General features: G+C 62.4%; 16 protein-coding genes and 1 long non-coding RNA gene across 38 annotated transcripts; 11 read left to right on the top strand and 6 right to left on the bottom strand.

Annotated features, from left to right (window-relative positions):
* Positions 1 to 21,134: 21,134 nt before the first annotated feature.
* On the top strand, positions 21,135 to 190,180 carry LRP1 (LDL receptor related protein 1). The gene is made up of 89 exons (XM_074980191.1): positions 21,135 to 21,602; positions 60,181 to 60,303; positions 73,767 to 73,904; positions 80,737 to 80,856; positions 81,281 to 81,409; positions 81,889 to 82,152; positions 108,171 to 108,333; positions 110,085 to 110,307; positions 111,617 to 111,806; positions 112,817 to 112,960; positions 114,543 to 114,779; positions 115,424 to 115,604; positions 116,314 to 116,536; positions 117,241 to 117,433; positions 118,093 to 118,218; positions 118,667 to 118,807; positions 119,176 to 119,301; positions 119,478 to 119,594; positions 119,913 to 119,993; positions 123,932 to 124,099; positions 124,357 to 124,539; positions 125,652 to 125,852; positions 125,940 to 126,185; positions 130,351 to 130,548; positions 131,659 to 131,863; positions 132,126 to 132,290; positions 132,584 to 132,828; positions 133,576 to 133,707; positions 134,208 to 134,435; positions 135,523 to 135,697; positions 137,608 to 137,702; positions 137,990 to 138,139; positions 138,469 to 138,609; positions 139,001 to 139,126; positions 140,276 to 140,407; positions 140,834 to 140,968; positions 141,055 to 141,184; positions 141,656 to 141,782; positions 142,305 to 142,456; positions 143,331 to 143,455; positions 144,071 to 144,442; positions 151,856 to 152,045; positions 152,489 to 152,693; positions 152,805 to 152,997; positions 153,307 to 153,432; positions 153,664 to 153,789; positions 154,385 to 154,504; positions 155,909 to 156,022; positions 156,507 to 156,656; positions 156,973 to 157,095; positions 157,655 to 157,771; positions 158,484 to 158,612; positions 159,001 to 159,123; positions 159,218 to 159,358; positions 159,460 to 159,647; positions 166,108 to 166,291; positions 166,605 to 166,690; positions 167,594 to 167,713; positions 167,936 to 168,123; positions 168,415 to 168,620; positions 169,301 to 169,489; positions 169,690 to 169,838; positions 171,100 to 171,193; positions 172,343 to 172,459; positions 172,596 to 172,715; positions 174,372 to 174,494; positions 174,817 to 174,942; positions 175,187 to 175,303; positions 176,827 to 176,933; positions 177,116 to 177,248; positions 177,457 to 177,576; positions 178,509 to 178,631; positions 179,345 to 179,491; positions 180,576 to 180,710; positions 181,382 to 181,501; positions 181,697 to 181,968; positions 182,067 to 182,245; positions 183,738 to 183,844; positions 184,407 to 184,523; positions 184,884 to 185,060; positions 185,459 to 185,599; positions 185,801 to 185,974; positions 186,991 to 187,152; positions 187,656 to 187,830; positions 188,356 to 188,460; positions 188,709 to 188,773; positions 189,027 to 189,117; positions 189,518 to 189,662; positions 189,946 to 190,180. Exons 1-89 carry the CDS (start codon positions 21,500 to 21,502, stop codon positions 190,084 to 190,086), a joined length of 13,653 nt encoding a protein of 4,550 aa, XP_074836292.1. The 5' UTR covers positions 21,135 to 21,499; the 3' UTR covers positions 190,087 to 190,180.
* Positions 190,181 to 196,534: 6,354 nt separating this feature from the next.
* On the top strand, positions 196,535 to 212,554 carry NXPH4 (neurexophilin 4). Its single transcript, XM_074980410.1, has 2 exons — positions 196,535 to 196,621; positions 211,650 to 212,554. The coding sequence occupies exons 1-2, from the start codon at positions 196,535 to 196,537 to the stop codon at positions 212,379 to 212,381; spliced, it is 819 nt and encodes a 272-aa protein (XP_074836511.1). The 3' UTR covers positions 212,382 to 212,554.
* A 4,573-nt stretch (positions 212,555 to 217,127) lies between these two features.
* Positions 217,128 to 225,951, top strand: SHMT2 (serine hydroxymethyltransferase 2). Its single transcript, XM_074980056.1, has 12 exons — positions 217,128 to 217,234; positions 219,377 to 219,571; positions 219,775 to 219,854; positions 220,234 to 220,434; positions 220,552 to 220,633; positions 220,988 to 221,110; positions 221,620 to 221,759; positions 222,123 to 222,288; positions 222,374 to 222,473; positions 223,650 to 223,805; positions 225,058 to 225,165; positions 225,567 to 225,951. Exons 1-12 carry the CDS (start codon positions 217,205 to 217,207, stop codon positions 225,692 to 225,694), a joined length of 1,509 nt encoding a protein of 502 aa, XP_074836157.1. The 5' UTR covers positions 217,128 to 217,204; the 3' UTR covers positions 225,695 to 225,951.
* An 846-nt stretch (positions 225,952 to 226,797) lies between these two features.
* Positions 226,798 to 231,817, bottom strand: NDUFA4L2 (NDUFA4 mitochondrial complex associated like 2). The gene is made up of 4 exons (XM_074980058.1): positions 231,730 to 231,817; positions 229,880 to 229,968; positions 228,101 to 228,161; positions 226,798 to 227,825 (listed from the first exon to the last, which is right to left on the bottom strand). The coding sequence occupies exons 1-4, from the start codon at positions 231,784 to 231,786 to the stop codon at positions 227,769 to 227,771; spliced, it is 264 nt and encodes an 87-aa protein (XP_074836159.1). The 5' UTR covers positions 231,787 to 231,817; the 3' UTR covers positions 226,798 to 227,768.
* A 28,985-nt stretch (positions 231,818 to 260,802) lies between these two features.
* STAC3 (SH3 and cysteine rich domain 3) lies at positions 260,803 to 267,701 on the bottom strand. Of its 3 annotated transcripts, XM_074979412.1 has the most exons (12): positions 267,351 to 267,442; positions 266,905 to 266,971; positions 265,740 to 265,998; positions 265,379 to 265,476; positions 265,084 to 265,159; positions 264,674 to 264,771; positions 264,318 to 264,384; positions 264,061 to 264,110; positions 262,968 to 263,059; positions 262,341 to 262,392; positions 261,717 to 261,854; positions 260,803 to 261,325 (listed from the first exon to the last, which is right to left on the bottom strand). In XM_074979412.1, exons 2-12 carry the CDS (start codon positions 266,968 to 266,970, stop codon positions 261,227 to 261,229), a joined length of 1,095 nt encoding a protein of 364 aa, XP_074835513.1. In that variant the 5' UTR covers position 266,971; positions 267,351 to 267,442; the 3' UTR covers positions 260,803 to 261,226. The 3 variants fall into 3 exon arrangements, with proteins under 3 accessions (XP_074835513.1, XP_074835510.1, XP_074835511.1); XM_074979409.1 differs by lacking the exon at positions 266,905 to 266,971 and having other exon boundaries at positions 267,351 to 267,701; XM_074979410.1 differs by lacking the exon at positions 266,905 to 266,971 and having other exon boundaries at positions 264,322 to 264,384; positions 267,351 to 267,701.
* Positions 264,674 to 275,201, top strand: LOC142002917 (uncharacterized). Its single transcript, XR_012642742.1, has 3 exons — positions 264,674 to 264,797; positions 268,677 to 268,863; positions 274,030 to 275,201. It is a non-coding gene; the product is annotated as an uncharacterized LOC142002917 (long non-coding RNA).
* R3HDM2 (R3H domain containing 2) lies at positions 269,347 to 372,082 on the bottom strand. 11 transcript variants are annotated; one of them, XM_074979404.1, is made up of 26 exons: positions 371,890 to 372,082; positions 360,834 to 360,977; positions 310,417 to 310,612; positions 305,995 to 306,036; positions 300,406 to 300,492; positions 299,071 to 299,197; positions 297,719 to 297,797; positions 296,267 to 296,326; positions 295,638 to 295,778; positions 295,159 to 295,267; positions 292,841 to 292,936; positions 290,864 to 290,895; positions 290,716 to 290,769; positions 288,380 to 288,600; positions 286,403 to 286,566; positions 281,576 to 281,665; positions 280,557 to 280,796; positions 279,924 to 280,050; positions 278,974 to 279,134; positions 278,391 to 278,545; positions 277,544 to 277,644; positions 272,966 to 273,135; positions 272,677 to 272,821; positions 272,060 to 272,160; positions 271,204 to 271,288; positions 269,347 to 269,904 (listed from the first exon to the last, which is right to left on the bottom strand). In XM_074979404.1, the coding sequence occupies exons 3-26, from the start codon at positions 310,579 to 310,581 to the stop codon at positions 269,558 to 269,560; spliced, it is 3,099 nt and encodes a 1,032-aa protein (XP_074835505.1). In that variant the 5' UTR covers positions 310,582 to 310,612; positions 360,834 to 360,977; positions 371,890 to 372,082; the 3' UTR covers positions 269,347 to 269,557. The 11 variants fall into 11 exon arrangements, with proteins under 11 accessions (XP_074835505.1, XP_074835504.1, XP_074835506.1 ...); XM_074979403.1 differs by lacking the exon at positions 360,834 to 360,977; XM_074979405.1 differs by lacking the exons at positions 360,834 to 360,977; positions 371,890 to 372,082 and adding an exon at positions 347,031 to 347,052.
* A 13,232-nt stretch (positions 372,083 to 385,314) lies between these two features.
* Positions 385,315 to 388,454, top strand: INHBC (inhibin subunit beta C). Its single transcript, XM_074980050.1, has 2 exons — positions 385,315 to 386,367; positions 386,931 to 388,454. Exons 1-2 carry the CDS (start codon positions 386,052 to 386,054, stop codon positions 387,647 to 387,649), a joined length of 1,035 nt encoding a protein of 344 aa, XP_074836151.1. The 5' UTR covers positions 385,315 to 386,051; the 3' UTR covers positions 387,650 to 388,454.
* A 6,310-nt stretch (positions 388,455 to 394,764) lies between these two features.
* Positions 394,765 to 413,908, top strand: GLI1 (GLI family zinc finger 1). The gene is made up of 12 exons (XM_074980008.1): positions 394,765 to 395,193; positions 407,109 to 407,249; positions 407,735 to 407,833; positions 407,954 to 408,149; positions 408,512 to 408,668; positions 409,050 to 409,148; positions 409,240 to 409,380; positions 409,476 to 409,625; positions 409,923 to 410,087; positions 410,835 to 411,083; positions 411,202 to 411,484; positions 411,876 to 413,908. The coding sequence occupies exons 2-12, from the start codon at positions 407,159 to 407,161 to the stop codon at positions 413,801 to 413,803; spliced, it is 3,558 nt and encodes a 1,185-aa protein (XP_074836109.1). The 5' UTR covers positions 394,765 to 395,193; positions 407,109 to 407,158; the 3' UTR covers positions 413,804 to 413,908.
* Positions 413,909 to 414,766: 858 nt separating this feature from the next.
* On the bottom strand, positions 414,767 to 435,775 carry ARHGAP9 (Rho GTPase activating protein 9). Of its 2 annotated transcripts, XM_074980009.1 has the most exons (19): positions 435,754 to 435,775; positions 432,203 to 432,240; positions 430,948 to 431,362; positions 430,000 to 430,265; positions 427,736 to 427,954; positions 426,348 to 426,494; positions 425,791 to 425,901; positions 425,452 to 425,513; positions 424,696 to 424,783; positions 424,352 to 424,447; positions 423,875 to 423,973; positions 423,440 to 423,566; positions 423,224 to 423,337; positions 420,142 to 420,240; positions 419,834 to 419,911; positions 419,667 to 419,720; positions 419,063 to 419,197; positions 417,709 to 417,814; positions 414,767 to 417,160 (listed from the first exon to the last, which is right to left on the bottom strand). In XM_074980009.1, the coding sequence occupies exons 3-19, from the start codon at positions 431,360 to 431,362 to the stop codon at positions 416,974 to 416,976; spliced, it is 2,403 nt and encodes an 800-aa protein (XP_074836110.1). In that variant the 5' UTR covers positions 432,203 to 432,240; positions 435,754 to 435,775; the 3' UTR covers positions 414,767 to 416,973. The 2 variants fall into 2 exon arrangements, with proteins under 2 accessions (XP_074836110.1, XP_074836111.1); XM_074980010.1 differs by lacking the exons at positions 430,000 to 430,265; positions 430,948 to 431,362; positions 432,203 to 432,240; positions 435,754 to 435,775 and adding an exon at positions 429,472 to 429,575.
* Positions 435,776 to 437,316: 1,541 nt separating this feature from the next.
* MARS1 (methionyl-tRNA synthetase 1) lies at positions 437,317 to 452,880 on the top strand. 3 transcript variants are annotated; one of them, XM_074980257.1, is made up of 22 exons: positions 437,317 to 437,474; positions 443,763 to 443,853; positions 444,814 to 444,892; positions 445,018 to 445,152; positions 445,506 to 445,581; positions 445,710 to 445,882; positions 446,917 to 447,029; positions 447,263 to 447,379; positions 447,651 to 447,854; positions 448,059 to 448,260; positions 448,363 to 448,437; positions 448,516 to 448,686; positions 448,948 to 449,043; positions 449,285 to 449,402; positions 449,827 to 450,040; positions 450,145 to 450,276; positions 450,785 to 450,889; positions 451,075 to 451,258; positions 451,349 to 451,420; positions 451,976 to 452,002; positions 452,254 to 452,352; positions 452,542 to 452,880. In XM_074980257.1, exons 1-22 carry the CDS (start codon positions 437,372 to 437,374, stop codon positions 452,683 to 452,685), a joined length of 2,730 nt encoding a protein of 909 aa, XP_074836358.1. In that variant the 5' UTR covers positions 437,317 to 437,371; the 3' UTR covers positions 452,686 to 452,880. The 3 variants fall into 3 exon arrangements, with proteins under 3 accessions (XP_074836358.1, XP_074836360.1, XP_074836359.1); XM_074980258.1 differs by lacking the exon at positions 437,317 to 437,474 and adding an exon at positions 438,105 to 438,237; XM_074980259.1 differs by lacking the exon at positions 451,976 to 452,002.
* Positions 452,881 to 453,034: 154 nt separating this feature from the next.
* Positions 453,035 to 455,968, bottom strand: DDIT3 (DNA damage inducible transcript 3). 2 transcript variants are annotated; one of them, XM_074980262.1, is made up of 4 exons: positions 455,818 to 455,968; positions 454,092 to 454,139; positions 453,635 to 453,789; positions 453,035 to 453,559 (listed from the first exon to the last, which is right to left on the bottom strand). In XM_074980262.1, exons 3-4 carry the CDS (start codon positions 453,761 to 453,763, stop codon positions 453,149 to 453,151), a joined length of 540 nt encoding a protein of 179 aa, XP_074836363.1. In that variant the 5' UTR covers positions 453,764 to 453,789; positions 454,092 to 454,139; positions 455,818 to 455,968; the 3' UTR covers positions 453,035 to 453,148. The 2 variants fall into 2 exon arrangements, with proteins under 2 accessions (XP_074836363.1, XP_074836364.1); XM_074980263.1 differs by lacking the exon at positions 454,092 to 454,139 and having other exon boundaries at positions 455,818 to 455,955.
* Positions 455,969 to 456,080: 112 nt separating this feature from the next.
* Positions 456,081 to 463,093, top strand: MBD6 (methyl-CpG binding domain protein 6). Of its 3 annotated transcripts, none has more exons than XM_074980255.1 (13): positions 456,081 to 456,108; positions 457,654 to 457,762; positions 458,196 to 458,326; positions 458,416 to 458,518; positions 458,797 to 458,971; positions 459,206 to 460,396; positions 460,512 to 461,041; positions 461,136 to 461,304; positions 461,384 to 461,484; positions 461,579 to 462,031; positions 462,154 to 462,206; positions 462,284 to 462,353; positions 462,437 to 463,093. In XM_074980255.1, exons 3-13 carry the CDS (start codon positions 458,220 to 458,222, stop codon positions 462,509 to 462,511), a joined length of 3,027 nt encoding a protein of 1,008 aa, XP_074836356.1. In that variant the 5' UTR covers positions 456,081 to 456,108; positions 457,654 to 457,762; positions 458,196 to 458,219; the 3' UTR covers positions 462,512 to 463,093. The 3 variants fall into 3 exon arrangements, with proteins under 3 accessions (XP_074836356.1, XP_074836355.1, XP_074836357.1); XM_074980254.1 differs by lacking the exon at positions 456,081 to 456,108 and adding an exon at positions 456,439 to 456,572; XM_074980256.1 differs by lacking the exon at positions 456,081 to 456,108 and adding an exon at positions 456,692 to 457,231.
* Positions 463,094 to 463,102: 9 nt separating this feature from the next.
* On the bottom strand, positions 463,103 to 480,155 carry DCTN2 (dynactin subunit 2). Its single transcript, XM_074980260.1, has 14 exons — positions 480,044 to 480,155; positions 479,102 to 479,170; positions 467,676 to 467,772; positions 467,358 to 467,419; positions 466,464 to 466,562; positions 465,769 to 465,929; positions 465,151 to 465,304; positions 464,783 to 464,848; positions 464,640 to 464,678; positions 464,279 to 464,356; positions 463,808 to 463,879; positions 463,541 to 463,643; positions 463,353 to 463,444; positions 463,103 to 463,263 (listed from the first exon to the last, which is right to left on the bottom strand). Exons 1-14 carry the CDS (start codon positions 480,077 to 480,079, stop codon positions 463,177 to 463,179), a joined length of 1,215 nt encoding a protein of 404 aa, XP_074836361.1. The 5' UTR covers positions 480,080 to 480,155; the 3' UTR covers positions 463,103 to 463,176.
* A 5,631-nt stretch (positions 480,156 to 485,786) lies between these two features.
* Positions 485,787 to 506,257, top strand: KIF5A (kinesin family member 5A). Of its 2 annotated transcripts, none has more exons than XM_074979448.1 (29): positions 485,787 to 486,143; positions 489,782 to 489,869; positions 490,346 to 490,419; positions 491,969 to 492,073; positions 492,332 to 492,380; positions 492,543 to 492,598; positions 492,760 to 492,847; positions 493,333 to 493,457; positions 493,567 to 493,671; positions 494,090 to 494,238; positions 494,461 to 494,609; positions 494,747 to 494,916; positions 495,294 to 495,362; positions 495,436 to 495,642; positions 496,101 to 496,247; positions 496,448 to 496,636; positions 497,343 to 497,460; positions 497,604 to 497,671; positions 498,012 to 498,121; positions 498,226 to 498,327; positions 498,539 to 498,599; positions 498,716 to 498,787; positions 499,022 to 499,126; positions 502,387 to 502,603; positions 502,924 to 503,065; positions 503,328 to 503,407; positions 503,699 to 503,726; positions 503,971 to 504,060; positions 504,989 to 506,257. In XM_074979448.1, exons 1-28 carry the CDS (start codon positions 486,015 to 486,017, stop codon positions 504,047 to 504,049), a joined length of 3,081 nt encoding a protein of 1,026 aa, XP_074835549.1. In that variant the 5' UTR covers positions 485,787 to 486,014; the 3' UTR covers positions 504,050 to 504,060; positions 504,989 to 506,257. The 2 variants fall into 2 exon arrangements, with proteins under 2 accessions (XP_074835549.1, XP_074835548.1); XM_074979447.1 differs by having other exon boundaries at positions 485,899 to 486,143; positions 503,346 to 503,407.
* A 586-nt stretch (positions 506,258 to 506,843) lies between these two features.
* Positions 506,844 to 518,806, top strand: PIP4K2C (phosphatidylinositol-5-phosphate 4-kinase type 2 gamma). 2 transcript variants are annotated; one of them, XM_074979898.1, is made up of 11 exons: positions 506,886 to 507,022; positions 507,696 to 507,792; positions 509,341 to 509,438; positions 511,428 to 511,524; positions 511,825 to 511,971; positions 512,724 to 512,870; positions 513,708 to 513,746; positions 515,405 to 515,518; positions 516,693 to 516,933; positions 517,255 to 517,358; positions 517,660 to 518,806. In XM_074979898.1, exons 3-11 carry the CDS (start codon positions 509,374 to 509,376, stop codon positions 517,738 to 517,740), a joined length of 1,035 nt encoding a protein of 344 aa, XP_074835999.1. In that variant the 5' UTR covers positions 506,886 to 507,022; positions 507,696 to 507,792; positions 509,341 to 509,373; the 3' UTR covers positions 517,741 to 518,806. The 2 variants fall into 2 exon arrangements, with proteins under 2 accessions (XP_074835998.1, XP_074835999.1); XM_074979897.1 differs by lacking the exon at positions 507,696 to 507,792 and having other exon boundaries at positions 506,844 to 507,022.
* Positions 518,807 to 522,517: 3,711 nt separating this feature from the next.
* Positions 522,518 to 527,331, top strand: DTX3 (deltex E3 ubiquitin ligase 3). Of its 2 annotated transcripts, XM_074979900.1 has the most exons (5): positions 522,518 to 522,645; positions 523,182 to 523,252; positions 524,751 to 525,478; positions 525,822 to 526,039; positions 527,005 to 527,331. In XM_074979900.1, the coding sequence occupies exons 2-5, from the start codon at positions 523,240 to 523,242 to the stop codon at positions 527,078 to 527,080; spliced, it is 1,035 nt and encodes a 344-aa protein (XP_074836001.1). In that variant the 5' UTR covers positions 522,518 to 522,645; positions 523,182 to 523,239; the 3' UTR covers positions 527,081 to 527,331. The 2 variants fall into 2 exon arrangements, with proteins under 2 accessions (XP_074836001.1, XP_074836002.1); XM_074979901.1 differs by lacking the exon at positions 522,518 to 522,645 and having other exon boundaries at positions 523,140 to 523,252; positions 524,770 to 525,478.
* Positions 527,332 to 528,819: the final 1,488 nt, after the last annotated feature.

Raw genomic sequence — 528,819 nt, 5'->3', positions numbered from 1 at the left:
TGCATGAGTGGAATGCATGGAAGCTGCAGGTGTGTAGATAAGCATAGCGGTCGGTGGGTTTTCATTGTAGGGTGGTATTTACGTGACCATCGCTTATCTGCACAGTAGCGTCCAGGAAGTGAATCTCTAGTGTGGACTGGTCCAGGCTAAGGTTGATGGTGGGGTGGAAACTGTTGAAATCACGGTGGAACTCTTCAAGAGCTGCCTTCCCGTGGGTCCAGATGATGAAGATGTCATCAATGTAGCTCAGATAGAGGAAGGGCGCTCAGGGACGAGAACTGAGGAACCGTTCCAGGTCAGCCATAAAAATGTTGGCGTACTGCAGGGCCACGCAGGGGCCCACAGCAGTGCCACTGATTTGAAGGTATAATTTGTCCTCAAATCTGAAATAGTTGGGGTGAGAACTATGCTGGAAACCCACGGACCGTGATGCTCATCTACACGCCTCCAGCTTCTATCCAGGGCACTCTACAGGATCCATTGTTTACAGCCAGGCACTAAGGTACAACCGTATTTGCTCTGATCCCTCAGACAGAGTCAAACATCTACAAGACCTTTACCAAGCTTTCCTCAAACTGCAATACCCACGTGAGGAAGAGAGGAAACAGACAGACAGAGCCAGATGGGTACCCAGAAGCCACCTGCTACAAGACAGGCCTCGCAAGGAAAACAAGAGGACACCACTGACCATCGCATACAGCCCCCACCTAAGGCCTCTCCAGCGCATCATCAGTGATCTGCAACCCATCCTGAACAATGATCCTTCACTCTCCCAGACCTTGGGAGGCAGACCTGTCCTCGCCTACAGACAGCCTGCCAGCCTCAAACAAATCCTCACCAGCAACTATAGACCACAAAACAGTAATTCTAAGCCTGGTACCAGTCCCTGCAACAAACCCCGCTGCCAGCTCTGCTCACATATCTACACCAGCGATATCATCACAGGACCTAACACCAACCATGCCATCAGGGGCTCCTTTACCTGCACATCTACTAATATAATACATGCCATCATGTGCCAGCAATGCCCCACTGCAATTTACATTGGCCAGACTGGACAGTTTCTACATAAAAGAATAAATGGACATAAATCAGACATCAGGAACGGTAACGTACAGAAGCCTGTGGGAGAGCACTTCAATCTCCCTGGACATTCAGTGGCAGATTGAAGGGTGACTGTTCTGAAACAAAGAAATTTCAAAAATCAAATGGAGAGAGAAATCTCTGAGCTGCAATTTATTTGCAAATTTGACTCCATTAACCAAGGATTAAACAGAGACTGGGGGTGGCTCGCGCCTTACAAAGAAGTTTCTCTGCCCCAGGCGTTAACATCTCCACATTAGACTGTCAATGGGCCATATCCTCCCGTCTGATCTGACCTGTTTTTGCCTCTCTTCATACATACTACTGATAATGGGCCTTTTCCACCCTGACTGAATAGACCTTGTCAGCTCTGGCCCTCCCTTTTACTGGGACCCCACTCTTTAAATACCCCTCTGAAACCCCTCCCCGCACTCATGCATCTGATGAAGCGGGCCTTTGCCCATGAAAGCTTGTGCTCCAAAATATCTGTTGGTTTATAAGATGCCACAGGACTTCTTGTTGCTCTTGAAGATACAGACTAGCACAGCTACCTCTCTGATACTTTGCAAGTTTGGTTGGCATGAATGGAACCCACAGGGCAGAGAGGCTGGAAAGATGCCTGGGCTCAGCTCAGCTCTCGTCCCCTATTACCACTCCTCTACTTAAGATACATTGATGACATCTTTATGATTTGGACCCATGGTACAGAGGCTCTAGAAGAATTCCACAGACACTTTAACAATCTACACCCCACCATCAACTTATGCCTCAATTACAACATGCGAGAGATACATCTCCTGGACACTACAGTACTAATCAAGGATGGCCTGATCGGTACCACACTGTACCGGAAACCTACTGATCGCTATACTTATCTACACCCTTCTAGTTTCCATCCGGCACACGTGACTAGATCCATTGTTTACAGTCAAGCTCTTAGGTACGATCGCATTTGCTCTGATCCAACTGACAGAGACCAAAAACTACAAGAACTTTACCAAACATTCATAAACCTGAATTACCCACCAGGAGAAGTAAAAAAACAAATGGACAGGGCCAGACGAATACCCAGAGACCAGCAACTCCAAGATCGGCCCCAAAAAGCCAAGAACAGAACACCACTGGTCATCACCTACAGCCCCCAACTCAGACCACTGCAACGAATTATTAAAGACCTACAACCTATCCTTAATCAGGATGCCACACTTCAGAAAGGCCTGGGTGACATGCCTGTTCTCTCCTACAGACAACATCCCAACCTCATGAGGATCCTCACTAACAGCCACAGTCTATACCCCGGGAATACCAGTCCTGGAACCTTTCCCTGCAACAAAGCCCGCTGCCAGCTTTGTCCACATATCTTCTCTGGAAATACCATCACTGGACCTAACCAGGTGTGATGGGGTTCTGGGGTCCCCCAAGCTCTGCACCCCGGCCGTAGGCAGGAGAGTTTCTTACTTAGCAGGAGAACAGCGGGTTTATTAGCCGACAGGACACAGCATTGTACAGAGGAGTCAGTGCAGCTGGCAGAGACAGCCAGTCCAATCCATGTTGGGGAGAGGAGGCCCCGAGGGGCCCCCAGAGCTGGGGCCTTGCCCCCTCCTTTGTCTTTCTCTCCCTCAGCCCAGACTAACTGCTTCCAACTCCCAGTTCCAATTCAAACCCCTCAGGCTCCACCTCCTCCTTTGTCTGCAGTACAAAGGTGTTACCTGGTTGTCAGGGTTACCCTCAGCAGGAGCCCCACACCCTCTGTGAGCCACACACACACGCAGGTATCCCCCACTCCATCACATCTCTCCCCCCTTCCAGACCGAACTGAGCGGGGTCACTCAGCCAGTGACCTGGGGAAGTTTGGGGCCCTCCCCTCGTGATTGGGCATCGGCTGCACCCTCAGTGCTCCCCTTGATGTGCACCACCTCCATGTCATAATCCTGCTGGGAGAGGCTCCAACTCAGGAGATTGGTATTGGCCCTTTTCATGTGATGCAGCTGGGCAAGTCCCTTTAGTTCCCTCAGGTTGGTCGGTCTCCCTGCTTCTGTCTCTGGTCCATCAGCCACGTTCTCAAGTCGGGCAGGTAGAGCCCATACAGATGCTGCAGCACCAACAGATCAAATAGTTCTTTTCTGGTCTGGGCCCTGCCCTGTCTGCCCACCAGTCCATACAGCTGCTCCAGCCAATGTTTGGAATTCAGTTACAGTCCAGGAAAGGAAGGTACAAATGCTTCCACCCTTGGCATTTAGCCAGACCACGAAAATGGTTGTGTGCCTCAGTTTCCCCTTCCATGCCACACAATAGGTTTGGAATGTTCCTCCTCATGTGAGAGGTTGCAAGACTAGTTACAGGGAACAATGGTGACATTTCAGAGTTACAGACTCCTTCAACATACAACTCATGCTTCTACATCAATGTCATCATGTTACATGGCTCTTTCCAAACCTTCAGTACATGGTACAATTCTACAGCTTTTGGTAGCAGCACCCCTTGGTTACAGCAGTCAGCGTGAGTAACAGAACAAACCCATTGCAACTGCACATTTACGTTGCTCTTTGGTAGACCACAACCTTTGTGCAACATCCTTGAGAATCTGGTATTTTGGGGATAAATGGCTGAGGCCTTTCTTAGCACCATCAAGTTCTAATCTTCTCTCTTGCCCCCTGGGGTGGAAATTTGATCTCTCTGGCTGTGCCCTCCCTTCTAACAAGAGCTGGGCCATTGATGATCTCAGGGAGAAGGCCCCCTCCCAGCCAGCCTGGAAATTTGCAAACCAAACTGCTTTCTGAGAGTTGTTTTGTGAGTCCCAGACGCAGAATCCACATGGAGGAATCCCTGTTTATCCCTTACTGGCCCACCAGGACCACAGCTCCTTTATCCTTCCCCCTCCAACTACTGCCTCCCCCTGGAATCAGAAGTGGAGTCCAGTATAAGAATATAAGTGTTTCCACCATCTGGAGATGGGGAATTGCTGGTGCTTTCCTGCATTCTACAGAGATTGGCTGTGCAGCTGTTTTACTTGTTTTTTACAGGGCTGCTTACATTTCCTGATAGTTTTTACTTTACTTGCACCAGCTTCCAGTTTCTGAGAAACTTTTACCCTGCCTGCTTTGGACCCTTCCAGAGCACAGCCAGTGGTTTTATACTTAGGCAGGTCCTGGCCATCAGGAGCTGAAACAAACTTCTCCCCAGGCAAAGGGCTGCTCTGGCTTTTACAGACAAGCACCTTTCCTGTTTACTCTCCTTTACCTCATTCCCTTTTTCTGCAGTCCCCACAGATGGGTCAGGAAAAGTTTCAGGGAAATTCTTTTCCTTAAGAGCTTCCCCAAACAATAACTTACCCCTGTCTGGCTCCACAGGGGCACTGCTCCCTTGAGCCACAACCAGCTCCTGGGTTTCACCTAAACCCAGGATCACTTTTGGCCCATTAGGCAGATTCCCACGTAATCCCCCTTCAGGCAGACAGCCAGTACCACCGGACAGACGGTTAGGGTCCCTTTCCTCCCTTTTGCTACCAGCTCCTTTATCTTCATCAGTTAGCGTAACTCCATTGCCTGTCTGTTCTTGTGTCCTGGCGAGAGGATGACTCTGGTAGGACAGAGTCCTCTCACCCACTCCCAGTAACACCTCAGCATCAGGCAAAGAACAAGTACCAGAATCGTCTGGTCTCTGGGATTCCCTGATGATACTAACTGGATTAGACCAAGTTAAAGCATCATCCCCCCTGAGAGACACAGAGGCAGGCCCACTTCCCATCTGGGCTTCAGCTGCCCTCAGATCCAGCTCTGGGATCTTGGCTCCATCTTGAGCCCCCACAGGCTCAGGCAAAGGATTCACTTCCCCAGAAGCAGAAGCACTTTTCTTGCACCAAGGACCAGTGTCCTTATTAGGGACACCACTGCCCATCCCAGAGCCATTCCCTCTGCTCCAGCCCCCATGGCTGGATTCAGAGACACACCTGGAATGCTCTTTTCTGGTGGTTCCTTCTCCAGCCACCCCAGGCTGGTGAATCTTCCTCAGACAATGGGCTAGTTTCCTCATTGGCACCTTTTCCAAACGCAGGCTCTGCTCCCTCCCCAGGCTGCTGCTGCTGTTCAACACAGAAAGACAATGGGAGACACTCTCTCCTTTGTCCCAGCCCCCCCGGCTGGTCTCCACACACACACACACAGAAGGTGAAGCAGCTTCTCTCAGAGACAACTTGCCATTCCCAGTGGACAAGCTGCTTTCCTGCACAGACACACAGGCACCTTCCTTGGCCCAGGCCTGGAAAACCCTTCGCAGGTCTGTCTTGGCCACTAGTAGATGATGGGTTGGAATCGCTCCTTCCCTTCTTGAGCTGCGGCAGGCCACTCGGTTCAGAGCTCCAGGCAGTCCAGGGTTCCCTGCCCCGATCCGGGCTCACCTCTGCAGGATTCTCCTTAACCCTCAGCTCTGCCACTGCACATCCACGCTGCCTTGTCCAGCTTCTTTAATCTCGATTTCAGTTTCCTGGTGCTGCCACTTCACAGCGGAGTTGCTCAGCGTGGTTGCAGGCTCTCAGGCTGATGCCCTCTGCACCCCACGATTCCTGGAAGAATCCCTTCAGTGTGCCAGGCTCCTTGCGGGTCACAAGCTGCCCGGGGTTAGGCCGTAGGCCCCTCCGCCCTCTGGGACCGACTCCAACAGACTCCCAGCGGAACCCCTTCTTCAGTGTGACACCCGCTCTCAGGGACCATGAGCACACTGTCTTGGGAAGGACTCATTCAGCGTCAGCCTCCTCAGGGGTCACTTGTTCCTGCAGGTTGGGCTCTTGGCCCCTCCACCTTCTGGGACCGACTCCAACAGATTCCCAGGAGTAACCCCTCCTCGGGTGTGACACCCCCTCTCGAGGACCACGACCGCAGTTGCTTGGGTTCGGCCGCAGGCCCCTCCGCCTTGGGGAACTGCACCTTACTGCCCTTCAGCACACCTGGGTCTCGCAGGCCCCACTTCTTCCGGGGCCCCGGTCACTTACTGCTGGATGCTCCATCCTCGGGGTGCAGAACATCCCACTTCTGACACCAGTGTGATGGGGTTCTGGGGTCCCCCAAGCTCTGCACCCCGGCCGTAGGCAGGAGAGTTTCTTACTTAGCAGGAGAACAGCGGGTTTATTAGCCGACAGGACACAGCATTGTACAGAGGAGTCAGTGCAGCTGGCAGAGACAGCCAGTCCAATCCATGTTGGGGAGAGGAGGCCCCGAGGGGCCCCCAGAGCTGGGGCCTTGCCCCCTCCTTTGTCTTTCTCTCCCTCAGCCCAGACTAACTGCTTCCAACTCCCAGTTCCAATTCAAACCCCTCAGGCTCCACCTCCTCCTTTGTCTGCAGTACAAAGGTGTTACCTGGTTGTCAGGGTTACCCTCAGCAGGAGCCCCACACCCTCTGTGAGCCACACACACGCAGGTATCCCCCACTCCATCACACCAGGTTACTCACAGAATCATGGGCACTTTCTCATGCTACTCTACTAACATCATATCTGCCATCATGTGCCAACAATGCCCAGATGCTTTGTATATTGGACAGACTTCTAACTTCCTTAGACAAAGGGTCAATGGGCACAAAACAGATGTCAAAACACTCCAGATCCACAAACAAGTTAGTCAACATTTTAATGGAATGGGGCATTCTGTCAGTGACCTCAAGGTATGTGTGTTACTGAAGAGGAATTTTCACATGGTTCTGAAAAGGGAAACAGCAGAGCTGGCTTTTATATTCAAATTCGGCACATTAACACGTGGTTTAAATTGTGATGGGGACTTTCTGAGTCACTATAGGAGCTCGTCTGCACACTTGGCTCAGTCTAATTCTTGACCTTCCCCCCCCCAACCCCTCCACTCTCTGATTTGCTCACCTTGATTATCTTTTTCTGATTTGTCCTCCTTGCTTACTGTTTTTGGTTCTCTGTGCCTTAAATATTGAGTCTGTTCTGGTCTGGCTATGGTCTGAAGAAGTGAGTCTGTCCCACGAAAGCTCACCTAATAAACTATTTTGCTAGTCTTTAAAGTGCTACTTGCCTGTTTTGTTTTGACAACTAACTCAATGGCGTGGTCTGGTTTGTGACTGGCACTGAAGGAACAATGTGGAGGCAGGGCTCATTGGAGAGCAGGTTGCCTTTCAAGGTCTTTTTCCTTTCTGAGTATGTGAGCAAGTGTTCAGTCTTTGGGAGAAATGGGAAACATTGGCTGCCACTTTTATGAGGCCGTTTCTTTGCGAAGAAGTTGTTGCAAGTGGCAGAAAAGTTTGTCCTGGGCTTGATATCTCTAGCTAGAGTTAACTAGTGGTGGGAAGAGGTCCCCCCCAACCCCTGAGAACTAGGCCCTGGTAGTTGAACTGGGAAATATGTGTTTGCCTCTGTACTGGCCATAGCCAGTGGATTGTGGGTGCAATTCCTGAGGCAGGACAATACTGAATTAGCTCTCCCATGCCCACAGGGCCGTGGCTGAGTCCCGGACGGCCGTCAGCCACAGTGTCATCATCCTGTTGTCTCCGGGATAGGAGGAGAATGAAGCAGTAATGCAATATTTCTTATTGCATCAATGTCTTGGCAAAAGATACAAGCCATTCGTGCTCCCCAGGGTTGGCTCGTACAATGCTCAAACTACAGCCTGACTCCCCAGGGCTCACCCATCATCCAGCAGCTCTTTGAAGTTTCCAGCCAATTCATTGCAACTCGTCTCCTGCACCCCAGACTGCAGACTCTGTGTCAGGCAGTTTCTGCTTCCAGAAGGCTACATGCTGGCCTTGGCTCCCAGCTGGCTGGCGGACAGACCTGTTGGCAGACACTCATTGAAGAGCTGCATGTGAGACAAGCTTGGGGCTGGGAGACAAGGAAACCTCCATCGGGGTGCCCACACCTTTGCACTGTTCCAGGGGACCATGCCCTGTTCACACAGGCTCCAGCCTGGAAGAAGTCATACCCAGAGGGTGGAGAGGGTTAGGTCAGAGGGGTGCTTTAGTTTCGCGGTGGCTTTTGTTGGGAGATGCTGTAAAGAGGGCGCCAGCCCCCCACTGTTTCCCCGCTGTGGGCAGAGCTCCGCATGACACTCTATGTGTACAGCTCCTAGCACCAGGGGTATATGGCTGGGAATGGAGCTCTTCCATGCTACCTGTAATACATCTAATAATGTGCCCTACTGTATGGAGCCTGGCAGGGCTTCCTGGTCTTCGCTAAGCCACACCCCCAATTGCCACATAGGGCCCCACCTCCCCCAGAACCCCTCCCTCCAGCCATGCTGCCCTGGCTTACAGGGCATGCTGGGCGTTACAGACAAGAAGCAGGCAGCCAGGATGTCTGGGTGCCATTCATGCCAATAACTCTACAGCTGGATGTTGGGGGCTTCCGGTCACTCCAGCTCTGTGCCTCAGCTTCCCCCCGTGACAAGGGGCTTCCCTCTGTTTGCCGGGCCAGGAACACAGCCCTGAGTCAGCACTGTTGCTCCCAGTTTGTGCCTGTATTTCCAGCCTCTGTTCCTGGGTGCAGGCAGGGGAGGGAGGAAGCTGTGGCTTCCCAGGCTGGTACAGCAGGAAGTTCCTTAGCACCCCCACCCCGCCCCCCCGTCTAGTGAAGACATCTGGCAGAACAGCCCAGCCCCAGGCATGAATCCGGATTCAACCTGAAAGTTCCTCTTCGGTCCTGCAGGTCTGGGCTGGATGTGGTCAGCTGAAGCCAGTCCCCAGGGCAGCCCTCAAGCAGTGGCCAGCCCAGCTCAGAATCCTGGCCCGCCTAGCCCACTGTCGGGGGGACCGCCCCGGGTTCCCCTCTGAAGGCCCCTCCCGCTCGGGGTCAGACCCATGCCGCCCTCTCCCTCTGACTCCCGCTTGCCACGCTGCAGTGCGTGCGGTATCCCCTGCAAGCCAGACTGCCCGAGCCGGCCCTTTACTCCCCTCCCCCGGCAGTGCCACACTCAGCAAGCCCACGCACTCGTAAGGCGAACGCGTGGCAGGGAAAGAGGCTAAGAACCAGCCTATAAGTTGAAAGTGCCACTGAGATACCACGGCCTCGGCCTCTGGCTGGGGGCAGCCCTGTGACCCCCATGGCTGGGGCTGTCCAGCTGGCGACGGATTCACGACTGTGTCTGACTCCGAGCTGCAGCCACCAGCTGGGCAGGTCTGCTGGGGCCTTTGATCTCCTCTGGGTGTAGCCAAAGGCCGGGTGTGCAGGACAGCAGAGGGGGGGCCCTTCCTCAGGAAATTCCCCACACGTGTGTTGCACCAAATACCCATTCTGACCGGCACACGGCCAGTGCAGTCCCGGTGCCCACAGGTTTACCTCACTGCTGGAAAGGGTTCCTGGCTGGGAGGTGGGGGGGAACCCCTGGCCCTGCCCCCACCCGCAGGCGGACGTGACTCACTCGCAGGGGAACAGACGGGGTCTCAGGTGCCAGAGACCCGGCGCAGAACAGACCCGTCAGCACAGGGATCAGCAGCCGTCGGTACCATCTGCCTTGGGGAGAGGGGCCCACAGGGGTCCCTGAGCCGGGCCCTGGCCCCCCTTCCTCCCTCCAGCCAGCCCAGACTGCCCCACCCCCAGCCCAATTCCCATTCAAACCAGCCCAGCCCCTCCTCCGCCTGTGTCCTGGTTCCCAGGGAAAAATGGGTCACCTGGCTGTGTAGGTTACAAGGAGCCTGCGGGGGGGCCGTTGCCAACGGGTGAGAAATCATCACACTGGAACGCCCACCACCACTGTGCACCGAGGTTGTGCTTAGGGAAACTCAGGCACCCGCCTAGTGTTACTGCAGGGCACCAGGAAACACGCGTAACCCAACCAGGGGGATAAAACCCTCACGCCCCCACTCCATCACCCCGAGCTGCTCCCAGCCAGGTCCCCTCCTCCAGGCTGTCTGGGGCTCAGGGCCGGGTGGGCGTGTTTCCCTGGGGGGGTCGCCCACCAGGCTGCTCTGCTCTGGCTGGCTTCCTATCACCACCCGTTTGCTTGTGACTCCCCAGCAAGCCCCCCAGGCACCCCGAGCTAAAGCAACCCCACAGATGTCCCAGCTCCACAGGCCTCGCTACCTGGCCCTGTGCCGCCTCCTTCACCCCTCCGCCTCCATTTTGGGACATGGGGGGTGGCGCAGGCCGCTGGCAGCTGGGAAATCACACCCCCAGAAGCCTTGTTAGAAGACGGGTCCCCCAGGCCTGGGGTCAGCTCCCTGCTGGCACCTAGTGGCTATATCTCAAACCTGGAGCAGTCCGGGGTGCTGCCCTGTGTGGGGTGGGAGTCTGAAAAATGTGATACAATGTCCTCTCTTGGGGTGCCTGAGTGCCCCCCTCCAAGCATCTCTTGGGGTGCCCGAGCGCTCTCCCAGTCCTCTCTTGGGGTGCCCGAGTGCCCCCCTCCCTGGCCTCTCTTGGGGCTCCCAAGTGCCTCCTGTCCTGTCTTGGGGCACCTGAGTGCCCCCTTCCATGGCTTCCCTTGAGGTGCCTGAGTGCCCCCCCTTCCCAAGCCTCTCTTGGGGCACCTGAGTGCCCCCCATACTTTCTTGGGGCGCCCGAGTGCTGCCCTCCCCAGGCCTGCAGCCTCTCTGCCCAGCTCTTAATTCTGGGGGCAGAAATGGAGAATTGTGATTCGCCCCCGCCAGAGATTAAAGAACCAAACTGAATCCCTGTGTTGCAACCCCACGTTGGCCACGCTCTGTGCCCCGGCCCTTCCCGCCCCTCCAGCCAGGCCCGGCGTGGGCAGCAGGGCACCGTTGGGCACCTGTTCTGCTCCCACCAGCTGCAGCGAAAGGGGCTTTTGCCGATCTAGGTGGTTTCGTTCCGTGCGCGCGACACGGGCCAGCAGTGTGGAGGGCAGGCGGGCGGCTTTGAGGGCCAGGGGTGCCAGCAGAGCCAATGAAGGCCTGGGCCAGGCAGAGGCTAATAGCTCACTACTGCTGCCAGCAGGAGCTGCTCCCTTCCTGGCAACCTCCGTGCTATCCATCTCACTGCCACCAGAGGGGGCGTGTGCACCACCAGCTCCAGCAGCCCGGCCTCTGACTGGGAGGGAAATCCGAGGGCGCCCCTTGGACCCGCCCTGCCAGGCCCCTTGCTCTCTGCGTTGGTGCCTTTCGCCCCACAGCTGTCCCTGAGGGGCTCTGGCTCCCTTTATTTGGGGCTGCTGGGGAACAAGCCCAGGCCAGAGCAGAGCTGCCAAGTTGGGGCGCCCCACAGTTCTCCTCCCCCCGGGCCTCTTAACTGGGGGACAGAGCGTCCTGCTGGTCCAACGCAGGACGGCAGATCAGACGTGAGGGGCACTGGCGCAGCCGTGGGGAGCCCAGGGCTGGGCTAGCGGGGGCTGTGGAGCAGGACTAGGGTTCTCCTCCAAGCTCTGCCAGATCAGTCCCATGGCCCCTCTTGCCCAGTCCCCCTACTTCCCCATGCCCTTGGGGAAGAAATAAGCAGGAGGAGCTCTGCTGGATGGAGGCAGTGTGGTCTAATGGGGAGAGCATAAGACTTGGATGTAGGGGATGCGGCGGGGGTCATGTCCGTTCTCAGCTCGGCCGCTGGCGGCGACCTTGGGCAGACCATGCCCCCGACCCGTGCCTCAGTTTCCCCATGTGCAGCACCTGGTACAACAGGGCCTGCTGCTGCTCGGTGCTGGGTGAGCCGGGCCCCTGTGCATCCCAGCCCTGCCCTTTCCTGCAGCAGGAACTCAGAGGGGCTGGCGAGGTTCTGAGAGCTCCAGGAAGGAATTTCAGAGCGGCCAACCCCGCTGCAAACACCCAGGGCCAGCTGCGCTCCAGCCCCGGGATGGGGTCCAGCCGGGGGCGGGGGCTGGGGGGCGCGGGCCAGGAAGCTGCGATTCTCCACATTCTTGAGATTGCTTGCTGCAGCCGGGCCGCAGCCTCGCTCGGGGCCTTATGAGAAGCAGATGTGGCCCACGGCACCGCCCTTCCCGCTGCAGCACCAGCGGAGGTGGCTCCATAGCCACCTCCCCATGAGCTGTGGGGGGCCTTCCTCCAGCTCCCCCCCCCGGCAGGGCCACACAGGCCTCTTCTGCTGGTGGCTTGGCCGTGTTGCCCTCTTGCCAGGTGTCTCGAACCTGGAGGCGATGGCCAGTGTGGACGGCCGGGGCAGCAAGGAGCTGGATGCAGGGCCAGCGACAGGAGAGATTCAGGTGCTGCCCAGCTGATCAACAGGGCACACACAGCTGGCAGCAAGCATTTCTCCCAGTGGTGCACCTCCGCACAGGCCTCCCTGTAGAGCACAAAATATATTCCGCACACGGATGGGAACGTGGGAGGGAACCCTGCTAGTGGTGTTGATGCTGGGACCAGCCCGTGTGGCCTGGCCTGAGACCTAGAGGAGGACTCTGGGAGTAGCTCTGCACCACCAGTGCCTTGCGAAGCAGATGCAGTCGTTGTTCTGGATGGCACAGCTGGCACAATTCAGCATGGCCCTGGCACCTCTGCGCCATAGGGCAGAGTGAGGAGGTGCCGAGGGCCTGGGGTCAGAGCTGGGATGCTGAAGCCCCTCACCCACATCCCTTTCAATTCTGCAGCACCCATGAGAGGGGTGGGGATGGCTCCTTCCCAGGCAAATCTCTCCATTGGTGGCTTAACCCCAGGGAAACGCTCCTGAACTGTGTGCCAGGCTGGGATTTGGCAGGGGAGTGGGGCGTGGGGCTGGCAGGGGAGGGGCTGCCAGGCATGTGACCTCCGGGGAGGGAGTGGAGCTATCAGGGAGACTCCAGCTGTGATGCCAGCCTGGTGCAATTGCCCAGAGATGGACATTTCCCTGGCTTTTCCCATGAGCCCATGGCAGGAGGAGCTATTTGCATGATCTTGGGACATTATCCCACTCATGCCACTCCAGGAGCCTAAGGTAGCCTTAAAGCAGGTGGAAAAAGCTCCCTACAGATTCCCCCCACCCCACATGGAGCTGGTATAGGAGGGGTCTGCTTCAGTCCCACTCCCGTCCTAGAAAGTGGCCAATGGGAGCGGGGATCAGCGTGTAAGTTAGAGCAGCCCCAAGGCTGCTCTAACAAGAGGCGCGTGAAGGTGGAGCCTGTGGGGAAGGTGGGCCTGGGCGATAGGGTCTAGTGGACACCCGCACCAAGCTCCCTCCTTCCCCTGAGGCAGCAGCATGTGGTAAAATCACCGGGAGGTCAAACAGGGTTTGACGGCGCAAACAGCGCAGGCCAGAGGGAGGACAGGGCAGGGGATGAACCTCTTTGATGGCCCCTGGAGCCCAGGACCATTGCGAGAGGCTGGAAGAATCCAACCCCATCCCCCCATTCCCCTTTGATCTTTAAGAAAGCAGGGCCTGGACGGCCCCAGTAAGCAGTGGATGGGTCTGAGCTCAGCAGAGGGGCTGTTCTAAGGGATCAGGACGCGAGATGGGAGAGGACTGGGAAATTGGGACTTTTCCCTTGCCAAGGGTAAATCTCAGCAGCTGGAAGGAAGAGAAAAAATCCAGGGTCATTTGGTCAGATAATGCAGGGGAACGGGTGGAGGCAGATTCTGACTGCAGAGCTGGGAGAGGGGACTGGAGAGCCTTTAGGCCGGCGATAAACCTCTGGAGTTCTTGGCACTGCAGTCAGGGTAATCTCATGCTTCAGGGCACCCTGGCCGCAGTGGTCAGGAAGGAGATTTTTCCCTTCTCTCAGCAGGCGGGTGAAATTCACCCCAGGCCAGGGCCATCCAGCACCGGTGTTAAACACCCCATCCCGAGGCCTACGCAGCACAGGGGATCTCCGCTCGGCTGGATATGCCTATGGACAGCTCTGGGCTGTGGGCGAACCCCTTGGCAGGGGGTGATCTGCCGACGAGTGGATCAGCTCCAAGGCCCGTCTAACCCTGTCTGGATGATGTCATGTGGCAGCGAGTTCCCCTGGCTAACCCCGCACCAGTGAGGAGAAGCCTAGTGCTTCTGATCAGCCCCTTGTCCCTGCACCGTGAGACCGTAAGGACAGAAGTTCCCGAATGCTCCCTCCCCGCGCATTATCCAACAGAAATTTTGGCTGTCCCCACTTCTTCCCGCCAAGCAGAACAAGCCCGGGCTTTTCACATCCCCCGCTGCAGCGAGTTTCTCCAGGCCTCTGCTGGGTCCCGAAGGCGCTGCGGGCTCTGACCTTGGACCCAGAGGGGCACAGCTGCTGGAGGGCCGCATGTGTGCGTCTCCCAGGGAGGAGTGAAGCCCAGGGCCTGCAGAACCTGCCTGCAAACAGATCCCAGCAGGGAGGCCAGTGGCAGCCCCCGGGGGGGGGGCGCTGCTGGGTGGCCTCAGATGCTGGGCAGCACATGGCAGCCCAGAGCAGGTGTGGGGGGGAGGCAGCCAACGCCGGGCTACTGCGCGGGCCTTGACCTTTGAACCTTGTCCACTCTGCTCCCTGCCAGCTGTTTGATTGCCCAGGACCAAGTGTTCCCAGCGCAGGGGTGCCCTGTCCCCACTGTCAGCAGAGTCCTTGATCAACGGCAGCAGGCGGGGGCCTGGAGGGGGCTCCGGGGCTGACAGGATGAGCTGGCTGCTTGCAGACGGCTGCCCAGGGAAGTGCTGGGACAGTGGCTCGCTTCCCAGAGCAACGCAGAGGCCACCTTCAGGGCCTCGTCCAAGGGGGCATCCATTTCCCTGCTGCTAGAATGCAGCCAGCTCTGGGGTGGAAATGCGCCAGGCCGCTCCACCCCAGTAATGCCATGGAGCAGGGTGCTGCAGAGGGGTGCAGCTCCCTGATATCACTGGGGGAGGCCTTTCGGGCCTGCCCTTGATGGGATTTGCAGTCTAGCTGAAGGTGGAGGTGGGGGTGGTGCTAGGAGGGCAGCGTGGGATGGCCCAAGCATGGGCGGCAGCTGGAGCCAGCGGGTTAATGTCCATGCTGCTGGCCAGCCAGGGCAGAGGTGGATGGGAACTGAGGGGCAGTGGCTGCAGTGAGCCCCGTCAGCTCGAATGGCATAACCCCGTGCCCCCCACCCGCTCTTGGGACGTGTTCCCAGACAGTGAACCAGCTGGCGGCACGCCGCCCCCAGGGGCCTCTCCCTCCAGACACACTGCCCCACAGGCCACCCCCAGACAGGTTCATAGGGCGGCACAAAGCCTCTTCCCTTTCACCTGCTGCCCCGGCTCCCCACTTTTGCTCTCGTGATGTCATCGTGCTGGCAGTGTGACATCACTAGAGGTCACCATGGCGACTGCAGGGTAAGGGCAGATGTCTGGAGTGGCTGTCCGAGCGCAGCTGGGGCCTGGGAGCAGGAAGGGTCACGCAGCCTGAACAGAGCACTGGCAGAGGTAACAAGGAGCCCAGCGAGAGCCTGGCAAAGTCAAGGGGCAATTCTCCAGGGCCTGGCAGGGGTCACAGACCCCATTCACCATAAGCTCCACCGAGCCCAGCTCAGCCCAGAAGGATCTCTCGGGGCCCAGGCCAGGGTGTGGGGGCCCCACCCCAGAGTTGTGTTCACAAGCCTGTAAGGGCTGGATTCTTCCCAAGAGCTGGTGCGTGGCTAAGGCCCTGCCTGCACCCGAGTGGATTTCCCCTATCAGTTCCAGCTCCAGCTACTAGGACGGCCACCGCCAGGGTGGTTATCATACCCGCAGGCATCGAATTCCACTCAGAGCTCTCCTGCGCTCCTGGCCTCTGAACCATCAGCTGGGCTTGGAACCAGTTTCTCTGCCTCCAAATATTTGCCTTTTGGTTTTAAAGCAGGCGTCATGTTAGACAGCAGCATGGCTGGCACTGGGTGCAAGATCTGTTTCCATACACTCGACTGCTGTACCGTTACGGTTCATGGCATGCTCACGCCCGTAGGCACGCAGAGGAGACCTTACGTTAAAACCTCAAATTCTTTCACGGGAAAGTTGCATCATGCCCCCTCCTTTGTTTCTTTCAATCCAGAACCTTCATGCACAAAACCCCAAAACAGAGAGGGAGAAAACAGGCTGCTCCCTAAAGCAGCAAGGCCTGTCTTATTGTTGCCGGCTTGGTCTCAGCATACTGACTACTGCTTGGCCTGCTGAGCTCGACCCCAGATCCTGCCTGTGAGATCTGGCATGGTGGTGCTTCCTCAAAGAGGCTGGGATGGGTTGTCTCAGCTGTCAATGTGCCTCATCTCTCCTGCTGTCCAGATAGGAGCCATACTGGGCCCAAGGTGCCATCCTGGGGCCATCTGGGAATCCCACATTCCTGCATCGGTAAACTCCATGTCACCTCAGGACTAGCAGCCACCAATCAGCCCCCTACCCAGCTGGGAATGTTTCTTCCCCAAGATCCTAGCAGAGGACAATGTTTACTTGCTGTAGTCTCTCTCCCGGATCTGTGTCTGAAGCTGGTCCACCAGCCATCTGCTCCGAGTCCTTTCCTATCCTGTTGGCATCGCCTTCAAGGTGTTACCAGATTTGCCATCGTGCACGTAGATCTCTCCAGAAGGCCCACACCCAGCCACAACGGGCAACGGGCTTGTCACTGAAAATTTGTCTTTGTCAGAAATGATTTTTGAGTGGATGAACGTCCAGCGAGTAAAATATCCAGGTGTTTGGTCAAAAATCCCAGGCACTCCAAAGAGGTTCCCGGGCCCTGGTGAAACGCTGGCAATCACCGTCTGGGGGTTTCGAAAAGAAAACGTGTGGGTTTTCCATTCAGAGTGATGCCTTTCAGGGAGGGGAGGCTGCTAAACATTGGGGGACTGTTCCGCTGGGGAGTCTTTGGGTTACGTCTTGCCTCTGCTTTTTGCAAAATGAACTTTTGTTGTTTGTATTTGTGGTGGGTGGTGCGGGGGGGCCGCAGGATTATTTCAAAGTGAGTAGTTATGCCAATTAATAGCCCGAACACCACAATGCTAGCGGGCTTCATGCCCCCCTCAAGCGGTCCCAGGCATGCCTTGCGCTCAATCCTGCTGTGACGCTCGTTTACTATTGCTGTGACAAAGCACCGCGCACAGTGAGCGATCAGAACAGGACCCAGCTCCATGTTGTGTGTCCGTAATGCACTGGGTCCAAGGCTGGGGGGGGTGCTATGGTAATGCACCTAATAAAAACGCCCAGCGCCCAGCAGGCTGATGGCCCCCTGTGCTAGGGGCTGTATAGAATTGCCAGTCTCTGCCCCTGTGAACTGACAAGCTAGCCAGATGGAGGATGGCCAAAAAGCCCTGTTTTATGGCTAGGAAGCTGAGACCTGGAGGGACTGAACATCGGGTGCAGGGTCGGCCTGGGAGCATGAGGAACTGTAGCTGGAGGTCTCCACATCTCACACCCCTGCTTTAAACCAGCGCCGCCTTCCTTTGCTAAAGAGCTCTGCCGGGTGCAGTGAAATCCCTGCATGGCAGCCAGCCCCGGGGTGTGGTAGCCCACCCCTTCCCAGGCAGGCCAAGCCTTGTCTGTAGGACAAAACACTCCTCTGGCCCCAGGCTCCTCAATGCAGCCCCCTTAGTGTGCACAGAGGACCCCACCAGCATGTGGGATACTTCACCTGCAACCACCCCTCCTGGTACCGGTTCCAAGGCGAGATGCTGAGCCTGCAGTTCCCTTCCTGGCCAGCTCTTCTCTGCACAAGTCTCTGTGCCTGGGAGGGGCATCTACCCTGCATTGGCCCTGCAAGGGTGAGGCCACCCTCGGAGGCAGAGTGGCTGGCAGACATGGGGCAGCAGCGGAGGATGGGGTGCAGCTGATGCCAGGGGAACCACAAACCAGACACGCTAGAGCCCCACACTGTGAGGCCTGGGAATGGCCTTTTGCGGCTGGCAGGTTGGGGGCCTCCTCTGGGCCTATCTCAGAGGAGTTTGTGGCCACGCACTGGCCAACTTGAAGCTTGCTAGCGCCCGGAGCAACGGAGCTGGGGCGTGCCAGGGCTGAGTGTTGTGGAGAAAAATTCGGGGCCGCTGGACATAATATTTGTGGGGCCTCTCACAGCAGCGTACACACGCCTCCAGAGCAGGTGCCAGGCTTCAGGATGGGATGTTAAGGAACGTGTTTGAATTGCAAGTTACCACTTCCAAAGAGGGGGGTGGTTTCCTGTTTCTTTTTCAGGGTAGGGGGCTTGAAGTCTGTTGGGAAAGACTCAGAGAGGCAGCCGGGTAAGTCTGTATCTTCACCAAACAAAAGAGCCGAAAAGCAGATCTGTAGCACTTCAAAGTCTAACAAGAGAATGCGTTAGGTGATGAGCTTTCCTGGGACAGACCCACCTCTTCAGAGCTGGAACACCCTGGTAAACGCTAACAGAGGCGAAGAGAAATTAACAGAAAGATGGAAAAAGGTGAAATAAAAATTGACAAATCAGCTAGGGTGCAGAAACGGGCGAGAAAACTAGTTTCTGCGAGTGGCTGTTAAGTTCCGTGGGCTGTCTGGGATCACTGCGAATATCAAAAGTGGGGAAATGCCCTTGTGATGCGGAAGGTAATTGATAACTTTGATGAGTCCGAGGTGAAAAGTGTCAATCTTGCGAATGAACTCCAGGGCAGACTCTCCCTTTGTAACCTGGTGTTAAAGACTCTTTGGTTTAGAATGCACACCAGTAAGCGTTGGATACTATGACCTGCTAGATGGAAATGCTCACTGACGGGTTTATGTGCATTCACGTTCCCAATGTCTAATTGGTGTCCATTCATTCTTTGGCAAAGTGGTTGTCCAGTTTGCCCAATATACCTAACGGAGGGGCCTTGCTGACACACGATGGCATATATCACGGGGGTGGAAGTGCAGGAATATGAGCCCCTGCTCGTGTAACTGACGTGGTTTGATCCAGTGTTGGTGTCTCCAGAATAAATATGTGACAGAGGTGGCAACGGGGTTTGTTTCAGGAAACAGTTCCAGGATTAGTATTTCTGTGGTGCAGTGTGTGGTTGCTAGTGAGAATTTTCCTGAGGTTGGGCGGCTGCCTGCAGGAAAGAACAGGCCTGTCAAGCAGGGCCTCTGAGAGCGTGTCGTGTTCCAGTGTAGGTTGTAGATTGTGTCTGGAGGGGGTTGAGTTGGGAATCACAGCCCGAGCTCCAAGTGTGGACGCAACCCATGTCACTGGCCCCCCCAAACAGCGACCGGTACCCTGCTGCTCTGGGGAGCGTGTTCCTTTCTAAACAACGCTTGAGGTTTCTGCATGCCTGCAGTCTCAGGCCTTTTTCTGGTCTGGCCCTGTCTTTTAACAGCTGCCCAGTGCTCACAGAGAAGTGCCTCAGCTTGAGCTAGGGTTTTTTCTTCTGCTTTTTCCCTCTCCTCCTGACAGGCGGAAGAAACCCAAAACGCGGGCACAATAATAGCTCGATGACCAGGCCGGCGTGTGGTACGGGGCGTGATTACAGAACAGCGCCAGTGCCAGTGCACCTTATGGGTGCATGAAGTTATTTCTCTCGGGCAGTTTGGAAAGGGAAGGGTGTGGTGGCTCCGGGCACTGGCTTGCGTGAACGTGCATTTCTCTGTTGCACAGGGAGGTGGTTTGCATGTCAGTGCATCTCTCCTGCAGCTGTGTGCATGCACATATTTGCACAGGCTTTGCAAACAAGGGTGTGCTCGCCATTGCAATGGTCACTAGTTGGGTGGCATGCATGGCGTCTCTCCCTCTTGCAATGTGTGGGGAAGCTGGCTAGCAGGCACATCTATTTTCTTCCTGAAAGGGAAGGATGCCAGTCCAGTGGTGGGTTAGCAGCTCTTTGTGTATCTGCTTGCAGAGCAGGGGTTCTAGCACAGCCAAGAGCAACTGGTTTGCACGCAAGCACGGACCTCTTTTGTGATAGGAGGCTGATACTGCAATGGGGGGGTGACTTTCAGACTCAGGGCTGTCCTTACCCCCATGCAGAATACGCAGCTGTGTAGGGCACCCAAAAATTTGGGGCTCCCCATGGTCTTAATGTCCACCCATCTGCCTCCACCTCTTCCTGGCCTGGGGCTGCTGCGGTCTTCTGAGTCTCCCCCTGGGAGAGGAGCTAGTTAACTTAAAAAATGAAAGAGCCTTCTCGCAGGCCTGTTAGCAGAACAGTGACCTTGTGAAAGAGTCAGTCAAGTGGTAAGGAAGCCAGTTAACAGGTGTGTACTGTCAGTTTTACTGTGTCAGTCGACAGAACCTTAGCATAATGTGCTTTAAAAGTGTTAGTGTGGTGCTGAAGATTATAAAATCAGACCTTTTAAACACCCGCCCCCCAGCTCGTTAGTAGTACTGTTTTTTTATCACCCATTGGGCGGAATAAATTTTTTGCTGTGTGCCAAGGCATGTCTGGATGTGCACCACCACTAGAAACACACACGGCTGGCTGCGGGCGCCCTGATAATCAGCTGGCTGGCACCGGGCTCTCTGCTGGGTGGCTGCCCAAGTGCTCAGCATACAGGGTATAGCGGTGTAGAGCCCCAGAAATCCGAAGGAAGACCCTGTTCAGACATAGGCACCCCAAGGTTAGTGTCCAATGAGAGAGGTCCTGGGGCTCTGGCAGGTTCTTTGGCTTGAACCACAGGTGGGGAAGCTGAGAGGTGCCGGGGCTATGAAGTGCCAAGCCCAGAAGAGCTGGCGGCTCAGCCCTGGGAGCTCCCGCACTGGTTTAGCCCTGAGCGCCCTCCTCGTTTTGCAAGTGGGGGGGACTCCTCTGGGCGCCTGCTCCCTTCTCTTGCAGGGGCTGGGTGCTAGTGGAGCGGATCCCTGCCTTGCAGGGGAATGCACCTCACCGGATCCCCCAGGCAGCGGAAGGGGCCCACTGCAACGAGGGGCTGCCCCCGCCCCACATTTAGCAGGGCGGAGCGGCGCGGCTGCCCTTGCACGGAGGAGCGGCTGGCTTGCACGCACGTGCCCCCTTCCCTTGCACGGGCTGGGTGCTGTTGCAATGGGTGGGGAACCTGCAAGGGGGGCGGCCCCTCCTCTTGCCTGCAATGGGGAGGGGGGGTCTGGTTTGCATGCATCTGCGCCCCTCCCCCCCCCCGCGGCTCAGGGTTTTGCAAAAGCCGCCCCCCCCCTTCCACTTCCAGCCGGGAGCCAATGGGGGAGCAGCAGGCGCATGCGCCCTAGGTGGGTGCCGCGTAGCCCCCCCCTCAAACCCTGGGAGCCCATGACGTCAGGCAGGCAGAGGCGGCGCGAGCTCCATCAGGCGGCCGCCCCCCATTGCTGCACCAGCCGGGAGGGGCCGGAGCCGCTGCCTCTCGCCGGAGCCGGAGGGACCCCCCCACCTTCCCCCGCGCCCCGGCTCACTCCCCTGCCTGCACCCCGGCGAGCGGCCGGGCTCGCTGCAAGCGCCCTCCCGCGCCGGCAGCTCCTTGCACCGGGGGGCGGCCGCGGCCGCGGCCGGCTGCACATGCGACCCCCACCTCCCTGCACCGCCGCGTTGAGACCCCCCCCATCTCCCACGCACCCCCACCCCGCCTGGCCTCGCCGCTGCCGGCTGCGCTCCCCTCCCGGGCTGGGAGCAGGGGCGCCGTAATCCCGCCGCGGGGGGCGTCGGATTGTGGTGGCTGCAGGCCCCCCCCCGAGCCCCCAGGCAGAGGAGGTGCAGGAGGGAGCCCCCAGGGGAGCTGCGAGCCGCCCGGGCCATGCGGGCCCCCAGGGCGGAGGTGGTGGCGGCGGCGTCTCTGCTCGTCTCGCTGGGATTCCTGCACACGCTGGCCTGGATCGGGCCCATTTCTGCCCTGGAAGGTGAGTTTGCAGCCTGCAGAGCCCCCGCCCCCCCGACCACCGCCATCCTGGCTCCCCGCACCCCCCGGGGGCGGGGGATTGGGGGTTTTGCAGAGCCCGGGCTACCGCTTGCCAGCAGCGCCCGGCTGCCCTGCCCTGCCCTGCCTGCCTCCGGGGGCTGCCCAGGGCTGAGGCCGAGGGATTTGGCTGCAGTGTTTTACAGCTCTCAACGCCCCCCCCCCTTTTTTTTTTTGTAACAAAGCCCCAGAGTTCTCCTCCAGTTCTGGCTCCTCTCTTGGGGGGGTGCAAATCCGGGCTGTTGCATGTGCATCCCCCCCTCCCCGGCTGCGGTTTTCACCTGGCACAAAATACTGATTTCCACACACCCCCCCAGCCCCCTATTTCTCTTTCGCCCCTTGTGCTGGACCTTCACCTAGTACGGGCCGACTTCTGAAATTCTGAACTCGCAGGAAACTCCTGCTGCTTTCCTATGGCTGGGTGAGCGGAGATGCAGGCGTCTGGCTTTTGCACAGCTCCCCCCCCCCCGCCGCTCTGTATCTTGGAGGGGCTCTTCCCTGAAATTAGGCCTGAAGAAAACAGCTTCCACCTTGGAGAAGATGTGGCGAAGCTTCAAAATGTGCATGGAGGCTGTAGTTACCTTTCCTGAAAAAATGGAGGCCCCAGGGGATCTGGTCTGGAACCCAGGGCTGCGCTGGTGTTTGGATCTGGGGTGACCCCCTCGTGTGGGGTGCGCTGTTATTTCAGGGCTGTGGTTGCTCTGTGTTTCCTATACAACTGCGCTTCTTTCTGGTTTCTATAAACCCAGGCAGTGGTTGGCTGGCTTGGTCTCGGGTTGTTGTCTCCAGTGGGACTCGCAGCCTTTGGGGTTTTAGTCCAAGCCTTGTTTCTTTGCAGGTGGTGGAAAATGTGGCTCATCCCTTTTGGCCCTGTGCAGCTGCTCTGGGGAGGCCGGGGCAGTGGGGAGACAGAATCCACGAGATGCAATTAAAAACAAAAAGGGGGTCAGCTACCTTTATTTAATTGGCTCTTCTAAAGAGGCATTTACTGGCTCTGTTGCCCTGGGCTGAATATGATGGATCTTTGTGGCTCAGAAGAGAGTGCGGGGATCTACGTTCCATACAGCATCTGCAAAATCAATGCTATTCCCCCCAGATCCTCCACGCGACAGAGGCTGCAATGCACTGCCGGAGCATGACATGGCATATTACTAAAGGCAGCAAGGTAGAGAGGGACCATCCTGGTTTGTTAGTGGCTTTGATAAAAGCAGGACTTTCTTGCAGGGGGGGAACTAAGAACCGTCCGAAAAAAACCGGCTGCGGCCTTTGCAGGGCGACGGGGCCGCTGGCTTTGCTCTGCTGACATGGAACTTGGGCATGACGAAGCGTAGAATTGGGGAAGCATGCGCCTGTCATATTTAGCGTGAGTGGCAGAAGAGAAAAAAACACTCTGATCTCCAGGGAAATGTTCCTCCCGCCTCCCCTCCAGGCTTGTCTCCTGGAAAATCACTGCCTGGAAAGAATTTTTCACTTTTTGTTTTTTTTTCCTTCCTTAACCTCTTTACATCACTAATGATTTTTTGTCCTGAATCAAAGTTGCAGGTGTGGGGGGGGGGGGGGGCGCAAAGGGGGCTTGTGGCTGTTATCTCACCAGTAAACGCCTTCCTGCATAAAATCAATTGCGTCCTTCCATGTTGCGGAAGCCCTGAGTTCAAGTCTTGGAAGCTCAGATTCAGAAGTGGCTGAAATTCCATTTTGTGGCCTGTGAGCGTCCTGGCGACAGAGAAAGTATTTCCTGAGCGGATCACTGGTCCGTACCTTCTAGTCTATACGACTGACTTTTTTGCTCTTGTTTTAAGGAGGGCACTTCTCATTTTTGCTGCTCTATCCCGTCTGCGCCCTGGGTGCATTTGCAAATGCCCGTTGGCTCTGCTGGGCTTGCACAGGATGGTGGAAAATGGGGAAGGAGCGTGCAGCTGGGAAGCTTCCAGCTGCAGAGAGAAGCTGCTCGGAGCCATTATTTTGTAACGCATTAGATTTAATTTTAACACCCCCCCCCCGCTTTGTTTGCGTTTAAAAACACCCTTCTCTGCTAACTTTCCACTGTTCTTCTAGTGTCCCAGTCTCTAATGCACTAGCCACTAACCCCCTGTGGCTCTTTGGCCGCTTGAGTGTGGCTAGTTGGCTTGATTAATAAACATATTAGCAGAATAATGTGGCTAGTTCGCTGTCAGAGCTGGTTAGACGCCCTGTTCCAGCACAAGCTTCTCCCCAAAATAACATTGCCCATTGCTCTAGTGGGGAGAAAAGCTCGGGGTCTGTCTTGAAGGTTGGCCTCAGAAAATGCACACCGGGCGGTGTTACTCGATTTTCCCCCATCCGCTCCCCCCACCCCCGGCAGTGGGGCAGATGTAGCCTGTTAGGCAAGATGGACAGAGGAAGGGTTATCAGCCTGTGCTTTGCCAAAAGACACTAGGGCATAGGGGAGGAGGCAGTGGCTTGTTCAGGGTGGCCGAGTAGCTCGTAACAGAGCTGGGGACCAAACCTGTAGGTTTTGGATGCTTAATCCCAAGCCTCCCTCCGGAACAATTCAGCCCGATGGGATGGTACGGAAGTAAGTGCCGGAGGGAGTTTGCTCCTTTCCAGTCTCCAGCTCGGGGGCAGTGAGCGGAGTGTGCTGGGTAGGACCAGCTGTGTTTTGGGTGGCAGGAGCCTCTCCCAGCATGACGGAAACTGACCAACGTGAGAGACCATCAGTTTCCGGGGGTGGTCAGGGGGGGAGTTAGGGCTGCGTGAAAGGGGGTTTGTTATGCCTCGGAGCTGGGTGGCTCTGGTAAGGATTCAACCTGAGGTGCTTGCTGCAGAGGAGGCGGTGTGCAGGTGGCTGGGCCGTGAGGAAAGGGAATATAAGGGAGGTAAAAATTCTGGCCCTCTTAATAGTAACAACCAGCTCTTGGCTTGCTGCTCTTCTCTGAATTGCAGAGTGCCTTGCGAAAGAGGTCAGTCACCATACCCCCATTTTACAGATGGTGAAACTGAAGCACGGCAAGTTGAGGCGGCGGGCGTGGGAAGGCGAGCCGGAGACAGGACCCTCGCAATGTATTGAGGCACATCGGGGGCGGGGAGGGCAGCAAGGAACACAAGTTAGCAGCAGAACCGAGCAGCCCTGCTGCTCAGGCCTGTCGCTGCACTAACCACTAGGCCCCATTCCCATTTCTGGGCTGTGGCTGGAAGGTGGTCAGAGAGACTTTGCTCTCTTGCTTTAGCTGCTAACCCCCCCCCGCGCCTTTTCCAGACCTGTGACTGGAACCCAGGAGTCCTCATTCCCACATGCTCTGCCCTAACCACTCATCCTCATTCTGAGCCACAGATCCCAAGGAGCCCTGCCTTGCAGCCCGCCCCTCTCGGAGCTTCTAGGCTCCCCTCCCAGAGCTGCAAATGGAACCCAGGCTCCCTGGCCCCGGTGCTTTAACCCACAGGCCTCTCTTTTGATTTAAAAGAAAAGCTGCTCCCTTATGCCAGGAGTTTGTCTGGCTAAGGGTCCTGTTTGGCAGCTGATCCTCTGTCCTGGGCCGGACTTCTGTTCCAGGGCATGTGAGCAGGATAAAGTCCACGTGCTGGGAGAATGGATTTTTCCAGCCCTTCCAAACCCCTCCCCTCTAGTTTGTCATTGGAGTCCTTCCCCCACTGTCCCAAGAAGTCCGGGGCAGTTGGCATGCGTTGCCAGCCTGAGATCTGGGCTGTTCGTGCGACCCGTTGGTAGCGATCGGAAATAGCTGTGGTCAGAAATGGCCGGAGCCCCTGTGCATCCCTGCTCCTGCCGCCTTGGTGGTCTGCAGCATTTCGCCACTCCCCGGGCATGCTCCTTCAGGGCTGTGTGTTCACTGGGACGTGTGTTTGTGTGCCAGGCTGCAAGTGACACACCAAGAAGCGCCGCAGCCCCAGCATCTGGAATGGCTTTGGCAGGAAGAGTTTGGAGCTGGTCCATGTGTTCGGGCAGTTCTTTGGGCCAAGGCTCTGATGCGCTTGTACGGCTCCGAGCGCGGTGAGCGGGGCTGTGCCCTGACGCGCTGGCAGTCTGAACTGGGCAGAGGGAAGGCGTTATAAACACCCTCCAGAGAAGGAACTGAGTCAGAGGGAGATGAGGGCCTGGACACTTTCAGGTGTGGGTTGTGGGTTTGGTGGGTAGCAGTCTTGGGACTCCTGAAGGGGGTCTGATGTCCCAGCACCCGGCGCCCTTGGAAACCAGAGGGCAGGACAGGACTCAGGTGAGGGACCCAGGACATCTCCTGTGCGGTTAGTGGCGGTCAAATGCATTTCCCCGGCTTGCTGCTAGCCCCTTACAGCCTGGCTGGTGGTTTAATGCCTCATCCTCTCTCCAGTTGTGCTGATAGCCTGGGGATGGGGTCGCAGGCAGGGTTCCCGTTAAGGTTTTCCATCCAGGGGTAGAATAAATTTTATGTGCACCGAGGCATGTGCAGACGAGCACCGCCAGTAGAAACACAGGCTGCCGGCTGCGGGGGCTCTGCCGTTCAGCTGGGCGGCACCCAGATCTCTCCTGGGCGTCTGCCCTCATGCTCAGTTGTCCCTGGTTACAAGTAGATTCTGTTTATTCCAAGCCATCGGTTCCCCATGGGCCTTGGCTTGCAGCCGCCTGGGGCAGGGGTGTGGGAGCCTCTCGGGTCATTGGCTTGAAATCCTCCAGGTGGCTGCAGAGGTCTGCTACCCAGCAGGTGTTGCAGTTGTCTGCAGATCCAGTGTGCTTCACCCGCCGGGGATTTCTGGGTGGGGCGGAGGTGCACCAGCAGGGACAGCAGAATTTCTGGGAGGATTCACCTGGGAGGTCTGTTTTAAACAGCAGCTCTCCCCCATTTGCAGTATGGTGGGTCTTCTGTCAGGTGCCCTAATGAGATGTGTACGTGAACTAAACTCTGAGGTCTCAAGTCCTCTTCGGCGCGGAGGTGCTAGCCATCCGCTCCTCTCCCCATCTCCGGGTGGCTTTCAGGCCAGAAGGGCTCACTGGGCTCATGTGAGCTCACCTCCAGGCCGTAGAGTTTCGTTCTGGCAGCAGGAGGGAGAGGGAGATTTCCAGGTGACCGTATTCTCCACAGATCCTAGTTGGGGCTCGCGGCCAGGCTGCCCTGTAAGCTGCATGCTTGTGGGGTCACTTGAGAGTGTCGTATGCTGCTCAGCTGAGTGGAAAACACCCACCGCTGGGTTTTGTGTTTCTGTGGGTGGTGCACATTCAACAGGCCTCAGTGCGCTTAGAAAAATTATTCTGCACGTGGGTGGGAAAAAAATCCGCAAAAAGCCAGCTCAAGGCCCATGTGCTAGTGTGGTATGGGTGTAAGAGAGACAGCTCCTGCCCCGTGGGGCTTGCAACGGGAGACCCTCTCCTGGCGTGCTTCATGCGTGTAGCTCTGTGCCCATTCCTGCTCCAGTGCATGGGCCAGTGTTGGGGCTTTGTCCTGCCTGTGGGCCTTCGCTGCCTTGCCTGTGAGCTCAGGGGAGCAGTAGTTCAGGCAGTGGAGTCTGGTCTCTGGCACTTTTGGGGGGTGAAAACGCTGCTTCCTGGAAGGGGTTTGCATTTGGATTTTTTCCTAGATCTGGTAAGGGCACAGGGTGAGGGAGAGGAAGTTCCCAGGCTAATAACGTGACTTCTTTCCTCTTTTCTTCTCCCTTTCTTTCTTGCCATCTGCCTCCCCCTGCCCGGTTCCCTCCTTGGTGATTTTTTTTCTTTTGCCTCTTTTTATGCCTTTTCTAGGCTCTGCTGGAGTTTACCAACCAGGAAGTAAAAGGAATCTCTGGCTGGCCAGCCCCAGGTAACAGCCTTAGAGCAGTGGCCCCCAAACTGGAGGGTATCGCAGGGGGTCCTTGGGGAAAAAGGCAAAGATAAATAAAAACAATGAAATAAGTTTTAAATGAAATCTCTTCCAGTACAGGAGGGTCTCAACATTCAGGAGGGTCCCTGCCTGGAGCCCCGGGGAAGCCGTGGCTGCCGCCGGTCCCTGCCCGGAGCCTCTGGAAGTGGCGGCTCGCAAATACTTGAATTTACAAACCTTAGGTTAGTGACGGTTGAGACCCTACTGTACTCGACCTCCTTTGCACAAGGCAATGGTCTCAGTTCTGTAATCTTTCTTGGGTTCCTCTCTGCAGCCAGCTCGAGCCGTTTGCTGCCTGGCCCAGGCGGGTGGCCTCTTCCTTTGGGATATCCACCTGACTGCTTGCAACCGACGGCTGGGTGCTTTGGTGCGTTTTCTACCGTGTGGTGGTCCCAGCAGCACGAGTGTGGGGACGGGGTGACTTTCTCCAGCAGTGAGAGGTTCCCCGCCCATGCTGTGAATGTAGCGTGTCTGGATGGGGTTTGCCGCTGTCAGCTCTGTTCCCAGCACGGCCGCTTCCCTGCGGTGTGACCTTGGGCAACTTCCCTTCCCCTTTTGAGCCTCAGTTTCCCTTTCCAGCACAGGTGTCTGAGCCTGCGCACTCTTGGGCCTGCGCTGTGCCTGGCCCAATGGGGTCCTGTTCTGGGTTGCTGCCCTGTCCCATGACACTGATAACGGAGAGGACCCTCTGCAGAAGAGTCGAGGAACCGAGGAACGTGGGTTGGGCATATGGATCCCGTTGCATGTTTAGAATTAACTGCCCTGGGTGGCCCTGGAGCTGAAAGACTTAGAACTGGACTTAACCGTGTGAGCCGACTGTCCGCAGGCTGATCTGTGGTGGGTTGGGAGGAACGTTCCTGTAGGGGCAGGTTGTTCCATAAGTCCGTGGCAGCACCAGAGGCAGGACACCATAGTGGATGGAGCCCTGGGCTGGTTTCCCGTGGCGCTGCTCCTGGCCGACCTGGCTGGGCCCCGCCAGGGAGCTTCCGGGATTTCTGAAATTGTCATGAGCTGGCATCATGAGGGAAGTGCTTGGGGGCGTGCTGGCATTTGAAGCAGTGGGCGTGTGGTGGAGAACAGTCATACCAGGGGGTCCTTCTCACTCTTTCCGTGGAATACATTTTATGTGCTCCAAAGCATGTGTGGACGTGCACCACCAATAGAAAAGCACCAGGGAACAGCTTCAATGCAGCGCTGGTCCCAAAGCCAGAGCGGTCATGTGAACCCGGCTGGAAACAGAGTTTGAGCCTTTCTGACAAGCTGGCCCTTGTTTATGCCCCTCGGGGAAGGGGAGCTACAAATACCACCTCCCACCTGCCGTGGAGCTGGGATGTTCCAGGTGGCAGCAGCCGATTGTTTGCCGAGCTGCAGAATTAATTGCACAAGGGGAGCTGAAAGTCCAGGGCACCTGGTTGCCAAGCCTCTCCCCGGCCTTTAATGCACTGGCAGCTTTTTGGGGGTAGCAGAGCCCAGGTCCTTGGGTAAAAGCAAAAATCCCTGAGTCACAGTGGTGGAGCGTTTGCAAAATCAGCTGGATGCGAATCCTCTTCTTAAATTCCCTCTGGTGGGGCCCTGACACATTTTGCAAGTTGTGCTGTGGAAGCAAGACAGACTGTACCACTCGGCCCAGTCTTATTGCGAAAAACTCCTGAGAAGAGAATCGCTGAAGCATCTGAATGCTGCATGCCATGAACCTGGCCTCGCCGCCTTCCGGCTGCAATCTAATGAGAGTGCGAGAATTCCGGGTCACAAGTTCCCACGAAGCCTGCGCAGGGAGGGCCCGGAGGTGTGAATCCGTGATCTCTTAGGAAAGGAGGCGGGGGGAGAAGAGACCAGAGCCGGGCTCAGCAACCCAGATAGCAAGAGGAGCCTTTTTTTGTTTCAAATTCAGTAAAAATCTCAGTAATTCAAGTGCTGCAATGCATGTGAATAAGACTTTATTAATCATATGGTATCCAATCCCACAATGCACTGCACACATTAAAGTGGGAGTTACCCAATGTGCCAAGATCACACGTTGCTTGCTGTTCAGATGCGAGTTGTTCATTGTGGGGCTTTTAGACGTTGGTTGTTTATCGAAAATAATCAGGAGGGTTTGTTGGTTTTTAAACGTTGTGATTATAGTGAGCAGAGCCCCAAAGTTGTCCTTAAAGAGCCTCACGTGGCTCTGGCACTGTAGGTTGCCGACCCCTTGACTAGAGCAAACATGAGACGTGGAAATCAGCAGTTGTAATCCGCCGGGTTCCTGCGAGAAGGGCCTCTTTGTGATATAAGTGGGCTGGGACTCGGATCTGCGTTCAGGTGCTGCTGCTGCTGCTGCTACAGGTTCCCTGAGTGACTTTGCTTGCTCGGTGCCTCAGTTTCCCCCTTCATCATTTCTCAGTCATGTCTATTTAGCCCGTGAGCGTTTCAGGACAGGGGACTGTCTTTTGCAGTCTGTGCCGGTAGCTGCACCCCTCAGCCTTGATAGGGGTCTGGGTGCTGTTGTAACAGAAATAACAAATATTAGAAGTCAGAATTTTCAAAGCACCTGATCAGCTTAATAACCTTGAGACAAAACTTGCTGTTATGTTGAGCACCTGAGGTCACGTGGCAGGACAGAGATGGGAGGGGCCAGTCGCCAGTTCATGTACTCCTGGGTGTTACGTGCTGCTTTTTATATTGCAGTCAACTTAAAATCTCTCCCGCATCAGCTAGTGGCCTCTGACTTGTGTGGGGCTTTGATTAGCCCGAAGGGCAGGGAGCTGCCCTGTTTGTGTTGCATTCAGCCCGGAGCCTGTTGGGTTCCCGATGATACTGCATGAAGATCCTAGAAATCTGCACTTGGGGTTCGGGTTCTAGACTCCTGGGTTCTCCTCCTGCCTGTAAGGAGCTGTGGCACCTTTTCTCTGTGCCTCCCTAGAGAACGTGGGTTAATGCCCTCGGCTCCCTGCCCTTTGGGATGGATTTTTATTAAAGGCTTTGAGGATGAGACTCCCGAAGTGTTATTAACCTGGTGCAAAGGGCTATTGGTAACCAGGATGCAATTCACAAAGGGACAAATGTAGGCAGGGGATCAAGGAGGCTGTCCTGATCACGAAGCTGCGGGATTGTCTCTGGAGGGAATCCTCATCCCTTGGGGATGTTCCAGACCAGGCTGGACAAACACTGATGGGAACGACCCTGCGCTGGGGAGGCAGATGGGGCTAATCGACTCCTCTCTCCCATTCCTGCAGTTCTCTGGTGATAAACTGACCCCCAAGTAATCCCCTTGCTTCCATGCCATGCGCCGTCTCCGTCTGCTCTTGTTCTGGTCTCACAGCCTCAGCCCACCGCCGCTGATTCGAATGACATCCTGTTTATGTTAGTGTTTCCGGCTTCGCATTGAGCCGGGAGTATGGGAAGCGCTTTATATTCAGAGGGTCGGAAACAGGAGAAGGGACAGGAGCGGATGGATACAGCACTCTGTGAAATCACGAGTGTTAGCACTGGGATCAGTGTTGGACATGGAAGATGCTAGTGGTGCTAAGTGGCCGTAAAGTAACTTTTTGCACAAGTGATGTGCTCTCTAAGCTGGTGGTTACAGAGTGACTGTTTTCCAGGGGACTTGATCCAGAGAGGGGGATAAGTTGCTCTTGCAGACAGAAGGATGCTCAGGGTTGAGCGCTGCGGTGGAGCTCAGGAAAGCAGAGTTGCTTCTCCTGTGCCTCGTGCCTCAGTTTCCTCATCTGTGAAATTGAGAGTAATGCTCATGATCAGGGTTCCCTGTAAGCTGAGCGCTTGGGTGGCTGCCCAGGAGAGAGTCAGCTGCTGCCCAGCTGGTTAGCAGAGCACCCGCAGCTGGCAGCGTGTGTTTCTATCGGTGATGCGCATCTGTGCATGCCTGGGTGCATGGAACAAAATTTATTCCACCCATGGGTGGAAAAGAAAATTAGCAGGACCCCTGCTGCAGATCTCCTCTGTAAAGCACTTGGAGATCTCTGGGTGGAAAGAGCTGGGCTGTGTGTTGCCAGCTAGGTTTCTCTTTCCCATCTTAAACGGCTGCGGGGGAACATTTGCAAGTCCCCAGGGCAGCTGGGTGGGTTCTCTGGCAGTGGTTTGCAAACTTTGTGGACCCCCTACGATGTTTCAAATGGGGATGTGGAGCCCTTTGGCGATCCTTAGATGTCGTCAGCGGACAGTGTTCCCTCCCATCTTTCCCATCTTGGTGTGGAATAATTTTTTTGGTGCACGGAGAAGGTGGGAATGTGCACCACTGACAGAAACACAAGACCTAGCTCTGGGCGCTCTGCTGATCAGCTGGGCGCATTGGAATTTTCCTGGGTGGCTGACCAAGTGCTCAACTCAAAGGGAACCCTGTGGCCTCCCTGGCTGGGCCCCCTTCTCAGGCACCTCTGGGCAGCCAGCAGCCACTTCCTCCTCGAACCCGTGGGGAGACCTGGCAGCTGAGGCTCAGGGGCACACAAGGAGGCTGGGTTAGACCCAGGAGCAAAAAGGAGGTCTGAGCATCCTTCTTCATCTCTGCCTGGGCCAGAATCTCCCCGACCATCTGAAGAGTCTCTCCTCAATGGACGCTCGAGCCAGCAAAACATTTAAGGTGAGGTCTGCAGTTTTTGCCTGTCATGCACTGGGCTTGCACCATCGTTTGCACGAGGGCTGAATTTTCACTGGTGCAGGAGGAGGGCCAACTGCAGCCAGCCAGAGCCGGGGGCAGTTGGTGTTAGCGGTGGCATGAAAATGCAGCCCCGCCTCAGCAGGAGCGCGAGGCTGGGAGGTGCCTGCTGCACCCAGGTGCACAAGGGCCAACCCTGAGCTGTGTGTTTGCTTGGGCGCTGGCAAGGGGTGGGGCGGGGCAGGTGGAGTCCTGCTGCCCTGCCCTGGGCTGAGCTTTCCCCAGTGCAGTTAGTCGTTGACACGAGATCTCTCTCTCGGCTGCCTCCATACAAGGCCGCTTCCCTTTTCAGCTCAGCCCTTGGTGCAGCCAGGTCCCTTCTGCCCACCTGGCAGGGCAGTGGGAGCTGAGCACGCTCGATTGCTGCTGGGGCTCGGCCTCCGGGGCGGGCAATCCTGCAGCCAGCTGCTCCGCTGCCCTGGAGCCTCTGCAGCTTGGGGCAGGAAGTTCTCCCCTCACCAGACGCCTGCTGGGCTGACGAGGACACAGCTTGGGCGTCTCTGTGCTCGTGAGAGGGTTTGGTGCTTGGCTTGGCCAGCAGTGACCCCCACCAATGGGCTTGAGTCTCAGGGCCCCCCCTACTTCCTTTCCCAGTGCTTGGAGCTCCCAGCTCCACAGGGGGCCCTTCCCATTTCATTCACCGTGCTCTGAAAACTAGCTCGTACTGCAAAGCCCGGCGTGCAGAGTACATCAGAGATGTTAACAAGGCACACATCCAGGCTGGGGCTGCTTTGTCGCGTTGTTACTATGGTCTATTACAGCAGCCCCTGTTGAGAATGGGGACCTGTCCTGCAGGGCGCAGAGGAAGAGACGGTCCTTGCCCCACACGGGCAGAGCGGGAGGGGAAACTGAGGCACGGAGGGGAAACTGAGGCACAGTGGCTTGTGCCGCACCATCGGGATGGGAGACCTAGACCTGGTTTGTGCCCTGTTTAGCAATTGGTGTGGGAGGCAGCTACGTGGGAGAGGGTAGAACGGGGATGTAATTTTGGGAGCCGGCCATCTCTGTGGCGAAGTCCCTCAGGCTCACCAGTCCCTGTTGCTCTTGGTGGGTGAAGAAGATGCGCCATTGGGGGTCTCCTGGCCCGCAGATCCCTCGGTTGTGCTTGTGGACAGTGTCACGGGAGCTGATTGTCTCCCCCCGGCCCCTGAGGAGCACGAAAAGGCAGGTGGGCACCATGGAGGACAGGATGCACAAGGCTGGGTAAAAGGTTCCCCTGTGCGAGCCACTCGTGCCCAGCTCGGTGAGACAGGCGAGCAGGTGGCCCCCACCTCTGGTAAGGGCTTGGTTGTGCCCTGCTCGTCTGAGCCCATCTCTGCCAGCTGCTGCCTGGCTGGCCTCCGACCAGCTCCTGGTTCCGAGTCTGGCTGCACAGCAGAGGGCTGGGTAGGAGTGGAGAGGGCTGGGGCTTAGATCTGTAAAACTGACCTCTGGCATTTGGGCCTCAGGTGGGTAGAGCGGCGCAGCTACGTCTGAGTGGCAAGCCGGCCCGTAGCGGCGTCTGTACTACACTAGTGCTGCAGCGGCTCGGACCCCATCATGCTGAGCCTGGCATTATTTACGAGGCGCGTTCTGGTTTCTCCTTGCAGCTCCTGTCCTGGGTCAGGGCCCTCTCACGGCCAATATTCCCTCCAAGTTCCTCCACCCATCTGCGGAATAAATATAGTTCTGTGCACCAAGGTGTGTGCGGATGTGCACCATCGGGGAGACACTGCCGGCTGTGGGTGCGCTGCTGAGCAGCTGGGTGGCCCCTGATTCTCTCCTGGGTGGCCCAAGTGCTCAGCGTCCAGGGAACCAGACGCAAAACGAAAACACATGCTGGTGTCCCAGGACTTCAGACCTATTTGGTTTGCCACAGACTTAGCCCCTTAGCTGCGCCGTGCCTCAGTTTCCCCAGCTGTAATAGGAGAGGTAATCGCTCTGCTACAGGAGGGGGGCTGTGAGGATAAAGGCACTGCGGGGGAGAGGTTTGTTCACCTGCTGAATTGTGCAGGTCAGAGACCTCCAAAGAAGCACATCTCTTTGCAAATGACGACAGGGCCTCCCCTCCCCAAATCAGAGCGCGATGCAGCCCGAGCTCGTCACAGGTCCGTTTTTGCTGTTGGCTTCGCTTTGTTATTTATATTGCATGCGCCTTGGCAGCTCGCTCCGTGCAGGGCAAATACTTTGGGCGTCACAATTGAGCTAAAGCTCGAGTCTGGGTCGGTCCCCCCCTCCCCCGTGCCGCCTCTTTCAAAACACGCTCCCTGGGTTGGTTTCTACCGCTGCCTTCCTGGCTCCTATTCCACCGCATAAAGCGTCCTTCTCCCAGACGCTCGGCCGTTTCCTGGGCTAAATATAAATCGCAAGGCCCCGCTCTGCCGGAGAACCTGAACAGGCTGACGCCAGTCCCGCGAGCCCGTCGATTTGTGAGGGCTGCTACTCGCTCGTTCAGAATGTCGCGGTTCGCCAGCCTAAGGTCCTTTCTTTCAGTCAATTCCGCTTGGCTAGCGGCGAGCAGCCCTCCCTGTCATGCAAGACCCCATGAAAATCGGAAGAAAAGATGGCAGGGGAGGGGCCCCGGGGCAAGTGTTTTATTTTTGTGCCAGGTGCAGAGGTCAGGGATGTGGCTGGGGCAGGTGGGGAACCTCCTGCCTTTCAGGTGGCGTCTTTAATTGGATGAACTAACGAGCTGGCTAAAAGATGTCCCTTCCCCGCATCGGCAGGCCACCAGGACGATGGAAGGCACTTGACATGGATACGTACTGTTTCCCGTTTGTGCGGCGCTTGCCTGAACAAAGGAAGGGGGGGGTCGGTTGTGACACACCCAATGTGGCGCATCGTTAATTTGCAATAAAACACTCGTGCATTTGCCTGGGAAGCTGGCTGCCTTTTGCATTTGCTGCTCCGTTGGGAGCTGCCGCTGTGGCCTTTGCGAAGGGTCGGCGCCGTTCTGCCGCTTTCTCCAAAGCCTGCGCTGAACTCGGGGCTGGTTTTGGTTTTGGTGGCTTGCCAGGACAATGGGTTTCATGTAGCCTGAGCGCCGAAACCCTTCAGTCCAGTCCTTCCATCTATGCAGCAGAGGGCTTGCTGAACGCAGGCTGTGCGAGACGTCTGGACGCTCCTTGCCTAATGGATTTGAGTGACTGCTCGTTACTGTCTTTTTTTTGCTTTTTTTCCTAGCAAGCGAGGCTGGGCCAAGGCCAGACGTACCATTTTACCAGCTGACGAGCCCTCTTTCGTTAGTCTCTTTGGTTTCCCAGCTGTCGGCCCCTCGTCGTGCACAATTAGCTGCTGCTAACGAGGCTGCGTGAACGGCAGACCCAGTGGAGGCTAGGTTGGGATTTTTCGTAAGTGCCTAGTGGTTCCGAGGGCCTGCGGCTTCTTGGGGCGGGTTCTCCACCTTTGCAAACGGCTGTGCCCCGGAGGGTGTAACTTCGTCTGCCGCTCCCCTGCTCGTTGGCCTTCGAGCCAATGGGCTGTTGAAGTTGAGCTGATGACTCGGCAAGTGCTGCCTCTGGACAGGCGTGGAGGGGAAGGTGGCACCCAAGCCAGTGAGCTCCAGCACAGCTCTGCTGTCCAGAAATACCCTCCTGCGACTCTGGGGCTGGATTCTGAGACTGGGGGGGGCTCCCCGGGCAGGGAGCCAGGCTTCGCCGCGTGTGTGTATGTGTGTGCAGCACCTGGCGCGAGGGGGGGACGGGTCTGGTCTGTGACTCCTCCTGGCTGCTACAACACCCCTGCTCAGGACTCCACCTGCTGGGGTCTTGTGCTCCCTGTCTCTGCTGGTGCGTGTGGGCCTGTGCTTGGTTTGCCGCCTGGTGCGGGCGAGGACGGGCAGTGGGAGTCAATTAAAGCTGCGGGTGGAATTGCAACACAAACACCTAATCGCGGTGCCCGGCGCTGACCCTCTCTCTGCCTCTGGGTCTGTTGTGGCCGTTGATCCTGCGGGGCCTTGTGGTCGTCCCTGTGTGTAGCAAGGCACGTGCTGCCCTGGTCTTGTCTGGGCTCCCTGCCCTTGCTTGAGCGTGCACACTGCCCTGACAGCCTGGCTCTGAGAGAGCCGGTCTCACAGCAGGCCTAGCACTGCCAAAGGCTAGCCTTGGACGCCAGCTAGCGTTTTTGCTGCCAGTGGGTGGAATAAATTTTGTTACATGCACGAGGGTGTGCACGGATGCGCACCACCAGTGGAGACACACACTCCTGGCTGTGGCACTCAGCCAATCAGATGGGAAGCACCTGACTCTTTCCTGGGCAGCTGCCCAAGTGCTCAGATTACAGCGAAGAGACTTGGCTTTTGCGTGTTTGGGTTTTCATCCTTCTGGCTCATTTTCACTTACCTACCTGTCGTGATCCCACTTGGCCACGCCGGTGCACAAGCAGCGGGACTCGGGCTGGGAGGCCCCGTGCGTAAGTCGGTTCAGTGTCGTGTCTGTTGAGCTTATCCGGCGAAGCTCTACCTCCCAGTGCACAAAACCAGAGCTGCTTCTGCCCGAAGGGGCGGTTGGCTTCGTCGCCCAGCCTCAGCCCTCCCGCCTCGCAAAGGGCCATGCTTCTCGGCGCAGCTCCTTGCGGTTGGTTTCCAGGGCTGGCCGTGCTCCGGTTTTGTGCATGACTCTGCAGCTGAACTGAGAGCCCATATAGCCCCGTGTGTGCCGGAACAAGTGACATGAAACACCCAAGGCAGCAAGTCCCGGCGTCCCGGCCTGGTGCCAGAAATAGCCGCGTGGCCGGGCCCGCCGGTGGCGAAGCATGGGCTGCGAAAGCCGGCAGAGGGGCCAAGCGGGAGAGAGCTCTGGGAATTGCTATTTATAGTGCCAGCGCGAGGCCAAGTGTGAGACCCAGGGGCTTGCTCCCAGCGGGTTATTTGCTCGTTTTTATGGGACTGGCGGAGCCATAAGTGACTGGCAGCCACTGCCGGGAGCCGGCCCCGGGTGGTTGATCGCAGCACAGTCCTGCCCTGTGCTGCTCTGGTGCCAGCACCCATAAGGCTGCCCCCAGCCTGCGTTTCCCGCGTCTTGTCCCGGCTGAACGTGACCTCCCTGGTCCTTTCTCGTTTCCCCTGGGACTGCCAGAGCAAGGCAAAGAGGCGGTTCCCCCTGGCCCCACCTGCTCGCCGTTGGTTTCGGAGCCGAGGGATGTTTGGGAAAGGAAGCGGTCTGTTTCGAGTACTTCCTGAAGTGCCGACCTCTCGGCAGGGCCCCGGGTCGCAGATGGCTTCCGTCCCGGCAGGCAGGAAAAGGGGGGGGACCCCGGAGCTTTTCCTCATGAGCTTTTCCCGTCCCGACAGCTCCGTCCCTGCCAAGTTCTCTGAACTCGGACCCTAAAACTGAACCGGTTCCCAGGTGTGTTAGAGGCATCAGGTCGTGCGTCCTTTACTCGGCAGCACGGTCCAATGGGTAGATCACCAGCCCCGGCCATGAGCAGTCTGGGTTCAGTTTCCACTCTGCTGCAGATTTCCTGCATGAGCTTAGACCAGTCCTTTACTCTTCCCGTGTCGCAGTCCTCCATCTGCTGTACGGGGATGAGAGCGCTGCCCAGCCTGCCGTGCTTGCTAAGGGCTTCCGGCAAGTCGGGAGGGGAAAACTGGCTCTGGGGCCCAGGTGATTTAGGTGCTGAAATCTCTTGATAATGAGACTTAGGCACCAGGGTCATATGTGCACTGCTGGAAACTTTCCCTTTGCAAAAACCCGAAACCAACCCCTGGGGGACGCGGGGAGACAGCTGGCTGCTCTTTCGGCTCAGCCTGCCCTGCCCTGCCCAAGGCTCAGAGTTGACTGGGACGGGAGCTGTAGCTGTGCAGTGCCAGGAACGCCAGAGATCTCACTTCGAGCGCTGCCAAATGCGTTCCAGGGCAGCGGCCTGGTGCCTCTCTGGAGTCCGTCCGGGCGGTTTCTGGCCCGTCCTGATCGATTCCCTCTGGTGCCTCCTTTTGGCTCCCTGGTGTTTTCTCGGAACAGATCGGGGAAGCGGGAGACCGGCCCAGGAGTCCAGACAGACTCGGCTTTCTGCTGCGTCGCTGCTGTGATGCTGTCACTAATACAGGCCGTTCCCTCGCCTCCGTCCCACCAGCCCTCGGTTTGCAGGCACGTTTCGTCTGCCGAATCTCCCTCCTCCGAAACGTGCAAAGGCCCCAGTCTGGGAACAGGCTACCTGGCTCTTCCCGACAGGCGGTTTTGTGGCTGGCCGGCGGAAATGCACTGGTACAAGTGCCAAGACTAGTAGGGTAATGTCTGACTTTGTGCTGCAGACCAGACATAACTGCACCAGGTCCCTCTTTAATCATTTCTCCCAGTTACAGACAGCTGGGACGTTCCCTCCTGCCAAAGGGGGTGGGATTTGTTTTAAAAAGTTTTTAAAATGGGTTGGTCAGAGCAGAACATTAAACTTCTTGTTTCTGCTTCGCCCTGCTGGCGGAGGGCCGCTTGTCTGGACTGGTCACCCTCGGCTGCTGCTGCGTGGGAACGGGCTGGGAGCGGAACGCTGTAAATAGCCCAGTGGAGCTGTGTCCAGGGACACGCACGCCGCAGATGGGCTGGCATGGACGAGGCGTTCCCCAAACAGGCTGCGGAGTGTCTGCTTGGACCCAGCCAGGCTGTCTTGGCCGTTGGATGGCTGCTTGGTCTGCGTGGGAGACTCTAGTGTAGAGCTGCTCCACGGCGATGGAAGCGCTACATTTTTTTTCCACCCATAGGTGGAATAAATTTTTACGTGCACCCAGGTGTGCCCTGATGTGCACCACCGGAAGAAGCACAGTGCCGCCGCCTGTGGGTGTTCAGCTGCCGTGCACGCAGCTTACAGCGAACGCTGTTCTGAGGCTCCAGTGAGGTCAGGCCCTGTTGCTCCGGGCCCAGCGGGAGAGGCAGCTCCCGCCCGAAGAGCGTGCAGGAGGCTCAGCAGAGAGCTCCAGGAGGAAAGTGGTCCTGGGGTCCGTACGCTGCAACGCAAGCCCTGGATTCCGAGCCTGCTGGTTGGCAGGCGCCGGGCTCGTTAAGCTAGGGCTGCACCGTCCGCTCTCGTTCCTTAGGTGGTGTTGACCGTGGGTCCCAGGCTGGGGCACTTGTGTCTCCGCCGCATTATGTGGGGCCCAGTCCTAACCACACCCCGGACTCCCTCGCGTCCAGCCATGACGCGGCTGCTCTGGCCCTTTGCTCCTGGTGCCGTGTGGGAACCTGGACTCTCCCGGGAGGTCAGCTGGTGGGACTGTGGGATGCGTTTGGCAGGCTCCGAGATCCTGAGTCTGGGGGCTGCGTGCACACTGGAAGTGAATGGGGGGCGCAGCTGGACCCTGGTTCTGAGCCCTGGGGTTGGCGCCGTTTGCGTGTTTACAGACTAACTCGGCCACCTCCCACATACGTATCTAGCTCTTTTGTGGACTCTGCTGAGGCCTGGTCTTCACCGCGTGCCCCAGCGAGGAGTTCCACCGGTTGACTGTGAGTTGAATGAAGAAGTATTTCCTTTGGTGTGTTTTAAACCGGCTTCCCAACCCTTTCATTGGGCGGCTCCTAGTTCCTGTGTTACTTTCTCCACACCAGTCCTGATTTCATAGACCTCTGTCACACACCCCAGTCTCCTCTCTGCTGAGCAGAGACGTCCTGGTCGCGGTTTTGACTGCGGCCGTGTGTTGTGTGGAAGTTTTCGGAGAGCCCTCCGCAATATCGCCAAGATCTCTCCACAGTGGTAAGAGCGAGGGCCCGGGCTGAACTATTCTGGTTCTCCCGCTGCCCCCAGAAGGACCCCACCATGTGCAGAACTCCAGTTTGGCTCAGCTCAGTGCAGACTTGTACCCAGGGGTTGCCCCCCCGCTTGATGTTTTAGCAGCAGTGAGAAGGCAGTAACCTGCACAGGGCTCTGTAGCATGGAGGCAAACACTTGAGTGCCTGTCTCCTGGGCTAACTTTGCAATGGGCAGATGGGGAAACTGAGGCACGGAGCAGTGACTCTGGGACGTAGTCCAGATTCCAGGCCTGTGTCTTGACCTTCCTTCTGCAGTTGCTGGCCGATGCTGCTCTCTGAGACGGGCGCCGTTCAACAGGGATAAGCCTTGTGCATTTAACAGCGTGCCTGGCTTTGGGCTGGTCTGCATGGGGGCGCTCACCGTGTTAATCCAGGTTAACCGGCGACATGAGTCTGAAGTGAGCTGTCTAAACAGGCTTAAACCAGGGGAGGACGCTCTCCCTCGGCGCACCAGCGGCCTGTGCCCCAGGATCCCAGCACCGAGGGCAAACTTGAGCGTGGTTGCAGGCGCGGACCGGAAGCAGTCGAGGCGCAGGCTGGGAGAGGGCTCCCTGGCTGTCCCGTTAGCCTGGTGGAGGTCGACCGGTGCTGCTGGAGGTCCGCCGTGCTCAGAAGAGTTCAGCATGGAGCTGTGCTTTGCAGCAAACAGTCACTAGCCTCTGGCCGTGGGGTTTTTCCTCCAATGGGAAGTTCAACACGTTCTGAGCCTGCACCTCTTGCTGGGCCTTGCTCTGTCCCTCTGGGCGCTCGCCCTGGGGCTTGTACGGTGCCCCTGTGTGCCAGGCCCCAGCGGGCGGGGGAGCAGCGTTATGTCTCTGTGGCAGATCCTGGGAAGACCGAGACAGAGAGGAGGACGAGTCACTGGGTGCATTCCCCAGCAGCCTCGCTCGCTCTTTGTGTTGGGGATAGAGAGCCGCAGCCCCGGGGGGGGGGAGATTTTACATGTGTGCTGATAGGAGGGTTCATGGCAGCTGCTGCCGGCCTGGTGTGTAGGGAACAGGTGGGGCGCCAGGTTCTGTTCCCAGCCATGCAGGTGACCCTGGGTGACTCCCATCACCTCCCCGTGCCTCAGTTTCCTCTACCTTTCCTGGTCTCTCTAGAAAGCAAGTTCTGGGAGCCGGGGCCATCTCTGGCTGGGTGTCTGTGCCGCGCCTGGTACAGCGGGGGATCCTGTCTCAGCTGGGCCCCCGAGATGCATGCTGGCGTGTTCTACCTAGCAGTGTGCTGCCCGGGTTAGTACCGAGTCTGCTCAGGCACTGGCTTTCAGTGCCGTGGGCCCAGCTGCCCTCCTGGAACCCTTTCAAACCAACCTCCTTTTCCTGCAGACTCTGGGTCTGCCAAGGGCTGGGGACCCTGACGCCGTACTGGGGGAGAGGACGTGGGCTCTGGTCTTTGCCACCGATTCCCGAACAAATCATCTGGGGCCAGATATTTCAGGGCGCTGATGTGCCGAACCCTACAAACACTGCATCCGTGGACTTGGGAGATGTTTTCCCTTGCTTTCCTTTGCCCGAATCCTGCCTCTCCGTTTTTTTAGGCCACGCGTGGTTTGCTTGTTGGGCCTCCCACCAGAGCTGGGCACATTTCAGCGACGCTCTCTCCAAATCCCCTCTCGCAGTGGCGAAAGGTGCTGGAGTGTTTTTTAACTCTGCGCAACCCAAGGGTGCTTGGAGGTTTCCATGGACACACGAACATCTGGCGCTGTAATAGTGCCAGAGGTGATGCATCCCTGTTGACACGGGTGAGGGGGTCGAATTGGAAGCGTTCTGGGGGGCAAACGCAGCTGCCCCACGTCTTGCCTCTGGATCCAGAGCAGAGAGTTGTAAAGGGGGTGGAAAACAGAAATCGAGGAGGGGCAGCAGTGGCGTGGTGACCCCGTATCCTTCCCCCAGCGCCTCGCCTCTGGCTGGCATGAACGTAAATTTGGCTGCTCAGCCGCACGCTGGAGGGCTTAAGCCAAGGTGGAGTTGAAAGAAGCTGGTGGAGGGCACCGCAGGGGGCTCATCCGCACGGGCACCTGGAGGCTGGAGAGGAGAGCGGGCTCTGCTTGGGTTGGGATCCTCGGGTGAGCTGTCCTCTTTAGCCACAGCAGGACGGCAGTGGCTGGTGGGGGCCGGGGGCAAAGGCGAGGCAGAAGCCTGGTCTCTTGGAGCAGAAAACAAGCCTGTGTCCCCGACGTGCTGGAAAGGGAAGGGGGGTTCCCCAGGTGGGGAAGAGGATGGATCCTAGTGCAGCGGGTTTCAACCCGTGTGCGGCAAGAGGTGTCTGTGTGCTGCGGAAACGTCACCCGTTTCTCCTCCCCCAGCTCTGGAGCTGCTGCTGTAGTACAGACCAGACGGCCTCCAGCAACCGGCTGATGGCCAGCGTGTGCGAGCGTCCCCCCCGGACTCTGTGGGAGCCCAGCGCAGAGATCGGGGGGCTGCGGTTTTGTCGTGCTGGTTCCATGCATAGAGGGTGCGTACGCAGCCGGACATGCCCCCTGCTGGAATGGGTACCCCAGAGAAAAGGGGGCGAACCACTCCTCAGCCTACCCTTTGGCTTTCCGCCCCAGGCTGGAGCAGGCCCAGCTAGTCCTTTTCCAAAACCAGATGAACTCGGGGCGCTGTATGTAACGTTTTGGGGCTCCCCTGTTGGCCCTCCCAGCCACCGAGTTCCCACCCTGCTTGGGAAGGGCTGGGGCTTGTGGGAGGCACCTGGAGGTGTCCGAAAGGCTCATCTCTGATCTCCAAGCTCCCATTAGCTGCTCGCTCTCTTAAAGGAGCCAGGCGGAGCCACTCGCCTGACACCGGAGGCAGCAGGTGTGGTTATGCCTTAGAGCTGGTCTTTCTGTGCTGGGTGCCCAGGACCAGACATGATCCGGGGAACCTGCTGCTGCTCTTAGTGGCTTTGCCAGCCCACACCCTCCCGGGGGAAGCCGAAGTTCTCTTGTGTTTTGCTGTGCGATCCATCGCTCGTTTCAATTTTGTTGCCTCTCCGACTTCTGGTTCTGCGGGTTTGCCTCCGTGAAAGGGGTGTTGGTCTGAGCCCTGATCTGGCGCCTGGTCGAGGTGGGCCGTGTCATTCGTCCCCCTTTTAAAACGAGGAGGCACGGAGCAGGGCGGCGACTGGCTGGGAGCGACCCCCATCAGCAGAGCTCAGGATCGGACCCAGTTCTCTGGGGCCCCGGTCTGGAGCTCTGCCCCCTAGAAACGCCGTCGGGCTAATTTCAGAGAAGCGGGTGAGGTCCCAGCCCTGTGTGACCAGTGGAGCTGTTCCATGAGGGCTCAGTCAGCCCCCTGCAGTAACCCCCTTGCCCTGGATCGCGAGAGCCTTGTGAGCAAGCCCCTCTCGGAGCCTGCATGGCAGGTGCAAGAGGTGAGTAGCAGGTTGCTGGGGCTGAGCCCTGGCAGAGAGCGTCCCGCCGGCTGCCGCTCCTCTTCCAAGCCAGAAATCTGGATTCCCCCTCCTGGGGAGCTGTGGGGAGAGAAGAGGGTTTTTCTGCAGCGTTCCAGCCTCTCTCCACCCGAGGATGTTACGGAGCAACTCTTCCCCGAGATTCTGCCCCGTCCAGCTGCCGGCGCGAGCCAGTCGCTGGCCACGGCTCTCTGTGCAGGCTGCCGCATCCTTCCGGTTTTCACTGCCCGGTGGCTCAGCCTGGCTGATGGGCTGGCCCCAGGAGGAGGTGCTGCGTCTCCTTCCAGGTCAGTGCTGCGGGCAGGGGGGGCGCTGGCTGAGGATCCGTCGAGCAACGTAACTCTTGGCTACGTGGGGGTGCAGGTGCTTTTTCCGGGTTAATTTTTCTGAGCCCAATAATTATTCCAGGCTGGAGTCGAGTGTGCGTCCGGCAGCCGGGCGCGGTCGCTCTTCCAGTCGGTTTCCTTGTGGACAAACTCAAGCCAGCAAGACGGTTTGAGATCGCTAATGGCGCAGGTGTCTGCTGGCCTAATGCCCGTCCTCTAAGCTGTTTGGCTTATCAGTGTCCTTCCAGGGTGGGGTAATTTCATGTCCACACCCAGCCGCTCCCCAGAGAAAGGTTCTCTCCCTGTGGCACTGCTGGCGTAGTGCTCCGATTGTTCGTCCTCGTCCTGCAGGGTGACTCAGCCCTCCAGATGAAATGCCTATTAATCCTGAATGTAGAATTGCTTTATTGCACAAAGCAGGCTGCTCTCTGGAGGAGCCTGAGCCACTCGGCTGCTGCTGCGAGCCGTAAATAACAGCCTCCCAGCGCAGCCCAGCCCAGCCGGGCAGAGGTTTAACTGCTGATGTGATAAACGCAGTTGTCTATCGCAGCAATGAAAAGCCCTGCAGGCCTGTCAGAGCAGGGCTGAGACACGGCACGCCGCGCTGGCCAGCTTGGCCGGGTCCTTGGAGCTTGGCTGCGGTTTTATGGCAGCAATACACAGCACTGGCGGGGGGGACCCTCTCTCGGACGCAGTTGGGACCCTGTGGTTTTAATGCTGGTGTTAAATGATGGGGCAGCTGGCTTGGGAGAAGTGGTACCAGCAGCAGCTTGGCAATTTCCTGCTTCTCGATCCACCTTTGGTGGTTGAGTTTTAGGTCTGTTTTGTGCCTCAGTTTCCTCCTCCCCTCCATCTGCTTGGATTGTGAACTCAGAAAGAAACCTGGTAAAACTCCCGAGGGGAGAAACATGCGCCACTGAGTCTGCGTCTAGCATTAACCAAAGAGGCTTGTTCCTTTCAGCCCTGAGCTGGGATGGTTCTTTGTTTGGCCTTTCGAAGGATTAAAGCGGTGGTTGTGTTTAAAAACCAGCAGAGTCCCGTAGCACCTTCAAGACCCACAGATTTATTTAGGCATCAGTTTTCATGGGCAAAACCCCTGCAACCCACGAAACTGACTTGCGTTACTTAAACCCAGGTCATTCACACGTCTCCTCCACTTCACTCTGTCTTGGGACAAAACCTCTCCAGCTGGTGCCCCAGTTGGCCTTCAGTCTCCGTAGACCTTCTCCACGTTGTGCGAGGTCTTCCTCTTTTGCGTTTTCCTGGCGGGTTCCATGGGAGAGCTTGACGGACGATGCTGGGGAATGGTTTTTGGAGAGGGGGGCCTGGCTGTCCGTCCCCACTTTCTTCTCTCGACATGAACCTCAGGTGGTTCTTGTCCTGCTCTGTTCCAGAGCTCCTGGTTTGTGACCAACTCTTGCCATTGGATGCGAAGGGTGGACCCCAGGCATCTGTCAGTGAATGTCTGTAGCTTGTCGCTGAGAGAGATGTTGGTACGCTGGATCTCGCAGTCACACGAGAGGACACTCTTCACCCACGTTTTGAAGAACTGCTGAATTGTCCTGCCCATAGGGAACCTGTGAAAACTAATGTCCAAGTACATCTTGGCGGGGTAGCCCTGTCTGTCTGCAGCCTCACCTGAATAAATAAATAAAAACTAAGCAGTCCTGTCACACCTTCAAGACCAACAATTTTATTTATTGGGTAACGAGCTTTTGTGGGTTATTCTTACCCATGAAAGCTCTTACCCAATAAATAAAATTGCTGGGCTTGAAGGTGCTACAGGACGGATTGGTTTCTTTTTTGCCAAATAAATCCATGAACCTTTAAGGTGGCAGAAGACTCCTCGTTGTCCTTGGCAGTTACAGCCAGACAGGGCTGCCCCTCAGACTGACTTTTAAGCAGTTTTATAGCTTGTGCAATTGGAAATACCGATAGCAAAATTGGGGATGTCACAACGGGGTGGGGGGGAGGCTAATTATTTAGGGACCTCGCACCCTGAGATTCAAGCTTGATAACCGTCCAGCACCCGAGAGGCAAAATAGATTTCCTGAAAGTAAACCTCCATGAGGTTGCAGCTCCGGTTTTCTCCCTCTGCCGGCCCGTGAATTCTGTCAGCTTGCGTGGTTCAGTGCGATGTGCAATGACTGCGGTGGGCCGGTTAAGAGCCAACCCCCTCCGGCCCTAGGCGCGGAGCTGGGCTAAGCGGGCTCCGGGGGGGAGCTGTCAGTGTGAATTGTTTTTGTTGTAAAGGCCTTGCTCTCTCTTGCAAAGAGCGCCTTCCGGTCCCTCTGCCAGGAATGCCAATGAGGGCTCGGGCCGAACGTTGGGCCGTCTGAGCCGGGGGAGGAGAGCCAAGACCTTTCTTCCTCTCCGGCGTGAAAGGGAGCCAGCGGCAGCGAGGTCTGAATGCGGCATTATCCCGGTGCGAGTTCAGGGAGGGGGGCGGTAGACCTGGAGGCTGGAGTGCACGCCGGCCCCGATCCGGGGAGGCACATGCCCGTGTATTTTCCCACCCCTGGCCTCTGCAACCTGACACCTGTGAGCAGATTTCGAATGGCGCCTCCCTCCCCGTGGGTCAGTTGCATTTTCCTGCCCAGTCCTGGCTGTGTGGGGGATGGCCCATGCAGGCCGGGTGTACCCTGGGGAGCTGTTCCCATGTTACTGACCAGGCGCACAAAGCGATATTGCCCTTTGCATGGGGGAGAGATGGCTGGTCCCCTGGAGGTCACTGTGACAGAGGACTCTAGTACTGGGGCCAGCATTCCTGCTCTCGTTTGTTCCATCCATGTGCCGAATAAATTTTGTGAGGTGCACCGAGGCCTGTGTGGATGACCACCACCAATTGGAACACCTCCTGCCAGCTGGGCACGCTCTGACAGTCGGCTGGGCAGCACTTGAGTCTCTCGGGGGGGGGATACCCAAGCACCCAGCTTACAGGGAACACTGACCGGGGCCTTGCATCATCTTTTTCATGCAGGGATCTCAAAGTGAAGCCCAGGTGTCCTGATTCACAGTACCCTTTGCTTGTGTCCCTGGCTGGGGCGAGAACTGGGGTCCCTTGCTCCCCTTTCCCTCCTCTGTGCGCTCACGGGAGGGGAGAGGAGAGACAAGGTGGCTTGCAGGATATCGATGTATCTTCTTCTCTTAGCCAGCAAACGAGTCCAACTGCTGCTAACTTACCGAGTGCCTTCCGTGACAGCGGAAGAGCCGGGGACCTTTTATAATTTAAATTGCATTGGGAAGCCAACCCGTTTGCAGCTTTCTGATACCGTTATTTGTTCTGTTTGTTTCCATCCCTGGCAGGGGACCTTTCATTCATCCCACGCGTCAGCCCTTGGGCTAGGGGAGACCCACAGGAGTGGAAACATCCCTCCCCAGCACCTGGCTTTAAAATGCCAGGCTGGCTTCTCTGCCCCACGAGAGATTTTTGGGTGCAGTCGTTGTGCAGATGGGTGCAGCCTAGAAGCTCCCACCTAGTTTGCTCCCTGGCTTTTGCTGGGTGCTGCGGAGATGTGGTGAGAGCCAGTCCCTGCCCCGCCGCGCTCATGGTCTGAACAGGCAAAGGGCGGGAGGGGAGAAAGGTGCAGAGAGGGTGCGGCATGCGCCGGGTCGCAAGCCATGGGGTGGGAGAGCCGTCTCCTGGCTCCCAGCCCAGTGCCTTCTCCATGGGCACCCACGAACACCCACAGCGAGTGTAGCCGGTTGGACCTCGGGGGTGAAAGGAGGAACCAGAGGCCTGATTCCTGGGAGGGATGTGGGGTTCAGTGGTCGTGGGGGGAGTGGGAGATAGCACTTCTGGATTCAGACCCTGGCTTGGGGAGTGGGGGTCTGGCTGGAGCTGGAGGTCAGGACTCCTGGGTCCCATTTATCAGGGGGTAGCTGTGTTACTCTGTATCTCAGAAGCAGGGCGAAGTCCTGGGGCACCTTACAGGTGAACAGACTTTTTGGAGCATCAGCTTTCGTGGGCAGAGACCCATGTCATCCACAGAGCTATAAAAGCATGTGGCTCAATGCCTTCCCCTCCCCCAGAGCCAGGCACCCCCGCCCCCGTTCCCGCTGCCACCCAATGCCAACGACTCACTGGGGCTGCCGCCAGCACGTGCTTCTCCCTCCAAGTGGGGGGCGCATGCGCAGAGCCGGAGCCCCGTTTCTTGGTTCAAAGAGCCGCATGCAGTGGAGAGCCTTGGGTCGGCCGCCCCTGAGCTGGGGGGCAGCCAATGAAATGAACAGGGGGCTGGGGTAGAACAAACCCGAGGAGGTGTCTTCACGCAGTGTGTGGCCAGCTGGGGGAACTCCTCGCTGGAGGGTGCTGGGAGGGCCAAGAATAGAACCGGGCTCAAAAAAGAGCTAGGGAAATGCGTGGAGGACAGGCCCATCAGGGCCGGTGTCCCTGGCCTCTGTTGGCCAGAAGCTGGGAATGGGCCACAGGGGATGGGTCACTGGTGATTTCCTGTTCTGTTCATTCTCCCTGGCGCACCTGGCATGGCCCCCTGTTACTGGGCTGTCTGGCTGTTCCCCTGTCCGTACAATCTTTGTCTCCAGAGGTGTGGTCTCGGGGGCAGCGTCCGTTGTTTTTATTGGGGATTAGCACCTCACAGCCTCCCCCCCGCCCCGGCACTCTACACCCCGTTGTGCCAGGTGGGTGTATAAATAGAAAGGGGGAGCAGGGAGAGATGGCTCAGTGGTTTGAGCACTGGCCTGCTAAACCCAGGGTTGTGAGCCCAGCTCTTGGGGGGGGTGGGGGCGTGTAGGGACCTGGGGCAAATGGATTTAAAAATAATAAAAAAAGAAAATCTGGCAAGGGTGGGACTTGGTCCCTTCCAGTTGCGCAATAGGTGTATCACCATATATATATATATATATATAATATAGTGTGTTGCCAAGGTGATGGCCTCTCTCTGTGCCAGTCCGTCCCTAAACCGATTGCAATGAGAGGGGAAACTGAGGCACGGCACAGTTGTCCCGGTCCCCAAGCCGGCCGTCATCAGAGCTGGTGAGAGAATCCCAGCCTGCCCAGCCCCGGCTCCTGCTGCCTTTGAGTCGCCTACGAACGGCTCCCATGTAAGTTTTCATTTGCGATTCTAGCCACGCGATTTGCCGTCTGACGTATCAGGATAGCCCTTCTTCCCTGGTGCAGCCCAGGCTTCTGCAGAATGGAGGGGGTGGGAAGAGAGCGGGGGCTGTGTGACTGTCTGCGGGAAGCTTTTAACCCCCTTAGATCCTGCCCAGCTGGCTGCTTCACCTGGGATTAGGAAGGGAGGTGCTTTCTTCAGGAGTGGCGCCTGTCAGGGTAGCACCCATGAAGCAAGATCCCGATTGCCAAAATAGCCCATGAAGCGTTCAGTGGCACTGGAAAGCTTCTGTCTCTCACCAAGGGCAGCTCTGTGCTTGCCGGGGGTCGGTACGCTGCACGCGATCCTCTGGGGGTCAATTCTGCTGCGTGTGTGAAGACCCGGCAAAATGGATCTCTCAGGGGTCAGCTGTCGACCCTGCTACTCCACGCTGGTGCACAGAGTGAGGGACGTCGGCGTGAGCCCGCAGAGGCCTGGGCTACACCAGGGAAGAAGGTCGATCCTGATACGTCGGAAGGCAAATCGCGTGGCTAGAATTGCGTATTTGCGATCGACTTTGATCCCTAGCGTAGACCAGGCCCAAGAGAAGTCGGCGCAATGAAAACGAGCTCATCTCCCACCACTTGCGTCTCTGTCCTGGGGTCCCTTCGTGCCAGGCGCTGCACAGACAGGACCTGCCCTGCAGTTTTCAATCCAAATGGACAAGAGGCCGCAGGGGAGAGGAACTTGTCCGTTCCAGCCAGGGTGCTGGGTGGCACTGCCTGCCAGGGAGTTGCTTTCTTCCCACGTTTGGGAATGGAAAGTGAGCAGGGTTCCCACTATTTTTTTTTGTCAGTGTGGAATAAATTTTGTGTGCACCAATGCCTGTAGATGTGCACCACCCATAGAAACACAGGCTGCCGGCTAGGGGCGCTCTGCTAATCACCTGGGCAGCACCTGAATCTCTCCTGCACAGCACCTCAGCTTACAGGGACTGCTGGTAGGGAAGGCTACTTCCTGGGACAGCCTTGCTGTGGGTGGCTGATGGGGAAGCTGTCACGTTGGAGCCGAGAGAGGGATAAGGCCCAGAGACATCGGGCGAACCTCTCCCCCTGTTTGGCCAACAGCTGCAGACGATAAACAGAAGCGGGCGGCTGGGACGATGCAGCTGTGTCCTTTCTGGGCCGCGGAAAGAAATGTTCTCAAGGGCCTCGGCGGAGGCTCTGCCAGCCCTGGGTTCTAACGTCTTGCGGTTCTCTGAGTCAGGAAAAAAGTAAGATAAATGCAACTGGGGGCGGGGCCCTGGAAAGGCATTCAGAGATTCTTTCCTGTTTGTTGTTCCTCATCTGGAACTTCCAGCTGCGTCTCACTAGCAGCAAAGACATGCGTGGTTCTTAGGAGCGGTGTCGAGCTTCCAGATCAGTACAGTTTTTTTCCCCCTGCAAAGCTGTGGATGCCTTTACTGCTCACCAGCATTTAGGGTTTTTTTTATGAGTTTATGCCCTGCGGTTTACAGGCAGCCGGCTGACATGAAAGGAAAAAGGGCAAGGAAAAAAGTGTGTATGTTAAGGTCAATATTTACTTTGTAATTGAAACAGCCCTGTCCCACCCCGCCACTGAAATACAGCTACAAACAGCACAAATGCCTGTGGCTTTTGCAAAAGGGAATAATTCCGAGTGTTAACAGCGCCTCATTCATGGAAACAGTTGCTCGCAGAGAGCTGGGCCGGTCTGAATGTGCCAATCCCGGGAGCCGGATGTAAGAATGGCAAAAATGTTGCGTGTGGAATGTGCCGAAATCTTATCGTTTTTTTAAAAAAAAAAAAAAAATCAAAACAAACTTTCCAGTTTGGAGCCCAGGAGGCAGCCTGCAGGACTGAAAATGCCCCGCTAGTTTGCCTTGTTTTACAAAGCAACAATTTTGCCTTGACCGGCGGGTCAGTTAACGCCACGGCGGTTTTACAGAAGTTTGAACCGCGCGGAGGCAAGAACTCAATCCTTGTCCGAGTTAGGCGCTTTCCATTGCAGGCCTTGTGATTTAAAAGCCTTGATTCCTGGAGTCATTCGATTGACTGTCAGCCGCTTTTTGAAAAAGCAAGATTCTAGTGTTCTCTCTTCCACCTGATCGTGTGAAAATCTGACCCTTCCGTGGGGAGAACCCAGAAGGTGGAACTACTTCCCGTGCCCAGGAAAGAGAAAAAAAACTTTCATTTTTAAAGGAAGAAGAAGAAAAAAAGTTTCGTGACCAACCCAGGCAACCCATTGCGGGTGTGGCGTGACTCATACTGCTTGAATGTTTGGGACTGGCAGCGTTAGGTCTCTGGAAAAGAAATGCTTGACGCCAGGGTTGGACGTAAAAGGCCAGATCTTGCCTTCAGAAGCTCCCAGTGTCCTGTGACAGAAGCATGAAGGATTTCAGGCTTGAAAGGTGATTTTTGTGGTGTGAAACCGTAAAGGGCTGAGAGAACGGGACAGGGTTACAAACGCTCTTAGGACTTTAAAGCTTTTTCAGTGTGCCTTAAATTTAGGCTTAGTTAAGTTTTGATACCACAAACTCACAAAGCAGCGCCGTCGAAGTCCTGTGGTCACAGGGCAATGCTCACAAACAGCCCAGTAAAGGGGTGAAGTCCAGGTTTCTGGTTTGCTTTTGCAAGGCTGAAGGTGAGATTTTCCTGGAGTTTATTATAAACATCGAAAGAATATTTAAATCAGCTGATCTGGGGTAATACCAGGGACGTCAGCTCTTGCTGGCACTGGAAAGCTTGTGTCTTTCACAAAGAGTGCGTCTGTGCTTACGGAGCGGTCAGCACGCTGCCCTCGATCTTCCAGGGGTCAATTTTGTTGCATGTGTGAAGACCCAGCAAAATCGATCTCTCTGGGCTCGGCCGTCGAGCCGGTACCCCATGCTGACGCGTAGAGCGAGGGACGTCGGCGTGAGCCAGGGAGGAAGGTTGATCCTGATGCATCAGATGGCAAATCACGTGGGTAGAATTGTGCGTCTGGGATCGACTTTGATCCTTAGTGTAGACAAGGTCCAAGAGAAGTTGGCGCAATGAAAACAAGCTCGTCTGCCCCCACTTGTATCTCTGTCCCAGGTCTAACGTGGCTACCTGAGGCTGCAAGTGAAAAAGAGCGTTTGTCAGTGAAGCGGCTGAACCGAATCAGAGGCCGGCTGTTGAGCTCGAGTGGCTGGGGGCGTGGAGGGGGGTATCAAACAGAAACGGAGCAGATGCGATTTGGGCCCTTCTCAATTGATCTGCGAAGTCCCCTAAGCAATGGCGTTCATTAAAGCCGCCCCACGCTTGCTGGTGTACGTGCCGCTGCAATGTGATGGAAAGAAAGCGCTTTGCCCTTAACTTGTCGGTTGCAGGCAGCTCCCTGTGAAGCTCAGCTGGGTTGAAAGCCCCAAAAATGTTGGTTTGGAAAAAAAAAAAAAAAATACAAAATCGCTTGATTCTGTCTTTCCAATTCCACTGGTATGTTAATAACACACCAGACCTTCCCCCCGCCTCCTGTCCCCTTCCCATGTGACCTTAAACATGTCCTTTGTGCCCTGGCCCAAACTTGGAAGTCCTGCCTGTGAGGATCTGAAGTATGAATGCGTGAAGGCTGACGGTTTGTGTGAGCGTGCGGACAGATGGCCGGACCAAAGAGGAAAAGTGTTATCTGTCCTGGAAGTTTGAAAAGGAGTTGTTCCGAAATGCAGGGGGCTTGGGGGACTCAGCTGGGAGGTGTCTTAACAGACGTTTGGGATTGTCCGATTCCCACCCCTCTGGTGTAAAATGGAGTGGGGGGTTTCCATCCAGACTGCTCAAGTTCCCTCGGAGGGAGCTGCTTTTCCTTGACCATGTGGCATAGAGCAGCCTTCCAAAGCGCTGGCTCATGTGCCCTTGTGCAAAAAGGGAAGGAGGGGAGAAAAAAGGACCAAAACCTCAACCCAAACCCCATCAGGAATGTGGCGTTGGTTCGTTTCACTGCTATCCCTCCCCCGGAGAACATCTGGTTTGCAAATCACGCTCATTCCAGGCGATCTTTATTGCTAGGGCCGTTTCCTTTGCAGAGACGAAACCCGCTCCCTCCCTGCAGAGGACGACTGAGCGGGAATGAGGAAGGCAGCAAGATGTGCTTAAGCCAGACGTTGACCCTTGTTTACGCCAAACCCTCCCTGGGTGTGTAAACCGGCCTCCAGCACCGCGGCGTCTGTGCCGGACTGCGGTTGCGGCCTGTGTCAGTTTCATGCGTTGCGCAAAAGCTGCGTGGTTGTAGCAAATCAGTATCTTTGTCCTCCTTAGGAAGGTGGTGGGCTGGGGTTGAGCGTGTGCGCAGGTGGGTGCCTGGGGTGGTGCAAATCGAATCCGGACCCTGTCCGACTTATCCTCGGCGGAAGAGCTGCACCGTAGTGGGGGATTCGGAGAGTCACGGGCCAGGGCGCCCTTCGGGCCAGCGCTGCCGGAACGGGGAACAAACTGGCAGCCCTTGCCCCCAAAGAGCTTCCAAGCTAAGGACCAACTTAGATGTTCTAGTCCAGGGGTGGGAAAAATATGTCTCGCCCCACTGCTGGATTCGGCCCAGAGCAGCCTCAGGCAGGCGCCCTGCCCTGCTCTGCCCCCACAGGCTGCTGAAAGTGGCCGGCTTCAGGGGCCACGTGTGTCTCTGTGCACCCCGTGGCCGGTGCTGTGCGTGTTGCCGTCTGCCCCCGGCACTCAGAGGGCCCCCTCTCCCCCGCTCCAAGTGGCACCTGGCATGCAGACAACGCATGGCCCCCGCAGCTGGGGGCCACTGGCTAGGAGCCGCTTAAGGTAAGTGCCTCCCAGCCAGAGCCTGCACCTGGTAACCCCCAGTCTTCTGCATCCTGCTCCCCACACCCTGCACCCCAATTCCCTGCCCCAGGTCAGAATCCTCCCCTGCTCCCGCCCCGCCCGACCCTGCACCTCTTCCATTGATATCATGGAAGAACGCGGCCCTTGACCACTTACCAAATTCCTGGAGTGCCCCCCCGGCATCCAAAACCTGTTGCTCCCCCACCGTGACGGCCCTTTCCTTGTGTGCACTGGTGGGCTATTGCACGGGTCACCATAGTGTGCCGGAGCTGTGATCAGAGCCCCTGGTTTTGAGGCAGATCCTGGCGGGTAGAGGAACCAAGGCACAGAAGCACCTTGTCGGAGGTGAGCGGCAGAGAGGGGCTTGGAACCCGGATCTCCCAAGGGCCTGTCTTGTGCCCCACCCCTTAGACTACGCTGCCTCTCCATGGCCTCGATGGAGGCTCTTCATTTCTCTGGTCACCCGCCGGCTGTGTCCCGCCGTTAGAGCAGAAGGGGCTTTCTCTCCCGCCAGAACAGTCGCTCCCCCTTTATTTGCGGCAGAACGGCTGGTGACTGCTAAAGAGGCAAATGGTTTCCGTGCAGCTGTACTGGCCCGGCTGAACGGGCCGGCCATTGTACCCTGCATGAAGGGCCCTTTATCCTCCTCCCAGTGCCGCCTCTGCCGGTGCTGAAGGGAAAAGCGTGGGCCATTGTAAAGGGTCTTTCAGTGGGCACCTTCTGCGATTGTCCACCTGGGGCCTCGCCGTTCCTATTTCTGGGCCATCTTTGGCCCCCCAAGCACATCCAGCAAACAAACAAAAAGTGTCACTGCTTCCCAAGAAGTTTGAGAAGTGAAGAGAGATGCAATCTCTATTTGCTGCCCCAAAATGTCTCGGTGACTTGGGTTTTGTCTGCAAAGCTGCCCAGGCTGCCACGCTGGGACCACCTTTCAGAAACACAGGGCGTGGTGTGAGTGGCTGAAATGACCTTCAGCCCAAGTGAAATGCATCGGTGAGCCAGGCTCTCAGTTTTCACACTGCAGCTGGGTTGAAATGCAACCGTGGACAGTGAGTACCTTTTAGCCTTCAAGTACCATGCACGCCGCAATTTCTCGCAGCTGGGAGAAGCCCTTTTCTCCGCTTGGATCCTCTCTCCCAGAAGGAGGAAACAAGGGTTCCCAGCCCAAGTGTTGATCCGGGGTGCTGCATCTACGAAACACTAGGTTTTGTGGTGGGAGGAGTCATCGGGGGCACTGTCACCCCCCTGCCTTACGAGTGCGGTTTCTTCCTGCGGAGGCCGTGCTCAGGCTTTGGGGTGGCGCAATGTGTCACTTTCCTACTGCAGTTTCTTTCTGGCGGTGCCGTCCCTCTGCGGTAATCCTGCTTGCGCCTGGCTCACAGGGCGGAGTTGCTTCCTGGCGTTCAGGTGCATGGTCCTGAAAGAGGGGGATGTCTGCATGTTGCTTGTGACCACCTCTGTTCCAGGACTCATGTCCAGTGTTCCCTGTAAGCAGCTTCCCAGGAGAGTTTCAGGTTCTGCCCAGCCGATCAGCAGAGGGCCTGCAGCCACCTACAGTGGGTAGCGTGTGTTTCTACTGGTCGTGCACGTCCATGCTTACCTGCACATCACACAATTTATTCAGCCCATGGATGGCAAAAATTAGAGGGAACATGGCTGGAGTCTGTTGTGCCGCATAAACGAGCTCAGTGAGAACGTACCCGGAGCCTGTAGAAAGCTGGGCCTCGGGAGGCCCCTGGCAGCTGCTGCAGAGCGGCCCGTTGGTGCATGCTGTGGATTTCAACCTTCTCTGGCTGGGGATTTCCTGCCCCCTTAGCTTTTGGGTTGTGAGCGAGGGGTGCAGAGGGGAATGGGGAGCCTGAGACCAGGGCACCAGCTTTGTATGGGCGCAAGACTATCTGGAGTTAGAACAGTAATCCAGAGTTATGGCCGGATTACTAACTCCCCTGCTTCAGGGCACAGCCTGCGCTCCCACTCCAGGGCTCAGGAGCGAGCTGTCCCTCTGGGCCGCTTGTCCCCGAATTGCCTCTTCCCGGGTTCCTGCCTCTGGAGCGTCTGCTGCTGGTGACTGTCAGGCAGGATGATGGACTCCAGGTGGCCGTTGGTTCTGATCCAGCAAGCCGGCTCTCTCTGGCTGGGGTTTTCCATTGAGGGTGGTGCTTCTTCCATAAGGTTTTGCAAACCACTTCAAAGCCAAGGTCCGTCCGCTCCTGGAGTGTCTTTCCAGCCATGGTAGCCTGAGATGCTCCAGAGAAAGGTGTCAAGAAACCTGCAGTGGGCAGGGCTCTCCCAAGGGGTGGTCAGGCTCCCCTCAAAGTCTCCCTCGAATCCCTAGTTAGAGAGGACCCTGAAACCTGGAGTCTTGCCGCTTACAGGGCTAACGCGCAGTCATGGGAGAGGAACCTGCTCTCAGTGGTACATGAACGCAGAGCCCCAAAGAGCTCCAACCTGACAAGCATGAGGCTGCATGTCCCTTGTCCAACTTGCTTTGGGTGATGATAGACGGGCCAGAAGGGACCTGAGGAGATCACTTCTCCCACGCCCCTTCCTCTGCTCCCTCTGAATGCTGGTAAATGGGGAGCTTTGCCAGAATCCAGGGCTTCTGTGGTCTGACTGTGGCTTGTCTCCGCCTGGGAGTGACTCCGGAATGAGGGGAAATAAGGAAACGGAGGGTCGCCTGGTGAATTTACGAAGTAGCAGGTTTAAAAACCGAAGGAAGGGACTTCTTCAGCCAGCACCCGCTCAGCCTGCCTGGAATTGGCTGCTGCGGCAGGCTGTGGATGTAACAGGGTTCAAAACGGAATGGGATAAGTTCATGGAGGAGGAGTCCGTCCGTGGCTGGTAGCCAAGAGATTTAGGGACGCAGCCCCATGCTCCCAATGTTCCTAAACCTCCAACTCCTGCCAGCTGGGACGAGATGCCAGGGGAACTGCCCTGTGCCAGTGGCTCTCTGTGACGCACCTGGCGTTGGCCGCTGTGGAAGGGCCGGGGGCTGAGCCAGAAGTAGTTTTGGGGTGACCCAGTCTGGCCGCCGAAGCGTTCCCCCGAACTCCGTGCGGACACTCGTATTCCGTACTGGGCTCGTTTAACCCGCTAAGAGCTCATTGGCCGTAGCCCCCAGGACAGGCGACTGGCACACCCGTGGCTGCTGCGTGGTGCGGAAGAGTTTCCTTTCAGCCCGGGCCGATTGACTTTTCAATTTTCCGGTCTTGTGGCAGTGACAGATTTATGTTCCATCCCCCTCAGCCCCTCCCTGCTGCTGCTCCCGGCAGCCCTGTGGTTGCCCAGCCCTGCGCGGGGAGGGCCAGGTGGTCCCTGCGGCTACGTCTTTGCGGCAGCAGCCAGAGGGGGAAGGACGGACCGTGCTGCCCCCATCCCCCCACCCGTTGGGAGCACGAGGCGATGGCACGGTCGTTAAATGTGGCAGCCAATGAGTCACATCACCCAGAGCAACTGCATCAGTCTCGCTTCCCAACGGTAATTGCCCTGGAGACGGGCACAGGGGAGGATGCAGCGGGCGGGAGCCGTAGGAGGGTGAAATTCCCTCTGGGGAAGAAGGGTTGCGCTGGAACTTGGGGGACCACGTGTCTTGCACAGCCCGGCATTGTTAGTTGTTTCAAACTTCCCTGGCTCACGTGTGCCAGTCGGGGAGAGCAGAGGCCCTTTCTCCCTGAGTCCCTCACGCCTCTGGGCGTCCTCCTCGCTCCTCTTCATCGCCTGTGCCGCTAGCCCCACAGTCTGCCCGCTGCAACGTGCTGCAGTCGTGCCCGGCTCTCCTGGCTGGAAAACGCTGTGGCACCATTTGGGGGCACGCAGGCGCCGCACTGGGAGAGCGTGATTTTGTTCCCGGCGGTGCTGCTGACTCCTTACTTGGCCTGGACCGAGTCAGCCCCACTGTGTCCTTTCGTAGTGCCTCCAGAGACAGCGTCCCTGTCCCAGAGACCTTCCCCTGCGCTGCTAACTCCGGTGAGCCTCGCAGGATCCAGCTCCCTCCGCTGTCTCCTCTCCCGCTTTGAGCGCTGGGCTCCAGAAGGAAAGCCCGAGTCTCTCCCTTTCTCGCTGTGGGGCTAGGAGGGAAATAATTCAGGCCTTGGTCCTGCCCAGCCCCAGGGACCGAACCGGGGCCTTGCACGGCTGAAAGCAGGAGGCTGTGGCTGAGCTGAGTCAACTCAGGCGTGTGCAGTTGACGTGAGGGGGAGCCGTTTAGTGGTGTATCACTTGCGGGTGGACCTGCCAGCCCCGGCTGTTCTGGAACAAGGCAGTGCCCCAAAAACAGGGGGATTGGCTTAACCGTCACGTGAGCTGAGACAAAATAGCTAACGGGCAGGGCTCTCTTTCTTACAGGCCCCATCCTGCGCAGGCGGGGCTGGAGCCAGCGGGCTAGGAACAGCAGAGGGGCCGCTGGGCTTCAGACCCTAACCCACACCCAGCCCCTAGGCCGAAGAGGGCGAGCCACAGGGCTGCACTGCTGCTGGAAGCATGTCTCCTGGGAAGCTCCCTGCCCTGCAGTTACCCCGGCAGCCCCTGCGGGTCACGTTGCTGGTTTTTCCCCTCCAACCAGAAGCTGCTGGGGTCGTCTTTTCTAGCTCTGAGAGCTGAGCTGGTGCCGGAACCTGGGGACTCCCAGGAAAAGGGCAAACGTCTCCGCTCATACCACAATATGGGGAGAATCGGCAACCTGCTGCCGGTCACATCCCTCCCCCCACCCCCGGCGTCTCAGCCTGGCCCTTGCGTGTGCGTGCGCCGAGGAGCAGCTGCAAGGCCGTGCACCATTAGGGCTTTGAAATTGCCACCCTGCCTTACTGCGGCTGTGGCGCCCAGCTTTGAGCCCAGCGTTTCTCTCTCTCTCTCCTTCTCTCGCCTTTTTATTTACGTGAATGAGTTGCTAATTGTTTGCTGCTTTTTTTTGTCCTCTCTTTATTTTTAAACCAGCTCCGAGCTGCAGTCCCTGGGCAGCAGTTCGCCGAGAGCTGCTTTTCCGCTGTGCATGGTGCTCTCTGGAACGAGAGAGCCCTTTACGCGGCGGGAATTAGCACAGACCCGCCTAACCTGAAAAACACCCCCCCGTCCTCCAGCTGCATCGCACCAGGGCTCTGACTGGATTATCCTACCGGTCCCTCGTGCCTTTAAATGCTTTGAAAATACCGCCAGCCAGTCGCTCATCCGCGTCCCAAAGAAATACGCGGCCCCCAGGGAGGCCTGGCTGTCTCCCGGCACGTCCATGTGAAACTGAGCAAGTCGTTCCCAAACGTTTATTACGGCGGCTCTGCTCCTGGTTGGGAGTCCCTGCGGCTGGCCAGCGGCCGCCCCCTTCTACCACTGGGGTGGAGGTCTGGCCACCTGGGGATGTCGGCTGGCCTTGGTCTTCCTCTGGGACCGTAAATCAGGTAGATGCTGAGGGCCAAACTCCCGTTGACTTAGGTGTCTCGGGAGCTGGGCTGTGGTGTGGTCATGGCTCAGGCCCCATCAGTAGAAGCGGGTGGTGGAATTTCCCTCCCCTGGGGGGTTTGTGAACCCCTCAGGCGCAGGCGCTGGCCTACAGGTGGATCCAGACGCATCTCCGGGGGCTGCGGCTCTCATCCCAAAGATGGCTGGGTGCTGGAGGATCAGCTCGTAGTCCCCTCCCATTGGGGACAGGGGACCTAGAGGGGGTGGGTGTGGGTGGGGGGGTGGGTGGAGGGAGAGGGCCAGATTTCTGCCCTGTGTGGGGCTGAGCTAGTTTGCTTCTGGGTGTTGTCGGGGGGTGGTGGGAGAAGTCTCCACTCCCCGCCCCAGTTGTGGTGAATCCCGCACCCCCTCCCCCCCCAACGCAGCCCATTTGCCTAAGGATGGAGCTTGAGGTCTGTCCAGGCTCTCCTGTGGTGGCTTTTGCCATGGTGATGCACCCCGTAGCTTCCTGAGATGGAATGGGGTGGACCGTCTGGTCTGGTGGGTGGTTCCCCATGGGAAGTCTGGACTCCTGGGTTCCGTACCCCAGCCCTGCCTGCGGCGTGACCCTGGGCGCGTTGCTTTCCTGCCCCGTGCCTCAGTTTCCCCCTCACACCTTTTGTCTTATCTCGCTCGATGTCCGTCCAGGGCCTGGTCGAATAGGCCGTGGGCTGAGATGATGCCTTGAGGTGTCCCTGCAGTACAAGTGAGCCCTTTTACGGGGGGGAAGCTGAGGCACGGGGCTGGGAAATCCTTGTGCGAGGTCACACTGTGGGTAAGCAGTGGAGCCAGGAATAGAGCTGAGGAGTCTCAGGAACCCGCTGTGGGATTTCAGCTGCAAAGGCCCCAGGCTGGCGTATGTGTGTAGCGATGGAGAGTGTGTGCGCGGGCGTGCGAGGGCTTCTTGGAGAGCGAATTGCGTTCTAGCATATGAGATCACCAGCCAGCTAGCGGGATGTCACCAGCTGCGTTCTCCATGCGATTTTAAGAGAGGTCCTTCCTGTTTGGGCGCAGCTGGATGATTTAAACTTTGTTTTCATTCTCTAGCGTAAAAAATAAACCGCCTGTGGCTCCCAAGCGCTAATTTATCTGAGTTAAATGGTCTTTAAAATCTGCTAATGCATCGAGGATCCCAGCTCCTGTAATTAATGCCGCTCTTTAATTTCTCCTCTTTCCTTCAGGGCGAGACAGATGGACCCCGCCGCTCAGACATTTAAAAAAACCAGATCCAATTCAGCGTGAATGTCTTGTAATGACTTGTCTTGGGAAGAAACGCACCACGTTTAACATTGTCTTATTTCTTCTCTGACCTAGCCCCGAAGACCTGCAGCCCCAAGCAGTTTGCCTGCAGAGATCAGGTTACGTGCATCTCTAAGGGCTGGAGATGCGATGGAGAGAAGGACTGTCCGGACGGATCTGACGAGTTCCCCGATATATGTAGGTATCGCTTTGTTTCCTATCCATCGTGTGGCCGCGGTTACGTTTTTCTGCTGCCCGCTCCTTCTAGCCAACGTGGGAGTTTCCTACCTTGCTCGTTTTCTTTCTGGTGAGCTGTTCACTCACCAGGTCTGGCCGTGCAGAGGTGTGAGGACGCAGGGAGTTTCTAGGAGTGTAAACCGTCTGTTCTGTAGGAGCCGTTGTTCTTCCCGGTAGCCCAGGCGTGTGCTTCTGAAAGGCCCCGTGATTTGAGGGGACCTGCTGCCACACAGATGCCTCGGGGTGTCACACTGACACTTTTTTTTTTCTTGCTGTGCATTGGGCAGAGGCTGGCCGGCCCCAGCCCATGTTTGGGGGTGGCAAGGTGTCTGCCCTAGCTGTCCTGTGGACGGAGCCCAGGGTGGCCTGGGGGATTCCCTGGGGAGCCAGAGCAACCTGGCAGCCCACTCCGCTCTGCCACCCGTCTCCCACCCCATTGCATGCTGCTTCTCTGTGGCCGTGGGAATCGGAGCGCCCCAGCCCGGGTGAATGTGGGGGCCTAACCTCTGCTTCCACCCTGCACCAAGCCCCCCCAGAATCCCTGGCTCACATTGCTCAAGGGAGGGGGCTTTGTGCTTTGGTGGCAGGAGGGGCGGGGCTTGGGAAGGGGCGGGGTAGGGGTGGAGCTAAGGCAAAGGAGGGGCGGGGCCAGTGGCTGGGGTGCTGGGATTGACCCAGGCCCTGCATCTCTGTAGGGACAGTCCTGACACTGGGAAGTAAACGAGAGGAAAGGGAGGATTTAGCCAAAGCCGTTTATGCCGAAGGAGCGGAGTCCACAGCGCTGTGTGCCTCCTGCCCGAATCATTCGCGTGGGGCCTTCGCTTTGGGCTGTCCCGTTATCCGGGTTGCTGAAATCCTGCGGGCTGGTGTTAGGGGTGGTGCTGGGGATGTCGAGTATCGGCTGCATCAGCACCGGGCGGGGGTTGCTCCCTTTTCAGCAGGGCACAGAGCCAGGCCCACGTGGGGCCTCGTCCCTCAGCCCAGAAGCGGCAGGTGTTTGCAGAGAATGGGCGACGGGAAAGCTTTGGTAGCTTGCGCTGCTGCAGGGGGAGGAGTGCGCCCGTGGGTGGGAACCTGGATGATCTCAGCCCCGTTTCAGAGATGCATCGCTCGGATGGGTTGTGCTGTGTTCCCCTGCAGCTGGTGAGAAGTGCCGGCCGGGGGCATCTCTTGAGCAAAGAGCTGCGAGGCAGGGACAGACCCGGGGAGGCAGGGAGGGTGTGCGTGCAGGGGGGCAGAGATGGCTTAGCTGGAATCTGTGTCTCTGATGTGCAGGTTTCAGAGGGGCTCTGTGTGCGGGATGGGACTGGAGGGGAAAGGAGTCGACTTCCCTGGTGCCAGGAACAGCCTGTGGCCAATCAAAATAGCCTTTCCCAGCTGTGTGTGTTTGGTTTTGGGTCCGTCACATCCCTGTGCCCCAGCCACAAAGGCTGGGCGGGCCCCTGGCTGCAGAGCAGCTGCGTGGAGCTGTGGGGACTTTACGGGAGTGGTCGGACGGCTGGTCCGGCGGAGGCTGGCTTGCCAGGAAGCGAAAAGGAGAGAGAGTAACAGCAGGCGGATTCCGATTGTTCGGGAAGACGGGGTACGTGGGCGGAGCTAGGAGGGGACCTTGTGTTGGTGGTGGTACCTGTATACCACCACACGGAGCTGCATGGAGCATCTCACAGGAGGCGGGCAGCATGGCCTAGTGGATAGCGCTCTGGCTTAGGACTCAGGAGACCTGGCTTCTGTTCCCAGCTCTGCTACCGACTTACTGGGATGCCTTGGGTAGGTCACTTCCCCACCCTCTGCCTCCATTTCCCCATCAGTAAAATGGGGACAGTGGCACCTCACTGGCAGAGTGCTTGGAGACCAACTGGAGGAGAGCTCTAGAGAGGAGCCGGGTATTGTCGCCGCGAGCCCTGCCTTAGGGATAGGCTTGAAATGATAAAGTGCTTTGAGCCACATACGCAGGGGGCTGCCCCATCATGAGTGGCTCGTGCGCCCCACCCGGACCGGTCTGTCTGTCCCGCGAACACTCGGGCAGCGTGGTCATAACTTGCCCCACCAGTGAGGTCTCCTTGGACTTGTAAGGCCTCTGGAAGGGTTTTTCTAAGTAACATTCTTCCAAGGTGGCCTTTGCACTTGGCGAGTGGGTTATTTCCCGAGGCAAAGTGACGGGACCAGGAGGGCGAACGAGTGCAAGAGCTGGGACCCTTTTCCATCCTGTAGGCTCTGCAAGGGCTGAGCTGATGCCGCTGAGCTGCAGCCATCTCTGGGGAGGGGTGAACAGGAGCCCTGAGCTGTTATCTGTTTTGTCCCAACCGACGCCTCTGGGCCCACATTCACCGCCACCACTGCACTGGCTGTGGTCCCATCCACGGGTCTCAGTGCTGAGCTTTGCTTAGATCGGGGAGGATGCAGATATAGCCCGAAGTGGTGCCCAGCTGGCAAAGACAGGCAGTTGTGTTCTCGCTCTGCCCTCAGGCTTTCTTTAGCTCGTGGCAGATGTGGGGTCAAGCTGCCGGTTACCCCTCACAGCTCCATCCTGGTGCATCTCGAGGGGAGCCTGCCTCAGGCCCTCAGCCCGGCAGCCACTGTGGAAATGGGCAGCCTTTGAGCTTTGCTCCTACGAGGAGAGGTTCTGCTGAGCAGATTTCATACCTACTCCCCATCCATGGCTCCTTCGCCTGGCGGCAGTCAGACCCAGAACCTACCAGGCACCTCCAACCGCACAGCTTGCAACCCCATAGCTCAGCTGCTCTGTTCCTGCCCTAGGGGATGGGCTGTCAGCTAACTCTGAGTGCCCAGTGTAAGCGAGTGCAGCCCCAAGGCTGCTCTAACCGTTTACCACACATTTCCCGGGAACCGCAGGGGGGCTGAGAACATCCATAATGCATTGTGCTCCAGCCGCGTCCCTGGCTTTGCTCCATGCTGGGGGCAGAGTTGCAGAATTAGCCCACCAACCATGGAGAAGGACCAGGGTCCAGCCTGAGAAACAGGCCTGTAGCTTCTGTAATCAGATTCTGGCCATCAGTGGAGACCTCTGTCTGCCGTCCATTGGCAGCTCGTCTCTGCGCTTTGCAGGAATCCCGTGTGCGTATTTGTTTGGCTGATGAGTGACAGGCACGTTCCTTCCCAGGCCTGGTTGGACTTTGTGCAGCTGGCTGGAGAGATGAGCAACTTCTTGGTGGCACAAAGAACAGGAACCAGATTTTCTCTGACGGCTTCCTTCTTTTCTTCTAGGAAACGCAGGCAATGTGCTTTTTTTCGGAAATACGCAGCAGCAAGAAGGAACTGCTCTTAAATCTCGGGCAGGGCGCGTTCAGCAGGCAGGCTGGGGGTAGGGAGAGAACTGTCTGGGTGGAACACAGGCAGGGCGAGGGGGAGACGACCAGGGTTCCCAGTCTGCCCCGGACTTGCTGGGTTGCCTTGGGCAAAGCCACGAGATAAATGAAAATTCCCGCAGGCGCCTTTCTCTGCATCTTAGCTACCTGTCTGCCCCACGGGGGATATAAATAACCCCGCAGGGGCAGGGTAGTGTAGTGGGTAGAGCGGTGAAGCCACCCTTACGACACCTGATTCTCATCCCCGGCTCTGGCCCTCCACTTGGGCCAGCGTCTTCCTCTTTCTCCGTCTCCATTCCCTGCCCCCTTTTCTCGTTCTTGCTGTTTTCACTACCTTAGAAGCCGAGCAGCATCGGGCAGGCAGGGACCTCAAGCGTGCAAGGCAGGGCTCAGTTACCTAGACTGGCCTTGACTGAACATTCCCCAAAGGTGGGGAGTCCACAGCCTCTGAGGGAAGCCGAGCCCGGCACGTAACTGCCCTGCAAGTTGGCAAGTTTTCCTAAGATCTAACCTGGCTCTGCCTGGCCTCAGCCAAAGCCCATTGCTGCTTGTCCTGCCTTCAACGGCTGTGGAGAACGCATGATCACCCTTCACATAACTGACGGCTGATGCTGGGTCAGCCACCCCGCATCTGTCTTACAGGACTCCTGTGACTACGTCCAGAAGGGTGGCGTCTTTTTCCACAAGCGCACCGCAGCGTGGGCGATTGCTCAGCGTGAGCAATCCGCTCTTAAGCCGCGTGACGGCCTGGCGTTAGCCCCCAGTTTGGTCTTCGTGCCTTTCATTGTGCCTTCGTCCTTGTTGCCTTTCCCTGTGTTGATTTCCAAAGCGTCAGGGTCCTTTTGGGTTCCAGTCCTGTCCTCAAAGATGCTTGCAAGCCCTCCTCACACGGCGTCAGCCACAAATTTCACAGGCGTCGTTGGATTCCTCAGTGAAGGTGTTGACCGGGCTTGGATCCAGGACGCAAGCCTGACACACATCTCCCCATTTGACAGAGAACCATCGTACAGCACGTGCAGAAACGGAACCAGATCGCCCATGGGTTCTGTCGTACTCTTGACAAGCCTGTGACTTGCTGGTGGCATAAACCCTGAGCTAGCTTGTTCTAGCATTCCCGCAGCAGTCACAGTAAAAACGGGACTCTTGGTAGCACTGTTCCCTGTAGTCTTTCCTAGCCACGTGAGCATTTTTCCACCCATGTGCAGAATAATTTTTTCATGTGCACGGAGGCCCGTGCACCACCAGTCAAAACGAAACGTAGCAGCGGGCACTCTGCTAATCAGCTGGGCGGCATTTGAATCTCTTCTGAGGAGCTGCTTGAGTGCCTTGCTTACAGGGAACACTGCCTGGTAGTGCACCAGAAATCTTCGGCATTTCCGCGGCTCTTCTTAAAAAGATGGTGCGAATTGAGCTAAAGCCCCCGGTGCCCCTCCATCAGAGAAGCCTTAGCTCCTCTCTACACCGTAGTCTATGAAAAATGAGGATTTATTTGGTCATAAGCTTTCCTGGGTAAAAAACACTTTGCAAGGTGCAGCTCTGTGCCTCTAAGTGGCGTTTCCCCACGAAAGCTCCTGCCCAAATAAATCTGTTAGTCTCTAAGGTGCCCCAGGACTTCTCGTTGCTTTTGTGGGTGCCGGCCCCTCTGATACTGTTCCCCCGCCAGCGACGTAAGTTCCACCGACCTAAGTGCACAGAGCTGTGTCGGTGGGAGAGCGGCTCTCGGAGACGTAGCGTCCGCTTCTAGAGGTGGTTTTTGTATACCAGAGGGAGAGCTTTCTCCCTTCAGCACAGAGCGTCCTCACCAGGCCTGCGGGAATGGTGCACTCACATCACTACAGTTGCTGCCCTGTGTGTAGGGACCTACCCTTATTCTGCCCTGTTGGGGGCAGAAGTTAAGAAAAATCTTTTTGAAGGTGATTTGTTGAATGCTCCTTGTCCGGGTTGCTGCTGACGAGCTTGTTGGGCTTGGACACGGTCAGTTTATTTTACGAGTTGACTGCAGATAAGCAGGAGCCTTTTAAATCCGGGTGCAAGTAAAGAAAACAACCCGGGAATGGCCCCCCTCTTCTGGAGCCTGGAAGCCTCTTGCAGCAGCTTCCAGCATCTTAGCTCTGTGTGGGGCATGTGCTCACGGACCTGGGACGTAGCAGCAGGCGGCTGAAGCTGGGCCCTGCCTTGCGCTAGCAGCAGAGAAAAGGGGCCGTCTCCCGCTGGGTGAGCGAACCTGTGTTCAAGCACCAGGGAGCCACAGGCACTGGGCTGGGCGGGCTGAGTTGACGCCTGCGGCTGAGCTGGGCTTGGACTGGAGTTGCTAACCCAGGTTGCCTTGTTTGAACCTCTGCTAACGAACACGGGTGCGGAACGGAGCTGCCTCCTCCTCGTGCAGTGCAGCCGCAGCCTAAGCAGGATCAGGCGGCAAAGCAGCTGCCCAGCCCCACGCAGAGGGAGGGATCAGCGGTGGCGGTGGATGAGGCGTAACTCAAACCAGGCTGTCTTCTCTGTGGCAGCAGCACGTCCCCTTCAGACCTTCCCCGCCGGCCAGCCGGACTTCCAGGCACCGCGTGCGCTGGAGACTTTTGTCTGGGGACGGGAGTTGACTTGGGAGGCACAAAACTCAGGTTGTGCCCTGACACTGTGGGGGCAGCATCCTTAGGAAGCCGGTGGTTGCCAGGTGTTTTTCACACTCAGGGTGAGACTGCAGCCATGGTGTGCTTGCACGGATGTGAGCGGGCGTGTAAGTGCATCCGTGCCTGTGTGCCACTTGCTGAGACTTTGGGGGGCAAATCCCTGGTGACGTCGCTAGTTACCCCGGCGGAAGGCCTGGCCTGGCTTTGCTACGCCAGCAGCTGTGACATCCATTTGCACTCGGCAGTTGCAAGGGACCGCTGCGTTTGCGCTGTGGCCTTTGTCCACCCTGCTCTGGCCCAGCCTCCCTTGGGCACACCCAGGGATCTAAGCTGTCAGCACCTGCGAGGGGCTGTGAAGCCCCTATCTCCTGGGGCTGTCAGAGGGGCTTTTCGCACACCAGCCCGACCCCGGCTACGCCAGGCCAGCTTATCTCTCTGGCACGGAGAGTGGGTTGTGTTTTAAAGCCCAGGAGTGCAAGCTGCATGTGGGAGTGCTGGAGCCCGGCACGGAGGCAGCACCGTTTGCATTGGGGAATAAGACTGGGATGGCATCGGAGGCTGATGAAATGCTGTCTGGTCCCAGCGGTTTCCTCGCTGGGGAATTTCTGAAGCATTCCCCGGCTGCGGTCCTGCAGCGGCAGCTTAAAGCTAAGCCTGGGCATGGTCTCCTCTGGGTTCGCACAGGGAAACTGCATCGGTTTAAGTGAAACAGGGCCCGCTTGCCCATGTAGAGGAGGGGTCAGATTTTTCAAAAGCTCCTGGAGTTCAAATGGGATTCGGTGCCTTTTTGGTGCGTTTCACCCAGGTCCGACATGGGGGCGGTGTGGACTGATCCCGAGTGGGTGGAACCCTGGACTGGCTCTAGGGGAGCTGAGTTCGACTTTGGCTTTGCGGCTGGGCAACTCGCTATTTTGTCCCGGGCCTCAGTTTCCCTAGCTTGGAGGCGAAGATGACCGACCCGCTTTGCCAAGCGCTTTGAGCGCGACTGCTAGAAGTGCTGCAGACAAGGTTGCTCGTGCAGGTCACACGGAGGGGCGTGTTAATGAGTAGGGGTGCCGCCGATCTCCGTCCCCCTCCCCGTCCAGCCTGAGACGCCGTCGTCCGTGTAGAAGGTTTGCTCTGTTGTGCTACCAACGCATCCCCCACAGCAGCTCTCTGCAACCTGTGGCTTCAGAGCTTCACGTGACGCTTGAAGGACTTCTCTGCGGCTTCCGACATGATAAGTACGAAGTTTAAAAACAAAAAAAAAAAAGCCTGATTATTTTCGATAAATGGTGAACGTCTGACAGCCCGACAATGAGCAACTCGCATCTAAATAGCAAACAACGTGTGACCTCGAAACGTTGGCCAACTCCCCCATAGCTTCGTCCAGAGAGAGAGGGAGGGCTCGGGAGTCAGAGTCAGGAAGCCGGTGGTACAAACACACGTGAAGTGTGAGGAAGTGGGATGTGTAAGATGTTTGTGAACGTCCTGCAGTTAACACACACCGCGTTACAAGTCATGGTGTGCGCGTGCGTCTTAAACGAGGGGTCACGAAAAGTCCGGCAAGAAGGATGGATTGTCTGCAGCGCATTATTTATTAAGGACCTTCTCGGATTCATGTGCATTGCGGCTCTTGAATTACTGAGCTTTACCAAACTGGGAGAAAACCGGCTCTTCTCGCTATGTTGGCTGCCAGCGCCAGCCCCAGAGACAGCCAGCCGTGTTTGTCTGTTTCAGAGGAATCCTGGGGCAGCTAATCAATTTGTTAGTCTTTAAGTTGCCCCGGGACTCCTCCTGGTTTCTGCTTCTATGTGTTTTGCAGTCTGCTGGGCCGGGGCGTCTGCATGGGGACGGTCCGTGGGGAGAAGTGCGTTTGTGGGGCAGTGACCGATGGATGTGAGTCCTGCTGGCCAGAAAGGAGCATCAGAGGGGCTGGTTTCAAAAAAGTGCCGTTCGAAGTTCAGCCTTCTCTAAGGCATCTGCCAGCCAAACAGGGAGGCAGCACAGACCGATTGTTTGGTCTGCATCTCCAGCTCCCCCCGCCCAGCTGCCCTGGCACATCGCAATCAAAGTCTCTCCCGTCTGACTCTTGGAGTCATTTGGGGAGGAGATGGGCTCGGATCCTCAGCTGGTATGAAACGGGCAGCACCGTGGGGCGTGGCTGGTCTGTGCCAGCGGGGACCAACTGAGCAGGGATAACTCAGTGGTTAGAGCACTGGCTCTGTCAACGCAGGGTTGAGAGTTCAATCCTCGAGCAGCCTTCAAGGGCCTGGGGCAGGTTAGGTTTTATAGCTCAGAGAGGGTGCTTGGTCCTGCCTTGAGGGCAGGAGTCTGGACTCGATGACCTTCTCAAGGTCCCTCCCTGCTCTACAAGATGTGTGTTTCCCCCAGTGTTTCGCCACCTCTCCAGGTAACCCATCCCAGCGCTTCACCACCCTCCCAGTGAAATAGTTCTTCCTAGTATCCAACCTGGACCACCACTGCTCCTTGTCCTGTCACTGCAACCTCAGAGAACAGCCTCTCTCTGTCCTCTTTGGACCCCCCCTTCAGGGAGCTGAAGGCTGCTGTCAAATCACCCCTCACGCTTCTGTGCTGAGGAGCAAGCCTGAGTCCCTCAGCCTCTCCTCATAAGTCCTGCGCTCTCCCCACCGGGTGCGGTGTGTGCGGCCCGTTTCTCCCTGCTGGCTTGGGGAGCTGCAAATTGAGAGGGCTGCCGGTGTGCCACCGGGCTCCACCTTGGCAGCCAAACGCAGGACCGGCCCTTCGGTGCAGCCTGGCTTTCCTGGTGTGGGACCAGGGCTGCACAAATGAGTGGCAGCGTTCCACGGCACTGGCGTGCTTCCCTGCTGCCCGGCCGGTGCGTGAAAGGGTTTCCACTGGCATCCCCAGTTGTAGGGAGGAAGGGGGAGCTGGAGCAGCCCGGAGTATTTGCATTGGATGAGGTGGCTGGAGTTCGAAAGCCCCTCCGCCACCGGTATGAAGTGGTCGGAGGCTGGGCGCTCCTGGATGCGTGGGCCGCGTATTTTTGCGGCGTTCGTACAGCACCTAGCACCTTCCTCCAGGCGCGGGGCCACCATCCGAATGCTAAATAAGAGGGATCTGGGTGTGGCTTACGCCAGGGCAATCGCAGACACATCCATGACAGTGGGGTGTAACTGAGCCTTCCTGTCCCACACTGACTCCCCAGCCAGGCAGCCCACGAAGTCGTCCCTGGTCCTGGCTCGGTGCCCTCTTATCTCTCACTTGTTGTTCTTTTCCCATTGTTACAAGTCTTTGGGCCGGTGCCAAATCAATTACAGGCTGCGTTTGTGGGGGAAAGAACTGCTGCTTTTAAAGTGGTTTTCCGAGGTTAAAAATTCCTGTCTAATGCAGCCCTTTGGGGTGTACCACAGGCTTGTCACATGTAATGAATTGGCTCGTTTATTAACGAGCAAATGCAGTTGAAAGGAAACAAAGTGGCTTGTAAATTAACCCTGCCCGTTTGCGATAAGTAGTTGATCAGCTCTTTCCGCAGGGATGATGGGCTTTGCTGGACGGACTGCATGCTGCCTTTGGGTGCCTTCCCGTGGCCGGTTTGGAAACATGGCTAATTAACCCTTAATTTGCAATTCGGCTGGGCCTAGGAGAGGGCTGCTGTTTATTTAGTGCTCTCTTTAGAGACAAAAGCCATTGTGTAGTGGCTGTTAAGAAGGCTCTAAATCTAGTTGGAGGGCCGGGTAATAAATCAAACTGCCTTATCCCAGAGGAGGGGATGGCTCAAGCAGTGACAGAGTTTGACAGAACCTAGAAGCCCGGAATCTCTGTCCCCTTGTGGACCCAGGTGTCCTAACTCCCAGCCCCTGCCCTGTTCTGACCCACTATGCCCGTGGGGTGCCCTCCGCAGCCAGCGTTTCCTCTAAGCTGAGAGATTCAGGTGCCGTCCGGCTGATTAGCCGAGCGGCCGCAGCTGGCAGCGTGTGTCTCCGCGGGTGGTGTACGTCCACGTGTGCCTGGGTACACAGAACAAAACTTAATCCACCCGTGGATGGAAACAATTCGAGGGAGCCCCTGCCTGTGGCCCGGCAGGGTTCTGCATGCGGCCCTCGAGACGCGTTGTTTCCCACTGCCCGCGCACAGGGGTGCCGGTTTCCAGCCGTGTGGTTTTTCTCCTGCCGTTGTGACTAAAGCGTTGCTCCTACAGCCCCGGCCCGGGACGCGAGGTGCGCACTGACTGCACACAACGCTGTGAGGGCCCTGTGCTCCCCGGCTGGCCAGCCGCTGTGATTCCAGTCCTGCACCTTTGAGGTGCGCAAGCCCAGATAGCAAAATACCCTCTCCCGGTAGGGCGTCTGGGTTGCGAATTCTGCAGCCCACGGAGCTGAAGGAGGGCCACTCCTGCTGCCCATTCTCTAGGCCAGGGTGCCCATCTCGGCACTGTAAACAGAGTCATCCCTCCTGGGCGGCCTTGCATAGGCCTCTCACCCAAGACAAAGGAACAAGGAGAACATGTGCTGCCCGGGGAAGCCGGGGTCTCCCTTTGTGCGTGTTACTGGCTGTGTCCGTTGGCGTGGAAATGTTCTGGGCCCGGCGCAGCGGGCAGGGAAGGGAAGCTCCGTATTTCACAACCCTGACCTGCGTCAGAGGTTTGGCTGGGAGCTCGGTGTGCTGTCCCTTGGCCGTTTGCCGTTCGGAGCCTGTGCGAGTGAGTTTGGAGGGCAGGGAGATTGCATGGAGGTTCTGGCTGGGAGCGGTGCTAAACAGCTCTCGGTCAGGGTCGGGAAGAACAAAGTCAGGCTCTGTGAGGAATCGGGTAGCCCTGGCTGAGCAACCCTGAGTGGGGCTGGCAGGGGCCTTTCCCTGACCAGAGTGGCTCGCCAGAAGGAACAGCCTTGCTCCCAAGCAGGAAACGGCAATTCCTGCGTGTTTCTCCCCTGAGAGACGACATGTCCCTGCTCATCTCCCTTCTGCTTTGCACCTTCTTCCCTTGGGGGGGTCTCTGCACTGGGAATTTGAAGGCTGCTCTCTGCTGCGCTCGACCTGTTCTACTGATACCCCCTTGCAGAGTTATACTGCAGCTCCTGTGGGACAGGGATGATGTCCTGGTTGTTGGACAGAGCAGGAACCACGAGCATTGAAGTCGTGATTCGGAAAGCCCAGCTTCGCTGGACAGGGCACGTCATATGAATGGAGGAGTCCAGAATCCCTAAGCAACTTCTCTACGGTGAACTCTCCCTGGGCGAAAGGAATCAAGGTCGGCCTCGCAAGAGGTATAAAGGCTGCGTGAAGGCCGACATTGCTCACGCCGGTTTAAAACCAGATCAGCTAGAGCAGCGTGCAAAAGACCGGCCAGGCTGGCGCGTGCTCGTACGACACGCGTACGCCTCGTTGATGCTTGTGAGAGGAGGAAAACAACAGAGCCAGGACAGTTCCCTTGCCCCCACTGTGAACGCCCAGGCCGTTCAGAGCTCGGACTCTCAGCCACATGCGAGTCCACAACCGATGAGCCTGTGCAAGCTCGAGACGTCGTCGTCGGGCCCGACGGACTGCCTCCTCTGCAAAAGAGCTGTGCAAAGGGCAGGGCTGGGTAGCTCGTCTCCCTCTGCAGCCAGCCTCTTCCTTCGTCAGCTTGGCTGCCCCACAGGGACCAGACCGCTGCAGGGGCTGGAGCTGGTTTCTCCCGGGGCAGGACTCCGGCCCTAGGAGGCAGAGCCTGGGAGCCAACGATGCACCAGGAGGAGAGGGTCCATCCCGGCTCTTCACGTGGTTGTGCTGTTGCATGGTGCCGGTTCCCAGGGGTAGCTCAGTAGCAGTCCAGTGGTCTCCCCCAGCCAAGGCACAGCAGAGCAACACAGATGCTGAGCCGGCTCAGCTGTGTGGGCCAAGCACCCCGGAACATGAGCCCCAAAAGGGGCCAAACGCCAGAGGAATTCGTTACGCTCTGTATAAAAGTCCTACCCCGAGAAAGCTCATCAGAGGTTCGTCCTCCACCGGTGCCAGGGAGAGCCCCAGACTGGCTGCCCCCCCCACAGGTGACAGTGATTTACTCTGGGCTTGGAGTGAACAGAAGAGTTGTTATGAAGAGTAAGACAGAGAGGTTAAGTGATCAAAGCGAGTCCCTGAGTCAAAGCAAGCACAGCCGAGCACACTAGGGATGCTCTTACGGACAAATTCTTACCCTAACCGGAGTTCTCATCGTCTTTGGGGCTCAGTCCTTCTCCCTGTTCCGCCCTAGATGTTTCCAGCAGGCATCTGGGGTGGTAAATGCCCTGCAACTCGCTCCCTTCCCAGGAATCCTTTATGTTCACTTCAACCGGTCCCACCTTGAGGGGAAAAGTACCAGCCCCAGAATAGGTTCCAGCATCAGCTGGCCTGGCCACATGTCCTGGCAGGACCAAGCAGAATCCAGACTGAGAGGGAGACAGAGCTATTCGCAGGTCGTTGCTCTGAGCACCCAGCTGTTATGTTTCCGGAGTATCACCAATGGCCCTGTACGCACATTGAGTCACAGGTTGAACCTCTCCAGTCCAGCACGTTCTCATCCAGCAGGAATTTAACAAGGCGGATGACCACTACCATGGGGGTGGCCAAGTTCCTACGGTCCCATAAAGTTTGTTTCCAGCCACCAGTCCTGGCTGCGTTCTGGGCTGTTACTTCGCTGTAACTTGCCCCTAATTGTCTGCTAAGGAAGCCATGGAAGGGTTGATAACGTGCCAGACGATATTGACCTCCTGTGGTCCAGCACATTCTCTCCTTCAGCACCAGTCAGCTCCTGAGGCTTGACCTGTGTTAAACAGATTCGGGCTTCGTAGTTCTGACTTCACCCCCCAGAGTGGGACGCGCCCAGAAATAGAATGTGCCGCCAGCGGGTTGTCACTTTAAAGATGTCACATGCTGCATCTTGCCTAAGTCATCCTCGAGTTATGCATATTCGTAAGCTAATTTTCATAAACTCGGGGGTGGGGGGCTCCTCCTTGACTGTGGCCACCACCGGGACAGCTAGCGAGGGACCGAGATGCAGCCCTCTCTGGAGATGTGCAGGGCTGGGCACAAGCCGTTTGAAGGTCGTGCAGGCCGAGGGGCTAATTCAGCCCTGGAGTAGCTGCCCCAGCCAGGGACCACCCCCCAGGGGCGCATGGCACCCACTGCCCCTCGGGTTCCCTCTCCCGCCAGGCAGGCTCTCTTTGCTGCCCAGTCCCTGTTCTGGGGGAGCAGGGGGGCTCAGGCCCGGCCCATCTGGGTGTAGCCATCCCTTTCTGCTCGGCCGCAGGCAGCCTGGTGGCTTCAGGGTCCCGGGCGGGCAGGCCTGGCGGGTGGGGTGATGTCGGGACAGCTGGGGAGCCTGGAGGGAGCGGGGTGTCGGGGGCAGGGCTTGCTCCCGGGGCTGTGGGGGTGTTGCTGTGGGAACAGGGTTCTCTGTGCACGGGAGGGCTGGGTCCTGCCGCAGCCCCCGGCCATGGTACCGGCCCCCGCCCCTCTCGGCTGACTCGCTCCTGTCTTCTGCTCTTTGCAGGTCCGCAGAGCAAGGTGTCACGCTGCCAGCCCAATGAGCACAACTGTCTGGGCACGGAGCTCTGCATCCCCATGAGCAAGCTGTGCAACGGCGCGCACGACTGTGCAGATGGCTCGGACGAGGGCCCGCACTGCCGGGGTAAGGGAGCGCCCGGGGGGGATGTTCGGGAAAAGTTCCTCCTCCGTGCACGGCCACACGGGCCGTCTGCACCGCTGCAGCTGCCCCCCCACCCCGGCAGCGAGAGCCCCGTGCGGCTACAGGACGTGGGTCTGCAGCTGCGGCGCCCTGTGGGAATAAATCAGACGGCCGCGGCGGTGGGGGGATCTCCCAGCAACTGCAGCCGTGGAAGGAGCCAGCGCCCAGCCTGGGCAGCTGCTCTGGCGTGGTCCTACCACGCCCAGCCCTGCGCACTGGGGTGGCACCGAGCTCATCAGCGGCTGTCCCTGGCCGTGCTAGTGCGTGCAGATGACTCCTACGGTCCCGCATGGGGAATGGGCAGGGCTGGGAGAGTGGAGGCTGGGGGTGGGGGGCGTTGGGCAGGGCTGGGAGAGCGGGGGGGACTTTGGGCAGGGCTGGGAGAGCGGGGGCTGGGGGGGGGCATTGGGCAGGGCTGGGAGAGCGGGGGGGACTTTGGGCAGGGCTGGGAGAGCGGGGGCTGGGGGTGGGGGGCGTTGGGCAGGGCTGGGAGAGCGGGGGGGACTTTGGGAAGGGCTGGGAGAGCGGGGGGGCATTGGGCAGGAGGGGCATCAGCACGGCTGAGGTAGTGGGGGCTTTTGGCAGGGCTGGAGGGGGACTGGACTGGCAGAGCTGTGCTGGGGACAGAGCCAGGGCTGGGCTAGTGAGTGGGTGCAGACTGGACACTGGTGGTGGGGCGCCCAGGGCTGGCGTAGGGGACGGGGACCTGTCAGTGGAGAGGGAGGGGCACCGGTGGGGCTGTGTGCAGTGGGGGGGACTTTTCCCAGCTGTCTCTAGCTGCCCTGCCATCGCTTCAGCCCAGGGTGGTTTTTAAGGCCCAACTTGACAGACGTCTGGCTGGGGTGGTTTGCTGGGGGTTGCTCCTGCTTCCAGCGGAGGGTTGGACTCGACCCTCGAGGGCTTGGCCAGCCCGGTGAGTCTAAGTCTGCAGTTCAGCTGAGGGGCGACAGATCAGCTCTCGCTGAAACAAGGAGATCCGTTACACCAGTCCAGCGGAGCGTGGACCAACCTTTCCACCAGAGTCAGAGCGTCTGCACACACCTGTGGGCTGGAGTCACTAATCTAGATTCAATCCAGTGTTTGGGTCTGGCTGTAACGGGGTGAGGGGTCCGGCCCTTGAGCTAGCGTGGGAATTTGCCCCTGTTCAGACCTTGCATGAGGCGGCAGCTCCCCAAGTGTTGGGGTGCGAATCTGTGACGTTTGCAGGCCACGCCGGCGCAGCTCAGAGGCCTGATTTCCCCCTGCCGATTGCTGGCAGGGCTGCCTGACGGGACCCAGTCCTCGCTCTCTCACTAGTCGCAATGGGATCCCGAAAGCCCCCCCTACCCCAGCCTCGGCCTCTGACCCTCCAGTAGGCAAAGCAGAAGGGACTTGGAACCCTCTGCTCCCCTGCCCTCCCCGGCCTGCGTGGATGCAGAGGGCTGGGGCCAGAGGGGGGAAATTCCCTCTCTGGCTTTAATGCAGTTTGGGGGCTGGGAAGACGAGGGGCTTTCCAGACCCATGGGGAAGGGGTCTGTGGCAGGGGGACTGCAGCTGACATTCCTGCACTCCCCCCTGCCCCCTTTCTTCTCCAGCCCTGAATTGACTTGCAAGGTGTGACTAAAGCCCCCTCCTGCCCCCTGTCTGTGCCGTGGTCAGAGATGGCCTCTCCCTTGGGAGGCTCCCTGCCTCTTCCCCACTCCCGCCAGCCCCCCGATCTGGGACTGCATGGGAGCCAACAACCCTTAGAGGGACAGGGCCCCATTCCCGGCCCCCCCTGAGCTGGCCGGTCCCTGCCATGGGGCTGGGCGGGAGCTGGTGCCTCTTCCAGGGGAAAGACCCCCCCCGCCCCCGAACCAGCTGGCCAAGCGTGGGATGGTTCCACGGTGAGGACGCCGCGAGAGGGCCGCAGCAGGGGGAACGTGGAGAAACCGCCAGATTTTCTCAGCCTGGCAGGGTCCGCGTTCGGCTTCATTTGCAGACAGCCTCGAGACGGCCCCGAGTCCATCCTGCCTGCCGCCCCCAAGCCGAGCGCCGGGCAGGAGAGGGAAGTAGCCCGAAACAAAGAGACCTTTGTGGGCCGGAGGGTTCTTCTGCTTCCCACAACGAGCTTGCCTCCTGCCACAAAGCCACCGCCTTCCCAGTCCTTTGTGTGCGAATTGGGTCGCGAAAGCTGTGTGGGTTTGCCAGGGCCGCGGGTAAATTTCGTCCTTGCCTGGCGCTTGCCTGGCTGCTTTCTGGGCTGCATTGGGGGTGGGGAAGGACGACCTGTTCCCAGGTCGCTTGAGGCCACCTGAGCAGCAAATCTGCCCCCCGGGCGTGGTGCAGAGGTTTGGGTGTGAGCTGGGGGGTGGGGTCTGTTCCCTGCTTGGCAATAGGCTTCCTGGGAAAGTCACCTCATTTCTTTCTGCCTCGGCTCAGTGCAGACGGTAGCCCTGCCTGGCGGCGCATGAAGACATTCGTTATCAAGCCAGATGCTCAGCTACAGCACCTGCTAACGAAGCAGGCGGTTTGCACCGTGTCACTGCAGCGTGCATCAAGAGATGCAAATTTCCCTAAGCTAGCACCTGAATTCTGGCACATATTCTGGAGCTGGGCATTGAGCCAAGGGGGCCGCTGTGGCGTCTGCAGCAGCTTTCCCCCTCTGAGGGTGTAACAGGACCTGGCGACATCCATGTGCCTGGGGGGGCTCCTCCAGCACCTTCCCTCGATTGGCTTAATGGGCAGGTTGGGCTGTGTGTTCCCTGCACTGGCCAGTGAGTCCAGCTGTGTGTGTCGGGGGGGTCGGTGTAGGGAGGAATCAGTGGGGTGCTGACCACCCCAAAGCTTCCCAGGGCCCGGCTGCTGCCCAATTGGGGCAGGAGCCACAGTCCAGACCTGCTCCTGCTCCGTGTCTGCTGCAGCCGGCGGTCAAAAGAGCTGAGCCTCCCAATGGGGTCACCCTAGCCACTCCCTGCCACTGAGAACAATGGGGTAAATTCCCTGATCCTTCTCCTACTGAGAACAATGGAGTAGCCCCTGCTGGAGAACAAAGAGGTAAATTCCCTGCTCCTCCCCCACCGAGAGCAATGGAGCATCCCCTGCTGGAGAGCTGGGAAAGAGGCCACCCCTCTGAAGGATGGAGAAGCCCCTGTTGCAGGCAGCCCTGTGGCAGCGCTGGGTTCTGGGGCTTGTCAGTCAAGCCGCCCGAGGGTGGGGTAGCCAAGAACAGAGGAGAGTTGTCCCCTTCAGTGTCTTACCTGCACATGCCAGCTCTCGGCTGGGCAGGGCCTGTCCAGCGCCCACCTCGGCAGTGCCTGCAGGCTGTGCTTGTTTGCGCCACGTGATGTGCGGGCCTGCTGTGAATGCACCCCAGGGGGCCAATATGCAGCTGCTCAGGACTGTTCAACCCCAACCAGGTGGTGCCGAGGTTGAAACGGATCTCGCAGTGCTCGGTGACTGGGCAATCGAACGGCAGAGGAAATTCAGAGCTCGTCGTCGTCATCATCAATAACCGCGGGCTCAGCACCCGTTGGTGTCTGGTGCCTCTCTCGCTATTTCCTTCCATCTTTCCCTATCCAGTGCAGAGCAGCTTAGTTTGGTTCAGAGCTAGTCTACAGAATCTACTATATCATCTATCCATTCTCTGTGGGTTCTGCCTCTCCTATTCGAGCCATCCGCTATGCCCAATACCAGGGTCTTGACTTTTTCCTTCGTCGTTCGTTCTGCAAATATGTCCAAATCGTTGTAGCTTCCGTTTTATAACCTATAAATTCAGAGCTGATGAATGCAAAGTAAAGATATGGGAAAACGCATTTCCACTAATACGTCCCAAACGACAGGGACTAAATCAGCTGTTACCGCTCCAGAGAGAGAGCTGGGCCTGCTTCAGGAGGGCTCTCTTGAGAGCAGCAGCAGCCAAAAAAGCAAACCAAATGTTGGGGATCATTAAGGAAGGGATGGAGCGTAAGGCAGAGAATATCTCGTCACCACGAGCGATCCACACCACGTCCACATCGCAAAGAAGAGGTCTTGGCACTGGAAGAAATTCACGAAAGAGCAGCGAGTGGTTTGGAAACGGCTGTCCCGTGAGGAGAGGTGAATGCACCCGGCTCTTCTCAGCTTGGAATAGAGACCGGTGGCTGAAGGGGATGTGAGAGAGGGCCATAAATTCAAGATGTGTGTGGGGGAAGGGAGTAAGGAAAACTAGGGGCTGCCCATTGAAAGGAGTAGACAGCAGCTTTGAAACCAACCAAAGGAAGTGTGTTTTCACGTTCTGCGTGGCCGACCTGTGGAACTCCTCACCGGAGGATGCTGTGAGGGCCAGAACGAGAACGGGGTCCAAAAAAGAGTTCCTGGAGGACAGGTCCATCGGGGGCAGGGACGGTGTCCCTGGCTTCTGTTTGCCAGAAGCTGGGAATAGGTGAGGGGGAGGGATTGCTGGATGATTCTCTGCTCAGTTCATTCCTTCTGGGGTCCCTGGCATTGGCCGCTGTTGGCAGACAGGCTCCTGGGCCAGATGGGCCTTTGGTCTGATCCAGTCCAGATTTTTGTATGTTCTTGCAGCTTAAATTTCACTGCAAGAGCCTGGCACCAAGGCTAGGGCCTGGCGTACCAGTGCCCGTGCTTCTGCCGTGCCGCTGGTTTCTCACGATCCTGTGTCTTCAAAGCACAGCCTCTCGTGCTGCTTTCGTCCTGGCACATGCATTTCCAGAGCCCCCCGGGGCAGAGTGCAGTGCCCGGCGCAGCTCGTCTGGAGAAACAGACCTCGGTGGAGAAGCGAGGTTGGTGCACCCTGGGCCCACGTGGCAGCAATTCGCTTCCCGCTCCTCGTCTCTTCTGGCCGAGTCTTTAAACCGGACCTGCTGAGTCACGCAGCCGAGGGCAGCGGCGCCGAGACTCGTGTTCCGGAACCAAATTCTGCCACCGTCGCAAAGTGGCTTGTGCAGCCCTTTCCCTTGTTGCTCGATGGAACCCTAGAAGCGTCGGTTCCCAGGGCTGGCAGGGACCTCAGGAGGTCATCGAGTCCAGCCCCCTGCCCGCAGCAGGGCCAACCCCGACTGAATCATCCCAGCCAGGAGTACGGCAAACCGGGACTTAAAAACATCTAGGGATGGAGATTCCACCACCTGTCTTGGTAGCACATTCCAGCGCTTCACCACCTCCTGGGGAAAGAGTTTTTTCTAGTATCCAACCTACACCTCTACCCCTATAACTTCAGCCCACTGCTCCTTGTTCCACCGTCCGTCACCACTGAGAACAGCCTCTCTCCATCCCCTTCGGAACCCGCCTTCAGGAAGTTGAAGGCTGCTCTCACGTCGCCCCTCACGCTTCTCTTCTGCAAATTAAATAAACCAAGTCCCTCGGCCTCTCCTTGGAGGCCATGTTTCTCCAGCCCCCCATCATTTTGGCTGCCTGCTGCAAGATCCTCTCCAATGCATCTGCCTCCTTTCAATACTGGGGGGCCCAGAGCTGGAGGCAGTACTCCAGATGTGACCTCCCCAGTGCCGAGGAGAGGGGAATAATAACTTCTCTAGATCTGCAGGAAATGCTCCTCCTAAAGCACCCCCGTATACCGTTAGCCTTCTTGGCTACAAGTGCACATGGTTGACTCATATCCAGCCCCTCATCCACTGTAATCCCCAGGTCCCTTTCTGCTGCACTGCTGCTTAGCCAGTCGGTCCCCAGCCTGGAATGAAGCTGGGGATTCTTCCATCCCAAGCGCAGGATTCTGCCCTTGTCCTTGTTGAACCTCATTAGAGTTTTGCTGGCCCAATCCGCCAGTTTTTTCTCGGCCACTCTGAACCCGATCCCTCCCCTCCAACCTGTCTACCTGTCAGCGTCATCTGCAGATCTGCTGAGGGTGCAATCCATCCCCCCCATCCAGGTCGTTAATATAGATGTTGAACAGGACTGGTCCTAGAACTGATCCTTGGGGCACCCCCCTGCCCCTTGAAACCGACCACCAACCAGACCTCGAGCCTTTGGGTAACGGACAACTGGGCCTGTCGTCTTGAACAGTCCAGTTGGGAGACACCCTACTTAGAAATCATTGATCAAACTTCTCCTTATTGCTCCCCGGCCCCTGAAAGAACTCTACGTGCCTGAGCTTGCAGGCTTGGGATACGCCTGTGCTGCACCGGGGTCACTGCGGCACCCGTGGGTGTCTCTTGGTCAGTCCAGGTGGCAGGGCTGCCGGCTGTGCTGAAGCCACGGTGATGGGGCCCATGCAGGCGCCACCTGGAGCTCTGGGCCTTTGGCACCCGCACAGCCGTGGCTTCGCTGTTTGCGTTAGCCGGGCATGCCAGAGCAAAGCAGGTATGGGTCTGCCTGCCGGAGCTGGCGCCGGAGGTGGCAGGGTAGCTATGTCCATACCTGCATCCATACCCCTTCTTGCTGTCCGCAGGGGGTGAGCTGGCCGAGGTGTCACAAGATGTCAGTGGTAGGAGACCTGGCTCGGCATCGCCTCCCTCTGCGTTGGCGATGAGGGTTTGGGTTGCGCTGGCTGGTGGGGATCAGGGTTCCCCGTGGCGTGTGCAGGGCGGCTGCTCAGGAGGAATCCGGATGCCACCCAGCTGATTAGCAGAGCACCCGCAGCCGGGTGTGGTGCGTTTCTGTTGGCGGTGCCCCGTCCGTGCGTGCCGTGGTGTGGAGAACAGAACTGGGTCCGCCCGTGGGTAGAGGCGAGTAGCGGGGACATCAGCAGGGAGCGGCTGGGCTGTGGGGCGGGGAGGGGGGCTTCATGCCCGCAGGAGCCTTCGCTGTGCCCAACCGTCGGAACTGCTCACTGTTCTGTCCTCCCCTCCCTTTCCTTTAGAGTTTCTGTCCAACTGCTCGGCCCTGGGCTGCCAGCACCACTGTGTCCCCACCCTGGCCGGCCCCACCTGCTACTGCAACAGCACCTTCCAGCTGGCTGAGGACAGGAAGAGCTGCAAAGGTTGGTCGGTGGTGGGAGGGAGGGGAGCCGTGTTGGGGACCCCCCTCGGAGCAGCGATGGGGAGCAGCGCCCTGGGATGCATCAGAACGGGGAGAGCCATGGAGCAGGAGTGGCGTTAGCTTTGCATGCTGTATGCGTGAGACCAGCCCGGGCGGGTGTTTCTGGCCAGGCCTGGGGTCCCCGCTTCCAGAAGGGGGCTGCAGAAGGGGAGAGCGTCCGGACGCTGGTGAGATTCTCTGGCCTGCCTTACGCAGCGGGACAGGCTAAAGGACTGTGCTGGTCCCATGCGGCCTTTGAACCCTCGGGACAGAGTCCCGTGTGTGTTCCCTGCGCCTGTCCTGTTGCTGCTGCTCCACCGTGGCACTGGGTGTCTGGCTCGTGGGTAACAGAGGCAGTTGTGGGACCCAGCCTCGTTCTCTTGCAGACTTCGATGAGTGCGCCGTCTACGGGACCTGCAGTCAGACATGCACCAACACGGAGGGCTCCTATACGTGCAGCTGCGTGGAGGGTTATCTCCTGCAGCCCGATAACCGATCCTGCAAAGCTAAGAACGGTAGGTAGGGGGCGTTCAGCAGCCGGGGTGGCTTGCGGCTGGCACCAGCTCTTGGGACCTGGGGTGTGTTCAGAGCCACCGGGGTGCTCCAGAGCATCCATGGCGCTGCGGCCGTGTTTGTGCACGACCCAGGGGTGCGTGTGGGTTCAGAGCGACCTGGTGGCTGTGGCATGCGTGCAAATTGTCCTCCTGGCTTGTGCGTGGGCCTGGAGTTTGCACCAACCTGCTGGGCCGTCCTGAGCAGGCACGTTTGCAGGGTGGGTGTCGGGACTCCCCACGTTATCGCTCGGTCACCTGCCCCAGGCCCCCCAGCAGGGTTTCTCAGCCCCCACACGCTGGGAATCCTCTTGCGGCGATGGCCCCGTCGTGTTCCCCGCTGGGGCGTGGGGTGGCCTGGCGGAGCCCACGGGCGGGGGTAGACTGGGACAGATGTGAGCCGGACTCTCCCCCCCACGGCTGCTCTCCCCTCCCGTTTCCAGAGCCCGTGGACCGGCCCCCGGTGCTGCTCATCGCCAACTCGCAGAACATCCTGGCCACCTACCTGAGCGGCGTCGCCGTGCCCAACATCACGCCCACCAGCACCAAGCAGACCACGGCCATGGACTTCAATTACGTGGAGGACACCGTGTGCTGGGTCCACGTGGGCGACAGCGCCTCCCAGACCATCCTCAAGTGCGCCCGCATCCCCAACCTGAAGGGCTTTGTGGAGGAGCATTCCATCAACATCTCCCTCAGCCTGCACCGTGAGTGGCCGCACCAGCGCCCCCACCTTCCCCCAGCACGGGGCTCTGCGTCTCTCCGCTCTCCCCCTGCCTCTTTCAGTGCACCCCACGGACCGGGCTGGGAAGGGGGAGGGGGCTTGGCCTGGGGTAGCTGCAAGATCTGACTCCCCTGGGGCTCCTCAGGGCGGCTTCAGTGTCTGGAGTCGGTCACAGCCGGCATTTTCCCTATCAGCTCAGCAATACGGGCGCCGGCCAGCTGGTTAGCAGCGCGCGCCTGCGAGTGGTGAGTGGTGCACGTCCCTCCAGGCCTTGGTGAATCGAGGAAAATTTATTCTACCCACAGAAGGAAGGAAAAACAGCGGGGACCCTGGTTCCAACCTTTTTTATTTATTTATTTATTTAGGCTGAAAAATAGTTGGTTGATTTGAAACAGCTTTTCCCAAGGGCCTACAGCCTGGGCCGCCCCCTCTTTACATTGATCTCTTCCTGCCTGCTGTTTACAATCTCAGGGAGCTGTGTGTGCCGGTCCAAGGCTGCGGCCGGGCTTAGTTGTGCAGTGGGGTTAGGGGTAGGGGAGGCTCTTGCTGCTGCTGTTCATGTGAACACGGGGCTGCTGTTGTCTAAAGAGGTTCCGGCAGCGGGCTGTGATCGAAAACCAAACCCGTTTCCCCAAGCCCGAGCAGCTCCGCGTGGGGAGGGTTGAGTCCTGACCAGCGCGATCGCCGGGGGCGTTGCTTGGGGTCTCAAGCGGGGTGGGGGGGGTGCGCGCTGCAGTGACAAGAATGTACCGAGCCTTTCCCAGGGCTTTGCCTGGTGGGATCAGGTGTTGGACGAAACGGGCAGTTCTCTTGTCTCGGTGCTGATGGGGGGCGGCGGCTGGTCCCTGGCGTTTGTACCGTGGGAAAGACTCCTCAGCATTTCCTTATTCACCTCCCCCACACCACTGGGCACACACCTCCGTCCGATCCCCTCTTCAGTCTCTCTGGCAGTGTGACCCTCCGTCCTGTTTTTCCCGGGACCGTCCCTTGCCTGAGCCTTCTCACCGGCCTCCCGACTTCTTTAAGAAAACCGGCAAATTGTCCTGTATTTTGTGAGGCTCCTGCTCCCCGGCACCCTGTGTCTTGGGGCGGCAGCCTCTGCGGCTGGGGGGCCCTGCTGCAGGCAGCTGCCCAGTTTCCCAGCGCCCTGTGCTTTGGGGCGGTAGCCCCCCGGTGCCAGGGAGCTCCTCCCTGTCCCAGCAACCCCCCCGCTGCAGGGTGGCTGCCGCGTTCCCTGGCCCCCCTGCTGGGAGGCTGTGCAGCCCCCATCCCCAGCGCCTCACCATGGGACAGCGGCCCTACATGCGCGCAAGCCCGTGTCCCGTATTTGCTTGCCGGAGGCCGTAAGGGTGGATCCAGGCGCGGAACCTGCAGCTCCTGCCTTGTCCACTAGGCTGCCGCTCTTAGCCCCGCCCCCAGTTGAGGCCGTTTTCCCAGCAGCCTTTGCCTGTCCGCCAAGAGCTCCGCAGAGCTAATTCCCGCCTCGCCTCTGCAAGGCGCCAGGATGGTTGGCCGGACACATGGCTCCTGCCTCTGCAATCTCAGCCTCTTCCTCCGGGCCGCGCGAAAGGGAGTTTGTTGATTAAAAACCCCGTTCAAGCCCAAGCCTGAAAGGTGCCGCCCTCGGTCGGCTTTCTCGCTGGCCCCGGCAGTGGAGGGAGAAGACCACGTGCGCGTTGCAAGGAGCCGAGGAACTGGCTTGCAAAGGCGCGGAGAGCAGAGGTGGCTGTTTGAACAAGCTGATGCAGGGACACCGGACAAAACCGTCTCGCTGTTGTGTGCTGCCCTGGCGAGGTGGGATTGTGGGTGTTTCTTGCAAGGTGCTAGAATCTCAAGGCAGCAAGAGAAACCAGGCCCTGTCGTTCCGGGGGCGGCACAGACCCTGGATAAGAGACCGTCTCTGCCCAGCAGAACTCAGAACTAAGAGAAATGTGATGACTTCGTCCAAGGCTTGGGCCAGGCCTGTCTCTCTCCCGTCCGTCAGGCGGGACCTGGCTTGGTGTGGTTGATTTGCCTGGATTGCAGGTGAGAGCGCACAGAATCGGTTGCAAAATCTGAATCTTCTCCTAATTCCTGGATTTCCTTCTGCTTTCGTGAGAGGGCCCAGGGCTGAAGCAGACGGATTGCACTGCAGACTCGGGGTTTTACGCATGTGAGCTCTGCGTGCTCTGCAGAGCGACCAACTGAACCATTCACGCCAGAGGAAGGATGGGCCGGCGGCTGTGGGACCACGGCAAGCTCTGCCTCAGTTTCCCCACCTGTCAGTTAGTACCAGCCTGCTCAGGTCAGCACCGGGTGTTGTCAAGATAAGTGCATTAGAGATTGTCAAGTACGCGCCTGCTGTGCTCACGGGGTCGGACACGTGCGTGAGGAGAGATCTGTCTTCGGTCGATGCATCTGGTGTTTGACTCCTTGATCCTCTGTGGGGGGGATGGGATTAACCAAAGCTCCTGCTTTGCCTTGCTGGGCACTTGTGCCACATTGCCGTTCTGTGCCTCAGTTTCCCCACTTGCGACTTATCGTCACCCCCCTCCCCCCCATGCCGTGAAAGATTTCCTGCTTGTAACGCTCTGGGCGTTCACTAAAAGCGCTCCCTTGGTGCAAGACGCTTTCCCATGGGTGATCCTGGGAGGAGCTCGTCTCTCCAGAGGGAGGTTTTGCTACACAGCCTCAATTAACTTTCTGCGACAGCCCCAGAGAGCTGAGAAGGCTGCGATTCGGGGACACGAGGCGGCTGCCGGCTCAGTCTGCCGTCACTCATGGCAGTGGAGACCTGCAATTACTGCAAGGGGTCTGCAAGCAGCTTCAGCCCCGGGGCTCCTGGGGGGGCTGTTGGTCGCAGTCCCAGCGTCTGGGTGGCCGAGGCAGTGTGTGACCTACGGGTATTATACTGGGGTTCTGAGCGTTTTTGTCCTTAAAGCAGTCTCTCTTTAGGAATTAGCACTTCCCCTTGGGCTGGGCTGCTCGAGAGGTGCAGGCAGGCATTTGGCCTTTGTTCTTTTGCTGCTGGTAACTTGCACCCAGGAGGCAGCAGGCTGACGGGTGACGTTCAGAGGAGTGCTTTCTGGTCTCCGGATGCCCCAGCCTCATGCAGAGCAAGAGAGAAACATGCCTGGTACAGCGGCTGGGATGATGTCCACAGACAAGAGAAAAAACCCATAGAACGGGTTCGCAATCCGCAGACCATCCCCTCTTTGAGCTTCGTGGCGGCAGGCTTTTCTCCTCTGGTTTGCTCACAAACCCTTCACCTCCAGTGCAGCTCCAGGGACTTCAGTGAAATCCCCTCCCCTTGCACCAGGGTGGAATTGGCCCATTAACGTAACCATAGACACCATGCTTAAGAAATGTGAGGCCTTTTGGGATAAAAATCTGTAACCCCGACGCTTTGGACTGAAGTCTGACCTCTGAGATCAATGATTGTAGCTGCACTGAGGGGAGGTGTGGGGGGGGTTTACATGCAGGACCTACAAATAACGGAATGTTTTGGGGGAGAAAAACTCACGTGAGGCTTAATCATTTATTGCTTGTCACGGGCGAAGTTTCCAGCCCCCAGTGTTCCAGGCTTTGAAGTCTGGCGTCCGAGAGGGCCTGAGAGGTAAAAAACGAATGAAACTCGTGGTTCTGTCTGACTGGTCGTTTCGGAGCTGCGGGGTCCACTTGTGTTTTCAGACTTTTCTTTGTAACCACAAGGCCAACCCAAGAAGCATTTGTGACCCAAGAAGCGTTGGGTGTAGAACAAGACAGTTGAGTTTCTTGTGCAGTCGCTTGACTCCAACAGTGGGAATTGAAAGCCCTCAGTGAACAGCGCAAGTGTGTGATAAAGCCAGGAGAGGTGGGTATGCGGCCAGTGCTTTGGGCTTGTGGGTTCTCATCTACGCCTGTGAAACCAGACGGGTCAGTTTCACTTTCTGGTTTGCCTGCATTAGTCTGAGTTTCAACTCTGTAGAGAAATCTGCCCAAGACCGAGAGTTATTTAAAAACACAAAGTTTAAATACAGGGTTAGGAACCTTTCTAGTCTGGTGCCCTTGAGACCTGACCAGTGGTGGATGAGAGAATTTGCCAACCACAGGAGGTTATATTATCTAGTACATTACCAATCCTTCCACTAAGTTTGCAGATGGTCCCAAGCTAGGAGGGGTTGCAACTGCTTTGGAGGATAGGGTCAAAAGTCAGTGATCTGGACAAATTAAATAAATGGCCTGAGGTAAACAGGATGAAGTTTAATAATGACAAATACAAAGTGCTCCACTTGGGAAGGAACAATCAGTTTCACACATACAGAATGGGAAGCGACTGTCTAGGAAGGAGTATGGCAGAAAAGGGATCTGGGGGTTACAGTGGACCACAAGCTAAATATGAGTCAACAGTGTGATGCTGTTGCAAAAAAAGCAAACCTGATTCTGGGAGGCATTAGCAGGTGTGTTGTGACCAAGACACGAGAAGTCGTCATTCTGCTCTACGCTGCGCTGGTGAGGCCTCAGCTGGAGTAGTGTGTCCAGTTCTGGGCACCGCAGTTCAAGAAAGATGTGGAGAAATTGGAAGGGGTCCAGAAAAGAGCAACAAGAATGATCAAAGATCTAGAGAACATGACTTATAAAGAAAGGCTGAAAAAATTGAGCTTGTTTAGTTTGGAAAAGAGAAGATTGAGGGGGGACATGATAGTGGTTTTCAGGTGTCTAAAAGGGTGTCATAAAGAGGAGGGAGAAAACTTGTTCTTCTTGGCCTCTGAAGATAGAACAAGAAGCAATGGGCTTAAACTGCAGCAGGGGAGGTTTAGGATGGACAGCAGGAGGAAGTTGCTAACTGTCAGGGTGGTCAAACGTGGAACAAATTGCCTGGGGAGGTTGTGAAATCTCCATCTCTGGAGATATTTAAGAACAGGTTAGATAGATGTCTATCAGGGATGGTCTAGACAGTACTTGGTCCTGCCATGAGGGCAGGGGGCTGGACACAATGGCCTCTCAAGGTCCCTTCCAGTCCTCGCGTTCTATGAGTCTATGATTCCTGGGCTCTTAGAAGCCATTTGGGGTAAATTACAGCTAAATAACAGCACAGAACACTGAGAGCCAGGGCTGGCAGCTGGAATCCCAGGATAAGAGGTCACCCGGCTAACTGAAGTCGTGCCGCGTTACGGATGTTGCTGCACGAGAGCGTTCTGGGTTAAAGACTGTATAATGCGGAGTTTTACAAACGTTCCCTGTATCTTCTGGCCCAAAGCTGGTATCTCTTGAAGAGGTCTGTCCTGACCATGATTTCGTCTCTCAAGAGCCTGATGTCGATCTGTAAATCCAGTTAGTGGCTCCTTTATTTTTCTTGCTTCTTTATGGCATTTGTCTGCTCCTCCCTCGTCTCACGCCTCCCAGTGCAGTTCCTCTGGGTGGTGTCTACGGCTCCCTCGACAGCTTCGAGGAGTAGTGGGGGCTGTGTGGGGCTCTGTGCTCGGAGTTCCCCTCCGGTTCCTTCGTTTTATGCCTGCGACCTGCCCCCTACCCCTGTTTTCTCATTTCTAGTCCTCCGAACTCACTTGGTCCCTGGGTCCAGTGCTTAGGTTCAGGCCCACCCACTTCCCAAATAGTGCTCACCGCAGGTACGATCAAGGATCTACGCCCATAAACAGACCTCAGTGGTGTCTGCTGCTCACGGGGCTTGTGTTGGCATCGGAGGGGGAAAGGCCAGCACTAACGGCTGGAAAATTGCCAGCCTTCTGGCTGGTGTTGCTCTGCTGGAAAGCTGGGCTGCATCTGCCTGGTTCAGAGAGGCGCTTCGCAGAGATGTGTGACTTACAGGGCGGGGGGTTATGGTCAGTCAGTGCTTGGCATGGGCCCAGGTGCACGGACCTTTCAGATTTCCTCCGTTGCAGTTTATTCAGCCCAATGCCCCTGGGTCCCGATGACTTTCTGCGTGACGCCTCTTCTGTCGCCTCCAGATGGAAGCTGCTGGCGTGACAGCACTTTGGGGGAGCATTGTCACTGGAGCTGGTTTAGCAGCTGCCCTAAATGACTCAGTGAAATCCTTCCTCCTTGCAGCCGTCACCCAACCCAGGGGCTAATTTGCCTTTTAAGGGCCACGTGAGTCACCTCCGGGAGATGCAGCGGGGAGGGAGATGGTGCAAAGGAGGAACTTCGAGGGCAGTAGCAGGGAAGTGCGAGTTGCTGAGAAAGCTGCACACGGTTGAAATCCTAGTAGCTTACATTAGCAGCTGGGACCAGTCCCTTGGTGTGGTACAAGCGGTGGCTGTGTGGCCTGGGTTAGCGGTACATGGGTCAAACCAGTTCCAGCCTTTTCCTTTGTGTCCTGTCCCCATTTTAATCCATCTTCAGAAATGACGTGGCCGCTCTCCTGCTGCTGGGTGGGAGCCTTTGAAAGGTTCCCTGCAGGTCACCCGCCTGGGTTTGTACAGCTCCTGGCGTCGCGGGGCTCTGCTCTGTGATGGGGGCGGGGGAGCTGCAGCCTGCACAGCATGGACAGGTGCGGAAGGCCATTGCTAGTCGGCTGTGGGGGCACCGCGAGTACAGCTGGAGTTTCTGCAAAGCGAGGCAGGTCCTGCCCATCCCCTCCCCCTGCACCGGAGCCTGGTGTTTAAAAGGGAATCGCTCCTCTTTGCCCTGTGCTTTTTTGCCCTGATCTCCAGGCTGGAAACGTACCTTCTGCGTAACAGTAACCCTAGCGGGAGGGGGAGATTCTACAGCTGCAAGGGGACTCTGCGGGTGGGGATTTGTTTAAAAATCCAGCCGAAGCCCTACTGGGTATCATGTGCTCGTGGGAATAAGGGGACTTGGAAGTAGGCGGGGGCCTTTCGAAAAGCAGCCCTGTCGGGGCGAGACGCGTCAATTTCAAAGCGCCGCAGCTGCCCGCATGCTAATGAGGCGCTGAATATGCATTTCAGCGCTTCATTAGTAAACTTCGAAATGGCCATTTGCGTGGCCATTTCGAAGTTTGGGGCTAGTGTAGAGGCGGCCCCCGGATGTTAAAAATGAGCGGGAAGCCTGGGCAGCGTCCCCCATGCCCCCTGGCCCTGCTTTCAGACCTGGTGGTGTGGTCCTGAAAGCTCCCTCCTGGGGGGAGAAGGGTCATCTTCACCCCCCTGCACGGCATCAGCCCCTTTTGATTTCCAGCCGTCTGCTTGGCAGCGTTCCAGGCTCTCGGGGCCCAACCTGCTGAGCTGGCCGGGGCTCTGTTTTCTGTGACCTAAGCTCCTGGAAGTATCGGGGTTCTGCGCCCGACCCCCCAGAGCAGTTCACATCCTGGCTGCCCCATTGGGTGTGAAGCTGCAGCTTTCGGGTTGGACTGGCAAAGGGCGAGTTCTCGCGGGGCAGGGGAACAAGGGACCCAGAATAAGGAGCCTTCTTTTTCCTCGAGTGCTTAAAACCCAAAGAAGAGAACTTTCTTCTCCTTCCCTTTTCCTTTGCTCTCTCTCGCCTGGGTTGGAAAGTTCTAGCTCTGTTTCCAATCAGCACAGTCCCTGGCAGAGGCTGCGTGTCTGCTCACATTCAAGGACAACAGGCGAGAGGGGGAGGAGATGGTTTTCGGCAGCTTGGAACGGTTTTCTTCCCTGGAACAGTCCACCCTGGGTTGCTGCTCTTCCTCGCTGTGGACACCGGGGGGGGGCCCAATGAAGTTCCCTGCTCCAGGCCAGCCACCCCTTTCAGTCCCGGGGCGTAGGGATGTCCCCTCTGGGGGTTGCTGGCTAAATTCCTGAGCCCCTTGCACAAGGGAAGTGCACCCCCCTGGCCTGCCTTGCACGGTTAAGAGGAACGTGTGCTCAGGGGCTGCTGTCATGGAGGCCACAGTCACAACTGTGGTGCCAGCCTGGGTGTGGTGAACCCCTGCGCACGCCCACGGGGCTGCACAACCAGCCACGCACAACCCACGAGCGATGGGGGAAAGGAGCTGCATTTTAATGGCATTAAGGCACCTTGAGCCGATTGATGCCAAGTGGCGTTAGGAACCTAAATGCCTTTAAAATGATCTGCTGAGGGTCCCACTGCTGAGTCAGGGATAAAAGCTGCCTCAGGCCAGTCATTCAGCCTCAGCTCTTGTCTTTGGGGACCGAGGGGAGTCGGGCCCAGCTGTCATTGAACCAGCGTGAGGTGTGGTAACTGCCATGGGCCTGGGGGGGTTGGGCATTGGTCTGGAGGAAGAGGAGTGCGGCTCTGCTAGGTTATGGGGAACAATAGGGTGAGAGCCGGGCGTGGGGTGCGGCGGAGGTGAGGATGCACTGGAAGGGGAGACAGAGCAGAGCTCAGCCCATACAGAAAATCCCCCCAAGACTGAGAAGCCTAGAGGATTTAGGTGCTGACTCAAAACGCAGTTGGATTTGGGTGTCCAACTCCCTTGGTCGCCTGTTGAAAGTCCCTCCGGCGGGAGTGTGGTGAAGGGAAGGAAGGGAACTCAGTTCTGCTCACGCATCCTAGGCCTGACCTGCGGCCTTGGCCTCCCTGCAAACTCAGCGCTGGGGTTGAAACCCGGGGCCGCAACGCCTGCCAGCCATCTGAGCGGATCCCCCCGAGCTCTGGGGCCGTGCTGGCGGCTGCCCTGCCTTGGGGGGGCATTAAAATGGGGCCACGCTCAGGAGCTGGTCTCGACATGGGGGGAGCTGTTGCGCTGCCGGGCAGGCTTGGTCAGGCAGATCTTGGGACAATGCCCCTATTTAGTTCTAGCTGAGTTTTCAACCAGTTTCAGAGCCAAAAAACAAAAAAAAAGCGGCTTTGAGGGTTTTATGCCACTGAATTCTCTCGGCTTAGTCGCAGGCTGGCTTTGGAGACGCTGAATAATTAATGCCAGCTTCCCATTCAGACGAAACGCTGGCCTCTAAACACCTCAGGTACAAGCTGTGCTGCCCAGCTGCTGGCAGAAGATGCGGGGTTGAGAGCAGGGGACTGTTCTCGTTGATGTGGGTGGCATCCGGAGACCTTGTTCAAACACAGACACTGTTGATTTCGCTACCCCGGGTGGGCAGATCCCTCCAGGAAGCAGGCAGGTGTGTGAGAGATTCAGGTGCCGCCCAGCTGATTAACCCGGTGCCCGTGGCCGGCAGCGTGAGTTTCTAGGGGTGGTGCACATCCACACATGCCTCCGTGCACGTAAAATTTATTCTTCACCTGAATGGAAGAAGTTAGCTGGAATATTGATTTATAAAACCTCTGCATTGTCCTCCTTAAGTTCACCTCTGCTGGGATGCCGCCTGGCAACACGTTTGGCTGGGTGCTGTCTGCGGCTGCTGACACACCGATCATTTCCAGGGCCTTGCTACCTTGTGATCACCTGTTCTCTGGCATCGCAGACAGAGATTATGAGCTTTTTGGGGTCAGGGGCAGCTTTCTGCTCTGGACAGCATCTAGCGCAGCAAGGTCCCGATTTCTCACTGGGTAAGAAGAATGACCCCTTGCAGGTAGTTTACGGACGTGGGATTTGAGAGACAGGGCTTCAGCTCAGCTCAGCTCTTTGATTACCTTTATCTCCCCAGAGTCTGGGTTCTCCTTCTGTAGGATGGGGAGGGTGGAACTTCCCACCAGGGTGTGTGGCTCAGATCCATTCATGACTATGACAGGCTCTTGAGATGTGGGTCAGAGGAGAACCTATGCAGGAAGCTGCTTCCACAATATGAACCACCGTAAACGATTGTCTGAGACGCAGCTGTGTTAAATGCTGCCGGTCCAGTTAGGCCAACGTTTACTTGGGGCGTAAAGCCCCAGGACTTGGGGGGGCAAGTGGTTTCATGAGCATCCGCCCTCTGCTTTTCCACGACTAGCTTCTGTGCCCCTGGCGAAAGAGCGGAACGCTCCAAACCAGAAGACGGCAGAAGCCTCGCTGGGGTTTTGAAAATGGCCCTCCCGCTGGTCGTGCCGGTCTCGTGGCCGTTTGCCAGCGTGCCGGTGGAGCACTTTGGGCCGGGCCCGTGGGCCACTGGCATATGCCAGAGTCCCGTTGCAGCTGGAGACATTGAATGTTGGGGCCTTCCCCCTGCTGGCCCTGTCTCCGCGCGGCTCGGGGGTTTCTTCTGGCTTTTCAGAACCTCGATTTCAAAGGGGCTTGAAAAGAATTTCCCCAGACCCCGGAAGGAGCGGGGAACCAGTGTGCACATCTGCCAGCGGGGTAACAAAAGGGGTTTCGTGGAGGGGAAGTTGATGGGTGCTAGCTGGGTGTAAGCTGCGTCTGCTGAGCACTGGTCTTCTGGTGGGACCTTTCCAAGCTTTCTAACTAAAAAGATGGCTGAGATATCATGTCTTCCCCCCCGCCCCCGTTTCTTTTTGCAATGAAGACCGACCAACCCCCACGCCCCCACCCCTAAAGCCTCCAGAAAAGGGTCAAACATCCTCCTGAAAAGGCTGGCATCTAGCCCCAGAAATGCTCCAGGGCTCGAGACGCGTTTCAGGGGGCTGTAGGTTCTCTGCAGAAATCCCAATGCATTCCCCTCTCCCCGTGGCAAGGAAAGGTCTCTCTCTCTCTGGCTGCCTCGCGCACCCCCTGCCAAGAAAGAGGCACTGCTAAGAACAGCTTTGGCTGGAGAAGGGAGCAGCTGGTAACTTTATCTGATGACTCTGCTCTTTCTTTAACTGTTTAAGAACTGGAGATTACTGAGAGGCGACTGCACCGTTGCAGCTGGCAAGGAGGGGAAGATGACTCGGGGGGGCTATAAAATTGGGATCGGCATGGGGGAAATAAAGAAGGAAGTATTGTTTGCTGCTTCTTGGCGCAGGAGAAAACGAGGCTCCAGGTGAAGTGAACAGGCAGTGGTTTTAAAACAAACTCAAGCTTTTCTTCGTGCAGCAGGCGGGCGGCCATGGGACTTCCTTTCAGTGGAGGGCGTGAAAACCAAGACAGTCATGAGGTTTAAAAAGTACTAGAGAAGTCACTGGAGGACGGGGCCAGGATGTCAGGGAGGTGTCTCTGGCATCTGTTTGCCACAAGCTGGGTATGGGCAAGGGGGATGGATCACTCGGTGATGTCTCAGGCACCTGGCATTGGCCATGGGCAGAAGACAGGCACCTGGGCTGGATGGACCTTTGCTCTCACCCAGCCTGGCTGTTCTTGCCTTCGACTCGAACATTGGCAGGTTTTTAGGAGCAGCAAAAATACCTCTCGGCTGCAGCATGTTTGTCAGCAGCGTTCCCTGGAAATGGAGTGCACAGGTGGCCGCCCAGCAGAGATTGAGGTGCTGCCCGGCTGATTGGCAGAGCGCCCACAGCTGGCAGCCTGTGTTTCTTCCGGTGGTGCACATCCGCACATGTCTCGCACACAGACCAAAAGTTATTCCGCACATGGATGGAAAAAAATAGCGGGAGCCCTGGCTTTGAGCCAGATGCCTGAGTTCCCCGTGTGTGAAACGGGGATAAAAAATGCCCCTTTCTCTGCGGCTGTGGCAGGTTGCTGCACCCTGAACACGCACGGTAAAAAGAAATCTCAGCACCGTCTGGGCTGTGTCCTGACTGAGGCCGGGCCTGGCCCATGGACACAGAATTAGACTGTGTTATTGCAAGTCCCCAGATGAGGCCACCTGTCAGCTCCTTGGGGCTGTTTTGGACAGTGTTCAGCACGGGGAGGCCCAGGGCCATGGCCGCAGCTTCCAGGAGCCTTGCAAGTCAGCTTCATCGTTACGATTATGCTTGGCTTTGCAAGAGACCAAGTCTTTGGGGGCTGGTTTTGTTGGGGCGTGATTCTGCCTAGGGTGACTAGCCTGGCGGCAGGAGGTGTGCCCAGGATGGAGCTCTGCAGAAAGGGACCTAGGGGTCAGTGTGGATCACAAGCTGAAAATTGAGTCACCAGGTGACGCTTGCAGAAAAGCCAACCTCGTTGCGGGCTGCCCGAGCAAGGTGCAAGAATTCGTTCTTCCCCTCTGCTCTGCGCTGGTCGGGCCCCTGCTGAGTTCTGTGCCCAGGGCTGGGGGCATCCTTGCAGGAAAGATGGGGAGCACCTGGAGAAGGTGCAGAGAAGAGCAAGGAAGAGGATGGAAGGCTGAGAGAACATGAGCTGCGAGGGGCGACTGAAAGAACTGGGCTTGTTTGCTTAGAAAAGAGACGGCTGAGCGGGGACACGAGAGCAGTTTTCAAGTGCCTAAAAGAGGGTTGCGAGGAGGAGGCAGAAAAATTGTTCTTAGGCTCTGAGGACAGGACAAGGAACAAGGGGCTTAAACTGCAGCCAGGGAGGTTGAGGTTGGACATCAGGAAAAACTTCCTACCTGTCCGGGTGGTTAAACACGGGGCTAAATTGCCTGGGGAGGTTGTGGGGTCTCCCTTCTCAGCGATACGGAAGAGCAGGGGAGACAGACACCTGCCGGCGATGGAGACTGCCTGGTGCTGCCCTGAGGGCAGGGCACTGGAGTCGATGACCTCTCGAGGTCCCTCCCGGCTCTCGTGTCGATGCGTCTGTACTTGGGAAGTGCATCCGAGGGCCGAGCGCTGCAGGATGTGGGCGGTGTGTGAGCCAGGGCCTCTCTGCTGCCTGGGACTCAGCGCTGGGACGTGACAGGGCTTAGCCCCCCCCCAGCTGCCTGTCCCCCCCACCAGCCCATAGGCAGTGCCGAAAGTGAAGCCGCCCGTTTTTCCCGCGTGCCCCTGTGAGCTGCAGTGGGAGTTGGGCCCGGTGCAGGCTCTTGTCATGGTGCAACCCTGGGGCTTGAGAGGAGCACAGAGAAGTTCCAGCCTCGTAGCCAGGCCCGTGGGCAGCAATTGAATACGCCGAGTGCGGGGCCACGACCAGGGGCAGCTGTTCCAAAGAGCCGCCCAGGCTTGCTCCCGGCTGCGCTCGGCTTCAACGGGGCTGGGAGCCCCATGAGAATAGTATCGCCACCCCCGGGGGCGGCTTTGCCAGCCTGGTCTGCTCTGGCGCAGGGCGGGCTGTGGTCAGCGAGCGAGCGGAGGCCAGCCCCGGGGCAGCAGGGATTGTTCTATTAAGGCAAAGTCTTTTGCGGGGTTTAGCCGGATTTCCTCTCCGAGGTCATATCCGAATTCTCCGGGCCGCGGAGCTGCCGCCGCCACTGCTCAGGGCAGGGCGGCTTGGTTGCCTTTTTCCCATTCCTAGGAGCGAGGGTTCAACTTCAGGAGGCCCAGCTGCCCCGGGCGCTGCAGGCTGGCAGGGCGCCAGCTGTCAAGGCCGGGTTAAACGGCTGTATTAGGATTTTATCGGGCAAAGAAAAAGCAGAGCTTCGGGTTACAGCGGAGCCTTGGCTTTGCCGGGGGCAGCAGCCTTGTTAGGCAGCTGTCAGGAGCCCATGGGCCCGAGAAGCTGCAGCTCTGGCCTGCGCCATCCCACCCCGGCCTTTGCCGCGACTTGCAGCCCGGGCGCGGCGCTCCTTGTCGTGGCGATTATTCGCCCTGGCGCAGATCGGCAGCCCAGGGCGTGGAGGGTGATCCTGTTCCTGGTGCCCCCACGCAGCTGCCGGCAGGAAGGGCTGGGGGCGATTTCCGATGCGGCTCCCCGCCCGCGGCTGGGCGGTGCCGGGTGGCTGCAATAAAGGAGTGGCGGTAAATGCCTTGCAGCTGGATGGCTCTCCCAGCTGGGCGTGTGCTCTGTGGTGTGTTTCGTTGGAAACGGGAGTAATGCTTTTATTTAGCCATCTTTTGTCCTTCCTTCCCAGCCCCGGCTGTCCCTCCTCGTATGCATCCCTCTGTCTGTCCCTCCTGCTTCCCTCATCTCTGTCTCCCCACCTCTCAGCCCGTCTCTTTGTCTGTCCATCTGTCTCTGTCCACCCGTCTAGCTCTGTCTTGGTCTATCTGCATCCCCTGCCTGTCCATCCCTCTGTCTGCCCTTTTCTATCTCTCCGTCCGTCTGTCCTTTCTCTTTCTCACCAACTCACCAAAGACACGTCAGGGCCAGAATCTAACCTGACTTATGCCTGCCGTAGCCTGGCAGGGCTCTCAGCTTCTCCCCCCCACGACGGTTGTCCTGGGTTTCCCGCTCGTGAGAAGGCGGTAGAAACCCGACCAGGCTTCCCTCTATCTTTTTTCATCCATGTACGGAATAAATTTTATGTGCCCTGAGGCATGTGCGGATGTGCACCATCAGGGGCCATACACGCAGCTGGCTGTGGGCGCTGCTAACCAGCAGGGTGGTGTTTGACCCTCTCCTGGGTGGCCGTCCCAGCGCTTGGCGTACAGGGAACCCTGCCCCCGCCCCTGCTGCTTTCACTTGCTCTCTGCATCCGGGCCTTGCGTGGTGGGGTCAGTATTGTCTCCCTGGCCCCTGCGCTTTCCCGTTGCAGCCCGTCCGGGGCCGGGGGCACCGGCTGCAGTGTGAGGAGACGATGGGCTTGGATTCTAACCTCGTTGGGGGCTCGTCTGGCATCTGCTCTGAGTCGAGAACCCACCTCGTACCCTCCGCCAGCCTCTCACTCCCAGCCCTTGGCTCCAGCCCCTGCCACCCGAGGTTCTCAGGGTCACCGAGACGCCAGGCCACAACCTAGATGAGTCACAGCCGTGTGTTCTCGCAACACGCCGGACGGTGCAGTCCCCGGGTGGGCTCTGGGACGAGACCCCATGGGAGCTCTACAAGACTCGTGAGCTAAGGCTGGTCGGGACCCGGCTGGTCCCTTCCCCGGCCGCTGTGAACTTCAGACCATGCATCTTCCCCAGCATTCCCTGCGAGGCCCTGCAGGAGGGCAGAGCGTTTCTCTTGGAGAAAAGCCTCTGCAGAGCCTGGCTCCTCCGCCATCCAGCCCCCCAGGTAGCTAATCACCTTGGCTCTAACAGTTGGGTCTTTAGTGCCAGCGGGGAATTTTTCTGGGCCTTGTTGGGCCTTTGCCTGCTGGAGGAAAGAGCAGCTGAAATCTTTTCCCCATGACTTTTCTTGGCAGCGATGAAGATGTCGAGAGAGGTTTGCCCTCCCTCCCCTCAGCGCCCGGCGGTCAGGCGCTGTAAAGGACAGGCCTTGGCAAGCCGTAGGCTCGGCGCCAGGGTTCCCTGGCAAGAGAGATTCACGGGCAGCCAGCTGATGAGCACGGCACCCGCCAGCGGCAGCCTGTGTTTCTACGGTGGTGCACATCCGCATGTCTTGGTGCGCATAAAATTTATTCCACCCAGGGCGGAAAAAATCAGTGGAAAGCTGCTCAGCACCCAGAATCACACAGCAGCCTCCTGGCTTCGCGGCTTGCCTGTATTTTTGCTGATAAACAGCAGATGAGTCCGTCTGGGTCCCAGTGCTCGATGCGTCCCTGCCCTTTGCCAGCCGCCACCTCCCCTAAATTCTGCCTCTGTGGAAGCAGCCTTGGCAGGCTGAGCCAGCGCGGCTGTGGCTGTCTTGTAAGGGGATGCCACAAGAGCGGGGAGGGCGGGGAAGTGCTGATGTTCAATGTAGGTGGACCCCGTAAGTGGCGGCAGCTAGAAAAAGGTGCTCTTAGTCCTGTGTCTGCTTTGGGGTGCCAGGGAGCTTCCCCTGTCTGGGATCCCCCCCAGGGCCAGGGCGCCTGATGTTTGTTAAGGGGACGGGCAGGAGACATACTTTTTAATTAAGGAAAATCGTCCCCCTGGGAGCCATGTTTATCCATCAGCTATTTTGCTGCTACAGAGCCGGCCTTGTTCTCCATGGGAAGAGAGCGAAATTCCTCCAGATTATGGGATTAGGTACACGCATCCCAGGAATCAGCCCTGTTTTAAAAAAAAGGAAGCCAGTGTGTGGGAGCACAGGCGGGGCCTGCATTCCTCAGCCGCTTTCCTTCCCCTTTCGGGGGCGGTTTGCAACCAAAACATTTGCGCTCGAGGCTGGGTTACGGCCTTTTATCCCCACAAGTTGCATCCCCGGGGTTGGTTTGACCTTGCGGCTGGGTTACAGAGCGGCACTAGACGTACCAATCCGCCCCCTTTCCTTCCCTAGCCCTTTCGCTTCCGATCGGGCTCCTGTGGTGTTAGGTGCTTGCGGAAGTCGGACACCAGGCGTGGGCTGTCGCCTCCAGCTGCTGGGGCGCCACGCTCTGGGGTGGAGTTTGGACCTTTCTTCCCCGCTGTCTGCCACTCCCGTGAGCTGTCGGCTTTGGGCTATTGCAGCAATTCCGAAGAAATTCTGGCTCTCTTGGCATCCAAACGCCTGTTGGTCTCAGGATTTCACCCGGGCGTTAGAGCCTCACCTCACCAGGGTGTGCTAGAGCAGGTCGGGACAGGGTCCCTCTAACTGTTTCCATCCAGGGGAAGAATAAACTTTGTTGTGTGCACCAAGGTTTGTGAGCTGTGCACCACCAGGAGAAACGCATGGGGGCCCCCTCTGCTAATGAGCAGGGAGGAACCATAATCTGCTGGGCCGATGCCCGAGTGCTCAGCTCAACAGGGAACGCTGGTCGGGATCGTTTCCGCCCCTGAAAAAACCAAACAAGTTCCAGCCCCAACCTGAGAGCATCGTATGGGTGAAAACTCCCATTTTCCATTAACTCTCCCCTTCTCTTTGGAAGGGGAGGCTGGTTCAGGCAGGGGTAGGCGCTCCTGCGGGGAAGGGCTGGTGTGCAAACAAGGTGGAACGAATCCCACTCGGAGCAGGTTGGAAGTAGCCCTGAGATCCTATCATCCGACCCCGCTATGGGCCAGGCCAGAGGGTTTCACTGGCGTGTGCCGGTGCATAGCCTAGGAGAGGGGAGTCCAGTACATATGCCACTCGCCACAGGTGGCAAACAGCACCCTGGGGTGTGGCAAACACGGTTCTCAAGCTGCATGAGGCTCCTCCTGAGAGCCGCACCTGGGGGCGGGGCACCAACCCCCTGCTCTGCCCATGTGCCCACACCCCGTGGCAGGAGAAGCGCATGGCGGTGGCTCTGGTGAGTCGCCGGCATTGAATGAGAACAGGGGAGCTGGGGGGCGGGGCTGGGAGTGCCTGGCTCTGGGGGTGGGGGAGGGCATTTATTTGGGGGGGAAAATATGGCAAATATGGAAAGACACCAGCCCCACCTGTGGCGATCTTTGAATTCCTGTTGCATGGCACCTGCCTGGGAGTTCGTGCTGCCAGTTCAGGAGTAAGGGAGTGAGTGCGGCTCGGCCGTGGTACTCACCCACAAAGCCTGTATCTATACCACCCTGCAGGTAGTGGCTCTTTGAAGCTAAGCAGGAGTGTGCCTGTCCAGCAGTTGGATGGGAGACCTGTTGTAGCTGTGGGGAGGGTGTAGGTTGGATGTAAGGGAAAACCACTTCAGTGGGAGGGTGGTGAAGCGCTAGAGCCTGTTACATGCAGAGGTGGTGGAATCCCTGTCCTGGGAGGTTTTTAAGGCCTAGCCAGACAAAGCCCCAGTTGGGGTTGGTCCAGCAGGAGGCTGGACTTGCTGATCTGAGGATTCTATAAGCCAAAACTGCTCTGGCCTCGGGCTGGCGCCTGTCTGACGCTCTCTCCCATAGAGGAGCTGGGAAGGTTTGGGGCGTTCAGCTCGGTTGTCTGCTATGGAAAACGGCTAACATAGAACTTCCGACTGAACATGTCCTCTGTGCCCTGCTGCATCCCTCCTCTCTGGCCTCAGTGAGTGTTAACCTGCAGGAGGCGTGGAGGGCGTAGGGTGAGATCCTACCAGCCCCTTTGCTGAGAGGAGCACGGCTCTGAACAGCTGTGGAGATGATCCATGGGCCCCTGTCCAGCTGAGAATCCTTCCTGATCAGTGCAGGCCTGGACGCTCGCTCTCCTCCTGCACGAATGGTTTGGTGTAACCCCCCAGTCTGTGCCTGTTAGCCTCTCTTAACTGACTTCCCTCCCCAGAGGGCTCCTTGGTTTGCAGGGCACGTCTCGGGGCTGTGTGTGCCACAGATTTTCTGACAGACGTTTCAACACTGTGTCGAAATCCTCCGTGTTCCTGTTGGAAGATTACTGCAATCTCACTTCCTTTGTATTTCAAGCCATGATTAATCTAAGGCTGTGGAGCATCTGACCATCACGTTCTCTTAAGCTGCTGACCTAGTAAAACCGAGAGCGAGATGAGTTGCTTTCCCCCTGAGTTTTCCCTAAATTCGTGTTACATGAGATCAGGGCCCCAGGGTGCTAGGTGCTGTACAGATGCAAACCGGAAAGGCAGCCCCTGTTCCAATGGGTTTCCAAAGGCAACTAGACCAAGAAACGCTGAGGGTGAGAGAAAGGAAGAGTTATGCCCCCATTTTACAGGTGGGAAAACTGAAGCAGAGAGACATTGACTGGCCCCAGGTCACACAAGGTGACATGGTCGACAAAAAAAAGGGGGGAGAGGTTCTGACACCCAGGTCCTCACCACAAAGGTGCCTCACTCAGGTGGCTTCCTATTCCTAGCCCAAAATGTTGCACTGCTGTGCTCTGTGAAACGTCGGCCACGCCACACCCCAGAGCTGGCTGCATTTCAGAGAGAGGCAGGAGCCAATTCTGATAGAGGCTGACTATCAAACCCTTCGGGAGGTGCTGCAAAGAGAAGCTGCTGGTTGTTGTGCAGAGATTGTTTTTCTTCCTCTACTCGGAAATCTGGGTGGGGGGGAAAAGATCTGGCTTATGACTGAGGGGAGACAGTGTGGCCTGGTGGGCTGGGACTTGGGGAGCCTGGGCTCTGGGTCTGATATTGGCGAGCCTTGAAAAATGAGGTCACAGTGAAGCGTTTTGAGTACTGTGGTTGCAGAACGCTAGATGAGGTTAAACCGCCAGCACTGGGGCCTTAATCATAGAATCACAGGGCTGGAAGGGACCTCAGGAGGTCACGTCCAGCGCCCCGCCCAAAGCAGGATCACCCCCCACTAAATCATCCCTGAAGTTGTCCAAACCTTTCCAGCCTCCCCCTCGGCGGCTGTGCGATAAACTCCCAAGGTTGCAGCTCTTTTCGGGACGGGCGTTTTAAACCCTTGCTTGGGCAGCGCTATTTTAACCGACCGACGCCCAGCTGGGAAGCAGCTGCCAGGCCGCGGTATGGAAGATGGTGCAAGATGTGGCGGGCGGCCTGCTTTCAGCAGTGTGGTTCTTGCACAACGAGCTGATTTGAGTGGGAGTTGTCACTCTACCCCTGCAAGAAAAAAAAATTGCAACACCCCTGGTACAGCTGAGTTATGGAAAATGCTCACGGCGGTCCCAAGCCGCTCTTGCAACACAGGTTTCGGGAGTTCAGGAATCGGCTCCATTCGCTTCTAGGAATTGCCTTGCATTTTGCCAGCTGCCCTTTCTTCCCTGCCAGAAGTTTGTCTGAAGCCCCCCGCCAGCCCTCTGATGAATAATTCCTCTGGCCCTTGGAGGGACATGTCGAAATTTGTTTTGTAAAAATGAAAATGATGGAAGGAGGCAGAAGAATTCCCTCCCACCCCCACAGTGACCAAAGGTGGGGAAATTTACCAGCTGGCTGTTAACCTTTGGGTAGAACCTGGCAGGGAAGGGAGGCTTGGAAAGTGGGGGTTGTAAAGGGGTTCAGGGGTCCCCAAGCTCTGCGCACCGTCTGCAGGCAGGCGTGACTCTCACTCAGCAGGAGAGCAGTGGGTTTATTAGCTGACAGGACACAGCGTCATACAGAGGTGTCACTGCAGCCGACAGAGACAGCCAGTCCAATTCACGTTGGGGAGAGGAGGCCCCCTGAGGCGGGGCCTTGCCCCCTCCTTTGTCTCTCTCTCTCCTGGCCCAGACTCACTGCTTCCAACTCCCAGTTCCAGTTCAAACCCTTCAGGCTCCACCTCTTCCTTTGTCTGCAGCCCAGAGGTGTCACTTGGTCACCAGGTTACCGTCAGCAGGAGCCCCCCGCCCTCTGTGAGCCCCACATGTACACACACGTATCCCCCACTCCATCACAGGCTTCACGTCATCTTGCTGCTGCTACAGATGCTGCCAGGGACCTTTTCTCTGTGCGTTAGCCCCCTCCCCGCTGCAGAAAACAGAGGCTATGATCCCTCCAGGCAAGCTCTTTGGGGCAGGGGCTGCTGGGCATACCAGCAGAATCAAGCCCAGAGGGGAACTGATGGAGGTTGCGGGTTCAAGATGTTCCTGTGTCCTCTTCCAACCTGCTTCTTGAACCCCGTCCCAGGCCTTGCAGGCAGGATCCGTTTGCACGCTGACTTGACTCTGCTGCTCGTGGTTATCTTCTCCGTCAAACACAGGGCCATAGAGAAGAGCCTGTCTTGCAGGCAGTGCAGGGTTGTGGCTTTTCGACCTCTTCTTTCCTTGCACTGCAGCTGCAAGGGGTGGTTTGCATGGAGGGTGGCAGGCCCCGGCAGAGCTGAGATGAGTGAGGTCCGATATGTCAACCGCTGCAGGGCAGCCTGGAGACTCTCAGTGTTTCAGCTGAGCTGGGGCCAACCCAGCCTGAACGCAGAGGCCCCAGCCAGTGGGTCTCATGGCAAATGGGAGGAAAAGTTTTAAAGTTCCAGGGGAGGAGGGAGTGCAGAGAACAGACGCAGCCTTCTCTGAAAGGGGGGATTGATTTTTCCAGGAAGAATTTAAAAAAGAAAAAGAAAATAAGCTGGACTTTGTCGGCTACATCGGTCAAACCGAGGTGGAGTTTATTTGCAGGACCGATACTTTGATTAGTCTTGTTGACTTAGGGTAGCAAGTTATTAACTAACCCCGTTGCTGCCCCATCAGTTAAGCACTCTACCCTCTAGGCCATGCTGCATCCCCTGCTGCACAGGTAGCCAGGAACACGTTGCTCTGGCTGTCGCCAGAGGAGGTGGGGTGGTTTTGAGGCATGGAACAAAAGGAGGACAGAAGAGGGAATTCTGAGCTAGCTACGCTGCCTATGTTCTTGGCCTGTTCGGACTCTACTTACAGCGGATAAGTTAGAGCAGCCCCAGGGCTGCTCTAGCTTTACCAGAGGCCTGAGGGAGCTGAGGGTAATGGAGAATACACAGAGAGCAGTGTGTTCTGATCTCCGGCCAGACTGCAGCAAAGCTCTCGTGTCCACTCTGTGCGCAGCCTGGGCTGCAGGGTTTGTGGTTTTCCCAGGCTGTCTGTAGCCCTTTAAATTGCTGTAGCAGCCGAGAGGAGGTCTAGGCCGAGTCTGCACTAGAGAGAGGGGTGTGACCCCCAGAAGAGCTACACCCTTGTTCTGCAGCATCATGTTGAAGAGCCGGGCTGGGCGCAGGGTTTTAATAAGAACATGGCCTTTTCCCCCAAAGCCACAGAGCAAACGGGCTGGGGTGGGGGCTCCTGCCACACCAGTATTAGGGGTTAAAAACAGAGCTGGTGAAAGTAGCTTCCAACCTAAGCCCCAGAGGAAATCCTGGTTGAGCCAGGGCTGCCAGAAAGAGCGGGAAGCAGTAATAATCGTGGTCAGAATCTGGATTCCTGCGATCAAGGGGAGGGGAGCGATGGAGCCGTTTGCGAAACAAAAGCCTTAGCCGACGTGTAATGCTTTCCAGCTGCAAAAACACAGCCCGGGAGGCACTGGCCAGCCGGCGTCAACTCCGCTTCACCCAGCTGCTGGGCCAGGGAGGCCCGAGAGTTCCTCGCGGAAGGACAGCTCCTGAGAAGGGCTCTGCAGAGGCTGCTCGAGCCCCTGAGTTGCATTTGGGACCACAGTTCACAGGGCACAGGTCCCCTCTGTTTTCATGTGATTGTGCAATGCTAAAGATTCCCCGTCTGGCCCCGCGGTGCTCAAGAGCTGTCTGCGCCCAGAGAGAGGGCGAGTTGGGTGTTAGGAGCTGTGTATTTGGGCCTGGCAGAGGTGACAGTCTAACTGGACGAGGGGCGGGAGATGAATGGGGGGAAGTGGCAGCCTTGGGAGCAGAATCCAGCCCCCTTCCTGCCCGGCATCCTACTGGATTGGGCCAGGCCGAGCGGTGCAGCTGAGCCGCGGCAGACCCTGGCTGATCAGGGTGTCTTTGGCCTTGGTTTCTTCCAGCGCCCTCCCGGAGGCCTTGCAAGCTGAAGATTGTGGCTGCTTCCTTGAGCCGCCCAGCTGCTGGCAGGGGCTGCCCCTGGGCCGGCTGTTGGCCCCAGAGAGGTGTAGGTCTGTCACCTGGTGCAGATGCCTGGCTTTGCCCGTTCAGTGGGCAGGGCCTTCAGCCGGGGGCGAAGCTGCAAGGGCTGGGAGGGGCAGCAGCGGGCGAGATCAGCCTCCGCCAGGGCCTGGGCTGATGCGCCGGCTGGGTGTTCCCTGCCGGAGAGCAGGCTCTTGGTCAGAAACCCAGCGTCCCAGGGTGGCAGCAGCGGCCGGCTGGGATTGTGGCTGTTCCGGCTCAGATCTGGGCCACGTTGGGCCGGGTGCCGCACAGGCCTGTTGGGGGGACAGCCCCACCCCTAGAGATCTGGCAGACAGACCGTTGTACGGGGGCGCAGTCCCAGTATGCTGAGCGGCTGCCCAGGAGAGGTGCAGGCACCCCCAGCTGATCAGCAGGGTGCCCAGGGCTGCCCATAGTGGGCGGCCTGGTGCTGTGGGTGGTGCCCACCTAACAGGCCTCAGTGCACATAACAAAATTTATTCCGCCCGTGGATGGAAAAGAATTGCGGGAACGGTGGGGGTGGCTTGTCCGAAGCTGTCCTCGCTGCGGCAGAGAACTGCACCGTCCTCCCCACCGCGCTCTGGTTTCTAAAATGAGCCCATCTTGTTCCCCAGCCACCCCCACTCCTGGTCCAGCCCCCCATGGGGGAGGACGGATGTCTGCTCTCGGCCTCTGCCCTGCAGGCCCCGACTGTGCCCATGGACAGGTACCTAGTGTCCTCCCCCTGCCCGGCCTGCATCCCCGGGACTGCTGCCCACTCGTTCCCGAGGGGCTGGCTGCTCCTGAGACCGGGGCGGGCGGTGGGGGACCACAGCCCTGTGGGCCAAGGTTCCTTTTACAAATAAGCTGCGGGCTGGGACGGGTTAACGAAGGAGGTCTGTGCCATTGCAGCTTGTCTAGTTGATACCAGGTCCAAAGGTTGGTTGGTAGCTATCCATCCCATTGCACCCTGTCTGTCCGTCCATCCATCCATCCCTATCCCTGCTCTGTCTGTCCGTCTGTTCCCATCTACCCCCACTGTCTATCTGCTATCCATCCCCATCCACCCTCTGTTTGTCCGTCTGTCCCCATCCACCCCCCTGTCTGTCTGCTCTCTGTTCCCAGGCAGCCTGTCTGTCCGTCCATCCATCCCCATCCGTGCTCTGTCTGTCCATCTGTCCCCATGCACCCCCGCTGTCTGTCTGCTATCCATCCCCATCCACCCTCTGTTTGTCCGTCTATCCCCATCCACCCCCCACTGTCTGTCTGCTATCCATCCCCAGGCAGCTTGTCTGTTTGTCTGTCTGTCCCCGGCACCCCCTCAGTCCCTATCTATCAGTCTAAGCACCCCCTGCTGTGTCCCCAGTGTTTTTGGCAGCGCCAATCCTGTTCTGAGTGCAGCCCTCGCTGGCCCCCAGCTGTGGCACAGCCTGTTCCTGCTTTGGCTCCTGGCTGGCTGGGCTGGGCCTGCGGGTTACAATGGCCACGCTGTCGGGTCACTGCCCAAGGGGGGCGGCTGCGCTTTGACGGATGGAGTTTTGTCCTTGGGCCCCCGTTGCCCCTCTCTGCCTGGCTTGCCCCAGGTACTGCTGGCCCCTTTGTCAGCCTTTTCCTCCATCAGCCTCTCGGGCCTCCTCAGTGTCCCCCAGCACCCCCTCTGCTCAGCCGCCGAGCCCAGGGCCGGGAGGAAGTGGTTAGGTGCCGGGAGCCAATACCTCGCTGTGATTTCTGTCGGTCTCGGCACGGCCTTTGTGCCTGGGTGGAAACCTCGCAGCAGCCACCAAAAGGGTTTCCAGAGCCTTTCCCTCCTGCCGTCGCCCTGGCTGGATTGCAGACCCCCAGCCGCTGTCGGGGGGGAGTTGAAGCATTTGGCCCTCAGTGGCCCATCTCTCCCCGAAGTGTCTGTGAAGGGAACGTTTGCAGCCGGCCGGGTTTTTTAAATGAAACTTGCAGCCTTCCCTGCACGTGGCTGGGGGTGGAACGGACCAGCTGGTCCCCAGGGAGGCACTGAGTGCCAAGGAAGAACCCAAACAGGGCATGGGAGGTCTGAGGGACCAGATGGAGGAAGGCCAGAGGAGGGGGCTGGGATCCAGGATGCCTGGGTTCTTTCTGCTGCTTCCTTTGCTGAGACAGCAACAAAGCCCCCGTGCTGCCCCACTCATTCCCTTCCTCCGGCAAGCTAGGGCAGGATGCCTGGGTTTTCTTTCACGCTACGAGAGGGGAGCAGAGATGGGCGGCCTGGCCCTGGGTTTTGTTCCCAGCTTGGTGGGGGCAGCGGATCCTAGTGGTTAGATTGACAGGGGCCTGGGAATGGGGCTGAGAGAGCAGGTCAGTGCAGTGCCAGGAAGAGACCCCCAGCTAGGGTGAGTCCCACCCGGTGCCCCCCACGCTAGGGCACATTCCCCTCCCGAAAGCTGAGCCGAGCCGCGTCCTTGGCCCTGTGCGAGAGGACCCAGCTAGAGGGAAGGAATGTGGCCGCTTTGGGTTTATCTGTTTTAAGGGGCTCGCATTGGTTTTAATCAGCTCTTTAAACCCGCGTGCCAGGTCCTGCCTCCCACCTGCGTCGGCCCCTGGGGCGGATTAACACCGCCTGGTTCCCGCTGCCTCCCACTGGCCTTGCCGATGGGACCCTGGGCTGGCAGCCCTGTTCTGCAGCCAGTCGGTGCCTTCCACCCAGCGCCTGCACCAGGCCTGCCTACCTGCCTGCCCCGGGAACCCACGGGCAGGCGCTCTGTGGCAGGGGCCGCGTCAGACCCTGGGCACCGTCGTCCGCAGTGCAGGGGCTTTGAACCAGAGGTGGAGAAATGCTGGGCTGAGGCAGGCCCTAGTCAACCTCAGCCAGCCCCCTCCTTTGGGACTGTCCCCAGCAGCCATGGGAGCTGCACTCCGGCAATGAGAGCTGCTCAGCTCAGAGAATCCTCGGGCTGCAAGGGACCTCAGGAGGTCATTGAGTCCAGCCCCCTGCCAAAAGCAGAATCAACCCCAACTAAGTCATCCCAGCCAGGGCCTTGTCAAGCCGGGACTTAAAAACCTCCAGGGATGGAGATTCCACCACCTCTCCAGACAACGCATTCCAGTGCTTCACCACCCCCTGGGGAAATAGTTTTTCCTAATATCCAACCTACACCTCCCCCTCTGCAACTTCAGACCATTGCTCCTTGTTCTGCCTTCTGTCTCCACTGGTAACAGCCTCTCTCCATCCTCTTTAGAGGTCCCCTTCAGGCAGTTGAAGGTTGCTATTAAATCACCTTTCAGCCTTCTTTTCTGCAAACTGAATTACCCCAAATCCCTCAGCCTCTCCTCATAGGCCATGTGCTCTGCCCCTGAATTATTTTTGTTGCCCTCAACTGACCCTGCTCTAGCACATCCACATCCACACCCTTTTTATACTGGGGGGCCCAAAACTGGACACAATATTCACCAGTGCCGAATAGAGGGGAACAACCACTTCTCTAGATCTGCTCGAAATGCTCCTCCTAATGCACCCCAATATGCCCTTAGCCTTCTTGGCTACAAGGACACACTGTTAACTCATATCCAGCCTTTCATCCACCAGAACCCCTAGGTCCCTTTCCGCTGTACTGCTGCTGAGCCAGTCAGTCCACAGCTTATAACAATGCTTGGGATTCTTCCGCCCCAAGTGCCGGACTCTGCACGTCTCTCTGTTGAACTGCGTCAGATTTCTTTTGGCCCCGTCGTCCAGTTTATCCAGGTCACTCTGGATCCTTCCTCTACCCTCCAACGTATCTACCTCTCCCCCTAGCTCAGAGCGAGGCCAGGCTGGTCGAGCGGGTTGGGGGGTTAGGATTCGTGGGTGTTGGTGCCCGATTCCCCTGGGTGGCTCAGAAAGCCCCTGCGAGGTGTGAGCCGTGCAAAGGGGTGTCCTATGCTCTGTTCTGGGCTTTTCTGCTGCACCCTCCTTTTCTCTCTCGGGTTCTCTCCTCTCCCTGCCCCGCTTGCCGTTGTGGGTTTGTTTGTCCCTCAGAGCCTTCCCCGGGGCTGAACGGTGGGTGTGTGGGGTGGGTTGTGGGGGCAGTTGTTCAGCCCTCGGCCTCTGCACAGCCAGCTCAGGGCCAGGCAGTGGCAGTCGGGCGTGGGGGCGTCTCGTGGTGCGGGAAGTCCATGCAGAACGGCCCCGCCGCCTGCGATCGTGAAGCGCCGGCCGCCTAACCCTCCCTGTCCCTCCTCTAGATGTGGAGCAGATGGCCATCGACTGGCTCACCGGCAACTTCTACTTTGTGGACGACATCGACGACCGGATCTTCGTCTGCAACCGGCAGGGGGACACCTGCGTCACGCTGCTCGACCTGGAGCTGTACAACCCCAAGGGCATCGCTCTGGACCCGGCCATGGGGTGAGGAGGCCGGCGCCAGGCCAGCTGAGCTTTATGACGCGGGAGCCCCTGGGCTGGGCCAGCCCTACGAACGGCTCCCCCAGATGGGCCTGTCCGCTCGCTCCCGGTGTATTTCCGCAGGCCCAAGCTGAGCGTGGGGCGGTTGTGCGGGCGTTACAGGGACGCACAGTGAGTGGTGGGTACGTTAGCAGTGTGAGCCTGGCTGGGGCAGCTGGGAGTGTGAGCACCGAACCCCATCAGCTGGGTAGGCCCTGAGCCGACGGACAAGCTGGGCACGTCGTTCCCAGGTGTCAGCCCAGCCGGCTAAGCGGGCGAGGGCCTGTTCCCCGACAGGGCTGCAGGCCTGGTGGGAGCAAGTGACTGGCCCCAGGTTGCTGGGCGAATTCGAACCTGATCTCAGCTGGGGCGGTGAACCCCAAGGCTGGGGAATATCAGCTAAACTCAGTGGGGTTCTCCCCCTGGGGTCCAGGCCCTGGTGGGGGGCTACAGAGAATTTCAGGGGGTCCACCGATTACGGCTAATGCTAGTCCCTCAGGCCCAGGGCAGAAAGCCCAAGTCCAGCTGCAGTGGGCTGCAGCCCAGGGCTCTGATTCCCACCCCTGCTTAGCTCTCTGGGGCCCCCTGCGTTGTCCTGCTTGCAGCCACCGAAGGCCAGCCCTGGCTTTCGTACGCCGAAAAGCAGCTGGGGCACAACTGGGCCCTGGAGTTTTGTAACATGCTGGGCTGGAGAACTCCTGGTTTAACAGCCCTGGGGGACCCACGCCGGTCTCTGCCCCACTTGGGCCTGCTGGCGAATTGTGGCCTGGCAAACGCAGCCCAGGGGAGGCTGCTCCCTGGCTATGGTTTTTGGGAACTAAGATGTGTCATATCCCCAGTGGGGGGTGGGGGAGGACGGCTCTCCCTGCGCTTAGCGTCACGTCCTGCGTTCGCTGCAGGTGACATCTGCAGGTGCTGAGTCATCGGCCCGGCTCCTGGTGGGCTGCAGAGTGAAGGGGGGCGGGGGCCAAGCAGAGGAGCAAAAGGGGGTGTGAAATCTAGCCCGGTGGCGTGCGAGGTGTGCGAGTGTGATGCTGCCGTGCACTCTGGGCCTGCGCACACGCGTGTGATCTCCAGCCACGTGCATTCCCCTGTGCTCACGTCACCCGGACCGACCCCGATATGGGTTGCCAAAGCCAGCTGCCCTGTCCGGCCCCTGCTGGGCACCCGAACGGCGTGCGAAGGTCCTGGCACACACAGGCATCCGGCTGTGGTGCCGCCGTTCCCGAGGGGAGGGCGCAGCGGCTCAGGGAAGAGCCCGGGGAGGGATCAGGGCATTCGAAAGCCGGCCTGACCGCGGCAGGCGGTTCTCTGCTGTGTGACCGCGGCTCTGGCCTGCGCTGCCCGGCTCGGTCCCGGGGCCCCTCCTGGTGGTGGCAGCGAGGAATGGCGGGCAGCGTTCTCCAGCGCTCCCGGGCCCGGCAGCCGGCCGACCGCGCTGTGCCTCCGGGTGCGGGGACCCCAGCTGGTACGTTCTCCACCCACCTCGGGGGTCTGAGTTTTCCTTCCACGGGCGAGCAGCCAGCAAGCCCTGGGTAATCGCAGCCGGCGTGCGTGGGTGTGCGTGTGGGCGTGCGCTCGTGGGTGGGGGGGTGCTGGTGCACTCCGCAAGCACAGGGGTTCTCACCCCCCTCCCAGCTCTTTGCAAGGAACCCCTCCCCCGCTCCGTGGAGCTCTCACGTCGCCCCTCTCCCCCCACGTTTCTCTGCCTGCAGGAAGGTCTTCTTCACCGACTACGGGCAGATCCCCAAGGTGGAGCGCTGCGACATGGACGGGCAGAACCGCACCAAGCTGGTGGACAGCAAGATCGTCTTCCCCCATGGCATCGCCCTGGACCTGGCCAGCCGGCTGGTGTACTGGGCCGACGCCTACCTGGACTACATCGAGGTGGTGGACTATGAAGGCAAGAACCGGCACACCATCATCCAGGGCATCCTGGTGAGTGAGCGCCAGCGGGCAGGGAGCCGGGCGCGGGCGGTCACAGCAGTTATTGGTTGGGTGCGCCACTGGGGTGCCAGGAGCTGTACGCATGGGTCATCCTGGCTGTTCTGCTCCCGTGGGCCTGGCCTAGGCGTGGGCATGGCCGGAGCACGGCCCTCTCCTATTGGAAGCTGCCGGGGTGGCGATGGCAGAGGTTTCCATACCCCTTGGCCTCTGGCTGCAGGGGCCGTGGCCTCGTGGCACAAGGCCATTTCTTTCATCCCGGTGCAAACGGCAGTGGGACTCTCTCGTTTAAGTCCAACACGGCCGAGGTTGAGTAGCAGCAGTGTGAAGCTGAATAAGCAGCCCCCTTAATCCCAACAGCTGTGATGGAGCCTTAGAGCCCCCGGTCAAAGCTCTGATGCCTCCCCTCTCCGCGTTGCATCAGCGTATTACCCAGCACCTCCGAAGGGCATCCCTAGGGGAGCGCCCAGCCATGCTGGGGTCCCGCTCCGGCACTGAGGGGAGCCGCACCCGCCAGCCTCGTCTGCGTTGGCTGCTCGGCCAGAGGCCGGCTCAGGAACCTCCCAGCTCGAAACGTTTTGGGGGAAGAGAGATTCAGCCGTGGCTGAGGGTTTTGCAAGCCACTGCTCCAAAGGCCCCTTGGCTGGAGCAGGCTTCTGCCAAAGAAACAAGGGAGGTTTTGCAGAGGTTCAAATTGACCGACTGAGCTGAGCGGGGCAGTGGGGGGCGGCGTGTGGGTTTGGGACGAGTTTTCAGATTTGGATCTTTTCCAGCCTGACCCAGGCCGGGGCATTTTTGTTGCAAAAATGCAGAAAATTCTCCCTGTGCTCCGGTGCTGCGCAGGGTCCGGACCGTGGGCGGAGCAACTTGAGTGACCGCCTCCTGCCCCTCCCTAAAACCTACGAGAAGTCCGGTGGCACCTTAGAGACTAAGAAACACTGGAGCGTGAGCTTCTGGGGGCCAGGGCCACCATTCATTCAGGGCTGACCAAGGACTGGGAGTGGCTGGCCAGCTACAAAAGCCGTTTCCCCTCTCTAGGTGGGCCACACCCTCCCTGGCCGAACTGACCTGGTTAACTTCCGCCTTCCCCTTGCTTGGGATCCCTCCTTTTCCCGGGCATGTCCGCTCCATGTGTCCGACCAAACGGGACTTCGCCCCTGAAAGCTGATGCTCTGGGCCAGCTCGCGTGGTGCCGTCGCCCCTGGAGGCGGCTGTGGGGCACCGCCTTGGCCAGCCCTACTGGGGGATCCCGGGCTCCGTGCCAGGGACGCTGGCTCCCACTCACCCGGGCGCTGCCTTTCAGATCGAGCATCTCTACGGCCTGACCGTCTTCGAGAACTACCTGTACGCCACCAACTCGGACAACGCCAACACGCAGCAGAAAACCAGCGTTATCCGCGTCAACCGCTTCAACAGCACCGAGTACCAGGTGGTCACCCGCGTGGACAAGGGGGGAGCCCTGCACATTTACCACCAGCGCCGGCAGCCCACGGGTAGGGGCCGGGCCGCGGCCGGCGAGCGCATGGGGGAGGCTGGCGTGGGGCCTGGACGGCGGGGAGGGACCTGCCCCAATCAGGGGTGATCCAGAGGGGTCACTAGGGTAGTAGCCCAGTAGCGTGTGGTTCTTCTCGTCCTGTGTCCTGCCCCTACAGTGCCAGCCCCTCTGATCCCTCCAGAGCTGTACAGGGCCAGCGCCTCCCGGCAGACGTCTGTGGAGGGGGCTGGGGCACCAGGCATTGTCCTGTGGGGCTCCCAGGGATGTGGGGCTCCCCCATTGCCTGCCTCCACAGGGGCCCCTGAGTGTTTGATCCCTCCGGGCAGCTTAGCCCGAGCTGCTCCAGCGACGCGGCTCCCATCTCCCCAGGAGAGCACACGCTGACCGGTGCGATTGATTACCGTCTTGCAGAGCAGAGGGGAGGAAAATGGAGCCAGATGAGGCTTGGTGAAATATTTATGGCTCTGTGTCAGGCGGCTGCCCGTCCCCTGCACTGGGCTAGCCTGGCTAGGCCTGGGGCTCGTGGGGCTGGGGCCTCTGTAATGAACAGCCCCGCGCAGGCATTAGCCCCTCCTCGCACCGCCCTTGGACTTCGTCAGGGTGCAAGTGTCAAACCCGCTTGGCTGCCCTGCTCCAGAGACAGGTGCGGGGAGGGCTGCCTCGTGGGTCGGGCTCCGCCACTGACTTCTTGGTTGACCTTGGGCAAGTCCCTTGCCATGCCTCAGTGTCACTCCCTATAGTAAGTGGAGAAGGGCCTCACATCGCGTGCTGGGAGGTCTGGCTGGCAGCACATGGCAGAGATGGGGGCACTGTTTCCCCTTTACCTCAGGGAGGCGAAGGGAGGGTCCCCGGGTCACCCCAGAAGTCAGCGGCAGAGGCAGCTCCCCGGACCCTGGTTCAGCTCTGGGCCCACGAGGCCGTTCCACCTCTCGCTGGGGCAGCTCAAGGGGCTGGGGGGTGGGTGACGTGCCTCTGCTCAGGCAGCGTGCTTGGTCCTTGCCCTGACAGTGCGGAGCCATGCCTGTGAACCCGACCAGTTCGGCAAAGCCGGCGGCTGCTCCGACATCTGCCTCCTGGGGAACAGCCACAAGACCCGGACCTGCCGATGCCGCTCTGGCTTCAGCCTGGGCAGCGACGCCAAGTCTTGCAAAAGTGAGTACAGCCCTCAACCCAGGAGCCGAGCCGGGTCGGTGGGAGGACAAAGTGCGGCTGCTCTGGGGAGGAGCGAGGGGCACAGAGAGCTCCCAGCAGGGACGAGCGCCTGGCTCTGACATGGGGGAGCATTCAAATCCGGCAGGTGCAGTCTCTGGTGGGCACTTGTGCATTCAGGAGCGATTGCACAGACAGCATGCACTTGTGTGTGCAAACCAGGCAGTGCGTGTGCACGGGGGCCCACGAGCCTGCAGAGCCCCGAGCCAGCCTTTCTGCGGTTGCAGGATTCGTGCGACAGAGCCGTGCCAGAGTGCGGGTGGGAGAAGCCTTTGCTCCGGGATGCTGGAGAACCAGCTAATCCCTCGGAGGAGGCGGGAAGGGTCCGTGGTTTGCAATCAGGGATCCCAGTGTGTGCACAGGAGCCCAGTGAGAGAAATAGGTAGAACGTCCCAGGGGGGTGGGTGTGTTACTAGCCCTGAGCCCGTCCTGCAGCGACCGCCTCTCTGGCAGCCTCCCAGTGTAGAACCTCGAGTTAACCCCGGGCAGCTGCAGCTGGGGCGTCCCCTGCCCTCCCTTCCGGATGGCTTTGCCGGGGCTGGGAGATGCTTCCCAGCATGTCACGCGAGTGGCAGAGCAGAGAGGCAGCCGGGGGCCTGTCGGTGACGCCGGCCGGACCGGATCAGACAGCTGCCTGGCGGGGTCCGCGCGGTGAACCCCGGGGCGTGAGAATTTCCCCGGCCGTTGGATGTGGTGGCCTGCCTGTGACAGGGCCGGGCGGCGGCTGTCGCTGTTCATTCCTTTGTCCAGCCGCCCTGCCCCAGTACTGTTGTGACCAGCGTTCCCTGAACGCTGAGGCCGGGGGCAGGCGTCCGGGGGCATCAAGTGACGCAGGTGGGTAGCAAGACACCAACAGCCAGCAGCCTTGTTGCTGTTGCTGGTTCACACCACTGGGTACAGGCAACAAAACTTATTCCGCACCTGGATGGAAAAGTTCAGCGGGACCGTGGGTTGTGCCCCTGTATCCTCGGGGTCAGCGTAGCCGTCCTGTGAGCTCCCTGTGCGTTCGCCCGCGTTTTATCCTCAAACTACCCAGCCTGGCTCAGCCCCCCACACCCCGTCTCCGGGGGCTGTCAGGTCCTGGCGCTCGCTGCTAATCGCTAACCGTGGGGTCTCGCGGGACGTGGGCCTGGGGGTTCCTTTGCTGGCTGAAATAAGCTGCTGAAGGCAGCTCGGTGGGCTGCACCCTGCACCCCTTCTCCACACAGAGGCGGTGCCACCCCCTTCAGAGCCAGGGGGCTACCATCTGGGGGACCACCTTAACCCTTTCCTGCCAGGCCAGAGCCCTGCCAGCCAGCTGGGAGTTCAGTACCTGGTATCCCTGGTCTCCTCTGTCCCTCAGCCCCGTCTCGTGGGCAGGCTGTGCCCTGGGCTGGTGCCTGCAGGCAGAGCTGCCCTCAGCCCAGTGCCTTGCGGAGCTGCCAGGCCAGGGGCTCGCCTGGCTCTGCGCCGGGGGCCCAGCCTGCTGGGCCAGCAGCACAGAGCCACGCAGGGCTGACCCTGCCTCCCGTCCTTGGCTTTGCAGAGCCGGAGCACGAGCTGTTCCTGGTGTACGGGAAGGGCCGTCCTGGCATCATCCGGGGCATGGAAATGGGGGCCAAGGTGCCGGACGAGCACATGATCCCCATAGAGAACCTGATGAACCCCCGGGCCCTGGACTTCCACGCCGAGACGAGCTTCATCTACTTCGCCGACACTACCAGCTACCTGATCGGGCGCCAGAAGATCGACGGGACAGAGCGCGAGACCATCCTGAAAGACGGTACGGGGGTGGGGGGCAGGGCTCTGCCAGCGGGGGCCCCCCTGCCTTGGTAGGTGCCGGTCACAGGCCCAGGGCACCAGGAGGAGGACGTCTCTCCCTTCCCCCACTAGGAGAGGTCTGAACCTGAGAGCGACTGCTGGGTCCCCCCAGCACAGCCCAGGAGCATGGGACTTGCTGGGTCCCACTAGCTGAGGGTCCTGTCTCCCCGCAGTGGCCAGCACCAGCCACTACTAAGGTTGGGAGCAGAAACCTGCAGCTCACAGACTCAGCTGCCCACGGGCTCGTTCCCTCTGACCACCTTTCAGCCGAGTCAGGTCAGGCCTTGGAGCATGAGCGTGAGACACCCGGGGAGCCGGCTGTGTGCACAAACGGGCGCTGCTGAGCACCCGCCTGCCCTGAGTGGGACCCGTGGGTGGTTTTGCACCTGTGTCTGGGAGACAGGCCAGCCCAGCTCGCTGGAGGAGCTGGGGGGCTTGCAGTACGCTTGCTTGCGTGCCGTCCCTCCTCGGGCTCCCTGCCCCAGGCTGGGACGGCAGCCTGCCTGGGATTGCCGCAGGGAGCCGTTGGCTGAGCCTGGGGCCTGGAGGGCGGCCTCTCAGCCTCCAGCCGGGGGTGTTACTGATCGTGGCTCCTCTCCCCTGCAGGCATCCACAACGTGGAAGGCATCGCCGTGGACTGGATGGGGAACAACCTGTACTGGACGGACGATGGCCCCAAGAAGACCATCAGCGTGGCGCGGCTGGAGAAGGCCGCCCAGACCAGGAAGACGCTGATCGAGGGGAAGATGACTCACCCCAGGGCCATTGTGGTGGATCCCTTAAATGGGTGGGTGGCAGTGAGAGGCGTCTCGGGGGGGGCCGATCTCGGCTGGGTCTGCGCAGCACCTGATGCAGAGGGGCCCTGATCTCGGCTGGGCCCTGGTGACTTTCTAGCTCAGCTCCCCCGTGACCCAGACCAGGAAATGTCTCTCTGGCGATTCCTGTGCCGTGCGAGAGGAGGTGGCCCAGCAGCCCACACGGCGCCCTGCGTACAGGCAGGGGTCAGACAGGCCGGGGGTGGGATCGCCAGGCCTCGCCCTGCCAAGGGAATCGGGGGGGCTCAGGCATTTAGCCTCAGCCATTCTGACAGCTGTCACGCTTCTTCCTGTCAGCCGTCCCCTGCAGCTGCCTGCCTGTTGGAGCAGGGGTCTGCTGCGTCCTGGCCCGGCCCCGGGGTTCCCCTTTGACTCTTGTCTCTCGCTCCATCGGCCACAGGAAGATCCAGCCAGAGGTCCCGGGACTCCCGGCTGCTGCTTGGACATAGTCCTGCTTAACTGGCTGAGCAGCTGCAGGGCCGAATGTGGTCAGGGTCCAGGGTTGCGCCGTCTGAACAGACTGAGGATAGGAGGGGAAACTGGGGCACGGAGCGACCGCCTTCGGCCAGCCTCACCCAGCAAACCAGTGGCCAAGCCAGGGTAGAATCCAGGCCTGGCACATCTCCCGCAGGGGCTCTGCCTGCTGGGCCCTGCTACCTGACCCCCCTCTCTCTCTCTCAGCTGGATGTACTGGACCGACTGGGAGGAGGACCCTAAGGACAGCAAGAGGGGCAAGATTGAGAGGGCCTGGATGGACGGTTCCCACCGCAACGTCTTCGTCACCTCCAAGACGGTGCTGTGGCCCAACGGGCTGAGCCTGGACATCCCGGCCAAGCTCCTCTACTGGGTGGACGCCTTCTACGACCGCATCGAGATGATCTTTCTGAACGGCACCGAGCGCAAGGCAAGCACGAGGCCTGGCTCCCGCTCCTGGGGCGGCGAGACGGAGCAGCGGGTGGCTGGCCTTGCTCCTGCTGGCTCCTCGCTGGGCCAGTCCACCTCCCCGGGGGCCAGGCTAGCTGGGCTGCTGGGCGCGTCCCTGGGAGGACGCAGCCGGGCTCACTGTATCCCACTGACCCCCCTCCCCACTGTCCTCACGCTGCGGCAGTGCCCAGGCCAGGGGAGTCCTCGCAGGGCTAGGGAGCTGGCACAGATGGGGGGCTGCGGAGCAAAGGCTTGGGACGCCTGGGTTCAGCTCCTGGCTGAGCCCCCCCGGGCGCCCAAAGATACAGCAAGGGGCCAGGTGCAAAGGTCCCGCTCATCTTTTCTGTGCACGAGTGGAATAAATTTTGCTGCACGCACCAAGTATGTGGAAAGTGCACCACCCGGAGCACCTGGGCTGCGGCTGACTCTCGCCTGGGCGGCCGCCCGCACACTCAGCTCCCAGGGTGGGGTTTTCAGAATGCGGCTCCTCTTTGGGGTGGAGGGACAGCCCCCGGCAGGGCTTCACCTCCCGGGTTAGCAGGGCCTCCCGGCATCCCTGCCCTGTCTGTCTCCTGCTGCCCCTGGGCTCTGCGCTCGTCTGCCCCGGCGCAGCAGGGAGGCCAGGCCAGCTTTTGCCCCTCCCCGGACCAGGCTGAGCCAGGCTGTCTGTCCCCCGCCCTGCAGATCGTCTACGAGGGGCCGGAGCTGAACCACGCCTTCGGGCTGTGTCACTACAACAACTTCCTCTTCTGGACCGAGTACCGGAGCGGCAGCATCTACCGCCTGGACCAGGTCTCCAAGGCCGTCACGCTGCTGCGCAACGAGCGCCCCCCCATCTTCGAGATCCGCATGTACGACGCCCAGCAGCAGCAGCAAGGTGCGGGCGCAGGGCCGGGGGCAGGACCGCTGCCCTGGCTGGCAGTGCGGTGCCTTCGCTCTGTGTCGCCGAAGTGCGGCCAGATGGGGATGGGGCCCTGTCTGAAATGGACTCCGAGGTGGGGCCGCGCCCAGGGCTCCTTGCTCCGGTGCTGGTGGCCTCTGGATCCCTACGTCTGCCCCTCGCTTGCATCTGCCCCTCTGCCCGGTCAGACACGCCCTTAGGTCGGTCCAGCCTGGTGTACCCAGGGCTGCAGCTTGTGTACAGCCCAGCACCCGGGGCCCCCTCTGCTGCATCCTGCCCTGGCTCCCTGCTCCCACCCGCACCCCGGGGAGGCCAGCAGGATCAGGGGAGAGGGAATGCTCAGCGCTGGGCAGAATCCAGCCCCAGACACAGTCTGAATAGCCCCCCTCCGTTCTCTCCCCATCCATCCCCTGCAGTCGTCTGACCCCCAAGGGACCCCACGCACATCTCCCATCCCTGTCCAGCCGTCTGTCGCTCTGTGGAGATGTCCCTCCCCACCCCCATGCCCAGGGCCTTGCGTCAGTGAGGGGCTGAACGCTGCCCCCGCGCAGCACAGCTGTGGGTCTAGCCCCCTCCGCCCCCGAGCTGAGCCCCCCGCCGTGCGGCTGTCCTCATTCCCGGCCTCGTCCCCGCAGTGGGCACCAACGACTGCCGTGTGAACAACGGGGGCTGCAGCAGCCTGTGCCTGGCCGTCCCCCAGGGCCGGCAGTGCGCCTGTGCCGAGGACCAGATCCTGGGGCCCGACTCCGTCACCTGCCAAGGTAGGTCGCCATGGTGATTGCCAGGGTAGGTTGCCACGGTGACTGCTAGGCAGCTGGACTTTTAGATGTAACCCCCCCATCCCCAGATCCTGCCTTCGGGGTCTGCAGGCTGCTGAGCCCACCCTGGCCTAAGAGGAGCGGGTCCCCCAGATAGCGGCGCCCGTGGGGACATGGCCACATGGAGCATGTGCCCCTCGCAGAAGTCCAGGGCCCGCTCGGTGCCTCAGTTTCCCTGTCTGTACAATGGGGTGTTGCTGCAGTCAGATGAAGGGCTGGGCCAGGGCCGGGGCCGGGGGGTGCTAGAAGAGCGGAGACGTAGGCCGCCGGCAGGGCAGGAGACGGCTCGGTGAGCCTCACTTGGTGCTGGCAGGCGCAAGGCGGGGGGCCCAGGGCCACAGCGGGAGCTGCCTTCGTCCCTCTCACCTGTCCCCCGCTCTCTCCTGGCCAGCCAACCCGTCCTATGTGCCGCCCCCGCAGTGCCAGCCCGGGGAGTTCGCCTGCAAGAACAACCGCTGCATCCAGGAGCGCTGGAGATGCGACGGCGACAACGACTGCCTGGACAGCAGCGATGAGGCGCCCGAGCTGTGCCGTGCGTCGGGGCTGGGGCTTGGCTGGGCTGGGCTCACCTCCCGGGCACTGCCATGGGCAGCCCAAGACCCAGAGGGGCCTGGAGGCCAACTGGGGAGGGAGTGGGTATAGCAGTGGGCTGCGGGGTCTAGCGGTCACAGCTCCAGGCTTCTTGGATTCTGCCTTTAGCTCCGCCGCTCTCCCCCCGGGTGACCTCGGGCAAGTCCTTGTGCTCTCCCGTGCCTCAGTTTCCCCAACGGGGGCAAGGTTTCCGAGCCGATTCCCAGGAGGGCTTGCAGTCAGGCCCCCCCGTGCTCGGATGGCGGGTGCGGGGACAGGAGGGGGTAGGCACCCCAGGGTCCTGACTCCCTCCCCCGTTCCCCCCCCCAGATGAGCACACCTGCCCCTCCGACCGCTTCAAGTGCGAGAACAACCGCTGCATCCCCAACCGCTGGCTCTGCGACGGTGACAACGACTGCGGCAACAACGAGGACGAGTCCAATTCCACCTGCTCGGGTGAGGACCCCCCCGGCTCAGCCCCCGGCCACGAGCAGAGCTGCAGCCCCTCTGGGAGGCCCTGGGCCAGGGCCCCTCCTGCAGCCCCGGCTTCTCCCCCACCTCTGCAGCTTTACCCCGCCTCACCCCCGGGGCTGCCTGGGCCCCTGACATGCTGTGTCTCTCGCCCCCCCCAGCTCGCACCTGCCCCCCCAACCAGTTCTCCTGCCTCAGCGGCCGCTGCATCCCCATCTCCTGGACCTGCGACCTGGACGATGACTGCGGGGACCGCTCAGACGAGTTCGCCTCCTGCGGTGAGGGGCAGGGGGGGCGGCTGGGCAGGGGGCCTGGCCCCTCTAGGGCGCTGGCTCTGATCCCGCCCCAGGGCCGGGACTGGCTGGCCTGTGGGGGGGTGTGGCTGTGCATAACGGAGCCTTGGCCCCCGCCCAGCCCCGCCGCCCCCCAAATGGGCGGGTGACATTGCAGCAGGGGCCGGTGCCGCGGCAGTGCTGGGCGCAGGCCTGCTGGCGTCCAGGGGCGTAAGTGCCCCGGGGGCCGGGCCCCTCTGCGTGTCCCCCCCACGGGGAAGGGCGGTGGCGGCGCTGACAGGGGCCGGTCTCCTCTTCCCGCAGCGTACCCCACCTGCTTCCCCTTGACCCAGTTCACCTGCAACAACGGGCGCTGCATCAACATCAACTGGCGCTGCGACAACGGTGAGCCAGCTCCCCGGCCCGGGCGCGGCGCCGAGATCACAAGCAGGGAGGGGCTGGGGGGGGCCCTTGTGTGGGGGCTGTTCCTGCCCCCCCCACTCCTCCCAGTGCTTTACTCCTCCAGTTGGAGGTGGCCCTGCCTGGCCGCACTGCCTGGGATGCCCGGGTGGGCTCGGAGAGCCGAGGCTGTGGCGGGCGGCTGGTCCCACTGGGCCCTGAGGGCAAGGCTGGATTCTGCCTCCTGCCCCGATCTGCACCCAGGGACCAGGCTGTGCTGCAGGACGAGTGGGGCAGCGAAGGGGAGTGAGGCCAGGTCCCACCCCACCACTTCGGGGCTTGTGCTGGTGTGGGGTCGTACAGAACCAGGGGCGGCTGCGTGAGTGCACCCGGGGGGCAGTGAATGCAGGTGGGGGTGTGTGTGAAGGGGGTGTGTGTGTGAGGGGTGTCCGTGCGGGGTGTGTGTGTGTGTGAGGGGTGGGGGTGTGTGTGTGAGGGGTGTCTGTGCGGGGTGTGTGTGTGTGTGAGGGGTGGGGGTGTGTGTGTGAGGGGTGTCCGTGCAGGGCGGGTGTGTGCGGGAGGGGTGGGGGTAGGTGCGTGAGCGGGGTGTGTGTGTGTGAGGGGTGTCCGTGCGGGGCGGGTGTGTGTGTGAGGGGTAGGGGTGTGGGGCGGGGGTCCGTGCGGGGCGGGTGTGTGTGTGAGGGGTGGGGGTGTGGGGCGGGGGTCCGTGCGGGGCGGGTGTGTGTGTGAGGGGTGTCCGTGCGGGGCGGGTGTGTGTGTGAGGGGTAGGGGTGTGTGTGTGAGGGGTGTCCGTGCGGGGTGTGTGTGTGTGTGAGGGGTGGGGGTGTGTGTGTGAGGGGTGTCTGTGCGGGGTGGGTGTGTGTGTGAGGGGTGGGGGTGTGTGTGTGAGGGGTGTCCGTGCAGGGCGGGTGTGTGCGGGAGGGGTGGGGGTAGGTGCGTGAGGGGTGTGTGTGTGTGTGAAGGGTGTGTGTGTGTGTGAGGGGTGTCTGTGTGGGGCGGGTGTGTGTGTGTGGGGCGGGTGTGTGTGTGTGAGGGGTGTCCGTGCGGGGCGGGTGTGTGTGTGAGGGGTGGGGGTGTGGGGCGGGGGTCCGTGCGGGGCGGGTGTGTGTGTGAGGGGTGTCCGTGCGGGGCGGGTGTGTGTGTGAGGGGTGGGTGTGTGTGTGTGAGGGGTGTCCGTGCAGGGCGGGTGTGTGCGGGAGGGGTGGGGGTAGGTGCGTGAGGGGGGTGTGTGTGTGTGAAGGGTGTGTGTGTGTGAGGGGTGTCCGTGCGGGGCGGGTGTGTGTGTGAGGGGTAGGGGTGTGGGGCGGGGGTCCGTGCGGGGCGGGTGTGTGTGTGAGGGGTAGGGGTGTGGGGCGGGGGTCCGTGCGGGGCGGGTGTGTGTGTGAGGGGTGTCCGTGCGGGGCGGGTGTGTGTGTGAGGGGTAGGGGTGTGGGGCGGGGGTCCGTGCGGGGCGGGTGTGTGTGTGAGGGGTGTCCGTGCGGGGCGGGTGTGTGTGTGAGGGGTGGGGGTGTGGGGCGGGGGTCCGTGCGGGGCGGGTGCATCCCTGCAGGCAGGAGCAGGTTGTTCTGGGCTCTGCAGCGCAGCCGGGGGCAGGCAGACGCCGTAGCCGGTTTCCTGGGCCAGGGGACGGGGCACAGGCCTGGCCCGGCTGAGTTCCCTCCCGCTCTGGGAAGCTGCCGGTGGCCGCAGGGATCTCAGGGGCCTCGCAGCCTCAGGCCGGTGTTGGTGCGTTCGTGGGAGGCGCTTTGTTTCCGAGGCGGGGGCGGGGGTGAGCTTTCAGCCCCCCCACCGGAATGGCTCAGCCCCGTTAGCTCTAATTAAGGGCACCAGCAACAGGGCTGCTGGCAGGGGAGCTGGGCCTGTGTTTGCTCGGGGGTGTCCCTGTAGGGCCTCAAGGAACCAGCTGCTCCTTTCCCCACGGCCCACTCAGCTGCCTCGGGAGCTACCCACCACAGTGAGCCCTGGCCGTCGGGGCTGGGGCGGGTCCGGGGCACCGGGAGCTCAGGGGCCGCGTCCTGCGGCTGGAGGAACCCCTGCAGGAGCCATGTGGAGAGGGGACTGGGCGCCTTCCCCTGCTTCTGATCTCTCTCCGCCCCGGCCGTCTAACCCTCCCTTGCTGTCGGCGTCCGTCTGTCCAGCTCCGTGCCTGTCATTCTGCCTGGCCGCAGCGGTTCACTGCTGCTGTGTGTTTGGTTGTGCCCCCTGTGTCTTCCTCGTGCCCACTCTCCTGCCCTGTGCTGTTTGGTTGGTTTCTGTGTTTCAGAGAAGGATTGTGAGGATGGCTCTGACGAAAAGAATTGCCCCAAACCTACCGGTTAGTGCATAGATCACCATGTACCAGAACCCCCCGCCACTGCCCCCCCGAGCCAGCCGCTTCTCCAGACAGGGCCTGGTACGGCAGCAGAGCCCCAGCCTCGCCGGGGAGCAGAGAGACAGTGTCGGCTCCACCCACCTTCCCTTTGGGCTGTCATTTACCCCTGTGCATGTCCAGTGTCGTTACTCATGGCTCGCGCTAGGTGCTGTACAGACACCGAGTGAGACATCCGCTGGCCCCTCAGCCTGGCGGCGCCGTGCACAGCTGTAAATGAGGGTGCAAGAGGCTGGGAGGGTGGAAATCCAGACCCCTGACGACACGCCGGAGAGGGTTTGTTTCCGATTCAGAGCTGGGTCGAGGAAAGGAGAAGGCCGGGGCCTCGCTCTGGAAGCCAAGTTCTCCGAGCTGTCAGCGTTAGCTCATCAGCCGCTTGCTTTGCTCCAGGGAAAAAGGGAAGTTGGATCCTGTTCCTTCCCAGCGACAGGCAGAGGGAGGCTTACGGGAGGACGGTGGCCATTCTCGGGCTGCCAAGGCTGAGGCGCGTGTATGCGGAGGGGGCTCTTCCAGCCGTTTAAATGGGAATGGGACTCGCTGTTCGAAGTGGACGATGGGAGGGTTTCTCGTTAGGGCAGGCACTCCACTTCCCAGAGGGGCCGGGAGCCGGCTCTGGCGACGTAGGTCGGTTCAAGCACAGAGCTCGGCGGTGGGGATTTTACACACCTCTGCACTGTCCTGATCTGATTTTCCAGCTGGTTCTGTCTGAGGCCTCGCTGTCTGAGACCGCACCCTGCAGGGCAGGGCCGGGCCGGGCCGGGCACTCATCCCCACTCACAGCTGGGAAACTGAGGCACAGAGCAGGCCCCCCACACCCCGGTCGCAGCGGGAACCTGAGGTGGAGCACGCATTTGAGCTCCCGTCTCCTGAGCTGCACCGTCCTTCCTCGGGCCACTGGCCCGGCCCAGTTTGCACGCGTGCTGGATGGCTGATCGAACCGTTGGACGCAGGCAGTGCCAGAATGGGGCATCACCTGACCATGTGGGAAGGGCACAGACCCCGAGGGGGAGAGTCCCGTGCTCAAGAGCAAAAGGCAGGAGGGGAAACTGAGGCACGGGGCAGGGCCGCAGAGGGAGGCGTTAGCCACTGTTCGCTGAGCCCCTGCCGGGCCTCCGGCCGAGTGTTTTCACCTGCAATCCTGTTAGTCCGTTCGAGACGGAGCCGGGCAGGCCCCCTCCGGAAACCGGCAGCGCTCGGGGATTGGCTGGCTCCAAAGGTCCCCTGCAGGGGCCTGGCTGCGCCCCGTCACCCCCCAGCCCCCGTGGTACATGAGATGATCTATGCAGTTTCTGCGCTTCCTTTTCTTTCTGCGGCCCCCACGTTCGCCTGTCGGGCAGGGGGGCGGGGCTGGGGGCGGGGCCAGAGGCGCTTGGCTCAGACGGGGCCCCCCCACTTGGCTCTCCACCCCACCCCCGTGTGTTCGGCGGAGCTGGCTCAGGTGAGCGCCTGCAGCTCCCAGCCCGGCTCTGCTGGGGGCGCTGTTCCCCTTGCCCAGGTGGCCCGGCTCTGCACACCTGCTCATGCCCCCCCCCCCCCCCCCGCTCGCCCCGCCCAGACAACGACTGCGGGGACAACAGCGACGAGGCCGGCTGCAGCCACTCCTGCTCCAGCAACCAGTTCAAATGCAACAGCGGCCGCTGCATCCCGGTGCACTGGACCTGCGACGGTGACAACGACTGCGGGGATTACAGTGATGAGACCCACGCCAACTGCACCAACCAGGGTGAGCCCCGGACCGCCCCGGGGCCTGTCCCCACACCCCCAGCCCCGGCCTGTGTCCGACTCCCTCCCCAAGCCCCTGCTCTCTCTCTGCCCAGGCTGGGCCGCAGGCGTGAGACCCTGTGCCCCCCACCCTCGCACCCAGGGCCCCCCCAGCACGGCTCCCCGCGTCCCTGCCGTGCCCCAGCCTGGGCGCTGGCCCCGGCCTGTTCTGGGGTCCAGCCAGTGACACCAGGTCGCGTGGGCTCTGTTCCCTCCCAGCTACCCGCCCGCCCGGGGGCTGCCACACAGACGAGTTTCAGTGCCGGCTGGACGGGCTGTGCATTCCCATGCGCTGGCGCTGCGACGGCGACACCGACTGCATGGACTCCAGCGACGAGAAGAGCTGCGAGGGCGTCACTCACGTCTGCGACCCCAACGTCAAGTTCGGCTGCAAGGACTCGGGTACGGGCCGGCGGGGAGGGGCCCTACGTCTGGGGTCGGGGACAGGGGCGTGGGACCAAGGACTCGGGTATGGGCCAGCGGGGAGGGGCCCTATGTCCGGGGTCGGGTACAGGGGCCTGGGACCAAGGACTCGGGTATGGGCCAGTGGGGAGGGGCCCTATGTCCGGGGTCGGGGACCGGGGCGTGGGACCAAGGACTCGGGTATGGGCCAGCGGGGAGGGGCCCTACATCTGGGGGCGGGGACGGGCCTGGGACCAAGGACTCGAGTACAGGCTGGTGGGGAGGGGCCCTATGTCCGGAGTCAGGGACAGGGGCGTGGGACCAAGGACTTGGGTACGGGCCGGCGGGGAGGGGCCTTACGTTCGGGGGTGGGGACAGGGGCGTGGGACCAAGGACTTGGGTACGGGCCGGCGGGGAGGGGCCCTACGTCCGGGGGCGGGGACAGGGATGTGGGACCAAGGACTCGGGTACGGGTAGGTGGAGAAGGGTCCTATATCCGGGGATGGGGCCCCGGGCTTGCAGAATCCACCCCCGGGAACTGAACTGCTTCTCTGAGCTGAAAACCCTCCCACGGCTCCACAAGAGAGGGGACAGGACAGGTCGTTAGCAGAGAAGCAAGTGATCAGGAGGAGAAGGAGGGGGAAGGAGGGGTGGCAGTGGCGGGGGGAGCAAAGGGGGGAGTTAACAGCCCATTGATAAAGCCAGAGGCAGCTCACAACGAAACTGATAGGAGAAAAGCTCTCAGGCTGGTACAAGAGTGCAGGAAGGTCCATTGGCCATCGTTGTAACGATTAATACTACGTAGGCAGCCACCAGGCTCGGTGTGCGTCATGCTGTTACTGCCTGCTGGGGAGAGCCGGCATGTGCTCCCTCTGCCGCGCCGTCGGGCTCAAATCGGGGTATTGCTCCCCCAGAGACAGGTGGTGCCCACCGCTGACACTGGCTCCTCTGGACCACATGGGCGCATCCGCCGGCCACAGCTGTTTGGCAGGGCCGCCGGGTGGGCGTGGCCTCAGGGAGGGGGCGGAGGAAAGGCAGGAAGAGCCGGGGCATGGGAGGGCAGAGCCCCACCAGGGTGCCCGCGGGCTCACACCGCCTCGTCCCGCCCCCAGCCCGGTGCATCAGCAAGGCCTGGGTGTGCGACGGGGACAGTGACTGCGAGGACAACTCGGACGAGGAGAACTGCGAGGCGCTGGCGTGCAAGCCGCCCTCGCACACCTGCGCCAACAGCACCGCCGTCTGCCTGCCGCCCGAGAAGCTGTGCGACGGCACCGACGACTGCGGAGACGGCTCGGACGAGGGCGAGCTCTGCGGTGAGCTGGGGGGGAGGAGCCGGCCGCCTGGGCTTGCTGCCGGAGGGGGCCCCGCGGCCAGGCTGACCCCCGCCCCTCTCCCCACAGACCTGTGCGCCCTGAACAACGGCGGCTGCAGCCACAACTGCACGGTGGCCCCCGGGGAGGGCATCGCCTGCTCCTGCCCACTGGGCATGGAGCTGGGCGCTGACAACCGCACCTGCCAGATCCAGAGCTACTGCGCCAAGCACCTCAAGTGCAGCCAGAAGTGTGAGCAGGACAAGTTCAACGTCAAGTGCTCCTGCTATGAGGGCTGGCACCTGGAGGCCGACGGCGAGAGCTGCCGGAGCCTGGGTGAGCCGGGGCCGGGGCCATGTGCTGGGCCGGGGTGGGGCTGGGCTGGGCTGCACTGGGCCAGGCTGGGCTGGGCTGGGCTTGGCTGGGCTGGCTCCCTGGAATCTGGAACAACCCCCAGGAGTGGGCCTGTGTGTATGCACATGTGTGTTCACCAGGGCTGGTGTTTGTGCATGCACGAATGTATGGACATATAAGCGCTTGTGCATCCACGGAGGTTGATGCACAAGTGCCTGAGCATGGGGGTGCATGCACGAGTGTGGGGCTGTGTGATGGGGTTCTGGGGTTCCCCAAGCTCTGCACCCTGTCCGCAGGCAGGAGTGACTTTCACTCAGCAGGAAAACAGCAGGTTTATTAGCCGACAGGACACAGCATCATACAGAGGAGTCAGTACAGCCGGCAGAGACAGCCAGTCCCATCCATGTTGGGGAGAGGAGGCCCCGAGGGGCCCTCAGAGCTGGGGCCTGGCCCCCTCCTTTGTCTCTCTCTCTCTCCCAGCCCAGACTAACTGCTTCCAACTCCCAGTTCCAATTCAAACCCCTCAGGCTCCACCTCCTCCTTTGTCTGCAGTACAAAGGTGTTACCTGGTGTGAGGGTTACCCTCAGCAGGAGCCCCACACCCTCTGTGAGCCACTCACATACACACAGGTATCCCCCACTCCATCACATCTCTCCCCCCTTCCAGACCGAACTGAGCGGGGTCACTCAGCCAGTGACCTGGGGAAGTTTGGGGCCCTCCCCTCGTGATTGGGCATCGGCTGCACCCTCAGTGCTCCCCTTGATGTGCACCACCTCCATGTTATAATCCTGCTGGGGGAGGCTCCAACTCAGGAGCTTGGTATTGGCCCGTTTCATGTGATGCAGCCGGACAAGTCCCTTTAGTTCCCTCAGGTTGGTCGGTCTCCCTGCTTCTGTCTCTGGTCCGTCAGCCACGTTCTCAAGTGGGGCAGGCAGAGCCCATACAGATGCTGCAGCACCAACAGATCAAATAGTTCTTTTCTGGTCTGGTCCCTGCCCTGTCTGACCACCAGTCCATACAGCTGCTCCAGCCAATGTTTGGAATTCAGTTACAGTCCAGTAAAAGAAGGTACAAATGCTTCCACCCTTGGCATTTAGCCAGACCACCAGAATGGTTGTGTGCCTTTTTTAGCACCATTAAGTTCTAATCTTCTCCCTTGCCCCCTGGGGTGGAAATCTGATCTCTTTGGCTGTGCCCTCCCTTCTAACAAGAGCTGGGCCATTGATGATCTCAGGGAGATGGCCCCCTCCCAGCCAGCCTGGAAATTTGCAAACCAAACTGGTTTTTAAAAGTTGTTTTGTGAGTCCCAGACGCAGAATCCACATGGAGGAATCCCTATTTATCCCTTATTGGCCCACCAGGCCCAAAGCTCCTTTGTTCTTCCACCTCCAACTACTGCCTCCCCATGGAATCAGAAGTCGAATCCAGTATGAGAATATAAGTGTTTCCACCATCTGGAGATGGGGAATTGCTGGCCCTCTCCTGCATCCTACAGAGACTGACTGTGCAGCTGTTTTACTTGGTTCTCACAGGGCTGCTCACACTATCTGATAGTTTTCACTTTACTTGCACCAACTTCCAATTCCTGAGAAACTTTTACCCTGCCTGCTTTGGACCCTTGCAGAGCACAGCCAGTGGTTTCACACTCAGGCAGGTCCTGGCCATCAGGAGCTGAAACAAACTTCTCCCCAAGCAAAGGGCTGCTCTGGTGCTTACAGACAAGCACCTTTCCTGTTCACTCTCCTCCACCTCACTTCCATTTTCTGCAGTCCCCACAGATGGGTTAGGAAAAGTTTCAGGGAAATTCTCTTCCTCAAGAGCTCCCCCAAACAATAACTCACCCCTGTCTGCCTCCACAGGGGCACTGTTCCCTTGAGCCACAACCAGCTCCTGGGTTTTACCTACGCCCAGGATCACTTCTGGCCAATTAGGCAGATTCCCACGTAATCCCCCTCCAGGCAGACAGCCAGTACCACCGGACAGAAGGTTAGGATCCCTTTCCTCCCTTCTGCTACCAGCTCCTTTATCTTCATCAGTCAGCGTAACTTCATTGCCCGTCTGTTCTTGTGTCCTGGCAAGAGGATGACTCTGGTAGGACAGAGTCCTCTCACCCCCTCCCAGTAACACCTCAGCATCAGGCAAAGAACAGGTACCAGAATCGTCTGGTCTCTGGGATTTCCTGATGATCCTAACTGGATTAGACCAAGTTAAAGCATCATTCCCCCTGAGAGACACAGAGGTAGGCCCACTTCCCATCTGGGCTTCAGCTGCCCTCAGATCCAGCTCTGGGATCTTGGCTCCATCTTGAGCCCCCACAGGCTCAGGCAAAGGAGTCACTTCCCCAGAAGCAGAAGCACTTTTCTTGCACCAAGGACCAGTGTCCTTAGCAGGGATACCACTGCCCATCCCAGAGCCATTCCCTCTGCTCCAGCCCCCATGGCTGGATTCAGAGACACACCTGGAATGCTCTTTTCTGGTGGTTTCTTCTCCAGCCACCCCAGGCTGGGGAATCTTCCTCAGACAATGGGCTAGTTTCCTCATTGGCACCTTTTCCAAACGCAGGCTCTGCTCTCTCCCCAGGCTGCTGCTGCTGCTGTTCAACACAGACAGACAATGGGAGACACTCTCTCCTTTGTCCCAGCCCCCCGGCTGGTCTCCACACACACACAGAAGGTGGAGCAGCTTCTCTCACAGACAACTTGCCATTCCCAGTGGACAAGCTGCTTTCCTGCACAGACACACAGGCACCTTCCTCGGCCCAGGCCTGGAAAACTCTTCGCAGGTCTGTCTTGGCCACTAGTAGATGATGGGTTGGAATCGCTCCTTCCCTCCTTGAGCTGCGGCAGGCCACTCGGTTCAGAGCTCCAGGCAGTCCAGGGTTCCCTGCCCCGATCCGGGCTCACCTCTGCAGGATTCTCCTTAACCCTCAGCTCTGCCACTGCACATCCACGCTGCCTTGTCCAGCTTCTTTAATCTCGATTCGGTTTCCAGGTGCTGCCACTTCACAGCGGAGTTGCTCAGCGTGGTTGCAGGCTCTCAGGCTGATGCCCTCTGCACCCCACGATTCCTGGAAGAATCCCTTCAGTGTGCCAGGCTTCTTACGGGTCACAAGCTGCCCGGGGTTAGGCCGTAGGCCCCTCTGCCCTCTGGGACCGACTCCAACAGACTCCCAGCGGAACCCCTTCTTCAGTGTGACACCCGCTCTCAGGGACCATGAGCACACTGTCTTGGGAAGAACTCATTCAGCGTCAGCCTCCTCAGGGGTCACTTGTTCCTGGGGGTTGGGCTCTCGGCCCCTCCACCTTCTGGGACCGACTCCAACAGATTCCCAGGAGTAACCCCTCCTCGGGTGTGACACCCCCTCTCGAGGACCACAACCGCAGTTGCTTGGGTTCGGCCGCAGGCCCCTCCGCCTTGGGGAGCTGCACCTCACTGCCCTTCAGCACACCTGGGTCTCGCAGGCCCCACTTCTTCCGGGGCCCCGGTCACTTACTGCTGGATGCTCCATCCTCGGGGTGCAGAACATCCCACTCCTGACACCAGTGTGATGGGGTTCTGGGGTTCCCCAAGCTCTGCACCCTGTCCGCAGGCAGGAGTGACTTTCACTCAGCAGGAAAACAGCAGGTTTATTAGCCGACAGGACACAGCATCATACAGAGGAGTCAGTACAGCCGGCAGAGACAGCCAGTCCCATCCATGTTGGGGAGAGGAGGCCCCGAGGGGCCCTCAGAGCTGGGGCCTGGCCCCCTCCTTTGTCTCTCTCTCTCTCCCAGCCCAGACTAACTGCTTCCAACTCCCAGTTCCAATTCAAACCCCTCAGGCTCCACCTCCTCCTTTGTCTGCAGTACAAAGGTGTTACCTGGTGTGAGGGTTACCCTCAGCAGGAGCCCCACACCCTCTGTGAGCCACTCACATACACACAGGTATCCCCCACTCCATCACAGGCTGCGTTTGTTCACCAGCGCTTGCGGGCGTGCGCGTGGGTGCGTGCACTCGTGTCGACCAGCTCGTGGGCGTGCGGTGCCGGCTGTGCGCGGGGGAGAGGGGAGGCCAGCTCGGTGCACCACGAGGCATGGGGGTTCCTGCTGGGCTGCAGCCCCGTGGCCCTGAGCAGCCCCTGACGCCCCTTCTCCCCGCTGCCTGCAGACCCCTTCAAGCCCTTCATCATCTTCTCGAACCGCCACGAGATCCGGCGCATCGACCTGCAGAAAGGCGACTACAGCGTCCTGGTGCCCGGCCTGCGCAACACCATCGCCCTGGACTTCCACCTCAACCAGAGCTCCCTGTACTGGACGGACGTGGTGGAGGACAAGATCTACCGGGGCAAACTGCTGGAGAACGGGGGTGAGCAGCAGGACGTGGATGTGCCAGGGGAGGGCGGCGTCGGCCTGGGGCGCGTATCGCTGGGGCTGGCACGGTGTCTGTGCCTCCCTCTGGGAGCCCGGGCTGGGCCAGGCCGTGGCTGGAGCACTCAGCCCCAGATAATCAGACCCTTTCTGCCTGTGACTGCTGAGTGTTCAGTGGGAGTTAATTAGCACCCCCGGCAATTCCCTAATGGTAATTACAGCCTGGCAGCCCAGCTGGCGGAAGGCTCCTCCTCGCCCCATTAGTGCCTCTGGAGCCTGGAATCGCAAGAGACAGGGATGTCTGGGGCAGGGGGCGGTTCTCACAGTCACTCAGCACATGGGGCGCAAGGACCAAGCTCAGCTCCTCAGGACGGGGGCTGGGTTTGCTTGAGAGCCTGGAAACCTGGCCAGGAGGGGCCCCTGGGGCTGCAGGTTGGGGCTGAGGGAGCCCAGTAGGGCTGAGGGCTGAGAGGGAGCAGGGCTGGGATAGGAGGGGTGGGGAGCAAGGGGCGAAGGCTGAGGTGCTGCAAGCCCCAGGCTGGAGCATTGGCTGTGGGTTGCAGTGAGGGGCTCGGGCAGGGTTGGGCATGTGGAACTCGGCCTGGCCTGGCCTGGCAGGCGCTGCGGCTAGGAGGGATTTTGCAGAGGGTTGCTATTGCTTTGGGGGCGCATGGAGGGAGCTGAGCCCCCCAGGTGGTGGACGGGCAGTGGAGCCAGCGGGGGGCCAGGCGTGAGCCCCCCAGGCAGCGGGGCAGACAGGGGACCAGGCGTGAGCTCCCCAGGCGGCGGACGGGTGGTGGGGCAGGTGGGGGGCCGGGCATGAGCCCCCCAGGCAGCGGACGGGTGGTGGGGCAGACGGGGGGCCGGGCGTGAGCCCCCCAGGCGGCGGACGGGCAGCGGGGCAGACGGGGGGCCGGGCGCGAGCCCCCCAGGCGGCGGACGGGCAGCGGGGCAGACGGGGGGCCAGGCGTGAGCCCCCCCAGGCGGTGGACGGGCAGCAGGGCCGGCAGGGGGCTGGGCGCGAGCCCCCCAGGCGGCGGACGGGTGGTGGGGCAGGTGGGGGGCCGGGCGTTCCCCCTGACAGTGCCGCGCTTTCCCCATCCCGCAGCTCTGACCAGCTTCGAGGTGGTGATCCAGTACGGGCTGGCCACGCCCGAGGGCCTGGCCGTGGACTGGATTGCCGGCAACATCTACTGGGTAGAGAGCAACCTGGACCAGATCGAGGTGGCCAAGCTGGACGGCACCATGCGCACCACGCTGCTGGCCGGCGACATTGAGCACCCGCGTGCCATCGCCCTCGACCCCCGCTACGGGTGGGTGGGGAGCGGGGCGGCCCTGGGCCAGGCTGGGCTGGGCCTCCCCCACGCAGTCGTGGGGTCTGAGGCTCCCCTGGGGAAGGAGGGACGTTGCTGTGCGGAGAGACCCGGCTCACCCAGCTCTGAGGCTGCTGGAGCTGCCCCGGGAAGGAGTGGGGTCTGCCTGCCCCCCTCTGGCCCTGACGCCGGGGTGAGGGGCTCCCCCCATGGAACCGCCCCCCCACCTGGGGCCCTCTGACTCCTCCCCTCCCACCCCCAGCATCCTGTTCTGGACGGACTGGGATGCCAGCCTGCCCCGCATCGAGGCAGCCTCCATGAGCGGGCAGGGCCGGCGAACCATCCACAAGGAGACGGGCTCAGGGGGGTGGCCCAACGGCCTGACGGTCGACTACCTGGAGAAACGCATCCTTTGGATTGATGCCAGGTAACGGGGGGCTGGGGAGAGAGATCCCGGGGGGAGGGGGGCCCAAGGAAGGGGATCCCAGGGGTGTGTGGGGGGGCCCGGATTGTGGGATCCAGGGGGGGAGGGGGGCCTGGGGAAGGGGATCCCAGGGGAAAGGAGGATTCGGGGGTTGGAAGAGGGTGTGGTGCACCCGGGCTGTGGGATCCCGGGGGGAGGAGGATTCGGGGGTGGGGCGCACGGGGAGGTGGCCCGTCCTGGGCTGTTCCCCTCGCTCTGCCCAGCCTCAGGCCCGGCCCTGTCCCGCGGCGGCACAGGTCGGACGCCATCTACTCGGCGCTGTACGACGGCTCGGGTCACATGGAGGTGCTGCGGGGCCACGAGTACCTGTCCCACCCCTTTGCCGTCACCCTGTACGGCGGCGAGGTCTACTGGACTGACTGGCGCACCAACACCCTGGCCAAAGCCAACAAGTGGACCGGCCACAACGTCACCGTGGTGCAGAGAACCAACACGCAGCCCTTCGACCTGCAGGTGTACCACCCCTCTCGCCAGCCTCTGGGTGAGCTGCCACCGCCAGCGAGGGGCTCTGGGGGTCGCGGGGGCAGCTGCTGGGATTCGGGGGGGTGGGATGCAGAACAGTGTGCGACTTGCATCCCAGGAAGCATTGCATGAGAGGTGTAGGCCTGCAAGGTGCTTTCGGGGGAGCATTGCATGGTGGGAGCTGTAGTCCTGTAGCTTGTGTCTGGGGAAGTGTTGCATTCTGGGAGCTGTAGTTTGGTGGCTTCCAGACCAGGAAGCATTGCATGCCGGGAGCTGTAGTCCTGCAGCTTGTGTCCGGGGAAGCATTGCATGATGGGAGCTGTAATCTGGTGACTTCCAGACAAGGAAGCATTGCATGCTGGGAACTGTAGTCCTGTAGCTTGCATCTGGGGAAGCATTGCATGATGGGAGATGTAGTTCCTGGCTTGCATCCAGGGAAGCCTTGAATGGTGGCGGTGGTAGTCTGTGTTTCAAACAGCACTTTGGACCTTTCCCCTGTTTGTGCGCTGTGACCGGCAGAATCCTGCGTGCAAACTGTCAACCCCCCTTTGTTTTGCTTTGAGCCCCCCTGGGCCTGGGCCTGGCCCTCGCCCTCCATTGCTCTGGTCCCCATTGCCGCTCCTGGTGCGTTGACGTACGGGGGGAGTCTGGAGAAGGAGCTGCGCCCCGGGCCCTGCGCAGACAGGCCGGCGTCCCAGCTAGCACAGGGAACGGGCCCCCCTGGGGAGCTCTTCCCTGACTTCCCTCTGCTCCCCCCTCGGCCCAGCTCCCAACCCCTGCGAGGCCAACGGTGGCAAAGGGCCCTGCTCCCACCTCTGCCTGATCAACTACAACAATTCCTTCTCCTGCGCCTGCCCCCACCTCATGAAGCTGGACAAGAACAACACCACCTGTTACGGTAGGCGGGGCCCTTGGCAGGGGGCGGAGCTTAAGGCAGCACTTGGCCACTCCCTTCACTGGGGGCCAGTGTGAGCCTGTAGCACAGAGCAGGAAGCAGCACCTACGTCGTGCAGCAGGGTCCGGAGTAGAACCCAGGAGTCCTGGTTCTGAGCCCTCCCCCTGTTCTAACCGCTGGGCTCCGCTCCCTTTCCAGAGCAGGGATAGAACCCAGGAGTCCTGGCTCCCCAGCTCCAACCACTGAGCTCCACTCCCTTTCCAGAGCAGGGATAGAACCCAGGAGTCCTGGCTCCCCAGCTCCAACCACTGAGCTCCACTCCCTTCCCAGAGCAAGGGGAGAACCCAGGAGTCCTGGGTCCCAGCTTCCCCTGCTCTAACCACTAGGCCCCCTTCCCCTCCCGGAAACGAGAGACACTCTAGGTGTCCTGGCTCTTCGGCTGCAGGCGGGGAGGCGGGGGGGTGCTCCTGGGTTCACCGCTCACGGTGCCTCTCATGCCCCAGAGCTGAAGAAGTTCCTGCTGTACGCGCGGCAGATGGAGATCCGGGGCGTGGACATCGACAACCCCTACTACAACTACATCATCTCTTTCACCGTGCCGGACATCGACAACGTCACGGCCGTGGACTACGACGCCCCCGAGCAGCGCGTCTACTGGTCTGACGTCCGCACGCAGACCATCAAGCGCGCCTTCATCAATGGCACCGGCGTGGAGACTGTCGTCTCGGCAGGTGGGCTGGGGCTGGGGCCGAGCCCTTCCTGCTGGGCAGCCCACAAGGCCCCACTGCTGGGAGCCGGGGGCGGGGTGGGGGTAAAAGCTAGAAGCTTGGCAGTGTGTCGATCCACATGTGCCCAGCTGGCGGCGTGGCCTTTGCCCGGGGACGCTGACAAGCAGCTGATCACAAGGAATTCCAGAGGGTGCCGATGGGCGGAGGGAAGCCACCGAGGGGCTGGGCATTGCCCAACACCCCTGGCCAGATGCGGGCAGCAAGATAATAACCGCAAATAAGCCAATCATCGAAAAGGTGACCTAAGTGCTGTGCCCAGGGCTCAGGCTTACGTGGGCATGCAGAGGCGTTATTCCTTAAGTTTTGTCTCGTAGGGGATGGGTTCAGTTCCAATTCCCCGTCTTCGGGACTGTCGGGTGGGGCTTTCTGGGAGGTGCTCCCGTAGGTGTGTTCCTGGCTAGTTTTAAGACATGAAGGAGCAGATAAGCGGTAGGTGTATCGGCGCTACCCCATTCCTGGGCTCAGGTTGGCGTCTGTGAAGGGCCAGTGCCATCACTTGGCACTCAGGCTGCTGCCGAAACGGGGCTCTGACCACGAAGGCTCATGCTCCAAAAAATCGGTTAGTCTCTAAGGTGCCGCAGGACCTCTCGTCGTCATCGCTCACATGGACGTCAGACCCTCTCTTGAACGAGGCCGAGGGAGATTTGTTGTCTCTCTTTTTCTCGCTAGGAAGCAGATCTCTGGGCACCTCTCCAAGGAATTAGGATGCTCTAATTAGAGATGAGCCCCAGTTACTGCTTTCACCCCCAGGTTTTTCACTGCATTAGTTCTTGTTTGATGCTGAGTAGCCACAACCCATCTTTGTCTGTGACTCTGCCGTACCTTGTTGGCTTAGAACACAAGTTGCGGGGGGCTGCTTTGTGTGCCTTTATGTTAACGAGTTTTGAACAAAGACGTTGGCCAGAATCGAGCCTAGGACGCTATCAGGAGCTTGGCCCTTCGGGGACGTTGCCTGTGTTTGCGGGCCCCTTTCCTTCTCTTGGTGCCTGGTGCCGCCCCTAACGAGTCTCACCTGCCCCTTGCCTTGCAGACCTGCCCAACGCTCATGGCCTCTCTGTGGATTGGGTTTCCAGAAACCTCTTCTGGACCAGCTACGACGCCAACCGGAAGCAGATCAACGTGGCCCGGCTGGACGGCTCCTTCAAGAACGCCGTGATCCAGGGGCTGGACAAGCCGCACTGCCTGGTGGTTCACCCGCTCCTCGGGTGAGACGCCAACCGGCCGGTGGGGGACTCTCACCAGGCAGATGGGCCCCACTGCTTTGCATCGGGAGAAGCGCTGCATGGTGGGAGCTGTAGTCCTGTGGCTTGCAGCTGGGAAGAGCATTGCATGCTGGGAGCTGTAGTCCTGTGGGTTGGAGCTGGGAAGAGCATTGCATGCTGGGAGCTGTAGTCCAGTGGTCTGCAGACAGGATGAGCATTGCATGCTGGGAGCTGTAGTCCTCTGGCTTGCAGCTGGGAAGAACATTGCATGCTGGGAGCTGTAGTCCTGGGGGCGGGGCAGGTATGCAGGTGTGTGCAGCTGGGTCCCAGCTTTTCAAGGTAGTGGGTTCCAACTGGTGTAAATCAAGGGAGCCCCGTCTGAGCTCCCACATCAGCCACAAGGACAAGAACTGAGAGGCTGACTTGAGTCTCTCTGTGGAGACCAGAGCAATAGGGGAAACAAGGCCAGCGCTGGGCTGGCAGGGCTGTGGGTCAGGAGTGAGGGGCACCGGCAGGGCTGAAGGGGCAGGGCTGGGCTGGCAGGGCTGCGGGTCAGGAGTGCGGGGCACCGGCAGAGCTTCAAGGCAGCTCGGGGCTCAGCGTGCAGAAATCTGTGGCTCCTGGAGGGAGTTGATTTGAGTCATCGTAACGTGGGAGGTTTTTCCAGGCACAGCTGAGAGGGCCAAATCAGGTCAAATTACTTAAAATATGGCCACTGACAGTCTAGGACTGGGCGTTCCCCTACTGTAACGCACCAAACAGCACAGCCGTCACCACAGTGGCCAGCAAGAAGTCACCCAGCAATTCCCTCCGATGCTGCAGCTTGCCTTGTGCCACAAGCAGCCCCCTCCTCACGCAGATGGGAAAACCAGTCGCATCAAATCCACACCGATTCTAGCAGTCCCGAAGGACCAGCCCCATCCCCATCCCCAGGTCAATAAGTGCCTTAAGCTGTTACCCAAAAGAGCACCCTGGGTCTGTGCTTCAGACTTCACAATCTAAAAGTTTACTTGTAGAAAGAAAGAACCGGGTGAGAGTAAAATTGTTAAAGCGATTGAATTACACACACCGATGCCACAGCGTGTGCAGCCGGCTGCTGTCGATGTGTGTGTCAGATCTGAGCCGGAGGAGCCCGCTGGGCCCGTCCTTTAGAGTCTCACGTCTAAAAGTTTGTTAACGAAAAGAAAGAGAAAACAGGGTGAGAGTGAAACTCGTTAGAGCAGGTAAACGGCACACGCCAGTCGCGCAGCGCACAGCAGATGGAGCCGGGTGCTGTCTTGTAAGTCCCTGGAGTCCGTCCTCTGCCGGGCCGGGTCAGCGACCCCCCACCCCCCCTGTGCTCGGTTCAGAGCAGAGATGCTCCTGAGGCCTGATCTGGGCTGCAGACAAAGGAAGGAGCCTCAGGCCCCCTTATCCCCTGGCCCCCGTGGAGGGAATTCCATCGTTCTCCCCGTATAGTAGCGTGTCCGAGATGGAGCCTGCTGCGTGAGCAGGTTGCTCGTCCAGGAGATCTGATGAGTCCGGCTTCGCCTGAGCAGGAATCTATCCCAGGAGGTGCCACGCCGCCTCCGGGGGTCTCTCAGAAACTAACTTTTGTACAAGCCCGGAGCCAGCGTGGATAACTCCACATCCAGCCGTGATACGCACATCTCAGCCGCTCACATGGGTTCAGCCCGTCCCCAGCCCCTTCCTGGGCCCCAGCTTTGGTGCAAACCTAGAACGGTGGTGGTGCTCGTTCACGCTCAGCAAGGCACGGCTTTGGCGGTCACGCCTTGCACGGCCCAGCCCGTGCGAGCTGCGTCTGGATGATGCCAGAGCCTGTCGCAGAACCCTCAGCGTGAAGGTTGCGTCGTGCCAGCTGCGCCGTGACCCTAACTCCCTCCCTCCGCTGTCTGTCTGTCTGTCCCGCGCAGGAAGCTCTACTGGACAGACGGGGACAACATTAGCATCGCCAACATGGACGGCAGCAACCGTAGCCTCCTCTTCACCAACCAGCGCGGGCCTGTCGGTACGGGGACCGCCCCCCATTCCCGTCTGTGGGGCGACCGCCAGGAGGGGCTGAGAGCCAGGACGCCCCCGGTTCAGGCCCTTCCTTTTGCCGCCCCATTTCCTGTCAGCCCTCCCCGGCCCACTCCGCCCCACACCAGCCCTTCCGTCTCCCGGGGCTCCTGCCTGGGGACCGGCGGCCGTTTTGTGCCGGGGCGGTGCAGACTGTTGGAGGGGACGGTGCAGACGCGCTGTCTCCCCTTCTCGTGCCGCCTGCGAGGGGCTGAACGGTGACCCCCTTCCGTGCAGGCCTGGCCATCGACTACCCAGAGAAGAAGCTCTACTGGATCAGCTCGGGCAGCGGCACCATCAACAGGTGCAACCTGGACGGCAGCGGCCTGGAGATTGTAGAGGCCATGAAGAGCCAGCTGAGCAAGGCCACCGCGCTGGCCATCATGGGTGAGAGCCGGGAGTGGGGTCTGGGGGATAAGCTGGGGGGAGAGGGGTGGGAGGTGCGGGCTGGGGGTATTGGGCGCAGAGGGGGGCTGGCATGTGGGGGGGGTGTATTGTGGGGAGGAGCGGGGGCCGGTGGGTGTTGGGAGAATTGAGGTGCCGTTAGGGGGTTGAGGGACGGGGTGGGGTCTGGGGGTGTTGGGGGGTTGAGTGTAGGACCAGGGCTACTGGGGAGGCCGTGGGCAGAGGGGCCGGGCTGGGGAGCACGGGGGGGCTGGGGTGTTGGGGGTGGGGGGCCGGGCGTGGTGCTGAGTCCCTGAGCCCCGGCCCCACAGGCGACAAGCTGTGGTGGGCTGACCAGGCCTCGGAGAAGATGGGCACCTGCAACAAGAGGGACGGGACGGGGGCGCTCGTCCTGCGCAACAGCACCACGCTGGTCATGCACATGAAAGTCTACGACGAGAGCGTGCAGCACGGTGAGCACCGCCGGCATGTGGGGCCTGGCTCGGGTTCCGGCTGGGGGGTGATTCTGGGGACGGCTCCGGCGCCAGGCCTGGCTCAGCGCTGGTGTTCGGGGCCTGACTCATGGGTTCCAGCCGGGGCTGGGGGTGGGACGAATCCAGGGGCTGGTGCTGGGCTGTGGGGTCTGTGGCTGGCCAGTGCTCGGGGAGGGGCAGCGCCAAGGCCCTGGCAGCGCTGTGTGCTGCCGCAGGGGCTTGGAGCCGGCGTCCTGGTGCGGCGCCCCAGCCTGGTGTGCCGGATGGGTGGTGCCTGTTGGCTGTGGGCTCTGGGGTGCGTTCAGAGCCCCTGCAGAGCAAACCCCACCCCCGAGCTGCCTCTGACCACCCCCCCCCGCCCTCTGCCCAGGGACCAACCCCTGCAGCTCAGACAACGGTGGCTGCTCGCAGCTGTGCCTGCCCACCTCGCCAACCACCCACTCCTGCATGTGCACGGCCGGCTACAGCCTCCGGAGTGGGCAGCAGTCCTGCGAAGGTGAGTCGCCTCCCCGGGCCCCCCACACCGCCGGCTCAGGGCCGTGGGGCGCTGGGCTGTCCTGCTGTGTGCCGCGCCAGCCAGGGAGCCCAGGCCCAGGTCGTTCCTGGCCTCTGACCTCCCCTGGGGGCAGCCCTGCCTCCCAGCTCACATGCTGCTGGGCCGGCCGGCCAGCGACCACCAGGGAGCAGAGAGTTGCAGGCAGCGTGTGCCCCATGGCAGGGCCAGCTTCTCCCTCGGGCTGACCGGTGCGGAGCCCGACAGCTGCCGTAGGGCCCGGTAGCTGCCGCGGAGCACGAGGGACGGAGAAATGCAAGGTGGGACCGGGCACAGGGCCTTTGCAGGGAGAGTTCGTTCCTCCCCGGCCTCGGCCGCTCAGTCCCAGGGCGGAGAGCTCAGCCTGCAGCCCTGCTAGAGCCAAACGGGGTGTGGGGGGCTGGGTGGAGTGGGGCCAGGCTGGGCTGAGCCAGCGAGGACGTAGCAAGCTGGGTCGGGCTCTGGGCTCTCTCGCTTGGCTGTGACAGGTTGGCCTGAAACAAGGGGGCGGAGGGGGTGCTGCTTTTGTTCCTGGGACCGAGCACCCCCTGAGCACTGCAGTCACCCCCTTGCAGACATTCCCCAGTGCAGCTGCTGGGGCCTGTTCGCTCGGCCCCACAAGCCCCGTCTGCCCCCCTAGGAGGCAGAGATGGGGTGTCCCAGTTGTGCTGCCCACTGTGCCCCAGAGCCGCCCTCACCCGCCTGCAGAGTAAAACCCATGACAGCTATTGGCCACCACACGTGGCTCCCGTGCCTCAGTTTACCAGTGCACCAGCAGGGGGGCGCATGTGGTTGTGCCTCTTGCGGGGTCTGACTCGTCCCCCCCCCCCACCTGGTGAGAACCCTCAAACCCGGCGTTCGCACTCCACTTCACAGCCCTCGGCCAAGCATGGCTGCCGCTGAGGTGTGCTGCTCTCGTGCAAGGCGTGTTACACGCCTGCTCTGGGGGTGCGTTAGTGCAAGCCCCGCCCACCCAAGGCAGCGCAGACCTGCCTCCTTGCTGCTGGCACACGAGCCAGGCTGACAGGAGCTTCTTCTCAGCCCCCGGGAAGCCTCCGCCTTTTCCTCAGCCCCCCTGCGCTGGCCCTGACCCACCTCCCCTTGCCCCTGCAGGCGTCGGTTCCTTCCTGCTCTACTCAGTCCACGAGGGGATCCGTGGCATCCCCCTGGATCCCAACGACAAGTCAGATGCCCTGGTGCCCGTCTCTGGGACCTCGCTGGCCGTGGGGATCGATTTCCACGCGGGTGAGAGCCACGAGGGACTCCTGGGTTCTGTGCCGGGCTCAGTCACTGACCCGACCGGGGAAGCCCCGTGCCTCAGTTTCCCCCAGTGACTCTGAGTGGGCTGGGCAGGGTTGGGAGGTCCTGGGAGCTGCTGGAGGGGTGGCGCTGGGGGGACACGGCGCTGTGCCGCCCCCACCTGTTTCAGCCCTGGGAGGCCTGGATCCCCACACCGCTAGGACCCAGAGCCCCATGCCTCGTAGCCCTAGAGCTCCTCAGGGTATCTGCAGTCTGCTCTGCCAGTGTCCTATTCCCCCAGGGCGTGAGCGCCCCCAGCTGGTGAGATCTGAGCAGTGCCTGCTCCCCTCTGTTAACTGGCTCCGGGAGTGGTGAAAGGGGGCCTCTCCCCGCCCAGCCTGCCTGGCCCTCACCCCTGCTCTGCCCCCCCAGAGAACGACACCATCTACTGGGTGGACATGGGGCTGAGCACCATCAGCCGGGCCAAGCGGGACCAGACGTGGCGGGAGGACGTGGTGACGAACGGCATTGGGCGCGTGGAAGGGATCGCGGTGGACTGGATCGCAGGTGAGGCGCATGGCGGCGGGGAGCCAGGCGGTGGCACGGCCAGGAGCGGGGCCCGGCTGACACCGCGTTGCTCTCGCCCACCCCAGGGAACATCTACTGGACGGACCAAGGCTTCGACGTCATTGAGGTGGCCAGGCTGAACGGGTCCTTCCGCTACGTTGTCATCTCGCAGGGGCTGGACAAGCCACGAGCCATCACCGTGCACCCGGAGAAAGGGTGAGGCGCCTGGGGGGGCGGGACTCCGGGCACAGCTGCCAGGTTCAGGCGGGCGCCAGGCCTCCTGGGTTCTCCCCCCGGCTCTGGCTCAGCCTTTGTGCAGAGCCCTTCGCCACCCTGAGGATCGGGGCCACCCAAAGCGCCTGCTGCTTCTGGGTGACCCGTTGTGACATGACACCCCCAGTCCGGTTGAGGTCCAGGGGGTTCAGCGCTGCTGACAGCCCAGCCCTCCGACGGGGCTCCCCGAACCCCCAGCTGCTTGGGGAGACGTCGGCCTGAGGGTGCTGCCCCTAGCCAGGGCGTGGGGGGGCTGTTGTCAGATGTGGGATGAGCCCCTGGGCTGCTGGACAGCCCCACCCTCAAGTACAACAAGCCGCTTCGCCTCCAGGCCCCCGAGGTTGTGAGAGAGTCGGGGGCTGGGGTGGGGGTGCACATCCGGGTGACTGGCGAGCCGTGGGGGGTGCCCTGCAGGTACCTGTTCTGGACGGAGTGGGGCCAGTACCCTCGCATCGAACGCTCCCGCCTGGATGGAACAGAACGCATGGTGCTTGTCAACGTCAGCATCAGCTGGCCCAACGGGATATCGGTTGACTACCAGGTGCGGTGGCTGCGGTCGTGGCGGGGGCCACAGGCGGGTGCAGCTCCAGGGCCTGGCGGCTCTGAGCAGGAGGGGCGGTTACAAGGTGCAAGGCCCAGTCGGGAGGCAGCCGTCCCCCTGCAGCGGGTGGGACTGATGGGCTGTGGAGCTAGGTGCAGGGTCTTGGGGAGATCTCGGCCCATCCTCCTGAGCGGCTCTGTCCCGCTCTCCAGGAGCCGCCCCGTTTCCGTACCATCTCCCGGGTGTTGGCTGTGAGCTCTGTGGGGCAGGGACCCAGCGCTACAGGGGCTCGGCTCCGAGCTGGGCTCCCGGCGCGACGGTAAAACACAAATAACGTGGTCGAGGGCTTCACACTTCCAGCGGCGCTAGGCCCACGGCAGCTGCGTCTGTTTCCTCCACCTCCTTTCCCTCCTGCCCCAGCCGAGCCCTGCCCTGCCCTGCCCCGGCCTGCCCCGTTGAGCCAAGCCCCGCCCCACTCAGCCAAGCTGTGACCTGCCGGGGGGGTCTTGCTTCCTGCTCCAGGAAGGAAAGCTCTACTGGTGCGACGCTCGGACAGACAAGATCGAGCGCATCGACCTGGAGACGGGCGAGAACCGGGAGGTCGTCCTGTCCAGCAACAACATGGACATGTTCTCGGTGTCGGTTTTCGAGGGTTACATCTACTGGAGCGACAGGTGCGGCTGCAGCTGCCATGCAGGGGAGCCGGAGCCAGGAGCCCTGTGGAGCGCGGGCTGTTGAAATCTGCAGGGCCAGGGACCTACCTGGAGGGCTTATGCAAATGAGGCCCCCCCACACACATTAAATTTACACGTTATTTGTATAACTGATAGTTGTTCCCAGTATGCACCACATCTCGCCTGTAGCTTTCCGCCAGAGTCACTCGGCGGGTCGTCCAGCACTCTCGACCATAGAGACTCCTGTCTAGAGTGTACCCTGACTCACAGGACCCGAGGGGGCGGGTGTCCTCTAGCACACTGAACCATAGAGACTCCTGTCCAGCGCGTACCTCAACTCGGTAGCAGGATGTGTCCTCCAGCACTCTGAACCATAGAGACTTCTATCTAGAGCGTACCCTGGCTCAGGAGCAGGGGGTGTCCTCCAGCACTCCGGACCATAGAGACTGCAGACGGGAGTATACTCTCAACCCACCTGCAGCCATAGAGCTGTGGCGCTAGACAGGGTCTTGGCTAGAGTGGCTGCCCAGGGCTGCTCTACCTGCACAGCACTGGGCTTGAGGGCTGGGTCCTGGAGGACTTACAGGGAGCTTTGTTCCCACATGGGATTGTGGGGCTCTGGGGGTGGGTTTGGTGGGTCACAGGCTGTGGGGCTCTGGGGGGTTCAGTGGGTCACAGGCTGTGGGGCTCTGAGGGTTTCAGTGGGTCACAGGCCGTGGGGCTCTGGGGGGTTCGGTGGGTCACAGGTCATGGGGGATGGGGTGTGTGCACTGGCAGATCACGGCTGGTGACAGAGGGCAGGCGGGGTCCCTACCGCAGGCTGGGACCTGTCTGTGCCCCACAGCGCCTCACTCTCTGGCTCTCTCCTGTCTAGGACCCACGCAAACGGCTCCATCAAGAGGGGCAACAAGGACAATGCCACGGAGTCGGTGTCTCTGCGGACGGGGATCGGCGTGCAGCTCAAGGACATCAAAGTGTTCAACCAAGCCAGGCAGAAAGGTGCGTCGCCGCCTTCCCGCCTGGGGCTGAGCAGCCCTTCCCTCGCCTTCCTGGGCAGCAGGGGATGAAATGCTACCAGTGAGGGGTGTCTGCAGGCCAGGGCACTGGGAGAGCTGTGAAGGGGCCCACCGGCCTGTCCGTGCTGGGGGATTTATTCTCCCTTCTCTGCAAAGCCTGGGAAAGGTTCTGGAGGGGATCGCTGGAAAAGTGCACGCTCACGTGGGCATTCACGCACCCACGTGTACTCACTCACTCACACGAGTGTGACCTGACACATGCAAGGCCTCTCACACAGCCCCCACGCTGGAGCGGCCTGGGTGTTCCCGGCCAGCCTCGGGCCGCATCGACTCTGCAGGCCCCGTACCAGCCTGGCAGTGGCGGCGTAACTATGGCAGCGTCTCCCCATTCCATAGCCAACGAGCGGCCCCTCCCCAGCTGGCGCTGAGGGAAGTCCCCTTCCCGCCCCCGGCTGTGTCTGTGCCGGCTGCGGCTGGGCCCGGCTGTGCTGGTGGGGTTTGGATTTCCCCAAGAGCCTGCCAGCCTTCCCGCGGCTATTGCAGCCCAGCGCTCCCTGCCCCTCCGTGCGGGGTCTGAATCCGCTTCTCCTCCCCCCAGGCACCAACGTCTGCGCCCAGAACAACGGCGGCTGCCAGCAGCTCTGCTTGTTTCGCGGCAACGGGCAGCGGACCTGTGCCTGCGCCCACGGCATGCTGGCGGAGGACGGGGTGAGCTGCCGGGACTATGACGGCTACCTGCTCTACTCGGAGCGCACCATCCTCAAGAGCATCCACCTGTCGGACGAGAGCAACCTCAACGCGCCCATCAAGCCGTTCGAGGACGCCGAGCACATGAAGAACGTCATTGCTCTGGCCTTCGACTACCGCGCCGGCACCTCCGGCAGCAACCGCATCTTCTACAGCGACATCCACTTTGGCAACATCCAGCAGATCAGCGACGACGGCACCGGGCACAAGACCATCGTGGAGAGTGAGTCTGTCGGGGCCTCCGTCACTCTCCCCTCTGCTGCTTCCTCTGCTGTCTCTTCCCTTTCCTCCTCTCCCCTCCCTTCTCCTCCACTGCGGCCACCTGTCCCCTTCCTGCGTGCGATATCGGAGGGTTCTGGGGCGCCGCTGGGAGTCAGATCAGGGCGCGTGGCTCAGAGCTACTTGCGTCCCAGGGCTGCGGTTCTCCCTTGTAAGGTACCAAACCAGCCACAAAGGGCAGTCCGGTTTGCCACACTGGCCTGCAAGTCAGTCCAGCTTCCCTTGTGCCACAACCTGTTCCCTCCTTGCACAGAGGAGAGGTCATGGAAACCAATCTCACCACGTCGACCCAGGTTCTTCCAGGCCCAAAGGAGCAGCCCCATCCCCAGGTCGACGTGTGCCTCAGATCTGACCCAAAAGCGCCCGCTGGGCTGGTCCTTTAGTGTCTAACAACAAAAGGTTTGTTAAAATAAGGGAGGGAGAGAACGGGGAGAGTCAAATCAGGGAATCGAATTTCATGCACCAACTCCGAGGTCTTGGCGCGGGCTGCAGCAGGGGTGGAATAATCTGCTGCTTGATAAATCTCTGGAGTACGTCCTGTGTCAGGATGGGTCAGCGGCGCTTTCAGGCCCAGTTCTCCCTCTGTGAAAACACGTCCCAGGTGGCGCCCGTCACACGAGCAGCTCCCCGACTCCGTAGCAGCCGGAGCGCCTCAGATTGGCCCCACTCGAGGGGTGTTGGCAGTGACGTGGTTCACCTGACCCCGAACCCTTTCACTCTTGGCTGCCGACCTCCCTGGGGTGGACTTGAGCAAGACAAGCCCAGTGCCAGTGCTCATAATTTCAAGCGCAAAAATAAGCATACGCAGAGTCAGCAAATCACCTTCCGATGGATGCGCCTGGGCCCAGCTCGCACAAGATTCAGTGCAAACATAGAACCACGGTTGCAACTGTGTTTATATTTTCACATTTCAATCCAGTAAGTTCACACTGCATCCTTGTCCTCGTCCCCTCCCTCTGCCCCTCCCCTTTGTCTTCCAGCTCTTTATCTCAGTGTAAGGACTCCAGGGTCAGGCCTGCTATGGGGAAAGGGGCAGGTGTTTGGGGATTGGCTGGGCGTGTCCTGGGACTGTGGGATGTGTCCCCAGGCTTTGTTCAGGGCGGGGCAACTGCATCGTGGGGCTGTGGACGTAGGGGTGTGGGGGAGGCGGGGGCGCTGTCAGGCTCAGGAAGGAGTAGAGGATGGATGTGTTCTGGGGCTCTAGATTGGGAGAGGTGGCAGGGAGCTGGGGGTCTGCCACCCTTTGGAAGTGTGTGCCTCCGTCCCTGTGCATGTGTGTGCCTCCGTCCCTGTGTGTGCACATGTGCCTCCGTCCCTGTCCCCATGCGTGCACACGTTCCTCCGTCCCTGCCCTCCTGCGTGCACACGTGCCTCTGTCCCTGCCCCCATGCATGCACACGTGCCCCCGTCCCCGCTCTCCTGCGTGCACACGTGCCCCCGTGCGTGCACACCTGCCTCCGTCCCTGCTCCCGTGCGTGCACACGTGCCTCCGTCCCTGCCCCCGTGCTTGCACACGTGCCTCCATCCCTGTCCCCGTGCGTGCACACGTGCCTCCGTCCCCTTGCACATCTTTCCATCTCCGTTGTCGTGCGTGTGCCTCCATCCCCGTATGTGCTCCTGTTCCTCCATCCCGGCCCCAGTATGGGCTCCTGTTCCTCTGTCCCTGTCCTGGTGCGTGGGTGCGTGGCTCCGTCCCCATTCACGTCTCTGTTCCCTGTGTGAGTGTGTATGCCTCAGTCCCCGCACCTGCGTCCGTGTCCCCGAGCGTTTCCGTGCGTCCGTCCCTGTCCCTGTGCAGGGCCACGTGCCTCCATCTCTGTGCACGTTCCTCCGTCCCCACGGCCCGTGTGCCTGCCCGTACCTGAGTCCTCTTCCCTGTGCGAGCCCCTCCCTGCCCCTGTGCACGTGCGGCGTTTCGCAGCACACGAGCCCCCCGGCACATCTCAGCAACTTTCGCTTTGAGTTCCATTGTCAAGACGAAGTCACCCCGTCTGACCAAGCCGCCAGCCTCCCAGTGCTCCCATTCATCCCGCAGCCCTCGTCTCCCCCGGTTAGCGTCGCTGCTTCCCACCACTGTCGACTCCGCCCCGTGTCATCGACGCTTCAGTAAGAGTATTCACCTTGCCAGTGACTGTGCGCTACACTGCATTTCTTGCTCTGCCCGGGACAGCTGTGTGACTGATTGCAGCTGGGAAGTGAAGGATCTGGGGCAGAGCTGCGGTGAGGGAGGGGCCTGGCCCTTAAGGCAGCGGAGGGCTGTGAAGGAGAGCTGAGCTCAGGGGCCATCTCTTCCCATCCCTGGGCTCAGCGTCCTCATCTGTGAAATGGGCATAATCATCCAGCCTTCAGCTGTGCAGACTGAGCTCATCCAAGCAGGCTGTGTGTACAGCACCTGGCACTGTGGGCCTGGCCTCCGCAGCAGCTCCAGGCACGGCCACGGTCACGCTGCTCACGAACAGGAGCAGCAGCGGGCAGTGATCTTCCGTCTTGGCGAGGGAGGCCGTGCAGCAGGACCCAGTTTGCTCTTGATGCACTGAAGAGCAAAAGCAAATCGCGACAGCCGCCAGCATTCCTTGGAAGCCGGGCGCTTGGGTGGCTCTTGGAAGAGAGGCAGATGGGGCTGGCGGAGGAGCTGGGTGCCCACAGCTGGGTGTGTGTTTCCGCTGGGGGCCCACGGCAAAATCTGCCCCCGGGTGGAAATGGTGAGTGGGAACGTTGGCCCCCCACCATCGCCGCTGATTGCTCAAGCCCAGGGCAGCGTGTGACTCTGCAGAGGAAGGCCCTGTGCAGCCTCTTCCAGGTTCCTGCGGCAGAGGGGAAGCGTCCCCCAGCGTTGCCCCTGGAGGTGGCAGCCCGTTTCACAGGCTGCTCTGCACCCAGAGGCGCCGGCCTCACCCCTCCCAAGCAGCAGAGCCCTCACGTCGCTCCCCAGCTGCCGGGACCCAACCAAGTGTGTAAGTGGCGGGGTCGGCCGCGCTGGAGGCAGGGGCCAGGAACCAGCCCAGAGCTGGGAGAGCCCCGTGGGCACCCGCCAGCCCGCAGAGCGTCGGAGGGGGGCCGGCAGACACAAGGGTGTCGTACTTGTCGAGGTGCCGCCGGATGGAGAGGGCGGTCGGTGGGGTGGCAGAGGCGCACAGGAGGAGGGCCACAGTACACGCCGGCTGTCTGGCCCACGGAGCAGGAGTGGCCAGCATTGTGCCCACTGCCCAGGTGGCGGCAGCTGTGGGCAGGTCCCAGGTTGGCTGGAAGTGATAGGCCCTGGGGGATGCACCAGAGCCAGGCGGCGATGCACCGCGAGGGCTGCTGGGGGCAGGCGGTAGCAGAGGATCTGGCCGTGCCCACGAAGAGCCGTGCCGGCAGAGGGCACACCGGCCAGGTGCGGCGTGTGCTCCCGGCTGAGCAGCAGCAGCGCTGGGCGGCTCGCCCAACCGGTGTCTGCTGAGCCGGGCAGGGTGAGTCCCAGCTGCCTGTGCTCTCCCCCCGGTCCCTGGAGGATGTCTGCACCCCTTAGCGAGGGGCGCCTGTCCCAGGCCTCTCACGGCAGCCTGAGGTCCCCACCAGACCTCCCCGCCCCTCCGTCTCTCTCCGCACCCTGCCAGCCCTGTGCGCTGGGAGCAGCCTCCCACCCTGGCAGCTGTGCGTGAGGGCGCCTGCTCCCCAGATTCGCCCTGCGGCTCTGCTGGTCTCTTGGCAGGTGACTGTTGCGCTGTGGCCGTAGGGTCAGGGCAGGGTGCTGCTCCCTGCATCCTCTGCCGCAGGCCTTCCCCAGATCTCCGCAGTTCCCCTGCCTCGTCCTGCTTCTTGAACCGAGTGAGGTGTCGTTCTGCCAGGCCGCCCTGCCCCGCGCCCGTCGGCGGAGTGGAGAGTGGCCCCGGCCGACCTGCAGGCAGACCCCAGCACTGCTCCGAGCCGTTGGCTGCCAGGCCCACGTCAGCAAGCCAGCCCTTCCCACGGCTGCTGTGACCTGTGCTGGGGAGGGGGGGAAGCCAACGCCAGCCCTGCACACCTGCCGCAAGGCAGCGGCTTGGAGCTGGGCTGTGACACGAACCCCCCTCGGTACCGTGCGGCTGCCTCGGAGGGGCTGGCGTCAGCCGCATGCAGATCCCCGGCACTGTCTGAATATTAAACTCCCCCTCACTGCTCCGCGCCAGCCCTGAATGATTCCAGCAGCCGCGTGAATGGGATTTAAAGGCCCAGCGGTGCGTGAGAGCAGCTTCGTTGTTGTGTGCCTCTTGTTTGCATGATCAAAGCGCAGGGCTCAGCGGGGCCCAGGGACCGCCCCGTGGTGCGGCAGTGCGGGCTGTGACCGAGTCCTGCAGGCCCCGTTCGCTCTTCCAACACCGACCGGGGCGCGGCTCCCTGAGCACGCTGTGTGACAGCCCTGCTAGTGGAGTTCCCCAAACCCGGACGTGCCCGGCGGTTAATTCCTGGTGCCTGCAGCGGAGCCGGCCGGCAGCCCTGTGCTGCTGGGGCGGTTGTGCCGACAGGGACCCGGCCAGCTCGCAGCAGCTGCCTGGTGTTCACTGTGCTGCGAAAAGGGGCCCCGGGCCCCAGGGTTTCTGGGGAGATGGAAGTTTTCTGTAACCCTGTAATGTTGGGGGTTTCTGTGGGCACTGCTGAAGGGCCCAACCAGGGCAAATTGCTTAGGCCAGGGTGAGAGTGAAATTGTTAAAGCAATCAAATTACACACACCAGTCACCAAGTTCTTGGTGCTGGCGGCAGCAGATGGAACCGCTACTGTCTTACGAGTCTCTGGAGTCCGTCCTGTGCGAGGCCGGGTCGGCGATCCCCCCAGGCTCCGTTCACAGCAGAGATGCTCCTGAAGTGCTGAGCTGGACTGAAGAGTGAAGACAAAACGGAGGAGCCTCAGGGTCCCCTTAATGCCCTGGCCCTCGTGGCGGGAAATCCATCGTTCCTCCCTGGGCGGGCGCACGTCTGAAATGGAGCCTGTCCATGAGCCGCTCACCTGTCCTTGCTCTTTTTTGGAGCATCCTGCCGTTGGCAGCCTGCCGGACTACACACCCACAGCCAATTCTTGGAGTCAACTGGTGTCCCACATGGTCTCCCAGAAACTGACATTTCAGCGACAGGCCCGGAGCCAACCCTGTAACTCCCCAGGTCAGCGTGATACAGACATAGCAGCAGTGCAGAGTCAGCGAATCCCCAGCTTTCATCGGTGCAGACCTAGCACGGGGGCTGCAAAAGTGTTTTGCACACTCATTTAAAATGCAGTCGTGTCACACACCCAGATTCAGGTGGGAATTCAAGGATCCCCCAAGCCCCAGCCGTCCCGGCTTGCTCCCCGCGGCGGAGGGGCTACCCGGGGGAGAGCGGTGCCCTGATCTGCTCTGCCTCCGTTGTTCATACAGCGGGGCCGGCAGCGCCAGCCTGTGAGAGAAGCGCCGGAGCCGCGCGTCAGAGAAGCGCTGTGCACAGACAGAGCTGTTACTGGGAGATGCCGGGAGCATTTCCTGGGTGGTTTAGTTAGTGCCGCTAGCAGCTGATACGCTTCCAGAGGAGCCGGTGCCCGTCGCCAATCCCTCCGCAGAGCGGTTTCAAGGGAACCCAGCCGAGTTCCAGGCCATGTGACTGAACAGCCACAACCCGGCTGGTTCCGAGGGGCTCGGTCCCTGGCAAATGCAATAGGAACCTTCGACCTTGACATCACCAAAGCCTCACGGCCCCTGGCAAATCCCAGCCTGGTTTTACTGGCTGATCCCCCAAGGAGACCTGCGCAGGGGCGCGCGAGCGGCTTCTGCTCAGCCAGGTGGCGCTTCACGCTTGTTTTGTACTAGTGCAAGTGAGTGCACGAGGGTAGGACGGTGCTTGGGGAGGTCTTTGTGCCCCTGTGAGCCACGTGGCTGAGCCGCCTTCCTAGCTGCTGTAATTCCACTCGTGCCCGAAAGCATCCGAGAAAACTTACAGCCCCTGGGAGAGCCCCTGGGGCTGGTTTCTGCCCTCACACCAGGGTGAATCTAGCAACTCTGCTGGCATCGGTACAGACGCAGCCGGTTCCCGTCAGCATCGGGGGGAGCGTCGGGGTGCCACAGTTGGCGGCACAGGCCTGGCACGGGGGGAGAGTCGGGGTGCCGCAGTTGGCAGCACGGGCCTGGCACAGGGAGAGCGTCGGGGTGCCGCAGCTGGCGGCACAGGCCTGGCACAGGGAGAGCGTCGGGGTGCCGCAGCTGGCGGCACAGGCCTGGCACGGGGGGAGAGTCGGGGTGCCGCAGTTGGCAGCACGGGCCTGGCACAGGGAGAGCGTCGAGGTGCCGCAGCTGGCAGCACGGGCCTGGCACAGGGAGAGCGTCGGGGTGCCGCAGCTGGCGGCACAGGCCTGGCACAGGGGGAGAGTCGGGGTGCCGCAGTTGGCAGCACGGGCCTGGCACAGGGAGAGCGTCGAGGTGCCGCAGCTGGCGGCACAGGCCTGGCACAGGGAGAGTGTCGGGGTGCCGCAGTTGGCGGCACAGGCCTGGCACGGGGGGAGAGTCGGGGTGCCGCAGTTGGCAGCACGGGCCTGGCACAGGGAGAGCGTCGAGGTGCCGCAGCTGGCGGCACAGGCCTGGCACAGGGAGAGCGTCGGGGTGCCGCAGCTGGCGGCACAGGCCTGGCACGGGGAGAGTCGAGGTGCCGCAGCTGGCGGCACAGGCCTGGCACAGGGAGAGCGTCGGGGTGCCGCAGCTGGCGGCACAGGCCTGGCACAGGGAGAGCGTCGGGGTGCCGCAGCTGGCGGCACAGGCCTGGCACGGGGGGAGCGTCGGGGTGCCACAGCTGGCGGCACAGGCCTGGCACGGGGGGCAAGTCTCAAGCCCTCGGCAGGCCTGGAGCTTTGCAAAGATTCAGAAGTTTCCCACTCTTGGGGGCAGAGGCGGGTGTCCCTGCAGGGTTTGTGGCTCTGCATTCCCTGGGCAGGGGGCACCTGCTGGGGGGACGTCCGGTCGCCCTCTAGGGGTCCTGGGGACAGGCCCTGGGTGCAGAGAAGTCAGGGTCTGGCTTTCAGTCTGTGCTTCCATAGGGCAACAGCGGCAGGGTCGGGGGGGCCCTGGCTGGGACGTGACTCGGTCACCAGGGACGTGGCTGTTTTACGCCTGGTGCTTGGAGCCCGGAGCCGTCCCCGCAGCCGGGGGCTGCAGCCTGAATGCTCCGGTGCTGCTCTTAGCCTGTCTCATGGCCCTGGGGGCAGGTCACACCTGGCCGGGGGTGTCGAGTCCTTGGAGGGCCGGACGCACAGAGCGTAACAGCTCTACTGCCGCTGGTGGCCCGTGGCGGCTCCCGGAGCCTGGCCGTGGGGCGCAGGAGTCCGAGCGGCTTGTGGGGGAGGGCAGCTGGCTAGCGAATGGCCCCGGCTCTGTCTCCCCAGATGTGGGCTCAGTGGAGGGGCTGGCGTACCACCGGGGCTGGGACACGCTCTACTGGACCAGCTACACCACGTCCACCATCACGCGGCACACGGTGGATCAGAGTCGCCTGGGGGCCTTTGAGCGGGAGACGGTCATCACCATGTCGGGGGACGATCACCCCCGGGCCTTCGTGCTGGACGAGTGCCAGAAGTGAGTGCTGCAGCCTCGAGTGGCCGCCCTGGGGCCGGATCAGAGCCGGCGCCCAGAGGGGACAGGCCCTGGCCCTGTTCCTGCCCCCCAGGCTGACCTGGTGTTACAGGTGAGGGAGGCGGGAGCAGAGCTGGACTGGCAGTGCTGCTGGCGGTGTCTGTGGCGGGTTCCCCCGCTGCTGGGATGGGTTTCCTGGCAGACTCACGAGCTCCTATCGCTGCCCCTTCCCCTCCCCTGTGCATCCCGGGGCAACGCCCCTTTGCGTGCACTGGGGGGATGGGGGCAGTGAGCAGGGAACAAGGGGGGCTGGGTGGGGGCTGGGCAGGCCAGGGGTTTTAGCCTGGAGCGCCCCATTCCCAGCAGGCCAGCCCCAGGGGCTCCGTCTGGGCTTGGGCCAGCCAGGCAGCGCCCCCAACTCAGTCCCGGCCTGCCTCTCCCCCCAGCCTGATGTTCTGGACCAACTGGAACGAGCAGCACCCCAGCATCATGCGGGCCACCCTGGCCGGCGCCAACGTCGTCATCATCATCGACCAGGACATCCGGACGCCCAACGGGCTGGCCATCGACCACACGGCCGAGAAGATCTACTTCTCCGACGCCACGCTGGACAAGATCGAGCGCTGCGAGTACGACGGCTCCCACCGCTACGTGAGTGCCGGGCGTGGAGCAGGGGTGGGGCGGGGCGGGTGGCGACGGGCGCTGGCCGGCGGGGGCGCCGTCGCCCTGCCCCCGCGCTGACGGTGCGAGGGCACCCGGCAGGTGATCCTCAAGTCGGAGCCGGTGCACCCCTTCGGCCTGGCCGTCTACGGCGAGTACATCTTCTGGACGGACTGGGTGCGCCGGGCCGTGCACCGCGCCAACAAATACCTGGGCACCGACATGAAGCTGCTGCGTGTCGACATCCCCCAGCAGCCAATGGGCATCATCGCCGTGGCCAACGACACCAACAGCTGTAAGCGGGCAGCCCGGGCGGGCGGGAGACCCCCTCCTGCGGCCCCTTCCCCGTGCAGACCCCTCTCTGCTCCGGTCCCAGTCCCTCCCCATCTCCCGGCCTCGTGCAGGCTGCGGGGGTGGCCTCAGAGAGACCCCCTGCGCCCACCAGTCCTGGTTCAGCCCCGCAGGCTGCTGAGCCCCGCACTGAGCCAGGGCCATGGCCCTGCCCCCTCATCTGTGGGACCCCCCAGCCAGCCAGCCCTCCCCTGAAGTGTTTGCCAGGATCTGCCCTGGGCCTGCGTGTGACCCTGCTCTCCCCTGCCCCCAGGCGAGCTCTCCCCCTGCAGGGTGAACAATGGAGGCTGCCAGGACCTGTGTCTGCTCACCCCCCGGGGGCACGTCAACTGCTCCTGCCGGGGCGACCGGGTGCTGCAGGAGGATTTCACCTGCAAAGGTGAGTCCCCCGGGTGGGAAAGGGGCGGCCAGGGAAGGACGTAGGCGCACATGGAAAGGGACAGGGAGAGCAGGTGGCCAGGGCTGCACGTGGCAGAGATGGGGCGGGGGCAGGCGATGGGGCAAGGTGCACAGAGAAGCGGGTGCCACGGGAGCAGGGCTGGGGAGGGTGGGGGCAGCTGACAGGCCAGGCGAGCACGTGACCATCTCCTGCATTTTGCCCCATACGCAGCTCTCAACTCCACCTGCAACGTGCACGAGTTTGAGTGTGGGAACGGTGAGTGTATCGACTACAGCCGCACCTGTGACGGCACCGCAAACTGCAAGGACAAGTCAGACGAGAAGCCGTCCTATTGCAGTAAGGGCCTCGCGCCGGCACCCACCCTGCGCCCTGGTCAGTGCCCCCTGCCCTCTCCCCTTCAGCGCCTGACACGCAGCCTAGCGGCTGGAGCCAGGACGCCAGGGCTCTGTTTCTTTCCCTAGGAGGTGGGCTCAGTAGCCGTTGGGCCGGGGTGCTGAGGTCTGGTCCCAGCCTGGAGCTTGCTCTGGCTTGCACTGGATGGGAGTGGGGTTCAGGACACCTGGGTTCTCTGCTGGGTGTGTCACTTAGCGTCCCTGTGCCCGAGGAGCAGGGTCGGGGCTGCCCAAGCGCCCCCAGGGTGGCTCTGAGGAAGGATTGGTGGATCACAGGCACCGGAGCCCCCGGTCTCTGAATGCTCCACCCGTGCGAGTGCATATGAGACCCACAAAGCCCCGGGGCCTTGTGCCAGGATTTCTGCGTCTGCGCTGGCACCTGCAGCTTTAGCCTGATTCTCGCTTACCCCATTCCTGTGCCCGGGGCTGAGCTAGGGGGTGAGGCTGAGCCACTCTCTGGTGCTGGCAGCCTGGCTGGGGAGCCCCTGAGAACAGTGGCCGGGGCTGGCTCAGCTCCCCTCCCCGCTCCCCTCCCACAGGCAACCGCAAGTGTAAGAAGGGTTTCCGGCACTGCATGAACGGGCGCTGCGTGGCCAACGCCTTCTGGTGCAACAGCATGGACGACTGCGGGGACAACTCAGACGAAGTGCCCTGCAACAGTAAGTGCTGCCGTGCCGTGCCGTGCCGTGCCGTGCCGTGCCGCAGGCAGCGCCCTCACCACAGGGCCAGCCCCGTCCCCGGCCCAGCCAGGCCCTTGGCAGCCTCCCCGGGTGATCCCCTTCCCAGCTGCCCGTCGTGGATTGAGGGCCGGCTCCCTCCCCGCAATCCCAGCTCTGGCAGTGCTAATGAGAGCGGCTGGGCTTCCTTCTCTCTGTGCTTCTGCTCCTCCCACCGCAAAACAGGGCTCTGAGACCCCCCTCCCTTGACCCCGTCTCCTGGTGGGGCTCGAGTGAGGCCCAGGTGTTTCGGGGGGCGGAGGGGCCTAGATGGAGCCGTGGGATGTACCTGGAGAGGACAACACTCTCCGTGCCGAGGTCTGTGCCGCTTCTACCAGCCGGCTTCAGGCGCTTGGTACGTTGCCAGTGGAGCAGAGTTCCAGGAGCCCTGTGCCAAGGCTGTGCAGGAGTTCGCACGTGGGAGGTGGACAGGCATGGACACACGAGCACGCGCAGCCACCAGTGTCTCTGCACTTGGGGCCCACGTGTTTTGCACCGGGGATTTTTGCCTCAGCTCCCAAGGCCCCAGTGCAAAGAAGAGCAGAGATGTGTTTGGAGCAGGGAGCAAGTCAGAGCCCAGCTGGGCGCAGAGTACGCAGCAGGCACCGAGCGGCACACATGTGTCCCAGTGCAGGGAGGGCCGAGGGGGTCTGCACACGTGTGGGTGTGCGTGTGCCCTGTCACCGTGGCTGCAGGGAGGTACGGGTGTGTGTGCGATGTCACAGAACATGCCAAGTGTGTGCGTGTGCCCTGTCAGTGTGCGCCGAGGCGTGTGTGTGTGCCCTGTCAGCGTGCACTGAGGTGTGTGTGTGCGGACCATGGGTGTATACCTAGGCGTGTGCATGTGCCCCACAGTTGTGCACTCAGGCGTGTGCGTGTGCCCCACAGGTGTGCAATGAGGTGTGTGTGCGTGTCCTGCAGGTATGCGTCGAGGCGTGTGCGTGTGCCCCATGGGTGTGTACCGAGGTGTGTGCGCATGCCCCGTGGGTGTGCACCTAGGCATGTGTGTGTGCCCCATCAATATGCACTGAGGTATGTGTGTGTGTGCCATGGGTGTGCACCCAGGCGTGTGCGTGTGCATGTGCCCAGCGGGTGTGCACCAAAGAGTGTGCACGTGCCCCATGGGTGTGCACCGCGGCATGTGCGCGTGCCCTGCAGGAGTGCACCAAGGCATGTGTGCGTGCCCCGTGGGTGTGCACCGAGGCGTGTGCGCGTGCCCCGTGGGTGTGCACCAAGGCATGCGCGCGTGCCTGGTCACAGCAGGCGCCAGGGAGGGGGCGCGTGCCCGTTGGGGAGTGCGCCGAGGGGCTGCCTGCCAAGCCCCAGCTGCAGCCTGGCACCTTGCAGAGACCAGCTGCGCGGCCACCGAGTTCCGCTGCCGGGACGGGAGCTGCGTCGGGAACTCGAGTCGCTGCAACCAGTTCATCGACTGCGAGGACGCGTCCGACGAGATGAACTGCAGTGAGTGCCCCTCCCCCGCGGGCCAGGGACCCACCGCCCCTCCCCTGCAGGCCAGGGACCCCGCCTGCACCCCCCGCGGGCCAGGGACCCACTGCCCTCCCCCACAGGCCAGGGACCCCGCCGGCCCCCCCACTCCCCTCCCCTGTGGGCCAGGGACCCCGCCGGCCCCCGCACTCCCCTCGGCCTCTCCAGTGGGGGCAGGGCAAGTGTGTGTGTAACTGTGCATTGTGTGTGTGCACAATTCACGGGCAGGCCTGGTGAGCGTGCGCTGTACGTGAGCAGAGTGGAGACGTGCGTGCTCTCTGCTCCCCCGTGGCTGTCCCCGTTTGGTTGCGGCACGGGTCTCCCCGTGGGGCGTGGTTTGGGCGTGAGCCCCGCTCAGCTGCCAGCCGGCCCAGTGAGGGCTTGCACGGCAGAGGGGGACCCCCAACAGCCCAGGCCCCGGCCCTCATGCTGAGGGCCGCTGCTGACCTGGCCCCCGCAGGTGCCACCGACTGCAGCAGCTACTTCAAGCTGGGGGTGAAGAGCGTGACGTTCCAGAAGTGTGAGCACACGTCCCTGTGCTATGCCCCGAGCTGGGTGTGCGACGGGGCCAACGACTGCGGGGACTACTCGGACGAGCAGAACTGTCCCGGTGAGCGCGCGGGGGCCGGGCCGGCTCTGGCACTGGCCAGAGGAGCACTGGGCGAGGGGGGACTGGCTGGCTGCTGCGCAGGAGTCAGGGTGCCGGGCTGTGCTTTACCATGTGCAGACCAGCTCCTTGCCTCAGTTTCCCCATCCATCAAATGGGACAGTAATCCTCCTCTCGGCTCTTAAGACTTGTCTGGGCCCGAGTCTGGGTTGCATGTGGGGGTGGGGGGAGCGTCTCTGGGTGCCCCTGTTGGCCCCCCGCTGCAGCCAGGCTGAGCTGGTGTCTCTGACCCAACCATGGCCCCTTCCCTGCCACCCAGGGCTGCGGAAGCCCAAGTGTCCAGCCAACTACTTCGCCTGCCCAAGCGGGAGGTGCATCCCCATGACCTGGACGTGCGACAAGGAGGACGACTGTGAGAACGGCGAGGACGAGACGCACTGCAGTAAGCGCGCGGGCAGGAGCAAGGCATTGTGGGAAGGCTGCCGGGACTGGCTCCCCGTCGCGTTGGTCCCAGTTCCTGGAGCGTGCGTGTCCATCTCGGGGGTCCGGGGATCCCTGCTCTGCCCTCCCAGGGGCTGCGCGGCCAGTGGTTCAGCTCCCCTGCCTCGGCCCCTCGCTGCCCCCAGTGCGAGTGCCCCTTGCACGTTTTCACACGCCGATTGTGCGACAGCTTCATACTCGTTTGGGGGCTGGCGGGCGTTGAGGTCTGGGAAGTGACCAGGATGGAGCTGTCAGCTGCCTGACCCGAAGCACCAGGTGGTGTCAGACCGGCCGACTGAGCTGGTCCCGCTCCCGCTGGCCTTGCATGTGGGGACCTGCTGGAGCCCCACCCGTGTGATCACTCGCAACCTGGAACCGGGAACGGCTGCTCCCGGGGGTCCATCACCCACCCAGGCCCTGAGCCCTGCGCCCCCAGATCTGCAACAGCCCCCAGGGCATGTCTGAGCATCCCAGCCCTGGCCCTGGCCCTGGCCTGAGCTCCCCTCCGCTCTGCCCGCCAGATAAGTTCTGCTACCCCGTGCAGTTCGAATGCAACAACCACCGCTGCATCTCCAAGCGCTGGGTGTGCGACGGCGCGGACGACTGCGGGGACGGCTCCGACGAAGACAGCCGCTGCCGTGAGCCATCGCCCCGGCCTGGCCCTGCCAGTGGGGGGCGGGGGGAAGAGGGAGGCTGGCAGGGGCACAGGGGAAGCCGGACCCCCTCGGGAATGGGGCTAGTGGATGGGGCAGGAGGGGTGCTCTGAACATCTGAGTTCTGTTCCCAGCTCAGGCAGGAGAGGGAGCGTGAGTGGTTAGAGCAGGGGGCCTATGAGCCTGTTCAGGGGGAATGGGGACTAGTGGTCAGAGTGGGGGGGTTGGGTGTCAGGGTTCCTGGGTCTATTCCCGGCCCTGGGAGGGCGTCTGAGGGCGAGAGCAGCCGAGAAGCGACAGGTTCCAGCAGCGATTTGCCAGGTGACCGTGCGGTGCCTCAGTTTCTCTAACTGCAAAAGGCGGGGGTGGGGCGGCCTGTCGGCGCGGGGGGAGGATTCAGGCTGAAGCCGGGTCTGGACCCTGTGAGCTGCTTTGGGGATCGTGTACCTCAGCCCCAGAGAGCCTGGAACTGAAACCCGCCCCCTGCCGGCCCCGGGCGCTGAGTGTCACCTGCACAGGGAGCCAGCGCCCCAAGGGCATGTGCTGAGCTCACCCCCGGACCTCTCACCCGCACGCTGTCTGGCCCAGGCCCCTCTCTGTGCTGGCCGCTGCCTCCGGGGACTTGGGGGGGGTCTCCCTGGCCTCGCCCACTTCCTCTCTCCATGTGGCGTGTGTCCAGCTACCTCTGTCCCCCCAGGGCTCACCACCTGCAGCGCCGGGTCCTTCCAGTGCCCAGGCTCCTACGTGTGTGTGCCACAGCGCTGGCTCTGCGACGGGGACAAGGACTGCGCCGACGGGGCTGACGAGTCCTTAGCTGCTGGCTGCTGTGAGTCGCCCTTCAGCCGGGGTGGGGCAGGCTGGGAGGCTGGAGGAGCCGGGAGTCCCAGGCCAGGGGTCAGTTGACTCCGGTTCAGGTGCCCAGAGGCTGCAGCGGAGCCGGCTGAGTCAGACACCCCACGACGGGCGGGTTAACTTGGCTCGGCTTCGTTCTGAACCAGCTCTCGGGTCGCCCCGGGAGGCCATGTGGCCTAGTGGGTGCAGCCAGGGCCCTGGGCCGGTGCCTGGAGCAGCTGTGGGCAGAGCCGGGCTGCGGGGCTCAGGCCGTCAGGTTCCCTTGGCGCCGCCCGCAGCCCCCCACTCTCAGGGCAGAGGGAGTTTCCCTACGGCCGAGCTGCCCCCCCGCCGCGGGGCGCTGACGCGGCTGCTCTCCCCAGTGTACAACAGCACGTGCGACCAGCAGGAGTTCGCCTGCGCCAACCGGCGGTGCATCCCCAAGCACTTCGTCTGCGACCACGACGATGACTGCGGCGACGGCTCCGACGAGTCCCCGGAGTGCGGTGGGTACTGGCCGGGCCCTGCCGGGGGCTCCTGCCCCGCGGGGTTCTCCATCCCCGCCCCTCGGGCCCGCTGACCGCCACCCTGTCCCCGCAGAGTACCCCACCTGCGGCTCGCACGAGTTCCGGTGCGCCAACGGCCGCTGCCTCAGCAACAGCCAGTGGCAGTGCGACGGCGAATTCGACTGCCACGACCGCTCGGACGAGGCGCCCAAGAACCCACGCTGCACCAGCTCCGGTAGGGCCCGGCCGGCTCCCCTCCCCGCCCCGAGAATCCCCTGGGAGCTGTGCCTCTGGGGGCGCACAAGGCGCCTGTGGTGACCCCCCCCGTCGTTCCAGAGAACAAGTGCAACGACTCGTTGTTCATGTGCAAGAGCGGTCAGTGCGTGCCCGAGGCCCTGCTGTGCAACAACGACGACGACTGCGGCGACGGCTCCGACGAGCTCAACTGCTTCGTGGATGAGTGTCTCAACAGGAAGCTGAGCGGCTGCTCCCAGGACTGCGAAGATCTCAAGATCGGCTATAAGGTAGGCAGGGGGGCAGGGCCGGGCTCTCCCCAGAGGCGTCCTTGTGCGTGTGCCCGGTGCAGGTGGAGGGACGCAGGTGTGCCCGGCTTGTGCAAGCTGTGTGAGCGTGCCTGTCTTTGCACACCGGGTGGGTGTAGCTGTCGGTGTGCACGCTGTTTGTCTGTGCACCGACAGTGCACACTCCCTGTTGGGCACATCCACGTGCCCCGTTTGTGCTCTGGGGCCTGCGTGTGCGATCCCTGCCTCGGTGCATACCTGGGCTGTAATGTAGGAGGTTCTCCAGGCACAGCAGAGGGAGCCCAACCAAGGCAAATTGCTTAAAATGGGGCTAGCGACAGCCCTAGACTGGGGGGTGCCCCCACTGTCAGGCACCAAACCTGTCATGCCGAGCACGGCCGTCGCCGCACTGGCCAGCCAGAAGTCACCCAGCAATTCCCTCCGACACGCCAGCCGCCCTTGTGCCACCGCCAGCCCCCTCCATGTGCAGGTGGGAGGTTACCTAAGCCGCTCTCACCAAATCCACACAGGTTCTCCCAGTCCCAAAGGACCGGCCCATCCCCAGGTCAACCTGTGCCTCCGATCTGACCCAAGAGAGCACGCTGGGCCCGTCTTTGAGAATCTAGTTATTGATAGACAGACAGACAGACAGACTAAGGTGAGAATAAAATTGTTAAAGCGATCCGGTGACGCACACCCGGCTGCAGCAGATGGAACAGCTGCGGGCTTAAGTCTCTGGAGCCCGTCCTCTGTGAGGCCGGGTCGTCCATCCCGCCCCCCGGGCTCAGGTCTCGGCAGAAATGCTCCTGGAAACTGAAGACAAAACGGAGGCGCCTCAGGGCTCCCTTTATCCCCAGGCCCAAGTGGAGGGAATTCTGTTGTTCCTCCCTGTCGGAGAGCACGTTGGCAATGGAGAATCTCGTGATCAGGGCACCTGGCCATGTCCTTGCCTTGACATTCTGCCACCGTCTTCCAAGCGTACAGACACGGCAGGAGTGTAAACAGACTCCGTGACTCACCAGCTGTCACCAAGTATCAGAGAGGTGGCTGTGTTAGTCTGTATCTTCAAGCACAACAAGACGTCCTGCGGCACCTTAGAGACTAACAGATACTTGGGAGCTTGAGCTGTCATGGGCAAAGGCCCACTTAAATCATAGAATCATAGAACAGTAGAGCTGGAAGAGACCTAAAAAAGCCACCGAGTCCAGCCCCCAGCTCTAAGCAGGGCCAAACCCATCAGATCAGCCCTGCGAGGGCTTTGTCGAGGCGAGACTTAAACACCTCCAGGGATGGAGACCCCACTACTTCCCTGGGGAGACCTTCCACTGCTTCACCGCCCTCCTAGTGAGAAAGTTTTTCCTAATGTTCAACCTGGACCTTCCCAACCACAACTTGAGACCGTTGTTCCATGTTCTGCCATCTGTGACCACTGTGAACAGCCTCTCTCCAGCCTCTTTGCAACCTCCCTGCAGTAAGCTGAAGGCTGTTACCAAGTTCCCCCTGTGATGGGGTTCTGGGGTCCCCCAAGCTCTGCACCCTGTCCGCAGGCAGGAGAGTCTCTCACTCAGCAGGAAAACAGCAGGTTTATTAGCCAACAGGACACAGCATTATACAGAGGAGTCAGTACAGCAGGCAGAGACAGCCAGTCCAATCCATGTTGGGGAGAGGAGGCCCCGAGGGGCCCCCAGAGCTGGGGCCTTGCCCCCTCCTTTGTCTCTCTCTCTCTCCCAGCCCAGACTAACTGCTTCCCAAATCCCAGTTCCAATTTAAACACCTCAGGCTCCACCTCCTCCTTTGTCTGCAGTGCAAAGGTGTTACCTGGTCATCAAGGTTACCCTCAGCAGGAGCCCCACACCCTCTGTGAGCCACTCACACACACACACACATAGGTATTCCCCACTCCATCACATCTCTCCCCCCTTCCAGACCGAACTGAGCGGGGTCACTCAACTGGTGACCTGGGGAAGTTCGGGGCTCTCCCCTTGTGACAGGGCATCGGCTGTACCCTCTGTTCTCCCCTTGATGTGCACCACCTCCACGTCATAGTCCTGCTGGGGGAGGCTCCAAGTTAGGAGCTTGGTCTTGGCCCTTTTCATGTGATGCAGCCGGGCAAGTCCCTTTAGTTCCCTTGGGTTGGTTGGTCTCGCTGCTTTGGCCCCGGTCCATTAGCCACGTTCTCAAGTCGGGCAGGCAGAGCCCATACAGATGCTGCAGCACCAACAGATTAAACAGGTTTTTTGTGGTCTGGGTCCTGCCCCATCTGACCACCAGTCCATACAGCTGCTCCAGTCGACGTTTGGAATTCAGTTACAGTCCAGTAATGGAAGGTACAAATGCTTCCATCATTGGCATTTAGCCAGACCACCACAATGGCTGTGTGCCTCAGTTTCCCCTTCCATGCCACACAATAGGTTTGGAATGTTCCTTCTCATGTCAGAGGTTGCAAGACTAGTTACAGGGAACAATGGTGACATTTTAGAGTTGCAGACTCCTTTAACATACAATTTATGCTTCTACATCAATGTTATTATGTCACATGGCTTTTTTTAAACATTTAGTGCATGGTACAATTTTACAGCTTTTGGGAGCAGCACCCCTTGGTTACAGCAGTTAGCGTGAGTAACAGAACAACCCCATTGCAACTGCACATTTACGTTGCTCTTTGGTAGACCACAACCTTTGTGCAACATCCTTGAGAATTTGGTATTTTGGGGATAAATGGCTGAGGCCTTTCTTAGCACCATTAAGTTCTAATCTTTTCCCTTGCCCCCTGGGGTGGAAATTTGATCTCTCTGGCTGTGCCCTCCCTTCTAACAAGAGCTGGGCCATTGATGATCTCAGGGAGACTTCCCCCTCCCAGCCAGTTTGGAAATTTGCAAACCAAACTGGTTTTTAAAAGTTGTTTTGTGAGTCCCAGACGCAGAATCCACATGGAGGAATCACTGTTTATCCCTTATTGGCCCACCAGGCCCAAAGCTTCTTTGTCCTTCCACCTCCAACTACTGCCTCCCCATGGAATCAGAATTGGAGTCCAGTGTGAGAATATAAGTGTTTCTAGCATTTGGAGATGGGGAATTGCTGAACCTCTCCTGCATCCTACAGAGACTGACTGTGCAGCTGTTTTACTTGGTTCTCACAGGGCTGCTCACACTACCTGATAGTTTTCACTTTACTTGCACCAGCTTCCAATTCCTGAGAAACTTTTACCCTGCCTGCTTTGGACCCTTGCAGAGCACAGCCAGTGGTTTCACACTCAGGCAGGTCCTGGCCATTAGGAGCTGAAACAAACTTCTCCCCAGGCAAAGGGCTGCTCCGGCTCTCACAGACAAGCACCTTTTCTGTTCACTCTCCTTCACCTCACTCCCATTTTCTGCAGTCCCCACAGACGGGTCAGGAAAAGTTTCAGGGAAATTCTTTTCCTCAAGAGCTCCCCCAAACAATAACTCACCCCTGTCTGGCTCCACAGGGGCACTGCTCCCTTGAGCCACAACCAGCTCCTGGGTTTCACCTACACCCAGGATCACTTCTGGCCCATCAGGCAGATTCCCATGTAATCCCCCTCCAGGCAGACAGCCAGTACCACCGGACAGAAGGTCAGGGTTCCTTTCCTCCCTTTTGCTACCAGCTCCTTTATCTTCATCAGTCAGCGTAACTCCATTGCCCATCTGTTCTTGTGTCCTGGTGAGAGGATGACTCTGGTAGGACAGAGTCCTCTCACCCCCTCCCAGTAACACCTCAGCATCAGGCAAAGAACAAGTACCAGAATCGTCTGGTCTCTGGGATTCCCTGATGATACTAACTGGATTAGACCAACTTAAAGCATTATCCCCCCTGAGAGACACAGAGGTAGGCCCACTTCCCATCTGGGCTTCAGCTGCCCTCAGATCCAGCTCTGGGATCTTGGCTCCATCTTGAGCCCCCACAGGCTCAGGCAAAGGATTCACTTCCCCAGAAGCAGAAGCACTTTTTTTGCACCAAGGACCAGTGTCCTTAGCAGGGATACCACTGCCCATCCCAGAGCCATTCCCTCTGCTCCAGCCCCCATGGCTGGATTCAGAGACACACCTGGAATGCTCTTTTCTGGTGGATCCTTCTCCAGCCACCCTAGGCTGGTGAATCTTCCTCAGACAATGGGCTAGTTTCCTCATTGGCACCTTTTCCAAACGCAGGCTCTGCTCTCTCCCCAGGCTGCTGCTGCTGTTCAACACAGACAGACAATGGGAGACACTTTCTCCTTTGTCCCAGCCCCCCGGCTGGTCTCCACACACACACAGAAGGTGAAGCAGCTTCTCTCACAGACAACTTGCCATTCCCAGTGGATCAGCTGCTTTCCTGCACAGCCACACAGGCACCTTCCTCGGCCCAGGCCTGGAAAACTTTTCACAGGTCTGTCTTGGCCACTAGTAGATGATGGGTTGGAATCGCTCCTTCCCTCCTTGAGCTGTGGCAGGCCACTCGGTTCAGAACTCCAGGCAGTGCGGGGTTCCCTGCCCCGATCCGGGCTCACCTTTGCAGGATTCTCCCCAGCCCTTAGCTCTGCCACTGCACATCCACGCTGCCTTGTCCAGCTTCTTTAATCTCGATTCGGTTTCCAGGTGCTGCCACTTCACAGCGGAGTTGCTCAGCGTGGTTGCAGGCTCTTAGGCTGATGCCCTCTGCACCCCACGATTCCTGGAAGAATCCCTTCAGTGTGCCAGGCTCCTTGCGGGTCACAAGCTGCCCAGGGTTAGGCCGTAGGCCCCTCTGCCCTTTGGGACCGACTCCAACAGACTCCCAGCGGAACCCCTTCTTCAGTGTGACACCCGCTCTCAGGGACCATGAGCACACTGTCTTGGGAAGAACTCATTCAGTGTCAGCCTCCTCAGGGGTCACTTGTTCCTGGGGGTTTGGCTCTCGGCCCCTCCACCTTCTGGGACCGACTCCAACAGACTCCCAGCGGAACCCCTTCTTCAGTGTGGCACCCGCTCTCAAGGACCATGAGCACCCTGTCTTGGGAAGGACTCATTCAGCGTCAGCCTCCTCAGGGGTCACTTGTTCCTGGGGGTTGGGCTCTCGGCCCCTCCACCTTCTGGGACCGACTCCAACAGATTCCCAGGAGTAACCCCTCCTCGGGTGTGACACCCCCTCTCGAGGACCATGACCGCAGTTGCTTGGGTTCGGCCGCAGGCCCCTCCGCCTTGGGGAGCTGCACCTCACTGCCCATCAGCACACCTGGGTCTCGCAGGCCCCACTTCTTCCGGGGCCCCGGTCACTTACTGCTGGATGCTCCATCCTCGGGGTGCAGAACATCCCACTTCTGACACCAGTGTGATGGGGTTCTGGGGTCCCCCAAGCTCTGCACCCTGTCCGCAGGCAGGAGAGTCTCTCACTCAGCAGGAAAACAGCAGGTTTATTAGCCAACAGGACACAGCATTATACAGAGGAGTCAGTACAGCAGGCAGAGACAGCCAGTCCAATCCATGTTGGGGAGAGGAGGCCCCGAGGGGCCCCCAGAGCTGGGGCCTTGCCCCCTCCTTTGTCTCTCTCTCTCTCCCAGCCCAGACTAACTGCTTCCCAAATCCCAGTTCCAATTTAAACACCTCAGGCTCCACCTCCTCCTTTGTCTGCAGTGCAAAGGTGTTACCTGGTCATCAAGGTTACCCTCAGCAGGAGCCCCACACCCTCTGTGAGCCACTCACACACACACACACATAGGTATTCCCCACTCCATCACACCCCCTCAGTCTTCTCTTCTGCAGACTGAACAGTGCGAATTCCCTCAACCTTTCTTCATAGGTCATATGCTCCAGCCCCCTCATTATTTTGGTTGCCCTCCGCTGGACCCTCTCCAGTGTGTCCACATCCTTCCTATAATTGGGGGCCCAGAACTGGACACAGTGCTGCAGATGTGGCCTCACCAAGGCCGAATAAAGAGGAACAATCTCTTCTCTGGATTTACTGGCAACGCTCCTCTTGATGCAACCTGATACGCCATTCGCCTTCTTGGCTACAGCGACACACTGGTGACTCACGCCCAGCTTCTCGTCCACTACAACTCCCAGGTCCTTTTCTGCAGAACTACTACGGAGCCAGTCGGACCCCAGCCTGTAACAATGCTTGGGATTCTCCCGGCCCAAGTGCAGGACTCTGCACTTGTCCTTATTGAACCTCATCAGATTTCTTGCGGCCCAGTCTTCCAATTTGCTTAAGTCACTCTGGACCCTGTCCCTCTCCTCCAGCATATCTACCTCTCCCCCTAGCTTAGTGTCATCCACAAACTTGCTGAGGGTGCAATCCAACCCCTCATCCAGGTCATTGGTAAATATCTGTCTTCGTCAGACACCTCTCGGCACCAGGTTTGGTGCAGCCCTAGGCCAGCGGTTGCAGTGGTGGTTTGCGCGTTCCCTTTAAAAGCCAATAATGTCCAATCCACGTCCCTCCGGGCTGCGGTGACGCCCCTGACGGCTCCCCGCTGCCCCTGCAGTGTAGATGCCGGCCTGGGTACAGGTTGAAGGATGATGGGAAGACGTGCGTCGACATCGACGAATGCACCACCTCCTACCCCTGCAGCCAGAAATGCATCAACACGCTGGGAAGCTTCAAGTGCCTGTGCACCGAGGGCTACCGGCTGAAGCCCAACGACCCGACCAGCTGCAAAGCCGTCACCGGTGAGGGGCTGTGGCCGGGGAGCTGGCGCTCGGTGTGGCTCTGGGAGAGAGCCGGGCTGGCTGTGCAGCCGCGCTGGGTTTGCTGTGCGCCCGAGCCGAGCTGAGCCGAGCCAGCCGCATGCTGGGACTTGGGCCCCCAGCAGTTTGGCAGGGTGGGTCGTGCCGGCCGGCCAGGCCCGGCTTGGCTGCCGCAGGGCAGACCTGTGCGCCAGTAGCCGGTTCTGCTCGGGGAAGTTGCTGGGCCTGTGTGAGGCTTGGGGAGGAGGGGATCCGAGTGGTGCTGGTCTGACATGTCCCCTGGCTCCCCCCGCAGATGAAGAGCCCTTCCTCATCTTCGCCAACCGCTACTACCTGAGGAAGCTCAACCTGGATGGCTCCAACTACACGCTGCTCAAACAGGTGACGCCGGCGGGGCGGCCAGGCCTCGCCCATGGGCAGCAGCCCAGGTGGGGCTGGCGACCGGCCTGTGCTGGCTGGGGTCGGGCCCCCCAGGCTGCTGGGGGGAGCAGTGGCAGTGGGGGCCAGGGGTGTGGGGCACAGGGAAGACTCCCATGGCCTATGGGCTGCGCGTCAGCTGGTCCAGGCAGCACTGCTCCATGGCAGCCCCGGGGGCATCCCTCAGTCCGGCCGGCAGCACACTGGGTGGGTGATGGGCCCTCTGGCTGCCTCCACTCTGCCCTCGGCCCCAGGTGTGCCCACTGCTGACGGGGGGGCATGGGGCTTCATCTCACTTCATGCCAGGAGCACTAGCACCAGCCCAGCTGGCAAAGGAGTGCCTCCATAATGGGCTGTGGGTGTGGTAGGTCCTACGTAAACAATAGCTCCTGGGTAGCAGGTGACAAATATGGTAGGTCCTATGCAAACAGTAGCTCCGGGGTAGTTGTTTATAAATATGGTAGGACCTGTGCAAACAATAGCTCCTAGGTAAGGGGTTACAAATATGGTAGGACCTACATAAACAATAGCTCCGTGGTAGCAGGTTACAAATACAGTAGGTCTTGTGCAAACAATAGCTTCCAGGTCACCAATGTGACTGCTTGGTAGCTGGTGTGCACAGGGCAGGTGCTACACAAACAGCAGTCCATCAGGAGCTGGCTGCATACCTGGTAGGTCCTGCCCAAAGCTTGGCTCTGCCCCTTGCGGCCAGCGGCTCGGACGCGCGGCTGGGGAGGGAGGGGCGTCGCGCCCGCGTTGAGGGATGGTGGGCGGCTGTGGCTGCGCCCCGCCTGCTGCCCCGGCTAGCGGAGACGTGGCGAGAGCGCAAGGCCTCACACGCCTTCTTCCGGGCCGCGGCGGCTCCAGGGGCTGAACAATGCCGTGGCGCTGGACTTTGACTACCGGGAGCAGATGATCTACTGGACAGACGTCACCACACAGGGCAGCATGATCCGCCGGATGCACATCAACGGTAGCAATGTCCAGGTGGGCGCCGGCTTCCCCCTTAGTCCTTAGTGGGGAGCAGGGTGGGACCGCCGGAGGAGGGGCTCACGTTCCCTGGGGGCGGGACTGCTGGGGAACTCACCATTCCCGTGGGAGCAGGGTGGGGCCGGGTCCCTGGGGGTTGGGGGAGCGGGGCTGGACCTAGCGTGCCAGCGGCAGGGGGAGGCTGCGGCAGGGCCCTGACTCATCCCCTTCTCCCGGCAGGTCCTGCACCGCACGGGCCTGAGTAACCCCGACGGGCTGGCTGTGGACTGGGTGGGCGGGAACCTCTACTGGTGCGACAAGGGTCGGGACACCATCGAGGTGTCGAAGCTGAACGGGGCCTATCGCACGGTGCTGGTGAACTCGGGACTGCGAGAGCCCCGGGCGCTGGTGGTGGACGTGCAGAACGGGTGAGGGGCCCCGGCCAGCTCTCGTCTCGGCCTGCGGCCCAGATGCAGGCGCCACCTTCCTGGGGGCTGGCCGGCCGTGGCACCCCCGAGGGGTTCTCTCCCAAGCTGGGGATGGGAGCAGGGCTCCAGGGTTCTAGGCGCGCTCCCAGCTCTGCTTCTTACCTGGCTGGGGAAACCCCGGGACGAGGTGCCTCAGTTTCCCCTCTGCCACGGCGGGCAGGATGCTCTAGCACGGCGGCTGCTGCCCTTGTAACTCAGCCTCTCCTGCCCCCGTCCCCTTTTTGCCCCCAGTTACCTGTACTGGACGGACTGGGGCGACCACTCCCTGATCGGCAAGATCGGCATGGACGGCACCAACCGCAGCGTCATCGTGGACACCAAGATCACCTGGCCCAACGGCCTCACGTTGGACTACATCAACAGCCGCATCTACTGGGCGGACGCCCGGGAGGACTACATTGAGTTCGCCAGCCTGGACGGCTCCAACCGGCACGTCGGTGAGGCCAGCTGGGAGCCGCAGCTCTTGCTCAAACAAGCAGGGCCCTGGGAGGCAGGACTCCTGGGTTCTGTTGCTGCCGAGTGGGTGGGGACGGGCAGCCAGGACTCCTGGTTCTGCTCCTGGCCTGGGGCTGGGGGTTGCTGCCTAGTGGGTGGGGACAGGGAGCCAGGACTCCTGGGTTCTGCTCCTGGCCTGGGGCTGGGGGTTGCTGCCTCATGGATATATTGTAGGGTTGGGGGACGGGACACTCGGTTCTATCCCCAGCTCTGCCCCTAACCCCTTGGGCAAGCGACACCTCACCCTGTCTTCTTGCGTTGCTTTCCCGGCTGCGAGCCGGGGTGAGCGGTTCCCTTTGCCAGCCCTCCCGGAGAGCCCCGCTGCTGCAGCACGAGGCGTGTGATCGATCGGCCCCTGGAGACTTAAGACTGGTGCTTCCAGGAGCTCACGTGTGAATAGCGAAATCTTAAAACCACCTGCCCTCTCGCTTCCAGCCACCGGCCGCTCTGGAGCTGGGGGCGGGATCCCCGGGTGCTGCAGCCGGTTATTGCAGTGTCGGGCCCGTAGAGGGCGCCACCTACACGCTTGGGGGCTCCCGGCAGCAGGACTGGGGGTTCCCTGTGCGGAAGGGGGCGAGGCCCCCACCCCGCCCTGCCTGAGCTCGGCCCCCTCTCCCCGCAGTGCTGAGCCAGGACATCCCACACATCTTTGCACTCACCCTCTTCGAGGACTACATCTACTGGACTGACTGGGAGACCAAGTCCATCAACCGCGCTCACAAGACCACCGGGGCCAACAAGACGGTGCTGATCAGCACCCTGCACCGCCCCATGGACATCCACATCTACCACGCCTACCGGCAGCCGGACGGTGAGGGAGGGAGGCAGCCTGCGCTGCATGGGCTGGGGCTCCCCGGCTGGGGTCCAGGCCCTGTGGGGCTGCTGGGAGGGGCAGGAGAGATGGTGGGGGAGCACGCGTGGGACCTGGGGGGCAGGGTGAAGACCTGCCGAGCGGGGGGTCAGGAGCCGGCTGTGCCCCCAGACTCTGACCCAGTGCCCCCCTCTCCCCAGTCCCCAGCCATCCCTGCAAAACCAACAACGGCGGCTGCAGCAACCTGTGCCTGCTGGCCCCGGGCGGCAGCCACAAGTGCGCCTGCCCCACCAACTTCTACCTGGGCAGCGACGGCAGGACCTGCGTCTCCAACTGCACGGCCAGCCAGGTAACCCGCCCGGGGCGCTGCCCACCAGTGCCGGGCCGGCTGGCGCTGAGCGGGTCCCTCTGCCCAGGCAGGGCCGGCCCCAGCAGCTCCCCTGCGCCGGACTGGGCGGAGGCTCCGGAGGAGGGGGACATAACGGTGGAGGTTTTTCTGAACACAGCTGAGAGAACCAGAGCAGGGCAAATTGCAGCTTAACACAGGGCCCCTTACAGCCCCCGACTGGGGGACCTTCACTGCAAGGCACCAAACCTGCCCCACCGCTCATGGCTGTCGCCGCCGTGGCCAGCCAGAGTCACGCACCAATTGCCTCCGACGCTGCAGCATCCCCTGGGCCACAGCCAGTCCCCTCCACACACACAGATTACGAAAGCCAGTCGCACCACATCCACACAGGCTCTACCAGGGCCAGCCCCAGCCCCAGGTCAGTGTGTAGCTCAGATCTCGCCCAGAGGAGCACGCTGGGCCCGTCCTTTGGAGTCAAACATGGAAACGTTTATTCATAAAAAGAACCAAAGAACACGGTGACAGTGAAACTCGTTAGAGCAGTTAAATGACCCACCCGAGTCGCGCAGCGCGTGGTGCCGGCTGCAGCAGAGGGAACAGCCGCGCACGTAAATGTCCCTGGAGTCCGTCCTCTGCCAGGCCGGGTCAGCGACCCCCCCGGGCTCGGTTCAGAGCAGAGACGCTCCTGACAGCTGAGCTGGGCTGCAGGCAAACGGAGGAGCCTCAGGGCCCCTTTGGCCCCTGGCCCCGGAGGAGGGAATTCCATCGTTCTCCCCATATGGAAGCACATTCGTCACCTGTCCAGGTCCTTTCTGGTCAGTCACACGTTCACAACCAAACTTCTCAGGCGGTGAGTGGAATCCGATAAGGTCCTTTGTCCCATCCGGCTTCACCGGACCAGGAACCTGTCACAGTCGGTGCCAGATCTCCTGCTGCGACCTCCTAGAAACTAACCCACACTGAGAGCTCCCCATACAACCTGACAGACTCGAGCAGCACACACAGCTTCAGTCAATCACCAGCTTCCAGCAGACACCTCCCTGGGCCCACTTGGTGCAAACCCAGGACAGTGGTTGCAACCGCGCTTTGCCCATTCATCTTCCTAGCGTCCGAGGGGGTCAGGGTGGGCGCCCCGGCACGCAGGCTTTGTGCACGCCCGGGGCAGGGGGCGTCTAGTCCCAGTGCACCGGGACAGAGACCCAGCTGGTCCGTGGGGCCCCCCGTGCTGCTACTCCAGCCTCGCCCCCTCTCTCTGCCGCAGTTTGTTTGCAAGAATGACAAGTGCATCCCCTTCTGGTGGAAATGTGACACGGAGGACGACTGCGGGGACCGCTCGGACGAGCCCCAGGACTGCCGTGAGTGACGGGGGGCCTCAATGGGCAGCCGGAGCCTGGCTCTGCTCCCCCCCGCCCCCGCTGTGGCCCCAAGGAGGGGCAGGGGTCCCCCTGCAGGGCTGCCCGGCTCTGCCCGCTCGGACAGTGGCACCCTGCTCCAGCTGCAGCCCCTCAGAGCAGGTGCCCAGCGGGGAGAATTCCAGGCCCCAGAGATACCTCCCCCGCACCGTGTGCTGCAAGGAACTTTTAACCGGCTGGGAAGTCGTGAACTCCTCCTCTTCCCTGGGGGCTGCTGAGCGAGCGTCTCCCTGGGGGCCTCCCGGGGCAGGCTGCTGGGGCTCAGGGGCCGGCCGAGAGGCCAACAGGAGGCCCAGAGGTAACGGGCACTGCCAGCTCTGCTCCCCCCATGGAGCCCAAGGCCTTCCAAATCCACAGCCAAGGTGGCCCTGCTGCAGCCCAGGGGCAGAGAGAGCATTGCCACCCCTCCGGCGGGGGGGCTGGCGCTCCCCAGCTGTGTAGAGCTGGGTCTGCCAGCTGCCTGGATCAGGGGGTGCCGGTGACTCAGTGGGGGGGCGCCCCTCTCCGAGTCCATGCAGATCCCAGCACTCTGGCCAATCCCGGAGTGGAGCGCCCAGCTGGGTCCTTAGACTTGGTTGCTAATGAGCCCTACCGAGGTGCTTCTCGCAAACTTAGGGCGACTTGCAACTCTCTGAAATCCTCCTGCCTTTCATTTCCAGCGGGAGTCGTCTTTGCTCCCCCTCCTGGTCGGTTGGCCGTGTCGCTGTGCGCTGTTGAACAGCCTCCATGTCCCACCCCAGAGGTGGCTGCATTTCAGTGACACCAGTGATTCCTATGTGAATTGTGGAAGCATGTTTGGGGCTGATTCCCTGCCCTCCCACAGCCCATTGACTCCAGCAGGAGGGGGAGCATTTGTGTAGTGCGCTTCTTTACATGGAGGGATAACAACCTACTGCTGCTGCTAGCTGCTGGGCTGCTCCTTTGTGTATGCAGTAAGGGGCCTGTGATGGTGGTGCTGGCAGCCCAGGGTCCACTCCCTGTGCAGGACCCTGGGGGCTGGCAGGTTGGCCCTGGGGTCCGTCTCCCCGTGCTGTAGAAGTGCCAGGCTTCATCTGGCACAAGGTGTTACCCACTGCCCTCTCCCTCCTGCAGCTGAATTCAAGTGCCGTCCGGGGCAGTTCCAGTGCTCCACAGGGATCTGCACCAACCCGGCCTTTATCTGCGACGGAGACAACGACTGCCAGGACAACTCGGACGAGGCCAACTGCGGTACGGGCCCCCCGGATGCCTGGGTCCCCAGCAGGGCTCCTGATCCTCCAGGCTCTCTGGAGCAGCAGCGCGTGGCCGAGTGAAGCAGGAGATCCCCCCCCCCACCCCCTCACCATCTCCCCTTCTCTGCCTCCAGATATCCACGTCTGCCTGCCCAGCCAGTTCAAATGCACCAACACCAACCGCTGCATCCCAGGAATCTTCCGCTGCAATGGGCAGGACAACTGTGGAGACGGCGAGGATGAGAAGGACTGCCGTAAGTGACCTCCTGCCGGGGTGGCCTGCTGCCTGCGGGCGCTCGGTGCAGAATCCTCGGGGGGGGCGGGTCACGCGTCAGCCCCTGCTCTGCCGTCCACGGCATGCCCGGCCCTGCTTGCCCGAGTCGCTGCCGTCCTTCAGAAGGCGACTTACCCGTCATGCCCTGGGGCAGTGAGTTCCACAGGTTAGGAAATAGCCCAACGGCATTTCACCGGGCGTGTGTGAAACCCGCTGCCTTCCGCCCCCCTCCTCCTGCCCTGGGGCGACGGGGCTCAGCCTAGGCTGTAATTGGAAGGAGGTTGCTCTCCCCCGAGCCGGCGCAGGCCGCCCGTCTGTCGTGCCCACGCTCCTGTCACGTCGCTGTGGGAGAAGAGGCTGGGAATTCTCCCGGCCGTGACCTCCGGGGAGGTTGCTGGATACTTTGCCCGCTGGGCCCCTAAGTCCCTGTGTGCTGGGGTGGGCAGGGGAGCAAACGCACACAGGATTGTTCTCAAGGGAGAAGGCAGCGCACAGCACCGCCTGCACAGCCGGCCGGTGCTCTCACAGTGCCGGGCCTGGCGTAGCTCCAGCCAGTCGAGCGGCCGGTTCGACTGAGCACGAGGCAGGAGCTGGGCTCTGGCTGGCGCCGTTCTTGGCTGTGGAGACCTGGCAATGCACCCGACTGTCGAGCCGCATGCTCCCACTTGAGTCGTGATGTGCTCGTTACTCATCACCGGGGTGCGCCTCTCGGCTACCCGGCCGTCAGGGGCAGGACTAGGGGTGGAAAATCCCACTTAACTGGTTAACTGGTTAAGCGGGGGGCGGGGGGTCGCTGGGCCCTCCCTCCTTCCTTCCCTCCCCATCCACCTGGGGCACTGCATATCGGCTACTGTGCCCTGGCTGGAGCCAGCCTCTGCCCCTGGCAGGTGGGTGCTGCTGCTGCCTGTGCCGGCTAAACTTTAGCATCCCGAGTGTAGCCCTGTGCCTGTGGGGCCGTCCGCCTGCTCCCTTCGCCCTGGGCACGGTGGTGGCTCGTTTCTGATTGTCTCCTGCCACTGTTACCCTAAAACGTTCCGCCAGTGCATTACACATCGACTGCAACATCGGTTCTACGGACATACCCTGGCAACCAGCCACCCGCTCCCTGGGTTCTCCCCTTCCTTTCCTGAGCACCTGGCCGCTCGTGGTGGCTTTCACTCTGCTCCCTTGCTCCACCGCCACCTCCCCTCGCTCCGAACCGCAGGACGGAGCCTTTCAGACAGGGTCACCCGGCCAGGAGGATTAGACTCTTCTAAGGGATTATAGAGTTATGGAAAAAATTACAAGAGAACCTTCCGCAGCGTAGTGTGCAGGGCCGCCGGGGAGGGTGCTGGCATTCGTGGGGGAAAGAAGTGAGACCGTAGAGCAAGCACTGTAGTCCCACCACGGCCTGAGAGAAAAGGAAGAACCGTAAGAAATCAGGGTCTCTTCCTGCCTTGCCCTCGGGGCTGCGCTTACCAGCGGGGTACGCACCAGCAGCCCCAGCCTTCCTGCTGAGCGAACGGTGCAACGTATAAAACCCAGCGCCGTGAGCCAGAAACGTTCCCCTCCCACGTTACATGCGCCATGCGGGCTCGGTCATATGGGTTCCGCTGCCGGCCCCCCTGACTCCCCGTCCCTTTGTCGCCCTGCGCAGCGGAGGTGACCTGCGCCCCGAACCAGTTCCAGTGTGCTGTCACCAAGCGCTGCATCCCCCGCGTCTGGGTGTGCGACCGGGACAACGACTGCGTGGACGGATCCGATGAGCCTGCCAACTGCAGTAAGCTGCTCCTCCGGCAGCCCTGGGGCCCTCAGTGCCCTGCCTGCCCTCCGGACGCCTGAGCCCTGGGACAAAGGTGCTGGGAGGGAGGGAGGATTCAGGCTGTGGTCACCTGGCCTGCTGGGACCCAGGCTGAGGACCCCACAGCTCATGTCACGTAATGTCCATGAAAACCTTTTGTCCCCTGCGGTGCTGGGCCCTGCTCCCTGTGGGGCCAGACGCACAGCTCTGTCCTGCAGCCACAGGACAGCACTGTCGGGGGCAGAGCGGAGGGAGGGCCGGCCCCGGCGGACGCTAAACCCCCTCTGGCTCTTTTCCGCAGCACAAATGACGTGCGGCGTGGACGAGTTCCGATGCAAGGACTCAGGCCGGTGCATCCCGGCCCGCTGGAAGTGCGACGGGGAGGACGACTGCGGGGACGGCTCGGATGAGCCCAAGGAGGAGTGCGGTGAGCCAGCGCCGTGGTCGGCCGGCTCCAGGGGCTGGGCTCCGGGGATCGGGGCTTGGCTGCAGGGGGCGGGAGGGGGAGGTCGGTTTTGAGGGGCGTGGACACAGCTGCCTCCCTACCCCCGCGCCCCCCATGCTGCCCACTCAGCCCCTACGGCACCGGCCGAGCAGGCGAAATTGACACCGGGCTTTTTCCCCACCTTGCAACCCCTGTTCCCGCCTCCCCCCGTCGCTGCTCCTGGCAGACGAGCGCACCTGTGAGCCCTACCAGTTCCGCTGCAAGAACAACCGCTGCGTGCCGGGCCGCTGGCAGTGCGACTACGACAACGACTGCGGCGACAACTCGGACGAGGAGAGCTGCAGTACGTGGTACCCTCCGCCGCCCGGGCCTGGGGCTGGGAGGAAAGGGGCGCAGGGCTTCCTCCTGGCTCTGAGCACGGCCTGAGCCTGCTGCCGGGGGAGGCGGGTTGCTGGGAGGGGAGACCTGGCCAGGGACAGGAGTTCCCCAGTGGGCCATGCTCGGGCGAGCCGATGACCTGCTGGGCACACGCAGAGGCCGTTGGTTTCTGTGCAAGCGGCCGGGGAGCTGCCCTGCAAGCAGCGTGGCTCCAGGCACCTCGGCTCCCCCAGCACAGCGGCCAGACACGGCCTGGTGGGGAGAGGATCCCAGGCTGGGCCCGGCCTGCTCTCTCTGCGCGCTGCCCCAGCTGAGCCGCTTAGGGGGTAGGTGCGTGGGGGAGCCGGCACGTGGCCTCAGAGGGGCTCTGCGGCAAGGTGCCACCGATGGCACAGCAGCCCCAGGCGGGAGCCCTGGCTGCGTTGGAAATGAGCCGTCAGCTCCTGCGCGGCAGGCACGCAGCCAGAGGCCGTGGGACACGGTGACTGTTGTTGGAGCCGCTTGGGGTGAGGTCGAGGGGAAAGCCGAGTGTTGCCGCGTGGGTTCGCAGCACAGCGGTCTCACTGCTCCACCGCCGGTGTGCGTAGACATGCAGCCTGGCCCCGGGAGTCTGGGGGCCCTGGTCCTCACCCCTGCAGGCTCCTCCCGTCCCGGGACGAATTTCTTTTCTTTTCCGTTGCTCTCATGTCGTGTATTTGAGTTTGTGCCATTTCACCTCATCTACCGTTTTTCTCCATTTTCACACTGTCGTTACGGGCGCTCTGAGGTAGGTTCCTGCCACTGGCGTGTTCCTTCCATGCACAGTGCCCAGTAAACGCACCGACCGCTGAACCTGGCCCAGAGGGGCTGGGGCGAGGCTGTCGCCCAGTCCTGTGGGACCTCGTCCGCTGCGTCCCCAGGCTGTGGCGCCCCGAGGCGCGGGGGGAGTTCAGTGTTTCCTCCTCCGCAGCAGACCCGGGACCCATGCATGGCTCATAGTCAGCTCCACGTTCTAGCCCTGCCCCGTCTGCTTCTGCAAAGCGACCCAGCCTCAGCCCCGTCTGCGCCTGCTCCTGGATGCCTCCAGAGGGGCCATGGCACCTGGGCTGCCCTGGGTGGAGCAGGAGGTGGGATGGAAGTTATGTGCAGCCAGGAAGATCCCCCGTCCAGGCCCGAGTTCTGCTGCGGCGCCGGCGGTGCAGCCTCCTGGCTGTGAGAGGCGGCTCAAACACAGACAGCCCCTGGCTCTGCCGCTGGGGCGGCAGGCGCACACAGCGAGTCCGGGGCGCCCCGCCTGGTCCCTGTGGGGTCTGGCCCAGCCACGGGGGGACGTGGGGCGGGCTGGGGGCTGGGCTGGTTTGGGGGCTGGGGTGGCATTGGAAGTTGGTACGAGCCATGCGCCTCTCCGGCTGTCTCCCCAGCTCTGCTTGCACCCCGCAGCGTGTGTCTGCGCCCGTCCCCCCACTCCCGCCCGCCCCTCACCGGCACCGCCCCTCTTCTCTCCCCCAGCACCCCGGCCCTGCTCGGAGAGCGAGTTCTCCTGCGCCAATGGGCGCTGCATCGCCGGCCGCTGGAAGTGCGACGGGGACCACGACTGCGCCGACGGCTCCGATGAGGTACAGCCAGTGTGGGGGGCGGGGGGAGACGCCGGTCCCAGGGCCCAGGCCGCTGCAGCTGCGCCCCCGGGGCGGGGGTGGGGGTGGGGGTGGGCGGCAGGGGACTGCGAGCCCATCCGTGCCGGCAGCCCTGGCGGGAGGGGCCCCTCCCCGCTCACCCGCCGCCTGCTCCCGCCCCGCAGAAGGACTGCACCGTGCGCTGCGAGCTGGACCAGTTCCAATGCAAGAACGGGCACTGCATCCCCGTGCGCTGGCGCTGCGACGCCGACGCCGACTGCATGGACGGCAGCGACGAGGAGAACTGCAGCACGGGGGGTGAGAGCCTTCACCACGGCCCGGCCCCGCCCGCGCCTCAGGGCAGGGGGGCTCAGTGGTTAGCGCCCGCTTTGGGGTGGGGGCGATTCTGGTCGGGGATCGGTCGCCCGAGCCCTGTCCCCGTCAGCCCCCTCAGGGGGCCTGGGCACCCCTCCCCCGAGCACGGCCCTGACGCCCCCCCCCCCCCCCGCCCGCCCCTCCTCCGCAGTGCGCACCTGCCCCCTGGACGAGTTCCAGTGCAACAACACGCTGTGCAAGCCGCTGGCCTGGAAGTGCGACGGTGAGGACGACTGCGGCGACAACTCGGACGAGACCCCCGAGGAGTGCGGTGAGCGGCCCCCCTGGTACCCCCAAACCCCCCGCCCCCCAGGACCCCCAAACCCCCCCACCCCTGAGGAGTGCGGTGAGCGCCCCCCTGGTACCTCCCGGCCCCCCGCCCCTGAGGAGTGTGGTGAGCACCCCCCGGTACCCCCCCAGTACCCCCAAACCCCCCGCCCCCAAGGAGTGCTGTGAGTGCCCCACTGGTACCCCCCACACACACACCCCGGCTCCCCGCCCATACCCCACCCCCAAGGAGTGCTGTGAGTGCCCCCCATCTCTGCCCCCATCCCCCTGCTTGGGCACCCCATGGCGCTCTGTGAGTGCCCCCCATCCAGCCCCGCTCCCCCCCTGGGAGCTCCATGGAGCGCTGTGAGTGCCTCCGCCCCCTGCCCACCCACCTCAGGCATGCGGGGATGGCGCTCCAGGAAGCCGCGGAGGGAGGGGTGGGCAGTGCCCGGAGCTGCCCCAGAGACGGCTCCGTCCCCGCTGGGGTCGTGCCCAGGGTCAGCCCCCAGCCAGGGAGGGATTGGGCCCTCACCCGGCCTGCCAGGGTGCTGGGGCAGCTTAGTGGGGAGGGCCCCAGTTTGGGGAACAGCTGGCTCAGTGCTGGAGCCTCCCCGGCCACGCATGGCAGGGACCCCCCCTCCTACCCAGGCCAAGCTGGCAGCTCACAGCACGTCGCCTACCCAGGGCTGAGGCAGGAGCAGCTGGATGGCGGGCGCGGGTAACACCGGGGGCAGCCGGCCCAAAGCCCAGGCACTTGCGGACCGGTCAGAGCCGGAGGGGACGCCGGCTGGGCTGGGGCTGCAGTGTCACTGGGGGGCCGAGCTGCGGGATGCTGAGGGTTAGGGCTCAGTCCCAGGCGGATGGCAGGGATTTGGGGTCGGATCCGGCGCGGGGGCCTGAGCCAGGGCGCTCACCCGTCTCTCTGGCCGGCAGTGAAGTTCCAGTGTCCTCCTGGCCGGCCCTTCCGCTGCAAGAACGACCGCGTGTGCCTGTGGATCGGGCGCCAGTGCGACGGCATCGACAACTGCGGCGACGGCACAGACGAGCGGGACTGCGGTAGGAGCCCAACGCCCCATGGGCCCAGCTGGGCAGGGCCGGCACGTCCCCGCCTTAGCCAGGGCCACGGACGGCGCCCTCGGCGCTGACTGCCAGGGCCGTGCCCAGAGCTGGGAGTCCTGGCTCTAACCACTAGCTCTCACTCCCCTCCCGCAGCCAGGGAAGAACCCAGGAGTCCTGGCTGCCGGCCCCCTGCTCTGATCACTAGCTCCCACGCCCCAGGATAGAACCCAGGAGTCCTGGCTCTAACCACTAGCTCCCACGCCCATCCCACAGCCAGGGAAGAACCCAGGAGTCCTGGCTGCTGGCCCCCTGCTCTGACCACTAGCTCCCACGCCCCTCGCCCAGCCAGGGAAGAACACAGGAGTCCTGGCAGCCAGCCCCCTGCTCTAACCACTAGCTCCCACACCCCAGGATAGAACCCAGGAGTCCTGGCTCTAACCACTAGCTCCCACGCCCATCCCACAGCCAGGGAAGAACCCAGGAGTCCTGGCTGCCGGCCCCCTGCTCTGACCACGAGCTCCCACGCCCCTCCTGCAGCCAAGGGTAGAGTAAGAGTGTAGAGCCCCCAGGCCCCTGCTGGGATCCCTGCTCCCTGCCTGTACTTTCCCCATATCTCCTGTGGGGCTGGGGAGAGCCGGGGGGTGTCGCTGAGCTCCAGGGCTGCTCCCACTCGGGTCTCAAGCCCGCCGCCCTCCTGCCCCCTCCCCCAGAGTCACCCACTGCCAAGCCCAGGAGCTGCAACCACGAGAAGAACGAATTCCTCTGCCAGAACAAGAAATGCATCAGCTCCCTGCTGCGCTGCAACTTCTTTGACGACTGCGGGGACGGCTCGGATGAGGAGCAGTGCTCCCAGGGCGGTGCGTGGGGCCAGGCCGGGCGCTGGGGGGCCGGGGCATTCCCAGGGGGCCGCTTGGGGCTGGCACACAGCCGCTGGGACCAGCCCCTCTCCGCGTTCAGCTTGTGAGACACACACGGGGTGTCTCGGGGAAGGGGCCGCCCGCCGTGTCCAGCGAGAATACAGAAGAGCACTTAGCTCCTGCCCTGTGTGCGACCGCTTGGAAAACCTCCCACCCCCGGCTTGTCATCCCTGGGGGCACGTCCACGCGCCTCCGGCCAGAGCCGACCCGGTCCGGCGGTTAGCTGCACAAAGGCCCCTCTGAAATGCTGCTGGGCACACGGGTCGGAGCCGGTACAGGAGAGCAAAGAGCGAAGTGGCCAGCCTGTCCCCAGGCTCTTGTCACCCAGCGCAGGCTGGGACGGTCCCCAGGCCGGGCTCCTTTCAGCCAGGCTCAGAGTCCTTCCCGCATGTGTTGATGTCGCCGGCGGAGGCGGGGAAGAGATCGTGGCTCTCGTTTTTGTATCGGCCTCCGCTGCTTGAGGATCACCTCCCCCCCGGGAGGCAGGTGACGGGGAGTGTGTCTGATGGCCCTGGGGCTGGAGCGTATCTGGGGGGGAGCGTAAACAGCAGCGATAACGTTTCCCACCCGTCAGGACACGCGCCTGCTGCTCAACCCGGCACAGGAGAGAGCCGGAGACTCACAGGTGGCGGCGATGTGCCGGTCGGGCCGGGACACTGATGTTCGGCGCATTACGGGTTTTCAAGCGATCCCTCACAAGGCAAACTTGCACCCAGCTTCCCAGCCTTGGGAAGTGGTGACCAAACCAGCACCGCCTGCGTGAGGGCTGGGCTGGGCCGGGCTGGAAAGTTGGGGGCAGCGGGTCGGGGCTGGGGGAGCCAGGGACACGGGCTGGGATTGTCCCGGCAGTTCTCGTTTTGCTCAGGGGCCGTGTTCCGGGGAGGCCGGCAATCTGCCGGGCTGTGGCGGTTTCTGTGTTACTCCACAGCCCCTGGTGGCGTGTGGGCTCTGGGGCAGTGTGGTGGTGAGTACAGCTCTGCCCCCGTGGCCGCCCTGACGGCTGCCCTGCCCTCGTCCCCCGCAGACCCCAAGATGTACAGCTGCCAAACCAACGTGACCATGTGCGGGGACGAGGCCAAGTGTGTCCAGTCGCAGACGGCCGTGTACTGCACCTGCCGCAGCGGCTTCCAGAAAGCACCCGACAAAAACACCTGCCAAGGTGGGGGCGCCGGGCACGGCTCAGCCGGGGTGGGATGGAGCCCGGCCTGGCGGCTGCTGGTTAAACACTGGGGCTTGGCCATGGTCCCCCGGGTTCAAGGAGGGGCTCAGCGGGCGGCCGTACCTCTTGGTGCTCGGCCCTCCCAGGTGTGCCCTGAAAGGGACAAAGCCAAGACCTGCCCGTCGCCTGGTTTTCAGAGGGAGCCCCGGGTCTCCTGCGTCCCAGTCCTGCTTTGCCCATTGGGCCGCACTGCCTCGGAAGCAGGAGCTGTGAAAGCCGCCCAGTTGGGGGGCCGGGCCTTGGCCTTGGCCTTGGCCTGGGGAAGCGCTGGCAGTTCGGGCACCAGGTGGCTGGTCCCAGGGCCCTCGAAGCAGTCCTGAAGCTCCCCCATGCCCACAGCTCTTTGCATAGGGGGCCCTGCCCGGCCCAGCAAGTGGCCGCCCCCATCCCCGTTTGGGGGAGCTGCCATGCCGAGCCGCGGGGCACGACCCAGAGGGCGAACACAGGACCCCTGGCACCGGGGACGTCCCAGCCAATGCCAGGGCACCAGCAGGGCTGTAAGGCTCTGCCGCCTGGCCTGGGCTGGACAGCTCCCAAGGGTGGGCCCCGGCCTCCGCCCTGTCGCAGTTCCCCGGCCCCTAACAGCCCATCCGCCTCCGCTCCCTGGCCAGACATCAACGAGTGCCTCAAGTTCGGGACCTGCTCCCAGCTCTGCAACAACACCAAGGGCTCCTACGTCTGCAGCTGCGCCCGCAACTTCCTGAAGGCCCATCACACCTGCAAGGCGGAAGGTACGTGCCGGTTGGGCGCGCGCCCTGCCGAGGGGACGTCTCCCGGGGACCCCCGCGACCCTCTCCCCTGTCCTCTGGATCCCTCCTGTCCCTGCCCCCCAGCCTGGCCCCAGGGGTGGGAAGCCGCCCGCCTCTGCCCCGCCCCGCAGCTCGGCCCAGACCGCTCCTGGCAGGCTCCCGGCTCTCCCCCCACAGGCTCGGCGCAGCAGATCCTGTACATCGCCGACGACAACAAGATCCGCAGCATGTTCCCCTTCAACCCCAACTCGGCCTACGAGCCGGCCTTCCAGGGCGACGAGAACGTCCGCATCGACGCCATGGACCTCTACGTCAAGGGCAACAAGATCTACTGGACCAACTGGCATACGGGCAAGATCTCTTTCCGCGAGCTGCCCGCCTCCTCCGCCGCCTCCACCGCCGCCAACCGCAACCGCCGCCAGCTGGACACCAGCGTCACCCACCTCAATGTGAGCGTCTGCCGCTCCGGGGCTGGGCGTGGCCAGCCGGGCCGGGCCGGGCCAGGCTCCGCCCCCACGCTAAGGCTCCGCCTCCCCCTGCCTTGCAGATCTCGGGCCTCAAGATGCCGCGGGGCATCGCCGTGGACTGGGTGGCCGGGAACATCTACTGGACGGACTCGGGGCGCGACGTCATCGAGGTGGCACAGATGAAGGGCGAGAACCGCAAGACGCTCATCTCGGGCATGATCGACGAGCCGCATGCCATCGTGGTGGACCCTCTCCGGGGGTACGGGAGCCTCAGCCCCGCCCCTGCCCCCTGCGCACCCACTCCAGCCCCCACTGCCAGGGTCAGCCTGCTCCGAGGGGCCCCTGCCTCCCTGCCCCGCCCCACTCCGTCGTGGTTGATCCACTCAGAGGTGGAATACAGGACATTGCTCTGGGCACAGCTCAAAGGGCCAAACCAGGGTAAATTGCTCCATATGGGCCCTCAGCTAGGGGTCTTCTACTGCAAGGCACCAAACCCATCGCAGCATGGCTGTGTACCGCACACCTGCCCCTAACGAGCGCCCTGGGCCCCTCCTCTAGAACCTATTTATTGATTACAAGAAAGAGCAGGGTGAGAGGAAGAGCGTTACAGAGATCAAACTGCACACGCCAATCCCGCAGCGCGTGGTGCCGGCTGCAGCGGAGGGAACAGCCGCGCGCTTAAATGTCCCTGGAGTCCGTCCTCTGCCAGGCCGGGTCAGCGACCCCCCGGGCTCGGTTCAGAGCAGAGACGCTCCTGAGGGCTGAGCTGGGCTGCAGGCAAACGGAGGAGCCTCAGGGCCCCTTTGGCCCCTGGCCCCAGAGGAGGGAATTCCATCGTTCTCCCCGTCCCACATGGCTCCTGTCCCAGGGGCAGGTCACCTGTCCAGGTCCTCTCCAGGCGAGCAGCCATGGCCTGTCTGCTGGGGACATGTTCACAGCCACGGTCCCAGATGGGGCCTGGCACCTGCCGAGGCCCTTGGTCCGGTGCGGCTCCGCCCGAGCAGGGTCCCTTTGCAATGGGCCGCCAGGCCTCCTGCTGAGGTCCCCCAGAAACAAACGTTTCCCACGCGAGCCCGGAGCCCGGCGGCGGGTACAAAAGGGACACCTGCCTGTGCGCAGTGAAAACCGAACCGGCCGATCCCCGGCCTTCGCTGGCCCCTCCCTGGGCCGCCTCGCACAAGAGCCGGTGCAAACCGAGCAGCGGCTGCGGTAGCGATTTGCACGTTCCTCTGAAAATCCAGTAGTGTCACACGAGGGTACGAGAGCCCCGCCCCCGCCCAGCCAGCGTCACGCCCCACCCTGCCCCTTCCCAGGCTGTCCTGCTTAGTCCACTCCAAAGGCACGAGAGGGCCCCTCCCCGCATTTCACCCCCACCCTCATTCCCTCCACTGCCAGCCACACCCCATGGCACCTGCCCCCTTGCTGGGTGGGGGCCCCGGCTTGCCCCGGGCGGCCGGGCGGGGGTACCTGGGCAGTCACTTGGGACATGGCAGAGAGTGAGTGACCTGGGTCCTGGTGTAAGTGCTGTGGGGAGTTGCCAAGGTCCCCACTCAGGGCTGGGTCTGAGGAGCCCTTGTGGGGCTCCAGCACCCTGCTGGCTCCACCCTTGGGCCATTGGGATCCATGGGGCTGTGGGCACAGCGCCTGGCAGTGCCAGGGCTGGACACAGCCCCCCCAGCAGCCTGGGCATGTGTGACCGTGCCGCTCCCACCCCCCGGGCACCCCTGCGACGGTTTTTCTTCCCTTCGCAGCACCATGTACTGGTCTGACTGGGGCAACCACCCCAAGATCGAGACGGCCGCGATGGACGGGACCATGCGGGAGACCCTGGTGCAGGACAACATCCAGTGGCCGACGGGTGAGCGGGGCCGAGCAGAGAGCAGAGCAGCTCAGACCGGGCGGTGGGTCCTCACGGCCCAGTCAGGGCTCCGGCGTGCACCAGGGCACCAGGCCGGTCCTTTGGCTTCTCCTCCCAGCTCTGCTGCGCTCCGCTGGGCCCTTGGGGGGCGCTGGTGACTCAGTTTCCCTCATCTGTAACCAAGGCCCCATCAAAGCACTTGGGGGTCTGCTGTTGTGATGTATCTGTGCCATCTGCACGCTGCCTGGGGGTCTGGAAAAGGGGGTCCCGGGGTCTGAAAATGGGGGCCCCAGGCTCTGGTCTGGTGGGGTGTCTGGAACTGGGGGTCCCAGGGCTGGGCCCAGTGGGGGGTCTGGAAATGGGGATCCGGGGTCTCGCCTGGTGGGGGGTCTGGAAATGGGGGTCCCAGGCTCTGGCCCAGCGGGGGGTCTGGAAATGGGGGTCCCAGGCTCTGGCCTGGCAGGGGGTCCAGCCACTGAGCTGCAGCCCAGTCCCAGCGGCACCTGCGACTGGCCCACCCAGGGGGCAGCTCAGGGCAATCTCAGCACCCCTCTCCCTGCAGGCCTGGCCGTCGACTACCACAACGAGCGGCTGTACTGGGCCGACGCCAAGCTCTCCGTCATCGGCAGCATCCGCCTCAACGGCACCGACCCCGTGGTGGCCATCGACAACAAGAAAGGTGAGAGGCAGCTGCAGAGCCCCAGGCTGCGGGGGGGGGGGCTCCTGAGCTCTGGCAGAGCCGGGGCGTGGGTATCTGGCGTCCGTCTCCCGTGCACGCGGCCCCAGAGCCTGGCACACTTCCCTCGCTGGCCACAAGGGGTCGCCAGGGAGCGGCGGCGGACCAGCCCGGCCCCAGGACTCCCCTTAGCCAATCGCACTGCGTCCTGTGAGCCTGCCCCGCCCACTGCCGCAGGAGGCCTGATACCGGGGCAGAGGGGCTCTCACTCGGCTCAGCGGTGGCCGGACCAGAGGCACAGCCGGTTTCTGCGCCCTGAGCCGGGGGCTGGCCTGTGACGTCGCCTCCCTCCCTGCCCCCCAGGGCTGAGCCATCCTTTCAGCATCGACATCTTCGAGGACTACATCTATGGTGTCACCTACATCAACAACCGCATCTTCAAGATCCACAAGTTCGGGCGCGAGCCCGTCACCAACCTGACGTCCGGGCTGAACCACGCCACCGACGTGGCGCTCTACCACCAGTACAAGCAGCCCGAGGGTGAGCGCGCCCTGGCTTACAGCGCCCGTGCCGTGCCAGGGGTGGGACAGACTCTGAACAGCCCGGTCCTGTCTGAGCCGGGGCTGGGGACACAAGGTCTCGTGAGCTCGTTGCTCTGCTCCGAGGCAGCAGGGACGGGGCCAGGTGCCAGGGTAGATGGGCCTGTGGGTGGCACCTCGCGTGGCAGAGCCCAGGCTGAGGGCTCAGGACGAGACAGCGCCCTGCCCTCGAGTGAAGGGCCCCGGGCAGCCCCCACCGTGTGCCATGGGGCAGCCTGGGAGGAGCCCTGGGGGGTGCCCTGAGTGCAGGGGTGAACAGGGGGCCATGGGGGCTCCTGGCCTTGTCCCCCCCACGCACCCCCATGCTCCCATAACCCCAGCCCTCTGTCCACTCTCCAGTGACCAACCCCTGCGACCGGAAGAAATGCGAGTGGCTCTGCCTGCTCAGCCCTAGCGGCCCCGTCTGCACCTGCCCCAACGGGAAGCGTCTGGACAACGGCACCTGCGTGGTGATCCCCTCGCCCACCATCTCGCCCATCGGTATGTGGTGCCGCCTTCGTGGGGGGAGAGGCTGCAGCAAGGCCACGCCCCTCCTGTAGGCCCCGCCCCTCCCCCAGGCCACGCCCCTCCCCATGCAGCTGCAAACTGGGGGTGCCAGTGCACAGTGGGCCCTTGTGCCCACATTCCTGCCCCCGGGCTGTGTGCCACGCCCGCTCCCTCACCCTCTCCCACCCTCCGCAGCCCCAACCAGCGACACCTGCAGCCTGGTCTGCCTGAACGGGGGCAGCTGCTTCCTGAATGCCCGCAAGCAGGCCAAGTGTCGCTGCCAGCCCCGCTACAGTGGCGAGAAGTGCCAGCTTGACCAGTGCTGGGAGTACTGCCAGAACGGGGGCACCTGCGCCGCCTCCCCGTCCGGTGAGGGGGAGCCCAGGGGCTGCAGGGGGCACAGTGGGGGGGGTAGCTGGGGCCATGGGGCTGGGGGCACATGGGGGGAAGAGAAGCCATGGGGCTGCAGGGGGCACAGTGGGGGGTAGCTGGGGCCATGGGGCTGGGGGCACATGGGGGGAGAGAAGCTGTGGGGCTGCTGGGGGCACAGTGGGGGGAGGTAGCTGGGGCCGTGGGGCTGGGGGCACATGGGGGGAGAGAAGCTGTGGGGCTGCAGGGGGCACAGTGGGGGGTAGCTGGGGCCATGGGGCTGGGGGCACATGGGGGGAGAGAAGCTGTGGGGCTGCTGGGGGCACAGTGGGGGGAGGTAGCTGGGGCCGTGGGGCTGGGGGCACATGGGGGGAGAGAAGCTGTGGGGCTGCTGGGGGCACAGTGGGGGGTAGCTGGGGCCATGGGGCTGGGGGCACATGGGGGGAGAGAAGCCGTGGGGTGCAGGGGGCACAGTGTGGGGGGGAGCTGGGGCCGTGGGGCTGGGGGCACATGGGGGGAGAGAAGCCGTGGGGCTGCAGGGGGCACAGTGGGGGGTAGCTGGGGCCGTGGGGCTGGGGGCACATGGGGGGAGAGAAGCCGTGGGGCTGCAGGGGGCACAGTGGGGGGTAGCTGGGGCCGTGGGGCTGGGGGCACATGGGGGAAGAGAAGCCGTGGGGCTGCAGGGGGCACAGTGTGGGGGGGAGCTGGGGCTGTGGGGCTGGGAGCACATGCTTGGGGAGAGAAGCCGTGGGGCTGCAGGGGGCACAGTGGGGGGTAGCTGGGGCCATGGGGCTGGGGGCACATGGGGGGAGAGAAGCTGTGGGGCTGCTGGCGGCACAGTGGGGGTAGGTGGGGCTGGGGCTGTGGGTGGAGGGGAGGGGGGCACACCTCGGCTTTGCTCCTCGGGCTGAGCTCGGAGCCGGGCAGCGGCTAGGAGCTGTGGGTGCCGATGGGCCCTGCCCTGCCCTGAGGCTCTGGCCCAGCCCCGCAACCTCTGACGCCTCGGCCCTTCCCAGGGGTGCCCACGTGTCGCTGCCCCACTGGCTTCACCGGGCCCCGGTGCAACCAGCAGGTGTGTGCAGGGTACTGCCTCAACCAGGGCAACTGCAGCGTCAACCTCGGCAACCAGCCCAGCTGCCGCTGCCCTGCCAGCTTCCTGGGCGACCGCTGCCAGTACCGTGAGTGGGGGGCCGGGACGCCTGGGTTCTGTCCCCCGGGGGGGCGGGTGGGTGGGAGCCAGGACACCTGGGTTCTCTCCTGAGGAGAGGCAGCCCGAACACCTGGGTTCTCTCCCCCAGCAGGGGGCGGGGGGGAGCCAGGACACCTGGGTTCTCTCCCCCAGCGGGGGGAGGGGTGGGAGCCCGAACACCTGGGTTCACTCCCCCAGTGGGGGGAGGGGTGGGAGCCAGGACACCTGGGTTCTCTCCCCCAGCGGGGGGAGGGGTGGGAGCCCGAACACCTGGGTTCTCTCCCCCAGCGGGGGGAGGGGTGGGAGCCAGGACACCTGGGTTCTCTCCCCCAGCGGGGGGAGGGGTGGGAGCCAGGACACCTGGGTTCACTCCCCCAGCGGGGGGAGAGGTGGAAGCGGGGACACCTGGGTTCTCTCCCCGGGGGGTGGGGGAGTGGGGACTAGTGGTCAGAGCGGAGATACTGACGCGCCCCTGTGCACCCCCCATCACAGGCCAGTGCTTCGACTACTGCGAGAACGAGGGCGTGTGCCAGCTGACGGCCAGTGGCACCAAGCAGTGCCGCTGCCGGCCACAGTACGAGGGCGCCCGCTGCCAGGTCAACAAGTGCTCCCGCTGCCAGAAGGGCAAGTGCAGCTTCCACAAGCAGACGGGCGAAGTCACCTGTGTGTAAGTGTCCGCGGGGCAGGCGCAGGGGCTGGGCAGGTCCTGCCGCACCCACCCAGCGCGGCTGGTGGGCCTGGAGCCTTCCTGGTGAGTGGGGCTGGGAGGGGGGCCAGCCCAGCACCCGCTGATTTTTTCTGTCAGTGCAGAATGAATTTTGTTCTGTGCATGTGCGGGGGTGCACCACAACCGCAACTCCCACTGCCAGCTGTGGGCGCTCAGCTATCCCTCCAGCAGCCCCTGAATCTCTCCTGAGCGCCCGTCCGCCCACCCACATGCCCTGCTGCCGGCTCTGCGTTTGCCAGCCGCCGGCACCCGGCTCATGGGCTGCACCGTACTGGGGGCGGCAGGGTCAGTGGGCTGGGGGGCGCTGGCCAAGCTGGAGTGGCTGGTGCAGGTGTTTCGGGGTGCACGCTCTGAGCCTATTGCTTGGGGGCAGAGGTGCAGGGGGCACGAGGAACAACTGGGGGGCAGTAACCCCTCCCTGTGGCCCAGTGTCGAGCGCTGACCCTGCCCCCCTCTGCCCCGCAGCTGCCCGGATGGCAAGGTGGCACCCAGCTGCCTGACCTGTGACAACTACTGCCTGAACGGGGGCACCTGTGCCATCAACAGCCGGACGCAGATGCCCGAATGCCAGTAAGCAGCGCCCGCCCTGTGGCACTGGGGTGGGATGGGCCTGGGGCAGCGGTGCCCGGGACAGCAGCCTGGCACCGAGGGGACACGTGCCTGTGGGAAGGCCTGGCTCAGCCCCCGGCCTGTCAGGAGCTGTGCAGGGGGCTGGGCCGGGCCGGGCCCCAGCTGAGCCCCCAGCGGTGCAGGGGGCTGCTCTGCGAGCTCCTGCTCTGGATGCCCCCCTAACCCCGCGCTTGGCTCCCGCCCGCCAGGTGCCCGCCGGATCTGACCGGGCTGCGCTGCGAGGAGTTCGTGGTCAGCGAGCAGCAGAACAGCCGTATGTATCGGGGGGACTTGTCCTGACCCCTGGGCCCTCGGGGGGGGCAGGGCAGGGGGTGTCTGTCCCTCTGCCCCCACCAAGCCCCTATCTCCTTCAGCTGCCGGGGGACAGAGACACCCCTGTGCGCAGCTCGTGCCAGGCCCGCATTCTCCCGGGGAGAGGGGAGCCCAGCCCCACCCCAGCCCCACGAGCCGGACCCGGGGTGGGGGGTCGGGGTCCCCCTGACGCTCTGCCTGCTCCTGTGCCTCAGGAACAGCCTCCATCGTCATCCCCATCGTCCTGCTGCTGCTGCTGCTGCTGCTGGCCCTGGCGGTGCTCTGGTACAAGCGCCGGGTTAAAGGGTGAGTTGCAGGGGGCAGCTGGCCGGGGCAGGGGTTACCGGGGCAGGGGGCGGGATGAGGGCCGAGGGGGGCAGCAGGCCAGGGGGCAGGATGGGGGCTGGGGGCAGAAGGCTGGGGGAGGGGTTACTAGGGCAGGAGGCGGGATGGGGGAGGAGTTACTGGGGCAGGGGGAGGGATGAGGGCTGGGGGGACAGCAGGCTGGGGGAGGGGTTACCGGGGCAGGGGGTGGGATGGGGGGCTGCAGGCCGGAGGAGGGGTTGCCAGGCTTGGGGGCGGGATGGGGGTTGGGGGCAGCAGGCTGGGGAAGGGGTTGCCAGGCTTGCTGGGGGGACTCGACACCGGGCCGCAGGGAGGGGTTACTGCCCCGGGCACTGACCCCAGCTGCCCCTGCGCCGCGCAGGGCCAAGGGCTTCCAGCACCAGCGGATGACCAACGGCGCCATGAACGTGGAGATCGGGAACCCCACCTACAAGATGTACGAGGCGGAGCCGGAGGACGACGCGGGGGAGCTGCTGGATGCCGACTTCGCCCTGGACCCAGACAAGGTGAGGGCAGGGGCGGGGCAGAGTCTGACCCACCTGCCGCTGGCAGCAGGGACACCACCGAGGGGGCTGTGTTGGGGGGCAGCGGGCGGGCGGGGGCAGCAGGGGATGGGAGGGGGCAATAGGTGGGTGGGTGAGATGGGAGGGGCAGCGGGTGGGCAAGGGGATGGAGAGGTGGGTGAGATGGGAGGGGCAGCAGGGGGCAGGAGGGGGCAGCGGGAGGCTCCCCCTGCAGGGACCTTCTGTCCCCACCCCCTTTCCCTTTCTCACCCCTGTCTCCCCCCAGCCCACCAACTTCACCAACCCGGTGTACGCCACGCTCTACATGGGCGCCCACAGCAGCCGGAACTCGCTGGCCAGCACGGACGAGAAGCGAGAGCTGCTGTCGCGGGGCGCGGACGACGACCTGGCCGACCCGCTGGCGTAGGGCCGGCCGGGGCTCGGGCATGGCTGGGGCGGGCAGACGGGGGCCGGGGCCGGACACTGTATAAATGTACAAATGAAGGATTATTACTTTTCTATGTGAGCAGTATTACTTGTCTGCTCCCCGGCCCGGCTGCTCCGGCGCCCCCGCGGGACGAGGGCTGCAGCGGGGGGTGCCCGAGCAGGAGCGCCAGGGGCTAACGGGGAGGACACGGATGGGTCCAAGGCATGGGGGGGCCCAGGGCAGCATTAAGCCTGCAACCCGCCCCCCCCCGCCCAGCTACAAGCCTCTGGCGCCGGGGCCATGATCCCCCCACCCCGCAGGCGGCTGCGGGGGAGGGGTGGGCAGGGGGCGGAGCCAGAGGGGGCACAAAGGTGAAAGTGAGAGCTCCTCCCCCTTGTCCACGGCCCCGCCCCCAATCAGTATTGTAACCCTGCCCCCCATCTGTGCCCTCGCTCCAGCGTGGCCAATCACCTTCCCTCCTGCCCCTGAGCCCCTCCTGCCAATCACCTCTCCTCCCCCCAATCACCTTCCCTCCCGCCCCTGAGTCCCCCCTGCCAATCACCTCTCCTCCCCCCAGTCACTCTCCCTCCTGCCCCTGAGCCCCTCCTGCCAATCACCTCTCCTCCCCCCAATCACCTTCCCTCCCGCCCCTGAGTCCCCCCTGCCAATCACCTCTCCTCCCCCCAGTCACTCTCCCTCCTGCCCGTGAGCCCCTCCTTCCAGTCACCTTCCCTGGAGCGCTGCAGGTGGGACCCTCCCCCCATGCACTGATGCCGGGGTGGCTGGGTCGGGGCTGGGGCAGTGCGGGGCCTGTGCCCCACGTCTGGGTCTCCCTGCCAGGGGTGGGGCTGGCACCTTTGCCTAGTGCCATGCTTAGCACATGCTTCCGCCGGTGCAGGGGACCCAGCTCCCCACTGCCTGGGCACCGCCAGCCCTGGCCCGGCCCAGCCCGGCCCGGCTCGGCTCGGCTCTCCCACAGGCCTTTTTTTAACCCGATCGGGGCCCGCGCTTTTCTCGTGGGGCGGCCGACGCGCCGGGCGGGGCCCTCGGCCTTTTCCTAACTTTTGCTGGATAACTTTACAACTAAACACAGAGATTGTTATAAATAAAATTTTTAAAAACAGGCCTGGTGCGCGCTGCTGGGGGGCAGGGGGTGGGGAGCGGGGCTGGGGGGGCCAGGGGTGGGGCTGGGAGGGAGCCAGGCCCAGGGCTGCACCGGGTGGGGGACACCCCTGCCCCACAGTCCAGTGTAGATCTGGGGCACCAACCCGCAGCAGCCCCCGTTCCGCCTGGCCCCATCCAGCTCCCCGCAGACGGAACCAGCCTCAAACCCCTCGCAGGGCCTTGTTAGCCCCATGGTGCCAGCTGCCTTCTGCGTCGCTGGACTATCACCTTAACTCTGCTTCTTAGCATGTCACGGCCTGGGGGGGGTCCCCCGGCCCTGCCCCCACCCGCAGGCGGACGTGACTCACTCACAGGGGGGCAGGCGGGTTATGGGGCAACAGGGACACAATGCAGAACAGACCCGTCAGCGCAGGGACCAGCAGCCGTTGGTACCATATGTTTTGGGGAGAGGGGCCCAGAGGGGTCCCCGAGCCAGGCCCTGGCACCCCTTCCTCCCTCTCCAGCCAGCCCAGGCTGCCCCACCCCCAAGCCCAATTCCCATTCAAACCAGCCCGGCCCCTCCTCCGCCTGTGTCCTGGTTCCTGGGGAGAAAGGGGTCACCTGGTGGGAAAGGTCAGGAACTCCCATTATCTGCCTGTGAGACGTCATCACCCTGAAACTCCCCTCACCACGGGGCACTGATCCGGTGCCAGGGGAAACTGAGGCACCAACCTGGTGTTACCACAGAGCATCAGGAACCCCATGCCGCCGAACCAGGGGAATCAAGTCCTCACACCCCCCACTTGGTCACAGAGGCAGCCACCCAGCGTGCTCCCCTCACCAGGAGGTACAACTCCCATCTCGCGGCCCAGGGCTCTGGGAGTCTGCTGCCCCAGGCACCGGGCTGTCATGGGCGGGGGTCAGGAGCCCCGGGCTTCAGAGAGTGTGTGTGTGTGTGTACCAGGCCTGCTCTGCGCGTGTGTGCTTCCAGGCCTGTCCTCCCATCTCCTAGGCTGGACTCTTCCCACCTGCAGGTGGTTCCTAACCCGTTGCCCAGCTCCTAGGTAGTGGGTGACCCTGGCCCAGGAGTCTCGTGCCTGGCACAACTGGTGAATGAGGCCAGCTCATGGCACAGCCTGAGTGTTCACCCTGCAGCCACGGTCTCTCCTGTGCTGGGAGCTTCGGCCCTGTGGCGTGTTCCAGAGGTGGGGGCTGTTTTCTCATCACCCCCCCCGCTGCCCTGCCCAATGTTTGTGTCACAAGTAACACCGAGCGGGGGCCCCCACCGGTACGGGGGTCTCACTGCTCTTTGCACTGCCCCAGGTGTGTGGCAAGGAGGAGGGAAGAGTCCCAACTTGGGGCCTTGCTGCATGTTGGCCCCAGTGAGTCACGCCGGCTCGTCGGGGGGCGCCCCTCGGCTGCTCTGTCCTCTGGGCACGAACCTCGGAGTTGCCGCTTCCCCCTGCATCTCACCTCCAGTTCCCTCAGTGAGCCCCTGGGACCGGGCGGCTGGGGGCATCTCCGAAGTGACCCGCCGCGTGCTGGGACAGCAGGGTTTGTGGGGGCTGGGACAGGGGGCGGCCTAGGGCATCACAGACACGTTCCCGTCTGGTCCTTTGGGGTCAGCCCGGACCACAGAGCTCACCCTGCCCCCTCAGCCGCAGGCCAGAGCGTGTCCACATCCAGCCCCCGCACCCCCAAGAGACGCCCTCCTCTGTCCTGAGCCTGCCTGGTGTCCCGGGACTGTTCTCTGGCTGCTCAGACCTGCTGGCTTCCTGCCCCCAAGTGGTGCTGGGTACTGGCCAGCCCAGGGACGCTCACCTGCAGCTGGGGAGTTTGCAAAGAGCCACACACACACACACACCCCCGCCGCTGCAGGTCACAGGAGAAACTGAGGCAAACACAGGCAGCACACAAAATAGCGTGAGAAATTCCCCCGTGGTGGCACACTGACCCCAGAGCACCAGCGGCCCCCGGCTGTGCACAGCTGAGGCTGGGCACCTCAGGGTCTGTCCCGGAGCTATGGGGCTGACACTCTGGCATTGCTCTGCACAGACTGGGGGCAGCCCCTGGGTAAGGAGCTTCCACAGCCTCGGAGCCCTCAGCGCCCACATGCGCCTGCAGGGCCCAGGGCCCAAGTCGGCACTAGCCATGACTCAGCCAGTGCAGCCACCGGGGGGTGGGGGCTTGCCGGCGGCTGGGATGCAGCGCTGAGCAAAGCTCGTAAGCACAGAAACCAGTGGTGTTCAGTCATGCGCATCCTGTGGGGCAGGGAGCCAAGAGCCAAGTCCCTGTGCCCCCCGCCAGCCCTGGCTGACATGCTCAGCAGGTGCCCACCCTCCATGACCCCAGCCTTTGCCTCGCTGCAGGGTCACAAGTGGCCGGGTCACAGCCCCCCCTCTTATGCAGGGCTGGGGGCAGAACCTGCAAAGCACACCCAGACTCCCACCACCGGACACTGCCCGAACAGTCAGGGAAACTGAGGCACACACCATATTCAGGCCACATACCGAGCCTCTCATACACAATACGGGGTGGCGGGGGGGGGACACTTTGGTGAAGGCCTCACCGGGCTCCCTCACACCCCTGCTGGGGTAAGGGCAACCCCGGCCATGCTGCTGTGGAGCTATGGGCATTGGCGTGGGGCTGGATTAGCCAGGCCTCTTTCAGCCCTACATTTCTCCTGCCCCCCCCAGCTAGCCCTGGGACGCCTCCCCCGACCCCCCCCTTTGTGCTGAGCCTCTGGGCTGGGTTCTGCTGAGCCTTGCTCCCCTCCGACGGGCACCCCAGTGCCCCCTTCCTGGCCCTGCTGGGGGGCTGGAGAGGAGCCCGGCTCCATAACGGCCACCAGATGGCGCCAACGCTCCCAGGAACTCTGCAGAGCTGAGCTGGGGGGGGGTTGTTGGATTTGACACCCCCGGGAGTGCACCCCCCCCCATTGGTGCAGCACACACGTGTGTAACGTGCCCAGATCCAGGCACAACGAGCTCCTCTCCCCAGACGGCCCTGCCTGGGGCCTGAGCCAGCCATGCAGCCCAGCCCTGGGGTCGGTGGCCTGCAGTGGGAGTAACGGAGCCCCGAGGTCCGTGGCTTCCTCGTGCACTTTTCACAAGTCTCGTGAGCAGCTGCTGGGAGGCCCCAAACCCTGCCGGGCCCCAGCAGCATGTGTTCACCCTGGTGGCACATGCAGGGCCCATGTCCACGCCAGGCAGCACCGGGCACTGCTATGCCCCAGGCCCACCCAGGGGCTCCACTGGCGGGGCAGGATCTGTGGGGCCTACAGGTCAGCCCAGACGCCCCAGGTCCCTGCTTCTGGCTCTGACCACAGTGAGCACTTGGGTGCCCCCAGCCCCTCTCCAGAGCTCTGCCCTCCAGAAGGGCACATGCTGAGCCTGGCACAGACCCCAGGCTTCCTGCTCACCCTGCGAGAATCCCGCCCCCCGCCCGCTTCCTCTCCAAGAGCTGGAATAGAACCCAGGAGTCCTGGCACCCAGCCCCACATTCTAACCACTAGACACCGCTGCCTTCTTGGAGCTGGGGAGAGAACCAAGAGTCCCAGCTCCCAGCCCCCTCCCGTGTGTGCTGGCCCAGCCCTGGCTTGTCTGCTTAGCAGGGTGACACCCCCCCCACCCCCCCACCCCAGTCCCTGCCCCTGCCAGAGCCCCCCCCATCCAGCCCATCGATACCCAGCTGGGACTCAGCTGTCGGCTTTGCAAAGCAACCGACTGGCACATGAAGGCCCCGGCATGGCCACCTCAAGCTGTTCTCAGCCCGGGCTTCGCTCCCTTACCAGGCAGGGGGCTCCCTTGTCTCCCTCGTCCGGGTTCCTTCGTTAGTGTCCCTCGTGTCTCGTTTCCGCACGCCGGCCGGTCCGCACTTGGGCCCCAGCGTCCCTGCACAAGGCAGAGTGAGCAGGCAGCAGCAGGGCCTAGTGGGTGCAGCCTGCCCAGACGCCTAGGTGGTGGGTCTGACCTTGAGTAAGTCGCAGCACCTGGCCGTGCCTCAGTTTCCTCTCCCGCTCTGGCCCGTTCAGGCTGTGAGGTCTTGGGGCTGGGGCTTGTTTTTTACTGGAGGCCGGGCTGGGGTGGGGGGCTGCCAGAGGAACCCTGGTCTTACCAGGGTTGGGCCCCCTTTGCCCTTTGGGAATGTTGCCAACCACAGGCCCCAGGGCCTCCTCCCTGTTCCCATCCCAGGGAGGAACCAGCCCCTCCCCTTAGAGGCCGGGGCACAGGCGTGACCCCCATGCCTAGCCAGGTGCATGATGGGAATGGGACACTGGGTGGGGGGGCCTGACACCAACTGGGCCCCCTGGGGCAGAGCCTGGTCTGGCTAAGGCCCCGCTCACCTGGGGGCAGCCGGTCCCTGGCAGAGGAGGGACCTCCCCCTGCCCCCCAAGGAGCTGGTGTGAGTAGGGTCCCCTGGAAGTGCAGGCCGGAGTGGGGGTGGGGGGGGGCGGCTTCCCCTTCCCTCCGCCTCACCTGCGGGGGGGGGTGTCTGCTTCCCGGCTCTGTTAACCCTTTCCTGGCCGCACCCTTGGGGGCTGATCCCCCCCTTACCAGGAAGGGCCAGTTCATTTACTGAAATAGCTGCCTCCCCTCATCGCCCTGCCGGGGCACAGGGGGGGTTATTGGTTAGAGCACCTGCATTAGTTCCCAGCGGGGGGGGGGTGTTTTCACCCCTTAGGCGGGGGGAGGGTTCCTCCCCAGTGCTGAGGGAGGAGTTGTGACATGGGGGGGCTGGAGGCAAGGAGCCCCCTGAGCCTGGAGCCAGGGCTGGGGCCGGGGGCCTGCGCCATCTCTGGGTCTCACCCCTCTTCTGGCTCCTGACCCCCTCTCCTCAGCCCCCCCCAGCTCTCAGGGAGACCCTAGCACTTGGAGGAGTCTCCCTCAAATTGGGGGGCACTGAGGTATTGGGGGGGGCTTTATGTCTCCTGGCCCCTCCCCCAACCCTGTGGCACGGAGGTGCGCACAGGGATCAGTTTCCCCTTGATCCTCCTGGGGGGCGGGGCTGATCTGGGGGGATCGCTCTCTCCTGCCCCCCCATGTGGGGCTGGGCTGCTCTGGGGGGGTCGCTCTCTCCTGGCCCCTCCCAGCCGCCTCTCCGAGCGCCGGGGAGCCCGCCGGGGGGGGTGCGGGGAGGCGGGCTGGGATTGGCGGGCTGGGGAATTAAGGGGCCGCCCCCCCGCCCCCCGGCGGAGAAGCGGCGTTGGCCCCGCGCAGCCTGCGCCGCGAGTCCGGAGCCAGCAACTTTCTGCTGCCTGCGCCGCGGCCCCGCTCCGGCCCCGGCCCCCCGGCTCGGCCCCCCGCCCGGCCCCCCGGCTCGGCCCCCCGCCCCGCCCCGCCCCATGCCGCGGGGGCTCTGCCCCGCCGAGATGAAGCTGCTGCGCTGCCTCCTGCCCGCGATTTTCAGCCCCTGGCTGCTGCTGCTGAAGGTACCGGGGGCTCGCGGGGGGCTCCGGGGAGGCTCGGGGGGGGTCGAGGGTCCGGGACCCGCCGCGGGCGGCGCCGGCAGCCGAGAAGTTGGTGCCTCGGCCCCCGCCCGCTACATCGAGCCGGGGGGGTGGGTTTGCCCCGGGGGGGCTGCGGGGGGCTGGAGTTGTCGTTCGGTGACCCCCGTTTGCACTTCGCCCGAGCCCCAGGCTGAGCTGGGCACAAGGCGGGTCCGGAGGCGGGGGGCAATGGAGCAGAGTTCGCGGGGGGGCCGGGAGATGAGTGGAGTTGGGAGCCAGGGGGCGAGACGGTGGGGCAGAGTTAAGGGGGTGCGGGCTGGATGGTGACAGGGGCTGGGGCAGTGGGGCAGAGTTAAGGGGGTGTGGGCTGGGAGATGGGGGGGCCGGCAGAGTACAGAACTCGAGGGAAGCTGAATGCTCCTGCGGGAGCTGGGTCTCTGTGCTGGGGGCAGCTCCTGGGGCGGGGGGGGCTGCATCTCCATGGGGGGCGGTTCCTGGGTGTCTGTGCTGGGGGGGGGCTCCTGCGTCTCTGTGCTGAGGGGTTCCTGGGGGGGCTGTGTCTCCATGGGGGAGTGAGTCCTGGGGGGCTGTGTCTCCATGGGGGAATGAGTCCTGGGGGGCTGCCTCTCTGTGCCAGGGTGCTTCTGGGGGGCTGCATCTCTGTGCTGAGGGGGCAGCTCTCGGGGGAGCTGCGTCTCCATGGGGGAGCGCATCCTGGGGGGCTGCGTCTCTGTGCTGGGGGGCAGCTCTTGGGGGAGCTGCGTCTCCATGGGGGAGCGCGTCCTGGGGGGCTGCGTCTCTGTGCCGGGGGCTCCTGGGGGGCTCCGTCTCAATGGGGGAGGGTGACTGGCTTTGGCAATGAGACTCAGTTGCTTTGCAGGTGTTTGCACAGAATCCCACGGTGGGTGGGGGGGCCTGTAAAGCTGCCAACAGAACCGTCTGGCAGCCGCCGGAGGGGCCAGGACTTGCCAGACTGGCCCAGGCGTGCGAACCCTTTAAATAGCGCTGGTGCCACTCCTGGCTGTCGGCTCCCGCCCGCTGCTGGGCCCGGCCTGGCATCTCGTGGCCAGCAAAGCCCACACGGACGCCCCTGCGCCAGGCTGGGCAGGGCAGGGTGGCTGGGGCCCGCTGCTGGGGCTCGTCAGGCTCCCTGCCTCCTGCAGCTGGGCTGGGAATTCGCTCCACTGCGAAGCCCTGCACAAGATGAGCGTGCGGCTTGTGCGCTGCACACGCATGTGTCGGGGCACACGCCGCAGCCTGCAGCTCACGGGGGCTGTGGAGGGGTCACCCGAGCTGTGGCCCCCAGGGGCTGGGAGCTGCCCGCAGACGGGGCCGTGGTGGATACCTGGTGCCTGGAGTGGGGTGTTCTGCAGTGTAGACAGGACCCTGTGGGCTCAAATTTCCATTGCTTCCACATCCAGCCCTTGGCTCTCATGTGCCCCCGTGAGCCGGCCCTGCTCCCCACACGCCTCCGGCCATGTGTGCCCCCCCAGCCACAGCCTGGGCATGGGCCTGGGCGGAGGGGCTGGCGTGCGTGGAAACATTTGCGACGTGTGTACTGCAGCACCTGCAGCGCAAGCCAGCAAGCCCGACCCCCCTCCTGGCGCTGCAGAGCCCCCGAGGGCCCTTCCCACAGCACCCCGGGGCCCGATTCTGCTGGCGGCGTGGATCTGGAGCGCCTCATGAACGACACCCCCTCTCCCTGCATTGGGAGGAGGAGCCGGTCGGGCCCGATTCCCGCAGGCGTTCCAGGCCCTGGGGTTACACCGATGGCCCCTCCGTCCCGGTGCCAGCGAATGGCTCCCAGCCAGCCAGCCCAGGCACATCCCTGTGGGTGGAGAACCCCTTCCAGCCAAGGGCCCCTGCGCTGCCCTTTCCCGGCTGCCCCAGCCCCGTCACTCAACCAGGTCGGGTCAGGCCGAGCCGGGCAGAACTCCCCTCTCCCTCCCGGCTGGAGCCAAGTCCCCCCAGGCGGCGCACTCCCAGGGCTTGCTCAGTGGGGTGCCCCTTGGCTTGTATTTGTTCTGTGTGGGGCAGCGGGGGGAGGGCGGTGGCAGTGGGGGGTTGGCAGGAAGGGGGGCGTCACTAGGAGACATTTCACGGCAACCTCATGTTACTTCTCCTGCCTCCTGTCTGCGCCCGAGGTGCAGGCGCGTGGCTGGCTCCGGGGTAGGGAGTTGGGCACAGGGAGTGTACCACCCAGCTGCCGAGCCAGGCAACCCCAGGCTGGGTTGTATTTAATCCCCTCCAGGGCAAAGGCTCGGGGAGGCACCCGTTAGGGCAGGGGCCAGGCCAGGTGTCCCAGGCTCCCAGCTGTGGGTGAACCAGGTCCCTTGGGTTGGGGGAGATGAACCCCCCTGCCCCACTTCCCAGCGCCCTGAGGGGCAGCTCTGCAAACAGCTGCTGTTTCCCTGCCGGGGCCCAGCTGTGGGGCAGGCGCTGTGGGGCTCAGGGTGATTCACAGCCACCCGTGGCACTGGTGTAGGCTGTAGCTAGTTAGCGTGGCTGGAGGAGCTCTTGGGAAATGGCCCCGGGGCCCCGAGCAGGAGACTGACCCCTCGGCAGTGCGGCCTCCTTCCCCCCCACCCAGCCCCTGGTTGTCTGTCCCCGGCCGACTGGGGCCAGGTGCAGGGCGTGGCCCTTCCTCACCGCCCTGGGGGCAGCACCCACACCCCAGCCCGCCCCCTCGCTGCCTAACACTGAGGGGAAACTGAGGCACCCCCAGCGTTCAGAGCAAACCTCATGGTGGCCTGGGGCACTAACGAATCGACTGGGGCTGAAGCTTTCGTGGGCCGGAGCCACTGCCCCGGGGAAGGAGTGGGCTGTGCTGGGGGCGGGGGGTTCCGGTGCTGGGGGCTGCGCGTGGCCCAGTCTGGCAGAGCCAGGGCTGCAGACGGAGCCCAGCTCGGCTGCTGTCCAGTTCGGTTTGTCCATTTGCGGGCGCCTGGCGGGCCGCGGCCATTGGTTTGGCCCACGTCTGGGCAGAGGGGCAGTGCCAGCACCCAGCGATGCAGCCGACGCTGCGGCTGATGCGGGAGGAACCAAGGTGATCTCACTTGAGTAGATGTGCGGCCGGAGCTGGCAAGAGGCTCTCTGTACGCAGGGCGCCTGGACGGCTGCCAGGAGTGAGTCAGATGCTGCCCAGGTGGTTAGCCGAGCACCCGCCGCCAGCAGCTTGGTGCACGTCACGCACCTCAGTACATGTAACAAAACTTATTCCACCACGGAAGGGAAAGCCAGAGGGAACCTGCGTGTGGAGGGCTGCTGCAGGCTCACTGCCCAGGCCTGGGTGTGGGGCTGAGTACGCGTCTCTGCTGGGGGGCTGCCAGTGGGTGGCTCCAGGGGCTGTTCTCTAGGGCAGGCTGCAGAGCCCTGAGGGGGTGTCAGAGCTGCCAGAGGCGTTCGGTGACGTTCGCAGGAGGCTCCTGGCTGCCCCTTGGCTCGGCCCATCCCTTTTGGCCTCTGGCCGGGGAGGTGTCGGAGCTGTAGGGAGCCAGAGGCCGGGCAAGGCTGGAGGGATGGGGGTGCAGGCAGGCAGTGCTCAGGACTCGTCTGCGCCTGACTTCCCTCTTGGGGATCTGCCCCGGACTGGGGCTGGGTGGGCAGCAGGGGACCAGGCCACACTTGTGCCAGTGCCCAAGGGGTCAGCCGGCTCCAGGGCCTGCTTCTCACCCCTGCCCCACCCCGACCGCCTCCTGCGCCCTCAGGGCTCCCTGGTGACGCACTGTTCGGGGCCGGGAGGGAAGGACACCGTCTCCTGGCTCTGGCTCTGGGGCATGACTGGAGGGGAGTGAGGTCTGGTGGTCAGAGCGGGGGAGGCGGGTGCCAGGACTCCTGGGTGCTCTGACCAGCTCTGGGAGGGGAGCGGGGTTTAAGGTTAGAACGAGGGGGAGGTTGTGGGTCACAGCGAGGGGCTCCCGCCCGGCCTGGCTGATTCTCCCAGAGAACCCGCCCTGCCCCACATCCCTCCCAGCAGGAAGCTGGGAGCCTGGGGAGCCATGGCCGGGGAGCTGGGGGAGCTTGCGGGGGCTGGGTAAGTGGGAGGAGGGCCACCCCCAGGGCTTCCTTTCCCTGCTGCTGCCCCATAGCTAAGCCCTGCACCCCCAGATCTGCTCCCTGGCCCCTTCCTGGCTGCTAGGACACCCCTGAGCCCCCATAACCCTGCCCAAGCCACCAGGGCCCAGAGACACCCCCCCGGGGACACCCACCCCTCCCCCACGCGGGGCTGTGGCCCATCCATCTCGTGCCGGGCAGGTAATCCGCGGCCGGCGACACTTGCACATGAAACAAATTATTCCCCAGATGCGGCGCCGTGATTGTCTCTGCCAGCGTCGATTCCTCACTCCGGGCGTTTAATCCCAGCCGCTGTCCTGGTCCTCCCCCGGGAGAGCGGGGGGGTGGCGGGGGGCAGACGTGCCTCCCACCTGCTGCCAGCGAACCTCACAGCCTGCAGGGCCGGCAACGGGGCTCCTTTGTTGTTGGCTTTGTTCTAATGCCAGGCAGGGGCTGGGGGTCGGGAGCGAGGGGCACTGGCAGGGCTGGGGGTCGGGAGCGAGGGGCACTGGCAGGGCTGGGGGTCGGGAGCGAGGGGCACTGGCAGGGGCTGGGGGTCGGGAGTGAGGGGCACCGGCTGGCTGGGGGTCGGGAGCGAGGGGCACTGGCAGGGGCTGGGGGTCGGGAGTGAGGGGCACCGGCTGGGCTGGGGGTCGGGAGTGAGGGGCAGGGGCTGGGGGTTGGGAGTGAGGGGCACTGGCTGGGCTGGGGGTCGGGAGTGAGGGGCAGGGGCAGGGCTATGGGGCAGCAGTGAGGGGCAGGGGCAGGGCTGTGGGGCAGCAGTGAGGGGCGGGGCAGGGGCAGAGCTATGGGGCAGCAGTGAGGGGCGGGGGCAGGGTGCTCAGGGACCGTAACAGACAGATTTCCCTGGAAGCCGTTTCCAAAGGGTCGAGCTGGGTTTGCATGGCGGGGGGGGGGCTGGTTACATGTCCCCCTCCCGGGGTGAAGGGCAGGAAATCAGCCCCCCCCACCCATTTCTCCTGCTGCCATCTGACCCCAGGGGCCGCGCCGCGTCCCTTTTAATGCCAATCAGGCCGTGTGGTGCGCAGGGGGACGGGAACTTTGAAATGCAATTTATGATCCTGCCTGATAAGATCTTATAAAATTTCCCGGCCACACTCAAAATTACATTTCCATGGCTCAGGCGCGGCGCTCCGCCAGCGAGCGATCCGCACCCCGCACGGCGACATTTATTGCAATAATAAAGTGAGATGCTGGGTCTGGGGGAGGGGGGCCTGGCAGGGGCGGGGGTCCGGGGAGGCCGGGGGTGGGGAAGGGGGCTGGTGGGGAGGGGGCTGCGGGGGGGACAGGCCGGGTCATTCCACAGTTTCTGGCTGCAGAGAAAATGCTGTTTGCAAAGGACAAACCAGCCTGGCCTGGCCCTCCCTTGAGCTCCCCGGTGGGGGGGTGGGGGCCCCAGGGCTCCCCTCCCCCCAGGTGAACTCTCTCCCTCCCCTTGTGAGTCAAGCCCAGGGAAATCGTTTCCCCTTGGTCTGGAGATGGGGGAACTGAGGCTGGCTCGGGAGTTCCTCAGCCGAGGTCACCGGGGAGAAACGGGGTCCTGATCTCTGCCCTGTTCGCTGAGCGCTAGGCTTCACTCCCCTCCCGCGGCAGGAATGAGAACCCAGGTGTCCTGGCTCCCCAGCCCCACCCAGCAAGGCAGCCGAGCTCCCAGGGGCTGGCAGCGCAGGGAGGGGCCGACTAGGCCTGGACTCGCCCGCTTGTGGCCAGGCTAGGAGGAGCCGGTCCCACCGCCTTGCGTGCCGGCCGGAGCCCGCACAGTAGCGGGGCCATAGCAGGGCCCCCCCTGCTCCCCGAGCAGGAGATTCTCGCCAGCAGGGGGCAGCGCTGTGATGCCTTGGGGCGGGGGGGCACTGCCCTCCTCCTGCCATTCGAACCTGTGACATCACCTCTGTTCCCGTGGGGCTGGCTGTGATGTCATAGCGAGAGGCAGTGAGCTCATAGTGGGAGGAGGCGGAGCTCGCAGAGCATCGCCGGGAGGCACCAAGCGGCCATTTGTGTAGGACCCCCCTCCAACACAGGAGGTTTCTCTGGGTGCAGCTGAAAGGGCCAAATCGCGACAAAATGCTTCAACCAAGCCAACCGCCAGCCTGCACCTGGGGCCCCCGCTGGGCGGCACCAAACCCGTCCCACCGAGCACGGCTGCCTCCCGGCCAGCCAGAGTCACACCCACAACTCCGGTGCCACCCCCAGCCCCTTCGGACGCAGCCGGGCGGTCATGTCAGCCAAGCTCGCCACGTCTGCATGGGTTCTCCCGGTCCCAGAGGCCCAGCCCCGGCCCCGGGTCAATGCGAACCTTGCATGGCGCCCAAAGCAGGCGCTGGGCCCGGCCGCTGGAGTCGAGCAGCAAATGGTTTGGTCATGACAATAAAGAGAACTGGGTGGGGGGTGAGAACGTGATGCCGTCAAACTGCCCACCCGTCACACAGTGCGTGGTGCCGGCTGCAGCAGATGGACCAGCTGCGAGCTTAAGTCTCTGGAGTCCGTCCTCTGCCAGGCCAGGTCCTTGACCCCCCCCCAGGCTCGGGTCATGGCAGAGCTGTGATGAACTGGATTGCAAACTGGAGACCAAACGGAGGAGCCTCAGGGCCCCCCTGGAGGGAAATCCTTTGTTCTCCGCATGCGCCGCATGGCTGAGATGGAGCCGGTCACGGGGGCACCTGGTCGTGTCCTTTTCGGACAATCTGCCATGGCCGGTCTCCTGGGCTACACGTCCTCAGCCAAATTCCTCCTGTGGATGGGAATCAATTCCCACGTAGCCAGGCTGGCTCCGGCCCCACACCCCCTGGTGTGATCTCCTGGAGCCGACAAGTCCAGCTCCCGACACTTACAGCTCCACACACGCCATTAACACGTCTGCAGCGCAGGCAGCCGGGCGAAACGCCAGCGTTTACCAGCCTCCTCCCCTGGCCCAGGCCCAGGCCCAGCACAGCGGGTGCAAAGACCTTCTCCCGTTCGGTTCGAAACCCAGGGACATCACCCCCGAAAAGTGTTTGCTGCCTTTTGAAGCTGGGGCCATCCTGGGGCCAGGCTCTGGTCTGTTTGCCCCCAGCTTCCAATGTGCAGTGTGGGTCTGATGACCAGCCTTGGACATCTGTGTAAGGAGCTGTCAGTTCTCAGCCTTGAGGGTGGGGTGCTGGGCTGGGAGTCAGGATGCCTGGGTTCTTTTCCCTTCTCTGCCCTGGATCTTGGTCAGGCCCCTGTGCCTCAGTTTCCCCCCTGACTCTGTCTATTCAGCCTGTGAGCACCACAGGGCAGGGATGGTCTTGCTGCTGGGCAGGGCCTGCTGCCGTGGGCCCCTCTCAAGTCGGGGGGTCTCGGGGTGCACTGGATGTACACATATAACAGGCTTTGCCCTGCCTGGCAAGGCTCAGAGCCCCTGGGCTGTGTGCTTGGACCTGAGCCACGAGATATCCCATCCACTCACCAGGCCTCCCAGCAGGGCCCAGGCCATTTGCTGGATCCCTTTGGCCTTGTCAGGTTCCCCCCGAGCTGGCCTGGCCGCCCTCCCTCCTCCAGCGTTCTCTGAGTCACCAAGGCCCCGTCTCAACACCCCCCATGGCTATTGCCATTGGCCCTGTTCCGGGGGGCCACCAAGCCCCACCCCAACCAGCCACACGGAGGCGGCCGGCTAATGTCCGGCCCAGGAAGCCCAGAAACCCCAGGCCACAAAATACCCATCAGCTGGGCGCCCACCACGGTGGCGCCAGCTGGGCGGGGGACAAGAAGGGGTCAGGGGCTGGAGGTACCTAGGTGGGACTGGGGGGGGTAACACGGCCCCCAGCCCCTATCCAGGGCCCAGCCCCAGAGACAATCTGGCCGACGGGGGGGGTAGGGGATGAAAGTGCATCAAGGTTGGGCGTGCAGGGAGATGGTGGAGGGGGCTCGGGGCCTGGCCCCCTGGGCAGCGCCTGCCTGGCTCCAGGGTGGGGTGTGGGGCAGGGCCTGTCCCCTCTGGGGCGCCCAGCAGCACCCAGCCCCTCTTTGTCCGGCCTGGGCCCTGGGTGGGGCTGGCTGCCACTCGGATGCAGGAGTAGCTCCCCGGCTGACAGCAGTGGTAGGGCTTTACCCTCCAGCCACCCCCGGCAGCCACCACCCCCGAGCGCTGGCGCGTCCCACGCAGGCCCACGGCCACCAGCACCATCTCTGCCTCTTCCTGCCATCCCCCCCACCCTGGGCTGCGCCCCTCCCCCCACTCCACCCCCTCCCACCTGCTCTGCCCCCCCCCCACCCCCGCCGACCTTCAGCCATCTGGCTGGCTCTGCTGGGTTCCTTCACCAGGCCTGGCAGCACAACTACCCGTTAATTAACACTGGGCTCCTTCCCTCACCTTCCTCAGCCACCCCCCCGGCTGTCACTCCTCAGGCTTGTGGGGGGGAGGTTAATTAACTGTCCCCCAAATCCCCTCCCCCAGCCAGGGCTCTGTTTCTGCCAACAGCTCCGTCATCCTGCCTGCGCCGAGGGGCCACATGGCCCAATGGAGAGGCCCCCCCGATATGCCCCCGCAGCCCTGCCGGTGCCCCTCACTCCCGACCCACAGCCCCCCTCAACCAGCCCTGCCGGTGCCCCTCGCTCCCGACCCACAGCCCCCCGCAACCAGCCCTGCCGGTGCCCCTCAATCCCTCCCCCGCAGCCCCCCCAACCAGCCCTGCCGGTGCCCCTCACTCCCTCCCCCGCAGCCCCCCCCAACCAGCCCTGCCGGTGCCCCTCAATCCCTCCCCCGCAGCCCCCCCAACCAGCCCTGCCGGTGCCCCTCAATCCCTCCCTGCAGCCCCCCCAACCAGCCCTGCCGGTGCCCCTCACTCCCGACCCACAGCCCCCCGCAACCAGCCCTGCCGGTGCCCCTCACTCCCTCCCCCGCAGCCCCCCCAACCAGCCCTGCCGGTGCCCCTCACTCCCTCCCCTGCAGCCCCCCACAACCAGCCCTGCCGGTGCCCCTCACTCCCTCCCCTGCAGCCCCCCACAACCAGCCCTGCCGGTGCCCCTCACTCCAGACCCACAGCTCCCCACAACCAGCCCTGCCGGTGCCCCTCACTCCAGACCCACAGCCCCCGCCGGCGTGGCCCTGTCCTGCCCCTGCTCTCCTGCCGACCCCTTTGCTGCACCTGTCACTCTCAGCCTGTCACTCCCCCCCCGTCCCCCCATCTCATCCCTGCGCTTGTCAGGCCTGACAGATGCACCTGGCTCAGCGCCTTCTCCAGGGCTGCTCAGAGCGACGCTGCAGCCGGCTTCGCTCGCACGGCCAAGATAAATGGGAGCTGTCACCGGCCCCTTGTTTGCTGCTAACCTCTGGAACTGCACTGGCCCGGGCTGCGGGAGGGCAGGGGGGCATCGCTCGTGAGTGCCAATTAATCTCACCATGCTAACGAAGGCAGAGACAGGCTGGGCGGTGCCAGGTGGTGGGCAACCCCCTCCCCCCGCACCGCTGCTGTGAAGAATTCCTGCCCCACATGGGCCCCAGGCCTGGCGGGGGGGGGTCCCCCAGGGCGCTTGAATGCAGCTTTGCCTGATGCAGCATCTAGGGCAGGGTTCAGCCCCCCCACACACCCAGCCCTCAGCTCCAGGGCCTCAGCCCCTGACCCAGCCTCCAGCCAGGGGCACTGACCCACCGGGCTGTCGCCTGTTGGTGTTTGCAGAGTTGGGGCCTCCTGTGCCGCCCCAGTCGATGGCGCTGGCCAGCCGCCAAGGTCCCCCCCATGGGAGCAGGCGAGTGGGGGATGGGGAGGGGGCCAAGGTGGAGCTGCAGGGAGAGAGGCCAGCATGGGGGAGGGGCTCTGGGAGCCTGGCGGGGGCTGCTGGCTGGAAAGGGGGCAGACGCCCCACTGCCTGCAACGACTGCCCCTCCCAGCAGCTCCCAGCAGCCCAGCCCTGGGCCCCCACCTCTGCCAGTGCCCCTCACTCCCGACCCATAGCCCCTGCCAGCCTAGCCCTGCTGGTGCCCCTCACTCCCCACCTGCAGCCCCCGCCAGCCCGGCTTCAGGACTGGGCTGAAGTGACATAACTGCCCCATCATCTGGGGTGGGGGAGGTGGGAAGGTTTTGCTGCCCCCACCTGCCCCTGTCCCTGGTCTCCCCAGCGCTGTGGCAGAGCACTGGGGGGTGGGGGGTGGTTTACAGGCAATGTCTTGGCCAGGCTCATTTCCTGGTAATTTCCTGCCCTGCTCAGGAGCCCCCGGGCAGGATTCGGGGGGTGGGCCATAAATATGTATGAGCGGCAGGATTAATAACGCAGGCAGCGCGGGCTGGGCAGCAGATGGGAGATAACGGGGGGAGCACAGCTGACTGCTCCCCACTCGCAGCTCTCCTGCCTACTGGGACCCAAGTCATCCCCCACCCCCAGATAGCTAAGTGTGCAGAGGGATATGGGGGAGAGTCAGCCCAGGTGGGGGAAGGAGGCTCGGGGGGAGTTGACCCAGGTGGGGGCAGGAGGCTGGGGCAGGAGTCAGTACGGGTGGGGGGCAGAAGGCTGGGGGGAGTCGACCCAGGTGGGGGGCAGGAGGCTGGGGAGAGTCAGCCCAGGTGGGGGCAGAAGGCTGGGGGGAGTCGGCCCAGGTGGGGGGCAGGAGGCTGGGGGGAGTCGGCCCAGGTGGGGGCAGGAGGCTGGGGGGAGTCGGCCCAGGTGGGGGCAGGAGGCTGGGGCAGGAGTCAGTACGGGTGGGGGGCAGGAGGCTGGGGGGAGAATTGACCGAGGTGGGGGCAGGAGGCTGTGGGGGGAGTCGGCCCAGGTGCGGGGCAGGAGGCTGGGGGGAGAATCGGCCCAGGAGGGGGGCAGGAGGCTGGGGGGAGTCGACCCAGGTGGGGGGCAGGAGGCTGGGGAGAGTCAGCCCAGGTGGGGGCAGAAGGCTGGGGGGAGTCGGCCCAGGTGGGGGGCAAGAGGCTGCGGGGGGGCTGGATCGGCCCCAGCCCCCCCTGTGAGAGGCAGGGCTCTGTGTCCCACTCCCAATCCGTGGCGTGTTCCTGGCTGGCACCGGCTCCCTGTGGTGCGGATGAGGAGGTGCCTCCAGGCTGGGGGCGGGGGCCGCTCGTGGTGATGGGGCACTTGCCCTGTCCCTGCCAGGGGGACCCCTCATGCCCTGTCAGAGCTCTGGGCACTGCTGGCTGTGCCCCCCTTGGACTCCCAGCCGGGCTTTCTCCACCCCATCCTGCCATTGGCTCTTCCCGGTATTGTGCACCTCCCCCACACCTGCGCTGCTCCCCCCTTTGCCCTGGGGCTCCTGCCACTGGTCGGGCTGAGCTCCTTGGCCAGCTTTTGCTCAGGGAGTGGCCCGGGGGGCGTCCGACCAGGAGCCTCAGGCGACAAACCCCAGCAGCGCAGGGAGCATCTCCCTGAGCTGCAGCCACTGCTGGGGGGGAGCACCAGGAGCTGATCCCTGCCCGGGCCCTGGCAAGGGGCAGGGGACACAGCTGCAAGCGCTCTGCCCAAGCCCCGAGTCACTGCCCAATGCGCAGGCCCCTCTGTGTTGCTCCGACCTCCCCCCAGGCTCGCTGACAGCCCAGACCTCCCTGTAAAGGTTTCCCCGGCTGCTGCACAGCTGGCATAGGGGCCCTGCATCGCCCTGCTCCCAGCCCCCGCAGACCCTGGGGAGCTGCAGGTGGGTTAGAGCAGCCCTGAGGCTGCTCTAGCTGGGGCTGAGGGCTGAGCAGGGCCTAGATCATAGAAGCTGGAAAAGTGGTTTAAAACCCCCCCTCCCGGGCCTGCTCCAGGCCTGGGGCAGCCAGAACCGGCCTGAACGCTCCCAGCTGCTGCGGTCCCAATGCAGCTCGGTGCCTGGCGCTGGACCGAAACCCGACAAATTCAACCCACCAATGTCGCCTGCTCCAGCCCTGCCAGGGCAATCAGCTCAGGGGATGTGTTCATTCCCCTGGGACCCCCCCGGCCCCACACGCCTCTCTCCCTGCTCCTGGCCCCCCTCCCCCCAGCGTTGTTTGCCTGGAAAACCAGGTCGTCCAAAGCTGAGCATGAAACCTGCCAGCGCGGCGGCTGGGCAGTGACAGTGATTGACGAGGCTGGGCTGGGTCGTGCTGAAAAGCCACCGGAGCGCGGCTGAGCACCGACCGGGGCCGGGGGGGCAGCGCGTGGTTAATAGTGAGAGCTCCGGAGCAGCCAGCCTTGGCCGTGGGGTGGGGGGAGCCCGACAGTTGGGCTGCTGCATCCTGGGCGCAAGCGAAGCTGATGGCTGAACAGGCTCCGCTTACCCCGCTGGAGATGGGGCTGATCCGGCAGTGCCCAGTTCTTTGGAGCAGGACGCAGGTCTGGGGCACGTGCCCCTCCTGGCATGCACTGACAGCCCCCCGGCCCCAACCCCCCCACTCCCCGGGGCCACTCGCTTCTTGGCAGCGACCTGGCCTGGGGCTTGCTGAGCACGGCTTGTGTGTGATCCCGTACAGCTGCCGGGCGGTGGGTTTTCACCCCTGGGAAGGAACCCAGGAGTCCTGACCCTCAGCTGCCCCCTCCTGTGCAGCAGCCCCTGCTTGGGCCAGGGAGGCCAAGCATGGCCTCTGAGTAGAAGCAGGAGGGGCAGTTAGCAGGACACTGGGGTTCCAGTCCTGCTGGCCGCGTGCCTCGATTTCCCTGTAAGGATGTGGAGGCAAAGCACGCCCCAAGCCCCCCAGGAGCCTGTGGGTGGGGGGCGAATGAAGGCAAGATGCCTGGACACCCTCAGACAACAGCTGCCGCCCCGAGAAGGAGGGCTCAGAACTGGCAGGCTCTCCAGCGGCAGGTTGTTCCGAGGGCCCCAGGGCTGGGTTTGGTTGCACACCCCAGGGTAAGACGCAGGGAGGCTGCAGCCCAGACTCTGCCTGCTCAGAAGAAGCCAGGGATGTGGCACCTCACTGGGGCCTTGCCCGCTCCGGCCTGGCGCCTCCCGAAGTGCCTGCCCAGGCACTGAGCCCGGCGGGGACGGGCACCTTGCCAGCAGGGCAGAGGCTCCACAGAATACAATTCAGCTTCCCTCCCCCGGCCTGGGGCTGCAGCCAGCCAGCACGGGCACCGAGGCCCTGTCAGCTGCTGCGCCAAGTCAGAAATGGCCTGAAACCCGGCCCGAGGGCATCCAGCCGCCAGCCCCGGCTCCGCTCCGGCGAAAACAGCTGGACCAGGCTGGGTCCTGCTGTGCCACAGACACGGGGCCGGCGTCCTCGGGGCAGGAGGAAGCAGGTAGCGGTGCCACGACTTGGAGTTGGCGCTGGGGCAGTGCCTGGGGCCTTGTGCCCAGGATGGGCTTGGCCTGCACGGCCCCCACCAGCCCTTGGCCCCGGCAGGGAAACTGCCTGTTGCTTTCAGTCAACACCTCTGCTGAACGAGGCCCTGTTTAATGAGGCTCCCTGCCTGCGCCTGTACCTGTGAATTACACCTGCGGCCACCCGGCTCCAGCATGTCCCCCACCCGCTGCTCAGCAGGGCGTGTGCGGGCACAGCTGGGGGAGGCTGAAAACACACTGTCAGGAGGGCGAAAGGGGGGTGCTCAAACGCGAACGCACGTTTGTGAGTGCACAGGCCTGTTTTGCAGGTGCAAGGGTGCGCGTGTTCACGTGTGCGTGTTCACACGAGTGTGAGTGTGCCTGCGCAGGCAGGAGCATGCCAGCAGTTGCGGGCGTGTGCTCGGGAGCATTGTGCTGCCTGGTTTAGGTGCTGCTAGGAGCCCTGTAAGAGCAGCACCTCTGCTCAGCCCGTGCTCCCGTCCCAGGGTTGGGCACTGCTGACACGGCCAGGCCGGTTCTGTCCGTATCGGGGCTGGTTCCGAGGGGCCCTCGTGAGCCAATGGGCGGAAGGAAGACTTGCTGGTGAGGGCTGTTTGTCTGACTCGGTGGCGGGGGGGCTGCAATGACTCCCTGGCAGTCGCACAAGCAGGCCCAGGCGTGCAAGCAGACGTGATCAGCGGCTGGTTGCTTCAAAGCGGGGCTGGGGGCCCTTTGCCGGAGCTCTGCGCCATGGTTTGCCCCCTTCCCCCGTGCTCTGTAACATCCCAGCTGAACCCCGGGCAGGGAACTCTCTGGGCTGGTTTCTTCCATGCTGGGAGCCATGGGCTGGTTTTTCAGGCGCTGGGCTGCTCCCCGCACCCTCGAGAAGGGGCTCTGCACACCCAGCCTCAGCTCGGAAGTCGGCTCACGCCTGCGGGAGGCAGGGGCTGGGGTGCCCCCCCCCACGGGGAGATGTCCCAAGTGTGTCTCCTGGGGCAAAAGGGGGTTTTTGGTTGATGGGGCGGTGCCTTGGCCCAGGGTCGGGGGCTGTGACCTTGGGGAGTGGAGCCTGCACGGGTCGGGTGTTAGATCCCCACCCGGTTGGGTCACTTTGAGGAAGAGGGGGCTGGAGCCTCCCGATTACATTCCCAGGCTGGTTGCCAAAGCAGCACCCAGAACCGTCCCCCCCAGCCCAGCCTGTTGCCCTCCCCCAGCAGCTCACATAGGGGGGCCTGGAAATGCTGCAAGACAGGGCTGTGCCGGGGCATAGGGGTGGGGGCAGGGCCTTGCCAGTGTCGGGGCAGGGCCGTGCCGAGGAATAGGGGTGGGAGCAGGGCTGTGCTGGGGCACAGGGGTCGGGGTAGGGCCGTGCCGAGGTGCTGGGGTGGTGGGCAGGACTGTGCCGGGGAGCAGGGATCAGTGGCAGGGCTCTGCTGGGGCGCAGGGGTAGAGGCAGGTCTGTGCTGGGGCACAAGGGCGAGGGCAGGGCAGGGCCCTGCTGGGGTGGGGGGCAGGGCTGTGCTGGGGTGCAGGGGTGGAGGCAGGGCCGTGCTTGGGCGCAAGGGCGGGGGCAGGGCAGGACCGTGCAGGGGTGGGGGCAGGGCCGTGCTTGGGCGCAAGGGCGGGGGCAGGGCAGGACCGTGCTGGGGTGGGGGGCAGGGCTGAGCTGGGGTGCAAGGGCGGGGGCAGGGCAGGGCCATGCCGGGGTGGGGGGCAGGGGGCTGTCTGTGCTGTCTCACTGCCCCTGCTCTCCCCCCACAGCTGGTCTGCGCGGAGGGCCACCTGCCCAGGACCCTGGGCTATGTGGAGCTGGGCCCCTCGGGCACGCTGAAGCCCCTCCCGCCGAGCGCCCTGAAGCCACCAGCCCGGCTGTTCCCCGGGGAGCCCGCCAAGGCCCTGCCGGGCGCCCTGAGCCCCTGGGCGTGGCCCAGGAACCAGACGGGCATGGAGGTGCGGGTGCCGCGCAAGCCCTCGCTCAAGGCTGGCCGGGCTCGGAAGATCTTCGGCTGGGGCGACTTCTACTTCAACATCAAGACCCTCAAGTTCAGCCTGCTGGTGACGGGCAAGATCGTGGATCACGTCAACGGCACCTTCAGCGTCTACTTCCGCCACAACTCCTCCAGCCTGGGCAACGTCTCGGTCAGCATCGTGCCCCCAGGGAAGGTGGTGGAATTTGACCTGCTGGGGCCCCCGCCGGCCTCCCGGCCCCCCGAGCCCCAGCAGGACACCCTGCCCGAAGCCAAGGAGCCCAAGGCCTTCAACTGCCACGTGGAGTACGAGAAGACCGACCGGGCGCGGAAGAACAAGCCCTGCCTGTACGACCCGGCCAAGGTGTGTTTCACGGAACACACCCAGAGCCAGGCCGCCTGGCTGTGCTCCAAGCCCTTCAAGGTCATCTGCATCTTCGTCTCCTTCTGCAGCTTCGACTACAAGCTGGTGCAGAAGGTCTGTCCCGACTACAACTTCCAGCACGAGCGCCCCTACTTCGGCTGAGCGCCGGGGGGCTCTCGGGGGGGGGCGGGGGGGCAACCGTGGCTGGCCCCTGTGGGGATGTGGACCCCAGACACTTTGCTCCAGCAGCCATGGGCCTGCGGGACTGACACAGCCGGGGCCCCTTGAAGCTGGGGGACATGGCACTGCACAGCCGGAGCCGGTTGTGTCGCCCTTCCTGGGAAATGGGTGGGGGCGGGAGCCGCACGGAGCCATCGAGCAGCAGGTGCCCTGGGTGGGGTGTGTGGCAGGGTTCCCTGTCTGTGAGCACGTGGGCAGCTGCCCAGGGAGAGTCCAGTGCTGCCCCGTGGTAGCAGAGCGCCCGTGGCCGACAGCGGGGGTGTCTGTGGGTGGTGCACATCACACACACCTTGGTGCACAAACAACATTTATCCCGTACAAGGATGGGAAAACGAGGGGGAGCCCTGGTGCGGGGGGGAGGGGGCGTGTGTGTAAGGGTTGGCTGGGGTGTATGGTGTGATTGCACGTGTAAATGTATCCAGGGAAGTGGCAGGTGTTGGAAGGGGTGTGATGAGCACGTGTGTGTGTGGGGGTGTTGGCCAGGTGTGATCATCTTATGCGTGTGTGTGTATGTGTGTGTGTGTGTGTGTACTGGGTGTGGTTGCAGGGGTGTTAGCCACATGTGATTGGTGTGGGGGTGTGTGTGTGTGTGTGTGTGTATTGGGGAGGTGGCCGCATGTGATTGCGGGGGAGTTTTGTCCAGACGTCATTGCCTGGGTGTGGTTGGCCAGGTGTGACTGTGTGTGTACGCGGGGGGGTGCTGGCTGGGTCTTGGGGGGGGCAGGTGTGTGTGTGTGTGTGCGCGTGCACACACCAGGGGTATTGGCTGGGTGTGATTGGTGCCAGTGTGTACCTGGATCCTGGCTGATTCTGATTGGTACATCTGTGTATATTGAAGGGTATTGTCCAGGTGTAATGGTGGGGGTGTTGGCTGGGTGTGATTGGTGTGTGTCTGTGTGTGTGTGTGTGTGTGTGTGTGTGTGTGTGTGTGTGTGTGTGTTGGCTGCATGTGCATGCATGTGGCTTGATGGCTCAGGGCCCAGCGCAGCCAAGTCTCTTTACCAGCCATCACCTGGGCTGAGCCAGCCTGCCCTGATGGCTCCCTGGGGCGTTGTGGGGGTGGGAAATGGGGGCTGGGGCCATGCCAAGAGCTGCCCACTGCTGGCCCCTTCCCCCCCTTCACCCAGCTGTGCCAACCCTCCCAGGCCCTCGGCCCAGTGCTGCGGGAGGGAAGCTGTGGGAAGGGGTGTCTCGCCTGCTCCCCTTTCCCAGCCCCAGGCTCCTCTCCTTGCTCAGGGACCCCCCAGATCTAACCCAGACCCCTGGGAAGCAGCCGAGCAAGGGCTGAAAGTGGCACATCCTGCAGAGGGCATGAGATCAGCGCGTGGCTGTGGGGAGGGCAGGGAAGGAGTGTCCCACATCTGTGCATCTGTGCTTGCACGCTTGTGTCTGGGAGTGCGTGTGACTGCGTGGTGGGGGTTGCACCTCGGTATGCTTGTGTGCGTTTGCGTCCGGGGCGCGCATGCGGCTGGGAGGGGTCGGTTCTTGTATGTGGGGCTGTGGTTGTGTGCGTGCAGCTGTGCACGCGTGTTTGCATGCGTGAACTTGTACACGTGTGTGCACCAGGGGGACCCTGGGGACTCCCCCGCCAGTTCTGAGCATGGGTGGATGTCACGGAGCACAGCCTGAGCCTCCCCCGCCCCCCCGACTCCCAGCTACACTGTGGTCCCCCCCTGCCCGGCAGCGCCCCCCTGGCATGGGGCCTGTCGTCACACGGGGAGCCCGCATGGCACAGCCCCTCCCCGGCAGCCACTGGCGCATCACCACGCACCCAGGAGTGCATCGGAGCGGGGGCAGGGCACGCGGCCCCCAAAGTCACCCCCCAGAAGAGCTTCGCACCAGGTTGGGGCAGGGCCTGAAGCCTCAGCCATTGCCCCCCCGCCACCCCGGCTCAGGCCCCCCCCGCCCCTCCCCCAGGCTCCGGGCTGAGACTTCTTCATATTTTTGTAACAAATAAATCGGAAGGAAAAAATGTGATTAAAAAATGAATGAAATAAAAGCTCCTGCTGTGGGGAGTCAGCTTCCCAGCCCCACCCCCACGAGTGTGATTGGCAGGTCCGAGGCCCGCCCCCCCAGCATGATTGACAGGTCCCAGCCTCCCATTGAGCATGACTTGACAGCTGCCGGCCTCCCCTCGTGGAGCGAGATTGGCAGCCCGGCCCCTCCCAGCGTGCAGGATTGACAGCTCCCTGATCAAATGTGATTGGAGGCCCCAACCCCCCCCCACAGCCAATGTGATTGGCAGCTTCTGACCTCCCCTTGAGGAGTGTGATTGACAGCCCAGCACCACCTATTGCATATGATTGACAGCTCCCCATTAGGTGTGACTGGCAGCCCCAGTCAGAGGGGGAGGGGAGGGCTTGGCCAGTGCTTGGGCACATGGGGGGGTCTGGAGTGGGGGGGTGCTGGGGGAGAGTCAGGGTCCCAAGGGCAAGGGGGGGGCATTTCCTTCCTGACCCCGATGCCCGTCGGCCCTTGAAGCCTGCGGCTGAGTCGACTGGAGCCTGTGCAAATGGCAGCCTGGGCCCAGCTGCCGCACGGCTCCCGCCTGCGCCAGCATGGGGTGCCCCCCCGGGCCGGCGGCCGTGATGAATTGCCGCGCAGGATGCGGAGCAGGGCGGGGGGCTGCGAGGAGGCTCTGACAAGCACGTGCCTGCACCCTGCCAGCGCAGCGCCTGATTGATGGGTGCGCTGGGCCCCGGGATCTCCCCACCCTCGAAATCCCAGTGTGATTGATTCTCTTTAGCGCAGCCGTCCTCCGCTCTGCTGCCTGGCTCCCCAGTGCTGAGCAGCAGCCTCCGGTCCCGCAGCCCAGTCGCGCCTACCGGCTGGGTATGAGGGGGATGGGGGCCGCGCTAGGCCAGGTGGGGTGATCGAGAAGGGAGGTGGCCCCCATATGCTGAAGCTGGCTGGGGCTTCCGGGTGAATTTGGGGGCAGGGGGTGTAGTTATTCCGCTGATTTGCCCAATTGGTGCAAAAGGGAAACTGAGTCATGCAGCCAGGCTGGGCCTGCCCTAAGGTCACGCAGCCAGACGGCAGGAGGCCCAGGGCGGGAACCCTGGCATCTTGGCTCCCAGACCCCCCATCACTGGACCTCCATTTCCCACTCAGAGCTGGGGCTACACCCCATCTGTGCTGGGCTCCAGCCCCGCTACCACTCCCACTCCCACCACTAGGCCACACTGCCCCTGGTCTGCCACCATTGCCTGCGCTTGGAGGGGGCCCTGCCCCATCAGCCAGCCCTTGGATGCTGCCCCACATACCTCTACACAGGGGTGCAGTCAAAGCCCCCGCCCCAAAAAAAAAATTACCCTGAGCCTTGTGGCAGCTGGGGGAACCTGGTTCCCCACTCACCAGGCACTGAGCTATGGCCCCGGGCCATGGCACTGTCCCAGCCATGGAGCGGGTGCTGAGGTGCCATGGGAGATTCATCACTCGCTCCCCCTGCCCCCACCCCCTGTTTATTCCCCAGGCCCAGCTGTCTGCTGCGGTAATTAGATTTAATTCCATTAGCGCTTCCCGAGCGAGTGAGTGAGGGAGCACCCGTACTGCAGCGAGTCCCCAGCCACAGCACAGCCACCTGGCAGGGACTGCGGGGAGGGATGCGAGAGGGTCTGGTTGGTGTCAGCGGTGGGGCCTGAGAGCCAGGACTTCTGGGTTCCACCCCCAGCTGCGGCATGTCACAGACTTGCTGGTCTTGCCCACGCTGGGCCTCAGGCAGTCCCTGGGGGCGAGGGGAGATCCTCCTTCAGAGGGACACCCCTTCTCGGGAGCAGGGCTAAGCCCCTCTGCCACCTGGGACTGCACCTCCAGGTCTCCACTCCCAAGGGGAATAACGCTGCCCTGGTCTCCAGCCCCGGCTCAGCATCGCTCCGGAGGTTTACTGGCCCTGGTGTGGTGCTGCCACTGCAAAGTCGTCCCCCCGCCCCCGCCGTCTCTCTGTCCCTCTGGGGGTGATGTGATGTTTATTGAGCATCTGACCCAGCACAGGACCTGTCTGGCCTGTTGGCCTGGCCCCCCGCATTCCAGCACAGCTGAGTCTGCCCTGGGGATCTGCCCTGCCCCATCCCTGGCCCTGCTTCCAGCGGAGCCTCCAGTATCCCTCAGCCTGTGTCCTCCCCAGGTAACCAGGGTCGCCTGCACCCTTCCCTTCTCCCCCTGCATCGAGGGCACCAGTGTCCTTGGTGCTCCTGCTGGCCAGACCTGGCTGTGCCATCCCAGGCACCAGGGCTCCCATCTCCGGCTGGTGCACCTCTGCACACGCCTCAGCCCACAGACAATTTATTCTGCACACAGATGGAAAAAGTTAGCGGGTGCGCGGCCGGTCCGCTGCGAGCTGGCACTGGGGGCTCCTGCCAATGCGGGGTGGGTGGCTGCAGGGCTAAGACCCCCCCCAGTGAGGACAATGCAAGGTGGGTACCCCAGGCTGCAGTGGGAGAGGGACTTTGTCCCCCAGTTTGTCACACTTGCTCCTGGCCTCCCAGGAGGCCTCCCGACTCCCTCGCTCCCTTAGGCTGCGGTAGGTTTAACGGTATTTGCAAACATGCAAATCAGCGTATTAACCACTTTGCATAAACGCAGGGGGGGCGGGGCGGCGCCTTACCCCCCCCGGGCCCGCGGAACTACATCCCCCAGGGTGCACCGGGAGCGGCGCCGAGTCACGTGCTTTCCCGGTGCGCGCGTCCGGCTTCCCCCCCAGTCCTAGCGGAGCGTGCCCGGGAGCCTCGGGACTCGCTACCTGCGGCATGTTCGCGCGCTGGGGCCGCCTGGCCGGGGTGAGCTCGGCGGGGGCGCGGGCTTGTGTTTTGTTTTGTTTTTGCTTTGCTTTGCTTTGCTGCTCCCGGCCCCAGCTGCACCCCCCGGCCGTGCACCGGGGGACCCCGACACCCCGGGAGCCCTGGGGCAGGGAGAGCCGGGGGGGTCTGGGCTGCCCGGCCGAGGGTGCACGCGGCAGCTGTTCGCGGGGGGGGGGGGGGGTGTCAGTTCTGCAGAGCGCCCCCCACCGTCTCGGCTTCCTGACCGCTCTGCCGCCCCCCCCCCCCCGCTGCCCCGAGCGGGGCCCTGCCCCCCCCCCCACGCTCCGCTGGGCCACATTCCTGACCCCTTCCACGTGAACCGGGGCAGCTGCAGGGGCCCCCTCCCCCAGCCCATGCGGCCGGGACCAAGGGGTGGGGGGGAGTCTCCCCCCCAGTTGCTGCTGCAGGTTTGGTACGAGCTCCCAGAGCGCCCCCCCCCCCCCGCAGCTTCCAACTCTCAGAAGTTTCTTGGCAGCTTCCCCTGTGGTTTGGGGCGCCCTGGCGCGGGGGGGCAGCTGATGCAAGGGCAGGACACGTTGCATCATGCGTGGGATGTGGCCTGCCTTTGAGCCCCCACCCCGCTGGGAACCAGGCACCATGGGGCAGCAGCTGGAGGGACCAGCCCTACACCGGGTGCTCATTAAACATCAGCTCCTGCAAAGCCCAGGGAGGGTGTCCCGCTGCCTGGCCCGGGTGCGGGGCCGGTGTCATGCTGGCCGGCTTGCAGCCGCCTCTCTCCCTGGCCTGGCGCAGCTCGGACACTGGAGCGAGTCAAAGTTCAGCCGCCGACGTGTGGGAGAAGCAGGTTGTGCGCGTCTGCTCATCCTGCTGGGCCTGGTGGCCGTTTCAGGGCCAGACCACGTCTGCCCCCCCGGAGTGGGCCGGCCACGGCGTGGCCCCGATCCTGGGGGCCTGCCCAGGGTTGCACGCTGTGCAAACCCTGAACGGCAGACAGGAGGGGCCAGGGTTTGCACAGCGCCCTGTAGCGTGGGTGTCTCTTGGCACGCAGCTTGGCCTGACTTTCAGGGCATGTCTGCACACGCAGCCCCCAGCACGCCGGTCAGTGCCGCCCGAGGGCACAGGTCGCTCCTGGGAGAAGCGGGCAGGCCCCGGGCGGGTGCGGCCGACTGCCTGGAGGAGCCAAGTGGGGGGTGGGGATCAGCTGCTGGGGCAGTAGCGGGTGCTCAGCTCAGGGGCGCAGCTTAGGTTTCCAGGGGCAAATGGGCTTGGGGGGGTCATGGCTGCTGGGGAGGTTCAGGGCAGCGTGGGGAGGCCCGGGGACAGTGCGTGGTGGGAGGGGCCTCTGGGTTGGAGCGGGGGGGGGGGGGGGTGCAGAGATCTGTCTCTAGGCACTGGTTGTTCCCTGTGCAACAGCAGGAAGTTACGGGGGGGGGGCATCCTGTGTGCAGACATGTGCCCCACGCTGTCCTGGCCGAGGCCGGGCACACTCAACTCTCTGTGCTCCCTGGCACCAGTTTGCACGCTCACATGCACTCTCTTGCACACCTGCAACTCCCCCTCCCACCCCAAAAAGCTCTGCTGGGGTCCCTAGATTTGGGGTTTCCCGGATGTGGGGAGGCGGGAGGAGGGCACCACGAGACACCCCCCTCTCCAGTCACATGACTTGCGTGGTTCCCTGCAGATTGTGGCTGGCCGTCCCTGTGCTCCTAGGCAGGAAACAATCTGTTATTGTCCCCCACTTCCCAGCCAGAGCTGCCCAGCTCCTCCAGACCCCTGTCACCAGGGGGGCTGCACCCCTCCAGGGATCAGGTGTTGGGGCCTTTTCCCCTGCCCCCTCAGTTCCAGCTCAGTGCAGAGCGCTCTCTGGAAATTAAACACACCCCTGTCTGGTCAGTGGTTAGAGCAGCGGGCTGGGAGCCAGGACTCCTGGGTTCTCTTCCCTGCTCTGGGATGGGAGTGGAGTTTACTGGTGCGGCAGAGCAGCACCAGGACTCTTGGATTCTATTCCTGGCGTGTTGTGATTCTATCTGGGTGATCTCTGGCACCCTTGGGTGTGCCAAGAGCCACAGAAGAGTGGCTTCTCTGCTGAGGTGCCCCATATAAGTGTTGGGGGGGTGCCCCACCCCACAGCGGTGTGACTTCCTCCCTTCCTGTCCCCAGCCCCTGCAGAGATGCTGGCGGGTGGGTGTGCCTGGCCTGCGGGCCCAGCACAGCCCTGCAGCTGCAGCTGGGGCTGGGGAGGTGCCCAGCTGGACGGGGCAGGAGAGCCTGGCGGAGAGTGACCCTGAGATGTGGGCACTGGTGCAGCAGGAGAAGGACCGGCAGTGCCGGGGGCTGGAGCTCATTGCCTCAGAGGTGGGTGCAGCACTTGCAGGGTACGGGGGGGCCAGAACTGGGATCCCCCCCAGGTACAGGCTGCCCCCAGCCACTCTATAACGTGGGGGGCAGGGGAGGAGGTTGAGGCAGCACCACCTCACCCCTCAAGCTCCAGGCTGGGTTGGGGGCACGCTCGCCCCCTGCCCGGCCATCTCACCCCTCCCTGGCTTTCTGCCCCCCAGAACTTCTGCAGCCAAGCTGCGCTGGAGGCCCTGGGCTCCTGCCTGAACAACAAGTACTCGGAGGGCTACCCCGGCAAGAGGTACGGGGGTCCCAGGGGTGTCTGGCCAGACCCTGGTCTCCATGCAGTTGAGGGGCTTTATCCCCCCAGTGGCAACTTGCCACGCCTGGCCCTTTGGCACGAGGAGGGGCACTCTCAGTCCCCTTCAGACCTCTGGCGGCCCCGGGGGAGAGGCTGGGCCCGGGATCCCCCCCCATTGCAGGTTGGGGGCAGAGAGCCTCCAAGGGGGGTGAATGAACCCCAAATCCCCCATCATGGGTATGGGGACAGGGGAACCCCTGGGGGGGTGCTGGGCCCTGGATCTTCCCATTACAGGCACAGGAGTGGGGAGGTCCTCCAGGGGCAGTGGGGGGGGCTAGATGGGGAGCTGAGCCCAGGTGTCATCCTCTCCCCTTGCCAGGTACTACGGGGGGGCGGAGGTGGTGGACCAGATAGAGCTGCTGTGCCAGCAGCGGGCGCTGGAGGCCTTCGACCTGGATCCTGCCTGCTGGGGGGTGAACGTGCAGCCCTACTCGGGGTCCCCCGCCAACTTCGCCACCTACACGGCCCTGCTGCAACCCCACGACCGCATCATGGGCCTGGACCTGCCCGACGGGGGCCAGTAGGTACCGGGGGAGGAGAGGGGGGGGCAGAGTCCGGGAGTAACACATGGCTGGAGGGGTCTGCTGGGCTCCAGCTTGGATGTGGGTCTGTCCTGACACTGTCAATCTGTCCGCAGCCTGACCCACGGGTACATGTCTGACACGAAGCGCATCTCGGCCACCTCCATCTTCTTCGAGTCCATGCCCTATAAACTCAATGTGAGCGGGGCGGGGGGTCGGTGAGGTACTCATATGGGGTCGGGCCGGGTTTGGGGTGTTGGGGGAGGGGTGATGTGCTCATATGGGGTCGCGCCGGGTTTGGGGTGTTGGGGGAGGGGTGATGTGCTCACAGGGGGTCGGGCTGGGTTTGGGGTGTTGGGGAAGGGGTGGCATGTGTCGGGGGAGGGGTGACGTGCTCACAGGGGGTCGGGCTGGGCTTGGGGTGTCAGGGAGGGCTGGCATGGCTTGGGGTGTCGGGGGAGGGGTGACACGCTCACACAGGGTCAGGCCGGGTTTGGGGGCTCAGGAGTCCCACAGTCCCTTACACAGTGACCCCCCTCTGCTCCCCTGCAGCCAGCCACGGGGCTGATCGACTACGAGCAGCTGGAGGTGACGGCCCGACTCTTCCGCCCCCGCCTCGTCATCGCTGGCACCAGTGCCTACGCCCGCCGCATCGACTATGCCCGCATGCGCAAGGTGCGAGGGTGGGGCCTGTGCCAGGGGGAGGGGCTCCCATGGAGACGGGGGTATTGGTGGGGGAGGGGTTGGCAACAGGGAAGAGGTTACTGGTGGGAGGGGTTACTTGGTGGGGGGAGGGGTTCCGGGCAGCATGGGAGGGGCTCCTGCTGGCAATGGGGGAGGGGTTATTGTTGTGGGGAGGGGTCCCCAGCGGCGGAGGAGGAGTTACTGGCAGGGGAGGGGTCATGTGGTGGGGGGAGGGGTGCCCAGTGGCGGGGGAGGGGTCACTGGCAGCAAGGGAGGGACTCCTGCTGGTAATGGGGGAGGAGTTATTGTTGGAGGGAGGGGTTCCCAGCAGCAGGGGAGGGGTTATGTGGTGGGGGGAGGGGTTCCCTCTGGCAATGGGGGAGGGGTTCCCAGCAGCAGGGGAGGGGTTATGTGGTGGGGGAGGGGTTCCCTGTGGCAATGGGGGAGGGGTTACTGGCGGGGGGTGCGGGGCTGCCCTGACGCTGCGCCTGCCCGACCAGGTGTGCGACGAGGTGCGGGCGTACCTGCTGGCCGACATGGCGCACATCAGCGGGCTGGTGGCGGCCAAGGCCCTGCCCTCGCCCTTCGAGCACGCCGACCTGGTGACCAGCACCACCCACAAGACCCTGCGCGGGGCCAGGTGAGTGCGGCCCCTCCCCCACCCCCCCGGCAGGAAACGGACCCTGCGGCTGGTTCTGTGCCTGGGGCTGCGGGTCAGGAGTGAGGGGCCCTGCACAACGGGGGCCTCATGGCTGGACACTGTTTTTTTTTCCCTGACTCAGCCCTTTGCCCCAGAGCAGGGGCAGATTCAGGGAACCCCCCAATGGGCCCCCCTAGAGATGGGTCCTTCCAAGAGGCTGGGTCCCCCCAGGCTCATTCAGGCCCCCGCCTGGCAGGGGATTGGTCGGGGGCGGGTGGGGACGTGGGCACTGGGGCTGAGACCTGGCAGACTCGTTTTTGGGTGGCTGCTGCAGCCGCGCCCTGACCCGGCCCCACACTGCAGGTCTGGGCTGATCTTCTACCGCAAGGGGCTGCGCTCCGTGGACCCCAAGACGGGCAAGGAGACCCACTACAACCTGGAGGAACCCATCAACTTCGCTGTCTTCCCCTCGTTGCAGGGCGGGCCCCACAACCACGCCATCGCCGCCGTGGCCGTGGCCCTCAAGCAGGTGGGGCCCGTGGGGCTGGGGAGGGGCAGGGGGGCCTCGTGGCTGGGGGGGGTCGAGGCCCCACTGAGCTCCCCCTGTCCCGCAGGCCAGCTCGCCCGCATTCCGGGAGTACAGCCAGCAGGTGCTGAAGAACGCCAAGGCTATGGCTGAGGCGCTGCTGCAGCGGGGGTACACCTTGGTGTCAGGTGAGGGCAGTGGGGGCGCTGGGGGCGGGGACCAGTGCCAGGTTGGCAACAGTGGCTGGGCAGTTGGGCTGGGCTGGGCCTGCAGGGTCTGCGGGTCAGGAGTGAGTGCTACCAGCTTGAGCTTGAGGGGCAGAGACAGGCTTGCGGGGTGTGATGGGGTTCAGGGGCCCCCAGGTGCTGTACCCTGTCCGCAGGGAGGCGTGACTGTCACTCAGCAGGAGAACAGCAGGTTTATTAGCTGACAGGACACAGCATCGTACAGAGGTGTCAGTGCAGCCAGCAGGGACACCCAGGCCAGTCCATGTGGGGGAGAGGAGGCCCCGAGGGGGCCCACCTGAGCCAGGGCCTTGCCCCCTCCTTTGTCTCTCTCAGCCCAGACTCACTGCTTCCCAACTCCCAGTTCCAATTCAAACCCCTCAGGCTCCACCTCCCACTTTGTCTGCAGCCTAGAGGTGTCACGTGGTCCCCCGGTTACTGCAGCAGGAGCCCCCCACCCTCTGTGAGCCACACACACACACACACACACACACACACACACACACACACCACTACATCATGGGGGGGTCCCCAGGCCCTGCCCCGCCCCCCCCACCCACAAGCAGATGTGACTCTCACTCAGAAGGGTCCTTAGGCAACAGGGACCCGGCACAGAACAGACCCATCAGCACAGGGACCAGCAGCCGTCGGTACCATCCGTCTCGGGGAGAGGGGCCCAGAGGGGTCCCTGAGCCGGGCCCTGGCCCCCTTGCTCCCTCTCCAGCCGGCCCAGACTGCCCCAGCCCTGTTTCCATTCAAACCAGCCAGGCCCCTCCTCCACCTGTGTCCTGGTTCCCGGGGGAGAAAGGGGTCACCTGGTGGGAAGTGAGGAACTCCCATTATCTGCCTGTGAGACGTCATCACCGTGAAACTCCCCTCACCACTGGGCACTGACGCGGTGCCAGGGGAAACTGAGGCACATGCCTGTTGTTACCACAGGGTATCAGGTAACACATGAACCCTAACCCGGGGAATAAAATCCTCACACTCCCCCAACTCTGCCAGTGCTCTAGACAGGGGCTGCGGGGTCGGGAGTGAGGACACTGGCAGAGCAGGGGGACCCCAGGGCTGGGCTGTGGGTTGGGATTGAGGGGAACCGGCGGAGCTGAGCTTGACGGGTGCTGATCTCTCTTGATCCAGGCGGCACTGATAACCACCTGGTGCTGGTGGACCTGAGGCCGAAGGGGATCGACGGGGCCCGGGCTGAGCGGGTGTTGGAACTGGTGTCCATCACCACCAATAAGAACACCTGCCCCGGGGACAAGAGCGCCCTGACACCAGGGGGCCTGCGGCTGGGTAAGAGGCACCGGGCATGGGGTACGTCTGGTCCCACCTCCGGGTGATGGAGTCTGGGGCTGTTCCCTGGGGCTGGCGCTGTCGGCCCCTCCCCTGGGAGACCCAGCTCCTTCCCATCTCCTCTCCTCCAGCCTTTGCTCCCCCTGGCTGGGACCAGCTGGGCACCAGCTTGTCCTCTCTTCAACCCAGTGTCTTCCAGCTGTGCCATGCCAGCTGGGTCTGCTGGGCACCTGTCGCTCGGGGCTCTGTTCTCCAGGGCGCTAGCTGGGTCCCCGATTCCATGCTGGTCCCCAGTCGTGGAGTGTGGGTTCCCCAGCTCTGCCCTCACTCGGCAGGGGGAACAGAGGGGCGGGATCAGGCGACAGGGACATGGCGCAGAACAGACGTGGCTTCTGGTCCCTGTGCTGATGTCAGTACCACCCATCCTGGGGAGAGGGGCCCAGAGGGGGATCCGAGCCGGGCCCTGGCCCCCTCCCAACCGCCTAATTCAAATAGCAGCAGCCAGGCCCCTCCTCTAGCCTTTGTTCTGCAAAGGTGTCTCCCGAGTGCCCAGCCCCACAGTCCTTGGGGGGGGGTCATTGTCGATGTGGGAGAAGTCGTCGCCCTAAGACTCCCCTGGCCAGCTCTGCACTGATGGTCGCAGAGGGCAGCCGGCTTAGTCGGTACCTGCGCAGAACAAAGCAAGCAGTCCTGCAGCACCTCAGGGTCTCGCATTTGGTTTTTATTAGCACAGGGCTCTTTGCTATGTTTTGTGCTCTTATGCCGGGCCTGGGGAAACTGAGGCAGCACAGAGCCTTGCTGCAGGACAGTAGGAAACGTGCAACCTCACCAGGGGACTAGACCCCCACAAGCAAACGCCTTCTCCCCTCCCTTCCCCTTGTTAAACCAGCAACCCCCCGGGACACTAAACCGCCCCTCAGCTTGCAACCCCCCAAGCCCCCCATTTTGTCACACTAGACTCCCAGCCCCCTCTGCTCCCCACCCCCCAAACCTGGCATCCCCCTGCTCCTCCAGGAGAATGGTACTGGAGCCTGGTTCTCTTGGGGGGGGGGGGGGGTGTCAGTTCAGCCTGCTGAGGTAAGCCCAGGGCTGGGGGTCTGATGGTGGGGTGTGTGTGTGTGTGGTCACAACCCTGAAGCATGAGGTAACCCGTGGGGCCCCAGTGCGACGAGGTAACCCCTGGGGCTGGGCTCTTCTGGGCCTGTGGGGCTGTGAAGTAACCCCAGGGCCCGGCCCGGCTCGTCTCCCCCAGGGGCCCCGGCGCTGACATCCCGCCGCTTCCGGGAGGCTGATTTCCAGAAGGTCGTGGCCTTCATCGATGAGGGGATCAGCCTTGGCCTGGAGGTCAAGAGCAAGACCAGTGAGTGGCGGGGGGGGGGGCAGAGCTTCTGGGGCTCAGCCTTGGCCCTGCTGCTCCCAGTGGGTGGGGGGGGGCTCCCCCAGCCAAGGATCAGGCCCATCACGCAGCTGCTGCAACAGCAAGGGACAACTGGGGGATGGGGACTTCTCTGGGTTCCATCCTGGTTCTGGGGACAAAGGGGGGGGGCGTGGGGTTATGGGGGGAGGGGTGAATGCCCCCCAATCCCCTATTTTGTCACAGGGTCTCGGGGTTGGCTGGGGCATGGGGCCTAGTGGTTAGAGCTGTTTTCCCCTGTGGCTGGGCGGTGGGGCTGGGGCGTGCTGCTCAGTCTGGGTGAAGCCCCTGGGGGCGGGGGCTGGGGCTGGCTGCTACCCCCCATTCACCCTCTCCTCTCCCCCCAGCCAAGCTGCAAGACTTCAAGTCCTTCCTGCTGCAGGACAGGGAGACCCAGCGGCACCTGGCTGACCTGCGCCAGCGGGTGGAGACCTTCGCCCGCTCCTTCCCCATGCCTGGCTTTCCCGACCGCTGAGGGGGCCGGGCCGGTGCAGAGACGGTGCTCCCCACCGCCTGGCCCGGCTGGACCCCCCGCAGCCGCCCCTCTGCTCCCATCTCACCTCCAGCTGAGCCCCGTTATTGTAGGGTCTCCTGCTGGGCGGTCTGCCCCTCCCCCCCACAAGCCAGGCTCCCCCCATGCGGGGGTCCTGCTGTCCCCTAGGGACCAAGGAGCTAAGGAGGGTGTCAGCCCCCCTCCTCCCTCCCCCTTTCAGCTGAGAAAGAAATCTGGACTATGGGATCTTTGTGTGGGGTGTTTTTCTGTCCGGGGGTGGGGGGCTCTCTGCCTCCCACGCTGGTTCCCTGCTGGGGGCCTCTCCTCCCACTGATGCCCCCCTGGAAGCATCAGCCCCACCCCCTTCCCCACTGCTGTGTTTCAGCTCCAGCCTCATCTGCACTACTCCCCTCCCCAGGCCTGGCTGCACTGCAGGGCCTGGCCGAGCTGCCGACCAGTTTCTTCCCTCCCCCCCGCCCCCAACCGCTGCCACCGAACCCGTTAGCAACAGCAGCAAATTGGATTTGTTAAGTGCAATTGGATTTGGCCGCGGGGGGGGGGGTCACCTATGGGTTACAGCCGCTTTCTTTAACACATCTGCTTCCCCCACCTGGCAGTAAATCCACGGGGGGTGGGGCTGGAGGGGTGTATCCCCCACCTCTCTCTGGGGACCTGGGCAGGGCCCCTTGTAGGGAGGGCCTTTGGGGGGGTGCATTGCGGTGAGGGGGCTGGGCGTGGTCCAGGGCTGAGCTTCCTAGGGGCAGCAGAGGTCGGGGGGCCTGGCAACTGAGGAGGGGAGCCCTGCCCCGGGAACCAAGTCCTATCTTGCCAGGCAGGGTTGCACCTCCCAGCCCCCACTGGGGCTTTACCCCCATTTTCTGGCAGGGTGGGAAGCTGGTCAAGGCTGGGGGGTGGTCGATGGGGGCTGCGGGGTGGGGGAGTCAGAGGCTGGGTCCCTGCATTGCCAGGCATGGGGGGAGGGGGCTGGAACACTGGGCACGTGCTGGATGGGGAGTGCTGGGGATGGATGGGGGGTGCTGGGGGTGAGTGCTGGGTGCAGGGGGATGATGGGGGGGTACTAGGGGGACGATGGGACGCTGGGGGTGGATGATGGGGGTGCTGGGAGGATGATGTGGGGGTGGGGGCTGGGGACCGGCCGGACCAGGGCTGTTCGCGGTGGAGGCGCAGGGCCCGCCCTCCGAGCCGCACCACCGGTTGTTTGCCACCGACCCCCGCCCGCCCAGCTGAGCCGGGCCCCTGGCAGCAGAGCCGGCTGCCTGCGCAGCGGCACGTCCCCTGGCACACCCGAGCTGCACCGGCAGCGCCCAGCGGTGCCAAACCAAACAGCGAGGGACGGAGGGTTTCCGGCAGGGTCTGGTCCTGCGGGGCGGGGATGGTGCCGGGGGCCTGCAGATCCTCCTGCCCCGAGCGGCCCCGGAGGTGCGGGGGGGGGATCGCAGCGCTGCTGGGGGGTCTTGTTTCTTGGGGGGGGCGGGGGTCTGTCGCTCGGGGCTAGGTGCGCCGGGGGGGGCGGCAACGTGACGGGCTGGAAGAGGCGGGACCTGTTGCTATGGGCCCGGCGGTGCTGGGGCGGGGGGGGGTGGGTGTGCGCGTGTGCCCGCCCGCACAGCCTCGCACGCACGTGCACAATCACAGTCACACGCAAACAGCCGCCCCCCGCTCCCTCCCCGCCCGTGCAAACGCCCCGAGGGCCGGCCCGGCCCTGCGGCTGCCCCACACCCAGCGGGGGCCTGGGAACGGGCGGTCAGATCCGCTGGGGGCTGTGGGGGGGGGGGGGCGGCCCGCGGGGCCCTGCAGCGTGGGAGAGCGGAAACGCGGCGCGTGGGGGGCGGGGGCGGCTGGAAAACTCTGACCGTGGGTCAGCCCCAGGGGACCCCCACCCGCTCCGCCCCCTCCCCCCTCGCCGGAAGCGGGCGGGCGAGCGGGCGCTGGGCGTTTATGGCGGTTCTGGGCCGCTGCCCATCTCCAGGGCATCAGGGCCGGGCAGCGCAGAGCGGGACGCGGGGCAGCCGTGCCGGGGGGGCGCTGCCCGGGCTCAGAAGTCGGGGCGATCCTTCTTCAGGTTCTTGTAGTCGGTGGAGACCGCCAGGAACTGCAGGGGGGAGGGGGCCGGGTGAGCGCGGGAGGGGCCGCCCCGGACCCCCAGCCCAGGGACCCTGGGCGCTGCCCCCTCCCTGCCACCAGCCGGGCCCTGGGGCTGGGCTGAGTCCCCCCCCAGGGAGCAAACCCAGAGCTCGGGACCCTTCGGGGGCACGACCAGCCTGCAGGCAGTGACGGGGGGGGCAAAGGCCGCGCCCCCCTCCCCTCAGGGAACCGGCGGCCCCCCCCAGTGCCCAGCCCCCGCCCCGGACCCCCTCGCCCCCCCACCTTGTACTGGTCGGTTGGACTCAGTTTATTCCACGGCTCCGGGTTGTTTTTCTTGTCCCAGCTGCAAAAAGCAAACGGGGGGGGGGGTGTCAGAGAGCGGAGAGGCTGGGGGGGGGGGGGGGCTGCGCAGTGGTGTCCTAGCCCCCCCGTGGCCCCCCCAGCAGTGCCCCCACCCCCTGTGCCGGACACCACCCACTCTGTGCCGGCGGGGGCCAGGCCGGGATCGCCCCGCTGCCCCGTGCCCCCCAGCAGCTGGGGGGCGGGGGAGCTGTGAGGCCGGCGGGGGGCGGGATGCAGCAGGAGGTGCTGCTAAGGAGGAGGGGTGGGGTGGGCCGGGCCCGTCCCAGTGGGGCTCAGCCCGCGGCTTGGGGGCTGGGGTCAGCCCGGTAGCAGCCGCAGAGGCCTTGGCCAGCGCTGCACCAACCGCCCCCCCCCGCCCCGCAAGTCCACTCAGCGCCAGACCCCGCCCGCCAGAGCGCGCAGGACCTGGGCAGTTGGGGAAACTGAGTCACGGCGCGCTCAGTGCCCCCGCCCTTGCGCCCAGAGCAACCTGGGCCGCAGCCGGGCTGGGCAGGTCCCCGTGGGGGGGTGGGACGGAGCCGGCGCTGCCCTTGGCCGGTGGCCTGGGAGCTGGCGAATGTTACCGGGTGGCCGTGCCCCCCCGCCCCAGCACAGGCACCAGCCCGCGAGCGCTGATTGCCCAGCCCCGGGCCCGGGCCGCCCGCCGCACACTCAACCTGGGAAGGGCTCCCAGCTGCGGGGGTGCGGCCAGAGCCTGGGGGGGGGCAGGGTTGGGGGGGGCGCGGCCGGCGCCGGGGATGGTTACACGCAGAATCTGTCCCAGGGCGTACCTCGGGCCCGGCCCCGCACCAGTCCCCTGTCCACCCGTCAGTCCGTCTGTCCGTCCTTCCCAAATACATCCCCTATGCCCCCCCAGGCCCGTTCACACCCATCTCCCCCGCTGGCGCCCCCGCTGCTCCGCCGCCCGGCCCAAGGCTGTGCGGGGAACTCTGGGGGCCGGGGGGGTGGGAACGTGGCCAGCCGCTCCCTCGCCTACCCCTGGGGGGACCCAGCCCACCCCCTGCCTGAGACAGCCCGGGGGGCTCCTGGCACATCCCACCTGTGTGGGAGGGGGCACAGCTAGACCCCAGGCGCTGGGGGTGGGGCTGTGCACCATGAGGCAGTGGGTGTGAGGCACGTGGGGCCCCGCTGTTCTGCGGCAAGGCCGGTGTGTGCCTCAGTTTCCCCAAGCCCAGCGTCAGTGCCCGGCGGTGAGAGGAGTCACCCCAGGCAATGCCCCCCCACTTTGTAACCGAGGCAACCAGGTGACCCTTTCCCCCCGCACAGGAACCAGGACACAGGCGGAGGAGGGGCCTGGCTGGTACGAATGGGAGCTGGGCTGGTGGGTGGGGCAGTCTGGGCCGGCTGGAGAGGGAGGAAGGGGGGCCAGGGCCCGGCTGGGGGACCCCTATCCCCAGGACGGGTGGTGCTGAGGCTTCTGGTCCCTATGCTGACGGGTCTGTTCTGCGCTGGATCCCTGTGGCCCCATAACCCGCCTGTTCCCCCTGCGAGTGAGTCAAGTCCGCCTGCGGGTGGGGGCAGGGCCGCAGATCCCACCCCCACCCGCCAGGCCATAGGGGTGGGCTGGCAGGGGCCACGGAGGCTGGGAGGGAGACCGAGCTGGGCCTGTAACTCTGGGGGTCCCTGCGGCGCCTCACTGCCCCCGAGGTGCCCGGCGCTGCACAAGCGGAGCCAGCGAGCCGAGCGGGGCTGCGGTACCTCACGTCGGGGCTGCGGAGAGCGAGGCGCAGCAGGTAGAGCGCGGCGCTGCCCAGGCCCAGGCCGATGAAGCCCACGAGCGGGATGAGCTGCGGAGCGGGAGGAACATCGATCAGCCGCCGGCGTCAGATTTCCCGGCGCGGGAGCCGGTCCCGGCCGCCACCGTGCAGCTGTCACCGGGTGTGAGGGGAGAGCGGGGCGGGCGGGCTGGGGGTCGTTGCGCCACTATGGGGGGGGTCCCACGGCACCGCCCGGCCTTCGCAATCCGCCCCAGGCTGGGGAAGGCGGGGGCGGCCGGTGTAGCCGTGCCGGGGGCTGCCTGGGGGGTTCCCAGCAGCCCGGTGTGAGGCCTTACTGGCTCCGCTGGCGCTGCGGGGCTCGGCCCCGCTCCAACCCCAGCAGCCTCCTGGGCTGTGTGCTCAGCTCAGCCACCGCCGGCTGCGGCCGCGGGCAGGCTCCGCGCCCCCCCCGGTGCCTCAGTTTCCCCATCGCTACAAGAATGCCGACCCATCCCCCAGGGCTCCTGGACGGAGCCACGAGGCCCCTCCGCCGAGACGTTAAGCCCGGGCCTGGTCCCCCCGCCCCCACTCGCCCTGGAAAGCCAACAAGCGGGAGGGGCGGAAATCGGGGGCGAAAGGGGAGTCCGGGGAGAACCCAGGCGTCCTGGGCTGCAGCCCACGCCCGTCGACCTGCCGGTCCTCAGTTGCTCAGGGCCCCGCTGCGCGGTCCCAGGAGCCCAGGGCCCCCGTCCAGCGCCCCCCCAGTACGCCGGGCCCAGCGCCCCGCCCAGCGCCCGCTGCGGCCCATGGCGGAGGTGAGGCGCCGCAGCTGTGCATCGCTGGCTGCAGGGCACTAGGCCCAGCTCCTGCAACCGAATTAGGCTCCTAACTCCCCTGGGATGGAGGCGCGGGAGGTGCTGCTCCGGGCATTCCGGGGCACCGGGCCGGTGCGGCCGCCTGGCACAGAGCGCTCGGCCTGGTGCGCCGGGAGCTGGGCACGGAGCTGGGTTCCCCGCGCGGACCCAGGCCCCGGAGGGTCCCCCCCCCCCGCACGTCACAGGAGTTAATCACTGGGGGGGGGGCAGGGTCGCCTCCCACGGCCCGGGCTGGGCACGGAGCTGGGGGGCGGGGGCAGGGCTCCTGCTTGATCTACCCCTTAGGCCTCACTCCCTCCCCAGGAAGAGCGCAGAGCCCGGCGGCCCTGTCCAGAGCTCCGGCCGGCAAACGCCTTCCCAGAGGCGGGGAGAGCGCCCAGGCGCCCTGCTCTAACCATTGGCCCCCACAGCCGGAGCTGTGGCTCGCTCCCCTCCCAGACTCCGGCTCCAAAGCCCTGCCAGGTCGCCTGCCCAGGCCCCGCCGGCGCCAGGGGCGCAGCGCGGACGTGCCGGTTTGAATGTATCCGCCGGGCCTCCCGAAAGGCAAACCGCGGCCGTCACCCTCTGCGCCCCCGGGCCCCACCGCCTCGGGCCCCGCTGGGAAACAGGGCCGAGAGCCGCTGCCGGGCTGGGGACGGCAGAGGGGCAGAGCTGGGGGGACCCCGAGCGCCTCAGCCCCCAGGACTGGCCTGACAGCCAGAGGCTCAGGGGAAGACACCGGGTAGGAGCCAGACTCTGAGCTGGGGGGGGGGCCTTTTCCCAGAGCAGCCCCACCCCCAGCGAGCCGGGGACCCCGCAACGAGCAGCACCGCGGGGGGTAAGCGAAGGCAGGAGACGGGGTAGATCGGGGGGGGACCGGCGGGTGGCTCGAAGAACTCGGGGTGAGAGCCGAGCGGGGAGGGGGCGCAGGGCGGTGAGCCGAGGGCAGGGGAGCGGCGGGGGGGAGAAGCGGCCGGCCGGGCTGGCGCTCACTCACGCCGGGGTGCCTCCGGAGCTGGCGGGCCAAGGTGAACCCGGGGCGGGTCCCTCCCATGCTGCGGCCGGGCCGGGTCTGAGCCGCTCCCCGGCGGCAGCAGCAGGAGGTTCCCGAGTCCCGCTGCCTCCGCCCCTGCCCGGCCCGGAGGGTCCTGGAGGCGGCTCCATCCCCCGCCCCGCGCGGAGCTGGCCTGGGCGGGGATCGAGCTCCCCGGCCGCCGCGGGAGGGGAAGGGGGTTGCAGAAGGATGAGGGGGGGGGACGCAGAGAGGTGGTGGAGGTAAGGGGGGGAAGCAGTGGGAGTGGGGGGGAGGGAGGGAGGGGGAGCAGTGGGGAAGGGGTGGCTGGGTTGTGGGAGGGCACCCGCGGCAGGGTGTGAAGGGGCAGCGGGAGGTGACTGATTTCCCCTTGGGGGGGCCCAGCTGCCCCCTCCCCCGCCCTGCAGGTCTGGGCTGCCCAGAAGGACACACGCGGTGTCCGGCCTCTGCCTCCCGGGCTCGGGGTGCCCGGCACATCGCCCCCTTCTCGCCTCGGCCCTGGGAAGCTCGCCCAGCGCCTGGCCGGGTGTGCGCTGACCCCCGCCCGGCCTCTGGGCTCCCCCACGGGGCTATGGGGTGGGGGGGCTCCAGCTGGCACCGGCAGCTACACAGTTGGGTGGTTAGAGCCGGGGGACGGTCCTGGGTTCCCGTCCCAAGGAGGGGAGTGCGGCCCAGTGGTTAGAGGGGACTCCTGCCTCCCACCTGCCGAAGCCGGTCCAGTTCTGCCCCCTTTGACGGACTCCTCAGTTTTCCCGTCTGCAAAACGGGCCCAGCGGCGACGCGCCCGGCCCGGACGAGCGGTTCGTGCCGGCCGGCCGCCGGCGATGCACCCCGTGGATAAATGAGCCCTGCGCAGTTCGCAGCTGGCCTGGCGGCTCCCCGGCTGCACCAGCTGGGCCGCGACGCGCTCTGGCAGTCAGCCGGGTGGAGCTGCTTGGACCGAACAAAGACGCGGAGACGGGCAGCGAGGCGGGACTGGACGGGCCGGGGCTCGGTCGCGCGGGCCCGGCGGGGCGGGGCGGGGCGGGGCGGGGCTGGGCCGGGCCGGAGGTTCCGCAGGTGCCCAGGGTCAGGAGCCCGCAGCGGGGGTTGCTGGTGCGCGTCCCGGGCGCACAGAGCCTCACAGACGCCGCAGCCCGGGACCGCTGGAGAACCTGCCCCAAGCGAGGCTGGGAAGAGAACCCAGGAGTCCTGCGCCCCTCCCCGCCTTCCGGTGCTCCGTGCCCCCTGGTTGGACGGAATCGTCCGCGGTGTGGGCGGCTGGTGCCCCTGTGCCCACCCGGGTGGCCGGGCCTGGCCAGCTCGTCTTCACCCTCTGCCTGACCCCACCCGCCGCTAAGATCCCAGGGTGGGAGGGGGCCTGGCACAGCTCATTGGAAACTACAGCACCCCACCCCTCCCCCTCCCCTATGGGGCAGCCCCTCACCCCCCCACCGCCTCCTTCTCACAACACACCTGTTCCCCCTCCCCGTCAACCCCAATGGACACAGCACCCGCTGAGCCCCCTACAACCTGCCCCAGGCATGGCACCCCGACCCCCACCTCCTCCCCACACGCTCGCCCCCCACAGGCCAGCTTTGCCGGGAGCGCGGATGGGGGGGCGATGCGGCAGTTCCTGGGGGTTGTAGTTCGGGGGCCTCATGTGCCTGTTTTGCTGTATGGCCGTGGCGCTCTGATCAGACTACATCTCCCATGATGCACCATGGCCTCCCTTCCTTTTGAACAGGCGGCGGGGCGCCCGGGAGGCCTCGCTCTTGGTGCATCACGGGAGATGTAGTCCACTTGGAGAGCCCAGCCCGCAGCGGAAACCTGGGCTCCGGGGCAACAAAAATACAACTCCCAGCAGGCACCACGGGCGCGTTTCCAAAGTTATTCCAGACTGCAGGCGTTGGGCTTTGTCCCCTTTAGAAAGCGGGCAGGCTGGAGGTGGCGTGTCCCGGGGTGTGTGGGAGGGGGTGGCCGCGTTCTCTCGGACGCGTCATATTGGGCGAGCTCGGGCCAGTCTCCACCCTGCCCCGTGCCTCAGTTTCTCCTCCCCCCTTCGTCCATGTGGCCTCTCAGCCGTATTGGCTTTACCGGGCAGGTCCTGGCACTTCCCACCCCCGGCGTGCGCCTAAGCCGGACCTTCGCCTGCCCCACAGCCCCCCCCACGGGAGCGGTGACAGCTCCAGCCTGATCTTCGCCCCCCCGTCTGCCCCCTGCGCCAGCGGCCCCCAGCTCTGACTGGTCCTCGCGCTCTGCCATTGTCTCCGCCGGGCGGGTGGGACCGAGGCGCCGCGATTTCAGGGGAGAACGAACCGGAGATTTCACCCTAGAGATGGAAATAATCACAGCTCCCGAGCCCCGCAACACACCCGCCCCGTCCCCCCCAACGGCACACACACACACGCACACACACACCACCACCCCCACGCCACAAACACACCAGTCACACTCACATCCTACAAACACCCCCCAACAAACGCACACGCCAGCCACACACAAGCATGTGAGGCCCCCCCAACACTTCTGCCAGCTACGCGCACACACCCCCCTCGAGCCACACCGGCTCATATATAGACTCCAGCCCCCCTACATATCACACACACACACACACACACGCCCCACAAACACCAGCCACCCCCCACACACCACAAACACACCAGTCACACTCACATCCTACAAACACCCCCCAACAAACGCACACGCCAGCCACACACAAGCATGTGAGCCCCCCCGCCACTTCTGCCAGCTACGCGCACACCCCGCCCCCCCGAGCCACACCGGCTCATATATAGATTCCAGCCCCCTACATACAACACACACACACACACACACACACACACACACACACACACACACACACACACACACACACACACACACACACACACACACACACACACACACACACACACACACACACACACACACACACACACACACACACACACACACGGCAGCAGGCGCCGGCCGGGAGACAACGGCTATTTGCAGGGTGGTGGTTCAACCCCAACTCCCCGGGGCGCGGCGCGGCCGGCCCGGCCCAGCCAGAAACCGGTCCAGGCCCCAGTCGCTGTTCTCCGTAGCTGGGAGTAGGATCTGGGGCTCCGCAGACCTCGGTGTGCCCCCCACACCCCGCCAGCTGCACCAAGCCGGGTTTAAATGATGAGCACGAGCTGCGGGCAGGCCGGGGGCAGCCGGACCCGCCTCGTTCCACTCCGCCGCGCCACCCCCCAGAGCCAGCCGCAGCCTCGGGAAAAAAGCGGAGGTGTCGGCGTGAAAGGAGCTCGGCCCTGCGCTGCCAGGGACAGGCTCTGCGCCCTCCCCCCACTCCCCGACAACTGGGCTGGTGCCCCTCCCCAGAGGAGGGCCCGGCTCGGGCGGAGCAGGGGAAGTGGGTCCCGGGCTCAGCGGGGCCTTCCTGGCGGAAGCAGGGCCTGTTCCCGCCGGGCAAACTCCCCGCCAGCTGAGAGGGGGGCCGGGAACACACCTGCGTTTCGGGGACCCAGAAAACCTGCTGCAAAGCCCCCCCTTCCCCCGGGATTGGAGCTCGCGGCCCCCACGGGGCGCAGGACTCCTGGGTTCCCCTCGCCTGGAGCCCGGCGGGTCAGAGCCCCTACTTGGCTGCCTCGGGCCCCGCAGAGGACGAGGCCGGCTGCTCCGCGTCCCTAGGCGGGAGGCCCGGCGGGAAGGGGACAGATGTAGCCCAAGGCCCCGGCCAGGCCCCCCTTCAGCCTCTGCATCCCAGGCGCTCAACGGGGCGTCGGGCTCGGCCTCTCCTGGAGCCCAGGGTGGGCCCTGCCCGCGGCGGGACCCCGAGGAAAACAGCCCGCTGGGGGGTATGTCACGGCCGCCCGCAGGGTCCCTCAGCGCTGGAGAAGCGAGGGGTCGCCGCGGATTTCTCACCCCCCCGCGGTTGCCCCGGGATCGGGGCCTGCCTGGGTCTGCTCCCCAGAGGGGTTCCCCCACCCCGCCGGCCGCAGAGGCCCACGACCAGCGCTGCTGTCCCCCACCTCCCTCGGGGAAACTGAGGCACGGAGCAGGGCTGGCGCCGACCCCCGGGCTGCTCCCACTCCAGAGCCTAGCCGCGGTAGGGACCCTGCGCCGACAGACCGACCCCCACTGCTGGCCCGGCCCGGCCCACCCCAAGCGCCTCTCCTCCGCCGGCGCCTGGTTTTAACTCTCCGGTTACAGGGGCCTGGAGGCGCCGGCTCGGCCAATCCCACCCTGACCTCGGGGCCGCCGAGCCGCCGTTTCTCCCCGTCCGCGACGGCTCCCAGGCCGGGCCGCGGAACCGAACCAGCTGCGGTTCAGACCCGTCCCCCGGCCCGGCTGAGCGCGACTGGGGCTGCCAGGCTGCTCCGCTGCAGGGTGATTAATTGCTTCCCTCCCTAATGAATCCCCGGGAGTCTCCGGCTGGTATCTGGGTTTGCGCACCGGGCCACAAATCTCCCGGCCGCTGCGTGCGAGAGTCATAAAAAATCCCCCCCCCCAGCCACAAACAGCCCGTAATTAAAGGGCGAGATAACGGGGGACGGTTTATCCCGGCCCGGATGGTGCGGGAGACACCGGGGTGCTGAGTGCAGCCACTTCTGGGGGGCGGGAGGGGAGCGCGGACCTGCGAGCCCTCAGCCCGACAGCTGTTTCAGGGAAAAGCGGGGCGGAGCCGCCGGTTAACACCCCGGCCGCAGCCCCGCCGCGGGGGGGGTTCCTTCCCCCCCCCGGCCCCCAAAATGCGGCCTCTTCTGGGGCCGAGCCCGGGCGGTGGCGAACAGCGCCGTAGAACAGGCGCGAGTGCCGCAGCTGGCAGCCGCAGGGAGGCCGGGCGGCCGGGGTTAACAGCCCTGCGTGGCAATCAGCGCGCCAGCCTCTCCGCTGAATCGCAGTAATGAGGTCCCTGCCTGCTGTCTCCTGCAGAAGATGGAGTTGCCGCGTCTTGCTGAGCTCCGCTGCCTCCAGTTGTTTTCCTGCAGTCGGCGGCTCCCGCCTCGCGCTCCGCATTGGCTATTAGCCGGGGATAATATTTCCCGACTCCCCCGCCCCCGGGACTCCAGGCAGGTTGATGAGGCCGGCCGCGCCGAGCGAGCGCGTCTCATTCCCCAGCTGCCACCCGCTCCCCGGGAGAAAAACGAGCTGGGAAGCGGAGCCAGAGCGCAGCGCCCCGCCGCCTGCCGCGGCCCGTCTGCACTGGGATCCCGGGGACGTGCCCGCCCGCCCGCCGGCTGGGCCCCCGCTCTGCGGGGCTTGGCGAGGCGAGGTGCCCAGGCCCGAGGGCTTTACCCGCCGCCCCACCGTGGTACGGCAGAGCCCCACTGGGCTGCACACCGCAGCCCCTCTGCCGGGCCAGCCCGAGGGCGCGCAGGGGAAACTGAGGCACCCCACGGGGCTCTGCCCGGGCTCATGCAGCAGAGGGGGACCGGGCCCCAGGCCTAGGAGAGCCGCCGCCCAGCGCTCTACCCACTGCGCAACGCTGCCCCCCCCCTCGCCCAGGCGCCCCGGGCTCCTTCCCGAGCCGGTGGCCCAGGGCCGCCCCCCGCCCCCAGCCCTGGCGCCCATGCGCGGCGGTAGCGGGGTCCGCGGGGGCTGCCACCATCTCAAATCCAATTTCCCTCTTGTTTGCGCTGCTCGCCCCCCCCCGCTCCGCTTTGTTATTTTAATGGGTTCTTTATTCCCACCGCCGGTGACACGTAGGGCGGAAGCAGAGACTCCGCAGCAGATTGGATCCGCCGCGGCTCCCCGGGGGGGGGGAGGGGGGCGTCAGTCCACAGCCAGCTCTCCGCGGCGGCCGCGCCACGCTCCGCTGGGCACGCGGGGCCCCGGGCCCGGAACGGCAGGCGGCCTCCATCACCAGGCTGGGCTGGAGCCAATTCCCCCCTCGCCCCACGTCTGCAGTCAGGGGCTCCCCACCCCCCCGCAGAGCTCTGTGCGGGCGGGTGTCAGAGGGACCCTCCAGGAGCCTGGGCCAGCACTGGGGCCTCTCTCGCGGGCACGGGGGAATCAGAGGGGGGGGCCAAACGTCATAGCTGCCCCAGCTTCGCTCGGACCTGCTGCGCTATACACACCCTACGCGATGCGCCCTGCAGGCCCGAGGGCGCGCGAGGCCCCACCGGGCTGTCGCTGAGCCCACCCCGGGGTCCCCCCCCGTCACGGCCAGCCGGGCGGCGGTGACGTCACCAGCCCCACCGAGGGGCCGGGGGTCCAGGAATTGCCCCCCACGGCCTGTGCGACCCCGCCCGCCGCCCGCGCCGCGGCTCATGCGCTGGTGAGCACGCCCGGCTGCCGGCACCATCCATCATCTCCGGGCGCCCAGACATCGCTTCCACCAGCGCCCTCATTACAGCCCATTATCAGCGTAATGCCGCTCATTAATCAGTGGGGCTCGGCTCGGCTGCAGCTGGGCGCCCCCCGCCCCCGCCCCCGCCCCAGCACCCCGGGGAGCAACCGGCACCAGCTGTGCCCCCCACCCCCGGTCATGTCATCGGACCTCCCACCCGGCCAGCTGCTGTGGGGCCCGGCGCAGGGCCCGCGGCTGCAAAGAAGACGAGGCTGGGGGGGGACCAGGGGCGGCGGCAGGGCCCGGAGACGGCGGGGGCGGGTGGGGGGAGGGGCTGGCTCGAGCGAGCGGAAGCCGGAGGCGGCGTTGCCTGTAACTGACCGTGCAATTAACACCCGGTTGGCCCCTGTCCCGAGCGATCGATCCCCGCCCACAGCTGCGGTTCGAAACGCGCCTCTTATAAATAACCCGGGTCACCGGCTGCCACGCGCTGGAAAGCAGCCGCCGTGCGGCGGAGCGGGCCCCCCGCCGGGGAGACGGCCGAGCACGACCGCCGCAACCCACAGATTTCCCCCCCCCCCCGGCACGGGCTGATACCCCCCCGCGACCCACAGATCCCCGCGCCATGGGCTGATATCCCCCGCGACCCACAGATCCCCGCGCCATGGGCTGATACCCCCCCCGAGACCCACAGATCCCCCCCGGCACGGGCAGAGGTACCCCGACAAACACACCCCTAAATACTGGGGGCACCCTGCGCGCACAGACAGATAGAGACACGCACAGGCTTGTGCCCCCTTCTGGGCTCTACCCTCTCTGCCCCACAGCCCCCCCGCACCGCGTCGCTGTCTCGTAGGACTTCTTCAGACGGCGGATGGACCCGGGCCCCGGCCAGTGGGGCAAACTGCCAACCGCCTGCTGGGCCCGGGCCGGGCCCGGGCTGCCTCAGGCCGGCTCCAGGTCGTGCCTTGCCGAGGAGCTGCTCTCTCAGAGCCGGGCCTGAGCCCAGCGCCCCCGGATTCGGTGGGAGTTGGCCAAGGCCGCGACCTCCTCAGGTGGCAGCGGAGAGCCACCGGGGGCTTTCGGGGCGCACGGCAGATGAGGGGGGCAGCGCTTAGGGCTGAGCGCAGGCTCCGGGGATTTGCAGGACGGGGGCTGAACTGAACAGAAGGCAAAGGGGAGCACACGCGCGTGTATTTTCACTCGCGTGTGCAAGGTATTTGCACACTTCCACCACAGCGCTGGCTGTCCGAGTAACGCCTGGGAGAAGACGGTCCCTTCCGATACTAATTGCATTACCCTGGAAATCCATTATTAATCATTAGGCCCTTAGAGTCAATTACCACCGGTGCATTGATTGGGTTTCCCGAGCTAATCCCGGGTTAACTCGGTCTCTGGCCCTGACCTAGCAGCCCGCCTGCACAACCAGCTTCCCGGGCTGCTCCCCCCAACATGGGCGCGAGCCTCCGGCACACGGCCCCTTTCTGCGTGCGTGCACGCGCACTCACGAGCGGTGCACGCACTGGTGAAGGAGCTCACAAACGTGCACGCGTACGGTCGAAGAGGAGAGACTCCGCCTGGTCCCTCTCGTCCCTCCCTGAGCGGCCCGGGTGGGGCACAGGCGCTCAGTCCCGCCCTGACTTTGCAAGGTCCGGGGGGGGGTGGGGGGGGCGGTCCCGGCCTCCTTGTCCTCAGGCAACCCGCCAGGCGCCCGACCCGACAAGCGCCGCCCGGCGTGGGCAAGTGGCGCGGGCTGAGCCCCCGCGATGGGGATGCAGGAATGGCTGGACCACGGGCTGATGCGGAAGGGGAGGGCTGGGGCTGGGCGCTGATTGCGCAGGATGAGGAGCGGGGCCGGACGCTGGAGCAGATGTGCCCAGGAGACCCCCCCCCAGCGGGGGGGGGGGCGGGGGCAGCACCAGCCCCCCCCCAACCCCCTCCCAGGCTCTGCCAGGCGGCGGGTCTGGTTCGGGCGGTGCGCGGCGCCCTCTGGTGGCGAGCCTGGGTATAGCCGGGCCGGCGGCGGACACGGCCCCCTCGGTGCGCTCAGCGTGCGGCGCGTCCCTAGGCCAGACCCCCTCCCCGATCGCCACGTGCGGGGTGGGGTGCGGGGTGCGGCGGGGGGCGCTGCTTCAGGCTTCCCGTCTGCCTGACGCTGCCTGGGGCTTCCTCATGCGTGGCGTTAAATTATATACCCCGCCCCGACGCTGGCCTCCCCCCATCTGGCCGGCTGCTTTGCTGGTCTCGCCAGCGGGCATCCATCTGTCTGTTCCCCCCCCGCAGCAACAGCCATCCGTCTGTCCGCCTCCCCTCCCAGCCAACACCCGCTTGTCCATCTCCCAGCTGGCACCCACTTGTCCGTCCACCTGTCTGTCCCTCCAGCAACATCCGTCTGTCATCCCAGCCAGCATCTGGCTGGCTGTCCATCCCCCAGCTGGCCCCCACCTGTCTGTCTGGCTCTCCAGCCCCCCGCCAGCTCCCATGTACTTGCCCATCTGTGTGTCCACCCCCTCCCCCACCCCAGCTGGATTCCCTTTGTCCCTGGGGGATGGTGGGGCCCTGGGTAGACCCAGCCCATGTGACGCCCCCCCCCCCCCAGGGAAGGTGGGGGTCGGGGGGGGGGGGTCATGAGCTGCACAGGCTGGGAGGGGTGTGGGTGCGGCCATGCAAAGTGGTGGTGAAGAGGCTGGTGTCATCCTGGGGTCTTGCACAGGGGCGTCAGGGGCCCAGGCAGTTCTGGCTTGTGGGAGGGCAGCGCCGAGGCCTCCCAGACAACCGGCCACCTGGCTCCTGGTGGCTACAGCCAGCTCACTGTCTAATTAACCTCGACGAGTGTCACAGGGCCCCGCCCAACCCAACCCCAAGGGCGCCCCGTCCCCCAGCCGCCGGCATCAGGAGCCCCAGCCGCTTGCCAACAGCAGGGGAGCACGAGTCTGAACCCCGCATTTGTCAGCCCCCAAGTCCTCCTCTGCCACGTGCCCCGGGAGCAGCGAGGCCGGCTCGCCCTCCAGCTGACCTCCAGCGGCCTCGCCAATTAGCCCTTCCAGAGGTGCTCTTTGCTGAACCACGAGCCCAGCGTCAGCCTGCACTGGGGCCTGGCTCTGCCAGCCGAACGCTACTTCCAACTGCAATTACCGCCGCGCCGAGGAAGCTCAGCCCGTTAATGACTTATTTTGACAGGCTTTATATGTCAGACACAGAACCCGAGAGCCCCCGGGAGGCCCTGGCAAAGAAAGTTTCTGGATTCCTTGGTGGCTGGGCCCCTTCCTTCCACCCTTCTCCCTCGCTGCCCCCTGGGCGCTGTGGTTCGGTTTAGCCACCCAGCAGCTCCGCCCGCCTGGATGCAGCTTCGAGCTGGGGAGGTCTACGTGACATTCAAGCCATTGGGTGGTGGAATAGGAGAGCAGTGCCACTCCCCCAGCCCCTGCCACAGCAGGCAATGGGGAAAACTGGCCTACAGGTCAGGGCACTAGCCTGGAGACCTGGGGTCATGCCCCCTGCTCTGTCACTGGCGGCTTGTTTGACCTCTGGCAAGTCACTGAGCCTTTCCCCTACGGACCAGGTGTGAATTGGCATGTCAGCCACTGGGGGCTCGCCCAGCAGATGAATGGGCAAAGGCCAGCACCGGCTGCCTCGCTCTGCCTTGAGGAGCAGGCTGCAAAGTGCCAGGCTGGGGCTGGGTTAACCCAGGCCCCAGTGGGTAATTAGGTACCTGGGCGGCTCGTGGCAGTCAGCACAAGCCCCCTCCCCCACCCTCACCAGGCCCTCATTCCCATCAGAGGCTCAGTCCAGGCCACGGTTCCTCCCTTGGGCTGCTCAGCCTGCTCCCCTGGAAGCGCCTCTCAGCTCCCGAACCTGGGCTGGGTGTTGGCAGCCTACAGCACTTCCCCTGGCCCAGCTGCTCCCAGCAGACTTACAGCCAGGCCAGTGCCCAGTCCTGGGGTCCCCTGCGCCCTCACTGCTGCCACAAATGCCTCCAAGCCCCTCCCAGTGCCAGCCTGCTGAGCTCGGCCCCGGCAGCACCTGGCACACGGCTCTGGAGTCACGCCGGGCCCACAGTAAGGAAAAACAAGCAGGCCCAGCAGGAGCGGCTGCCCTGGCCCCGGTGACCCTCCGCTTCCCAGTGACTAATGCGAGGCCGGCGGCTGCAAAATCAATTCCCAGCCCGGCCGGGGCACGCTGTGAGCCGGCCAATCAGCACGGCCGCTCGGTAACCAGCGCGTGTCCTTTCTCAAGCTGAACTTCATAATGGGAAATCAATGGCCGCGCGTTCTCCCTGCGCACCCCCCCAGAGCCAGCTGCCGGCAGAGAGCCCCCCTGGCTGAGCCACAGCTCCCCCAGGCCCACACCCCACATCTAGTTCAGCTCCAGCCCCACAGATCCCCCCAGGCCTGTACTCCCCCCCGGCTAGTTCAGCTCCAGCCCCATGGCTCCCCCACCTTGTGAGAACACCCCTAAGCGCAGCCTTGCCTCCGCTGCCTCGGAGCTCCCTCAAGCTGTTCTCTGCCGCCCTGCAGCATGCCCCAGGCTGGGCACGTCCAGTGCACTGGACAGCCTCACGCCAACTCTTCCATGGTGCTGGGCAGCGGCGTGGCCAAGTCCACAGCCCAGCTCAGTGTTCTGACCCCTGCACAGACACGTGTGAGCGTCCTGGTGCTCTGCTTTGTATCGTGTCGTGTTGCGTTGTGTTACGCGGCATGGCAGGCACTCCGCTTGTGTTGTGCACAGATTTGGGCCTCAGCCTGTTCTCTGACGCCCTGGTGCACTGCGCAAGGCCCTGTTAGGTCACATGGTGGTATATTCCACCGCAGGGTAGTTTTGTGCGACCTTGCGTTGTGCCACATGCCTGTGATGGAGTGTGTGTGGGGGGGTGCATGTGTGAGACTCAGGCTGGATGTGTGTGAGACAGGCAGAGCAGCTCCCGGGGCCAAGGATGACCCTGGGGCTGTAACCTAGGCTGGCAGGTAACACTTCAGCCCTGAACAAAGAGGAGGGTGGAGCCGAGCTGGTTTTGAATGGGGGGCGGTAGCAGTTAGAGGCTAGGGGAGAGGGAGCTGGTAGGCGCCAGCCTGGCGACGGGGGAAGCTACACCCCAGAGGGGCACCCCTTGGGCTCCTCACCCCAGGACGGGTTGGAATGACTGTCTCTGACTGCTGTACTGACGCTTCTGTGAGAAACTGGGCCTCTGTCGCCTAATAAACCTCCTGTTGTACCTGCTGCATGAGAGTCACTCCTGCCAGCAGACGGGGTGCAGTGCATGGGGACCCCTGAACCCCAGCACAATGCCCCACCCTTGTGGTGCGCTGCATTGCATCGCACAGATTTGTGTTACGATACACAACACCGCTTTGCCTCGCGGGGCAGGGACGCAGGAGTCCCGGCTGCATTGTGTTATGTTGCAGGCTACCACGTCACACTGCTCTGCGTTGTGTCACCTCACTGCACCTTTCAGGGCTGCCGTGCGTCGGCTTTGGCCTACCTGAGGCTGTCGCTTTCCAGGACAAGGAGTGGTTGCGGGGGGCAGGTTGTGTGGCAGGGTGGCACAAGGCATTGCTTTCTCCTGCGCCGGCATGCCGCACGCCAGCCGGTTGTGTTGGATGCATCTGGCGCCATCACTGTGCAGACCTGGCAGGGGAGCGACCAAGGATAAAGATGAGCCACCAAAGTCTTTCCTAAGTCAGTCCTGTTTTATCCGCACCCGTGGCACAGCGGAGCCTGTTCCTCCCGGTGACTGGCGATAATTATGGGCCAATTAGCGTGGGAAATGCAGTTGCCTTGTAAAGTGCCTTTTTGTCACTACCTGGGGCTGTCCTGAGCTGAGAAGCGGAGCCAACTAATTGGTATCTTAAAGGGCCAGCCGCCACAGCTGGGCTTTGTTCATGTGCGTACGCAAAGCGGGTGGGGGAGTGGCAGCCCCCAGCTATTTGCAATCTCTCCCCGCTCAGCAGCCTGCAGCGCGGCCCTGTCGCCACCGGAGCGGATGGATTGTTCACAGGAAACTTGAAAGGGGTTCAGTGACTGGTTTGTTCCCGTCGTATGTAGGAACCCAGCCCCACGTGGTAAATGGGGATCCTCCCCATCAGGGGGCTTCTCTGGCTTGTGTAGAGCCAGGTATAGGCCCTGCATCCCCGCTCCTTGCTCCTAGAGTGGGGAGGGATCAAGGGTGTGGCCAGCTCCCCGGTGCACTGGATGGGTATTACAGGACTTAGAGCAGCCCGAGGGCTGCTCTACTCTGCCCAGGCTGAGACTAAGACAAACTCTGGACTCTGACCCGTGCTCCACCTTTTCCATTTGCACTACAGCCCATCTGGGAGCCATCCAGTCCTGCTTTCCAAGTGGCCAGCACTACAGGCTGCACACCAGACCCCACAGCAGTCAGACCCACAGTTGGGTAACCTCAGCAATACGATTTTCCACTTGATTTCCAGGCTGGATGACTCTGGCTTCAGCCCCTGGCTCTCGGCTGCAATTGTTCCTTCGTGGGCTGGAGAGATGGGCCGTCAGCCCATTTCTCTTCCCTGTGAAAGGGGAGGCAGGTTCCCCCCGCCCTTTGTTAATCGCGTGGCTCTTCTCCGAGCCCCGCACCAACCTATCAGCCCTTCCTTGAACACGGCGGCCCCCAGAGCTGCGCGCAGGGTTCCAGCAGCCATTGCACCAGGCACAGCTGTCGCGAGAACAGGCCCCCCCCGTCCCCCCAGCAGCAACGGTAAGAGCATCACCCCTGTTCCAACCGCCTGGTGAGTGCCAAGGAAGGGAGCAAACCGTAACTCACCTAGGAAATAGCTCGGGGGGTGGTGGTTACATTTATTTCAATGAAGCACAGATCCAAACCCCAGTCGGGAAGCGTGAGCTGTAGTGGTTTCCCACTGTCGAGAACAAACAGAACACCAGCTGGCTCAGCAGTGTTAATGAAGCCTCCCAGGCAGGTATGGCACCTTGTCTGGCAGGGACGCGTGGGGAAACTGAGGCAGAAAAGGGCACAGGGGCTTGGTGAAAGCGCCTCCATGGGAATGGGACCCAGGAGTCCGGGCTCCGGCAGATGCCCTGCCAGTGGATGGAGAGCTCACCCACCGCTCCAGCCTTCTGCTGAGTCAGCTGTACAGCGCCTGGCACAGCAGAGCCCCCACCAGGGTCACTTTGCGCTTTGCTAACTGGGGCCAGGGGCCACCTGCCCAGCAGGTGCGGGGGCGGGTGGGCAAGCGGTGCCCAGCCACAGCCCAGCCTCCTGCAGCTGTTCCCAAAATGCCACCATCGCCAGCTGCAGAGCCAAGGAGGCAGTGAGCCCAGGCTGAGCATCAATTAACTGGAACAGGGCTTCCCTGCTGGGCTGCCACCAAAACCCACATCATTACCGGCAGCTCTGGGAGCCAGGTAGAGTCGCGCGGTTTAATTGAGTGTTTAGGGGCTGTGCACAGGAAAATAAACCCCCCAGCCCCCCCGCCCGGCCACACAGCCACCGCGCATGTCAGCCGCCTAATTGCAGGCTTGACATTCTCAGGACTCAGGGAGCGGGAGGCGGGGGGCGGGGGGGGGGCAGCAGAACCTGCAGGATCTGTCCCCACAGACCAGGATCAGGCCCCAGAGGGAGGGGGCGCCGGTCTGTTGGTTGCAGGGTCTTTAGATGAGGGATTTGGGGGCCTGGTTCAGCCACTGAGGGACACGGGGGGAGGCGGGGTTAGGAGGGACAGATGCAGCTGTTTGTCTGGAATAGCTGCCATAGAGCTGCACTGGATCTCAGCCACTGGTCCGTACAATCCCATATCCACCCCTGCCCCAACGGGTCAGACCCACCAGTCTGTACAATCCCATATCCGCCCCTGTCCGAATGGCTCAGACCCACCGGTTCGTACAATCCCATATCTGCCCCTGCCCGAACGGCTCAGACCCATCGGTCTGTACAATCCTGTATCTGCCCCTGTCTGAACAGGTCAGACCCACTGGTCTGTACAATCCCAACGCCCTCCCCGCTTGCCAAGTCAGACCTGTATGAGTTCCAACTCACTCGCCCTGGGGCAAAACCCCAAGCTTGCCTCGTGCCTCAGTTTCCTCAGCCATCTTTTCAGTGTGTCCCCTGCACTGCACAAGCAGCAGGGCATGTTTCCTGAGCCCACAGCCCTGGTGGCACCAGGCAGACCCATTTTCTGCCCCAGTCTGGGATGGATGCAGCCAGTCACTGCCCCCTGGGACAGAGGGTCACCTGACCCCCATGGGCATCTGGGCAGAGCGCCAAGGGAACCTCAGGGGGTTATCACACCCCCCTCGCCTGGCACCTGGGGCCTGGCAGCCACCACCAGGCAGCACCCCCCAACCCACCGCCTGTCCTACAGCTCCGGGAACAAGCAGGGATGAAAGGTGGGGGTGCCGCTGGCTGGAGACCAAGGAGCTGGTGCCCAGCTGGGAGGTGCAGCCAGGGGTGGAGCGAAGGGCAGAGAGAGCCAGGGCAGTGCTAGTGGAGGAGCTGTGGGGCTGGGCTGGGCTGTGGGGCAGGAGGAAGGGGCCCCAACCGACAGCAGCGGCCCGGTGAAAGCAGAGCCCCCCTCCCCACAACAGGGATTAACCTGCTCTGGCCTCAGGCCTGTCTGCTGCCTCAGTTTCCCTCCAGTGACTCTGCAGGACCCTGCACAGGCAGGTCTCCATCCCTGGCCAGATCCCAGCATCCAGCGTGTGGGGGGGAGGTCCCAGCCTGGCTCCTGTGCTCCAAAGCTGCCCCAGCCCCCACAAGGCCCAAGCTGCTGTCACCTCCCAGCAGGTCTGTCACATGGCCCTGGGGCTGGACCTCCCTTCACCTGGGCCATTAAAGGGCCAGTACAAACACAGCACAACTGCCTCACACACGCAGCTACCCAATGCTCACTTCAGAGCCTCAGCATATACCACTCAGCACGCACACAGCTACACAACTCAACACACACGGTTACTCAACTCAACACACACACACAGTTACATAATTCAACATGCACACTGTGATGGGGCTCAGGGGTCCCCCTGCACTGCACCCCGTCCGCTGGCAGGAGTGACTCTCACTCAGCAGGTACAACAGGAGGTTTATTAGGCGACAGAGGCCCAGTTTCTCACAGAAGCGCCAGCACAGCAGCCAGAGACAGTCCTTCCAACCCGTCCGGGGGAGAAGACCCCGAGGCATGCCCCTCTGGGGTGTAGCTTTCCCCCTCCTCAGGCTGGCTGCCTTCTCGCTCCCTCTTCCTCTAGCCTCTAACTGCAGCCCCCATTCAAAAACCAGCTCGGCTCCTCCCTCCTCTTTGTTCAGGGCAGAGGTGTTACCTGCCAGTTGTAGCCCCAGGGTCATCCTTAGCCACTGGGAGCTGTTTTGCTTGTCTCTTACATCCAGCCTAAGTCTTGCATTTGCACTACCATCCCCCCACTCCATCACACACACACACACACACACACACCCGCCTCCATGCCCCCAAGGGTGTGAACAGAGGCCTGGCTGCATCCACCTCCCACCCGCCCCCCACAGGCCTTCCTGCAGGGACCTTGAAGCCCAGCTACACAAACCGACTCCTCAAATGCCCCCAAACACCCCCATGGGTCCCCTACATCACACCCGGCCTGGCACTCAAACTGCCCCAAACCCTCCCTGCACGGGGCCTAGACCCAGGCCCTGGCCACTCAGACCAGGCGGGGGGGGGGCGGGGGGGCCCAACAAACACACACATCCCAGCCCCGCCCCCCCTCCCCAGACCACAGGGTTAAGGGCTCAGGGCTGGGCAAGGTCAGCCCAGAGGCCTCTCCTGGACCTGGCTGGCCTGAGATACCCTGAAATCCCAAGCCCTTGGAAGCCAACCAAACAAGGGGAAACTGAGGCACGGGGGGAAGTGTGTTTGGCCAGAGTCACCCACTGGCTGAGCCCGGAGTGGAACCCAGGCATCCGGGCCGCCTGCCATCGAAAAGGCTGGGAGCCCGACTGGAATCACTAATTGGTAGAGCCCAGGACGGCGTCGTTTGCAAATCAGGACTCATTAGGATGGATTTAGCTCACATCCCCCGAGCTGCGGTGACAATCACAGGGCCACATCGCCCCAGTGGGGTCTCGGGTTTAATTCTGCCATAATGAATGTGGGGGAGTGGCCCCCCCCAGTGCTGAACTGCACAGGGCAGGGAGAGAACGCAAAACTTCTGCCCCTCACAGCCCTGCCAGTGCCCCTCACTCCCGACCCACAGCCCCTGCCCCCCACCAGTGCTCCTCACTCCCGACCCACAGCCCCTGCCCCCCACCAGTGCTCCTCACTCCCGACCCACAGCCCCTGCCCCCCACCAGTGCCCCTCACTCCCGACCCACAGCCCCTGCCCCCCACCAGTGCTCCTCACTCCTGACCCACAGCCCCTGCCCCCCCCCAGTGCCCCTCACTCTTGACCCATAGCCCCCACCAGCCCGGCCCTGCCCCCACCAGCCCTGCCAGTGCCCCTCACTCCTGACCGACTCTGCTCGGTGCTGGGACCCTGCATGGCTCGGAGTTCACAGCTCACCTGAAAGACCAATGCACTGGCCAGACGCTGCCTGTGGCCACCCTGCCCCGGATGCCTGGGTTCTCTACCCAGCTCTATGAGGGGAGCAAAGGCAGGTCTGTGGGGGGTGGGGGATGGCATCTTGGAGCAGGGGCAGGAGCTGAGCTCTGGGGACCCCCCCCCCGCCCCCCCAGCAGCAGTTGTAGGGCTGGGAGCACCAGGACCTGCCCCACTGTGACGCCACAGCTCCCAGGATGCTGCGCTGGAGGCAGGTGCTGTCTCTAGTCCTGAGCAAGGTGCCCTCTCATTTTTCCCACCCTGGCAGACTCACGTGCACAGCCGGCTGGGGCCTGTGCTGAACGGCACCTGACCCGACGCTCCCCCGGGCGGCTGCCCCAGGGCTCAGCTTATGGGGACCTGATCCATGGCCCAGGCCTTCCGCACTTGCTGGGCCCGGACCTGGGGCTAATGGGAGACCACGCTGGGTCCCGCAGATGCCAGCCCTGCCCCCCCCCCGCCCCTCGCTGCTCCTCCCAGGCTGGGCAAACGACTTCTGCGCTGACGGCAGCAGTGTTAGCAATGCTGCCAATTCCTCACCGCGCCGGGCGTGAGCGCGGTGCCGGCACCAGCGAGAGACGAAGCAGATGTCAGCCAGCTCCACCCCCAACCCCCGCCCTGCCGGTGCCCCTCACACCTGGCCCTGCGTCTCTCAGATGTCTCAAAGGCCTGAAGTCAGGACTCCTGGGGTCTCCCCCAGCTCAGAGATGGGCGTGAGGCTAAGGGTTAGAGCAGAGGGCTGCTGGGAGCCAGGGCTCCTGGGATCTCTCCCTGCACTCTGCCAGCAACAGTTGGCCAGGAGTGCCAATGCCCTGCCTCAGTTTACTCCTCTGTGACAAGTCACATGCGACGCACCCCCGCCCCACCCACTCCACGTCCCTCCAAGAGCCAAGCTCCAGGCAGTAGCTGTCACTTCCCACCCCCCTCGCCCCCCAGTGACACCCAGTGCTGCATTCGCTGGGTCAGCTGTGCCAGGCGGGGGCTGAGTCCCCAGGCACCCGGGCGGGCAGGCAGGCGGGGGGGGGGGCGTTCTTTTCCTTTCCTGCCATCTGCCTCCTGTAAAACCTGTTGTCGTCAATTTCCACAGCCCAGCAACTCCCCTGGGCCACAGTTTATTTCCATTCCCAGCCCCCCCCACCCCCACAGCCCCCCCCCCCCCCCGGCCACCCGCAGCCTGCACGGGGCCTGAGACGTGATTGGACACGACAGGGTAATAACAGGAGCCGTCTGGAGGCAGCCGGGGCTGGAGCTGCCTGCGTGGCCCCCTCCCCATCAACTCACACATCAGCCCCGCTGGACAGAGCCAGTCACCTGGGTCCTGAGCCCACCCCCACTTCAGCACCCAGCTCCAGCCTGTGATGCGGGTGGTGGTGGGGGAATGGGAATCCAGGCCCTGAGATGCGTAGTATGAAGGCTTCAGAGGCCAAGGCGGTGGGAGGTGGAGGGAGACGGGCTGTGCTCGTCTGTCTGTCTGTCCGGCTGTCTGCCTGTCTCCTGTGGTCTCGCTCAGGGGACGGGAGGCCGGCCGCAGCGCGCCAGGCGGGGAAATGGCCACGAGGACACCTGGGTTCTCTTCCTGCTTCGACCGCTGAGCTCCTGGGGGACAGTGGATGTGGCAGGATTTTATCCCCCTGGTTCGGTTGTGTGTTTCCTACTGCCCTGCAGTCCCGCGAGGCGTGTGCCTCAGTTTCCCCAGGCCCGGCGTCAGTGCACGGTGGGGAGGGGCATTGCCGTGTGCTGATTTCTCACCTGTAGGCAATGGGGCTCCAGGCCATTTGTAACCCTGGCAACCAGGTGACCCCTTTCTGCCCCTGGAAACAGGACACAGGAGGAGGGGCCTGGCTGGTTTGAATGGGAACTGGGCTGGGGGTGGGGCAGTCTGGGCTGGCTGCAGAGGGAGGACGTGGGGGCCAGAGCCTGGCATGGGGACCCCTCTGGGCCCCTCTCCCTAAGACGGGTGGTACCGATGGCTGCTGGGCCCTGTGCTGATGGGTCTGTTCTGTGTCGGGTCCCTGTCACCTGGGACCCCGTCTGTCCCCTCTGCGAGTAAGTCACGTCCGCCTGCGGGTGGGGGCAGGGCTGGGGACCCCCACTCTGTGACACCTTGGTCAGGTCCCTTCTCCCCCGGAGCATCTCCCGTGCCCCACTCCTTGGCTGGCAGCTGCTGGGCCTTGGGCTGGGCCATACCCTGCCCTGCTGGTGCTCCTCACTCCCAGCCCGCAGCCCCTGCCAGCCCAGCCCGGTTCTCCTCCGAGATTCTCATTTCTGCTGGCTGCCATGCTGGGGGGATGGGGGCCTGGGGGGCAGCCCAGCTCTGGCTCAGACAGTAGCACCCACACTGCTGCCTCCTCAGCCCTGGCCAAGGGAGCGGGGGGGATGGGTGGGCCATGGAGCCTGAACCCCACTGCCCCGACAGGGGGGTCCCTCTGGCCCCCCAGAAGGTGCCATTGGGGCTCCCAGCTCCCCACCAGTCACTCCCAGGGGGTTCACACCCCCCCCCGCTTACACGTAATCCCTTCCTGAGCTGACACATGCAAATTCCTTCAGCCTTCGAGGGGCTCCCCGCCCCCACACACCCCCGCTCGCCAGGCATCCAGCATACAGGTCCTGGACCAACGCAGGAGCGGGCCTGTCCTGCACTAGCCCCAAGGGAGTCCCTGTGCCTCAAGAACCCCCCCAGCACCACCTGCCGAGGTGACCCCTTGGCTGGCCCCCAGGCCAGAGCCTTGGAGACACACCCAAGGCCGGGCAGGGGTGAGAGAAGGCCACCAAGCCTTGGGCCCCCTGGATGGGGCAGCCCTTGGGGGGAGAAGGGGGGTGCTGGTCTGCAGGGTGTTGCCCCCCCCTGGGGTGTAGACACGGGCCTGGCTCTGCAGAGGGCAAGCTGCAAAAGTCAGGGACCTCCCAGAGCCTGGCAGGGGGGTGGGCTGTGCCCTGGGGACGCAGAGAGGCAGTGGTGGGGTGCGGGGGGAGTTGGGAGCGTGAAAGCCAGCAGGGCAGGGGGGCAGTGTGGGGGGCAAGGGGGAGCTGGCAGCATGAGGGCTGGCAGGGTGGAGGCAGTGGGGGGGGAGAGGGGGGAGCTGGCAGTGTGAGGGCTGGCGGGGGGGGGGCAATGGGGAGGCCGAGGGGGGGGGTGGGCAGCTGCTCCTGCAGCCAGTCCCACAGGGGCCTGGTGACCAGGGGCACAAACAGCCGGAGGCAGCGCCAGCTCCCTCCCTCGTTACTTCCCCTAACGAGCTCAGCAGCTGCCTGGGGCCTGGGCTCCTGACTGGTCATTATCCCTGACGGGCTGTCAGCGCAGGGTGCCCCCCTCTCCCACCGGGGGGGCTGATGACGTCCCCCTTATGGCAGCTGGGATTCAGGGGGCTCCCAGCCCCCTCACTGGTTCTGTGGGGCTGGCGCTGGGGCTGGTCTCTGACCTGGGGGCTCCCCTGGCCCTGTCCGTTCGCACCTGCCCTGGCCCATCACTGCCCCACGGCACACCCAGGACTCTGGCCGGGCCCTGGGCCCTGCTTGCAGCCGACCTGGTGTGGCCCAGCGCTCATCCCGGCTCCCCTGGCTCTGGGCTCCCAAACGCCCTCCTCTGCAGCTGTGCCCAGCGTCCCCTCCTGCTCCCCGGGCCCCGGACGCCAGCACCTCTCCCAGCCAGCGCCTCTCCCCACTGGTGCCTCTGCAGCAGCCCAGGATCATTAATGGCCTCTAACACAGGGAGGAACCTCCCAGGGCAACAGCTGCCCCTGTTCCCACCCCCAGCCTGTGCCCAGCTCACTAAATCATCTGGCCCCCTTGGTGTTACCGCCACCGACTCACAGGTGACGCCCACTCTTGGCCTGTACAGTGCTCCAGGGGCCCCCAGTGTAACAGCCCCATCTTGGGGGGGCCTCTCTCTGGGGTCAAGGGCCTCCACCTCCTGGGACCACACCTCTCAGAGCCTCCAGCCCCCTGCTCTGCCCACCAGAGCCCCACTCCCAGCGGGAATGGCGCAGCCCTGAAGCCTGGAGCGACTCGTCACTGGCATCACACAGGAGGTTTGCTGAGCACTGACCCAGGGCAGGACCTGTCCGGCCTGACAGCCTGGCCCCTGCAGCCCAGCACAACTGAGTCTGCCCTGCAGCTGAGGGGCTCTGCCTGCCATCCTGCAGCCCTGAGCCTCTGGCGTCCCGCCCCCCAGCTTCGCCCTCAGCCTGTGTCCACACCAGGTAACCAGGTGAGCTGTGCCCCTCCTTCTAGAGCAGAGGTCTCCTTGTGTCCTTTTGCTTCCCTTATCACTTTCCTACAATTCCCAGTGCCTGAGTTCTCTATCCCTTCCCAGCCTGCCCCGCTCCATCTTTATATCTTACTTTTAACTTCCTACAGCTGCCCCTCCACACCTGCTCCCAGCATTTCAACCAATTTGGCCTTCTGTTTCAGTTGCAGGATGGTGGCTTTTCAGGCACCTAGTGAAGTGGTGCGACGATGAGTCTAATTTTTCTCAGTAAATTACTGCCCCTCTGCTGCTCTGGCTCCCAGTTATTTTCAGCTTTGTGACCTCCGCACTTGGAGAGCACCGGGCTGGATGGCACATCCGTCTGGGCTTCGTTCTGTCGGCCTGTAATAAATGGGAATCAAGTCATGTACCTAAGTTACCATTAATTCTGAGGTCTGTGATCAGTGGCTCTTCATCTGCCAAGAGGAGGGCGCGTCGAGAATTCCCCTGTGCTGGCTGTGACATGCGCCGCGCTCGGAAATTCTCATCCATAATATATGGACATTCCAAGGACGTTTTACTGCCAGCAGCAGGAGGCCTCCAGTGTGTGTCACTCAGGCTGAAGTCCCCTGTGATCATGGAGAGAGGGACGGCAGCGGAGCTGGGGGGGACCCAGGGCTGGGCTGGCAGGGACTGCGGGTTGGGAGTGAGGGGCACCGGCAGAGCTGGGGGAGCCCAGGGCTGGGCTGCTGGGGGTGCAGGTCAGGAGTGAGGGGAAGCCTGAGGCTGGGGCATTGGGGGGTTGTGGGCTGGGCCTCAGAGGCCTGGGAGGCGGGGATCAGGCCAGGAAGGAGGGGGGCACCCCAAGTGTTTCCAAACCTCCCTGAGCCTGAAGTGGGGCAGAGAGGAACCCAAGCCCAGACTTCCCAGCGCAGGGCCCCTGTTTCCCCAGCCAAGCTGTTGTGCGACTCCCCCATCACCAGCCTCAAGGGGGGTCCCAGGTGCTCCTGCGGGGGGAGGCAGAGCCCTGGCAGGGGAGCCCCAGGCCCTGGGGGATCCCTGCCCCCACCACGGCCCAGGGCTTTTTTTCCTTTGTGTCATTCAGTTGAGAAGTGCAGGAGCAGGAGGCCCTCCACCCCGCCCCCCCCAGGCAGGCCCTGGTGAAAGGGCCCCCCCGCAGCGAGCACTGCTAAGGAACCCTACGGCTCCCAGGGGGGCCTTTCGTCTGGGACCAGGGGACAGTTACTGGATAAATATCATGAATACGCAAATTGCATTTATGCTGATTTCCTGGGGTGAGGGGAGGGGCGCTGGGGATTTAAATTAATTGAAGAGCCTTTTCGTAATTCATTGTCTCCCCTTCGGCCCAGCAGGGAAAGGGCCCTGGCAGGACCCCAGGCACCTCCTGGGCCCGATTCTCTACCTATGCCTTTGCCAGGGTCCCGTGCTGGGTGCCAGCCAGGCCCAAGGAGCACCAGCTACTGACACAGAACTCATGGGTGTGACCAAGGGGGGAATCGGCTCCCCCGGGGAGGTCCCGTAGTAACGCCATGCGCTGCCTCACTTTCCCCAGCCTCGGCATCAGTGCCCAGTGGGGGATGGGAGTGTTGGTGGGACGACTTTTCGCAGGTGCTCAGTGGCCCTCCAAGGCTTTTGTAACTTGGACAGCCAGGTGACCCCTTTCTCCCCAGGAACCAGGACACAGGCGGAGGAGGGGCCAGGCTGGTTTGAATGGGAACTGGGCTGGGGGATGGGGCAGTCTGGGTTGACTGCAGAGGGAGGAAGGGGGCCAGGGCCTGGCTCGGGGACCCCTCTGGGCGCCTCTCCCCAAGATGGATGGTGCTGAGGCTTCTGGTCCTTGTGCTGAGGGGGTCTGTTCTGCAGTGGGTCCCTGTCCCCTGAGATCCCATCTGTTCCCCCTGCCCAGTGTGTCACGTCCGCCTGTGGGGTTACGGGCCTGGTGCCCCCGACGCTCTGGGACAGCCAGTGCTGTGGGGACACACCAGGGCGTTATCGCAGCCCCAGGAGGTGCCATGAAACAGGCAGCGATTACCCGGAGAGGGCCCCACTCTGGCTGCACTGGGCCCCACTCCTCCAGCTGCTGGGGCAAGGCCCAGGCCCGGGCCCTCGCCTCTCGCCCAGACGGAGCCCCTGAGCTCAGTGGCCTGAGCGGGTGACAGCGCTGGGGGTGGGCATGGGCCACGGACAAGCAGTCGGCGGGCAGAGGCTGGGCACCCCAGCAAGGTGCCAGTGTAGCCCTGGCACAGCACAGGCGGGCGCCCTCCTCCATCCGCCGCCACCCCTGTGGGAGGCGCAGCTGGGGCTGGGCCACAGTGATGTATGGGCCTGGCTGCGGCGAGGGATTTCCAATTAATTCCACAGCCTCTCCAAGGCGCCTGACCTTTCCCGGCGCTGCGGAGAGATGGGGGCGATTAATCTTGCGGGCCAGGGCCCCACCGCGCCGCGCCGCCGGCATTTCTAACGCTGGTGTCTGTAAGTTGGAACAACATTAGTGGAGCTGGGGCCAGGGATGGGCTTCCGGCAGCTTCCTCGCCAGGCATGCCAGCCCCTTGGCATGGCACCTGTGCCTCCCTCTGGGGCGGTCAGGCAGTGCCATCTGGGAGCCCCAAGGGGGCTGGGGCTGTGTCCAGAGTTCTCCACACTGGGTGCTGCCCTACAGCCCTTCCCCGGCAGGTCCGCGGCGCTGCACCCAGGGAGCTGTGGGAAGCAACAGGAGGCGCCTCCCCACTCCCCTGCCACAGGGAAAGACCCAGGCAACAGGAGAAGGCCCTGGCATGGCCACAGCTGGCGTCCTGCTGTGGGTCCCCAGTGCAGGAAGGGGGTGGCTGCACTGGGGCGGGGCCGGGGGAGGCCAAAGGAGCAGCTAAGGGGCTGGAGCACCTGGCCTAGGAGAGGCTGAGGGATTGGGGCTGATTTAGTTTGCAGAGGAGAAGGGCGAGGGGCGAGTCCACAGCCGCCTCCTGCAGGGGGCTCTAGCGAGGCTGTGCTCGGCGCTGGCCGGCGCAGAACAAGGGGCCATAGATGGAAGCTACAGCGGGGGAGGGGCAGGTTGGAAATTAGGCCAAACGATTCCCCGGAGGGCGGCGAAGCGCCGGCGCGTTACCCGCGGCGCTGGGGGAATCTCCTCCCCGGAGGTGCTTAAGGCCCGCCGGGATGATGGAGCTGGGCTGGCCCTGCTGGGGGGACGGGGGGGGCTGCGCTCTCCGACCCCTGAGGTCCCGCCCAGCCCCGGACTCTGTGGAAGCGACCGGCCTGGGCGCTGAAATTGACGCGGGAGGAGACGCGGAGCAACCGAGCGCGGGTGCCTCAGTTTCCCCCTGCGCGTGTATCCCGCGTGTGCGTTGCCATAGCGACGCTTTTGGAGTTGGCGCTAAGCCCCGTTACGTGTCTGGGCAGCGCCGGGCCCGGGGGGGGGGGCCCTGATCTCAGCCAACACCCCCCGGCGATGCCCGGGGGCTGCTCCCCGCTGCGGGCGGTGCGGCCATCGCGGGCTGCCGGCCACGGCGCAGTCCCCCCTCGCCCCCCCTCGGCAGCGGGGGGAGGGGCTGCCGTCGTCTTGATGACTCTAATTAAGTTGTTCGGTTCCTTTGTTAAATCGCTGCCCCGCCCCACAGCCAATCGGCTCCGGGAGGCACCCGGCCAGAAACCCGGGACCGGGCGATTACCCGGGGGAATGGCCGGGCCTTGGGGTGTTAGGGATCAGCCGGACAGGGGCAGCTCTCCGCTCCCCAGGGCCCCGGGTGAGGCGGTGCCGGCTCCGGGAGCTGCACCCGTGCAAAGCGGCAGGCCCTGGTGCAAAAGGGCTTTGCACGGGTGCAGCGGGGTCCCTGCAGAAGGGCCTGGGCGAATTCCGGGCGGCTCACACGGGGCGGGGGCGCGATCCTGCAGCCCTCGAGGCCCAGGCAGAGGAGAGCGGCTGCAGGGGGGGAGAGGAGTCCGGACCCTCAGCCCCCGGCAGTCCGCGGGCACTGGCCCATGGGAGGGGGGCTGGAGCCAGCATGTGGCAGCCCCTCACTGAGCCCCCAACACGCAGCAGGCCCCCCAACCCCGCACTCACCACCCCCCCGGCAGCCAAGCCGCAGCCCCCTGCTACGCTACGCTGGGGCTCAGGTTAGCTGAGCGGGCCCTGCACCCCCCGGATCGGGCCCCAGCCCCCCCATTTGCGAAGAGCGGGGACACGGAGGGGGGATTTCTTTCCCCCCCCGCCCAGCCGCCCGCCAAGGGCAGGCCGGACCCCTCCGCGCTGCAGCCGCCGCCTGATGCATTTATATCTCCTGATTAGCGGGGCGCCCGGGGGAAGGCGGCTCGGGAGAGGGTGCAGTGACTAGGCTCCCGGCTGCACCCGGGGAAGTCGGAGCCCGGCGCCTCCCCTCCCGCCTTCGCCCACAGCCTGGAGAAGCCCCCCAGCCCGTGGGGAGCGGTTACACGGGGCCCCACGTCTGCGCCGCTCGCCGGAGCCCCTTGGCGCTGCCAGGAGAGAGCCCAGCCCTGGCCTGCCCCCCACCTCCCGGCCCACAGCCCCCCCGGCCCGGCCCTGCCCCCCACCTCCCGGCCCACAGCCCCCCCGGCCCGGCCCTGCCCCCCAGCTCTGCTGAGCCCCCCGTGTCGGCGGGCGCGGGGTGCGCGCTCACGCCGGCCGGGCTGACCTCGGAGGCTGCCCCCTGGGCTGTGGCTCAGCCGGGGGGGGCTTTGCCCTTCCGCTCCCCCTGGCCGGAGACTGTTGACGAGGCGGCGCTGTTAATATTCATGGACCGGGCGCGGGGAGCGCAGGGCCCCGGCCTCTGGCAGCGCCGCCCGCCCTGAGCTTAATTGGCAGCGACAAGGACAGGCACCGGGACAGCGCCGGCTGCATCTCAAACAGCCCGGGCCCCGCGGGGTCCGTCCCAGCCCGGCCGCCCCCGTCAGCGGCTGTCATCGGGCCAGCCCCCCAGCTCAGCCGGGCAGGACGGGGCGGGGCGGGGTCAGGAGCAGGGCTGGGGGGGCAGGGCAGGACTGGGTGGGGGCAGGAGCCGGGCGGGGGTGGTCGCTCCTTTGGGGTGCTGGGGGTCAGTGTGAGCCACCTGCGGGGGGGGCGCCAGCCCCTGAGAACAGGCGAGGAGCAGTGACGGCTGGGGGGCCCTTTGATGCGGGGGGGGGAGCCAGACCCCCCCCGACACTCCGAGCCCCTCAGCCCCAGGCCAAGGGAGCTCGGGCCCGGCTTCACCCCCGCAGAAGCGGCTGCCCAGTCCGGTCACCCGGGCGCCCAGCTTCCTTCCGCAGGCCCCAGCTGACCGGGGCTGCCCCCGCGTGAGGACCCGGGTTTGGGGCCTCCCCCTCCCCCAGCCACATGGAGCGACACCCCCGAGCGCCGCGCCCCCACCCCCGCGGCCCTACCCGTGTGACGCCCCCACCACTCGCCGGGTGGCGCCTTCCAAGCAGCTGCCAGCCTGGCCCCGCGCCAGGGCGCAGCCGGAGAACGGGTTATTTGCATATTTCCGTATGCAAATTAGACTATTTCCATACAGGCTGTCTCAGGGCCGTGCTCGGGTCAGTGGGCCCTGGACGGGTCCCCAGCAGTGGCGCCAGGGCGGGGGGGGGTGGGGCAGGGGATCCGGGGGGGGTGTGCAGGGCCCCGGCAGGGCTGGGTGGGGGGCAGGAGCCCAGGTCGGGAAACACGGGGCCATTCCACCCTGAGCCTCTGACCAGTCCCCCCACCCGCGCTGGCTCAGCCATGCACGGCCGGGCTGGGGCCCGAGGGCTGCCCGGAGGTACCCACAGCAGCCAGCGGTTCCCATGGTTACCGGCAGCCTTGCCGGGGTTTCTCATGGTGATGGCGCGCGGCGCCCGGGGCCCGACTCTGCCGCCCCGCATCTGTTGCCATGGCGCCCCGTGCCCCCGCCGGAGCCCACTGTGTCCATGGCTTGGCCAATGCCCCCTCCGCAAAGCCAGGGCGGGAGGAGGGTGCTGGGACCCTGGGCGGGGGTTGCACCCAGGGACCGGGCGCACTGATGCGGACGACCCCAGGAAGCCGGTGTGATGAAGAGCTGCTTCCAGCCGGGCCCAGCCATGAGCGGGGGGCGGGGAATACTCTGCCCCCCTCCTTGGCCGCGGCTCCCCCCAGCTCCACATAGGTGGACGGGTCTGGGCGCTCCCCCGCGGAGCAGCTCCGCCAACACCCTCGGGCTGGGAGTCACTGAGTCCCCACCACGGCTCACAAGGGTGAGACAAACACCCAAACCCCCTCCCTCCCCCGGCTCGGCCCGCGGGCAGTGGGGAGGGAGGGGACCAAGTGGGGTGTGTAAGGACTTTATTCTCCTGTGGTGCCTCAGTTTCCCCAAGCACCGCGTCAGAGACCGTGGGGAGGGGAGTTTCCAGCAATGATGACTCACCTATAGACAATTCCCCTCCCCCGCCCCCCCCCAGCTCTTTGTAACCCTGGCAACCAGGTGACCCCTTCCCCTGCCCGGGAACCAGGACGCAGGCGGAGGAGGAGGGGCCGGGTTGGTTTGAATGGGAACTAGGCTGCGGGTGGGTAGTCTGGGCTGGCTGGAGAGGGAGGAAGGGGGGGCCAGGGCCCTGCTCAGGGACCCCTCTGGGCCCCTCTCCCCAAGACGGATAGTACCGATGGCTGCTGGTCCCTTTGCTGACGGGGCTGTTCTGTGCCGGGTCCCTGTCGCCCCATAGCCCGCCTGTCCCCCTGCTAGTGAGTCACATCCACCTGCAGGTAGGGGCAGAGCTGGGGGACACCCCACATGGGGCTTCCCAAGGCCAGGTTAACTCTTCGAGGTCCCAGGCTAGTGGGTTTCGTGGCCTCCCAGGCTCTGGGCTGGGGCCGAAATGCTGGCTGGGGGGGCCGGGGTGGGGAATCCCGCCCGCAAACCTTGTGGGGGGCTGAGGGGGCGGGTGTGATGGGGTTGGGGGGCCCAGGTGGGAGGGACCCGCTCCGCAGGTAGAACAGGGACAGAGACCCAGTGCAGCACCGTCGCCGGGTCCCATCCATGCTGGGGAGGGGAGGGGAGGGGGGCCCCAGCTGCAGTCTAGCCCCCCCCCCACACCCTGCAGCCCTGCTTCCACCTGCTCTGCGGGGCACAGGGGGTGCGCTGCCGGGCCAGGCTCAGCCACAGCCTGTGGGAGCTGCTCCGCCTGGCGCTCACCTCCCATCACAGCAGGCAGTGGGGGCCCGGGGGGTGGGGGTTAAGGCCCAGCAGCCTGAGAAGCAGGAACGCTTGGGAACCATTCGAGCCAGTGCCTGGGGCCCAGGACGTGATCCGGGCTGGGCCGGGTGCAGCGCACCGCTGCTACCTGGGCGCCCCGGGGCTCCCCTGCAGGGCCCACGGCACTGGAAAGACCCAGGCTGGGGCATGGAGGCGGCAGGAGCCCAAAGGGGCACAGGGATCCCCTGGCCTTGCATCGAAGCCACGTCCTGGGAGCGGCCGGGCAGGGCCCCAGCCCGGTGGGATCAGCCCCAAGCAGGCGGCCTCGGGAGCAGGGACCCGCCCGCTGCTGCCTCCTGGGCACCGCCGAGCGCATGGGGACCCCTGGCTGTGGCTGTGAGGAGGCTCGGGGACAGCGTGGGGGGGGTGTCCCAGACCCTGCGCATGGTCCCGGCCTGCAAGGCGCAGAGCTGGGCTGGGGAGCTCGGGGGGTGCTGGGGCGGGCGAGCTCCGGGCACAGGGCCAAGGGCTGGACCAGGGGCTCTCCCTGGCGCCTGACGCAGGAACAGGCGGGCGTGGGGAGGCCTGAGGGGGGCTCACGCAGCAGCTCTATCCACCCCCCGCAACGCCCAGGGGGGCTGAGCCCAGGCAGCCCAACCCAACCCCCCCAGTGCTGGGAACAGAGCCCAGTGCTCACCCCCAGCCAGCCGCCCCTCCCCGGACAGGCCCAGACCTCGCACCAGGGCAGCTGTGCCAAGCCAGGTGCAGAACCGTCCATGATCGTGCCGGGAGCGGCCCCTGCAGGCTGCAGAGCGGCATTGCCCTGCCTCCGTCCACACCGGCGGCTCAGACTGGCCCCTGCAAAGGCTGAGCAGCCGCCCCAGCGCGGCCCCCCACCAGGAAGAGCGAGCAGGCAGGCAGAGCACAGGCACATTGATAACACAGGCTGCAGTCGCCCTGCCCCCCGGGGGCACCCCGAGACTCAGGCCCCAGCGGAGGGAGACCCGAGGGCTCCCCAGGCGCACAGACTCCAGGACAGGCTGGGCCCCAGGGCAGCAAGGAGAGAAACGTCATGGGGTCCTGACTGAACTCCTGGCACAGGGCTGAGCCAGGGCCCTTGCATATCCCTGCACCAAGGTGGCTGGTGGCCAGGTCCCCCGCAAGTCTCCGGGCCAAGGTGGCTGGTGGCCGGGTCCCTCGCACGTGTCCGGGCCAAGGTGGCTGGTGGCTGGGCTAGTGGCCCGGCGCTGATGTCCCCAGAGGAGTGGTTCCCTGCAGTGACACCGGTGCCGGGGAGGGGCCTCCAGCCGCAGCTGCCGGGGTGGTGGCGTTGAGGCCGGCTCAGATCTCCTGCAGGAAGTCGGTGGGGAATAGCCCCACCTTGCGGCCCGTGTAGACTTTGACGTAGCCGTTCACCTCCTCCCCCTTCTGCACCACGATCTGTGGGCACGAGGGTCCGGGCAGGTGAGCCACGGTAAGGAGCCGGGAGGGGCGCAGGCAGCGTGGGGCAGGGGCAGGGCATGGGGGAGGGGTGGGGGGACCACTGATGAACTGGAGTGGCCAGAGCTAGATTGGGGCCAGAAACAAGCCCTGTGGGGTGTGGGAGAGGGGTGCGGGGCTGGGCACCCCAGTAGCACAGGTAGGGGGGCAGTTTGTGGACCCCAGAAGCCCGAGTTGCTGGCACCAGATGTGGCAGACACATTTCTCAGCTGTGCAGCAGCTGGACCGAGGCCTTGGGGGAGGGGTGATGGGGCAATGGGGGAGGGGGAGGGGGAGGGGGAGGGGAGTGATGGGGCATCGTGGGAGGCGTGACACATGCCGTGCCGCTCACCTGGTCCTTCTTCAGCGTGATCTGCCCGATCTCCTTGTTGCCCACGAAGGACCTGGTGACCTTATGCACCCGCTCGCCTGCCCGCACCCGGATGATGAAGTTGGGGGGGAAGAAGCCAATTTTCTCCCCGATCTTCCCCTGCAAGGAGTTAAGGGAAGGTGGGGTCACTGGGTGCAAACTTACACCCCACTCCCTCGCCCAAACATACCTGGGCTGAGAAATGTGTACTGGCAAAGCTCTTTGTATAGGGGGGCCCAGGAGCGGGTCAGGAGTGAGGGGCACTGGCAGGGCTGGGGGAGCCCAGGGCTGGGCTGGCAGGGGCAGTGGGTTGGGAGTGAGGGGCACTGGCAGGGCTGGGGGACCCAGGGCTGGGCTGGCAGGGGCAGTGGGTCAGGAGTGAGGGGCACTGGCAGGGCTGGGGGGCCCAGAGCTGGGAGAATGGGGATGCAGGCCAGTATTGGGGTGCAGCTCGCACCCCACCCACACCAGGCTGCCTCTCCCCTTCCTGAGTTCTGAAGATGACCACCAGCATTAAGCTCTGCCCCCAGCTGCCTCCCACCCCACGGGGCTCCCCCAGACCCTGGGCTGGGTTCCAGTAGGGCTGCCAGGGGAGACCCCCCTTACCCGCCACCATTCCTCGTTGGAGTCATCCACCACTGCGATCTTCTCCCCTGGCCTGCAAGGGAAAGGGCTCAGAACAGCACTATGGGCAGGGCCTGAGCCCTGGTCCCCCCTGCTGGCCTCAGACCCCAAACTGCTGCCCCCCCAGCCACCATTCGCTTCCCCACAGCCTTGTGGGGTCTGTGCTGGGCTGGAGCCCAGGAGATTGCTCCAGGCCTGGCAGGGTCTGAGTTCCAAAGGCCCCAGGGTCTGAACCTGGGGGGACCCCACTTCTGCTAAAAGCTCAGGGCATGGGCTGTCCACAGGAGCCCCAGTCTCAGTGGCGTGGTCTCCACAGCACCCAGCTCCAGGGGCCCCGATCTCAGTGCGGGTTCTCCAGCTGTTGCTGTAACATCTGGTTTCCAAAAGCTCCAGCTCCTGGAGTCCTGTGACTAGGGCTGAGCTCACCCAGGGAGCTGGCGGCCGTTTCTGGCAGTGGGCACAGGCCGGTGAGGGGCCAGGGGCTCAGGCGCAGCTGAGCTGGGAAGAGGTACAGCTGGGGGGCCACAGACAGAGCCCCCGAGTGACGCCTGCACAGAGGCCAATGTGCCACACGATTGGCTCCCCTCTGCCCCCCGGCCCCCAGCTCACTGAAAATCCAGGTCATCCTTCTCCAGGGCTTTGAACCGGTACAAGGCCACGAAGTAGTGGGTCTGCAGGAATCCTGGCTGCGGCTTCTTGCTCTGGGGGAGGCGGGGGTCAGAGCCGGTGGATGTTGGGGAGAGGTGGGAGCAGAGGCAGCAGGCAGGAGAGGAGGCTGGGGACCAGGATGCCCCCAGCTGTCAGGCCCTGTCCTGGCCTCCCCCCTGCCCCCATGGGCCTCCTCTCACCCCACTGCTCTGCTACAGCCCAGCCCCATGCGTGGGGCTGGGCAGGAAGGGACATGACTTTAGGGGGCTGTGTGAGCAGGGGGAGCCAGGTTTAGGAGAGGGCTGCCCTGCAGGGAGGGCTAGAGCCTCTGGGGTAGGGTGCAGAGACAGTGGGGGGTAGTGGGGTGCATGGGGTGCCTTGTGTGATGGAGTGGGGGTACCTGTGTGTGTGTGTGGCTCACAGAGGGTGTGGGGCTCCTGCTGAGGGTAACCCTGACAACCAGGTAACACCTTTGTACTGCAGACAAAGGAGGAGGTGGAGCCTGAGGGGTTTGAATTGGAACTGGGAGTTGGAAGCAGTTAGTCTGGGCTGAGGGAGAGAGAGACAAAGGAGGGGGCCAGGCCCCAGCTCTGGGGGCCCCTCGGGGCCTCCTCTCCCCAACATGGATGGGACTGGCTGTCTCTGCCTGCTGTACTGACTCCTCTGTACCATGCTGTGTCCTGTCGGCTAATAAACCTGCTGTTTTCCTGCTGAGTGAGAGACTCTCCTGCCTGCGGACGGGGTGCAGAGCTTGGGGAACCCCAGAACCCCATTACACCTTGTCACGGGGTGATGCCCAGGGTGGGGTGCAGAGGTAGTGGGGTACCTTGTCGGGGGGGCGATGCCCAGGGTGGGGTGCAGAGGCAGTGGGATGCATGTGGTGCCTTGTCAGAGGGGTGATGCCCATAAGGGTGGGGTGCAGTGGGGTGCATGGGGTGCCTTATCGGGGGGGCAATGCCCAGGGTGGGGTGCAGAGGCAGTGGGGTGCACTGGGTGCCTTGTCAGGGGGCAATGCCCAGGGTGGGGTGCAGAGGCAGTGGGGTGGAGTGGGTACCTTCTCATCAGGGGCACTTTTCTCTGCCTTCTTTTCCCCTTCAGGGTTGCCTGGAAGTGGGGGGAAGGGGGGTCAGTTCATTTGCAGGGGGAACAGCCCCTCCCAGCATGCAGGGCCCAGGCTGTGGCCACAGGCCCCCACATCCCGCTGCTGAGACAGAGGGAGGGGGCAGGAAAACACGTGAACCGGAGCCAGCCTGGCACCACCGACAGTGGGATGGGCAGCGCCCTAAACCCCGCCAGCCCCCCAGCTCGCACCTGCCTCGGCTTTGCCTCCGCCCCGCTTCCCGGGCTCCGGCTCCTCCTCCATCATGGCAGCCAAGGGCTGGAGAAGGGAAGAGAAAGCAGGTTAGAGACGGGGCAGCGAGGTGGGCCCAGGGTTGGGGGTTAGAGGCGGGAGCCCCAGGGAGCAGAGGGCCCAGGGACCGGGGGGCAAAGGGGGCAAAGAATGGGGAGTGGGGGGGCCTGGGAGTGGGGGGAGCAGAGGGGAGTGGGCAGGGGCAGGGCCAGGGCTGCTGTGGGTGGGCGGGGACCCCAGGCTGCGTGGCGGCCGGGGGGCGGCTGTGGTCCCTCCCCGGCGCCCCACGTCCAAGCAGCCCCCGCCCCCCACTCACGCTCTTCTTGTCCTCCTGCCCTTTCTTCCGCTCCTTGTTCGCCATGACGACGCCCGTGCGGAGGGTCTCGAACACGGGGTCACTGCGGTTGGCGGCCGCTGAGCCAGAGACACCACAAGGGACGGTGAGTCCGGGGACTGTTCCCAGGGAGGCGGGGCCCAAGGGGGCTGTTCCCAAGCGGGGGGAAGGGGGCCCAGAGGGGGCGGTTCCCGGGGGCGGGGCCTAGTGGGGGCCGTTCTCACGCGGGGCGAGGGGGACCCAGAGGGGGGTTGTTCCCACGCGGGGGGAGGGGAGCCCAGAGGGGGCTGTTCTCACGCGGGGCAAGGGGGACCCAGAGGGGGGTTGTTCCCACGCGGGGGGAGGGGGGCCCAGAGGCTGCTGTTCCCGGGGACTGTGGGGCTGATACTCACAGAGCAGCTCCTTGACGCAGGCATATTGCTGGTCGCTGTACAGGGGGGAGCTGTATGCCCGGCGGAACCCGGGGGGCTGCGTGGGGGGAGAGACGGGGGGGTCACCACTGCCGGGCCTCGGGACTCCCCCAGTTTTGGGGTCAGGGGTCTCGTGGTTAGAGAAGGGGGCTGAGAGCCAAGACGCCGGGGTTGTACCCCTGCTCTGCCTTCTAACTCAGACTTCGGTGAGCCACTGCCCCCACCACCCCCGTGCCTCAGTTTCCCCACCCACGAGGGGGGGCCAGCCGGGACTCACGATCTTGCCGAAGCAGCGCTGCATCTCCACGTAGGCCTGGCAGTGCTCGTGGATGTTGGTTTTACAGTTCTTGCATCGCAGCCCGAATTTGTTGTTCACTGGGCAGGGAGTGGACAAGTCCATGAAACACCCCAGCCCTGGAACCCGTCCAGGGGAGACCCTGCCCCTGCCAGCCCCAGGGGTCACAGCCCAGGGCCCAGGACTGGCAGTGGGGTGTGGGAGTTCGTGCCCCCTCCCTCCAGACTGGTCAGGGTGCCCCAGGAGTTGAGCTTGGGTCACGGCCCCCACCAGTGTGGGACATGGGCCCCTCTGGGCCCTCTGCCCCCCCATCCCCTGGCCCTGCGGCCCCAGCCCCACTCACGGACGATCATGCGGGCGCAGACGTCACAGAACTTGGGCTTCTTGAAGTAATGGTCCTTGAACTTGTGGGGCTTGTCGTTGACAGGCTTTGGGGGCTCAGGGGGCGGCTCGGGCTCCTCTTCCTCCTCCTCCTCCTCTTCCTCCTCGTAGATGTAGTAGATGGGCCCCCCAGTGGGGCTGACCAGCTCCCCGTTGGGCTGGGGCTCCGCCGGTGGCTCCTCTGGTGGCTTCCGCAGCAACAGCCGCTTCAGCGCCCCGAGCTGGGGTGGGGACACCGGGCACCTCGCAGACCCCACCTCTCTCCGGGGGAGCCGAGGCACAGGCGGGCAAGGAATGTGCCCCAGGGCTCCCCGGAGCCAGAGGAAGAGCTGGGATAGAACCCAGGAGTCCTGGGCCCCAGCCCCCTCGCTCAATCCATCCCTGGAGCTGGGCTCCTGCCATGCAGGCTGGGGGCAGCCGGGTGGGTGACATGGCCACAGCCGTGGGAGGAAGGTGGCAGGAGCCCAGCCTGACTATCCCTCTGGTCCCCTTCCCCTGCCCGAGGCTGGCCCTGTATCCATCCTCTGCACCCCCTGCTTGCTGCCCCAGCACTGCGCCGGGTCAGTGTTGACCAAGAACCCAGACCCACACTTCTCTGCAAGCCCCCGTAGTGCAGCAGGGGAGCGCCAGGCCCAGGGAAGTGGGGCACACGGTAACATCACCCCCCCCAGCCCAGCTGACTGCTGTTCTGCTCCCCAAACTAGCTCCCCAGCAAAGGGCAGGTGCCAACATCACCCAGGGAAGATGGCGCTGCCCGGCCTGGGTGTGCTTGCAGCCCCCAGCCCCGTGGGAGACTCCCCCACCCTGGGCATCGGCCTGGAGAGAACCAGAGCGCCTGGGGGCAGTACCAGGGCTCAGGATGTGGGCAGCTGAGGCTGCAGCTGGAGCAGGGATCTCGCCTGGCTGCCCCCATGGCTCAGCAATACCCTCCTGGTGCCAGAGCGTCTGTGCGGCCGTCAGCCGCTCCCTGGGCAGGGCCAGTGCCCTGGCCTGAGGGGAGCCCAGAGAACCAGAGCTCAAACCAAGCCCTGGACTGGACAGCCCTGGGCTGGGAGGTCCCAGCTGCAAGGGCCCACGTCCCCCCAGCAGGGGCCTGGCAGGGGTCCTGGGACTATGGCAGCACTTACCCTGCTGGCTGATTTCCCCCCCGGTGTGGGCGAGGCTGGTGGTGCCAGCGCCTCCTTCTCCGTCATGCTGCAAGGGGGAGCAGAGGCCGAGTCCCCCAGGGCCCATCTAACCCCCCTGGCCTGGGGACCCTGTGGGCAGAGGAGACCCACGGCCCTGCCTGTGGGGCCAGGTTTGTGACAGGCAACTGGCTCAGGGACTTACACAGACAGCACTGAAGGGCATCACGCCAGGGCCATACGGTGCCCCCCAAACAGCCCCAGCGCCGCCACCTGCAGGGCTGACCCCTGGCCCCCTTACCACCACACCAGCAGCGCACTCTCCTGCAGCACCGCCTACCAGCAGCGCCCCCCAGCCCAGAGACACAACTTCCCAGCCCCACAGGAGCCCTGGTGCCACCCGCTCGCGGGCTTGGTGCAGCAAAGGGGCAGGTTACACCCAGACTCACCTCCGAGCTTTGGGCTCCCTCCTGGCGGGTGAAGCTCCCCAAGTGCAGCTCAGCCGGGCCCAGCCAGCCCCAACCTGCTGGCCCTGCCGCCCGAGTGACAGGGCCAGAGGGGAGCGAACAGCTGAGCCTGTGGAGGGGAGGGGGTGCGGCTGACACTGGGAAATTGGAGCCCACACACGAGCCGGCCTGGCCGCAGGCGCCCCTGGCTGGTTGCCTGGTGGGGCCGGGCATCTCCCCTCGCCAGCGGCCGTGGGCACGAGGCTGCTGGCCCAGCTGCAGGAGGACGGGCGCTTGGTTTCCACGTCCCGGGGAGCACGTCCTGCCCCTGGGGTTCATGGAGCTCCGGCCCTGGCAGCGGCTGCCGGGAAGCAGGGAGAGCCCGCGGGCCGGAAGCAGGACACCGGTGAGCCTTTGGTGGCTCTGGCAGGCTGGGGGTGAGCTCCCCCGAGCAGAACCACCCCCAATGCAGGGCCCCAAGCTGGGATGGGGCAAAGCCGCTTCCGTCCGCAGGCCCAGTGTTTGCGCAGCCTTGGGGCTGCCCTCGCTTGGGTTCAAGCTCCCCAGGACGCAGTCCACACCCACAATGCACTGCATGGCGGGAGTGCCGGCAGCCGCTCCCTGGTCCAGGGCTGTGCTGCAGGGGTGGTCCGCAGGCCCCCCCACCAAGGCCCCTTTTCCTGACCCACCCGGGGCAGCCACCGCAGGCCTGCCCCCAGGGCTCCTGCCTGGTCCCTTCTGGTGGGGCTGCGTCGTGTGCCCGCACCTGGCAAATGAGCAGTGGGCTCCAAAGGGCCTCCTGCCAGGCTGCCCCTGAACCTGAGTCCCCCGTCTCTTCCCACGGCCCAAGCCTGTGCCCAGGGCCATGGCTGTCCCTGCCCAGTGCAGGCAGCTCCCATCAGAGCAGTGTGGGGTGCCCAGGGCCGCACCAACACCCCCACGGCAGCTGCAGTGAAGCCCCCAAGCTGCCAGCTCTGGGCACACGGCCCCTCCGCAGACTGGGTGGCTGCCCCCACCCCCCGACAGCCCCAGCTACGCACATGGCCGCACGTCCCCGGCGTGAGTGATGCCCCACTGCCCATCTTACTGCTGTGGGGCCCAACCCAGGTGCCGGCCCGAGCTGCAGGCTCCCCTGGGCTGGTGCAGCTAGGACTTGGTGCACAGGGCCGGGGTGCTGTGAAGTGGGGACTGCGGGGATTTGAGTCTCCTTGTCAGGTCGCGTATGTTTCCTACTGACCTGTCGTACTGCTGTGTGGTGCCTCAGTTTCCCCAGGCCCAGCACCAGTGCATGGTTGGTGATGGGAGCTCCCCTGTGATGACTTCTCACAGGTACTCAATGGCCTTAGTAACCTGGGCAACAAGGTGACACCTTCTACCCCCTGGCTGCGGATGGAGGAAGGGGGCCAGGGCCCGGCTCGGGGACCCCCTCTGGGCCCCTCTCCCCAGGATGGATGGTGCTGATGAGTCTGTTCTGCGCTGTGTCCCTGTTGGCCGAGAACCCGTCTGTCCCCTGCAAGTGAGTCACATCCACCTGCGGGTGGGGGCAGGGCTGGGGGACCCCCCCCCGATGCCGTGATAGGTTCCATGTCCTGGGGTTCTGCTCCATGTGGCTAAAGGGCTTGGCAGGGGGCCCTGCCCTGGGCTACCAGACGGCCCCCCCCAGCTGCCTGGGAGTGGGCCCGAGTTGGGGCTCTTGAGCGGAGGGTCACGGTTTGGGGTGGGGGATTCAGCCCCGCACTATGTTGTGTGTAGGCAGATCAGTACCCCTACGGATGATGGGGTAGGGGGGTGTCACATCCCACTGAGACAGCGGGGGGGGGGGAGGGGTGATGCACCCGGGGGAGATGGAACAGCTGGGGGGGCAGGGGCGGGGGCTGGCTCGCATTGACCCCTCGCTCTGGGCACAGAAACCGGCAGCAGCTTTAAAGTGACGGACGATTTTTTTCTTGTATTTAAAAACAAAACCAACCCCCCCCCGCCCCCCCCGGCTTAAATAGACTGTACAGAGAGCAGCCCCGGCCCAGGCCTGTGCGAGCGAAGGGGGCGCCGGCCCCGGGGGCGAAAGGGGAGCCGTGGCCGGGGGAACGTTCTTCGACTCCAAAAAATAATAATGATCAATCTCGTCTCTTCATTGTGTCCATATAAATAGCGGCCGGCCGGGACGGGACAGGACGGGGCAGGGCAGGGAGGCCCCGGGAGCCAGCCCGGCCCTACTGGGAGCTGGCCCGCTCCAGCACGCGGAGGTCGTAGCTCTTCTTGGTGCCGCGCAGGCGGAAGCAGCTGAGCGAGTTGTTGAGGCGCAGCGAGGCGTTCTGGGCGGCCAGCGGGCTGGGGAAGACGGCCACCACCGTGTAGAGGGCTGCCAGGTCCGGGTGGCGGCCGTTCTCAGGGGGGCCGTTGTTGTCTCCCGCCGCGCCCCCCTCCCCGCGCCTGCCCTGAGTCTCCTTCAGCCACTGGATCTTGGCCCCGGCCATGGCCAGCTGGGTGAAGAGCTTGTCAGCCTCTGTGCGCGTGATGCCCTCGGGCAGGTCCGTCACCTCCAGCACCCGGCCCAGGACTGCGGGAGACAAGGGCAGGTCAGCCCCTGCAGCCAGCCACAGCTGCGGGGGGTGGGGGAGAACTAGGTTCAGCAGGGGGGTGGGAGCTGGGGCTCCGGGGGTCTACCCTGGCCAGGGGAGAGGCGCAGCCTGCCCCAGCTTGGTCTCAGCTGGCTGACTCCCCGAGGCGGGAGCTGAGAAGGGCCGTGGCGGTTCACACCCCCCATGGAGGCTGGGTCAATACCTGGGCACATCGCAGGGTCCAGGGGATCCCTCAGGCCCGGTGCCCTGGCGCAGGGCAGCGGCTGGCTAGCACGTGGGATGCAGTTCTGCCCTAAGCCAGGCTGGGCCCACAGGTGCGAGGGCTGAGGGGGAGGAGCGCTCAGGCCTCCTTGGGGGGGTCGCCTGGGACAGCCCCAGCCCCTCTGAACTCCTGGCACACCCAGCGCCGGGGCAGGGGTTCACTTCTGGAATGAACTGCAGCGGCCCAGGCCAGCCCTGAGCAGGGGGCGGTGCCCAGGCCAGGCCCGCGGGCTGCAGCTGTCGGCACAGGGCAGGTCTTGGCCGTGGGTCAGGCTCCGTGTGCCGGGCTGGGGCGGCAGTTCCAGGGGCCGACGGCCACGTGCTGTGCTAATATTACCCAGGCACGTAACATCCCCGGCCTGCTCAGTTTCCAGTGCTGGGAGGGTCTCGCTCACCGCCTGCCCGGGGCCCTGGGGATCAGGCTGCAGCTGTTACAGGGGCTGCGGGGGGGCCTGGCCGCTGCCTTCCAGCCTGTCCCATATCAGCAAGTGCTGCTTGTGCTCCTGGGGCGCAGGGCTGGGCTCCCCCTGCTGCCTGTGGGTTTGGGGAGGAGCAAACAGGTGCCTAGGACGCTGAGTGCCCCTCCGGGCGATCTCAAAGCCGGTCACCCCTCGCCATCACCCCGCTGGGGAAGGGCAGAGGGCGGCAGTGAGTCAGCGGCAGGAACAGCTCAGCTCTAACCACTAGGCTCCCCTCCCTGAGCTGGGGACAGAACCCAGCTGCCCCAGCTCCCACCCACTCACCTTAGCTGCCAGGCACCCCTGCCCCCCGAGAGGAGGTGAGAACCCAGGAGTCCTGGCTCCCGCCCCGCCCAGCGCAGCCGCTGTAACAGTGCAGTACCTCGGGCTGCCTCCTCTCAGTGCAGAGCGGGCCAGGCCGGGGGGCCTAGGGGGCTCCGTGCTGCCCCCCTGCACACTCTCCAAGGGGGCAGCACTCCCAAGGACCATGGGTCTCCCCCTCTGCCCACGCCAATGGGACTTCCCGCCCGCCCGCCCCCAGGCCTGCGGGTCACTTGCCTACGTCACTGGTGCCCAGGTCGGTGGAGGCTGACTTGAGGGCCTGCCTCTTGCCCCGGTTCCCGTGCTTCATCCCTGTCTGGCCCTGAAAGAGAACCAGAAACTCACCCAGGGAAGCTGCCCGGTCCTGCAGGGCTGGATCCCCCTGCGGCCCCCCAGAGCTGCCAGCAGCCTGGGAAGGGCACGGCCCCCCATGCCCAGGCCGGGTGCCAGCATGCTCCCTGCCTGTCGGGGGTGCTGCTGGATTGCTGCCAGCCACAATGCGGCAGCGTGGGTGCCCTGCGGCTCCTATCAGGGCTTCAGTCTGCAGGGGGCCATGCTGGGGGGCGCTGGGGGACCCGCTCTCCACGGTCGCTTGCCTGGCGCAACGGGGGGCGTAGCAGGGCTCAACCCAGCCGTTTAGCTTCTCCGAGAGGGAAACGAGGCTGGAGCCCCCGGCTGCGGGGGCGGGGGACGAGACATGCCACGGTTTCAAAGCTGCCGACGGGCAGTTACCGAGCGAGCCACCCATCGGCTGGGCCCGGCTCTGGTGGGGGTGGGGGTACCCAGAGCCTGGGGTCCTGTCCCTGTCCCCAGGAACGTTGCACGGTCTGTACCGGACCCCGCGGTGCTCTGGCCTGCAGACCCGGCATGGAGCCCGCCGGGTCCCTGGGCCGGGGCAGTGGCGGGGATAGTTGTGACGTTGACAGTGAAGGACAAATGGCGGCTGGCTCCCCCCAGGGGGCTCACACTGGGTTCCCCATCCCCATCCTGGGGGAGCCGAGCAGCACGACGACAGACGGGGAGGGAGCAGCTTCCTCCGTGAAGCCCCCAACAAGCTGCCAAACCCACACAGCAGAGTGGCCTGCGCCCTAACCTGGTGTGCAGTGTAGCTGGACTGGCTGGGCAGCAGAGGCGGAGGGCAGATGGAAAGGTTGTACTGCAGCGGCTGGCCCAGGAGGGAGTAGCGCCCATCGCCTGCAAAGCAGAAGCAGAGGGTTGGGGTGCTGGGCCGGGGGGTGCAGCTCTGCAGAGCCGTGCAGGAGACGCTGCTTCCCTCCCTGCTCCCTAATCCCGCCAGCGCTGGGTGCGCCGGCTCAGGCCCAGCCAGGAGGCTCACAGGCACCGGCTGGAGGCAGAGCGTGGCCGCAGCAGGATGAGCAGTTATGGAGGGCGCCCGCAGGCCTGGGGTTCAGGTGGCCGAGGGGACCCACAGTACGGCAATAATCCATTGGTGGTCTGACTGCTCGCCAATAGGTCCCGCCCCCTGGGCCCCAAGCCCCGCCCCTTTGCAACAGGCAGCTGGGGGCCCTGTGCTCCACCCCTCTGCACCTCAGCTACAGGCTGTACACAAGGGCTGTGCTAGTGCACAGGGCCCATTCCCTGGTCTCCAGCACCTCCCCGGTGGTGCAGGCCAAGGGCCCGCCCGCTGGCCGGATGCCAACTCCCCCCATGCCGGCCCATCTCCCCCCAGCGAGCCCCACGCCACCTCACCTTGTGCTGGGCCCACGGGCCGGGGGAACTGGGTGAGGACCGGCAGCGGACTGAGCCCCGGGCAGACGCTGTTGAGGTTGGTGACGGGAGATGGTGTTGGGGACTGCGTGGGGGACGTGATGGGGCTGCTCAGCTGGGTGCTGGCCTGGAGACAGGGAGAGGGTTAGACGTATGGAGCAGGCCCCTGCCCAGGGGCTGAGCCGAGCCAGCTCTCTGCAAGGGGCTGAATCCAACCCCAGCCCCGGCAAGGGGCAAGGCCCCCGCCCGCTGGGGAGCCCCTGCCCCGTACCTGGGTGCTGCTGTCCGCGTTGTACAGGTCCCCCGGCTTCTGCCCCCGCTGGTCGAGGCTGTAGTATTTACAGTGGTTCCACTGCACCACGGGGGGGTTCTGCGGGGGCTGGGGGCCGCTGGGCACGTTCAGCTGCATCACGACCACGCCGGGCCCTGACGGAGACACCCCTGTGGGGAGGAGCACGCGGCTGAGGCGGGAGCTCTCCCAGTCGACGCTAGCACCGTGCCGTGGCCCCCAGCTGGGCCAGGGCCACGCCTGGGTGAGCCTGGCAGGGCCGGGAGACAGAGGCTTTCTGGGGGGCCGTGGCTGCAGCTCTGAGATGTGCTTCGCACTCCAGCGCTCCCCCCGCCTCACTCTGCATCCCCCCACGGCGTCCGCACAAACCTGGCACCTGCACAGCACTGTCGTAACCGCTGCTCGGTTTGCACCGGCTCTTGTGCGAGGCGGCCCAGGGAGGGGCCAGCGAAGGCCGGGGATCGGCCGGTTCGGTTTTCACTGCGCACAGGCAGGTGTCCCTTTTGTACCCGCCGCCGGGCTCCGGGCTCGCGTGGGAAACGTTTGTTTCTGGGGGACCTCAGCAGGAGGCCTGGCGGCCCATTGTAAAGGGACCCTGCTCGGGCGGAGCCGCACCGGACCAAGGGCCTCGGCAGGTGCCAGGCCCCATCTGGGACCGTGGCTGTGAACATGTCCCCAGCAGACAGGCCATGGCTGCTCGCCTGGAGAGGACCTGGACAGGTGACCTGCCCGTGGGACAGGAGCCATGTGGGACGGGGAGAACGATGGAATTCCCTCCTCTGGGGCCAGGGGCCAAAGGGGCCCTGAGGCTCCTCCGTTTGCCTGCAGCCCAGCTCAGCCCTCAGGAGCGTCTCTGCTCTGAACCGAGCCCGGGGGGAGCGGGGGGGTCGCTGACCCGGCCTGGCAGAGGACGGACTCCAGGGACTTATAAGACAGCAGCCGGCTCCATCTGCTGTGCGCTGCGCGACTGGCGTGTGCCGTTTAACTGCTCTAACGAGTTTCAGTCTCACCCTGTTTTCTCTTTCTTTTCATTAACAAACTTTTAGACGTGAGACTCTAAAGGACGGGCCCAGCGAGCTCCTCCGGCTCAGATCTGACACACGCGTTGACTTGGGGATGTGGCTGGTCCATGGGGATCGGAAGGAAAAACGATTATGTCCCTTTCCTAACTTGCTCCTGGAGTGGTTGCTCCTGTCCATTCCCTTTACGTGCACGCTGCGTGCGTGATTGTTGGGAGATTCTTCCCTTCGTGGTATCCGTCGGCCCAGCAGGGGAGCCCCGAGAGATGCCTTCTCCGTGGGGTATATACCCAGGCTGGACCCCCACCACCTCAGTTCCTTGCCACAGATCTCCGAGGAAGGGGAGGTGGGTGGGGTTGGAATAGACAGTAGCAACGCGTCTGGAAGAACAACCGTGGCAGCCAGGGTCTTGCGGAGCAGCTTTGTACGCTAAATAAAATGCTAGCGCTCGCCGGTGTCTCAAGAGCGCGGCATGCGCTCTGCTGCGTGCGTGGGGAAGAGCACCAGCTCAGGTGGAACAGAAGGCTGGGCAAGGCCCTGAGGTTGGTGCTGGGTGTGCTGATACACACCTAGTTGAAGCGATGACCCCGAGAAACGTCAGCCTCCAGGAGAAGTGCAGGCGCCAGCTGCTAGCGGCTCAAAGGGCGACGCAAGAGGACCAAGTTTAGGTCCCAGGAGGGAATGGGGGGGTCGCACGTGGGGATAAATCCTGTCCAAGCCTTCTGAGAAACGTGGGACGAGGGGCTGGCAAAGCCCATGTTCCCTGGGAGCTGGGGAGAGGCCAAGCTGGCTGTGAGCTGTACCCTGACCGATGCTGCTGGTCCCTGTTTTCGAGGCCCTGTGGGTAGCCCTGACTGACGGGGATCAGTGCCCCCCCCACGTGGCTTTGCTCTGATGCAGCGACAGACAGAAAAGCGCTTCCACTTTGCTAGGCGAGGGGCACTCGTGTCGGGATCTGAGAGGGTGGCTGCCCAGCAGGGCTATATATGCACAGGGGTAAAGGCACCACCCCGGGGGGGCTCCCCTGGTGAGCCGACGGTCCCCCCCATTCCAGTTGTGTGCAGGGGATGGACACGTGCCACCCCTTGAAGAACCAAGTGCCAGTTCAGCTGTGGTGCGACTGGTTTCCAGAACCTCCCGGCTGTGTGTGGAGGGGGCTGGTTGGTGGTGGCACAGGAGCTGCAGGCGTGACTCTGGCTGGCCAGCGTGGGGACAGCCGTGCTCGGTAGGACGGGTTTGGTGCCTTGCAGTGGGGACCCCCGGCCCTGGGCCGTCAGTGGCCCTGTTTTGAGCAATCTGCCCACGTTTGGCTCCCTCAGCTCTGCCCAGAAAAGCCTCCAGCATCACATCCCTGCCCTGCGCCACCCTGTGATGGGGTTCAGGGGTCCCCCTGCACTGCACCCCGTCCGCTGGCAGGAGTGACTCTCACTCAGCAGGTACAACAGCAGGTTTATTAGGCAACAGATGCCCAGTTTCTCACAGAAGCAACAGCATAGCAGCCAGAGACAGTCCTTCCAACCTGTCCTGGGGGGAAGACCCTGAGGGGTGCCCCTCTGGGGTGTAGCTTTCCCCCTCCTCAGGCTGGCTGCCTTCCAGCTCTCCCTCTTCCTAGCCTCTAACTCCCGCCCCCGACTCAAAAACCCAGCTCAGCTCCTCCCTGCTCTTTGTTCAGGCAGAGGTGTTATCTGCCAGTTGTAGCCCCAGGGTCATCCTTAGCCACTGGGAGCTGCTACTTGCCTCGGACATCCAGCCTGACTCACATATGCACCCCCCCCCCACTCCATCACACACCCACCCCGGGAGCCAGGAGCTCCTTGGGCCCCAGCCTACACCTGGATGACGCTGCAGCGAGGGCGGGTGGTTCTGGGGCACAGGGGCTGGGGGATCCCCTTTTTTATCCATCCCTGCGGGGTTTGACCCAGACCCCCCGAGGCTCCTGCCTGCCTTGGCAGAAACTGGCAGCTGAGAGGAAAGCAGTGCCCTGGCTTGGCTGCCCCCGGCTCGGGTGCCCTGGGCGGGCAGGTCAGGGCACAGCAAGGAACTGATCCCCCCCAGGTGCTCTGTCCCCACCACCTCTTCTCTCCTGCCAGGCAAGGCAGTGCAGTCTAATGGGACCAGCACCTGCCAGCTGCTCAGGCCCCCCGGAGCCTGCCTCCAACCCAGCTAGGCTCTGTGCTCCCAGAATCAGCCTTGTCCTGAGAGGAGCTTGTGCGTTCTCTGATGCCCAGCACATGCGGGGCTGCGCCAGGCTGGGACGGGACGGGACAGGACAGGACAGGGCTGGGCTCACCCCTCAGTCCCAGCGGGGTGAGGGAAACTTACCAGCACAAAGTCTTGCTCCAGCTGAAGGGGGTGGGGGTGGGGACACCAGCGGCAGTAGGGCGCCTGTCCCGCAGCAGTGCCAGGCAGCGCTGGGGCCTTGGCTGATGCCAGCGGCTGCAGCAGGCGGTGGCGTGAAAACTCCAGAGCCACCCAGTCCAGCCCACGGAGCTGCCTGGCACCTCCCCAAAGCCACATGTGCACCATGGTTCCATTTCAATGCCCCCTGCAGCACCCGACGTGCCCAGGCCAGGCAGCCCTGGAGCCCAGGCTGCGGCATGGAAGGGACAGCCAAGTACTGCGCTGACTGGGGAAACCCAGCAGGGCCCAAGGGCTCGCTGGCCCCCACGCCCCTCTACCCAGTAAGCGTAGCACATCCCACTACCACCCAGTGCCCTCCATCCATGTTACTGACAGGCACTTGGCACATCACAGAGCAAAAGCAAGAACCCCAGCCACTCCCAACTGCTGGCCCCCGCTGCCCTCCCGAGTGGGGGGAAACCCCAGGAGGCCTGGCTGCCGCCCCCTGTTCTCACCACCAGCCCCCACTGCCCTCCCGAGCCGGGGAGACCCCAGGAGGCCTGGCTGCCGCCCCCTGTTCTCACCACCAGCCCCCACTGCCCTCCCGAGCCGGGGAGACCCCAGGAGGCCTGGCTGCCGCCCCCTGTTCTCACCACCAGCCCCCACTGCCCTCCCGAGCCGGGGAGACCCCAGGAGGCCTGGCTCCAGGGCCAGGCTGTCAGCACAGGGTTCTTCCCAACGCAAGGCCGGGATGTGAGACCCGGCAGAGCTGCTGCGATACGTGCTGCTCCCAGGAGGTGGCAGGCGAGACCAGCTGACGGACACAGAGGGCGCCCGGCTCACAGCCCTGCTGGGCACGCTGCGGATGCTGCAGCCAGCAGGCGAATGCAGTGTGCCCCAGCCTGAACAGGCCCCCGCAGAGGCATGGTGGCAGGGCGGCCTGGTGCCCAGCACCCCCAGCAGGTGGGCTGGCTGCCCCACGCCAGGGCTCTGCGTGGCCCCACTCCGGCCTTGGCTTGGCTGCTGCTGCTCCTGGGGCCACAGAATTGGGCTGAGACCAACCCGACTTAGTTCACAGAAGCCACCAGCCGCCTCCCGCCGCCTGGATCAGGGCAGGTGGCTCGGCTCGGCCCAGTCTCAGAGCCCAGCGCAGCTGCACCCAGGGCGCCCTGCGGGGGCCGGCTGCCCTGGCTGTCCTTACCTGAATACTGCTGCTGCATCTGGGGCGGGCTGCAGGGCGAGGGAGACTGGGGCATCTGGTACTGCTCGGAGCCGGGAGGTTGCAGGTACCCAACGGAGGGGCTGCCAGGAGAGAGCTGTGGTGAGGGGCGGAGCTGCATTTCCTGGGTCCTGCCTCCGAGAGGCAGCCCCTCCTCCCCCCTGACCCGGGGGTCTGGGCACCGCCCCTCTCCTGGATGACAGGCGCCCAGGGACTCAGGGCAGCGCTGGGGGCTCCCGTCACAGAACTGAAGTGCAGCCAGCTCTGGGGAGGAGTGCCACTCGACAGCTGGGAGAGAGGAGCCGGGCTGAGGACCCCAGGGCGGCGCAGTGAGAGCTCCTGTGGCAGCGGGCACGGTACAGACGCAGGAGGGGCCCCCTTGCTCTGGGCAGAGGCCCTCTGCTCTCGGAGGATTCTGGCCCTGCGATGCTGATGCCCCATGCTCAGGCAGGGGCCCGGCAAGCCAGCTGGCAAGCTCTGGGCTGTGACTCCAAGGAGGGGTGGGACAGACAGGGGGACTCCAGCCCGTCATCCCCCTACTCTGAACCCTGGCGGCTGCCCCGGGGCCCCTGGGGTGACACTGCAGCAGCAGGTCCCACTGCCCGCCCGGCTCAGTGCCAGGACATCGCATCCCCCCCCCGCACCTCAGTGGCTGTGCCTGACCCGGGGGCAGAAGAGCTCCCAGCACAGCCCCCTCATACCGGCAGCTGAGAGCAGCAGGTGGGGCCCCACCTTCCCTCCCCACAGCAGGCTCTGCCAATGGCCGCCCCTCGCTCGGCACCAGAGCGCCCCTGCTCAGGGCTGGAGGCGTGTGGCTCGGCTCCCTTACCTGGTGCCGTTCTGCTGGGCCGTGGGCATGACGCTGTAATAGACGGGCAGCCCGCTGGACTGCAGCCCCCCCTGAACCGACTGGCTGGCGGGTACCAGCACTGGCTGCTGGAAGGGCTGCTGTACCACACCCTGCGATTCGCTAGCCACCGGGACCTGCGCAGGGAAGGGAGCAGCTGGGGCTAGCACCCCCAACGTGGCTGGGGCGCAAGGCCCGTGTGGGGATGTGCGGCACAGAGCCCGGGGCGCTGGGACTAGCTCTGTCCCCGCCTCCCCTGCACGTCAAGGCATTTCGCAGCCTCCGCCCTGGCCGAGCGGGCGGGCTCCTGCCTCCCCTGGGGACGAGAGCCCCTGTGGGGGGGAGAGGCGAGGTCGGGGAGCAGCCGGCACTGTGCGCCTGGCCTGCAGTTCACCCCCCGACTCCGGACTGCAGCAGGAGCTGGGCGCGCGCAGCCGCTCCTGCTGCGACCGTTAGCACCCGCAGGCCTGGAAACCGGCAGGGGAGCAGTGCCCCGATGTCAGGCGCACGCCAGGCGCAGGGGAGAGCTCTCGCCCGGGGGGCCGGGCTGCTGTCGGTTTCCCACCTGGTAGGAGGGCAGGGCTGTGTACTGGACCATCAGGCCTTGCATCTGGCTTCCCACGTTGCCTCGCTGGTTGCTGAGGAGGCTGGGGGTCTGGGCGGGCTGGACTCCCATCATGCCCTGGTACGTCTGCTGCTGGTTGGGCATCACGGGCTGCAGCCCTGCTGCAGGAGGAGGGGGGTGAGCGCCTCTGGGCACCGCTGAGCCTGGCGCAGTCGGGTCCCTGCCCCCCACCCCGTGCGCCCCCAGGGCAATCGCCCGACCGGCACAAAGCAGGAGCAGGAAGGGCCTATGACAGGCGCTGGTTCTACCTCCACCTTGAGCCCCCGCTGGCACCAGCCCCTTCCATCAGTGGATCTCAAAGCACTTTCTAACGGGGGATGGGAGAGGGGTTATCCTTCCCATTCTACAGACAGGGAAACTGAGGCCCGGGTTGGGGCACAACTTGCCCACACTCACCCCGCTGGTGCAGAGGAGCCAGGAACAGAACCTGACTCTCGCCCAGTGCTCTGCCTACTAGGTCACACTGTTTCACCAGACTAAGCATCCCAGCCCCAGGAAAATCAGCTGGGCAGCCCAGGCCAGCGCAGGGAGCACCGAGTGCCCCCAGTGCCCGAGGCCTCCGACAGGGCAGGGACCCAGACAGGTGAGACGTGCCAAGAATCCCAGCACAGCCCCTGCGCTCCACACTGCTGGGACCCCTCCCCGGCCTGGCTTGGCAGGGAGAGACGCCCTTCTCAAGCCCAGATCTGGCTGTCGGGGGACCCCGAGTGTGGAAGAAAGCCCAGCGGCCCGGCAGTGAGAACACTGGTTCTCTGTGCTACCAACGCTGCCCCAGAGAAAGTTCCCAGGGGCTCACGTGCACAGGTCAGGCCCGGGCGGCACAAACCCTGGGTACAGCTGCTGTCGGGTGGAAGCAGCCCCCAGACCCCTCCCGCTGCCTGGCTCCTTACCAGCTTGCTGGGACGGCTGTGGCAGCTGCTGGTTGCGCTGGGGGCTGTAGGCCACCGGGTGGCTGAGAGGTCGGTATTGCTGGCTGGAGTTTGGATACTGCCCAGGTGGGTAGTAGGAAACCTGAATCTGGTGAGACAGAGACAAAGACAAAGAGAGTCTGTGGCTGAGCCACGCTGCTGCGAGTACCCACATGAAAGGCTGCAGGATCGGGGCCTGTGACCCTCAGTGTGTAGCTGCTCCAACAGCCAGTCCCCATCGCAGCCCAAGCGCGCGCCTGAATCCCAGCCTGAGTGGGCCTGGCCCCGACGGCGCGCAGTGGCTCGGGCGAGACCTTCGCTCAGCTCTGCTGGTGCCAGTGCCGTGCGGTGGCACAACTGGGCTTGCAGGGGGGGCTGCTGCTGGCAGAAGCCAGCCTCAGGCCACTCCTGAGCACCCACTGTGCATGGCAGCATGTCTCGCCCCTGCTGCTCCAGCCTTCCCAGGCAGCCAGGTCCCCGCCGGAAGCCGTCTGCAGCAGGCACCAAAGGCGTGGGCTGTGCTCCAGCAAGGGCCAGGCACCCTGTTCCCAGGGGCTGCCCCCGTTTACTCCATACCCACTGAGGCGACGCCGGTGTGCCCAGCCTGCTGCTTACCTGCTGGGGAGGCTGCAGGTAGCCCTGGGGCAGGACTTGCTGCGCAGGGGCCGTGTGTCCCGAGGTGGAGTAGCTGGAGGCTGAGATGGGCTGTCCTGGGGACGCCATGATGAAGCCCGTCTGCTGAGGGTGCTGGGAGATGAGGGGCGGCTGGAACAGGGCCGAGGATGGGTCTGGAGCTTCCGTGGAGCCCTGGCGGGTGAGGCTGATCTGCCCAAAGGGGGCACTGAGCTCATCAGCCTGTGGGCGGAGGGAGACGGAGAACGGAGATGGGCCACGCCGCAGCCACATCGGGAACCTGCCCTGCTCTCCCCACTCAGCACTGCTGCCGGAGAGCCTGGGGACAGCAGCCGCCCTTGGGGGCAAGCAGGGAGCACCTGGGGCAGGGCAAGAGGCAGGTACCGGGGTCTCCTTGTGTCACAGCCCAGCCGCGGAGCTTGCTGAGCCAGCAGCCTTTCCCCGGCCCTCGTTACTCCCAAGTTCCTCCAGCCTCGGGGGCTGCCTGAAGCTGGGAGCCCCTCCCCACACTTCGCCCCAGCAGTCACAGCCTTGCCAGGCTGAGGTGGCACGCTGCAGGGCCAGCCCCTGCTCCTCGCTGCCCCACGCTCCCACTGGCGACGACCCACTGGGCCAGGGGGCAAATGCTCCATAAGCAGGCAGCCCCTGGCAGCTTGGGGCTCTGGCCCCCAGGCATTTGCAAGGTGAACCCCAAACTCTGCCCCCCCCCCGACAGCCCCTTCCCTTGGTGAGAGCTTGAGCCACACCCGCCCCTCACCCGCCTGCAATGCTCTTGACTCTGCCTTTCCTAGAGAGCTGAGCAGGCACCGCCCAACCCAGAGCCCGGGGATGGGCCCCAGTGAGCTTGCCCAGTCTGGCACTGGTTACTGCGAGCCACCCAGCCAATGCACGTGGCCCAGTGTGTCAGGGGCTGCTGCAGGGGTGGGGTTAGCGAAGCCCGGCACGACACAGACACAGCACAGACAGGACAGACGCGGGCGAGAACAGGAAACGGGTTATACCATGTTGTACTGCTGGGGTGGAGAGACAGGCAGGAGGACCTGGGGACAGGAGCTTGGAGAGTACTGAACGGGCTGCAGAGCTGGGACCGGCTGAGACCAGCAGAGAGAGAGGCAGGGGGAGGCAGAGGGAGGGAGAGAGAGAAGGAAGGGCAGGTTAGTCACCGAGCTCACCGTCGACACATACAGGGCGCCTGGAGATGCAGAGGTCCAAGCGGGCTGCAGAAAGCTACCGGCTTTCACAGCACCCTGGGGAAGGGCCACTCAGGGAGCTGGGGGAGCCCATCTCTGCAGGGCTGGGGACGGAGAGGGGCTCGCTCGCCCCACACACAACTACCGACGATTTCTGCTCCTTCAGCACCTGCACCCCCTGCATCCCGGCACACCGAGGGACAGGCCCCTCCCCGCCCCAGCGCCTTGCAGAGCTGCTCAGCTGCCCAATGGCGCTCAGCCTCAGGCTGGCTTCTCATCACTGGCCCCGCTGCAGTTTACTCTGCTAATGCCCAGGAACCCTTCCTGCCAGGAGATCAGCTACAAACCCAGCATGTCAGGTTCTTCCCATTCACCTCCTGGCTCCAGGCTTGCCAGAGCCGGAATCACAGGACTCCAGGAGCTCAGGCTTTGGCTGACACATGGGAGGACAGCGCCTCCAAAGCCCCTGGTTCACACCCAAACTCCCACCGGATCTTCACTTCCCTGCTGCTTTGTCCAGCCACCACTGGAGGGGAGCAGCCCCACATCAGCCAGTGGGGTGGTCTGGAGCAGAGCTCCCCTATGTTTTGGGGCAGCTGGAGCAGCCCGTCCCCCGAAGGCCCTGAAATTCCACACCCTGTCTGCTCGGACAGCTCTGAACCCCGCCTCGTGCCACACTGCCCCAGCAGGTGGGGAGGCGGAAGTCGGGGCTGAAAGTTGCCCTGCCTGGCCTCTCTGGCTCTGCAGAGCTGCTCTTGCTGGGGGTTACCCCCATCTCCTTCCATGCAGATGCCTTCCCTGCCACGCTGGGTCAGCACCTCCTCCCCCGGGATCAGCGCACGGGTGGGCAGGCGGATGGGGAGTTAGTCACCCAGCACCCAGACAGGCTCCCCCTGCTCGGTTCCATTCACACTGTTACGCCGGGACGAGAACTGGGCACTGGGCTGTCCCCGTAGCGCAGGTCAGGCCAAGCCCAGCTCACTCAGCACCCCCGTCCTGAGGCTCGAAGGTCAGAAGGGCCCACCATGGTCAGCTAGTCTGAGCTCACTCCTGCTGCGGGCAGGAGCCTCTGGCAGCCAGGCCTGTAATAGACCGGAGCGCTGGCTGAGCTGCTGTGATCCTGCGATCAGGGTTCGAAGCCTGCAGCTGGACACAGCAGTGCTGACACTGGTTTGAGGCTGGAGGGCCCCCTGCCCCAACGCTGCGGAGGAAAGCCAATTCCCCCAGGGCCTCTGCCAACCCGAAGGTGGGGGGAGGGGAAGGAGAGGAAATTCCGACCCCACATCTGGCCATCAGGGCCTGCGCGCGTGGGGGACAGCCCCCAGCCGAATGCCTGGGAAGGGCTCTCTGCAGCGACTCAGGGTCCTCCCAGCTGCAGCTATGACTGCTGGCAGACCACCCCCTGCTTACAACAATCCAGCTCAGCCTCGAAGGCACTGGGGGTTTCTGACCCCCGATCCCTGGCCGAGGCTGCTGCGGACCTCGCTCCGTGAGGGCTAGAAACCTTCCCCTGGCTTCAGCCGCAGGGGGCTGCTTTCAATCTGTTTGCCCTGGTCGTAGGCGCAGCATCCGGCTGGCACCCTCCTGTCCCCCCACCCCCCTGCTCATCAGCCGCCGGTCCAGCCAGGGACGGAAAGGTGCTGGGGGATGGGGTGCTGCAGAGCCACGCCCACCTCCAGATGGGGAACAAGGACTTCTAGTGAGACGTGGCGGGAGACTCCGGCTGCAGGGACCCGTGGCTGACTCCGGTGGCTGGCACAGCCAGGGAGCAGCAAGGAGGGTACCAGGGAGGGCCCCATTCAGACCCTCAGGGGGGTTGGAAGGGGACTGTGACAGGGCAATTGCCAGGCACTGGTGCAGAAAGAGTTAAAAGCTGTCCTGAGAACCAATGGGGGGAAGGACTGTGGCAGCCAATCAGAGCCCAGGAGGGCTGTATAAAGGAGTTACCTGGGCCAGGTGAGCTCTTGCCCCAGCCCGTGGGGGGAGGCACCTAGCCGCCTGCGCTTGTTGGGTACCAAGGACAGAGCAGGGCTGGGGACAGTCAGGGTGACCTGGGGGAGCTCTGGCCAAGCAAGCCCTGGGCTGCAGGGCCTGAGATAAGGCTGAGGGCCCTAGGGGTGGCAGAGAGGCAGCCAGGGAGCAGGTCCAACCCCTCGCCAATGATGAGTGGCCACTTCAGACGGCAGTTTGTCCCTGAGCTGGGGGCTAGATGAAGATTGGCACTGGGTGACGGGGGCAAGGTGGGTACAGAGGCTTGGTGTTCCCTGGGAGGGGATGACCCCCGAGCGTGCGGCACGGTAACGGCAATACCCTGAGAGAAGGGCTCCAGGCCCTGCCGTAAGGCAGAGAAGGAAGAGATGGGTAACAGCAGGTGAGACAGTGGCCAGAAGAGGGCACTCTGGGTGCTGGGCTGGTTAATTCCCAGTGAGGCGGCGAATTGCACCCGTTACAGAGACACAGCCAAGCTCCCGCCACAGAGCAGCACAGCTTGGGAAGTGACCCACGGAGTGGGGGGAGTGATGTGTGAGTCAGGCTGGATGTGAGAGACAAGCAGCAGCTCCCAGTGGCTAAGGATGACCCTGGGGCTACAACTGGCAGGTAACACCTCTGCCCCGAACAAAGAGGAGGGAGGAGCCGAGCTGGGTTTTGAATCGGGGGCGGCAGTTAGGAAGCTGGGGAAAGAGGAGCTGGAAGGGAGCCAGCCTGAGGAGGGGGAAAGCTACACCCCAGAGGGGCCCCCCTCGGGGTCTTCTCCCCAGGACAGGTTGGGAGGACTGTCTCTGGCTGCTGTGCTGTCGCTTCTGGGAGAAACTGGGCATCTGTTGCCTAATAAACCTTCTGTTGTACCTGCTGAGTGAGAGTCACTCCTGCCAGCAGACGGGGTGCAGTGCAGGGGGACCCCTGAACCCCATCACACAGAGTACTCAGGGCACACCAGCGCGACACTTCCCACAGGCAGGGGCGGCAGAACAGGCACTCGCGAGCCAGCTTCCCGCCAGCGCGCAGGCTGGGACTGGCGACCCACACCCCCCTTCTGAGGTGGTGGGCAGCCCACAGAGGACCACGAGGGGAAGTCATGAAGATGCAGCTCCTGCAGACTCTGAGAATGCAGCTTTGTGGGGAGGAACAAACCCAGGGGATTTCTAAAGGGCCGACTGTCCACACCCGGCTCCTGGCTCCCGAGCATCCCTGGGGCTTGGCCCAGGACGAGAATGGTGGGGAAATGAACCTGGGCCTTCTAGAACATGGGCACCCAATCTATACCCCCAGGACTCAATCCCAGGGCTTGTGCTCCCTCCGACTGCCCCTCAGAAGCAGAGCAGGAGACTGACGAGAAGCAGCATCTGCCAGTCCTCCAAGGGGTCCCGCAGACCGAGCACACGGGGGGCCTGGGAGCAGGCAGATGAGGCTGCTTTGTTCTCAGGTCAAGTTACCCAGGCAGCCCGGTGCACTCAGGCCATGAGTTGGGCAGTTCTCAGAGGCAGGGTATGGACCCCCTTGGAGCCGCTGAGCGTCCGGCAGTGCTGGGTGTGCTGCGGGGAGACAGACAGGTGCTGGTGCAGGCAGGCTGGGCATGGCGCAGCCTTCGCTGTCTGAAGGCCCGGATAAGGCGACGACCCACACAGCCTTGCCCGAGGTCAGATGACAACCGCCAGGTTGCCTGGCCCCACCGCTGTCCTGCGTGGCCAGCCAATCCCTCAGCCCGTTCGCAGGAGGGGAAAGCACCAGCCGTCCAGGGTGCCAAGGGAAGGAGAAGGGACAATTTCGCTGGGGACGTCCCAGGCCCCACTCTGCAGCAGGGGCAGGGCGCTGGAGTTTGAGGAGTCATGAGGAGAGCTTTCCAACAGCCCTGTCGTAGCCTGGAGCACCCAGTTCGAGTCCTGGCTCCCAGTGCTGCCACAATGGCCAATGGCGCGTGGCTCTAGCCCTCTGGCCTGGCAACCCAGGGGACACAGAGCACCGATGGCTCCGACAGCACTCTGCATAGCCCAGGACGCCAGCTCCTTAGCTCCCCCTCGGGCGAGGTCGGCAGGCAGGACCAGCCTGGGCACAGCTGAGGTCTGGGGACACAGCGACGCCAGCGTGGCAGAGCCCTACACACAACCCAGCAGCCGACTAACTGCGGGTGTGAGCCTCTCCCACCACGCCCAGGTGCGCACACAGCTGCCAGGCCCATGCCCAGAGGCAGGGCCAGCAGTACTCACAGGACACCGCAGTATCCCCTCTCTGGCACCAGGGGGTGCTGCATCGCCAGGGAGGGGAGTATCACAGCCCTTCCCAAACACTCCGGTGCACAGTCCATCTCCCTCCGGAGGAGCCTAGGGGCACTGGGGACCTGCCTTGCCGAAAGCCAATGGGATTTGGACGCCCATGAGACGTCAAACCCCATCCCAGTCCATGGGGACTTGCTCCCAAGGCCGAAGCAACGTGCGGGCTTCGCACAGCCAAGCTAGGACACAGCGAGGCGCCGGTAACCATGCAGGGGGCAGGGCAGGGAGGGCCTCCCCAAGCCCCTGCAAGAAGGAAGCTGCAGCCAACCTGCTGCAGGCACCCTGGACCCTCCGCCTCGGGCGCTGGGCACGCTGCTCCGCAGCCAGGGGAGAGGGAGGCTGAGGACCAGGCCGAGTCGTGACTCACCGGCGAGATCAGGTGATTGCTCAGTGCAGGCTGTTGCTGGGGCGTGGGCGGAAGGGCTTGGTGCTGCTGCGGAGGCTGCTGCGCAGTGCAGGGCAAGCAGCTCCCTCGGCTGGGCTGGGACGAGGCGACTTGGCTGCATGCTTCGGGGGTGCTGAGCGGCAGACCTGGAGCGGGGAGACGAGAGGCAGTGTCGGTACACGGGGAGGGACCCACGAGCGGGGCTGGCCAGTGCCCCCTCCGCCCCAGGCTCAGTCACCTGCAGAAAGACATCAGCGTCCGCCTGCCGGGGAAACCCAGCCCCGAGCGCGCCCCCGGAGCGGCGCCAGAGGCGAGAACCAAAGGCTCCCTAGAACGCGGCATGGCACAGCCGGTGCCATCGCTGAGTTTGCCTGTTGCTCATTCCAAGCCAGCGCTAGCGGCTCGCTGGGAAAGCCGCGAGGGCTGTTTAGCCAGCACGCCCCCCTCTCCGCTGCCAGGCGAGGACGCTCACAGCACACCCCTCTTGGACTCCAGCACGCACAGGCACGCCTGCCCGAGCCAGCTCGCTCCAAAGGTGCACGGCCTGGGTGAGCCATGCACGTGCACCCCCCCGCTGCTGTGACACCCCAGAGTGCAGGGCAGCTGTTCCCTCTGCGCACCCGCCTCCCCCTCTAATCAAACGCTGCCCTTACCAGCCCCACTCGACAGCCGGGCCTTCCCGCCCCCCAGGGCTGTTCATGAAGTAGCTCAACTGCAGCTGGGCGGGGGTCTGCCCCACACGCTTGGGGAAGTAATGCGGATTGCTCTGCTTGGCACCACAGTGTGGTTCAAGTGCCCAGCTCTGCTGCCAGGGGCGAGTTCCAGGCGGTAGCTGTGCCCCCTTCGCTAGGGGAAGGAGGCAGGGAACAGGCGTGACCTGCTGCTGGCTGGAGCCCTCTGCAGCACAGCACAAGCGGGTACTAGAGGAAGAGCAGCCGTTGGAGGGGTTCATTTGCTGCCTGCACGTCTCTGGTACGGAGTCAGGGAGCACTGGCAGGAAGGGGCTGCTGTGAACTGCCTGGGCTGGAAGAAGGCAATTGTGGGACACCAACGAGAGGAGCAGGCAGCAAGGGGCGGACTAAACCAGGACTGCCCGCAGAGTGCCACCGGAGCCCAAGCAGGGCCAGCGCGTGGCTGGCTGACAGGGACTCGCTCTGCAGGCATCAGCAGCATGGGGCCAGGGCCAGGGGACGTGGTGCAGAGATTGAAAACCTCTCTGCACATTTTTCTGACTTAATACGTCTGCAGAGTAACCGCCTAAGCCCTGCACGGCCCTCACTGGCCCACTGGCCCCTCAACAGCGGCTTTGGAGAACGTCAGTTTCTGCAGTTGCAAGGGACAGCAAAACTCTTCCCAGCCAGCAGCCCCAGACTGGGAGGTCGCCGGATATTCCAGCGGCCAGGGTGACAGAGGTGCCCTTCGCCACGCACAACGCTGCAGACAAACAAGGAATCCAGCGACGGGCTTCCCCCTTCCGCCCCCTCGGGCGCACCTCTAGCCTGCGGGCAGTGGATCAGAACTGGCAGCGTCAGGCCTGCTGTTAGGCTGAGTCTGGGGAGACCAGCTAATTACTGGCTCCGTCCTCTGGGGGGCCAAGACAACACAGGACAGGCAAAGTCCTCTTCCAGCAGCCCGAGCCCGCGGCGGGGAGGGATTTGGGAGGACACCAGCTCTGGTTCCCCGCAGGGTGACATGGCCCCAGCGTGTGGTAGCTGCGCCATGGGGAGTTAAGACCCCTGGGGCAGGAGTGGGTGGTAACCCAGCCAACACATGCCTTCGCCTGGAAAGCCCTGACAAGGAAATAATGCAGGAAATCACCCCCACGCGTGCTCAGCTCACTGCCAGAGGCTGCTTGGCACCGAGGACAGCTCCGTTTGCTGGCTGGGCGAGAAGGAGCCAGGGCCGCACTGTTCGCCCAACCACCGGTGTCTGCTCCGTCTCAGAGCAGCTAAGTGGTACCTGGCCTGGCTGGCCGGCCGGCGCTGCTCCCGACACTGTCCCCTCGCGTCAGGATGGAGATGCCACTGAAGCTGCTGGCTTTTGTGACGGGCGGCCGCAGGCTGCGGATGGAGCTATCCGAGTCAGTGCTGCTCCACGGCCGAGGCTCCAGCGACTTCAGCTCGCTCTCCGTGCTGCTGTGCCGGCTGCCCGAGGCCCGGTTCAGTCCTTCCCGGTTACCCCTGAGGAGATACAGTGGTTACGCTGCCGACCTGGCAGCAGCTCCCCAGAGCAGGCAGCCAAGGGCTGCGGGCAGCACAGTGCACCAGGGCCAGGCAGCCATCGGAAGGGGGATGGGTGTCGTGGGGCTGCTGGGGGCCTCTCCCAATGGCCTCTCGCCGGGAGCCCACCGAGCCGCTGGCAAACCTGCCCCACCACCGGCAGCTCGGCCGCCCCGACTCGAGCTGTGCTGGGAGCAGGACCGGGCCTGCTTCAGCTGCAAGGGAGAAGGACATCTACGGCACAGCCAAGGGCGACCCTCCCGGCCCCAGCACTGCTCAGGCTGGGTACACAGGCTCACGGCCATGCTCCCCTGGCTCTGCCAGCCCGAGCCTCCGCTGCTGCTGCTCCAGAGCCCTGCTAGCAGGTGCTCATCAGCCTGGGCAGGGTCCAGCTGTCAGACCCTCCCCTTCTGAGGCAGAGGCCATCTAGGCCCTGTGAGGTCTGCTCCCACGTCCGCTTACACCCACCCAGCGGCACATGCTGGGGTCCTAAGGTACCAGGGAACCCAGCCCCGCTGTGCAGCTCTGCTCCGCATTTCCTCCACTCACGTTGACCCCCCTCCACTCGCTAGCCCAGGGTGCATGGCCAGCTCCTGCTGGGTGCTCGGAGCTGCCAGGACAGAGGAGCCCGTTAAAGGGCGGCTTGAGAGGCTTGTTCTGCCCAGTGCCAGGCGTGCAGCTGGGCTTCGGGGGCCATGCCCAGCCAGGCCTCCTGCCCCCGCAGCTCGATGCCTACAGCAGCAGGGGCGGCCCGGGGAGCTGCAGCGCCTGAGGGACGGCGGGACAGCAGCCAGAACAGCTTTGTAAATGCAGCTCCTGGACAGCCCACCTGGTGCCCTCCGTGGCCGCGCCTGGCCCGTTCCCGGGAACCGGAGCCTTGCTTTGTTTCTAACTGTTGAACATCAAGCGGTGGGAGGCTGAACGGTCCCGGGGGGGACGAGCTTCCAACCCCCACACCCCCCGCTGCTCTGAGGGGGGTAGGTCCATGTTCTCCATTGCTAATGCTCAGGGCATACGCCCGACCCCCTGGCACAGCAGCGCCGCCTCAGGCCACACCCAGAGCGTTAGCCAGTGCTGCTTAATGAGGAGCACAGAGAGAATATGACCCAGGGAAGCCAGGGTGGAGGGACCTGCTGCGCCCCTGAAGCCCCAGCCCCTCCCTGGATGCCGGAGCCATGGGGACTCTGTCCGGAAGCTGGGAGTGCAGGAACCGCACGGGGCAGGGGATGAGGAGGGATCCCAGGGGCTGCTCTGAGCATGCTACAGGCAGAGCAGCCCGACAGCCGCTGCATGAGAACACGAGACAGAGCTGGGCCCAGAATGAGCACGCCATGGAGACAGCACGAGCCTGGTGCAGCTCCCCACAGAGCAGAGCCTGGAGGAGGTAGCCCCCAGAGCCCTTGGCCCCTCTCTGGAAAGCCACTGCCCCAAGCAGGGCTCACACCTGCAGCCCCCAGGGACAGGCAGGGTGCAACCGCTGGCCAGAGGCTGCTGGGGGAAGGGAGCTCTGTGTTTGCCCAGGCTGGCAGATCCCAACAGCTCCTGCATCATGTTCCACCACCTTAAACAGGAGGGACAGAGTCCCGAGTGCAGTGAGCCACCAGGACCCCAGCCCAGCCTGCCTGCTCTGCACGTGCTCAGAGCCCCTTCGTGCCCAGGGCTCTCGACCCCTCAGAAGGAAGCGCCCCTTAAAAGGAATGACAAGAAAATGGGGCTTGAGCTGATCCCCCTGGGCTCTGGGGAACGGGCGCTGCCAGGGCCATCGTCTGAGCACAGACGCAGGTGCGACAAGATGTGAACTCGGCCACGGGTCAGACAGCCAGGATCTGTTGCCCGCGGAGTGCCAGGGCCAGGTGGGAGCAGAGTGTTCATCCCACGTCTCTCCCCGGCTCCCGCTCCCGCCCCTTCACCCCCACTGGAACGGATCAGCACAGACGACTCCGCAGCAATCCAACTCGGGAGGCAAAAAACAAAGGGATGTTGCAAAAGAGACGACGAAACTGACGCCACAAGCAGCCATGCATGGGGCGAGCTCGCTGTGCGGCACACGGGACGCGAGAGACCACACAGAGGTACCTAAACATCTGCCTCCGTTTGTGAGAGCTAGAGCAAAAGCCTTCCTTGGCGAGTCTGTTGGTTAACATCAGAGAAAAGCAAAGTTACAGGGTTACCCTGTCCTCCCTGCAAGCGACAGGCGTGGGCGCGAGGCCGCGGTGGTACTCACCTGCTGTCCGTCAGGTACCCGTTCTGGCCAGTCTGGCGGCAGGGCGGGGACGCGGAGGGGAGAGAAAAGGAAAACAGTGGATAAGGCAGCAGAACCGGCCGTGACCGCGGCGGAGGGGGCTGGGCTGGGCATGGCTGGGAGACGGGGCTGCCGCACGCTCCCGCCCCACAGCTCTTCAGGTCACGGCCCACTCTGTGCTTCGGCAAAGGTTCTTATCTCAGGCCCCTCGCTGGAGTGTCAGGGCCTTCTCCAGCTCCCGCCACCTGAAAGGGCCCAGTGCCTCACAGCTCTTCCCCATGACCCCCCCGGGATGCTACTGGATTTAAATTAAATATCAAAGCCATTTCTGCACCCACGGTATTATGTTTGCACCAAGCCCTGGGCCGCGTGAGGTGTCTGCTGCAAGCTGGTGAGTCACTGAAATCTGTTTCTGCTGCTGCTCTGTCTGTGGCATGTCTGTGTGTGACGTTTCACCTACTGGCTCCACAGCTGCGTTCGGACTGTTAAGAGCTAAGGGGCGCGATGGACGGTGGGATCAGCTCCCCAGGCAGGCTACATGGGCTGAACAAAGGCAGAGGCTCACACATGGAAACCACACGGACCCAGCGGCCAACGGCATGATGCCCCCACAGGCACCTGGTCCAGTGACCCTCCGCTGCCGGGTTGAAGAAGAAAGGGTTTGTCCCTCTACAGGGCAAGTCGATAAAGACGTCCCTGGCAGTGACATTTGGTTCTTCAGCCCTCATGACCTGGGCCCGTGTAGACTGGGGCCCATCCCTCGGAGGATGTATTTCCAGGGACTCTCAAGACACCAGCTTGCACCATTGCTGTGGGCTGCATCAATAGCTGTCACTGACGTGTGTGATGTATCGCTGTAACAATTCTGCCCTCTCACCCCTCCACTTTCTTTCCTTCGATGGTAGACTCTACAGGACAGGCCGGGCCCGGTGTGCTCGCTGGGGGACGATCTGAGCATATATTGACCTGGGGATGTGGCTGGGAGAAGTTGGATGGATTCACAACCTCACACCTGAGTAAGGAGGTTGCTGGTTTGGGCACTAGGAGCAGCTGGAGAATCTGGGGGTTTACTTTGTAGCTTCTGGCTGGCCAGAGGGGCTGGCAGGGGAACTTTTGCCTAATTAAGGAGGAGACCGGACTCTGGGCTGTGAGTGGCCCAGTTTTAAGCTATTTGCCCAGGGTAGGTTCTCTCAGCTTGGCCCAGAACCCCTCGAAATATTACACCTCCCCATGCTGGGCCAGGCATTACCGTCCTGCTCTATAAACCTGGGCAAAGTAGTAAGGAGGGAACCCAGGAATCCTGAGGCCCTGCTCCAATCGCCAGGCAATGCAGCACTCCAATGGCTCACACAGGCAGCGTGCAGCTCACGTCCAGGCACGTTGCAGTTGCACGCTCGTTCCATGCCCTGTACTCCGGTCAGAGGCAGCCCAGCTTGCAGGGGCCAAGCCACAGAGGACACCTGTCTCCTGATGGCCTCCAGCCAGTGACTCCCCTCGGCCAAGAGCTGGGCCCTGACTCTCCTCTTGGCAGAACCTGCCCACTCCTAGCAGTGGGGACGGGGAGCCGGGGTCTGTCCAGTGCTCAGGCCGGGCAGGCACTGAGCAGACAGGTTATTAACCAGCCCAGATGCAATCAGCACGTGGAACTGCAGGAAGCCCGACCCCGCACGCCTGTCATGGTGCTGGGATCCCGCTAGCCAGCACTGCCCTACTGCACCCCTGCATTGCCCCCGCCCCGGGCCACCTCGCCCACCTGCCTCCAGGAAGCAAACTGCTTGAGCTGCTGCCGGGCCAACCCTGTGCACACACATCTCTTCTCCTGCCCAGCGGGAAAGGGCAGGGCAGGGCAGGGCAGGGCGAGAGGGCAGCCGGTGCAGAGGGGGGGTCCCTGCCCTGTAAACCCGCCCCCCCTCGCCCCCAAAACCCGGGGAAGGGGGTGCTGGCAGCAGCCGGGCTCACCTCGCGTGCAAATATCCGCTCTCGGACCCGCTGGTACTCCTCCTCTCGCTCCTCGATTGACTTGCTCCTCCTCCCATCCTGCAGCGGAAGCCTGATCTGGAGGGACACAGGGAGGCCAGTCAGATGCCGGCTTTGTGCACTGAACGCTGCGGCCAGGAGGGGGACATGGCACACTGACACCGATGCCGCCGGCGCCTGCCCGGTGCTCTGATAACCCAGCCAGGTCTCTGCCCCAGGCAGCAGCAGCTGCCGGCGAGACGCGCTCTGCCGTCTTCCTCGGCAGCCAGGACCCTCTGGGGAAAAGCGCAGCCACTCCGCCTGGGATCAGCGGATGGGATGGAGCGCAGCTGAACAGGGCCTGGGGCTGGACGCACACCCCTGCTGCGAAGGGTACGTCCGTCCAGCTGCTGGGGGAACATCGCCAGCTCAGCGCCACACACACACGCCAGCTCTGCTGGAGCCAGCCGGCTGTGGTGGCGCTGCCCCCCGGCCGAAGACCTCAGGCAGGTTCCACGTGGGCGGCCAGTCCAACCCGCTGCCATTAGAGCACTTCCCTTAGCCAAACCAGGCGTCTTCACCTCTGCTGCAGCTGGAAATTCGACTCCCAGCTGCAGTGCAGCTGCACCCAGCGTCTGCACCACAACTCCACCCCAGGGAACTACCAAGCCACACCGCCAAGGGCCGAGAGCGCAGCCCGGGCTCCCCTGGGACTAGGGCTACAGAGAGGTGCAGGAGAGGGTGGGTGGTTTGAAGTCTTCCAACCTCCTGCCCAGTTGTGTCCCGCCCCGTTTGCAGGAAGGCGGTGAGCCGTGGAAGGGAGGCTCGGAAGCAGCAGAGATGGGCTGCCTGGCACGAGGGCTCGGGGCGGAGGCTCTAAGAAGGCGCCCGTGTGGAGACGGAGCCAGCCCCAGGAGGCGCACAGAGACTGCCGTCACTCCTCTGGGGAGGGACCTTGGGCCCTGCTGATCTCATCAGCCCAGGACATGTTGCCTCCTCTTTTGTGAGCCCTGGCAGGGCGTGGGGGACGGAGGCTCTCAAATGGCTCAAGTTCATCGTTTTTCCAGGGGAATTTCTTGCGGCTGAACGGCCTTTTGGGGCCCTTTAGCACCCTGGGAGCTGAGCCTGCCTGGCCGCCCAGTGCGGGCTCCAGGGGACAGCCAGCTCCCCACCCCCAGCACAGCGGTGAAAGCTCCTGGCTTCACTCGCCACCATCCTTTGTAACCATCTCAAGGCTGCGTGCAAAATGCATTGGAAAAGGAGTGGCTAAAGATGTAAGGATACGTGGAGTTATCTGCTTCCCTGCCCCAGCCCACCTCTGCTGCCTACTCCAGGGACGTCTGGATGCTAGCCTGGCTGTAAGGAGTCTGGATTAAATACCCCACTCTGCCACTGGCTCCCTGGGTGACCCTGGGCATGCCACTTAGACTTGCCTGCCTCAGTGGCCCATCTGTACAATGGGGCTAGTATAAGTACACCAGGACAGGGAGCTGCCATGCTGAAGTTCCTAAGCGAGTTGCAGCCCAAGGGATATGGGGCACTTTGTAATCCAACGCTGTGGTTCTTCCCCCTCCCCCAGAGCCAGGCACGTCATTGACAAGAGGAGGTCGCCCACGCCAGGCAGCACCTCTCTGGAGCAAAGAGCAGTGGCTACAGTTGGGCCTCTCCCAAGCGAGGGACCCAGGGAGCAGGCACACTCTGCAGGGGGAGGAGGGCTCCTCCCTGAGATGCTCCTGCCATCACCTGAACAGCTCCAGACCACAGCTGAGGTCGCAGGGTAGAAAGTGCAAGAGGCCACACTGCCCGACTTCTGGGGCCTGGGGTGTATCCTACTGGGCCCTGCGGACTCCTGGAATCTGTGGCCCGGAAGCGGAGCCGGGCTCCAGAATCTTGGCTTTGATCTCAAAAGAGCCAGGCCCCAGCTCTGTGGCTGCAAAGCCTGAATCCGTGACCGCAGCACCAGCAGACGCACTTCTGCCCGAGCGTGCGGGGAGCCCGAAAGCTCCCGAGGGCCGTTCCCTGGCAAGGCTGTTAACCATGTCACTGCTGAGGTTTTGTTTCCCATTCTGCTGAAATGGCTGGAGAGGGCCTGGCCTTTGCCTGCCATTGGTGCCCTGCTGCCAGCAGAGACAGCAAGGCTGCTGGCAGGTCCCCGGGCGGGCAGCTGTGGGAGGTAACAGCACAGACCGGCGGGATTAGACGCTACCCCCTCGCAAGATGAACATCCCCAGACATCTGCAGGTCCCATCCCCAGGCAAGCCAGACGCCAAGAAACAGCACCAGCCGTGGCAGCTGCCCCTTGGGTCCCTGCCCGCACCCACCTGGTTATCGTCCCGGTCCATGCTGGCGTCGTCCCGCTTGAGGATGAACCTCTGCGGGAAGTCGACGTTCTTCTCATCTTTTATGTGCTCGGAGAACCTCTGCTCGGGGCTGGGGGAGGAAAGACACTGTCATTCAGGGCCGGCAAAGATGACTGGGAACCGCCCCTGTTACTTTGCTGCCAGGGAGGCCTGGGGGTAGGGGGGGTACAAGGTGGAGGCTGGAGGCTGCAAGCCACTGGGAGTCTCAGGCTGCCAACAGATCCCCTCTACCTGGTCCATGCCAGCTGGAGCAGTAGTGCATTCAGGGAGGGGAAAGCCCCCACCCATGTCCGCACCGGGAGCTGGGGGCAGGGAGTCCAGGCTTCCCTGCTCTGTCATCTCCTCTCCCCCAACCCAGGCCCCCTTTGCAGGCCTGGCTGGAAGAGCTGGGCTGGGTGGGGAGTGCAAGGCAGGGCGGGGTGGGGCAGGGCTCTCCTTACATCCGAGTGTTACTGGTCTTGTTGATGATGACGGCTTTCCCGGTTTGGTCAACATTATGGTCCATGCCGAAGTAGGCAGCTACCCTGTGCAAGAGCATCCTGTGGTACGAGGTCATCTGAGGGAACTTCTTGAACTGATTGCTGGGAACAGAGGGGAGAGGGCCCTTGTTTGCAGGCTGCCTGGCACCTGATGAGAGTCTTCGGACGCAAACAGGGCTCAGCCCAGAACGAGCGAGACCCCGGTTCAGCATTCGTCATCACCCAGAGCCAAAGCAGGACAGGACAAGTCACAGGCTAAATGCTGCTCCCCCTGGAGCGCGTCTCTGGCCCAACTCACCCCAGCGCAGGCTGAATTCTGCCCCGAGCCTGACGGCTTTGCCGGACGGGGGCTGCAGGGGAGAAGCTAGTTCCAAGGGAACTGGCACAGACTTGGCCCCTCCTCGCCCCCCCACGCGCGGTGCATCATAAAGTGCTCTGAGACGGCAGCCCTGGGCGCGGTAGAGCACGGCACATGCAGCCGGCTGCTTTCAAAGAGCTCTCCTATCGGGAGCCTGGCTCTCTGCGCCCTTCCGAACGAGGGTGCCGGTTACTTCCCCAGTCGCCTCATGCAAACGCCGCTGGCCACTTACTTGTTATCGCTAATGAATTCCAGAATCTCCTGTTCTAACTTTAGCAGCATCATTCTATCCCTGTCCAGAAAAGACAGGGGCGGGGGGGGAGGAGAAAATCGCATTAGAAGAGGAGAGAAGAAGGCAGCTCTCTTTGATAATTGCAACTCAACACCCCCTCCGCCCTGAGACACTGAAAAGGCCTGGCATTAGCAGAGCTCCAGGCTGTTAAACGCACTGGCTTCGCCCTCTCTCTGCGGTGCAGTATTAAAAAAAAAAACAACACATTATGAGGCAAGAGTTTCTGTCCAAGGAGAGCCACTGCTGAGACCACTGGATGCTTGTATCAATGGAGGTTGTGTCAACAGCAACACAAGCTTGTTATCTCTATGCCTCGGCCACACTCGGCAGTCAGGCTGATATTGCTTCTTATCATAGAATCATAGAACACTAGGACCGGAAGGGGCCTCCAGAGGCCATTGAGTCCAGTCCCCTGCCCCGACGGCAGGACCGACCACTATCTACACCATCCCTGATAGACGTCTATCTAATCTGTTCTTAAATATCTCCAGCGAGGGAGATTCCACAACCTCCCTTGGCAACTTATTCCAGTACTTGACCACCCTGACAGTTAGGAACTTTTTCCTAATGTCCAACCTAAACTTCCCTTGCTGCAGTTTAAGTCCATTGCCTTCTTACTGACCTCGCAGCCAGTGCTCTACAGACAGGGCTTTGCGGGCTGTTTAGAGGAGGGATTTTAGTACAGTTAAGGCTCCCTGCCTGCCTGCATTCAAACCAATTCTCTTTCCTTTCTCAGTTTGAATCTATAATGTACAAGCAGGTCTGTCTCCCCAGTCTGCAGTAAGGGGGAATTACTGCTTCTCCTGCCCGAGCTTTCCAACCTCCTACTCTGGGCCTCGTCCCCTTGGATTTCAAGATGTGCAACCGATCACATGGATTTGCAATTTCTCTCTGTCCCCTGCAGCCTCCCTGAATCATTGCAACTGGGCTTGTTTACTTTGGAAAAGAGAAGATTGGGGGGGGGACATGATAGTGGTTTTCAGGTGTCTAAAAGGGTGTCATAATGTGGAGGGAGAAAACTTGTTCTTTTTGGCCTCTGAGGATAGACCAAGAGGCAATGGACTTAAACTGCAGCAAGGGAGGTTTAGGCTGGACATTAGGCAAAAGTTCGTAACTGTCAGGGCAGTCAAACAGTGGAATAAATTGCCAAGGGAGGTTGTAGAATCTCCACCACTGGAGATATTTAAGAACAGGTTAGGTGGATGTCTATCAGGGATGGTTTAGACAGTACTCGGTCCTGCCATTGGGGCAGGGGGCTGGACTCGATGGCCTCTCGAGGTCTCTTCCAGTCCTGGCACTCTATGATTCTATGACTGGAATGCAGCACGCCAGTTAAAAGCATCCTCCTCCCTCCACCCAACCACCTGGTGGGTTTACCAGCCTGTGACCTACCTTGGATTTTTTTTCAGTGTATTTACTAAAAATTCATGCAAGTCTATTCCAGTGGAGTCCGTGTACTCTTGGCTGGAATCTACAACAACAACAACAGAAGAACAGATGAAGGGAAGTGTCTGGACATTGTGTTCAGAGTGTAGCCAGCACCTAATGGTTAAGGGGCTGGTGCAGGCCTGGGGCTTCTATGTGCTAAGGAAACACAATTATCCATGGTACAGCCGGCACAAACGGGAAGGTGAAGGGATTTCCGCAGTGGCATTTCCTGCCCACATGGGTGGGTACAAAGCCACTGAAGTCGGTGGGGTAGACTCGGCTTAGAGCTAAAGAAACAAACGCTAGATTATGAGTCTAAGTAAAGAGTCTCATGCCTAGGCGTCAGATGGGGGAGAGACTGGTCGACAGGGACCAAGAGCCTGAGTTCAATTCCTCTTCCTGCTGCACGCTCCTCCTGCAATCAGGAGCAAGTCACAGAATTGCTCTGTGTGTCTGTTCTCGCAGCTATAACCAGGAGGGTTGAGAGCTCCCTTAAGCTCCCGGGGGTGCTGGGAAGAGAAAGCCCCAGATGACATGGGCCTATGCAGCTCCAGAATCAAAGCCTGTGATGCATTCCAAACAATCAGCGAAGGAACATTTTCATTCTAAACATTGATCTGACATTCACGCAAGTAAAAATCATTGTGCGTCACCCCCAGCCACCCGGTTCCACAGCTCGCCCTCTTGGGTAGAGCCACCCGTGTGCCCTCTCACGTCCAAACACGGAAGCTTCATGTGAGCGACTTGTGTAGCCGAGGCCTCTGAGGTTACTTTACCAGGAGCACCCCTCTTTAAAGCAGTAGCAGAAAAGCTGTGACTTTCTGCCTGCCCCTGCAGAGTTGAGCTGGCAGAGGGGTGTCTCAGTGGCAAGACTTCAGGCATGACTTGCTCTCAGATGCAAATTTTAAACCTTGCTCTTCCAAGCACTTTTAGGTCCCGAAATGTTAACAAAGGGATTTAAAGAAAGCCTCTGGGTTGGACATCTGCCAAGCCCCCTCTGGTGCCCCATCTCTACTGGTGAGTTTCAGGGTGGGGGTGGGCGGTGTTTGCTTGTAACTATCATTCAGAAGCACCCAGATCTCTCAGCCCCTAAGGAAGCCATGTGCCACAGAGTGATAGATACGGGGCTGGATAGGACCTAGAGGGGCAGCTAGTCCAACCCTCCGCCTGCAGCTAGATACTACACCTAGGTCATCCCGTGGGGGGTGAGCGCCAAAGGACAGAGCCCGTTAGCAGAGATCTGCCTTGTTGCACTGACGGCTGAGTCCCAGCAGGCTCCCACCGCCCCACGCCAGCATGCTGAGAGGACACCTGACCTCTAGAGAGCATTTTCCTGGGCGCCTTCTCCTTATTCTTCTCTTTTTCCTCTTTCTCGGGCCCATCTTTTGTAGACTTTTCCTCTTCCTTGTCCGAGGGGCAGCTGACATGCAACTGAATAATGTCCTAGAAATAAGCAGACAGAATTTTGCTGAGTTCAGGGACCCAAATATGTCCTGGGGCTCTCCGGAGTCCACGCCCAGCAGCTGGCATGACCTGCATCAGGGAACCTGCAAGTGAGAGCTAAGTCACAGAATCCCAGGAATGGAGGGGACCTCCCTGGTCCAGGGCCCTGCACACATGGCAGGACCGAGTACTGGCTAAACCACCCCAACAGCTGTCTAACTGCTCTTAAAAGTCTCCAGTGACAGAGATTCCACAACCTGCCTAAGCTGTTTACTCCAGGGCGTAACCCCTCGGACAGTCAGGCCATTTTTCACAACGTCCGACCTACACCTCCCTTGCTGGAGTTGAAGCCTATTGCTTCCTGCCCAAACCCCTTTAATCACTCTCATTGCTCTTCTCTGGAGGCGGCTTCCAGAACTGGACACGCTCCTCCCGTTTTGGCCCAGTCAGTGCAGAGTAGTGAGGAAGAATTACTTGCTGTGTTCTCCTTCCAGCACGCTGGCTAGACTGAAGGCTGCTTTTTTTGCACCAGTGTTACCCTGTTCATTCATTTTTCACTCCCTTTCTGCAGCGCCCCGTCCTAGGCCGTCACTTCCCAGGCTGCAGGTTTCCCTCCTAAGAGGAGTACTTGAATTTCGCCCGCTTTATCCCAGACCATTTCTCCAGTTGGGGCAGATCATTCTGAATTGTAACCCTCTCCTCCAAAGCCCTTGCAGCCCCTCCCAGCTCGGTATCATCTGCACACTTCCCAGGTGCTTTGTCTAGGCTTATTTAAATCACCGACGAGGACACGGAACAGAACCGGCCTGAGCTCTGACCCCCGAGGGACCCCGCTCGACTCGCTGGGCTCAGGTTCACGTTCGCTTGGCGGGGGCAGGGGAGTTTTTAATGCTGATGCCTTTGTACACGGCTCGTGGGGATGTAAATAGCAGGGAGCTGCTGCAGCAGTGCAGGACTGGCTCCCCGGTTTCAGGTGGCTCTCGGCTTGACTGTTCAGCTGGGCTTCTGCTGTCACCACCCATGCTCACGCAGGCTCACCGCTACTTCCATGCCCTAGTGCAAGCACGTGCAGAGGAGAAAGGCAATCACGCTCCTCGTCTGCACTGCCGACGTGGCCTAGGAACCGAGCCGTAACTGGATGCGGCTCTCCCTCGGGCCAGCGCTGAAAAAAAGACCCACGTTTCACGGCTGGCTTAGCCTTGGCCTACCTGGGCTTCCAAGGGCCCATCCACAAAGGGACTGGAGGATTCCTCACACACCGCCAGGCTGCGGACCAGCTTGAGCTTTGAATTCGACTGCAAGACAAAACCACCACAGCATGGCTCTGACGTGCGACACCGCCGTGTGCTTCCTCAGCCGCCGTGCAAGGGCTGCTCTCACAATTGCACGCCGGCCGGCACGTACATTCCCACAGGCAGGGCGGGGGGGTGGGAGGGTGGTGAGGGCAACACGTTCTTTGCTAGAGCTCCTACTTGAGGCCGATCCCCTCCTGTGGCGGGCGAGAGGCTCTTGGGCTAACTCTCTGGGCCACTTAGCATGAGACGCGCAGAGCAGTTCTGCAGCCTGACTCCTCCTCTGCCGGGCAGCGCACCAACCACCTGCCGGCGGAACCCCCTCTCAAGGGGCTGCGCTGAAACTGACTACGTCTTGCAGAGCAGGAAGGGAGGGGTCAGCTACCGTGGGTTAAAGGTGGCCATGCCGCTTCCACCTCTCCTGCCTGCGTGACACCTATGGCTGCTTCACACATACAATGCTTCAGGATTCTCAGTGAGCTGACTGTGTGTCACAGTCCAACCCCCCCGGGCACGGGGGCGCTCTGGCTGTGAGGTGTAGGGCCAAGCAGTGGCACGTGCTCCCCTGTGATAGGAGGGTGCCCAGCCTTCCTGCATGCTGGCTCCTTTGGCAGGCAAAGGCCAGCCAGGACCAGCAGATCATGGTGTCTGACTGCCACACCGAGCACTGGAGGAGAAAGTGGGGGCCATTTTGCAGCTACAGCCACAGGGCTGGAATAGAGTTGGCCATCCTAAGACCAGAGGGCAGCACTATGGTCACCTCGTCTGACCTCTGGATGTCCCTGCAACCACCCGCTTTGGCCTACAGCATCTCTGCTAGAAAACAATTCATCTTCACTGGAAAATCTCCAGTGACCGAGAAGCCGCCTGTGATGGAGTGGGGGTACCTGTGTGTGTGTGTGTGGGGCTCCTGCTGAGGGTAACCCTGACGACCAGGTAACACCTTTGTACTGCAGACAAAGGAGGAGGTGGAGCCTGAGGGGTTTGAATTGGAACTGGGAGTTGGAAGCAGTTAGTCTGGGCTGAGGGAGAGAGAGACCAAGGAGGTGGCCAGGCCCCGGCTCTGGGGGCCCCTCGCGGCCTCCTCTCCCCAACATGGATTGGACTGGCTGTCTCTGCCTGCTATACTGACTCCTCTGTACGATGCTGTGTCCTGTCGGCTAATAAACCTGCTGTTTTCCTGCTGAGTGAGAGACTCTCCTGCCTGCGGACAGGGTGCAGAGCTTGGGGGACCCCAGAACCCCATCACACTGGTGTCAGAAGTGGGATGTTCTGCACCCCGAGGATGGAGCATCCAGCAGTAAGTGACCGGGGCCCCGGAAAAAGTGGGGCCTGCGAGACCCAGGTGTGCTGAAGGGCAGTGAGGTGCAGCTCCCCAAGGCGGAGGGGCCTGCGGCCGAACCCAAGCAACTGCGGTCGTGGTTCTCGAGAGGGGGTGCCACACCCGAGCAGGGGTTACTCCTGGGAATCTGTTGGAGTCGGTCCCAGAAGGTGGAGGGGCCGAGGGCCCAACCCCCAGAAAACAAGTGACCCACAAGGAGGCTGACGCTGAATGAGTTCTTCCCAAGACAGGGTGCTCATGGTCCTTGATAGCGGGTGTCACACTGAAGAAGGGGTTCCTCTGAGAGTCTGTTGGAGTCGGTCGCAGAGGGCGGAGGAGCTTAAGGCCTAACCCTGGGCAGCTTGTGACCCGCAAGGAGCCTGGCACACTGAAGGGATTCTTCCAGGAATCGTGGGGTGCAGAGGGCATCAGCCTGAGAGCCTGCAACCACGCTGAGCAACTCCACTGTGAAGTGGTAGCACCTGGAAACCGAATCGAGATTAAAGAAGCTGGACAAGGCAGCGTGGATGTGCAGTGGCGGAGCTGAAGGCTGGGGAGAATCCTGCAGAGGTGAGCCCGGATCGGGGCAGGGAACCCTGGACTGCCTGGAGCTCTGAACCGAGGGGCCTGCCACAGCTCAAGGAGGGAAGGAGCGATTCCAACCCATCATCTACTAGTGGCCAAGACAGACCTGCGAAGAGTTTTCCAGGCCTGGGCCAAGGAAGGTGCCTGTGTGTCTGTGCAGGAAAGCAGCTGATCCACTGGGAATGGCAAGTTGTCTGTGAGAGAAGCTGCTCCACCTTCTGTGTGTGTGTGTGGAGACCAGCCGGGGGGCTGGGACAAAGGAGAGAGTGTCTCCCATTGTCTGTCTGTGTTGAACAGCAGCAGCAGCCTGGGGAGAGAGCAGAGCCTGCATTTGGAAAAGGTGCCAATGAGGAAACTAGCCCATTGTCTGAGGAGGATTCCCCAGCCTCGGGTGGCTGGAGAAGGATCCACCAGAAAAGAGCATTCCAGGTGTGTCTCTGAATCCAGCCATGGGGGCTGGAGCAGAGGAAATGGCTCTGGGATGGGCAGTGGTGTCCCTGCTAAGGACACTGGTCCTTGGTGCAAGAAAAGTGCTTCTGCTTCTGGGGAAGTGAATCCTTTGCCTGAGCCTGTGGGGGCTCAAGATGGAGCCAAGATCCCAGAGCTGGATCTGAGGGCAGCTGAAGCCCAGATGGGAAGTGGGCCTGCCTCTGTGTCTCTCAGGGGGGATGATGCTTTAACTTGGTCTAATCCAGTTAGGATCATCAGGGAATCCCAGAGACCAGACGATTCTGGTACCTGTTCTTTGCCTGATGCTGAGGTGTTACTGGGAGGGGGTGAGAGGACTCTGTCCTACCAGAGTCATCCTCTCACCAGGACACAAGAACAGACGGGCAATGAAGTTACGCTGACTGATGAAGATAAAGGAGCTGGTAGCAGAAGGGAGGAAAGGGATCCTAACCTTCTGTCCGGTGGTACTGGCTGTCTGCCTGGAGGGGGATTACGTGGGAATCTGCCTAATGGGCCAGAAGTGATCCTGGGCGTAGGTGAAACCCAGGAGCTGATTGTGGCTCAAGGGAGCAGTGCCCCTCTGCAGGCAGACGGGGGTGAGTTGTTGTTTTGGGGAAGCTCTTAAGGAAGAGAATTTCCCTGAAACTTTTCCTGACCCGTCTGTGGGGACTGCAGAAAATGGGAGTGAGGTGAAGGAGAATGAACAGGAAAGGTGCTTGTCTGTAAGAGCCAGAGCAGCCCTTTGCCCGGGGAGAAGTTTGTTTCAGCTCCTGATGGCCAGGACCTGCCTCAGTATGAAACCACTGGCTGTGCTCTGGAAGGGTCCAAAGCAGGCAGTGTAAAAGTTTCTCAGGAATTGGAAGTTGGTGCAAGTAAAGTGAAAACTATCAGGGAATGTGAGCAGCCCTGTGAGAACCAAATAAAACAGCTGCACAGTCAGTCTCTGTAGGATGCAGGAGAGCACCAGCAATTCCCCATCTCCAGATGGTGGAAACACTTATATTCTTATACTGGACTCCACTTCTGATTCCATGGGGAGGCAGTAGTTGGAGGTGGAAGGACTAAGGAGCTTTGGGCCTGGTGGGCCAGTAAGGGATAAACAGGGATTCCTCCATGTGGATTCTGCATCTGGGACTCACAAAACAACTCTCAGAAAGCAGTTTGGTTTGCAAATTTCCAGACTGGTGGGGGGGGCCATCTCCCTGAGATCATCAATGGCCCAGCTCTTGTTAGAAGAGAGGGCACAGCCAGAGAGATCAAATTTCCACCCCAGGGGGCAAGAGAGAAGATTAGAACTTGATGGTGCTAAGAAAGGCCTCAGCCATTTATCCCCAAAATACCAGATTCTCAAGGAGGTTACACAAAAGTTGTGGTCTACCAAAGAGCAACGTAAATGTACAGTTGCAATGGGTTTGTTCTGTTACTCACGCTGACTGCTGTAACCAAGGGGTGCTGCTACCAAAAGCTGTAGAATTGTACCATGCACTGAATGTTTAAAAAGAGCCATGTGACATGATGACATTGATGTAGAAGCATAAATTGTATGCTAAAGGAGTCTGTAACTCTGAAATGTCACCATTGTTCCCTGTAACTAGTCTTGCAACCTCTGACATGAGAAGGAACATTCCAAACCTATTGTGTGGCATGGAAGGGGAAACTGAGGCACACAGCCATTGTGGTGGTCTGGCTAAATGCCAAGGATGGAAGCATTTGTACCTTCCGTTACTGGACTGTAACTGAATTCCAGACATTGGCTGGAGCAGCTGTATGGACTGGTGGTCAGATGGGGCAGGACCCAGACCACAAAAGACCTGTTTGATCTGTTGGTGCTGCAGCAAGACCAACCAACCCAAGGGAACTAAAGGAACTTGCCCGGCTGCATCACATGAAAAGGGCCAAGACCAAGCTCCTGACTTGGAGCCTCCCCCAGCAGGACTATGATGTGGAGGTGGTGCACATCGAGGGGAGAACAGAGGGTACAGCCAATGCCCTGTCACAAGGGGAGAGCCCCGAACTTCCCCAGGTCACCAGTTGAGTGACCCCGCTCAGTTCGGTCTGGAAGGGGGGAGAGATGTGATGAAGTGGGGGATACCTGTGTGTGTGTGTGAGTGGCTCACAGAGGGTGTGGGGCTCCTGCTGAGGGTAACCCTGACGACCAGGTAACACCTTTGTACTGCAGACAAAGGAGGAGGTGGAGCCTGAGGGGTTTGAATTGGAACTGGGAGTTGGAAGCAGTTAGTCTGGGCTGAGGGAGAGAGAGACCAAGGAGGGGGCCAGGCCCCGGCTCTGGGGGCCCCTCGGGGCCTCCTCTCCCCAACATGGATTGGACTGGCTGTCTCTGCCTGCTGTACTGACTCCTCTGTACGATGCTGTGTCCTGTCGGCTAATAAACCTGCTGTTTTCCTGCTGAGTGAGAGACTCTCCTGCCTGCGGACAGGGTGCAGAGCTTGGGGGACCCCAGAACCCCATCACACCGCCGTAGCCCTAGGTAAGTCGTTCCAGGGGCTTGTGACCCTGCTCTGCCAAAACACACCCCTTATTTGTACTCTCAACTTGTCTGGCTTCAAACTTTTGTTAGACCTCTGCTGTGAAATACAAGGGAGTGAAGCAGGAACTACAGGTTGAAATCTATGTGACAGGAGGTCTCGGCCACAATATCCTCTGGAGAGCAGAGCAGGTGCAATTACATGGCCGTGAAACACTATTTTCCACTTGTGTTTTTCACTCTTATTTAACTGGGTGAAAATCCACTCTCCTGCCAGGTCAGTCAGGGGGTGAATTTCCTTCGCTGGGCAGAGAACAGATGTCTACAGCTAAGCAGCCGCCACACCTGCTGCATCAGACAAGCAAATTCCTGTCTGGAGTTTCCCAGTCACGAGAGGCTGCGGAGGGTATGGGCATAGGGTTGAGAGCACAGAACAGTGGGGGCTTGTCAGGGTCCCAGAGGCTTCACTGCAGGGTCCCTCTGTAATAAGACAGAGCACAACAAGCCAGCATGGTGCCTGAGGACAGCTGAGGAAACGGGTTAATGGCAGGCTCCAGATGCAGAATTCAGGGAGGGGCGTCAGCGTGGGACTCAAACCCTCTTTCTCGAGGAGGCTCAGAACGCCAGCTGAAGGCCTGCAGGGAGAGGCAGGAAGGTCCCCTACCTTGGCTCTTTTTCGGGAGTGTCCATGATTTGACGTCCGCCTCTGTGGAGAGAGGAAAGAGAAAGTGGGAGGTTGGATCTGCACCTCCGCCACGCAGCTGAGCCGCCCCAACACCATTGCGGAGGCAGCGCATTGAGGCCAACCCTCGCTGGCGGCTCCAGGAGACAGCACAGAGGGCTGCCCCCAGCCGCTGGTCAGACCCAAGGAGGCAAACGTTTGCAGAGGAACCAGCAGACTGGCTCAGCCCACCCAGTGCACCGCGCCCGTCTCTGCCAGTGCAGGAACCCCCAGCAGCAGATATGGGATAATCGGCCCCCGCATCAGGGCTAATCCTGGCTCTTAATAATGAGACATTAGCTTAAACCCCAAAGCACACGGTTAATCTCCCTTCCCAAATTTGTCATCCTTAATCACAAAGCCAACCAAAGCTACGCCAGCACCAGAGGTCTGGGCAGGCCTGGGCAGCAGGCTGTGACGAGGCCCCAGCCCAAGACGGGACAGGAGTACGGCACACAACGGGTAAATCCGGCCCATTTGCGGCCCCTCAGCACCCCAGGAACAGAACAGCTGCACTGCTGAGGGGGCCCAGGGAGCTGCCTGGCTGTGAGGGGTTTCCCGAGCTTTTCCCAGGGTATGAAAGACACAAGGTGAGAGAAGGAACGTTTTATTGGGCCAACGGCTCGTTCACTAAACAGACGCCGGTGCAATCGCCATCATTTTGCTATCTACTCTAGTCGCGTGTGTGCGTCTGTCTGTGAGTCTCTCTGTGTGATGGGGTTCAGGGGTCCCCCTGCACTGCACCCCGTCCGCTGGCAGGAGAGACTCTCACTCAGCAGGTACAACAGCAGGTTTATTAGGCAACAGATGTCCAGTTTCTCACAGAAGCAACAGCACAGCAGCCAGAGACAGTCCTTCCAACCTGTCCTGGGGGGAAGACCCCGAGGGGTGCCCCTCTGGGGTGTAGCTTTCCCCCTCCTCAGGCTGGCTCCCTTCCAGCTCTCCCTTTTCCTAGCCTCTAACTGCCGACCCCGATTCAAAACCCCTCTCAGCTCCTCCCTGCTCTTTGTTCAGGCAGAGGTGTTACCTGCCAGTTGTAGCCCCAGGGTCATCCTTAGCCACTGGGAGCTGCTGCTTGCCTCAGACATCCAGCCTGACTCACACATGCACTCCCCCCACTCCATCACACTCTGTCCAGGAGCTCCTCCCTGCAGGGGAAGGGTCCACGCTGCTGCCTCGTCTTGTGCCCCAGAGCAAGGCCGGGGTTTGCTTGTGCCAGGAGTGCGACTGTTTCATATCAACGGAACGGGAGGGCTGGGAGAGCAGGGACATTTACACCCATGCACCAGCCCAGGGAGCGACTGCTGACTGGCAGCATGGCCCCTGCCACACCGGCTGCCCAGGGAGCAGCTGCCTGAGGCCGTGTGGCCCCCACCGCCCCCCCAGGCCAGCCTGGAGAGTGGCCAGCAGGTGGAGCGTGCTGCTCCCAGGGAGAAGCCGGCAGATGGGCTGTATGGCCCCCTCCGCCCAGCCCCTGCCCTGACTCCTGCCCCTCCACGTCCTGCCAAGAGCTCTTCCCCACTCTCTGCTCTGCCTGCCACCCCTACACCCCCATCCCTGAGCCCCTCACCCCCCTGCCCTGACTCCCACCCCGCCTCATCCCGGAGGAGGCAGTCCTGAAGGAGAACGGCTTCGGGGAGACCAGAGCAGAGGGCTACAGGCTGCCAGGACGGGCGTGCGTGTGTCCGTCCAGCAAACGCTGTCCAAACCGCGCCCAGTGTCCGAAGACAGGCCGGAGTACAACTTGCTATGGAGCATCCTCCAAGGAGATTCGCTGCCGAGCGATCGCACAGCGCTGCCACGCTTCGCCCACGACCTCCTCAGGGAGCTCTCAGCCTTCCGAGGATGCGCTTCTTCCTGTCCACTGGGCCCCTCCCATGGATTTCTCCCCACTGGCTCCCACAGCAGGAGGCATCTGGAGTCTCACACAGACCTGCACTGCCTGGGCTCAGCGAGGGCGCAGGGGTGGCCCGTGTGCTGCACGGTGACGCTCCTGTGCTGCCCACAGCTTAGCTGCAAGGACTGTGGCTAGGACTAACCTCGGGCTTTGGCCAGAGCTACACCCCTTTGTTCCATGGCGAAAGATCGTGAGTCCAAAACGTAGCCATGAAAGCGCGTCCCGGCCTTGACGGAGACGTGGGAGCAGTGACGGCGTGAGCCGGGACGGGGAGGAGAAAGGCCTTTCCCCGGCCGTGCCAGCCTGCCGGAGACTCAAGGAGTAACATGAAATGCAGAGCCCGGCGTCACTTCAGAGCCCCCAGCGTCCTCAGGTGGCCTGACCGAGGCTTTGAAAGCCCAGACAGCCACTCTGGTCATATCCTTGTACTCCTCTGTCTGTTGGTGCCCGTCTGTCCTCTCTCGTCTTACTCGCAGAGGTCAGTTCCACCCGCTAGGCCAGATGGTCGGCTCCGTGGGGTAGAGACCAGCCTGTTGTCCCGTTTGCACAGTGCCTGGCACAGTGGGCTCCCAGCTGCGCCGCGGGCTCTCACGACTCGGATACACGCAATACACCACAATGCCGGCACACAGGCAGTAGGGAGTCACTTGCCAAGAGTCCTCGGGGCCTTTCACCATCCCGGTGGGGTGGGTTTCGGCAGGGCCCCAGCAGCTGCCTCTGCCTGGCTCCAGCCAAGCCATGGAGGGACATCTCAGTGCTGTGCCAACCTGCAGGAAGCCTCATGCCCCCAGGCAGATAGGCAACATCCCCCGTCCAGTGTGGCGTCCGGCCGCTGGGGGAAAGTCTCGGCAGCCAGCACGCCCTCAGGGAGGGGCAGGCAGCCTCTGCAAACCAGCCTGCCCTGGTGTCACACCCTCGCATGCTGCTCCTTCTGCAGGGTGTACTCCCGGGGCTGGTTTGCTCTCCCTCTCTCACCGCAGCGGCAGAGGCAGCTGGTCTGGGCGGTGCCCTCCTGCGAGCCGAAGGCGCGGCTGTCCTCCCCGAGGGATGAAGCTGCAGAGAGACGCCTGCCATCTGGCCAGCCCTGGGCGCTGCCACGTGGTGGGCGCTGACGGAGCGCGCTCTGTTACGACAGCTGCTGGAGGCCGAGCCCTGCAGCACAAGCGTCTGCTCGGCGAATGCCATCTGACCCGCGTACCGATGCGTCCGTCTCTGTGCAGCACCCACCTCGCAGGGCCGGTTCCAGACAGTGCTGCTGCATTGCTGCGAATCGCAGCTGGGCCCAGGTAATCAATCTGCCAGGGGGCGGGGACTGTTCCCGAATGCACAAGCCAGCCCTGACGGACGAGCTGGCTGGGAGCTGCCAAAGACACCTGGCTCGGCAGGGAGCTCTCAGCCCAAGTCCGAGCCCAGGAGAGCTGAGTTGTTTGTGAGCAACAAGCACTAGCCCAGCAGTGAAGACAATGGCCAAAGGCAACGACCACCAGGCGCTCAGTGCCCTCCCCACAGACTGACCCTCCCCTGGGCGGCAAAGCTGCTGCAAGGGCTCTGCCCGTCAGCGAAGCCGCAGCCACCCCTCCGCTCAGCAACTGTTGCTAGCCAGCCCCAAGCTGCCCCTGGGCAGGGGAAGCTGCACACCCGAGGCTGGGGTTTTTGGCAGGAGCGGGATAAACCAAGGGCCGGCTGAGCTCTGAACGGGGCCCAAGACAGGCACCTCAAGCTGCCCAGCCATCGAGGGACAATGACTCACGGCAGCAGGGCGGCCATTCTTCCTGCCTCCTTCGGAGCTGGACAAATCCCCTCCTGCCCAGTAATCTGAACATGGCCATTCCCTGCCCGCACCCGGCTAGCTCTGAACCACCCTGTGATGGGGTTCAGGGGTCCCCCTGCACTGCACCCCGTCTGCTGGCAGGAGAGACTCTCACTCAGCAGGTACAACAGCAGGTTTATTAGGCAACAGATGTCCAGTTTCTCACAGAAGCAACAGCATAGCAGCCAGAGACAGTCCTTCCAACCTGTCCTGGGGAGAAGACCCCGAGGGGTGCCCCTCTGGGGTGTAGCTTCCCCCTCCTCAGGCTGGCTGCCTTCCAGCTCTCCCTTTTCCTAGCCTCTCACTCCCGCCCCCCCGATTCAAAAACCCAGCTCAGCTCCTCCCTGCCCTTTGTTCAGGCAGAGGTGTCACCTGCCAGTTGTAGCCCCAGGGTCATCCTTAGCCACTGGGAGCTGCTGCTTGCCTCGGACATCCAGCCTGACTCACCCATGCACTCCCCCCACTCCATCACACACCCGTCTCGGCAAGCCAGCGAAACCCACGCACCCCTTCCCCAGCAGGGTCTTCCCACCATGCAGGTGGGCACTTCCCACCACTCCTTCCAGCCTTTGCAAACGCACCAAGCGGTTGGGGGGCCAGTTTGCCGGCGCTTCTTGTAATGGGAGCACTGGCACTGGTGGAGGAAACAGGCCCTTACCTGAGATTCCTGCCGGACGTTGGTCTCCTCCCCGTCCTTCTCAACCTCGTCCTTGCTCGGCGACCTGGATACAAATTTGTTTTTGTTCACAGATTCCTCCACCAGCTTTTTTTCAGACTCTTTCATTATTTCCAGGGTCTCTTGCGTGGTGTTGCTGCTAGACATCTTCAGTGCGATGCAGCGTAGCGATGGGCACCTGCAGGGGGAGAGGAGATGGGGCTGGGAGAGGGAGTCAGGCTGATGGGGGCAATCCAAGTCAGAGCTTGGCCTCGAACACCTTGCTCGCAATCTGCCCCTGCTGAGCTCAAATGCCTCCAGGGACACCCCTGCACGGCTTTCCCTGCAGCAAATCCCTTGGGGCAAAGTTCAGGCACCTCGACTCCTGCCCAGCTTCCTGCCACCAGCTGGTTCCATACCCGCCACCTCTCTGAGGCCACCCCGGTTTGCCCCCAGCACGCTCAAGCCCGAAGCTTCCTGACCACGACAGCACAGCCATTGTGGAGCTCTCCCTGGGGCCGAAAACTGTAAGCCAGATCGAACTCAGACAATCCAGCACATGCCCAGGGGCACTTCAAAGCCCCAGCCCTATTCTGGGGCACCTACTGCCCCCCGTCCCTCCACTGGGTGGAGCACAACAGGGGCCGGGCGCACTTCTGAGGTCTTCTAAAGTGCTAAGGAGCCCAAGCCCCCTATCTCAGCCCCCACCCACCCCAGAAGAGAGCTGGGAGGTGAGGCGTCCCAATGACAATACAGCGATGGCAGAGAAAGCCTGCCCCCTGCTCAGAGCCTTGGCTCACCCCCCAGCGCAGCAGGTTTGAATGAAAGCTAAGATGCAGATGTAACCTCATGGATCCAGGTGGCCAGGCCTGAAATACCTTAATCCAGCACCGACTGGAGGCCTGACTCTCTTGAGGTCACCTTCCGAGGGCCTGCCTTATACCCAGCTCAGTCCACACAGACACGCCGGCCGCGCTGCAGAATGCAGCGGTCGGTGGGGACGGGCACGAGGCAAACTTGCTTTATTTCACGCATTGCCAGTGGCTGTGGCCATTCCCCCTTGCGCACCGAAGGCTCAAGCTTGCTTTCGACAGATGTGTGGCTGTGCTGGCAATGTGGCAAGGCGTGGCGAGGGTCAACCAAAACGCTACTAAGGCAAAGGACGCCCCACGGAGAAACATGGCCTGGTGGACAGGGAGTGGGACTCAGGAGACCGTGAGTCAATTCCCGCTTCGGCCACTGGCCTGTTGGGTGCCCTTGGGCAAGTCACTTAATCATGTCGTTGTTCCCCCCCCCCCCGCCTCAGTTTCCCCATCTGCAAAATAGGGGCAGTGACACTCTTCTTCTTTGTAAAGTGCTTTGACAGCTATGGACCAAAAGAGCCAGGTGAGGTAATTAGTATAAATATATCATTAGGGCTAGATTTAAATTTTCCCGCCTGCTTAAACTTCCGCTCAGAACATCGGCTCCTAACTCGTAGTGTGGAAGAGACCACAGGTTGCATGGGCGAGGCCCAGTGTCCTCCAGCGCCGCATGGCTCCCTTTCCAGCAGGATTTACTACACAAGTTTTTGACAGATAACAACAGTTTCTAGCCCATGTGGTTCCAACGAAACCCTTTCAAAGTCTACCTGAGCCTGCAGACAGCCTGAAGCAACAAATTGGATGCAAGAGTGCAACACATCCAGTCATCAAGAGAGCGGTTAACTCTGAAACCTAATAACAATCATATAAATCAATGGCTTAGATGATGGGTAGATAATGAAGCCTCAGAGCAAGTATGTTAAACAGGCTTCTTCTAAATTATGCGCTGGATAAATCGACAACAGTTCTTCCAAAATAGGAGAGTGTAGCATGGCTGCACTTGCAGCATACAGCCTGATCTCTGTCCTACTGATGTACCGGCAGTGGATAAATGCACAGGAAATCTGGCTTAGTCTGCCCTGGCACGGAGACCACATGAACAGCAAAAGCCTATATTTAAACCTCAAAGAGGAGCTCTGTGCAGCTCAAAAGGTGGTCTCTGACACCAGCAGTTGGGCCAAGACAAATTATTACCCCACCCACTTGGTCCCTCTGATCTCCAGGACCGAGATGGCCACTCCACCGCTGCAAAAAGCTACAAAGAGCAAGCACAGAGCTTGGGAGCACTGTTAACTTTTATCCCCTTGTTTTAGCAGTTACCTTGGTAGAACGTGGCTGAAAAAGCTTCAGCTACAACAAAGATTTATTGATCGCTGGCTCTGCACAGGAATTGATACTATTCACTGGCTAACTCAGCCTCATTCCACATTAATGTGTAGCCCAGCAGAACACAAAACAAGCATTTCACTTTTATTGCAGCTACTGGCCTGGCAATGCCAAATGTTTAAATAGTAATCACTAGAATGTGAGTCCAGGAACAGCTCCCACATCCCAAGCACAAGAGGGAGAGTTTTATTTCTGTGATTTACTTCTTCAGGAGATGGGCTGGGTTGTAAAGTCACGTGCTAATATTGCTGTAACTTCACACCTACCCTGCCCATTGAAGTCACAGTTATTGGTTCTGGTTCACTTGGCGGGATACTGGGAACAGGAATCTGGTCACCAGGACAATGGCCATTTTATACACAGGCTCCTGTTGCATTTGCCACTGGATGGAAATGCTGGCGAAGAACTGCTAATCCTTCTGGCAAAATGCAGGTTGGAAACCCAGTGGTCGAGACTTCAAGACTTCAACGCACAGGAAGCTTACTCGGAACCACAGAAGTGTAGAACCTGAAGGAACCTCATGGGTCATTTGGTCCAGTTTCCCACACTCAAGGCAAGGCAGCAATAACCAGACCATTCGGGCAGGAGGGTGACGAACAATGATGGAGATTCCACTCCCCTGTAGGTAATTTGTTCCTGTGTTTAACCACTGACGTTCTTCCTAATTTCCAACCTACACCCCGCTTGCTGCGAGTTAAGCCCGTTGCTTCTTGTCTTACCCTCAACAATTTTTTGTCCTCTTCCTTGCCACACTTTTACCTACTTGAAAACCGTTTCCATAGCCCTCCTCGTCTTCTCTTCTCCAAACCGAATGAGCCCAAGGTTTTCAACCTCCCCTCAGCTCCTGTTTTCTAGACCTTTCCTCATTATTTCCATTGCTCTTCTCCAGACTTTCTCCAATTTCTCCACGTCTCTCCTGTGGCACCCAGAACCGGATGCAATAACCAGTCCGCACGTAGTAGAGCAGAACATTACTTGCCTTGTCTGTCTTACAATACGACAGCTAATACATCCCGGAATTATATTTGGCGTTCTCCTCCCGCTGCCCCCAGTGTTCACTCATATTGCACTTGTAATCCAATAGGACCCCCGGGCCCCTTCCTGCAGTGCTCCTTTGGTGATCGTCATTCCCACCCTGTACGTGTACAACTGACCGGTCCTGCCAAAGGGAGGACTTTGCATTTGCCCTTATGGAGCTTCATCCTATTTCCCTCAGACCATTTCCCCGGTTTGTCCCGATCACTCTGAATTTTAAGCCTGTCCTCTAAAGCACTTGCCACCCCTCCCAGCTCAGTATTGTCTGCATGTGCTGCAAGTGCTCTGTCCAGGTCATTATCGAAATCACTGATGAAGACACTGAATGGGACCAGACCTAGGACTGAGCCCTGGGAACACCACTCAGTAGGCCCTTCCGGCTGGACTGTGAACCACGGGTAACTGGGCTCTGGAGATGGTTTTCAATGCAACTGGAAGCTAGGAACATGGGAGAGACACTCAAGGCTTGCATGCAAAACTCGGGTTCTCGCTTACTATCAATTATTTGTAAAACTGACCGCCCAGGTGACAGTGAGGCCACATAGCACCAGGTGCTGGAAACACGGGACTTGTCTACATTGCACTTTACATTTCCAGGCTTTTCTTGATCCTGCCTGCAGCCTTGGGAGCTCGTGCAGTCAGCCTGCAAAGAGCCAGCCTAGTGCAAAGGGGATTGGACTGTGCCTTTGTTTTAGGGAGCAGCCTGCTTTGTCTCACACTGTTTCTGTGTTCCTGTGCACGATAATTCTGAATTTGAAGGAAAAAGTAGTTACGCTGCAAGTTTCCAGTGACAATAAATTGCTCCCTTTCCACTGGCCCCTGGGAGCCTTTTGCAAGAGTGCAGAATTGTCCAACCACAGCTCCTCCCCAGTCACGTGGCTCACCACCCACACCTGAGCTTGGGGCGTTTGGCATAGGGACCTTCTGAGCCAGGTAGATCTCCTGGGAGTCTCTCCCATCCACTCCATAGCTCTTTTATGACAAACTGGTTGGGGTAAAGGAACCACCAGCCGGGGTCTTCTCCAGGGTTTTAAAAAAAGCATCTCGCTGGGAAAATAAAAGGAAGGGAGCAGAGGAGAGCTCCGGCCCTTCCTGATCCCTGGACACGTGGCAATGCCAGTTATGTTACAGGGATGACGCCTCCAGCTATGGCTCTGGGTGCAAACAAAGGCGGTGCTCAGGGCACAGCCAAGGCACAGGTTATTGCTGAGAAAGTACATAGTCCCCAGGCCCCTGCCTTGTGGTGGTAGGGTTCATTCTGAAGCAGGACAGGGGCACAGAACCACCAGCAATCCCGTAACTTTCCAGGCAGCGTGCTGAAGAGTGGCAAAGAGAGAGGCGCGAGTTCAGCTGAGGTTCTCTCCTCCCAGAGAGGCAGCAGTGGGACAAGCCACTAGCAGAGATCCCAGCACATCTAAGGCCGTGGCCCCAGCCACCTGCTCGCCGGCACCAGCTCCACAGCTCAGGCTGTTCCACAAGCTGTCCCCACAGCTCTCAGGCTCACGCTCTGGTGCCAGGCAGCAAACGGACACTCAGAGGCCGCTGCAGGTCTGAGAGCAATCTGGAAAACGGGCTCTTGGCTCCCTCAAGGGGCCTGCAAACCATCTTCCCCCGGTTGCCCTCAACTCGCATGTATGGGCGAGGGGCGTTCAGGGCTGACTCTCTCGCCTAGGCCACAGCCTGGAGGAGATTGCTGCCTGCGGCTGCGGCTGCACACTAGGGCTGAAGAGAGCCCTTTCTGGACAGCAGGGGTCGCTAACTTCAGCCAGTCGCAACAAGGACTACAGCAGCCCGAAACCAGCGTCCTTTGGCAGGGCTCGGGGCGGGGGGACCCCCACATGACTGATTCCGTCAGGAGCCTTCCTCCCGCTGGAACGTTCCACCAGGAAAGGGGCGCTTGCACACAGGCACAGAGCGACAGCTACGCCCAGCAAGCTCTGTCATCACAGCCCAGCCTTGCTAAGACGGATTGGTGCAGGGCAGCTTGGCCAGAGCCCCTCCTTCCCGCAACTCTGCCCTGGACCCGGCCCAGAGCTGGCTGATGAGAGGGAGATGTCCTTCTACAGGAGCTGGAATATGGCTCGGGCAGCACGGCCCTGGGAGCCCTGCAGAGCACCTCTGAGCCCTCAGCTGTACAGCCACAAACTCGGCCCCTTTGCAGTCTTCATCTGGAAAAAGCAGGGAGAGTATCTGAGCCGCAGCGGGTGTTTGGAGACACCCTGGGCAGCTGCGCCAGGTATGCCAGAGCCTGGCACTTGCCTTTCAAGGGGAGACATCTGCACTTACAACAGGATCACATCATATTCTACAGGAGCCACCCCACTGCACCAGCCACATTTGAAACACCTGCCCGCACCAGGATCAGAGCCACAGGAAGGACAAGGGGTGCATCTTTAAGCCATTGTATCCGAGGAAGGAGTGAGTCTACGAGCTAGGTTTCATTCACACAAAAGCAGCACGTTAGTAGCCATTAAATCCACACACACACATGCACACACACGCACACACACACACAAAGAAAGAAAGACCAACCCACCCCAAAACTCCAGTCCTCTAGCATCTCTCCAACGCACGGAGATGAAAAGCAGAGACATTGTGTTCCGCTGGTGCCTCTCATTAACGGCTCTTCTAGAAGAAGGTTCCTTTCTGTGTGAATGAATCAGCCGCGCTCCCCCAGGACACGCGTGGGAGGCAGCGGAGGAGGTGGCTGACATGATCGGCTGTGACAACCAGCGACTTGCAGGGAAAGTGAAAGTTCGCAGGGCTGAGTGGCTGTTGCACGGGGGCGGGCTGGGAAGCAGGCGGGGCAGCACTGAGCTGCTGCTCACAATGGGGGATGATTACGTAGAGGCATCATCAGGGAAGCCACAAAATCTGGGTCAGGAGAGAAAACAAGGAGCAGGAGGGGGAGAGGGAGCTGCTGTCAGCTTGTTTGGCTTGGTTGTGGGAGCTGGCAGGGTAAAGAGGCCAGATAAGGCAGCGCAGGGTCCTTCAGGCCGGTCTGGCTGGGGAGGGGCAGGAGGTGTAAACTCCATCCCCTCTTACAGCGCCCTGCCCTTCTGCTCTCTAGGGTTCTCTGCGCACTTTGAAAACGCCAAAGAATCACCTTCCACAGCAGGCAGGCCCGGTCCCATCCTCATTTAACCCACGGGGAAACTGAGGCACTGAAGTCACATGACCTCCCTCGTGCTGCCACACAGCAAGTTGTGATGGGGTTCGGGGTCCCCCAAGCTCTGCACCCCGTCCGCAGGCAGGAGTGACTCTCACTCAGCAGGAGAACAGCGGGTTTATTAGCCGACAGGACACAGCATCGTACAGAGGAGTCAGAACAGCCGGCAGAGACAGCCAGTCAAATCCACGTTGGAGAGAGGAGGCCCCGAGGGGCTCCCAGAGCCGGAGCCTTGCCCCCTCCTTGGTCTCACTCTCTCTCAGCCCAGACTCACTGCTTCCCAACTCCCAGTTCCAATTCAAACCCCTCAGGCTCCACCTCCCCCTTTGTCTGCAGTACAAAGGTGTTACCTGGTTGTCAAGGTTACCCTCAGCAGGAGACACACACCCTCTGTGAGCCACTCACCTACACGCAGGTATCCCCCACTCCATCACACAAGTCAGTGAGGGAGCTGGGAACACCCAGCCCCTTGCTCTGAAGGCTCGGCCAGGGTGGGAAGGGTGTGATTCAAAATGAAGTACATCAGCATTTACTAGTTTGTAAGTGCCCAGCTCACAGGGTTGGAGAGAGTTCTCTCTCCCTGGACTTACACTGATGGGGTCTAGCAAGTGACTGGAAACCTGATGTGTTTCCTTACCTTGGGCCAGGACCGTGGGGCTTGGGATTTTGGGGAACTCGGCTACCTCAGCAGATTTCAGTTTAGAGCCCTGCATAGGGAACTGCTCAGCGCAGTCCAGCTCCTGCCTGTTCTGTCAGTGTGCAATGCTCCTCCCCAGAGCAAACGCAAAGTGGGGTCGAGACCTGAAGGGGCGAAACGTTTGCAAAGGTGATGGGAAAATTGTCACATGGTAGTTCAAGCTGAGACACAGCAGGAGGCTGCGCCCAGCAAGCAGCAAAGGAGAAGGCTCTCAGGCCAGCCACGGCGAGGACACAAACAGGAACAGAGAGGTAGCGTGATGCCAGATGGGAGCCGTGGGACTGCCGGGGAAACACACCAGAGACATGTGTTTGAAACAAGACCGCCTTGACAAGCTCCTGAAAGGAACGGGAGGCCAGTGAAGCTGTCTGAGAGGAAGGTGGCCAATGCTGTCTGGGTGCAAGAGAAGGGAAAGGCGGCAGAATTCACCACCTGCTGGAACCTAGACAGTAGCGACTCCACTGCAAGACGACAGAGGTAATTGGAAAGTATGACTCCTGTTAACAACGCAATGTCCCTGTGCTCTGGACTGGGGCATCTGGGATTCTTTCTCGGGCTTTTAACTCTTTTCTATTCTGTGGCACTGGTCATTATCTTTTGCCTTCTCTGGCTCATTACTGAGCACGTTATTCAGGCAGAGCCTACTCTTCCTGTCCAGACAGGCTACGCTGCCGGCTGTGGGGAAGGAAAAATGATGTTTCCAGGACAGACTGGGCTGTAGCCACCAGATGCCAAGGAGAACGTCGATACTTCTAAGAACAGCTGCTTTGGCTAACCACGAAATAAAACCACGTCCCTTTAAAAGGGGATACTTGGAAGTAAAACAGAGCTAGCCATTCCTTTGGAAGAGTGAAAATGCATGGAAATCTGCCTCCCCCATGCAGCAGCTTATCTGCTCCAGCCTGAGCGCTGGACAGACTGAGCGCATGCCAGCTCAGGCCAGAAAGTTGGTTCTGAACCCTGCCCAGTCATGCTGTAAGAGTCTGTTCATCCAAAGGCGGCTTTGCTAGGGAAAGTGATGCTCGGAGGCAATACAAACGCGCCAACCAATCTTTGAGAGAGAGGAAGAGATCTCTCCCTTTGCCTCAGAATGTTATTTCACGGCTCTATATACGTCTTTGGTATTAATGTCGCAGATCGCCGAATAAGTGCACCCTGCAAGGTTAACCGACGACATTTTCCCCATTCTGTTTGCTCATTGGCTTCCGGGTCAGCCAATCTGAGCCATGGCTCCATGGCAACAGGCTCTATCACCATGAGCAACCCGACAAGTTTTTTTTTTTTTTTTTTTTTTTTAAAAAAAGCTCTATTTAAAAAAAAAAAAAAGAAGAAGAAGAGAAGTGGCTGCGAATGTCTGTCATGTACCAGTCTGCACAGGAAGGGGGCGGATAGCCAGGAGACAGCTGAGGCACTGGAAAAGCATCTGTTCCACCGGCGAATGTGCTGCACGCTGCTGAAAACTGGGTTTCGCAACGGTAATATTAGCAACATTTCAGTGCAGATGGGAATTTTGCAGCCCCCGGGAAAGCTTTCACTGTGATAAAATTTAATTACAAGGCGCGTCAAGAAGCTGTATACAGGCAGCTGTGCCGCCCAATTGCAAAGGGCTCGCCCGCCACCCTCTGGGCTTCCTCTGTACAAACCAAACCTTATTTGGGCAGCACGCCGTACAGGAAACGTCTAAAACAAGAGCGTGAATGCTCATGGGAGAAGTGCCCATTTCAGGTGCCTCTTCTGCCCCATTTGCCTGTCTTCCTTCTTTAAAAAAGGAGGCGGCTTTCCACCAACTGGGCGCAGGGCTGGTGAGGCAAGGATACTCCACTAAATTCAAAAGCTGTGCAGAATCACTGAGAGGCAGCAAATGCCCCGGGGTGACACAGGCCAGGTTTTCTCCACCTCTTCCCTCCCAGATCTTCTGAGCTTTTCTCCTTGTTCTTCCATAGATCTCTGAACACGAGTTCTGTCTTTAAGAACTCGGGTGCCTGGTAAAAAAGTAGAAGCCAGATGTCCTCTGTGGCACAGGCTCTGTTACTTAGTCATCACTTTCAGCTTTAATGACCCTCATGACGACACAGGCGCATGCTTGGGAAATGATACCGCAGAAGGTTCTGGCTTCAGGTGGAAGAACAAGCTGCAGAGGATGGAGGAAAGCTTGTTATGTAAGCGCCTGCAGAAATAACAAGGGACGGATGGGATGGCAGCTGATCCAGGATAGCTGGGATAAGATTTAAGCACTCCATGAGAAGTGAACAGGTTCCCAGCATACACTGTGAGGATCTATTTCCCATGCCCCAGCTATACACAGCAGAGGCCTGGCCCCTCTTGTGCAAGGAGTCAAAACACTGAACCTGAGGGCCTGCTATTACATTTTTGCTACGTCTACACGTGCACGCTACATCGAAATAAGCTATTTCGATGAATAGCGTCTACACATCCTCCAGGGCTGGCAACGTCGACGTTCAACGTCGACGTTGGGCAGCACCACATCGAAATAGGTGCTGCGAGGGAACGTCTACACGCCAAAGTAGCACACATCGAAATAAGGGTGCCAGGAACAGCTGCAGACAGGGTCACAGGGTGGACTCAACAGCAAGCTGCTCCCTTAAAGGGCCCCTCCCAGACACACTTGCACTAAACAGCACAAGATACACAGAGTTGACAACTAGTTGCAGACCCTGTGCATGCAGCATGAATCCCCAGCTGCAGCAGCAGCAGCCCTGGGCTAAGGGCTGCTGCACACGGTGACCATAGAGCCCCGCAGGGGCTGGAGAGAAAGCGTCTCTCAACCCCTCAGCTGACGGCCGCCATGGAGGACCCCACTATTTCGATGTTGCGGGACGCGGATCGTCTACACATTCCCTACTTCGACGTTCAACGTCGAAGTAGGGCGCTATTCCCATCCCCTCACGGGGTTAGCGACTTCGACGTCTCGCCGCCTAACGTCGAAGTTAACTTCGAAATAGCGCCTAACACATGTAGCCATGACGGGCGCTATTTCGAAGTTGGCGCCGCTACTTCGAAGTAGCGTGCCCGTGTAGACGCGGCTATTGATACAACAGGGCTCACACTACCTTGGTGGAAGAATGATAATGAATGGGAGATGGTAATACCAGACACAGCCTCGCTCTGAGCAAAGATGCTACCCTGGCCCCTTGACAGACCATTCATTTGTTGCTTGTGCTGCAGATGGAGCAGGGAGCAACAGTGAGCGAGGTGGGACCCCAGAGCTCATCTGCTTTTCTGATGGCTACGTTCCTTGTGTAACGCCCAGGACATCCAATGCCCAAAATATGGCCAGAGAAGGTGCTGCACACTAACCTCTAGCCAGCCATGCAGGGCCTGGGCTCACCTCCCTAGGAATGCTTACCAACATTTAACCCTTCAGTACCCAGGCTTGTCAGCAGCCTTCCCACCCAGGAGCTCCCTCCTGACCAGGAAGTCCAGAATCCTCCCCACCCATGAAGAGTTAATCTGAAGTGACTGGCTGACAGAATGCATAAGACTCTAAGCCTCCCAGTGCCGACTGGAATTTTACAGCTGCATGGTTACATTCAGCAGAGCCCTGCTTCCTTTCATGTCGCAAGCTGGGGCACATCTCGAATCCATCTGGGTACGGATCACACTCTGAGGCCGAAGAAATGAGTTTTGCTAATGCTGCGCTAAGGAGGAAGGCCAGAGCAGTTGCTCTCCCCAATGCTAGCATTCGAATGGCCACAGTCCGACTACGGCACGTCCCCTCTTCCACAGGGACAGATCACCTCCTTAGCTAATTCGCACAACAATCGGGGATGAAGCATGATATGGGAAGTACCAAAACTGCCACAAGGCAAATCCCGGTTAGGGCTTAAAAACACCCGGGTTTTTATTACTTGGAGTAACTCAAGCAATGTAATTTTGTGAAAATAAACTATTTCTATTGCCTCTTGGGTCAGTGCAAGCACTAAGGATCAGGCCAGATGTCAACCTGCCATTCATGGCAACCCTACGCTGACATTCCCAGCATCAAGATTGCAAAAATTATCCCCCGGTGATGATAAGATACGAAGATATCAACTGTGCCAGGAGAGAGGTGTCCATCATATGCACTGGGACCTGAGCACAAGGGGAACCATAAATACAGAGCACAGTTGTGCTGTGGGTTGGCAAAAGTCAACTTTTGGTGGCTCATCAGTGCACAGCAAACCACACAGAGACCGCAACAGCAGTTACCACGTCCTCCTCTACAGCACTTGCTCTGAATCCATCAGCATGTGAACTGGACACGTCTGAGAAGGTGACACAAACCTCGGTTGCTGGGCCTCTTTGTGTTTCCAAAAGAAAGTTTCAATACAGGACTGAGCTGCATAATTTAAACAGCTGATCGCAAACGTCCCAGAGCAGGATAGAGCCTCTCTGGTGTGCAAAATAGCTTATCTGCCTAGGGAGCTGCACAATATATAACAACAAACATTCCCTGGCTGGGAGGTAAGACAGCAGCATGTATACAATGCATGTTTCAAACTGCTCCATTAATTGCCCCAAAATAAATATTTCTAATGGCCATTACAAGTACGTTTATGCTGCAAAGAGAGAGCCGGAGCAGCAAATCTCAGAGCCTGGGTCAACAGACTCAGTCACGCTACAGAGCTAATAACAGCAGCGCAGATGTTCCCGCTAGGGCTGGTCCCTAGTCCCTGAGACCTGCCCCACCCAGTCCTATCCACCCAGGTTTCTTTGCAGCCCTGTAGTGCAGGCCCCATGAACCTGGGCTAGCTACCCTTGGCTCCAAGACTCACTGCCACAGGTGGTTTTTTGCCATTCAGACGTAACCTTAGACACAAGCTACCATGGCTGTTTGTTTCACTGTCACATCATAAAAACACGGGGCAAGCAGTGAGAATGCAGGAAAGTAGCCTGGCACCAGCTGAGCCATCTCAAGCGAAAGGCTTATTGGGCTGGACAAGACAATCAGGGTCAGGCTTGGCCAGCAAGTGGACGGGAGCCCGGCCCCTCCATGGGTAGGCTTATGCCCCACGGGGCGTGGGAGTGGAGCTCACCCCTATGGGTTGGCATTATCCAGCTTTACCGGTTTGATGACACCCCTGTAAAGGCGCACAACGGCAGTGCTACACCTGCGTGCCTGATGGCCGAGGCAGACGCAAGAGTTGAGAGCACGCGCCAGAGTTCTCACAGTGCCCTTCGCAAGGTGTGAAAGCCCAAATGCTGCACCATTCTAGGTACTCCAATTTCCCTGCAGGTTCCCTCATCACGGCCTGTCCTGAATGCCCCCGTACACCTTCCTACAGCAGCCAGCTTGTGTTCCAGAGGGGAATGCATTTCAGTGACAATTCCCTTCGATAACTCCATTTTTAACACAGAGCCCAGGGATTGGGGGTGTGTGCAGAGGAGCACGCTGTGTGCAGAGAGACAGCCTCCAGCGGAGTATTCCTTCTGACGGCTACGTTACAGCCTAGCAGATAGGAGAAGACAGAGGCTGATGAAGTACAAGTAGGAACCGAAGAGGAACAATCCCATTCAGATACATCTCCTTAAGGCAGATAGCTAAATGTTGACAAATTTTCCAAGGGCTTGTGTACAATGCAGGGAGTGAAAACACTGAACCTGAGGGCCTGCCAGTATATGATATTGATACAACAGGGCTCACGCTAACTTGGCAGAACAATGATAGTGAACAGGAGAGATGGTAATACCAGGTTACAACAGCTAGAGAATGACAGAGCAGGTGATGCTGGTGCGGGAATGACACGATCTGCAACAGGAAGCACAGTGTCACTGTACTCAAAATCTGAGATGACTCAAACTGTGCCGTAGACTCTACGGACAGAAATTCCATCCTTGAATAATTAGCGTGTTGCTGCAGGTGTACGCTACTGACCGCCTGGCCCAGGCCGGGCGGCGTCAATTCTGAAATGCTCAGGGCTACAAAGAGAGACACCCAACGGCAGTGGGAAAAAGTCGCCCCGGGGGAGGCGCACGGACAGCCTTTCTGGGCACGACTTCTTGGAGCAGACTAGCCCTGGAACCCGCGCGGGGAGAGGCCGCTCTTGATGTGGGCGTAGGTGGCGTGTCCGCGAGGTGAATACAGCTGAAGCGCTCGGTAAGTGCGACTAGAACGCAGTTAAACTCAACAGCGGTGTAGAGAGAAAACACCACAGAACCAGGCCCAGTTGCATCGTTCCTCGGGGGACTGCCACAAAATCGAGGCAGTCGGTCGACGAGCGGCTGACAGAGGGACATGCTTGCAAGCTGCTTGGAACCTTTTTCTGAACACCGCACCGCCGGCTCAGCATTAAAGCCGGACCACCACGGCTACGCAGAGTAACCGGAGACCTCCTATATGTCGGGGTGGGCTGCAGCTTGCCTGCATCCAGATCCTTGCGACCGGCCTGCGGTGGGAAAGGGGTTGGGGAACCCAAAGCCTCGGAGGCTGGACCAGGTAAGCCAGGGCCAGCCCACACCACCACTGCTTCCCCTTCTCCTTCCCGGCTGGAGGACCAGCCCTGTAGCACTGCCTGCAGAGGGGCTTCCCCGGCTGCTCTGACCGGCCTCCACTCTAGCCAATCACAGCAGCGGGGAAGAAGGGGCAGGGCCTGGCTGTGGCGGGAGAAAAAGCTCCCTGGAGAAATGGCTTTTTTTCCGCCACTGCCATTTCCCCACCCAGGGGAGGAGGCGCCAGTGGCGGTGTGCAGAGGTAAGCACCCCCATCCTGCTCCTGCACCCCCTCCCACCCACAGCTCCTTGATCAGCCTGTTCCTGCACGCTCCCTCCTTCCCAGCCCCCACACCTGCTCCCCAGCAGCCTCTTCTGCACCCTACTCCCCATTTTTGGTCCTACCCTGGGCCCTCAGAAGAGTTAATCTGGCCTGGGAGAAGCCCTGAACCTTGATCCCTCCTTCTCCAGCCTCCTGCCTGTGGTGCTGGAGTATGGAGGGAGTGGTCCCTGACTGAGGCACTCACATCAGTGAGGGGTTGCGTGGGGCGGACTTTTTGTTTTTGCTTCTCACTTTTATGTGGCCCACGACAGATTTTTCTGCGGCTCAGTTGCCCGCGACCCAAAAAGGTTCCCCACCTCTGTTTTAGATACTGGATGCCCCATCGTACTGAGGAAAAGAGAAAGGGTCACACTTGGGCAACTCCAATGTAGAAGTATAATTAGGGAGGACCTCTCCCCCACAAAAATGTAAAGCAACTAGCAAAGGATAAAAGAAAGTTACTCTTAGTTTGTGTAACAAAATCAGAAGCAGCAACCCTGCTGACCAATTAGTGGGACAATTCCCGTGCTAACAGAGTACTCAGGGAAGACCAGGCTGTTGCAGGGAAGCTAAAAGAATTCATTTGATCAGTCTTCACTCCAGAAGACTTGAGGGAGATGCCTGTTCTTGAGCCATTGTTTTTATGTGACAAATCTGAGAAACTGTCTCAAACTGAGGTGTCAATAGAAGCCATTTTGGACCTAACTGATAAACTGTACACTCATAAGTCATCAAGACCAGATGGTATTCACCCCAGAGCTCTTCAGGAACTCAAATACAAAATAGCAGAACTATGCCCTGTGACTTATCACTGCGATTTGTACCAGACAACTTGCTGGCTAATGTGATGGCGATTAAAAAAAACCTAGAAGAGGTGATCCTGGCAATTACAGGCTGGTAAGCCTATCTGCAGCACCAGACCAATTGGTGCAAACCACAGGAAAGACCACAATTATCTGACATGCAGATGAACACAATACATTGAGGAAAAGCCACACAGCTTTTGTAAAGGGAAATCATGCATCACTAACCTAGCAGGATTGTCAGAGTGTCCACAAACATACGGACAAAGGTGATCCAGGGGGGCACAGCATACTTGGACTTTCAGAAAGCCTTTCTCGAGATGCGCTGCCAAAGGCTCTTAAGCCACATAAAGAATTGTGAGATAAAAGGGGTGGTTCTCACAGGGCGCAGGAACTGGTTAAAAGATATGAAATGAAGGCCGGTGTTCATAGTAGAGAGAGATAAACAGCAGACTCCTTCAAGGATCTGCGCTGCCCCCAGAGTTGTTTAACATATTCATAAATGAGCTGGAAAAAGGGTTGATTGAGGTTGATAAATGCACAGTAATGCACCTTGGAAGATATAATCTCAACCACACACACAAAATGATGGGATCTAAATGAGCTGTTACCACTTGAAAAAGAGAGAACCTGGAGTTGCTAAGGGTAGTTCTTGGAAAACATCTGCTCAGTGTGTAACCACAATCAAAAAAAGTGAATAGAATGCTGGGAACCATTAAGAAACAGTTAGGGAATAAACCAGAAAATATCGTAATGCCACCACATAAATCCCACACCCTGACTACTGTGTGCAGTTCTAGCCCACCCATCTCAAAGAGCTACATTAGAACTGGAAAAAGGACAGAGAAGGGAAGTAAAACAGATTCGAGTATGGAACACTTTCCATGTGATGAGAGACTAAAAAGACAGGCTGTTCAGATTACAAAAGGATAAACAAAGTGGGGGAAGGGGCTATGATAAATTTATGAACGCTTTGGAGAAACTGCATAAAAATTGCATAATACCCTCCAAATAGCACAATGCAGGTGTCAGTACAAGATATCAACAGGCAGCAGGTTTAAAATAAACCGCAGGAAGTACAGGTTGAACCCCTCTAGTCCAGCACCCTCAGGACCTGAGCGGTGCCGAATGAGAGAATTTGCCAGACCAGGGGAAGTCAGTATGGTCTAGCGCATTACCAACACTAGCACTGCTTACTGGGCTCTTAGAAGACATTTAGGGGTAAACAACAGCCCAGAACACTGAGAGCCAGGGCTGGTGGCTGGAAACAAACTTTACAGGACCACGGTAAACTTGTTTGCACCCAGGATAAGTGGACATCCAGCTAACAAAAATCATGCTGGATCACAAATGTTGATGAATGAGAGTGTACTAGGCTGGAGAGGTTCAACTGTATTTCCTTACGGAATGCACAGTCCACCTGCAGAACTCACTGCTAAAGGACGTTGTGGAGCCAGAAGTATAACTGCTTTCAAAAACAAACCAGATCAGTTCGTGACTGATAGGGCTATTGGCCAAGATGGGTGGGACACAGCGCTATGTTCTGGGTGTCCCTACACGTCTGATGGCCAGAAGCTGGGACGGGAGGCTAGTGTCCGGATCACTCAATAAATCGCCTTGTTCGGTTCACTCCCTCTTGAGCATCTGGCACCTGCCCCAGCCAGAGACAGGACATTGGACTGACCCAGCACGGCCAGGCTTACCTCACAGAGCCGTGTGGAGAGCCCTCCACGTGGGGAAGGTGCCATGTTAGCGCGAAGTGGCCAACATGCTGGGACTCCAGCCCTCTTCACACCCCAATACCAGAGCCAGGCTTTTACCAGATGGACACTCAACCAAACGTACAGCACAACCATCCCTTTGCTGTCCTGCTGTGGAGGTTGTGGTTGTGTGTGCACAGAGGGGAGAAGGTCATCCAGAATCCTCCACTGCTTCTCCCATAGGCCCCTATGGAAGGGTAGGACTAGCAGGAACTCCCCACTGAGGAGTTTGCAGCTCCTGCAGTGGCCAGGGTGGGGGAATCCCTCCATTTCCTCCCTTAAGGAAGGAGCGCGCTGCTCTCCCCCCAGGCATCATATGGGCTGTCTTGCAAATGCTGACTCACTGCACTGCTCCAGACAAGACACTCATTTCAGAAGGTGCAACAAGCTCACTTACATCCTGAAAGCCAGGTCAGGATCTGGCCCAGCTCTCTTTCCCGGCACCGCTGGGCCTAGGCAAACGGGACTGGTAGAGCATGTTTTAAGCATCACAGCAATGTGGCTTGTGAGGTCCCCGCAATATGTTGGGGTCGACCTGGGGAGAAACTTATCTCCAGGTTGAATTTGTACTTTACAAATCTCCATTGGTAAGGCAGGATCACAGCAGCTTCTGCTGCCTAAAATGGCCTCACGTGTTAACCCCATATTTCACTTTACGAGGTGCCATTTAAGTCTAGGCCTCTGCAAGAACAGGGCTCTTCTTCCACAGCACTGGGGCTTGACCCGCAGGTTTCAAAGCACCTGAATTCTTTCAGGATCTAGGTTGGCCTTGAAACGCCTTCCTTTATTATGTGTTCAGCAACAAGAAGAAATCATCACCCAGAATCTTACACTCAACCTGAGCTGGAACCCAGAGGTGCCCCAAAAAGCAGACCCAGATGCAAGCTCTGTCTTGCAAGACACTGCTGGCTCCCTTGCAGCAGGGACGAGATTCCGTGAGGGAATAACAAAACCTGGCGCGTGCAAAGCATTTTACTTCTCTCTTCATTTCTAGGCTGCCTTTCCTGCAACTGCCACAGCTGAGCACTCAGGCTCAGCACCACTGGGCGAGCAGGAGGACATCACGGGCGGTTTCCATGGAAACGGCTGGCGTCACTGAATCTGCAAAGGGGAAGGCTGTGAGATCAAAGGGAGAGGGTGAGCTGACAGGGAAATCCCATTTCCAAACAGGAATCTTTGATATAGCACAGGTGGCAGGAAGATTCTCACACAAGCTAGCTGGGGCACAGGCTCAGCTCTGATGTGTTCTGAGTACCCAGCTCGGCAGGCTCCAAATTCCCTGAGCCACCTGGAGACCGGCCTCTCAAACACCCCGTGCTAGTCCCAAAGTTACCTGCCTGCCACACGAACACGGCGCTCCCCAGACTGTCAGAACTGCGCTCAGAACTGACGGGCTCCTGGAGCTGTGGCACAGATGAGATTTTCACATGCACAACAGATCAATCAGGCATCGCACTCGCAATAAAAGCCAATGCGGTTCGAGTGCTTGAGTCCAGCCTCGCATGTTGTCTTCTGCACCACAAACCAGGGGAAACTTAACATGATGGGTTGGGCCGGAGTCACAGCTATGCATAAGCATGGCCAACAACATCCCTGCCGAAAACCCACTCCGGAAAGGCATCTGGACCCAGTGGCACGATAGGTTTCGCTTGCTGTTAACGAAGACCGCGGAGACACTTGAGAGAGGACACAGATTGTAACACAAGGGACTGCAGCAGCTCCTTATCCTGCACCACCATGGCATTGCCAGTACGGGGTCTATGACCTTTTGGATCAGTTTTAAAGTCCTTGACTGTGTCTACACTACAAAAATAACTTCGAAGTTGCTTACTTTCAAGCACAACTTTGAAGTTGAGAGTCTACACACACCCTCCTGCGAAGTTAAACGGAGTAAGGACTTCGAAGTTGGGCTCCCTACGGCAAAGTTAACTTCCAAGTACGGTAAAAACGTGTGTAGACTCTCTGGTGGCTACTCTGAAGTAGTGCCTAACTTCAAAGTTAGCTCCTAGTATAGACACAGCCCTAATGTCTCAGGTGCTTTGAATTTTTTCTCCCTTCCAAGATGCCAGACTGGTCCGCAATCTACGGAATTCGTTGCCATCTGTAGCAGTTTTCGTGCACGGTCCTGCAAGCCCTTTGCAATTGTTATTTCTATTACCACGTACCCCAGATCCCACTGTGCTAGGATAAAGCGTACCTTCCCTTTCGCACAGGCGAAGAGGACGACACGGGAAGGGGACACAGTCCCCGGCGCCAGTCGGGAGACACTCAGGGCCTAGTTACATAATAATGCAGTGAAGATGTGAGACCGAGGGCTTCATTCTGCTAGTCCCTGCACACAGAGCAGGACACAGCTCCTGCCCCAAAGACCTCACAATCCAAACAGCCCAGGCAGACAGAGGTAGGGGGCTGGAAGGTATAAAGCAAGCAGAGGCCACCACAGGATGGGTTCCCAAGAGAAGATGGGTTAAATGATGCCAGACAGAGGGGCTGAAATCAGATCCTATTAGTGGGGCTAGAAGGTCTCTTCCAAAAGGTCACAGGGACTAGGGGTGAGAGCAAGCGAGAGCTTCCTCTGCCCCTTGTTCTAAAGTCCTCAGGGGGGAAGGGAGAAAGGCCGCCAACGCTTAGTTTAAGATGGGGCTAGTTGATGGACATCAAGTGCAGGTTCCTCTAACGGTAGAAGCTGTAAATATCCACAGATGGTTCCCTCCCAAGTGCTGGAGAGCCCAGCCTCAGCTCTCCCCAGCCCACCGATTCACCTGTGCCATGGCCGGCTAGGACCGTCCTTGCTCAGAGACGGGCAACTGCCACCAGTGACATCAGAGCAGCAAGTAATGAGGGTTGTCCGCCACAGGGGTTTCCTGAAAAGCTAGCGAGAAATTATCCACCTACTTCTACAGTGTCAAGATTCACTAAATCAGCTCAGGATTTCTTTAACCCTTCCAAGGCTGGAATGCCAGTCCCTGGTACTGCTGCCTCAGCCAAGAGTCCTAACCCCATCAGAGAGCCTCTGGCGGGATTCCTTCCATCTGAACCAGCAACAGAAGCAAACTGTGCCAGCTTGCAAACGCCAGGTTGGCAGCTTGTTCTGGGGAAGGGAGAGGGATGCCTAGGCATAAATACAGTCTTTTAACCCCTTCCTCCATGAGGATGGAGCAGGCCTCAAGGGAAAGACAACCTGGAGAAAACCAGACATGCTTCCGAACAGAGCAGAGACTCTGATCAAAAGTTCACTCGCTGGCTTCTTACAAGCTACTGCACAGGCAGATGCAAACGACAAAACGCACTGACAGGAAGGCAAGCTATCCCGCTGCTACGCTGAAGACAAGGCGGGGACAGCTCTCACCTGGGAGGCTTTATGGGAATAGGATCGAAGCGAGTTAACCACAGTGTTGAAAGCTTTGCACTGTATATGCATCACATGGAACGCGCCAGTCACTGGTGAACTTTTCTTGATAAAAGGGCCAATCTCCAGCCCTGCTCCCACCAACCTCTCTCCTTCCAAGCCATGGTGCCCAGCACGCCAGCCACTAGTCACATGGGGCTATTTGGCCTGTTGACTGTGGCTACTTGGCTTCAACAATAAATATATGCTCAAAATCAATGGGGTTAGTTTGCTACAGCAGTAGCCACAAGGGGCCACTGCCTCAGAACTGGTCGGACACCACCACTCTAGGGGTACTGCTCCTACTTATTAACACTGTTGCTGAAAATAGTTCTTAGCCGCTTGATATTTTAAATAGTCGCCAGGTACAGCAGCACCTCCGAATGACCGAGCCTCAGAGGTTTTCAAAGAGAGATGCAGAAACAGAATGGACTGAGGAACAACACTCCAGTGCGAAGGGGGAAAAAATACATCCCCTTTTGAAATGTCAGCTGGGAGAGCTGGGTTTAAAATGGAAGAGGGTAAATAACACCAATCCCCCGCTGCCTTGCTGAAAGCCTACGGAGTTGCAGAAGGGTCACCATTCAAAGCACCAGCTGCTGCTGCTGCTATTTTCACATTTTCCATATACAGGTGATGCTCCAAATTTTCAGTTATGGGTCTTTTTCCAAAATAAATAAAACAAACAAGCTCCTTTTCGGGGGGAGGCAACGAGATCCTGTCAACCATCGGCCAGAGTCTGCATCTTCTGCAGCAGAGCCGGTTCCCACCACTGGCTCTAAAAGCGGCAGGCGTGCCACCTCTAATAGGGTGGTCTCCTTTATTTAAGGTAACACTTTGCAGGAGGGGTGGGGAGGGCCGAGGACGCAGAACAGCACCTCATGACTCTGCCAACACTCAGCCCGACACAGCACGAGACTGATGATGAGAAAAATCGGAGCCAAAAGAGGTGGGGAGGGGGAGAAACCAACGTACGAAATCTAACTGCATAACTTGGCCAGAATATGTCAAATGGCACGCTGCCAGCCAATAACTCAAGTGCTCAAATCCGAATATTCGACATGCAGCTTCAAGCCAAACAAATCCCCTCCACCCCCCGTGTAATTTGGCAAAACAGGAGCAAGGGCTTCGCTTTAAAACTTAACAAGAAATTCCCAGGAACAAGGTACACGACCACGCAGCCAAAACACCACAAGCCTGGATAGCCCAGCATGGGGAACTCCTTAATGACATGGAGGCGTGCAGTATGTATATGGGGGATTCCCCGCTTCCTGTCGCTGCATCCACAGCATCATGAAAGGAGGAAGGAGAAAGCCTCCGCTCTGGCACTCAACCCCTGAATGAAATCCAGACATCAGATGGGGAAGAGAGCACAGATACTCTCGCCCTAACCGGCACACCGAACATTTTTTAATTCAAACGACAGAAATCCTGATGCTCCTTTGCCACGCTGGAGCGGTACAGAAGCCGTCCCCATTGAAAAGGCTGTGGCTATCGCATTCTCTCTAGAGAAATGAATCTCCGGTGAGCTCTCTCGCCCAAAGTCCCTGGAGACTCTATTCTAAAAATAAACTCACCCCAGTGGTTCTGCACTCACCGCAAGTCATCTATTTCCCGTTCGCAAGGGAGACTTCATCACCAGGACTGGCTCTAGAGGAATTTTGCCAGGCGATTTTTGCTTCTTGGAAGCCTCCTCCCCCCCACCCCCCAGCCCTGAAGGAAGCGATAGCTATCTTCCTTCGCTGCCGCTACCGCCGGCTAACTGCTCTGACAAGCAGCTCCAAAGCAAAGCAGAGCCCAGCTGTTTGGAAGGGTGTCACAGAGCCCTGCCAATAGCCACACACACACCCCCTCTCCTTCTCATTCAGATACTTCAATGGAGCTGCCTCCGCAAGGCTCAGAGAAGGCTTTAAAGATACAGCATCCCTTCTCCTGCCAGGCACCTGAACCACTACTGGAGTGAAACAGCAGTGGGGGGAGAAAAGATCACCCAACAAACAGAGGCATCTTCTGCGAAGGGAGGGGAAGGGAAGGGAAGGGAGCAGGTAGTGCACAGCATGATAGCAGAGGTAGGGTAGGGACAGGCTTAGATGATGGTTCCCACCATTGCTGCCGTTGCCTGTGTCTCCCAAGCCAGGGGAAGGTCTGGACTGGCTATTTTTTTTTAGCATTTATTATTGGTTAAATGTCAACAACACTCTCAGTCCCTAAAAGGCACAACTTAGAGACAGCCCCGAGGAGAGCTGGAGATGCGCTTCTTTAACTTGCGCCAATGGAGAGAATTTTCTAAGTTACACTGAACTGTAGGGGTCCCTCTGTGCACAAACACAGGCCACGTCTAGGCTAGAAACAATCAACGTCACTACACTGAGAAAATCCCCACCCGAGAGAGGTAGTTAAGGCCCACGCAGTCTGCAGTCTGCAGTCGGTCGCAGAAGTCTTCCATCAGCCTGGCCAATGCCTCTTGGGGAGACGGACCACTGACGGGAGGACCCCAGAGCAGTTGTAACGCTGCGTTGGTGCCATTTCAGACACAGGCAGCCCAACCTCCAACGTGCTTACAACCAAACCAGACCAGACAGAGGGGGAGAGAAAGGGAGGATCCTGCCCCAATTTACAGACAACACAAACCACCACCCTGGTCTTTTCATCCACAAACCTCAGCACACTTCACACCGAGCAGATCGGGCTCATCACCCCATTTTACAGACAGGGACACGGAGAGGGAAGCAACTTGTCCAAGGTCTCCAGCAAAGCTCAGAACAAAGCCCAGGTCTTGTGACACACGTAAAACGTTCCAAAACACCCGTGTGACCAAACAGCTTTAGTGCTATTTTCAAAAGAAACGTCAACATTTAGGAACTTCTGTCCTGTTCACTTTCAACGAGCAATGGGGTTCTAAGTGCAACATTGTTTCTGAAAATGTCACCCCCAGTGCCTTGCTGCAGGCCAGCAGGGAATCTGGTAGTCAGGCCTGGACCTCTAGCTCAGTGCCTTAATCACACCATCAGCCAGTCCAAAAGGTCCATTTGGCTACTCAGCATGTTCTGTTTGGTTCCTGATGCTGCTTGACGCGTGTTCCATATTCCAACATGTTTGGAATAGGATGACAAATGCCTGTTTTGAGCATCAAAGAAATCTTTTGGCTTTCTGACGTGCCTTTACAATGCTTGCAAAGTTAATGTAAGCCTTTGCACTCTGCCCAACCAGACAGAAAGGACTGATTTCAAGCAAGGCCTTCTCCAGGGTGGGAGACCCTTAAGTCCCCCGCTCCCGCCACCATGCCTGGCAAGCACACCTCCGACTAAATGACTTGCTCCAGTTCATACAGGGTGACTGATGCAGGGCAGAGAAATGAAGCCAAGTTCCCCAATGGGACTGAGAGGCAGGCTTGGAAGGCTCCGACTTCAGTCCACAGCCCTTGGCGTCCCCGTACGAACACGCCGCAAGAACAAAAATATTTCCGTCGATGAGCAACAAAAGGTACAGACAGCAAAGAGAAATGCTGCTTGAGAGAGTCTGAGTTTGCTGCGAGAGAGTGTTTACTTGGTCTGTTGTGAGGTGAGGTTGACAGCTTGTTTTTTAAATGGTCATCAACCACCTTTCTCAATCACCACATCTACTACCACCAAATCGTTGCTGGCTGACACGCACCCTCCATGCCCCCTAGAAACGTGGATAGAAAGGATTGAAAAGAAGAACTGATATTATCCATCGGACGGGCAAAGCTGCCGAGCCTAGCGACGCAGCCAGACAGGGCACTGGCTGCCGAACATGGCCCTCAGCCTGCAAATGCCTGAGAGAGTAACTCGATACACACGGTCCCACTGAACTGAGTGACCTGGAATTCCTCCGTGTAGAACCAGGGCCTCAGGCTGCAAGCCCCAAGTTCTCTCTGTACCAGCCAGTCTCAGCAGAGCCGAGAGCAGTCAGAAACTCAGGGAGGCAGTGACTGGCTGGCTCTGCAGCAGCGCAGCACTAAGCTAGCCTGGGTATACACAAACAGCGGTGGACAGCATGTGCATAGAGCGACTCCCTGTGGCACCTGAACCTAGCGGAGCTGCTGGGCTGCGAGATTAGCCTCAGAGCGTACCACCGTTTTTATAGCTCGCTGACTTTGGGGTGAACCATGGGGCTCTCAGCTCGGGTCACCTCGCTTCTGGGCAGCCTCTTCTGCTCTTCAAGCCAGCAGGATTTTACTGCAGTGAACAAAGTGCAGACTCAAACTGCTCCTTGCATGAAGTAGCTACGCAATTGGACAAGGGACTAAATAACTGGAAAACTACCGTCAGGCCTTGGATGTGCCATGGCTCTTAGCCCAGGGCAGAAAAGGCCCAGCTCGCTCTGCATTTATGGCTCCTTTGCCATTCCAGTGACCTCCTCTAAGGCATCCCTTCTATGAGTCAGCTTAACTTAAAGCAGCCCCTGTGTACCTCAGCTTGGGAGCTGTGCAGCATCAAAATTAACACTGGGGCACAAAGCCCCTCCTGGGTTCCTTGGCCTTCCTACCCTCAAGGGACATCACGCTGCACAGGGTGACACTGGCCAAGTGGGCCTGGTATAGATACATGAGGGGCATGGAAATCATCGAACACTGGAACCGGAAGGGACCTCAAGAGGTCATCAAGTCCAGTCCACTGCCTCATGGCAGAGCCTAGCACCATCTAGACCATCCCTCATAGACATTTGTCCAACCCGCTCTTAAAGAGCTCCAGTGATGGCAGTTCCACAACCTCCCTGGGCAATTTTTTCCAGTAATTAACTGCCCTGACAGCTAGGAAGTTTATTCTTAACATCCAACCTAAACCTCCCTTGCTGCAGTTTAAGCCCATTTCTCCTTGCCCTGTCCTCAGAGGCCAAAGGGGAACAATTTTTCTCCCTCCTCCTTGTTACACCCTTGTAAAGCTGCAAGGGACCTTCGCTTTAAACCCCACAGCTGGTTATTACGCCAGACTTAAAGCAGAGAGGAAAGTGCTGCAGAGCCTGACCAACGCAACTTCCTCACTCCCAGCACAGGCGCTTGCAGAAGGCTCGGTGGGGGGCAAAATCCACAGCTGGCCTGTGCTGCTCCCCTGGGAGCTCAGGAGGAAGGGTGCAGATTATTAAAGGCTCATCAAGCCACTTTAAGGATGGCAGCCTAAACACACGCCTCGTTTTTGAGCCAGCAACACGACACCTTCATGAAACAAACCCACGTCAGGCTTTCCTCAGCTGCCCCCAGCTGGGAGACACCAAATCGGGGGGGACCCACGACATGAGGGGTAAGGAAGTGACGGCATTTCAGACCCCCAGCCAGCCTGGAGTGCAGCAGGGGGCTGGGTATAGCCCACATGCAGCTCACCCAGCTCCTGCTTGTCACAGCGGAGCGCCGTTTGCGCAGACCCCATATCCATGCAACAAAAACTAGGTCAGAGACAGGAGACATGCTGAAGCAAGGGGGATTCTTTGTGCTCTAGACTTGTAAGGAGGCTGCTGGCATGTTGCCTGGGAATACCGGGGACCAGGCCTGCAGGGGAGGTGAAAAGAGCATCCCCAGGCACATTCCCCCGCCAGGCAAATACAGATGAAACCTCTGCAGCTCTTCCTGCTGAAGGTGTCACCTGGTTACTGGGCACCTCCCAAGAGCTGGAATACAGCCGCTCCTGGGGGGCACTGCTCAGCCTCGTCTGCACTAGAGACCAGAACTTCCACGCCTGCATGGCACTGAGCCAGAGGGACAGCACCGATGCAAACCCCAGTAGTGCAGCCATGTCCCCCCAGCTACCTCCAAGGCAACTTCAGACCTCCAAAACCCTGCAGGAGTCCATGGGAGGGGCAGTACGTAGCTGCTCATTTCAATGTATTTAAAGGGCACCACGTGTCACAGTTACTAATCAACCTTCCCCGCATGGAAACCTCCCTCTCCTGCCCCCAGAAGGGCTGGCGACATCAGCCAATTTGTGCTCTGAGTTCCAGAGCCGAGGACCCCTGGCTCCAGCTGCCGGGTCTCTCCTGTTTCCCGGGAGCATCTTGGCCGACCTCACCTGCTGCAGCACCATGGGAGGAGAGGAGTCCTACGCCAGCAGCACCGAACCTGCGTCAGGGCACTTGGGTCGAAACCAGCTCTTTCAGCTGCATCCAGCAGCGCACAGGAAGTCAGCGGCAAACTCAGCATACGCGTTTAGGGTGTTCCCGCCACAAACACTGCCAGCAACCATTTCCTAGTGCACCGAGCAGTCCTTCAGATGGGGCTCCCCATGGCACCACAGGGAACTAGGTGTATGGGAGCAGGGCACCAAACTCACTAGGTCTCCTTTGCAACCTCAGGCCCTGGACACAGAGACAGACCCGTGTAGAAGAGTGAGCTGGTTGGAGAGGCGCTAGCCACTCGGGGCAGAGGGGCCATTGGATGCGGTGTCCCCACACGACAGATCCTGCAGTTCTGTCCCTCCAGGAGGGATTCCACCCCTTGGGCTTTTCAGTGCTCTGTGGTCTCTCACGCTTGCAATGGGAGAAAAAGGACTCAGTGGCCAACACTTATGTGATCAGACACCTGGCCCTGGGCTCTCACTCCTGATCTAGGTAATTTTCTTCTGTACCATCAATAAAGGGATGCAAATATGATCCAAGCAGGCTCTCCTGCACTGTGGGTTCTGTGGCAGGTGTTCCTTGGGCCCTGGGATTCGTCACGGGTTGGGGAGCCAGGGAATCTTCCTAGCAAGACGGTGCAGCTAACGTGGCAAGGTGCTTTAGCTAACCCTGGCAAGTGACACCTGAGTCCTCATGGGGAACAGACCGTGGACACTGTAGGGCCGGGAACTGCATTAACTGGACAGTGAGCCGCAGTCTTTGCTGTCTTGGGCATTGCCAGTCAAGTTCCAATTTCAGCAAATTATCACCAGTGGGTGGGAAAGCAGCAGAGGGGGCAGCTGGACTCTGGGCAGCACGTAGCTACACTGGGGATGTGCCCCACTTCCAGCCACGGGGGTAGGGGTGCCCCGTGCACCAGGGCAAAGTCACGATTGGCACTGGGCGGGTTTGGCTGTGCTTCATGCCAGAGAAAGAAGCAGGAGCGCAAATGGCAGCGTATCGCAGCTACAGCTATCGACTACCAGGGGTTATCCAGGTACGAAAAATCTCCAGGGGAGACAGGGCCAACCGCACGAGGGCTGGGATGTACCATAACTCGAGCAGCCCCCAACAGCCAGCCTGGGAATGGTGCAGAGGGACCTGCATTCAACTGCCCTTAGCCAGGAAGTTCAGGGTGCAAGCACTCAACAGAGCCCCCTGTAAATCAGTGAGCCTGTGCCTCTGCCACTCACTGGCCTCCACGTGCTCCCTTCAGCGCAGGCTGCAAGGAGGACAACCCAGGACAGGGGGACAGCCCCAAGTGCGAGCCACATGAGATGCCTGGGAAACGAGAGGGATCCAAATACAGGGAAACAACGAGAAGTCCTGTGGCACCTTAGAGACTACCGGATTGTGACGAAGCGGGTCTTTGCCCACGAAAGCTGGTGCTCTAAAAAATCTGTTAGTCTCGAAGGTGCCCCAGGACTTCTAGTTGTTTTTGCAGATACAGACTAACACGGCTCCCCCTCTGCTACTTGTCACCAAATACGGGGGCCATCCAGGCCTCCAGCTCAACAGTCTTCACCTGCACCCTGGCAAACAGGGAGTTTGATTTGCACCCTGAGACCCAAGAACCCCAGAGTCAAGGCTGCTACTCTTGACTCACCCCTGAAAACGGGAAACCCCGTATCACTGCCATGCGGCACAAACCCAGAACAAGCTGCAAGTCTCCCTGGCCATCTCCGTGGCACTGGGTAGCTGGGGAATGCCGGGGCAGAACTGGAACCAGCACACCAAATCTGAGCTCTCAGTGCGAGCCAGCTCCAAGGAGGCGAGGTTGGCCACGGAGCGCGGGGGAGAATTCTAAAATTAGGGCACGGCGAGAACTGGCACTTTGCTCGTTGGGCTCCTATAGGAAAGCGCTTTGCCCTAGATTTGAGCTGCAGTGAACAGAAGTATCAGCGCGGTATGAATCACAGAAGCAGCGGCTGGAAAGCACTGCAAGGCATCAGGCTTGTCTGCCGCTTGGAGACCTAGTATTAATGGCAGGCAGTGCACGCCGCAGTTTGGAATGTGAAACTGTGTGCTGCCAGTTATCCCGCTTAACTATTAATGGAGCTGGCCTGCTCTTCCAGCTCACTCTCCCCGCCAGGATTCCCAGGCAGAATAAGGACAGCAGTGCCACTAGCCAGCAAGCACACTATGCCTGGCCCATGCCGACGAGATGCTCCCACCACACTGCTAAGCAGCTTTCTGGGTCATCAATGTTTCTGGACGGACTCCCCGTGTTCAAAGTGGGGATCCGATCCTGGCCCTACACCAAGGACTGGTGTAAATGAACGAGCTGGCCTGGTCTTCCCGCTAACCAGTCCCCCCCACAATCCATAAGATGCATTAGGGGACAGGCCCTGCCATATCAGAGCCGGGGGAGCTCTTGCTGGACTGGAGCAGCTCCCAGATTAATCCCCAGCAGGTACCTCACTCAGCTGAAAGCTGCACCTGACACGTGTCTGGTCCCCACTGTGTTACGCTCCTCTTCTACCCTTTGCTCCTATGCTCTGCCCGTGGCACCCAGCGGGGGATTAGTCTCCCCGGGGAAATCGCAGTGTCCCTGCGGTGCCCCTCAGCTCTGTGCTCGCCTCTCTGAAGCCACCTAGAATCAGTCTTCTTCCCTGCCCCACCACTCTCAGGCCCTAGCCACAGGCACCTCTCCCACTTCCCCAAGCTCCCAGGAGCCTCTCTCACTCTGCGGGCGAAGGCCGTGGAACTCCCTGCACACAGCGCCGAGGCAAATACTGCTGGGAGGACAACCCAGCCATGCCTGGCAGTGCCGCACATTCCCCTGCTCCTGCTGTCTCACCTCCTTCATCAACGCCTACCTCCCCTAAGAGAGGGGAGAACCTGGGCAGCGTCTCCCCTCGTGCTAGCGGCCGAGAGCAGCAGCTTGGACAAACCCAGCTGGCTGGAGGGAGGGCAAGGCCAGACGTAACTAAGGCGGCACGGGGAAGAAGGGGGGTATGAGAGGGAAGCCAGTCCCAGTGGGGCAGAGAGGGACAGAAAGAAGAAATGAAATGGTGAGAGACGCTCCGGGAAGGAGGCCAGAGGCATGGATCAACTTCAGCAGGAAAAAAATCCCTCAAACACTCTAGCCGCCTGTTCCTTCTGCACACCAACACCCACTTCTTTAGGTCAGCGTCTGCCCTTGGAAAGAGAGAAAAACCTGCCACCTCCTGCAAGCAAATAAAATCGCCCTGTCCCACCCCCCTCATCCCAGAGCCCTCACACCCGTCTGCATCTCAGCACAGTGCTGTACTTGACCAAGGGAGCATGTGGTTCGCCCACCCTCTCTGAGCTGCAGCCGGAGCAGAGGACACGCTGTCAGGAGTCAAACCAGTGGAACTGAACTCCATGGGGAAGCCTGGCAGCGCCTGAGCCGGAGAGTAGGGCAGCATGGCCGCCCCCCCCTCCCTGCCACCCCGGCCAAGCCAGTGTCAACCGCAACAAATCAGAATGACCGCCCATGACACCAGGTTGTGGCCGAACTCCCGGTGTCCCTTGCAGTCCCTTCCAAGCTGGGGCTGACATGAACCAAATCTGTCAACAGACACGTGGGCACCGACGAGCAGTGGAAAGAACGTACCGCTCCATTCAGCTCCAAACAATGATAAATAATTCAGGAAGAGAAATGCCGCAATACAGAGTGCAGCAGGGTTTAAAAATAGAACCTACACTGAAGTCAGGGGAGTGGGGAGGAAGGAAAGAGAGGCAGAGAGACGAGCTGAACAGAAAATGGAGCTGCATCAACAAGATGCTGCACCTAAGTCCACCCAAAGCACCGCTGATTGGTTTATTAGGAATGCAACACCACCATCGTTATTGGGATTGTGGTAACCTCAAAGGGCTAGAGCCAGGGACCAGGACTGGGTGTTGCTGCTTAAAAGGCATCGCCATTGTCCTCCCTCAGAAGAACTGCACTGACCGCGGAAGCCAAAACCTCCCTTATGTTACCTTTTTCACTCACTCCAGTGGCTGTGGCTCAAAAGCCACCCAATAACGAGCAGGTCCATTTGCACAACAGAGGAAAGAGCCGGACGGCCAGTAAGCGTTCCGTGTTCCTGCCATGCCCGGGTTTCGTACAGAGAGCGAGAACTAACATTTACCAGGGAGGTCACAGGAAAAGCCATTCAGTGGACGTTAAAGATTTGGGGTCTGCGGGGGGGAAGCAGAATTTTAAAGAGGTGGTCACAATGGAATTGCTCCTTTGGGGAAAGTCAGGCTCCTGCAAAAAGCGTTTTGCCCTGGATTTGAGTTGACGTGACCAAAAAGGTACAGCTCAGCCTTAATCCCAGAAGATGCTGTAATGCACAGCCAACCGCCACTGTCCAATTCCCAGCAACTCAATATTAATGGAACTCTCAGCTGCCAGCCAGTCCACTGCATTTCTCATTTGCAAGATGGACCTAGCTGTTACCTTGCTCAGTTTTAAAGGAAACGATCATATTGGTAACCACACAGCTGATACTTGGCACTTTAAAATAAACGGAAGAGTCTTATAATCGAGAGGCCCATTGGTGGCTCAGTATTTCATTTTGCAACCCCCTCTCCAGTCTTAGGAGAGTCAACTTGTTCTTGGGAAGCCCCCGCACTCCGCTCCTGAAGCGGTGAGAAGGAGAGAGCAGCAGGAGAGCCAAGAATCCTGCCCCCCCAACCCCCAACGCTTTGGAGAGCAAAGTGGTTTGTACGTCTCGGGCCAGAGCAGCGAGGCTGAGAAAAGGGGAGGGAAAGCGGAATGCGTGATTCCCGCCTGCACACCAAAACGCAGCGGAGGATCAGCTTAATGCTAGGTCTTTCCTGGCTTGGCCTCAACCAGACTAGAGGTTTTCATGGTATTGTTTCCATCCCCTATGTCCAGTGGCCACCCATGGCAAGCCCTGGGCTGCTATTGGACACCACAGGGTAAATAAGAGATAAAAGCTAGGCACAGAGTGAATGTGAATTATCGTCAGCGATTCTGAGGCTGACTTACAGCAGGCAGCTATTTGAGGGTTGCAAGTAACATGACAATATCGTAGTGGAGATAACAGAAATAACCCCAGTCCGGTGAACTAGGGTGCTCCTTCTTCAACTATGTATTGGAAGTTTGAAGACTGAATGAAACATTATTGAGAACAGCCCCAAAGGTCACACAGAGACTGAGCTGTGCTGTACATTGTGGACACCTACAGTTATGAACAAGGTAATTGGCCTAGAGATTCAGCTTCCAGTGGAGTCTGACCTGTTAAAAGCAAAGTCTCCGACCTTTCAGATACCCAATAAAGGGTCTCCAGCCCACTCACATCTTTGCTTCACAGAGGGTCAGCTTTTAATGCTGGGTCTCTATCACCATAACCTCTAAACCCTCTATTCCCATGTTAGTCATTCTGGAAGTGTGAATAAATATATGATGAATAAATACGTACAATTACAACAAAAAGTGACTGTAGGAAACAGAGCACGGGTCGGACAGCCTTACTATTAGTAGAAGTTTAACCACTCCATTCCATTAGCTTTTTAGCTTTACGCGTGCCCCAACAAGCAGAGCAAGTCTTTGTCTACATGAGGTAGTTGTTCTGGGACAAGGTAGGTTGGGATTTTAAAACACAACAGCTATTCAGCAGTCACCCCCTGTATGGGGAGTCAGCCTGAAACAAGAGTGCCTATTTTACAATCACTCTTACTCCACTTTGGAATCCATATTGCAGAACAGGTGCTCGGTATTCCGGTCCACTCCCCAAAGTAGACGAGGCCAACTCTCCTTTCTGGGGACTCCATCGCTGACTGTTTAGATTCAGGCCCGATTGGATCAGGAAGAGCTTGCACTGAATAGCTGTTAATAATGGTCCCTTCCAATCTGACCTCCTGCCCGATGCAGGCCAGAGGACTCAGCCGACACTAATCTGTGTGTCACGCCCGGAACTTCCACCTGAGCTGAAGCTGGTCTTTTTGAAAGACACCCACTCTCGACTTCACGAACATAAGCACAGCCAGGCAGGGTCCACCACACCCAATGTACCCTGTCCTCCAGGACTGGCCAGTGCCAGAGGTCTCAGAGGGAATAAACAGAACAGATAATCATCAAGCGAGCCATCGCTGTCTCCCATTCCCAGGCCCTGGCAAGAGAGGCTAGGAGCACTTCAAAGCATGGTTTTACATTGCTGCCCCTTGTAGCTAACCGCCACTGACGGACCTATCTCCATGCACTTACCAAAGTTATTCTTTTATTAGCCCTGTTATAGTCTTGGCTTTCATCCCATCCACTAGCAAAGCATCCCACAGGCTGACTGTGCGTTGTGTCACTAGCAAACGTGTGCCATACTTCTAACTGGTTTCCCACCAGCCACAAAAAGTGTGCGTCTCAAAAGGGTTTAGAAGGCAGGAGGAGCTCGAGCTCCCATCAGTGAAGGACGTGACTTGGACTCCAAGTTCACGACAATAACAATTTCAGATTTAAACAGGAAAAATTGCAACTCAGTTTAAATGAAAGCGCGATACAACCACCCCCACCCCCCAGTTTTATTTAAATAGTTAAATCTGCCAGTAGCAGTATCACGTGCAACTAACCTGACCACTCCTCCCAGGGAACCTCAGCAAAGCTGTAAAATAATTTATTAGGTGGAAGAACAGCACTCAGCTGGCAGCCCAAAGGGCATCACGATTTTACAAGGTGAGGCAAGAGGGGGCACTTTACCCGGCTTGCTGAGCAGATGACCAAAACACTTCTGCACAAGAGAACTGCTCTTTGGTGCACAGCAAAACAGGAAACCCCTCCCCCACCCCCCGCCAGCTGACATCCAAAGCTGCTGCAAACATGCTGAGGTCCAGGCCCCACTGCATCCCATGCATCAGAGTCACCCCCGAGCGGTCAAAAATCATAAGCCGAAAATCCACAGAGAGAGTAAAAATAAAATAATAAGAATGTTAGGTTCTGGTTACTTGACTTCTGGTGCCGGAGGAAACCAGAATGACAAAAATAAATAAATAATAAGAATAATAACCAACCAACCGCAGCTTTTCTCTGCAGCCACAGAGGCTAGACATGTTTGGTTTTTTTCCACCCCTTAAAGAAGTGTGAAATTCTCCCATCGCCACCTGACTTCACGAGCAAGGGATTTCAGAAAATTAGCAGCTATAACAAGAGTTGGCAACTGAGAACACAGGGGCATCCGCCAAGCTCCACACAGCCTTTACTTTGGAGAGGAGCCCAGTGTTTCACAGAGCACGGCCTCCGTGTGGTAATGGTACGGGCTTGTAGCAGAGAAGCCAGTGCCCATGCTAAGCCCATGTGAGACCTGACTGGGGCCACAATGTTCTCCCTTGGAGTCAACATTTTCTCTGCATGGCTCAGCCCGGTAGTAGGGCCAGATCTGGGCCCATTCCTTGTGTGAGTTTTGACAGCACAGGAGACTGGAGAAACAAACTATTAAATTAAACACCTGGGAAGGGTGCTCACCACCAGGCCTGCTGCTGCAGGGTGGGGTGTGAAGGGACAGCTGCCCTGGGGCCGAGTGATTCACAAGGACCTGGTCTTGGGCAGCCAGAGTCATGGACTCTTTAAATTGCTGGCAGAGCCCCGGGCGACCCCAGCTCCACCCGTCTGCCTGAGGTGTGGCGCTTCTGTAGTGCAGAGCCTCTGGGGAGGGACCTTAACAAAGGCCTTCTGAAGATCCATTGGCTCACCCTATCATGCCCCTCTCCCCCACATGTGAATATGAATGCACGTAACTTGAAGGTGCTCAATGCAAAATGCATCTTTTAACGCCATGTGAGCTAGAAATATGAAGTGTGGATCAGTTGATAATTTTAAATGAGCTAACCAGGGGGCCATTACTGATGCTCCAGAAACTAAATGGCTCAATGATCAAGTCAACGACCTGTGAATAACCTTGTTTGTCCTGTAAGCCCAAACTTTGGTTGGTCCTGGAAAGACACATGGCCAGGCCACCTGATGCTGAAACCCATTTTAGCTGTAGTACTTTTCCACTCAAGGTGAAAGAAGTTTCAACTAAGTACAAAGAATTTCCGCCTGGGGCAAAAGGGATATAAGGGGAAAATCAAACAATAGAGGCAGCCACCAGATTCCAAAAGATGCTCCACTTATCACCTAAGATGCCTGCTAGAAACACCTAAGATTGAACAGGGTGAAGAATCAGGCCCAAACTAGGAGACTGCTTAGGTTATGAAAGAGATGTTTGGAACAACAGCTTAGGGTAAGAATTTGCATGCAAAAAGTGCCACACTGCAAAGGTGGAGGAGAAGGAACCAAAGACCTTGCCAGAGTTTCACTGATGTTAGCAGCCGGGGGACAAGAGGACAGGCACAGGCCCAGAAGGCCTCGGGTTTAAAAAAAAGCTTAGATTTCAAGTTGCTGGCACCCCTTGACAAGTTCAGAAGAGGTGACAGAGCTGCTGCTGCTGCTGCTGTCAGACACACACACGCCTCACCCAACTGAGGTTTGTCACAGTAGTGTAGTCGCACCTCTTTCTTTTGGGAGCTTTCAGATTTTTCACTGGTTTCTTGTGCAGTGGCTCCAGTCTGCTTTTAAGCACCACGTTGCAAATCTAGACACTCCCGAGACACACCTCTACTTCATCTAGCTCCTCCGGCAACGACAGCCACGACTGGGTCTCAATTTCTTTGGCAGGAATACCATGCAGCACGTGACACCACTCAGCTGAGGATATGTCCTCTGAAGGCAGCTGTTTAATGTTTGGCTGCGAGTCTATTGTAATCACCCCTCTTTTCAACAATGCAGGATGAACCAGGTATAATAAACCCCACCATGTTCCTGCACTGCCAAAGCACCTTGGCAGGCACTACAGGAGAGTCGACCTAGCTGAGCTTAACCTGAGACTGCACTGAGAAGGACAACTGAAAATTTAAATACAACAAAAATCACCAGTGGCCTGTATTGTAGGGAGGGGTAGTTTCGTGCTTATGGGGAAAGGTCGTTTTTTAGGCCACGTCATTTTAAAATACCCTAATTTACATTAAAAAGTTGGGGCGGGCAAGTCTTTAAAGAAAAATGTGAAGAAGGAAGAGTGATAAATCTCCCCCGAAAGGGCTGTGCTGGGGGAGAGGCCTGGCTCATGCAGGCAGGGTCTCAGAGCCCTGGCGAATCATTTATATATAAAGTAACGAAATAGGCATTACATCTACAGCACTGCCGACATGCTGCAGACAAGGAGAGGAGGAAGCCAATGCCTCTGCTCTGAAGAGATGACAGCTGCAAAGTCAGAAAACCTAAACTTAGAACATTTTCCTTTACCTTTTCTAGAAGATAGGTTCGTTCGGCAGCAAGACAGTCCTCAGGTAATGCTCACAAGGTCTGGGAATACTCAGCCATTCTAGCAAACCAAGGGGCTCAGCACCCTGAAATGCTTTGCAGTAACTAATAGATGCCCCAGGAATGGACACAACCCTCTGTTTGATCAGGAAGATTTAGCGTTTCCAGTAACACTCCAGCTCACCTACTTCTATTAGCACTATTACTAGACAGAGCTACAGAGAAGGCACCAACCAGCATTTGTTTCTGGGGTGCTTTAATTTTACAAATCCACCTGTCTGCAACCCCAAACCGCTAACTACCTCGGGCTGCAGAGGTCTGACAACGCCTCTAATTGCCTGCAGGGCAAGCCTCAAAGACTCTGACCCTGGCTTACATTAAGTTGCCCACTACCACTATGTCCAAGCCATGCATTTTATGGCTTGGAAAATAGGAAGGAGGTTTGGAAGTTGCTGTGGAACAAGAGCCTCCAAACACTTTCAAGGCTGCTCTGAAAACAGATTTTGTCCTGGCATAACTAGAACAGTGAGGGTTGCGAATTTTTACCATGACAGTGTAGATGCAGTTATATGAGTTACAAAGGGGCCAGGTACCTGCCTACCTCATTCCTCCTCCCTTCTGGGGATAAGCGACATTTTTATACCTGTATAGCTGCATCCACAAAAGGGTGGTTGAACAGTATAGTTGTACAACTCGTGTGTGTAGATAAGATATGAGCATACTAGCTCTAGAGTCACAACAGCAGTGGTAACATAGCCCAGGGCCTGGGCCACGCTTGGGCCACCCAGTTGAAAGCCGCACCTCAATGTCTCCGCTGCTCTTGTTACCTGCACGAGCCGGAGTCAAACTTTTGCCACCAAGTTTGTCCCACCACGGCAAAGGATTCTGGATGTTGCCAGGTTTGATATGTGCATTGAAAAACAAGCCACACTTTCAAGCAGGAAGTCTTCCAAAGCAGGTCAGTTTCGGAGCTACAAGGAGCCACTCCCACAATAAAGGGGCTCTGTGTCTAAACTCCACCCCGGAGAAATTAGGCTCTCAAAGAGAACAATGTCAAAGCAATAGAAAAATTTTAAAACTTCATTTAAAAAACACAAGAGGGCTGGTTTAATGAGTAGGCTGTATCTGCCCACACTCAATAATCATCTGAGAGCAATTCAACGGGAGCCGGCAGTGACTCAGCCTGCAGTGAACAAACTCAATATGCGCTCTCAATACAAAATGAAGTTGGGCTTCCTACAGAAAAACATAGCAGCATGTGCCCTATTGACAAGAGGCATGCAAGGGAATCCCAGCATTCTGACGCTGCCACAGTCTTGGAAATGCGATCAATGCCTCTGCTGTGGCTGCCCACACTCAGGAACGCAAACAAGGCTCGGCAGGAAAACGCCTCACCTTTGCTTCTGTTCGCAAAAGCCAGAAGTAGGTCAGGTTGTCTTTCAGTCGGGTTCACTGGGGCTCAAACAGCAGGAGAGGGTGCAGGGGATTGTTTCCAAAGAAACTGGATGTTCTGAACCAAGAGGAGCTTAAGTGGCAGTGGCGTCCTGATGGCGGGACTTAAGAGGTGCCAGCGTGTCACTCAGATGCTACCCCAAGAGCTCCCTGCTGGTCTCTGGCTGGCCTGCCTAGGTCAGGGAAGGAGCAGAAGATGAATCACAGAGGGGGTTGCTTTAATTCACACCTTCTTACAGTATATAGGTCTACTCTCACAAAGCACCACTGACCCGTCCTTGGGAAGCCTGGTAAGCTTCCTGTCTCCCACTGCCTGGGGGTGTCTCTCTCCCCTTTTCTAATGTTACAGAACCAGGCATTAACATTAGGAAATCTCAAGTTCTACCCAGGCACAGACTCTCCACCCTTTCACCGCAGCCCCTGAGCACCTTACAAACCCGAACAAGTTCAGCCTCCCTGCCCCATGGGATAGGTCAGTACCATGTTCCCACTTATGCAGATGAGGAAATCTGGCAAAGTGAGAAGTGATTTGCCCAAGGACACACAGTCACAGAAGTGCCCAGCTGGAAAGAGCCGGGAGAGGTCATCAGTGCAGTCACCAGGGCTGAAGCAGGAGCAAGTAAGCCCAGACCAACCTGGACAGTCATTGTTGCAACCTGCTCCTAAAACCATCCTGCAGTGGGGATCCCACAACCTGCTGTGGAAGCCTATGCAGTGAACTACCCTTAGAGGTAGCAAGTTTTTCCTAGTATCTTACCTAAATCTCCCTTGCTGCAGATGAAATCCAGTATGTCTTGTGCTGTCTTCAGTGGGCACTGAGAACAAACTGATCACCATCCTCTTTACGATGGCTCTTAACAGAAGAGAAGACTTATCAGGCCCCTGCTCAGTCTTCTGTGCTCAACATTAAACATACCCAGCTTTTAGCCTTTTCCCTGCTACACCCATTTTCCAAACTTTTACGATTTGTCACTCTCCTCTGGACTCTCCAATTTGATCCTAAAACTTCCCACCCTAGGACAGCTCTGTGGCAGAGAGGAGGAAAAAGATCTAGAGCTCGTCAGATCTTAGGCAGAGAGACTTAAAAAAAATTAAAAGATCATCAGAATAAAGCTGTGGTTTGTTCGTTTGTTTTTTTTTTTAAAGTGTCCTCACTAACCAGCCTAAACTTGGAGCACTGAAACTGGAGGAGTTTTATTTTCCACACCTAGACAACGAAACTAGACAGGTCATTGTTGATAATCATTTCTATTCCAACAGCACCTAAGGACCACCCTAGAATAGGGCCCCACTTTATCACGTTCTGTACGTCTGGATCCCCATGTACATGACAACAGGGCAGAAAGAAAGAAGTCTTCTCGTGTGCCTGAAGTGTGAGAGGGTAGCAGGCCAGAGACCTACCCAGACACTCTTAATTCAAAATCCAATCCAGCCTGGTCAGTGCAGAATGTACTTTAAATACTGGTGACCAAAGCTGTGCACCCACATTCTAAGCCCCCCACTTTCCCCAAAACACTTTTTCCAACCACTTTAAAGCAGTGCTTTTTCACTAGGGCCATCAAGTCTGGGCTACAACTGCAGGAGGACAACGGTTACAGCCAAATAGCCACAACTTTTCTCTGGAAAATTTACAAGTTCATGAAGACACTTGTATTTATTCTTAGATTTTGAAAACGCTTCACTCTAACTTCTAATCTAACCTACGCCGCATTGCGCCTCAAATGCTGCCATGCTGATTGGAAGAAAAGCCCCCTGCTCCTGGGAAGAAAACTGCATGTCTCTATTAAACCGCTACCTACCACGGACGGATTAATCATGTTTCCAGTGCAACCCTTCACAGAGGCTGTATATAATCAACGCATGTTCCCCCAACCCAAACACAGCAGGAAACTGCCAATTAGGGATTTGCTACAGACTGCCTTGTTTGCCCCCACATCTGAGTTTTCATTTCACTTACTGAACATCAAGTTCCTTCAAGTCCAAGTTTCAACAGCCGCTTCTAGTTTGGGGTTCCCAACTTCGGGCACCCACCAGGCTGGCTCTCAGAGGTGGTAGGCACCCCCAAACTCCAGCTGATGATTGTAGGAGCTGTGGGGTGCTCAGCAAGCTGGGCTCCTAGAATCAGAGACCACTTTGGCACATTTGGTGGCAACATTTCCAGTTGCAGACTGACAACACTTCAGCTTGGCAGAGAATATCAGCTGTCAGGGAGAAGCTGGACTCCTGGGTTCTACCCCCAGCCTCAGTGTGTGACCTGGGCCAAGACACTGCCCCTCTCTGGGCCTCAGATTATCCACCTGTACATCAGGGACGATGCTTGCCTATTACAGCGGGGCTGGCAGGGTTACTGCTGCAAAAGCCCTTTTAAATCCTTCAGTGACAGGTCCCAGGAAAGAGGAAAGGGTGTTCGTTACTCCTGTATTTTCCCCAGCAGCCGCTGCGCCCTGGGCCACTCTGAACCACGCTGCCTCCCCAGCGCCGAGTTTTAGTGCTTGAGAAACAGCTTCACGCACCAAGCCCCAGCTGAAGGCTTCAGCATCTGCAAGGCTCAGAGCACAACCTGCTGCGCTGCACAGCACAGGGACTTCCCCGGAGGAGCAATGTGCTTGAGGAGCTGCCTGAGAACAACGAGCTTCCCAAGGCTCTGGCTACGTGGCAATGTTCAATCTATCACCCAGCTCCCCCTGGACACACTTACTGCTGGATAAGAAAGTCTACCCGGGTGCTCATACCCATGTAACTGGTAAGATTTCCCAGTGTGCACAATACTGCAAGCCCTGTAGGGCAGAAACCATCTTTTCGTCTTCTATTTCTTTAACACTTAGCACTACATTGTCCAGATCCACAACAGGGGCTGCTAGAGAATAGACAAGGCCAAATTCACTGCTGTGCAACCTACACCACTGCCCGTTGAACACCGTTTTTGGAGATTATTTTGTTTCTGGGGTAAATGCAGCCAATGGGACATTTCATAAGCAACAGCCAGCAGGTAGACAGCAGACACCGCTGCAGAAGCCAACTCAATGGGGACACTCTGTGGACGCTACTTCTTGTCCTCCAGGGACATATGTCATTTCCTATTCCTCTTCTCTGCCCAGCCATTAATGTCCCTGCTGCCCGAAGCATCAGAAAAAGTCCTGGACTTGGTTACCTGGTGACACACTCAGGGTGGGGGCTCTTTCAACCTGCAGTTCTCTGGGTTTGTAAAATGTCAGCTTCACGTCTGACGCCATAACCCAGTGTTTCCCAAATGTTCTGCAAGAAAATTCCATTACAATAACATTTTATGATTTTTTTAAAAAATTAAACCCTTAAGCACTTAAGAATGTATCTGGAATACCATCACTGGACCTAACCAGGTTATTCACAGAATCATGGGCACATTCTCATGTTCCTCTACTAACATCACATATGCCATCATGTGCCAACAATGCCCAGATGCTTTGTTCATTGGACAGACTTCAAACTTCCTTAGACAAAGAGTTAATGGGCACTAAACAGACATAAAAACACTCCAGATCCACAAACCAGTTAATCAACATTTTAATGGAGTGGGCCATTCTGTTAATGACTTAAGAGTTTGTGTGTTACTGACAAAAAATTTTCACACCACTCTTGAAAGAGAGACAGCGGAGCTGTCTTTTATATTCAAATTCAGCACATTAACACATGGTTTGAACCTGGATGGGAATTTTCTGAGTCACTATAGGGGTTCGTTTGCATACTTGGCTTAATCTAATTCTTGACACACACACCCCTTCTTCACCTCTACTCTCTGATTTGCTCGCTTGGATCATTTTTGTTAGTCCTTAACGTGCTGCTTGACTGCTTTTTTTGTTTTAAAACAATTTTCATTTGTGTTTGCCACAATAAGGCTGTGTGTACACGGGCACAAATCTTCAAAATAGCCATGCTAATGGCCATTTCGAAGATCACTAATGAGCTGCTGAATTGAATATTCAGTGCCTCATTAGCATTAGGATGCTTCCGGCCGCAGCGCTTCAAAAGCGCACGGCTCGGGGCAGCTACACGGGGGTCCTTTTCGAAAGGACCTGTACCTTTCGCAATCCCTGTATTCCGATCAGTGAGCAGGATAAGGGAATTTCGAAAGGTGTGGGGTCCTTTCGAAAAGGTCCCCCATCTGGACGAGTCGCGTCAATTTCAAAGTGCCACAGCTGCCAGCATTCTAATGAGGCGCTGAATATGTATTTCAGCGCTTCATTAGTAAACTTCGAAATGGCCATTTGCATGGCCATTTTGAAGTTTTGGGCTAGTGTAGACACAGCCTAAATATTGATCTCGTGACCTTGTTTAGGATTTGTTTATTATCCTTACTTACTTGTGGCCTGTTTTTTCAGCCTCATATATGAGACTTATTAGAGGTTCTGCAAAATTCATTCACATTTAAAAAAGGGTTTCGTGCCCAGATAAAATTAGGAAACACTGCAACACCTATCATAACACCCCACACGTTTTTTTTCAGGATTTATAATAAAAATGTGGTCACTCTCGCTAAAGTTTTCCAAAATGCCAAGCCCCATTTTCACAAGGGACTTAAGCACCTTAGCAATGTGACTCATACATGCCTTCAGATGCAGATCAGCGCCTTGCAGGATTTAGAGTCGAGCACCCAGCATTTCTGAAATTCCCACTAGAAGCCTACCTGCATCTTTAGACCCCTAATATCAAGTCAAGCTCACCCCTAAGTCCCTTTTGAAAGTCTACCCATTAAAATTAAATTTTAGTTCTCATTACCAAATGCAGACAAAGTAGCTCAAATAACAAGACCTGTAGTATCTGTACAACTCCTTTCACGGTATGATCTCAAAGCACTTGTTGTTTTGTCAGCAAAAGTACCAACATTTCCACCCCAAACAAGAGGGTTTTGCTTTCTCGGCAGTGGAGTGCTTCCGCCAACAAAACAGCATTCACTCTTGCTGTGGCAAAATTTGTCATTCATGGTGGGAGGGGGTTAAGTACTGGTGAATCACAAAAGTTTTGCTGATCAAGTCACGTGTAGAAACACCCTCAGGGCTTGTCTCCCCTGGGAGGGGATTTTGTGGAGAAAACCCGTTGTACCCACACTGCAAACCTTGTTATTCTGAAATAACTGGGCATTTAACTTGAAACAGTAACTCCACCAAAATGAACGACTTTCACTGACCCTCCCCTGTCAATTTTGAAATTGGCTCTGTAACAGGCAGGGGTAATTATGACAATTGGCCTCCAGGGAGGCAGCCATCACTGCTCCGATTTCAAAATTAGGCTCTCTAGTATAAACGCTCAGTTTCGAAATGCTCTCGCAGTGTGAACACCCTTTTCAGAAATAACAGACAAATCCTGCCATGTAAACATAGCCTAACCTTCCAAATTCCCTGGGGAAGGAGGAACATTTTACACTCATAGCACAGGCTGTAGGACTGAAGCAGATGGGTGAGGTGACTCACCCAAAATTCTCCCACAAATCAGTGACAGAGGCAAGGTTATCAAGCTAGATGTCCAGGTTCCCGTTCACCTTTCTAAACTGTGCCAAACAACACTGCAGCTTACAGACATGAAGCAGATGGCAGCAAAAGTCTGCAAGGGCAGAAAACTCAACCGCTCTAACCAAACAAGCTGCCAAGTGCAAAACTCACCTGCAAGGAGCATCCCCAAGGGATCTGAAAGCTGAGCAAGGAGACCCACTGCAAAGCAGGAGAGCTTAGGAATTTGAGCCCGAGCAGACAGAGAGGAAGTCTGGGATCCTGAGCAATAGTGATTTAGGACAGGAAAGTCACGCTGGGTGGTTAATTCAATCTGTCCCCAGGACAAGGCTATCATGAGGTTTGCATTATCTGCTTTGTGAATGAGCATGCATGTTGCTCTTTCTGTCGGACCCGCATTTAATAAAGTAACTTCTGATGACAGATGCAAAAAGCTAATTTGAGGCTACTTTTCTTCTCCACGGCTCCAGGAGCCTGCATGTTATCTGTCTTGACTCTTATTAAATCCCCAGAGATCTCAATTCTGCAGCAGTGCTAGTTAGTCTAAATTTAGCAAGGTAATGGATATAGTTGGGAGGCATGCAATTCATTTCAATATCTGCACCTTTATGTTGCCAGGCAGCTAATTTCTGAGTGATTTTAAAGCAGTCATCCAGAAAGAGAAAAATAAGCAGGATACACGCTAGATTATCAATTGATAAAGATGCTAATGATCCTCATTACCATACTCACTTCAACAGCAGACAGTGGCCAAGTCTCTAAAAAAAAAAAGGCTTCTGTGCCAAAGTGTGCAGGGAAAACGGCAGGATTCAGGGCATTTTAATAACTGGGTGTTAAATTATGGAGTGAAACTGCATCAGCAGCTACTTCACCGGTGTTTTGACACCTCGCTCAGCAAAGGTACACTAATAATCAGGGTTATTTGGGTTCCTTATGGACATTGGCATTTTGGCACCGGGAAGGCACAGGGCAGGTTTCTCATAGAAAGAATCAGCTAGTCCAGTCATTGCAACTGAGTTAACCTGCCTAATTCACATGGTACGCTTGTTAAGCCAAAGTTGCAGCAAAAACAGTTCTGCCACATGCCAAGTATAGACGCCCAAGACAGGCAGCTGTTGGCAGAGGCTCCCTAACTATGCATCATGTCCCCCTTTTAATGGGGCTGGCCAAAGGTGGCTTAGTCTTGTTGAGGCGTGGTGCCAAAACCCAAGAGCTTCAGCCCCAGAGGGCAGGGCTCAGGTTACAGGCCCCTGCTAGGGCAGAATGGGCTTCAGCACCCCGGCTTTGCCCCCACCCCTGCAGTGGCAGGCATGGGCAGGCTCCAGGTCCCTCTCCCGGGACCCCATCGTAATTGTTTTTGGCAGAATGAGGTGGCGGTGCAGGGACGTTTGAGGTCCCTGCCCTTCCGGTGTAGAAGGAAGGGCGCATGCAGACCCCTACTTCTCTCATCTGACTGGGAACCTGACCCAATTCACAGGAGGGCTGCAGCACCTAGCAAGGAATCCAGTGAGGCTCTTCCAAGGCATGTGGAGGGAGGGGCTACCTGGCTCTTCCTCAGACTCCAGCTGTTAAAGGCAGAACTAACTTCAATGACCAGCTGTTGAAACACAAGGCTGCCAGTGGCCTGAAAAAGGCCCAGCAAAATCTCTGTTTGGACTGCCAGGGGCCTACTTTGGGGCAGGGGCTGTTGTTTTGTTCTGTGTTCGTACAGTGCCTAGCACAACTGGTTTCTAGACTGTGACTAGAGCCCGAAGCGCTACAACAACACGCACATAACAATAGGTTACGGACACACCTCCCCTGCCGTTGAGCAGCACCTCAAGGTCAGGAGCTGCAAAAGCACCCAATAGCCGTGACCCCACTTTGCCTGCTGAAAACAAGCACCAGTGCTCCTGAGTCTGCCCGACGGCTGCCACAGCGTCAGCCCTATGATTCGGGGCTTGGACTAACCCCCACCCCCTTCCCTCCACAGATGGGGAACGTTAAGATGGCAGAATCTAGCCTCTCTAGACAATAGCTGCACTTGTACATCGCCTCTTCCTGCAGGATCCAGAGTGTGGCAAAGCCCAAAGGGTGGTGGCCTATGCCTACAGCACCTGGCAGCAAATCCATCATAATAAATCATCCAGGGTATAAAATTAGTTGGTGTCTTTTAAAAGGAGCGCTCCTCCTTTTTGCTTACTGCTTGTTTGCTGACGTTTATGAAGCGAACAGCACTAGTCCTCTAAAAACATACCGGAAAGGTCAGGCTTATCCAAGTCCACGTGGACATCAGAATTAAGAGCTCCTACTACCAAGTCTAACTGCCTGGGAGGACACTGAGAATCAGGACTCCTGGGTTCTTTTCCCAGCTCTACACTTTGGTCAAGTCCCTTCTCCTCCAGAGGCTTCAGACATCCACGTTTGTGAAATAAGATTGCTGCTTCCCTGTCTCACAAGCCTACCAGGAGATTCACTGCACAGCTGTTCTTGCCTCGGTGCACATAAAGTTTATTCCACACATGGCTAGAGAAAAACAGAAGGAAGGACTACTGCTGTTACTAATGGAAACTTTTCAGAACAGATTTGAAAAACCCCTGCCAGGGTGGTCTGGGTATGTGGTCCTGCTTCAGGGCAGGGACTGTATTAGACCAACTCTAGAGGTCCCTTCCAGCCCTGCGTCTCTAGAATTAGAAACTAGCATTACGCATAACGGGAACTGTTTTAAGACTTGTCTCTTTATGAATTATGTTTAAACAACAAAGCTTCAACTGCGTAGAGACAAGTGGAAAGTGTGATCTAAGGTCTGTACTCCCTCTACAGACCATACCACCGTCACATCAGCGCTCTGCTGATCCCATTTCACTCCTGATAGAATGAAACCTTCCAAGCACCACACCCAGCTGCTGCAGCACAATTCTCCATGTCACAGACATACTTCTTAATTTTATTTTTAAAAAGGCTTGGGCCAACTCAAAGGTCAAACACAGCTGGCATTCAGGTGAACTGACAGCACTTACTTCCAACCAAGGTAAAAATCCACTTCTGAGACTGTGCAAGCAAGCAGAGAAATCTGAACACCTTCTGTCTTTTTATTAGCTTTGGGCTCTGAAGGACAACTTATAGGGCTTGACCCTGCAGCCACGGAAGAGCTTTGTCTTGATTTTAACAGGCACCAGATCAGAGCCAGGCTGATTCAAGCTTCGGTCCCCGGAGAGGAAAAAATAAACCCTTCACTGGTAAAACTATTTTAACTCAAAATTTTAGCTCACCCAGAAAATAATGATCTGCCTAGCTACGGCACTCGAAGATAGAACAAGTATTTTATCAACAGCTACGATCATACAAAACGGAGAATTCTTTGCTCTTCCAACTTTTGAGCGGGGTGCAGCCCCAAGTGAATTACCAGAAATGGATTGAAAAGAAACAGAAATCCAGGAGCAGTTAGTTAATGCTGCCTTTCCACAGACGGCTGCAATTAGCATATTCAATAACTAACAGGTGCAAGTTACAGTATGAAGACATACTGCCTTCATGAATATTTTCCACTCTTCTTTCTGGACTAAGAATGAATACAGCCACCAAATCGAACCATGGCAACTTCCTCTATTGAGCAACTACATTCAGAATCAGCACAGCTATCTGTTATCACTGCTTAGCAAACATGCCCTGACTTCTATTCAAAACCAACAGGCCAAGACTTACACACAAGAGCCGTTATTTTGGGAAATAGGGAAGCTGGTGGAGACGGAAAATGCACAGGTGCCGGGGCCAAAGGGAAGATGGCATCAGAAGAGTATACCGATATGAAGGGGGAACGCGCACTCACCACATCTTCCCCAGTGGGGGTATCTACAAATTGCCTCCCTGGGAACCTCTTTTTCCTCTGCCTTTCGGCTACATGCGTATTTTCTACCAACCTTTCTGCAAACGTTGCGGAGTGCACGGTTTTACGCTAACGTGTGAACGCGAGCCTACCAAATTCTCCGTGGAACTTCGCAGAAAGAGCTCTGCTCTGCTTCTAGGCCAGCTGAATGGGACCCGTGTGCTTGACGGCTGGGAGGTGTAACAGACCAGAAGGCTGAAGCCCAAAGAGGAGGAAAGTTCGCTCCACAAGCAACACTGTTGGCCATTAATGGAGTAACCAGTAACTTGTAAAAGAGCCTCTTATCACTGCATGGAATTATGGACCACTAGAAAAAAAAAAAAAGTATGGGCCAAAGAGAAGGAGCAGGAATGCCTGTGTCAGCAGTCTGATCGCACAGGTGGGTGGCTACAGCACTGCACTGAAACTCATGAGATCTGGCTTCAAATCATGGCTCTGTGTGAATATGGGCCACATGTTTAGTCTTTCCTGTCCTCGGTTTCCCTTTCGTAGCAAAAGGCAGCCAAATTGTCCTCTCGCCCTTTGTCTCTTTAGACTGTAAACACTCCGGGGCAGGGATTCTCCCACTACATGCATGAATAGTACCTTGTACAGTGGCACTTTCCTCTCTAGAGAAGACTCTAAGCTCTAGCACAAAAAAAAAACCTACTGATCTAAGGCTGAAAATGCAGCTCTTCATCTGCACGCCTGGAAAAGAGCGGAGACGTATTATTCCGGCAATATTTCTTTTGTGTTTATTAGAGATTATTTTGGCTAATTAAAAACAACTTTGAAAAGGCTTCTGCATTAAATGCTTCCTGCTGGGATATATATCATGAAACTAGCAGCTCGCTGAGAGAGACCAAAGCCAGTTCTACTGAAAGAGATATTGCAAGAAATAAGAGGTAGTTCTAGAGGCTCTTCTTTGACACTGTTTGTAGTGCACATCCTCTTGTCCAGTAAACACTTCGTTACTGCTAAGAGTGCCCGGTTGTACTGAAAACTGTATGTTGCAAAGGCTGGTTATTTGCAAATGGAAACTTACAAGAAATCTTGATCCCTGAAACCTCCTGCACTATGGACAGCAATGAAAACTGACAAGGGCCACAAACTCGGAAGCTGTTTGTTGACACTTTGGAGATCACAATCTTACTGCAGGGTGCTTTGCTGCTAGAGGAAACAATAGAGTGAGAAGGGAATGGTGGGGGAAACCATGAGGTGGAGGAAGGGTTGGAGAAAGAGAGAAAGGCAAGGCAGATAACAGAAGGGCTGGTTTAGAGTTTTAGCACCAATGTAGCTACCTCAGTACAGAAACTGTGGGTGGAGAAAGAGAGAAGGACACCAAAATCTGTATACACAGGAGCTGTACTGGTTGATGTGAAGACTTGAATTTATTTGTGCAAGAAGCTGTGTGGACACAGATTTCAGTCCGAGTGGTTTATTTCAGCTTAGCTTTGGGCAAGATCTTCCCAGGAGGGAAACAGGTGTGATTTCACATTCACAGAATCATAGAACACCAGAACTGGAAGGGACCTTAAGAGGTCATCGAGTGCAGTTTCCTGCTCTCTTAGCAGGACCAAACACCATCTAGATCATCTGCCTAACCTACTCTTAAATATCTCCAGCGGTGGAGATTCCACAACCTCCTTAAGTAACTTATTCCAGTGTTTAACCACCCTGACAGTTAGGAAGTTTTTCCTAATGTCTAATCTAAACCTCCCTTTTAAGACCATTGCTCCTTGTCCTATCCTCGGAGGCCAAGGAGAACAATTTTTCTCCCTCGTCTTTGTAATCCTCTTTGAGGTACTTGAAAACCGCTATCGTGTCCCCCCGAAATCTTCTCTTTTCTAAACTAAATAAGCCCAGTTCTTTCAGCCTTCCCTCACAGCTCACGCTCTCTAGAGGTTTCATCATTCTTGTTCTTCTCTGGACCTTTTCCAATTTCTCCACATCCTTCTTGAAATGTGGTGCCCAGACGTGGACACAATACTCCAATTGAGGCCTAATGAGTGCTGAGTAGAGCGGAAGAATGACCTCTCGTGTCTTGTTCACAACACTCCTGTTAATACATCCCAGAATCATGTTTGCTTTTTTGGCAACAGCATCACACTGTTGACTCATATTTAGCTTGTTGTCCACTATGACCCCTAAATCCCTCTCCACAGTTCTCCTTCCTATACAGTCACTTCCCATTCTATGTGTGTGAAGCTGATTGTTCCTTCCTAAGTGGAGTACTTTGCATTTGTCCTTACTAAACTTCATCCTGCTTACCTCAGAGCATTTCTCCTGTTTGTCCAGATCACTCTGAATTATGACCCTATCCTTCAAAGCAACCCCTCCTAGCTTGGAATCATCTACAAACTTAATAAGCATACTCTCTATGCCAATATCGAAATCATTGATGAAGATATTGAATAGAACCAGTCCCAAACCAGATCCCAGAGGAACCCCACTTGTTATGCCCTTCCAGCATGACTGTGAACCATTAATAACTACTCTTTGAGAGCCGCGTTCCAGCCAGTTATGCACCCAGCTTACAGTGGCCCCATCTAAGTTGTATTTGCTTAGTTTCGTGATGAGAAGATTGTGCGAGATCGTGTTGAATGCCTTACTAAAGTGTAGGTATACCACATCCACCGTGTCTCCCTTATTCACAAGGCTTGTTATCCTGTCAAAAAAAAGCTATCAGATTGGTCTGGCATGATTTGTTCTTTACAAATCCATGCTAGCTGTCACCTATCACCTTATTTTCATCCAGAGGTTTGCAGATGAATTCCTTAATTATTTACTCCATTATCTTTTCCAGCACAGAAGTTAAACTGACTGGTCCAGTTTTCCTGGTTTGTTCTTTTTTCCCTTTTTATAGATGGGCACCATGTTTGCCCTTTTCCAATCTTCTGGAATCTCTCCTGACTTCCTGGACTTTTTAAAGATGATAGCTAAAGGCTCAGAAACCTCCTCTATCAGCTCCTTAAGTATTGGAGGATGCATTTCATCAGGCCCTGGTGACTTGAAGACATTTAATTTTTAACTTATTCTTTATGTATTTTATCCTCTAAACCTATCCCCTTCCCACCAGCATGCACTACATAAGGCATTTCTGCATTGGCCTTCTTGTGAAAACCAAAACAGAGCAGTCATTAGGCTCCTCTGCCATTTCCAAGTTTCCTGATATTGTTTCTCCCTCCTCACTAAGTAGTGGGCCTACCCGATCCTTGGTCTTCCTCTTGCTTCTAATATATTTATAGAATAACTTCTTGTTACCCTTTATGTCTCTGGCTAATTTGAGCTCATTCTGTGCCTTGGCCTCTCTAGCACTGCCCCTGTACACATGCATTGTTTGTTTACATACATCTGGTGTAATTTTTCCTACTTTTCACTTTTTATACAACTCCTTTTTTGATTTTGAGATCATGCAAGCCCTCCTGGCTAAGCCAAGGTGGTCTTTTATTATACATTGTAGCTTTCTATGCAGCGGGATAGTTTGCTTGTGGGCCCTTAGTAGTGTCCCTTTGAAAAACTGCCAACTCTCCTCAGTTGGTTTTCTCTTAATCTTGCTTCCCATGGGACCTTACTGACCAGCTCTCTGAGTTTACCAAAATTTGCTTTCCTGAAATCCGTTGTCCCTATTTTGCTGTTCTCCTTTTCACTATTGCTTGGAATCATGAACTCTATGATGTCATGGTTGCTTTCGCCCAAGCTACCTTCCACTTTCAAATTCTCAATGACTGCCTCCCTGTTTGTTAAAATCACATCGAGAACTGTTTCCCCCAGCAACTTTTTCCACCTTCTGAAATGAGAAATTGTCATCCATGCAGTTCAAAATCTTTCTGGATATTCTGTGCCTCGCAGTGTTAGTTTCCCAACACACATCTGGATAGCTGAAGTCGCTCATCACCACCAAGTCCTGTGTTTTGGATAATTTTGTTAACTGTTTAGAGAAAGTCTCTTCCACCTCTTCTACCTGGCCAGGTGGTCTGTAATAGACCCTATCAGACATCACCCTTGTTTTTTTAATCCCTTTTAACTTAACCCAGAGACTCCCAACATGTCTGTCTCCTGCATCCATCTCCACCTCAGTCCAGGTGTGCACATGTTTGATATATAAGCACCTCCTCCCTTTTCCCTCTGCCTGTCCTTCCTGAGTAAGTCGTACCCTTCCATACCAATGTTCCAATTGCATGTATTATCCCACCAAGCTTCTGTGATACCAATTATATCACAGTTGTGTTTGTTTATTAGGATTTCACCTTCTTCCAGCTTATTACTTGTGCTTCTTGCATTTGTATTTAGGCATATAAGATACTGATTTGCTTTTGCCGTGCAGTTCTGCCTAGTCCCTCTTTTTTCTCTGCTCTTATAGCCCAGGATCCCTCCCACTTCCAACCCAACTCCCAGGTCTCCGGGTTTCTTACTTACCTGTGGGCTCTGGACACCTATCCCCGTCGAAGCTAGTTTAAAGCCCTCCTCGCTAGGTGAGCCAGACTTGATCCAAATACATCCTTCCCATTCCTCAGAAGGTGAATTCCATCCCCGCTTAGCAGTCCTTCACAGAACAGCATCCTGTGATCGAGAAAGCCAAAGTGCTCCCTGCAACATCATCCTCGCAGCCAGGCATTCACCTCTAGAATGCACCTGTCTCTGCCTGGGCCACTACCCTGGACAGGAAGGATTGAGGAGAAAACCACCTGCACTCCCAACTGTGATGGAGTTTGGGGGTCCCCCAAGCTCTGCACCCTGTCCGCAGGCAGGAGAGTCTCTCACTCAGCAGGAAAACAGCAGGTTTATTAGCCGACAGGACACAGCATCGTACAGAGGAGTTAGTGCAGCAGGCAGAGACAGCCAGTCCAATCCATGTTGGGGAGAGGAGGCCCTGAGGGGCCCCCAGAGCTGGGGCCTGGCCCCCTCCTTTGTCTCTCTCTCTCTCCCAGCCCCAGACTAACTGCTTTCAACTCCCAGTTCCAATTCAAACCCCTCAGGCTCCACCTCCTCCTTTGTCTCCAGTACAAAGGTGTTACCTGGTCGTCAGGGTTACCCTCAGCAGGAGCCCCACACCCTCTGTGAGCCACTCACATACACACAGGTATCCCCCACTCCATCACACCAACTCCTTCACCCGTACTCCCAGAGCCCTGCAGTCACGCTTGATCTGCTCAAGGTTACACCATGCAGTACCATTCGTGCCCACATGGATGAGTAGCATGGGGTAATAGTCAGTAGGCTGGATAATCCCTGACAGCACCTCCGTAACGTCTGTATGTCTCGGATACGGGCTCCTGGCAGGCAGCATACCTCCCAGGGGAACATGGCAGGGTGACAGATAGGTGCCTCCGTCCCCGTTAGAGAGTCTCCTGCCACCTTTACCCTAAATTTCCTTCTCGTAGTGGTGGCAGCAGACCTCCCAGCCTTGGGTTTACAAGGCTTCTCTGATTGTCCTGTAGGGCGTGATTCCTTATTTCCTGTATCTCCCATACCCAGCATGGTGTAATGGTTTCCCAGTACCACAGTGGGAGGATTGGGAGCAGGAGTAGAAGTGTCCCCCCGAGCCATCTCCACCTCCCCGATGGCATGTCAGCACTCTTTTGCGGTGGGACAGCTATCTTACCCTCAGCTGTCTCCACATGAATACTGTCCAGAAATTGCTCATGGAGTCTAATACTCCTAAGCCCTAGCTACCACCTCCTATAGCTCCACAACCCGCTTCCTGAGAGCTTTTATCAGAAGACACCTTCCACACCAGATGGTCTCCCCAGCCTGGACTTCAGTAGGTGGGAATCGCAAGTCACAATCCCTGCAAAACCACACCAGGGTCTGTGTGGAGGCATCCCTGGCCAGGAGGTCTGTCTGACTACAGGCGCAGGAGGAGGAGACAGGAGCAGTGCTGGCACGTGCGTTGCGGGTCTTCCTGACTGTAGTGGAACCCTTCTGTCAAACATCCTCTTAAAACGGACCTATCTGCAGCCCCCTGCCCGCTTTGCTCCCCTGATTGCTCCGACTCTGGCTTTTAAAACCTGCAAACCTCAGTCAGGTCTCCCCCTCGTTAGTTTCACAGAAGAAGGCTGATCCTGAGGCTGATCAAAGGCAATCAAGGGAACAAGGGATCCAAAAGATTCCAACCCTCCCAGGCACACAATCCCAACTGCCACAGTAACTGAAACTGAAATCATCTGCACTCAAATCAAAATGTAAACAGTCAGGCAAACTCCACGTGGTAGTCTGGAATATAGTTTTTTGTATAAAAGTTCTAGACAATGCAAAAATGGAATTAGCTCCCCTCCCAACTCCCTCCTGTTTGCATTCACCTGGTCATAAGCTCCCCTGGTTGCTAACTAGCAGGCTTTTTAGGCTCTGGCCTTCCTGATTGGTAGCCCTGGCCCCTGGCTACGCTGACATACTGAACTTGAGCTAGTTGAGGTCAATGCTACACCCTCATCCAGGCTTGACCTCAACTAGCTACAACAAGGTAAAAAACTATCTGTGCCTTGTTTCTACTGGGATTTTACAGCGAGTCAGTAAGCTCAATGTAAAAAACCAGGTGTTTTTTACAGTGAAAACAGAGCCTCGATCAATTCAGTACAGGATTAACTAAACCAAATAAGCTTCAGAAGGCTGGCAACATTACTCTGTTTTAACAGAAACCATGAAGAGTCCTGTGGCACCTTACAGTCTAACACATTTATTTAGGTATAAGCTTTCAATAAATTTGTTAATCTTTAAGGTGCTACAGGACTCCTCACTGTTTAAACCAAATAAACCACCTTACACTGAATTAAGTGTATCCACCCAGCCTTCAGCACAGGATTAACTATGACGTCTTAAAAACTAACACAAACCAAACCAGTGCAATTATCTCATGTAAGCAAGCCCTTATTTCAGATGCTCTCAAGCCTCCTTCCTAACTGACTTGAGCTAAACAGCAATAAGCCAGGCTTAGAGTAAAATGAGCATCCGGCCCTTTGCGTTAGTTTCGCTCAACAGGTGTAAAAATCATGTTAAAACTTCCAGAGTAGAAGAAAGAAGCCAAAAAAAAAGATCAGTTCTGATGTTCCAGAAAAAAAATGCATATTGAGCCATTGACAGTTTACGATTAATGAGAATAAGGTCATTAAATATTCCATGCAGACTCAAACAAACACATCATTATAGTATATACATGTAATTGCATGCACATGGTATCTATGTACACATCACTCCAAAATTCTCTGCCCAGATCAAACTGACCCCCAAAACTGTCACACGAAAGCATCCTAGATTCTTCCCCTGCAATTAGGTGAAGACATGCAATGCCAAAATACGTTCACTTTGTAATTCTTCAATGACTTCCTCCAACCTGTGGGTCCCTGAATTCTCAGATTAAGAAAGCCAAATTAGAAAAAGGAAGGGAATTTTAAGATGGCAGGTGAAATTCTGACTTTGCTGAAAACAATGGGGAAGCTGACATGACAGCAGCTAGGATCTCACCAATTACACATGCAATAGCATGAAAACAAACATTGGAGTTCAACATCTGCTCCCAGACTGAATTCTACACGATAGCCAGATTTTTTAAACTGGTCGAATAATAACCCTTCCCCTTAAAAGAAGGTATTATAATGGAAGTGATGACACAACCTTAAATACAGCAGCACAAATGGTGACACTATTACAAGGGGAACCAAAAGCATCTGCACGCAGACGAGGGTATTTGGAGATCATGGAGCGAAGCCAGAGGCGGTGGGGAACGTGACAGTCAGCGGGGGCTACAGACAGAGAGAGACCATCTCTGTTCCATCCAGTAGGCCCAGCCCCAACCAAACCTGTCGCCTTCCCCACAAACCTCTCCACAGTCGCTTCCATTCAGCCCCTTCCTCCCTGCACTGAGCCACAGATCCGCTCCCCTCTACCCCTTCTAATCCCTCCTTCAAGACATGCTGCTGCTGCGACACCTGGGTGGCAACTCCTGGGTGTGCCTCTCGGCAGCCCCAGGGACCCCAGGACTGCTCCGCTGTGATCCCAAACCCCCTCACTGCAGTCTAAGCAGCTCCTGGCCTATGGATCTGGATGGGCTCAGCTCCCAGGCACCTGCCATCCTATGTCTGCTCAGGTGTGCCCCTCACTCTTCACCCCATCCGGATCAAATCGGAATAGGTAACATTGCGGCCTGCCGTAGAGAGTCACGGCGTCACTCCCATATGGCCTGGCCCCCTTTTCCCACTGGGAGCCAGGCAAAACCCAAGTACTCTGTGACCCTGCGTACCAAGGGCCGGCATGCCACCCCTCGAGCGTAGAGCTGAGCCTAGCCAACCCCAAAGGACAGGAGCCACAGGACTCATTGCAGCCCTGACCAGGAGAGCGGGGCGTGGGTTCACTCTTCTATCCCCCACCCCCCCACTTCCAGACTCAACTTCCTCTCTGCCCACGTGCAGGACACGTCCCTCTGTGGCCATGGAAACGCTGGGAGGGAAGCAGCGAGGACGTCAGCCAACGCATGCTGGCAAGGCTGGAGGGCAACCAACAGACATAGGTTCATACTGCACTTTCACCAATATTGTCGCTCCTTCAGACACGCCCCCCCCCGCCCCATCCCAATCTGTGCAGCCCAGCTACAGAACGGCAGAGCCACGCAGGTCCCCTTCCCAAGGAGAAGCTGATCACGCAGGGTCTGGGTACCTGCTTGGTGTAAGTTGCTTTATTTACCCTACGTACACCGTCTTCTCCAGAGGGCCCGGCACAGCAAAACAGAGCCAGATGTGCAGAGACGCTCCGGTTTCACTGAAGGGCTATCGCACTCATTTGAGCTCAGCTCATGCGGTATTTTGGATCTGCATCAGCTTAACCCCAGAGAGTAAGTGGTGCCTCTCAGCACCTCCCTGTGTCAGGGCGTGGTGCTGCAGGGGTTGTCACCTCTAGTGCGCCTGGAGACACCATTTCTGTCCATGACCTAGTCCTCCGGCTAAGCTACATTTCGTGTGGACACCTCCCAGGGTAATAAACGTCCAAATAAAAGTTCGCACCAAAAAGGTGGTTCTGCCCTGCCAGCCTGCCTCCCAGTGCCTTCCAATCTCTCCTGCTGGCTCCAGGATAGAGTCCGGACTTCCCAGGTCCTTCCCTGGAGTCCCCACCCTGCCTCAGTCCCTCTCCCAGGTGCCGGTGCAGGACCTCCCCGCATCCCCACCCCGAGCCCGGCTTGCTTCCAGGAACTACTCCTGCAATCGTCTTCTCATCCTTTTGCAAGGCCCAGGCGTTTCAGGAAGGTTGTGATCCAATCCAGTCTGCTCTGCTCCCTGGCTCAGACACATTTACTCATGGCACAAGCATGCTGACTGTGTGGAGCTGGCTAGCCCCAGGTGTGCTGGCCCTTAAAGGAATAAGCCACTCTGGGGACATCTACACTGAAAGGAGGAAACATCCCACAGCTGCAGCTGGCTGGGGTCAACTGACTCAGGCTTGGAGTGCAGGGCTAAAATTGCTGGTTAGACACGCAGGCCTGGGTTGGGGCAATATTAGTACTCGGAGCTGGAGCCCAAGGCAACTGAGCCAGGCCAACCACTGGTGTTTAACTGCTGTCTAGACGTCGCCCGTTACACAGGGTTAGCTCACATCTCTGAAGGCGAAGTAAGACAGGCTCAGGTCAACGTGGTCATACCCAGGGCTGCACCGGTTCAATTAAATCAGGTGAACATCACACTGCTAGCTAAACTGGTGCAACACGTCCGCAGACAAAGCCTGCGTCTCTGCTCACACGGCAACAAAAGATAAATAAATAAAGGTGAGCCCTGTGTGACCAACCCAGAGACAAGGAACCAGGGAGAAGTCAACAGAGCGCCCAGATGACCCCTTGGTGAGGGAAGATGGGTCCCATTCATCTCAGTAACGGATGAACTAAAGATACCCAGAGAAGACGATTTCATTGCCACCACCATTATCTCTTTCATTCCTGGGGTAAGCAAAGCGAGGGAGGTCTCAGAGTCACACCATTTGCTGCAAGCAACACCTCATTTCCGTGCACCCGCCACTGATTTTGTTCCACACTCCAGCAGCCATGCACAAGGTGCACAGCCAGTCCACAGACATACTGTGGCCCCCAAAGAGCCCCATCGAGAGCAGAGATCTGCACAGCCACTTTGTGACCATCTGCACAGCCTGCTAAGCGGCACGTCACCTGGGGAGGAGTGTAACACCCAACCTCACCACATACAGAGGAGATCCTCGACAACACCCCGGTACACGCACACGATTAATAAGAGCGCAGAGCTGCAGAGTAGGTGCAGGGAGAGTAACCCAATTTTATCCGAATTCTCAGAATTTAAAAAAAATATTGTTAATCTTTCTGGTCCTAAATTGGTTTCTCCGCTGCCCTGTTCTACTGCCTGGATTTCCAGTGTCTGGGCAGGGCACTGAGTGGGATGGCAGAGCTGGGCTTGTATTTTTAAGTCATGACCATCTGTGTAGCCTTTGCTTGCTGGGCCAGAGTCAAGAATGTCTTCCTGGGACAATGGACAGAGATGCAGCGGCCAAGCACAACGTGCATCCGATGATCACTCAGAAAGGGGAAAATGGAGAGGCTGTTCCCAAGGGATAACATGGGAATGCTGGAGGGCAAGGTGGGGCGAGGCTGGGGGACACAGGATGCTAGCCATTCATTCCAAACGTCAAACTTCAACGAGATGTTAGGGAACAAAACTTACTAAGCCCCCCAGTGGGTGGACAGCAGTTTACAATGTTATTAAACAGCTCAGCATTTTGTCTCAGTCTTCCTGCAGCAAACGGAGTAGAAGAATCCAACAAAAACGAGGGGACATCTGGCTGATAGGGATAAGGTGATCCACAGTCTACTCAACTTTTGGGCACTTGTTCAGGTCCAGCCCCAGGTCTTGGCTGGGGAGCCAAACAGGGGTACAGCTCTCTTTAGGGACCCAAGCCTAAGGGAAGGAATACTTTCTTTTCTAATAGCCACTTGGGGGCCTCCCTGGAAGGAGATGGGAGATTTCAGTGCAGCTCCTCGAGGGACTGAACTTTACCATCACAGTTCCCGGGTAAACCAGCTGCTGAACTGGCCAAGAGGCTGATCCCCCGGACTCCCACAGTCCCCCTAAATTTGGAATCCTGGGTTACTGGTGCGTGCGACTGCCATTCAAACCTATGCGGGCTTTGCCGGTTCAGTGGCCAGAGTAATTCGGTCTCCAGAGCTGTCAACTTAGCACCTTCCATCAGCATCTAAATTCTCATACATTAAAGAGAGAGTGAGACAGTTAAAAGCTGCCAGAACTTCAGACCCAGATGGGATCAACCTCAGCATTCCAAAGGAGGCGGTGGAAGAGCCAAGGCAATCTTTAGCAAACAAATTTAACAGCTCTTTGAAAAAACAGGCAGTACAGACAGAGCGCTGAGCTGCTGAGAGAGCATCTGCATTGAACAAGGCGTTTAGTTGCATAGGCTGCAAGCCACCAAACTGCTAGCTTTGCTGGGAAGGAGGGTACCGAGGACACTCTCTGCTATGAGTTAATTAAGAATTGCCAACCTGAACTAACGAGGTGAGGCAGGGAGGTTCTGCCATTCACACTTGGTGGAAAGTAGGCAGAAAAAGGAGACTGGCTGGGGGAAGGGGTGGGGTGAATAAAGCAGTGAGGGGTTTTGACTGCTCTAAATGGTTAGAGAAAAACAGGCCCAGAGTCTCAAAAGGAGACTGAAAATGTAAGCTAAAGTCCCAGCTGCGAAGGCAACAGGTGCAACAAGACCACTTCAGCTGGCGTCAGAGACGAGGAGGATTGAACCAAGGCCAGCCCATTGGTGGGATTTCTTTACACAGAGAACAGTTAAAGGCGCACGAAGGCTGGAAGGCCTAAAAGTAGCTCGGCCAGCTGTGTTTTGATTTGCAGGCACGCACGTGTGCGCGTCTGTTTCACTTCTGACAAAGGGGCTGGGGGCAGACACACACCAAAGCTGCTCCCCAGCGCAATGGAAGAGGAGCAGGAAAAGTTACGTTCTCACAAACACAAGAGCAACCTCGGGGATGTTACTAAAGCCTGAACCCTGTAGACTTTATTCAACTCTCCCCCTTGTTTCCCAGGTGCTGCTCCTCTCCCAGGAATGCTAGAATCAGTCTCCCCAGCACAATTAGCTGGGAAATATGCCCCCGGGGGTGGCTGCTCCTTGGATTCCAAGGAAAGATCCTAAAGATTCCACTCATCCAAAGAACGCCTCATCCTCCAGCATCGGCTAAGCCGTGGGGATCCAATGTCTTAAGAGTGTTAGAAGGGTCCTTTGGAGGAAGAAGATAACTCTCAGGGCCATGCACCTTCCATTGCTCCTGCTTCACACCAGGTTCATGCAAAGAGTTGCAACCAGCCACATGCAGACGGAAAGAATGCAGGTGACTGGATAGCTCCCACGGGAAGACACCGCTCCTGTCCCCAACACAGGTGACCCACTCCACCTCCTTGGCAAGGAAAAGGTGAACCACGAAAGAGCCAGCACCAAGCAGTCCAAGAACACTAGGATGAGGGGGGAGAGGATGGGACTGCAAGTTGCTACACCAGTCCATTTTTCACTCCCCTGAGACTCTGCTCTACCAATGTAAGTTTTCAGCTTAGACCAGCCTTTAGACAGAGATGCCCACAAAAACTGGCACACGAGTATAACACAGGGATCACTTCACACCCCCACTTTGAAATGCAGCTACCTCAGGGGCCACACAGGGCACCCATTTAACAGTGCACTGCAATGACACAAGACAGGTTAGGCCAGGAAATGAACACAAATCAAGTCTAATCGGCTACACTGGAATCGGGTCACAATGCAGAGTTGAATGCCTCATTCAGGAAGGTGTGGGAGTTCCACAAAAGTTCTGAAGGCCACAAACTGGCCTTGGCCCTCCATTTCAGAAGTCAGTGACAATGATTTGGGGGCCTTAATTTCTGGGAACCCAACTTGAACTGCCTTACAGGGAACCGAAGATCGGAAAGTCCTGAGCACTCACTCCAAGGAAGCCAAGCCAGTTTGAAGTACCTGTCTCAAGCCAAACAGCCAATAACGCTAATCATTTTTGAAAATCTTGATGGGATTTAAGTTTAACAGGTGCTTCAGCAGCTCCCCAGCACCAGACAGGGGAACGGGTTCAGGACAATTTGGAGGGAAAAGTGCACCTAACAGTCACCAGCTCTGCTGGCTGCAGGTTGCCACATACACTGGCCAGGCCCTAGTTTGCTTGCACACCACAAGGAGAGCCCAGCACAAGGTGGTCTGGCTGCAACTAGGAGCCTGGGTGAACCACAGGTATGCATGTGGTAGGAGACGCATCTTCTCACACAGAACTAGAGGAAAGGAGGCCTCATGCCTGGAGCTCTCCCAAGGCACAGAAGATGTCATAAAGCCACAAGTCAAATATAGACCACAAAGTGCAGACCTAGACACCCCTCCCATAGAAAAGAAGCTACAAAGGATTTTATGTACAAGTTGATGTTTCAACCACAGCTTGAGAGAAGCAAGCTAGAAATTACGAAAGCGTGGGAGGAGGGCAAAAATCAAGTCTAGCCGACTTTGTGAAGAGACTGCAAACATGGCCTGGCCTCCCATTGCCGTAGCCAGCCTGTCTTGGCCCATGATGCTCACTAGAAATCAAGCATAGGCACTCTTTGGACAGCTCACCACAACTGGCTTCCAACAAGAAGTTTCTGCAAGGCTGGAAATCACCAAGACCCACATAAAACAGAGTTGGCTCAGGAGTCTGAGTGCAGATCCCCAAGCTTGATTGTGGTAACCCTATTCCTGAACAGGTAAGTAAGCAGGTCAGAGAGAAGCAACAAAGACAACCAAATGCCGGGAAGACTTCCAGGGAAGACTGGGGACATTCAAGAGAAGACAGGACAGAAGAGGATGAGACAGAGGTTCATAAAATAACTCGGGACGCAGAGGTTCCTAACCTGAACTCCTGGGGACACGTCCAAGGGAGCTGGAAGATGATGGATTTCGAACGAATCAAACAAAAATGTTTACATGCCACATCATTAACCTACCGAACTCACTGCCAAGAGACATCTTCGTCACAGGATTCAAAGGAGGACTCAATATGGATCGTGAAAACACCAAGTTACATGAAACAACTACCAAAAGAGAGAAAAGCCTGCCACAGGGCACAAGGCAATGGCTAACTGACAGCAGTTTGGATGAAACATCCCTTTTGAGCACCTTATTGTGTAACTAAGGGACTTCTTACAACTTCCCCTGAAGCATTCATAGCTGGTCAGACAGAGGACAATGTACTCTATAACAGAGACACTGGCCTGGCCTGCTCTTCAGCCTTATGGCAAACAAACTGAGACCCAGGAAGTTTACAGTGTGTTTTTCAGATGCACTCTTAAAAGCAAAGGCCTTGTTCTGTAACATTGTTACAGGCCCCATCATGCTTTTCTACAGAGCAGCATATTTCCTCCCATTTCCAAGCCCAAACTTCATCTTGCCACAATGTCTGCTGCCACCATCCAGGCCAGAGGTGGCTGCTGGCTGCCTTTTATAAAGCGGTGCATGCAGGCAGTGTGTGAATAATGAGAAACAACAATACCTGTCTCTTACAGAGCCTTTTCATCAGCAGATCTGGTAACACTCGACAATCTCCCTTTGAAATGCAGGGGGCCACAGGCACCCGCCCCCGCATCCCCTGAATACTACCACCAACTCTGGGCCATTTGGGTGCCCTCAGATCCCATGCGGACACATCCCTTTACCTCTGACTGACTGCCAGAGATGCTGGTCACCGAATACCGCTGGCAGGCAGGCTGGCACGTGCAGGTGGCCAGTTACAAGCGCCCAGCCACGCTGACACCACATGAAACTTTCCAAGCCTCCTGCTGGCTCCCGGTTCCTGCGGACATTGCAGGTGGCCAGAGAAGCAAGAGACCAACCGTCAGACGCCCGCCTGGGACGTTCAGCTTCCTGAGGTTCCCCCGTTGTTGTGCAAGATGAGAAACTCCCCCCCGCAGCTTCCCCCGGCTGCCCCACAAGAACCGCAGCAAACAAACAGCAGAGAACCCCAGTGCCTCTTCCAGGCCCTAACAACCCTTGGCACAAAACTGTGAGCGGCAGGCCGCGAGCGAGGCACAGGGGCTGGAATAAAGGGACAGGACTGAGCCAATGCCCAGGCACCTGTGGTCTCACCTGCCCTGTGGCTGGCTGCACCCTGGAAGGGGAGAAGGGGATCTCAGCCCTGGGGAGCCCCAAGATAGGGAAGGGGGCTGGTGTAACTCCTGATCCTCCTTGGGGTCCCCCGCATCGGGTCCCCCCCCGCTTCTCGAGTCCTGGGGGGGCGAGGGCAGGGGGGATTAACCCCCGGCCCCCCCATCTGACCACACAACTTAGGGGGCTGCTAACGCCCCTCCCCCCAGACTGGGACAGGAGCTTAGCCCCTTCCCAATGGGGGCGGGGAATAAGGCCCCCCCCACCCGAGATTCGCCCCCCCCGCAGGCGCGGAAAGTAGGGGGAGGGGAAGAGTCTTACTTACCGGGGGTCCGTCCCCCCTCCCGCTCTGCTCTGCGCGGCCGCCCCCGGGGGAGGGGGGCTCTTCCCAGGGGGCCGGGCCCCTCCTCTGGGGCGAACGAGCGTCGGAGCGAGGGGGCAGGGATCGAGGCGGGGGGCGCAGCACAAGGAGCGCGGGGGGGCCTGGTGCGGCGGGGAGACCGCGGTGGGGGGGCCGGAGCCGGGGCCTGGGCCGGGCGGGGGGGGCTGCGGGGGGGGCCGGGGCCGCGGGGGGGGGGGGCCGGAGCCGGGCGGAGGGGCCGCGAGGGGGGGGGCCGGGGCCGCGGGGGGGGGGGGCCAGAACCGGGCGGAGGGTCCTCGAGGGGGGGGGGCCGGGGCCGCGGGGGGGGGGCCGGGGCGGGCGGAGAAAAGAAAAGAAGAAAAAAACCGAAAAGGAAGAAAAGAAAAAAAAAGAAAGAAAAAAAAAAAGGAAAGAAGCTGCTGGCCCCTCCCCCAGCCGGCGTGCGCGCTGCGTCACCGCGACGTACGGCCTGCGTCACCGCGCCGCGCCGAGACCCAGCCCGCCGGGCGCAGGCCGCGTTGCCAAGGACAACGGCGAGACGCGCCCGCCGCGGCCCCTGTCGGCTCCGCGCCACCTTAAAGGGGCGGGGTCAGAGTCCCGGCCGCAAGAGCCTCCGCCTCCCCTGAGAGGGTGCGACTCCGCCCCCTAGCTTTAGCTCCGCCCCCAGGGCTCCAGCCCCTCCCACTCTGCCCCAACCTCTCTGCTCCACTCCTGCCCCCCCATTTCAACCTCCAGTTCCCACCCCCCACTCTCCAGCCCCCCCACTGTTACATGCTCCAGTGTCAGACCCACACACTCCCCCAGACTCAGCTCCCTGCCCCACAGCGCCCCACAGCCCCCAGCCCTCCACTGTCCCATGCCCGAGCCCCTAACTCCCTGCCCTGTGCCCCACAGCCCCCAGTTCCCTAGCCCCCACTGTCCCCCAGCCCCCTGCCCTGTGCCCCATAACCCCCAGCTCCCCCAACAGCCCCCAGCTCCCTACCCCCACTGCCCCACAGCCCCAGCTCCCCTCCCAATCTGTGCAGCCCAGCTACAGAATGGCAGAGCAATGCAGGTCCCCTTCCCAAGGAGAAACTGATCATGCAGGGCCTGGGTACCTGCTTCGGGGCTGGGATTGGCTCTGTGCTTCTGTGCAGTACCAAGGACAGTGGGGTCCCAGCCTGATACCTGGGCGCGAGCTAACCAGTCCCTCCCAGCCCCACACTGGGCTTTGTCCTGCCCCAGACCCTGGGTGGGGCTGCAATGGTGAATGAAGAACCTGAGGACGCCCTCCACACGGGCATGTTTCTGGATGGCCCAGGTCTGGCCCAGCCAGTTTTGTATCTTCTCTGCCTGGCCACGTGGTCAGGCCTGCCAGGGGCCTTCTCCTGGGGGTCTCTGGGGCCAGAAGCTGCTGGGGCTGGCACTGTGCAGCGCCAGGGAACTGGAAGCTGAGTCTGGCACAAGCCAGTCTCCATGGGGCCACCAGCTCGCCATGGGGCTGCCAGCTTCCTAGGCTGCCAGCCTGCTGTGGCATGTGGGGTGTGAAGAGCCCCCACCAGCCAGCCAGCCCCTATCAGTTCTCAGGCAGAGTCAGCCTAGCCCTCCAGGGCCTGGGACCAGGCTGCTGCTTCCGCAGGCTTCTGCCAGCTGCTCCTGGGCCCTGGGGCTTGCCTATGGAGGGCAGTGCTGGGCACACTGCAGCTTGTCTGCTGGGGGCGGGGAGGGGGCGTAGCAGGGCTGGTTCAAGCTATTGCCAACCGCCGCTTGCCCAGCTTGCGTCCTACACCCAAACAGCACGTGGAGTGGAGCCAACCCAGCTGGGGGGCAAAAGTCCTGCTGAGCCCGCGACCTGCGCAAACAAGCTCCTTCCATCCCATTTATTTGTTTGCTTGGGTGCAACGGGCTCTGATCCGACAGCCAAGACGCCGGAGGGCAGCTGGCAGGGCAGCCCAGGGACACGAGGCGGTGGGTCCGACACTTGTCCCTGGCCCCCGAGAGGGGACCATCAGACTGGTCCCTGCAGAGCCTCCAAGCTCAGCCCCAGGCGTAGATTACAGCAGCCTTGGGGCTGCTCTGTTTTCTGCTCCAGGTGCCTCAATCCCAGAAGGAAGGCTACTCATACTGCACTGCATTGCCTCCATGCTCCTGATCCATCCCCTACTTCAGGTGCAGAGTGGGCCGGGATGAGTCCTGGGGGGTCCTTTCCCCTCTGTTTGCAGACACAAAGAGGAGTCCAAACCCCTTTGCAGAATTACAGTCACTCTGGATTTGAAGGCACAGCAAGTCCTCCTGGCGTGACAGTACTGGGTTTTAAGATGAATGGACAAAATATTGCAGCCGCCGTCCTAGGTTTGCACCAAATCTTGGGCCAAGGGAGGTGTCCATTGAAAGCTGGAGACTCACTGAATCTGTGTATCCTGCTAACATGGTTGGATCGTTTCTATGTGCGGAGTTATAAGTGTTGGCTCTGGGCTGGTACTGGAAATTGTAGTCTCTGGGACACCACACTAGTGGGTGTGACACCTGCCGGGAAAGGGTCCCAGACAAGTGAAGCTGCACTTCACAGCCGAAGGACCTTATCAGATGCCAATCAATCTCTGAGGAATCTGGCGTGAGGTGTCACCCAGCAGACAGGCGATGGTTGATTGCCTCAAAAGAACTTGGACAGGTGACCTGCCCGTGTGACAGGCTCCATCTGGACCATGCGTCCACACAGGGAGAATGGTGGAATTCCCTCCACATGGGCCAGGGGACAAAGGGGCCCTGAGAGCTCCTCCATTTGTCTTCACTCCAGCTCATCACTTCAGGAGCATCTCTGCTGCGAGCCAAGCCCAGGGGGATCGCTGACCCGGCCTAGCAGGGGACGGATTGCAGGGACTTTTGAGCTCGCAGCTGTTCCATCTGCTGCAGCCGGCACCACGCCCTGCATGATCGGTGTGTGTAATAAGATTGCTGTAACGATTTACTCTCACCCTGTTCTTTCTTTCTTCTTTTTATGAATAAACCTTTCAATGTTAACAAGTATCGGAGAGGAAGCCCTGTTAGTCTGTAGCTTCGAGAACAGCAAGAAGTCCTGTGGCATCTTAGAGACTAACAGATGTTTTGGAGCATGAGCTCTGACGAAGCAGGTCTTTGCCCATGAAAGCTCATGCTCCAAAATATCTGTTAGTCTATAAGATGCCACAGGACTTCTTGTTCTTTTCAATGTTGGACTCTAAAGGACGGGCCCAGCATGCTGTCTGGGTAAGATCTCGGGTGTAGATTGTCCTGGGGATGGGGCTCTTTCAGCCTTGCCCAGAAAAATCTCCAATGTCACACCAGGTGAAAGGGGCTGAACGGGCAGCTCCCACTAACAGCCGTTTGGCCAGAGAGCCCTGCAAGGCCGGGGGATGTGGACATTTCTTTACAATTTTTAGAAAGGAGAAAAAAAGTCATGACTCAGTTTTCCTGCTCCCTTTGGGTGGTTGGCCACAGGGATGGAAGGGTTAATTCCTCCTTTAGGGGCAGGGGTGGCAGCTGGTCCAGGCTGGTCTAACTGGAGGGGAATGGGCCCAGGTGCATGGAGACCTGGGCACAAGCTGTTACAGGCCGACCACCAAGGGCCAGAGAACTTGCAGAAGCAGCAGGTGGAAACCAAGGGCCGAGGGGTGAGGAAGGACCGGGGTGAGTTCTCTGCCTACAGCACCCGGGGGAGATGAATGCAGGGCATGGGGAGCAGTGACCCCCCAGCGCAGACTGGAGGGCCCCTGAACGCTGGATTCCAGCAGCTCACCTGCAGGTACTGGGATGCTGCATGGTTCCCACAGGGGTCAAGTCCCTCCCTGGGTCCAGAGCTGGCAGCCAGGGAAACATGGGTTCAAGAGACGAGGGCCCTGTCTCCAGGCAGTGCAGCTGCAGGGCTCAGCTCTGTAAACGCAGGTGACCCACAACCCCTCCTCTGCAGGCTCACGGCCGCTCTGGGCCCCGGACCAGAAAAGCCACTTCTGGGACCCTGGCAACCCCCGGCTCTGCGCTGCAGGCAGCTGACGAGATCCCCATCCCCAGCTGGAGTCAAGAAGCGGCTATGGCTCCGCTGGGGTCTTTGCAAGTGCCATGTCACTGGTCCCGCTGGCTGGGAACGTTCCGCATCGGTGCTGCTTTGGATGGGACGCTTGGGGGATGGGGGGGCTCCTTCCCGACTTTTCTGGGTTCACCATCATCGCCGTGCTGGGCCCTTTGCAGCCCCTTCGCTCCCCCAAATTCCCCTCCCACTTCCCCTCTCCATCCCGATCAGTGCTGGGAATGGGCCCTGCACATTGGTATTTCCCACCGCCTGGACCTCCAAGCTCCTGGCCCTTCCCGGCCACGTACACAGTGCGCACGGACCCCAGCCCTGGCCACTGGCTGCAGTGCCAACACTCTGCAGTTCAGTCCCCCGTCCGGAGCTGCAGCCAGCTGCACCCGTGCCCCCTGGCAGCTGATTGGATTCCACAATGTTTCCCCCTTATCTCGCTGGGGCCAGGGCTGTGTACGGCTGCGGGGGTCAAAGGTTATTCCAGCCAGTCTAAGGGCCTGGCCCATGATGTAATCCTCACGGCTGGGCTGTCGCTTACACCTGTTCACAAGGGGCCTGCCCTGGGCTCTCCATGCTGCAGCTAAGCGGGTGCAAAGTGCCAGAGGGCAGGTGCCCCAGGACTTCCCCATGAAGGAAGTGCTGGCAGCAGAGCATGGAGAAGCGGGAGGCAGAGTGACTGGGCTTGCACCCCAGTGGCCCCAACACAGGACGGAGTTGGCCTGGGCCAGGCCCCTGAACAAGCAAAGCACAAGCCAGTCCTGGTGCACAAAGGGAGCTGCACCTTCGAGTCCCCCACAGACAGCCCACCAAGTGGCCCTGAGCCTGCAGCCGGCAGCACCTTGCTAGCACCCACCACAAGGGGGCCCGGGTGCTTTGTCAGATGCAATGGTACGGCCCCATGGCTATGCCCTGTCCCTGGTACCTGCCCCTTCCAAGGGCACCTGGAGCTGGTTGCAAAGCCCCTGCCAAGGTGCGCCAGGCAGCGGCCAGACGGAAGGCCAGTGCTGCCTGTTGGGGACCCGTGCCATCTGGGGCCCAAGGCTGTGTTTGCACAGAACTGAAGGGATCCTGTGTTTTCATCCCACCCTCCCTGTCTGTGTTTGCTTAACAAATAGCTTCTCCAGCCAGGGGACAATGCTGGGAGGATCTCTCGCTGGGCCACACCAGGCCCCACGGCTGGACCGCAAAGACCCTTGTCCTGCAGCACCATAAGGCCAGGCTGGTGCACTGTGAGCGCTGAGTCTGAGCACTGCTCAGTTATTACTGCAGCAGCTCCTCTAATTCTCCTGTGCTGGGCACTTAAGGGCTCACGGGCTGGGCAGAGGTTGGGAGAGGAAACTGAGGCACAGAGTGGCTCAGTGACTTGACCCGGGTTCTGCAGCAGCTCGGTGGCAGAGAGCTCCTGGGGCAGCGCAGCTGGAATGGCTCAGCTGCAAACAGCTGAGGCAGAGAGGAGTTTTAAGTGAGTGGCCCAGGCTCCCTTTGAAGCCTCTCAGGGTGAGCCCTCCAGGCTGGGTCAGGGTGGGGGCCACCGGCTGGGGGATTCACAGTGTGACCAGTCCCAGCCCCAGGAGGCTGGAGACCATGAAAGCAGTGGACAGGTGGATGGTGCTGGCTGGGCAGACGGGGCAGCTGAGAGTGCCCCCCAGAGGAGTCTGTTGAGCACGGCCGCCCAGCCTCACTCCTCAGCAGGGAATTCTCCAGCCTTGAGCCCATTCTCTGCTGCTCACCAGTTCCGAGCCAGCAGCCAGCATGTGCTCTGCCTCCCCCCACCAGCTGCCTCTGCATTGCCCACAGACCCTGGGATCTGCCACAGGTTTCCGAGCCCCCCACGCCCCCGGGATGCTGGCAGCAAACCTCTGGCCGGGCTCTGAGTTGCTTTGAGAGTCAACAAATCCGGGCACGACAGGAAAAGCGCAGGACCCTAGAAAAACTTACAAAGTCTGCAGCGGGTGGACTGCACGGGACATCCGTAATTGGCTCTGCTGCTCCAGGGTTGGTTTAGTCGCTCACCGAGGGTGTCACAGGAGATGAGATCCGGTGACCGATGCACTCAGTCCAATAAGACTAAGAATCTGTATAAACTTTGTATCAAGTCCTTTGTCTCAGATATCGGGTATAATAGTCCCTGAGAATAATTACGGTGAAGAGAAAGTCTCGGTACCAGACTCGGTCTCTCCCTTTCGGCTTCATCGATCGCCCGGGGGAAAGACTGAGGTGGGACCGGGCGCTGTGGAAGCCCAGCGCCTCCTTTTAAAACAGACTCCAAGGCCCCTCTGTGCAGCTGAATGCGGCAGTGCCCAAAGAAGGAGCCAGGGCTGAGGGACGGGCCTGGCCGAGAGTGCGGGGGGGTTTGCATGTGGATACACCTGGGCTGACTAACGGGTGTAGATTTGCATGTGAGAGGTCATTATAAATCTAAGGTGTCTTGCAGGGGGACCCTGAGGCTCGTCTTGTCAACATCAGAGCACAGGACTGGCAGAATCCCAGCCCCAGCACCCCGCCCCCTCCATCCGCCCTGCCGAACTCACCTGATCAGTGAAGCTGGGGGAGCGGCTAGGTGGTGACCGCAAGGCAGAATGTGCTTGAGTGTAATAGGTCATGTGCATTGACCAGTGAGTGACATCTGTATTACCAATAAAAGTTGGTTTTTGCCTTGTCCTCCTGGCCAAGATCCTGCATCATTCTTTTAAGTTCAACATCCAACTCTTGCATGTGAAGTTAGAAATATGAAGTGTGAGTCCTAGTCATTCTAAATCGTCGTGTTGTGAAAGCCATTAGTGATACCTAAGAAACTTAATGGCCTGGTGCTCAAGACAGTGAACTGTAAATTGTTTTGTTTTCCTTGTAAGCCCAAACTGTGGTTGGTCCCACAAAGGGGCTATGATTTTCTTGGATTTTGAGAAGAAAATGCAAAACATTTGGCAACCGCTATTCTACGTTTGTACCAACTCTTGTGCAAAGAGGCCCAGGAAGGTGTCCATTGAAAGCTGATGATTTGCCGATTTGGTTTTTACTGCTCAGAGGCAGATGTCCCTTTTGTATCTGCCGCTGGAAGGACAGGCTCCGGGCTCGCGTGGGAAACGTTTGTTTCTGGGGGAGCTCAGCAGGAGGCCTGGCGGCCCATTGTAAAGGGACCCTGCTCGGGCAGAGCCGCACGGGACCAAGGGCCTCAGCAGGTGCCAGGCCCCATCTGGGACCGTGGCTGTGAACATGTCCCCAGCAGACAGGCCATGGCTGCTCGCCTGGAGAGGACTTGGACAGGTGACCTGCCCGTGGGACAGGAGCCATGTGGGACGGGGAGAACGATGGAATTCCCTCCACAGGGGCCAGGGGCTAAAGGGGCCCTGAGGCTCCTCCGTTTGCCTGCAGCCCAGCTCAGCCCTTCAGACGGATGGACTCCAGAGACTTCTAAAATAGCAGCCGGCTCCATCCCTGCTGCAACCCGCACCACCAGCTTTGTGATTGATGTATGTAGTTTGATCACTTCAACAATTTGACTCTCAGCTCCATCTTTCTTTTACTAATAAACCTTGAGATGTTCGATTCTGAGGGACGGGCCCAGCGTGCTCCCTTGGGTCAGATCTGAGGCACACATCCAGCTGGGAATGGAGCTGGTCCCTTGGGACTGGAAGAACCTGCGTGACTTTGGTGCGACTGGTTTCCATAAGCTCTCCTCTGGGTGAGGAGGGGGCTGCTTGTGGCACAGGAGAAGCTGGAGCGTGCAAGGGATTGCCTGGTGCAACTTCTTGCTGGCCAGGGTGGTGAACAGATGTGCTGGGTGTGAAGGGTTTGGTGCCATACGTTGGAGGGCCCCCAAGCGCAGGCGGTATGTAGCCCTGTTTTCAGCACTTTGCCCTGATTTGGGCCTCTCAGCAGAGCCCAGAAAACCCTCCAGTATTACAGAGCTGTGATCCTGGCAGCCGATGAATCTTGAATTTGGCATTTTTCTGTTGAGCTGGGGAGAAGGGGACAGAGACTTCCCGTCCTGCGGGGATTCCATTGGCAGGAGAGGGATTGTCTTCAGCTGGCTTTTGAAATGCCCCCCACCCCACTGGCACTGCCCTGATGGTGCCACATGCCCAGGGGCCAGAAGGGGACCCAGGCCCACTGCAGTGCTGGGTTCCTGCCCCAGGACCCCGTATCTGGCTTCTGCTCCTGCTCCGGGGTCGGCAGCCCTCTCCAACTCCCTCCTCTTGGGGAGCAACCGCAGCCCACTCCCCAGCAGCCCCCCTTTCCCTGGCTGGACTTTGGGCCCAAGGCCCCTGGCTTTTTCCTCTGCACCCCTTTGGGGCGGGGTGGATGAATACGCTGGACACCCCCTCACACACGCTGCCGGTGGCCATGCACGCTCACCACTGTGCAACAGCCATGAGGACGCATCAGCAGGGGAGGCCAAGTCCTTAATTGCCCACAAATCCCAGGTGGCGCCGATCTCTGTCCAAACAGCTGCTGTTCCCCACCCCAGCGGCGGCTGCATCTCAGCAGCACCGGAGATGGAATTCCCTTTCCATCCCTCCAGGGCAGGGCAGCCTGGTATTTCGCTCCTCCCCCAGCCCACTGCCTGGGGGCAGCCAGCCCAGCCCTCTTTGCCACCCGTGTCTTTTTAAGCAAAACTCAAATGCCTCTTCCCCGGTGGGAGTCAGTGGACTGGGACCAGGGCACCTGGGTTCTATCACTAGCCTTGGCCAAGTCCTGGCCTTGCCCCGTGCCTCAGTTTCCCCATCCTGGCCAGCCAGGCCACATCGAAATAGACAACAGGAAGCTGGTCCTTGTCGTAGGGTTCCCTCTGGGGGAGAGGCAGCAGCCTCCATACGCCTCCAATCCCAGCATCTCTGCTCTGCTCTGCCCAGCTCCTTCCTAGCCGCCCAAGCGGCCCTTGGCAGGGAGGCCCCTGTGCGCATCCCCAGCCCTCCAGGGAGCTGGTGCGCGCAGCCCAAGGCCAGGAGGCGAGACATATGCCTGGAGTATTTATAGCCCTCGCGTGCGCGGCGCCGAGTGACTCAGACCTGACAGGGCTGCGTTTTGCTTCCCATGCCAGCAGGAGCTCTGAATGAAGCCAAAGGCCATCAGGAGGCGGGGCTGTTCGGGGGGCGTGGGCCGAATCGGGAGCGGCCAGCTCTGGTTCTGGACAGCCCCGTGTGCCAAGGGGTCCCGAGGTGTTTTGCAAACCAGGATGATCCACTGACCACCACTGGGGCTGGGCACGGCAGCTGCTTGCACAGGGTTCCCTCTTCCGGCATGGAGATGCAGCCACCTCTGGGGTGGGGCACGGCGGCTGTTAACAGAGGGGTTGTACCACTCACTGTTGAGATGCAGCCGCCTCCGGGGTGGGGCGCAGCAGCCATTAAAAAGCCGCTGCGTAGGACGTAAAGCAAATTCCCGTCTCCGGCGGTGGGGGTTAGACGCGGTGATTAGAGCTACCCCAGGCCAACAGCTCGCTGGGGTCTCTACTGACCAGCCAATCCCTCTCCTCTGCCCCCGGCACGTCCAAGCCGGCTCCCCCTGGGGCAGTGCGCCCCGTGGGCCGCGCTACGCGTGATGCCCGTTTCCACTGGGGGCTGAGGACCGATTTCCCACGTGCGCGGCTCCCGGGGCCGACGGAGGAGGAGGCAGGAGGCACCTGCTTTCCCAGCCGGCTGGGGGCCCAGCTGGCTGCGGGGAACGACCACCCTCGCCCTGGACTTCGTGCTTGGCTCTGCCAGGGCCTGGAGGCTTCTCGCGGCCTCTGGAGGGTCCTGGAGCCGGCGGGGGTCTCTGAGCAGTGCGGGAATTCCTGGCGGGCGCCGGGCTCCAGGGCCGTGTCTCAAGGCTGTTTCCCACCGGGGCAGCTGGCCTGGCCTGGCCTCCTGTGCACAGGGCCCAGGGGCGGGGGACCCTCCCCAGGCACAGGGTGAGGGGGCTCCGTGTCAGAGCCAAGCAGGTTTGCAGGGCAGCCCAGGCCCCAGGGGCCTGGCAAGGGGGGGCAGTTCTCAGCCCAAATGCCTCCTCCGCTGCCGCCCGCCCCAGGGCTGCTGCTGCCATGTGGGGAGCGGGGGCGCCACGCACGGGCGGGTTCGGGGCAACACCGTGGCTTGCCGGGGGTTTAGCGCTTTCAAAGCCGAGCAGCTTTGCATTGCGGGGCTGGCCTGGCCCAGAGCCTGTCCCTGAACGCCCCCTGGTGTCCGGATGCGACAATGCACCTGTCTGCCTCAGTTTCCCCACAGCCACCTCGGAGCTGGGCCCTGCGGCTGGGACGCTTCCGGGCTTGGGCTTCAGCCCCTCCCTTGTGAGCAGCTCCCCCCAGCTCCTCTGCTTCGCGGTGGGTCTGGGCCATGCACAGCCCCACCCCACACAGGGGCTCCAGCAGGCCCCCAGGGGCAGAGCCAGGGTAGCCCCTAAAGCCCCAGAGGAGGGGGGCAGGGGGAAGCGTGGAGACAAAGCCCAAATCTCTGCCCAGGGCAGGGAAGCAAAACCCCCCAGCCTGGCCCTGCCTCCCCTGCTGGGCCGGTCACCCCCCCCCCACGGCCCCTCCTGGCCCAGCCCACCCCGCAGCACTTCTGCCCCAGGGCCGGCCGGCCGGGCACTGCTGGGACACCCGCGCCAGGCCGCCAGCACTTCCCACCCCAGCCCCAGCCTGGCAGGGTGGGGGAAGAGCTGCCACCCACCCCACAGCCAGGGGGCAGCAGCTCTGGGGGTCCCAGGCGCTGCCATGGGGGTGTTTTGCACCGGGGCACAAGGCTGAAGGTTTCCCCAGCGCTGGGCAGGAGGAGGCCAGGCCGGGCTCGAACCCGCGATCGGCAGGAGCGGCTGCAGCTGGGCCAGTAGCTGAGCCCCGAGGAGCAGAACCGCGCGGGTCGGACCGCTGCCGCCAGAGTCCCCGGCGTTAGGGGCACAATGTGCCTCTTGCTGCCGGGAGACCCCGCCCGGGCGCCGCGGGGCAGGGGGGGACCGGGCAGGGTCCTGCCTGGGAGTGCAGAGCTGGGGCTGCGAAGCAGACGAGGGGCTCAGCCCCCCACACCCGTCGGCGCCCGGCGCAGGGCACAGGGGCAGCAGGGCTTGGCGAGCGGCCTGTGCGCCCTGCGCGGCTCCCAGCCCCCCGGCTGGGCTGGCCTGGCCAGGCCGCCCACCCCACACCGCTGCCGGCCAGCGGGGCTGCGGCTTGGGCCCGGCCTCTCCTGTCCCCGGCGGAGCCCGGCGTGCTCCGGAGAGATGCCGCGGCAGGTCCCCATTGGCGCTCCACCAGCCGTCCCTCCCCGGGCGGCCTCTCCGCTGCGGGGCACCTTGCAGGGCGCGATCCCCCTGCGCTGCTCGGAGCCGCGATGCCGCGGAGATGGGCGCAGCCCTGCACCCAGGGCGCGCCGCAGGCGGACGCCTTCGGACGAGCGACGCAGGGCCGGGCCGGGCCACCCTGCGCAGGGAGCCGCGAGGAGGCGCAGAGGGGCCCCCGCTGGTCCCTGGGCCCGGCTGCCCTGGCGCGGTTTAGCGCCTCCCTGCCCCCCGGGCTTGCAGGACGTGTCCCGAGGGCCGGGCGCTGCAGGGGCAGCTGGGCCCTGCATGGCACCGGCCGGGGCGTGCCAGGCCAGGCTGCGGCCTTTGCTTTCTCGGGCTTATGCAACGCGGTGGGTCTCACAGCGCTGCCGACCCTTGGCCTACATTCGCTGCCCTTTGGCAAGGCTGGGCTGCGTGGCGGGGCCGCCGGAGGCAGCCGGAAAGCCCAAGGCCAGCGGGTCCGCAGGGCTGGGGGGGGGACCCCACCGCACCAGTCAGAGGCGAGGGGAGACGGGGAGAGCGGCCCCGCAGCCAGGGCCGCCTCCAGCCTCAGCCGGGCCCTGCCACGGGATCCGCTCCTGGCTCAGCTGGTAACCGGCCGCCGGGGTCCCAGCCTGGCCCCCAGCGCTCCGGGACCCCCGCCCCATCCTCCTTCCCCGGACAGCGCCGGGCAGAGCCCAGCACCGCCCCGCTGGCTGCCTGAGCCCTGGCGCGTCCCTCTGCCAAGCCAGATGCCCGCCTGGGGCTCCCCGGCCCACAGACCCGGCTGCCGGCGGGAAAGGGCTGTGGGGTTTGGCGGGTGCCCGTGCGCAGCTCATTAGCAGCCCGCCCTGGCATCACCGGCTCCCCGGCAGGAGGCGGTGCCCAGCCCGCGGGGGCTTCACTGTGTCTGGAGACACATCCCCTGGCACGTCTGCAAGCGGCGTCGCCTGCGGTCCAGAGCCCAGCAAAGCACCACGGGGGCGTGCACGTGTGAAAGTGCGGCCATGTGCACACACGTGTGTGCGCGCGCGCGGGCCCCCCTGTGCATGGGGGGTGTGCGCCTGGGTGGGCACGTGTGTGAGCCTGAGTGTGAAAGTGCACAAGTGGGTGTGCGCGCACGAATATGCGGGGCCATGTATGCTTGGGCTTGTGCATCTGTGGGTGTGAGTGCAGTGTGCCTCGGTGTGTGCGTGTGCAAGGGGGTGTCCCTGTGCACGTGGATGTGTGTACGCATGTGTGTGCACATAAGTGGGTTTCTCTGTGTACACGAGTGTGTGCATGTGAACGGGGGTGTGCGTGGGTGTTCATGTGTCCCTTTCCACGTGTGTCCCTTTCGGCGTGTCCCTGTGCACACGGGCGTGTCTGCAGGCACCGGTGCACACGGGCGCGCTGGCATGTCCCCTATGCCCGGGGTGGGCGCGTCCCCGCCTGCACGCGCCGGTTGTGCCCGCGGGCGCTGGCCCAGCGGCGAGACCCCTGGCCCGGGGGCCACCCAGCGCGGCGGCGCCGTGCCAGCCCCGTTGCTCATTGTTGACGTTCCCGGCTATTCCGGGAGCCGGGGCTGCCAGCGGGCCCAGCCGGCCGCAGACTTCGGCCCTTGCCCAGCGGTTGCATCACGCCACGTGGGCGCGTTTTCCCAGACACCCCGCTGACCCCGCCGCCTTCCGCGCTGGCTCCGGCCCCAGCTCCCGAGCCTCTGGGTGCCAGCGCGCCCCTGGCCGCTGGTAATGGGGATCGGCCAGGTCAGTGCCGCGGCCCCTCCGGACGCGCCCAGCACCCCAGGCCCCTGCGCTTGCCGGACCCCGGCGGGGCTGAGCGGCTGGGCGAGGGCAGCAGCAAGGCACCCCAAGGCCTAGCCAGGCCCCGGCCCCGGCCCCGGCCCCGCCAGGGTGGGGGTAAGCCACGGCTGCCCGCCCTTGGCCCCAGCTCCTGGCAGCACCAGGGCCAAGGCCGAGCCGTGAGGGGCCGCGGTGCTGAGCGCAGCTCCCGGCCTGGCACGGCCCGGCCTCAGCGCCCAGAGAGGGCGGGTGACGGCAGCCCCCAGCTCCGCCGAGCAGACGCCCCTGCTCAAATAGGCGCTGGGAGAGAGCAGCCCTGGGGGGGACGTGGCCTGCGCCCCAAATCCCCCCACCCCCACCGCTGCAACGGCCGGCGGGCGGGTCTGGCCAGCGGGCAGCAGCCGGGGCTGGCCCCCAGGCTGCCAGGGCCCGAGGGTGAGAGACCAGCCTGCAAAGGAGCCCGGGGCCCCCCGTGCTCTCTGCCCCCATTGCCCTGGGCCCCCAGCCTTGGTTCCGTGCCAGGCAGAGACCGGCAGCTCCAGCTGGCACCGGCCTATGCCCCCGGGTGGGGCACGAGGTGACGTTTCCCACAGCCGCTGGGTGTCGGTCGCGGGGCGGGGGGAGCTCCGTGGGAACCAGGGCGCTGCAGGCCGGGCGGGGCTGGCAGGAGCCCCCCTGGTGCCCGCGTAGCACAACCCTCGCGCTTCTTGCATCATGCACCTTCCCGGGCCCTTTGGCACCCAGGCCAGCGGAAGGGGGGCGGCAGGACCCCCCAATCCCCGCCCCCCCGGGGGGCCCCAGGAGCTGGCCAATTGCAGCAGGCAGGGGAGCAGGGCCCGCCCCCGTGACTGACAGGTGCCTGGGGCCTGGCCGGGTAGCACCTGCTGCAGGGCTACGAGTCGGGCTCGCTCCGGCCAGCTGCACCCGCCTGAGCCCTGGCAGCCCTGGGGCCGCCCCGCGCATGGCCTGGCAGCGGGGGGCAGCCGGAGTGTGAGGCCGAGTGTCCCCAGCCCTCCCCAGAGCGCCTGGCACAGGCCCTGCCCCCGCCGCCCCAGGCCCCCTCCGGCTCGCTGCTCTGGATGGCGCCCAGCGCCCAGCTCTGCCTCGCCCTGGCCCTGCTGCGCCTCTGCTCGGCGCGGCCGGGCGGGGAGGCCGGTTGCCCCCGCTGTGGGGCGCCGCCCCTGCAGCCGGCCTCCGAGAGGCCCTTCCTGCTGCAGCTGGCCCGGCAGCAGATCCTGGAGAAGCTGCACCTGAGGGAGCGACCCAACATCACCCAGCCGGTGCCCCGGGCGGCCGTGGCCAGCGCCCTGCGGCGCCTGCAGGCGGGCGGAGGCTGGCGGGACGGGGCGGACGCAGAGGAACAGGGCTACGAGATCATCAGCTTCGCCGAGACAGGTGGGGGCCGGGCCGGGCGGGGGGCGGAGGGCTCTGCACCGGCAAAGGGAACCTGGAGCGGGGGAGACCCGGCCGCAGGCGCAGCAGAGAAGAGGGTGAGCGGGGAGGGAAGGAGCGGCCAGTGGTTAGAGCGGGGTGGGGCTGAGCCAGGACTCCTGGGCTCTGTCTCCAGCTCCCCGTGAGTCCCTTTCCCGGGGGTGCAGCGGGGCCCCCAGCCGAGCTGGTCCGTGGAGCTGCGGGCAGGGCCGGGGGGCGGGTCTCCGGGGCAGGGAGCGTTGTGGCTGCTCCAGGGGCCCAGCAGCTGGGGTGGGAGGCAGAGATCCGCGCGCTGAGCGCCGCCCGTCCACGCGGGGGGCGTCCCCCGGGGCTGCAGAGCCAGAAGCGCCCCAGGCCGGGGCCGGAGTCCTCGCTTCTCGCTGGCACTGCCGGGGTCTCCTGCGGGGGGCGCCGGAGCTCCCGGCCTGGCACAGTTGGGTTCCCAGCGGCTCAGAGGCGGTGCCCCCCGGGGCTCCCCGTCTCGGGGCCCTGGGGCGCCCCCACTCACAGCGCCCTTCTCCCCGCAGAGTCCCGCTCGCCCACCAGGACGGGGCTGCTCTTCCGGTTCAGCCAGGCCCCGGGCCGGGCCGTGCACATCCTGCAAGGGCAGCTCTGGCTGTACCTCAGCGGGCCCCGGAGCGGGCTGGCACCGGGCACGCTGCGGCTGTCCCTGGCAGGGGCGCTGCTGGACGAGCGGCGGCTGGAGGCCGGGGCCAGCGGCTGGCACTCCTTCGCCCTCCTGCCGGCCCTGCAGGACTTCTTCCGCCGGCCGGAGCCCACGCTGCGGCTGGAGCTGGAGTGCCGGCGGTGCCAGGCCCTGGGCGAGGCCAGCAGCGCCCACCAGCCCTTCCTGGTGGCCCGGGCTGCGGCGCGGGAGCCGGGGCAGCGGGTGGCCAAGCGCAGCCTGAGCTGCGACCAGGACTCCAGCCTGTGCTGCCGCCAGGACTACTACGTGGGCTTCCGGGAGCTCGGCTGGGAGGACTGGGTCATCAAGCCCGAGGGCTACCAGCTCAACTACTGCGTGGGCCAGTGCCCGCCCCACGTGGCCGGCAGCCCCGGCATGGCCTCGTCCTCCCACACCGCCGTCCTCAGCCTGGTGCGCGCCCACAGCCGGCGGCCCGGCGGCCAGTCCTGCTGTGTGGCCACCCGCCGCCGGCCCCTCTCCATCCTCTACTTCGACCGCCACAGCAACATCGTGAAGACCGACATCCCCGACATGATCGTGGACGCCTGCGGCTGCACCTAGCGGCGGCTGCCCTGGAGACTGAGGGGTCTGCTCAGCCGGCTGGGAGCAGACGGACGCTGGGCTGTGGGCTGCCCCGTGGGCCTGGCGCTGCCCTGGGGCGCTGCCAGGCGGGGGAGTGGGGATGCGGCTGGGTGCCCCCCGGGCGCGCACACACGGGCTGAGCGGGCGGCGTGTCAAGCGGGGGAAAGGCCTCGGGCGCGGGGGGCACCCCCCAGCGAAGGACGGGCCGCTCTCCTCGGGGGCAGGCGGGGGGCCGGAAAGAACCTTTGGCCTCAGCGCTGCCGAGCGGCTTCACCGGGAGCTGCCCGGGGGCCAGGCTGGGTCCCCAGCCCGGCACCGTCCAGGCGGAGCCGCGGGGCGGGCACAGCTGGGAAGGGACCCGCCGGGCCGGGGTCCTGGGAAGGACCAGTTTCCCGTCCCGCACAGCTCGCCACGGCCGTGGCTCCGGCAGGCGGCGGTCAAAGCGCCCGTGGGCAGCGGTGGCGGGGGGGTTCTCAGCCCCGGGCTGGGCGCTGGGCACCGGACCTGCTGGCGGATGCGCGACCTGCCGGGAGCAGCACCCGGCTGGGTTCCGCCGGGCTCGGCCGCCCCTCGGGGCTGGGGGCTTTGCTGCGGCGGCGCTTGGGTTCTCGTGGCTCCGGTGCAGCGGGGCCCGGGGAGGGGGCAGCTGCCTGTGGCTCCTCACCCCGCCCTGCCCAGCGCCCAGCCCGGGTGGCCCCGTCCTCGTGTGGCGCTTCTGCACGGGGACCTTCTTGTGTTCCGGTTGGTTTGTTATTTCCAGCAACGTTGCCAATAAATGGGCGAGAACGCGGAGTAAGATACAGCTGAGTCCGGAACCTCCTGGGGCGCCTCCCTGCCAGCGCCCCGCGCTCCCCAGCCCAGCCGGCGCCCCGCACTGCCAGCGCCCCGCGCTCCCCACCCCCAGCCCCTGCCCCCCGCCCTGCCAGGGCCCCGCACTCCCGACCTGCGGCCCCCGTCAAGCCATTTTGCGCCAAGGGCTTTAGCATCACACCTGTGGCCTGCAGTGAGGGGTTCAGGGCTCTCCCAGGGCAGCTTCCCAGTGACTGCAGCAGCCCCCTGTCCCAGCACGGGGGTCCCCAGCCCTGCCCCCACCTGCAGGCGGACGTGACTCACTCGCAGGGGGACAGACGGGGGATCAGGCGAGAGGGACCCGGCGCAGAACAGACCCCTCAGTGCAGGGATCAGCAGCCGTCGGTACCATCCGTCTTGGGCAGAGGGGTCCCCGAGCCGGGCCCTGGCCCCCCCTTCCTCCCTCTGTAGCCAGCCCAGACTACCCCACCCCCAGCCCAGCTCCCATTCACACCAGCCCGGCCCCTCCTCCGGCTGTGTCCTGTTTCCAGGGGGAGAAAAGGGGTCACCTGGTTGCCAGGGTTACAAATGGCCTGGAGCCCCATTGCCTACAGGTGAGAAATCAACACACGGAAACTCCCCTCCCCACCGTGCACTGACGCTGGGCCTGGGGAAACTGAGGCACACGCCTCGCGTGACTGCAGGGCAGTAGGAAACACATGAAACCTCCCCAGGGGACTCACCCCCCCAATCCCATTTAACACCCCCCGCACCTGCGTTTTCCAGCCCCCAGCTCCACAGCAGGACCCGTGTGCTGAGGGCAGAGCGGGGCCGGTGCTGGGTAACACGGCCCAGGTGGGGCCAGAGAAGCCGGCCCGGCCCACCCCCAGGGAAGGGCAGAACACGATGGTCCCAGCTCCAGCCCCGCAGGGCGGCAGCCCCAAGTCACCCCGAGCTGGCGCGGCTCGGCAGCCTGTGCGCAGACTGAGTTTGTCAGGCCTCAGCCCAGCTTCGGGCAGCTCCCGCCCAGCCCGGCCATGCCTCGGACGCTGGCCCCCGCGCCGCCGGGCCCTGGGCAGGGGACTGAGCGTCTCCGCCCGGCTGCGCCGCCGTTAGGGGATCACTGGGGGTCGGGGACCAGCCCCCCCCAGCCCGGGCCCAGGATGCCCCACGTCTCATTGTGCAAACGTTATCTGGGTCCAAGCCCCTGCCGCTGTCATGGCCCCGCGCCCAGGTGGGCAAAGGGCGGCTTGGTCAGCCGGCAGCTCACTCGCCGAACACGCAGGGATCAGCTGGGGATGGAGCCCCCCCCGCGCCCAGGCGGCAGCCCGAGCTGCTCCGGACTGTTATCCCAGCTGGACCCTCCCCACCCCTGCATCCCTGCAGCCCTCCTCCGCTCCCGGCCCGCAGCCCCCGCCAGCCCCGCTCTGCGCCCCCGGCCCTGCCGGTGCCCCTCGCTCCCGGCCCGCAGCCCCCGCCAGCCCGGCCCTGGGCTCTCCTGGCCACACGTCTGCTGGTGCCCCGGTGTTTGGTGCCCAGGCTGCACGCACGGGGCACAGGGCCTCAGTGACCCCCTGACACCCTAACCTGGCCCCTGCCTGGCACGGGGGGGTCGAGGGGCTCTGTCCTTAACGCCTTAGCCCGCCCGGTGGCTTTGCCAGCCGGGGCGCAGCAGGAGACGCCGGGCCGGCACCGGCGCTGGGTCGCCTGTCCAGCCCACGCGGCGCTCCGGGCGCTCGGGCAGGGCCTGGCACCCTGGCTGGGCACCGCTGGGCTCTGGAGCAGATCCAGGGACCCGCTTAATCCTGTGGCAAAACTCCCGCAGAGCCTCCCCCGCCGGTGCCAGCCCGGGGTCCCGGCCGAGAGCCCCTGGCAGCCCAGCCGGGCAGAGAACCAGGCAGCTGGGGCCGGGCCCAGAGCGCCGGCTCAGCTCACCTGCTGCTTCCCCAGCCCCTGGGGCCTGGCGCTCCCCTGGGGGCAGAGCCCTCCGGCTACTTCCACCTTCCTGGGTCTCAGCGTGAACGGAGCTGCAGGCCGCGGGGGCGACAGCCAGGGCAGCAGCTGGAGGGGATTGGTCCGGGCATGGTCCTCACACAGCCAGAGGCAGAGACAGGGCCCTGCCCCCACTAGCTCACGAGGGCCGGGAGGGGAAACTGAGTCACCGTCTCTTGTTTAGAGACTCAGGGAGAGTGGAGGGACCAGCAGGCCCACGGGGCGGGGGTGGGGTCGAAGGTGCAGTTTGCAAAGGCCCGGGGGCTAAGGGGAGTCACTGGGGCGGCTGTGCAAAGGGCAAACCGTCCCCCAGGGAAGGAGAAGTCGTGGGGGGGGGGAGCCAGGGAAGGGGTCACGCGGCTGGAGAGCGGGGGGAGGGGCGGGGGCCAGCGTCTCTCCCACTCGGAACGCGCGTGAGCGGCTGGGGAGTCGCGGGATTTGGAGGCGAACGTGCAAATCGCTACCGCAGCCGCTGCTCGGTTTGCACCGGCTCTTGTGCGAGGCGGCCCAGGGAGGGGCCAGCGAAGGCCGGGGATCGGCCGGTTCGGTTTTCACTGCGCACAGGCAGGTGTCCCTTTTGTACCCGCCGCCGGGCTCCGGGCTCGCGTGGGAAACGTTTGTTTCTGGGGGAGCTCAGCAGGAGGCCTGGCGGCCCATTGCAAAGGGACCCTGCTCGGGCGGAGCCGCACCGGACCAAGGGCCTCGGCAGGTGCCAGGCCCCATCTGGGACCGTGGCTGTGAACATGTCCCCAGCAGACAGGCCATGGCTGCTCGCCTGGAGAGGACCTGGACAGGTGACCTGCCCGTGGGACAGGAGCCATGTGGGACGGGGAGAACGATGGAATTCCCTCCTCTGGGGCCAGGGGCCAAAGGGGCCCTGAGGCTCCTCCGTTTGCCTGCAGCCCAGCTCAGCTCTCAGGAGCATCTGTGCTCTGAACCGAGCCCGGGGGGTCGCTGACCCGGCCTGGCAGAGGACGGACTCCAGGGACATTCAAGCGCGCGGCTGTTCCCTCCGCTGCAGCCGGCACCACGCGCTGCGCGACTGACGATCTGCAGAGTTTTACTCTTTTCATGAACAGACTTTTAGAGACTCCAGCGGGCTCCTTCGGGCGGGGACTTAAGGCCTCATTGAGCCTCGGAGGGGCACCTGCAGGGCCCGCGGGGGCAAAGCCGGGCTGGCCGTGGCTGTGGGTCGGGAGTGAGGGGCCCCGGCAGGGCTGGGGGAGGATCAGGGATTTGCAGACAAACAGACCCCAGATTCAGACCCCAAAGGCGCCGTGGGACACCCTCATGCCCCCTGGGGTCACCCTCTGGCCCCTCGTTCGTTCACGCCGTGGGGCTGGGGCGTTTCCTCGGCGCCCAGTGAAGCGGGAGCTGGGAGAGGCCACTCGGGTGAATGGGGGAGGGCGCTGAGAGGTGCATCCTCCCCCCACCCCCGGCCGGCCCTTTGCCCCGCATTTGGTCGCTATGGCAACAGTCCAACGGGCTGGTGGAGGGGGCAGGGCCACCCTGAGCTAAAAATAAACCCGGCGCAGGTGGGCCCTTACCCTAGTGCCAGGACTCCTGGGTTCTCTTCCCAGCCTGGGCGGAGGCGGGGGGGCTGATGACAGGGCTGAGTGCCATTCCTGGCTCTGGCACTGTCCCCCCCCGTCGCGTGGCCTCGCCCTGCCTCAGTTTCCCCACCCACGCCGTGGCACTGCTGCTGGGAACACAGCGTTCGGCCTTGGCGGGCGGAGGGGGAGCAGGTCTGGAGGTGACGGGAATTGCAATCTCCTGCCTGAGTTGCCCAAGCAGCAGCTGGCCCCAGCGCCCCCCCACCCCCGGCTCCGTGGAGCCTGACCCAGCCCGGATGTTTGCCCGCTATGAGGAGCAGACCCTGCCGGAACGGCCACTAGCCCCGACCCCGGGAGCTGAACCACACCCCATGCAGGGCTGGCGATCCCGGGCACCCGCACCTCCCCGATGCACACCCCAGCGAGGGGAACATTGGCAGGTCCGCTTCGGGAGAGTTTCCTGGAATCAGACCCCCCCATTGGCCCCACTGCCTTTCCTGAGCGCAGCAAGTGGGCGGAACCAGGGGGTTTTGGGGGGGCAGGAGAACTGGGGTGGGAGGCAGCAGCCAGCTGGAGGTGGGGAAACTGAGGCACAGAGTGGTGCGTGCCCAGGTTTCCGGGACAACTGGCCTCCCCGCGCCCTGGCCAGGCCAGTCCTGCCCCCACGCCCTGGAGCCAGCCCCTACTTGTCCCCCTCGGGTCCAGCCTCCAAGAGCGCGTCGAACCAGCCCCCTGGCAGCTCAGCGGCAGGCCGGCCGTGGGAGGGGCAGGAGCCCTGTGCCCAGTGGCAGTGCCAGGCCTGGCCCCTGTGAGCTGGAGCCCAGCTCTTGGCCATGCTCGGAGCCCCTCCGGCTGGGCTTGTCCCGGCGAAGGGACCAGCCAGGCCCAGCTGCGCTACCCACAGGGGCAGCCAGGACCCTGGAGCTGGCTCTGCCCAGCCCGTATCCGCCCAGCGGTGGCGGGGAGGGTAGAAGGGCCCCGTCCTTGTCCCTAACCTGGTGCAAGGCGCAGCCGCCTGGAGCTGCCGTCCCCCAAGGGGGGGACAGGAGGGCCAGGCTGCTTGGGGGGTTGGCTTGGCACCTGCGAAAAGCCTTTCCGGGGGGGCAGCCTGCCTCAGTTTCCCTCTGCGGTGCCAGGCCAGGCTGCGGTTCTCTCACGGGTGGGCACGGCTGCCCTGTGGCGGTTTAGCAGTTGCCTGGTCCCACCCCAGAGGCAGCTGCAAACGCTGGGCCAGGAGAGAGCAGGGCTGGGGTTGCTCTGCCCCCACCTGGGTGTGCTCCAGGCGTCCCCGTGCTCCTGCCAGAACCCAGGAGTCCTGGCTCCCAGGCTCCCCACTGCAAGGCATTAGAACGCCCGTTCTGTCCCGGGGGGAGGGGAGAGGAGCCTAGTGGTTGGAGCAGGCGCAGGGCTGGGATCCAGGACTTCTGGGTTCTCTCTCCAGGTGGCTGCACCAGGCCTAGCGCGGCAGGTGGGGGGGGTCCAGGTCTCAGGCTGACAGCAGCCCCCCATTTCCAGCACTGGTGAAGTCTGAGAAGGCCTCACTGAAGCATGACATCACTTGGGGAGTGACATCATTTAAGGCGATGACATCAGTGTGACATTATGCAGAGGGTGACATCACATGGGGAGGTGACGTCACACTGGAGGCGGGAGCTGTGACCAGGCACCAGACCACTCGGGTGTGGCAGGGAACCCTGGCCATGCGGTTCCCCCTCTGCTCATGACATCGTCCTGGGCTGTCTCGGCCACGCCCCTCGCAGTGTGACATCACTGCCCATGGGCTCTGACATCAGCATGGGCCCCGTGAGGTGGGCGGGGTGGCCTGGCCCCAGGCCCGGGCTGGGTTCGTGGCAGAGGTGCTTTGAGCTGGGCCTGTCGCACTGGTCAGGCTGGGGGGGGGGGCCCTGCTAGCCACGGCCCCTCCCCCGCTGAGTCTCCCAAAGGGGCATGACCCAGCGCCCTCCTTCCCAGCCCGGGGGAGGGCGCCCTGCCGGGGTCCGCGGATGGCAGCGCACTGGCAGGCCTGGGGCCCAGGGCTGGGCAGGGGTTCCCCGAGACTGCGACCCCCCACTTGCTCCCACACCGGGGAGACACCCCCAAGTCTGTCATCTCAGGCCAGGGGCTCCGGAAGCCGCTTTCTTCTGGGCCCCGACCTGGCGAACCACTGGCTGGGGGCACAGCCCCCCACGCTCGCCCCACGCCCCCCGCCCCGAGCCCGGGGGCTAATGGGAGAGCGGCCCAGTGCTGGGAGAGATGCACTGAGCCCCAGGGCCCCAAGACCCAGGAGACCCTGGGCCCCCTTTCCGCCCTGTGAGCGCTGCGCCCTGCGGAGCCCGGGCAGCCGGCCGAAGGAGGGCCGGGCGGGCAGAGGGCGTGCTTGGGTCCAGATACCCGTCGCCTTGCGGGTGCGCGCGCCAGGGTGTGCACCGCAGCCCCGTGGGAATGCACCAGCGTGTGCACCGCAGCCCCGTGGGAATGCACCAGCGTGTGCACCGCAGCCCCGTGCGAGTGCACCAGCGTGTGCACCGCAGCCCCGTGAGAGTGCACGCGTGTGTGCGCACAGATCCAGCCCAGGTTTTCAAAGTGGCTCTGAAATTGTAGACAGCGTGCTCTGTGAATTCAGCCAGGGGCTTCCCTCGCCCGCCCGCCCGGCCCGGCCCGGCCTCCTCCCCAGGCAGCCGGCAAAGATTGTCTTAAAAAAAACTTCGAAAAAAAACTGCTCCACGGCTTGGAAAAGGCAAAGGAAGAGAGTCGGTTTTTGTCTCTCCTGCCACATCCCCCCGGCCCAGCCTCCGCGCCCAGCGGCGCAGCCCGGCGCCGCGCGCCCATGTCGACAGACTCTAAAACTCAGCGGGAAAGTTGCTTAAAGAAAAACAAAACTCCCTTCTCCGAGGTGGTCCCGGGCTGCCGCCGGCGGCTGGCGGGTTCCTCACCGGCCCGCGCTGTGCCGGCCCAACAGCACCGGTTTGTTCCCCGTTGGTGCTCGGCCGGTGGATTTCCCGGGGAAGGACGGAGGAGGAAGATGAGGGCAGGTTTGTGACGCGCCAGGCAGGCGGCGGTGGCTTTTCGGGGTTCGCCTCGCGGTGGATGTTGCGGGTTGCTGCGGGAAGAGGTGAAGCGCCCCGATTGCAGCATCCCGGCCCCAGAGAGCGGGTTTGCCCCTGGAAAGGAGAAGTCGAGGCGCCCGAGGTAGGGCTCAGCCCGCTGGCGGTAACTCTGCAGGGAAAAGCTTCACCCCAGCGTGCAGGGGGAGCTGGACGCGGGCCCAGCTCACGGGGTTGTTTCCCTGCTGGGGGACTTGGTCCGGGGGGGGGGGTTTGAATCTGGGGGGGCCGGAAAAGCTCCATCCCTCTGCCAGGCCACCCGGGCGGGAGTGGCTGGTCCGTGGCCCCCAGCCTCGGTGGTGGGGGCAGGTCCAATGAAACCCGCTGGGACTGGGGCAGAGGCCCTGCAAGCCCTGCTCCCCACACCACGAACCCCCCCCCCAAGCTGCGGGCGGCCTGGTCCGCACCCCACCAGCCCGGGGCCAGGGCTGGAGCTAGGCCGAGGGCCTGTCTGGGTCCCAGCCCAGGTGGCTGAGTGCTCCGGTGGCCGAGCCGCGAGCCCCCTCCCTGGGCTGAGCGCAGGAAGCCTCAGGCCCGGCGAGGGCGGGACACGGCTGGGTCTGGCTGGCACTGTGTGACGCCCGAGGTGGCCCAGGGGGGCTGGCGGCTGTGCCAGGCGGGGGCCGCGGTGGGCTCCAGGGCGCTGCTGGGACGGAGCGCGTGGAGCTGCCGGGACAGGTGCAGGAGGATGGGAAGGGGGAAGCTGAGCTGAGCAGAGCTGAGCACCCCGGGGCCTGGGCCGGGAGAAGGAGCCGGGAGCTGCCCAGGCCCCCGGGCAGGAGAAGCCCAAGTGGGCAGTGGGGGCCTGGGGCACCTCCGGGCGGATCTGGGGCACGTGGGCACCGGGGCAGCCCGCCCCTGCCGGCAGGAACCCCCACGGGCCTCGGGGCACACGGGCTCCTTCGCTGCCCGGCCGGGAGCCGCGACCGGGAGCACCTACCCCCATGGGCCCCGCCCGCCACGACCCCCCCCGGGCAGCGGGAGCTGTGGGCGTGACCCGGCCACACCCTGGGCCAGGGCCCCTTGGCCGGCCGCCGGCAGCGCCCACTCAGGGTGGGGCCGGGGATTTCACGCTCCCCACAGGAGCTTCCCAGGAGCCACTGGGAACCGGCCCGGGGCCCGGGCGGGGCCGGGGAACCCTCTGCCCAGCCCCAGCCCTGAGCCTCCAGCTGCCGCATCAGCAGATCCCGGCCTGCCAGGGACGGGCTGGGCGGGGAAGGGAGAATCCCGCCGGCCTGAAGCACCTGCGTGCGGGGAGCGCCCGGGGGAGCCACCTGCGATCCGGGCCACGAGACGCCAGGAGCTGCACGGAGCTGACCCCAGATCCGGGCCCCGGCCGCCCCCCCGGACCCGACCTGACGTTAACTGCTGGGCTGGCAGGGGCGGGAGTGAGGGGCAGCGGCGGCGCTGGGGTGGGACTGGCCTGGGTGAGGTCCCCCTTGCAGAGGAGCCGCCGTCCCGTGCAGGGAGTCAGCGGGACCTCCCAACAGGTCGGGGCGCAGCAAGGGGGCCGGGAGCCGGAGCTCAGCCCGGCTGGGGAACCCGTAACTGGATCCCCGCTGGGCAGGGAACAGCCCACACCTGCTGGCAGCTGGGTGACCCGTTGCCTGCAAAGGGGGCCAGCCCCACAGCCCCCCCTCAGGGACCCCACGGTGGTTGCACCGCCTGCCGCAGCTCTCCAAATGAGCCATGAAGCAGGCGAAACATCGCCTCGGCCAGCCATGGGTCAGCTGCCCGGACTCCTGGGTTCTCCTGTCGCCGGGTCTGCAGCCACTTGCCTGGGCTCTGCCTCAGCTTCCCCAACAGTGGAAGGCTGTAGCGAGGGGGCCCAGGTGGCTGGTGAGGCTCCTGGTGGAGGTCAGAGCCTGCCGAGCCCCCGCCCCCCACCCCCGGGCTCCCCATGGAGGCATCAGCTCCTGGCCACTGGCGGCCCTGCAGAACCCCAAAACCCTTCAAGAGCAACCGGGGAGCAGCCGACAGGAGCGGAAAGTAGCAGCCGGGTTTCAGCCAGGCCACGTCTGGGGGTGAGGGGGGTTTGGGGCTCCCTCCTGCCCCCGGGATCTCAGTTGCTCAGCGCCAGGCTTATGGTCTCAGGGCCCGGCACATGGCTGGGGGCGCAGGAACTACCCAGAAGGGCGTTTTCTCTTTCTTGTCTCCGCCAGCCGCTTCCCGCCGGTGGCCATGGGGTGCACTGGGGCTAGGGGGCATTCCAGCCCCAGAGCAGGAGGGCATGGATCCCCCCCCAAGCTCCCACCTGGCCAAGCATCACCCTGTCCTCCCCAGCCTCAGCTGCAGCCTGCCCTGCGCTGGCCTGTGGCAGTGAGTTCCGCAGGTAACGGGAACTCGTCGCCTGCTGGACGCGGCCAATAAGAGGTGGATGTGGTGCACAACCACCGGGCGTCTCCCCCCGCGGAGAACGAGGCCGGCGCCGGGTCACTCCCAACAAGGCGGGGGATGGGCTCTGCACAGCCCTGGCCCGGCCCGTTCTGGGATCGCTCCGAGGGCAATGGAGATTTTGGGATTTGATCCAGCTCTTCCTCTGCCCCTTCTGGGCCATCCTCCCCAGAGAGCTATGGTGATGTCACTGCCCCAGCAAAGCTGATTGGCTGTTCTGTGACCTTACCAGGATGTCCCGCCTTCAGAAGGTGGGACTTCCTGCCTTGCCAGCCTGTTGAAAGTCAGGCCCCTTCTGCCCATGCCAGGGGAGGGGCTGGGCCAGGGGAGGCTCAGTGCAGCACCGTGCCCCACTGGCTGTGTGGGAGGGAGCTGGGTGGCTCCCAGCCAGGCTGATGTTGAGCCCCACATGTACCAGGGGTGTCTCTGCCCCACAGGCTGGAAAAGTTCCTCCCCCTCCTGTCCTGGGCCAGGGCCTGACATGGGGCTTCCAGGGGGCGGTTTGTCAGGGCTGCCATGAATCCAGCACTGGGGAACCCTGAGTCCAGGACCACCGAGCAAGCACAGGCAGGCAGGGGTCTGCCCAGGGGTCCAGTGCCACTCACTCCCGACCTGCAGCCCCTGCCAGCCCAGTCCTGGGCCCCCAGCCCTGCTGGTGCCCCTCACTCCCAACCCGCAGCCCCTGCCAGGCCAGCTCTGCCCCCTGCAGCCCTGCTGGTGCCCCTCACTCCCTGCTCCGGCCAGCACGGGAGGGGAGAGCTCTTGGTTAGCTCAGAGGGTCAGTGCGGGGCAGGGGGAGCTCCAGGGCACTCAGAGGGAGGGGCACCCCAAGAGAAGGGGCCAGCAGACACCAGGACCCAGCCCTGGCTTGGCCAACCCAGCCCCAGGACCAGCCTTGTGCTTGGCTCTCCAGCCCCCAGGCCAGCAGACCACCTTGGAACCGGCCCGGCCCCCAGCCCCTGGTGCAGGATCAGCTCCTTTCAGAGCCCCTGAACCTGAAGCAATGGGCTTTGAGGCAGCCGGCAGATTAGCAGGGGCTGAATGGGTGGGCGGCCCCAGGGAGGGGTCAGGAGCAGTGGGGGGCTGGGCCACAGACAGACCCGCTTGGGGCAGGCGGAGCAGGCCCAGTGCCGTGGGGCTTTGCACCGCAGGGGCCCTGGCCCCCATGATTTCACTTTGCCCGGCCAGGTGGGGGGCGGGGGAGTCTGCCACCAATCCAGTCCAGTGTGGGACTGAGCTGGACTGGGGGCTGGCTCCCCTCTTACCCCTGGCAGTGCCCCGGCTGTTCCCTCGGTGACTTGTGGGACCTCCCAGAGAACCGTGGGGTGGGGATGCTCAGCTCCTGCAGCCCCTGGGCGTCCCCGAGGGAGCCCATGCTGCAGGGGCCACACCGGCATAGCTGGAAAGTGGGGTGGGGGGGCTGTGTGTGAGGCACGGGGTGGCGTGAAGGCGGTGGCCAAGGGCTGTGCAGGGTTAAAGCTATCGGCCTGGTGGAGGGGGGCTGGGCCCTGGGGTGAGAGGGCAAATCCCTCCATGAGCTGGGCCCAACCCCCCATCGCCAGTGTCTGGGGGGCCACATGGGGTCAGACTCCCTGAGACGTCTCCAGGTGTCTGGCCCAGAAGCTGCTTCCCCTTGGGGGCAACAAGGGGAGATCCCCAGGTGTGGGGACAGCCCATGGCCAGTCCATGGCTCCTAGCCGTCCGTTCCCATGCAGCCTCTGTGTCTGCCTGTCTGTCTGTCTGTCCCCACACACCCCTCCCTCTGTCCCTCTCTGGGTGGCTGTCCTCCCCCGCTCCGCTGCAGCTAATCTGCTCTCCCCACCCAGCTTGCTGTCTTTCGCCGGGGGCCTGTGGGCACTCAGGACCCCTGTGCAAGGGCAGGAGTGGCTTCATGCACAGCCAGTGGCCCATGGGTGCTCAGGACCCCCGTGCGAGGGCAGGAGCGGCCCCGTGCCCAGCTGGTGGCCTGTGGACACTCGGGACCTCCATGTGAGAGCAGGAGCGCCCCTGTGCCCAACCGGTGGCCCCTTGGGGCTCAGGACCCCTGTGTGAGGGCAGGAGTGGCTCTGTGCCCTGCTGGCAGCCCGTGGGCGCTCAGGACCCCCGTGCAAGGGCAGGAGCTGCCCCGTGCCCAGCTGGCGGCCCGTGGGCACTCAGGACCCCTGTGTGAGGGCAGGAGCAGTTCTGTACCCAGCCGGCGGCCTATAGGGGCCCTGTGCCCAGCCGGCAGCCCGTGGGGGCTCAGGACCCCTGTGTGAGGGCAGAAGCGGTTCTGTGCCCAGCCGGCGGCCCGTGGGCGGCCTGGCCCAGGCTCTTGGCAGGCGCAGAAGGAATGCGTGTCAGTTTGAGTTTCTTGGCAGGGCGCTGCCTTGCTCCAGCCTGCGCTTGGCTCGTGAATTTATGCCCATAGGCTGCTACTTGGGTGGGCCGGGGCGGGGAGAGGGCGGGGGGGCTGGTCGTTCCCATTGGCTGCTGGGCTGGGAGCTCCTCTCTCTGCTCCCCCTCCTGCCCCAAGCTCGCCCTGCTGGGGGGGAATCGGTGTCTTGCCCCTTTAACTTGCAGTCCCTGGCAAGGCTGACCCCACAGCCGCAAGCGGGGCCCCCCAACAGGGCCTGGCTACTGGGGGTCCCACTGCCCTGCTGGGAGCCACGCCGGGTGAAGCCCAAGCGGCCCACAGCCCCGGCCCCAGCTGATGGAGGGGGCTGGGCACACGCGTGGGTGGCCGGGTGTGCCCGTGGACATGTGCGGGGCGTGTCCTGTGTCAGGGGCTGGGCTGCGTCCTGGCTGCGGCCATGCGCATGGGTGGGCAGGGTGGTGCCTTGTGCAAGCCTGCCCCCCCTCGCGACCCTGGGCGCCCCCAGATCTGTTTTTCATGCCCACAAAATGCACTGTGACCCTGGCGGCTCCGGTCAGCCTGCAGTGAGGGCCCGTGGGACGGGGCGCGGCCCCAGTACCACAGGAGGGTCCCTGCCCTGCGTCTGTCCGTAGGGCTTTAGCGCTGAGCGTAGCCAGGGCGGTGGGAAGGCAGCGGGGCTGGGCTGAGGCCATGTGGGGGGTGAGGCAGCCGCCAAGGCGAGGAGAGCCCAGTGCAGCGGGGCCAGGCCAGGCCAGCACCGGGCACTGCTGACACACGGTGAGAACCAACCCGGCTGTGCAAGGCCTTGTGCGACACCGTGCAAGGCCTCTTGCGATGCCCTCCAAGGGCACACCAAGCAATCTGCCGCTCGCACACTGGCCGGGAAAGGGCGTCTGCTCTCTGAGCAGCCGCTGGCGCTGGGTGACTCGTGGCTGGTAGGACGGGAAGGAAGAGCCAAGGTGGGGAGGCTGAAAGGAGCCAATGCTCTGCACTCCTGGGCCAGGGGACGGGGTAGATGGGGGCTTTCGGAGCAGCTGGCACCCGCCCCTTGTCCTGGCAGCCGGGGCACTAGCTGTGCCCTGAATGGGGCCCAGGCATGTTCCTCGAGTACATGGACACAGCCAGGACTTGGGAGCCAGCAATGCCACAGCCCAGTGGGGACCTATGGCAGGCGTGGGAGGGGCTGCTGGGACCCGGGGCTGGCTGCTGGCGTGGGAGAGGCCGGTCAAACCCAGGGTTGGCTGCCGGCGTGGGAGGGGCCAGTCAGACCCAGGGCTGGCTGCCGGCGTGGGAGGGGCCGGTCAGACCCAGGGCTGGCTGCCGGCGTGGGAGGGGCCGGTCAGACCCAGGGCTGGCTGCCGGCGTGGGAGGGGCCGGTCAGACCCAGGGCTGGCTGCCGGTGTGGGAGGCCAGTGTGACCCGGGGCTGGCTGCTGGCGTGGGAGGGGTCAGTCAGACCCAGGGCTGGCTGCTGGCGTGGGAGAGGCCAGTGGGCCCTGGGACTGACTGCCGGTGTGGGAGGGGCCGGTCAGACCCAGGGCTGGCTGCCAGCATGGGAGAGGCCAGTGGGCCCTGGGACTGGCTGCTGGGGTGGGAGAGGCCAGTGGGACCTGGGGCTGGCTGCCGGCATGGGAGGGGCCGGTCAGACCCACGGCTGGCTGCCGGTGTGGGAGGCCAGTGGGACCTGGGGCTGGCAGGGGTCCTGAATGAGATCCTGGGACCTGTAAGACGACGAGTTACAACAGTGGCTGTTCCCTGGCCTGGCCGAGGGAGGGGTTGGGGTGACGCTGGCTGAGCCAGAGGGGTCATCAGTGAACAACTGCCTGTGTTGCACACCCCCCCCATTGCTGTCCTCATGTGGCACTAGGACCACTGTTGGACGAGGGTGCACACAGCCCCCGCACTACTCAGAGACCCTACAATAACAAACCAACGTTTGCCACCCCTGCGCTAGTGGGACCCTACAATAACAGAACTGAAAGGGTGCAGGGCACGGCGGTGTGGGGCTGAGCCTGTGGCTGCCCCCACCAGCCCCGCTCCAATGCTGGGAGTCCTGGTGGGCCAATGGGAGACGCCTTTTGGAGCCACGCTGAGGTCTCAGGGTGAGACCTCCCCACGGTTCATGGCAGTTCCTGGGCCCCCCTGGGCCTCGAGGTGAAGGAATTCAGGGATCCCTTTGCAGCACCCAGAGCCAGCCAATCACTGTGGGGAAAGCTGGGATTCGGGACCTGGGGGACTCCGGCTTCCCCTGATTTCCCCGGCAGTTCGGTTCCTCACACCCTAGCTCAGGCCCCTCCGGCTGTCACTGGTGAGAAAGGCTGTTTCACACCCTCTTAGCAGTGGCAGGGCCCTGGGAGAGCAGCTGTGGGGGGGGCCAGGGGGACCCGCCCCCCGACTGCAGCTACCACAGCTGCTCTTGCCCAGCCCAGCCCCTCCTGCACTGCTGCGGCCTGAGGGACTCCTGAACTGTAGTCTTGACTCCACCCCTGTGGGTGCCTGCCCTGTGTCGCCATGTGACTCAGTTTCCCCACCTGGCTAGGCAGAAGAGTTCTGTTTTGGCGAGCCAGAACCCCTTGTGTGCAGCACCTGGCACAGCGTGGGAACCCCCTCTGTGACGGCGTCCGGGGACAGGGCTCGGAGCTCCCTGCGTGCCTGTCCCTGCTGGCCTGGCAGGACCTTTCTCTGCCCCTTGCTGCTAGCAGAGGGGCACAGCTGCTCCCACGGGCCTTGCCCTGCAGGAAGGGCACAAGCAGGTCTCAGTTTTTTCCCAGGGCTTCCAGATGTTCCTGGTGCAGGATCAGGCCAGGGCAAGTGGGCGGGATGGGGGAGGGGACTGGGCACACAGAGGGGAGTTGAGTTCTTTTCCCAGTTCCAGGAGGGGACTGGGAGTTACTGGTCAGTGTGGGGGATGGGAGCCCAGATGACTGGGTTCTCCCGCCCCCACCCTTCCGCCTGTTCAGGGCGTTCTGGGCATTGCTGAGCACAGTGGGGGTGGGGCGGGTGGGGGGGTCACAGGCCTGGGCTCAGTGCAGTGGGGGGATGGGACAGTCACCAGTACCTGGGTCCGAGCCCCCCTTTCCCCTTTGTACTGTAGAACAGGGCTGGGCCCGAGGTCGGCAAACTCTGGGGGGGCGCAGAGCCGGGAGTGTCCCCACCCCCCCGCTGGGCAGCTCCCCAGCTCCTCCCCCGGTCCCCTCCGGGTAATGTCACTTTACCTCCCTCCCCCTCCCCCCCGCCCCATTCTTCCCCGTGACACGCGGACAAAGCCCCCAGACGAGCTCTCAAAGGGGGAACTGAGGCGTGAGGCTCCGCCCCCCCCCGTCGGGGGCAGCCCCCCCCTCCCGGCTTGGAATGCCACACACAGGCAGCCCCCCCACCCGCGCTCTCATTTCAGCCCCGCTCCACTCCCGGGTGGGCCGGCGGGGGAGGGGGCAGCGGAGAGCCCGGCCGCGGGGCTGGCTCCGGCCGCCAGGAGAGAACCCCTCCGTGCCTCAGTTTCCCTTCCCCGCTGGACAATGTCACGAGTGGTCCTGCGCACGTGCCTCAGTTTCCCGGAAGCTCAGGCGTGGGAGCGGGGCGGGGCCTTGTTTGGCGATATGGCAGCTGCGCACTCGGGCCGGGTGGGTCAGCGCGTCCCAGCCGGTTTTGCAGCCCCCACCCCGGCTGGGGGCGCCAGGGGCCGGGTCCCAGCCTGGAGCTGTGGGGCCCGAAGGTGTTAGTTGGGATCCAGCCCCGGGGGGAGGGCACAGGGCCTGGCCCCGACCCGGCCCCAGGGCGGGGGGCCTTATGTGGGGGCGGCTCTTTGAGCGCACGGCCCGGAAGGGCGAGGTGGGCCGAGGAGAGGGCGTCCCGGCGGGGGGATGGGAACAGGGGGGCCCGGCGGGGGGCAGGTACCTGCCCGACTTCCTACTTGCTCCTTTTTCGCCTTGTTTCTTTCTGAATTTATTCTTTGCAACCCCCCCGGGCAGCCCCTCCCCCCGCCCCTGTCCCCCCTTCCTGACGGGGGTGGGGAAGCGATGGGGGGGGAAGCCTCCCCCGAAACCCAACAGACTCGGTTGTTGTGGTGACGTTGTTTTTTTTCCGCCACCAGCTGGCTGCCAGCTGCGGAACCCCCCCAGCCCCCCCGCCCCCTGGCTCTGTGCCCCCAGCCAGGGGCGGCCCCAGGCCTTTCTTGGGTGGAGGAGGGTGATCAGACTCAGCCCCAGGCGCGGGGGGTGGGTTACCCAGCGGGGCTCCTGGCCTGGCCGACAGCGCCAAGACCCTTCGGGGTGGGGAGGGGCAGATCCCGCCCGGGCTTGGTTGGTTCCTCTGCCCCACGCTTGTGCGCCGGGCTCGCTGGGGGGAGGCCTGGGCAGACTGGCTCCCGCCCTGTGCTAGAGTGTCCAGCTGTCCCCCCCACCAGCGTCTTTGTGCTCGGGGGTTCCGAGCTGTGTGTCCTAGTCCCTGCACAGCGAGCGCAAAAAGGAGATTCTCCTCCAGGGTGTGAGCGGCCAGGCTGGGGGACTCGCTCGGTGCCGGGGGGGGGGCGTGGAGTGCCCCCCCGCCTCGAGCAGCCCCCCGGGCCACTTCCCACGGCCCCTTGGCCCCGAGGCTGGAGGGCCCGGCCCGGCCCCGAAGCAAAGCCCCTTCCGCGTGGTGCCAGCACCGGCCTCCCGCAGCCGGCGCGGCCATTAGCGGCTTCCAAGTCATAACAAACGCCCGGATCACCCACCGCGCCGGCCGGCCCCGGGCTGCCTGGCAAAGCAGGAGCCCGGGCGCGGGAGCGGAGCCTGCAGGCGCCTCCCTCGCCGGCGCGCCTGAGGCTGCGGCCGGGCCTGCTTCAAGGGCGCCCTGGGGCTGCCCCCAGACCCACGCCCCGCCGCTCGCAGCAGCGCCGGGGGGTGGGCAGAGGTGGGAGAAGGGCGGGAGCTGGGGTCCCCCTTGGGGTGCTGCCCCCGCCCTGCAGCTGAGCAGGGCCCCCACGCCGCACCTCGCGGCGTTTCCCGGGGCGCTGCCTCTGCACTGGTGCGCGCCTGGAGTTACTCTGGGCACGGCCAGATGTGGGGCACGTCCGGGAGGGGGGAGGAGGGGGTTGTGTTTGTGCATCTCTGCCCTGGTGTGACTGCGCGCGTGCATGCGTGCACGGGGATCCGTGCGCGCACGTCTGGGTGCACGTGGCTCTGTGCGTGCGTGTCTGTGCACACGGATGGGCGTGCGAGGCAGAGGCAGGGTAACCTGCCCGGACGCCGGCGGCTCTCAGCTCAGAGTCACTTGTTGTCGTGCGGGGGGCCCGGGCGTGGGGCTACGCGGGGCCCGGGGGCGCACGGAGACGGGCTGGCGGCAGAGGGAGGGGCCGTCCCTGTACCTCCTCCTGCGCCGTGGCTGGGGAAGGCGCCGGGCCTGGCCGTGCTGCTCCGAGGGGGGCGAGCGGAGGGGCAGACCCACAGCAGGGTCTGGGGAGCTCCCCCGCCCCCGGGGCGCATCTCCCCGGGCCGGAGCCACTGCAGCTGGGGTGGCTGCATGCCAGACCCCCAGGGCGCTCCCCGCAGCTCCCTTGGGCTGCAGCTGCCCGGGGAGAGGTGCAGGCAGCCGGAGCGAGGTCCCCCCCTGCTGGAGCCAGAGGCCGCGGGGATGGGCCGAAAGGGCGCCGGCTCTGCAGCCAGGGCTCCCTCTGCTGGAGATGAGGGGCGTTGTGATCCGGCGTGGGGCACGTGGGGCAGGGCCGGCCTGCCCTCCCCCAGGAGCTGGACAGAGGGCCCGGCCCAGGAGGGGGAGATGTGGGCTGCGTGTCTGCCAGGGAGCCCAGCTGGGCACTCCCCCGGCGCACGGCCTGGCTCGGTGGGTCCCAGGCCCCGGGGAGCCCTTGGCATGGCTGCAGGCGCTCTCGGGACCACGCCCGGCAGAGGCTGGTGGGTCGTGGGAGCCCTTCGGACAGCACTGGACAGAGCCACTCACAGCCACGGCCTGCTCACCCCGAGAGCCGTGCCCGGCCGGCCTAACCCTGGTCCCCAGGAGCCCCGGAGCCGGGATGTGGCTACCGAGGGACGCTCAGCTCCGTGAAGAGCCGCTGAAGGGGCAACGATGGGCCCTGGTGAGGGTGTGAACAGGGAGGGGCCGTGTGCTCCCACGCAGGGCACAGGACGTGGCAGCAGGTTGGCAGAGGCCAAAGGTACAGGCGCCTGTGGAGCTCTGCCAGCCGGGCTGGTGTCACAACGCCGGGGGGGGGGGGGCCCTGCCCTTGCCTGCAGGCGGACGTGACTCACTCACAGCGGGACAGACGGGGTCGCAGGCGACAGGGACACGGTGCAGAACAGACCCGTCAGCACAGGGGCCAGCAGCTGTTGGTACCATCTGTCCTGGGGAGAGGGGCCCAGAGGGGTCCCCGAGCTGGGCCCTGGCCCCCCTTCCTCCCTCTGCAGCCAGCCCAGACTGCCCCACCGCCAGCCCAGTTCCCATTCAAACCAACCAGGCCCCTCCTCCGCCTGTGTCCTGTTTCCAGGGGGAGAAAGGGGGTCACCTGGTTGCCAGGGTTACAAATGGCCTGGAGCCCCATTGCCTACAGGTGAGAAATCATCACATGGAAACTCCCCTCCCCACCGTGCACTGACGCTGGGCCTGGGGAAACTGAGGCACACACCTCGCGTTACTGCAGGGCAGTAGGAAAGGTAATGGAAGCAAGGGATTAAAACTCACCCCCGCGCCCTGCGGCACGGCTGTGCAGGCCACGAGCTGTATATTTTACAAGACAATTCCAAGAAAACTGCTGCCTGGGTTAATGAGAGCAGCACAGCAGCTCCTGGGTTGTGTCCCTTGCTGGCTGTCACCCCCACTGGCAGGGGGTGTCTCTAGCATCTGTCTGCCAGCAGCTGGGAGCAGGCGACAGTGGAGGGAGCCATCCCTGATTCCTTGGTCTGTTCTCTCCCTTTGGGGCACCTGGCACTGGCCACGGCCAGAGGACGGGACACTGGGGTAGATGGGTCTTTCTCTGACTCCACCTGAGCCCCTCACCTGAGCCCTTCACCTGTCCTGCTCTCTTCACTGGGATCTGGCACTTTGCTTACAGGAGACGGCTGCTGTCTTTGCTGATGTGACAGGGGACTGGCATTTCCCCACCTGCCTGCGAGGGCCGGGCAGTTCAGTGCCAGCCAGCCCCGCTCCCCGGCAGCCCCGCCCTGCAACTGGCCGACACTTGGCGTGGGAGACAGTGCTGGGGCCGGCCCTGGGGGGAGCCTGGCAGGCTGGCCAGGTACCAACTCGCCTCCTCTCTCTCAGCCCTGGCCCCACAGGGGGTCCGCGCCCCCCCGCTTGGGGCCTGACAGACCATGTTCAACCCCACGAACCTGCCTGGGAACAGCTACGTGGAGCATTGCTACCTGCGGCCCCTGCAGGCACCCGGCCCTGGCCTGCCCGACGGTGAGTCCCAGGGTGCAGCCCCCAGCAGCTCGCAGCGTCGGCACAGGGCGTGTGAGGTCTGTGTCAGCCGTGGACCCCCATGACCCTTTATCTGCCCCCGCTCCACCCATCCCCCACCCCTTACCTGCCCCTGCTCCACCCATCCCTCACCCTTTTACCTGCTCCTGCTCCACCCATCCCCCGCCCTTTTACCTGTCCCACCCACCCCTCACCCCTTTTATCTGTCCCATGCTCCATCTGTTCCTCCCTCTCCTGCCCTCACTGGCCTGTCTGTCTGTCCCTCTGGCCGTGCTCACACAATGCTGTTGGAGCTGAAGCAGGTGGCCCCCTTGGTCTGGATGCCGTGGCCCCCGGCCTGCGGGTGGCTCAGGAGCTCTGCAGAGCTCAGCGCAGCTGTGGGGAACCCACTGGAGTCCCGGGCCTGAGATGCTGCAGGGAGCTGGGTGGGGGCTGCCCAGGACTAACCCTCTCCTGCTTCATTTCAGGGCCCAGTGACTTCCCTGGTTGCCCCCAGGCTGCCCCGGTGGGCAGTGCTCATGGGTACGGGCTGGTGCCAGGCAGCGAGCACACGGGACACGCCGAGGGTAGGTGGGTGCCTGGAGCCTGGGGTGGGTGACAGGGAGGGGTTCGTGGTAGGTGCCAGCCTGGCCCAGGCGGGGCAAAGGCGCCAGGCGCTCAGCCCCGGTTCTCCATTCCTGGCCCAGGGTCCCGGTTCTCCATGCCCCGCGGCGTGGCCAGGCTGGCCAAGAAGCGGGCACTGTCCATCTCACCCCTGTCGGACGCCAGTGTCGATCTGCAAAGCATCATCCGCACCTCCCCCAGCTCCCTGGTGGCCTTCCTCAACTCCCGCTGCCCCTCCGCCGGCGGCACCTACGGGCACCTCTCCATCGGCACCATCAGGTGGGTCGGCTGCTTGGCGAGGCACTAGGAGTGCGACCTAGTGGTTAGTGCAGTGGGGGTTGGGAGGCAGGTCTCCTGGGGTTCATTCTCAGTTCGGTCACTGACCCATTGCGTGACCTTTGCTAAGTCCCTTTGCTGCTGCTTGCCTCAGTTTCCCCACATTGGGGCAGGGGCAGTCATCCTGCCGCCATGGGGAAGCAGGTGGGCAGGTTAGTGGCTCAGCATCTGCCAAGTGCTGAGAGGGGGCCTGGGGCAGGCTGAGCCCCTCTGCCTCAATGGACACATGGCTGGAGGCCCAAGGCCGGGTTGGGATGGGGAGACCCCCCTGGGGGCAGGTGATTCACTCTCTTTCTGACTTCCAGCCCTTCCCTCGGCTTCCAAAGCCCTGTGGGGCACCCAAAGGCCTCAGGGGCCTCATTTGGCGCCCCCATGCCCTCCTGTGGCTCCCACGAGCACCTGCCTGGCCGGCCAGGGCTCCTGCACCATCCCTCACCCCGTGGGATGCCCACGCACTGCCAGGTAAGGCGGGCACCCCACATGGCACACCGTGGCCACAGGGCAGTGCCAAAACCCATCCCCACTAATGCCCAGGGGGTGAGAGAGACAACCCCCTCCCCACCTGCCAGCCCCAGAGACCAGGTGGTGAGGACAGCCCCCAGCACCCCTTCTGGTAGGAGTGCCGCACCTCGCCCTGGGGAAGCCAAATCTGCAGCAGCACCAGAGGGAGGGGCAGGGTGGCTGTGCCCCCCCCAGGGCCCCCTCCAGCACTGCTGGGGGAGGGGCAGGGTGGCTGTACCCCCCCCAGGGCCCCCTCTAGCACTGCCGGGGGAGGGGCAGGGCAGCTGTTGCCCTCCCGCCTCCATTGTCCAAGCTCACCCCATTTCCCTCCCCGGGTGGCAGCTGAAGTCGGAGCCCCATCTGCGGGAGGTCCTGGGTGCCCCGGCCCGGGAGGAGCCATCGGAGGGAGACGTCTCCAGCCCAGCCTCCAGGGGGACACAGGTAACTCCCAGGCTTGGCTGGTGGGATCCGACTCCCTGAGCCCATGGTGCCAGGGGGGAGCTGCCGGCGGCTGACCCCTGCCCTGCCCTAGGACCCCCTGCTGGGGCTGCTGGAGCCGCATGGGGAGCTGGACAAGGACGACGGGAAGCCAGAGCCAGAGGCCACGTACGAAACCAACTGCCGCTGGGAGAGCTGCAGCAAAGAGTTCGACACCCAGGAGCAGCTGGTGCACGTGAGTCACCCCCCAGCTCTGCCGGTGCCCCTCACTCCCAACCTGCAGCCCCCCCCCAACCTGCAGCCTGACCTGCGCCTGCTCCGTCCCTGCAGCACATAAACAACGAGCACATCCACGGTGAGAAAAAGGACTTTGTGTGCCACTGGCTGGACTGCTCGCGGGAGCAGCGGCCCTTCAAGGCGCAGTACATGCTGGTCGTGCACATGCGGCGCCACACGGGTGAGAAGCCTCACAAGTGCACGGTGAGTGTGAGACGCCCCCCCCGCCGCATGTGGCCTCGCCCTGGGGTCTGTATTCCATGCCCTTCTCCCCACCCCCCGTTGCCGGGTGCTGGTGGGTGGGCGCTGCCCTGCCTGGGCTCTGGGTGCAGATCAGCTGGGGAAGGATCCGTGACTGCTCAGGGTGTGGAGGGGTGAAGGCTCCTCGAGGGGTGTTGGGGGTGCACAATATACGGTGGGGCTCTGCCCGGGGGTGCAGTGGGGGTCACGGGGGCCCCAGGGAGGGTGAGGTGGGTGTCTCTCTCATGGCTGTCCGTGCAGTTCGAGGGCTGTCACAAGGCCTACTCGCGCCTGGAGAACCTCAAGACCCATCTGCGGTCGCACACGGGTGAGAAGCCGTACGTCTGCGAGCACGAGGGCTGCAACAAGGCCTTCTCCAATGCCTCAGACCGTGCCAAGCACCAGAACCGCACACACTCCAATGAGGTACACCCCTGCACCTGATGTGGTACAGCCTGCCCCCCCACCCATGATGTACACCCCCACACCTGACATGGTACAGCCCGCTCCCACCACTACAAGGTACACCCCCACACCTGACATGGTACAGCCCGCTCCCCCCCCCACAACAAGGTAAATCCCACCACCCAAGGTGGTACAGCCTGCTACCTCCACTCCAACAATGTACACCCCCACACCCAACATGGTACAGCCCGCTTCCCCCACTCCAACGAGGTACTCCCCCACGCCCAACGTGGTCGGGCTCCTGGGCTCTGGCCTGTACTCCCAAGGGGCTGCTGGGGGCTGTGCCCTGGGGGTGGGGTCACGGGGTGCCCCGGCGATGGCTGCTGGGTTAGTCTGGCTTTGGGAAGAGGTGGTGCTTTGCAGCCCCACTGGCCCAGGACCCTGTGGGGCTTGGCACCCCGTGCCCAGAGCTCAGCCCCGCCAGCTGTCCCACGCTTTGCCCCCTTGCACCTGGGCCTAGGCCAGCCTGACTTCCCAGGGGTGGTCCAGCCCTTCCAAGGAATCCCGGCCCCTGGCTCAGTCGCTGAGTCCTTGCCTGCCCCATGCCCAGCCCTGGGCCTCCCTGACGCACCTCCCCTGGGGCTGATGCCCCGTTCTGGAAGCCGGTGGGCAGTCCGGAGCTGGCTCCAGTGGGCGGCTCGCCATGCCCAGCGGTGCCCGCGGGGAGCACTGCCCAGCCTGGGGCTAACCCCTGTCTGCTCCCTGCAGAAACCGTACGTGTGCAAGATCCCTGGCTGCACCAAGCGCTATACAGACCCCAGCTCCCTGCGCAAGCACGTCAAGACGGTGCATGGCCCCGATGCCCACATCACCAAGAAGCACCGGGGGGAGGCGCTGCTGAGCCGGGTGCTGGTGGCCCCCGGGGGCGCTGCAGACATGAAGCAGGAGATGGATGGGGGCTGCCCTGGCGAGGGCAGGCGGGACGAGGGGAAGCTGATGGTCCCTGAGGCCTCCTTGGTATGGAGCAGAGCCATGGGCACAGGGAGCTCTGGGGATTCCTCACTGCTGGGCTGGGTGCCCCAGAGGCTGTGGCTAACGTGGGGCTGTCCCCTCTTCCCTGTCCCCCGCCCCCCAGAAGCCGCAGCCCAGTCCCGGCGGGCAGTCGTCCTGCAGCAGCGAGCGCTCGCCCCTGGGCAGCGCCAACAACACCGACAGCGGGGTGGAGATGAACGCCCACGCAGGCGGCAGCCTGGAGGACCTGTCCGTGCTGGAGGACGCCCCGCCGGGGGAGCCCATGGGCCCCTCGGGGCTTGCCGCCCTGCGCCGCCTGGAGAACCTCCGCATCGACAAGCTCAGGCAGCTGAGGAAGCCTCCGCCTGGCAAGGGCCTGAAGCTGCCGGCCATCCCCGGCCCCACTGGTGAGCCCTGGCTGGGAGTTCTGGGGCGTGCAGGGCCCAGCAGGGGGTGCTGTCCTCCAGCAGTGGGTAGGCCCCACGGTCCTATCCTGGCACCAGGGAGCGCTGGCGGGCTGGGACTCCTGGGTCACGTCCCCGGGGGCTGAGGGTTTCTGCTGCACTCCCCGATTTCCCCATCCCCTCCCGGGCCAGGTTGATGGGACACAGGTCTCCTGTGCCCTGGCTCCACACTGCAGCAGGTGCACAGATGCCCGGCCAGCCCAATCGCCTGCGCCCCCACCTGCCCCCACCACCTGCCCCCCCAAACTGCAACCTGCAGACGTGACTTTGTCCCAAACCCTCCCCCTTCCCCCAGGCTCAGGCGCGCTCCCAGCCCTGTATTAACCCCCCGCAGGCCCCCCTGGGGAGATGCCCAGCCTGTGCAGCCCGTCCCCTGCCGTCTCCCACCACCACATCCTGGAGCGCTCCGCTGGGGACCTGGCCCCCCTGCCCCCGCTGAGCGACCGCCGGGCCAGCACCACCAGCACCGTCAGCTCGGCCTACACCGTCAGCCGCCGCTCCTCGCTGGCCTCGCCGTACCCCGCCGGCAGCCTGGGCCTGCCTGAGACCCACGTCCTGCTCTCCCCCGACGCCTCGCGGCACTCCGGCGAGGCCAGTCAGGGCGGGGGGCTGCCGGGCCTGACGCCTGCCCAGCAGTACCACCTCAAGGCCCAGTACGCTGAGGCCACAGGCGGCCCCCCGCCCACCCCGCTCCCCAGCATGGCACAGATGGGCCTGAGCGGCAGGATGGGGCTCTCAGGAGACTACCCGGCCCCGGCTGTGCTGTCCTTCCCGGCCAGTGGCTCGCTGCGGCGCCACAGCACCGACGAGTGCCCTGGCTACCAGCTGCACCCACCACTGGTGCCCGGGCATGGTGCCCGGCGAGCCAGCGACCCTGCCCGGCCAGCGCCTGAGCCACCCATGGGGCAGCGCTTCAGGAGCGTGGGGAACGTGGGCGCGGTGGGCAGGGCTGGGCGGCAGCCCCTTGGGGGCACCGACGCCAGCCTGCAGTGCCACCTCCTCTCCCCTCCGCCACCCGGCATCAGCGAGAACGCCCTCCTGGAGCCCAGCCTGCTGGAGATGGAGCCATACCTGGGCTTCCAGTGCCAGGGGCCAGGTGCGGAGCTGCAGGGGGAAGCCACCTATGGCAGCGCCCACAGGACGATGGTGGGTGTGCAGCTCAGCCCGGCCTCCCCCAGGGACCTGCAGGGGGCCCTGGCACAGCCCAGTTACCCTCTGCCCCAGTGCCAAGGGACCCAGCCCTACCAGGGCCTGGGCCCGCCTGAGGCCAGCTTGCCAGCACCCTGGGAGGAGGCTGACCCAGGGATGACCCCCATGGCTCACAGCCCACTGGCCGGTCAGCTGTGCCCCCACCAGTACCCAGCTTCTGGCGCCTGCACCCCCCACCCCAGGCACACAGGCTCGTGCCAGTTTGCCGGGGGGCAGGTCAGCCAGCCGCACATCAAAGCCGAGCAGCGGTTCCAGGCACCGGTGCCGGCCTCCTGCCAGAATGGGGTGCACCTGGCGGCCCCCCGCCAGTACCAGGCCGAACCGTGCACTCTGGGGCCCCAGCCCCCCCCGGCCAGGCGGCCCCAGCCCCCCATGCGGCAGGCCAAGGAGCTACTGGTGCGGAGCTATGTGCAGGCCCAGCAGGCGCTGATGTGGGGGGACCAGCCACAGCCACCCGCACAGGCTGGGGAGGCCCTAATGGGGCACAGCCAACCCCTGCGGTACCCACCGGCACCCCAGCCATACCTCAGCCCCAGCTATGGCAGCTACCCCGAGAGCCCGGCTGGCCGGCCGCAGCCCTCCGGGGGGCCCCAGGCACTGAGCAACCAGGCCAGCCCCCCTTGCGAGCCCCCCGAGGCCAGCCCCCACCGCCAGCTGCACCTGCCACCTTTGCACACCCCCCATGAGGGCCCCCCGCAGCTATATGCCGGGGGGCAGGGCCCTCTGCCACCCAGGAAGGGCCCCCAGGGTCTCCGGGCAGCCAGCTGCAGGGGACAGGAGCCTGGCCGGCTGTATGTCCCCAGCCTGGAGGGCCTCCACGCCCACGCCTTCCCCTACCCAGCGCCAGAGGGGCAGGGCTCCAACAGCCTGGACTCGCTGGACCTGGAGAACATGCATCTGGACTTTGCCGCCATCCTGGACGAGACGGAGCCCCCGGCTCCCAGCCCTGCCCGGCTGCCCCCCCATGGGCCCCCCAACATGGCCGTGGGGGACATGAGCTCCATGCTGAGCGCGCTGGCTGGGGAGAGCCACTTCCTCAACAGCCTCTCATGATGCGCTCGGCCCTGGACAGGCGGCTTCTGTCTCCCTGGCACCCGTATGGGCCCCCATGGGGCAGAGGGGCGCCCCAGTGGCCCATGTCTGATGCCTGCTGGCTGGGGACATAGGAACAGCTCAGCATGGGGATGGGATACCCCAGCCTGGGTAGCCAATTGTCTGTCTGTCTGTCCGTCCTTCCACCCACCCCATTCCTCCAGGAGCTCCACTGGCCCTTGTCCTTGGGGACCCAGCCTGTGCCCTGTTCTACAGCCACTTGGACCCTCCCCTGCAAGAACCGCCCCGGGAACCCCCCAGCCCTGCACTAGGGGGCTGATGGGCCTGTGTCCCCCTCCCTGGGCTGCCTCCTGACTCCGGGGGTGATGGGGGCTGTGGAAGGAGGGGCCTAGGCAATTGGGTTACATCACGCTCCATCAGTCATGCAGGTCCCCCCCACCTCCGATATCCTAGCCAGGCCCTGAGGGGTCCAGCCCTTGCCCTTGCAGTGCTGCCATCAGGAGAACACCGCCCCCGCCCCGGAGCGTGGGGGCTGAGAGCCTTTCTTGGGCAGAAGGAAGAGGAATTGCCTGTTATAAGCTGCGTCTACACGTGCACGCTACTTCGAAGTAGCGGCACCAACTTCGACGTTAGGCGGCGAGACGTCGAAGTCGCTAACCTCATGAGGAGATAAGAATAGCGCCCTACTTCGACGTTCAACGTCGAAGTAGGGACCGTGTAGACGATCCGCGTCCCGCAACGTCGAAATTGGTGGGTCCTCCATGGCAGCCATCAGCTGGGGGGTTGAGAGATGCTCTCTCTCCAGCCCCTGCGGGGCTCTATGGTCACCGTGGGCAGCAGCCCTTAGCCCAGGGCTTCTGGCTGCTTCTGCGGCAGCTGGGGATCTATGCTGCAGGCACAGGGTCTGCAACCAGTTGTCAGCTCTGTGGATCTTGTGTTGTTTAGTGCAACTGTGTCTGGGAGGGGCCCTTTAAGGGAGCGGCTGGCTGTTGAGTCTGCCCTGTGACCCTGTCTGCAGCTGTGCCTGGCATCCCTATTTCGATGTGTGCTACTTTGACGTGTAGACGTTCCCTCGCTGCGCCTATTTCGATGTTGGGCTGAGCAACGTCGAAGTTGAACATCGACGTTGCCGGCCCTGGAGGACGTGTAGACGTTATTCATCGAAATAGCCTATTTCGATGTCGCAGCTATTTCGATGTTGGCTGCACGTGTAGACGTAGCCCTAGGCAGCTGCCTGAGCCCCAGGCTGTGGAGCAGGGGAGCCTCTAGGACAAGGCCGAGGGCTGCGGCCAACCCCTGCTTAGTCAGTGGGTATCTATAGCCCCTTCAGCACCCTGGGCTGGGGCAGCCCCTCTCTCCCACCTGCCTGCTAGCATCAGAGCCTGGCCATGGTGGCGGGGGGCAGCCCCATGCTGGCCAGCAGCGCCCAGCCCACCCGCATCCCTGCAGCGCTGCCGGCATCCCCCGCCACTGGCCTGTCTCCCACGAGATGCTGCGGGCAGGTCCCATCCAGAAACATCCACCGCTGCCTTTATCCACCCTCCCCACCCCCACAGCCCGGCCCGGCAGGGGAGGGACGCGCCCCAAAGCTTCACTTCAACCCAGAAAACCAAAGAAAAGTGATTTAAAAACCCAAACTTGCCCGGAATCCCGGCGCCGCCTGCCTGGGGAGGGAGGGAGCTCGGCTGCTGGTGCAGGGACAGCCACAACACCTTACAGCCACTTGTCACATGCGGGCCAGGGCTGCCCCAGTGCTCTGCTGCAGCGCTGTACAAAGTGTGTGTGTGTGCGCGCACGTGTGTCTGTGCGCACGTGTGTGTGTGCGCGCACGTGTGTGTGTGCGCACGTGTGTCTGTGCGCACGTGCACACGTATGAGGCAGCTTGGGCCCTGTGTGTCGCTGGGGTTTTTTTTTCTTTTTTTTGCTAGCAACAAAAAAAATCCAATCCAAACTAAAAATAATTAAACAAAAAATTCCTCAGGGACAGAAACTGTTAATTTTTGTTCTTGTAGGAGCTGGAAACCAAAGGTTCAGCCCCCATCGGGCCAGGCGTCACCCAGACCCCAGCTGAGACCAGGGCCCTGTCGGGCCAGGCGCTGACCAGACCCCAGCTGAGATCAGGGCTGGGCTGGCTGAGAGCAGGGCCCCACTGTGGCATGATGTGGGATTACCCTGTGGGACCCAGCGCTGCAGGACAAGGACACCGCTCCAGGCCATCGTACCCCCTGCCCCCACAGGGCTCTGTGCTGCAGGGCTGGCTGCAGTCACACCCCCCCCCCAGCCCAGCCACATGCCCTGCCCAGCCGGGTGCCCCAGGTCAGGTAGTGCCTGGCGGGGGGGCAGCAGCAGCACCAGGCGCTCACACCTGACAGCGCAGTTTGTGACGGGGGTTTGCAGCCCTGGCCCGGCTCTGCCCTCCCAGGACACCCCTGGACAGACCTCACCCCCCCAGCCCCCTGCACTGTTCATGGGCCCTGGGGTGTGTTGCTCTGCCCCCTGCGCGGGCAGCACGAGAGGCCACGCATGGCGCCACATGGGAGTGCTTGTGCTGATGGGAAAATAGGGAGCGAAACGAGGGTAGCAGCCCCTCCCCTCCCCTCCCCTCCCTGCACGGCCCGGTGCAGCACCTGGGGGGGGTGGCACAGGGCTGGGGCCCCAAGGGACTCCCCCGTTTGGCTCTGGGAAGGCAGGGGGGAGCTAGTGGTTAAAGCGGGAGGAGGAGGGTTGACTCCTGGGTCCTAGGGCCAGCTTGGGGAGGGGGAGGCGAGTGGTTAGGGGGAGGGAGTGGGGGAAGGGCGAGCAGCCTGACTGACCCCTCCCAGAGCCCCTGGAGACCCCAGGTTGCAGGAGCTGAGCCCAGCCCCCTGCCCTGCAGTGAGCCGGGCGGGTCCCTGGGCACACAGCCATTCACTGACCCCCGGGGCACCCACTGCCAGAGGGAAAAGGCCAGGTCAGAAAATAACCTGTCGTACTGGGCACAGACACTGTCCGAGCCGGGGCCCCATGCCCAGCCTGGCACCGCGAGCCCGGCAGTGCCCTGGGCGGGCGCAGACCTTCAGGCCCTTCCACGCAGGGCAGCAGCTTTCTGGAGCCGGGGGATGGCAGGGCTTTGCCCGCGGCTGGCACTGAGCCGGGTCTGTTCGGTGGCTCGGCTCCGGGCGCTGCTGGGCTCAGGGGCCGCCGGGCGCCAGGAAGAGGCGCTCGAACTCGCAGAGTAGCAGTTCCACTGCCTGGTTCTGGTGCACCATGTCCACGGCCATGCTGGGCAGCTCCCGCTCGGGCCGCAGCAACGTCGGCCCGAACACAATGCCGATGTTCTGCCGCGTCATGCGGTTGGCGTCGGCGTGTTCCATCACCCTGGGGTGCCGGGAGAGGGCATCAGTCCGGGCCTCTGCTCCTGTCCGCTGGTGCCCCTAACCCCTCACCCACAGCCCCCCCCCAGTGCCCTCACCCCTGACCCCCCCACCCACAGCCCCCCCCAGTGCCCTCACCCCTGACCCATAGCCCCCCCAACCACTGGTGCCCCTCACCCCAACCCCCAGCCCCCCCAGTGCCCTCACCCCTGACCCACAGACCCCCCAACCACTGGTGCCCCTCACCCCCCACCCAGAGCCCCCCCAGTGCCCTCACCCCCAACCCACAGACCCCCCATCCACTGGTGCCCCTCACCCCCCACTCAGAGCCCCCCCCGTGCCCTCACCCCTGACCCACAGCCCCCCCATCCACTGGTGCCCATCACCCCCCCCATCAGCTGGGGGCATCGGGAGAGGGTATCAGTGCCGCCGTCTGCTGCCCTCTGCCAGTGCCCCTCGATCGCAGCCCGCTCCCTCCCCTCCCACCCCGCAGGCCCAGCTGGATTCCCCACCCCTGGGGACCCCCTGATTTCCCGGCCTGGCCCCGCTTACTTGCGGAGGTGGGCCAGGAGGTAGCGCAGGGTGGCGTAGTTGGGCGGGGGCAGGCTCTGGACCAGCTCTGCCAGGCGCTGCACCTGCTCCGCGTAGGTCGGGAGCTCTGCAGGGAGAAGCAACAGGCTCTGCTGGCCCTGCCCGGGGGGTGGAGCCGGGGGGTGACGGGGGCCCTTGTGTTGGAAGGCACAAGGGGGGGGTAGAGCCACGTGGCACCACCTGGGATTGGCGCCCTGGGCACAAACTGGGCACTGGGTGGACAGGCCGTGCCCACCTCCCTGTGCTGGAGCCAGGCCCTGGCTGGCCCCACGCCCTGCCCGCAGGCGCCCGCAGCCACTGGCCGGCCTGTGTTCTTGGGGGGTGACGGGGGGGCTGGACGCAGGGGAGGGCCTGAAGATGCAGCACGTGGGGTGGTACGTGGGGGATGGAGCACTGGGGGTGTAGTGGGGGGGCCCTGCAGGGGCAGAGCACAGGGGGGGCAGGGTGCTGGGGGCAGAGTGCTGAGTGTGGGGGGCACAAGGGGGTTAGATGCTGGACATGGAGGGGCACAGGGGTGCAGTGCAGGGGGACCGTGGGGGAGGGGTGCAGGGGTGCAGCAGGACAGGGGGGCTGCAGGAGGACTGTGGGGGATGGGTACAGGAGGTCTGTGGGGGAGGGGCACAGGGGGACTGGTGCGGGGGCTGCAGGAGGACTGTGGGGGATGGGCGCAGGGGGACTGTGGGGGATGGGTACAGGAGGTCTGTGGGGGAGGGGCACAGGGGGACTGTGGGGGAGGGGCACAAGGGTGCAGTGCAGGGGGACCGTGGGGGAGGGGTGCGGGGGTGCAGCAGGACAGGGGGGCTGCAGGAGGACTGTGGGGGATGGGTACAGGAGGTCTGTGGGGGAGGGGCACAGGGGGACTGGTGCGGGGGCTGCAGGAGGACTGTGGGGGATGGGCGCAGGGGGTCTGTGGGGGAGAGGCACAGGGGGACTGGTGCGGGGGCTGCAGGAGGACTGTGGGGGATGGGCGCAGGGGGTCTGTGGGGGAAGGCACAGGGGGACTGGTGCGGGGGCTGCAGGAGGACTGTGGGGGATGGGCGCAGGGGGACTGTGGGGGATGGGTACAGGAGGTCTGTGGGGGAGGGGCACAAGGGGACTGTGGGGGAGGGGTACAGGGGGTCTGGGGGGGGAGGGGCACAGGGGGACTGGTGCGGGGGCTGCAGGAGGACTGTGGGGGATGGGCGCAGGGGGACTGTGGGGGATGGGTACAGGGGGTCTGGGGGGGAGGGGCACAGGGGGACTGGTGCGGGGGCTGCAGCAGGACTGTGGGGGAGGGGCGCAGGGGGTGCAGGCGGACCGTGGGGCAGGTCCTTACTGACGGCAGCCACGAAGGCGTGGAAGAGGTCGAAGGGCACCAGGGGCTCGGGCAGCTCACGGAAGAAGAGCTTGAGGGCGCCGGTCACCACGTGGACGTCATCCCACTCGGGGTCAGCCAAGGTGAGCCGCTCCTCTGGGGGACAGGCGGGTCAGGTGTGGGGTTGGGGGCTGGGGCAGCCCCCTGGGCAGCGAGAGTCCAGGTGTGGGGCACGGGGCACAGCACCCCCTGCCGCAGGTCATGGATGCTGTGAACCCACATATGCCCCCACCCTGCACCCCTGGCCGGGCCTCCCCCACTGTACCCCACTCCCCCCATCCCTCACACACACTGTACCTCCAGTCTCTGCACTGCCTCCACCCAGTCACTGGCACCCCCCACACCCCAGCCATGGGCACCCCCCTGCACTCCCCACACCTCCAGCCATGGGCGCCCCCTGGCACCCCCAGCCATAGGCACCCCCCTGCACCCCCTACACCTCCAGCCATGGGCACACCCACACCCCCAGCCATAGCCCCTGACCCAGCAGTGAGCACCCCCTGAGGCTCGCCACAGGCTAGCAGAGGGCATGGGGGCGGGGGCGGTGCCCCCAGCGCAGTTCTACCTTGGCACAGCGGCTGGGGGAAGACGTAGCGCCCATCTGAAGTCACCGCCCGCTCTGCGAAACCAAACAACAGCCGTCACGCACGCCAGCAAAGGCCAAGGGCCACGGGGAGGGGCCTCCCCAGCCCTGCAGGGAGCCCCCCGCCCCCCGCGGGTGCAGGCGCTCACCCCGGTCCACAGCAAAGCGCAGCTTCTGGATCACGGCCAAGTTCCCGCTCACCCGGTAGATCCCGTCCACGTCCAGGCCTGTGGGGTAGGGGAAGGATGAGACCCGGCTCAGGGCAGGTCCCCTGTGCCCCACTCCAGCCCCTGCTTGGAGCTCTGTGTGCCCCCCACCCCCACACTGTGTGTCTCCCACCCGTCCCCCCGCCCCTCCTCAGATGCTGGCAGCGCCCGCAGAGCATGGGTGGCACGTCCGTGGGCTGGGGCGCATGGGCTCCGGGCTGGGGGTTGCGACCCGGGAGCCGGGCTCCTACCTCTCTCCTCCACGGCCTGGACGCAGAGCCGGACAAAGCGGGGCACAGTGTCGCCGTCCCGCTGGCACAGGGCCTCCAGCCGGCAGCCAAAGACCTGGTCTGGAGACAGGGTCATGGTCAGCTCCATGCTGGGGTTTGGAGGGTCACACGCCACGGGCTACCCAGCGTGTCCCCTGTCCCACAGGCTGGCCATGGGGGGCAGGGGGAATGGGGTGCTGGGCCCAACAGTGAGGCAGAGCTGAGAGGGGGCACGGCCTTATTCCATGTGTCCTCAAATGCCCCGAGCACCCCGCCAAGCTGTGGGGGTGGGGCAGGGGCAGGGCCTGCACATGCAGGACAGCCCTGTGAGGCTCCACATGAGGCCGGCTGCGCTGGAGGTTAAGGCCGGGACAGCCCCTTGTGGGTATCGCAGGGACGCAAGGGGCAGATGAACCGGGTGGGACAGGGTTTGTTCCAAGTGCCGCTGTCAGGGGTCTGTGTAAATCCTGCTCCTGGCTCTATGGTAAGGACAGCTCTGGGGGGCCCAGGACAGATGCTGGGGGGTGCACAGCAGCTGGGCCATGGTGGGCTCTGGAGGAGGAAACAGGCAGTGATGCAAACCAGCAAGCCCAGGGGTGAGAGACCAGTGGAAGGAAACGCCCTCGGCAGATGGCGACTGAGTACCGCATGACGGTGCCAAACTCCCTGAGCCGTGGCAAGCAAACTGCGACCTGGTCCGGTGGGGTCCGAGTGAGCTGGATGCCTGGTTATCACGGTGAGGCCAAATTTCCCACGGCCCCATAAAGTTTGTTTCCAGCCATTAGTCCTGGCTCTCAGTGTTCTCTGACTTTTACTGGCTGGTCACAGGAATGTCGCTGGGCCCAAGGGGGGCAGGACAGGCCCCTCGCTGGGCACACACCCACCTGCGGACTTGCCATTCTTACCAGGGCCCGGGACTCCCCTTTACCTTACGGTGGTGCCCACCTGGACATTCATGGCCTCGTGTTTTAATACCACCCGGACTCCGACGATGAGGGACAAGGACAAACGAGGCAGCCGGACGAGAGACAAGGCCGGATGACGAGGGCCGGGGTCAAGGGGTAGAAGGAACAGGCTGAAAGGAACCTGGTCCCGCTCCAGCCTCGTATTTAACTAGCTTGGCCAACTAATTGAAAAGGAGCAACCGGCTGGGCACTGACAACGTGAATTGGGAACGGTCGCCCAGGCCGTTCCTTCACAGAACAAGCGAGTTGTCCTGCCGCACTTTAAAAACGAACAAAATAATGACCAGAAAAAAGTGGGTTAGTCTTCAGAGTGCTACAGGACGGCTTTTTGGTTTTGTCAGTTGGGAGGGGTGTGTCTGCGCTTGTGCCTGTGTGCCTGTGTGTGTGTGTGTGTACATGCACACGTGTGTGTGTGCGCAATGCCATTGGAGTTGTACAGTGAGTGTAAAGCCATTGTACGTCGTGGCACCAGTGTGTAAGGAAAGCAGGTGGTGCCCTGAATGGGTCTGCGCTACTGGTAGGTCTGGGCCACATCTGTGTGAGGTTACAGATCTCGGCTCGGTGGCTGCACTGGGCCCATGCAGCGCTAAGATTCACGACCGCGGGGCGATCGCCTCCCCAGCCGGGCTGATGGACTAAGCAAAGGCTCGGACGCCACACACGCGTCTCCGGAATTTGGAACTTGCTGTCTGCAGCGCAGCCAATGGCACAGTCAGATGCCCGGGGCGGCCGTTCCACAAACCACGTACGTGGGCTGTGAGGTGCCGGTGAAACCAGCGAACGCAGGCAGCCTGCCACAGCGGCGCACCCGGGCCTCCTGACCCAGACCCTCCAGCGCCTGTGGAATTTTCCCTCCATGTGGAAAAGTATCAGAGGGGCCTCGGCAGGGACCACCTTTGTCTTCTGTCCTGATGAGCTGAGCCCGTCTGGGCTGAGGGTTCCCAGTCCCCAAAAGGGTGCAGATGCTTCCAGAGAGAGCAGCGCTGGCCTGTGACTGACGTGTACAATGCAGCACACTGACCATTGGTCTCTCCCACCCTGTTCTTGCTTTCTTCGTTAACGACCCTACAGCTGTTAGGCCCTAAAGGACCGGCCCAGTGCACTGGGCTGGGTAAGATCCATGTACACATTGACCTGGGGCTGTGGCTGGACCGTTTGGGGCCAGAAGAATCGGTGCGGAGTGGGTGAAATGGGCCTTTTAGGAGCAGCTGGAGAACCTGGGGCTTTGCGTCTGGGGCGTCTGGCTGGCCACTGGGGTTGACAAGTGCTGCTGCGGCTGGTCGGATTTGCCTCAGTGAGAAGGAAATCCCAGCCAGGGCTGTACGTGGCTTGTGTTTAAGCAAATATACCCGGGATCCTTTCCCTCAGCTGTGCCCAGAAACCCCGTCATATATCAGCGTGTGTGCAAGTGTGTATGTTTGTGCATGTGTATGTGCGTGTGTGCGTGCGTGTGTGCAAGTGTGTATGTTTGTGCATGTGTATGTGCGTGTGTGCGTGCGTGCATGCGAGTGTGTATGTTTGTGCATGTGTGTGTATTTCTGCTGAATTCCCAATAAACGTGGCATTTGGCCTTTTCCCCGAGAAAAATCCCATTGGCTTCTTATAACATACGGGGGATGTGACCTGCCCTTGGCTGAGCCCTTCTCCTGCAGCTCCTGTGGTGGTGGGGTGGGGGCCCAAAGGGGGATTTGGGAACTGGGGGCTCAGGGTGCTGTGGAGCTGGAAGGAGCTGGGGTGTAGATGGGTGGGGGTGGGGGAGGGGCTGCACCTGAGAGGAGCCCCTTGTCCTGCTGGTGCTGGGGGCTGCAGGAAGAGGGCCGGGGGGACAGAGTGCAGGGGGGTGGAGTCTGAGGGCTACCGGAGGGGGAGGGAGGCTGTTGGGGTGTGAGGCAGTCTGGGCTGGCTTGGGATAAGGGGGTCTCGGCCCCTAGCCCTGGCCCCCTCCCCATGGGGTATTGCGTTGCCTGTCCGGGTTCCTGGGCTGACAAGTCTGTGCCCTGCGCCCAGCACCCAGCACCCCCGTGACTCTGCTGCTGGCTGGGGGTCCGTCTGACCGCGGCTGGGGGTGCGGCCCCGGGGCCCCCCCACGCAGGACCCACCTCGGATGAGCCCCTTCTCCTGCAGGCTCTGCAGCGGGGGCCGCCGGACGATGAAGCGCCTCAGTTTGCTCTTCACTCGCTTCTTTTCCGTGCTGTCCGGGCCGCGGACGGAGCCTGCAGGGGCCGCGCTGGGATGGGGTTAGGAGCCGAGGCAATGGGGAGGCTGAAGCACTCACAGAGCCCCGAGGCCCAGCCCCTGCGCGCAGGGGTACCTACCTGAGCTGGTCCAGCCCTCCTTTGGCCTTGGCCCCTCGTCCTCCTCATCCCCGCTCAGGTCCGCCAGCTCGGAGCTGCCCTCCCGGTACAGCGCGTAGCTCAGCTCCTCCAGGGGGTTCTCCCGGTCCTGGGGCACAGGGGTGCAGGGTCAGGCTGGGAGCAGCCAGTTGGGAGGCAGGGGAGGGGAATCATTCCCAGCCCCACACTGAGAGGGGCAAGAGGCAGCCTGCTGGGACAGCCCATGTGGGACAACCCAGGTGTGGGACAGCAGGTTGCGGGGGGCAGAGCTCAGGGCTGGGCTGGCAGGGGCTGCGGGTCGGGAGTGAGGGGCACTGGCAGGGCTGGGGGCTGGTGGTCCCCTGGTGTCCCCAGCTTTCCCACGGTGGGCCCAGGACTCAGGCTGGGCCGCATTAACCCTTGGCCGCTGGCACTCACCAGCCGCCGGATGACGCCCTTGATGGTCTGGTGCCAGTCCTGGATGGTCGCCTCGCTGTCCGACTGCAGCAGGAATTCATTGCCGGTCACAGTGCGGAGCTGCTGGGACACGAGCAGGTCAGGGGGCTGAGCTGGTCTCTGGGTGGGGCTGGGCAGGGACGCAACACTCCGCTGGGCCGAGGGCACCTGGCTACTGGGGGGGGGGCCAGGAAGCCGCCTTGAGCAGTGGAGGGGCCTTTCCCAGGTTGCTCTGGGGGCAGCGACTGAGGGGCCAAGCGCCACAGAGCCTGGCAGTGGTGCCGGGGCGGGAGGTCGCTTGGTCCCTGGGGGCTGCTGGGGCACTGGTGGTCTCTGGGGGTGTTGGATGCCTGAAGGGCAGTGCTGGGTCCCTGGGTCTCTGGTAGGTAGGCAGGATGCCTGGGAGCAGTGCTGTGTCCTTTGTGGGGGCACTGGGTGCCAGGGCGACCCCACACTCACGTGGATGACGTTCTTCTTGCTGGACATGTCGCGGGCCCGATCCAGCACAGCGCCCCGCAGGTCCACGCTGCTCTCCGGCCGGCTGCTGGCGGGTCTCTGGAGCGGGAGGGGGCATCAGGGCAGGAGGAGCTGGCTGGGGGCAGGGCGGCCCCTCCCCAGCCAGCGCCATCTCCTGGGGTCTGGCAGAGGTGTGACCCCCTGGCCCACACCTGCTCCCCCAGCAGCCCCCACTCACCACCCCACCCCCAGACACCCATTCACTCCCCAGCCTCCCTCCCCCTCCCCTGCCCCAGACCCCCTCCCCCTCACTCTCCCCTGCCGCCCCCAGCCCCTCACTTACTCACCCAGCCGGTCGGTGCTGGACCCTTGACATCCTTGTAGAAGACAAGGCTGTTCCCAGCCAGCACCACCCAGGAGACGCCCCAGTTCTTCCTGCCAGAGACAGGGGCTGAGCCCAGCTGGGTGGTCTCCAGCAGCCCACCGACCCCCAGGCCCCAGCAGCTCCTGACATGAACGCCAGCCTCTTGCCGGGATCCCTGGTCCCCACAGCTCCCGGCAGCCCCTTGACTTCTGACCTCTCACCTCCTGGCATGTAAAAATGTCTGTACCCTTTTTTTAACCCCTTGTGTTAAGGCTGCGTATATGTGAGGGGGTGTGGGGGTGTAACACGTTGTTACACAGATCGTGTGTGTACGACAAAGCAGTGAGTGACAGGTGTATTACCCATACCCTGCGTTTTATCTTTATCCCCTGCAAAAGATCCTGCGTAATTCCTTATAGTTCCACAAGCAGCTCCCCGCCCCCGCCCCCAGCTGCCCTTCAGCGAACAGCTGCCTCGGCGCTCCCAAGCTGTGACCCCCAGCACCTCCCCAGCTCCAAGCTCCCTGGGAGGCTCCAAACTTCCTCCCCCAGGCCCTGCACCGCCCCCCAACGCACACGAGGCCAGAGCTTTCCCCCAGGCCCTGCATCCCTCCCTGGTGGCTGAGAAAGGCCCCTTTGTCCATTCATGCCCTGGAGAGGTCCCTCCTCTAAACCCCCTGGGCTGAGAGAGGGCAAGCAGTTCCCCCACCCTGCCCCCGCCCCAGGAACAACCCCCTTACCTGAGTTTCCGGCCCCCCTCTGCAATCTTGGTTTTGTTCAGCTGCCCGGCCTTCTCCACCTCCTGCCACGGGGAGAGTCGTCAGCCCCCCACAGCTCAGACAACCCCCTGCAGCCCCCAGTAGCCTCCTTCCATCTCTCCCACTCCCCCCACTAGCCCAGGCTCATGCCCCCCCCGTCAGAACCACCAGCTGGGACCCCAGGCTGCAGCCATCCCCTGGGCACTGGATTAGTAGGGGTGACCCAGGGGATGGGGGAAAGGCCCCTTCACCCCCATCCCTGGGAGCCTCTAGTGGGCAGCTCCTTGTGCAGTCAGTGGCTGGGGCTGGGGTGTGACTCACGTGGGGTAAGTCGGAGGGGACAGCGGGGGAGCCCTCAAGGGTGCCAGAGGTGGGGCCAGTCCCCAACCAGTCCCCAAAGCTGTGCTGGGAACGATTCCTGCGGTGAGACACCTGCGGCGAGAGAGAGACGGGCTGATGGGTTACAGTCCCCCTAGCCTGCCCCCCACCCGGCCCCATGCCCCCCAGCCTGCCCCCATCTGGCTCTCTGCCCCCCACCCTTCCCCCACCTGGCCCCATGCCCCCCCGCCTGCCCCCATCCGGCCCTCTGCCCCCCCGCCTGCCCACACCTGGCCCCATGCCCCCCCAGCCTACCCCCATCCGGCCCCATGCCCCCCCAGCCTGCCCCCATCCGGCCCTCTGCCCCCCCACCTGCCCCCACCTGGCCCCATGCCCCCCAGCCTGACCCCATCCAGCCCTCTGCCCCCCCGCCTGCCCACACCTGGCCCCATGCCCCCCCAGCCTACCCCCACCTGGCCCCATCCAGCCCTCTGCCCCCCAGCCTGCCCCCACCCCTCCCATCCCCCTGATGCAGCCCCAGCCCCAAGCCGGTGTCTCACCTTGGGTATCTGGGACTCGGGAATAATCATGGATTTGGTGTAGCCAAGCCGGCCAGCCTGGACACTGCCTCCGTCCTGCGCCAGCGTCTCACCCAGCTCAGTGTCTACCTGGCTCTCTGAGCTCAGGGTGTCCGTGGGGGGCAAGCTCTGCCGGGGAGAGGAATGAGTCAGGTGGTGCCCCCAGCCCCTCACTGTTCCAGCCCTGGGCCTCCCCAGCTCTGCTGGTGCCCTTCACTCCCGCCCCGCAGCTCCTACCGCCCCCCCACCCTGCTGGTGCCCCTCACTCCCGACCTGCCCAGTTCAGCCCTGTGCCCCCAGGAGCACTCTCCCAGCAAGAGAGTCCAGGTTTTGCCCACAGCCCCCGCCCCCCAGCTCCTGCCTGAGTCCCTCAGGGTGCCTCATTAAAGCAATTAGTGCTGAGCTCTCACAGACGCCTGGCGGGCAGCCCACGCACTTGGCTTGGCCTGGCCAGGGCACAGGAGGACAGGCAGCCCAGTGGGGCCCCATCCGGAGCAGGGAGGGGTACAGAGCCTGCCTGGCCCAGGGGTCCTGGCTGCAGGGGCCCCCAATACGCACTGAGGCTGCAGCCCGGCCCTGCCGGAGAGCCACAGGCAGAACACCACCAAGCTGAGCTACACGTGCTCAGGGAAGCACAACTGCCAGCACTCGCTTGTGCACACACGATCACATGCACATGCAGCGACTGGCTCGTGCAAGTGTGTGTGCGCACACTGACACACTTGTGCAAACACACACACACACATCCCGTGCTGGTGCATGCTTGCTGTCATGCACACACTCAGACTGGGGCACACACGTGTGCACACTCACACGTGTTTGAGGAAATGTTCACACAACCACGTGCACTCACACACCCACGTGCAGATGCTCTTGTCACGTGAACTCCCAGGCTGGCGCACGGGGCACGGGCACCCCCAGGCCAGCCCGGGAGTCCTGGAGCCCAGGGATTGAGGAGGATCTGGCCATGAAGGGTGTCACTCCAAGGGGACTGGTGACAGGCTGGGGCACAGAGCAGCCCTGGGCCTGGGACACATGCGGACACGCGTGAACACACACTCACCCACGCGGACACACACACACGTAAAGTCATGCTTGCCACGTGTGCCCTTTTGCACACCCGTCTGTAGGCAAGCTCAGGTGCTCACCGCCCTCCCACAACCCTCACCTTACAGCTACATCCCCCAGGGGCGGGACCTGCTCACACCCACCTCTGCCCAGTGGGCTCTCTCCCCTACAGGCCTGTGCCGATTCTTAGGTGGGGGGCTGAGGCCATCTGCAGGGGGGTCCCTGAGCTGATTCCCCCCCTGTAAGTCCCCCCCGGCAAGTGGGGGGCACAATGGGACAGCCCCTACTCCCCAGCTCCCTACCATCTCCCGGTGGCGCCGCGGTGGTTTCCAAGACTTGTCGCCTGTCTCCGGGTTGTAGAAGTAGCTGCGGCCGGTGCTGGGGTCAAGGTGGCGCTCCCAGAGGTCCAGCACCTGTAGCGGGGGGCTGCTGGGGTTAGGGGGCTCCCCCTGCAGCGGCTTGATGTCCTCCAGGTTACAGTAAACTGTGGACTCCTCCATGCGGATGCCCGCGGGCAGCACCTGCGTGGCACAGAGGGAGACTGGTTATTGCCAGGGCCGGTGCCCCCAGGTTCCCCCTCCAACGTGCGTCCCGGCTCTGACAGAGAGAAACCAGCCAGCTGGGGGGCAGAGCTCCAAGGAGCCCACACGAAGAGGGGCTGCGTGTGGGGAGGGAGGGGCGGCAGCAGAGCTGGGCTGACCGGATGGCGAGTCACTCCAGGCCGGAGACCAGGGTTGTGCCATTCCAGCTCGGAGTGGGGCTCTGCGGGGCAGAGTGGGGGGTCCCTGAAGCCCCATGGCAGAGCCAGGTGGGGGGACCTCCAGGCCAAGAGGCGGAGGGGCATCCTGGTGAGAGTGGCCCCCCAGCAGGTGCTGTGTACTGGGGAGGGGGGCTCCCCCTAGGACACCCCCGGGGAGTGCGAGACAGATCACTGAGTGACCGACCCCCAGGGCGGTGAGGCGGCCGAGGGCCGCCCAGGCACAGGAAGGGCCACACCCTGCACCTGGCCCCGTTCGGCTGGGCCCCCTTTGCACGGCGCCCGCCAGGCGACCTGCCGGCTGGGGACAGACAACGGGGGGCCAGGCGGGGGAAGGAGGCCGCGCTGCTGAGGGGTCAGTGTCCTGCTTGGGGCCCTGGGGCCATTTCCCAAGAGCTCCTCTGGCCTGCGCCAGCACTACCCGCCCATGGCCCTGCTGGCCGGGAGTTGCTGCGGGCGGGCAGGGCCCTGGGGTCCAGCTCCCGGTTCCCATGGGGCGACCAGGGTCAACGCAGACCTGGCCACGCCAAAGCCCAGCTGGGTCCTGGCCATGGGGACAGCGCCCAGAGGGCAGATGCTGCAGAGACCCCTCTCAACACACACACCCACACCCACACACACCCCCAACATGCACATCTCGAAACACACACACCCACACCCCGAAACACACACACCCCCCGAAACATGCACACGTCTCCATGCCCACCCCCGAAACATGTACACACCGAAACACACCCACCCAAACACAAACACCCCAAACATGCACACCCCCAAACACACCACCCGAAACACACACACACACAAACATGCACACCCTGAAACACACACCCCCCCAAACACACACACCCCGAAACACACACACACACACGCAAACATACACACCCCAAAACATGCACTCCCTGAAACACACCCCCCCAAACATGCACACATGCACACACATGCACACATGCACACACATGCACACACGCACACACACAGAGAACTCCGGATGTAGCAAAGAAACTTTTGTTTCACCCGCAGTTACTGGTGCTTTCCCCAGAGCCGTTTGGAGCAATGCCGGGGTCCTCAGTCACCTGCCCCCATCCTCCCCGACTGCCCCCTCCTTTCCCCTTCCGGTGACCCCCCGCCCCCCGGCTGTATGCTTCCCCCACTGTGCCCCCTCCGCCCTGCCCCTTCCGGTAGCCCTGTGCCCCTCCCACCTCTACCCGTGCCCCCCTCTACACCCCCTCTGCAGACGGTGCCTCCCCACGGCCGCCCCCAGCATCCCAAGGAGACACTCACCGCCACTGCCGCGCGGCCTGTCAGTCTGCGCCCCCCACCCCCGCCGGCTGGGGGCAAGTGACCCTCGGCCCTGGGCAAAGGGCCTGTGGTTCCTGGGGAGCAGAGCTGGAGCCTTGCTACAGGCCGCACCCCACAGGGCAGCCCCACCCCCAGCTCGCCCCACATCCTGTGGGTTCCCCCCCCCCCCGGCACGTCCCTCCCTGCGGTCAGAGCGCGGGGAAAAGAGGAAGGTGGGTGAGGAGGAGGCGCAAGGCTGCAGGCCTGGCAAGGGAGCCCAGGCCTGGGCAAGCCGCTGGAGAGAGGGGCTGTGGTGCAGCTTCAGGAGAGGGTGAGGGGGAGCGCAGCCGGGGCTGCGGGTCGGGAGTGAGGGACACCGGCGGCGGGGGAGGTACGGCTGGCACAGCTGGGGCTGCCCACGTGCCAGGGGTCTGCGCCACTCCTGCCCTGTCTGCTCTGGGTGGATGCCGTGGATGGGGGGAGTGTGGGGGAGCCAAGCCCCCCCCAGCCCAGCCCCTCTCCCATACTCACGCCAGGGGGGCTGGCCCGCTTCCCCTCCAGCTCCCCCGGGGGCAGGTGCTGCCGTTGGTGGCATCCAGGGCTGGGCGTGTCCCTGCTGGAGCTCTGGGCCAGGCTGGTGGTGCTGACGCTCCTGCTGACAGGCTGGGCTGGGCCAAGCTGCAGGCTGGGGTCCTGGGCGGGCAGGCTCCGGCTGTGGTGGGAAAAGTGGCCAGGCTGGGCTGGAGGTGCCGGGGGGGTAGACAGGTCCTGGAGGGACTGGTACTGCGGCTGCCGGCCTGGAGAGGGGAGAGAAGGCCTGAATCCGAGCCCCAGGGGCCGGGGGGGCGGGCAGGAGAGGAGCATCTCGACCCAAGGCTCAGGGCTTGTCAACAGCTCTCTGGGTGGACAGAGGGATCCGCTGCTCGGCTCGCAGCTGGGGCGCAGCCCCCTCCAGGCGTGACCCCCCCACCTCCTGGCCTGACAGCTCATCCCAAAGATGCCTCCTCTAGGGCCCCTGCTGAGCCCATGGCACCCCCAGCCTGCTCTCCACAGCCCAGCACCCCCGCTCTGCCCCCTCAGCGCCCCTGTGATAAAATGGGAATTTTGTAACGTTTGTGCTAAGCTGGTGTGTGCCTCAGTTTCCCCCTGTGCTGCCCCAGGGTGATCCAGGACTGTCTGCTCCCCAGCAGGTGAGGAGGAGGCGGAGATGCGCATGGCACCCAGCTGGCTGGGCCTTAACCATCCGTTCAGCGCAGCCGCTGAGAAGACAATGGCCACCCGGAGCCCAAGGGCAGAGGGGTCAGGAGAGCCCCTCCCCTCCCCCAGGGGCTGAACCGCAGCTTGGAGGGGGGCAGGTGGGCTGCGAGGTGGGGGGGCGACGCCGGGGGGGCGTTGCTGCCGCCAGGATGCTCTGACCAAGGTGCTCTGGCGGCCGAAGCGTCTGCAAAGACCCTGCTCCACCCCCGGCCCGACACTCACCATGCGCCAGGGGCTGCCCAGTGCTGGTGGACGCAGGCAGCATGGCACTTAGCCGTGGGCCTCCCTCCGCACCAGGGCCCACCTCCACCACGTAGGTGGCCGGCACGAAGATGGGCCGTGCTCGCCGGGGATCGCTGAGCCGCCGCACCTGCCACCAGTCCTCATTGGACTTGTGCAGCAGCAGGAAGCGCTCGCCCTCGGCGATGGCCACCTGGCGCCCGTCCTCCGCCTCGTACTGGTAGTCGTAGAGGGCCTGCAGTGCCACGGCCGGGGGCGTGCCCGGCGAGGGGCCGGCCCGGTGCCAGGACCGGCCCTCCAGCCGCCACCGCCCGGACAGCATCTCGGCGAGGGGCAGAGTGTCTGGCCACCCTGTGCACGCCACCAGCCCGGCCCGGCCAGGGCCCAGCACCGTCATCTGCCAGGAGAGGGCAGGAGGTGAGGCTGAGGCACAGCAGTGGCACGTGCCAAAGGGGGCCAGCGGGACTGGGGGGTGGGGAACAAGGCCTCTCCCCTCTGGGGTGCATGGGGCTGGTGCGGCTCTGCGGGGGCAGCCTGTCCGCCCGTGACCGCTGCTCCTGCCCTGGCCTCAGGCTGCTGCTGAACGGGCAGGACAAACCCAAGAGGGCAGGGTGGAGGATGGGATATCCATGCCTGCCCTGCCCTGCCCCCGCCCTGCTGCCCCAGGGTTGTGTCCAAGCCAGGCCCAGCACCCTGGTAGCGGCCACGTGGCTACAGGAAGCCCAGAGGCTGCTACAACAGGAAGCCAGCCCGCTCTGCTACTTCCCAGCTGGTGGCTCATATGAGGCAGCCGCACAGAGCCTGGGGTGACTGGCTGTGTGGGGGGCAGCACCCCCCAGGCCCTCCCTCTTTGGACTAGGGGCCTGGGGCGGAGTGGGGCAGAAGTGGCTCTCGCCCAGAGGCAGGACCCACAACGGCACAGTGGAGACACAGCCCCTGGGAGCCGCCGTTTGACTCTTCTCTCAGGTGACCCCAATATTTCCCCCAGAGCCTCTATGCAGGTGCCCCTTTTCTCCCCACATCCTCCCTGGCCACGGGGAGGGAGCAGAAGCCAGGGCCTCAGGTGGTAAGAGGCCAGCCCAGCAGTCCCTTCCAAGGAGGCAGTCAGTGTGGGGCTGGGCAGGGGCCAGCTTCCCTCCTTCAGGCCAGCTGAACCCAGGTGAGGCCGTGGCCAGGCGATGCCTCAGGCACTGGGACTGGCTGGGTGGGGGTGCTGGCATGGGCCTGGAGGACTCACCACGGCCGTGGCACTGCCATGGGGCTGGCCGGCAGGACCTGGAGGGGAGAAGAAGAGCAGCCACCGAAGGGTTAATGTCACCGGGCTGTGAGATGACCTTAGAGAGCCCTGGCGTCCAACTGGTTTTCTCCCACGAACCAGCCCCCTTGCTCTGAAAATCCACCTCCTGTTCAAGCCAAGTAGCCTCACCCAACCGTGCCAAGAGCAGCCGGCGGCTGGCGTTGGGCGCCACGGCTACGGCTCCCCCTGGCAAGCCCTGCTTCCCGGTGCCCCGTCTATGCCAGGCGCAGGCTCACTGGCATGTGCCAGTGCTGTACCCGAGGCTGGCAGGTGTGGGGAGGCACCACCGGTTGCTTGGTCCATTGCGGAACATTCGCGGTTCATCCCAGCGGTTCATCCCAGCGGAACATTCGCGGAACATCCCAGCGGTTCCCTGGGAGCTTTCACTACCATTGCCCCAGGGTGGGAAGCACCTGGCACCAAGGGCGAAGCCTGGGTATTGGACAGGGGACGCTCCTGCCAGCCGATCAGCCTCACCCCACTGACAGGGTGGGAACCTGGGGCCCTGTGGGGAGGGTCTCCCCTGCAACGGAGTTCAGGGATCCCCAAACTCTGCCCCCGTTCGCAGGCAGGCGTGACTCTCACTCAGCAGGAGAACAGCGGGTTTATTTGCTGACAGGACACAGCATCGTACAGCCAGTCCAATCCACGTTGGGGAGAGGAGGCCCCATGGGCCCCTGGAACCGGGGCCTTGCCCCCCGCCTTTGTCTCTCTCTTGCAGCCCAGACTAGTTGCTCCCCAACTCCCAGTTCCAATTCAAACCCCTCAGGCTCCACCTCCCCCTTTGTCTGCAGCCCAGAGGTGTCACCTGGTCCTCTGGTGTGATGGAGTGGGGGGAGTGCATGTGTGAGTCAGGCTGGATGTCTGAGGCAAGCAGCAGCTCCCAGTGGCTAAGGATGACCCTGGGGCTACAACTGGCAGGTAACACCTCTGCCGTGAACAAAGAGCAGGGAGGAGCTGAGCTGAGTTTTGAATCGGGGGCGGCAGTTAGGAAACGGGGGAAAGAGGAGCTGGAAGGGAGCCAGCCGGAGGAGGGGGAAAGCTACACCCCAGAGGGGCACCCCTCGGGGTCTTCTCCCCAGGACGGGTTGGAAGGACTGTCTCTGGCTGCTGTGCTGTCGCTTCTGGGAGAAACTGGGCATCTGTTGCCTAATAAACCTTCTGTTGTACCTGCTGAGTGAGAGTCAATCCTGCCAGCAGACGGGGTGCAGTGCAGGGGGACCCCTGAACCCCATCACACCTGGTTACTGCAGCAGGAGCCCCCCCCCACCGTATACACACAATCAAAACAAAAGAAGCAGCCAAGTAGCACTTTAAAATCTAACTCAATAACATATTAGGTGATGAGCTTTCGTGGGACAGACCCACTTCTGCAGATCAGGGCTAACTAGGGCGTGAAGAAGTGGGTCTGTCCCACAGAAGCTCACCACCCAATAAATTATTTTGTTAGTCTTTAAAGTGCTACTGGACTGCGTTTTTTGTTTTTATAGTACATGGACTAGCACGACTTTTTCTCCGCTACTACATCCACACACGTATCTCCCACTACATCACATCACCAAAGCAGTAACCACCAGAGCTGGGGAAAAACCCAGGAGTCCTGATCCCTACGCCACACCCACTCTGTGGCCACGGTGCCTCCCGATTGCTCATCCTGTTTGTGAGCCGGGGGGCAGCCAGTCCACACCTCCTACTGCAGCCAAGAACCAAGGCGCCCCTTTGTACAGGGGGTGGAGGGGATCAACTGGCCGGGGCCGGGGCCGGGGCCGGGACCGGGGCCGGCTTGGCGGGTGCTTGGAGCCAGTCACCCAAGATGCTCTGGCTTGACCAGGCATGGGGGCCTGCTTGGAGGAGATGGAGGAGAGCTCCTCTCACGGGGGAGTCCCGGACTCCAAACAGGCAGCCGCTGGCCCAGCGTTGCTTGCCCCCGCCCCCGCCCCCGCCCCCACCCCAGGCCTTGAGGCAGCACAAAGGACTTGGTCTGAATTGGTTTTGCACACACCCGCCCCGATGCAGGGAGCACACAGGTACCACATTTCCGCTCGGCGAGGGGCACCAGCTTCCTGTGTGCCGAGCTGCGGCGTGAGCTCAGAGCGCCTCTCTGTCCCCAGCACCGTGGGCCCAGCCCCCGCACAGCACGGGAGGGGACTCGGGGGAACAGCCCCCTGTGGAAGAAAACAATAGTCCCACCCCCTCTGGCCCTCCCGCACCACTTTCCCTCACCCCCAGGCCGACCTCGAGGTGAGGGGCTGCAGCTCGCACTGGGTGATGCCCCTCCTGCGGGAACCACGTGGATGAAAATCCCTTCAAGACTCTGCATCCCCCCGGCCCTCTCTGCTTCTTTACCACTGATTCCAAAATGCACCGTGCTCCCCCCTGCCCTGCACCAGAGGGCTGGCCCCTGGGGACCAGCGTTCCCCCTGTGAGCTGAGCGAGCACGCGGGCAGCCCCCCCGCCCCCGGAGAGATTCAGGTGCAGAACGCCCACAGCTGCTAGCCTGCGTTCTCCTGGTGGCGCCCACCCGGTGCGCAGAACCCAATTTATGCTGCCTACGAGTGGAGACGGTCAGCGGGAAGACTGTTGGGGACCCCTTTGATCTTCTCACTTTGGGGGAGTGCCTCTGACAGCCAATCCACCCCGATCCCCCGCCTCTGTGCCGTTCTAGCCTGTCCCCTTGCCCCCAGGCTGCTTGTTCCGAAACGGGCCGTCAGCCAGCACGCAAAACCAACAGCAAGCCATGGAAAACGCAGCCCCCGCAGCTGACGTGCTGAGCAGATGGCAGATGGCTCCCATGGGAGCCCCAGAACAGCACAGTGCCTCGGCCTATGGGAGACACGCCAACTGAGGGAGAAGCGGGACAGGGTCTGGGGGGGATAGGTGGGGGTAGGAGATCCTCTGCCACTGACTCCTTGTTGACCTTGGCCAAGTCCTCATCTACCCCAGGCCTCAGTCTCTCTGTTTGGCAAATGGAGCTCACCTCCTGCCTTTGTCTGTGCGACCAGTTCAAACTGGGGCAGAGACTGTCTGTCACTGGGTCTGGGCAGTGCCGGTCATGGCTGGGCTCTCCCAGAGCTCCCATAATCCACCTGCTAGCAGTAGATCAGTGGGGCCTGTCACCCACCTGCCAGAACTGCCCTGGGCAGTGACCTGAATGACCTGGCAGCAGGGGCTGCGCGGCACTGCCCGGGGGGAAGGAAAGCATCCCTGCCAAGAGATGGCGGGTGCTGCCATGCCTCCCACAAACAACACACCCAGCTTTCCCCCCTTCTCTCTGGTGCCAGTCACATGCCCCTTGTTTGGGAGACCTGGGGCCTCGTCCTCGGGCTGCCACGTCTGAGGTGCAAGCATAAGGCATAGGCTGCTGGAACTGCCCTGCCGGCAGCATGGGCCAGGACCTGGCAGCTCCAGAACAGGCCCACCCCGGGAAAACCAGGGCAGGTGGCAGCCCTGCCGAGTCCATCCCCTCCAGCACTGCCAAGAGTCCCACCTACCTCCCCGGGTTCAGTCTTCGTCCCTGCAGCCGGGGCAGCTCTGGCTCGTGTGGGTGGCTGCCCCAGGTGCGGTTCTAAAAGCCACGTTCGCTTGCGCGCCAGGGCAGGGGTGGAGCCAGCCAGACAGCCAGACAGCGTGTGGTTTGAATCGCCGGCTCAGCGCCTTTCCTCTTGCAAAGCCGGGCCTCAGACAGCCTGTGGGCTGGTCCCAGCCTGGCGGCAGCCATGCACAACTGGAGCTTCGAGGGGTCTTCCCACTAGCTCATGCTCGGGGGAGGGGGGCGTGGGAGGGAGCTTTACAGACATGTTGCCCCCCCCTCAGGTATCTCTCTGAGCAGCATCTCATCAGGCAGTGCACAGCCTGGGCAGAGCACGCCTTCACGGCTCCATCAGGCCCCTTACCTGGCCGCTGGCTGCCCAGGCTCGCCTCACAGGAGTGGGACCTCCTGCCACTGGGCTGGCAGCTTCTCAGCAGCTGTTGCCAGAGGAGGAGGGTCCTGGCACAGCTCAGCCCACGTCAGCAACTCTAGTGATACCCCCCCCGGCCATGTGACAGGCAGCTGGGGCTGGCCCTGGGCACAGCTGTGGTGGCTGGTGGAGGCCTGGGGCAGCTGGGTTCTTTGCGGAGGGGAGTGGGGCCTCGTGGTTAGAGGGGGGCGGCCGGTCTGGTCTCCTGGGTTCTGTTCCCCTCTCGAGCGGGACCCGAGCTCTTGCGGCAGCCACAGAGGGTGGGATATGGGGCTCCTGGTTCCATCCATGGCTCTGTCCCTGGCGCCACAGTGAGTGGCAGGCATTCTCCACCCAGGTTGTGCCGGGGCGGGGAGGCAATGGGGCACCCTCAGGCCGATGCTGGGCCAGAGGTGCGTGAGGGTGGCAGGGGCGTCCCGCTGGTGCCGCGCGTCACGGCACTGGTTGGTCTGAGCAGGCGCTGGCCTCCCCACCCTGCAGCCAGCTCCCCAGGGCGCCCCACACGCTGTGTGGCTCCATCTGCCGCTCTGCCCTGTTCGCCCCCATCGGAGCTTCCCTGCATCCTGCCCGTTTCCTTGGCCGACTCCCCCGTCCGCAGCAAGCGGCGGGGCGCACGCGGGCCCTGGCTCCGTGCCTCAGTTCCCCTCCTGTGCAGAGGCGGAGCCGGGCAAGGGTTAGGCCCTGGGACAGCTGGGGGGTTGCAACGTGGCGGTCCTGTGCCACAAGGGCGCCATCACTGAGGGCAGGGGCGAGCGGGCAACAGGACAGGCTGGCTGTGATGTCACGCCCGGCCCTGGGATGTCATAGCATGTGCCGGTGACGTCACAGCGCCAGGCAATGACGTTTCCCTGAAGCGTGGCCGTTTGTGGGGTGGGGTGGAGGGGCTGCCCGGCCCATGGTAGCCGTAGTAACCAAGGCCCGCGGTAACCATAGTAACCAGCGCGGCCCCTCTTCCTGGTAACCGCCCACCCAGCCGCGTTGCACGACACTTGCCGGCTTCCCGCGGTGCATTGTGGGGCTGGTAGTCCGGCGGCCCGGGCCGCGGCGGGGCAGGCGGCGGGCGGGACTCCAGCCCCCAGGCGCCCCCGCGCGGCTCGGCCCGGCCCGGCCCCGTTGCATCAGCGGGCGGCGCGGCGCGTGGCCGGCGAGGATGCGGCTCTACCTGAGCGAGGGCGGCCCGCAGGGCCTCAAGGTGCTGGCGGCGGCCGCGGCCAGCGGGGCCCGCGTGCGGCTGGAGCGGCTCCCCCCGGGCGGTGAGTGCGGCGGGGCCCGGCCCGGCTCGGCTCGGCCTCCTCCCCCCACCCCGCCTGGACCTGCCGCCCCGGCCCCACGTCTCCCTCCTGCCCCAGAGCCGCTGCCCCCCGCGGGCTCCTCCACCCCCGTGGTCCCCCTCCTCCACCCCTCCCCCCGCCCTGGACCCCCAGTGCTCCCCCCCCCCCCCCGGACTGTCCCCACCTTCCCCTTGCCCCGTGTGATGGAGTGGGGGGGGGTGCATGTGTGAGTCAGGCTGGATGTGAGAGACAAGCAGCAGCTCCCGGTGGCTAAGGATGACCCTGGGGCTACAACTGGCAGGTGACACCTCTGCCTGAACAAAGAGCAGGGAGGAGCTGAGAGGGGTTTTGAATCGGGGGCGGCAGTTAGAGGCTGGGGAAGGGAGAGCTGGAAGGCAGCCAGCCTGAGGAGGGGGAAACCCACACCCCAGAGGGGCACCCCTCGGGGTCTTCTCCCCAGGACAGGTTGGAAGGACTGTCTCTGGCTGCGGGACTGTCGCTTCTGTGAGAAACTGGGCTTCTGTTGCCTAATAAACCTTGTGTTGTACCTGCTGAGTGAGAGTCACTCCTGCCAGCGGACGGGGTGCAGTGCAGGGGGACCCCTGAACCCCATCACACTGGTGTCAGGAGTGGGATGCACTGCACCCACGGATGAGCTCCCAGCAGTGGCTGACTGAGCACAAGAGAAGGAAGGAGTCTCACAAGAGCCAGAGGGGGAACAGAGCCATTCCTGCAGCTGCTGCTGGTGAGTGGATACCCCGGGAGACAGCGGGGAGATGGATTATACCCGACTCCTGAAGGCAGAGCTAGCGGGGCTGTGCAGAGAGAGGGGCCTGACCGTGGGGAAGGCGACCAAGGCTCAGCTGATTGCCCAGCTAGAAGAGAATGACCGATCCGGGGGGGCAGAGCCTGTCCCGGCAGAAAGTGGCTAGTCAGCCTCGGGAAGCGTTTCGGATTCTCCGACAGGAGCAGGGGCTCAACGCCGTCAGACAGACACGGTGCCCGCCAGGTCGCACTCAGCTAGCGGTGGTCCATCGCGGGCAGAGTCCCCCGCCGCAGAGCTGCGACGGCTGGAACTCGAGGTGAAATTAAAGGAACTGGAAGCCCAGGAACGGCAGAGGGAACACGAGTGCCAGGAACGGGAAAGAGAGCGTGAGCGTGAGCGCCAGCTACAAGAGAGACAGCGGGAGGAAAGAGAGCGAGAGCGTGAGGAGAGAGAGCGGGAGCGGGAGCATGAGCGAACCATGGCAGAGGCGAGACGCCAAGAGGCCCCAGCTGCGGTGAGCGGGGAGAGGGCCAGACGGATCGGGGTGGTCGGTCACTTGGAGACGCGTCTGCTGGCCCAGTGTCAGGACCCAGGGGACATGGACGAGTTCCTTACCGCCTTTGAGCAAGCCTGTGAGTTGCATGAGGTTCCCCCAGATGAGTGGCTCCAGCACCTCACCCCCTTGCTGGGCCAGAAGGCTGCAGCGGTGCTCAGCCAGTTGGTGAAGCTGCAGCCTGGGTACTATGAAGGGTTCAAACAGGCCCTGCTGCATAAGTTCGGGCTGACTCCGGAGATGTACAAGAAGAAGTTCCAGGAGGCGCAGAAGAGGCCAGAGAAAACCCATGTAGATACAACCGCCCGCCTGAAGCAATACTACCAGAAGTGGGCGTTCGGAATGGGAGCCCAGTCCGTAGAGGACCTGATCGAGCTGGCGGTCGTGGAGCGATTCTACGAGATGTGTGCACCTGACCTGAGGGTGTGGCTCGTGGACCGGAAGCCAGGGGACTCACATGATGCAGGGAAACTGGCAGATGACTTCACAAACAGCCGGACCAGGTTTGAAAGTGAGCCCCACAAAGAGAGGGAGTCTCGGAGAGGGAGGGAGTCCCGGAGGGAGAGGGAGTCCCGGAGAAATCAAGAATCTCAGAGAGTCCGGTCCCTAACTGTACGACAGAGGGGACCACCTCTTGGGCCAGCCCAGGAAAGAGGGGCCAGCCACCCACCCCCCAGAGAGCCAAACAGAGCCCGGACAGAGCAGCCGGCCCGAGGGACACAACAAGACCCAGGCTGTTATCGCTGTGGGCGAAAGGGGCATAGAGCAGCCCAGTGCCCCAGGCTCCCAGACAGGTTGAGCAGGCCGGGGGGTCATGGAGTCAACTGGGTGGGGTCCCAGAAGCCAGAGGGGCTGGCGGCCAAGGCGGGTGGTGCTGACAATGGGCACTCGGATTGGGCCGAGTCCGCCCCACAGACCAGCTCCTCAGGGGGACCAAATGCTCAGAGGTCAGTGTACAGAGTGGGGGCGGCACTACCTCTGTGGAGCAAGTGTCTCAAACACCTCGAAGTAGACGGGAAAAAGGTCACGGGGTTCTGGGACACAGGCGCTGACGTGACGCTGGCCCGACCTGGGTTGGTGGCACCGGGCTGCATGATACCCAATTCCCACCTGACGATAACAGGAATTGATGGGACCCCTTTCAAGGTGCCCATGGCGAGGGTGCACCTGAAATGGGGGAAGAAAGAAGGCCCCAAGGAAGTGGGCGTGCACAGCCATTTGCCGGCGGATGTACTGATGGGGGCTGACCTGGAGAACTGGCAAGGTGAACGCCGTCGTGCCCTGGTCCTGACCCGTAGCCAAAGAAAACGAGGGGTGCGCTCCCCAGATTCAGGGGTACAGGCCCAGCCAAAGTCACAGGAGCCACAGGGGCCAACCCTGAGAGAAAGGGGGCCCCCAAAAACCAGATCTCACAGCCCAGGGGTGCTGGAGCCAGGCAGGGATGGGGAATTAGCATCCGCCCCTGCCCCAGCGGAAGAATTCCAGGCAGAGCAGCAGAGAGACCCCTCCTTGCAGAAGCTGAGGGAACTGGCCAGTCTCAGCCCAGCTCCACAGCTGGGGGAGGGCTGCAGGAAGAGATTCCTGTGGGAAAAAGGATTCCTGTACCGGGAGTGGGCTCCCAGATGCAAAGCAGAGCCATGGAAGGTCCAGAGGCAACTGGTGGTCCCCCAAAAGTACCGGCGCAGGTTGCTGTACCTGGCCCATGATGTCCCGCTCGCAGGACACCAGGGGATCCACCGCACCAGGAGAAGGTTGTTACAGAACTTTTTTTGGCCAGGGATCTTTGCAGCTGTCCGTCTGTATTGCCTGTCCTGCGATCCCTGCCAGAGGGTGGGGAAGAGCCGGGACAAGGGGAAAGCTGCCTTGAGGCCACTGCCCATCATAGAGGAGCCTTTCCAGAAAGTGGCTATAGACATAGTGGGCCCCTTCAGCAAGGCAACGCGTTCGGGGAAGAAATATATTTTGGTAGTGGTAGATTTTGCCATGCGATACCCAGAAGCAGTGGCCTTGACCTCTATCGACGCTGACACCGTGGCGGATGCACTGCTGTCCATTTTCAGCAGAGTGGGGTTCCCCAAGGAGGTCCTCACAGATCAGGGGTCCAACTTCATGTTGGCCCTGCTGCAAAGCTTGTGGGACAAGTGTGGGGTCCGGCACACCTGGGCCACAGCCTACCACCCGCAGACCAATGGGCTGGTGGAGAGGTTCAATGGGACTCTGAAGCAGATGCTGAGAACCTTCATGAATCAATACCCCCATGACTGGGACAAGTACTTACCCCACCTGCTGTTTGCATACAGGGAGGTGCCCCAGGAATCCACGGGGTTCTCCCCGTTTGAGCTGCTGTACGGAAGGAGGGTACGGGGACCCTTGGACTTGCTCAGAGAAGAGTGGGAGGGGACGGCCTCTCCTGAAGGGGAGTCAGTGGTACAGTATGTACTGACCTTCCGGGAAAAACTCACCGAGCTCATGGGCCTGGCCAGGGAGAACCTCTCCATGGCCCAAAGGAAGCAAAAGGTCTGGTATGACCGTAATGCCAGGGCCCGAGCCTATGCCACCGGGGATCAAGTGATGATCCTTGTACCTGTGCGGTGGAACAAGCTGCAAGCGGCCTGGGATGGGCCCTTCAAGGTTGTCAAACAGCTAAATGACGTGAATTATGTGGTGGAACTGTCGAACCGGGCCCACCGCCACCGGGTCTATCATGTGAACATGATGAAACCTTACTGGGACAGGCAGAACTTGGTGCTGGCCGTGTGCAGACACTGGGAGGGGCAGGGGGATGATCCCTTGGTGGATTTACTCACAAGGACTGGAGCCGGCTCCTTGCTGGAGTCTATTCCCCTCTCAGACCAGCTGACCCCTGCCCAGCAGACGGAGATCAAGGAGGTGCTGCATTCGCATCAACAGCTGTTCTCGGACAGACCCGGACGCACTGACCTGGCTGTCCACCGAATAAAGACAGGCACCCACGCCCCTCTCAAGTGTGTGCCATTCAGAGCCACAGGGAGGACGGCTCAGGACATAGAGCGGGAGGTTGAAGACATGCTGGCTCTGGGGGTGATCCAACCCTCGTCCAGCCCCTGGGCCTCGCCCGTGGTGTTAGTCCCTAAAAAAAGATGGGTCTGTTCGGTTTTGTGTGGACTATCGCAAGCTTAACGCCATCACTGTATCGGACGCCTACCCCATGCCCAGGCCTGATGACCTTTTAGACAAGCTGGGGGGAGCCCATTACCTCACCACCATAGACCTCACCAAGGGGTACTGGCAAGTGCCATTAGACCAAGATGCCCGGCTCAAGTCGTCTTTCATCACCCCTGTGGGGCTCTACGAGTTCCTGGTCCTGCCCTTTGGCCTCAAGGGGGCACCCGCTACCTTCCAGCGTCTGGTGGACCAGCTACTGAAAGGGATGGAGAGCTTTGCCCTGGCTTACATGGACGACATTTGCATCTTCAGCCAGACGTGGGAGGACCATGTGTCCCAAGTCAAGCAGGTGCTGGACCGACTCCAGAAGGCTGGTCTGACTATCAAGGCAGGGAAGTGCAAGGTGGGAATGGCTGAGGTGACCTACCTGGGCCACAAGGTGGGCAGCGGCTGCTTAAAGCCAGAGCCAGCTAAAGTGGAGGCTGTCAGAGATTGGCCAACACCCCAGACTAAGAAACAGGTCCAGGCCTTCATTGGGATGGCGGGGTACTACCGGAGGTTTGTGCCCCACTTTAGCTCCATCGCAGCCCCCCTCACGGAGCTATGTAAAAAGAGAAAGCCTGACAAGGTGGTCTGGACCGAGCAGTGCCAGGAGGCTCTGGTCAGGGCCCCAGTGCTGGCAAATCCAGACTACAACAAGCCCTTCCTGGTGTTCACCGATGCCTGAGATGTGGGGCTGGGGGCGGTGCTAATGCAAGTGAATGACAAAGGGGAGAAACACCCCATCGTGTACCTGAGTAAGAAGCTGCTGCCCCAGGAGCAGAACTACGCAGCTATAGAGAAGGAATGTCTGGCCATGGTGTGGGCGCTGGGGAAGCTGCAGCCGTACCTGTTTGGACGGCGTTTCACCGTGTACACCGATCACTCACCCCTGACCTGGCTGCATCACATGAAAGGGGCCAATGCCAAGCTCCTGCGGTGGAGTCTGCGCCTGCAGGACTACGACATGGAGGTGGTCCATGTGAAGGGGAACAACAACACCATAGCGGATGCCCTGTCACTCAGGGAGGGCCCCAAACTTCCCCAGGTCACTGGCTAAGTGACCCCGCTCAGTTCGGTCTGGAAGGGGGGAGAGATGTAATGGAGTGGGGGGAGTGCATGTGTGAGTCAGGCTGGATGTCTGAGGCAAGCAGCAGCTCCCAGTGGCTAAGGATGACCCTGGGGCTACAACTGGCAGGTAACACCTCTGCCCTGAACAAAGAGCAGGGAAGAGCTGAGCTGGGTTTTGAATCGGGGGCGGCAGTTAGAGGCTAGGAAAAGGGAGAGCTGGAAGGCAGCCAGCCTGAGGAGGGGGAAACCCACACCCCAGAGGGGCACCCCTCGGGGTCTTCCCCCCAGGACGGGTTGGAAGGACTGTCTCTGGCTGCGGGACTGTCGCTTCTGTGAGAAACTGGGCTTCTTTTGCCTAATAAACCTTGTGTTGTACTTGCTGAGTGAGAGTCACCCCTGCCAGCGGACGGGGTGCAGTGCAGGGGGACCCCTGAACCCCATCACACCCCGTCTGACCCCGGCACAGCCCTGTGCCCCCCATGAGCCCCCCCGAGCTCCCCACCAGCTGTGCCCCCCCCGTGCCTCTAGACCTCCCCAGGGAGACTCCCGCTCCGGAGGGGACCCCCCCCCTCGCCCTCCTTTCCTGGGGTCACCGCCCTGGGCTCCCCCAAGCCCTTTTAGGTGCCTCAGCTCCCGCAGGGCTTGTGCCCCCCCGACTTTCCCAGAGCCCTCATGCCTCTCGCTTTCTCCCCTGCAGGTCGCGTGGTCCCTTTCCTCACCCACTCGTGGGTGCCGGCCCTGCACCTGGACAGCGGCTCTTTCCTCTTCTCCCCGAATGCCATCTGCCAGTAAGTGTCCCCTGCTGGTTCCTGGCCTGGCGGCTCTCCCCACACCAGGGGGAGGCCACGCTGACTAATCACAGGCACAGGCTGTGCTGCCTCTGGGTGTCACTGAGGTGTGTGTGTGTCGGGTGGGGGGGTTGTCACCCAGCCACAGTCAGGTGTGCCTCATTCTGTAGGTAGACCGGGTGGGTTGTCGGGCGACAGGGACGCAGCTTAGGACAGGCTTGTCAGTGCAAAAAACAAGAAGCTGTCAGTACAATCCATTCTGGGGAGAAGGGGCCTAGAGCTAGGGCCTGGCTGTGCCCCAAGCCAGCCCAGCATCCCCATTCCCAGCAGCCTGGTCCCAGCCCCCCAGTCAGGCCCCTCCTCCTGCCTTTGTTCTGCTTCACAGGCAAAAGGTGGCACCTGGGGGCATCCCTCTGGGCTCAGGTTATGAAGCCGTTGTGTACGTGTGGGGAGGCTCACCTCTGAAGCGCCCCTCACTGTCTAGGAATTGGTGCAGTGCTCTGGGAAACTGAGGCACACATCTGGGGTTACTGTAGCACAGCAGCACTCACATGCAATGCAACATAACAGGGGGAGTAAACCCCCCCCAACTTCGTCCCACTGGGTCGGTGCAGTTCCTGCGAACGGGCCCCTCCCATTGCCAGGCGAAGGAGGAACTTGGCATCTCGCTCTTCTCGGTTGCTGCCTGGTTCTTGGACAGACAGTGTCCAGGGCCAGTCAGTCCCGCCCAGGATCTAGCACCCAGCAACCCACTGATTTTGCTGAGCTGTTTCCTGCCAGGAAGGTGAGGGCGGCTGGGGCGTTGGCTCGGGTGCAGCGTTGCTTCAGTGGTTGTGTGCCCACCAGCCATTTTTCCTGGGGCCACGCCAGCCTCCTTAGTGGTGATGTGTGGGGGGAAGTGTGTCCCCACACCCAAGAGGCGTCCCCTAGACCCCCCCCCCCTTCCTTCCTGTCCCGCAGGTACTTCTTCCTCTTAGCTGGACAGGAGTCAAATGATCTCACCAATCAGTGGCTCGAATGGGAGGCAACAGAGCTGCAGGTGGGTCACCTGGAGAGCGGCAGCAAGACGAGGGCACGTCGCTATGGGAAGCATGTGATGCAGTGGGCGGGTGGGCTCTCTGACGCTGCTCGGGCACTGCCAGGCCTTTGTCTCTGTGTCCTTAGCCAGCCGTATTCGCAGCCCTCTACTGCCACATGGTGCAAGGGAAGAAAGGAGCAGAAGTTCTAGGGGCTGTCAGGAAAATGTTGGCCTACATCAATCAGAGCTTGACCTGCAAGGCCAGTCCTTGCCTCGTCGGGGTGAGTATCGCTCCCTGGGGGCCAAGGGCTCTGTCTCTCCCACAGCCGGCTTGGGAATAGGACCCAGGAGTCCTGGCCTTTCAGCTTCGGTGTTGCTTAAAGAGTTGGCCCAGGAGAGCCCCAAGTCCGCTCTCTTGGCCACGTGTGCAGCTGACCAGGGACCCAAAATCTCTGATGCTGCAAACTCAGCCCTGGAGGACAAATCCCAGCTTGCAGTGCTAGTGGCTTGCTGTCTCCAGCTGCTGCCCTGTAACATACGTGGGTGGGGAAAGGTGGCTGTAGCTGCCCCCACCCTGCGCACACCTGCAACGTGCCAGCTCCTGGCTCCCCTCACGCTGCCTGCTTCCCTCTAGGAGGCTGAGTCGGTGGCTGACATTGTCCTGTGGGCCACGCTGTTCCCTCTCTTACAGGATGACATCTGCGTGCTGGGTAAGAGCTGCTGCTGGGGGGCTGTGGTGCTGGCACCTGGTGTGTCTGGTCTGCACCTGCGCCTGCATCTGCATGGCCTGAGGCTTTTCTTGGCCTCTTGGTGCTCATGCCTTTCTCCTCTTTTGAAGACGAACTGCCGGCTCTGAGGAGCTGGTTCCAGACCATGAACCTCTTGGAGCCCTGCAGAAGTGCCGTGGAGTCTGTGCTGACGCCCAAGGGCACCCAGGAGTTCAAGGCCTATCTGCAGAAACAGCCGGTGCCCAGCCTGCACTGGGAGAAACCAGCAACTAATGAACCAGAGGTATCGTACCCACTTTGCTCTGGCACAGCTGTCCCCCTGCCTGCCCACTGGCTACCTTGGGGTCTGTTCCCCTAACTAAACCGGAGCCAGCACAGGCATGCCACTCTGTGCGGGGGGCAGCTCCCTGCCCGGCCAGTGGTTCACAGGCCAGCTAAGGGGATCAGGCTGCAGCCTAACCCCGGGGGCGTATCCCTGCTGCTCAGAGAAACGTCACCAGAAGCCCACAACCCAGTAAAGAGCGTCTGTGCTGAGCCCTTGGCTCCAGCCCGCGTGTGCATCATAAAACCTGGAACAGCTGAGCGGCAAAACCTCCAGGAACAGCGAGGCGAATGGTGGACATGCGGGGTGACCGCTCGGTGGGTGTAAGCTTGGAGCCCCCTCCTGCAGCAGCACCCGCCTTCCCCAGGCCATGGGGAGGCTCTCCCAGGTCCAGCCGCTGGTGCCTTTCTCGGCATCAGCAGCAGGGACCCAAACCAGGGCCTCTTCAGCCACAGGGCGGCGTGCGGGGCGCTAGCTGCCAGCTTTCCCCGCCAGCGGCGTTGCCTCGAGCGTGTGGGGCCCCAGCACAGTGAAGGGCCAGCAAGTGGCCTCCGTAGGATCAAACGGGGCATGTGCGGTAGCTATGGTCCCAAATTAGATTCTTACCCGGCCCGTCGAGTGGTTCAAAACAAATAGAAAGGCCTTAGTCAGTCCCACGTGGCGAGAGCTGCTGTCAGCTTCAGATAATACACATTTGGGCTCACTTTGCACTGCATTGGTGGTGGGCAGCCTGCAGCCCACTGGGGTCCCACTGCAGCTCACACAGCCCAGCTCTGCCCCCTTCCCGTTGCAGCGTCTGGAGGAGCGGGGCTGGCGCACGAAGCAGCTGGTCCCTGGCTCTCTGAAAGCACGGGGAGGGCAGGGGAGGGGTCGGTAAGTGCTGCCCCCGTGTGCGAGCGTCATGGCGGAAGTGGGCAGGGGTCGCCCGCTACTGCCTGAGCATCATACACAGCTGCTGCCCTGCTCCAGCCGCTCACTGGGCTTCCCTTGCCTAGGAGGAAGACCTGGCGGAGCGCTCGTTGTCGGAGGAAGAAATCGCAGCTGCTGCAGAAGCCTGGGCCAGAGGCTCAGCGGCCCTGCCCGAACCCTGGCAGCCGTCAAGGCCTGTGTGAGTCCCTGGGGGCTGAGTGGGGGCTGGCGGGCACCCTGGATGCAGCGTTATGGGCCAGCTCCATTGCCTCTGGCTGGCCCCTGTTTGCGAGGGCAGCGTTGAGAGGAACCCTCAGCCTGGGCCCTCGGGCAGCACCCCCAGTCCTGCCGGCTAGGGGCGGGCCAGTCACCCCCTCCTCGTTCTTGAGACTCTTTGTCCGCCGGGTGTGCTCACAGCTCCTCTCTCCCCAGCCTGCCTGTGGAGGGCAGAAGGAACATCCTCATCACCAGCGCGCTGCCCTACGTCAACAACGTTCCCCATCTGGGCAACATCATCGGCTGCGTGCTGAGTGCTGATGTCTTTGCCAGGTAGGTGGCCCTCGGTCGCTGCCCAGGACAGCGCTGCTGGGCTCCCAGGGGAAGGGGGACCCAGCTGGAGCCGCCACGTTCCTGCCTGAAGAGGCCAGTGTCTCATGCTGCCCCTTACAGTCCACTTCCCAGCATCTGCCCCACAGCCCCCCTCCCAAAGGGCCCAGGGCAGCCTCTCTCACACCCTGTGGGCTGCTGCAGCTCTGAGGACAGGGGGGGAACCAACCCCCTCCAGGGGATCCTGCCTGCCGAGGCTCCCTCCTTCGGCCAGGTACTGCCGCCTGCGGCAGTGGAACACCCTGTACGTGTGCGGCACGGACGAGTACGGCACCGCCACGGAGACCAAGGCCCTGGAGGAGGGGCTGATGCCCCAGCAGATCTGTGACAAGTACTACGCCGTCCACTCCCAGATCTACCAGTGGTTCAACATCTCCTTTGACTACTTCGGCCGGACCACCACGCCCCACCAGACCATGTAAGCATGGCGCCGGAGGGGGTGGCGGCCACCAGAGCAGGGCCCGTGGCTGGAAAAGGCAGGGGGCAGGAGGACGTGGCTGTGCTGCGGCAGGAGAGGGGAAGCAGCGAGACACGGGGCACGGAAGGGGACAGCTGCTTCGGTTGGAGCAGGGGGCTCCCAGTGCGGGCAGGCCCCCGACCCTGCTCTCCATTGCCCCCTCAGGATCGCGCAGGACATCTTCCAGCGCCTGCTGGAGCGCGGCACCCTCCTGCAGGACACGGTGGAGCAGCTGCGCTGCCAGCATTGCCAGCGCTTCTTGGCCGACCGCTTCGTGGAGGGCACCTGCCCCTTCTGCAGCTACGAGGAGGCCCGGGGCGACCAGTGCGACAAGTGCGGGAAGCTCATCAACGCGGTGGAGCTGAAGGTACCGCTGGGCGGGGCAGGGGGATGGACGCCCCAGGGCCTGGAAAGGCAGCGCTTCCCACGCGGTACTGTCTGAGTCCCAGCCATGTGCTTCCTCCCCCAGCGGCCTCAGTGCAAGGTGTGCAAGGGCACCCCAGAGGTGAAGTCCTCGCAGCACCTCTTTCTGGACCTGCCCCAGGTGAGTGCAGCCGCCCCCGGGACCCCCAGCGGGGTCTAGCTCTGCCCGCTCAGCCTGGCCCGTCTTGTCCCTCTGCAGCTGGAAGGGCGCCTGGAGCAGTGGCTGGAGGAGTCGTGGGCCACGGGCGACTGGACAGCCAACGCCCGTTTCATCACCCGCTCCTGGATCCGGGACGGCCTCAAGCCCCGGTGCATCACCCGCGACCTGAAGTGGGGGACGCCCGTGCCGCTGGACGGCTTCCGCGACAAGGTGGGCCGGGGATGTCTGTGCCCTGTCAGGGTGGGCCAGCTCACCAGGAACCAGCCTGGGCTGCTGCCTGGGGAGTCGGTGCTGTCCTGCCTCCAAGGAGCTGTCCAGTGTGGTCCCTGGCCGAGGAGCCGGCTCCTTGGCAGCGGGTGCCCCCAGCCGTGTGAGACCTGGGCCAGGGCAGCAGGCTCAGCCTTGGAGACCAGCGTGGCTGGAGCCAGGGAGCTCTGGATCACCCACGCACTGCTGTCCCTCTCCCCCCAGGTGTTCTATGTTTGGTTTGATGCCCCGATCGGCTACTTGTCCATCACGGCCAACTACACGGCCCAGTGGGAGAGATGGTGGAAGAACCCACAGCAGGTGAGGTGCTGGTAAACCTGGAGGCCCCGTTGGGCTGGGCTCCGTCCCCAGCGGAGAGCAGGAAGCTGGCGGGGGAGTCAGGACTCCTGGGCAGGAATTGGGGGGCAGGGTGGGGGAGTCCGGAGCAGGCAGCACGTGCCAAGGAGATGAGATGGGGCCAGGCCAGGCTGGCTGCCAGCCTGGGACTTCCCCCAAGCTATGCCCCTGGTTGTGTGCTGTGGGCATTGCTCCCTCTCTCTAGGTCCAGCTCTACAACTTCATGGCCAAGGACAACGTCCCATTCCACAGCGTCGTCTTCCCCTGCACGTTGCTCGGCACTGGGGAGAACTACACTCTGGTCAACCACCTCGTCGCCACGGGTGGGCCGGGCCGACAGGGAAAGGCAGCAATTGCCCTGGGGCCTGAGCCTCAGAGGGGCCCAGGGCTTCTGGCCACCACTCCTGCTACTGCGGCAGCTCTGAGCCCTGGGCACAGTCTGGGCTATGCTCAGGGCGAGCTGCCCTGGCCCCACCCTGTGGGAGTGTCTGGGGTGGGATGGGTGTTGGGGGCAGGAGGGGGAGTAGGGCAGTACCAGGTGAGGGGGGAGGCAGTGGTGGGCAGCCCGAGGGGGGAGTGGCCTGAGGGTGCCAGTGGTGGGCAGGCTGAGGTGGGCACCTTGGAGGGGAAGTGCTGGGCCGGTGGAGCGGGGAGGAAGCCTGGGGGTGCCGGTGCCAGTGCCAGGCAGGCGGAGGCGGCTGGGGCTGGGGCTGGGGCTAGGCTGACTCCATGCTCTGCTCTCTGCAGAGTACCTGAACTACGAGGACGGGAAGTTCTCCAAGAGCCGGGGCGTGGGGGTGTTCGGAGACATGGCCCAGGAGACGGGGATCCCCGCTGACATCTGGCGCTTCTACCTGCTCTTCCTGCGTCCCGAGGGGCAGGACAGCGCCTTCTCCTGGCACGACCTCCTGCTGAAGAACAACTCCGAGCTGCTCAACAACCTGGGCAACTTCGTCAACAGGTGCTGGGCCTGCTGCGGGGCAGGGGGTGGTGGGGTGGCTGGGGAGGTTCCTGGAGGGGAGGGGCCCAGGGCAGTGGCTCAGCATTCACTCCCCCCGCTCCCAGGGCCGGGATGTTCGTCTGTAAGTTCTTCGGCGGCTGCGTGCCCCCCATGGAGCTGGGTGCAGATGACCGGCGGCTGCTGGCACATGTCACCCTGGAGCTGCGCCACTACAACCAGCTGCTGGAGAAGGTCCGGTGCGTCCCAGGGGCTGAGAGCTGCCTGCAGCCATGGGGAGGGGCACTGCTGGGGTCGCTCTGGCGTGCCCCGGATGTCAGGGAGGTGGTGCCCAGTGCTGGTTTGCTCTGGGAAGGGTGTCGGGGGAGGCACATGGCAGGAGCACTCGGAATCCAATTCTGCCCCCCAGCGGCCAGGTCTTGCTCACATGCCTGGGGCTGAACTAGGGGTGGCGAAGGAATTTCCCCCAGGTGAGCTTGGCTGAGTCCCTCCCTGCCCCTGCCACAGCGAGGGGCCTGGCCAGGGCTGAGCTAGTCTCAAGGGTGGGTTCGGGAACCTGGGATTTGAATAGGTCAGAAGGGGCAGGGGGTGAGGGAGGCTGGGTGGGGGCCGGTGCCATGCAGGCCAGATGAGGCGGTGGCAAGGGCTGGGGGAGGCTGGGGACTGGGGCCGTGCAGGTCAGATGAGATTATAGCACTGAAGGATCCCTTTGGGCTACCTAGCCTGAGTCATCTCCTCCTGCTGCAGCATCCGGGACGCCCTGCGCTGCATCCTCAGCATCTCTCGCTATGGCAACCAGTACATCCAGGTGAACGAGCCCTGGAAACGGATCAAGGGGCAGGATGCTGACAGGTAGGGGGCAGGGCCAGCCTACCCCAGTATGTGGGGCCTGTCGCCCCGCTGGCCTGGAGGACCAAACTTGCCCCCCGTGGACATCCCTCCTGCCCTGGCTCCCCCAGCCTGCTGCACATGCTGCAGTCTGGCCCTGTTTGGTTCTGGGGTGGGCGCCTGGCTGATGCCCCGGCTCCATTTTGCAGGGCTCGGGCAGGCACGGTGACGGGCGTGGCCGTCAATATCGCCGCCCTGCTCTCAGTCATGCTGCAGCCATACATGCCGAGCATCAGCGCCACCATCCAGCGCCAGCTCTGCCTGCCCCAGGCCTGCAATGTTCTGACAGACGCCTTCCTCTGTCTGCTGCCCGCTGGGCACCAGATTGGCACGGTAGGCACCCAGGGCCCCGTGGGGGGGCGGGAGGGAGGGAGGGAAAGCAGCGGCCAGGCCAGGCGGCTCACCTCTCCCCTCTCCTGATAGGTGAGCCCCCTCTTCCAGAAGCTGGAGAGCGAGCAGATCGAAGCCCTGCGGAAGCGGTTTGGGGGAGGCCAGGTGAGGAAGGGGGACCCCTCGGCCGGGCCTGGGTGCTGCCCCTCTGGGAGCTGTGCTGCTCAGAGGCTCCCCCTGCTGGCTGACAGAGGGAGCACCCTGAGAGGCCCCCCGCACTCCTCAGTGATGTCACGCTTGGGCCACCTCTCTGCTGTTCCCAGGAGGGGCAGAGGCCCAGGCCAACGCTCGCAGCTCCCCTGATTTCCAGCAGAACCCCTCAGGCTCCCAGCCTCCTCAGGGGTCACATCTCTCCCAGGGTTACGCTGTGGATCCCCCTGCCTGCTGGGACTGATTCCAAGGGGGACCGCAGGAGTGACCCCGCCGTGGGGGTGACATCCCTCGAGGACGTGACCCCTCTGCTGCTGGGGACCACACCATCCCGCCCTTCAGCACCCCTGGGTCTCCTGGGCCCTCGTTGCTTACTAATGGATGCTCCATCCAGGGGGTGCCCTAGGAGTGTCCCTGCAGGGGGAAGGGGCTGGGACCCTCTCACTCACCTTGCCCAGCCCCCTGCTCTGCTTGCTCTGTCCTCATCTGCTTTCCTCTCTCCTCTCCCAGCCTGAAGATGCCACCTTTGAGCTGAAGGTAATGGGGCCTGCTTGCTGGCATGCATGGGGCTTGGCAGGGGCTTCCTGCCCTTGGAGGGAGTGGGGGCTGTGAGTGATGGCCCCTGGGCCTACCTTTCCTCCCAGCTCTCCAGTGCAAGGCCAGGCCCTTGGGACAGGGGCCCTGTGCCCCCCTCCCAGCTGCCATGAGGGCCCTGGCTCCACCAAGGGGTGCTGGGCACAAACCCCTTGTGCAGCTTCAGAACTCAGACTTCCTTTCTTCCTCCACAGGCACATGCTGCTGCTATGGCCTCATCAGATGTGACACCCCCTGGGCTGGCAGGGGACCCCCAGAAGGCCCAGGAGCTGGCTGAGGAGGTGGCTAGACAGGTGAGTGGCACTTCAGCTCATATTCAGGGCAGGGGCTGGGTATCTTCCCCTTCCCTTGGGGCAGGGGAAGGCCCCCGGAATACTGCTGGGAGTTGAGCTGCCTAGGGCCCTGTAGGGCAGACTCCGTTCCAGGCAAGACCCATGTCTTGGCCCTGGGCTCCAGCATTAACTGCTGCCCTCTGTGCTCAGGGTGACCACGTGCGCCAGCTGAAGGCCAGGAAGGCTGAGAAGGGGCAGATTGATGCTGCTGTGGCCAAACTGCTGGAGCTGAAAAAGCAGCTGGCGCTGGCTGAGGGCAGGGACCCTGCCCCCCCAGGGAAGAAAAGGAAATAATGCTCGTGTCTCAGGCTGGCAGAGGTGGTTCTCCCCCAGTGGGGGGAGAGGGGAGAAACTGCCTCTGAAGAAATACCCCTGAGCAGCTCCACCGCCCCCCTGGGAGCGCAAGGAGCCCCCCCTGCCCCATGCCCAGCTGTATTAGAGATACGCATTTCATGCGGGCTGTACAATAAATGTTTGCTGGCTGTGTTATGAACAGTTTGAACAGTTAGTGGTGGGCGTGCCAGGGCTGAGCCTGGCCTAGTGCCCACTGGCCCCAGCTCCCCCTGCCACAGGAGCTCCGCAGTCCATCTCAGCCCGCTCTGCCCCCCCAGATACATACGCAGATTACCCTGGGGCTGCCCTCTGAGTCAGTGTCCAGGGCTGCCCCAGCTCCACACCGCTGTCTTTTGGCAAGTACCCCGAGGTCTGTGTGCTAATGGGCCCGGCTGCCCCCCTGCGGCCAGCAGCCACTGCAGCCCTAGGTCTTCTGCAGGTTCACAACGCGCTGGATCAGCGCCGTCCGCGTGGCTTCCACCTCTGCACTCAGTCGCTCGATCTCCTGCTTGAGCCGCTTGTTCTCGGCCAGCAGCTCCATCACCCTCCTCTCGTTCTCCCCACTCCGCTTCCTGCCCTGCTTCGCGGGCTGGCTGCTTCTCTTCCTCTTCACCCCACAGGCCAGGCCTGCCCCCTCCTCGTCCTCTGTGCAGGTCTGAGCTGGCGAGCTCTGGCTGGAGTCTGACTCGGCGAGCCCGGCCGGCACACTCAGCAGCTCCAGCAGCTCAGCTGTCAGGCTGCCATCCAGCTCGCAGCTCCCTGCTGCTTCTGCCACAGGCGCCGGGACATCCAAGCCCCAGAGCAGGGGTGGGGCATTGAGTGCGGCAAGGTCCTCCTGCAGAGACAGCGTGTCAGTGGGGCCAAGGGCTGAGCTGGGCGCATGGTCCCCCTTACTGGCCCCCACACTCACCTGTTCTACTCCCTCAGAGGGCAGGCATGCCCCCCTGGTCTCATCCGAGGACAGCACCTCCTGCAGGTCCTCATACCAGGCCTCCAGCTCCCAACTGGGCAGGGAGGCAGGCGCTGGCTCAGTAGCCATGGTCAGGTCGGGGCCAGAAGGTCACTCTGGTGAAAGAGAGGGAGCCTGGTAGCAGCCAGCCCCGGCTAAGGCTCCCCACTGCAGCCCACCAAGGGACCAGCCAGCTGCTGTGGGAAGGTAGACAGCACCTCCCTCCCGTCCTCCCTCATGCTAGGTGGGGCAAGGGGGACAGGCAAGGGCACAGAAGCATGTCTAGGAGGAGCTGTGGGCAGAGTTGCCCTCCTGTACCTCCCCCTAGCCTGCCCATGCACTGGCAGGGGTCTGTCTCCACCTGTGCGCCTCCCACCCGTGCACATCAGCTGGGCCCCACCCCAGCCCCCAGCCTCACCTGCTCTCAGGTGTGGTGAGGTATGAAGATGCACTTTCTTCTGGAAGACTAGGGAGGGGAAAAGCAAAAGTGGAATCAGGCTGGGCAGTGGTTTGGCCAGTTCCCCCTTCAGGCCTGGGCCAGGCAGCAGCTGGCTGGGGTTTTAGCCAGGCAGCACAAGTGGTGGTGGAGGGGGGGTTTCCTTGGGCAGCTGCCCACATGAGCTTCACATGCTGCTTGGAGCACCCACCACTGGCTGCCTGGGCTTCTGGTAGTGCACATAAAATTTATTCCACCCACTGAGGGAGCCCTGAGCGTGACCCCAGTCCCCTTCCCCCAGTGAACTGCTGCCTGCTCCAGCCCAGTATGACCCCCTTCCCCAAGGAAACCCTTGCTGCACACACCAGCCATTTTTAGCCCCTGACGCTGCAGGAAGTTCCAAGCACTGAGCCAACTCGGCCGCACCCTCTGAGGCCCTCTCCCAGCTGCCTGCTCCCACCCTGCTGCTGGGGGAGAGCCAGACCCTACTCCCAAGAGCTGGAAGTGCAGACATGAGAGGTCTGTCTGTCGGGAGCTGCCCTGAGCCCGGCAGCTGGGAGCAAAGGCCAAGAACTAGAGCAAAGCTCTGCAGCTTCAGGCCATGCTGGGCACCCGGCAAAGCCCTGATCTTCCAGTGCCCTGCAGGCTCTCCCCCACAGGGATCCCTGACCAGTTAAAGGAGCATTGCAGAGCAGCGCTTTCAGGGTAACCCTGAGAGAAACTGCTGGCTTTCGTCAGCCAGCCTGCGCCGCACTTCTGGGGCAACTGACGCAAGAGGGCACCTGAGCTGGGGTTTCCAGAATCACTGTGGGGCTGCGCTCCCAGAGGGCCAATGCTCTGTGCAGAGAAGCCTGGTGTTTCAGGAGCACCAGGGGAGACAAACAGTAACCCTTGACAGCACTCCAGGGTAAGCAGTCATGGATGACTTGGCTCTCCCAGGCCAGAGCCTAAGTCATGGGCCCCAAGGCTTAGCCTAGGCAACTCTTAATCCCAGGCCTGGCCTCTGCCACTTGGGGGTGGGGGGGACTCCTGGCAGCTGTGTCACATTCCTAGAAGCTGGCTGAGGGAGCAGCTGCACAGGAGCCAATTTTCATGGGCATGTGAGATGGGAGCTCAGCCCCTCCTGCCCCCTCCCCGCAGCCTGTAGGGGAACAAAAGACTAGCTGACGCTGACCCCCTACAGGGTGACACTCGGTAGCATCAATTGGATACTACCAAAGCGGTCATAAGCGGGACTGTTAGTGACTTTAAAGAATACCAGCGGCACTAGCATGGTCCACAGAAGTCGCCTGTCAGCCTGGGAAAGGTCACTGACCCCTGAGCTAGCCGAGGCCCCCACGCTGCTGTTCAATCCACGTGGGATATGACCCCCGCTCCACTCCCTTGGATGAGGCCGGGGACCGTAGGGGAAGGGATGGGCGGCTCTGCAAAGTCAACACCAGGCGCAGAACCCAGGAGTCCTGGCTCAGTTTTCTCCCTCCCAGCGGGAGGGCACAGGCAAGCAGCCCAGCCCCCCGCCCTACAGCAGATGGTCTAGAACCCAGGAGTCCGGGCCCCCCACTCCCCAGAACCCAGGAGTCCGGGCAAGCGGTCCCCCGTAAGCGGGACGGCCACACCGGAGAGATGCAAACGCCGCCCATAAAGAACCCAGGAATCCGAGCCCCCCAATACCCCCCCCCAGAACCCAGGAGTCCGGGGCGCCCCGCACCTTCCTGCGCGCTCCCTGCTGCCCCTGGACCCGGCTCCCGCGCTGCCTCCGGCTCATCCTCGCCCGCATGTTCTCCCCGCTGCTACCGGCCCCGGACCGCTGCCTCGGCCGCCGCGAGCCCTTTAAGGAACCCGCATGACGCAACCGTTGCACCAGCTCGGGCCAATCGGCGGCGGCCCCGCGATGACGCGCCCCGCGCCGCCGGCCAATCGGTCTGGCGGAGGCCGCCCCCTTGCGGGGGCACCGCGACGCACCCGGAAGTGGCTCGCGCTGGGTCACGAGCCTTAAAGGGTGAGTCACGCGCCGGGTGATGCAACGTCTGGCAACGGGGCACGGCGAGCGCGAGACGTCACGCCTCACCCTTAAAGGGCCAGCGCTGACCCCCACCCCCGAACGCGCCCCCCCGAACCGCGCCGAGACCCCCCCCGCCCGGCCCCGCCCCCCAGGCTGCCCCGGGAGGCGGGGCTCCCGAGGGGGCTGCCGACCCTCCCCCCGCCGCGCTGTCCGGTCCCTGCCCCCGAACCGCCCCTCCCCCCTCGCGGGCCTGGCCGGGTCTCCCGCAGCGCGGGGCATGCCGGGAACGGGGCGCTCCGCCCCGGCGCGCGGGGCATGCCGGGAACGGGATCCCCAGGGCTGCCCCCGGCCCCCAGCGCGCAGGCGCGGGAGGAAGCGGCCCGCGCTGCCCCCGCCTCTTCCTGGCGCTGGCCGGGGGGAGGGAGCGGGGCCGCGAGACCCCCGCCCGCGGCGGGACCCAGGTAGGGCCGGGCCGGGCCGGGCCCGCTGCACCCCCCCCGCCACCCCCCCACGCTGCCCGCGCCGGGCGCAGCCGCTCCGCCCCCCGGGGGTCCCGGCCCGGCGGGGGGCGGCCGGGGGGTGCTGGCGCGTCGCGCTGCCGGCCCGGGGCTCCGGCGTCTCCCCCTGCGATCAGGCGCTGCCTCTGCCGGGGTCGGGGCCCTCCCAGGCGGCTGCTTCCCTGAGCCCGTCTCCCCGGCGGTCGCTGGGCCTGGCGCGGAAATGCGCCCACCTCTGGGGTGGGACGTGGCCGCTGTCCCCGCGCTGCCGCCTGCGCCCCCGCGTCTCCTCTGGGGGTCGGCGCTTCCCGCGCCCCGGTCCTGGCGGTGTCTGCTGGCGCCGGGGCACAGCCCAGCTGCTCGGGCGTGTGCCGCGTCCCATCGCCGGCCCCTCTTCTCGGCATTTGGGCAGGGGGAGCCACAGGCCACCTGGGCACAACGACCTCGTAGCTGGCTGGTTCCCAGAGCTAGCGAGATGATCCGGCCGCCCGGGAGCCTGGGGTGAACCTGCCTCTCTGCAGCTGCTCGGCTGGGCCGGGCCTGGACAGCCCAGGGGCAGCTGCTTTCAGGGCTGCCTGGTGTGTTCCCCAGCAGAAACGCCGGTGAATTGGAGCCCCTGGGAGGTGGGTGTTGGGCTCCGGGTGCTGCAGCTCCTGCTGGGATCCCAGGGCAGCTCCCTGAGGCCACTCAGGCGAGGCCCTTCAGACGGGGAAGGAGACACGGCCCCTCTTTTGCTCGCCCCGGGGGAGAAAAGGAGCTGGAGCCAGGATCCTGGGTATTAACTTCAGCTCTGTGCTGGACGGTGTAGTGGTTAGAGCGGGGTGGGGGCGGGGAGCCAGGCTTTTGGGTTCTCTCCCCAGCTCTGCCTGCCTGAGCGCCCACCTGCAGCCCAGGGTTGGCAGTGAGGGTCCCTGTGCCGGGGCTCAGCACCTAGCTGAGTGCGCTCAGACCCTGGCAGGTCTCTGTGCCAGGGGCCTCGGAGGCTGTTTGCCCCCAAGGCCCTGCTGTGGCACTGAGGCGGGGCCCTCGCTCCCCTCTCTTCCAGGCATGGGCCAGCGTCGGCCGTGGTGTGTCCCAGGAGAGGGTGCCCAGCCATGAGCGCAGGAGGGCAGCGTACACACACTTAACGGCAGCATGTTCGCAGCCATGCGCAGGTAGGAGCCTCACCCCCCCACTCCTTCCCGGCAGGGATTAAAGAAACCAGCAGCTGTTTGCCTTGGCACTGCAGGGCCCAGGCAGCGGTTAGTAGGTCAGGCAGAGCTGGGGATTATTGAGGGGGACGGGACTGAAGGGCTCTGGGGAAACATAGACCCCCCCCCCAGCCTTGCTGGCACCCCTCATTCCTCAGCCTTATCCGCTGCAAGCCTGGCTCTGGGCTCCCCCAGCTCTGCCGGTGACCCGCAGCCCCTGCGAGCCCAGCCTGGCCCTGCCCTGCTGGTGCCCCTCACTTGGCAGACCCTGAGGTCCCTGTGACCCACTCCCTCTGCTTGGTCAGACTGGTTCTTGCTCCCAGGAGCCTTTGGGCAGCCGGCTCCTGCTCCTCCCCCAGGATCCCATAGCCCCCCCACTAACCCGCCACCTTGGCAGGCGGTGGAGCGTGGCGGGGGCACAATGAATGGTGCCGATGACCTCGCCGACGGAGATCCAGGAGGGGGCCCGGCGGCCGTGCCCGTGGGCTGGCAGCGGCAGGTGGAGGCAGGCGCTGTGCGCTACATCAGGTAGGTGTCCTGCCCCCCCCCCGGTGGTAGCACCGCAGCCCCTGGCCCGGGAGAGTCCCCAGCCGGCCCTGAGCCCTGTCCTCTCTCAGCCCTAGTGGCACAAGCCTCAGCTCGCTGGAGCAGATGCGCGCCTATCTCCTGAGCAACGGCACCTGCAAGTGCGGCCTTGAGTGTCCGCTCGACATGCACAAGGTACCGGGGGGTTGGGGCTGGCAGTGAGCACCTAGGCAGGCCAGAAGCACGGTGCCCCTCGGGGTCACCCCCTCTGCTTCCCAGTGGCTGGCGGCTGCAGCCTGAGGGACCAGCCTCCCGGCCTGGGGGCACTGCCTGGATGTGCGGCCCTGGGCTGGGTCCCTGGCCACCTCCACAGCTGTGGAGCACCTGCCTCCTGGCGCTCCTCACTCCTGACCTGCAGCCCTGCACGGCCCTGGGCCGGGTGTGGCTGTGATGCCCCCTGCATCCCCCGGCAGGTTTTTAACTTTGACCCGGCGGCCGTGGTGGTGCCGCAGGGAGGGGCCCGCGCCCGGGGCGACCAGGACATGACCAAGCTGTGCAACCACCGCCGGAAAACCGCCGCCATGGCCACCCTCTACCGCAGCATGGAGAGCGCCACCATGCCCCTGGGCCTGCCGCGTCTGGACCCAGGTAACGGGCAGCCCCAGCCCAGCATGTGCCCCCTGGCTCCCCACCCCAGGCCAGCTTGCCTGGGATCTCCTGGCGCCCACCCACCCTCAATCCCCTTGGGCCCAAATTCCCAGCCTGCGTGTTTGGGCTTCCCCAGGGCTCTCCCAGGGCCTGCCGTTCCCCTCCCTGGATCTGGGGCAGTTGGGCGAGGGCCAGCCAGCTGCCCAGCACTGAGCACCCGGTGGTTTGTTGCAGGGGCTGTGCTGAGCCGGACGTGCCACTTGGGCGCTGCCAGCTGCCAGCTGGGCAGAGCGACCGGCCTGGATGCTGAGGGCCCCAGCGAACCCCTGCCCCCAGTGAAGGTCCCCGAGAGGCGAGCAGAGCCCTGCCTGGCCCGCCCTGGATCCCGACTAGCCAGCCCCCGGCCGGGCCAGGCCTCCTCCTTCCCACACCACCACAGCGCCCTCCTGGGGGACGTCTTCCCGGGCCGGGGGCCCAGCCTGAGCCCCACCAGTAGCGCCCATGCAGGGCGCCCTGCCTGCCCGCTGCAGCGCTTCGGCCTGGAGCCCCTGGACATGGCCCACCGGCCCTTCCCCCCGCTGGACGAGCTGCTCCCTGGCACGCCGCCCCCCGAAGGGGCCCCCACCTGGACTGGCCGCGCCTGCCCCCTCCCTGCAGGCACCTCCCTGGGCAGACCGGCAACCGCCTCGGCCATGTCGCCAGGGGGCAGAGCCGAGCTGTCCCCCCAGCGCTCTGGTCCCTCCTCCATGTCCTCAGAGCCCAGGGCGCCCTCTGCAGCCGCCAGACCCCCTCCAGGGGCCCCCCAGCCCTGCAAGGAGGAGGCGCCCCCCAGCAATGCCTTAGCCAACCAAAGCAGCAGCAACCTGCCCGTGCCCGAGGGCAAGGGGCTGCCCGGGCTCCTGGGCCTGCCCTTGGGCCAGCTCCTGCAGCAGCAGCCGGGCACCCCCTCCTACCCCGCCAGCAGCCTGCTGAGCGCGGCCGCCAAGGCCCAGCTGGCCAGCCAGCGCCACGGCCACGAGCCCCCCTCGAGCACTTTACCTGGGCACGTGCTGCTCTCCGTGGTGGGGGGGCGGGCGCTGCCCAAGCCGCCCCGCCGCCAGCGCCGCTCACCCACTGTGCGGCACCTGCTGAAGGACTCAGAGCCCGGCCAGGCCCAGCCAGCCCCTGCCCGCTGGGCCCGGCCCCGAGAGCCGCCTGCCCCCCCGCCGCCCGGGGAGGCCAAGGACAGCCCGCTGGGCCCCAGCCAGCTGCTGCTGGGCACCCAGGCCCCCAGCCTGCCCCTGGGCAACAGTCCCCCCGGCCTCCTGCCCGCCTGCCCGGACGTCAACAGCCCGCTGCTGAGCCTCTTCAGCCAGCTGGCCTCCGCCTCGGCCGAGCCAGCCTCAGGGAGCCCCCCACAGCCGAGAGCCCCCAGCACCAGCCCAGGTAGGGGCTGGGTGAGGTGTGTGCTGGGCGGGGGCGGGGGGGATTGGCTGAAGCTGCCAGAGCCTGGGGGGAGGGCTGCCTCCCACCCCCCTGACCCAGCCCTTCTCCCTCGCAGGTGCAGCAGCATCACCCGTGGCTGGCAGAGCAGCCCCTGGGCCCGGCAGCGGCGCCGGGGAGGGCAGTGCTGGGGGCCTGGGCCCTGAGCCCTTCCCCTTCCTGGAGCAGGAGCAGGTGCTGCCCCCCAGCCTCCTGCAGGGCAGCTGCCTGGGCTCGGTGCCCTTTGCGCTGGCCCTGAGCCAGCCGCAGCTGCTGGGCTGCCCCGGGGAGCCGCTCCCAGGCCTGGGCCTGCCCGGTGACCCCGAGGGGCAGGTGCTGCAGGGCCTGCTCATGGCCTCGCTGCTCCAGGGCCAGCCCCCCGCACCCCTCCTGCCCCTGGCTGGCCTCGGCCTCGGCCTGCCCAGCCTGGACCTGCTCCCGGCCCTGCTGCCCCTGCCTGAGCTGCCCTGCCAGGGAGACAAGGCACCTGAGCCCTTCGCCGCCCTCCCGGACGAGCCCCTGCTCCTCCCGCCGCTGCCCAGCTCGCCCGCCCTCCTGGCGTTAAACTCAGCTCTGCTGGCAGCCAGCCTGGCTGCCCCCGACGCCCAGGTAAGGAGGGAGCGCTGGTTCCCTGCCAGGGCCCTCTGAGGGTGGGGCAGCCCTACCCCTGCCCCTGCCCTGATGCTACTTTCTGTCCCACCAGCCCGGCGTTGCCAGCCCCCCCATGGCACCTACCTCGACCAGCACAACAGCCACGACTACTGAGCCCCCTGCTGCCTTTGGCAGCGCCCTGGCGCCCCCCAGCTCCTCGGGGAGACTCCCCACTCTGCTGCCCCCCCTGGCCAGCCCGCTGCTGAGTGCTGCCCTGCTGGGTGAGTGGGGCCTGGGGGTGGAGCAGGGCCCCCCCCCACGTGGCCCCCGGTACCTCCCCCACTGACTCTCTCCCTCCAGGTGACCCAGCGGCGCCAAGCCCCCTGCTCCAGAGCCCGCCCCAGCTGCTGCCTCCGGCCCTCCCGCTCACCGGCTCCAGCCCCCTGGCCTGGCTCCTGCAGGTGTGTGCGCCTGGCTGGACCCTGCAGGCTCTGCGGCCGCCCCCACCTTGCAGTGCCCGACCCTCCCCTCACATCTCCCTTTCCTCCCCTGCAGCTCAGCCCTGGGTTTGGCGCCTCTGAGAAGCTACCGGCGGCCCCCAGCGACGGCCCCTCCCCGAACCCGCCCAGCGCCCTGGAGCCTGAGCCCCTGGCCCCCTTTGCTCCCGCAGCCGCCCTGCCGAGTGCCTTAGACTCTCCTGCCGCGGCTGGGCCAGCAGCGCTGGACACAGGGTCCTCCTGCCCCAGGACCCCCCTGAAACGGGCCCGGCGCAGTGGGGAGGGGCTCAACGGCAACATGCCCGGCCGGGGCCCCCCTCGCAGAACCAAGAGTGCCCGCCGGGGGGCCGGGCGGGGCCGCGGGGCCTGGGGCAGCAGGCGCCACTTCAATGGGCAGGCGGGGGAGCCGGCAGCACCCACCAAGCACCCACCCCACCCTGCCTGGAGGTGCAACGGGGAGTTCCCAGGGCCGGCCGGCCCCCCAGCCCCCAGCAAAGCCGAGGAGCCAAAGGTAGGGTGCAGGGCCGGGGGCGGGGCCAGAGCCAGCCCTTGCCCCTCCCTGCAGGGGGCCAGCCCCTTGCTGTGGGGGGAGGTGGTGACATGCCCGGCCCAGCCACAATTTTGTCATTGTAGGGGGAGCCTGGGAGGCTGCGCCCGTCCCGTCGGGGCCGCAGGAGGAAGGGCAGGTGAGTTGGGGGGCAGGGGCTGCCCCCTGGCCCTGGGGGCCCTTCCTCCACCCCCCTGATGTGTTCTGTCCTTGCAGCACCTCTCGGCCTAGCACCCGCCCGGAGACGCCTCGTGCGAGGGGCCCCAGTGCTGAGCCCAGCCCCGCGGTAAGTGCTGCCTGGGCGGGGGAGAAGGGGGCCCCAGCCCCTTGCCCTGTCTGGGCTCACAGCAGCCTCCTTCTCCCCTGCAGGAGGCTGGTGCTCCTGGGCGGCGTCCCCGGCCTGGCCGCCCCGCCAAGAACCGCCCCCCGAAGCTGGGGACGTAGCGTCAGCCAGGAGCGCGCGTCTCCCCTGGGCGCCCCAGCCGGGCCCTCCCGGCGCCGGGGCCACTCCAAGCACGAAAGGAGGTTCTCCTGCCAAAGCACTTCCGAAGCCATTCTGCACCCCAGTGCCGTCCAGGGCAAGGCGGCAGCGCCCTGCAGGCCGGGGCTGTGCTGCCCCCAGCCGGAGCCAGGCCAAGGGCGTCCTCCCCTACCTCAGCCCTGCGGGCAGCGCAGCAGGGCCAGGGCCGCTTCGGGGCACCTCTCACTCGCCGCCCCCCTGCCCGTGGGGTGGCGCACAGCAATAACCGCAGGCCGGTGCCCCTTTGGCCTCTTGTTTTGAACTCCTCCGAGAACACTCAGGTCCACGGGCTGGCGGGGTCCAGCCAGCCCCCCCCCCCCACACACTACGCGTTCCCCGGCGGGGCAGCCCGCCCCCTCACCGCCGCGGCCTTGCGTTTGTAGACACTTCCTGCAGGGGTTGGCCCCCCCCTGTAGCTTTTCTATGGGAGCAACTTAACTGAAGGGGCGGGGCCGAGCCGCGCTTTGCGGCTGGGGTTTTTTATCCGCCATTAAACCTGTATTTAAAGCCGTGTGTGCGCGTGTGCTGGGGGGGGCAGCGTTTAATAGTGAAGACGGGTACAGGCAGGAGACAGGCCCCGGGCGGGGGCTCACTGGGACAGCTGCTTCACCCGGCTGGCAATGCTGGCGACATTCTCCTCCACCGCCCCCACGTTCTCCCTCATGGTCTGCTGCACCTGTGGGCAGAGAGCAGGTGCTGGCAGCAGGGCCAGGCCAGGGGCAGGTAGGCACTGGGCTCCCCCTGCCCTGCCCTGCCCCGCCCCACCTGTGCCAGCAGCGTGGTGTTGTCCTTCAGGGCGGTGGCGATCAGCTGCTGGGTGGTGTCCAGGTGGGTCAGGAGCTGCCCGAACTGCATAGCTGGAAGGGACAGAAACAGACGGGCAAAGATGGGCACCGGAGCCCACCAGTCCCAGGCTGCCTACGCCCCAACCCCCACAAGCCCGGCCCCCTCACCTTGCTCATGGAGCTGCCTGACACTGGCCAGTCTCTGCACCAGTGCGGGCAGGGCGGTGGCCGTGGGGCTCCAGCGCTGCACGACCTCGTAGAGCTGGTGCACCTGGGGGAGGAGAGAAGGGGCAGATGCCATGCGGCCCCCCAAGCTCACAGCCAGCCCCTCGCCTACCCTCCCCATCAGCCCTGGGCACTGCAGGGGACAGGGTCGGCACCAGGTGGGGGGAGGGGGGGGCGGCACCACAGCCCTGGGAGGAGGCTGCCACGCACCTTGCTCTGGGCATCAGCATCCTCCACGGCCACCTTGTGCTTGGCAATCTCATTCACCTTCCCCAGGACGCTCTAGGGCGGAGAGGAGACAGTGAGGGTCCCGCCAGCCACCCCCCACAGCAGGCGCCAGGGGCTGCCGGCTGCACCTGCCAACAGCATCGCCCTGAGTGGGGCAGCTCAGCCCTGGCCAGGTCTGTGCCAGCAGCCAGGCTGCCCAAGCCCAGGGCTACAGGGTGGTACCAACTGCCAGTGGGGGAGGTGGACCCCGGGCTGTGCTTGGGCCAAGGCTGGGGAGCTCCCTGCACAGACGGGAGCAGGGACACCCAAACGCGCCCCCCCCCCCCCACGGGCAGGAATTCCCAGGGTGCTGGATCCTACCAGCTAGGGAGGAGGGGTGCTCAGCAGGCCAGGAGAGCCCAGGGCAGGTGGCTGGCCAGGCTCAGGCCAGGAGGATGCGGGGGTGGTGCTCACCTGCAGCCTCGCCTCCACCTGGTCCAGCACAGCCACATCCAAGGTGCTGACCTTGGCCTGCAGCATCTCCACCGTTTCCTGCAGGAGGGCAGACCCGGTGAGACAGCAGGAATACCCCGAGACGAGGAATACGGCCCAGCTCCCAACTTCGGTGCCTGACTCCGATCCTGGCCTCAGAAGCCATGTGCCTGGCGAGCCCAGGGGGTACCACAGCACGGCGCCTTCCCAGGCCCCCAGGCTGCGAAGAACCAGCAGCACCCCCGCGGTCCGGCTGTCCCAGCGTTGCTGAGCCCCACTGCCTCATGACCCCCCTGCAGCCCCAGCTGGGCCATGACCCGTCCTCCCCGCCAGCCAGGCTTACCATGAGGCTGGCTCCCTGCAGTCCAACCGCCAGTGGGTTCTAGGAGGAGAGGATAGGAGAGCCTGGATTCCCCAGCAGCTTGGCCCTGGCACTGTGCCCGTGCCAGACCTGCCAGCCCCCCAGCGCCGGCCGCCCCCTCTCACCTGACTGTCCTGCTCACAGTGCACCGTGGCTTCCAGCTCGCTCAGCCGCTTCTCCAGCTCTGCCAGCTGCCCGGGGGAGAGGAGAGATCAGCCCTCCCTGCAGTGCTCTGCCTGGTGAGCCGCAGGCTGTCCTCACAGGGGTTTGCGAGGACCCAGGGAAGCTGCACCGCTGCCACTCACCAGGAACCCCTTCCTTCTGCCCCCTGTGGCCCACCTGCTGCCGTTCCTGGCCAGCCGAGGTACTCCTGCTGCAGGGGGATGCCAGGGCCTGACCCAGCAGCCCCCGAAGCAGCCGCTTGAGCAAGGCATGAGCTACTGTCCAGGCCAGAGCTGGGCTAGGTCCCAGGAGCGCCCGGCCCCCGACTCACCTTGGCAGCCTGAGTGAATTTGTCTTGTTCGGGTCGGGCATGCAGCTCGTAGGTCACCGCGCTGTCTGCGGGTGCAGGGCCCTTGGCTGGGCTCTTCCCGGCCCCTGAGCCACCCCGGGCACCCTTCGCTGCCTCCAGCTGAATGAGCAGGCGCCTGGGAAGCAGAAGCCACCCCGCTGGGAGGAGATGGGGCCCAGCAAGACACCAGAAGCTCCCCCAGGTCAGTGCAGACAAGAGCCGGCGGCTCTGGCCTGGCCGCAGGCCCACGTCCACCCAGGATATGCTACATCATGGGCAGAGGTGTGGGCGGAGGGGGTGCAGCCCTGCGGGGCTGGCGGCTAGCTGGGCTCTGACTGCCCACCAGCGGTGCTGAGGTCCTGGGGACAGGGCCGGCCCTCCCCCAGCCCCCAGCTGAGCTCTTTGGCAGGAGGATCTAGGGCTGTGTTTTCCCCCCGCCACAGGCCTGGCCCAGCCCAGCCCCCAGGGGAGCTGGGGCACACGCCAGGCAGGGCACACCTGGGTTTGCCTACGGGGAGGAGCTCCGGCTCCAGAGCTGGGCCAGGAAAGCAGCCAAGCCCCCGGCCCAGCGACCTCCCCACCACCGTCCCTCCGGCTTACTTGGCAAGGGCACCATCGGGGTCTGTCAGGTTGATGGCTGCCTCCGGCCCCAGGAGCTTCTCCAGGTGCGTAGACACCAGCTGCTGCTTCAGGGCCACCACCTGCTTGGCCAGGGCCGCAGGACTCAGCTTCTCCTCTGCCGCTGCCTCCTTTGCGGTGCTCTGCCGAGGGAGGTGCTGCCCCATTACCCAGGGCGCTGGGATCCCCCCCCAAGGGCTCTGGAAATTCAGCCCCCAACGTCTGCTCCAGCCACCAGCGCTGGCCGGCATCAGCTCAAAGGGCTCCGCTTTGAGGTGGGGACACTGGGGCCTCGGGCTGTGACTGGGCCAGGCTGCCCGACTCCTGGTCTGGTGCTCGGCCGTGGACCGGCGGGAAAGGCGGCAACCTGGGGATGGCGACAGACGGCCGAACACGCAGCGATGGTCTGACGTTGCGGAGGGAGAGGAGCAGGCTGGATATTAGGAAAAACTCCTTCCCCAGGGGTGGGGAAGCGCTGGAATGTGTCGCCTAGAGAGGTGGTGGGTTCTCCATCCCTGGAGGTTTTTAAGTCCCGGCTTGACAAGGCGCTGGCTGGGATGACTTCATTGGGGTTGATCCTGCTGTGGGCAGGGGGCTGGACTCGATGACCTCCTGAGGTCCCTTCCCGCCCTGGGATTCCCCCCACCAGGTGGCCCGTGTCCCCAGAAGGCTCCTACCTTTATCTTCTCCAACTCAGCGCTCAGCTCATGCACCTCGTGCAGCAGCCGCTGGTACTTCTGCCCGGGCGTCTCTCGCGTGCCGGTTCCTTCCCCTAGCTAAGGGCAGAGAGGTGAGCTGCAGGGCTCCTTCAGCTGCCGCACGGCTGCCTCCAGGAGCCGGGGGACAGCGGGCTGGGTCTGGGGTCTCCTCCTCTGGGGGGCGGTGGTCATCTCACCTCAGAGCTGAGGCAGCGCTGCACCCGAGCGAGCTAGGCAAACCTGGGGCCAAGCGCTTGGAACCCCTCAGGGGCTGCCCCCAGCAGCGTGTGCCCAGGGGAACCCAGCTGGTCTGGGGGCGGCGCTTTGGCTGTGCTGAGTGGGGCGGGGCGGGCAGGGCAGATCCCCTCGCTTAGCGGCTGCATCTCCTACGGGTGATGCTGCAGGCCCAGGCAGAGCTAGGCCGGCCCCAGTGGGCACCACTGCATCCAGAGATGCCTAGCTCACAGGCAGGCTCCTCCTGGGACATCACAGCCCACCCATGGTGGGGCCGGCCCCTCGGCCTCCCTGCGTAATGCCCCAAGGAGCTCCTGCTGCTCGGCTGAGCTCTGGAGCATCTGCAGTTCAGGCAGCTGGCCGGGGGGCTGGGCCTGGCGCCGGGGGCAATACAGGCACAAGCAGAGGGAGGAGGGGCTGGGCCTGGCTTTACTCCCGGCAAGGGGCCCCATAAGGGCTCAGCCCAAAGGCCCTGCATGTGCAGCTGGCACAGGACGGGCTGTGAGCCAGGGCGGGGCCAGAGCCCAGCGCTGCAGGAAGAGCTCGGCCTGCAGGACATGGCTGGCGGGATGCGCCAATCTGAGCTCTCGCATCCCTCCGGGGTGTCTCCAGCCCCCCCCCACGCAGCCGGTCACTTACGATCTCAAACTCCCCCGACTCGTAGCCTGTCCGCTTGGTTTTGCTGATGCGGTCGGAGAAGTCTGCGCGGTGAGAGGACAGGGCAGGGCTCAGGGACAGCCGGGCTCTGGCCCGATGCGCTACCAGCCCAGGATGGCTCCGGCCCCTCAGGGGCAGGGTCCCGTCCTCCCTCATGTGGGGCAGCTCTGCTCCCGCCGGGGCATTTCCACACTGCTACCAGCCCACCCCCACCGGCACACCACAGCCTCGCCCGGCAGGCCCCAGCTGCGCCCCACCCAGCGACACGCCCTGGCTGCCCGGTGCCCCCGCCAGCCTCACCTAGGCCTTTGGTGCCCACTCTCTTGTCCTTGAACTTGTCGTAGGCGGCATTGGGGTTGACGATGAGGTGCTCCACGCTGGTGCTGGTCAGCTCCTCCTGCGCAAACAGGCCAGCGTGAGACACCCTGGCTTGCCCAGCCCCACCCCAGCCCCCCAGCCGACAGTATGTCCCTAAGGGTCCCCCAGCACGGCCTGGCCTCGGCTGGCCCTGCAGCAGGCATAGGCTCCCCGGCCTGGCCCCCAGGAAGATGGCAGCGGTGGGCAGTAGCAGAGTCCAGATGTTAATAACTTGGCCAGGCCCCAGGCCCTGCTGGGCTCCCTGGAAGCCTCCCCCCAGCGCAGCTGTGAGCGCCAGGCGGGATCGCCAACACGCAAAGCCCCAGAGCCGCCGTGGGGCGATGGAAGACCCTGCAGGGAGAGGGCCGCCGGCAGGAGGGGCAGCTCCAGGGTAACGCGCGCACACTCCTGGGGGGCTGCTGAGCTCCCGGGGGTGGCCCAGCCAGGCGCGGGTGAGGTGGGAAGGGGCCCACGGGCCAGGGCTGCCTATTTCGTCAATTCCCACGTGGAAATGGCTGCAGAAAAGCGGCTTTGGCAGGGCCACCGGTGGAGTTCTGGGTGCAAAGAGGCTGAGGGGGCGGGGGGGGCGGCTCCAGCCTCTGGGCTCCGCCTGCAGCAAGGGAGCAGGGCAGCCGGCTGCGGGCAGTGACACCGAGACGGTGGCCGTCGCTGCAGCACGACGGGCGTGACCGACCCACAGAGCCGTTCGGTACAAGGCCTGGAGGAGCCCCCCCGGCCAGACCAGCGCTGAGGCCTGGCCGCCGCAGCCCCTCTGCCAGCTCGCCCCAGCCCAGCTGGCCCTGGGGCTCTCTGCGCAATACTCCTCCCAGGCCGCTCTCGAGAGCCCAGCCGGAGTCACTGTGCATCGCGGCCCTGGGGGGAGCAGGCCGGCCTGGCAGAGCAGATGGGTGAGTTCAGACAGCCTCAGAGCCCGGCCCACAGGCCCCCGCATGGGCTGCGCTGCTGGAGCAGAGTTCCCCGACTGCTCTGGGCTAGAGCTGCACCCCAGGGGTCAGGGCTTAGTCCCCCTTGGCCACCCACTATCTCAGCCTCACACTAGTGCTGCTCGGGGCAGCAGCCGGCAGAGGGGTCAGTGGTACTTCCTGCCTGGGTAGCTGCTGGGGGCGGGGAGGGGAGGTTTCTGACCCCCCCCACCCCACATACACAGCTGCTGGCTCCAGTCCTGGAATGGCTGAAGGCTGCACCATTCCACCAGGTAGCTCCAGTGCCCCCAGAAGGAAGGATTGGAGCCAGGGCTCCAACCCCCACTGCCCCAGTCTGGGGAGTCCCACCCGACCGCCCGTCGCGGGGCTGGCCCTGGGAGCGAGCCCCTCTCTTCCGCTGCCCAGGCCACTCGCGGAGGGGCAATGCCCGGGCATGGAGCGCTGCAGGGGTGAGGAGACGGCACCTGCAATCCAGAGGGGCGGATCCCAGGAACGTCTCCCTCCTGAGCCAGCCCAGCCTCTAAGAGGCCTCCTGCACCTTGGCGTAGGGCACTGTGTGGCGGCGGGGCTGCTGGCCTCGGACGAGCACCGGGGCTGCAGCAAAGCCTCTGCCACGCAGGAGGGTTAGTGCCAGGCAGAACCCGCCGGTGCCTGGAGAACACCCGAGGCAGGTTAATCACAGCTTCAGAGCAACCTTTGGTCTTCCGTTCTCCAGGAGCTGCTGGCCAGGGCCTGCACCCTGAGACCCTGCTGGGCAGCTGCCAGTCCCGCAGCTCTGCACACCACAGCCACGAACCCGGCTTCAAACCCCGACACGTGCAACAACAGGGGCGCAGACCCTGCAGAGAAGGGGCTGCTCTGGGGAGCAGCGTTCCCTGTACGCTGAGCGCTGGGGCGGCCGCCCGCTGAGCGGCAGAGCACCTGCAGCGTCTCTCTCCTGGGTGCACATCCGCACTGGTCAAAATTTAGCCCTCACATGGGTGGCAAAACTAGAAGCAGCCTGGGGAGGAGCCTCCGTCCACGCTCACAGCCACTGGGGCCTCCTGAGCTGAGGGCACTTCCAACTCAGCCCTGGCCAATTTCTCAGGGCTGAATCCCGGCGCAGATGGAAACCAGGAGGCGGCTTTCCAGCCAGTACTGTCAATAGCCAAGTTATTAATACTGGGAAATCTGGTGCTGGGCCCCGGGATCGTACCACTCTTTGAGGCAGGGGCTTTGTCCAAGCACAAGGGGGCCTGGGCCGTGCCTGGGGAGTCAAGGTGCAGCTGCAGCCTCTCTGCAGGGAGCCACCCCCTGGGCCTGCCGGGTGCAGAGGAAGGTGCATCCTCCTCCTGCGTTCACTGTCCTGTTGAAGCCTAAAAGAGGTGGCGGCTGGGGGTGTTCTGCCCCCATCAGAGCTTCTGCACCATCTCGGCCAGAGCATCCCAAGGCACCGGCTGCGCGGGAGGGAGCAAGTCGCTAAGGCAGAGCGTGAGCCGAGGGGCTGGGAGAGAGGAGGGCCTGAGGCGAGGGGGCCTGAGCAGGCTGCCCACGGGACACCTCTCCTTTCAGCCAGCACAGGGCCCAGCCGTCAGGTTTTCCTCGGGGGCGGATGGGAAGATTTTCTGCCACGCGCAGAGGGGCGTGAAGACAAGAGGTTACAGCAGCGGTTAGCTGAGGGTCACGTGCAAGCGGACGAGAGGGAGGGCTCCTTACCAGCTCCTGGCGGTTCCCCAGAGGTGAGAAAGTCAGAGCAAAGTTAGGAGGGCAGGGAGCGGGGAGAGAAAGAGACAAAAATTGCATTACAAGGTTGTCGCATGCACTCTGCTGCCCCGCGCGGATGCCCGCCCCTTGCAAAGCTGCAGCCTCGCCCTGGGCGCCTGGCAGGCCCTCGGGAGGGGGGTGTCTAGCATAGGGGACGGGGCAGGATGGGGTTATGCTGAGCGGGCAGACAGGGAGCAGCTGGAGGCATCTACATGTTAGTTGCTGCAGCCAGACCCCTTTGGGAGCTGCCCCGAGTGCGCTCTGCTGGCTGCCACCGCAGGGCCCCAGCAAACCTCTCTGCCCCGGCTTCTGAGCGGCCGGGCATTGCCAGGCTGGGGCACAGCACCTGTGCAGGGGTTACAGCATTAAGCCGCAACTCAGATGGTGCCCAGGGCAGCGGTGGGATGGGCCAAGGAACGGGGTATTTAAGGGTGAGCATCAAACCAGCTCCCTTCCCTCCCCGGCCAGGGAACAGCAGCCGACCCCCCGACTCGAGGCAGATGCCGGCACTCAGCAGCCCGCGTGCAGGACCGCAGCGCCTCTGAGGCTGGAATTTGCAAAGCCCTGAGCAGCAACGGGGCCAGGCGGCCTGGCAGCAGCGAACCGGCCATCCGCATGCTGCAGGCTGCAGAGGGACCCAGGGAGCAGCTGGGTGCTGGCGCACAGGGCCCAGCACCTCCGCCCCCTCTTAGCCACAGGGCTCTTCCCCGCAGACTCGGCCTCCTCTCGACACCGTTTCTGCCGCTCTCCATGCGGCTCCTGACCCCCCGGCTCCAGCTGTGGGCTGGTGGATTCCCGAGCTTGAGGCCCCCCTGGAAACCCGACAGCGGAGACCGGTGAGGGGCACCGCCTGGGATGGGGCCAGCGAGCTATGAAGATGAACCTGTGGCCTGCAGCCAGGTGCCCGCAACACCCAGCTAAGAGCCTCCAATGGCTCCGAGTCGAAGGCTCTTTGGACCTTCAGCCAGAGGCTGACAAGTCCCCCCGGCTCAACCAATGGAGCAGCCACCCCCCCAGCAGCTGTGTCGGCCCCAGGGCCCAGGCCCAGAGGCCGGCTTGTCTTGGCACCTGCCCAGCCGGAGACGCTGCTTCTCCCCACGTACCCCGGGGTGGGCGTCCTGGGGCCAGGGCTCCCACGTCACCCTGGCAGGCACAGCAGCACAGCCGCCTGCATGGGGCTAGGAGGGGAGGCAGGCGCCCACCCCGACACTGGGGGCTGAGCGGGAAACATCTGAACTGGCCTGGCCCCCCAGCAGGACAAGGCACCAGCAGCTCCAGGCCTGACTCTGGCTCCAGCCTGGCCCAGCTGCTCCCCCACACGAGGGGAGCTGCGGCTTGGGGGCAAGGGAGCCGGCCGGAGCAGAGCAGGGAGCTCCGGCCAGCCTGGAGCCACTCAGCAAGCGCCCAGGGCAGCGACTGCTCGGCCACACCAAAGCGAGCGCTCGGCCAGTGCTTGGAACAGGGTCACACCACCTGGCAGCATCTGGGCCTGTTGCGGGGGGGCCCCTCCAAGACCCGTCCTCCAAGGAAGTGGGAACAGGGAGCTGATCGGAAGTGCCCCTGAGGTCCCCTGTGCAGGGGCCTGGGACCCCACCCCAACCTGTGAGCCTCCTCTGCAGGCTGTCACCCTGAAGCCTTCCTGGACAGCAGCTGCCGAGCTCCAGCGTGAGACACCCCGCTGCCCCGCAGGGCCCTGGCTGCAGAGGCCCTTGGGCTGGTACCGCAGAGGGGGTGACCGAGGAGGGTACCACTCTGCCCCCAGTCCCAGCCTGAGAGCGGTGTCCAGAGCCCAGCTCCCGGGCCCCAGACGGTCTCACCAGACTGTCTCCCGCAATCAGCCGTTAGCATCTGCAGGTTTCTGGGGGGCAGGGGAGGGGACGAGTTTCAGTTGTACAGGCCACGCGAGCAACAAAACCGGGGCGTGCCCCAGACGGGAAGGGAGGGGAGGCCTTGCCAGGCCACATGCGGCAGCTCTCAGGGATGCATCAATCCGCACCCTTCACACCACCTCCAGGCTGGGCACGGACATAGGAAGGAAGCACGGCCTCGATTCCGGGTTCAGCCCTGCCTCTGTGCACGGCCAGGCCAGCCCAACGCCGGGCTCGGCTGCGCCTTTGCTTCGGTGCTTTCTGCCCCAGGCCAGATCGCCGAGCCGCCATGCAGAGGAACACCCACCACCGACCCAGACAAAGGCCGGGCAGCCACCTTCTCACCGGGGGAGAGACACCGGCCCTTAACACAGCACGCAACCGACCGACTGACAAGCAGGGCTGGGGACGGCGGCCTGTGTCTCCCACTCATTCTGTTGATTCCCCGGTTGATCGTGGGGTCTGGACAGGGCGTATACTTATACTTCCAGGGGCCGCAGGGGCCGGCCCTGCTCATTTCGCAGCCCAGAAGTGACACCTATCCCTTCGTCCTAGCGACGGACGGCTCGGGCAGTAACGCAGCCCATGGGATTCACTCACAGAGCCGCTCTGAGGGATGCCAAAGGGAGGGAGGGATCCGTTACTTAACCGGCCCTGTGGCCTGCAGCGCAGACGAACGGTTAAGCAGGCCGCAGTCAGACCTTTCACCAGGAGACGGGCTTTCTAGGCTGGTTTCTTAGTTCTCTATCCCCACGTTGGCCAGACAGCAGCTGCCACCGTTAGCAGTAAATCCGCCGGCAGGCCCGTGTCCCAGAATGCAGTGCTACAGTCCGCGCTTTTCATCCTCGCAAGGGTGGCCGGCTGCCCCCAGGCACGCAGGGCTGGGAGCCCGACTCGGAGCAGCTCACCGACATGTTTCAGGAAGGACGCCAGGCATGAAGGCTGCAGGGAAAAGGCTGGTGCCTGGCTGGGCAGTGGCCGCCAGGGCTGTGGGTGAGTTCCTGGCAGCAGAGGGATTCCAATGAGGCGGCGGCAGTTGCCGGGGAGCTGGGAGGGAAGCAGCAGGAGACCGGGGCAGGTGAGGTGGGGCAAGAAGACAAATCCAGGGGGTCTGAGTGCTGCACAGCCTGAATCCGGTGGAGCAGGAGGGGCAGCGGGGGCGGATGCGGCTCAGTCGCCAGGCAGGACAGCCGGTCCGCGTGCATGGCAGGGCGGAGAAGGGTTCAGAGGGGCAGGTGTCGGAAGGGGAGGCTACAGCAGCCATTGCAGGAAGGAGGAAGAGACCGGGGCCATCTTTGAAATGCCGCATTGCATTCTGGGACCTGCAGGAAAGGGCATCTGCTCCGCTCCAGGCCCACTCCCCTGGAGCGTCTGGCATGCAGCTGGCAGAGCCCTCAGCGTGGCCTGGTTGGGCTCCTCTCCCGCCCTCCCTCCTCACCAAACCTTCCTCCTGTGCAAACTAGAGGCCAGTCAGTCCTTGTTCCCCTCTGCACCCTGTCCAGGCCTTAGTGCCGGGGGGGGGGGGGGGGGGGGGCACTCACCAACCTACACCTTGACTGATCCAACCATCATCTTCCCCCAGGCCCCCAAGAGGCTTGCAAGTGGGGAGTGGGGCATAATTATTGGGCTTTTAAGCTCTTAGCTACATTCACGGCAAAGCACGGTGCAGATCTATCCGCATGCAAAAATCAAATTCCAAAGCATGCAAAAGAGAAGCGTTGTAATGGTCTTACTTGTGCAAACTAGAGTCCAGGCAGGGTGGTGAAAAAGCAGGGGGGAAAGAGCACGAGGAAAACTCAGATAAGTTGAACTGCGCAACACTCAATCGACACAATACAGCAGCAGTGTTAGCTGGTACCCCAAACCGGCAGGGGTCGTCCGAGGAGCTGCAGGGACAGAGCAGAGCCACGCCACTCCTGGCGCGACAGCCCTCCCGCATGGGCTGAGCAATTACTGCATTACCACAGGACATGAACTCAGGAGGCAACCGGAACTTTTTCAGCATCATTAATTCATGCTGCCATCAGAAGACGCCCGTTGCAGGAGCGCGGTGCCCGCCCAGAGAGCCAAGGCTGCTGCTGGTTTCTCTGCAGCCATTCCAGACAGTCAGCACTCAGCAGCTGCTACCAGCTTACATGGTGGGCGGAGGCTGCTGGCTGTGTTATTTTGTTGCAGGCAGGCGAGGGGGGGGAACCCCCTCAGTTAGCTGCAAAACCCCAATTCAGACCCCGTTTGTGGGGTTTGACCTTGGGCAATTCATTTTAAATTGAGCTGTAAACACTGATTTTTTTTTTTTTAAAAAAAACAAAAAAAAAAACACAAACTAGGTCTCTTTTAAGCCCTTCTAGCAGAGGATAATATTTTAAAAAAGCCCATAATACCGGCCAGCCAAGCGAGCCATGGCGTGTGCGTTACTGCTTTAGATACTCCCAAATTAATCCTATCCGTAGTCCACGCTGCTCAAGCCCCCAGGGCCGGAATACCTCTAGAACAGCGATTAGAACGGGTTTAAAGGGAGGGAGAAACAACTCCACTGAACCAAGGTCCATAGTTTGCAATTTTCAGCTCCTGAGGTAGCTAGAACCAGCCTGGGCAGATCTGTTTCCCAGGAGACCCGCTGCATTCTGGGCAACAAGCATACGGGGCTCGAAACGGGTTGGGTGAAAGTGAAGATACGGGTAAGGCACCAGCGCCCGACACCTCCAGGCAGTTTTCTGATGGCTTCACGCACCAGTCTGGAGATCAGAACAACGCACACCTGCCTCGACGGCTGAAAGCAGCCAAAGGCTTCAGACTCCATCAGGCCTCATCTGCTTCCAGCTCCTCCCCCAGTTACATCTGTGCAACCCTGCCAGAGCCAAGGAGACTGACATGGGCCCTTAATTGCCGGTCAATGGAGCCGACTGTGGGGTTTGCATTTGCTAAAAATGAACGAGCTGTTCCCGAGGATCCGAATTTCCTGCTCCAGACACAGCTCCGGGCAGCACCACGGCCAGCCAGCACCAGCGGATTCCACTCCCACTGCAAATCTGGCCGGTAGCTAACGGTCCCTCGCTTGTTCTGGGAAGCGTCATCATTGAGAAAAGCACCTCAGACTGAGCAGTTAACAACCGAATTATGCCTCAATCCGCCGTCGCCGCAGGGCAACACACGGAGGCCGGATCAGATTAAGCTTCCAGGAAAATGAATTTCATAAGCCAATTAAAAGGTCCATAGAAACTAATACAAGAATTGTCACATCAGGACTGGAGGTGTCGCCCTCACCGACCGGGGTGCGGGGGGAAGGTCCGTTTTAATTTACACCTCAGGTCTTCAGTCTACAGCCATGGACTCAGAGGAGCTGCCTGGCCCACAGGCTGGTACAGAGCAGTGATGGGGCCCGCTCCCAGCCCAGCCTCCACAAGTGTGGGGAGCCCCCAGCATCCGTGACCCTGATCTCCTGAATTCGCCAACTCAAAGAGCGACCATGCCAGCAGGTACCCCACGCACACAGCCGCTGCTCCCACATTGCTGAGCACAGCCCCACGCACCACGGAAGCAGGCCAACGATAACCGAGTGTGCCAAGCCACTGCCAGCGCCCTGCCATGGGGTTTCCCTCTCGGGCCCCACTGCAGAGCAGAGCATGTGCCAGAGGGTGAGTCATGTTAGTCTGGATCTGCAAAAACGAGAAGTCCTGCAGCACCTTACGGAGCACGAGCTTTGGTGGGCAAAGACCCGCTTCGGCGGATGCACCTGGCTGGCGCTCAGGGCCCATGACAGAAGGGATCGGGCCAGAGCCTGAGAAGAGGCTGGGACAGCCGCGAGGCTAAGGAAGGGGGAAGCTGTGGTGCAGCGCTGGAACCGAGAGACAATTGAGCAGCCTCCTAAGGGAGGTCCCTTCACTGCACAGACCCAGGAACACGCTGGAAGGAGCAGCAGGGACCCCACGCGCGGCGAACGCTAAAGCTCCGCCAGAGGATGGGAGCAGCTTGTTACACAGGTGCCTGATGGACGGTGCGTGTGCAAACACGTGCTCCAAGGCACGCACGCCTGTTTCCCTCCTGGGACCACGTGTTGGAAAGCCAGCCTTGTCCTCCCAGCTCCACTCTCATTAAACCCCAGGTGCCCTCCAAGCTGCAGGGAGGGAAACCGCCAAGGAGCTCCCAGCTTCCTTGTGGAGGCTGCAGCTCCTACTGCTACTCCCCCGCTTGAGAACATCATCTGAACATCCCGGCTGCCAGCTCCCTGAGACCGATTCCAGCAGCAAGGCCCATGTCTCCCCCAGGCACTGACCTAATTTGCAGATCAGTTGCAGAAGTGACTTCAACTCTGGCTGCTGCTTGGAAGTTCATTTTCAATCCAAACAGGTGAGTTTCTCCCAGCTCCTGGCCCAGCCACTTGGCAAAGCACGTACCAGAGACCTTAATCCTGCCCGTGCACCAGAGCAAGCATGTCACAGCTCCAGGCCGCACCGAGATGCCACAGCCCACTGGCCGTGCCATGGCAGCTGCTCCGGGGCTCTGGTAGCGGTTTCCCACCGAGGGGCCTGAGACTTGGGAGGAAAAGCACTCGGAAAGCAGGGCAGCGCCACGGCCCACTAAGCACCCTTGTGATCTCGGTCTGTGCTCAGTGATGGAAATTCACCCACTCCTGCGCTATCCCCAGAGGACGGCCAAGCACGCCATGACCATGACCGCCCCCGCCCCCGCCCCCGCCCCCGGGAGCATTTCCATGTCACAGACGGGAAAAGGAGGCCAGCAAACTGCCACTGCCTCCTTCCCAGGGGACTGACCTGACCCACCCTTTGCATCGATCTCAGCTCTTGTCCCCGCAGCAGGGGTGGCAAAGGCTGAGCCCTCCCTCAGTTACCGCTCCTCCGTCTCGGCCTATCCTCACCTGCAGCGCTCAGCCTGGGCGCGGACAGTCTAAGCGGTGCTATACCCCCAGCACCTGCACTGTTCAATCCCTGACAACGTCTCCAGGGCATTCCCACTCCTGCTGCAGGTGGAAACCCTGGGCCTCTATCGATCGGTCACTGCCTGCAGCCGGCCCTTTCTGGGCAGCGTTTTAGTCAGCCCTGCCCCATGCCGGAAAACTCTAACAGACCGTCTGCAACTCCCCTGCTGAGCCTGGCTCCAGCGGGACACCCCCCCATAGCACCTGGGACTCCCCTGCTGAGCCTGGCTCCAGCGGGACACCCCCCCTCAGCGCCTGGGACTCCCCTGCTGAGCCTGGCTCCAGCGGGACACCCCCCCATAGCACCTGGGACTCCCCTGCTGAGCCTGGCTCCAGCGGGACACACCCCCCCTCAGCGCCTGGGACTCCCCTGCTGAGCCTGGCTCCAGCGGGACACCCCCCCATAGCACCTGAGACTCCCCTGCTGAGCCTGGCTCCCGCGGGACACACCCCCCCTCAGCGCCTGGGACTCCCCTGCTGAGCCTGGCTCCCGCGGGACACACACCCCTTCAGCACCCATGAGGTGCTGGACAGTTTGCAAGACAAAACCCCTGCGAGTCGAAGTGACGCTTTCAGTCCTCCGCGACCTCCCAGGGCCAGGTGGGGATTCCCTTGGGCACAAGCGGGGACACGGCTGCATCAGGCAAGAAAGAAGGATGCTCAGCAGTGGCAGAGCTGCTCTCTCAGCAGAACGAGAACAACTTGTTCTCAGGCCTGGTCTATGCTAACGTCAACCTAAGTTACGCCACTTCAGCTGCACGAATAACGTAGCTGACGTCGACGTACTTAAATCCGCTCAGCGCCGGATTGTCGCAGCCGCAAGTCGACAGCTGATGTTCTCCTGGCAGCCCTTCTCATGCCGGTGGCCAGGCAGTAACCCGACCCCCACCCCTCGATCCTTGGGCGGCGCAGACATGACTTAGTCGTCGCAGGGTTTTGCCAGTTGTTGCTTCTAGTCCTCAAAGCCTCACCTACAGCAGGGCATTTAGCAAACATTCGGGGAAGCTAGTGCTGGGAGCCTGGCTAGAGCCCGACTGCAGAGCCTGCTTAGCCCTCGCTCTGAGCAGTTAGACAATAAAGTGCTTAATGCATCAGTACTCACAGAAGCCCGGCCTACACCAAGGCTTCCCCCAGGTTTTGTTTCACTCAAACCCGCAGGGCAGCCAGCCCCAGGCAGCCACAGTCCTGGATGCCCAAGAGCCAAATTTTCTCTCCTAGCTCCAAAGCCAAGCGATCTCTCTTTGGTATCACGCCAGGGGAGGAATGCCCAACGGCGCCTTTAAAAGGACAGCGTTCCAGGGTGCCCCAAAGACATATTTTGAGTCTGAAAATAAAACGCAGGAGGTCATCTGATTTTCACTCCGCCCCAGGATCATGCTTTTCCCCAAAGAGATGCAGTGAGCTCCTCTAGTCAATGAGGGAGCTGTCCCTTTCTCATTACCAAGCACTGCTGTATTTAAAGCAAACAATCTCTCTGGTTACCACTTAACCCAGTTCCAGCTCAGAAGAAAGCAATGCAGAAAAGCACAGGACCTCTTCAGAGATTTTCTTCCCAAAGCCTTACCTAGGATCTCCTTTGGGATGAGGAAAAGGCTGGGAGTCAGACTTAGAAGATGTCGGGGGGGGGGAGCAGTAAGTCTAGAAGGGGACTGTCACACCTTCCTTGCTAGAAACTCTTCTGAAAACAGCACCATTTTATGAAGCTTTCTGCTACCCCATCCCCGCTCTGCTACCCAGACCTGCTGGAGTTCACACCCATTATCATGCAGGTACGTGAGTCCTTTGGGCAAAAGCAGCTTTGGGATTGGCACACCCACTTATCACTGCCCTCTCTCCACAACGCCAGCCAGAGAACTGTTGCGTTACACATGACCTTACCGCATCAAACTCCGCCTGGTCGTCTTCCGGGAGATCACTAGTCTCATAAACATCTGGCTCGTTTCTGGCCTAGAAGTGCAAATGCAGTGTAGTGAGCACAGCTGGCAGGTCTGGACAGGGGCATCTCTAATTGCAAAGAACAGCATCCAAACAGAGCACCCGTCTCAGTCAGCAGGTGCAAAGAGAGGGACACGGTGGTCGCACTAATCTCTTTTATTGGACCAACTTCTGTTGGTGGGGGAGGCTGAGCTCTTCCTCAGGCCGGGAAGCACAAGGATCCACAGGGCTTGGCCCCGTGACAGTAAGACAGAGCAGTGCTGGGGCGCACGTCCCCACACCCCTCGGCGTGCAGAAGACAGTTGATTCCACCCACGAGTGGCAGAAATCAGAGGGACCCAGGTCCTCCCTGGCACCCAACTGCAGCGCCCCATGTGGAACTCCCACCCGCATGCCAGGGGACCCCAACGCAGGGGGGTAGAGACGGAAGTGACCCCACAGCCTACAGCCCCCGAGTTACCTCGCCCGCCCCCTATCCACGCAGCCCCCCTGCCCCCACCCCAAACCCCTCCCCCCGCAACCCCCCGAGATACACCCCAAAACCCTCCCCCCACAGTCCCCCAAGATACCCCCCAACCCCAACCGCCGCAGCCTCCCGAGATACCCCCCAACCCCACCCCCCGCAGCCCCCCGAGATACCCCCCAACCCTTCCCCCCGCAGCCTCCCGAGATACCCCCCAACCCCAACCCCCGCAGCCTCCCGAGATACCCCCCAACCCCACCCCCCTCAGCCCCCCGAGATACACCCCAAACCCCTCCCCCCGCAGCCTCCCGAGATACCCCCCACCCCCACCCCCCGCAGCCCCCCGAGATACCCCCTCCCCCACAGCCCCCCCTCCCGGAACCCCGCCCCCCGAGGCGCCCCTCCCGCGCCCCCGCACTCACGATGCCGGGCAGCTCCGCGTACTTGGGCTCGGCCATGGCGACGGGCCTGGGCTGGAGTCGCCGGAGCCGGGAGTCAGGGAGGAGCCGCCAGTCTCGCGAGAGCGTCAGCGGAGGGCGGGGGCCGGCGAGATCCCTGCCGCGCGGGGCAGCCTGGGAGTTGTAGTCTGGCGGCGGGGAGGGGACACGTGGGGCGGAGGGGAGAGGTGGGGCTGTAGGGAGTACTGGGAGCTGAGGTGTGAGGCTGGAAGGGGATTATAGGGGGCTGGGGTGCTTGGGGGGAAGGGCGTGTGTGGAGGTGGAGGGGGTACCTGGAGCTAGGGTATAGGGCTGCATGGGCTTGCGGGTGCAGGTAGGTTGAGGGGTGGCAGTGTTGGAGGGAGGCAGGTAGTGTACGGTGGATGGGGGGGATGGGTGTGTCAGTGGGGAGAAGGTCAGTTGGGTGGGACTAGGAAGGGCAGTTAACCTGTGGGGAGGGTGGCCATGAGGGGTAGAGGAGGGGGTGTTGGGGTGGGGCTGATGGGGAGGTGCGGAAGTGTTGTGGGGTGGGTATGGACTGGGGTTGCACCTAGCTGGCTGGAGAAGGACAGTGAGGTGAGCCCAAAGGGGGTAGATGCTGCCTGGGGAAAATATTGCTGCATTTGCACTCTGAGAACCCCCATGGGAGTGGGGCTTAGCACAGCCCCCACGGGAGCTTTATTGGGGCAATACCCCCACAGCAACAACAACATGGGCATGGAACACCTGCAAAGCCTCATCCCCAGGAAAACCAGCCTGAACCCTCCTGCCCCTGCTTTGTGAAAATTGGCTTATGGACAGGAACATATATAACTCCAAGATGCTTTATGCAAAGCAGGTCATGTAACTTGTCAATTTTACAGTTGCAGGCCACTGAATTTAGATATCCTATTTTGGTTCATATGTCATTCGTGTGTGTGAACTGAGAAATGCGAACTGTGAATCTGTTCAAATTCTAAATGTGCTAGTGAGGCCCGTTACACGTGCTCAGGTACTTAATGACTCAGTACTCAAACCAATGACAAATGGATGTGTTTGTCCTGTAAGCCCAAACTGTGGTTGGTCCTAGAAAGACATGTGACCATGCCAGCTGGTACTGAAATCCATCCTGAACTTGGTATTTCTCCATAGGGCTGTCAAACAAAGGGAAAGCGGATATAAGCAATGGGAAGCTTGAAATGTAATGTCCTGCCCTGCCCTGCCCTGCCCTGCCCTAAGAGGAGACAAAGAGCTTTGAGGAAACTGTAGATTTGGGGCTGGATTAAAGATCAGCTCTGATTGGAAACTTTACCTGAGATAAGAACAGATGGTTACGTAAGAATTTGCAGGTAAGAAGTTAATAGATGCTTAGGTAAGAATTTGGTTAAGTGGTTTCTGTTCACTTTAATTTAGTAGCTTTGATCTGTTTACACCTGCAACCACTTATATCCCACTTCTTGTACTTAATAAAAACTCTTTTGTTCATTATCAAGCCCCGTGTAAATCATTGTTACCTGTGGGGGAGCAACCAGTGTGTGTATTTCTCTTTCAGTGATAAAGTGGGTGGCTTTTATGGACTTTCACTGGGTAAGATGAGTTTATTTGGTCTCTTGGCCCCTTTAGGACATTGGTTTCCTGGGTGCTGAGCCCCCTGCTCCTGCTTCCCGAGCTGAACTGATTCAGCTTCTGTGGTACTCTGTGTATGGGGGGGGGGTAACCCCAATTCTGCCTTGGTTGGGGGAGACTACAGGATCCAGCTCAGCAGGACAGGGTAGTGGGGTGCCCCAGCAAGCAAGAAGGTGGGTGTCAGTGTGGCTTGGTCAGCGCATGGCAGGACAACCCCATGAGGATTTCTCTGATTCCGCCTGTCACACCCTGTTACACCAAACTGACCTGGTAGCCTGTGGCACCGGCTCCTGGCACTATGGAGGAGCCGGCTGCTGCTGGGCTAGGCCTGGGGCAGGTTGGGGTAGGGGCTGGGCCTGTCTGGGAGGCAGAGGCCAGGGCTGGCTTCACTGAACCCCAAGTCACAGCTGTACTCTGCAGCTGTGGCTCCCATGATCACAGCTGGGCTTGGCTTCTGGTGGGGAGGAGGTCTAGGGCCAATGGTGCCATCCCAACGGAGAAGAGCCACTCCAGGGGGAGCCCGGCCCTGGCAGTGGCGTATTGGAAGGAAAGCGGCCGGCCGTCTGTGAGGGAAAATTGATCTAATCTCTTCCCCTAAATCTGGCTGTCCCCTCCCCCACTCCTCTGTCTGTCGTGGTACCTGGCATCCCATTTGCTCTGTACCTTTCGGGTATGAACGGGGGGTTTCGGTCACCTTATGTCACATGTGAGTTCTATTATCCTACAGTAACCACCCCCCTGTGTGTGCCTCGGTTTCCCCGGGCACCGCATCAATACCTGGGTGGTGAGGGGAGGTTCCTGTGTGACAGCCTCCCCCACTTACACAACTGCCAGTGTCGTTTGTTGTTGGAGGAGGGTGACACCTTTTGCCCAGGAAACAGGACAAAGGCTGGAGGAGGGGCTGAGTTGGGACCAGGAGCTGTGAGGGGGTCAGTCTCTGCAGGCGGGGGAGGGGCAGGGCCCTGCCTCTGAGGCCCCTTTGCCCCAAGATGGATGGTACTGATGGCCTCTGGTTTCAGTGCTGACAAGTCTGCCCTGCCTGCTTGGCAATGCCCCTCCCATCCCCCGTCTCTCTCCACCATGCAGCATCTGGGTTGGGGGCAGGGGGTGCTGGGCTGCAGCAAGACAAAGCAGTGGGGTGAAGCTGTGTGAATGGAGAGCTCAGGCCACCAGCTGCCCCTGGGGGCCCGTGGCCATGTGTGGCCAGAGGGGCTGCAAGGCGGAGCCGGGCTTGCATGCCTTCCACCAGGCTTCCTGCCTGCCTCCTTGCTGCCCCAGCATGAAACTGACAAAGGGCCATGAAAGTGACTCGGCATCTTCCTGCTTCCCACCTGGCCCAGCCCTGGAGACTCACACCCAGACCCCTGGGGTCTGCAAGCGGCAGATCAATCTGGTGCCCCTCCCTCCTATCCACACGCAGCAGCTGGGAAGGCTTCCTCCTTGTAGGCTTTAGGGCTCTGCCTCAGGGCCTGCCCAGCACGGTAGCCTCCCTGCTGCTTTCTCAGCTTTGCAGCATCCCCACCTGATTTCCAGTAAGAGGACGCAGCAGTGGCGGGATGGTGCCAGGTTTCAGGGCAGCGCGCTGGGTTCCCGGCGCCCACAGGCTGGCGAGACCCTTTGCTGACCGGTTTTGTTGTACAGACAAAAGGGCCAGGAGCAGGGACGTTTGGTGTGAGGCAGCGTGGCCTAGTGCATAGAGCACCGGCCTGGGGCTCAAGGCCCCCCATTCAGTTCCCTGCTCTGCCTGAGCTCTGTGAGCAATCGACTTCCCGGCTCTGGGCTTCAGCCGCCCCTCCCGCCCTTTGTCTGCTTGGCTGGTTCCATGATGCACGGCAAGGCAGGGCCTGTGCACAGGGCCCAGCCCAGCATCCCCTGCCATCTAACTGGGGCCCTGCAGCTGCTGCTGCACTTATAAATAAATGACCTAAGCTATCAACAGGGCTTCTACCTGCCCCTCCTGCTGTGGGACTGTTCTGCAGCCTGAAAGGTCTTCCAGGGGCAAAGGTTCCCTGTCTTAATCCGCTCCTTTATTCTTAACAGTAATTCCTCGGGCTCGGTCCATGCTTCCTTCCTGGCCCCACCACCCGGACTGTCCTGGGCCATGCCTAGGGAGGGCATACTGCCCCGTCTCCCTTAAAGTATCTCTCCACATACCCCTTAGAGGCAGGGTAGGACTAACATCCCCATTGTACAGATGGGGAAACTGAGGCATGGAGCAGCTACCAACTTACTCAGGGAGACGAAGCAGGGGATGGATTCCGGATCTCCTGAGCCCCCAGACTTTTCCTCCTCCCTAATATGCCCCCTTAGCCATCATCTGGTCACATGACACAGCTTCCCTTTCTCTGAGTCTTGCCTACAAACCCTGCAGCCTCTGGTTGTCCTTATTGCTGGTCTTTGAATGCCCGCTGAGAACTGTAACTTCTCTGTGACCACACACACGTGCACAGATCTGTATGGCAACACTGACACAGGAATTAAACATGCAGACACACAGGCTCTCACGGACACAGGAACACACAGCTAGATAGGTGCAAGGAGACATGTCTGCGTGCACGGATGCATGAATGCACACAGACACACTTGTACACAGGGCCATGCACGTGCACATGGATGTGTGCACACAGAGACACATGCGCACACAGACATGTGAATCAACACACACATGTGAACACAGACATGAATGCCTCTGTTTGCATGGCTGCCGCTACACATTTTCACGTGTACAGGCATCCATGCAAACAGGGGCACTCGTGTGCACACTTAGACATAAGTAGCACAGATGCACACACAGACCTGTGCGTGCACAAACGTGCAGACACGTGCGTGCACAATCAGTCAGTGGCCTCTGGCTTCAACCCTGGAAATTGGGTTTCTCTGCCCTTTGCATCCCCTGAAGAAGCAGCTAATGGGAGGAGTTGCAAAGGGGCCCGATTCTCAGCACAGCTCCAGCAAAGTCCTGCGCTGCCTGGTGGCATCAGCTACCCTGGGGATTTTCCTGGGGACCCTCCTGCCCTCACCAGGCACCTCAGCCAGGCCGCAACCAGAGCCTGCCTTTGCCCCCTCAGCCTGGAGGATCCAGCTCCCTGAAGGGTGACAATTTGTCTGCATTGGAAGAAACAGGCCCCTTACACCCCACATGAGGGTCTCCAGCCCTACAGCCAGCTGTAGGGGCCCATCCTGCCTGTCTCTGCCCTGGGGGACCCTGGCTTTTCGCCCCTAGCGCTGAGCAGGGAATGCCTCTAGGATAAGCTGAGAACCTGGGTGGGGATGGGAGTGTCCTGCCTGGCTGTCTCTGGGTATTTGCTCTGCTACCAGCATGGGGCGCTCAGGGCAGCCAGCCATTGCATCGCCCAGCCTGGTGCAGGGGCACCTCTTGGCTCACTCCAGGAGCCTGCTGGGCAGCGAGGGGTCCTCTGCCCCGGGGGTGGGGCTGTTTGTGGCCTGTGGGTGCCCAGGCACCCCACCAGGGCCATGTGGCTTCCCTGTGCCTCAGCCCCAGCTGGCCTGCGTAGCTTCTGCTCAGACACATGGCCTTCTGGCAGTGACAATTGGGGGTATGTGGACTCTCTCAGGCCCCCAAGCTGAGCCCCTTATTCATGGGTGTTGGGGCTGAGACACCATGGGAGCAAGAGGAAGGAGGGTTTGGGGCCTGTTGTGGTAGAGTTGGAACTCCTGATTCTCTTGCTGGCTCGAGCAGGGGCGTGGGGTCTAGTGGCCAGAGCAGGGGGGGCTGGGAGCCAGGACGCCTGGGTTCCTTCCTGGCTCAAGCAGGGGCGTGGGGTCTAGTGGTCAGAGCAGGGGGGCCGGGTTCTCTCACCCCCTCTCTATTTTCTCCAGCCCCCCAGGCCTGGTGCTGTTTCCCCAGCCTGTGCCAGGCTCAGCTGATGATGCCCAGTGCCCACGACCCCCCGCGAGACAGGCTCGGGGCTGGGGGCGCTGCGGCAGAGACAAAGGGGCGGGGGAGCCCCAGGGACCCCTCCCGCTCCGGCTGGCTCCCCGGGCCCTGCCACCTTAAGGCAGCCGGGCCGCTCCACCTTAAGCACTGGCGCCGTGGCCAAGCCCAGCCCGGAGCTTGCGGCGGGCGCCGGGGCCGGGGGCTGGCGCAGGAGCGGGACCCGGCGCGGCTCACACGGGCGCGGCGAGGCCGGACGAGCGGGAGCGTCTGCAGCAGCTGCGAGCCCAGCACCGCCCGAGCAGCCCGGGTGTGGGCGGAGACCGAGCGTGTCCCCAGCGCCCCCCTGCCGGCCCCCCAGCGCCAGCCCAGCACCCCCACCCCCGCCCGGGGACCCAAAGCACCGCCCAGCGCCCCCCGGCTCAGCGCCCCCCCAGCACCAGCCCCGCGCCCAGCATGGCCGAGCCCAGCACCGAGTGCAGCATCAAGGTGCTCTGCCGATTCCGGCCCCTGAACCAGGCGGAGATCCTGCGGGGGGACAAATTCATCCCCGTCTTCCAAGGGGACGACGGCGTCATCCTCGGGGTAAGTGCCCCCCCCCCCGCCGGCCGGGAGCCCCCTTGCGGAGCCCCTCCCCCGCCGGGACCCCCCCGCGCCAAGACACCCCCCCTTTGCCGGCCCCCCCCCGCTCTCAGACCCCCTCCTTTGCCGGCCCCCCCGCGGGCCCCCTCCCTGCGCCGGGATCCCCCCCTTCCGCGGAGCCCCCCTCCCCCGCTGCCGCATCGCCCCCGCGGACCCGTGCCCGGCGCACAAAGGGTGGGGGTGGGGAGCGGGGAGGGGCTCCCGAGAGCGGGCGATGGCAGGTGGCGGGGGGGTGGGGGGGCATTGCAGATGCTCCGTCCCGGCGGCGGCAGCTGGGTGTGGCCGGCCGGCCGGGCCGGGCTTTGGCTACCGAGCGTGGCCTTGATGCCCCGGGAGCCCCCCCGCAGCTGACTCATCCCCCCCCCCCGCCCCGGTCTGTCCGTCTGTCCGCCCCTCCCTCGCCTGCAGAGCCGCCTCCGCCCTCGACCTTGCCCGGGTGAAAGGTGACAGCCAGGGACAGGCCCGGTGCCCGCGGGCGCCTCGGAGGGGCTGGCCGTGCCAGGGGGCCGGCGGGGGCAGGTGGCTCCTTGCACTGCCCCTTGTTTACTTCAAGGTGTCCCCGCCCCGCCCGGCTGGAGGTTGGGGAGATGGGGCCCGGTGAGGGCCAGGCCCTGGGGTGGGATTATCAGATCAGCCCCTGGGGCTCGTCCCCCATCCCGCCGAGCCCAGCCGGACCAAGATGGGGGGGCGTCCGCCCTGCAGAGACGCAGAGTGACAGTGACAGACAGCCCCTGTGTGAAAGGGAAACTGAGTCACTGAGCCGGGGGGGGGGGTCAGATCTCCTGCGGCCCACTCTGTGTTCTAGCCACTAGGCCTTGCTGCCTCCCGTAGCTGGCACCCCCCAAGTATGTCTTCCTCTCCACCCATCTCGCTGGGAACCTACTCGCTGGGGGCCCACCCCCATCCCCATCTCTGGAAAATTGGCTCCAGGAACAGCCTGGATGTGGCTGGAATAGATGCCCCCGGTTCCTGCCCCCTGCTGGGCCGGCGGGGGGGGCCGTGTGCTGGGCGGAGGCGGGTGCCCTTACCTGGCTTTGTATCAATGCAGCTCCCATGGTAAACTCCCCCACCTCCGGCCTCTGGTGCTGGGGTGGCTGGTGTCTATCTGTGCTTCTCCAATCCCAGGGTCAAGCCGGCCCTTGCCCACCTGAGCGGCCATGCCAGCCTGCAGCCCCCTTTGTGCCCAGCGGCTACTCCAGAGGGCACCTGCCAGGACGGTCGTCCTGCCCCCTCCTTCCCACCGGGGGGGGCACAGCCTGGCGGGAATCCCTCTGGGCAGGGGTTAGGGAGTGTGGCTGGTGACAGCCCTGCAGCAGCTGGTCAGGGATGGGGGGGAGCAGGATCCCCCTTCCCCTGCTCACTGCCAGGGAGTGCGTGGGCCACAGGCGGGCAGGGGTGTGTGGGGGGGCTGGGTACAGGGCAGCAACCTGGATGGCAGGAGGCTCCTGTGCCCCACAGAAGAAATGGTGGGGAGGAGAGGGGTGCGGGAACCCCAGGGAGCAGGGCACCGAGCTGCCAGTGCAGCCCTGGGAGAAGCCCCTACAAAAACCAACCCGCCCCGGCAGGTGACCCCTCAGGGAGGAGCCAGGCCCGGGCTGCCATGCGGCGGCTGGTGTTATTTACTGAGCCCCCAAAGTGCCTGCCCAGGTGCATGATGGGAATCAGCACCAGGCTGGCTCCCCCCCACCATGTGCTGCGTGGTGTGCCAGGGGCTGTGTGCACCCCCTAGAGGATGCATACGAGAATATCAGCTCTGGAGCTCCTGGGGGCAGGTGGGTGCTGAAGGTCGGAGGTTCTAGTCCCAGTTCCCCGGGCGGGTGGCCGAGAGGCTGTGGGGCTGGCAGCCCGGGTGCTGTGCAGTTTGCACGGCCCTGGCAGGGATGGGCTGAGCTGGGAGCTGCCAGCACTGCCTTTGGCTTGGTGTGGTCCCTGGGCTGCAGGCTGTGGAGAGCCCCGGAGCCCCAGCCAGAAATGACCAGAGCTGGTGGGCAGGGCGTGAGCTGTGTCACCCCATGGGCCACAGCTCTGGCCTTGGGGCTGCAGGTGGAGTAGTGAGGGGCACCATGCTAGGGGGCTGGAGGAGGCCTCCCAGGTTCAACTAGATTGAAGCCACCAGCCACACCGCACCCTGGGGCGTCCCTGTGGGTTACAGACCTGTGCTGAGGCTGGGTTCTCTTCCTGGCTCTGTCCCGGGGGCACCAGTGCTGTGGCCAGACCTGCGGAGATTCCCAGGTGGCTGGCAGCACCCCCCCGGCTGCGCTGCCCCCGCCCCGGGCTGTGCAAAGAGCACCCCCTGCCCCAGGGCATGAGGGGTTCTCAGCCATGTGGGGGGCCAAGAAGGGGCATGCAGGGGTTTGGGGGTGGACTTGAGTGGGAGAGAGTGGCTGGGGAGTGGGGCCGCAGGCTGGGTGTTTGGAGTGGGCCCCTCGCTGGGAGCAGGCTCAGCTCTGCTCTGGCTGGGCTGCATCCCAAGGGCACCAGTGGGATGAGTTTGCTGAGTCTCAGCCAAGTTTCCAATTCAGGCACTTGGCTGCTACCCAGTAGGCTTGGCTCCATTGGTGTTGACTCTCTGGAGTGAGCCAGACTGTGGGAGAACGGGGCAGGCCCGGGAGCCAGGGCTGCCAGGGGCTGTGGGTTGGGAATGGGGGGCACCAGCAGAGCTGGGAGGGGGAGCCCAGGGCTGGGCTAACAGGGCTTGGGGGCAGGAGTGAGGTGCTGGCATATTCCATGTCTTTCTTGATATGGGGGCAGGATCTGGCTCCTCCAAGGGGTCAATCCCACCCCTGGCTCTAGTGCCCCTAAACACCCTGGGCAGGGGGTCCCGGGAGGTGAGCTGCCATCCTCTCCCAGCAGAGCTGGGCCTGGGCCTGGGCCAGAGCATCTCCAGCACCAGCCTAGCCTCTGGCTCTGTGTGTGTGTTTGAGGGGTGGGGAGCCTGTCTGAGGCCTGTATGTTGTGCTGGAGATGGGGTGGGGTGGGGGACAGGCCTTGGACCTCCCCCACTGCCTCATCTTCCCTCCCCTCATGGTAGCTGCCGGGGAACTAATTCCTATGGAAGGTTGCTGACACCCCCCCCCCCCAGCACTCACCCGCATTCCCTGCCAGCCCCACCCAAACAATGCTGTGGAGAGGCAGCTCGGCCCCAGTAAAGGCCTGGGAGTGGGAATATCTCCCCTCCTGGGTGGTGTCCAGCAGCCATGCCAGGCCCCATTCCTGCATTTGGTGCTCTGGGGACCAGAGCCCAGGGCTGGGCTGGCAGGGGCTGTGGGTGGGGAGTGAGGGGCACTGGCAGAGCTGGGGGCGGGTGGTGGGGAGTAAGGCGGGGCTGGTTTTGCCCTAGTGATCCCCCTGCATTGGGGGCTCAGGATCCCAGTGGAGGACAGAGCTCTGGGGCAGGAGGGCCCTGGCCCTACCGCCCCCCTCAGCATTGCAGGACTGTGGGGAACACAGGCCCAGGCCATGATGCTGCATCCCCAGGGGAGAGCCTGCAGCAGGCTGGGCAGGGCCCCACGGGGTGAACCCCATGTCTTGTGGGGAGATATCTGCCTGGGCACTGACACCCCACTTGTTTCTTCATCCAGGGCAAACCCTATGTCTTTGACCGTGTGTTCCCCCCCAACACCACGCAGGAGCAGGTGTACCATGCCTGTGCCATGCAGATCGTCAAGGGTGAGCTGGGGGGCAGCAGTGGGACCCTGAGTTCAGCTGTGGGCCAGGTGTGGGGGAAGTGGGGCAGAGGAGTGAGGTGTGATGCGGGGGAGTGCATGTGTGAGTCAGGCTGGATGTGAGTACTGACGCTTCTGTGAGAAACTGGGCATCTGTTGCCTAATAAACCTCCTGTTGTACCTGCTGAGTGAGAGTCACTCCTGCCAGCGGACGGGGTGCAGTGCAGGGGGACCCCTGAACCCCATCACATGAGGGTATAGGGGAAGGGGGCATGGGGGGCAGGGCGGGGGTGCAGGAGAAGTAGACGGGGACCAGAGGAGCTCAGGAGAGGGGCAGGATGTGGGGAGGGCACAGGATGGTGGGGTGGCAGTGTGGGGGGAGGGGATCGCCTGGGCTGGGAGGCAGGGGGAGGGGGCAGAATGGGGTCAGGGTGCAGGGGGTCTCGGGGGGCTTTCGCTGACCTGCCCTGTCTCCGGCAGACGTGCTGGCCGGGTACAATGGTACCATCTTTGCCTATGGGCAGACCTCCTCGGGGAAGACTCACACCATGGAGGTGAGCTGGGTGATAGGGGCCAGGAAGGGGCTGGGTGAGGACCCCCTATAACATTGGCGTTTTTCCTGGGTGCTGCTGAATGGGTCAGATCAGGGTGAATTGCTTAAAATGGCCACTCGCAGCCCTAGCTGGGGATTCTCCGCTGAGCGACACCAAACCCCTCCCACCGAGCGCGGCTGTCACCGCACCGGCACTGAGAGTCACACCACCGATTCCCTCCGATGCTCCGGCTTCTTTGTGCCCCAGCCAGCCCCCTCCTTGCCCAGGTGGGAGATTAGGGAATCCCCTCGCACTGCCTCCGCACAGGGTCTCCCTGGCCCAAAGGACCAGCCCCATCCGCAGGGCAATGTCTCCCTCAGATCTGACCCAGAGCAGCACGCTGGGCCCGTCCTTTAGGCTCTAAAAGCCAAAGGTTTAGTCACGAAAAGAAAGGAAGAACGAATCGGTTGAGAGTAAAGTTGTTCAAGGGCTCAAGTGACAGCGAATCCTTTCATATCCGGCAGCCCCCGGATGTGGAGGGTACTGGGTATTCCACGGTTCTGGGTAAGAGAGAGGTCCACCTAGCAATGAATAGCGCGAAAGCAAAACACGATCAGATATTAAGAAACACACACAGACGCGTGCAGGGTCCTTTCTTTACCATCACCGGGGGTATTGGCCACTCTAAACTTATCCTGCATTTGCTGTATTTTTTTGTGTTTTCTTTCACTCTTCTGTACTTATGGGAAACGTAACCAACATTCACTGAGGGTTCAAATCCCGGTTGTTTGAGAGTTCTGGACGATAGGGCGCCGGATATGAAAGCGTTCATGTGCACACGCTGATCCTGCGGCACTTGGTGCCGGCTGCAGCAGATGGAACAGCCGCGCACTTAAAAGTCCCTGGAGTCCGTCCTCTGCCAGGCCGGGTCAGCGACCCCCCGGGCTCGGTTCAGAGCACAGATGCTCCTGAGAGCTGAGCTGGGCTGCAGGCAAACGGAGGAGCCTCAGGGCCCCTTTGGCCCCTGGCCCCAGAGGAGGAAATTCCATCGTTCTTCCCGTCCCACATGGCTCCTGTCCCAGGGGCAGGTCACCTGTCCAGGTCCTCTCCAGGCGAGCAGCCATGGCCTGTCTGCTGGGGACATGTTCACAGCCACGGTCCCAGATGGGGCCTGGCACCTGCTGAGGCCCTTGGTCCGGTGCGGCTCCGCCCGAGCAGGGTCCCTTTGCAATGGGCCGCCAGGCCTCCTGCTGAGCTCCCCCAGAAACAAACGTTTCCCACGCGAGCCCGGAGCCCGGCGGCGGGTACAAAAGGGACACCTGCCTGTGCGCAGTGAAAACCGAACCGGCCGATCCCCGGCCTTCGCTGGCCCCTCCCTGGGCCGCCGTCACGCAGGAATGGGGAGCTGGGGGTGGGGGGATGGGCAAAGACCCCCCCCATTTGAATGTGGAGCTGGGGGAGGGCTTGAGGCCCCTTGGCCTCCCTGGGCTGCTGGGTGAGAGGGCTGTGGGGTACCTGGAGCTGCCCCCCGCCGGGAGAGCCGGCCCCACTGCTGTGCCCTCGCCCCCAGGGGAAGCTGCATGACCCCCAGCTGATGGGTATTATCCCACGTATCGCCCGCGACATCTTCAACCACATCTATGCCATGGATGAGAACCTCGAGTTCCACATCAAGGCGAGCAGGGCCGGGCCTTGGGGGTGGGGGTGGGGGACTCGGGGGTCAGAGCCATGTGGGGGTGACTGGGATTGGGCTGACAGGGGGTGGGGTGCAGCCCTGGAGTCAGAGCTGGGGGGAATGAAGGGGGGATTTGAGGAGGGCCTCAGGTCGGGGGGAGGGCTGCTGTGGGGTCTCTGGGGTGGAAGAGGATAAGAAGGTTTATGGGGTGCTATAGGCTCCCCCCCGCTGTGTGCTTACGCCCCCCTCTTCTCCCAGGTGTCTTACTTTGAAATCTACCTGGACAAAATCCGGGACCTGCTGGATGGTGAGAGACACCACAGGTGGGGGGCGGGGGTGGGGGCAGGGTGCCGAGACAGCTGCTGTTGCTGCTTCTGGAGCAGCTGAGCTGGGGGAGCGGGTGGGGGGCTCTTCTGGGGGGCCCATGGGATCTCCTCCCTTGTTCCAGCTTGGCCCTTTCTCTCCCCAGTGACCAAGACCAACCTGTCAGTGCACGAGGACAAGAACCGGGTGCCCTACGTCAAGGTGGGTGGGGGAGCATCCAGGGGCTGGGATCGGATCGGGGTCTCCTGCTGCATAGGGACAGGCGGGGGGTGTGGGGAGCAGCACAGGGGACCCCTGTGGGGGTGGGGACTGGGGGGCCTGGACCCTCCACCTAAGGCTGACACCCCCGCCCTCCCCCGCAGGGCTGTACCGAGCGCTTTGTCTCCAGCCCAGAGGAGATCATGGATGTGATCGACGAAGGCAAATCCAACCGGCACGTGGCCGTCACCAGTGAGCAGCGGGGGGCGCCGGCCCGGGGTGGGAGGGGGCCAGTGCCAGGGTCACCACCAGTCTGAAGGGTGGGGTCCCGCTGACTTGGGATGGTGCCCCAGGCAGGCCTTTGTGCTTGGGTGGGGAGGGAGTGGGGCTGTGTGGGGAAGGGGGTGGGGCTGTGTGGGGGAGGGGGTGGGGCTGTGTGGGAAGGGGAGGAGCTGTGCAGGCAGGGGGCGGAGCTGTGCAGGGGGGGAGGGGCTGTGTGGGAAGGGGGCGGGGCTCTGCAAGGAGGGGGTGGGGCTCTGTGGGAAGGGGAGGAGCTGTGCAGGCAGGGGGCGGAGCTGTGCAGGGGGGGAGGGGCTGTGCGGGAAGGGGGCGGGGCTCTGCAAGGAGGGGGTGGGGCTCTGTGGGAAGGGGAGGAGCTGTGCAGGCAGGGGGCGGAGCCGTGCGGGAAGGGGGCGGGGCTCTGCAAGCAGCAGCCCAGCCGCTGTGTCTCCCCCCAGACATGAATGAGCACAGCTCCCGCAGCCACAGCATTTTCCTGATCAACATCAAGCAGGAGAACATGGAGACGGAGCAGAAGCTCAGCGGGAAGCTCTACCTGGTGGACCTGGCTGGCAGCGAGAAGGTGCCGGGGCGGGGGGAGGGGTGAGCAGGGTGGGGGCCCTGGGAGGGGTGAAGCTGGCACGTAGCACAGCCCCTCCCTGCCCCCGTGACCGCCGCCCGCTCTGCCGCAGGTCAGCAAGACGGGGGCCGAAGGGGCCGTGCTGGACGAGGCCAAGAACATCAACAAGTCGCTCTCTGCCCTGGGCAACGTCATCTCGGCCCTGGCGGAGGGGACGGTGAGAGGCCCCCCCCGGTGCTCCCCATCGGCCCCCTCCCCCCCCAGTTATCCCCACCTGCCCCCAGGTGCCTCCGAGTTGGGGTGAACAGCCCCCGGGGGAGACACCCTGGCCCTGCTGGCTGCTGGTGGGCCAGGTGCTCAGCTCTGGACCCTGCGAGGTCCCCTTGCCCTCTGCAGGCAGATGGGCCTCAGCCACTGGGGCGCCCTAGCTCTGCGTTCCCCCACTTGGCCCCCCAGCGCCCAGGGCTGCTCTCTGCTAAAGCCCAAGTGGGAGTTTTTCCACTAACAGTTGTCTGAAGCTGGGGTGTGCCTCAGTTTCCCCATACACTGCATTGGGGCGGAGGACGGCTGTGGACAGGGGTAGGACTGACGCCTGTCTGTCCGTCCCCCCCACCGCCCTCCCGCACCCCTTGCAGAAGGCCTATGTGCCCTACCGCGACAGCAAGATGACGCGCATCCTGCAGGACTCGCTGGGGGGGAACTGCCGCACAACCATGTTCATCTGCTGCTCGCCCTCCAGCTACAATGATGCCGAGACCAAATCCACCCTCATGTTCGGCCAACGGTACCAGAGCGGTCGCTGCCCCGGGGGTCTCGCTGGGCCTGTCCCCTCCCCCATGGTGCCACCCACTTCCTGGGGCAGGGGAGGGCAGAGCTGGGCTGGGGTCACTCAGCTCCCACCACCAGGGTGTCCTGGGCCCAAGCAGTCTGGAGGGGACCGACTCCCCGAGGGGCTCTGGCCCAGAGAGGCTGGTTCGTGAGCCGCCCCCGTCTCCCCCCGGCCCAGGGCCAAGACCATCAAGAACACGGCATCGGTGAACCTGGAGCTGACGGCCGAGCAGTGGAAGAAGAAGTACGAGAAGGAAAAGGAGAAGAACAAGACGCTGAAGGAGACAATCGGGAAGCTGGAGGCTGAGCTGAGCCGCTGGAGGAACGGTGAGGCCAGGCTGAGGGACCCAGGCGTCCGGGTGGGGAGAGCGGCGTTCACCCTGCCGGGTGGAGAAGGGGCTTGGCTCTCCGGGGCTGAGTTCCCGGCTGTCCCTGTGACGGCCCTGGGGTTCCCCTGCCCCCAGGGGAGGACGTGCCGGAGACAGAGCGGCTGAGCGCGGAGGAGAAGCCAACGCCTGAGCCGTGTGAGGAGCCCAACGACAACAACTCCTCCATCGTCATCCGCATCTCCGAGGAGGAGCGGCGCAAGTACGAGGAGGAGATCCGCAAACTCTACAAGCAGCTGGATGACAAGGTCTGCCCCACACCTCTGGGGCCTGCCCCACGCCGGCCGGCCTCCTCCACCCACTGCAGGCCAGAGAGCCCCCACCTCATGTTTCCAGCCCCTCCGCTGCCCTAGCTCAGGGGCTTTGTGCAGCCGGTGGCGGGTGCTGGGGGGAGGGGCTCCGAGCTCGGCGCGGCGCAGCCGGTGGCGGGTGCTGGGGGGAGGGGCTCTGAGCTCGGCGCGGCGCAGCCGGTGGCGGGTGCTGGGGGACTCCAAGCTCGGCATGGCGCAGCTGGTGGCGGGTGCCGGGGGGAGGGGCTCCGGTGGCGGGTGCCGGGGGGCTCCGAGCTCGGCGCGGCGCAGCCGGTGGCGGGTGCCGGGGCTCTGACCCTGCTCGTGTGCTCCAGGACGACGAGATCAACCAGCAGAGCCAGCTGATGGAGAAGCTGTCGCAGCAGATGCTGGAGCAGGAGGAGGTGAGTGGGCTGGCGGCCCCAGCGGGGGGTGAGGGCTGGGGGCTGGCGACCCCTGACCGGCTCTGCCCCCCAGCTACTGGTGTCCACGCGGGGGGACGGCGAGCGGGTGCAGCGGGAGCTGAGCCGCCTGCAGGCGGAGAACGACTCGGCCAAGGAGGAGGTGCGCGAGGTGCTGCAGGCGCTGGAGGAGCTGGCGCTGAACTATGACCAGAAGGCCCAGGAGGTGGAGGAGAAGAGCCAACAGAACCAGCTGCTGGGGGACGAGCTGGCCCAGAAAGTGGTGAGTGGGGGCTGCAGTCCCACGCCTGGCTGGTGGGGGCCGTGCCGGGGGCAGGTGGGTGGAAAGAGCCAAGGACAGGCGAGTGGAAGGGGCTGGGGGCAGGCGGGGGCTGGGCAGGTGCTGGGCAGGGGCTGGGGGCAGGCGGGTGCAGCTGGGCTGGGACGGAAGGGGTTGGGGGCAGGCGGGTGCCGGGTCTGGGGCAGGTGGGTGCAGCTGGGCTGGGAGGGAAGGGGCTGGTGGCTGGCGGGTGCCGGGTCTGGGGCAGGTGGGTGCAGCTGGGCTGGGGGCTGGCGGGTGCCGGGTCTGGGGCAGGTGCGTGCAGCTGGGCTGGGGGCAGGTGGGTGCTGGGTCTGGGGCAGGTGGGTGCAGCTGGGCTGGGGGCAGGCGGGTGCAGCGGCTCTGGGGCAGAACAGGCCAGGGACCCCCCCGGCACCGGGCTCTGAGCCTCTCCCCCCCAGAGCACCCTGCTGGCCCTGGAGTCGGAGCTGCAGCGCCTGCAGGAGCTCAGCGCCCGGCAGCGGAAGCGCGGGGCCGAGGTGCTTAACGGCCTCATGAAGGACCTGAGCGAGTTCAGCGTCATCGTGGGCAACGGGGAGATCAAGCTGGTGAGCGGGGGTGGGGCGGGAGGGGGGATGGGGTCAGCGAAGGGAGGGGGACGATCTGGCTGGGGGAGGGGAGGGCTGATTGGGTGGAAGGAGGATGATCGGGGGGCTGGGTGGGGGAGGGGACATGGTCTGGGGGGGGCTGGGCGGGGGGGTGGTCGGGGAAGGGGTGGGAGGACGGCCCTCACCTCCCCCTCCCCCAGCCGGTGGAGATCAGCGGCGCCATCGAGGAGGAGTTCACGGTCGCCCGACTCTACATCAGCAAGATCAAGGCGGAGGTGAAGGCGGTGGTGAAACGCTGCCGCCAGCTGGAGGCGCTGCAGGTCGAGTGCCAGCGCAAGATGGCCGTGACGAGCCGGGAGCTGGCTGCCTGCCAGCTGCTTATCTCCCAGGTGAGGGGCAGGTGTGGGAGCGGAGGCTCATGGGAAGGTGGAGGGAGCAGGTGTGGGAGTGGAGGCTCATGGGAAGGTGGAGGAGTGCAGGTGTGGGAGCGGAGGCTCATGGGAAGGTGGAGGGAGCAGGTGTGGGAGCGGAGCCTTCATGGGAAGGTGGGGGGCCGGTGTGGGAGCGGAGGCTTACGGTGGAGGGGGCAGAAGCAAGGGGAGGAAGGAGGCTGGGGCTGCCGTCTGGGCACTGCAGGTTCACAATGGCCTGTTCCATTGTGGGCTGGTGCCTCACGGGGGGCCGTGGGGCAGGGGTTGGGTGTTCAACTGATGGGCTGGGCCGCAGGGGCCTACAGAATAGGGGCTGGGGCCGTGGCCGTGGGGCTGCGTATGTTGTGGCCCGGCCCGCGGCAGTGGGTCCTTGGCCAGGCGTCAGGGCGTACTGGGGCCGTGGTGTGGGGCAGGGTGTGCTGGGGGGCGTGGGCAGGGAATGTGTGGCTTGTTCCTGACCAAGGTTTGGAGCCGGGGCCAGGGCTGTGGGGTAGGCTGGGGCGGCAGGGGCTGGGTGACGGGGCTGGAGCTGTGGGGCCGGGCCTCCTTAAACAGGGGCAGGGTGTGCTGGGGGCCGGGGCTGAGGAGCTGGGTGTGATGGGCCTGGGGCTGTGGCTGTGGGGCAGCCTGTGAACTGGGGGTGGCGGGGGGGCTGTCCCCACAGCACGAGGCCAAGATCCGGTCGCTCACCGAGTACATGCAGAGTGTGGAGCTGAAGAAGCGGCACCTGGAGGAGTCGTACGACGCGCTCAGCGAGGAGCTGGCCAAGCTGCAGGCCCAAGGTGCGTGTGGGGAGCCTCCCCCCAGCAGGGGGCTGTGGGGGGGCAGTGGGGTGCGGTTCTGGGCTCCCCCCCGGGCAGGGGGTTGTGGGGGGCTGTGGGGGGCAGTTCTGGGCCTCCCTTACGCTCTGCTCCTGGCCCTGCAGAGACAGTGCACGAGGCGGCCCACAAGGACAAGGAGCAGGACCTGATCCAGGACGCTGAGGAGGTCAAGGTGGGGGGGCGGGGGGCAGGGCAGGGCTGTGGGTGCTGGGAGGCGCCACCTTCCTCTGACCCGCCCCCCCAGCTGCTCTGTGTGTGGCTGGATCCTGCCCCGCTCGCCCAGGCGCAGACTGGGGGATCCGGAGGGCAGGGGTCTTGGGGGGGATGGGCAGCCCGGTGTGGGGTGGAGGTGGGAGACTGGCTGAGCTCTCTGGGACCCCTTGCAGGGGGTGAGGGTCCCTGCAGGGCCGGGTGCTCTGGGGGCCCTGGCAGGGCAGGGCAGGGGCTCCACTGGGGCAGGGGCAGGGGCAGGTTCCCGGGCGGGGGTCCGACACTAACAGCCTCTCGCGCAGAGGGCCCTGGAGGTGCAGCTGGAGGGGCACCGCGAGGCCCAGCACAAGCAGCTGGCGCGGCTGCGGGACGAGATCAACCAGAAGCAGAAGGTCATCGACGAGCTGCAGGAGTGAGTGACCGGCCGCGGCCCCGGGGGAGGAGAGGGGTCCTGGGGTGGGGCGGGAGGTGGCAGTGGGGGGCCCCCGCGCTGATGCCGTCTCTGCCCTGCCGCAGCCTGAACCAGAAGCTGCAGCTGGAGTTGGAGCAGCTCCGCAGCGCCCACGAGAAGCTCAAGAGCGAGGAGCAGGAGAAAAGCATCAAACTGCAGGAGCTGACGTGAGCCCCCCGGACCCCAAGCCCCCCTGCCCTTCCCCCTCCCCACGGGCCCCCTCGCCCCACCCCTCTCCCAGCACCAGGGTAGAGCTTCCAGCTCACGTGCCCTATACTGAGGCCAATTTAGCCCCAGGGCCATGGCCCCCCACCCAGGGTGGGTTGTGCCCCCCCACGTCCCCTGGTGCCCCGGCCTGATTTTTGTCTCTGCCCCCAGATTTCTGCACGAGCGCCACGAGCAGTCCAAGCAGGATCTCAAGGGGCTGGAGGAGACGGTGGTGAGTTTCGGGGAGCTCCCTGGAGCTGGCAGGGAGGAGGGGCCGGGAGAGGGACCTGTCCGATATTGGAGTTCCATCCGTCCGTCTGTCTGTCTGTCTGTCTGTCTTCTCTCCAGGCCCGGGAACTCCAGACCCTCCACAACCTGCGCAAGCTTTTCGTTCAAGACGTCACAACTCGAGTCAAGAAAGTGAGTGAGTCCAGCCCGAGTCCCGGCCCTCACCTGGGCCCCCAGCCCCAGCCCGTCTGGGCCCCCAGCCTGTCTCCCAGCCCCCACACCTGGGCCCTCAACCCCAGTACCAGCCCCAGCCACGCACCAGCCCTGTCCTAAACTTCCTGGGCTGGTGCCAGCCCCACCCACAGCTCCCCCTGCCAGCTGGGGGCCAGGCCCAGAGCCTCACCCTGTGCCCTCCTGTGCCCCCAGAGCGCAGAGATGGAGCCCGAGGACAGTGGGGGGGTCCATTCTCAGAAGCAGAAGATTTCCTTTCTTGAGAACAACCTGGAACAGCTTACAAAGGTTCACAAACAGGTAGGGGGGCTGTGTCCCCAGAGGGGTGTATGGGAGGGGCTGTATCCCCGTGGGGGTTTGTGGGGGGAGCTGTGTCCCTGGAGGGCCATGCACCTTGGTGTGGGCAGGCCAGCGTGGAGGGGTGGAGCTGGCGAGGGTATGTCTGGGGACACTGGGGGAGCCGCGTAGGCTGGCGGGGGATGCCTGGGGGTACAGGACACTGCTGCCTGGTGCCAAGCAGGCCAGTCCGGGGGGCTGGAGGGAGGTCACAGGATCCCGCCCCCATTGGCATCGTCTGTGTTCATTTTCTGACCCACGCGTGTTGGGTGCCGCTCATGAACCTCCATGTCCAGAGCCCCCTCCCCCGCCACTGCCCAGCTTGGGCTGCCCCCCGCCACACCCCCCTTTCCTGCCTCCTCCCAACACTGCTGCCAGGGCCCCGACCCCACCAGTCCTTGGCAGGGCCTGTCGGTAGTGGCCTCCTCCGGGGCACTCCCCAGCCTGGCCCTTCGAGCGACCATCACCGTGGCATCAGGGCTGAGAACGCCACACTCATCACGCCTGTTGTGCATTCAGAACCAGGCACTGACTCTGCCCCGACCCTGCTGTGGGGTGGAAGAGTTACTCAGTGGGGGGGGGGGGCAGGATCCCTGCTTTGCTCCCCTGTGAGTGGCCCCACCCTGGGAGGGGGGCAAGGGGGCATGCTGCATTGGGGGGCTGGCTGGCACCGGGGGGGGAGGTGGGAGTGCTGGGGGTGCTTACCCAGTTCCCAGAGCAGGGAGTGTGAATACAGGCTTTGGCCGTGCTTCCTCGCAGCCCTGCCTCTGCCCCCAAGCCCCATCTGGCCTTGCCCCCTCCTTCCCCCTCCCCAGCCCCCTCCTCTGCTTCCATCTCATCCATTCTCTGTGTTTCTCTGGCTCCACCTGGGCCTGGCAGTCTCCCCGCTGCCCCCCTGCGTCCGAGGGTCTCCCCCTCAGGGTGGAGCTGCTGTCAGGCTCCGGGTGCCCAGGGGCCAGGCCCTGGGCAGGGGCTGGGGAGCCCTCCACTGCCCCAGGCCCAGGGGAGCCTGATGGGGTGGGGGGCCACCCCAAGCGCGTGCTATGTTGAGTCACTGCTCTGTGTCCCCTTTCGCTGCTTCTCCCTAGCTGGATCTCTGGGTCTCCAAGGTACCGTACCCCCACCTGCTCCCTCGCTGGCCAGGCCGGGCAGGGAATGTTTGCAGAGCTTCCCCTCCCGCAGCCGCAGTGGGGCCCGTCGCCCCGTACCAGTGACAGGGCCCATCAGCGGCCGGGCAGCTGCCGTCCTGTAGTGCTGGGGCTTAGGGGCACCACCAGAAGGCTCAAATCAGAGCCAGAGCTACTTCCAGCCCAAGGCTGGGGGCCCCCCACTGTAAGGCACCCACCCCGGCACACCGAGCACGGCTGCCCCCATGCTGGCCAGTGACCAGCTGCACCAGCAGTTCCCTCCGCTTCTGTGCCGCCACCACCCCCTCCTGTCCCAGATGGGAGGCTATGGAAACCTGTCACACCACCTCCACGCAGGTTCTCCCAGCCCTGTCCCCAGGTCAGTCAAGATTCAGACCTCCCCCAAAGAGTGCGCTGAGCCCGTCCTTCAGAGTCTAACAGCGAAGGAAAAAATAGGTTGAGAGTCAAGTTGTTACAGCCCTGAAACGACTCACGCCGTTCTCGCAGTGCGTGGTGCCGGCTGCAGCAGATGGAACAGCTGCGAGCTTCAAAGCCTCTGCAGTCCGTCCTCTGTTAGGCAGCTCAGCGAGGCCCCCCTGGGCTCGCTTTGTAGCAGAGATTCTGCTGAGAGGGAGTGAAGAGACAGCTCTCGGGGTCCCCTGGCTCTTGCGGAGGGAATTCCATCGTTCCCCCTGGCTGGAAGCACGTCCCAGCTGGCGCCCGACTCCGTAGCAGCCAGGGCTGACGCGCTGGTCTGACCGGCCTCAGCAAAGCACCTCGGACGCAGATCGGCCCCACCTGAGGGGCGTTGGCAGTGACGTGGTTCCCCTGGCCCTAAACCCCATTTCATTCTCGGCTGCCCGACCTCAGGGTGAGGGGGCGGACGTTTGAAAGGCAAGCACAGTGCCGGCGTGCCTAGTGCAAAAATGAGACCTGCCTACGAGCACATGTATACCAACGAGAAGTCCTGGGACACCTTCGAGGCTAACAGAAAGCTTGCCCACGAAAGCTTATGCTCTGATATATCTGTTAACCTCGAAGGTGTCCCAGGACTTGTTGTTGGTTTTGCAGCTACAGACTAACACAGTTCCCCCCCTGCCTCCATACAACGCTGGCTGCAATGAGGATTTGTACGTCTCTCTCGTAATCCAGGCCCGGCCCCCCTCCCCTGGCAGCGTGCCCGACTGCCCCTTGCTCCCCATGCCCCGGGGGGGGCAGCACCCAGGATGGGCTGTGCTGGGCAGGAGGGTCTGTCTTCAGGCAGGGCGGCTGCCTGATCTCAAACATTTTCCTGCCTGCCCCAGCCCCCGGCGGCTGCGCCGGACGGCGTCCGTCCCTCCCCGTCCTGCTGTGGCTTGCCTCTCGCTTCCGCTCACGCCCCTGCCGTGTGCTCGGCTTCTGCTACCCCGCTCCCACCGCTGCCGCCTGCATGCCACATGCCCAGTGGCATGGCCTGCCTGCAGCTGGGGCCTTGTGCTTGGCAGAACTGGGGTGTGCGGGGTTGGCCTAGGGAAGGTAGGTGCCTGCTCCGCACCAGCTGCCCTGTGGCTCTCCAGCCCTTCAGGCAGCCTGCGCCCTGCCCCAGGCAGCTCTGGCTTGGCTCCACCTGTGAAGGAAAGGGGCAGGAACCTGGACGAGTGTCCGTGGGCACAGGAGAGAGACGCAACGGGGAGGCGCTCCAGGACCCCCTGGGCCCTGCCCCACGTTGGCCCCCTCACCCATCATGCGAGTAGGGCTGGGGCAGCTGTGGACGCAGGCTGGGGGAGCTTCTGGTGTTCTATGGGGCCCTCTCTTCGGGGCCCCTGCCTCCCACGCCCCCACCAGCCACCCCCCTGCCAGTACCACAGCACCAGGTGGGCTGATCTGTGGAACTGCCTGCCGCAGGAGGGTGCTGCGGCTCAGTGGCGAGAGGGGCTGCAAACCGCTGGGGTCTGGGGCACCCCCCAGGGCCAGTCATCCCTGAGCCTGCTGCAGGCTCCATTCTCCGAAGCAGCTGCTGGCCGGGGCAGGGGGCTGAGGCGGTTGTCCGGAGGGCAGCGGGTCTAGGGGGGATCTCCCCTGGCCCCACCGACATCCCCTTGTCTCTCGGGCCCCCAGCTGGTTCGTGACAATGCAGATCTGCGCTGTGAGCTTCCGAAGCTGGAGAAGCGCCTTCGGGCTACGGCTGAGCGAGTTAAGGCCCTGGAGGGTGCACTGAGGGAGGCCAAGGAGGGGGCCATGAAGGACAAGCGGCGTTACCAGCAGGAGGTGGACCGCATCAAGGAGGCCGTGCGGTACAAGAACTCCGCCAAGCGCGCCCACTCGGCGCAGATCGGTGAGCGCCTGCTGGGTCCCCGCCCCCCTCCCCATGGCAGCCGGCACAGACGCCCCCCCGCACACACGGGAGACGGGGCTGGGCAGCTGCTGGGGCATCAGCCGTCTCTTTGGGATGGTCGGGGGTGGGCCGGCGGTGTCCTTTAGACACCTCACCCATCATCCTCTGAACAGGCGCTGCTGGACCCTGGAGCCAGCCTGGCCCGAGCTGAGGGCACAGCACCCCAGCCCTGTGGGCTCCCCCTGGCCTGCCTCAGCCTGGGAGGGGCCACGGCTGCAGCTGCCCAGGACCATGACTCAGTGACGCTTCCTCCCTTTCAGCCAAGCCGGTGCGGCCAGGGCACTACCCAGCTTCACCCACCAACCCCTACAGTGCCCGCAACTCCGAGTGCATCAGCTACACCAACAGCCTCTTCCAGAACTACCCGGCGGCCTATGGCCAGGGCTGTGCCCCCGATGCCTAGTGAGTGCTGGGACCCGGGGGCTGGGGCACCTTGGGGAGAACCTGCCAAGCCTGTGCCTGGATCACCCGCACACCCACCCTGCCCACTGGGCCTGGCAGCCCGGCCTTCCTGTCTCAGCCCTGCTGGGTGTGGGTGCCAGCGAGAGGGGCCACAGAGGGGGTGGGCACTGCCAGCTCTGGGGGCTGCTGGGCTGTGGCCCTCCTGCGGGCGGGCGTCCGCACTGTGGGTCTGACGGCTCCGTCTGTCTGGGTCTCTGCTCAGTTTTGTCAACTCGTCCAGCAGCAGCATGAGCTCCTCCGGCGGCGCCCTGGGCTCCTACCAGAAGCTGAATGTGGATAATGGTGAGCGGGGCCTGGCCCACATAGGGGTGGGGCGCAGGGTGTGGGGGGACAGGAAGGGCTGACCTGGTAATCTTGATGGGAGCCGGGGGGATTGGAGCCATCTGACACAGTTGCTTTGGCGGGGACCAGGGCCTGGGGGGCAGGGGGCTGGTGCTGGGGAGGGCCGGGCCTGGGGTCCCACTGGGAACCAGAGCCAGCAGCCCATCCCAGGAGCTGGGGCCCCCTCTGGGGCTGGCAGCCAGGGTGAACCTGCTCCACAGTGACTCTGCGCTTTCCTTTCCATGGCTGCAGGGAATGCTACAGACATCAACGATAACAGGTGAGGCCGGGGGGCGCCCGTGGGGGCTGGGCAGAGCTCAGGGAGAGGCCAGCGACTCCCCCTCGGGGTTCCCACGACAGCAAGGCTGGAATCGGGTGTCCCCCAACACCGCAGGGCGGGCATCGACCAGGGCCTGGCAGCTCTGGCTCAGACTGTCAGCCCCGGGGCTGGAGCAGCTGGCCCTGGCCTGGGGAGGGGTGCTGTGGCGGGGGGGGGCAGCACTGACCCTTGTCTCTGCCCACAGAAGCGAGCTGCCCTGCAGCTGCCAAGCTGAAGAACAAGCAAAGCTGTTCCCCTTCCACCAGGAGACGGCAGCCAGTTAAGAGTGCCGCTGGTGAGTGCCCTGCCTGGCCAGGCCCTGCCCTGTGGGTCTCTGCCCTTATGCCCCCACATCCTCCTGTTCTTCTGGGTCCTGTCCTGCCCTGTGCACCCTCTTCCCCCTGCACCCCCTGCCTGGCCAGATCCCATCCTGCCCCGTGTACCTTCTGCACCTCTCCACTGCTGGGTACAGCCTCGTGGACCTCAGACCTTGCATCCTATGTGTTCCCTGCCCCTACACCCTCTGCCCTGCCAGGCCCCATTCTGACCTGGGGGCCCTCTGTCCCTGTGCCCCGTCCCGCTCTGCCCCGTGCACCCTCTACGGGGGTCTCTGCCCTCTGCACCCCCTGGGGAGCCTCCCAGCGTCGCATACACAGGTTCACAAACGGGGGTGGGAAGTCAGTGCAGGGGGCTGGGGTCAAGCCAGTGGGGAGAGGGCTCAGCTGGAGCTGGCGAGGGTGGGGGGAGTCCCTGGCGAGAGGGGTGTCTGTGGCACTGGGGGGCCGCACCCTTTGCCTGGGGCTACAGGATGCTGCTGCCTGGTACTGGGCGGGCTCGTCGGGGGGCCGGAGGGAGGTCCCAGCGCCCCAGCTGGTTTCACTTCCTGATTTGTGTGTGTTGGGTGCTGCTCATGGACCCCCAGAGCTCCCCGCCCAGCTGGGGCTGACCCCTGTGGAGCACCTGGACCTGGCACTCTCGTCTCCACAGCCCTTCAGTGGTACTTCCCTCAGCCCGCCCCCCCCCACTGCCTGTTCCAGCTCCCGCACTTACCCCCACCCCCCACATCACCCTGCGGTCCTCCTGTGAAAAACTGTGACCCCCCTCCCGTGGACGAGCCAGTGTCCCCCAGCACCCCCTTAGCTGGGGGGCAGGACCCCCACGTGGCCCAGCAACGGCAGGTCCCGGTGGCCTCAGATCTCACCCCCCTGCCTCTTCTCTCGTAGTTTCTAACCGGGCCTGAGGCCTCTGCTCCGCATGCTGCTCTCTGCCTTCTGGGATCTCTCTACTAACCCCGTCTGTCTGTCCATCCGTCCGCCCGCCTGTCCTGCTCTCTCGTCTCCTGTGTCGCTCCCAGCTGCTGCGCTCCCTCTCGCGCTCTCTGTCCTGCCAGTGATGTTGTTGCTCGCCTGTGGGGTCCGGGTCCCGCCTGCCCTGGGGGGGGCGCTTGCCACCCGGGCTCGAAAACGCCTTAAGCAGACGCCCTGAGGAACATTCGGCACCGAGCCCAGCCCCCGTCCTCTGCACCCTGAGGTTCGTGGGGGTACGATCCCTCTCCTGCTCCCAGCCCCGGAGCCTGTGGCAGCCATAGGTGCTGCCTTTCCCCAGCTATACCCAGCAAGGGGGTGCCCTACGCAGGGCCAGCTGCAGAGCTGCCTCCAACGGCACTGGGAATCCGGGTCTCAGCTCCAGGGGTGAGCACCTGCCGTTTCCTTGGTCAGTGCCGGGTTGGTGCCTCCTGCTCTGCCCTCTGTCCCCACTGCAGTGGCTGCTGAGGGGCCGTCTGTCGCTTCCACCCAGAGCGGTGCTGGGCCGAGGGCAGCTAAGCCCCAGGCTCTGGGATCATGGACGCTGGATCCCCAGCCGATGACAGCAGGTGGGGCTGTGATCTGTACCTGCCCCCTGGCCCTGCCTGAGCTGGGCCCTTCCTGGCTCCAGGAGCCCACACGCTCTTTAGCCTCCCTCCCCTGGCTACTGAACAGTGGGCACTGATTACCTCCTTCCCACGAGCCCCCTAGGGCTGGAGGGGGGCTTCCCTCTGAGCCAGCAGCAGGGAGGTGGGGGCAGAGGTGCCATGCTAAGAAATGGGGAGGGGACACTGCCATGGTTATGAAATCTGCCTGGGGGATTCGCCCTCCGCCCGGGGTCCACAATGCAGCCCGGGCCTCCTGCACACCCTGTCTGGACAAACCGAAGCTGCTCCTGCCAGCGTGGGGTCTTTTCCCATCTGGGGGGCGCTGGGACCGGGCGGGCGCGCGGGCGGCCCCCTCAGCCGTGTGTGTGTGTATATATATTGCCCAGGGCAGCGTACAGACCGTGGCCCCCTCCTCCCCGTTCTCACGTCGCCACAGCCGCTGCAAGCCGAGCGGGCCGGGGGGGGCCCCTGCGCCCAAGGTGGGGTCACTGCCTCACCCGCCCCTCTGCCCGGGGCACACCAGGTGCCGCATGTCGCAACACCCCGTGTTTATTTAAAAAAAATCAATAAAAGAACATCAGATGGAGCCAGACCCTGTGTGTGTGTGGGGGGGGGGACGAACCCCCGGGGTGTTGGGGGGGAATAAGCCCCCACAGTGTGTGTGCGCACGGGGGGATGAGCCCCTGCTGTGTGTGGGGCAGGGGAAGGAGCCCCGGGGTGGGGGGGGTGAGCCCCCCCGGGGGTGTATTGGGGGAGGGACAATTCCTCCGGTATATATGTAGGGGGGGATGAGCCCTGGGGTGTGTGTGGGGGGGGAGGGATGAGCCCCGCGGGGGGAGGGGGAGCCCCAGCGGGGTGTGGGGGGAGGAACCCCGGGATGTATATGGGGGGAGGGGGGATCCCAGGGGGGGAGCGCCCCGGGGTGTGTGCGGGGGGAGGGGGGATCCCCGTGGGGGCAGGAGCCCGGGGGGGCTGGAGGGCGGGTCCCGGGGGTCCCCTCGCTGCTGCCTCACGGGCCGCCAGGGGGCTCCTCCTCGCGCCCCTCCCCGGCCTGGGCTCTGGGGGCGGGGCCGAGGGCGGGGCTCGCCGGCCGGCACTCTTGGCCCCGCCCCCCCACTTCGCCGTGCTTCCGGGTGACCTTTGCCCTCCCCCGGCGGGGTCACGCCCCCCCGAGCGGCACGTGACCGGGGCGCCCCGCGCGCCGAGCAGGGACATGGCCGCCGCCACCGCCGCCGCCGCGCCGCGCACCAAGACCAAGCGGAAGCGCTTCGTGCCCCAGCGCCTCCGGGCACCGCGCGCGGCGGACCCGCTGCTGGCCGTGCTGGGCTGGGGCGTGCGGCACCAGGTGCGGCGCGGGGCTGGTGCTGGGGGGCTGCCCCCCCCCGCACAATCCAACCCCCCCGGCCCCTTAGGCCTCGCTCCCACCCCCTGTCTGGGGGGGCCCTGCAGTGCCCCCTCCCCCTGCGTGCCGCCTCCCCCACCGGGCCCCTGCTGGGACCCCCCCTTCCTCCCCCCTCTGTCTGCAGCCCGGGGTCCGCAGGCCCCTCCCGGGGGTGGGGTTTGTGCTGCCCAGTGCCCCCCCCGCGGCCATCTGCGCCCCTTAAACAGCCTCATCTCCGGGGGGGGGGCAGCCACGGGGGCTGGTAACCGGGTCACAGGCCAAAGGGCGGGGGATCGGTACAACCCCGGGCGCGGGGGCAGAGCGCCTCCCGCCTGCCCACCGGGACCCCCAAAGCGTTGCGGGTCCCCCAGCCCTGTGCCGAGCCCCGGTCCCTGCGGGGATTAGAAACGGCGGCCCGCGCCTTTGCTCGCTCCCGTGTGCGAGCCCTGCAGACGGGCCGGGGCTGCTCAGCAGTTCAGGCTGCGGGAGGGACCCTGGCCGGCAAGAGCATTCGGGACTCTCGCTCGCTAAGGGCACCTTGTGACCCACAGCCGAGGTGGGGGGGGGGGGGCGCATGGCCAAACTCTGCTCCCCGAAGCTGACCCGTTCCCTTTATCCACCTGCCTTCTGACCGCAGAGGCTGCCGGCGACCCTCCCCTCCCGCTCCCTAGAATGCCCGCACGCGGTGGCCCTGCTTAAGCAGCCCCCGACCGCCCCAGTGCAGGACGTGGGTGGTACGTGGGCCTTGTGGCATGAAGTCTAGTGCGATGGAGTGTGGTGGTCCCTTAATCCTAGCCTGGCCGGCTGCTTCCTTCCTGGCTGGTAGCTGGCTGGTGATGTCTTTGCTTCTTTGGCTCCCTCTTGTTTGGTGTGTTTAGTTTGTGCCGTGGCTTAAGAAAAATCCCATGGCTGGTAAGAAGCTGACCAAGTTTCTGAGCTGGTGGTGCTACGCTAGCGCAAGCAGCTGGGGTTGTTGTGCAGTTCGAGCCTTCTCACACACTGTCTCCAGAAGGACTGGGTGTGCAGGTGGTTGTAGCGTTGCATTCAGCTGCCAAGAGGCCGGGGCCCCAAGGGAACCTCTACCTTGGCCCTTGTGATGCACGGTTCCCGTCTAAGAGATGGGTCTGTGAGTGGTACAGAGCCTTGGCTGGGCGTTGCATTGAGCCACTCTGTTTTGACCACCCTGGGCAGCGTCTGTGAGGTTCTTAACAGGGCTCAGCTAGCTGGTAACACCTCTTGTATGGCCTTGCATCCCTAGCCTGCAAGCATGTCACAGAGGGGGACATATCACTCCCACTGTTGGGGAAACCGAGGCACGGGGCATGGATGGGACCTTCCCCAAGGCGGCTGAGCTGGGATAGGAATGAGGGTCTCCGATCTGGTGCTCTACCCCAGGACATGACCTCCCAGGGACTGTGCTAGTTTGGTTGTTTTTTTAGCATCTGATGGCACTGCACCAAAACCTTGCTGTGCAGCTGTGGGGCCTGTCTGTAGGGTGAGGCGCAGCAGGGCAGCGACAGTGTGGCCTGGAACTCCCCTGGCAGTGGCCTCTCTCACAGTCTGTCTGCACAGCACTCTCTGAAGCAAGCTAAAATGGGAGCTCCCATCACAGGCCGCTGCAGGCTCTCCCAGCCAGCTCGCTCCTCCCACAGGCTTGAGCTGATTCTGTTCCCTGCTGCTCGGGCTTGGGGTGGAGTTTGAGCAGCTACAGGCCGGAGCCTGGCTGGTCCCGACTGCTGCGTTCCTCTGATGTGCTTGGTGCCTCTGTGCCCAAGCGAGGGGTGAGACCCTCTGAATTAACCCCCAGGCTCCCTGAACTCCAGTTGATGGGGAGCTGGTGCTTGAATTCTCTCTTTAGAGCCTTTAACACTGGTCCCCGGGCTCCTGTCCCACTATTCCCATGCCCTGGCTCTAGGCTGTCGCCTCCTCTTGCAGGGGGTGGTCGCAGGTTGCCTGACGCTTCCTGCCCCCTTCGTTTACAGTAGCTCAAGACACGGAGCACTCAAATTTTTTCCTCCCTCCTCTCTGCTGATGTTCATGGGCTGCAGCCGTGAGCCGGGATGTGGCCCTCCAGCTGAGCTCTGCAGGGCCGATGCTAGCATGTGCCCCTCCCCTGCTGGTTGGAGAAAGCCCCTTGCCCCTGAGTGGAAGCTCTGCTGGCCCCTTTGCACCTGGCTGTGGCTGGCAGGATGCGGCAGCGGGCTGAGCATGCCTGGCATTTGCATGCTGGGACATCTGAGCAGAGAGGGGCGTAACCTGCATGTCCTGTGTCCTGTTGCCAGATCGCTGAGCTCAGCCAGGTTCCCCTGCCTGTGATGCTGCTACCTGACGATTTTAAAGCCAGCTCTAAAATCAAAGTGAACAATCATCTCTTCAACAGGTGAGTTGCTGCAGCCCCTGTGGAGTCTGGATTGCTGGGATGGGGTGTGGGGGCAGGTAAGCTCCTATCCAAAGGGCTGCAGCGTGCCGAGCTAGGATCTGGAGAATTACACTCCAGTGCACCGGAGATCCAGGTCTTCTCCAGGTATAACAACACGAGCGGCTGGCGGCTGCTCAGGAGAGGTTCAGATGCTGCCCCAGGGGATCAGCCAGCAGCAGCGTTTCTCTGTGGGTGCTGCACATCCGCGTGTATCCAAGTTCCTGTACAGCTGTGTTCCGCACGCGCACGGCGAAGCTTGGTGGGAATGTTGGGCTGCACCAGGCGTCGTCTCAGCTCTGCATTTTTCTGATAGTCTGTGCCGAGCCCCGGGCTCCTGCTTGGTGCCCTGCTCCTGCGTCACTCGCAGGACTTGTAGACGGGGCTGGGTTTTGGAGCTCATTAAAGATCACGCGCCTCTCTGCATAGGGTTTGATGTCTCCTGTTTCCAACGTGGGCAGCTCTGCTCGTGCTCTCTGACCGCTGCAGGCCTGGTGTGGAGCCGTGCCGTGCCCCTGTGTTGAGACGGTCTCCCTGAGGAAGCCTGTAGCCAGTCAGTCCTTCCCGCTGCCTCCTGTGGGTCTCATGCTTCCTTAAGGGTCAGGCCCACGGCCTCAGTGCCACCTGACTTCCTGTATGCTGCACTGTGCTGCCTTCCCTGAGCTCAGCGGCTTTCACCTTCTCGCAGGATCAGCACGTCTCAGCCCTTCACAGGGGCTCTGGGCAGCGGGTTTCAGAGCAGGTTTGCTTAGGCAGCTGCAGCCCAGGCTGGGCAGCCACTGGGTGAGCAGAGAGACATAAAGGGTAAGAGAGCGCAGGCTGGCAGCGCCAGACCTCCGCCCAGCCATGCTGCCGCAGGACCCATCTCGCTCACGGGCAGTGCCAGCTCAGTGTATCCTACCCCCGAGCGGCCCATTGTTTGCTGCCATAGGTCAGTCCCAGGATGTCCATTGCTTTCCCAAATCTTCCTGGTTCTAGACAAGCCCCGAGAAGGCCCCCTTCCATTCCCATGTGTCTCCTGCCCTGCCCAGGAGCAGCGTTTTCACCCCCTGCATGGCAGTCCCCGGCCAGGTCAGCCACTGCCATGGCAGTCACTTGTCCAAGTGCTACAGGAAATGTCCGCATCAGTCCCAAGGAGCTGCCATGTGCCTCGAGCTACCTGCGGGGTCTGCGTTTCTGACCACACCCTGCTAGGGAATCCCTCCATGGGGCGTGCCACGCACCTCCTAGGGCCCTGCCTGCGGGTTCTGTCCTTGGCTGGCTCCGTTGGCTGGCTGCACAGGCACTTGGAAAGTACCTGCGATCTCCCCCCAAGCGTAAGCATCCGAACAGGGTCTGTGGGTGGTGGAAGCCCCATAGTCCTGTGGCCAGCGCCCCTTGTGAGGCAGGGGAGACGAGGGCGTGTTTGCTGTCGGAGGGCTGGACTCTTCTCTCGCCCCTTTCCTGGGGCTCTGCGGCTGGCCCCAGGTTCTAGCGGTGCTCAGCCCGGGGCTGGGGCGGAGGTCAGAGAACCTCTCCTCCATCCGCTCCGACTGGCGGCTGCCCGGTGTCCTGGGATGGCGGCAGCGTTTGGCTGCTTTGTTGCATGGGAAGCGTTTGCTCAGCTGATTTTTCTGCCGTGCCTCCCTGCACCCCAGGAGAGCTTCCTGCCCCCCTCCCCAGGCCTGGAAGCCGGGCTGGCCTTCTTTGAGCCCCAAGGTCCAGTTACATCAGCCCTAAGGAAGCACCCATTGCTGAGCCCCTGCCAGCGGCCCCACCTGGCTCTGCCGTCAGCTGCCAGCGAGCAGGTCCCAGGGCCATGGCAGGAGGCTGCCTGCAAGCCCTGCGGTATTGGACTGGTTCGCTCTCTTACGGCTCTGAGTGTGCTGGGCCAGGCTGCTGGTCCCTCCCCAGAGCCAGCTGGTGCCCTTGGTTCTCCACACCATCTCCCCTCTTTCCCCCTTGCCCTGCCAGGGAGAACCTGCCCAGCCACTTCAAGTTCAAGGAGTACTGCCCGCAGGTCTTCCGCAACCTCCGTGAGCGCTTCGGCATCGATGACCAGGACTACCAGGTGGGCGGCTGCTCGGGGGCTCGTCGTGTGTCTAGGCCCCCCCCATCCGGGGCCCTGTGCACAGAGGGGGAGGCAGCTTAGGGCTTTCCTTCTCAGGCCCCCTGCATCTCTGCTAGGGGTGGGCACCAGCTGAGCTGGGGGCTGCACACAGCAGGCATGTGGCAGCCCTGGCTGATTCCCTGGTCCCACTGGGGGAGGTGCGCGTCCCTGGGCACCTTGGCAAGCAGGCGGCCAAGTCCCTGGGCTTGCCGTGGGGTCAGCCCTGGGCATGGGTGCCTCATGCTAGCTCCCGCTCCCCAGGCGTCCCTGACGCGCAGCCCGCCCCACTACGAAGAGGAGGGGAGCGACCGGCGCTTCCTGACATCCTACGACAGGACGCTGGTGATCAAGGAGATCTCCAGTGAGGACGTGGCCGACGTGCACAGCCTCCTTTCACACTACCACCAGGTACGGCCACCGGGGGCAGGGCTCCCAGGCGTCTCTGCCTCACCACCGGGGGCGCCGGAGCCAAACCGCAGCTGGGAGCCAAATGCCAGTTCTGCCTCTGGCCTGGGGCATGTCCCTGCCTCCTCTTCTGGCTGGTGGGTGGCCGGGCAGGCGTGGGACTGCCAGAGGCCGGGCAGGCGTGGGAGCTGCTGGAGGCTGGGCGGGTGTGGGGCCTGCCGGAGGCGGGTTGGGTGGGCAGGTGTGGGGGCTGCTGGGTGGCTGCCGGAGGCGGGGTGGGTGGGCAGGTGTGGGGGCGGGTGGGCGGGCGTGGGGGCTGCTGGAGGGTGGGTGGGCGGGTGTGCGTGGGGACTGCCGGAGGGCGGGTGTGTGTGGGGGCTGCCGGAGGGCGGGCGGGCGTGGGGGCTGCTGGAGGACTGCCGGAGGCGGGGCGGGCGGGTGTGGGGGCTGCTGGAGGGCGGGCGGGCGGGCATGGGGGCTGCTGGAGGACTGCCGGAGGCAGGGCGGGTGTGGGGGCTGCTGGAGGCGGGGGGGGCGGGTGTGCGTGCTTCTGGAGGGCGGGCGGGCGTGGGAGCTGCTGGAGGGCGGGCGGGGCGGGTGTGGGGGCTGCTGGAGGCGGGGCGGGTGTGGGGGCTGCTGGAGGGCGGGGCGGGCGGGGGGGAGGGCGGGTGTGGGGGCTGCCGGAGGCGGGGCGGGCGGGCGTGGGGGCTGCTGGGGGGCGGGTGCCTTCCTGACACTGCCGCGTCTCCTTGCAGTACGTGGTGAAGTGTCACGGGAACACGCTGCTGCCCCAGTTCCTGGGGATGTACCGGCTCAGCGTGGACAGCGAGGAGATCTACGTGCTGGTCATGAGGAACGTGTTCAGCCACCGGCTGGCCGTGCACAGGAAGTACGACCTGAAGGTAACGGGCCTGCCGGGCGCATTTGCAGGAGCAGGTCACTGCCACAGCCGCCTCAGGGGCCCTGCCGCCGGCTGGTCCCTCCCAAGGCTGTCACCGGGGTGTGCCCAGAGCTTTGTGTCCCCTGCCCGCCCTGCCCCACTTCCAGTCGGGTGGAGACCCTCCTTCTCGTGCACCCTGGATGCCTGGGGCCCCCGGGGGTCTTGCTCAGGTGGGACTCGAGGTCAGGCCAGCCGGGGCTGTGCAGCACCCTGGGAACAGGCCCCTCCGGGCTCTGACTCTCACTGCCCCCCCGTATGGACTGGCAGCTGACCCTGCACAGCCCCCTGCAGAGCCACAGAAGGGCCCCCTGTCCCTCCAGGAGCAGGTGGCTGCGACCCACCCTGGACCTGCTCCCGACCCCCCTCCCCTGACCAAACAGCCGCACTCTTCTTTGCCATGTGGCTACTGCCACATGAACCCACGGCCTGGACTGTCCCTGTTGCCCCTTGACTTGGGGGCTCCTGGGGAGATGTCCCCGCTGGGGGCAGCACTGGGGCTCGTGGCTGTCGGAGGTGAAGGTCGGGAGACCCTTGGCTCCCGCCTGTAAAAATCAGGCGATTGTCCCTAACTCATACCCTGTTGTCTTCTCCCTCTTGTGCCCCCTGCTCCGTGCCTGCTGCCTGCACATGGGCAGAGCTCTGCAGGGCCTGCGAACAGCCTCTGGGCCTTGCCCTCCTCAGGAGGCGCTGGCTGGTTCATAGGTCTGGGCCCATCTGACTGGTGCGCCCTGCCCCTCCCTGGTATCTGACCCCTCCTGTGGCGGGGACCCAGGCTGATGGGCCTTTACCTCTCTCGCAGGGCTCCCTGGTGTCCCGAGAAGCCAGCGACAAGGAGAAGGTAGCTGGGGGTTGTGGGTGGGGGTGGGCAACCCGGGGGTCTCCCAGCTCTGAACCTCGCTTCCCTGTTCCTGGTGGGCCCAGTTTGTCCTGGTGGGCGACGGTGCCTGGCCTCCAGGGGCGTGTCGGGGGGACAATGGATGAACACCCTTGAGGCAGCCTCACATGCATAGCCAGGGCTGGTTCCTGGTCACTGCATCTCAGGGCTGGGGGGGTGGGGTGCAGCTCAGGGTCTGCTCCCTGGTGGGGAAGGTGCCAAGTGCAGTTCCCAGCAGCCCCTAATTGACAGGCATCACTCCTGCCCCCCCCCCCCCCCCCCGGCAGGGGCAGTCAGAGGCTCTGGTAGCTGGCAGTGCCCATGGCCGTCGGGTGTCCTTGCGATGGTGCCTGGGTGCTGCAGTTGCTTCTCAGCAACCTGGAACTCTCCCCTCCCGGACATGGGTTGGTGGCTGGGCTGTGCCGGGCCCACCCACCTACCAGGGCAGAGCTGGTGGCCCTGCCGGGTTCCCATGGAGCTCGGGGATCTTGCTGCTGCAAGGTGAGTTGCTGGAAGCAGAGCCTGGGGAGGACGTGGGGTCTGTCCCCCGTGGGGTGCACTGGGACCCAGGGAGCGGGAGCATGGGCTGGTCCTGTGCCTCCCATCTCGGGGGGCCGCAGTGCTGGGCCAGGCCTGCGGGTGTGTGGGGAGGCAGGCTGGGCTCTGGCTGGCATTGCCTGCCATGCGGGGGAGCCGCCCAGCCCCCTTTGAAAGGCAGCTCGGGCTGGCGAGGCATCGGCCTGTTCTGCTCTGGGCGGTTCTCACGCTGCACAGCCCCTGCTGCGTGCTGCCCGCCAGCCCAGCCCAGCACAGCCCAGCTCAGCCCAGGCCCGTTGGATCCATGCGGAGCTCTGCCGACCCGGCTCGCCTTCTTGGCACTCTGGCTGCAGCCAGCTCTGGGGGATGATGGGAAGGGGCTGCAAGGCCGGTGCACGAGCAGGAGCGGGGCTGGGCCTGTGGCCGATGGACCAGCTGGGGCTCTCGACAAGCGAGGCCGAGCCTCTGGGTCTTTCCACCCCATTCGGGGAGGAGGGGCGACCTGAGTGAGCTGTGAACCCCGGTCCTGTCAGTGGCCCCCACAAAACCCTGGGCGGTGTCGGCGCCCAGCTCACAAAGCCTGCGGGCCGGGTGCTGCTGGCGAGGGAGGGTGATGGGAGCCGGTCGGATGGGCCCGGGGCTCGGCTGCTGGGAGAGCCCTGCTGGGCCCAGGTGCTGCCGCCTCGGGAGCCAACCGCAGCTGCATTGGAATCTCGCCTTGGGCGCCGGCGCCGGGCCTGGATCTGGGGGCTCGCCGGCCTGCTTGGCCCAGTGCGGCGGGGGTGGGGAATAAAATGGGAATCCCAGGCAGGAGGCCCAGCTGCGGTGCTCCCACGCCCAGGTGGGGGCGAAATGGGGCGGTTCCCTGGGGCTCTGCCTGGCGAAGGGTGGACCTTCAGTGTTGCCCCAAGGACCTCCCAGAGGAGATGGGGGTGGGGCATGAGTGGACTTGTCATCCCCATGGGCTCTCGCCACCTTATTGGAGGGGCCCTGGGCAGCGCGTGAGCCTGATGGGCCCAAGGAGGGCAGCTGTGCAGGTCGGCAGGAGGCCCTGCCTGTGTGACACCCCCGCCGGTTCCTTCCAGGTCAAGGAGCTGCCCACGCTGAAGGACATGGACTTCCTGCACCTGAGCCAGAAGGTGTACGTGGCCGAGGGGGAGAAAAGTGACTTCCTGGAGAAGCTGAAGAGGGATGTGGAGGTACGCCGGGTGGGGGGGGGGGGGTGTCGCGTCGGACTCACCCCAGTCTTCCCGCCGGGGGGGCAGCTTTCCCGTCTCCTCGGCACAGCAGCTGGGATGGGAGATGGATGCCCACAGCCACCCTCGCTCGCAGGGGCGGCAAACCCTCCTGGAGGGGAGCTCACTCCCCTCTGCCCATCAGCTGCCCCCGTGTGGGGCAGCCTGTCAAGCGCACCTCTGCCAGCCCCCTCGGGCATGCTGCCCTCTGCAGGCAGGGACTGGAACCCGCTGGGTGTGGGGCTAGAAGGACTGGGTCCTCCGGCCCTGCCTGGCATGCGATCTCCCCCGCAGCAGAGGGGCTGGAGATCTCGGGGGCCGGAAGGGTAAGAGATGAGGGGGAGAAGGGCTGTGCCTGGCACCTTGGCACCTCCCACATCCGCCGTAGCAGGTCCCTGGGGCTGGTAGCACTCACCCGAGAGCCCCCGGAAATCCCACAGCTGGGTGGGCTCCCCAGGCCTTCCCAGCTGTGGAAGGGGAGTATCCCCTGAGGGCAGCCAAACGATGCGGGGGCTGGAGCTCATGGCCTGCAAGGAGAAGCTGAGGGATTTGGGTTCATTTAGTTTCCAGAAGAGAAGAGTCGGGGGGGCGGGGGGCTTGGTAGCAGCCTCCAGCTTCTGGAAGGGGGCTCTAAAAAGGGCGAGAGGCTGTTGTCGGGTGACGGAGGGCAGGACAAGATGGTCTCAGGTTGCAGTGGAGGAGGACTCAGTGGGATATTCAGCAAAACTGTTTCCCCAGGAGGGCGGAGAAGCGCTGGGGCGTTACCGAGAGGTGGGGGAATCTCCGTCCCTGGAGGCTTTTAAGTCCTGGCTGGGCTGATTTAGTTGGGGTTGGTCCTGCTGTGAGCAGGGGGCTGGACTCTGACCTCCTGAGGTCTCTTCCAGCCCTGGGACTCTCTGGCCCTGTAGCCCAGTGGCCCCAGAGAACTGTCATGGCCCTTTAGTGCTGATCCCCAGAGCACAGAGGGCCCTTGTGCGGTCGGGGTTCTCCTGCCCTGCAGACGGGGACCGGGACAGAGCAGGGGGCTGGGCACTGCTCTGACCACCAGGTGATATGGCCTGAGTAGCAGCCAGGGGTGCCTGCTGCTGAGCCCTGGGGCGGGAGCAGAGCCTTTTCCCACTGTCCGCTGTGCCCCTAGTTCCTGGTCCAGCTGAAGATCATGGATTACAGCCTGCTGCTGGGCATCCATGACGTGCGCCGGGCCGAGCAGGAGGAGGACGAGGACCTGAAGGAGGAGGAGGAGGAGGGGGAGGAGGTGGCTGTGGGCTCCTATGGGACGTCCCCCGAGGGGATCGGCGGCTACCTGAACTCCCACAGGCCCCTGGGCCCTGGGGAATTCGACCCCTACGTGGACGTGTACGCCATCAAGAGCGCGGAAGGTGAGCAGGGCTGGCAGCACCGGGGCAGGACGCGGGGGGAGGAGCTGGCGGGAGCAGGTCTTCCAAGGGGTGAAGCCCCCAGCCCTTGCATTTGGGGTTGGATTTCCCTCAGCGCCCATTGTGTGCCAGGCCCTGGATCCCAGCCCGGAGCCCTGCGTGGCCTTTGCAGGGCCAGGCGGCGGGAACGAAGCTAGCTGGAGCGAGCGTCCCCTCCTGCCTGGCTGCACCCCTGGTCAGGCGCTAGGGGCCCACTGCTGCTGGGTGGGCAGGGGGCTGCTGCAGGCCTGGGAGCTGGGTTAAGCTGGGCTGTTCCCTTCCCAGGCGGGCCCCAGCCGGAGGTGTACTTCATGGGCCTCATCGACATCCTGACCCAGTATGACGCCAAGAAGAAGGCCGCGCACGCTGCCAAGACCGTCAAACACGGGGTAGGTCGGCCGCGGGGAAGGCAGGACGGCGGTGGGGGCTATGTCCCCTGTCCTCCCCCGCTAGAATTACCCGTGAAATACAGCCAGGGCGCCCGGCTGTGCCTTCTGGCCTGGGCCCCAGCAGAAAACCAAGTGTGTGTGGGGAGGGGGAACCTCTGTGCCCATCTTGCTCCTGGCAGCCCTGGAAGGTCTCGTGGGGGTGTGGTGGGGGGCAGGGCTGTGCCCTAGCAGGGCTGCTCCCAGGGCGCCTGCTGGGTCCCAGCCCGGCCCTGAGCCCCTGACGCTGCTATCTCCCCCCCAGGCCGGCGCAGAGATCTCGACTGTCCACCCCGAGCAGTACGCCAAGCGCTTCCTCGACTTTGTCACCAACGTCTTTGCTTAGTTGCTGCCCCCCCCCACCCCCAAGAGGGGCTGAAAAGCAAAGGTGCCCCCTGCCCCCCAGCCTGGGTGTTAGCGCCCCCTGCTGGCCTGAGCGCTCAGCAGAAGCCATGGGGCGGGCAGGCTGGGATGCAAACCAAGTGCCTTATCTTTATCTGCCCTCGCTTGGGGAGCCAAGGGGTCTCGGGAGGCAGAGCAGGGGGTGAATACTCTGAGCCCTGGGGGGGGGCAGGGTGCTGCCCTGGTCAGCCTTGCCCATCTCCAGGGCCAGCCCAGCATCGGGGCAGGCTGGCCCCTGCAATATGCAATGAGATTCGACCCTTCGGTGCCTTGGAGAGAGAGGTTCCTCCCCAGCCTCCCCTCCCCCCCCCATGTGCACTCCACACTGGTCCTTCCCGCCCAGCAGGCAGAACCTTCTCTGGGCCCGTCCCAGGGCGTAATTTATTCCTGCATGAAATCTCCTGGCTGGGGCGGGGGGAGTCGTTAACACTACCTTGCACTGGGATCCCAGCCCCGTGTCCCTCCTGTCTCCCCGCAGCCCCCTGTGCTCCCCCACGGCAGCCCAGGGACTGTGCTGCTCCTGCGCCCGCCCTCCCCTGGCCGAGGCAGTGAGCCTGGCTTCCAGCCAGCACCTGCAGGCAGGTGGCAGGGCCCCACCCTCGTGCCGAGCAGGGGCCAGCTGGGTGGGTGCGCTTGGGTTGTGTGACCAGCAGGGCCAGGCCCTTGCTGCATTTCAGCTTCGCTCGCCCAAGGTTCCTGTGTCCCCGGGGAGGGGATGTGGCTCGGCTGCCGGCCGGGGGGAAGCAACAGGACAAGTCCCAGGTGCTCTGAAACCGCCTGCACCCTGCAGCAGCGCCAGCCAGGCCGGGTAAAGCAGGCGGGAGGGGCAGCATCAGCCCCAGCTGGTGCCCGAGGGGTGGGAGGTGGGGCCGGGCCTGATCCTGTCTCCGGGCTGGGCTCCGGGAGGGACCCTGCAGGCCAGGCTGCGGGTTCGTTCATCTCTTGCACCTTCTCTCTTTGTAAACTCTGGTGTGTTCTGTTCCCTGTGTCCGGATGGAAATAAATTATTGACTGAGAGGTGCCTGGCTCTGTTGGGGGGTGAGGGGGAGGAACCGGGGGGCGCGTGCCTGGAGCCCACTGAGTTTCTGGGTGGGGGCTTGGCCTTGTGAACTCTGCCGCCCCTGCTTGGGGTAGCACCAGAGCAAGGGCACAGCCTGGGCTGGAAGGGCCGTGCCAGGGAGGGGTGATTCCTGCCTGACCGCTGCTGCCCGGGCATGGGGACCTCTCAGCCCTATCTCCGGAGGGGGAGGGGGGTTGCTTACCTTGGCCCTAGAGCGGCAGCCGGGGTAGGGGAGATGGCTGTGTGGTGCCACTCTGGGCTGCTACCACCTGCAAACATCTGCCCCTGTTACCACTCTGCCAACCCCCCAGCGTGGGGCTGCCTGTCCTCAGTGCTGGGGGCAGCTCCCCAGAGCTGTATTTGCCCACCCCCAGTGCACTGGCTGGGCCCTGTGAATGGGTCAGTGCAGCCCCCTCACCTTTTGCTCCTGCACGTCAGCCCTAGCTCAGCCCCCCAGCTCAGCGGCTCCCAAGGCCTGGCCTCAGGGCTAGAGTGAGGTGCTGGGTGTTAGGGGACTGGGACCCATGACAGCTGCATTCTGTGCCTCAGTTTCTCTCCTTGCTCTGCCTCTGTACCTGCTGTGCAGGGCTAGGACCTGCCTCCAGCTCTGCTGCCCCCGGGGAGCCACCACCCCTGGCGGGGGGGCTGCGGGTGCCCCAAAGCCGGGGCGGGAGCTCTTCCAGCCGGGCTGCGGGGGACTAGCTGTCCCCTGTCCCTTCCTGCGGCCCAGCCCCACCGGGGGGCGGGGGCGCTCCCTGCTTCACCCCCCCCATTCTGCAGCGGGGGCTGGATGGTCCCCCCCAGTCCGGGGGCTGAGGGGTTCCACGGGGAGCCCCCCCCGCCTAGGCACAGCCCCCCCCCACCTCCGGCCCCTCCTCCCGCCGTTTCCATAGCGCCGCCGCAGCCCCTCGCTCCAGCGCCCGCCCCGCCGAGCGGAGCCGGGAGCCGGTGGGTCGCGCCGGGCCGCCATGGCCGCCGCCCCGGGGGCTGCGCAGCCAGGTAGGGCCGGGGGCTGGGGGGGGGGTGCACGGGCGGGGGGGCTGCGGGGGGGGGTTGCGCGGCCCCGGCTCCCCGGGCACCGCAGCCGGGTGCGCAACAGCAGCGCGGGGCGGGGGGGGCGCTCGGGTTCCTGCCTTTGGCTGCAGATTGGCGCGAGTCGAGCCCCGCAGCTGGCCCGGCGGGGGGAGGGGGGATGGGGCAGCGGCTCCCACCCGTGTCCGTGCCCCACCCGCGTGTGAGCTGGGGGCGTGGGGGGGGGAAGCTCACGACAGCCCCTGCCCAGCCGTACCCGCTGCCGCCTTTGTGCCGTGGCGGCGATGCCCTGGCTGGGCTCAGGTTCCCCCTCCCACGCAGGCCTGGCGCCCCGCTAGGCTGAATTCCCCCCTCCCCCACTGCCAGGGCCTGATCCCTGTTCCTGCCCCCCCCACTGCCGGGCCTGGTGCCCTGACGAGGGCCCGATCCCCATTCTTGCCCCCCCCCCCCTCAACCCCAGCCGGGCCTGGTGCCCTGAGAGAGCCGGATCCACCTACAAACTAGGATGCTGCCCATTGTGGGGGGCGGCTCAGCTGCAGCAGCATCTCAGTGCTGGGGGTTGCCTGGTCTGGAGGTCTCTGCTGGGAAGTGCAGCCTTGTCCCCCAGAGTCCCACATCCCTGCCCCCCACCAGCAGGAGTGACTGACTGTCCTGGGGCCTGCCTTGAAGGGGGTTCCTGCTGCTGCTGGGGGAGGGGGGGGCGCTGCAGCCCTGACCTGCCCCAGCCTCCTCTGGGCGGGATCACACATGGGGCAGCTCCCAGTGCAGCAAGCAGGGGCCGCGTGCAGGTACCAGCCGGCTGTACTGGCTGGCACCCCCCACCCCCAATCTCCCGCCAGGCTGTCAGGGCCGGGCTGGGCTCTGGCGGGGCCAGCAAACCCCACCACCAGCCCTGGGGGAGGGGAGCCCAGTGTCTTGCACACACTGCAGAGGGGCATCGCTGGCTCAGCCACTAAATCTGGGACCTCCCTTCCCCTCAGCTGGCCACGCTGAGAGCAGCTGCTGGTATGTGGGGTCCCTTCCTGCAGCATCCCGGGTGGCTATTGGCTGGGCAGGCCGGCTTGTTATTGTAGGGTCTCTTGGGGGTTGTGCCCTGTGTTTATTGCACTGCAGCAGGTGCTGGTGCTGCTCCCAGGGGTCACTCTCAAAGGGGGCGCCCCTGCCGTGGGGAGTTCACCGTCAAGTGACCCCCGGCTCTCTCCCCATCGGTAGCTGCCCTTGCTGGCTGTAGAGCGGTTGTCTGGGCCCATGGGATGGATCTGGAGGGGAGGCAGATGCCAACTTCTGACTGTGCGGAAAGACCCGCCTCCTGAGCCCCCCCACCACTTCCTACAGCCCCTGGGTGAGCTTGAAGGGCCTCCCAGCCAAGCACTGGCTCCCTGTTCCCCATAAGGCGGAGAGAGGACCCCACCCTGCGGGACGCTGTTCATCTGCCTCTTTCCATCCTTATCCGGCACTTGGTCACGAGGAAAACACGGGGTCCCTGGTCCCCTTGGAGCCGAGTCACTGGGCACCAAACAGCTTGGCTGGGGTTCTGGGGTTCACCTTGAGCTGGCATCGCTGGGGCCCTCGGGGATCAGGGCCCAGCAGTCGGAGTTGAGAGCACCAAGGCACACATGGTGTGGTCACAGTGACTGATGGGAGGGCGCCAGCGTGGTGCAGGGCAGCATTTGGGTGGCCACACCAGCTGGGGGCAGGGAGCTGTCCCAAGCAGGGTCCCCCAGAGCAGGCTGCGAGCCTGGAGTCACATCAGGCTCAGGGCCTGGGCCCATCAGCAGATGCACAGGCCTCATGGGTCTCTCTGCAGCTTGTGGGCCTCTGCCCGCAGGCAGTGCCAGGCTCTGTTCCAGGCCCTAGCAGCTTTGGGCCAGGTAGATGCCAGTGGCTGCGGGATCTGGGAGTGAGCGACCATGAATCCACCAGCCCCTGCAGGTCATGGCCGCGCAGGGCAGTGCTCACCACACAGGCTCCGGGGTGCTGGACGCTCCAGGCCTCAGCTGGGGGGCTCGGACCAAGGAGGGGGGCCTATGCACTGTGGCTGCTGGGCTCCAGTTACTTCGATCCAGATGGATCCAGCCAGGCTGGCCGCAGCCCCCGATGGGGGACAGCACCTACGCCAGGTGCTGGTCACTAGCAACTCCCCCCCACACAAATGGAGCCGTGCCCCCAGGGGCCAGAGAGCCAGAGCCTCCGTTCCTTAGGCCAGCTGCCTCCCCGGGTGCCCCCTCGCGTCCTGCGGGGATGCCCCTTGCCGGGCAGGGCAGGCTCTTAGAGCTCCATTCGCACCCGGACCTGCAGAACTCACCGCCACAGGAGGTTGCTGCGGCCGAGCTGAGAAACGGGCTGAATGATCCTGTGGCCAGGAAGGGTGTGCACAGCCTCCCAGGCAGCTCAGCACAACAGGGCACCAACTGCCCGGCCCAGGGCACTGACCAAACCTTCTCATCATCAGCACCCGCTGGGAGACGGGGCAGAGCCTGGGCTGGCTGGATGCCTGGGGTGGTGGGGTCGGCGGGTCTGGGAGGTCTGGCTTTTCCTGCTGAGTTGCCTGGATTTCAGGCCGGCTGCCAGGCCCTAGGAGCCAATGTGGGGGGCATGGGGTGGGGAGGAAAACAGAGGAGCATTTCTGTCCGGCACTGAGCTTTCCCCTGCCCCAGCCCCCCACAGGTCCGGCTGGCCCCAGCCTCCACCTGCAGCAAGTTCTGCTGGGGTCTGAACACTGCGAGGGACCCCCCTGGTCCAGGAGCAGCTCCTTGGGTAAGATGAGGTCCCCCCCGGTGACCCCTTGGGACCCCTGCACGCTGCCTGCCCTTTGGCCCAGCCCAGGCCATGGGGAGCCAGGGCCTGCTGGCCACGGGCTGAGCCAGGGGCAGTGGGGTGGCAGGGGACAGGCTGGCACCCCCGGCTGGGTGTCACATTGACCCCCTCCAGAGCTGGTGCCCCCCGCACAGAGGGGCTGTGCTCAGAGCCGGTGGTGTGGGGGGGCATGTGGAGGGGGGCTCTGGGGCAGGTGGTGCAGTTCAGTCCTGTCAGTTCCTTGCAGCCCAGCCCCTGCGCCCACCTCTCTCCAGCTCCTGGCAGCCCCACCCCCGGGGGGCCGGACAAGGGGACCCTTGAACGGGGGCGCTGAGCGGGGCGGGGAACGTGGGGGGCTGAGCCGGGGGGGACGTGCTGACGCCAGCAGGGCTGATCAGCTGCATCCCTGAGCCGGCGAGCAGAGGACGCTGGGGGGGGGGCGGGGCGGCGCCTGCGGCCGTAACCCGAACCCCCCTCGTGTCCCCCCGTCTTTGTAGTTCCTGGTTCGCGGCTCCGCTGAACTCTGCGCTCCGGGTGTTTCCTGCCCGCACGTCCATGGGCTCGCCAGGTACGTGCGGCCTGACCCCACCTCACGGGCCCCCCGCATGGCCCCTCCGCCCGGCCCGACCCCCCTCTTTCCCCATGGGGTGCAGCCCCCACCGGCCGGGCTCCCCCGTCCCTGCTCCCCCGCGGTACCACCCCTCCCCCCAGGCCGGGTTGCATCCAGCGGCGGGGGGGTCCGAGCTCTCAGTGACCCTCCCCCCCCCACGGTCAGGTGTGGGGCGCTCTGTGGGGTGCACCCTGTTCTCGCCCTGCCGGGGCTTTGTTAAGGGCGGGGGGCGGCGTGTCTGGCAGCCAGGACTCCTGGGTTCACTCCCTGACCCTGCGGGGGATGGGGGTGGGCAGGACTTGGGACCTGGCCCTGTTCTGGGGAGCTCCGCCCCACTTTAGGGCTCCACCCCCTCATCTGGGCAGGTCCCGCCTCTGCCCCTCCCCCGCCATCTCACGGGGTGGGTGGCTTGGATCCAGCTGACGTTGCTGGGGCAGGGGAGAGCCATGACCTTGGGTGGCCACGGTGGGGTGGGGTGGGAGGGATAAATATGCCTCCTCCTCTGTCCCCACCCAGGCGCCCCCTTTGATCTGGGCCCTGCCCCATGAGGTGTAGGGACCTGGTCCCCCTGCTGGATCCAAAGCCCCATGCACAGGGCTTGGCCAGGTACAAGGGCACTTCCTGGGATCGGGGGAGCCTGGCACAGCCCAGCTTGGGATAAGTGGAGGGGGTCTCCCCAAGAATTCCAGGGGCTCAGCAGCCGCCTCTCCTTGTGTCTAGTATCCCCCATCCCTGCTCTCTCGGCACCCCATGTTCTGGGCCTGGCCCGAGGTGTTCAATTACAGCAGCCTGGAGGCTGCTCTGACTTCAGCTCCACTCCCTCTGGGGGGCAGAGATTACCCAGAGTGCAGTGCACTATGGCCATACCCAGATCAGCACCGTGGAGAGGGGCAACACAGGGCAGGCTGCTGCAGGGGCAGTTCTTAGGGGGAGGGGTATGCACCCCACTCAGGCCCCTTTGTGCTGCTGGAAGGTGAGTTAAATGGGGGGTTGGGGTCCCATGAGACAACCCCCCTCCCAGCTCCATCCTCCTTGTCCCTCCCCCAGGAACAGGGATTTCCCATTCATTTAGAGGTTGGGGGGTGCAGCCTTGGCCCTTACAAAGTGGGGTTTTCACAGCAATCGCACCCCCAAACAAGCACCTCCCCCCCTCCACAGCTGGAGGGAGCAGGCCCCAGGCCAGACACCTGCCCCCTTCAGCAGTGTGAGCCCCGTGGGGTTGGGGGGTTTAGTGGCCAGAGGAGACAATGAGGGTAGTCCCCTGCAGAAGAGCAGCCCTTGCTGGGGGCTGAGGGGATCTGCCCCTCCCAAGGCTCCAGAGGCAGTCGGCTGGCTGCGGGGGGTGGGGGGGAGGCGGCCTCCATCCGTGTCTGTCTGTCTGTCTGTCTGTCTGTCTGTCTCTAGCCCACCCGGGAGGCGATGCCGGCGGCTTTGATGATTCTTCTTCTCTCTTCAGTGTCATTTGTTTTATCCAGGATGGCGGCGTGCGGGGGGGCCACTAAGAATAAGCTCACCGTCTCTAAGCCCGTCTGGGACTTCCTGACCAAGGAGGCCCCCTCCAAGCTGGTCAAGCTGAAGGAAGAGACCAAGGTGAACATCCTGATTGACGGCGAGACCTCGGAGACCTATGTGCTGCAGCTCTCCACGCCGGCCGCCGGGGCCGGCAACGGCCTCTACCTGGCCCGCAAAGCCCTCAAGGCCCTGCTGAAGGAGACGGAGAAGGAGCTGAAGAAGACACAGCGGCAGAGCGAGCTGCTGGGCTGCGTGACCCTGCTGGACAAGCCCAGGGCCGAGCTGCACCCGCGTGGGGCCGGCCTGCTCTCCCGGGGCCAGCAGAGCTCCGGAGTCAGGGTGGGGGGAGCTGCGGCCGGCGGGGGGCCGGGGGGCGCGGGCTGCTCGTGGGAGGAGGAGCAGGACAGCCAGTGCCCCATCTGCCTGGGCGAGCTGCAGAACGCCAAGACGCTGGAGAAGTGCAAGCACTCGTTCTGCGAGGACTGCATCACGCGGGCGCTGCAGGTCAAGAAGGCCTGTCCCGTGTGCGGGCGCTTCTACGGGCAGCTGGTGGGCAACCAGCCCGAGAACGGGCGCATGCTGGTGTCCAAGGACTCGAGCCTCCTGCTCCCCGGCTACGAGAAATACGGCACCATCATCATCCAGTACGTCTTCCCGCCCGGCATCCAAGGGGTGAGTCCTCCCCTGCCCCTGCCCGGCTTGCCTGGCTGCAGGAGGGGCTGGGGGTGGAGGTGAGGGCTGGGTCAGCCTCCCCCATCTCCAGCCCTGCTGGTGACTCTGACCCACAGCCCCCTGCTAGCCTGGGGTCCCCACAGCCCGGTTTGGCCGGTGCCCCACACTCCTGACCTGCAGCCCCTTGCCAGCCCAGTGCCCCTGGCTGCATTGGCCCTTTGACGCCCGCCCCTCTGTCCTGGCCCAATCTGCTAACTTCCCCCCGCCCCCAGCCAGGCCCGGCCTGTGCCCCTCTGGCACCAACTGGCAGCCGCCTCTGATGGCTTCTCCTCACTCCTCGCAGGTGGAGCATCCCAACCCGGGCGTGCGGTACCCAGGCACCACACGGGTCGCCTACCTGCCCGACTGCCCGGAGGGGAACAAGGTGCTGGCCCTGTTCCGCAAGGCCTTCGACCAGCGCCTCACCTTCACCATCGGCACCTCCATGACCACGGGCAGAGCCAACGTCATCACATGGAACGACATCCACCACAAAACCAACTGCACCGGGGGCCCCCAGCTGTAGGCAGCCACCGCCCACAAGGCCAGGGGCTGGGGAGGTGTTGGGGGGTCTGGGCCTTCCATGCTCACCAGCGACACAGGATGGCAGGCTCAGCAGGGGGCGCTCTGCCCTCCCTGTCATTGCCTGAGCCTGGTGAGCACTGGGGGCCCCACAGGGGGGCGCTCTGCCCTCTCTGTCATTGTCTGAGCCTGGTGAGCACTGGGGGGCCCATGGGGGGCGCTCTGCCCTCTCTGTCATTGTCTGAGCCTGGTGAGCACTGGGGGGCCCATGGGGGGCGCTCTGCCCTCTCTGTCATTGTCTGAGCCTGGTGAGCACTGGGGGGCCCATGGGGGGCGCTCTGCCGTCCCTGTCATTGTCTGAGCCTGGTGAGCACTGGGGGGCCCATGGGGGGCGCTCTGCCCTCCCTGTCATTGTCTGAGCCTGGTGAGCACTGGGGGGCCCATGGGGGGCACTCTGCCCTCCCTGTCATTGTCTGAGCCTGGTGAGCACTGGGGGGCCCATGGGGGGCACTCTGCCCTCCCTGTCATTGTCTGAGCCTGGTGAGCACTGGGGGGCCCATGGGGGGCACTCTGCCCTCCCTGTCATTGTCTGAGCCTGGTGAGCACTGGGGGGCCCATGGGGGGCACTCTGCCCTCCCTGTCATTGTCTGAGCCTGGTGAGCACTGGGGGCCCACAGGGGGGTGCTCTGCAGTCCCTGTCATTGCCTGAGCCTGGTGAGCACTGGGGGCCCACAGGGGGGCGCTCTGCCGTCCCTGTCATTGCCTGAGCCCCCCGAGCACTGGAGGGGCTCTGTGGTGTGCATCAAGACACTTGTGACCCTCCAGCTGTTCCTTCACCTCCAGGGGCACGACCTAGCCCATGCCCTGGCCCGATGCCCTGCAGCCCCTGGGATGCCGGGGGCCCCTTGTGCATGGCAGGCGGGGGTAGGGCTGAGCTTGGCTGATGTCTCCTATGTCTCCCTCAGGTTTGGGTACCCCGACCCCACGTACCTCGCCAGGGTGCAGGAGGAGCTCCGAGCCAAAGGTCTCGCTGAGGATTAACCCTGTCTCTGCTGCACCTCCTGCTGTGTTGACGCTGGCACCGGGGGCAGCAACCCAGCCCCGCAGCATCTCCCGTCCCGCGGGGCCCCGGGCAGCCACACGTCCGTCCGTCCGTCAAGGCGAGGTGCTTTGCCGGCTCCGGCCTGGGTTGCTGCTGAGGACCCTGGGCAGGCGGTGCTGCTTGGAGGGCTGGGGTGTGCGGGAAAGGCCAGCTGAGACCTGGTGTGCGTGCCGAGGGGTAGGGGTGGTGCAGCCGGGCTGGGGTGGGTTTGGGGGTGGGGTGTGCCAAGAGGTGGAGGTGTTGGGGGAGGGTCGTGGGTTGCGTGTGCTGGGGGGTGGGGCTATCCCACTTGGATGGGACCTGGGGTTGGGTGCGGCAGGGTGGAAGGGTGGGTACGGAGGATGGGCATGCGGGGGGGGGGGGCGGTGGTGGGCCAGGGTGGGGGTGGAACAGGTGGGAGGGGCCATGGGTTGGGTGTGCAGTGGCGGGGGCGGCTGTACCGGGCGGGTGGCACCAGCGGTTGCAGGTGGGCTCGGGACGCAGATCCAGTGGCTGTGCTGGACATGTGGGTGTATACGAGGGGGCCCGGCTCACCCCATTACCCCCAGCCCTGGGCCCAGCTGCTGTCCCGTCTGGCACCTGCTGGGCTGCAGTGCACCAGAGTGGCTCCCAGACACGCTCTACCCTGCACACCGCCTCCCAGAGCCGCACCGTGGACGCCTGCCCCCCCGAGATGCTCAGCCCCCTGCAGATACCTGCCATGGCACAGCCAGCGCCGTGCGCACCCCGACCTGGCTGGGACTGTGTCTCCTGTATATACCCCCCGATACCCACCTAGACCCTGCCAGGGCCTGATCCCGGACATGGCTATGCCTGAGCCGGGCACCGTCGCCTGGAACTGAACTCTACCGAGTGCCGGCTGGTCTCCCCCAGCACCGCCGGCGGCTCCCCGTGCCCACACCGCCGGCCGGCATTGCTGGCCCATCTCTTCTCTTGCTGCTCCTCAGCACGTGGCTGCGGCGGTGCAGTGTGTGCTGTAGAGAGGACATGATGCAGACCCCGTCTCCATCCTGTGCCGACCTCCCCTCGCCCCCCCAGGAGATGCGCCCAAGGACTCTCCCTGCAGGGGGGCAGAGTTGCTGGTAAAAAAGGAGAACCCGAGTCGCTCGGCCCCCGACCTGTCTGTCCTGGATTCTGTAGCTTTGGTTGAATAAAAGTATGCAACACAGCTGCAGCCCCCTGTCTGAGCTGGGGCAGGGGCCGCAGGGGATCAGGCTGCCCCGGGCTGGGACGCAGCGCCGCTGTTGTGTTACTGTAGCACTCTGGACTCCAAGTCGTGGCCCCGCACCAGGCGTGCTAGGTGCTGCACGTTTGTTAGGTGTGTTACAGTAGTGCTGGGAGCCCCCAGTGGGTCCAGCTTGGGCAGCAGCACCAGGCCCTGGTGCCAACGGGTGCCCCCGTGGGGCCCTCCATCCCCTCCCTACAGGACTGCCATGGGCTGAGGCCAGCTGGCCAGAGAGAGGCTTTGAAAGCCCCAGGCCTGCCCTGATCTCCGACCCGCCGCCTGCGCTGGGCTGCTGAGCTCTGGGGTTGCCCCCAGGTGGCTTTTCCCTGCGAGCACAGAATCCATCTCCCTCCCGCAGGCTGCTGGCTGCCCCCGGCACTGGGGACGATGGGGCCAGATGGGCTCGGCACAGGAGCCGCGCCCACAGGCCCTGCCAGCGAGGTCATGGGCATT

Source organism: Carettochelys insculpta, chromosome 29 (assembly GCF_033958435.1).
Source record: "Carettochelys insculpta isolate YL-2023 chromosome 29, ASM3395843v1, whole genome shotgun sequence".
NCBI lineage: Eukaryota > Metazoa > Chordata > Testudines > Carettochelyidae > Carettochelys > Carettochelys insculpta.
The sequence above is the reverse complement of the archived record's forward strand: the minus strand, read 5'-3'. Positions and strand labels throughout refer to the sequence as shown.

What these genes read in the sequence shown, in the direction of transcription:
- LRP1 (XM_074980191.1), top strand. Translation starts at nt 21,500, where the DNA reads ATGCGGGCCCCCAGGGCGGAGGTGGTGGCGGCGGCGTCTCTGCTCGTC. An exon ending in GTCCTTAGCTGCTGGCTGCT is followed by an intron (nt 158,613 to 159,000) that starts GTGAGTCGCCCT and finishes TGCTCTCCCCAG; the next exon opens with TGTACAACAGCACGTGCGAC. An exon ending in GGGCGACCGCTGCCAGTACC is followed by an intron (nt 187,153 to 187,655) that starts GTGAGTGGGGGG and finishes CCCCCATCACAG; the next exon opens with GCCAGTGCTTCGACTACTGC.
- NXPH4 (XM_074980410.1), top strand. Translation starts at nt 196,535, where the DNA reads ATGCCGCGGGGGCTCTGCCCCGCCGAGATGAAGCTGCTGCGCTGCCTC. An exon ending in CCTGGCTGCTGCTGCTGAAG is followed by an intron (nt 196,622 to 211,649) that starts GTACCGGGGGCT and finishes CTCCCCCCACAG; the next exon opens with CTGGTCTGCGCGGAGGGCCA.
- SHMT2 (XM_074980056.1), top strand. Translation starts at nt 217,205, where the DNA reads ATGTTCGCGCGCTGGGGCCGCCTGGCCGGG. An exon ending in ACCAGGGGGCCTGCGGCTGG is followed by an intron (nt 223,806 to 225,057) that starts GTAAGAGGCACC and finishes CGTCTCCCCCAG; the next exon opens with GGGCCCCGGCGCTGACATCC. An exon ending in GGAGGTCAAGAGCAAGACCA is followed by an intron (nt 225,166 to 225,566) that starts GTGAGTGGCGGG and finishes CTCTCCCCCCAG; the next exon opens with CCAAGCTGCAAGACTTCAAG.
- NDUFA4L2 (XM_074980058.1), bottom strand. Translation starts at nt 231,786, where the DNA reads ATGGGAGGGACCCGCCCCGGGTTCACCTTGGCCCGCCAGCTCCGGAGG. An exon ending in CTCCGCAGCCCCGACGTGAG is followed by an intron (nt 228,162 to 229,879) that starts GTACCGCAGCCC and finishes TGCTTTTTGCAG; the next exon opens with CTGGGACAAGAAAAACAACC. An exon ending in GTCCAACCGACCAGTACAAG is followed by an intron (nt 227,826 to 228,100) that starts GTGGGGGGGCGA and finishes TCCCCCCTGCAG; the next exon opens with TTCCTGGCGGTCTCCACCGA.
- STAC3 (XM_074979409.1), bottom strand. Translation starts at nt 267,686, where the DNA reads ATGAACCCCAGGGGCAGGACGTGCTCCCCGGGACGTGGAAACCAAGCG. An exon ending in CTGCGTCAAGGAGCTGCTCT is followed by an intron (nt 264,772 to 265,083) that starts GTGAGTATCAGC and finishes TCTCTGGCTCAG; the next exon opens with CGGCCGCCAACCGCAGTGAC. An exon ending in AAAGTGCCCCTGATGAGAAG is followed by an intron (nt 263,060 to 264,060) that starts GTACCCACTCCA and finishes CGCCTCCCCCAG; the next exon opens with AGCAAGAAGCCGCAGCCAGG.
- R3HDM2 (XM_074979404.1), bottom strand. Translation starts at nt 310,581, where the DNA reads ATGTCTAGCAGCAACACCACGCAAGAGACCCTGGAAATAATGAAAGAG. An exon ending in GAATTCATTAGCGATAACAA is followed by an intron (nt 295,779 to 296,266) that starts GTAAGTGGCCAG and finishes CTCTGTTCCCAG; the next exon opens with CAATCAGTTCAAGAAGTTCC. An exon ending in CAGCCCTGCCCTCCTACCAG is followed by an intron (nt 278,546 to 278,973) that starts GTGGGAAACCGA and finishes TTCCCTGCGCAG; the next exon opens with GTCCCGGTGGCTAGCGAATC.
- INHBC (XM_074980050.1), top strand. Translation starts at nt 386,052, where the DNA reads ATGGCGCCCAGCGCCCAGCTCTGCCTCGCCCTGGCCCTGCTGCGCCTC. An exon ending in CATCAGCTTCGCCGAGACAG is followed by an intron (nt 386,368 to 386,930) that starts GTGGGGGCCGGG and finishes TTCTCCCCGCAG; the next exon opens with AGTCCCGCTCGCCCACCAGG.
- GLI1 (XM_074980008.1), top strand. Translation starts at nt 407,159, where the DNA reads ATGTTCAACCCCACGAACCTGCCTGGGAACAGCTACGTGGAGCATTGC. An exon ending in GCACACGGGACACGCCGAGG is followed by an intron (nt 407,834 to 407,953) that starts GTAGGTGGGTGC and finishes TTCCTGGCCCAG; the next exon opens with GGTCCCGGTTCTCCATGCCC. An exon ending in GGATGCCCACGCACTGCCAG is followed by an intron (nt 408,669 to 409,049) that starts GTAAGGCGGGCA and finishes CCCGGGTGGCAG; the next exon opens with CTGAAGTCGGAGCCCCATCT.
- ARHGAP9 (XM_074980009.1), bottom strand. Translation starts at nt 431,362, where the DNA reads ATGACGGTGCTGGGCCCTGGCCGGGCCGGGCTGGTGGCGTGCACAGGG. An exon ending in CGCGGCGCCACCGGGAGATG is followed by an intron (nt 426,495 to 427,735) that starts GTAGGGAGCTGG and finishes TCTCCCCGGCAG; the next exon opens with AGCTTGCCCCCCACGGACAC. An exon ending in GGAGGGCTGGACCAGCTCAG is followed by an intron (nt 423,338 to 423,439) that starts GTAGGTACCCCT and finishes CGGCCCCTGCAG; the next exon opens with GCTCCGTCCGCGGCCCGGAC.
- MARS1 (XM_074980257.1), top strand. Translation starts at nt 437,372, where the DNA reads ATGCGGCTCTACCTGAGCGAGGGCGGCCCGCAGGGCCTCAAGGTGCTG. An exon ending in TCCCCGAATGCCATCTGCCA is followed by an intron (nt 443,854 to 444,813) that starts GTAAGTGTCCCC and finishes CCTGTCCCGCAG; the next exon opens with GTACTTCTTCCTCTTAGCTG. An exon ending in CAGCTGCTGGAGAAGGTCCG is followed by an intron (nt 450,277 to 450,784) that starts GTGCGTCCCAGG and finishes CTCCTGCTGCAG; the next exon opens with CATCCGGGACGCCCTGCGCT.
- DDIT3 (XM_074980262.1), bottom strand. Translation starts at nt 453,763, where the DNA reads ATGGCTACTGAGCCAGCGCCTGCCTCCCTGCCCAGTTGGGAGCTGGAG. An exon ending in CCTCTGAGGGAGTAGAACAG is followed by an intron (nt 453,560 to 453,634) that starts GTGAGTGTGGGG and finishes CTGTCTCTGCAG; the next exon opens with GAGGACCTTGCCGCACTCAA.
- MBD6 (XM_074980255.1), top strand. Translation starts at nt 458,220, where the DNA reads ATGAATGGTGCCGATGACCTCGCCGACGGAGATCCAGGAGGGGGCCCG. An exon ending in GGCGCTGTGCGCTACATCAG is followed by an intron (nt 458,327 to 458,415) that starts GTAGGTGTCCTG and finishes GTCCTCTCTCAG; the next exon opens with CCCTAGTGGCACAAGCCTCA. An exon ending in CCCTGGCCTGGCTCCTGCAG is followed by an intron (nt 461,485 to 461,578) that starts GTGTGTGCGCCT and finishes CCTCCCCTGCAG; the next exon opens with CTCAGCCCTGGGTTTGGCGC.
- DCTN2 (XM_074980260.1), bottom strand. Translation starts at nt 480,079, where the DNA reads ATGGCCGAGCCCAAGTACGCGGAGCTGCCCGGCATC. An exon ending in AGTCGGGGGAGTTTGAGATC is followed by an intron (nt 466,563 to 467,357) that starts GTAAGTGACCGG and finishes CTCTGCCCTTAG; the next exon opens with CTAGGGGAAGGAACCGGCAC. An exon ending in AATTCACTCAGGCTGCCAAG is followed by an intron (nt 464,849 to 465,150) that starts GTGAGTCGGGGG and finishes TCCCCCGGGCAG; the next exon opens with CTGGCAGAGCTGGAGAAGCG.
- KIF5A (XM_074979448.1), top strand. Translation starts at nt 486,015, where the DNA reads ATGGCCGAGCCCAGCACCGAGTGCAGCATCAAGGTGCTCTGCCGATTC. An exon ending in AGATGCTGGAGCAGGAGGAG is followed by an intron (nt 495,363 to 495,435) that starts GTGAGTGGGCTG and finishes TCTGCCCCCCAG; the next exon opens with CTACTGGTGTCCACGCGGGG. An exon ending in TCACAACTCGAGTCAAGAAA is followed by an intron (nt 498,788 to 499,021) that starts GTGAGTGAGTCC and finishes CTGTGCCCCCAG; the next exon opens with AGCGCAGAGATGGAGCCCGA.
- PIP4K2C (XM_074979897.1), top strand. Translation starts at nt 506,891, where the DNA reads ATGGCCGCCGCCACCGCCGCCGCCGCGCCGCGCACCAAGACCAAGCGG. An exon ending in GCTGGGGCGTGCGGCACCAG is followed by an intron (nt 507,023 to 509,340) that starts GTGCGGCGCGGG and finishes TCCTGTTGCCAG; the next exon opens with ATCGCTGAGCTCAGCCAGGT. An exon ending in ACAGGAAGTACGACCTGAAG is followed by an intron (nt 512,871 to 513,707) that starts GTAACGGGCCTG and finishes CCTCTCTCGCAG; the next exon opens with GGCTCCCTGGTGTCCCGAGA.
- DTX3 (XM_074979900.1), top strand. An exon ending in TCCCGCCCGGCATCCAAGGG is followed by an intron (nt 525,479 to 525,821) that starts GTGAGTCCTCCC and finishes CACTCCTCGCAG; the next exon opens with GTGGAGCATCCCAACCCGGG. An exon ending in TGCACCGGGGGCCCCCAGCT is followed by an intron (nt 526,040 to 527,004) that starts GTAGGCAGCCAC and finishes TGTCTCCCTCAG; the next exon opens with GTTTGGGTACCCCGACCCCA.